Here is a 538,173-nt window from a genome sequence, read left to right on the forward strand (position 1 = left end):
GCTTTGCTGCTTTTGGCAAGATAAGAGCATTTGTGCTGGAGCTGGACTATTAATGGGCTTAACAATGCCCACAATTTGATAAATCAAAATCATAACATATGCAAAAACAGATGAAAGCAAAAATGACGTGAACTTAGAGTCTTTTTTATCTTGAAAGTTATAATTAATTTGTATCACACACTTTATTAAAAATAAAGTATTTTATGATGTGATGTCAATATTCTATAGACAAAATGTATAACTTCAATGTACTATTTTAATTTTGTCATTTTGAAATGATTGGATTTTGTTATGGCAGTTGAGATTATGATTCTTTTTCGAACATACATAGACATGTAAGGTTGTGAGTGAGCTAAGATATTGTCATTTTCTTTGTCGCTTATAAAAGTTACTTTTATAAATCACATATGTTTTCGCTTTGCCCTCGACAAGTTTTGGATGGTTTTGAAGAAATAATATGATTATACTTACATTTGATATCTTCATTGTCACAAAGTTGAGTAACTAACATGATCGTCCCGCACCCGAGAGCACTAAACACTCCATGCATGGAATTGTCAAGAAGTCTTTCTTTAGCTCCATCTCAGTTGCCAGTCCAATCAACATGAGCTATATTATATTCATAAATAAAAACCTAAATCCATCATCTATGTTGTTTTTCAAACAAAAAGAAAAAGGAAAAAAAAAATTCGATCAAGCAAAAAATATTTGGGCCGATGGGTGAGTGGCAGAGAAAACCCCCCCAAAACCTAAAGAATCCGATAACGAGTTCAGTTTTCAGATCCCTTAAAGAAAACAATCCCAATACTAATGGAGACAAGGACATTGCTAGTTAATTTGATCGACCATAAAAAGAAAAATCTTAGGCAAAGGTTTAAACGTTATCTTAAAATTTCAGATTTGAAAATCTTATTCTCTATACTATTAAATGATATCACGATCGAAAATGTTGTCAATCTGAGTCAAAATAGCAAATTACCGGTCAGTCTAAATGGGTTGTTCCAACTTTGTTGGATGTCTTCTTTCTTTCCCCCAAAGATGTCTCTTTTATAAAAATAGTGGAGTACACTTTATTAAAAATAAAATCATTCATCTATATTATACTATATTTTTTTGTACGTTTCTCATGCATACATATTATGTAATCTCTAAGTTTGTTTGTTCATTGGTTGGCTAATGATCGAGGGAATCTACAGATCCAATCTTGGCCTGCCTTACGGCTTTTCACATGGCCAATCATTTTCTCTTTATAGTTCTTGACAACCAATGCTTATAGCTTAAGAGTTAGCAAAACTATATCATGGTAATCCAATTAATCATTAAATATTTATTATGTATCTTAAAAAATACTACTAGATTACTAGTGATCGACATTCACTAGTCGACTAGAGTTCAAACTTTTAATTGTGATTTTGGTGGTTGGTTGGTTTCTGTTAATAAAAATGGTAAAAGCGGTAGCATGTCATAAGTTTAACATGATCATGAGTCTCCTTTAATTTTTAGTTTTGAAAAAGCAAAATATTACTAGTAAGTAAGATTCTTTATTACATGATAAAAGATTAATTTATTAGTTGCAATCATTAAAGGAATCATTCATTCATTGAACTAAAATAGTGGGATTAGTGAGCTTTATTTGGCCACCTAAATTAGCTAACATTGTAAACTAATAAAGGATTCGTGTCTGCGTAAAGTACTTTTAACGTTTGTTATACGGTGTTTTCTGTTCTCACTTAATATAGTTAGACATTCATGCATGAGGAGAAAACTGTCTTTATGTTTGCAGGTCACTCGAGATGGTATTACTATTAACTTATTAAGTATTAACATGAAGCTAAAATTCTACAAACAAAATTCATAAAGAATTATAGGTCACAAAAAAAAATATTTTATAGAAAATGGTGTCTTTTCATTAGTTGCACTTGCAATCACTTTTGTACTTTAAATTTACGACTATTAATGAATAGAATAAAGCAATGCAAGATGGAGGGACTAGGATCCCTACCTACGCCTTTCTAATTTCTACAAAATGTGGGATAAAGAGGACAAAGATTGTGGTATTGATTAGTAATCACTTTACAAAGCGGTACAAAGCTGTACAAATATACAGTTTTAAAGTTTACCAATCACAAAAACTTTACCAAAAACTTTATTAAAAGCTTTATTCTCAATTTTCTTTGTACAGCTTTCACTTAAACTTTTTTCTTACAGCTTTGCACTATTCATTAAAAGTTTACAGCTTTTGAAAAATTTACCAATCAGACCCGTATGTTTTCTTTTGAAAAATAAACTGTGAATTAATTGAAAATGTAAGATGAGCATCAATGCAAAAAGGAAAATTAAAACCAAAGGTATAATAAATTAAGATTTTTTTTTCTTCAGCTGAAATAAAGATTATTTATGGTTTCCTTCAAAAATATTCATGAGCCTATATATATATGATCAAGAATTCAAGATCAATTCAATTGTTTGGTACGTCTAAAAACAAAGCTAGGTATGATCCTCTGCAGTTTGCACTTGTATGCATGCCTACGGCCTATCTTTGTTGACAGCAATTCAATATTTTTACAATCTATAAGAAATATAATAAATACTATTGTGAAATATGAACTATGAAGATATATATATATATATATATTTATTTATATATACGATAATATGATACTATAATTTGTGGTGGGGCTTATTATTGTGGGACACTGAGTGATAACAACTAGGACTAATAACAACACACTGACCGTTTCATCTCACAAAAATACAAGTACTACGCTGACACCAAAAAATTCATAAAACTCAAAATTAGTTCCCTTCAAAGTTAAAGTATAATATGTATGCAGTAGCTGTAAGATGTGTTATCGTCCAAAAGTCATGCTGTATCATCCAAATAATATAAGCTTATAACATTTTAAAATTTATTTATAGTAAAATAATTCTTTGATAATTTTTTTTTCTTGTTGAAAATAATAACCTGGATAAGCTAATTCATATTACACTGATGTGTTGATATAGTTAAATATTTTTTTTTTTTTGCGTAACTTTCCTAATGTTTCAATTAATACTACAATTGTGGAAATGTCTAAATTAAGTTGTTGCATAAAAAAACAAATTAAGTGGGGGGTATTGGTTTGAGATTTGAATAAAGTTTTAAAGATTTTAGATGTTATGTAGAATCTGTTGTTATTAAAACAAGACTTTGTTAAACTCTGTTAAAGTTTAGTGTTATTAGTTTGTGATTTGTAAAAAGTCATTTAAAATCTTAAAAAATTTGGGTTATTGGATTCAGACTTTTATAAAGTCATTAAAAGTTTTGTGTTATTCAGTTAAAACAAAAGAATCTAGGATTGTTAATGAGTTCAATTATTATGTTATTGGTTCATGATTTTAAAAACTTTCTTTAGAAAATAAAGTCATGGAAAGTATCACAAAAATACAGGGATTGTTTGGAGACTTTACAAGATTTTAGAAAACTAATCCACAAAACTCTCTATCAATCTTCAACAATCATTCACTTATTCACTTTTAATGATTTTATTGAACTCTTAAAAAATCTTCATAAATCTCAAACCAATACCACCCCTAAATAATGCAAATAGAATCGTTCGCCGTGTTGCATGTAATTTTGCACACATGTAAGTAGATGATTGTTCTTTAGTTTGTGTATTACGAGATAGGCCACAATAATTGATGATATAATTAATGAGAAAAAACCCATATATATAAAGGATTGTGTAATTGATCAACATTTGTAGTGTAGTTGTTTTTGTTAATATTTTTGTGTTACTATATATTTAAATTCAAATTTTATCCAATTGCTACTTTTGGATAGAATATATAAAAAATAAAATAATGTGTAAGTTTGTAAGTTGTAACTGTTATGTTACTAAAACCTGTCTGATACTATTGTCTCTCATTCTCAGCCGTTCAATGTGACCAGAGTGGGGTCTCTATATTTTGTACAAAGTACGTCGCAAAATTTTACAAGTGGAGCTTTCTTGCTTTTGTTATTCAATAATTCTATTAATACACCAAAATGCTTATTAACTTTTGAAGTTGCATAAACTCACACATATATATAGATTCCACTTTTGATTTGACCAAAATACAAAAAACAGATGGTTGAAATTAAAATTCGATTTTTGTAAGATGACCGAATATTAAGGACATTTATTGAGCGCAACATATTCCTTCCAATATATTCCAAGGTTTGTTTATGCAAAACTTCATCTTTTCATTAATTTTCTTACACTTGAACTCAAACCAAAATTTGAAATTTTAATTCTATTTAGTTTTCGAATAATATAATTTTAGAAGACTCATTATCATTTCAATATAATTTTAGATAAGTCCCTAATTTATGTTAATAGAAATGTGAAACATAATGAAGTTTCAAATTAATAAGTAAACTCTGTGTCAAAAGTGTTAAAACGACACCATAGAATATTTGGAATAAATCCTCAGCATAGAAAAAAAAAACTATTGCCTTCTAACTTAGTTATATTTTTACTAAATGTAGCTATAGGATCGATCATCCAAGAATATATTTTTGTTTTTTTGGAAAAGGACGAATTTTGGGTTTTAAAACTCTATATATTAAATATAGGGATACTTTTGTAAGAAATACATAACATAGGTGCCGTATTTAAAATTTTATTTTCTGTATTCTGTCACATTCTTTTGTAGTCTTCTGCTCACAGATGCTATAAATACTCCTCCATTTCACTCGGTCTGAACCTTATAGCAAAATCTCTAATTAATTAATCCCTAATCTAATGGTTAAATTTTTTTTTTGTTAAGTAATTAAAATTGAAACTAATCATTGATTAAGTTTAGAGATTAAGAGGAGGGTGAAGCAGTTGCATGGCAAAGGGTCGTAAGCCGACGACGACGATGAGCAGAAGCGATCGATACCTTGGAAGCTACGGTTACGGTGACAGTCACGGTTCTTCCGTCACCGACGAACTAGAGCTCGCCGAGGAAGACATCTGGTCACCGGCGGTCATTCACGACACCACCGCCGAGTCAGACGAGGCATACCACGCGTGGAACTTACGCGCTACCTTGGGAAAAAACGGGCGCGTGGGAGGGTTGTCGCTGGCTTTCGAGAACTCTTTGGCTGCGCCGCCGCCGTCTTCGTCGCCGATCATCGTGCAGCAGATAAACGACGGAGGAGATGAAGAAAACCGGAGGAAGCTGGCGTCGTCTGCGCCGGTAAACGTGCCGGACTGGAGTAAGATATACCGAGTCGACTCGGTTGAGTCGATACACGAGTTGGACGAGGACGATGATGAAGAGGAGTCTAGGATGATGATGCCGCCGCATGAGTACGTTGCTAAGAGTCAAGCACGACGGAGCAGGAAGATCGGAGGTGTAGACGGCGGCGCGTCGGTGTTTGAAGGCGTCGGAAGGACTCTCAAAGGCAGAGAACTAAGACGCGTTCGTGACGCGATTTGGAGCCAAACAGGGTTCTACGGCTAAGTAAAAAGTTAATTAATATTTTAGATTTCAATTAAAATTACTTGTTTTTGTCAGTATAAAAGTAATTTTTGCAATTTTTTTTTTTTTTAATGAACGAGGCCGAAAATTTCAAGTTCCTCGTATGTTGTTGTTTTGTCTATAAGTATATTTTAAATTTCAGAAATAATTTTGTCTTTAATTTAGTTTAATTAGCTGGGAGTTATATAAATTATAAGTGCAACATGAATTTTTAAAAACATACTAGAAGAAAACGACATATAAAAGATAAAATCATCTGGATTAGAGTAATAAGTAGTTTTATTTATTCCCACAATTATAATTCCATGATTAATGAAGATCAGATGCTGTCATGAAGTATTATAACGCTCCAGGCTTACTTAGATATAAATTTAATAATCTGATTATAAATGTTAGACTATTAATGAGCCTTTAGGTATAATCAAATTAAGTAATTGATATCATGTGGAAAGGGAAGTTGTATAATAGCAAGAACAGATGTGTCCTTGAAACATAATTTATGTAAACAGTCCAAAGAATCCATCCACTTCAAAGTGGGCACTCACGAGCCAGAAGAAGACACTATCTGTTTTTTCTTTTTTTTTTTTTTTTTATAGTTTTATTTGTCTTTTTTATCAGCAAAGACCATGATGGTGAATCAATGGCTTAGCATATATTACAAAGGATCCATTAAAAATTAATAATTTTTAATGGATCACTAATTAATGAATTTAGACATTTTTGTTGTTAAGTAGATCATTATGATTAAAAAATACTAATAATTTGAGAATACCGCTTTCAGTAAATTTGCAATGCACGAACAATACCATATTATATATTTAAACATTTGATATACATACGTAGATTCTACTTTACAACATCATAAAATGCAAATGGAGTGTTTATAATATGAATAAGAGTATAAGACGAATCAATGTAAGTTACAAAAATATATTTTCAACATATATGTCTCACTAACTGTAGAAATTGTAAAGCTTTGAGGGTACATCTTATAAATCTTCATTTGGAAAAGATGACGTACATAATTAAACGTTCAGTGCTATTTATCACGGTACACATAAGATAATTACATAATTTGGTTGGATGAATAAAACTATAAAAGATTAAAATGCACTTATGATATCCACGTCCATGATATTATAGTTTTGTAATACTAATTTATTCACCCACGTCCATGATAAAATGGTAATGTGTTTTGTTAAAAAAAATTTTGTCGACTAAATGACTAATGTGTTATGTTTAGTGTGTGAAAATGGTAATGCATGGGTGTCATATTCTCTCCAATCTTTTGTTATCTTACTCAAAAAAAAAAAAAAAAAAAAAAAAAAAACTATTAAAGAAAAAAAACTAAAATGATATGAGATGATGGTGAGAGGAAAACCGATGATTTACACAATTTTTAAATGGTTTGATTGGTAATCCTATACTATTGTAGTATGGAATATACTGTTCTGTGTTACCAATCAAACCCAACATACCAAAACATTCACATATGAATATGGTTTTCAAACTTATAATTTCTAAACAACAATAAAAATTGCTGAAAAATGTATTATGCTTGTATAACATTAAAAATAAGTAAAGAAAATTCATGATCAGTATTGTAATAAAAATATCTCTAAATTACATAACTAGCTAGACAATTGTGTTTCCTTCATTTTATTTAACTAATTTTCCTTAATTGAATATCTTTAAGATATTGTAGAAAGATGCATATATAACTTAATAGCAACATATGGTTTGATTATGACAAGACAACCAATATTCTGGGAATATGCCAATTATCCTTACAAATAAGAAAAAAAATGATATAGAACTCAGTAGCCCACTAAGTTTAAATGAATCTTTTAATGTTACAATAAGAAGATAAAAATTAAACTATTCTGTATTTTTGTTAGGTTATAGGAGAAGAAGAATATTATCTTGTCCAAATATGTGTAACTCCTCCAGTCCCCCACATACACAAACCGACCCAACATTCACTTTTGACTAAATGAGTTACATATGCAAAGTAAAGTGGATATTTATGCTTACAAACATTACGTGTAACTATATCATACGGTCACTTGATCATACAGCGTAGTTTCGATTAGTACGCTTTGATTATTATAAGTTCCAAGTGATTTCTAAATCAACTATAGTTGATCAATGTCTCTCCTTGAAGCGTATTTCAATGGGTACTATAGATTCAAGACTTGCCAATTATAATATGTGTGAAATGCATACATTGTTTCTTTAACGTATACTCGAACCATAAATAATGGGAATTCATTTCTTTTCCTAAATTTTTTTTTATAAAAAAAAAATCGAAACCTTATCGAATCGTATATCAATACCTAATTATAATGTTAAGGAAGACAGTGGAGTAATGGGTATAATAGTGAATTAGTGATCAATGAGAGTGAGTGACATGAGTTTGGAGACTGTTGTGTCAAAGCATATAATAGAGGCAAATTTGCCGAAAATGTTTTGGGGTCTCTTTGGCTCTTTTGTCACTCTGCCTTTATTAGAAAAGGTCCCTTTGAATAGAGAGTTCTCTTCATGCTCTCATGTCTCTTCCCAACCTCTCTATTCACCGTTCATTTAACAATAATTTAGAATCTTTAATTATATTTTTAGTTGCCGACATGTTTCTGTTGCAAATATTATGTTTTAATTAGAAAAGAAAACTGATGAGAGAGATCTCAATTACATCCCACAAATGTATGACAGAAAAAAACATATACAGAAAATTAGATGAACCTTTTTTTGACAAGTGTTAGGACCAAAAATAGAGATTTCCGAAAGTGAAACTACTTAATTTAAGAAAAAAAACAAAACGCTCTAGAGTTTCTCTTATAATCTTTTAGCAATAATAATGGATTAAGTGATTAACATTAGGTCCATCAATTTCACTACTGCATTACTTGCAAAGTTAAAAAGTGGTATTGTACATTTTTATAGTAAGATAAATTTTAGTATTTGATATGATTCTCTATAATAACAATTATACGTTCATTGACTTGATGCTTTATAGTTGTAATTAGATTCTCGAAGAACTTTATATAGTTACTTAAATTGCTCTTCTAGGGAAAAATTATTCTAAACATACATTATACATCCGAATTATAAGAGTATATCTTTACAAAGAGCCAATGGTTTTCAATCATCAAATATTGTCACCTAAAGCTTCAACAAAGCCTATGCTTTGTATTCTATATTTCATTTTTTTTTCACTGCATAAACCTTTTTTTGTATTATTCACCACCAAAACCAATTTCTTAAATTACTATGCTGCAGGTTTGTCACGAGAAGACACATTAAGGGAATGGTTTCAAGATGTGAAGAAGAACCACCCATTCTGTTAGAGGGTTTCAAACACAGACACTTCTCTTGTGCCTAAACCGGATCAAAGACAAGTGAACCCTTGTGAGCGCTCCATTAACATAATCTCCTTCAGATGATTATATGACAAGATAATGGTCTTGAGCAGCAACAACGTTTTACGTTTAGATACAACAACGATGAATCTGGCCAAATGCTAACCTGCTTCTGCGTATATATGAATCTAGAGAGGTTGTACTTTTTAGCAAACAGTCAAAAGACTAAAGCCTTTCTCAAATATGAATATGAATTGGAGTTTTTGTTTGTTTGTTTTTTTGTTAAGCGTTAATATTGATGTTACATATTTGTATTCAAACATATTGTAAAGATTTGTGGAGATGAAACAAAGAGTAGTTACAACTCCAAGCTATATATGTTGCATCTCTCCTTCTCCAAGCCAACCCTTTATATTATTCCAAGGTTAGTCCCCACCACAAGAACCCTCTGTGTTTTTCATGTCTCAATGTTCAATACCTTATAGACATCTTGGACCACACTGTTTCAAATCTTAATAGGGAACTGGAGGACGCTACATTAATTATATTGGTGGTTTCTTTTCTGCTTTGAAAAGGAAAAACTCACAAAACCAATATTTCTACAAGTTAAAGACCAAAACACCAAAATAGAAAACCAAATGTCACGTTTGAGACTTCCTGCGATGATAACATGCCTGCCACTTAAAAAGGCGCCATTAAATTGTTCGCTTTGTATAAACATTAGACTATTTTATTTTCTTGGTGTCCATGGAAAATTTCAAAGACACCACACGAAAATAATTTTTTAATATATATAGAGAAATAACAAATAAGAATATAATTATGCAAGCTGTTAAAATTTATATTCTTTTTGGTTTTATAAAATTTGTATCTAACATTTGACTTATAGAACATATAACACTAACGTGCTTAGGTGTCTTTTATTAAATCCAACAAATAGCTTAAACGCATCATCTAAGGCTATGTCCTAAAAATTTCCTTCTTCAATACAACATAAGAATGGCATGTCTTTGCATCAATCTGAAGAAGAAGCTAAAGAAACCAAAACAAGACAACAACGGAGAACAAAACACAGAGTTACAGAGCAGAGAAATAACAACAAAACAGCAACCACGTCAAAGACAAACGGCTCCAAGAGCCACTTTCCAAATCGTGGTGCAGCCTCATAAACTACCACTTCCACTTGCAATTCCTCAGCCTCAAGAAAAACAAAAGCTAATGAATCATCCAAAACAAAGCAACTTGCAGCAACCAGAGCCGATCTTAGGGAAACCATTTGAAGACATTAAGGAGAAGTACAGTCTTGGTCGCGAATTAGGTCGTGGCCAATTCGGTATAACGTATATATGTACAGAGATCTCTTCAGGCAAGAATTTTGCTTGTAAATCCATCTTGAAGAGGAAACTCATCAGAACTCAGGCAAGAACCTTATAAACCCTCACATTTTTACATTGCTTTGATTTGAATTTTAGGTTATGATATTGGTAATCCACATTGTTGCTGAATCCATAGTTTTTTTTTTTTTTTTTTTCCACTTTCTGCGAGGACAGGACAGAGAGGATGTAAGAAGGGAGATACAGATAATGCATTACTTATCAGGACAACCAAACATTGTGGAGATCAAAGGAGCTTATGAAGATAGACAAAGTGTTCATCTTGTAATGGAGCTTTGCGAAGGGGGCGAGCTCTTTGATAAGATCACTAAAAGAGGGCACTACTCAGAGAAAGCAGCCGCTGAGATCACTAGAAGTGTGGTTAAAGTAGTACAGATATGTCATTTCATGGGTGTGATTCATCGCGACCTTAAACCCGAAAACTTCTTGTTATCTGGTAAAGATGAAGCTTCCTCAATGCTCAAGGCTACTGATTTTGGTGTCTCAGTCTTCATCGAAGAAGGTATATAAGCCAAAATGAGAAAATATGCTTATCATTAAGGATAACCTTTCTTTCTTGGGCCCTAAGAAACGATCTTTACCCTGTTTCTTCCTATTCAAGAAACTATTATTCCGGTTCTGTTTTTGCCTAAAACCCGAGAAACCGATTCATTTTTTTCAGGGAAAGTGTACGAAGACATTGTTGGAAGTGCATATTACGTTGCACCAGAAGTTCTGAAGAGAAACTACGGCAAAGCAATAGATATATGGAGCGCTGGAGTTATCCTCTACATCCTTCTCTGTGGCACTCCTCCATTTTGGGCCGGTAAAATGCTTTTTTCTTCGGTCTATCTTTGCTTACCTTTGTGCCTTGACGAAACTGAATCACTTGGTTTGGTTTTGTGACTTTTTCTCTAGTTTAGTACTAGTTCTTACATTTTTTCATTATTGCATGCAGAGAGTGATAAGGGGATATTTGCGGAGATTTTGAGAGGAGAGATTGATTTTGAGTCGGAACCATGGCCATCGATTTCCGAGAGTGCTAAGGATTTGGTGAGGAACATGTTAAAACATGATCCAACTGAACGGTTTACTGCAGCTCAAGTCCTAGGTAAAGAAGTCTTACTAGTATACTCTGTTTTGTTTCGGTTAAATGTTTAAAATCAGGGAAATTGAACCGGTTTGTTGGTTCTTCTTTAGAGCATCCGTGGATACGAGAAGGTGGTGAAGCTTCTGATAAGCCAATTGATAGCGCGGTTTTGTCCCGGATGAAGCAACTTCGAGCTATGAATAAGCTTAAGAAGCTTGCATTGAAAGTAAGTATCTTTGAAGGATTCGGTTCAGTGGTGAAATTAGATCGGTTTTGATTCATTTGTTTGGTTTTAGTTTATCGCGCAAAATCTCAAAGAAGAGGAACTAAAGGGTCTAAAGACAATGTTTGCAAACATGGACACTGATAAGAGCGGTACAATCACATACGATGAATTGAAATCCGGACTGGAAAAACTCGGTTCGAGGTTAACCGAAACCGAAGTTAAGCAACTCTTGGAAGATGTAAGTTTTGTGCTTTTCTAATTTTATAACTTGTTAATGAACCGGTTTAGATTAATTTTGGTTAATGTTTTCGGTTCAGGCTGATGTCGATGGGAACGGTACGATTGATTACATTGAGTTCATCTCAGCTACGATGAACCGGTTCAGAGTAGAAAGAGAGGAGAATTTATTCAAAGCCTTTCAGCATTTCGATAAGGATAATAGCGGGTATGTTCGAAAACCGATATGTACCAAATTCATAAACCAGACTTAACCCGGATTAACTAATTAATTATATGTATTGTTGTAGGTTTATTTCGAGACATGAGTTAGAAACAGCAATGAAAGAGTATAATATGGGAGATGATGCCATGATCAAAGAGATTATTTCAGAAGTTGATGCTGATAATGTAAGTCAATTTTATTAAAAATTTAAATTTTGATTAAGTTAGTGATATTTTTAAAATTTTCTAATTCATTTTTTGTTTGTTTTTTTTTTTTTGTAAAAAGGATGGAAGTATTAATTATCAAGAGTTTTGCAATATGATGAAGAAGAGTTGCTCATCCAAATCACAACAATCGAAATTGGTTCAATCCATTTGAGGACCATATATTCCTAATATTTTTTTTTTTTTTTATAAAGGCTGTTTTTTTTTTTTGGTGTGAAAATTATAAAATTTGTCAAAGTACATAATTTTCCTCTGTAATTTGGATAATAATAATAAACTGTCCAAAATTAATAATACTCCACATAATTTTTTTTGGTTTTTTTTTCCCTAAATTAACCAAATTCCATAGATGTTGAGAAGTCAGTTGCTCCGATCCCAAGCTTAAGTTTTTGCAGTCAAGAGGAGCTTCAAGCTCTGAGCTCACTGAGACTGTTTCAAAAGTTCCTAAAATCTTGGAAATGAAAGGAGACAAAACTATCAGTGTATACTATTATTTCGTCAAAGAGATTGTAGAAGCTGATAAGAGTTCTAAGTACAAAAAGTTGTGTCATTCTTTGCCAGAAGGTAGTAGTAGGCAGGAGAATAAAGTCAGGAATATATTGGTTTTGAGAGACTTGGGCGTGCCTCAGAGATTGTTATTCCCTTTGCTCATCTCTGATGGCCAACCTGTATGTGATGATTTGGTCAGTTAGGTAGCTTAGGATAATATACTAGTCCACAGTGTAAGTGTTTCCAGTGGAAACTTTCCACCAGAGTTGACCTACGGCCATCTATAAGTTGAGCTTATAAGGCCAGAGAAAGATAGAACACAAATATATATATAGCTTGAGAACAGAGTTCAATAAAACCAAGTCAAAGAAATATATACAAGTGGGTTCAATATGTCCTGATAGATTGAATAAAACAAACTGCAAGATATAAAAACATGTTAGCAATAGGCAGATGGAAAAACAAAAATAACAAGAATAGTTTTAAAGAGTAGGGCTTGAGATTTGAGAAGATAAGAATTTCAGACATTGACAGAAGCAGAATATAAGACCTTAACACTATATGAGTGTGAGAGAGGCTCAAGTTTGTAAACAGCACCTGACCGGACAACCTTCCCCCAAACCTCGTCTCCCTGGCGTCTCTCCATTGAAATCTCGGCAGACCAAAGCTCCAAACTCTCAGGAACTCCGAGATGAGCGTTCCAAAAGATGACAATGTTCCCAGCAGAGTTGCTACAGAGTCTGCTGATATCATATTTGACCTCGGTTGGTACAGAGTGCAGACAGAGCAGTATAGAACCAGAGAGAGACAGTTGAAACTCTTCCAAACCTTTCACCTCTTTCCAATCCAACTCATCTGGCTCACACCACAGTATTCTACCACGAGTACCACGGCAGTACAACAAGTTCCCAATGGCACACCAATCGTTTCTGTTTCCTGGCTTAGAATCCTGTTTCTTCCCTTTTCTCCATGTACCTTCACTTGGCAAGAAGTATAAGCTTTGTTCCTCCTCATCAACAGCGTAAACCTTCTGCTCGATCACCACACTTTGGTGGATACCGTGGGGTATCTCTCGGATAGTCAAAGTATTCCAAGTTTGAGTCTTTAGGTTAAATACCTCAGCCCAGTTTGAACCAAACTCCTCACAGCCTCCAAAAACATATATTTTCCCGTTTAGGAGACTTGCTGCTGGGGAAGCACGAGCCACTTTCAAGGACGGGACACGGTCCCATGTCTTAGAGAAACAATCAAGGAACCAGACATCAGAAGTGGGTTTGCCTTTTATGAGTCCACCGATCACGTAGAGTCCCCAATCCACCACCACGAAAGAGGATGACTCTGGAGCCTGATAAGGGTTCGATGGGATTGGCGCTAGCCGGCGAGTACGGGTGAGGAGGATGAACCAACGCGGGTTTGGATCAGGAGAGATGCGTAAGCAGACGTAAAAAGATGCCTCGGTGCAACCAATAAGCGATCGCGCGCTACATAGCTCATGGGAAAGTACGAGAGAGCGGTGTCTCTTGGAGACGAGGGATAAGTTCGCGTGGTCCAATCTCGAGACGCGAGCCATGCAGCTCACAGCTACCGCGTCTGGCAACGACGACCATGACATCGTCATCTTCCTCCTTTTACTCTGTGGTGGCATTCCGGTCATACCTAATTGTAATTCACTTTAGAACAACTATGGAACTACAACTACTTTATATAATGGTTCTATGGTTCATGTTCCAAAACCATGTCCTATTATGACTTGTAAAAATTTAAAGTTTTCTTTTTATTTACTAGATTATGACCGGTGGTACTCCGCAGAGCAAATATTTTTTGTTAATATATTATTTTAATACTAATTTTGCAAATGTACTTTTTTGTTAATTTTAGTGATTTAGTTTATAATTCGTGGTATAACGCACAACAAATTTTGTTTAATACAATCTTAATTAAATCAGATTTGATATATTTAATTAAATCAGATTTAACCCATATTGAAGTATCATATTAATGATATTTTATTTTTTAGTATTATCAATTCAATCATGTAATGTCATATAACACGTCATGTAATATAACTCATTTGTGTTATTTTTAAAAATTAATATGTTTAAATATTCATAATTTTAAATTTTTTATTAAGTTTCGATATATCAGTTATAAATTATATACTTTTAAAATAATATAATTTACTATATACAGTAAATTTACTATATATGTATGTTGAACACACATTTTTTATATCAATTGAGTAATATATGTTCGTTTTAAAAAATTCAAATCACAATATATGCAGGAACAATACACATTTTTATTTATGTATTATATGATTCACTACATTTAAATTTTAAAATAAAAAGATGATAGGAGTATAATTTTTTTTAATATGGAATAAATCTTCTATATACCTATATTAACTATAGAATATTATATATATGGATTTTTAAAATATTTTTATTCTGTTTGGTTATAAGGATAGTAGAGAGAATTAATTTTTTTTTTTTAGAGTAGAGAGAATTAATTTGGATATGAATTTAAGCATTAAACGGTATTCAATGGTAAATGTTTCCATAAACATATTTTTAAGCAAAAAGTGCTGCAAAAATACTAGTATAGATTATAAATATTACGGGAGAAAATCTTTAATCAAATGTAGGGATAAACTAATTCCTTTTTCAAATATGAATCTGTTACGGGAGTTTTCTTGTTTGTTTGTTGAGCGTTAATTTTAGCTGTTGACGGTGTTTTAATACCGACTTAGGTATGTATTTGCACAATTTGACGAGTTGGATTTGTGAATTTGAATTTTATTTAACTTAACGTATGGATTCACACTCAGATCGAACATGTGACATTGCATATTCTTAACCATTTTTTTTACCAGCTACCAAGAAAACATTTTCTAAAGGAAGTTGAGAGTTAATTTTTATAGGCAATGAAGCAGGCTCATCAAAATTGAAACATTTCAAAATCCGACCCAAGATCCGCGCGTTTATTCGTTTAGAATATACTGAAATGATTGTTTTACCCCTAACGCAAATGAATTAATTTATCTTTTTCCAATAGCATTTTGATGTGTTTTTTTTTTTACAAAACTAATGTTGTTTTGTTAAAATACTTTTCAATTAATAGGAGGGATCTTACCAAGCAAAAAAACTATTAATAAACTACAGCTTTTTTAATCATGGTTTTAAACGAAAAACTATCTTATTAAAAGAACTTTATTTTATTTAAGATTTTCTCAATGTAATATTATTATATGTTAGATATTGACAAACTAATAATATTTTTTAAGAGAAAAAACATATTTAATTATAATCATATTTATGTCAAATCCTTTGTATCCCATTTATACATAAACTTAAAAGTTCCCGCTGAATTATTTCGTACATATATTCCATCTTCTTGCGCTTGCCAGAAACATTCATTCGGTTTTCTACCCCCACATACGTTATGTATAAAACTTTGTTTCCCGAGAAATACGTTAAACATTGCATGCTCCATATAAATAGGTCCCTGAAAAAAATATGATGACCAAAAGTATATGTATTTCAAATCTACCATTTAAATATAAAATGAGAAAGTATTGTAGAAACATTTAGAAACCTATAAGAATGTGAAGAAAATAAAAATAAATTTTGAAATAAGTTACCTTCCATAAGTCGCACCATATCAAAGTTTTTGGAAATACGGTGATTCGTTTATTCCATTCCTGATTGGAGGGAAGAAAAATAAATAAGGCTTTAAAACCTTCGCCAGATCCACAATTGAACATAAGTTTATTGTTACTTGCAAGATGATTTGAAATTTTGATGTTAAATTTTCTAAATATAAGAAGAGAGTTTATTTTTTGGGTGGAGATGAAAAATAAGAATATGAAACAAAATAGAACTTTCTCCATCTTTGTTATTTTATTTTATTCTCTTTACATGAATATGTAATATATATACTTTTCACATACAGATGTATTTAGGTATCTTCATAAATAATTGTGATATTAGTTTATATTCTTTACTTCAGTTCTTTGTCAATTTTTGTTTTTGTTAACTTCATACATTTATGGTCTTTTTCATAGTCTTTCCATTTCATATTTGATAAGATGATGTTATAGAATAACCTTATAAAATTTTAGTTTTTATAAGATGATGTAGATTAGGTGTTTTTATAAGGTTATTACACATTCTTAAATCTAATTTTTGTTAACTACATAGCTCATACATTTATGGTCTTTTTCATAGTCTTTCTATTTCATGTAGGATAAGATGATGTTATAGAATAACCTTATAAAACTTTAGTTTTTATAAGATGATGTAGATTAGGTGTTTTTATAAGGTTATTACACATTCTTAAGTCTAAATCTTGTTAACTACATAGCTCATACATTTATGGTCTTTTTCATAGTCTTTCCATTTCATATTTGACTAGGAGAGTCAACATTTTTCTAAAAATTATAATATAATAATAAAAATTATTGTTATTTTGTTTGATATAGTAGTTATTTTTAATTTTACAATTGTTTGGTATTTCACAATATATCTTTTTGAAAACTAATTATTCTAGAATATTATAGTATTTTAATTTATTTGATATATATTACAATTTTATATTGTTTATCTGTTGTATTTGCATCATTATTTTGTGAAATATTTAAAATAGTAATTATAATATTCTAGTTGTGAGCAAATAAATTTTATTAATTTATCTACAACATAAATTTAGTTTTACTAGCAATTATATCATTCATATTGATTTCTAAACCTTGAAAAACTTTTTATTTATGGCTTTCCAGATTGCCCATATAACTCATGGTAATTGAATAAGTTTATCAGGATCACTCTCTTAAGAGACATCCCTCCAAAAAACAAAATCCAAATTCGAGTACACCAACTCATATAGAATACCTTCTGATGAGACTGGAGTCGGAGATAAATATCAAATTTCACATGAGTAAGGACATTCAAAAAAAATATAATTAATAGTTTCAACCGCAGAATCACACCTTTTACACCAAATATCAAATTGGAGACGTATCTATTTGCTTTTATATAGATATTTTTTACTTACTAAAAACACTTAGATTATATTATTTGTTAAATTTTATTTTATTTTAGAACCTCTAAATACGCATATTAATCTAGTAATTTAGATAATGTGAAAGACCTAAAACCTAAATTGCACAAAATAATTTACCTTCGAAGACAACTTTAATTTAAAGTTCAATGTTTCATTTCAATGTCTGTCCGTGCAATTGTCTTCAAGGCTCATAAACCCTAGTTTTTTTACCCCACCGCCAAATTTTTGATTTTTGTGAATTTGGGGTTTCGAACTCGAACACTCATCGATCTTTCCCAGGACTCGCGCGTCTACTCTAAGTTTGGAGAAGCTTTGAGATTGCTTCAAACTGTGGCTTTTCTTACTTCTCTTCCACTCATTTACTTGTTCGGTAATTAGCTTTTCCCTTTGTTGTCATGTGTTCTATGATTCTCCATGGAAGAAGATTGGTACAGTTGCAGAAATGGCCTAATTTTAGTGTTTCAGTTCAAAAGTCAACACCTTTGTCCAATTCCTTCTCTTCTTCCGCTAGTGCTGCTTCTGATGTTGTGAGTCTTCAAGATGGTCGTAAAGGTAAGAACTTTACAGTCTCTTACCTCGTTGGTTCATTGGGTTTAACTACAAAAGTCGCTGAATCAATCTCAAGCAAAGTTAGTTTCGAGGATAAGGTCAATCCTGATTCTGTTCTGAGTCTTTTGAGAAGTTATGGGTTTACTAAATCTCAGATCTCAAGCATCATTACGGTTTACCCACGATTGCTTATATTAGATGCTGAGAAGTCCGTTGCTCCAAAGCTTCAGTCTTTGCAGTCTAGAGGAGCTTCAAGCTCTGAGCTCACTGAGATTGTTTCTAAAGTTCCTAAGATTTTGGGGAAGAGAGGGCACAAAGCTATAAGTGTGTACTATGATTTTGTTAAAGACGTCATTGAAGCTGATAAGAGTTCCAATTATGAAAAGTTATGTCATTCTTTCCCACAGGGTAATAAGGAGAACAAGATTAGAAATATTTCTGTTTTGAGAGAATTGGGTGTGGCTCAGAGGTTTTTATTTCCATTGCTCATCTCTGATAGCCAACCTGTCTGTGGTAAAGAAAGGTTTGAAGAATCCCTCAAGAAGGTTATTGAGATGGGGTTTGATCCGGAGACATCAAAGTTTGTTGAAGCTCTGCGTGTTATTTACAGAATGAGTGATAAAACTATAGAGGAAAAAGTGAATGTTTACAAAAGGTTAGGCTTTGGTGTGGCTGATGTATGGACGATCTTCAAGAAGTGGCCTTCGTTTTTGTCATACTCAGAGAAGAAGATAACTAATACGTTTGAAACACTTAAAGGGTGCGGTCTTCTCAAACATGAGGTTCTGTCACTGTTGAAGAAGCATCCAAAATGTATTTGTTCTTCAGAGCAGAAGATAGTGAACTCCATTGAAACATTTTTAAGCCTAGGATTCACTAAAGACGAGTTTGTTATGATGGTCAAGCGGTATCCTCAGTGCATTGACTATACTCCAGAGACGGTGAAGAAGAAAACTGAGTTTATTGTGAAGAAGATGAATTGGCCACTAGAGGCTTTGGTTATGATCCCTCAGGTTTATGGATACAGTCTGGAGAAGAGGACTGTCCCAAGGTGTAATGTTATCAAAACTCTTATGTCAAAAGGACTGATGAGATACGGAAGTGAAGCACCTCCAATGTCATCTGTTTTGACAAGTACCGATCAGGTGTTTATAAAGAGGTATGTGATGAAGCACGACAAGCTGGTGCCTGAGTTGATGGGTATCTTCACTGGAGAAAATGGGAAAAAGTCAGAAGTCCTACAATGAGCAGTATTAAGGTCTGTATTTGTGTTAGTTTTAGATTCGTCCATGAATCTTTATGAGGGAGTGAAATGAGGAGCTTTATTTATAGACTTCTGTAATCTCAATTTGATGTGGATCTGACTCGTTTAATATGCAATCCAACTTGGAAAATAACAAAAAGTAATTTTCAATATCTTTTGAGTCCTTGAACCCTTTTAGCGACTTACAAACTTGGAGATATGTGTTACTTTGCATTCACATTCTTATCCGAAGTGCAGAAGAAAGGCAACTTAGTTAGTCAGGTAATTTACGGTCAATCCTATGAGATAGTGGTGTTGTGATTCTAGACTTGATATTGTAAAGAACTTAGAACTTGATTTGGTTAGTTTTATCTTTCAGTTAAGGTTGCAGCCAAGGAGATGAAGTTCTTGAGCTCCATCTTTACATGGTTGTTAAAGAATATGACCCTTGTCCCTTTACATGGTTGTTAGATGATTCTCAGTTACAGTTTCATTAGCATCGCATGTTCTTAACGACTGACTTTATCCATGAGGCCCCCCTGCATTTTATAGTTAACCCACGCTTTTCATCTTTTCATTTGATTATTGATTTGTGTTTTATTATTTAGTTTAGAATATTTTTAAAAACAGAGGAATCCAAATTTCTTAACAAAATATGTAGAGTCCTCAATCAATCAAACCAGTGTTCTTTGTACCGACGTCGTGGTGGTTTACTGATGATGTATTCTGTGATACTCCATGGAAGACGGTGCACTGAGTTACAAAAATGGCCTTGTTTGAGAGTTTCAGTGCAAAATGCTTTTTCTAATTCCTTCTCTTCTGTTGCTAATAGAGATGGTCGAAAAGGGAAGATTTTTACAGTCCCTAACTTCGTTGATTCATTTGATTTGATTACAGAACCGATCTCAAGAAAAGTTAGCTTCGAGGGAAAAGTGTCTCCTGATTCCGTTCTGAAGCTTTTTACAAGTCATGGCTTCACAGATTCTCAAATCTCCAACATCATTAGGACTTATCCACGATTGCTTATACTAGATGCTGAGAAATCAGTTGCTCCCAAGCTTCAGTTTTTGCAGTCAAGAGGAGCTTCGAGCTCTGAGCTCACTGAGGTTGTTTCGTCAGTTCCTGAAATCTTGGGAAAGAAAGCGGGTAAAAGTATAAGCAGATACTATGATTTCATCAAAGAGGTCTTAGAAGCTGATAAGAGTGCCAAGTTGGAAAAGTTGTGTCATTCTTTGCCACAGGGTAGTAAGCAGGAGAATAAAATCAGAAATCTTTTGGTTTTGAGAGAATTGGGTGTGCCTCAGAGGTTGTTATTCCCTTTGCTCATCTCTGATAGGCAACATGTATCTGGAAAAGAAAGATTTGAAGAATCCCTCAAGAAGGTTGTTGAAATGGGTTTTAATCCAACCACCTCAAAGTTTATTGATGCGCTGCGTGTTATTCAAGGATTATGCGACAAAACAATAGAAGAAAAGGTCAATGTGTATAAAAGGTTAGGCTTTTCTGTGGGAGATATATGGGCTATGTTCAAGAAGTATCCAATATTTCTAGGAGTCTCGGAGAAGAAAATATTGAACTGCGTAGAAACATTTCTAGGCCTAGGATTCAACCGAGATGAGTTCAGGACAATGGTCAAATGCCATCCTGCATGTTTTGGATATTCTGCAGAGTTGGTGAAGAAGAAAACTGAGTTTGTGGTTAAGAAGATGAATTGGCCGCTAAAGGCCGTGCCTTTGTTCCCACAGGTATTTTCATACAGCATGGAGAAGAGGATTGTACCGAGGTGTAAAGTAATCAAAACGCTCATTTCCAAAGGATTGCTCGGAGGAGACAAAGGAAGTGAACTCCCTTCAATGCAGTCTGTCTTGATATGCAACGACAATAATTTTTTTAACAGGTATGTGAGGAAGCACGATGACAAGGAGCTTGTTGCTGAGTTGATGGCTATCTTTGCTGAAAGCACACACCACTCATGGTAACGTTAAGGAGTGTAGTTTGGATAATCACTTGTCTGATATCAGTTTATGCTTACATTGTAATTCAAATTCTTCCTTTTTTTCTTTGAGGGGAGAGTTTTATTTGCTGCAGATATTGATTGTAATGATGCAATGCACCTCCTGTGTTCTTGCGAATTGGTCATAAAAAGGCCTTCTTTGTTCCTTTAACCTTTGGTTTCCTGAGAGGCTAGTAAATTGTAATCCACTATTTTACACAAGAGTAGTCACCAATGCAATGCTTGCCTAAGTTTAGAGACCTGGGTTCGAACCCCAGCAGCCACACACACTGAGACTTTTTGTATATATATTTTTTTCTGTGAGAAACGAGAAATCATAATTAATGAAATTAGGGTTTAAGGGGGTTAGCAACATCATATTTCTTTCTTCCTCATCAAAGTTTTGATTTTTCTGCGATTTAGGGTCTGACGGGCGAATAAAATGTAGAGTTGTTCTTCTCTGTTCCGTTTTGGTTGTGAGATTCTGATTCTAATCGTGAGAGAGAGAGAGTGTGCTTCGTATTCGAATTTCGTGGTGGTTAAATCTCATCATCATGTATTCGCTGATACGCCATGGAAGACGCTCCATTGAGTTACAAAAATGGACAGATTCAGTGAAGCTTTTGCAAAATGCGTTTCCTTTTTCCTCTGCTCGTGCCGTTGCTGATGTGAGCCTTAGAGATAGTCGAAAAGGTAAGAACTTTACAGTCTCTTACCTCGTTGGTTCATTGGGTTTAACTACAAAGCTCGCTGAATCCATTTCAAGGAGAGTAAGCTTTGAGGTCAATGGTAATGCTGATTCTGTTCTGAGTCTTTTTAGAAGTCATGGGTTCACAGATCCTCAGATCTCTAGCATCATTATGAATTATCCAAGATTGCTTTTGGTAGATGCTGAGAAATCACTTGGTCCCAAGCTTAAGTTTTTGCTGTCTAGAGGAGCTTCAAGCTCTGAGCTCACAGAGATTGTTTCTGAAGTTCCTAAAATCTTGGGAAAGAAAGGGGTGAAAACTCTAGGCAGATACTATGATTTCGTCAAAGTCGTTATAGAAGCTGATAAGAGTTCCAATTTGAAAAAGATATGTCATTCTTTGCCACAGGGTAGTAAGCAGGATAATAAGATCAGAAACGTTTTGCTTTTGAGAGAATTGGGTGTGCCTAAGAGGTTGTTATTCCCATTGCTCATCTCTGATGCTCAAGCTGTTTGTGGGAAAGAAAAGTTTGAAGAATCTCTCAAGAAGGTTGTTGAGATGGGTTTTGATCCAACCACTGCAAAGTTTGTCCAAGCTCTGCGCATTGTTCAGGGATTGAGCGACAAAACAATGCAAGAAAAAGTTGATGTTTATACAAGGTTAGGCTTTGATGGATGGGAGATGTTCAACAGGTATCCCATCTTTCTTGCACTCTCTGAGAAGAACATATTGAACTCCGTTGAAACGTTTCTAAGTCTAGGGTTCAGCAGAGATGAGTGTGCAAAGATGGTCAAACACTTTCCTCCGTGCATTGGATTATCCGCGGAGATGGTGAATAAGAAGGTTGGCTTTCTGGTGAAGAAGATGAACTGGCCACGTACGGCTCTAGTTACACATCCTGCAGTACTTGGATACGATATGGAGAAGAGGATTGTACCAAGGTGTAACGTAATCAGAACTCTCATGTCCAAAGGATTGCTCGGAGAAACAGGAAACGAACTCCCTCCAATTGGGTGTGTTTTGAAGAATACTGATAAGGAGTTCTTAAATAGGTTTGTGAGGAAGTTTGATGACCAAGAGCTTGTGGCTGAGTTGATGACTATTTTTAATGGAGATCATGCTTCATAGATCAGAAAGGCTAGTCATAGATTTGAATTCTTAATTTATGGTTTCTTGATGAATCTATGTGTTATGTGAAACACAGATTTTGTGCTAAACGTTTTAGAATTAAAGGCTTCAAGAATTAGAGAGACAACACTGGCAGTTATGTCAAACTTTGTAAACTCAATTCACTTCTCTTTGGTTATTATTATTAACCAAATTTTGTTCACAGCTCTTAAGTATGTCAAACATAAAGAGAGAGATGTAAAAGCAATTGGAACCGTTAGATTGATATGCTTTAAACAACTGGTAACCGTTGGATTCGATGTTTTTAACAAATGATGACATCAGCAGAGCCTAGTAAAATCAATTTGCTGTCATAATCAAATTTGATATCATAAACCCTAAAAAAAAATCGTTTCTTTTTCTCTGTTCTTCCCCCTAACCTAAATTTGAATCCTTGAAAGATGAATGAGTCTTTTGTTCTCATTCCCCTCTCATCAGTAAGTTTGAAGCAATTTTGGGATTTAGCCTCCTCGAAATTGAGTTAGATTGATTAGTCGAATTGCTTCAAAGATTGTGGCTTTTGTGTGTTGGTTTTGTAATTGTCTTCTCTTTTGTTTTCGCTTTCTGGGTTCGGTAATCTCATTGACTTGTCGTCATGTATTCTCTGATAGTGCATGGAAGAAGGTCAGTGGAGTTGCATAAATGGCGTAAGTTGAGTGTTTCATTGCAAAAGGCATCTTCTTTATTCAATTCCTTCTCCTCTGTTGCTACTGTGAGTCCTAGAGTTGGTGGGAAAGGAAAGAACTTTACAGTCTCTTACCTCGTTGAGTCATTGGGTTTCACTACAAAAACAGCTGAATCGATTTCAAAGAGAGTCAGCTTCGAGGACAAGTCAAATCCTGATTCTGTTCTGAATCTTTTGAGAAGGCATGGGTTCACTGATTCTCAGATCTCCACCATCATTACGAGTTATCCAAAACTGCTTATAGCTGATGCTGAGAACTCACTTGCTCCCAAGCTTCAGTTTTTGCAGTCCAGAGGAGCTTCAAGCTCTCAGCTCACTCAGATTGTTTCCACAGTTCCGAAACTCTTGGGAAAGAAAGGGCACAAAACTATTAGCGTATACTATGATTTCGTCAAGGAAACTTTACTTGATAAGAGTTGTTCTTCCAGTTATGAAAAGTTGTGTCATTCTTTTCCACAGGGTAATCTAGAGAACAAGATCAGAAACGTTTCGGTTTTGAGAGAGTTAGGTGTGCCTCAGAGGTTTTTATTCTCTTTGCTCATCTCTGATCGTCAACCTGTATGTGGAAAAGAAAAGTTTGAAGAAACACTCAAGAAGGTTGTTGAGATGGGTTTTGATCCAACAACAGGAAAGTTTGTTGAAGCTCTAAACGTTATTTATGGATTGAGCGAGAAATCAATCGAAGCTAAAGTCAATCTTTATAAAAGGTTAGGTTTTGATGTTGGAGATGTATGGAAAAGTTTCAAGAAGTGTCCTGTCTCTCTGAGAGTAACGGAGAAGAAGATGTTGGACTCCATTGAAACATTTCTTGGCTTAGGATTCAGTAAAGATGAGTTTGCGTTGATGGTCAAGCAATTTCCTCCGTGCATTGGGTTATCTGGAGAGATGGTTAAGAAAAAGGCTGACTTTTTGATGAAGAAGATGAATTGGCCAATACAGGTTGTGGTCTCAAACCCTACAGTACTTGGATACAGCCTGGAGAAGAGGACTGTTCCAAGGTGTAACGTAATCAAAGTTCTCATGTCTAGAGGACTGCTTGGTAGTAAACTGCCTCCAATGTCGTCTGTCTTAACGTATACCAATCAGGAATTCTTAAGAAGGTATGTGAAGAAGCATGAGGACAAGCAGCTGGTGGCTCAGTTGATGGCTATCTATCTTGCTTCATAGATCATAAGGCTTGTCAAAGGATCTTGGATTTATCTGAAAACACCTCCACTGAATCCTTTCCCTCTATATGCTTACGATTGTCATTTTGAATCCCTTTTTGGATATATTACTGAGGTTTGTAGCCTAGAAACAGAAACCTAGTCAAATAGCTGAAGGGGACATATGAATCCAAATTATAAATTTGTTGATCCCATTTTATCTTTCTTGTGCCCTTTTAAGTCTGGAACATTGAAAGTTTAAACCCCCAGCAGTGTCTCAGAGACAGAGTCATTTTCCAAGGTACTGTGTTCTTTATTTATATGTGTAGGACAAATATTGATTCAGCTAACTTAAAAAGCCAAGGTAGAGTGTTCTTTATTAATCATCCAGCCTCCATTATCCTTTTTATTTACATATTTGGTATTTTGACAAAACAAAAAGTTTCAATTCTTTTGGTTCTTCTGTAGTAAAACTGTGTTCTCTTCCATCAGAACCCTGCTTCTCCATTTGTTCACTGTGATTTGCATCATCAAGTGTTTGATTCAGTACATGCTTACCATGATTTAAAATTCAGGTATGGATTGGAAATTTAACCCATGCTTGACATTGAACAGGAGCTGTCACGACTTGTCCAGTGCTCTAGTTGCTTGATTGTTAAACCGTTAACCTAACTAACCAAATTTATCCAATTTAACCAATATTGTTCGAGTTTCTAAACCGAACTAACAAAATTTATCTAATTTAACCAAATATTATTCGAGTTTCTAGAGTATTCTAAAGAATGTTGGTCAACTTAGGTAACAAAAATCGAATTTGTCTATAACCGAACCGAACCGAACCGCATTACGTTTCGGTTGTTATCGACAACAATTTCAAAATCAAAATTAAAAGAGGGGTTTTTGCCTAAACCCTAAAGATCTCTGCTTTTTTGTTTTTTTTTTTTTAATCTGCAACTGATGGATGATGAGTGAATCGTTCTTCCTTCACTTCACTTCACTATCCGCTCGGCTCGTCTTCTCGAATTGAAACTGATCGTTGGGTAGAAATCGCTTCTAAACTTTAGGGATTTGCTGGGTTATGTTCTTCTTGCTCTTCTGCGTCTTTAGGTAATTTTTGAATTCGTCTTTGGTCATGTATTCTCTGATACTCCATGGCAAAAATTTATGCGAGTTGCAGAAATGGCGTCATTTGAGTTTTGCAGTGCAAAAGGCATCTTCTTTTTTCAATTCCTTCTCCTCTGTCGCTACTGCTGGTAATAGAGATGGTCGTAAAGGTAAGAACTTTACAGTCTCTTACCTCGTTGATTCATTGGGTTTGACTAGAAAAATAGCTGAATCGATCTCAATGAGAGTCAGTTTCGAGGACAAGGGCAAACCTGATTCAGTTCTGAGTCTTTTGAGAAGTCATGGGTTCACAGACTCTCAGATCTCTAGTATCGTTACGGATTATCCACAATTGCTTGTATTAGATGCTGAGAAAACACTTGCTCCCAAGCTTCAGTTTTTGCAGTCAAGAGGAGCTTCAAGCTCTGAGTTCACTGAGATTGTTTCTACAGTTCCTGAAATCTTGGGAAAGAAAGCTTCCAAAACTATAAGCAGATACTATGGTTTCATCAAAGAGATTATAGAGGCGGACAAGAGTTCCAATTATGAAAAGTTATGTCAGTCTTTGCCAGTGGGTAATAATAGACAAGGGAATAAAATCAGAAATGTTTTGGTTCTGAGAGAGTTGGGAGTGCCTCAGAGGTTTTTATTCTCTTTGCTCATCTCTGATGCCCAACCTGTTTGTGGAAAAGAAAATTTTGAAGAATCACTCAAGAAGGTTGTTGAGATGGGTTTTGATCCAACCTCCTCAAAGTTTGTCCATGCTCTTAAGGTTGTTTACAGATACAGCGACAAAACAATAGATGAAAAAGTCAATGTCTGTAAAAGGTTAGGCTTTTCTGTGGGAGATGTTTGGGAGATGTTCAAGAAGTGTCCCACCTTTTTGAATAACTCAGAGAAGAAGATAGTTCAGATCTTTGAAACCCTGAAGAAGTGTGGACTACTCGAAGACGAGGTCCTTTCACTGATGAAGAAGTTTCCGCAATGCGTTGGTGCTTCAGAGAAGAAGATATTGAACTCCATTGAAACATTTAAAGGCCTAGGATTCAGCAGAGATGAGTTTGTTATACTAGCCAAGCGCTTTCCTCAATGTCTTATTTTATCTGCAGAGACTGTGACAAAGAAGACTGAGTTTGTTTTTTTTTTTTTAATCTGCAACTGATCGATGATGAGTGAATCGTTCTTCCTTCACTTCACTTCACTATCCGCTCGGCTCGTCTTCTCGAATTGAATACGTTGGGTTCTGTTCTGCGTCTTTAGGTAATTTTTGGGTTCTGTTCTGCGTCTTTAGGTAATTTTTGAATTCGTCTTTGGTCATGAATTCTCTGATACTCCATGGCAAAAAGTTGTGCCAGTTTCAGAAATGGCGCCGTTTGAGTTTTGCAGTGCAAAAGGCATCTTCTTTTTTCAATTCCTTCTCCTCTGTCGCTACTTCTGCTAATAGAGATGGTCGTAAAGGTAAGAACTTTACAGTCTCTTACCTCGTTGATTCATTGGGTTTGACTAGAGAAGTAGCTAAATTGATCTCAATGAGGGTCAGTTTCGAGGAAAAGGGCAATGCTGATTCAGTTCTGAGTCTTTTTAGAAGTCATGGGTTCACTAATTCTCAGATCTCAAGCATCGTTACGGATTATCCAACATTGCTTGTATTAGATGCTGAGAAAACACTTGCTCCCAAGCTTCAGTTTTTGCAGTCAAGAGGAGCTTCAACCTCTGAGTTCACTGAGATTGTTTCTACAGTTCCTGAAATCTTGGCAAAGAAAGTTGCCAAAACTATGAACAGATACTATGGTTTCATCAAAGAGATTATAGAAGCGGATAAGAGTTCCAATTATGAAAAGTTATGTCAATCTTCGCCAGAGGGTAGTAGACAAAGGAATAAAATCAGAAATGTTTTGGTTCTGAGAGAATTGGGTGTGCCTCAGAGGGTTTTATTCTCCTTGCTCATCTCTGATGCCCAACCTGTCTGTGGAAAACAAAATTTTGATGAATCACTCAAGAAGGTTGTTGAGATGGGTTTTGATCCAACCTCTTCAAAGTTTGTCCATGCTCTTAAGATTGTTTACAGATTCAGCGACAAAACAATAGAAGAAAAAGTCAACGTCTGTAAAGGGTTAGGCTTTTCTGAGGGAGATGTATGGGAAATGTTCAAGAAGTGTCCTAACTTTCTGAATCACTCGGAGAAGAAGATAGTTCGGAACATTGAAACCCTGAAGAAGTGTGGACTACTCGAAGACGAGGTCCTTTCACTGATGAAGAAGTTTCCGCAATGCGTTGGTGCTTCAGAGAAGAAGATATTGAACTCCATTGAAACATTTAAAGGCCTAGGATTCAGCAGAGATGAGTTTGTTATACTAGCCAAGCGCTTTCCTCAATGTCTTATTTTATCTGCAGAGACTGTGACAAAGAAGACTGAGTTTGTGGTTAAGAAGATGAATTGGCCTCTAAAGTCTGTGATTACAACCCCTGCGATGCTTGGATACAGCATGGAGAAGAGGATTGTCCCAAGGTGTAATGTAATTAGAGCTCTCATGTCAAAAGGATTGCTCGAAAGTGAACTCCCTCTAATGTCGTCTGTTTTGGTATGCACCAATGAAGAGTTCTTATACAAGTATGTGCGTAACCATGATGACAAGGAGCTTGTGCATGAGTTGATGGCTATTTTCACCGGAGATCGTGTTTCATAGATCAGAAGGCTTGTCAAGGATTTTGCTTTTATTATGATTATTTCTGAAACCTTGATTTTTGACTTCAAAAGCAATCTGATTTGGAAAATTAACTTAAATTGTAAGGTTGAGTCTCTTTTCTGATATATGAGGTTGGTAGCCTAGAAACAGCAATGCAGCCAAATAGCAGACGTCTGTATCCAAACTAGATATTTGTTGATTTTATTTTTCTAGTCATTTATCTTCGGAATTTCTTTTGGTGACCTTGTTCGTCTGGACTCTTGAGTTCTTGGATTAGTCATGTATTGTCTGATTTGAGTATCATGTATTGTATTGGATCATGGTGTTTATGAACTGCAGATATGGATTGAAATAATGCAGTGCAGCTCCTGAGTTCTTGGATTGGTCATGTAAGCATTTCTCGTTTATTTATTAGTGTTTGATCTTTGGTCTTCCCTGAGAGGCTTTAATTTCACTAAATTCCTTGCGTTTTGGGGTTCAAAATCTTGCTGCGTAGAGATTCTTTTCCAAGTGATTTGCTTCGAAACTGTCATTAGTTTTTTGATCATATGATTAATCCGGTTTGTAGAATGATTGTTTATCTCTGATTGAGGATCTTGGTCTTTACTTGATGTGGAGTTTCATACATATTCTTGTGAGCTTATGGTACATTTTCTTGTGAGCTTATGGTACATTTTCTTGTATCATGAGCTTATGGTACAGAAGATGGAGGAACACAATACAATATAGGACAAGCAGCAGGTATTGAGAGGCACAATCTTGTAAACCATCAAAGAGACGAAGAGATGAAACCTGTGAGGCTGTGATGATGAGCGGTGCTGATTACTTTTAGATCTGAAATTTTTTGGGAGCTATTTAGAGAAATAACACAGCAATAGAAGGTGAATCCAATCTGATTAGGGAGGGACATGGCTCTTGGATATTGTAATGCATATATTGTAACATAGCTGAACCAAAGATACTCTGAACTCTCAACTAAGTAGAAGAGCAGTCATAAGACCTCCTCTTCCCCTGCAGGGTGGTGCTTAGGAAAGAGCATCAACTTCAGCATTTCTTCTCACATGGAAGAAACCGAAGTGAAATCCATACGATTGGTATTTCACTTCATTAAATTGGTCTCATTTAGAAAATCGTTAACGCTTTCTTTCCCATTTTCGGTTACATGACCCAATAAGAGAACTATTCTCCACAACAAGATAGAGGTCTTCTTAACACGTGACCTTCTATTCACTTCACTTTGCTTTGCATCATTGAGCTCATTCCCATCAAAAGCCATTTCTCATTTAAAAACAAAGAACACACATATTTACTATTCTAGCTTCAGACTCAAGCCAATATAAACAAGTCTATGAAAACTACTAATATTAATATTTCAGTTATTAGCTATATGAATGAATATCTTAAGACATTATTGCTCTACTGACAATAATAAACAAGAGCACAAAACTTAGCTTTCGATTGTGATTAAGTAATCAAAAGAAAGTGAACAAATTAGACGATGATGAGGACTTTAACAATAATAAAAAAAAAAAAATAACAATGAGGAATGGAACAAAAATATTTGAAATGAAAAGCAAAAAGTTTAGGATAAGAATAAGATACGATGAATGGTAACTTAAATAATAACAATATCTTAAAAGAATGTATTAAATAGTTAGTAAATAAAATTTACTAAAATTAATTAGTTTGACATTTGATTCTAGACTATAAAATTTGAAACAAATACCAATATTTTATGTTAAATTTTTAAATATTAATATTAATGAAAAATATTATTTATAGCAGTAATTAAAAATATATTCTTTTATTTTCAATATAGACAAGTTAAATTTATTTCACCATTACACCATTTAATATAATTCTCAAATAAAATTAAAAGATTAATATAACAGAAAATGCATACCATGCATATGTTTCTATAAAGATTTGAATATTATTAGATATCAACATACATATATTATTAAGAAAAACTATTTAATATTTATTATGAAATAAAAGCATATTTTAATATTCGTTCGCATTTTGTTCCATTTTGTTCCTCATCAATTATTGTAGAGGAACAAACATATTTCATTGTTTCCCATTTGATGAGGAATGTAAAAGAATGGTGTGGACAAGTCACAAGATATTACTTTGAAATAGTTAAAAATTTGAAAAATAAAGATGAATAGCATATTTATCCTCTATAGGTTTTCGGTTAAGGTGGTTCATCCACTGGATAAACAATCCAAAAAGCTGCAGTGAAGGCTCCAAAAAAGACCATCACTGTAAGCCATGAGTCCTCCAAGTAGGTTGGTAAGGGATGACGCTGTAGTGTCACTCCAACTGTCAGGATAGCTTTGGCCAATTCTCCTCAGGCTTTTTTAAGATCTTCTAGTGGATCATAATAATAAGATAGGTTCAGAACAAATAATAAATGCAATATTAAAGAGATAAAGATAAACTTACCTTCGCAAAGCTGTTAGCATAAGCCGATAACTGTGGTTGAATTGCCAATTAAAGCGCGCAGCCACAGTCGTTGATGTCTCTATGTTTAGCAATAAAATCCAAGGATATATATGATTTAAAACTATTTCATTTTCAACTTTATCAGAGATACACTGAGATAGTGTAATGCTTTGGATGTGGATTTATGCCCTCAGCACATTTTCCCTATATTTTCTAGAGTTAAATCTAAATGAAGTAGCACACCATGTAAGAAATTAATTAACCGAATGAACATTATTTTGATGGATGGCTTAGACATTACAACTTATCACAAAATCAACACTTATGCTTCTGATTTATCATAATATATGTATAAAAACCAATTTAGATTGCAAAACAGAACGAACCAATCCAAATTAACCTAGTCTAAACAATATTATACGAGATTCTAAAAAAATTTGGTTCAACTTTGGCAAAACCCAAAATAACTGAAATACACATGTCTATTACTGAACCGAACCGTTTTATGTTTCGGTTATTTTCGGTAATATTTTCAAAATTGAAATTAACTAACCCGAACAAAAAAAACCAAACCAAAGTCTCATGACTAAACGGTTCCATGCGTAAATCAAAATTCAACCCAGGAAGGGTTTATTATAGCTAGCAATATCATAAAATCCCCCAAATTTTGATTCTTTCGTTTTCTTGTTCGTAATTTCGGAGAAAGTTTTCGACTTTATGCTATGAGACTCATCTTCTAGGATTATAAGTAACAGAGAGTTGTTGGCCTTTGTTTTGTTATGTATTCTCTGATACTCCATGGGAAAAGGTTTGGTGAGTTGCAGAAATGGCGTAATCTTAGATTTGTTATACAAAGTAATGCATTTGCTTTTTCAAATTCGTTCTCCTCTGCTACTGCTACTGCTACTGCTAGTGCTGCTGCTGATACTGATGATGTGAGTCTTGTTAGTGTTGGTCGAAAAGGTAAGAACTTTACAGTCTCTTACCTCGTTGGTTCATTGGGGTTAACTACAAAGCTCGCTGAGTCGATTTCGAAGAAGGTCAGGTTCGAGGACAAGTCAAATCCTGATTCTGTTCTGAAGCTTTTGAGAAAGCATGGGTTTACAGATTCTCAGATCTCCAGCATCGTTACGAGTTATCCACGGTTGCTTTTAACTGATGTTAAGAAATCACTTGGTCCAAAGCTTCAGTTTTTACAGTCTAGAGGAGGTTCAAGCTCTGAGCTCACTGAGATTGTTTCTTCAGTTCCGAGAATCTTGGGAAAGAGAGGGCAAAAAACCATCAGTGTGTACTATGATTTCATCAAAGACACTTTACTTGATACGAGCTGTTCCAAGTTTGATGAGACTTCATGTCAATCTTTTCCACAGGGTAATCTAGAGAACAAGATCAGAAACGTATCGGTTTTGAGAGATTTGGGATTGCCTAGGAAGTTGTTATTCCGCTTGCTCATCTCTGGTGATGGACCTGTCTTTGGTAAAGAAAAATTTGAAGAATCTCTCAAGAAAGTTGTTGAGATGGGTTTTAACCCAACCTCTGCAAAGTTTCTTGAAGCTCTAACCATTGTTCAAGGGTTGAGTGATAAGACAATAGAAGAAAAGGTCAATGCGTATAGTATGTTAGGCTTTGATGTGGGAGATGTATGGACAGTGTTCAAGAGGTGGCCAAACTTTCTGACACTCTCTGAGAAGAAGATCTTGAACACTGTTGAAACATATCTTGGCTTAGGATTCAGTAGAGATGAGTTTGCGATGTTGGTTAGGCGCTTTCCTCAGGGCATTGGATTGTCTGCTGAGACGATTGAAAAGAAGACTGAGTTACTGGTTAGAAAGATGAATTGGCCTCTAAAGGCTCTGGTTTCAAACCCTGCGGTACTTGGATATAGCATGGAGAAGAGGATTGTACCAAGGTGTAATGTAATCAACGCTCTCATACCCAAAGGCTTGATAGGAAGTGAACTCCCTTCGATATCGTATGTCTTCATATGTAGCAATGAGGTGTTTTTAGACAGGTATGTGAAGAAGCACGAGGACAAGAAGCTGGTGACTGAGTTGATGAGTATCTATAGTGCTTCATAGATCACAAGGCATGTCAAGGATTCTGGTTCTATTTTTCGAATATCTTAAAATCTCAATTTTAGACTTTTTCAAATATCAATTGATCCCTATTAAACTGTTTCCCTCTAAATGCTTAACTTTGTAATTCTGAGTCTCTTTTCTGATATACTACTACAGCAGTTAGTTTCCAAATTTTTTCTTTAGTTTTTGGTTTCCTGATAAGCTTAATTTCACTTTATTTGTTTTGAGTTTTGGGATTGGAGTACAGAGAATCATAGCTAGTGATACCAAAACCCTCTTATGATACTTTAAAATCTTTGCTGTATGTATTATTGGCTCGTGGATTGGTCATGTATGCTCTGCCGTTGCTTTATATATTCTTTGATCATATGTTCATCTGATTAGTGGAATGTTTTTATTATGAGATTGGTGATCCTGGTCTTTAGTTGCTATGTTGTTTCATACATGTTTTCTGTGAGCTTTATGGTACATTGTCTTAAATATTGTCAGGGCAATAGAAAGTTATCCTACATTAGGACTCATAAATCAGATTATATCATCTACTCCAAATTGGTAAAATCTAATGTCTGGTTTTTACACTTTTTACTGAATATGCCTGGGCTTTAGCGATGGCTAACGACCACAGGGGTGAACATACTCAAGCTTTCTCTCTTTGACTCACAAGGTAATATACTTATTACTATACAGTACACACTCAAGTTTTATAGAAGAAATCCAAGGATATTATCCTAGAAACTGTATCAGGTTCAACGTTAGTATAGGTACATTGAGATAGTGTATAAGGCATTGCATTGGTTGTTGATTAATGTGCTCACTCAGCGCGTTTACCTCATATCTTTAGAGCTAAATCTATCAGAACTATCATTTCCTTTTCTTGGTCGTCTTATTGTGTCTTTAGATGTATGAGATATGGGTTCCATGGTACGTCAAAACTAGGTTAATTTTCTTCTCTCTTTGAATAATTCAGAATCTAGTCCCGCATCAGTTTTCACCTTTAACTTGGACTTAGTTAACACTTTTAGCTGATAATTTTGGTAATTGAGTCTCTTTAATATTGAAGAAAAATTACATAGTCAACTCTGTTTGTTCATTCTTACAGGAACTTGAGAATGATACTCTTGGCGCAGAAGAGAGTCTCAGAGTACTTTTCTTTGGTTTGTGATTCTCGTATGTTTTTTTCAGTGATGAATCCAGAAAAGCATTGAAGAGAGTTATTTGCCTGTGTACTTTAATTATGTAGGATCACATTTGGTTGAAAGTAACGTAGTCTAGTGTGCATACATTGGTTGGTGATCAATAATTTAATCCAATAGAATAGTAATTAACTAGACCAAAATTAATCTGGTTCTGCTTGGTTAGTAGTACTGAGTTTTTTTTGAGTTTGATGATGTTGTGATGAAGAATGTGAGAGAAGAACCAAACTGGATAAGTATTCTGAAGATGACTCGAGTAGAAATGAGGCTAAAATATGAAAATTCCGGTTTTTAGTTGTGTATCTTCAATGAGAAAAGTGTAGGTCTCGGAAGATGGGTTGACTATGTTTGACTTTGATTATTTTGCTTCCAGAAGTGAAACGTCAGCCACAGGAGAAGCTTACCGAGGTGAAAACTGATATGGCACAAGCAAAGTAGGAAGCTCAGAAGAGACGAGAAATGTTTCAGAACAGCTCTTTGAAAACCTGAAATATTGCTTGTAAATGCTTGGTATATAGAGTCGAGCTCGGTTTTAAGGGTAAAGATAAAGTCAAGCTACATTACAATAAAAAGGTCAGGTCCTGTGGCTTTATGTAGGGTTTAATATTTGGCTGATGGATTATCTGCTATTGAAAAGCTTATTGGAATTTGTACACAGTTTCTTATACAGTCACATATTCTCATTGATGAAGTTATTCTGTAAGAGTGAGTACTGGTGATCTCTAATTCTCTTATGTATTCTGAAATAGGTAAAGGAGGTGCAATTTAGCAAAAGCTGTCGCTGGGGAGGAACAAAAAAAATCGAAGGCCTTTTACTTTACTTCTCAGAGCCAGACAAATGGGTAAGTTTTGTCTGTTAGCACTCAGTATTTTTTTTTGTATAATATAGTCTTAAGAGGGAGTGAAGAGGTTTATGTTGTTGCTTGACTAACATTGACAAGATATAATTCACTGTCACGACTTAGCCAGTGCTCCGATTGCTTGGTTATTAAAAACTACACACACTCTTCACTAGTCATCATTATTTTGAACTCTCTCTTTAGATTTCAGAATGACACTCCGACTCACATTAATAGCTGTAACTTAGTTCTAGTGGTAAGACGACCCCAATTTTGTTTTTCCTTTTCTTATGCTCCTTTTGGCAGTTTGTTAATCGCATTGCCTTGTCTTTTTCATGTATTTTTCTTTGATTCTACATGGAAGAAGGTTGGTCGAATCGCAGAGATGGCGTCATTCGAGTTTTTTTGAGCTAAAGGAAACTGCTTTGTCCAATTCGTTCACTTCTGTTGCTAGTGCTGCTGCTGATGAAGTGAGTCTTCAAGATAATGATCTTTACTCTCGTTGGTTCATTGGGTTTAACTACAAAGGTCGCATAATCGATCTCAAGGAAGGTTAGCTTTGACAGGACAAGGATAATCCGGATTCTGTTTTGAGTCTTCTTATGAGTCATCGGTTCACAGATTCTCAGATCTAAAGCATCGTTACAGATTATCCACTACTGCTTATAGCAAATGCTGAGAAGTGACTTGGTCCCAAGCTTCAGTTTTTGCAGTCTACAGTAGCTTCAAGCTCTGAGCTCAGCAAGACTGTTTCTACAGTTCCGAAAATCTTGGAAAAGAAAGGGGGCAAAACTAAGCAGATATTATGATTTTGTATAGAGGTGGACAAGGTTTCTAAGTACAAAAAGTTGTGTATTGACGGCTATCTTCACCGGAGATCATGCTACATAGATCTTAAGGCACACCCACAACAACGACCAGTATCAATATATTCGTCGTGAAGAGTTTTAGTCAGTTAATCTGTGAGGCACACCCTGTTTCCTCTAATTTGCTATAAGAATCTATTAACTTTTGTAATTCATTTCGAGTTCTTGACCAAAAAAACTATTATAGAACAAACAACGTAATAAACAAACTATAACAATCTCATGCTTCTCCTTCAGGTATATGGGGAGAGAGATTGATCAATCAACCCCTCAGCAAAACCATGATGAAAAGTTTGAATCTTTCACTCATACAAGTTAAAATTTTGAATCTTTGCCTCATACAAGTTAAAAGTTTTGGCAGGTCCTAATTAAAAAAAAAATTAGTAAAATTTTATGAAATTCACCCCAAGTTTTAACAGCTTCGTCATAAACCCTATTTTTGTTTCCTCCACAAAAGTTTATTTTTTTTGACGGATTCTTGAGAAGCCGCACGACTCATCATTCTTTGACGGCGCTCGATGAGTCTGTGATCGGTTGAGTGGGCTTCACATGTTCTTCCATGTTCCCTTGATATTATCCTCCGTACTCCAATTTGAGATTCGTTTTCTCGAATAGAAGAAACAGGTAGTAGAGTAGTCATGAATTCTCTGTTACGTTATGGAAGAAGGTCTCTTGTGTTACACAAAGGGCTTAATTTGGGATTTGTTGTGCAAAAGGAATCTGCTTTTTTCAATTCTTACTCCTCCTCTGCTAATGGGAGCTCAAGAGATGGTCGAAAAGGTAAGAACTTTACAGTCTCTTACCTCGTTACTTCATTGGGTCTATCTAAACCCCTCGCAGAATCAATCTCAAAGAAAGTTAATTTCACGGACAAGGCAAATCCGGATTCAGTTCTGAGTCTTTTTAGAAGTCATGGGTTCATAGATTCTCAGATCTCCTTCATCATTACTGATTATCCAGAATTGCTTATGGTAGATGCTAAGAACTCACTTGGTCCTAAGCTTAACTCTCTCAAGTCCAGAGGAGCTTCAAGCTCTGAGTTCACTCAGATTATTTCTACAGTTCCAAGAATCTTAGGAAAGAAGTCTATCAGTGTTTACTATGATTCTGTCAAAGACATTATAGTAGCTGACCAGAGTTCTAGTTATGAGTTCCCACAGGGTCATCAGGGGAATAAAATCCGAAATGTGTCGGCTTTGAGAGGTTTAGGCATGCCTCAGAGGTTGTTGTTACCTTTGCTCGTCTCCAAATCGCAGCCTGTGTGTGGGAAAGAAAACTTTGATGCATCTCTCAAGAAGGTTGTTGAGATGGGTTTTGATCCGACTACTTCAAAGTTTGTTGTGGCTTTGCGTATGCTTTACCAAATGAGCGAGAAAACGATTGAAGAGAAAGTTGAAGTCTATAGAAGTGTAGGTTTTAGCGTAGATGATGTATGGGAAATTTTCAAGAAGACTCCTTCGGTTTTGAAAGTCTCGAAGAAGAAGATATTGAACTCTTTTGAGACGTTTCTAGGGTTAGGATATAGCAGAGCGGAGTTTCTGATGATTGTCAAGCGTTATCCTCCTTGCATTGAATATTCTCTAGAGTCGGTTAAAAGGAAGAGTGAGTTTCTGGCGAAGGAGATGAATTGGCCACTAAACTCCTTGGTTTTGCACCCTCAGGTGTTTGGGTACAGCATGGAGAAGAGGATTATACCAAGGTGTAACGTACTCAAAGCTCTCATGTCGAAAGGACTGCTCAGAAAGGGAAGTGAACTACCTTCAGTATCCTCTGTATTGTCATGTGCCGATGAAATATTTATACAAAGATATGTGATGAAGCACAACGAGCTGGTGTCTGTGCTGATGACTATCTTCAATGAAGGTCGTAGTGCTTCATAGATCAGAACAGAAGGCACATCTACAACAATGAGAAATGCCAAGGTTTGTTCTTATTCTATTGTTGTCAGCTTTAGGATTGTCCATGAATATTTTGATGTGGCAATGGGAGGCAAAAGAAAAGCTTTTGTTAATGTATCTATGAAACCCCAATTTGTACTTTTGTCATCTCAGTTTGACCTGGATCCAACCTGTTAATCTCTTTACAATTAAGAGGCTTTAGCTGGAATAAAAGTGGATCCTAATTGAAAATTTGAATGGTCGTTGTTAGAACCTTTCTTGTAATTTGGTGGATTGTTAAAAAAAAGGTTGATTTCAGGTAACAAAATGGGCATTTCTTAATCTCTAGATTGAGAGTCAGATGTTGGAAAAATGAATTAGGTTCTTTGCATTGAGATTAAGTATTTTGAGGCCTTAAGATGTACGCTTTTGAGTTCAAATAAGACATCACAGCTCATAATAATGAATCAAGGGTTACTGTATGTCTCTTTGCGGTATGGTTTTAGGTATAAATGGTGAAACTTTCAGCTTGTTATATTATAACTTTTGGTGTTGTTATATGTAAGTGTTCCTTCTTTGTTGTGTGTTTTGCAAGAACATGACTCGCAGAAACGAAAGGGTTTTGTTGTCTGGTGATAGGATTCTTCCTAAGGAATTAGAAATTGTTTTATAGCAATCGCTGTGAGAACCTTTCTTGTAGCTGGTGGATTGTAACTCAAATTAGAAGTTGGAAAATGAATGTAGTTCATTTGCTTTTTAAAATAAGAGATTTAGAAGCGTAAGAGATTCCTTTAGAGTTATAATGTATCACAAAAATAGTATAGTATTAATCGGATATCACAATCCATCCATAGTAGTAGCCTACTAGGTGGTTAGATAAAATTGCAATAGATTCTCGCAAGAGGTGTTAATATAGTATCATGTTGACATCTTGGTATGACCATTAGTTGTAATTTGACTAATGCATTTAAGCATGTATATTTCTTGTAAGAAGTGCACATGTATCCTAATAAATGCATGCGTATCGAGTGTGTGTATATATATAGAGGCTATGATTTGGTTAGAAGAACACAACACAAAATGAATGCCACAAAGTTTTATGTGCTTCTGGTGATTGGCATTTTGTTTGCCATTGTCACCGCAAGGCAGGTTGAAGAAGTCTCCAAAGAGAACAAATTAGGCACTTCTGCTCCGAAAACTGCTACCAAAGGTATTGGAGCTGAGCTTTCTGTTGATGCCCAAACTGAGAGCACCGCTCTTGGAAGTGGCTATGCCAGTGTTAATCAGAGTCCCAAAGGTCCAAACGCCTTTTCGAGCGGAACTGGCTTCACAAGTACCAGGGGAAATGTCTCTGCTCAGGGTCGCAACGCAAACGCTACTTCTACCAGTGGTTCTGGCGCTCAAGGTAGTGCTGCAGCTGCAGCGGATCGCAAAGGTGCTGCTGCCCGTGGAAACGGTTCCGCAGGTTCCTCTTCCACCGCGAGGGGAAGCACCAATGACAAGAAGAAGTATAAGAAGAAGAAGAAGTGCCCCAAAGGAAAAAAACGATGTGATTGAGCGTGAGGTGATCATAATGTTCATTGCTCAAACCAATTATACATATAAATATATCGCACAAACTCACAATCTCTCTTGTATTCATAAATAAAACCAGAGATTGATCATTGTCACCTTTAATTACATTATGAAATAAAACAGAGAAAAAATAGAACACTATTTACAATTGTGGTAATGTGAATGTGGTATTTTGTTGAATAAAGAGGTTTACTTATATCTATAATTCCTTCGCATATCCCCCAATAGCCTATCAAATCTTCTTTAGGAATTTTAGCATCTTCAGGATACAAAGCGCAATATAGCAAACACGATTTGACCTGATTCCCCTGTAGACTATCGTAGCTATACTTCAAAAGCCTAAGGATCTTATCATCCATACCAGCAAACTCTGCGGCATATGATGTCAAAACATAATATCGCACGCTTCCATTCTTGTTTCGTCCTCTTGGATGACATGGTATTGCGGCAATACTATTACCTATTACGTTGAGAGCCAATGGTAGACCAAGCGACTATTTTTTTAGCAACATTTTAATTTCTTAGAGCAAAACCCACAAAGACAGAGTCTTTGAAGTTGGACATCTCTATCACTAAGAAGATGGTTGAATTTGTTTTCGATAGTCTCAACTGTTTATTTTAATTATTTATAATTTAGGTGTATGTTGGGTTTGTTCGTGAGAATTTGATTTTAACAAGGAGCAATGCCAAGGTTTGTTCTTTTTTTTTTTGGGTCGTTGTCAGTTCTAGATTTGCCGATAAATCTTTTGACGTGACAACGTAAAGCAAAAGAAGGGCTTATGTTGATCTATGTAGTCTTTAACGTTAGTAGAAGAAACAGAAACGCAGCTAGGGGACTAGTGATCATGATATGTCTAAAATATGTTGCACAGATACATTGGCACTTCAGTTCTTGTTACAAGCTCCTAAAGGTCAATACTTTTCCTTGTCATATCCATACTCACGTTTATGTGCCCGCAAGTTTAGTAGCTTTGATTGAATTCAAGGTGAATCCTAATTAAGGTACACAACCTTCGCTGTGAGAACCTTTCTTTTAGTAGGTGGATTGTAACTCAAATCAGAAGTTGGAAAATGATTGTAGTTCATTTGCTTTTTAAAATAAGGGATTTATAGGCATAAGAGATTCCTTTCAAATTTGTATAATATATCACAAAAATAGTATAGTATATTAATCGGATATCACAGTCCATCCATAGTAGTAGCCTACTAGGTGGTTAGATAAAATTGCAATTGATTCTCGCAAGAGTTGTTGGTATGACTATTAGTTGCAATTTGACTAATGCATTTAAGCATGTATATATTTCTTGTAAGAAATGCACATGTATCGTAATTAATGCATGCGTATCGAGTGTGTGTATATATAGAGGCTATGATTTGGCTAGAAGAACACAACACAACTCACCACAAACAACACACAATTTAGTCCCAAAAAAAAAACAAAGATGAATGCCACAACGTTTGTTGTGCTTCTCGTGATTGGCGTTTTGTGCGCCAATGTCAGGGCAAGGGTGGACGTAGATGAGTCCAAAGAGACCAAGTTAGGCACCTCTATGTCAAAATCTGCTGCCAAAGGCATTGGAGCTGAGCTTTCTGTAACGTCCCAAACTAGCAGCAACTCTAATGGCGATGGCTTTGTTAGTGTTACTGGTAGTCCCAAAGGTCCAAGCGCCTTTGCAAACGGAAACGGCAACACAAATACCAATGGAGCTGTCTCAGCGCAAGGTCGCAACGCAGACGCTTCTTCTACCAGTGGTTCTGCCGCTCAAGGCAATGCTGCAGCTGCAGCGGATCGCAAACGTGCTGCTGCCCGTGGAAACGGTTCCGCAGGTTCCTCTTCCACTGCGAGGGGCCGCACCACTGACAAGAAGAAGTATAAGAAGAAGAAGTGCCCCAAAGGAAAAAAACGATGTGATTGAGCGTGAGGTGATCATAATGCTCATTGCTCAAACCAATTATATATATCGCACAAACTCACAATCTCTCTTGTATTCATAAATAAAACAGAGATTGATCATTGTCACCTTTAATTACATCATGAAATGCTACTTTTCCTGTGTAATGTCTTATCATATAAATAAAATAAATGCAGTTAACTACGACGACCTTATATAATAATCTTCTTTAATCTTGTAATGGTAGCAACAAAAAAGAAAAAAAATAGAACACTATGTACAATTGTGGTATTTGTTGAATAAAGAGGTTTTGGAATGTGGTAGTGTGAATAGTTTTAAGCATCCAAAGAAACAAGCAAATGGCATAGTTGGAGATGATTAATCTACCTTGGAAAATTTCAAAGGGAGACCATATTTTATTTTTAACCATAAAGAGTAAGGGGAACCGAAAACAGAAAACTGAAAAATTGATGAGAGTAAACTAGCTTTGTTACAAAAAATCTCAAAAGTAATAAAAGTCATGATGATGAAGAAGACCCTTCAATAAGCTTCACACTCACATCCTCTGCATGGTCTAGAAAGGTGTAAATTGTAAAAACGAAGATGCAGCCAATATTGAAAAAAACATCTTTTCTTATTAAGAATCACTTAAACAATCTTACAAGATATGTTTAATCAGATTTACACACAGTCAACACGACTTGTCACTGACCAATTCTTAATCTAACCAAAACTTGTTAAGAACCTTAAAAGCTTATTCGCTTCGCTCCTACTTTTTCTATCCGGCTCAAGAAAAACCTTAAGCCTCAATACAAATATATATAGATAGCTAACATATCACGTCGGCTAACCTACTCTCCTAATTAAGATAACCCCAATCTTCATTTTATTTGATCCGATGATATCTTGCTAAACAATAAAGGAAACTCCAATATTCCAAATTTCCAAATATAATTTGCCACATCATTCTAACTCCACGTTCGTTACTTCATGCGCACAGCTTCTCCCAATGTCTTACAGACTAGCCTTGTTCCACCAAATGTCTTCATGCTTTCATTCTCCTCCTTTTTATCTGAATGTGTCAACTCAAGCTTCATGCTTTCAATCTCCCCCATTTTATTTGAATGTGACAACTCAAGCTCCAGATGTGAATACTACCAGAATCTTCCAAAAACATCCCCTTAGCCATATTCAGCTACAACATCACCATCATCACAAAAATCATCATCTCATCATACTCCCCCAGCATGAGTGCACATTCATATAAAAACAAAGATGAAGACATATAAACTGGAAGACACAACAAGCTTCCTATCATGCCTTGTACCAAAAATAATCCTCAAAAGCTGTTATAATATCCTTAGGTTCAACCTTTGAAACACAACAATGTTGCAACACTTCTTGACAATGAGAGGTTTGCTCAACAACTACAACTGCAGCAGAGTGATTCTTATGACTTTGAAACTGTTTAGATATAGCTAAGGCTCCTGATGATTCATCATTCGAATCAGCACTATTGGATTTGGTTGATTCAGTTGTGACTTTTCCTTGTATAGGTTGTTCTACAACATGCTTCTGTAGAACCTGAGATTCAACCCCAACATCGTCTTCAGTGACTATCTTCGAGAGATTACAGCATAAGTTGATTTCCTCAGACTCTCTGCAACCTTGATCATACTTTTTTTCATCATTCTCGAAATCTTTATTGTACAGATCCTTTTTAGCAACCCAGACTTTGCAAAAGTGAAATGGATCCATAAAACATTTCCTAGCCATCCAAAGCTCCTTGATCTTATTCTTAAACTTACAACAGAACCTACGAACATGACCCGCATTACCACAGTGAAAACACACAATATTACTTCTCCTTTGCTTGGAATCTGTCCAGTTTTTTCGAGGATTTCCAGACCTGACTCGTGGTTCTCTGTTACTTGCAGGTACTACAGCCTTCCTCTGTAGTTCAACTTTGTTCATAAGTTACGTTGCTTTTCACAAAGCTTATAGACTTATCACGTGACAAAAATTCAACATCCTGTTGTTCTTTATAGCCCAGACCACGATGTTGAGATCCAACAATTCCCATTGACAAGATCTCATCTAACTTCTTCCCACCATTGTTCAACATCCTGATTTTTTTATGATTCTCGTTCAGCTCCCTTTCAAGGCTTGTTGATCTTTCCTTCTCCAAACCATAGAGTTCTTGAAGATTTCTCAATTTTCTCTCAAGCAACTCCTTTTCAGCAGGGAGTAGTTCCTTGCAAGTTGAGACTTCTGACTTGCATTCTTCTTCTAGCATATTGACCTTGGCTTCCAACTGCAATTTTTCTTTGACAAGTAGCAATTTTTCATTACACAGCTGAACCCAATTGTCATAGAGTACACAGTAGCTCTCTTTTGAAATTGACTCTTCATCATCATCATCTGAGCTTTCATCAGCTATATCATCACCTTTAGCACTGTATGCAAAAAGATTCAACATTCCTCCTTCTTCTTCATCCCCATCACTCTCTGATTCTGAATCACTAAAGCTAACATATGCCTTATTATTTCCTTTCACCATGTTTGGGCATTCAGATTTTAAGTGTCCAATCCCTTTACATTCAAAGCACTTCATCTCCTTGCGCTTAACCATTGGACACTCAGGTTTGTAATGACCAAAACCACCACATTCAAAACACTGAATCTCTTTTCTCAGATTATTTTTTTCTTTTTCAGATATATTTGGCCTAGAACAAGACCTCTCTGTAGCACTTCGATTCCAGCAAGCTAATTCTCGTCCCTGTCCTTTTTCAACACGTTTGAGAGCTTTTCCAAAGTTTCTTGCCATCAAGGACATGCTATCTTTTATCTCTTGCAACTGATCACTCCTGTCATCTGCCTTGAATGCAATTCCTTTACCATGAATTCTCAGTTCTTCAGCAACTTCCATCTCCTCTGATTTTAGCATACCAATGAGATCCTCAAACTTCAAGGTGTCTGTGTTGCCAGATACTCTCATGACTGCTTTATGAGCTGCATACTTAGAAGGTAGACATCTAAGCAACTTCTTAACCAGCTTGGTATCCTTATAGGTCTTACCAAGATTCTTTGCTTCATTAGCAATAGCACTCAATTTTGCACTGAACTGAGAAATTGTCTCTTCTGGATCCATCCTTAAGACTTCAAATTGTGATGCAAGTTGGTCTAATCTCGTTCTTTTGACACTTGAGTTTCCTTCATGGGTCTTCTGCAGAATGTCCCAAGCATCTTTAGCTGATCCACAACCTTGAACAAGCTTAAAGTCATCATCATCAATAGCACCAAATATTGCATTAAGTGCCCTAGCATTATATTTAGACAAATTCTTTTCTTCTACCGTCCAGCGTGCCTTAGGTTTAGTGATCTTGTCACCAGCTTCGGTTTTCTCATAGGGAGGTTCCCATCCTTCTTCCACTGCCGTCCAAGCATCCTCACCTAGATTTCGGATCAGCTGAACCATGTGCACCTTCCAGCGACCATAGCCTTGTTCATCCAAGATCACACCCCTTTGAAGCATCAACAACTCATTACCTGACTGCATCATTATCTCAAGATCTCAACCTGTGGCGAGTATAGAGCTCTCGTCGGTTGACTGCTCTGATACCAATTGTAAAAACGAAGATGCAGCCAATATTGAAAAGAACCTCTTTTCTTATTAAGAATCACTTAAACAATCTTACAAGATATGTTTAATCAGATTTACACACAGTCAACACGACTTGTCACTGACCAATTCTTAATCTAACCAAAACTTGTTAAGAACCCTAAAAGCTTATTCGCTTGGCTCCTACTTTTTCTATCCGGCTCAAGAAAAACCTTAAGCCTCAATACAAATATATATAGATAGCTAACATATCACGTCGGCTAACCTACTCTCCTAATTAAGATAACCCCAAATCTTCTTTTTATTTGATCCGATGATATCTTGCTAAACAATAAAGGAAACTCCAATATTCCAAATTTCCAAATTTCCAAATATAATTTGCCACATCATTCTAACTCCACGTTCGTTACTTCATGCGCACAGCTTCTCCCAATGTCTTACAGACTAGCCTTGTTCCACCAAATGTCTTCATGCTTTCATAAAGGACGGAAGAACACTCCAATCCTTTTATTTCGATTCTTCTGATTGTGTTCCTCTCGGTATTGTAGTAGAAAACGTAGAAAGGCTTCTCTATATAGGAAAATGAAAACACAATTTCGTTTGTACGAGTCACTCCAACAACACGTAAACTTGTGGATGACCCAACAGTATTCGACCAAAAAGCAGGCAATTGATATATATGCTCCGACCACTCATGCTTTTCAACATCTTGTAGAACCCGCAGCTTAATACTTGTACAACTTCCGTTGATACGATAATTCCATTCATGAGACCAAAGTGAACCTAATTTACCATTGTAGTTAATCAGATGTGAATAACCTGTGTCTTTAACAAATCTGAACTTCTCTGATTTCAAATCAAAGAGAACGACCATGCATTGGCTTGTAAACGTACTGAAGGCTTGATAATACAGAACACCATCGATGCATACATGGTTATATTCATGATAAAGAAGATAGGGTGTGCAACATTTGATCATTCTCCATGAGGGTTCTCGAGTTCCTAATGTCAGAACTTGATGCTCCTCACAGGCTTCTGTGTGTCCATAATTATACTCCCAGGTCATGGACAATACCTTGTACTGTTTTTCTATAGGCTCATACCCTAAATAGCTCCTCGTTCCCATCCTCTTGCTCGTCTTCGGTTCCGGTAAGGTCAAAGATTGTCCCGTGCTGAGGTTACATATCACCGAGACATTTCCCTCTGAGATCCGCACATCTCCAAGAAACATCAATCCTCTGACAGAACTACAGCTTTCAAATGAATTTATATAATAATACGGAATTTTCATAAGATAATTAGCGGCTAAAACAGGGGAGTTGTTATCATCTGCAAGAATCTGATGAGGCTGAGGTGAGGAGAAGAAGAACACGTGGCTGTCTTTTCGGCAAGCAAACAATATCTTCGGGAGAGCCAAAGATCTGGTCAAGAACAACTCCGTGAAGTAGGGAAGGCGAGGAATGGAAGCCCAGAGCTTCGATACGCAGCGACATCTTGATATTGATTTCGCCGGCAGTCTCAAACATATCTCGACAATTAGGTCAAGTGGGATCGGTTCTCCTCCACCATTGCTTGAAGTCTTGGCTCGCGTATTGCATCCGGTGACGGCAACAAGATCCACCTCCGAGACGTTTTGCTGCTCTTTGTTCATGGAGGAGACAACCTAGATTGCTAATTACAGGGACTCCAAATTACGACGCAATCGCGATACTATAAAAACCCTAGAGTGCGTTGTTGATTTTGGCTCGCGTATTGATATTCTTTTTTTTTTTTTTTTTTTTGTTATCAATTTTTTATTTTGTAAAAGTTAAAAATACCAAAAGTAATAGGGACCCAAAAATAATGTATAACAAACGATAACGCATAGAACTATACATTTTTTTTATAGTAGAAGATATTATATACTTTTTATTTTATTTTATTTAAATATACCGAAGGTGATGAAAAAGTGTAAAGGACTGCTTAGAAAGGGAAGTGAACTACAGTCAGTGTCCTCTGTTTTGTACTTTTGTCATGTACCGATGGCTATCTTCAATGAAGGTCAGAACTTGGAAAATGAAATTGGCTCTTTGCATTGAGAGTATATAGTTTGAGGCCTTAAGAGGTTTGCTTTCGAGTCTAACATTTAACATCAATTGGAAGAGAACAACGATTTTGTGCCTGCGAGTTAAGTAGCTTTGGTTGAACTCAAGGTTAACCCTAATTAAGGATTTTAACCAATGTTGTGAGAACATTACTTGTAGTACCAGTAGTCTAGTAGGTAGACTGTAACTCGAATCAAAAGCTGGAAATGAATTTTGTTCATTTGCACTAAAAATGAGGATTTAGATGCCTAAGAGCATCATTATTGGTAGGTTTGTAATTTTGGGGTTCTTAAATTTTTTAGTATTAAAAAGTGTATTTTGTAAAAGAAGAACTTTTTCTTTGTTAATTAAAATTGTACTCATCCAATGGTAAACTCTTATTGGTGAGGTTCTTAGTTTTGAAAAAAACCCAAACAGACAAACTAATCTCTTTCCCTTCTTCATCTATATGTTCGACTGCACACTTGATTGATATGATATAACGACGACCGAACCCAGCAGTCAAGTGCGCAGACAATACCCAATAACAATGTTGATGAATGCCACAATGCATACATACAGCAGAGGGAACCCAATGTGCACTTCTTTCACTATGTTCTTCGTTCTCAGTTCTGCCTGCATCATATCATAATAAAAACTTTGTTATTGTGAAACTGTTTTGATTATAGGAGAAAGAAACAGCTATTTTCGTCACTAGTATTCTCACCAGCTCATGTTGCAAACTTTGTCTATGTTTGGAGCTTATAGACCGCTGCTCCATTAGTTTCATATTCGCTTTCAAGTTTGTATAATAATAGTATAGTATTAATCGGATATCACAATCTATCCATAAAACTAGGTGGGTAGATAAAATTGTAATTGATCTTCGCAAGAGGTGTTGATATTGACATCTTGGTATGACTATTAGTTGTAATTTGACTAATGCATTTATATATTTCCTGTAAGAAATGCTCACGTATCCTAATAAATGCATGCGCTGTGTGTGTATATATAGAGGCTATGATTTGGTTAGAAGAACACAACACAAATCACCACAAACAACACACAATCTAATCCAAAACATATAATAAATTAAAAACCAAAGTTGAATGCCACAAAGTTTTCTGTGCTTCTCGTGATTGGCATTTTGTTTGCCATTGTCACCGCAAGGCAGGTTGAAGAAGTCTCCAAAGAGAACAAATTAGGCACTTCTGCTCCAAAAACTGCTACCAAAGGTATTGGAGCTGAGCTTTCTGTTGATGCCCAAACTGATAGCACCTCCACGGGAAGTGGCTTTGCCAGTGTTACTAAGAGTCCCAAAGGTCCAAGCGCCTTTTCTAGCGGAACTGGCTTCACAAGTACCAGGGGAAATGTCTCTGCTCAGGGTCGCAACGCAAACGCTTCTTCTTCCAGTGGTTCTAGCGCTCAAGGCAATGCTGCAGCTGCAGCAAATCGCAAAGGTGCTGCTGCGCGTGGAGACGGTTCTGGAGGTTCCGGTTCCACTGTGAGGGGCCGCACCACTGATAAGAAGAAGAAGAAGAAGAAGGACGGCAAAGGAAAAAAGAACTGAGCGTGAGGTGATCTCATCATGCTTATTGCTTAAACCTATCTTATATATATTCTAAAAAGTCACAATATCTCTTTTGTATTCATAGACTGTCACCTTTAATTTTCATGATACTACTACTCTTTCTGTGTAATGCCTATTTTATAAATAAAAATAAATGCAATAATTACGACCTTGAATAATCCTTCTTCTATCTTAATTAAGTAATGGTAGGAAAAAAAATGTATAGAACTGACAGTTAATATTCTTGTGGAGAAACGTCAAGAACATGATAGAAACAGAACAGGAGGTATCATCACGGTCTTACGCATCCTCCACACCAGATTGGCCATAAAGTTATATCGATTGTCGAGAACACTGAAAAATAGATGAGAGTGAAGAGTAAGGGCCAAACTAGCCTGGTTACAAAAATCTCAAAAGTTATAAAAGCCATGATTAAAACCCTTCCATAAGCTTCAAATTGACATCCTCTACATGGTCTAGATAGGTGTAAGCGGAATAACCCTTAAACGCTTCCAATCCTTGTATTTCTACGCTTCTGATTGCGTTTCGCTCGGTATTGTAGTACAAAATGTAGACAGACCTGGATTTACAGGAATTTAAAAACACAATTTCGTTTGTCCGAGTCACTCCAACAATAACGGGTAAACCTGTAACAGTATTCGTCCACGAAGCAGGCAATACATATGTATGCTCCGACCACTCATGCTTTTCCGCATCTTCTAGAACCCGCAACCTAATATTTGTACTCCTCGGACGGAGACTGATACCACCATAATGAGTCCCAAAAAAACCTAATTTACCATTGTAGTTTGTCAGTGACCAATAAAATGATACACTGAGAGGTTGTCTGTAGTTTTCAACAAATCTGAACTTCTCCGACTTAAAGTCAAAGAGAACAATTATGTTATTGCTTGTAGACGTATGGAACGCTTGATAATACAGAACACCATCGATGCATACATGGTCAACATGACCCTGGTAAACAGAATGGGGTATGCAACATTCGACCCTTCTCCATGAAGGTTTTCCACCAGTTCCTAATGTCAGAACTTGATGGTCCACAGAGACCGAGCTTCGTATTCCCCAGGCCATGGACAATACCTTGTATAGTTTCTCGATAGGCTCATACCCAAGATAGCTCCTCGATCCAAACCTCTTCCTCGTCTTGAGTTTTGGTAAGGTCACACATTGTCCCGTGCTGGGGTTACATATCACCGAGACCTTACGCTTCTTTCCCTCTGAAAGCCACTCATCTCCCATTAACATCAGTCCTCTGACAGAACTACGTATCACAGAGTACAAAAGATAATACGGAATTTTCATATGATAACTGGCAACTAAAACAGAGGAGTTGTTATCATCTGCAAGAATCTGATGAGGCTGAGGTGAAGAGAAGAAGAACACGTGGTTGTTTTTTAAGCAAGCAAACAATATCTTCGGGCGAGACAAAGATCTCGTCAATAACAACTCCGTGAAGTAGGGGAGGCGAGGAATGGAAGCCCAGAGCTTCGATACGCAGCGACATCTTGATATTGATTTCGCCGGCAGTCTCGAAAATATCTCGACAATTAGGTCAAGTGGGATCGGTTCTCCTCCACCATTGCTTGAGGTCTTGGCTCGCGTATTGCGTCCGGTGACGGCAACAAGTTCCACCTCCGAGACGTTTTCCTGCTCTGGTTTCATGGAAGAGACAACCTAGATTGCTAATTACAGGGACTCCAAATTACGACGCAATCTATACTATAGAAACCCTAGAGTGCGTTTTTTTTATTTTGACTCGCGTATTGATATTTTTTTTGTTTTTTTTGTTAGGGAAATGTATAATCATAATGTTGATGTACGCATAGCACTTTGCATTTTTCTTTTAAGTCATTTACAACAAATATCATTGTTCTTTGGTTTTAATATTATTTTAAAAAATTTCATTAAAGATAAAAATGTAACGTATGTTTTAAACTAATAAATTCTTATAAGTAATTATCAGTTTCCACAAAATATACTAATTCACTTTTTCATATTATACCATATGAATAGTTTTTTAATTATTATATTTGAAATTTTTTTGTTAAGATTTTAAATTATGATTCATTATCATCTTTTTTTCATTTAAATATATAATACATATATGGTTACTGAGGCTTTCCTCGGTATCTAGAATTTTTTTATCTGCAGAGACAGTGAAGAAGAGATGATAATTCCTTCGTGGACGAATACTATTGGAGGGTCATACAGAGGTTTACGTGTTGTTGGAGTGACTCGTACAAACGAAATTGTGTTTTTAAATGGTGAAAGCTTTCATGTCCAAAAGGATTGCTAATAAGAAACAGAGAAAGCAAATCCTTATATATTAGAGAGACCGAGAGAAGAAAAAACAATAAAACAAGGGGCAAGTATATTGGCATGGGTCGTCACTTTGAAATAAACCAATTAAACCAGTTTTTGATTTGTCCTTTAAACCGGTCCAGAACTAGACCGGATTTTATTAAACCCTATGTAAAAAGAGGTATTTGTATTTTTAGTACGTTTTGAAAACAAAATTAAAGAAGTAATACGTTTACTATTTGAAATTATAGAACTAGGTGTAGGACCCATATGTGAGAGAATGTGTGAGAGGGTGAGAGAGGGAGTAAACGTGAGGAAAAAAGAAATATATTGTAAGGCTGTAGTTTCTTTTTTTTCTTGTTTTTTTTTTTTTTTTTTTTTTAATAATCATACCCCTCATGTTTAGTTACTCAAATATTTGATAATATAATTTTTTTTTCTAATTTTCTTTCAGATACAAAAAATCTATGTTTTTTCTTTATCATTTGATATGTATTTTGTTTGATGATTTTATTTGATAATATTAAATATTATGTTATAAATTTTATATCCGTACAGCTTATTAAATGTACAGATATATGAAAGCTTTAAAATTAAATAAATTATATATGTATACTTATTAATGTGTAAATATGATAATGTGTGCAAATATCTATACAGAAGCATTACATTTATCACTTTTGATATAAAAATATATTTGATAATGCTAAATATTTTTTACAAATTTTTTATCCGTACAGCTTATTAACTGTACAGACATCTGAAAATTTAAGAATAAACAAATTACATCTGTATCCTTAACAATGTGTACAGATGTCTGTACAGAACCATTATATATATCACTTTTGATATGAAAATATATTTAAATTTACTAAAACAAAATATGTATAAACATTTGTATAGACATCTATATTATATTTGATATCAAAATTTAAAATTTATTTGAAATTATTAAAATAAATGTATGTCAAATTATAAAGAAAAAGACATAGATTTTTAATCTAATTTTTCAAAAAAATAAATAAATATTATTAATTAACAAATATTTAAGTTATTAAAGAGAAGGAGATGTGTAAAAAATATATATATATATATATATATATATATAAAATTTTATGTTTATTCCCTATATCCCACTCTTCTCTCTCACACACTCACACAACCATACCCCACTTTGCCCCTCTTCTCTCTCACACACTCATACATCCATACCCCACCTTCTCCCTCTCTATTACACTGTAGTTATTAGACAACAAACATATGTACTCTTTCTCTAATTACAAATAGTAAAGGTACTAAAAACCTTATTATTTTCTCAAAATGTACTAAAACTACAATACACCCATATAAAAAACCTTGGTCTTTCTTTCCTCCCCAAATTTGATTTGCTCGACAGTGAAAACTTCAACCTTTGTCGTGTTATTAATTTATAGAAGCATCACTGATTGTCACCATCACGACAAATCCTAAAAGATATCCAGACCAAATCTTTTATCAGTTTTACTAAAAACAAAAAGAGAGTATTTTAGAATACCTCATATGCCCTTTTGCTCTCAAAGCATCGAACACATCACGCGCTGCATAAACAATGCCTTCGCAGACCAGACATGCTACTGGAGCGAAGGCAGATATCATTTCATTTCTATAATTTTATCTAGTTAAGAACAAAGGCACTGATGTTAATATGTTATACGACGTCGTTATGGTTTTCTACAGTAGCAAAATCAAGTGGTCGTTTCTCACACTTGTCTCTCTCTCTGGTAAACACCAATGGAGTTCTCTTCTTCGCCGGCTCAGCTTCTCTCAGACCACATCTCGGCTTTAGGGGTTTTACTTCCTCGACGAACATCAATCGCTTCTTCTTCTCCTCGATTCCTACGGATGGAATCTGATTCTCACCGTCTTCTTCAATCTATCTCCTGTATCAGGTAGAGGAATCTCAAATTTTCACTATTCATTTTTATGATCTTCGATTTTTGAGTTTGTTGTGTCGTTTGGTTGTCGATCAGCACTTCAGCAGCTAGAATAGGTGAAGTGAAGAGAGAAACAAAGGAAACGAATGTATCTGTAAAGAGAACGGTTTCTCAGTGATGCTTCTAGACGATTCTGTTCTCCAGCATCGTTAGGAGTTATCCACAAGTGATAATAGCCAATTCTGCGAATTTTCTTAGTTCAAAGCTTAAGTTGTTGCAGTCAAGAGGAGCTTCAAGGTCTGAGCTCACTGAGATTGTTACTACAGTTACCGAAAATATTGGGAAATAGAGTGGGGAACACTATCAGCTTATACTCTGATTTGGTCAAAGAAGTCATTGAAGTGGATAACAAGGGTAGCTTACTCCATAAAAACATTTATAGGTCTAGGATTCGGCATAGATGAGTTTGTGATGATGTTCAAGCGGTAAAGAGTAACGTAATGGATATATTAACACAAAACTGAAAAATTGATGAGAGTGAAGAGTAAGGGCCAAACTAGCCTTGTTACAAAAATCTCAAAAGTTATAAAAACCATGATTAAAGAAGCCCTTCTATAAGCTTCACATCAACATCCTCTACATGGTCTACATAGGCGTAAACGGAATGCCACTCAAACGCTTCCAATCCTTGTATGTTTGCTCTTCTGATTGCGTTTCGCTCGGTATTGTAGTACAAAATGTCGAAAGACGTGGAGCTACAGGAATTTAAAAACACAATTTCGTTTGTATGAGTCACTCCAACAACACGTAAACCTCTGCATGGCCCTCCAATAGTATTCGTCCACGAATGAGGCAATACATATGTATGCTCCGACCACTCATGCTTTTCCGCATCTTCTAGAACCCGCAACCTAATATTTGTACTCCTTGGATGGATACCCGTCCCAAGTGAACCTAATTTACCTTTGTAGTTTATAGATGACCAACAAAATGATACACTGAGAGGGTCTCTGAAGTTTTCAACAAATCTGAACTTCTCGGACTTAAAGTCAAAGAGAACAATTATGTAATCGCTTGTAGACGTATGGAACGCTTGATAATACAGAACACCATCAATGCATACATGGTCAACATAACAACCCCGGTTAACAGAATGGGGTATGCAACATTCGACCCTACTCCATGAAGGTTTTCCACCAGTTCCTAAAGTCAGAACTTGATGGTCCACAGAGCTCGAGCTTCGTATTCCCCAGGCCATGGACAATACCTTGTATAGTTTCTTGATAGGCTCATACCCAAGATAGCTCCTCAATCCAAACCTCTTCCTCGTCTTGGGTTTTGGTAAGGTCACAGATTGTCCCGTGCTGGGGTTACATATCACCGAGACCTTACGCTTCTTTCCCTCTGAACCCCGCTCATCTCCAATTAACATCAGTCCTCTGACAGAACTACGTATCACAGAGTACAAAAGATAATACGGAATTTTCATATGATAACTGGCAACTAAAACAGAGGAGTTGTTATCATCTGCAAGAATCTGATGAGGCTGAGGTGAAGAGAAGAAGAACACGTGGTTGTTTTTTAAGCAAGCGAACAATAGCTTCGGGCGAGACAAAGATCTGGTCAAGAACAACTCCGTGAAGTAGGGGAGGCGAGGAATGGAAGCCCAGAGCTTCGATACGCAGCGACATCTTGATATTGATTTCGCCGGCAGTCTCGAAAATATCTCGACAATTAGGTCAAGTGGGATCGGTTCTCCACCATTGCTTGAGGTCTTGGCTCGCGTATTGCGTTCGGTGACGGCGACAAGATCCACCTCCGAGACGTTTTGCTGCTCTCTTTTCATGGCGGAGACAACCTAGATTGCTAATTACAGGGACTCCAAATTACGACGCAGTCGAGACTATAGAAACCCTAGAGTGCGTTGTTGATTATGTGGCTCGCATTTTGATATTCTTATTATTTATTTTTTTTGTTAGCAAATTTTTTTTTTGTAAAAGTTAGATGTACCAAAAGTAATAGGGTAAATATTTTGGCATGGGTCAGTTTGAAATAAACCAATTAAATCAGTTTTTGATTTGTCCTTAAACCGGTCCAGAACTAGACCGGATTTTATTAAACCCTAAAAACATTGGTCTCTCCTCCCCAAATTTGGATCTGTGCGATTCTGAGAGTTCCGGCAAGTGAATGAAGTGTAAACGGAGATGTTGTTCTTCGCTGATTGATAGTGGGCACGAATTGAATCAGATTGATCGGTCAGAATCGCTTCAACGCTGTGGTACTCGCTTTGCATTGTCATGAACTCTCTTCTACTTCATTGAAGAAGGTCTCTCGAGTTGCAACAATGGCGTAATTTTAAAGTTTCCTTGCAAACTGTGTCTGCTTTTTCCAACTCGTTCTCTTCTGCTGCTAGTGCTGCTGTTCATGTAATAAGCCCTAAAGATGGTGGAGTAAAAGGGAAGACCTTTAAAGCCTCGTCCTTCCTTGATTCAGTGCGTTTAACTACCAGTGCCGGCGTTGATGCGGTGCAAGCGGTGCTTTTGCACCAGGTTTCATTTAAAAAAAAAAAATTTAGAAGGCTTTGAGCCCTCAAAGTTTAATATTTTTGATAAAAATGATTCTAAATTTATGAAATCTACAATTAACACCTTAAAAACATCAATTTTTTTTTTTTTTGCACCATGTCCAACAACAACTTGAGCCGGACCTGTTAACTACAGAACTCACTACATCGGTCTCAAGTAATAGTCAAGGTGTAGTGTCATCAAAGTTCTCATGTCAAAAAGGATTGCTCGGATTGAAAAGCAAATCTTCACAGTTAGGTGAATACTAACCTAACTCCGTTTTTCTCTTGTAAAGATCCTTGTGATGTGCTTTACTCTGTTTTTAATGGAAATAAAAACAGAGTATACGAAATTTTCCATTTTTTTAGCAAAAGTCTTTCCTTTTTTTTTTTTTTTTCTTATATCTATAAAATCCTAGGGAGAGATGGAAACAACATGTTATCAACGTGAAGTTAAAATCCAAAATAAAAACTCGTAACCTAAAAACTACCTTATTTGAGTGGATAAGCGTGAAAGTTATAAAGCCCTAGTTTTTATTATACAGCCCTTGGACGTTGGAAACTTGTAACAATGGCGATGATGTCTGATCTTTCGAAGGGTTTGGTAAAAGAGATACTCTCTCGGGTTCCTATACCATCTCTAAAAGCTGTGAGATCTACTTGCAAACAATGGAACAGTTTATCCAAAGATCCTAGCTTTACAAACAAGCAATGTGCTAAAGCAGCCAAGGATTTGATGGTGATCATGGTTAATGATTTTAAGGTCTGTTTGATGAGAGTTGATCTCTACGGAGTCCATAACCACAAAGACTTGGTTGATCCATCTATAAAGTGAATAGGTGAACTTAATCAAGTCAAGATATTTAACGTCTTCTATTGTGATGGCTTATTGTTATGCCTCACCAAGGAGAAGGAGAGCAACACTACTAGCCTCGTGGTTTGGAACCCGTATTCGTGTCAAACACGTTGGATCAAACCTAGATCCACTTACGGCAGATCAGATATGTTTGGTATCGGATACGACAAGAACAACAACCACAAGATTTTGAGGCTTTTCTTTGAGTTTGGCTACAGTTTAGAGTACGAAATATACGATTTTAAGTCTAACTCATGGAGGGCTCTCACCATCTCATCTACTGTAGTGTTATACAAACGAGGCGTGTCATTGAAAGGGAACACTTACTTTTTTGCTCAAGAAAGAATCAAAGTTGAAGAAGTAGATAAAGAATGTGTTTTACTCTGTTTTGATTTTACAAGAGAGAGATTTGGACCGGCTCTTCATCTTCCGTTTCACTGTGATGTTAGATACGATGACATGGTTCTATCTGCAGTTAGAGAAGAGCAGATTGCAGTGTTGTTTCAGCGCTTAGATACATATAAGATGGAGATATGGATTACAACCAAGATCGAGCCCAATGCGGTTTCATGGAACAAGTTCTTAGCCGTTGATACGGAGACAATCATCAGTGGTCTTAAGTTTGTGGTTGAGCCTAGGAGTTTCTTTGTTGACGAGGAGAAGAAAGTTGCAGTGATTTGTGATATAGATAGATTTGAACCGACCAAGACCGGTCTCTACAAAACAGCTTGCGTCATTGGGGAGGATGGGTACTTGAAAGAAGTGGATCTCGGAGAAGCTGTGAGTGTTGAAGAATCTCCATATAGTTGCCCACTTGTGTGCTCTTATTATGTTCCAAGGTTTGAGCATAATCAACCAAGGTGTAGTAGTACTATAGTGGGAAAGGAAAGGATGAGACTATTGATTAGTCCATATTACAATACATCTTATGTTTCGTGGATATCTTTTTTCCTTTTGTTTTCTTTTGTAAAGATTGTTCTGTGAACAAGAGTGACCTAGTAGTTTTATAGTTGAAATTAAGGGAGGTTCGTTTTTAACAAAATGATACTTCTGTCTCATTCCCTTCAACACTGTGGAATTCTTCTGGTATTGCCTTTGTCAGGTAGTCCCTAATAAACTAACTCTCTTTGATGCAATATTTGCTTTAGTTAACTCTCTACTTTACGGTAGAGTCTTCACTTCTACTTCTTTATGATTATAGCAACAACACCAAAACTGTTGTTTAAGTAAAACTATTGGAGATTTACTATTTTGCTCCAAGAGATGTCAAGCATTGTTCTTCTGCCTAATCGGAATATAAACTCGATTGACAAATATACACAGTCTTTTTTTTAGGTTTATTTCTTTCTTTGTTTTTGGTGATTTTTTCATATGATGCATAACATTTTTTTTTTTCACTTATGTTCAACAATATAAAAAATTTAGAAAAATACTCACCTTTAATATGAAGTTAAAAAAAAATCATCTAAAATTGTATCATTCGACCAATAATATTAGAATTGATCCTTTAATATAAAGTAAATCTCCCTTTTTTTTTTTTAACATCAAATCAATTATATTATACTGTACCATTTAAGGTAGTAACAATATTACAAACAAAAGGTATTTCACTTAAGGTATTTTCTAAAGGTATTATTTTAGAAACATCATTAGACCAATAATCAAAACTTTCGTGTTAAATTAAAGTTAAAAAAAAAAAAAAAAAAATTGCATCATTAGACCAATAACATCAATCCTTTTTGTAAAAAGGGTATATTTATGGAATTCATCTCTCAATATATAAAAGTTTTTATCCCAAATTAACGCAAAAGAGAGAATTCGAGATCTGGCCTCTCCTCTCCTCTCCTCTCTTAGGCATAGCGACTCACTCAGATCTATTATACCTTCTTCTTCTTCTTCCTCCTCTTCTCCTTCTTCGTTTCGTTTCCGAACTCATCTGAATCTGTGGTAATCACCATTGTTTCTTTCTTTACGATTTCTAATTTCTCACTCAATTGCTGCAATTTAGATCTATTTCTGCAAAATCTCATATGAATTGTTCGTGATTTCGTTTTTTTTTGTGTGTGTGTGATCTTGTTTTTTTGTATGTAGAGTGCATTATCGGGAGATTATTACTATGTTGACAAAGTTCGAGACGAAGAATAACAGAGTTAAGGGTCTTAGCTTTCACCCTAAAAGACCATGGATCCTCGCGAGTTTGCACAGTGGCGTGATCCAGCTTTGGGATTATCGTATGGGTACTTTGATCGATAGATTCGACGAGCACGAAGGACCTGTTCGTGGTGTTCACTTCCACAATTCTCAGTCTCTCTTCGTCTCCGGAGGTATATTCCTTTTTTTTTTTTTGCTCTCCTCATTACCTTTAGATTTAGCTAGCTGTAGTGAATCGTATGATTGATTTGTCCCAACCTCGATTCTGTTGGATTTATGGATCTTGCGTTAAGGGAGCCTTGTAGTGTGTTTTAGATTCAAAAAGCATATGTATATATTGTATGACTATGATCTTAATGCTTGTCTAGTATCTTAATCTTGCAGGGGATGATTACAAGATTAAAGTGTGGAACTACAAAACACACAGGTGCCTTTTCACTCTTCTTGGGCATCTTGATTATATCCGCACGGTTCAGTTCCATCATGAGTACCCTTGGATTGTGAGTGCCAGTGACGATCAGACTATCCGTATATGGAACTGGCAATCACGGACTTGTGTTTCTGTCTTGACTGGTCACAATCATTATGTTATGTGTGCCTCTTTCCACCCAAAAGAAGACCTCGTTGTATCAGCTTCCTTAGATCAGACTGTTCGTGTTTGGGATATTGGTGCTCTTAGGAAGAAGACTGTCTCTCCTGCTGATGACATCATGAGGTTGACTCAGATGAATAGTGATCTTTTTGGTGGAGTTGATGCCATTGTCAAGTACGTTCTTGAAGGTCATGACAGAGGTGTAAACTGGGCTGCTTTTCATCCCTCCCTGCCTCTTATTGTCTCTGGTGCAGATGACCGCCAAGTAAAGCTTTGGCGTATGAACGGTAATTATTTGATGTTATACTTTTGTGCTTTCAATATTTATATGCCATCAATCATTAATTTTATACTGATATGCAATTTTTTTAATTAATTTCATTGCAGAAACTAAAGCTTGGGAGGTGGATACATTGCGAGGCCATATGAATAACGTTTCATCTGTTATGTTCCATGCAAAACAGGACATAATTGTATCAAACTCTGAAGATAAGAGCATCCGTGTCTGGGATGCTACCAAGCGAACTGGACTTCAAACTTTCCGTCGTGAACATGATAGATTCTGGATTCTTGCAGTTCACCCTGAGATGAATTTACTAGCAGCAGGACATGACAGTGGCATGATCGTGTTCAAACTTGAGAGAGAACGTCCTGCATTTGCTTTGAGTGGTGATTCTTTGTTCTATGCCAAGGATAGATTCTTGCGGTACTACGAATATTCTACTCAAAGAGATTCCCAAGTTATCCCTATACGGCGTCCTGGTACTCCAAGCTTGAATCAAAGTCCGAGGACTCTATCATACAGTCCGACTGAAAATGCAGTTTTGATCTGCTCAGATCTCGATGGTGGTTCTTATGAGTTGTACATCATACCGAAAGATAGTGTTGGCAGGAGTGACGTTGTGCAAGATGCAAAGAGAGGGACAGGTGGCTCTGCAGTATTCATTGCCCGTAACCGGTTTGCTGTTCTCGAGAAAAGCACCAGCCAGGTGCTAGTCAAGAATCTAAAGAATGAGGTGGTTAAAAAGAGTTCTCTTCCTATCCCCACCGATGCTATCTTTTATGCCGGAACTGGAAATTTACTTTGTCGATCTGAGGATAAAGTAGTTATATTTGACCTCCAGCAAAGGCTTGTTCTTGGTGAACTTCAGACACCATTTGTTAGGTACGTTGTTTGGTCTAGTGATATGGAGAGTGTTGCTTTGCTCAGCAAACATACTATAATTATCGCGAGCAAAAAACTTGTTCTCCAGTGCACGCTTCATGAGACGATACGTGTGAAAAGTGGAGCTTGGGACGATAATGGTGTCTTCATTTACACGACGTTGAATCATATCAAGTACTGTCTTCCGAATGGAGATAGTGGAATCATCCGAACCCTGGATGTCCCAATCTATATCACCAAGGTGTCTGGTAATACAATATTTTGCTTGGATCGGGATGGGAAAAACAATGCTATCACCATTAATGCAACCGAGTACATTTTCAAGCTTTCACTTCTGAGAAAGAGATATGATCATGTAATGAGCATGATAGAAAACTCCCAGCTATGTGGACAGGCTATGATTGCTTACCTGCAGCAGAAAGGATTCCCTGAGGTTGCCCTCCATTTTGTTGAAGATGAGAGGATCCGATTCAACCTGGCTCTTGAAAGTGGCAACATCAGTGTGGCTGTTGCGTCCGCTACACAGATTAACGAGAAAGACCACTGGTATAAACTTGGGGTGGAGGCTCTTCGCCAAGGTAATTCTGGAATTGTTGAGTTTGCATACCAGCAGACAAAGAACTTTGAGAGGTTATCGTTTCTTTATCTCATTACTGGTAATTTGGACAAGCTTTCAAAGTTGATGAAGATTGCGGAAGTGAAGAACAACGTGATGGGTCAGTTTCACAATGCTCTCTACCTAGGAGATGTTAAAGAGCGTGTTAAAATTCTGGAGAATGCTGGTCATTTGCCTCTAGCTTATATCACGGCTTCGGTTCATGGCTTAAATGATATTGCTGAGCGACTGGCAACCGAGCTAGGAGACAACGTGCCCTCATTGCCTGAAGGGAAAACTCCATCGCTTCTTATGCCACCGACACCAGTCATGTGTGGTGGTGATTGGCCTCTTCTGAGAGTGATGAAAGGAATATTTGAAGGAGGACTTGAGAGTGCAGACAGAGGAGGTACTGCTGATGAAGAAGATGTTGATGGCGATTGGGGTGAGGAACTTGACATAAATGTTGATGGAATGGAAAACAGAGACATTGAAGACATTTTGGCGGCTGCTGAAGGAGGTGAAGAAGATAACGATGAGGAAGTTGGATGGGGACTTGAAGACTTGGATCTCCCACCAGAGCTTGACACTCCTAAAGCCTCTGCTAATGCACGTTCTTCGGTTTTTGTGACACCTCCCCAAGGTATGCCCGTAAGTCAGATCTGGAGCCAGAAATCTTCTCTTGCTGCTGAGCAAGCTGCAGCTGGAAGCTTCGACACTGCAATGCGTCTGCTCCACAGACAGCTTGGTATAAAGAACTTTACACCTTTGAAATCGATGTTTCTTGATCTGTTCAATGGCAGTCATAGCTATCTGCGTGCGTTTTCTTCATCTCCTGTTGTTCCACTTGCCATTGAGCGAGGATTGAGCGAGTCTTCCAGTCCCAACGTCCGTGGCCCACCAGCTCTTGTTTATGATTTCTCTCAGCTAGACGAGAAACTCAAATCTGGCTACAAAGCCACAACAAGTGGGAAATTCACTGAGGCTCTCCGTCTCTTCCTTTCTATCCTCCACACCATCCCTCTAGTGGTAGTCGAGACAAGAAGAGAAGTCGATGAGGTTAAGGAACTAATCGTTATCGTTAAAGAATATGTCCTTGGTCTTCAAATGGAGCTCAGGAGGAGAGAAATGAGAGATGATCCGGTGAGGCAGCAAGAGCTCGCTGCTTACTTCACTCACTGCAACCTCCAAACACCTCACTTACGGCTCGCGCTGCTTAGTGCAATGGGCGTCTGCTACAAGGCAAAGAACCTCGCAACTGCTTATAATTTCGCAAGAAGGCTGTTGGAATCAAACCCAGTGGAGAACCAGGCCAAGATGGCAAGACAAGTTGTGCAAGCCGCTGAACGTAACATGACCGACGCAACCAAGCTAAACTACGACTTCAGAAACCCGTTTGTGATATGTGGGTCCACATATGTCCCGATCTACAAAGGACAGAAAGACGTTTCATGTCCTTACTGTACGGCCCGGTTTGTACCAAGCCAAGAAGGAAACATATGCACAGTCTGTGATCTAGCAGTGATTGGTGCAGACGCATCTGGTTTGCTATGCTCTCCATCTCAAGTCCGTTGATCAGTTCAGATTCATTATCAATACAGAGATACTTCATTAACAGAAATAAGAGTGTTGAGCTTTTCGTTTTGTGATTTTGGTGTACTTACCAATCAGGTTTGTGGATTTTTCTCGTTGCAGGTCCTATTACTCTTTTTTTTTTTTTTTAAGTCTTTTAAAGTTGTTTCTTATCTTTTAGCAACAACGACACATGAGTACTTTAGCTTCGTGCTTTATATAATCTTTTTTGATGCATAGTAGTCTTTGAAATCCCGTGCTGGATCATTTTAAAATTTCAATTTCGAAAGTTTATGATTTAGTGAAAATTTTAATGTTTTTTTTGAGTCTCTCGTCACTAATAACAAATTTATCAACAACGGAATGGAGCGATAAAAAAACAAATACTGTATACATTTATTGATCCGTACATCGGTACATGTTTCTCATTATCATTTGAGTTTTTCTTAAAAAAAAAGGATTGATCCGACTGAACCCGATAGTAACACAACAACGTTAAACACATCAGAAAACACAACAACAACTTTCGAACAAGATTCCACAAATCTCTACCTCATTGCTGAGAACTCATAATCCCCGTAGCCCCTCCGCTGTAGAAACTCACGATGACCAGTTGTGTTCACCGTTTTAGACAAAAAATAACCAACACAAGAAGTGGAGCAAATACTGAACCAGACGACTCCAAAACTATTTTGTGTGGACAACGCTTCTTGCAATAAGAGCAAAATGGTCGAGTCATATGATGATCGTTGGACAGAACATATATCTTCTGTCCAATGAAGGAGAAGCTTTGAATGAGCAACATATGAACAACCTTCCTTGATGCAAGAGTAACCACCGTAATCATTGTCGATCTTTCTACGACAAACACAACAAGACCAATCTCCTTGACCAAAAGATTGAGTAAAAGAGATACGATGGGGATGGCGAGATATCCTTATGAGACGTGGTAAGCTGATACACCTTTGATGGGCCACAAAGTCACAAGGGGGACATATATAGAAAGGACAGCTTGTATGTGTCAAGGAACAAAGGCTGCAAGCAAAGGGACTCTGTCTTGGAAACAGAGCAAGAGTATGCTCATGCCACTTCGAATGGTCTACAGAAAAGACTGGTGGTTTCTCCACACAAGCTATGTTCATACCATAGTCGCAAGCTGAGCAATAATAAAATAGCTCTTGGAGACCTTCATCACAACAATAGCATTGCCTCGTTTCATGAGACTTTTGCAACAAAGCAAGCTGAAGAGAATGTCTTGGATGAAGAGGGTGCTTGATCTCAACAGGTGCCTTGTTATGTTCATCATGGTTCTTGCCATTGCAACCACGGCAGAAAAAATGGGTAGCGTCTTCTCCTGTTGACCTGAACTTCAACCAGAACAAAGGGAAACAACACAGTTTGTAATTGGTTCCCCACGAGAACTCTTCATCAACGTGTAGTTTTCCTTTTTCCAACCTTACTGCTACTTGAGGGCATAAGGACATAAGCTTCTCCCACTTTGGATCCATAGTCATGACGAGGGAGACTATTTTACGAATGAGTGATATGAGCTCAGGTTCTGGCTCAAGACTTAATGTTTCACCAAAGAGTGGCAAGACCTCCAAATCCTGCTCCAACAAGGGATCTATGTAGTTGTCGAGATCTGCTTTCTTAGTGATGAATGATATGAGCTTCCTTAGTGGCTCCGGCTGCGAATCCAAATCCATAGAGTTGTAGGTAGAGATGGTTTGAGTAATGAGTGACATGAGCTCCGACTCCTGCTGCGTTACAAACATAGCATATTCACAGAATACACTACTAACATAGCTTATCTGAACAATGCGTGCAATGATTTCAGTATTAGCATCCCCATTATCCACTTCCCAAGGGTCCTCCATAGATATGAGTTCAGAAATGGCTGATATGAACTCCCCCTCCAAAGCCATAGTGTTGTTGTAAAAAGAGTATTTTGAGTAACAAAAGATATGAGAGATTTTGAGTAATGAGTGTGATGATTTCTCTGTCTTTTTTTCTTTCTTTTGTGATTTAACTCAGTGCTCTCTATATTTTTTTAGTGCTTATAGCGTATTTAATGTTATCACCAGCCAATACAGATCCACAACCTTCCAAATTAAATGCATTGTATGATTGTATCTAACAATGTTTTCATTTCCCCCGACTAACTAAGTTCGAGTGTTCGACATATAAGCCTATGTGGATTTTTCTATCTTAATAGAAAACATATGGTAGCCTCCATTAATTTGTGATTATTTTCAGAATAATTCAAAGTAACCAGATTCAAGTTGTGATTAAAGACTAAAGACGACGATGTTTAAAGGCTACATTTATCTTCTTTTGTTTAAAGGCTACAAGCAAAGTTCTGTGATAAATTAATAATAGCTAGAAGAGCTTCTTCTTTTGTCCCGAACCGGTCGGTCGAAACCAGATTTTTATGTTTTTGGTTCAAATTGGTTTAGCAATGTGTTAAATTCGGCTTCATTTTGAATCATGTTCAGTTTACAATTCGTTGAACCGATTGGTTACCTCTTTTTATTAGAATTTAAAAAACACCTAAAGTAAACTAAAATGTATACCGAAATTAAATCGAATTAAACCAAAAATATATAAATTGAACTGATTTTACCCAATTTGACCTAGCGTTAACCCCCAAAAATTTTGGTAACAATTCATTAACCAAAATTTGAACCGAACCGATGATTTATTAGGTTAATTTCAGCAATAATTTCTAAGAACTGAATGAACCAGATCGATTCGATTTCGGTTAACTGAACTCACATGGCGAGTTTGTTCATACAATCATACTTGATAAATATACATTTTGCCTTTCGAATGTAAGTTTGGTGTTAATAACATTATATATATATATATATAAATCTACATTTTTATATACATTTATATATAAATATACATTTTAAATAACCGACTCAAGGCATAGCACATGAAACTTGAAAACTTGTATTAAAATTTTATATAAATATATATTTTTAATAAACTAAAAAAATTATAGCGCGAAAAAAAAAAATTAGTATGATATTTGAGAGTCTATTTTATTTGTTATAAAAATACATATGTAAAAGTATTTTACTTATGTTTTACTTATGTTTTGTTTATATTATACAAATGTTTTGCTAATTTTTTTTTGTTATTTTACTTTTCTTTTTAAAATATATGTAAGATGTTACACAAAATATATGTATATTTTTATAGAATTCAATGTAAACTATGCTCAATATATCCTACTATATTAATTGAGAAGTACAAATATATAAGTAACCTTATAATGTGTAAAAAAGTACATTCAATTGCCATTAGAAAAACTTAATTAAGATTAATTAATTAATTAAATAAATATAAATAATTAAAAAACGAAAATATGAGATAAATCAAATAAAAGAAATTGTAGAAATGTAAAAAACAAAATCTATTAGAATCAGAACTAATTCGTACTAAAAAAAATTAACAGATAAGATTTAGTTGCTTTTTTTATATGTTAAGTTATATCTTTTTATTTACTTCACAACTATAATAAGGATTTCATTTAATTGATAAAAGTTTAAACAATTTTATTCATTAAATGTAAATGTTTTATTGATAGGTTTTCAATAAACATTTTTAAAATACAAAAATTATAATATAAGCAACAAATTTTTAATCACATACCATTACAAAAAACATAATAACAAAATAAATTATTACAAATTTTCATCAAAAAAAATTCATCCCACAGTTTTCCGTGGGATAGTACCTAGTATCAAACAATCAAGATTATAGAATCAGTCTGCTCAACTTAGCATCCCGAAGAAAAGAAATTCTTATATCAGAGTTCCAAAACATTGGATGGTTAAAAAAGTAAATTGCATATTAAAAGGTGGTCTTGTTAAGTGAATTCCAAATTAGTAGACAAGAAGAATATGGCATTACCGTAAATTAAGGTTGATCTTCAGCAATTGGTAGATGAGGTTGAAAGCTTCATGATGCTTTACGTTGGAGGGGTTAACTTTATTGTTCGCCAAAATGTTGAAATCAAGATCAGTTTCACGTCCAAAAGGATGGTGACCCAATAGCGTAAAATAGGACACAACCAAAGCTAAACATATCAACTGCTTCATTTTCGTTTTCCTTGTGAAGCTGCTCTGGTGCTTGCCATCCCGGACTGCGATGACCTGAAAATTTTATGCATTCATTTAAAAATAAATTGTGTAAAAGTTGATCATGAGCATAATTACTGATTCAACCATAATACATTCCGTCACATACTTACATGCACATGAATTTAGCTTGCATTTTCATTACCAACCTAGGCCATTACATTTTTCTGTAAATCAATATGGTGATCTACCAAACACAATAATGATAAACTTACATGTGGCAAGGTGCTCATCAAAGGATGGGTTATGCTCATTGAGACGCTTGCTAATCCCCATATCAGAATCTTTGCAATCAATGTCTCCCCTTTAGCTATTATTAGCACATTTTGTGGCTTCAAGTTTCGGTGAATTATGCTCAACTTGTGTAAGTGGACAAGACCACAAACTATATCTCTACATCGTAGCAGAAACAGTTCGAAGAATACAGGGATACTTCATTAATAGAAATAAGAGTGTTGAGCTTTTGGTATTTTGTGATTGTGGTGTACTTACCAATCAGGTTTGTGGATTTTTCTTGTTGCAGGTCCTATTACTCCTTTTTTTTTTAAGTCTTTTAAAGTTGTTTCTTATCTTTTAGCAACAACGTCACATGAGTACTTTAGCTTCGTGCTTTATATAATCTTTTTTGATGCATAGTAGTCTTTGAAATCCCGTGCTGGATCATTTTAAATTTTCAATTTCAAAAGTTTATGATTTAGTGAAAATTTTAATGTTTTTTTTTGAGTCTTCGTCACTAATAACAAATTAATCAACAACGGAATGGAGCGATAAAAAAAACAAATACTGTATACATTTATGGGTTGATCCGTAGGCATCTCAATGAAGACAAATACATGTTAACAAACATAAGAACGACAGACAAGGCTTCTCCAATAAAAAGTATTTACAATTAACTAGTCAAGATCACCAGCTTTAAAGTCTCAGACAACAAGCAAAATAATATTTCCTACAGTATGGAAACACAAATGAACCAAGGCTTGTCTAAGCTTTGATCTTAATATCACTCCAGTCTCCTACATCACTTTCTTCTTACTCCATATAGTTTTTATTTTGAATTTTTAATTCTTTTCGAGGCTTTAAGAAGATAGAAACTATATGGAGTAAGAAGAAAGTGATGTAGGAGACTGGAGTGATATTAAGATCAAAGCTACAAAAGGGTGTATAGTCCTAAAGCTACAATATCCAAATACCGTCCTCTACTCTGCCTTGACTAGTCGGACGAAGACATTAGATCAGAAGTCATCAAAAGCTTGTAGACAGAAGTGACTCCGAGAAGGTGAAAGCATTTCCGCATAACAATATATAGATGTTGCTTCACATAGTATGAGAATCCAAACCGTAACCTAAGAAAGGTTTTAAAAAGGACCAATGTTTCTAGTGACGATCAAGAAATTAAAGTTGTTTGGTGTATAGTTACAGAGGAACTTGCACAGTACCCTCGGTAACAAGTTGGTACATACCTCCTAAACAGTCTGTTCTAAATATCTAATCGTATATTTTCATCAGAAAACAAAACAGAGCTATGGACTGATCATCGATCATGCGTAACCTACCTCGTGTAATTTCTGCTTTCGTGTAATCTATTGTCCTAGTACCGGGCTTGTTCACCCCGGAGTTTGTCGATTAGAACTAAGATCGGATGTTCTTTTGCAACTTTTTTATTCTCCGGATTTAACAACCAGTACTCATAGAGTTTCACTCTAATTTGACTGTTTTGGTTGGGAAAAAAAGATGAATGTAAAGTGAAATGTTTTTAAAGGAGGGAAAAAGATACTGGAAGATATTAAAGAAGACAAACCATTCTTTTTATTTTTTTTTGTTACATTTGGTTTGTCCCATGAGAGAGAGACAGACCTCTAACATAGAAAGGAAATCACCAAAACTAATTAATTAAAACACACCCTAGCTAACCATACCCTATTAATCTACCTAACCGTAGTCTTGTTTCAGTACCTATGAATAAAATCTTGTCTGGTCTTTTTGAACGTGTTTTCCCCTCTAGAGATTGATAAAAAAAATTGTAGTTAAAAAACAATTGTAATTAGAAAATTGTTAGAGCATGTCCACTTGTGTATTTAAGCGTTACTCATACAATTTCTAGGGAAAAAAAAAAAGAAAAACTAAAAGAATGACTTGCCTGCCTAAGTGACTTTGTTTTTTTTTTTTTTTTTTTTTTTTTTTTTTTTTTTTTCTCTGTTCTCTCTCCTAAAGTAACCGTTCAAAACCGCCGTTTTCTCTTCACCATTTCCGGCCGACGTCGGCTTCTCTGGCGTCGGTCGGATCTTGTCTTCTTATTTTCTTCGTTTTTGCTTCATTTGTATAAATCTAGATGATATTCTATGGCAAATCGTGATCTCAAAATCCATGTCTTTTGCCTTCTCACTGTGTTGTTACTAAATCTGAGACCCTCAATCACCATCTTGTCTTCTCTCACGACTTGGGTGTCATTCCATATCCCGATTTTATCGCCCTGTTTGCAAACGGTGGTTTCGAGAATAGATGATGTTGCGGTTTGTGATTGTTGCGTCCAAAATCATTCTCACAGTCTTGGTCATCTTCTCTCTCTCTGTGGGAGCGTATTTCCGACCCGATTTTGGTCTCAACCCAAGGTTTATGGTGTCGGCTTCTTTCCGTCTTCAAACGGTGTCTGTCGTTTCTACATCGAAACGTTCTAATTTTATTACAAAAGAGTTTGTGTTCCTCGGATTTTTCTTTCTGATTCGGGAATTGCGAGTGAATTTTGGATCTGGGATCCTGGAATACTCTTTTGTTGCTCTGTTGTTTATCTGTTGAATCTACAGAAACACCAACTTTTTTATAAAGACATAGAGAAGCAATATGTTCTGATTTATATTGATTGTCTTTGGTGGTTAAAAAATGGGTCAGCGAGATTTACAATGGAATCTATGAACATGATTCACTCTCATGTCGTTAGTGTGACTGAAGGAATGACAGTCCCGTGGGTAAACAAGTTGACACATGAACATGGCCATAACCCTCTTTGTCTGACGTTTGATGGAGAAGAAGATGAAGGATTGGTTCTGTTGTTCCTCTCAACTATCAATGCGCTTCAATATAGGCCAAACCCACCGTTCCAATTGGACCTTATTTGGCTAGGCAGACTTCCATTTAGTCTTTGGAGACACTGGAAATGTAATGTGGTATGGAAACAACCATGGATGAGAAGACATTGGATCTTTACAAACGATCATAGTGAAAATTTGCCGGAATTATCAAGTATATTGATCTCCAGAAGGCGACAAAATTTAGAATCATTTCCAACAACATTAGATCTATTTTTTTCTAGTTAAAGTAATGTTAATGACATTTTGGAGTTTCAGCAGTAAGCTGATAGCCTTAAAAAATGTGTGAAGGGGGGCCTTAACAGATTTTATCTGTTGCCTGTAAGACTAATTAACAGCAGGGTCACTTCCACTCCTTCACTGAAATTGTATCAATTTCATGTATTTGCGTATACCGGTTGTATTGGATTGCTTCTGTATTTTGTAAACACTTTTTGATATCAATATATTTGATTTGTGGAAAAAAAAAAACTAAAAGAATTGGGTCAAAACACATACTCCGTTTAATAATATATGATATTTTAGAGGTTTTTTCTTGTTTCATAATATAAGATGTTTTCATTTTTCTAAGTAATTTTTAGATTCTTTTTATATTTTTTATTATTTATTTTATGCAGTCTTGTTTATGATTGGTTGAACTTCTTTTGAAGTGGTTATTTCTTAATCTGCGTGCTTTCACTCAAAACATCTTTTAAAGGGAGTAGAACCGTTGCTCTGGGGAGCATAGGAAGGAACCCTGAAGACATGCTACGTGTTAATTTCTCATTGGCTTTTGATAAAATATAAAAAAGATTTTTTTTTTTTTTTTCTCTCATTTTCTTCTTCTCTTTTCCCTAATCTCTCTCTTTCCTCTGTCGACAAAACGCGAAACGGTGAATTCGATCGCTTGATCCGGCTTCAAAAACACAACGAAACTATCAATCACAGATCCACAGTAAGCTATGAGGAGAGTCACCGGACTTGCTGGGCGCACAATCTCATCCTCCGTCACAATCCATCCACCGGACTTCCATTTTTCTTCTATTTTTTTCTCTCTCGCCCGAAACAGCGATTGCCGATGCGATTCACCTCAAATCCAGTACGTGATCTTCCTCTTCGATTCATTTCGATTTCTTCCTCTTTTTGTTCGATCTAATTTCGATTTCGATGAAGCTAAGATTTACAGTTTTGTGATCTTTGAGTTTGTTTGTTTGTTTGTTTGTTTCCTTTAGATTCAATGGCTGTGATTTATATTGAATCGATATATACACTCTGATGATTTTTCGATTTTTGTTTGCCTTGATGACGATGTAGCATTGAATGTAAGATTAGAACGATTGAGCTTGATTGCAAACGTATCAAGCTTCAGATTTGGGACACATGATTTTAAAATAAGAACGATCAGACCAAAATCAATTTGGAAACAGAGAGAATGATAGTGTCCTGATTTCTCTGCAGCTTTTGGCAACTCTGCTTCTGTTCAGTGCTCTTGCTATGGAGGTAATCATCTTGATGCCTTCTCCTTTCACTCATAAGTTTGTAAGACTCCAATTTTGAAAACTAGAAGCATAGGAGAGTTCTTCGATAGTGATCTTTGGATAATGTAGCAGTATATAGTTGGTTAGTATATGTATAAGTGTGGTTTCTGTTTTGTTGGTTTAGGTTTGTAAAGGATCCTACCAGCAGAGACATTGATCGATTTTTGTTGGTGCATTTTTATATAAGATTTGATTGAGTTCATAAAAAATCAAGCATGTGTTCTGTGTCGGAATGAAGAAGAAGAATGTTTGATCTGGATTTGAGATTGGTTTGGTACTTATAGCTTACACAGAGTCATTAGACAGTAGATAACTGGTTGTTTGTGGTTGTCTTCTGTCTCCACTAACTGCTATATATCTCTTCATGTTGTTTGTAGATGGATGGCACAACCCTGTAAAAATCCCGTTTGAGCCCATCTCTAGATTCGAGGGTGACAACATGATTGAGAGGTCCACCAACCTTGACTGGTACAAGGGACCAACCCTCCACGAGTCTCTTCTTGAGGCGCTTCCAGGCGCTTACTAATCGTAATAAGTCGCGAAGCTTGTTATACCTATATGTCCTTACAAATTGGGCTTTTTTAGCTTGTTGAACTTGTTGGACTTGTTGGACTTGTTGGACTGGTGGGGCAATTTCATCGACCAAGTCTTTGTCTAGCCATTGATTCCACGTGCTTGCTCCCATAACAATTCGTGCATTACGTTCTAGTAAGTTCGAGATTGTAGAATCAGCGATCTCAACTCGATCACTAGCATCCCGAAGAAAAGAGAGTCTCATATTGGAGTCCCAAAACAATGGATGATTAAGTACTTCTATAGCTGTAGGGCTGCACAAAGAAAACAAAAAAAGCAAGCTGAATATTAGAAAGAAGAATATGAGACTCGAAGCTTCATGAAATTAGTAGACAAGAAGAATATGGCATTACCGTAAATTAGGCTTGAGGTTCAGCAATTGGTTGATGAGGTTTGAAGCTTCATGATGTTTTACGTTGAAGGAGTTGACTCAATTGTTCGCCAAGATATTGTCATTACGACAAGTTGCACGTCCAAAAGGATGGTAACCTGTTATGGCGTAGGATAGGACACAGCCAAACCTAAACATGTCAACTGCTTCATTTTCATTTTTCTTGCGAAGCTGCTCTGGTGCTTGCCATCCTGGACTGCCATAACCTGAAAATTTTATGCATTCATTTAGAAAAAATTGTGTAAAAGTTGTTTCATGAGCATAATCATTGATTCAACCATAACACATTCCACCACATACTTACATGCACATGAATTTAGCTTTGCATTTTCATTACCAACCTAGGCCATTACATTATTCTACAAATCAATATGGTGATCTATCTACCAAACACAACAATGAGGAACTTACATGTGGCAAGGTCCTCATCAAACGATGGGTTATCCTCATGCTTACTAATCCCCATGTCAGAAATCTTTGCAATCAAATTCCCCCCTTTACATACTATTAGCACATTTTTTGGCTCCAAGTTTCTGTGAATTATGTTCAAGTTGTGTAAGTGGGCGAGACCAGAAACTATATCTCTGCATCAAAATAAAGCAAACAGTTGGAAGAAGGTGAGCTATATATGTAAATTAAAAAGTATATACATGCATAAGGCAGACCATAAAATATTATGAAATATGCATAAAATTCGAAGTCCAAATTAACCTCATTAGTTTTATCAGTAGAGGTAATGGAATGCCCCTCTCTTTCCACAATTTGAATTTTACCAGATCATCTTCCAAAGAATCCGACGGAGCTACTCCTTTAGTTGAGTTGTTCAAATTTCTCTCACAAGAATTTATTAGATCAACTAAATTCCATGACCAACGCTCTAGACAAAGGTACGCAACATCCTTATCGTGCTCAAAACCATGAAGCCGAATGATGTTTGAGTGATCGTCAGATGCATAGAGGATTTCAGCCTCGTTCTTATCAGCAATATTACCATACGGTAGATCAAGAAGTTTCACAGCGACTAAACGTCGTTCATAAATACCCTCAAACACCTCAGAGTCGTTGCTTCCATATTTTATTTTCTTAGCTGATAGGTGCAACTTATCAGTAACGAATCTCCCAAGTCCGTTGCCAGCTTCATCATAGATTTCTATTAATGATTCTTCTGGATACCACTCGAAAAAAAAATTATCTTCGGGAAGAACTGATTCGTCGGACTCCTCTGCATATGTTTCCTCCTTTGTTACATGATCACCCTCTCCTGATCCTGATGTACAAATAACGGAATCTGTATCTATCTGCTCATTTATGATAGCATCCTCCTTTCCTAGTTCTGAAGCACAAGGAACTGAATTTGTAAGTGTCTGCTCGTTTACGTTTCTTTTCGTAAAACCTTTTCCTTTCGATGAAAACCTCTTGAAGACACAAACAACAACGTATACCACAGGTATCACGGCCAATATCCACATCCACATAGATGAAAAAGAATATATTGGCTTCGGCTCAATAGGCTCACTGATCATAAAAGACAACCAAAAAAAATATATATATATCAACAAAAATCAAAGGTTATACAGTAATCTACTTTAGTATACATAGCTGAAACCCTAAAAAAAGTCTAGCCACCAAAACCTCTATATCAAATCCTAATGACACCTACTAAGTCAATCACATACTTTAAGCCTTTTAAAAGAGGAAGAGGGACATAAAAAAACTCACAGATGATGCAAGGCGGGTGTATCCACGGAAACGCATTGCTGATGTTCGTCACAAAATCCTAATAAATCGGTCACCTCGGTGGTAGCGGCACTACAACAAGACGTCCATGATAGTAGTAGAAACAACCGTATATGGCGACGGAAACCCAGCATCGCTCGGATCATTTGGATATGAAGAGAGTCCGATTCACAAAGATCTAAACCTGATGTTTGGACATGAGGTTTTCTTGACAACCAGTAGTATCTGTAACGTAGCGAAAGGATAGTAGTTGCAAATTCCATTGTTTAGTCTGCGAATACCCAAACGAATAGAAGTTGAGAACCGGTGTTCTAGCAGAAGACAAGAGAGGTTAAGAGTTTTAAAGCTCTGTAATTGTATAAGAGAATAACCAAAACCCTATTCTTTCTATGAATTATAAAGTTTCTATTATTCTAAGACCTACGTATCTAGAACTGAAAATAAAGGAAGAATTCCAACTTTTCCTAAAAGAAAAGGAAAACTAAAGAACACCGCCTCAGCACGTGCATCAATCTGGGTCTTCGTTTGACCTTCTTCAGCATATTAAGATCAAAATGCCCTAGCTAGGGTCAATGTTGAAATACTAACTGTCTCCAACCAACGTCAAGTAATGCCAAGATCTTAAAGATAATGCCTTATGAATAAATGGCATTAATATATACAACTAAAATGTGCCAGAATTCAAGCACTAGACAAATAATATATCATGTCACACTCAAAGTACGTACTACCTCTGCCATGCATGGGGTAAGAAACTCAATACTGACCAGTAAAGTACGTACACAGCCAAACTAGGGTAAATTAAGAGTGTAATAAGGATGATACTTTTAAAAACTAATTAACCTTAATTTCCTCTGATTCACTCCTGTGGCATTCAACTGTGATATACAACAAATCTGATAATCTCCCGATCCACATCAGTGACACAGCTATGCAGATTAAGCTGAACCTGTTGGTTTTTTTGTTAATCATGCACTCAAAAAGCTCTCGCATTCACAAAGAGAACATGTCCATCATATCTGGACGTTTCCAAGGCACCACCCAACATATGAACCCATGCTTGGGGATCCTATCGATAAACCACACGGACTTGTGCCAAGTAACTGGAGGATTTAGAGCTAACCACGTTTTGCTGTCAAAGACTTCTTCCAAGGACAAGGAGCAAGATTAGCCTTTTTTAAACATATTTTTCTCTCAAGAGATTACTTACGCAAAGGCTTAAATCACTTTGTTGTACAAATCTACATAAGTTTGAATAACACTAGAATTTTAAAGAATTATGAAATTGAATATACAATTTAACATTCTATTTCATTCCCTCAAATTCACTCATATTTTGCAGGTTTTTTTCTTAACAAAAGATTCGATAATCAGAAGAAAAAAAATGAACTAAAACAACTTTGCTCATATAAAAGCTTCTAACGGCCATTTTTGATCGTCCAATCTAATAACGCCACGTTTCGGCCACTGATTCGTCGTCACATCCAACAAGTGGCATTTTCACACGTGAGAACTCACACGCTCGGTTCTGCATCACTCTCACAAAGTCCAATAAAATCACAATTCATAATTCTTTGGGTTCCTTGTTTCAAAATTCATCTCTCTCTCTCTCACATTGATTCTTAAAGAATCGCGCCGCTTCTGCTAGAATCGAAAGAAGAGAGATCAAGAAAGAAACAGTAATGGCGGCGTTGTTGTCACCGCCGCGGGGTAACAGCGATACAGCTTCTTCCGACGATGAATCTCTTCTTTCATCCAAACGCCAAAAGGTTTTCTGATTCCGGAGACCTTAACAACTTCTTCTGTTCTGGGTTTTGAGAATTTGGGCGAATTTTGGGCATATATTATTCTTCGTTTCAGTTGGAAGATGAAGAAACCTCAACATCAACCGCCGGAGACGCCACGATTCAGGCGGCGAAACCACCACGCCACGGTCCGTCCGTCTTCACTCAATCTTTGAAATTGAAAATTTCAATTCATCTTTTGATTTTGTTTGATTGTTTTTGGATTTTGTTTGAAATTGAACTAGTAGACTCAGCACCACCGCCGTATGCTTCTTTTGACGGATGGACTTATCAAGATCGTGTCTTTAAGACCCCGTGGTGTCGATTGCTATCACAGTCTGCACAAGTTTGATTTTTAACCTCTCTCTCTCTCTCTATGGATTCAATAGGTTTGATGCTTTTTTTTATACTGCCTGAAACATTGATGAGCTTACTTGTGAATTTTTCAGAATCGAGACGTTTACATTGCTAGATCGTGCTTCACTCTGGGTTCTTGTCTAGCCTCCAACGCAGTAATACACAGCCAGAATCTCGGTTCTTTGTTGTGCAAGATCACAAGAATTCAGGTTTTATATATACTTTTATTTTGAGAGTACAAAACAAGCTGGTTCTGTATTCTCATTTATTGTTTGTACACATGGTTCAGCGCAATGGAAATGTTGTAGCGGTTCTAGATATCACAGGAACCGGGGGACCTGTGCTGATTAATGGAGCACTTCCCCACAAGGGTTTCAGCCATGTGCTACGCTCTGGTGACGAATTGGTTTTTGGTGATTGCGGGAGCTATGCTTTCGTATCCTCCCACCTTTTTTTTTCTTCTGTATGAAATGTGCAACAAGTAACCTTTTGAAGTTTTCCCATTAAGTTGTATCCAGATATATCAGCAGATGCCTAATGTTGCAGACTCAGCTGGTATGGAAGAGGTTCCTGCAGGAAAATTTCTACTGTTAGAGAGAGAGGCAAGAGATCCATCAAACCTTTCGATTTTCGCATCCCTTGCAAGCTTGAGTCGGGAGTTACGATTATCAAGCCGTGCATCCATTATGAGCTGGCAAGCGCCAGAGAATCCTGCTACTTCTGGGGTCCAAGAAGGCGCAAAGCTTGAATTTGACGGCATGGCTGATAACAATCAAAGTAATAAAGCTGCAGACAGCCATAACCAAGATTCCAAAATTGAGGTAATTACTCCCTTGGACCCTGGCGTCATCAACAATAATTAGCATTATATTAACAAAGCTAGTATCAGATATTAGAGGAGAGAAACGAGGTGACAAGGGGTTCACAACTAGCTGCAAAATTCAAGAAACATATTCAAGCTGGTATTGTAGACTGCGAAAGATTGGAATTTTCACTGGATGAATTTCCTTATTATTTGAGGTATTTTTACAGATTTAAGATATGTGCATTTCTTTCTATGAACTTTGAATTGTCATAACTTTGAATTCCCTTCCTGAAGTATTAAAGTTAGGAAATATGAGGGCCCTGTCCTTCCCTTCGGAGTCTTTCACACAAATCATATTTTTTTCTTGTCTTTGGTATTTTGGGCTTTGCATGGGTACTGTACTAAGGTCTTTCTGTTTTATTATCACAGTGAGAGTACAAAGAATTCTTTACTAGCTGTTTCACATGTACATCTCAAAAAGAAGAATAAAGGATATGCCTCCGACTTCACCAATTTGAACCCAAGGATATTGCTTTCTGGTCCTGCAGGTTTGTGGTGTATCTTGCTTATGTGGTTCCTGTACTGCTTTTAGGCGGCAATATCATTTTCTCTTTTTGGTTGGAATTGTTTCAGGGTCTGAAATATACCAAGAGATATTGGTTAAAGCACTTGCCAATCACTTCAAGGCGAAATTGCTAATATTTGACAGCCATCCAATTTTGGGGGTAAGATATTGTTGTTGATTAGAGATATGTATGATGATATGCTTGTTAGTTTATTAGAGGAAAGTTTTTGCATCTACACTTATTTGTCTGTTTTCCTAACTACGAGTAATTCCTGGTGCATCTGCTCTGCAATCTCCTGCAGGCTATGACTGCTGAGGAATTTAAGTCACTGATGGATGGACCTGCTTCTAAAAAGTCATGTAAGCTTCCCAGGCAGAGTTTAGAGCTCATTGATGGAGGGAAGAAATTGGCTTTGTCAACAGGTGATGGAGATTCATCTAGCCCTTCTCCTCCTGCTTCTTCTGGTCCAGACTCAAAGCCTAAGACTTTACCTTGTTCATTTGGAAATCCAGTGAATTGTACTTTGAAGAAAGGCATGCCCCTTTATGTTGTTTGCAACAAAATAATGTTCTTCAATCTTCTTAGATTTCTGGGTTTCTGATACTTCATTGTGAAAAAACACTTGCAGGTGACAGGGTAAGATTCTTCAGCAATGAGTCCTGTCGGGGGCTACCTACCTCATGGTTTGCTTCTTCTGATTGAGGCAGCTGCTTCTATATAGTATGAATATTATATTTTTTGGCTCTTACGAAGAAAGTATCTCCATTTATTAGAAAATGCAAATAATTTATGATGAATTACTTCTATTTACATCCAAGAAGTATATATCTTTCGCAAAATCTATTTCCTATCTTATAGTTTTATCTAAATTTGTAGATCTTTTTACAAATTTATATTCACTTTACTTGATATTATTCAGGGGACCACCTTCTGGGATTAGAGGGAAAGTAATTTTAGTATTTGATGAGAATCCTAAAGCTAAAGTGGGTGTTAGATTTGAGAATCCAGTACCTGATGGAGTTACTCTTGGTGACCTGTGTGAAATGGGACATGGGTACTTCTGCAGTGGTACGTCTACGTCATGTTCAGTAGTGCACTGGTTACTGGTCCTCAGCAGCTCTTGTCTCACACACTGTTTCGTCTGTCTTTCTAATAGCTACTAATCTTCAGTTCGAGAGCTCGGGTTCCGAGGATCTAGATGAATTACTTGTTGACAAATTGTTTGAGGTACTTTTCAGTTGCAAAGTAATGATTTTTTTCTTCGTCTAATACTTTCCATATGCTTATATCTTCGTCTGTTTCCAGGTTGTCCATGATGAGAGCGGAACTTGTCCGGTCATTCTATTTTTGAAAGATGCTGAGAAATTTGTTGTTGGAAATTCCGATTTTTGCTCTGCATTGAAAAGCAAACTTGAAGATATCCCAGATAACGTAATTGTGATCGATTCACAGACGCACTCTGATAATCGCAAGGAGAAGGTAGTTACTATGAGATGCTTTTTCTTCAGTTGCATGCCTTGAGCTCATTTCGTAAAAAAATAACATTGCTACATTTTTTTGTTTAGAGCATTCTGCATTTCCGTGTTTCAGTGTTTTAGTGGTTGAAGTAGACTTCTAATATATAACCTTTTGACTATACTGCGTAATTTATTCTGGTGTCTAGTGCAGTGGGAAAACGTAATGTGCTCCTGTTGTAACTGCGAGTTTAGACTGTTATCAGTTCTGTTTTCTAGCCGGTTTTCAGTTCTTCATGTTTCCTCTGAATCAAGCCTTTAACATATTTGATACGGAGGGTATCCCGTTTCTTCTAGAGTGGGACTAATCTTACTTTTACTTAATATTCTCAGGATATTGGACAACAACATGAGCAAGAAAAGGAAGTCCCAACGGCAACGAAACTTCTAACGAATCTCTTTGAAAATAAAGTTACTATTTGCATGCCACAGGTCTGTTACTCTATTCTTGTAGACGTAAGCATTCTCGTCTGTTGTCTGTCAAAAAACCTGAGCTAATTGTTACCAGGATGAGGATCTTCTTACAACCTGGAAGTGCCAGTTGGATCGTGATGCTGAGGCTTTGAAAATGAAGGCGAATTCCAGTCAATTGCGCATGGTATGTCTTTCATCTGAAATCTGAATATATGGTATCGGTATACTTTTGGCTGTATTCTTGGATTTAGTGTGTAATTAGAAAAAAAAAAGATAATGGCAGCATTTTTAGACACGGAATAAGTTTTACATATGATGGGTCAGATTGCTATCACAGTCTGCACAAGTTTGATTTTAACCTCTCTCTCTCTCTCTCTCTATGGATTCAATAGCCAATAGGTTTGATGCTTTTTTATACTGCCTGAAAAATTGATTGTGAATTTTTCAGAATCCAAACTTTTACATTGCTAGATCGTGCTTCACTCTGGGTTCTTGTCTAACCTCCAACGCAGTACTAAACAGCCAGAATCTCGGTTCTTTATTGTGCAAGATCACATGGATTCAGGTTTTATGTACTTGAAGACCTCTTCCTATACAATTAAACTTGGTACTATCTGATCTCATTCTCTCTATCTCTTTCCTCCTTCTTCTTGTTTGCAAATTCTCATCTTTTTCTGTTTTTTGGCCATGGATTTATTTAGGTGATATTATATTTGATGGATGTTTGATGAGATTCATGCCTTGAAGCCATTCAAAGTTGCCGCTGATCTCTTGGCCAAGAAAGATGATTGACCTTCATTATATGATAGGTGCTACATTGAAAACTGTTTAGTGTTTGTTTCTCTTACTCTGAATCAGACAATGTTTTCTTTTTCTTACGGATCAGACAATGTTCCATCTGTTTTGACATGTCTCTTTCTGGTAGGTGCATGTTGGCCTTGGAAGATACATAGCACAAGGAGCCAAGTGAAGATCCCCCAGCAATTTCAGGTCCGTGAATAGAGTTCCTTGTACCCAAAGCTGAACTTACGAGAGATTGTGTCTGCTAACCACCTTCACCACCAAATTCTACTATAATAATTAACAAAATTATAGTTTTTAATTAAGGATCCATTGAAATTTACCCATAAAATTTTAAAGTGTCTTAAAAAGCCTTTTTTCAGAAAAAAAATAAAAATAAATAAACATAAAGGGGTACGGGGTACCCATTAATTAATGGGTAAACCTATTTATCAAACATGTTTAATTGGGCTACCCAAATTAAATCCATTTAACATTTTTAGATAGATGTGACTAAATGGGCAGAATTTTGTATAACAGGCCCGTTTATTTAAATGGGTTTCGAAACCCATATTAACCTCACTAACCCTAACCTAAGTATTTTTCTACATATAATCTTCTTTAATCCTCTCTACGTGTCTCTGGTTTTCTTATTTTCACGCAGGCAAGAAACTTACGAGTTACGAAACCGATCGAATCTGTGAAACCAGCCAACAACAAGATGGAGGAGGAGAGGAAGCCGAAAGTGTCTTTTCCCGAAGCTGTTGCAAAGATCGATCCTTCAGATCTTGCGGCTAACCTTGTCGATATATCGGTAAAGCCATGTGAACGTTTTGTTTTTCTGATCTCTAAATCGATCGACAAAATATCAAAAACTAAACTTGTTTGCCTGTTACTTGTTAATAGAAACTGCATGGGTTTCAACCGGAGGTTCAGCTATTGAAATTTGTCGAGTACCTTGGGATAACACTTTCCGATGTGCAATTTCCATGGGTGAACATGTTCAACGACTCTCCTTTCCCCAAGCTGATCCATCTCATCCATGTGAGGAAGACCTCTCTTCTTTCAATCGTGATGAAGAAGCTTATTTAATTTGTTTTTAAAAAAAAAATCGTGATGAAGAAGCTGATTTAATTTGTTTATATATATGTAAAACAGGTCCCATTATCTCAGATTCCTCATCCTGTCTACAAAACATCAGTGGATTGGATCAACCGATTCCGTATTACGACACTCGCTGCCTTTGTAATGTGGGCGTCTAAACATATCCTCACTTGTTTGGAAGAAGCCAAACAACAAGCAGATCATCCCAAAGGCGCTGGTGGGGAGATTGATGCTGCGCAACAACCTCCTCCTAAATCCAAATCTAAGGTTGGCAAAACTCATCGAAAATTTCTGATTTTTTTTACCTATATATGTCTAATGCTTGAATTGTTTGGCTAACTCTCCATTATACTGTGTGTTTTTAACAACTTAAAGGTAGCAATATTTGTTGCATTAGCAATGGTATTGCGTAAGAAGCCTAAAGCTTTGGCTATTGTATTGCCGGCTATGAGGGTTAGGCGTAAGTATCTGGGACAGGACAAGCTTCCCTTTATAGTTTGGATGATGGCTCAGGTTCGTTCGTGATTTGTGTTTTTTTGTCATCTATATATTTTTTATATTTATTGAACTGTAAAAATGTGTGGACAGGCCTCCCGATATAGTTTAGCTGTAGGCTTGTTTTCATGGGTGCGTAACTTGTTACCACTAGTCGATACCTACTCTCCTCAGTCAACAGATCTCATCATGCAGTTGGTTGAGAAGTGAGTTTCCTTAATCATTCTCCTTTTGCCTATATACAATGTGTAACAATGATCTGATCTTGTTTATGCCATATTTTCTTTTCAGAATTTTGTCGAATCCAAAAGCTCGGGCTTTACTTGTAAATGGATCTGTTGCAAAGAGATCACCACGGGTGATTCCACCTCCTTCATTTGAGATCTTGCTAAGGCTTACTTTCCCTGTTTCATCCGCAAGAGTAGAGGTAAATCAGATTTTTATTAAGTACAAAACCTTAATGCGTTTTGTCGATTCTGATCACTAAGCATGTGATCTATAATATTATACACAGGCTACAGAGAGGTTTGAGGCAATTTATCCCTTGTTGAAGGATGTGGCTCTTGCCGGTATACGAGGAAGCGAATTAATGAAACAAGTGACTGAAGAAATGTTCACTCTTTCTTTGAAATTAGCTGGAGAAGAAGGTATTCGTAACTAATGGAACACCTTGAGTTTTTCTTCTTCTTCTCTCTCTCTCTCTTCTCCAACTAGTGTTACCGTTGTTAATTACAGGAAACCCTCCTTTAGCCAAGGAAGCTACAACAATCGCTATCTGGTCATTGACAGAAAATGTAGATTGCTTCAAGCTCTGGGAAAGGCTCTATTATACGAATAAAGAAGCTAGTGGTGCTCTTCTTAAAAGGCTTGTAGGCGAATGGAAGGATCATTACCCCAAACTATCATCATCTCCGGGTGATAAACTCACTCTCAATAGAACTATGTTGAACTTCATGCTAATGGTAATGCTTCTCACTCTTGTAAGATAACTTAATTATTTCACCCTTTACTCAGTTTGTTATTTATCTCTGACCTAACCTGTGAATGATGCTTATCAGAACGAAAAAGCCATCACTGAAGGAGGAGGAGGAGGAGCCAATTGTTCTCTTTACAAAGAAGCTCACAAGTCCTGCATAGTGATCTCGGAAAGACTCTCCCGTGGAAGTGGCTGCCTCAAAGGTGTAGTCATTGCTGCTGTGGTTCTAGTTGCTGCAGTTTTACTTTCTTTCAACCTGGAGGCTACATCCGTGCTGCAGAAGCTGGTGGTTTTAAATGCAATCATCAAAACTTTGACGAACTAAATAAGAGAGAAATATCATTGTCCTTGCTTTTGCTATAATAAATTTGTGAATACTCCCTCCAAATATAAGATTTTTTGTGTAAAAGATTAATACTATTAAACTAACCTAAAGTTGCGTTTCTACCTCTAATGATCCAAAAAAACTATCTGGTCAGGTTTGTCAGTTTATAATGGACACAACTGTAGGCATGAAACTATTAACATCCCAATGGCAACTGTAGGCACAGAAGATACAAAACCAACTTTGAAACACAAAAGGATGTTTAGAGAACTCAAGATCCTAAAGGTTGACAGTGAATTAAAGAGCTAAACGAATGAAATTAAAGATGTACCTTCCGAAAATGAAATCGACTGGTAAGCAGTGGCACCAAAAGAAGACATAATAATGCTGATCCTCTGCCAAAGCTTTAGATGAAGAAACACATTTCTTGACTTGTACCACATAAACACTACTCACTAAAAGTCTATACTGCTAATCTTCAAAGAAAAGCCTAATGGTAATTTGACGTACGTACAGGAAATCAATTCAGGGTACATATTTAAAAGAGCATTACACTGTAACGAAGCAACGATACATAACCGCATAGAATCAACAAAACATACGCTGCCAGAAAAATCAAATCTTTAAACCATCAAAACCAAAATGCTTAAACTGCTCAATAAGGAATAGCAACAAATGAGAACAGAAGCAATGAAGACAAAGACTTAACAAACATAAGAACTACAGACAATGCTTCTCCGATACAAAGTTCAATTTGCCCTATGTTTTTTGTTTAATTTAAATTTCTATTTCTCTAATCATTTTCCGTTTAAATTCATTGTTATACATATATATATATATATATATTAGGACCCGCCCGATGTGCGGATTTAGAGTTTTTGAAATAAAATTAAATTTAACAAAAAATATAAAATAAATATTTTTAGTAAGTAAAAACTATCTACAAAAATAAATTCATACACAGAGTTGTCCAATGTGATATTTGGTGTAAAGATGTGACTCTGCGGTTGAGATTATTCATCATGTTTTCTTTGAATGCCCTCACTCGTGTGAAGTTTGGTATTTATCTTTGACTCTGGTCTCGTTAGAGGGTTTTCCATATGAGTCAGTGTACTCGATTTTGGATTTTGTTTTCTAGAGGGGTGCCTCTCAATAGGGTGATCCTGATCAACCTTTTCAATTACCATGGATTTTATGGGCAATCTGGAAGGTCATAAATAAAAAAGTTTTTCAAGGTTTATCAATCAAAGTGAATGATATAATTGCTCAGGCTTTGGGCGATAAGTTAGCCTAGAAAGAGGCGCTTTTTTACGGCGGTAATGTCAGATCCATCTCCGTCTTTGGATGTCCAGGTTTTTCACCTAGTTGTCAGATTGATGGTTCTTGGAAAGCAACCAATGTGTATTCAAGATTGGGCTGGTGGTGTTGCGTGGTGAGGAGAAAACTTTGTTGTTGGGGGCCAAGTGCCTAAGAAGGAGCCCCTCCCTCTACATTCGGAGTTAGAAACGTTGTTGTGGGTCATGGAGCGGATACGTGGTGCAAGAATCGCAACATTTCGAGACTGATTGTGCTGAGTTACTCACTAGTATGCAGTCCCTGAAGATTGGTCGTCCTTCCTTCTCCAACCTGCTCGATGAGTTTAACTCGCTGGAGTCCTTCCCACTATTCTATATCTCTTGGATCTTGCGTGCGTCAAATACGAAGGAAGATTGTCTTGTATGTGCTTCGCATTCTCTTATCTTTGAAGTTTCTTTTATAAACTCCTTCCCTCCAGCTTAGACAACTGGCCGAAGAATTTCCTTTTAATTTATTATTTGTTTGAAAAAAAAAAGTAAATAGATACACTTTTAGTTAAAGAAAATAGTTGTGAGTTCAAAGTTAATAAAATAAAATAAAATTTAACAAAGAATATATATTTAATTATTTTCATGAGTAAAAACAATGTATAAAAGTAAAGAGATAAACTTTTAGTTATAGAAAATAGTTGTTTTTTTGCTATAATAATTTGAGAAATTAGAAAAAAATAATTTGACGTAACTAATGAAATAATAGAAATTATAAGCACGGTAATATATGAATATCAAATAATTCAAAGATGAAAATATAAATTAAATAAAACAATCTAAAACTACTACAATAAACTTTAAAATACAGTATTAGAAAAAGAAGATGCATACATTAATCTTCCTTTTTTTTTTGGGTCAACAATCTTACGTATGGGTATATTTTGGTTTAAAAAATAAGAAAAAATTGTCTTCTCATTAAAAAAGTTTGACCAATAGAACAAAGTTGAAAGCAATATTTTTGAATAAATTATTTTGTTAGATGAATAATATGAGACGATCTATGTTTATATAGAAGTGAATATTTACATTTTTTAGAATTAATAATTTTCTGTATATTTTACTTAATCACTTTTTTATTTTATGAGAAAATTTATTCTAATGGGCTCATTTTTAAAAAAAAAAATTCTTGTTTCCCACTTTCTTGTAAGATGTACTTGTTCAACGATAAGAACACTTTCTGTTTAGTTGATCTAGTGTTATATAATTTATGTTGTTATCTTGCATTTGTGTATTCATCTTTTTTGATGCTACATGTCCTGCAAATAAATAGAAATAATAGTAACACCGTGAGAAATTTGTTAATCCCAAAAACCTTAGTTATTATGCATAAAAAACTTTGTTAACACTTCAAAGTCAAAGATTGCGTAGTATGCATTATGAAAGTGAGAAACGAAACAAAATTCAAAGAAACGACGATGAAATCACGTGGTAATATCTAGGAATCTTTTTATAAAGTTGTTTCGATTAGACAACAAACAAATTGCCTTCTTGACTTGTTCAAGAACAATGATGTGTCAAACAAAAGGTTGATAAAAAACAAAAAAGAAAATTTTACCAAGAAATACAAAGATAGTCGAAATTATTTTGTTTGGTGAAAAATATGTCATCATCTATTTTCTTATATAGAGGGGTATATTTACAATCTTTTTCCTTTTAGGATTAACAAAGGTTTTTTAATATAATAAAATTATAATTATTTTATGCATCGTTTCACCAAGCTTGAAAGCTGTGATTTCTTATAGTTAAAATTGTCACGTGTCACAATCTGATGAGTTACTAACTTTGGTATGTGATTTCTGATCGTTTAAATTGATACGTGTCACGATCTGATGAGTTACTAACTTGGATATTTAATCGTTAAACCTGACACGTGTCACGATCTGATGAGTTAATAACTTGGATATTTAATCGTTAAACCTAACACATGTCACGATCTGGTGAGTTTTTAACTTTGATCTCTGATCGTTAAAACTAACACGTGTCACGATCTGGTGAGTTACTAACTTTAAGAACCAAAGTTTATATAATAAGATATATATATATATATATATATAAACAGTCCATTCTATTAGAATTCTTGCATATTTTTTTATCCGGATTGAACAACCAGTCAGAGAGTTTCATTATAATTTGACTGTTTGGATGGGAGAAAAAAAAAAGGAGGTAAAGTGAAATGTTTTTAATGGAGAGGGGAAAGATATTAAAGAAGAGAAACCATACCTTTTTGGTTACATTTGGTTTGTCCTATGAGAGACAGAGCTCTAATTGTTGTGCCCAATTCATTTATTTCCTTCCACATGCTTTCGTTTTCCCTTCCTCATTTATTTCTCTTTTGTCACTCCTTTCTGTTTGGGTTTCTTTCACTTTCCTACTTTTCGATTTTGTTCGTTATGGTTATTATACCTTTAGGCTTTAGGTAGTATATAACACTATTATGTAAGTTTTTGTCAAACAATTTCAGACACTCTTCTAAGATGAAGAAAGCTGAGGTATGTCTTCTTATGATATTCTAATAGGTCTGTTACACATTAGAATGATAAATTTGATAAAGTGAGAATGTCCTCAAATCAGTTAAATATCCATTTTGTGGGACAATATCATGTGATGGATATATATAGTAGATTTGTCAATAGATATAAGACTAGACCTATCTCTCATTAAATCCGTCCCCGCCAAAACAAATTTAAGGTTTTGGTCCTAAGCTCGTGGGTATTCTGCAAGATGTAATTAAAGATATGCCGGCCACTTCGCAGGTTTTTGTTGGTTTTGCACATATTTGAATTACATATATATATATATGCTCTGCCATTCGTTTATATTTGAGTACTTTAAAAGAATATACACTTCTGGTTGATACCAAAAAAAATATACACCTCTGGTTCTTATACATAAAATATGTTAGATATATGTAAAGTATCTTACCTATTTTTACTTTGAATTTAGTTTTCACAGTTATAAACTAAAATTTGGATTTCGACGTTAAGTGCACTTGCTTACATATTATGGAAGTAAAATTTCTAAACGTTTGTGGACGTAAAATTTATTGAAGGTTCGAACATTTTGCTAGTAGAACCGTTCATTGTGATTTATTATATTACAAATAAGGTGGTCTATCATTTGTCTCCGGTATAAACAGAATGAGTTGTCTCCGGTAAATTTGTGTTGGTAAGAAAACTTTGGATAGGATAATTCCTCACTAGATTAGTTAGATAATTCTCTAAAATATAACAAAAGTAAATATTTCTGATAGCCAGAAAATATAGCTTTTGTTATATTTAAAACGAAATTAAAAAGTTCTAGCTAGCCCTTACTATAGTTTTATAGTGGAACGAGTTATATGTCTAATCGACGGGTTTAAAGAAGGATAATATAATATCGACACCCTTATATATATTCATGGTAGGATAAGAATAGAAACGAACTGAAAACTTCAGACAAATACAACATTATGTATTCTCTAGCTGTTGATGATAGCAATATCATCTCGCAAATGTATTTGCGTTGTTGATTTCCTGTCTTTTTTTTTTTTTTTTTTCCTTTTTATTGTTTATCCAAACTTAATAGGAGCCTGCAGATAAACATCAAAACAAAACAAATTAAAAAATCATAAAATATTTTCTTAGTGACATAAGAAATAGCGTGATCCTTGACGGCAGACACTGATGATAAACCTTATCTTGTATAAATAAAAAACTATCCAACATAGAGAATCAATATAGATGTATATACCTTGATGAAGTCTATACTAACATCAAGTCTTCTTTAAACACGTGATATTGGCACGGCTCAATCAAACAAGCCGATCTCTGTAAAAAAATGAGTACAGTTTTCTGATTGAACCGCACCAATATCTCGTATTTTGATTACCAGTATAGTGCGTTCATGGATTGCTGATTATATACCAACCTCCACCTCAAAAAAGCCAATTCAAAAAGAGAAGAAATCAAAAGCAAATAAATGATTGAAACAAATTGATGCATAGGGCAAAGAGACAGGTACTTACCGTTAAAAGATTAATTTTGCGGATATGGAAAATGAAAAGGAAGACAACATGAGCTACTGCAATGTTTTTTTTTTTTGGTATCTTGGGTTTGCAGATTGTGGCTAAGAGATATAAATACGAAGAGGGTGAAGAAGAAATGACAAGAGAAAAAACAAGCATTGAATTAGGCCAACAACCCCCACAACAAAAAGGAAGTTGGTTGTATTAAATTTGAAAAAAAAAATATGAAAAAAATCCGTTACAAAATTTAGATATTATTATGTTATTTTGTTATAATAAATATCAAATCAAATAGGTCTGCCGTTACTAAAAAAAAAAAATATTGAACCACTTCCAAGAATTTCATAATGATTACCAGCTAGTTCTGATTTATTGAAGTTGTTAAGAAACAGCTACACCATTATAGTTCTTTAGTGTTGGTACTGGAAACTTGCTCATGTACACCTAGTTTACACTAGATTATCTAATTATATCTATCACCATATATATATCTACACCTAATCTAACTTAATTTTCCATGAATACTATTTGGTGATGGATATGTCTATACGACGATATGACCACATAGTTATTGCAAATTCGTATTGGAATTGGCAGTTGGCGATGCAATATTATTCATCGCATATCTCTAACAAAAAGATAACGTCACAACTTTTGTTAGGTGAAAACGTGAAGGTGAGTGTTAAGAAAATACTCAAGACTTTCTGCGATTTAATTTATATTTTACCTTATCTAATTTCTAGTTGTTTAATTTTATATAATTGAGATATGTCATCCTCATGTAACCTGTGACATGAGGCAATATATTAATATTTATGAATAATATTTGCATGTTGCATGTACGTTTAACGTTTTTAATCTCTATTATATATATATATATATATATATATTTTTCCAAATACTTAAAAAGCATGTGTAACGCCACGACGAAAAATCGGAACAACGACCACATGAAGTTTGTGCATGATCAGCTGTGTTGTTCTTAGTTTTTTCTTCTTTTTAGTAAGGGACGGCCCATGAAATTTGTGGTCCAATACAAAACAATTTTTTTTCTTATGGATTTTATAGTTAAAAATTTAAAACTGAAAGCAAATCTTAAATTTCGGAAAATGAGGCCTAGTTTTGCATTAACAAATTATATAAATTTACAAATTAAATTTAAATCTATACCTTTCATAAGAATGAGGCCAATTTTTGCAATAAAAATATATATTTTGAGGTCTATTTTTGTTACTAAAAAATCTAAGAAAAATTGGAGGCCCAACACAAATGTGTCTTGAAAATGTGTAAAGGGCCGGGCTTAAACTGTCAATCTTTTACTTTCAATGCATTAGTATTTTATGGTGGTAATTTTGTGCAAGAGTGGACATTTTTTTTTCTAAATTTGTTTTATCTAATTCTTTAAACACATGTTGCGATTAAATCCTTAAAGAGGTTCATTTATTCCTCATATTTATAATAGTGTTGACCTAGTGGTCGCAAGAATTATTTTCATTCGGTCATATTTGTATTTCATTTGGTAATTTGTTATCTAAAAATTAACTTTAAAAAGTCAAAAGTATTATTTTTGGATCCTACTCAAATGATCATTCAAATGTCATGAATTAGAATGAAAAAGAAAAAAAACTATAATATATTTTAGAATTTCTAGTTAAGGAAATGGATTGAAAACTATGAAACACTACAGGCCATAATGGATATTGTTTTTAATTCAATTTTTGGATTTGGTTTTTAGTTTTTGGATTTTAGATTTTGCTAATAGATTTTTGTTTTAAAAATTCCAAAAAATTGTTTTTTTTTTCTTTTGAGAATGAATAACATAGAAGGGAAAAAAAATTAGATTCTATAAATAGAATTATTAACAATCTAAAATTGTAAATCGAAAGCTACAACAAAAAAATTCCTAATTAGAAAATCCGAAATATTAAAATCTTGATTGGTGATGACGACGGTGAGAAATATAGTTGGGACCTTGTACCAACGGATAATACTCCAATCAGAGATGAAGAACTGATTCTATTAATAAGTTCATTAAAAAACAAGAAACTATTATAATAGAATTATTAAATCAAAATTTTTAACTTTCTCTTACCTTCAAAACATTTCTAATACATATTTTTGTATATTCATCATTATATTTAGTTCTTTTGATCCAAAATATAATTATATAAAGATCATTATAATGTTTATTTAATTCAAAATTTTGTAATTTAATGATTTTCTATATAAAAAAACAATTTGATATTCCATTTTCAAAAATTTACTACAAAAATGAATCATTAGGATTTAACCTAGCAATATAGCTTAAATTAAGGTGAATATAAAAGATACTAAAAATTAAATTAATCTTTGAGATTTTTATTGCATTTCATATGATTTTTTAGGAAATATATTTAATTGATACTTAAAAAATAATTTTAGAATTTAATTATTAAATATTTTAGATAAATTTTGAATATCATACTAAATTTTTATTTGTATCATTAACAAGTTTTTAAAAATAAGTGGTATATTTTGATATTGTATGATTTGAATAAATAAAGTATATTATTGACATTTAGAAAATTTGTTTGTTATATATGTAGTTTTAGGGAGAATTTCAAAAGTACATCTTTTTCAATACCACTTTTCATAAATACTATTTTAAAAAACTTTATTAAAAAAATATTCTCAGAAAATTCTTATAGTTTTATGATTATTCCATAAACTAAAATGAATTAACATAACTAATACAATGTGGATATGCGCGAGATATTACTTAGTAATAAAAAAACTAAACAAAACCTTATTAATAAAAGTGTTTAGCCGGTGGTCAGTAGAATTATTTTTAGCAAGAAAATAAAATAAAATAACTTACAATTAAACATATTATTTTTGGATTCCACTCAAATGATTATTCAAATTTCATGAATTAAAATGAAAAAAAACTGTAATAAATTGTAGAATTTTTAGTTAAGGAATTGGACTGAAAACTACTCCCTCCGTTCTTTTTTTATTTTGATTTTTTTGCCTTATTTTTTGTTCTAAAATATATGATGTTTTCACAAACTTTTACAAAATTAATTATGTTTTAATTGGTTTGAACAATTTATATTACACAGATTATTATTTTTTTTTTTTTAACACTATTACACAGATTATTTTTATTGATTGAATTATATGTAAATATATAACATAATATGTTTTTAATTAAAAAGAATTCTTTAATCTGTATGCATCATTCTAGAAAATCGTAATTTGTAAAGTTAAAATTTTTTAACAATAAATTGTGTCGTTTGACAAAAACAAAAATAAATTAAATGAGTCACGACAAGAAAGAAAAGAAAAAAAAAAAAAAAAATCAATGAGAACCGAATGTATTCTAAACCGGAATCCGGTACGAAATTTCCGGTTATGCATCAGCAGAACAAATGGGAAACAAATTGTGAATGTCGACGAAAGTTTCAGAGTTTCGTGTGAGATTAAAAATCTTAGAAACCCCGAAAAGATCGAGCTTTGATCCTTTCTCCTTCCTACTACATTCGATTCTCTTTTAATCACTCAAACTAAAAGCCCTAATCTTTGGTATGTTCTTCTTCTCTGATTTCGTAATTTCTGGGGTTTTCTTCTGTTTTCCCTTTCGGATGAATCAATCTCTGCGATATTTGGATTTGTATATGTGGTTTCAATTCATAGTGGTCATCTTTGTTTTGCGATTTCAGGAATTGGGTTCTTAATCACCATGGCTAATAGCTCTTTTAAGTTGGAACACCCACTGGGTTAGTTTCTCGTCTCCTCCTTGGTGGTTCTTCGTTGATTCATGCATAAAAACTAAGTCTTTCTGGGTTTTGTTAGTGGATCACTAGATATTAAGGATCTTTGATTATTACCCTTTTAAAAAGGAACGATTTTGATTACGATTTGGATCAAATTACTAATGTTTCCAGCGATCAATCAATCACTGCTGTTACTTTTATCAATTACCTTAGAAATTATGAATCTTTGTTTGTTACTCTTTTGAAAAAGGTTTCGACTTTGAGATAGAGACTTTGATTACGAGTTGATCAAATTACTAATGTTTCTGTTAGAATAGAGTTGTGCATATTTGATTTGTATCTACTATTCTTAGGTACATAGTCAACCCTATATATTGTATTTGTATCTGTTTGCAATGATCAATCAATCACTGATGATGATCTTTGATCATTCTGTGGGGGGTTTTGTTATGTCAGAGAGGAGACAAATTGAAGCTTCTCGCATCAGGGACAAGTATCCAGACAGGATTCCAGTAATGTTTTCTTTTTGTTAACGTTTGTTTGTATTTCTCTGTCTAAATACTGTTTCTATGTAGTGTAGCTCTAACAGAGAGGAAGTATATGTTGCAGGTGATTGTAGAGAGAGCTGAAAGAAGTGATGTTCCTAACATCGACAAGAAAAAGTCAGTAATGAACATTCCTCTTCTTATCCTCTTCTTCTGTTATTGCCAACTTACTATGAGGTCTACACATCTTTGGTTTACTTAATAATCTAAAGTGAATAGATTGCCTTTGAACACTCTCTTTGATTGATCAATGTGTGATATTCTGATTCCTCATTATGAATGGAATCGAAAGGATCTATTTTCTTGAGAACCATATCTTTGTGTAGTGAAGAGAGTGCCTTTGAACATTTTTCTTATAGAGTTTTATCTTTGTATAGTGAAGAGAGTGCCTTTGAACATTTTTCTTGTAGAACTTTATCTTTGTGTAGTATGAAAACGGAATGGGATTGATCTTGATTGAAGACAACAGAGTCTAATATCAGGGATTTGTGTTGATCTGTGACTCTTTGGTTGTTGGCTTGTTAGGTACCTTGTTCCGGCTGATCTTACTGTGGGGCAATTTGTGTATGTTGTTCGTAAAAGAATCAAGCTTAGTGCGGAAAAGGCGATCTTTGTCTTTGTGAAGAACACATTGCCTCCAACTGGTAAACACACAACTGTTAGCATAAAACTGGTTTCTGTTAGTTTCACTATCATTGGAAAATAGTAATCTGCGCATAGACTTTGCTGCAAACTAAACAATGATGAATGCTTTTGTTGTTGATGATTTTGCAGCTGCAATGATGTCTTCAATCTATGATGAGAACAAAGACGAAGATGGGTTTCTCTACATGACTTACAGTGGAGAGAACACCTTTGGTTTGGTTTAAATGTGTCAGCTAGTACTAATACATTTGTGTTCTGTATAAATTGTACTCTTTTATGACTATGAATGTACTTTATGCTGCTTTGGACTGATTTTATGTAAATGTTACTTCGAATATATCTTATGTAGTTTGGGTTTACTTATGGACACACAACTTGTGCCATCTATTGATTCTCTTCTACCACTACTCCACTATGATCGTAACCCAAACTATGTCTTGATTGTCAAAAAATTAGTGATCAGTGCAGCCTAACTTGTTATTAAAGTATATAATCTTATAATTTGCAAGAGTAAACGAAGATTTGAGCCATGTCATATAAAACAATAAAACTTCCAATCGTGGGATGCACAATAACTCACAAAGAACAATAAAATAAATACAATGACAATTTGAGATCTTGAGAAGAAACCATCTTTTTCAAGAGAAGGGGTATAAAGAATTTGGTGTTGTTCTTTTCTTTGTTTCAAGAATTAGAGTCCTCCTTCTTCTTCTTAGGCACAAGATTCTTCAGCCACTTGAAAGTTATGATATCAACAATCTTGGTCGATTTGGTTTGGCCAGAATTCTTACCGCCTGCATCTTTCTTGTTATTGTTCTCTTCATCTGGCATATCCCCGATCCCTCCGGTTCCCCATTGATCTGCCCAACTTGGTGCCTCACTTGTCATATCACAATATCTTTTTGCAAACAAAAAAGTTGAACATCAAATCAAATTCTTCAATCAATCAATTAATCACAGAAAAATAAATAAATAAACATTAATGGGTAATGACTAAAAACAGAATTATGTTTACCAATTTACAACTAAGAAATTAGAAGAGAAGTCAGAAATACCTCTAATGTGTTTGTTGAGAACTGAGAAGTCTTCTTTGGAGAAGAAAGACAGATTTGGATTTAGCACAAAATGAGTGATGATGCGGAGGAGAATGGAGAATATTAGTAGATGTGTTGTTCTTTTAATCTATAAACAACTGTATAAAGTATTATTGTTTAGGTTGTCCTTTTCTTTTTTTTTCAGGGTTCAAATCTTTAGATTTGTTAATTGTAAGATTTCTTATTATCATTTTTGGGTTGTCTTTGAATGCACTTTACTAACTCAAAGTTTGTTCGTTTCCAACTTGCAAAGCAAACATTGGTTTTGGAATATTTAGGTATAAAGCATAAGATTTAGGTCTTTATGTAAAGACATCTTAATATGTATGTCCCATTCCATGTGACATATCTATCTTATGTTCTTTAGATTTTATTTTTAACTTTCTTCACATGAATCCTATATTATTAACTTCAACTCAACTCCAAGTCGCCAAGGCACCTCTCTTATTTAGTAATTTCATAGGTTTTGTAACCTTTTCAATTTAACATTATTTATCAATTTTAAAAAATAATTAGAAAATGGGATATATACTTACACAAAGCCAGGTTGGAATGGAATGTAATCCAAAACGTCTAAAATGTGTCTTATAGTTAACCTAAAGCAGAACACTCATTGATAACTTTATCAAAAGTCATCACTTCGAAGTTTAGTACAGAATACTAAGGACTGTTCTTAAAAGAACAACAAAAAATGAGAAATATATATATATATAGTTTTTGTTTTCTATAAGAAAAAGTAAATTTGTATCTGGAAAAGTTAATATAAATGTTGGTCCATAAATAATAAAAGCATGAACAAATAGTTATTTTCCTTTTTGTCCATTTTTTTTTCTTTTACTTTAGTTTGGTGCGGTCTATTTGAAAGCTTTTGTTATTGAACTCTTTTAGACCATGACCGACGAAAAAAGAGTAAAAACGACAGCATTTGATTTGATCATATCAAAAGAATTTAAAATGTATAGTAAACAAACAAAAAAAAAAAAAATACTACAACCAGTTTCACTATATCACTAAAAAATATCAGATTATCTACAACGAAAAACGAAAAAAATGAACACTACTTAGATCTCTTAGTAGACTTTGATTTCTTCATTTTACTATTATTATTACCTGACTTGTTATTATTACTACTACTCATGCTTGTCCATTTATACCCAATTGGTATAGCGAACGGGTCAGGCATTTGCTGCTCCTCTTCCTCTATCCTTCGCTGTGAGCCTTTCCCACTTGCTAGTCTCAGCCACGTCGAAGGGCGTGAAATTGAATTTCGAGCGTCCGGTTTCTCATCATCGGATTGGTCTTCTTCACCTCCGGAGTTGGCTGAGATGAGAAACCTTGGGCTAGAGAGCGGCGTGTAGAACGTCTCAGCCGGCGGAAGCTCGACGAACTTGGTGAATGTGATGACTACTTTGACCGTAGGGACCACCGGAATCGACAGCTGGAACCCCACAAAGAGAGATTTTGTTTAGCATAAATAAAGCAAAGAAGTTTCATAATCAATCATCTAAAGATTTTGACTTGCGTTTTTGAAACAAAAGCACAATTTCCCAAAATTAGAAGAGATCTATAGAAGAAGCAAAAATCATTGGTCCCCAAAAATAAATAAATAAAAAAGCAAAAGCTTTGGTTCCTCCTCCCTCCGTGACCCATCCGTGATCTTGTCACGTCAGCATTTCCATTGACAAAGATAACCCAATGATAACGAGACACGTTAGCTAGTTTGACCCCATTAGGTATAACGGTCGTAATGTTTTAGCTTAGGAAGTGCCCAAAAAGAGTAACACAAACGGCAAAAGCTATTTCATATTTTAAAAACTTGAGGAAAATAAAATAAAAAATCTAATAGGCTAATTTAGAAAATTGTATTAAGATATTAACGAGATTGCCATTTTTTGTTACCTTGACTGGAAAAGTTCCCGGCGGGAACTTGGTGGTGAGAAGATCACGCATTCTAGCGACGGCTTTCACTTTATTAGCTAAAATGTCAAGTAACGGAAGCAGCTCCTCCGTTTTTAACGGAAACTGTTCCGTTAACCAAACTGACGGATGCAAGCTTTTCACGAACTCCTTCTCTTTGATCTGAGGAGACGGCGGAGGATTCACCGGAGACACAGTTGAAGGTACAGCTACTGATCTTCTCGGCGGCTGGAATTGAGCTACTGATCTTCTCGGTGGCTGGATTTGAGCCATTGACCTTCTCGGTGGTTGGAATTGAGACACTGATCTTCTCGGCGATTGAGATTGCTGCGACGGCGGTTGTGGTGGTCTTGGTGGTGGCGCGGCGGAGGGATAAACGTCGACGCTTTTTCTCCCGACGGAGATCCAATCTCTATCTTCTTTAACGAAGCTACTGTGTCGTCTCTGTAACCGTTGCGGCGGAGCTAAGAAACTCGGATTCTCAGCTACTAAGAAACCTTCATCGTCTTCGTCTAACTCCAACGGCAAAACCTGTTCGCTTCCATCTCCGGTAACAATTTTCCGAGATCTGAAACTAAACGTAACTTTCTGGATTTCATAAACCCTAGCTTTCCATTCTCCGACGTTCTCCATCTTCTCTTGCCGCCGCCAATTAGTTCTCCCGACGAGCTCTGCTTTAGTAACATCCATCCCCGGACGGTACAAACTAGACTGAGAACAGAACCCGGCTATATCGGAGTCACTAATCGGAGCTCCGGCACTTTCAAAAGCGTCGAGAATTTTCCGATCGTCTCGATTCAGTACAAGCAAAGATCCAGGAGCAATATCTAGGGACTCATCACCATCACCAAGGAACAAAAAGCTTTGATCGGCTCTCTGAATTTTCAAACCGTCAAATCCAGCTAACGTAGTATCAGCGCGGAGGTTACCGTCGCGTTTCCAGATCTTGTAAGTATCGGAAGGAGCGATTTTTCCGACGAACGGAATCACGGAGCTCTCGAAGTGAAAAGAGATCTCCATGTAGAAATCTCTCATACGACGGAGAACAGCGATCAAACGAGGTAACCTCCGCCGCCATTTACACCAAGCTAAACGGTGGTGATGCCGCAAAAGAACTTTCATAACCTCAGAGTTCCGGCGACAAAACGCTTCCTGTAACGGATTCCAACCGGAAGCGTTCTGCAGCGAGATATCTCCTCCGGCTGAAGAAATCGCCCTCGCCGCGAAGAGGTCGTCGAGTCTAACCGCTAGATGGAGCGGCGTCTCGCGTGAAGGAACGTCGCGGCGGTCGAGCAAGGCGGAGATCTGATCAGCGACTCGTTCTTGACTCAGTGAGTCGGATTCTGTTCGGATCTGCTCTGGATCTCCTAGCTTGGGTAAAGAAGAGAGAAGACGAGTGAGTGCGCCGTGGTCTCCTAAAACGACGGCGTAGTGAACTGGACTGTGAGCGTAATCTTCAGGTCTGATTGCAGACGCTGACGAAGGCCGAGACATAACTTTTTTTTTTTCCGGAGAGCTTCAACAGTGAAATTGAGAATGTAAGGTGTGATAGTGTTCTTCGTCGTCGTCGTCGTTTTGTTGTTTGTAAGTTCGTCGTCTTCGATTGAAGCTGAAACGGAATGATTTTGGAAATGGGGGGATGTTACAGAAGTCGAAGTTTGTGGTGTGGAATTTAATTCCTTTTTATTTTATTTGTTTTATTTTTTTTTTAAATTACGTTTTTAAGTTTTGGAAGGGTCTCTTTATTTGGGGAGGCGTGAGTAAATAAGGATATTTCCGGGCTTTTTGTCAGTACTCTTTTCTTTTTTCTTTTATTTTCTTCTTTGTTTTCTTATTATTTGGCCCTTTTTGTCTTTTTCACTATTGTTTGTTTTAAAATATATAAATATTTTCTGTTGGATTTTAGGTGTTTCTTTTCTGAAATTTTGTACTGTATAAAGCAATGTAAACATAATAGTATTTGATGATAAGTTGGGAAAAAATATTTGAATGATAATAAAGGAATTTTAATAGTAGACAAAAAAAAAAAAAGGAATTTTAATAATTACTCTCTTAGAACAATATCATTTGACATGTCACAGTTTATAGTCATGACTCATGGTTGACTACTAATGATGAAATAAGAAATAAATTATTCTCAGTTCCTATCATTTGGTTTTATTTATTTGACTCATAATATTTATTCACTTTTATTATTGATGAATTTTTAAAAAAATATAATATTGGTTTAGAGTTTTAGAAAATTGTAAATTACAAAAAAGAAAATTACATTTAGAATCAAATTTTAATGTGTAAGAAAGCTTAAAAAATAGTAAATTAATTAGCAAAATAGGGAGTATGTTTTATTTGAGTAGTTCACTATTTTGACAGTTACGAAGAAAAATTATATAGCTATAGATAATCGTTATGAGATTTTGAGTGTTATATACAATTAATTTTTCACCATTTTGAATTTTGTTTACAACCAATATTTTGTATATAACATTACTTTTGTAATATATAGCATACAAAAAGTACATCAAAATATGATTATATTTGATGATAGGTAGAAAATATTCGAAGTAATTAGACTCTTAACAAAATGATTTGAGATGTCAAAAGTTTATGGTACTCATGGGTCGACTAGTAATGATGAAACGAAATACAACAATGATCAGTTTCTATTATGGTTGTCGAAACTTTTAGCATTATTCAATTTGATTGTTATATAAATATTTATACAATACATAATAAAGTTTATTAATACGACTAGTTCGACAGTTACAAAATTTTAAAGAGTTATAAATATTCGTTATGAGATTTTAAGTACTTTATGCAATTAAAATCTTTCGACCGGTTTAAAAAAATTTGTTACAACTAATTTTGTGTATACATTACTGTTCACTGACATGGATTTTAAACGTCAAAATTTCACTGCCCTAACTGTTTTGTTTTAAAAGCTATTAAGTATGACTGTATTAAGTTTTTAATGTGTGTTATTGGTTTGTTACCTAAAAATATACTTATAGACTACAAAATTGACACATTCTACATCCCTAGACCACTCATATATAAATGATCTAATAAAAGTTTTGCGTAAATCATAATTTATATTTTTGATTATAGTACACAAGGTACGATACGAAGAAGGTATACCAAAAAAAAAAAGATAAAGAAAAGTGAGAAAAGAATCGCTTTGTCGTGACCAAATGCAAAATTATGCAACAGAATTATCTGCTAGAAAAAAACAAATTATACTTTGCTGCTCCCTCTAACCGACCAACCCGCTTCTTTATTAGTCTTCGTTATTAAATGAAAAATACTTAGGTTCACACAAACCAATCAGAATTTTCCATCTAATATTTCATTTAAAAAATAAATTAAAATTAAATTAAAAAGCAGCCCAAATTAAGGAAACAAATTCTGTATACTTTTAATTAAGGAAAATTAAATATTTGGCTTGGTTTAGATTTTTAAAACTAGAGTAAAATTATATGTCGGTTTGGGTTTACAAATGAAGTGGTTAGGGTTTAGATTTTACAATTAAAATGAAATTATATGTCGGTTTGGATTTACAAATGAGGTGGTTAGGGTTTAGATTTTACAATTAGAATGAAATTATATGTCGGTTTGGGTTCACAAATGAGATGGTTAAGGTTTAGATTTTATAAATAGAACAAAATTATATGTCGGTTTGGGTTCACAAATGAGATGTTAGGGTTTAGATTTTACAATTAGAACGAAATTATATGTCAGTTTGGGTTCACAAATGAGATGGTTAGGGTTTAGATTTTATAAATAGAACAAAATTATATGTCGGTTTGGATTCACAAATGAAATGGTTAGGATTTAGATTTCATTTATGTCGGTTTGGGTTTATTAAAAAACGGTTTAAGTTTTAAATTTTATAATAATGTATACAGATTTTATTTCCTTATTTTATAAGGGGGTGAATGGAGAGGTTCACCCCTAGGGGTGAACCCAAACCCAAGTATTGTTCTTATTAAATTATACAGTTATGTTTAAAATAATACACTAAACCAAGTCTTAAACCTTAAACATTGAGTCTTCTTGATCTGATATATAGATCTTGGTTCTCTAATCTTGATGGAGTTAATCGAAAAACGCACTGAGTACATTGACTCAACTACATACGCAACAAACCAAGTAAAGGTTCTCTGAAACTTTGTTATACTCCAAGAGATTCACCATCAAGATCCTGTCAAGAACGAACAGACAAAGTTGAATTTGGTGTTTTCACTGAATACAAAAGAGACTTGATTGGCAAACGGGTTGAGCTAAATCCAAGTTATAGGTGGAAGCTCTATGACATTAGATTCTGAATTAATTAAAAGATGAAGGAACTTACCAGAGTTTTGGCGTACCACGGTAAACTAGTAGATTACTCTTTACTTGAAAAAGATCCCATATAACTAAAAACACAATTAAACCAAGAAAAGGGAAAGAGAAGTCTGATAGATTTAGCTCTTAAAAAAATTCGAGCAAACATTGCTAATCAACAACAAAAGCATTACCATATCTCGGTGTATCAAAGTCTCCAAGCAGGGAGAAATCATTAAGGCAATCTCACAAGTCCATAAACTAGTGACAAAGCTGTTATTGCTTCAGTCTAGTGAGTCTCTGTAGAAATGTAATTATCTCCCTTATGATTCCCTGGATGCCAAGCATTTCTGAAAGAAGTTTGCAGCTTTTGCTACAGCTTTTGTGTTGTCAGAATATGAAAGAAAACTCTTTAAGTAATAAACTTTTGGTGAAATGAAGAACAGATTATCCAATTTACACTGAGAGATCATACTGAAATCTAACAATAGACGAGCCAAATTACAGAACAACTCCAACATATAGAAAGAAGCCGGATTAACTTGAGATTACAAAAGTTTTAAATTAAGGTTTCAGGCTATGATGAGTGATAGCAAAATGCTTGACGCTTCCTGCTATATGAAACACGACCTCCATTGAAGATAGCCATCAACTCGTCCACAAGCTCCTTGTCAACGTGCATCATCACAAACATATTTAAAAACTTCTCATCCGTACTCTTCAAAACAGACCCGATTGAAGGGAGTTTGCTTCCTGTGTCTCCGAGCAGTCCTTTGGACATGAGAGCTTTGATTACGTTACACCTAGGAACAGTCCTCTTCTCCAGGTTGTATCCAAGTACCGAAGGGTTTGAAACCAGAAACTTTCGTGGCCAGTTCATCTTCTTCACCAGAAACTCAGCCTTCTTCTTCACCATCTCGGCAGATAATCCAATGCAAGGAGGAAAGTGCTTGACCATCGTAATGAACTCAGCTCTGCTGAACCCTAGACCTAGAAATGTTTCCATACAGTTCAAGATCTTGTGCTCTGAAATACAAATGCATATTGGAAACTTCTTCAACACTGAGAGGACCTCATCTTCCACTAGTCCACATTTCTTCAAGGTTTCAAATGTCTGAATTATCTTCTTCTCCGAGTTATTCAGGAAGCAAGGACACTTGGTGAACATCTCCCACACATCTTCCCCGGTAAAGCCTAATCTTTTACAGATGTTGACTTTCTCTTTTATCGTTTTGTCGCTCAGCCTGTAAACAACTTTTAGAGTTTCGATGAACTTTAAGGTGGTGGGGTCAACACCCATCTCAACAACTCTCTTGAGTGATTCTTCAAATCTTTCTTTCCCACAGCAGACATGGTGATCAGAGATGAACAAATGAAACAACATCTTCTGAGGCACACCCAATTCTCTCAGAGCCATTACATTCCTGATTTTATTCTCCTGCTTACTACCCTGTGGCAAAGAATGACACAACTTGGAACCCTTATCGGCTTTTATAAACTCTTTGATGGAATCATAGTATACGCTAATGGTTTTGCCTCCTCTCTTCCCCAAGATTTTAGGAACTGAAGAAACAATCTCAGCAAGCTCAGAGCTTGAAGCTCCTCTGGACTGCAAAAACTGGAGCTTAGGAGCAAGTGATTTCTCAACATCTGCTACAAGCAATCCTGGATAATTCGTAATGACATTTGAGATTTGAGAATCTGTGAACCCATAGCTTCTAAACAGACTCAGAACAGAATCAGGATTGACCTTGTCCTCAAAGGTAACTTTCTTAGAGATCGACTCTGCTAGTTTTGTGGTTAAACTCAATGAATCAATGAGATAAGAGACTGTAAAAATCTTTCCTTTTCGACAACCAGCAACAGAGGAGAAGGAATTGGAAAATGCGGATACCGAAACACTAAAGTTACAACATTTATGTAACTTGACCAGCCTTGTACCACGGAGTATCATAGAAAACATTAAATAACTAACCACAGTGCGTCGAACTGAATCAATTCGAGATAAATCTCAAAATTTCCAAACTTACAAGTGACTGACTCGTCGTTTTGAGTGCCGGCAGAGATTGAAAGGGTCGTCGACTGTTTCAACAATGCGCTTCTCTGTTCATTCAATTACGAGAATCCAAAGTCGCAAAGAATCAAAATTTGGGGGAGCAACCAAAACAAAATCGATTTTAAGGGTTTAGGAGTAAAAGCCCTGATGGAGCGAGCGAGAAGAAATGCGAATGCCATAGAACGGTCGAACAAGGTCCGACTTTATTTTATTTTATTTATTATTTTTATTTTTGTCAACTCGTTAAAAAGTTTGAAAAATCAAGAACTATTATTTTTCAAAATTTATTTCATTATATTCAATATAGAATCAACTTGCTCCATAACCATTTTTGATAAATAGATTTTTTTTAAAAAATTTGATATATAGATTTTAATCTTTAAAAATCCAGTTTCGATAAATCTTGTTTTGTTAAAAATGTATCAGTAATTTAAATTTAATTGATTTTATATTGAAAAATAAAAGAATATATTTTAAATTACTGGTATAAATACTATTTTTATTGATATTATTTTTAAAACTATGAAGTATAACATATTGAGTTTTTAATGTGTTATTGGTTTGTTACCTAAAAATATATACTTGTAGACTACAAAATCGACACATATAAATGATCTAATAAAAGTTTTGTGTAAATCATATCTTAATTTTTGCTTATAGACACAAACAAGGTACGATACGAAGAAGGTATACCAAAAAAAAAAAAAAAAATACTAAAGAAAAGTGAGAAAAGAATCGCTTTACACCTCCCACATCAAAACCTAACTTTCTATAGATATTGACCTTTTCTTTTATTACTTTGCCGCTGATTCCTTGAACAGCACGTAGAGCTTCCACAAACTCTGCAGTGGTGAGATCAAAACCCATCTCAACAACCTTCTTGAGAGATTCTTCAAATTTTTCTCTTCCACATACAAGTTTACGATCAGAGACGAGCAAAGGGAACAATAACCTCTGAGGCACGCCAAGTTCTCTCAAAACCGATAAATTTGACCACAAGAGAGAAAGTCGAGAGAGAAAGTCGAGAGAGTTTTATACATCATAATCAAAGTCGAGAGAGAAAGTCGAGCGAGTGTGATACACGCGCGGCGATTTTTTCTCTCCCACCGTTTCTTTTTCTTCTGACCACAAGCTCGTGCTCCGATCTGGGTCCTCCGTCAATTCCGGTGACTGCGAGGACCCCTCGGCCCATGGTTCTTCACTCGCGACTCTTTGCATGTTACCGGCGAAGCTGATGGACGAAATCAAGGAGCAGTGGAGAGGAGAAGAATCCGCGAGACGCCGATGGCAAGAGCTCTGCCGGAGGAGTTGCTACGCGGAGTGGAAGAGGGAGATTCACGGCGACGAACGAGAGAAGAAGGCAGATAGATCGGAGGATTGGAGATCTTGGAGGCTTCGCGGGATCGGTTACGATAGGGGAGGTAGTCTCCGATCTGGCGAAGCTAAACCACCATCGAAGGCCCGCTTATCTACTCCCTGCTGCCTCTCTCTCTCACGACTGAGCGTGAAAACCTCCTCGACAAAAGGCAGATCGGATCTCTTCCTCCTTCCCAAAACGGCTCTACGGTGGCAGGACGGCAAATGGATCTTGGATCACCGTCTCTGTTCGGCTACCGTCGTCCAGGCTCACCGGAGGTCCTGTTCCGGCTGAGTATCCGCAAGTATGGGCGGCGGCTGCAAACGAGTTCTTCGTTCTGCAGATTAGGGTTTCATGGTTCCCGGTTTGGTTCGGTCTGTGAACCCGGCCGGTTTTGTTTCCATCGGTTTAGTTTTGGTTAACTGTAAATGAGTTGGACCCTAGGGATTTATGTATATGGGCCTACTCCGGAAATAGCCCATTGGGCATTATATGTTTATTAATTGAATACCCTTTAACAAAAAAAAAAAAAAAAAAAAACCCGATAAATTTCTGATTTTATTCTCTTGCATACTCTGTGGCATAGATTGACATACCTTTTCAAACTTGGAACTCTTACCCGCTTCTATAATCTCTTTGACGAAATCATAGTATCTGCTTATAGTTTTGTCTCCTTTCATAGCCAAGATTTTAGGAACTTTTGAAACAGTCTCGGTGAGCTCAGAGCTTGAAGCTCCTCTGGACAGAACCTGAAGCTTGGGAGCAAGTGATTTCTCAGCATCGAGTATAAGCAATCTTGGATAATCTCTAATGATGCTAGAGATCTGAGGATCTGTGAAGCCATGACTTCTAAAAAGATTCAGAACAGAATCAGGATTTCTCCTCTCTTCAAAGCTTACTTTCCTTGAGATCGACTCAGCTAGGTTTGCGGTTAAACCCAATGAATCAATGAGATAAGAGACTGTAAAAATCTGACCTTTTCGGCCATTTTTAGAACTAGTAGAAGAGAAGGACTTAGAAAAAAAAAAGATATGGAACATTTTGCACTGAGACTCTTAAATTGTGTAACTTAAGAAACCTTCTTCTTACCTGGTGGAGTATAAGAGAAGACATAAACAATTTCAAGAAACAGCTTCTCTCTTCATCCACTTACGAAATCCAAAATGAGGGTTGAGGGTTTATGATGATTCATTAAAAATTAAAATAAAAAGATTAGTAAAATAAATAAAAATCATAATGTTTGGGATATGGAATCACGTCGTATTTATTATATATAGAAAATAAGCTTTAGGGTATATTCCTTAACGGACTATACAAAATCAAAATCAATAAACGAAACATATTACACCATTTCTATAACTTAATCAAGTAGTAGTAATTATGATATAGGCAGCGATCCTACTACAGTCACATTCTGGTTCACCCCATATATACACTAAGAACCTATATACTTCGTCGGAATAAAAAAATACAGTATTTATGACAAAGTTCAATATAACCAAAATAAAATTTTGTTCTTATCAACACAAAACATTCAAATCGATCACTTCAACGTTGTAATTTTTCTATAAAGCTATCATATTAATGGAGTAGTACTAGTGTGTGAAAACACGAATTTTGTAGTCACAATAAGAAATAGAACAAGCTAGGTATTAGACGTATTAATTGTTTGGAGACGACAATATATAACAATAGAAATCTTTATTGATCATAAGACTTAAAAACATGTATTAAAGTTAATCCCACCAAGATAATTAACTAAGAAAGAAAAAAAGAATAAAATTATTACGAATATATATAAGCTTTGTTATTCGCCTCTTTTTCTTTTGCCTCCGGAGGCACCTTGCTGGATTTGAGTCAAGCTTGGCACATAACTAAACAGAAAAGGCCAAGCATCATCGTCTCCAAGACACATTCGTGTGACTCTATTGTCCTCTCCAACAATGTATACCTTGTTTTTGCAGCTGGAATGATCACAAAACACGAGGACTTTCTTCTCCTCATCGAGCAAGAAACTTATATAATGCGAATATTCGAGGTGAGGGCTCAAATCCAATGCGAATACCTTGCTCCATGATATCGCTTTGGTACTTTCATCAATCTTATTTGTCAGCCATACCTCAACTTTTGTTGTATATTCGGGTTTTAACAAGACGGCGAGTTTCTCTTCTCTAACGACCGATAGAGCTACATTTTGATCATCCATAGCTATAGGAATCTGACCCGTAAGACGTTCAAATTTTTCTCTAGTATAATCAAAGCTGACTAAGAATATGCCGGGATGTTTCTCCTTTCCTTGTGAAGCAATCCAGTAAGTCTTCCCTTTCAAAGATGCGCCGCTTTCTCCACAAACTAAGTGGCAGTTAGGAGTGGCATCAAGAGTCCTCCATGAGTTAGAGTTAATATCATATATTTCGAATTCTTGGTGGTTGTAACCATAACTCAATATTTTGTAGCTTTTATTGCCAGATTTCTTGTCTTGGTAGGATCCGAGAGCATAGCAGTCGTTTGTCTTCTTGTCACCGTTTCTTGGCTCGATCCACTTGGTTTGACCCGTTAACGGGTTCCAAACCACGATTATATAGTTATTTTCGGTGCATAACAATAAGCCGTCGCAGTGATAAACATGAGAAATTCCGATTTGTTCTTGAACTAAACTACGAGGATCGATTAGGCTACGTTCACATGTGGCCATTACATATGGTTTTGTTCCATGGAGTTTGACACTCATCGAGCAAACTCTACCATTCTTCAACATGAGAACAAGAAACTGCTTTGCGGCTTTCTCCAAGTGCATTCTAGTGAATCTGCTATTGCTGAATAAATTGTTCCATTGCTTGCATGTAGATCGCAACCGCTTGAGAGATATGGCCGGAACGCGACAGAGTATCTCCTCTACGCAGAGGTCGTCCAACATCATTACTGTCATCTCTTAAAGAAGAAGAAATTGATTGTTGTTTAGACGACGAGTACACCAACTCTTTTTAAAAAATTTCTTTTATATGGAAAAAAGAACTTTTTCTTGTTTGCTTTTGAATATTTTGATCTCAACTTTACGTCCATGTAGCTCTCCTTTTATAGAAAAATCTCCTTAACTCTAATCCTCGTGGAATTTGGATCAAGCAACCGCATCTTCATAAAATAAGATCGTTTCCAAATATTCGCTGACGAAAAAAAGGTCGTTTTCGATATTCTCTTGATAGATAAGGTCGTTTTCATATATAGAATTATCCTACTTGGAATAGAGTTAATCTTATTATAATTTATTCGTTTAAAATTAAGTCAAACAAAAACATACATTAAGTTCACATATGACCGCGCCATATTAATTATTAAAAAACCTACTTCTTTACAAAGTCTATACAATAAATAATACTCTTCTCTCGCTCCTATAATATCAAAAAACTGTTTTCTTCACAAAATCTATTATAGAGTATAGAGAGACTCTTATATATTAGATCATTTGATTTTTCAATAATCCTAAAGAAATAAACTACAGAATGTATACTAACTTAGTGATAGTGAAGCTCAACAAACGTTAATGAGTCCTAATGATATAGCTTTCAAGTCTTTCAGTAATATTCGAGATAATGTACCATAAGTTTGCAAGAATTTGTATGAAACGGCCACAACAAGTAACGACCAAGTTCCTCAATCATTAAAAAAAACAAGTTTACTTTAGTATAAGTAGTTTAAGACTGAGGATGAGATTGAAGGTTCTTCCAAAAGGGAGTAACCGATTAATTAATTTTTAGTAATCATATTCTTAATTTAGTTTCAATCTCACAAGCGCATACAAGTTCTCTAGTCTTTACACTATGCCAATCCAATTGAACCGGCCATTGTGCCCTGAATCCAATGTGACTAATAAAGTAATAATAACACTCGCTCGTTAAGCTCATTAGTTAGATACAGCTAAGGGAGAACAAAATCAGGCGAATCGAAAATGTTGGCTAGGGTTTGGAGATGGGAGAGGAACATTTGAAGGAGAGAGTTTGAAATTGAGAGGTGGGTCTCATTATATCAAAAGCTTAGACGATGCCGTTGATTTTTTTCGATTACATGGTTCGATCTCTCCCCTTCCCTTCCACAATTGATTTCAATAAAGTAAAATTGGTGTGGTCGTGAGGATGGAACGACCCGATGTTGCAATTTCTCTATATCAGAATATGGGAATGATGAGGCGACTTCCAATTGATATGCACAGACAGCTTCAATAGTCTCTGATTAAATGTTTCTTCAGCTGTCATAACTCATAAGTTGTCCTTTGCTTTGTCTACATATGGAAAGATCACTAAACTTGGTTTCCCTCCCAATGTTGTTACGTTTAGCACACTGCTCCACGGGCTATGTCTCGAGAATAAGATTTTTGAGGCTTTAGCTTTATGATAATTCACACCCAATGTCATACCGTTTACCAGGGCCGGCGCAATAGATAATAAAATGACTTATGTAAAAAGGATCGAACTGGAAACCTCTATGACTACTTACTCGAGGTTGATCACTGTACCACAGTACACATTTTGAAAACAATGCCCTTAATATTTATATATTTCTTTGACGACTTCAAATTTTTTCCATTGATCAAAGAATAATATCTTTTTACCAAAAAATAAATAAAAATCAGAGAATAATATCTAAATATGAAAATTTAACTAGATAGTAACCTGCTCTCTGAAGTGCGGGGAAATATTTTTTAAAAATAATTATTTTGTAACACTATAAATAATAGTACAGCTTAAAGTTAATTTCTCATCTAAATTTTGGACTGGATTCATTTGAAATTCGAATTTAAAAAATTATTTAACAAAGTAGGCTCCTATTTATATGAATCAGTTTAGTTTGGAATTGCTTGTTTTTGGGTTTTGTTTTGGTTTAAAACCGAATAACTCATAAGTACAGTAAATGATAAAACTATAAAAACTTAAATTTTGTAATCAATAAAAGAATTACCGTATCTTGGTGTACCGAAGTCTCCAAGCAGAAAAATCATAAAGGCAATCTCGCAGGTCCATAAACTAATGACATATCAGCTTCTTGTCTGCTTTCACCTCCTCTCAAGGTTTCTATTTAATCTACCAAGGAGTATCATAATCCTATTGGAATAGTAATACAATTTGGGAAGTGATTACAAAACAAACCAAAACAGCTACTTATTGCTTCAGTCTAGTGACGTAAAAATGTTTATTTTCTCCCTTATGATTCCCTGAATGTAAAGAAGTTTGCTGTTTTTACCACAGCTTTTGTGTAGTCAGAATATGAAAGAAAACTCTTTTAAGTAATAAGCTTCTTGTCTGCTTTCACCTCCTATCAGTGTAATTTGGATAATCTATTCTTCATTTCAGCAAAAGTTTATTACTTAAAGAGTTTTCTTGTCGATTTTTCACCAACACATGAGAACAACATCATTCAAATCCATATATAATTTCGATTCACATGTCCCCTTCAGCCCTTTGGCTGCATAGCTTTAAAATAGGCTTCAAACCTCAAGAGTAATATATCGAAAAACGAGATCCATGACTAAAAGAAAAATACTTGAGAAGCCTTCTGATCTATAAAACACGATATCCGTTGAAGATAGCCATTAGTTCAGCCACAAGCTTCTTGTCATCATGGTTCCTCACGTACATTCTTAAGAACTCCTCATCCGTGCATAACAAGACAGCTTCCTTTAAAGGAAATTTGCTTTCTCTGTTTCCTAGCAAGCCTTTTGACATGAGTGTTTTCATAACGTTACACATTGGTACAATCCTCTTCTCCATGCTTAATCCAAGTACTTGTGGATACAAAGCTACAGCCTTTAATGGCCCTTTCATATTTTTCACCATGAACTCTTCCTCACTAAAAACTTAGTCTTCTTCTTCACCGTCTCTGCAGGTATATTGAGACACTGAGGGAAGTGCTTGACTATCATGGAAAACTCATCTTTGCTGAATCCTAGACCTTTAAATGTTTCAATGGAATTGGCTATCTTCTGGTCTGAAGCACCGATGCAATGCGGAAACACTGAGAGGATCTCATCTTCGAGTAGTCCACACTTCTTCAGGGTTTCAAACTTCTGAGTTATCTTCTTCTCCGATAATCTCATAGAGGTTGGATACTTCTTGAACATTTCCCTTACACCTCCCACATCAAAACCTAACTTTTTATAGATATTGACCTTTTCTTTTATTGCTTTGCCGCTGATTCCTTGAACAGCACGTAGAGCTTCCACAAACTCTGCAGTGGTGAGATCAAAACCCATCTCAACAACCTTCTTGAGAGATTCTTCAAATTTTTCTCTTCCACATACAAGTTTACGATCAGAGACGAGCAAAGGGAACAATAACCTCTGAGGCACGCCAAGTTCTCTCAATACCAATAAATTTCTGATTTTATTTTCTTGCATACTCTGTGGCATAGATTGACATAACTTTTCAAACTTGGAACTCTTACCCGCTTCTATAATCTCTTTGACAAAATCATAGTATCTGCTTATAGTTTTGTCTCCTTTCACAGCCAAGATTTTAGGAACTTTTGAGACAGTCTCGGTGATCTCAGAGCTTGAAGCTCCTCTGGACTGTAGAACCTGAAGCTTGGGAGCCAGTGATTTCTCAGCATCTAGTATAAGCAATCTTGGATAATCCCTAATGATGCTAGAGATCTGAGGATCTGTGAAGCCATGACTTCTAAAAAGATTCAGAACAGAATCAGGATTTCTCCTCTCCTCGAAGCTAACTTTCATTGAGATCGATTCAGCCAGGTTTGCGGTTAAACCCAGTGAATCAATGAGATAAGAGACTGTAAAAATCTGACCTTTTTGACCATCTTTAGTACTAGTAGAAGAGAAGGACTTGGAAAAAGAATATGGAATATTTTGCACTGAGACTCTTAAATTGTGTAACTTAAGAAACCTTCTTCTTACATGGTGGAGTATAAGAGAAGACATAACAACAATGCAAGCAAATATTGACGACTATTCAAGAAACAGCTTTTCTCTTCATCCACTTAACGAAATCCAAAATGAGGGTTTAGGGTTTATGATGATTCATTAAAATAAAATGATTCATAAAATAAAACAAAATCAAGATGTTTGGGGTATGGAATCACGTCGTATTATTATATATAGAAAGTAAGCTTTATAAAGGGTATATATACCTTAACGCACTATACAAATCAAAATCATTAAACGAAGCATTTAATCAAGTAGTAATTTATACGTATAGTAGGGAAGCGATCCTACTACATTCACATTCTGGTTCACCCCATATATAACGGGGTCACTAATAAGAACCTGTAGCTAACTTCGTCGGAATCAAAGAAATATTTATGACATGGAGTTCATTATAACCAAAATAAATTTTTGTTCTTATATATCGACACAAAACAAACGTTGCTTTATTACCAGTTAGATAGAAGAAAGATATATAATACATTTGAGTACACTTGATGATGATGAGGAAATTTGAGGAAAAAAGATTAAGAAAAAATAAAAATAAAAGTAAAATATTATTATAGTAATTCCAAATTCACATCACATAAAAAACAAAAAAAAAACAAAGGAAAGTGGTGTAATCTTGAAAGTTAAACAATAGTAGCTGTCGATTGTGGTTGCTTGACAAAGTTCCACCAAGCTGGCTCTCCTCTCCATAGTTGGGGACAACACGGTGCAATCATGGCTGGTATGAACCATAGCAAACAAGGTAGAGTAATGTATAGGGTCAAGTGAGAAATAGAATAGATGAGGCAGAGGAAGATACAGAAGCCGAACGTGTGACATAAGCGTCCCACGAAGTAAGTAACACATAATAATGAATCATCATCGCATGCTTCAAGCCACAACAGGCCGTTAAATAGGATGGCAAGTGCGTACGTACTAGTGAAAATCATCACAGGTCCCGAAACGTTTTCATCTACGGGAATCTGGTGGGTTCTCATAGCCATATGCAAGATCGCTGCAACGTTGAGGGTTATGATGATGCTGTTCATCGCAACCTCGTAACGTAGGTTCCCGTCTGTCCTGCAACCAACCAGCAGATCGGATTTAATCAGTTTATATAATCAAATCTTATGTTACATAATATATAGTAAAAATTAAAGAAAAGAAAAAAAAAATCATTGATGTGGAGTCTCTCACCTCCAAGTACGCGGGAGGGCAGGTTCATGTACGATTGTAGCAGTTTCCATGGCTTCTTTGACTCGTTGTTAAATCGAAGAAAACTATGTAAATTTATCAGTCTATTACACATACATATATTGATAAACCAAGTCCTATTCCAAACGTGATTGAGTTTTTTTTTTTTTCTTTTATTTTTATTAAACCAATATATGGGGTTTGTTCTCAAGTCCTTTTCCAAATCGAAGTGGAATGGAAATAATCATAATTTTTTTTTCATTGGCTTCCGCTACAGAATAATTTTCATTGCCGGCATCGGTTTTTGATACTTACTATTGAGAAGAATAAAACAATACAACCATTCAAAACAAAACATGCAAGAGACAAAAGCTAGCTTCATAACACAAAAAAACGAAAAAAGAGTAATAGTTATTCGGCAGTGGTAAATGTCCGAGGTGGAGGTGCTGAGTTTGATGTTTCTACAAACCAAGTTATGTGAGACTAGTTAAGCTAGGTTACTAACTAATGTTAGACTATACAATATCTAGATTAAATCATGCCTAAAATGGGGTGGTTAATTAATCTAGTACTTTGCGTGTGTAAGTGTGTACTATGTATGTGAGATCATCAATGTACCGTGTAGAACGATACTATCATATACCGTTTTTCTTGTTCCTCACATGATGTTGAAGTGAAGCCACGAGGAGAGCTTCTGGTTCCTGACAATCCTCCAATATACAGAGTGGCTATAAATGGGGTAAGTTTTATGCCAGCAGAAACAATTTTTCGAAATTAAACTCGAGGTCCAAAACTTTAAAATCGATGACTTCAATGTTGTAATTTTTCTATAAAGCTATCATATTAATTAATGGAGTAATGTGTGTGAGTATTAGGTAAGCAAGATAGTCTCAGTTAACGTTGGAAACAATTAAGTTGATAATGTTTAGTGGATGTTTGCGATATACATATATTTAGTGACAACACGAATTTTGTAGTCACAATAAGAAATAGAACAAGGTAGTCTTATTAATTGTTTGGAGGCGACAATAACAATAGAAATCTTTATTGATCATAAGACTTAAAAACTGTATTAAAGTTAATCCAACTAAGATAACTAAGAAAAAAAAAACAAATTAAATTAAATTAATAAGAAGCTCTGTTAAGTAATTAGACTCTTAACAGTCAAAAAAATGATTTGAGATGTCAAAAGTTTATGGTACTCATATGGGTCGACTAGTAATGATGAAACGAAATACAACAATGATCAGTTTCTATTATGGTTGTCGAAACTTTTAGCATTATTCAATTTGATTGATAAATAAATATTTATACAATACATAATAAAATTTATTAATACGACTAGTTCGACAGTTACATAAATTTAAAGAGTTATAAATATTCGTTATGAGATTTTAAGTACTTTATGCAATTAAAATCTTTCGACAGGTTTAAAAATTTGTTACAACTAATTTTGTGTAATACATTACTGTTCACTGACATGGATTTTAAACGTCAAAATTTCACTGCCCTAACTGTTTTGTTTTAAAAGCTATTAAGTATGACTGTATTAAGTTTTCAATGGTGTTACCTAAATATATATACTTATAGACTACAAAATGGACACATTGTACATCTCTAGACCACTCATTTATAAATGATCTAATAAAATTTTTGTGTAAATCATAATTTATTTTTTGATTGTAGGACACAAGGTACGATACGAAGAAGGAATACAAAAAAAGAAAAAAATCAATCGTATGAATCAACAAATGACCTCCCCCGATTTACCAAGCAAAAACACGAAAGACTATGTCAGCCATTACAAAGATAGGTTTACGATTTTTTCCCTAGCGATAAGTGATGATGTCAATCGCAGTGTTGATCAGGTATATGCATTCTCATTCAGTAGCGAGAGTACCTCGAAACAGATTAACACCACCATGAAGATCAGAAAACCAAATAAAAAGTGCATCTTGATAGAGAATGAGATTTATTTATTGGCGAATGTGAATAAGGAAACAGTGGGTGTAGAAGGATCCTATCAAGACTTGGTTGTGTCTTTTGAATTGGTCTATCAAGAGATAAAGTTGCTTGTTTGGTGATGAAGTTTGAAATCAAAAAATTTGTGTTGTTAGAACATGCTTATAGAAAGTTGCATCTGCATAGAACTCATATATATTTCTTTGGCAAATCTTGATAAGGAAATAGTGGGTGTAGATTAATCATACAAAGATGTGGTTGTTTCTTTCTAATTGATTAATCACAAGATCAATTTTTTTCTTCCCATGTACAGATGTAATAACTTTGCCTCACAAATAAACTATAGTAGCCTTAATTAGACTTTAATTAATAACCACAATACAGGATGAATATGCTATTCATCATTATTTTTCAAATTTTTAACTATTTCAAAGTAATATCTTGTGACTTGTCCACACCGTTCTTTTACATCCTACTATATTAATTGAGAAGTACAAATATGAAACTAACCTTAAAATGTGTAAAAAATTACATTCAATTGCCATTAGAAAAAATAATTAAGCTTAATTAACTAATTTAAATAAATATAATTAATTAAAAATAAAAAACACTCACAGATCAAATATTAAAAAATCTAAAAAAAAATATTTTCTCTCTCTAATAAATTATGGACGAAATTACTAATTATTTAAAAAATATATATATATAAACCAATCATAATTTTAAAAACTAAGATTTTATATCCAAGTATACAATACAATTATTTTTAATAACTAAATTCGATGATTTTGTTAAGTTTTCAAATTATGATCCCCCTATCATATTTATTTTATTTTATTTACAAATTGTTTGGAATTTTCATATAATACTTATAATTTAAAATGCATATATTTTTCTGCATATGTTGTGATTTGAATTTTTTAAAACGAAGATATATTACTCATTGTATGAAAATATGTGTTTTAATTTCCACATTGGCAGATTGGTAAAACTAAATTTATATAAATAATAAATTAATAATTTTTCTTTGCTCATAATTAGAATATTAAAATTACTATTTTATATTTCACAAAATAATGATGCAAATACAACAAACAAACAATATAAAACTGTAATAATATGTCCAAAATAAAATACTATAATATTCTAAAATAATTATTATTCAAATAGACTAATAGATTTACATAACAATTTAAAATAAATAATATCTCAAGCAAAATAATTCTTTAAAAAAATAAAATAATAATTATTATTTTTTCTTTTTTAAATGTTCACCCGTGCTTTAAGCACGGGATATATCCTAGTTCCTATTAAATGGGGAATAATGATATATATTTGTTCCTATACAACATGGAACAAAAAGTGAACAGATATTAAAATATCATTCTTATTTTAAAGTAAATATTAAATAGTTTCTCTTAATATTATATGTATGTTAGTATCTAATAATATTCAAATCTTTATATAACCATATGCATTTTATGTTAAATTAATCTTTAAATTTTCTTTGAAAATTTTATAAATGGTGAATAAATTTAATTTATGTTTACATTGAAAATAAAATAATATATTTTAAATTACTCATATAAATACTATTTTTAATTAATATTAATATTTAAATATTTAACATGATATATATATATATTAATTCAAATTTTCTAGTTTATAATTAAATGTAAAACTAATTAATTTTTAATACATTTTTAAGATATTGTTAGTTACCATTCATCTTATTTTATTTATTATTATTTTTTTGAATAAAATGTAAAATTTATTCGAAAAAATAACATTTTACATCAGCGGTGGTTGAAAATATGAGTTTGAAAAAATCATTCTAAACATTCATCTGATCTTATCTTATCCTAACTTTTTATTTTTCATTTTCAATTTTTTTTTGGTTCCATTCCTCATCATTTATTTTTTCTTTTTGTTAAAGTCCTCATCGTTTAATTTTTTCACTTTCTTTTTGGCCCTTACTTTAATCACAATCGAAAGCTAAGTTTTTTGGTTTTAAGATATTCTAAGATAGCTAATAAATGAAATATTAATATTAGTAGTTTTCATACACTTGTTAATATCTGTGTTCTTTGTTTTAAAATAAGAAATGGCTTTTGATGGGAAGGAGCTCAATGATGCAAAGCAAAATGAAGTGAAGGGAAGAGGAAAATAAAATCAACAAATATCTAGTTTGGATACAGACGTCTGCTACTTGGCTGCATTGCTGTTTCTAGGCTACCAACCTTAGTATCAGAAAAGAGACTCAACCTTAGTATCAGATTGCTTTTGAAGTCAAAAATCAAAAATCTTCATAATAAAAACAAAATCCTTGACAAGCCTTCTGATCTATGAAACACGATATCCGGTGAAAATAGCCATCAACTCATGCACAAGCTCCTTGTCATCATGGTTACGCACATACTTGTTTAAGAACTCTTCATTGGTACATACCAAAACAGACGACATTGGAGGGAGTTCACTTTCGAGCAAACCTTTTGACATGAGAGCTTTAATTACATTACACCTTGGGACAGTCCTCTTCTCCATGCTGTATCCAAGCATCGCAGGGGTTGTAATCACAGACTTTAGAGGCCAATTCATCTTCTTAACCACAAACTCAGTCTTCTTTGTCACAGTCTCTGCAGATAAAATAAGACATTGAGGAAAGCGCTTGGCTAGTATAACAAACTCATCTCTGCTGAATCCTAGGCCTTTAAATGTTTCAATGGACTTCAATATCTTCTTCTCTGAAGCACCAACGCATTGCGGAAACTTCTTCATCAGTGAAAGGACCTCGTCTTCGAGTAGTCCACACTTCTTCAGGGTTTCACAGATCTGAACTATCTTCTTCTCTGAGTTATTCAAAAAGGTGGGACACTTCTTGAACATCTCCCAAACATCTCCCACAGAAAAGCCTAACCTTTTACAGACATTGACTTTTTCATCTATTGTTTTGTCGCTGTATCTGTAAACAACCTTAAGAGCATGGACAAACTTTGAGGAGGTTGGATCAAAACCCATCTCAACAACCTTCTTGAGTGATTCTTCAAAATTTTCTTTTCCACAGACAGGTTGGGCATCAGAGATGAGCAAAGAGAATAAAAACCTCTGAGGCACGCCCAATTCTCTCAGAACCAAAACATTTCTGATTTTATTCCCTTGTCTATTATTACCCACTGGCAAAGACTGACATAACTTTTCATAATTGGAACTCTTATCTGCCTCTATAATCTCTTTGATGAAACCATAGTATCTGCTTATAGCTTTGGCAGCTTTCTTTCCCAAGATTTCAGGAACTGTAGAAACAATCTCAGTGAACTCAGAGGTTGAAGCTCCTCTTGACTGCAAAAACTGAAGCTTGGGAGCAAGTGTTTTCTCAGCATCTAATACAAGCAATTGTGGATAGTCCGTAACGATACTAGAGATCTGAGAACCAGTGAAACCATGACTTTTAAAAAGACTCAGAACTGAATCAGGATTGCCCTTATCCTCGAAACTGACTCTCATTGAGATCGATTCAGCTATTTTTCTAGTCAAACCCAATGAATCAACGAGGTAAGAGACTGTAAAGTTCTTACCTTTACGACCATCTCTATTACCAGCAGTAGCGACAGAGGAGAAGGAATTGAAAAAAGAAGATGCCTTTTGCACTGCAAAACTCAAATGACACCATTTCTGCAACTCGCATAAATTTTTGCCATGGAGTATCAGAGAATACATGACCAAAGACGAATGCAAGAAGAACAGAACCCAGCAAATCCCTAAAGTTTAGAAGCGATTTCTACCCAACGATCAGTTTCAATTCGAGAAGACGAGCCGCGCGGATAGTGAAGTGAAGTGAAGGAAGAACGATTCACACTCATCGTCTCATCGATCAGTTGCAGATAAAAAAAACAAAAAGCAGAGATCTTTAGGGTTTAGGCAAAACCCCTCTTTTAATTTTGATTTTGAAAATGTTGTCGAATACAACCGAAACATAATACGGTTCGGTTCAGTTATAGACAAATTCGATTTTTGTTGCCTAAGTTGAACCAAAATACTTTAGAAACTCGAATAATATTGGTTAAATTGGATAAATTTGGTTAGTTCGGTTTAAGGTTTTGCATTCTTAATTGATTTTTTTTATCACTATAAGCTGCATTGAATCATTACAATCCATATCTGCAGTTAAAAGAAAAATGATCAAGATTTTGAAAGGCTTACATGACCAGCTGTGATTTAAGTACCCCCACCAATCCCAAAACATTAAAGAATTTAGTGAAACCAAAGATCAAACACTAATTAAGGAGCCAAAAAGGCTTACATGACCAATCCAACAACTCAGGACCTGCATTGCATCATTCCAATCCTAGTTGGCTTGCTTTTTAAGGTCTAAAATCAAGGTTTTAGATACTCAAAAACAAAAGCAAAATCCTTGACAAGCCTTCTGATCTATGAAACACGACCTCTAGAGAAAATGGCCATCAACTCAGGCACCAGCTCCTTGTCATCATGGTTCCTCACATACCTGTTTAAGAAGGCCTCATCGGTGCATGCCAAGACAGACGACATTGGAGGGAGTTGGCTTCTTAGCAATCCTTTTGACATGAGAGCTTTGATTACGTTACACCTCGGGACAATCCTCTTCTTCATGCTGTATCCAAGTACTGTAGGGAACAAAGCCATCTCTCTTAGTGGCCAATTCATCTTCTCCACCAGAAATACAGTCTTCTTCTTCACCGTCTCTGCTGAATATCCAATGCACTTAGGATGGATCTTGGCTATCTTTGCAAACTCATCTCTGCTGAATCCTAGGCCTATAAATGTTTCAATAGAGTTCAATATCTTCTGCTCTGAAGCACCAATGCATTGCGGACACTTCTTGAACACTGAGGGGATCTCTTCTTCGAGTAGTCCACACTTTTTGAGGGTTTCAAACGTCTGAACTATCTTCTTCTCTGAGTATCCAAGAAAGCTTGGCCACTTCTTGAACATTTCCCATACATCACTCACTCCCACACCTAACTTTTCATACGCAGTGACTTTTTCTTCTATTGTTACCTCCCTCAAACCGAAAACAACACGCAGAGCTACGAGAAACTTTGAGGTACTTGGATCAAAACCCATCTCCACGACCTTCTTGAAAGATTCTTGAAATCTTTCTTTTCCACAGACATATTTCGCATTCGATGTAAGCAATGAGAATAACAACCTCTGAGACACACCTAATTCTCTCAAAACCAACAGATTTCTGATTTTATTCTCCTGCTTACTACCCTCCGGCAAAGAATGACATATCTTGGAGCTCTTATCAGCTTCTATAATGACTTTGACGAAATCATAGTATCTACTAATAGTTTGGTCCCCTTTCTTTCCCAAGATTTTAGGAACTGTAGAAACAATCTCAGTGAGCTCAGAGCTCGAAGCTCCTCTGGACTGCAAAAATTGAAGCTTTGGAGCAAGTGTTTTCTCAGCATATGCCATAAACAATCGTGGATAGTCCGTAATGATGCTGGAGATCTGAGAATCAGTGAACCCATAAACCCTAAGAAGGTTCAGAACAGAGTCAGGATTTGACTTGTCCTCGAAGCTGACTTTTTTCGAAATCGATTCTGCGAGCTTTGTAGTTAACCCCAATGAATCAACGAGGTAAGAGACTGTAAAGTTCTTACCTTTACGACCAACTCTAGGACCCAAATCTCCAGCACTAGCGGATGAGAAAAAAGCAAATGGCTTTTGCACTGTAACTCTCAATTGACGCAACTCGACCAACCTTCTTCCATGGAGTATCAGAGAATACATGGCAAATGCTAACACACAGCGAATAAGGAAGAAACTTATGCAAATTGATTTATAAAAAAAACGAAATTTAGGGTTTATGAGCTCTTGTTGCTTAAAACTTCAAAAGATTTATTAAGTTGGTATAGAAAGAATGCTGAGATGTTCTCTTTGGTATTGTATACTTAAGCTTACTATCGAAAGATATGAAGTACACACAAAAAGTGTCAACCTTTTTCGACTATAGTTTTTCTAGATTATGACCCAAAAGAGGATAATTTGAACCTAATGCTTCATCTGTGCACATGAAGAAAGAGCCAACGATCAAGATACAAGCATGAATTGACTGTAACCCCAAACATGTATTCAAAAGCTCTTTTGCTATATCATAATATCAACCAAAGGAAAATTTACAGTTTGAAGTTATTTTTCAGAGTTGGATTGCATATAGAAAGAATCGGTTCGGATCCAGAGACATTTGTCTCTCTCTCAGAAAACACAAAGTTCATCAGGCGTCAAGCTAGCATCCAGTGGAACCTTGACTGTTAAAAAAGGAAAGAGGTGTAACCTGTTACAAGGCAGTCTTTAGAATGTAACCAGCTGTTATGAGTCTATTGCCAACTGATAAACTCACCTGAGGTGTTCACATACGAGCTGCCTTTTGTGGCTTCCATTTTCTGATGATTCATATAGTGACTGAAACGACTGAACAGAGCATCAGAAACAAATTTTACTTTGTGTTGCAGGAGGACTGAGAAATAGACTCCGAGTGTATGCACTAGCCTTAAACACACGAGAGTGTCTTCTTATGACACTCTCAGGCAGATTGCATACAGAGGGAACTCTGCTTCCCATAGTAAGGCATCAAAGGATTCACTGATAAATCTAAAACTAACAGAAAGAACAACAATCCCTAAAGTTGCTCATTGTTCTCCTTGTAGGTGATCAGTGAGTGAAACTCGATTTCTGGTGAAGATAGCGATTAACTCAGGTACGAGCTGCTTGTCATTATGTTTCATCACATACTTGTTTAAGAAAGCTTGATCAGTAGTCATCAACACTGAATACATTGCAGGTAGTTCAGTTCTGATAAATCCTTTGGAAATAAGAGCTTTGATTACATTACACCTTGGTACAATCCTCTTCTCCATGCTTAATCCAAGTACATGTGAGTATGAAACCACAACCTTACGTGGCCATTTCATATTCTTCACCAGAAACTCAGTCTTGTTCTTCACCGACTCTGCAGAACATCCAATGCACTGAGGAAAAAGCTTGACGATCAACGTAAACTCACCTCTGGTGAATCCTAGGTCTAGAAATGTATCAAAGGAGTTCCCTATCTTCTTCTCCGAGAATCCAAGAAACATTGGAAACTTCTTGAATATTACCCATACATCTCCCACAGAAAGGCCAAACCTTTTATAGTCATTTACTTTTTCTTGTATCCTTTGGTCACTGAATCCTCTAATAATGCCCAGAGCATCGATGAGCTTTGAGGTGGTCGGTTTAAAACCCATGTAAACAACTCTCTTGAGGGACTCTTCAAATCTTTCTTTTCCACAGACAAGTCCTTTATCAGAGATGAGCACTGAGAATAACAACTTGTGAGGCATGCCCAAATCTCTCAAAACCGATAAATTTCTGATCTTATTCAACCGATAAATTGCTTACTACCCTTGAGCAAAGAATGAGATGACTTTTCCAACTTGGGAGTCGTTTCCGCTTGTACAGTGTCTTTGACGAAATCATAGTATACACTGATAGCTTTTGCTTCTTTCACTGCCAAGAGTTTAGGAACAGTAGAAACAATCTGAGTGAGCTCAGAGCTTGAAGCTCCTCCTCCTCTGGACTGCAAAAACTTCAGCTTGGGACCAAGTGACTTCTAAGCATCTAGTACAAGCAATGTTGGATAACCCGTAACGGTGCTGGAGATCTGAGAATCTTTGAACCCATAGCTTCTCAAAAGACTCAGAACAGAATCCGGATTCCCCTTGTTCGCGAAACTGACTTTCCTAGAAATCGATTCAGCGAGCTTTTTAGCTAAACCAAGTGAATCAACAAGGTAACAGACTGTAAAGTTCTTTCCTTTTCGATCATCTCGTGAACTCACGTCGCTAGCAATAGCAGAGGAAGAGAAGTAATTTGAAAAAGAAGATCCTTTTCGAAAACGATTCACTGAAACCCTCAAATTATACCATTTCTGCAACTGAACCAACCCTTTTCCATGGAGAATCAGAAAATACATTACAAAGACAATGCAATAATTACTCACACACAGTCTCCTAATGTTGATCTTTCTGAATTTCCATTCAGAGAAACCGAATAAAAATCTCCACCCCAACCTTGTTTTAGCCTTGAAGCTTTTAGCTTTTCCAAGTTATGGAGATGAACTGCGTGTCGGCAAAACAGAAACGCATGTTCAATCAAACCAAACCGGATGATATTGAGTATTGTTGACCATCCGGTTTAGTCGACTCTCGCGATTTGTTGCTTACTTCGTCGACCCTTTGTTGGAGAAAATGTCCAAAAGTTTCTTTTTACGTCATTTATGCTTCACGCAAACAAATTATATACAATCGTTCAAAGCTATCTTTTTCTTTTTCTTTTCTAGACGTAATTGAGTTAAGGTTTCTAAACTAGATTCAATAGACCCGATCTGGTTGTTGTTACAGTGTTCCCTCTCCTACATGTAGTAGCTGAGTGACTGGTTCCTTTTAGATCCACCTTCCCCGTGTAGTTCATTCCATTGTTGAAGCGCTGTCATGTTCGCAGACACTGATGAGACGCTCACACTCACCTGATTCAACACCATTGATAAGAGCTACATTTCTCTGAAAGCCAGAGACAGATATGAAAGAAAGAAAGAAAGAAAAAAGCACAAGTAAAAAGTCATACGAGGGCAAGTGCGTTTTTGAAATCCTCCATGTTCAAAGCTCGGATATCAGGACTTCCACTTCGAGCTGGAGGAACTCTGCCTTCGGCCAGAGCAGCATCTCGCTCCTACCGCCAAATCCCATCATTAACCATATTTTACTACTATATAGAGAAATTTTTTGGGCAACATAAATTTAGTTTCCTTGGTTGTTCAACACAAAGACGACTTACAGTTTTTTCCATCTCCAATATCTCCATGATTGGACGGCGGGCAGCAGTAACACATAGATTCTGCACGCACCAAAAGAGCATGTAACATGGAAATTCATGAGCATTACTTTGCATTTCTTATCATTTTGACAGACCATAACAAAGCTGAAGGAGTTACCTTAAGATCGCTTCCAGAATATCCATCAGTCATACTAGCAACTTCATCAATATCCAAATCAGGGGACAAGACTTCTTTTGCGAGAATAACCTTTAATATCTTTGCTCTATCCAGAGCATCTGGTAGTCCCACCATCAACCTGCACAAAAAGTCAATACCATAAACTTTTCACGACATGTCAATTTGATAGAAAGCTTAGTCCCACAAGGAAGCTATTTATATATTACCTACGAGGCAACCTTCTAATGACAGCCTCATCAAGGTCAAAAGGTCTGTTTGTGGCTGCAAGAACCAGAACACGTTCCGTTTCCTTTGTCGTCAGACCGTCCCAATATATCATCAACTCCCCCGGTTTTTGGCTTCGGCCTATCATGCTGTCCAGCTACAAGATAGTAAAATATTGGAACTCTGTCAGTGTCAGTAACCTGATTACAAGAAAAATCCGTCCAGGCATTGACCATGAGAAATTACCTCGTCGAAAAAGATAATGCTAGGGGAAATTCTACTAGCCATCGCGAAGACATCTTTGACATCACCCACACCCTTACCAAACCACTGCAATATTGAGAAGAACACAAGTTTGAACAAGAGATTCTGTGTATAAATTGGTACAATTTGGTAGAGTCCAACTTTTAAAGGATATTCTGTTACCCTTGACATTGAGATGTTAATGAAGTTAGCACCAGCTGCCGTTGCCGCTGCCTTTGCAAGCATGGTCTTTCCAGTTCCAGGAGGTCCAAATAAGAGAACTCCTCTACAAGGCTGCACATAGAGAAGTACAGAAGCAGACTGATTAGGACTCCACCAATGCATAACTTTAACAACTAAATTATAGAAAATTTCTTGTTTTAGGAAAGCCAAATTATCAGCTAGGACATAGTAAAAAGCCTATGTCCATGTATACTGGCACACACAAATCAAAATGTCCACAAAACTTATGAACATGTATACTGGCACACACAAATCAAAAGGTGATCCCTTCATAGATCTGTGATTAATTCAAGGCAGGACATAGTAAAACATTATGGGATTTTACTCAAACCTAATGCGGATAAGATAACCACCTTTGTTAATTGCCCCTTGCGGAAAAGTTCAGGCCGTTGTAAAGGAAGCATAACCAATTCCTTTAAAGTGTCTATGACATTCTCAAGTGCCCCAATGTCATCAAATGTAACACCAATTTCCCCGGGAGAAATAACATCACTAAAAAGCCTCTTTACAAACTCATTTTCTGTCATAATGTCCTGAAAGCAACAGAAGAAAGTAACAGTTGTTACATACTAGGAGGAATTGCCACAGTGAAAATATGTAAACACCAATTCAATTTCCAAGAAGATTTGCTAACCTCGACAGACTTCTGCGGGTTCTTAGATTCATTTAGAACAGTCCGTAAGAGTTCTATTCCAAATTTTAAGCTGCAAGGATCCAAAATTCATACTCAATACTGAAACAGAATACTGAAACAGATATAAGTAATGTACAGGGACAAGCTGCCAATTACCTATCAAGAGACAAAGTAACTCTAACATCTGGATCAGCATCAGGATTACGCTTTATATGGTCACTAAGAGCCCATCCAATGATCTTTTCTGCACCTGATGCAGATATCCAAAGTCAACTTTTTCGAAAAGCATTCCATTGTCAACTCTGGTCATCATGCCGAACAAAGGGAGAGCCATACTGTCTCTTTGAAGTGTAAGATCCTTTGTGCACATCGTCTCAATGCCTTCACACTCTATACCAAATCGTCCCAACACCTAAATCGAGATGCAATTATAAAGTCTTATTAAAGCTTCTGTAATGCCCCTGTTTTAAAACAGGAAATGGAATTGTGCCATGTGAAAAGCAGATAAACTTGTATTGTACACCAGAGAAAAAGTAACATATTCTAGAAAGTATACTATCAACGATTTATTTTTGAGTGACTTGAGATTCAAACAATCAAGTTTTGAAAATAGAGGAATGATAGAGTTATAGACTTTAATGATACGCTATCTCCGCGGTTTTGCCTCCACAATCACGTCTAACAGCCAAAATGCCACAGATATAATTTAGCTTAAATTTTTTGAAGCTAAGTATGCAAATAAGGAATGTAACTAAGAAAATCAAAGATTTCTCACTGAGATTGAAAATTTAAAATCCTTGATTTTCAATCTGACCCATCATATGTAAAACTTATTCCGTGTCTAAAAATGCTGCCATTATCTTTTTTTTTTCTAATTACACACTAAATCCAAGAATACAGCAAAAAGTATACCGATACCATATATTCAGATTTCAGATGAAAGACATACCATGCGCAATTGACTGGAATTTGCCTTTATTTTCAAAGCCTCAGCATCACGATCCAACTGACGCTTCCAGGTTGTAAGAAGATCCTCATCCTGGTAATAATTAGCTCCATCAAGTTTAAGATTTTTTGAATGCTTACGTCTACAAGAATAGAGTAACAGACCTGTGGCATGCAAATAGTAACTTTATTTTCAAAGAGATTCGTTAGAAGTTTCGTTGCCGTTGGGACTTCCTTTTCTTGCTCATGTTGTTGTCCAATATCCTGAGAATATTAAGTAAAAGTAAGATTAGTCCCACTCTAGAAGAAACGGGATACCCTCCGTATCAAATATGTTAAAGGCTTGATTCAGAGGAAACATGCAGAACTGAAAACCGGCTAGAAAACAGAACTGATAACAGTCTAAACTCGCAGTTACAACAGGAGCACATTACGTTTTCCCACTGCACTAGACACCAGAATAAATTACGCAGTATAGTCAAAAGGTTATATATTAGAAGTCTACTTCAACCACTAAAACACTGAAACACGGAAATGCAGAATGCTCTAAACAAAAAAATGTAGCAATGTTATTTTTTTACGAAATGAGCTCAAGGCATGCAACTGAAGAAAAAGCATCTCATAGTAACTACCTTCTCCTTGCGATTATCAGAGTGCGTCTGTGAATCGATCACAATTACGTTATCTGGGATATCTTCAAGTTTGCTTTTGAATGCAGAGCAAAAATCGGAATTTCCAACAACAAATTTCTCAGCATCTTTCAAAAATAGAATGACCGGACAAGTTCCGCTCTCATCATGGACAACCTGGAAACAGACGAAGATATAAGCATATGGAAAGTATTAGACGAAGAAAAAAATCATTACTTTGCAACTGAAAAGTACCTCAAACAATTTGTCAACAAGTAATTCATCTAGATCCTCGGAACCCGAGCTCTCGAACTGAAGATTAGTAGCTATTAGAAAGACAGACGAAACAGTGTGTGAGACAAGAGCTGCTGAGGACCAGTAACCAGTGCACTACTGAACATGACGTAGACGTACCACTGCAGAAGTACCCATGTCCCATTTCACACAGGTCACCAAGAGTAACTCCATCAGGTACTGGATTCTCAAATCTAACACCCACTTTAGCTTTAGGATTCTCATCAAATACTAAAATTACTTTCCCTCTAATCCCAGAAGGTGGTCCCCTAAATAATATCAAGTAAAGTGAATATAAATTTGTAAAAAGATCTACAAATTTAGATAAAACTATAAGATAGGATATAGATTTTGCGAAAGATATATACTTCTTGGATGTAAATAGAAGTAATTCATCATAAATTATTTGCATTTTCTAATAAATGAAGATACTTTCTTCGTAAGAGCCAAAAAATATAATATTCATACTATATAGAAGCAGCTGCCTCAATCAGAACTATCAGAAGAAGCAAACCATGAGGTAGGTAGCCCCCGACAGGACTCATTGCTGAAGAATCTTACCCTGTCACCTGCAAGTGTTTTTTCACAATGAAGTATCAGAAACCCAGAAATCTAAGAAGATTGAAGAACATTATTTTGTTGCAAACAACATAAAGGGGCATGCCTTTCTTCAAAGTACAATTCACTGGATTTCCAAATGAACAAGGTAAAGTCTTAGGCTTTGAGTCTGGACCAGAAGAAGCAGGAGGAGAAGGGCTAGATGAATCTCCATCACCTGTTGACAAAGCCAATTTCTTCCCTCCATCAATGAGCTCTAAACTCTGCCTGGGAAGCTTACATGACTTTTTAGAAGCAGGTCCATCCATCAGTGACTTAAATTCCTCAGCAGTCATAGCCTGCAGGAGATTGCAGAGCAGATGCACCAGGAATTACTCGTAGTTAGGAAAACAGACAAATAAGTGTAGATGCAAAAACTTTCCTCTAATAAACTAACAAGCATATCATCATACATATCTCTAATCAACAACAATATCTTACCCCCAAAATTGGATGGCTGTCAAATATTAGCAATTTCGCCTTGAAGTGATTGGCAAGTGCTTTAACCAATATCTCTTGGTATATTTCAGACCCTGAAACAATTCCAACCAAAAAGAGAAAATGATATTGCCGCCTAAAAGCAGTACAGGAACCACATAAGCAAGATACACCACAAACCTGCAGGACCAGAAAGCAATATCCTTGGGTTCAAATTGGTGAAGTCGGAGGCATATCCTTTATTCTTCTTTTTGAGATGTACATGTGAAACAGCTAGTAAAGAATTCTTTGTACTCTCACTGTGATAATAAAACAGAAAGACCTTAGTACAGTACCCATGCAAAGCCCAAAATACCAAAGACAAGAAAAAAATATGATTTGTGTGAAAGACTCCGAAGGGAAGGACAGGGCCCTCATATTTCCTAACTTTAATACTTCAGGAAGGGAATTCAAAGTTATGACAATTCAAAGTTCATAGAAAGAAATGCACATATCTTAAATCTGTAAAAATACCTCAAATAATAAGGAAATTCATCCAGTGAAAATTCCAATCTTTCGCAGTCTACAATACCAGCTTGAATATGTTTCTTGAATTTTGCAGCTAGTTGTGAACCCCTTGTCACCTCGTTTCTCTCCTCTAATATCTGATACTAGCTTTGTTAATATAATGCTAATTATTGTTGATGACGCCAGGGTCCAAGGGAGTAATTACCTCAATTTTGGAATCTTGGTTATGGCTGTCTGCAGCTTTATTACTTTGATTGTTATCAGCCATGCCGTCAAATTCAAGCTTTGCGCCTTCTTGGACCCCAGAAGTAGCAGGATTCTCTGGCGCTTGCCAGCTCATAATGGATGCACGGCTTGATAATCGTAACTCCCGACTCAAGCTTGCAAGGGATGCGAAAATCGAAAGGTTTGATGGATCTCTTGCCTCTCTCTCTAACAGTAGAAATTTTCCTGCAGGAACCTCTTCCATACCAGCTGAGTCTGCAACATTAGGCATCTGCTGATATATCTGGATACAACTTAATGGGAAAACTTCAAAAGGTTACTTGTTGCACATTTCATACAGAAGAAAAAAAAAGGTGGGAGGATACGAAAGCATAGCTCCCGCAATCACCAAAAACCAATTCGTCACCAGAGCGTAGCACATGGCTGAAACCCTTGTGGGGAAGTGCTCCATTAATCAGCACAGGTCCCCCGGTTCCTGTGATATCTAGAACCGCTACAACATTTCCATTGCGCTGAACCATGTGTACAAACAATAAATGAGAATACAGAACCAGCTTGTTTTGTACTCTCAAAATAAAAGTATATATAAAACCTGAATTCTTGTGATCTTGCACAACAAAGAACCGAGATTCTGGCTGTGTATTACTGCGTTGGAGGCTAGACAAGAACCCAGAGTGAAGCACGATCTAGCAATGTAAACGTCTCGATTCTGAAAAATTCACAAGTAAGCTCATCAATGTTTCAGGCAGTATAAAAAAAAGCATCAAACCTATTGAATCCATAGAGAGAGAGAGAGAGGTTAAAAATCAAACTTGTGCAGACTGTGATAGCAATCGACACCACGGGGTCTTAAAGACACGATCTTGATAAGTCCATCCGTCAAAAGAAGCATACGGCGGTGGTGCTGAGTCTACTAGTTCAATTTCAAACAAAATCCAAAAACAATCAAACAAAATCAAAAGATGAATTGAAATTTTCAATTTCAAAGATTGAGTGAAGACGGACGGACCGTGGCGTGGTGGTTTCGCCGCCTGAATCGTGGCGTCTCCGGCGGTTGATGTTGAGGTTTCTTCATCTTCCAACTGAAACGAAGAATAATATATGCCCAAAATTCGCCCAAATTCTCAAAACCCAGAACAGAAGAAGTTGTTAAGGTCTCCGGAATCAGAAAACCTTTTGGCGTTTGGATGAAAGAAGAGATTCATCGTCGGAAGAAGCTGTATCGCTGTTACCCCGCGGCGGTGACAACAACGCCGCCATTACTGTTTCTTTCTTGATCTCTCTTCTTTCGATTCTAGCAGAAGCGGCGCGATTCTTTAAGAATCAATGTGAGAGAGAGAGAGATGAATTTTGAAACAAGGAACCCAAAGAATTATGAATTGTGATTTTATTGGACTTTGTGAGAGTGATGCAGAACCGAGCGTGTGAGTTCTCACGTGTGAAAATGCCACTTGTTGGATGTGACGACGAATCAGTGGCCGAAACGATGTGATTTGAGAATCAATGCGAGTGAGAGATGAATTGTGTGAATTGTGATTTTATGGGACTTTGTGAGTGATGCAGAACCGAGCGTGTGAGTTCTCTCACGTGTGAAAATGGCAACGTGTAAGGATGGAGTGACAGACACGTGGCATTATTGGATTGGACGATCAAAATGGCCGTTAGAAGCTTTATGAGCAAGTATTAGCTCTTTTTTTTTTTTTTTTTTCTGATTATCCAAAACAAATTTATACTAATTTAAAGCAAAGCAAGGATAATGATATTTCTCTCTTAATTAGTTCGTCAAAGCCTTGATGATTGCATTGAAGAGTATTCCTTCCCATGAGTCCACCAGCTTCTGGAGAAACGATGTAGCCTCCAGGTTGAAAGATAGTAAAACTGCAGCGACTAGAACCACAGCAGCAATGACTACAGTAACTTTGAGACAGCCACTTCCACGGGAGAGTCTCCCCAAGATCACTTTGCAGGAGTTGTCAGCTTCTTCGTAAAGAGAACCATTGGCTCCTCCTCCTTGATCAGTGATGGCTTTTTCGTTCTGATAAGCATCATTCACAGGTTAGGTCAGGAGATGAAATAAGAAACTGAGTAAAGGGTGAAATAATTAAGTTTATCTTACAAGAGTGAGAAGCATTACCATTAGCATGAAGTACAACATAGTTCTATTGAGAGTGAGTTTATCACTCGGAGATGATGATAGTTTGAGGTAATGATCCTTCCATTCGCTTACAAGCCTTTTAAGAAGAGCACCACTAGCTTCTTTATCCGTATAATAAAGCCTTTCCCAGAGCTTGCAGCAATCTACATTTTCCGTCAAAGACCAGATAGCGATTGTTGTAGCTTCCTTGGCTAAAGGAGGGTTTCCTGTAATTAACAACGGTAACACTAGTTGGAGAAGAGAGAGTGAGAGAGAACAAGAAGAAAAACTCAAAGGTGTTCCATTAGTTACGAATACCTTCTTCTCCAGCTAATTTCAAAGAAAGAGTGAACATTTCTTCAGTCACTTGTTTCATTAAGTTGCTTCCTCGTGTACCGGCAAGAGCCACATCCTTCAACAAGGGATAAATTGCCTCAAACCTCTCTGTAGCCTGTGTGTATACAGATCACATGCTTAGTGATCAGAATCGACAAAACGCATCAAGGTTTTGCACATAATAAAAATCTGATTACCTTTACTCTTGCGGATGAAAGAGGGAAAGTAAGCCTTAGCAAGATCTCAAATGAAGGAGGTGGAATCACCCGTGGTGATCTCTCTGCAACAGATCCATTTACAAGTATAGCCCGAGCTTTTGGATTCGACAAAATTCTGACAAGAAAATATTATGGCATAAACAAGATCAGATTATATTGTATATAGGCAAAGGAGAATTACTATAAGGAAACTCACTTCTCAACCAACTGCATGATGAGATCTGTTTACTGAGGAGAGTAGGTACCGACTAGCGGTAACAAGTTACGCACCCATGAAAACAAGCCTACAGCTAAACTATATCGGGAGGCCTGTCCACACATTTTTACAGTTCAATAAATATAAAAAATATATAGATGACAAAAAAACACAAATCACGAACGAACCTGAGCCATCATCCAAACTATAAAGGGAAGCTTGTCCTGTCCCAGATACTTACGCCTAACCCTCATAGCCGGCAATACAATAGCCAAAGCTTTAGGCTTCTTACGCAATACCATTGCTAATGCAACAAATATTGCTACCTTTAAGTTGTTAAAAACACAGTATAATGGAGAGTTAGCCAAACAATATAATTAATTCTAAGCACTAGACATATATATATATATATATATATATATATATATATATATATATATATAGGAGACAACCTTAGATTTGGATTTAGGAGGAGGTTGTTGTTGCGCAGCTTTAATCTTGGGATGATCTGCTTGTTGTTTGGCTTCTTCCAAACAAGTGAGAATATGATTAGACGCCCACATTACAAAGGCAGCGAGTGTCGTAATACAGACTCGTTTGATCCAATCCGCTGATGTTTTGTAGACAGGACGAGGAATCTGAGATAATGGAACCTGTTTTTACATATATATATAAACAAATCAGCTTCTTTCACGATTTTTTTTTTAAAAACTAGTCTGAAAGAAGAGAGGTCCTCCTCACATGGATGAGATGGATCAGCTTGGGGAAAGTAGAGTCGTTGAACATGTTGGCCCATGGAAATTGCACATCCGAGAGTGTTATCCCAAGGTACTCGACAAATTTCAATAGCTGAACCTCCGGTTCAAACCCATGCAATTTCTAGTAACAAGTAACAGACAAACAAGTTTAGTTTGATATTTTGTCGATCGATTTAGAGATCAGAAAACAAACGTTCACATAGATGGCATGAGCGGCTTTACCGATATATCGACAAGGTGAGCCGCAAGATCTAAAGGATCGATCTTTGCGACAGCTTCGGGAAAAGACACTTTCGGCTTCCTCTCCTCCTCCGTCTTGTTGTTGGCTGGTTTCACAGATTTGATCGGATCCATAAGCTTTTCTTAAGTTCTAAGGAGCACAAGAGAAGGAAGAACACAATAATATTTGGGGATAACAACAACCAAAAAAACGAGATTTTTAGGGTTTTTAGGGCCTTTAAGGCGCAATATCCTAATTTCGAAATCAAATTGTGGTAACATTTGTAAGCTGATTCTACTTACAAACCGGTCTTCGTTTATTCCAATCCAATTGAACCGGCCTCACATTTGTCCCCTTGAGCTATTGCTGTTTTTTTACTACATCTTTGATAAGAGCTCTTTTTTTTAACCCAACGGTTCGGTTCCGGATCAAACTGAGATTAAAAAGGTCTAAAAAGCAAAATCCTTGACAAGCTTTTCTATGCTATGAGACTCGATCTTTGGGTGAAGATAGCCATCAACTCAAGCACCAGCTTTTCATCATGCTTCACCACGTACCTGTTTAAGAAAGTTTGATCGGTACATGCCAAAACAGAAGCCATTGGAGGGAGTTCACTTCCAAGTGAACCTTTAGACATGAGAGCTTTCACGACGTTGCACCTAGGTACAATCCTCTTCTCCATGCTGTAACCAAGTACCTGAGGGAACAAAGTTATGACCTTTAGTGGCCAATTCATCTTCTTTACCACAAACTCAGTCTTCTTCTTCACCATCTCTGCAGAATAACCAATGCACTGAGGAAAGCACTTGACCATCATCACATACTCATCTCTGCTGAATCCTAAGCTTATAAATGTTTCCAAGGAGTTCAATATCTGCTGCTCTGAAGCACGTAAGCATAGTGGATTCTTCTTGAACACTAACAAGACCTCATCTTCGCACAGACCACACTTCTTAAAGGTATCAAATGTCTGACTTATCCTATTCTCTGAGTATCCAAGAAAAGCAGGGCACTTCTTGAAAAGTTGCCATATATCACTTACAGTTAAGCCAAACCTTTTATAGACATTGAAGTGTTCTTCTAGTCTTTTCTCGCTCAATCCGTAAACAATGCATAAAGCTTCAACAAACTTTGGGGTGGTGGGATCAAAACCCATCCCAACAACCTTCTTGAGTGATTCTTCAAACTTTTTTTTTCCACAGCAGACATGGTGATTAGAGATGAGCAATGAGAATAACAACCTCTGAGGCACGCCCAATTCTCTCAGAACCAAAATATTTCTGATCTTATTCTCCTGCTTACTACCCTCTGGCAAGGAATGACACAACTTTTCAAACTTGGAACTCTTGTCCGCTTCTATAATCTCTTTGACGATATCATAGTATCTTCTGATACTTTTGCCCCCTTTAATTCCCAATATTTTAGGAACTTTTGAAACAATCTCAGTGAGCTCAGAGGTTGAAGCTCCTCTTGACTGCAAAAACTTAAGCTTGGGACTAAGTGACTTCTCAGCATCTAATACAAGCAATGTTGGATAATCCGTAACGATGCTTGAGATCTGAGAATCTGTAAACCCATGACTTCTCAAAAGACTCAGAACTGAATCAGGATTGCTCTTCTCCACAAAGCTTAGCTTACTTGAAATCGATTCTGCAACTCGTTTAGCTAAACCCAATGAACCAACGAGGTAAGAGACTGTAAAGTTCTTACCTTTTCGACCATCTCTAAGGCTTACAACATCAGCAGCAGCAGCAATAGCAACAGAGGAGAAGGAATTGGAAAAAGCAGATCCATTTTGATAAAGGTTCACTGCAGCACTCAAGTTACAACGCCATTTCTGAAACTGGACCAACCTTTTTCCATGAGGAATCAAAGAACACATGGCATTACAATGCGATTGACCAGACAAATGTCTTGGAACCGGTTCGAGCAAAGCTGTCTGGTTCTAAATTCGAGAAAACTACAGGATGATAAATCTCAAAATTTCTCCAAGCTTACAACATATTCATCAGTGTTCCGCGAGAGATCGATGAGTGTTCGAGAGTAAAAATCAAAAATTTGGAGGGGGAAGGAAGAAGAAAGAAGAAATTAGGGTTTAGTGGTTTACGAGCAATAATACCTAATTACAAAGTACCAAACCGCGATTAGATGTTTCAGACTCAATTAGTAATACGATGTGAGTTGTGGGCTTCAATCATTCCTCTTCTTGGTCCAATTAGAATATTTATAAGGTAATCTGGGCCAGTCTCTACACAAAAGCCCACTTAAGCATTATTGCTTGACGGAAGGGTTTGTGTTACAAAGAGAAAAAAAGTAAACTAAAAATATAAAAGGGTTCTAAATTTTGATAATGTCAAACACGACTATAGCAGATCGTGCCATAACCATTCTCATTGTCCTCATTCGATTAAGTAATTAATCTTTGATTAAGATATATTGTCAGTATATAAAAAGACACTATGCTTTTAAAATCTTTAAATAGAGCTAACTAATCATTTTCTGTAACAATCATCTCATCGGGTAGATAGCAAATATATAATGTTATATTGTTATGTTGTAAGTGTTCTTGAAGTGGGCATCATCGATCTTGCGCCTTCAAGTGGAAGAAATATAATAATATATATGTTGGAACGTTTGGATGATTCTATTTTTTTTTATTCAGATATGTTTATGCAAGCAGGAAAGTGAAATCATAACTGTCAATTAAATTATTATTAAATAAAAGAAAAAGGGAAAAAATATTACATATAGTGTTAGTTTTATAATGTTGACGTAGTTGTCTTCATTTCTTAATGTCTTCACTATATAATTTTTTTTTTCAATATAAAGAGAACAACAACAACAAATCTTGAATTGAATATCAGTTTTTGAGTCAGATCTTCTAAACTCTCCTACGTTTAAATGTCGTACAATAGAATACTTGTCTTCCCGTCTTTGGTCGTCTCTCTTATCCTCTACGGTTTCGCATCATGTGCAACATTACCCAAAGAAGAAGGTATGTATGGATATATATAACGATTATGTTTGAGTCGCGGTGTAATTAATGATTCTTGGTTTTGGTTCTCTTTAAATTTGAATTTTGCAGTCGAGGCTTTAAAAGGTGCAGCAAAAGCGTTGAAGAATGATAATTGGAAATTCAATGTGGATCCTTGCGACGTCGCTTCATCTCAAGGCGGTTGGAGAAATCCTAGCCCCGCCGAAGGTCACGAAGACGTCGTTACTTGTAACTGCTCTTCCTCCGTTTGCCATGTAACCAGCATGTACGTTCGATTTTGTTTTTGGACAATTCTTAATAATACCACACTTTTTAAGTTTTGTTTCGTAGAATACCACTACCTCTAAGACTTGGCTTCGATTTCACCATATTCGTGCTAATATCTTCGAAGATTTTACAAGAACAAGAAAAGATCGAGTAACAATATTCTTAATGACATTTTCTTTCGACAGCAAAATAAGTTATTAATAATATTTTATACCATTTCCTAATCAAATTATAGGTTAACTAGTCACATTCAATAAAATATTCTACAGCTTAATACCATTTCCAGACCTTTTTCGACGTGTCACACATACGTGTCTGCATGGTATTGGGTCGAAAACGTAATTGACCTTCATTTTGTGACAGAGTTCTCATGGGACAAAACCTTCAAGGTTCTCTTCCAACAGAGTTTTCAGGACTTCCTTTCCTACAAGAGATGTAAGCAGCTAGCATATATATTCACTAATTACCCCTTGCAAGTTCATGTTATTACAATATCTACCGCTACTCACTTCAACTGTCACACACTCTTCTTTCTTTTGATCAGTGATCTGTCTAGAAACTTTCTCAACGGTTCCATTCCTCCAGAATGGGGAGCTTTGCCACTTGTCAACATGTATGTATAAGCTTATCTATGTTCATATATATACACTATAGATTGATTTGATTGAGTATCTTCATTGGATTATGAAAATTGTAGCTCACTACTTGGTAACCGGATAAGTGGTCCAATCCCGAAAGAATTTGGAAACTTTACGAACCTTAAAAGTCTGTAAGTACACTTCTTTGATACCTCTCCTCAACAGTTTTTCAGATCAAAATATCTTATATTATTATTCTTTGTTTCTGAATCATTTGGTTTAGTGTCTTGGAATACAACCAACTCTCCGGAACATTACCTCCAGAGCTCGGGAATCTACGGAACCTTAAAAAACTGTAAGAACGTTTTGCCAAGGTTCACTGAAAACGTTCCATGCATAAAGTCTTTCCTTATGTTGAGACTTGAGACTATTTAATCTCTTTGTAGCCTTCTTAGCTCCAACTACTTGACCGGGGAAATCCCAAGTACATTCGCCAAACTTACTTCATTGACTGATTTGTAAGTTACTCCTCTGTTTTTTTCTTTTTTTTATAAATCATATGTTTCCATGGAGATTCTAACTTTTAAACTAAAAGTATATGTTTTCTCTTTGATTTATAGCCGTATAAGTGACAACCAGTTCACTGGTACTATACCAGATTTCATCCAGAACTGGACAAAACTTGGGAAACTGTAAGCAATATACTTTCAACGTAATATGATTTTTCTTTTGTATTTTTCATATTGGTATTTGTTACTTATAAAGGATTGAAATATTTGTTATGCTTCTAATCAGGGTTATACAAGCAAGTGGTTTAGTTGGACCCATTCCTAGTGCCATTGGTCCTCTGAAAAAGTTATCAAACTTGTAAGTACACAAATTAAACTTTTGAGTGTTGGGAATTCGTTAATTTTCGCCTTTCATGGACTGAATCACCTTCAGTGATGTATATTAAATATTTTCTACATTTTACATTTTGTAGGAAAATCAGTGACTTGGCCGGACCTGAATCTCCATTTCCCCTGCTACAAAATATGACATCGATGAAGACATTGTGAGTTTGAGCCTAAGAGTAAACATATTAGGTAATGGGTTTCTTCCTACCTTCAATTAGCTAACTACCATTTCTCCTCGCAGGGTTCTTAGGAACTGCAACCTTACAGGAGACTTACCTGAGTATCTTGGAACGTTTACATCCTTTAAGAATTTGTTAGTATTATCTTTCTTCTTTGGCAAGTATAATGTCAAATTACCGAAAAATGAAAAAGGAATTTAAGCTGACATTGTGAGACTCTTGTGTAGAGATCTTAGTTTTAACAAGCTGAGTGGACCCATCCCCAATGGATATGCTTCTCTTTCAAATGTAGACAATATGTATGCTGCTCTTCTCTATCTTTCTTTTGTTTCTTTAATTCAACTATTTCTATGGAGTTATGTTTCCATTGCGCTGACATTTGTTTTGCAACCTTTCAGATATCTTACAAGTAACATGTTAAATGGGGAAGTGCCAAGTTGGATGGTAGACAAAGGAGACAATATGTATGTTTTATTCACATATATTTCTATGTAGTGACTAGTGATATATAACAGGAGAAGTAACGTTTTTTGGTTATATTGTATCTTTTAATTTCTTGCAGTGATATTTCTTACAATAACTTCTCCAAAGATACTAGAACCCAAGAATGTCAACAAAAATCCGTGTAAGAAGAACAATAAACATTTTAATGTTCTCATGCCTTCAAATTCGCTATAAAGCTTACGGTTGGTTCCTTTGTTCTTTTTTTATTTGCAGGAATATGTTTTCTAGTACCAGCCCTTTGGTAGCAAATAACACGTAAATATTTCTCATTATTTTTATAAGCCTTAGGTCTATATAATATAACACTCACTAGAAATGTTGATATTACATTACGTTTTGCTACAGCTCAAGTGTTACATGTCTGAGTAACTATATATGTCCTAAAAGTAAGTCTTTGAAGCTATATCGAATATCGATATCGCCTAAATCTATGTACTTGCACATCTGATTTTGTATTCGGTTATTAATTAATCATCTGTTCTCAGCTTTCTATGGCCTTTATATAAATTGTGGTGGTAACGATATAACAATCAACGGGACTAAGTATGACGCTGACACATGGGACACACCGGGTTTCTATGATAGTAGAAACGGTTGGGTAGCTAGCAATACGGGACACTTCTTGGGTGATGATGGGTCTGACGATGGGAAAACATTTTGGTCCAAGAATTCATCAGTGCTTAAGATACCTGATTCTATGCTTTATACACATGCCCGTCTCTCAGCCATTTCCCTCACATACTACGCGTTGTGTCTTGGGAATGGAAACTATACGGTTAATCTTCATTTTGCTGAAATTATGTTTAATGAAAGCAACACGGGACGACGATTTTTCGACATATACATTCAGGTATATTTTGATCAAACATGTTTACCTAAATGTCTGGAAGATTGTAATTATACTTATTATTCAATTGCATGGTGTGATAATGTGCAGGGTAAACTTGAGATTAAGGATTTCAATATTGTAGATGAGGCAAAAGGTGTTGGTAAGATTGTGATTAAGAAATTTTTTCTTATGATTACAAATGGGAAGTTGGAGATAAGATTACAATGGGCTGCGAAAGGAACTCAAGGTATTCCTGTAAAAGGTGTCTATGGTTCTCTCATATCGGCTGTGTCGGTAGATCCAAGTAAACTTTTCAAACCCGAAAAGATTTTAAATTTATCTGAGTGTTTTTGTCTCTTGACTTTATTTCCTATGACCTTTATGTAGATTTCATCCCACCAAAGGAACCTGGCACCGAAGCTGGTCGTGGAAGATCAGCTGTTGGTATAGTGGTTGGTAGTGTAATTACTTCGACGGTGTTTCTTGTGCTTTTAATAGGCAGTATTTTATGGTGGAGAGGCTGCTTGAGACCCAAGACTCAGATGGAAAAAGGTACATACAAAGACTTGCTAAAATAGTTTTTTTTTTCTAACATTATAATTCATTTTTGAGTCTTGTCTCTTCGTTTCTTCCTAAACTCAAACTTGTTTCTTCACCTCAGATTTCAAGAAATTAGACTTCCAGATCAGTTCGTTCTCACTGAGGCAAATCAAAGTTGCCACAGATAACTTTAATCCCGCAAACAAGATAGGAGAAGGGGGTTTTGGTCCTGTACACAAGGTTAGCATCATAAATTAAAATGAAAAAATGTCATTGTTGTGTGATATATGACGTTTAAGGTTTTGTCCATTGTATGAATACAGGGAGTGTTGACTGATGGAACCGTGATTGCGGTGAAACAACTATCATCAAAATCAAAACAGGGGAATCGAGAGTTTTTGAACGAGATTGGTATGATTTCGGCACTACAGCATCCGCATTTGGTTAAATTATATGGATGTTGCGTTGAAGGTGATCAACTCTTGCTAGTTTACGAGTACTTGGAAAACAACAGTCTCGCACAAGCTCTTTTTGGTTAGGCATCCCTTTTAAAACACTTTATATACCTTAAAAGTTTAAACGTTCTATACCATCCATTTTTTTTGCTCAAGAAATTGTTTTTGTTTCTATCAAATTTTAAGGTCCTCAAGAGACTCGGATACAACTAAATTGGCCAACGAGGCAGATGATTTGCATGGGGATAGCAAGAGGACTAGCTTATCTCCACGAGGAATCAAGACTCAAGATAGTACACAGAGATATCAAAGCCACTAATGTCTTGCTTGACAAGGAACTAAACCCAAAGATTTCTGATTTCGGTCTTGCTAAGCTTGATGAAGAAGAAAACACACACATCAGCACAAGAATCGCCGGAACATAGTGAGTTTGAGTTACATATCTGATACTAAGATTTTTGTGTCTCCTAGCAGGTTCAATTAACCTTAAGTGTTGTAGTATTTAAGGTGTCAATCCAAATGGGATGTTGCTAGCAATCAAGATGCAATCAAGGAATCACAAGTTAAGCCAATTCAAGGAGTGTTTTTATCTAAGAGTCCTAGAATGATCAAAATGCGAAATGGAAATGAGTCACAGAACAAGAAACAAGAATGCATGACAAGAAGCGAAAGTGAATAAAAACGCAAACGATTCTAAGCATGAACAAACGAAACAGTTCCAGGAATGTAATAAAAATCAGAAAGAAAGAAGTCCTAAGGATGGGGTAATTGATGTCGGTGGAGTATTCTAGTCTAAGGAGTGTTTAACATACCATAAGCAAAGTATCCCTAAACAATGAACATCACAACTTAGCTAATCCAATCTCTTGGCAAAAGCTACTCAGACGCAACCACTTCCATACCTAGCTCTCGCTAGAGAAACGTGGTCGAGCAGGCATGACAGACAAGTTCATTCGTGTCAACAAACATCCTAGACAACTAATCTCTTAGGCTAGGAACGTAAGTCTCTGGCACTAGTTGGTCAGACATTTCATCAAACACCTTTTGGGTGCGGAAATGTCTCGAACCTAGTTCCAATTGATCAGAGAGAAACAAGTAATTCTAACTCTAGTCCAGAAGGGAATTTTACAATCAAAGCTTAAACACTCTACATCCTAAGATCCTCCACCTAATCTATCCCATCCTCAGGAACTACCACACTACTCAGATCCGAAAATCATAGTCAAGGATGCAAACACCGAAATCATTGAATCAAGCATAATAAGATAGATAAAAATAAGATTAACAACTTTGTAGAAGGAATCAAATGCAAAATCTCAATAAATCTCAACGATATCGGAATACAAGTCTGAGAACGTGTTTTGGATGCTAGGTTAAAAACCTTCTGGGAACGAAAACGAGATTAAAAGATAAGATGTCTCCGCAAAGACTTAACAAAATGTATATATAGTAGTCCAACATGGAAAGCCCTAAAACTTAAAACGACAAGGTAAAGCGTCGGTTCGGTAATCTCCTGAAGCATGTGAAACCAAACGTCTTTCTTCCCGACATGTGCGATCAAGTCCATGTGCGTCGAATGGAATCCAATGTCATCATAGCTCGGATGGAAGGCTGAGGAGCATGACTTGGACGGATAGCTCGGACGGAACGGAGATGGTGACAATGGCTCGGACGAGACGGAGATGGTGACCATGGCTCAGACGAGAATGAAGATGGTGACCATGGCTTGGACGAAACGAAGATGGTGACCATGGCTCGGACGAGAATGAAGATGGTGACCATGGCTCGGACGAGAATGAAGATGGTGACCATGGCTCGGACGAAACAAAGATGGTGACCATGGCTCGGACGAGAATGAAGATGGTGACCATGGCTCGGACGAAACGAAGATGGTGACCATGGCTCGGACGAGAATGAAGATGGTGACCATGGCTCGGACGAGAATGAAGATGGTGACCATGGCTCGGACGAGAATAGCTTCCAACGTTTCCTAAATACCTGAAATACTCCAAAATGCACAATGTATGCAAGGATGATGCAAGAGCTACCTAGACGTGCAAAGTGTATAGAAAAAACTAGAAAACGATGCGAACCAATGAGTTATCCTAGCTAAATGCATGATAAAAATAGGCTAAGGAGAGACAAAATATAGACATATCAACTCCCCCAAGCTTACTCTTTGCTTGCCCTCAAGCAAACAATCAAGAATAGAGTATGGAGAAGAGGTGTGAAGATGGGGTCTCAGAACCTAAAACATGCTAAATAAAATAGTTAGAATCAAGGTCCTTGTTTTTAGTTCTATGATGCATGGTGAAAGAACTCTATATTTTTTTTTACACATGCAATCCTATCAATCATTCCCTTTAACATTCATTAACAGAGAACCGTGAATCAAGCTAAGCAATGTCGTTGAACTCATTTGGCTAGGGTGAAGGGTTGGAGACTTAGATGGTCTCCTTCTCGAGTGGTTTCATCAATACATGACAAGGTTCTCTCACAAAAATGAGTTGAGCTTAAGAGAAGGCTAAAGGTTGAAACCAACTGATACATACAAGAGCAGCGTCCTGTCTACCCAAAGAACATTCCAAACCGAAGTTGGTCCTATCTCTACCCTTCATCAGAAACATCATCTCAAACCCATTCTTTCACTCTTTATACTTGGTCTTAGGGGAAGTTCACTTATTATCATTCTAGCAGATTGGGAAATCTTTATTATCACTATGGTTCTTTTTCTTTTCTTCTAAGGACTCTAGACATCATAAGCATTTTTACTTTCTTTCCTTTGTCTAATCTTTTCGTTTTATGCCCAGAACCAATAACTCATTGTTTTGCTCAACCCAAATCCTTTACTAGACTTGTAAACCTTGAAAACACATCCCCCTCCTAAAGACTTTCTCCCTTTTACTTTCTTTTTACACTTCACTCTTCTGCACAAATCTATACCCAATACCCAAAATCGAGTTCTCACCTAGTCCTACTAGTCCGGATAACGCGAACTAGAACTACACAGGATCCTACTCTTGTCGGTTAGAACCTAACACTTTCTAACAAGCTCAACTCGGAAAAAGACCTGACACTCAAAAATACAATTGGCTTGGAAGAACGGTTGGTTAAGGGTGCGGGGAACTGTTCCAAAGATGGGAATCAGCTACTTGGATTGACAAGGGTGGTAAAAATGTGAAAGACAATCCAAGTATGTATATGGTATCCATGAGTTCAACTTCAATGCATAACAGGATAATTGCAAGTCAGGATTAGGTTCAAGTAGATAGGGAATGATATCAATTCAAAACATGCTTCAATCTTAACTTTTCAGGTTCAATCAACAAGCATCAAAGAACTAAGAACAAGGGCCTTGATCCTATCCTATTGAATCCAGCATGCTAACAAGGTTACAATCATCATAAACCCCTATGCTAAATGCAACAACCCTATATGAATAAACATAGACTCAATCCTAGTATGCAAGTGCAAAACTACATGAACACTCTGTTTTTGTGGAAATTTTCATTTTTTTTTCTTTTTTTTTTTTAATGCAATAGATGGATGCAAACTCAAATATGATATGATGCAAAAATTAAAATAAGAATCACAGAACACAACATTAAATACATCATCTCAAACCCTCCCTCAAACTTAAATTACGCAGTCTCCTGTGTAAGAAAAATTTGGAGGAGGATTTAAGAATCACAACAGAAACAATGCAGGAATGAAATGGTATGTACAAAGGGAAGGTCGAAGTACCTCAGTAGTAGAAAAAGGAGTCTGAACTCGCCCAAGGAGGAGCGTTATATTGACTTTGTCCTTCACCTTGTTCTGGATCCGCAGGGGTGTCCTCAGTGGTTTGGTCGACGTGCTGCTCAACCGCTTGCGTGTTCTGATACATGTTCGGCTGCTCGTCACACTGCATGTCGTCGACTCTGGACTCGCCATGATCTGATACTAGCACAACCACCTCTGCAGGCTGATAATCCCCTTGATGTTTGATCTGCTGCTCAACTCCGTGCATGCCCAGATGTGGGCTCGAGCGGGTGTCGTGAGTGGCTCGAGAGAGGAAGTCGGAATGTGGCTCGATTGAGGCTGTTGGGAATGTCGGCTCAATTTGTCGGTTCGGAACAGCGAGAACAGCAGCTCGAGTGAGGCAGTCGGGAAGGTCGAGTCGCGAGCGTGATGTGCCGGTGTCGGTCGAGTCGAGTTTTGTAGACCCCTCTAGAATGTCTTGTCTAACCATATACTCTTTAGCATTCTGCCCAGGTTCAAGAAGAAAAGATCTTCTCTTCTTCATTATCCCCAACCTCTGTCTTGCTTTTCTTGGAGAAGAGATTTTAACTTTATCTTGGAGCTGCATGATTTGCCCTCTCATCTCCTCCAACGTGGCTGTTAACTCCGCCACTGTATCCCTTAAAATCTTGGTTGTTTGGGGTTCAGATAAACTGTCAAGCGCGGGAGGACTTGTCTCTTTCGGTTGGTGATTAGGAAGTATGTCTCGACGCGTAGGGAGGGTAACGACTGCACTCGAGTTGGAGAATGTTCGAGTGACACTTTGAGTTTTCTCTTTGGTTACCAAAACCTCTGCTTCTGCCTCATTCACATCCTCAAAGATGCCAAACCCAGATTTCTGATCTTTCTCTTCAATCACGAAGGTCTGTCCATCAATAGTTGGTTTCTTCTTAGAATCCTTGATATCAAACTTCATCTTGAAGCTGTTACCCAGATTGAGATCAATCATCCCCTTCTTTACATCAATGACTGCTCCAGCTGTAGCTAAGAAAGGCCTTCCCAGGATTAGTGGATCTTTAGGCTCTTCATCCATTTCCAGCACAACAAAGTCAGTAGGAATCTCAGCTTGTCCAATTTTGATGGACAGGTTCTCTAATAGACCATGAGGCAATCTAGTAGTCCTATCAGCCAATATTAAGCGGAGGTTGCATGACTTGTATTCGTTGAATCCTAGCCTCTGAGCTACAGAGAGTGGCATGAGGCTTACTGAAGCACCAAGGTCACATAGGCACTTTTTGAAGGTCAATGGACCTAGAGAACAACGCAAGGTGAAAGAACCAGGGTCCTCTAGCTTCTTTGGGATAATCATCTTCTGAACGACAGCCTTGCATTCATGAATAACCCCACCTATGTCATGCCCTACCCTCTCATCTTCCAGAGCCTTAGCTTGAGCTCCTTTAGCTATCTCCTCCTTCTCTTTGGTCTTTTCGGTTACCAAGTCAGTTAAAAACTGTTGATATTGAGGCACAAGTGCAAATGCATCAAGCAAAGGCATCCTAAGTTCAATCTCCTTGACTTGGTTTTCGAACAGAGCTTTGTACTTCTCAGTAAGCTGCTTCTTAAACCTCACTGGAAATGGTAGAGGTGGCTTGTATGGTGGAGGAATGAATCTCACAGGTTTATCCTTGGGAGTAGTGGGTTCTTTAGTAGCTTCAGGATCAGATTGTTTGGCTGACTCAATTGGATCCTTGAGCACCTCGACAGGATCCTTTATCTCAACTTCATATTGAAGAAAATCCTCCCCATCTAAACTCTCAGTGTCCTCAGTGAGCCGTACATCTACAGCTTGGGTGGTGATGGCATGCATAGTAGCATAGTCCTTGGGGTTTTGAACTGCTTTTCCAGGTAGTTGGCCAGTTGTTGGGGTAGAAGTAGAAACAGTCTTGCCTTCCATATATTTCATCTTGGAGTTAAGAGCTTCAAACTTGACATTCAGATCATTGTAAGAGAATTCCATCCGCTGACTGAGTTCAGCAAACTTCTTAGCAGTATCCAGAGAACCACTAGCTTGACCTTGAAGAAGTTGTTGCAGCATGTGCTTCATTTCTTGATCTGGAGCTTGAGTAGGTTGAACTTGTTGTGGTGAAAATCCAGGTGGTGGTCCGGGAGGAGCGTGAGAACTTTGCTGGAACTGTTGCTTAGGCATGAATCCTTGATTGTAAGGAACAAAAGGCTTTTGCATACCTTGTTGTTGCTGCTGAGGAGGGTACACCTGATCTTGTGGATTTGCAACATTGGTGCTCCGGTAAGACAAATTGGGGTTCATCTTGTAGGGGTTATAACCCTTGTTGTATCCACCTTGATTCTGTACGTAGTTGATTGCTTCAGACTGCTCACCCTCCCCATCTGGAACTTGGAAAGGGTCGTCCTCAGAGACGAAGTGGACGCTCCTCTGCTGGCTCAGCAAGATACGGTCAAGCTTCTCATTTACATTCTTGAGGTCCTTCTTGTACTTCTCTTCAGACCCAGCGTCACCGCGAAATGTGCGGTCATAATCCTCATTGTAGTTGCCGTCTGACTGGGCGAGATTCTCAACCAATTGCCATCCTTCCTCAACCTCTTTGTTCAAGAAATTACCGTTGGAAGCAGTGTCAAGCAGCATGCGGATTTTTGGAAGTACACCACGGTATAGAGTGCTCAGCAGTGACTCGTTGCTGAAACCATGGTGTGGACACTGGCTGTGGTAACCCTTGAAACGCTCCCAGGCTTCACAGAATGATTCTGAGCTCCTCTGAGTGAAACTGGAAATCTCATTCCTGAGACGTGCCGTTCTGGAGTTAGAGAAAAACTTGGCCAAGAATGCCTTCTTGCAGCCATCCCAGGTGGTGATTGAGCCCTTGGGAAGGTTTTTCTCCCATTGATGAGCCTTGTCTCCCAGGGAGAAAGGGAAGAGGCGCAACTTGTAACCATCCTCACTCACGCCGTTGATCTTGGTGAGACCACAAAGACGGTCGAACTCGTCCAAGTGGTCGAGTGGATCCTCCATAGGCAACCCGTGAAACTTGGTTCCTTGGATCATGGTAATCAGACCACTTTTGATCTCGAAGTTGTTGTTCGGCACGGCGGGAGGGACGATTCCAGCACGTTGAGTGTGAGTGTTCGGTGCATCCCCAGCACCAATGTTTCGCGGTCCCTGATGTGGTTCATGCTGTTGTTCCATAGTGACGTGTGCGAGATGCTCAACGGGTTGACGAGCTTGTCGTGGGCGTTGCAACCGGTTGATTTCGTCGATCACAGGAAGGAGATTCTGATGCCCTCTTGATCTGGTGTGCATGCAAGGTTGCAATCAACAGGTTCCTGAGATGCAAAACAAACAAGCAAACAACCAAAACAAGTCAGTACTCAGAATGATAAGTGTAACAGAACTTAATCTTGCAAAACTTGAAATCTCAAATGTAACAATACGAATCCCAAATGGCAACGGCGCCAAATTGATACTAAGATTTTTGTGTCTCCTAGCAGGTTCAATTAACCTTAAGTGTTGTAGTATTTAAGGTGTCAATCCAAATGGGATGTTGCTAGCAATCAAGATGCAATCAAGGAATCACAAGTTAAGCCAATTCAAGGAGTGTTTTTATCTAAGAGTCCTAGAATGATCAAAATGCGAAATGGAAATGAGTCACAGAACAAGAAACAAGAATGCATGACAAGAAGCGAAAGTGAATAAAAACGCAAACGATTCTAAGCATGAACAAACGAAACAGTTCCAGGAATGTAATAAAAATCAGAAAGAAAGAAGTCCTAAGGATGGGGTAATTGATGTCGGTGGAGTATTCTAGTCTAAGGAGTGTTTAACATACCATAAGCAAAGTATCCCTAAACAATGAACATCACAACTTAGCTAATCCAATCTCTTGGCAAAAGCTACTCAGACGCAACCACTTCCATACCTAGCTCTCGCTAGAGAAACGTGGTCGAGCAGGCATGACAGACAAGTTCATTCGTGTCAACAAACATCCTAGACAACTAATCTCTTAGGCTAGGAACGTAAGTCTCTGGCACTAGTTGGTCAGACATTTCATCAAACACCTTTTGGGTGCGGAAATGTCTCGAACCTAGTTCCAATTGATCAGAGAGAAACAAGTAATTCTAACTCTAGTCCAGAAGGGAATTTTACAATCAAAGCTTAAACACTCTACATCCTAAGATCCTCCACCTAATCTATCCCATCCTCAGGAACTACCACACTACTCAGATCCGAAAATCATAGTCAAGGATGCAAACACCGAAATCATTGAATCAAGCATAATAAGATAGATAAAAATAAGATTAACAACTTTGTAGAAGGAATCAAATGCAAAATCTCAATAAATCTCAACGATATCGGAATACAAGTCTGAGAACGTGTTTTGGATGCTAGGTTAAAAACCTTCTGGGAACGAAAACGAGATTAAAAGATAAGATGTCTCCGCAAAGACTTAACAAAATGTATATATAGTAGTCCAACATGGAAAGCCCTAAAACTTAAAACGACAAGGTAAAGCGTCGGTTCGGTAATCTCCTGAAGCATGTGAAACCAAACGTCTTTCTTCCCGACATGTGCGATCAAGTCCATGTGCGTCGAATGGAATCCAATGTCATCATAGCTCGGATGGAAGGCTGAGGAGCATGACTTGGACGGATAGCTCGGACGGAACGGAGATGGTGACAATGGCTCGGACGAGACGGAGATGGTGACCATGGCTCGGACGAGAATGAAGATGGTGACCATGGCTTGGACGAAACGAAGATGGTGACCATGGCTCGGACGAGAATGAAGATGGTGACCATGGCTCGGACGAGAATGAAGATGGTGACCATGGCTCGGACGAAACAAAGATGGTGACCATGGCTCGGACGAGAATGAAGATGGTGACCATGGCTCGGACGAAACGAAGATGGTGACCATGGCTCGGACGAGAATGAAGATGGTGACCATGGCTCGGACGAGAATGAAGATGGTGACCATGGCTCGGACGAGAATAGCTTCCAACGTTTCCTAAATACCTGAAATACTCCAAAATGCACAATGTATGCAAGGATGATGCAAGAGCTACCTAGACGTGCAAAGTGTATAGAAAAAACTAGAAAACGATGCGAACCAATGAGTTATCCTAGCTAAATGCATGATAAAAATAGGCTAAGGAGAGACAAAATATAGACATATCAATATCAATCAATCAAAACTCTGTGTGATTTGTTTCTTAAAGCCAAAGCAACTTTTTATTATTTCTTGCAGTGGATACATGGCTCCAGAATACGCAATGAGAGGCCATTTGACAGATAAAGCTGACGTCTACAGTTTTGGTGTTGTGGCTTTGGAAATCGTTCACGGAAAGAGCAACACAAGCTCAAGATCCAAAACCGAAATCTTCTACCTTCTTGACTGGGTATATCATCATTTCACCTCCAAAACCCTAAATAATAAACCTTAAACCAAACTCATAGATCTGAAAACTCATTTGTTTTCCACAGGTACACATTCTAAGGGAGCAAAACAAACTTCTGGAAGTAGTGGATACGAGGCTAGGAACAGAATACAATAGACAAGAAGCAATGACTATGATTCAGATCGGGATCCTCTGCACCAGTCCAGCTCCAGCAGATAGACCGTCAATGTCGACGGTGGTGAGTTTGCTCGAAGGTCATTCGACAGTGAATGTTGAGAAGCTTATAGAAGCTTCGTTTAGTAAAGGAAGCAAAATGGACGAAGAGGGCGTGAGAGCAATAAATACTCATTACGCTATGATAGGTGAAGAGGAGATAACGACTACGACTACGACGACTGATTGGACTAGATCAAACACCAGCACCAACACCAACACAGGGGATCTTTACCCTGTTCAGCTCGATTCTTCTTATTGGAACCCCAGATCTTAATCATGGATTATGATTATTTTATCTTACTAGAATTCAAACTATGGATGTTCAAAACAATTTAGATGAGATAATGCTGAGTCAGGACAAAAATATGGTTGTTCTGTTTAAAATACATGTTTTTATTTGTTTGACGTATGGTTCTGATTATGGACTTCGAAATATTCTTGCATCGACTTCCATTTTTGATTATAGCTTGAGAATTAACTTTTTTTTTTTAAGAAATCAAGAAACTTGCGTAGGAAGGAACAAATTTAATATAGGAAATTTTCTTCTTTCTTTCCTCAATGGGGCGATACACCAAACCCTAGTTCCTAACCTTCTCTCTATTTATACATGTACAATATGTGTTTATTATATGCTCAGAAGAAATAAACACGAAACTTCAAAAAAGATGGATCCACAAGAGAAGAAAAAAAAGCTTGACACATCAGAAATCGCAAGTCCCTCTCTCTCAAAGACGCAGCATCTAAAGGTGAAGAAAAAGAAGACGAAGAAGCAAAAAAATCAGAAAATCACAATTCCCTCTCTGTCAAAGAATCAAGATTTGGTAATCGCAAGTCCTTCTCTATCAAATAATCAAGATTTGGAAATCACAAGTCCTTCTCTATCAAAGATTGATGTGGGAGAAGCGATGAAGAAGCAAAACGATGTCGCTATATTCCTTGCGGAGAAAGTAATCTCTACCGTAGCCAAAAACTCTAATTTCGTCTTCTCTCCTGCATCAATCAACGCCGTACTCACCATGGTTGCTGCTAGCTGCGGTGAAGAACTGAGATCCTTCATCCTCTCCTTCCTTAGGTCTTCCTCAACGGATGAACTTAACGCAGTTTTCCACGAAATTGCTTCCGTTGTCCTCGCTGACGGAAGCAAACAAGGCGGCCCTAAGATCGCTGCGGTTAATGGAGTTTGGATTGATCAATCTCTACCTGTTAGTCCTTTGTTGAAAGATCTCTTTGAGAATTTCTTCAAGGCTGATTTCGCTCAAGTTGATTTCCGATCCAAGGTTAGTTTCCAAATTTTAGGTTAAGAGATGTATAAAACATATCAAATTTAAATGTTTTTTTTTGTTTTACTTATAATCCATATATGTGATATGATCTTTGGCTCCCCCTTCGGTCGTGGTTTTGTAACTATGTGTTTTTTTTTTTTTTTGTTGAAGGCTGAAGAAGTGCGTATGGAGGTGAATTCTTGGGCATCAAGTCACACCTATGATCTCATCAAAGACCTTCTTCCTCATGGATCAGTAACAAAGCTAACCGACTGTGTTTATGGTAACGCATTGTACTTTAAAGGAGCCTGGACAGATAAATTCGAAAAGTCAATGACGAAACGCAAACCTTTTTACCTTCTCAATGGAACATCAGTGTCTGTGCCATTCATGAGAAGCTCTAGTAAACAATACATTGAGGCTTATGATGGTTTCAAGGTCCTCAGCCTTCCTTATCGAGTAGGCTCTGGTGACGGTACCAACCGCTACTTCTCAATGTATTTCTATCTCCCGGACGAGAAGAAAGGTGGATTGGATAATCTTTTGGAGAAAATGACATCTACTCATGGATTCTTGGATAGTCACATTCCCGAAAGACAAGTTAAAGTTGGTAAATTCAGAATCCCAAAGTTTAAGATCGAGTTCGGGTTTGAAGCTTCAAGTGTTTTCAATGACTTTGAGCTTGATGTGTCATTGTACCAAAAATCATTGATTGAAATCGATGAAGAAGGCACTGAAGCTACTACTTTTACTCGTGGTGGACTCCGTGGCTGCTGTATCCTGAAGAAGACGTTGGATTTTGTAGCCGATCATCCATTTTTTTTCTTGATTAGAGAAGACCAAACCGGAACTGTTTTGTTCGCTGGTCAAATCTTCGATCCTTCCAAGTCTTCTTCTGCTTAGGACCAGGCTTTACCGGATCAGATTCTCGTATTCTAAGATTTGGTTCTTTCTCTAGTTTTTGGTTTTTTTTTTTTTCCTTTTCTATCAAGTTATGATTTGCTGAACTATATTTGATCAGTTTACAACCGAGATTTGACTTTTGTCTGGTGGGTTTGGGGTTTCATCAGTTTGATTGGTCTCATAGAATACTTGGCAAAAAAGGTATTCTTTTTAGCCATAGTCCATTAGAACTTGCTACGGTTTTTGATGCCTTATAGCTTCAAATCCAAAATGCTTGAAGCTCAAACCATCAAAATTTTAGTGCAAAATCGAAAGAAATATAACATTTAACGACGAAGAGACAACAAAAAGAGTCTATCAACCCCTACATACAAATATACACACTCATATAGAAGAGATAGCTTTTGTTTATTCCGCAATCTTAAGACCGAGATGAAATCACTCCTTCATCTCAATGCTCTTGACATCCTTTTTCTTGACACTGTTTTTGGTTTTCCGATCTCATTTACTCACCGGAGAAGATTCACAAATGTCATAAGCGAATCGACATCTCTATGCTCAGATGGGTACTTAATTGCCCGTGGAGCGCTTTTTGGAAAGATAAGTATCGTTGGGAAGCTCCCTAACTGAAGCTCTTGCTTAGCAAACTCCTTCTGGTCACCATCTGCTCTGAACTTGGCCACTTTAACTCCTTTACCCGCAAGTTTCTCAGCTAATTCGATGTAAGATGCCTCCATCGCCTGGCAAAAAGGGCACCAAGGAGCGTAAAGTACAACCAACCATGCCTCTTTACGGTTCTCTAGCTTCATAAGATTCTCAATCCCTCCTTTGCTCAATGTAACCACATTGTTGCTTTCAAATATCTCTTGCACAGCCGCAGGCTTTGAATCCTCCGAAGCACCATCTTCCTCCTTGATGTTCCCTTTGTGCAGACCACATTCTTTGGCTTTAGCATCTTCCCACCACCACCTTCCTTCTCTTTCATGCTGACCAGGAAGCACAGGCCTAGTGCACGGCTCACACCCGATTGAGACATACCCTTGAGCATGCAAGGCGTTCACAGGGACATCCATCGTTCTCAAAAAGTTCCACACATCAGCTCCTTCAACATTAGCCAAAGGATTCCACTTCACAAGACTTCCAACACCACCGTCTAGTCCTTCAAACACCGGATCAACCTGAACAATTGGGATCTCAGATCTCGTCCCTGGAGATTGATCTTTCCTCTGTCCTGTAATCCAAGCTTTAAGACCCTTGAGAGCACGACGCAAAGGTCTTACTTTCCTCACACGGCAACACTCCTGATGACCATCCTCGTAGAAAGAGAACAAACCTTTGTTCCTTACTAAAGCTTGAACCTCAACTGCATCAGGAAACATGTACTCAATTCGAATCCCGTATTGCTTCTCCACTGCGTCGAAGAGTCTGTAAGTTTCCGGGTTCAACCTCCCTGTGTCTAAACTAAAAACCCTAAAAGGCTTTCCAGTTAAACGAGCGTATTCGATCAACGCAACATCTTCAGCACCACTGCAGAACAAAAAAATCAAAACCAAATTCACAAGTCAATCAAAGTTTTCTCTTTTAAAACTCTAAATCAAATCTATAGCTCTTAACAATATATAATCAAACCTTACCTGAAAGCAATAGCGATGTCATCTCCAAACTTCTCAAGAGCTTTATCCATGATTTCAAGAGGAGAAGCATCTACAAGTTTCTTAGCGAGTTGCTCAAAATCTTCAACTTCTCCATCTTTCTCTTCAACTTCTGTAACCACAATTCATCAAAGTCCGAATCAGCAATCAAAAAAGCCAAATCAAAACAAAAAAAAATGAAATCTGAGAAATAGTCAGAAGCAGAGCACGAACCAGGAGCAGTTAGAGTTGAAGCACGAGGAACCCAAGATTCACTGCATGAATGTGACTCAGCGGTTATAGATTTCACAGAGTAACGTCTCTGAGACAAATGGGTTCGATCAGATAACCTAATCGAACAGATTTGAACAGCTGCAAAAACAAAAAGACACCAGCTTTTTTTCAATTTCCTGACTTGAATCAACACAATTCAACAAATGGGTACAACAATAAACAATCAAAGAATCGATTTTGGAAACTTTCACGAGAAAGTAAAAGATAAAGTTCGTACCTTTAGATTCAGAAGAAGCTCCAGAACGAGAGAAACTCGATCCAGAGATCGCAGTTGAAGATGAAGTAACAGCTAAAGCCATTTCTCTAAACTCAAAACTCTTCGAATCAAAAAATGTTTTGAAGAAAGAAACAACGATCTTTAACAGTTTGGTTTTTTTTAAGCTTCTTCGTCTTCTATGGCTGAGGGCTAGAGTGTAGATTAGGTTGAAGCTGTTAAATAATGGCCGATCGAAGCAGAGAACATTTAGGCTCTAAAGGTATCTAGACGTTTATACGGATGGATTCGTTTTTGATGACGTGGCGAGTTTTGGTTGGTGGAAATTAAATTGTGTGAAATTAAAAACTCAGCGCTTACGGTTTCATCGCGTGGTGAGCACTGGTGCATGAGATGTGGCGACTAGGAGAGGAGGACACAAGGCTGAAAATAATTTTTTTTTAAAAAACCTTTGCAAATTTTGAATTTTTCACCTCAGAATTTAAACAATACTAATTTTTTAATTTCTTTTATATTTATGTAATTTCATAATTTAATTTCTTTAATTTGTTGTATCGTCAATAATTTTATGTACTCAACAAAAAGGAGTGGTTCGGAGACATTTTTTAAGCAATGGTCCCTCTCGTCCCGTCCCACCTGCGTATAATATTGAGTCATTTGTGTGGACAGTGCGCAACAAAGTAATTGAGATTAGTTATTTGATTTTAGTTGTGTTTTAGTTAAAAAGTAAGAATCTTAATAAACCACTAGAAGTAGTTTGTTCAAAAAAAAAAAAATTAATAATAAACCACTAGAAGTTAATGCTTGATTGTGACTTGTGCTAGATATCTAATCCTGATATCTATCTATTATGGTCTGTATGGTATGGCATGCAATACATGTTATGTGATATGTATATGGCACATTAAAAGAAAGATTCCAAAATTTCCAACTACCCCAAAATATAGAAGAAGAAAGATTCAAAAATATAACTTGTGTTCTAATTTGCATCTCAAGTGTTTTCATATGTGTTTTTGGGTTCCTAGCACATCAAGCAATGATGACTTCATGACGAAAGCCGTGGCCAAGAATAGATATGCAATCGTAGTGTATTGTGAGGTAGATAGCATTATGTTGCAAAACAAACACTTAATGTAAGTTACTTTAACGATTTGCGAGTAATTCAAATCATTAACAAGCAAATTAATTTAGAACCGTTACTTTTCAACGAGAGATAGAAAAAAACAAAACATATGATCGAACTTTGGAACAATGGTTTTGTTTTACATCACAATTAAAAAAAAAAGTTAGATTAAACTCAAGTTTAGACTTGCAAAATGTAAAATGAAAATGGTTTTGGATTTTAATTAGATCACTTACTTAAACCCCTTAAAACATGATGCATGAAGAACTAGTGGTGCAACTGCTTTCAATTTTGTAATGTAGTCCACATGTGCACGCTCAATTTGAATTCCATGACATAATTATTCACAATTGTCACAAAAGGTTGATTCTGATATCTGGCTACTGTTTAATAAAAGATTCGTGTGGGGGAAATGCTTTTCTTTCGAATATAATAATTGTGGCCACATACTACTTCACATAGTATTCACTTGCCGACCTTTGGTGTCCAACAAAGGGTACTTAACATTCAATTTTCTTTAAAACACACACATTAACAACTCTTTTCTTGTCATATGCGTAAATTTATAATAATAAAACAGTAAAGTGAACGTAAATTAATTAACATAACGACAAAACATATACTTGTATTTAACGAAAATTTATATTTAACAAATCATATACTTGTAATAAATATATAATCAATTGGTATTCTTTTGTTTAGCGTTTTGGCTTTTGTATCGATTATCAACTTGTTGAAATAAATTTTTATAAATTTTATCTGTTGTTTAAAAGAAATATATCAAAAAGAAAAATTTCTTTTAAACGAGAACTTGATTCTTGTTTTTGGCTCATCTTTGTTATCTCGATTTGGAACAAATTGAATAAAATTGGTTTCACGTCAATTTGGTACGGTTTGATTGAATGATCAATTTCTCCCCTCCTCTTGAGTTTCGACCTCTCGTCAACTATAAGTCTATAATTAATTATCTCATCAGAATTTTTTTTAATAAAAAATCTAAAGAGAATTGTATACGATAGATGAACTATAATTAATCAAGTTATTTTACATGAATATTCATATTGGATTTGAAGTTTGGTTTAAGAATTCAATAGATTTGTCGGACGTAGGGTTCTTTGTATATATTAAATTCTTTGTTCGTTCTTTCTATTAAGAAGTGTTGTGTTAAAATGTTAGGACCACGGTCCACATTATGTATAAGAATAATATATGTGGTTTGAGCTGGATCCCTTAGTAATATGAAGAGCATATTCTCAAGTTGCAGATTTAATTAGGAACATCACATCATTTTGATAGCAGGTTTTGTATTACCCAACTAAGAATATTTTAATATATATATATATATATATATATATGTGGTTTGTAAAATAGCATGTTATAGAATAAAATAATATAGTATTATTAAAAATATGTGCAAAAAAAAAAAGAATTCTCTCTTATAAAACACACACACGCAAGCATTTTATATTTTTTCGTAGAATTTAAAACAAAAACTGTCTCATGCACATCACATGCTTAATGTTGGAAAAAGAAGAGACCAAAAAAAAAAAAAATAACAAAAACGCCTGAATTGTGTGACATAAATCAAATCGGACGTTTTCATCATAGACATCTTAACAACTTAAACCTTTAGTAAATTTAAACATCTTAAACCTTATTAAGTTTCTCATTTCAGAATCTAATGACTTTTACGTATAACTAATTTTCTGTTATTAGTCTCTCTCTTATCAATTATTTCGATTTGATATACATCAATTATTGTTATACAGTATGTACTTGATCACAATAGCCCCATATCTCTGACGTACCCACATGCTACAACATAACTCTCCATCGTTTATCACTGCCTCTATAATGATGCCTTCCTCTGTTTTTGCCAAACACTATAATTTTGATATCTTTCATCTCTAATCTCTCTCACAATGGCTGTATCATTTCAAATCAAGAACCCTCTAAGACCAATCACCAACATTTCAAGAAGCTACGGTCCGTCCCGTGTAATCACAACATGTTCTGTTACTACCACTAATCCTCAGCCTAATCTTGAGAGGCTTGTGGTTAAACAACGCCTTGTGAATCCTCCTCTGTCCAAGGACAACGACCAAACTCTCCAATCGACATGGAACCACCGGTTATGGGTTGCAGCGGGCTGCACAACTGTGTTTGCCTCTTTTGCCAAATCTATCATTGGAGGGTTTGGTCCTAATATCTGGCTTGAACCAGCTTTAGCTAGTTATGCAGGGTACGTCTTAGCTGATCTAGGATCCGGTGTTTACCACTGGGTCATTGATAACTACGGTGATGAGTCAACACCTATAGTAGGAACACAACTCGAAGCAGCTCAAGGTCACCACAAGTGGCCTTGGACAATCACCAGACGACAATTTGCCAATAATTCACACGCTATAGCTCGAGCCATAACGTTCACAGTTCTCCCATTAAACCTTGCATTTAACAACCCTGTGTTTCATAGCTTTTTGAGTACATTTGCATTTTGCATACTCTTTAGCCAACAATTCCATGCTTGGGCTCATGGAACCAAGAGCAAGCTTCCACCTCTCGTGGTGGCGTTACAGGACATGGGGCTGCTTGTTTCACGGAAAGATCACGTGGGACATCACCGAGCACCATATAACAGCAACTACTGCGTAGTGAGTGGGGCATGGAACAAGGTTTTGGATGAAAATAAGTTCTTTGCGGCACTAGAGATGGTTTTGTATCTCCACTTTGGGGTGTCACCAAGGTCATGGAACGAGCCAAACTCTGACTGGACAGAAGAAACCGAGATCTCCTCCAACAACCAAGCATAACTCAGTCCATTACAAAGATTCAAACTGTGTGCTGAAAAGATTAGTATGAGTTTATGGAATAAAGAGCATGTACTAGGTGCATGTTTAAGTATCCGATATTGTAAGCTGATCTTGTGATCTTTTTGTAAGCATGCAAACTTCAATAATCTGAACTCATGTGTTTGATGAATTTGTTACATTCCTGCTTTCTATAATATTACCCCAAGCGCGTTCGATTCCAAGTAATAGAGAAACTACATATAAAAACCATATCCACCAACCATACACAATATGAATCATAGCTATCAGAAAAAGAAAAAAAAAAAAGAGGAGTATATGTCAGAGATTTGCTGAAAACATACCATGTTCATATTAGAAGTCACGGCCAGTTTCCCCCATCTTCTTAAAGTCGAGAAGATGGTCTGACTGGAATTGGAGAAGACGTGATGCATGTTAGTGATGTGTGATTTAAAACAAGTGGATCATCTCACTTGTTTTCTCTTTTTCAAAAATTTACTTTGAATCCTTCTATCCAAAAGGAAAAAAAATAACAAATTTTTGTCTCTGCTTATCCCATTGCTGACAGCTCCTATCCACTAGATTGTGAATTTGACGTTTTTTTGGTTTTAGAATAGTCCATTTGTGTCAAACTCAAACGTGGAGAAAAACATGGTAGGACCAGTGACCACAATCGGTGTCCAACATTATGGCGATGAATGATGAGATCTAATTGAGAGCGTACGGTTGAAGTACGCTCTCAATTTAACCGCTTTTTGATTACCGTTCTCAATTCGATAAAATGTTACTATAAGTCTGATCAATTAAAGATCCCTCAATTAACATTGAATCCAATTGGTAAAAAGAGTATTTTGTTCCGTTTTGAAGTTTGAAATTATCTTACTACTTTGACTTATCGTTTTGAATTTGATGATTGGTCACTGTAAAAAACTGTAGACCTTTTTTACCACAACGTAATGGGCTAGGAGGCTACCAATCAAAGCCATTACAAAATATACACCAAATTTTTTTACAAATGACCCAATAATCGTTCTTTGTACAAAGACTACAAAGGCCGAAACATATTCATATTTTGGAAAATCTACACAAGTATCCTGCATCCAGGACTGTACAAGACTATACATAAAACAGAGTATATCACCATGAACATGATGAAACCAATACAATAGCTTATAGAGCCTTCTTCTTTGTGTGCTTAACAGAGAAGAAGGCATAGACAGGAATGTTGACAAGTCCAAGAAAGACCAAAAGCCAAAAGAAGTAGTCAAGATGTCCTTTATCAAGGTCATCTGGAATCCAACCATCATTACCTCCAATTGTCGTAAAGTACGCGACAATAGTAATGATCACCGAACTCAGGTAGCTTCCGACTGCTGTATTGAGAAGGGCCAAAGCGCTACACACGCTTCTCATTGCATCAGGAGACTGCTCATAGAAAAACTCAACTCGACCGATGAAGAAGAAGACCTCTGCAACTCCCATTAGTATGTACTGAGGTACCTGCCAAAATATACTCATTGAAAGACTCTCTTGCGCGAGCTGCAACCGTACTGTCTCAACAACTGCTGCAGCTGCAATGCTTAGTACACAGAGAAACAAACCAACGCCCATCCTCTGTAGATCAGTTAACCCTTTTGGTGTGCCTGTGAACCGTCTCACAAACGGTACAAAGAAACGGTCATAGATTGGGATGGAAATGAGCACTATAAGTGTGTCGAAGACCCCGAATGAAGCGGGAGGGATCTCGAAAGAGTGGACTATACGGTTCATGGACCGTCCTTGTTGCACAAACAGAGTTGAGATCTGTATATACAGGACAGAGTAGACGATCCCCGAGGCCCATATTGGAAACATACGCATCAGTATCTTAACTTCTTCGACTTGAGTTACAGTACATAGCTTCCACGGGTTGGAAAAACACCAGAGTTCGATTCTTCTTCTGAGATAATAGCAGCTTTGTCAAGACACCTGCAGAGATAAAGAAAACAAAGTTTATGATCCAATGAACATTTTTCCAAAATGATCGAAAGTGAAAAGGGAACAGATATTTTCTTGTAACCGTCAGTGTGCTGAATCTTCCTGCTTCCAGCAATTATGGAGTTCTTCTCTTGTGTTTCATAAAGAAACGAGGTATCTTCAGGGAGATTGAGACTCAGTTTACGGTAAGCAGCTACAAGAACTTGACAAACTCTAGTAATCGGGCTACCTCCTGGTTTCTGGAACCTATAAAGCGGAGTTCCAATAAAGAAACTTGCAATAGAAGCTCCCATAAACACGGTGGGGATCAAGAAACCGAGCCCCCACCCGGAGTTCTCTTGAACCCAAACGAGCAAAGTCGATGAGATGAATGAACCAATGTTGATAGAGAAGTAGAACCAGTTAAAGAAAGAAGCTTTTCTAATTCTTTCCCTTGGATCAGTATCATCGAACTGATCAGCACCAAAAGATGATACACATGGTTTGATACCTCCAGTACCAAGTGCAATAAGGTAAAGCCCTAAAAAGAAAACTGCATACTGAGCCATTGTTGCTGGTGGGCATATACCAGCAACAACGCCAACACATCCTGGCTTTAAACCAGGAACTGAAGCTGAGAGGGTCAACGAAACCATTCCCTAAATAATAACAAAAACCACAGATTAAAGCCTAAGTCACCTAAACAAATGCAACTATCCAAAAGTGATTGATTTTAAGGCTTGTTACTACTTACAATGAAATAAATAGCAGAGAAAGAAGCAATAGTCCAGTATCTTCCCCAGTAAGAATCAGCTATAACAGCTCCAATGAGAGGTGTGAAGTAGCAAGTTCCTTGCCAAATCATGACATGCCTAGCTGCAGAGACATTAGACTCGTGTAATTCACTTGTGTAGTAAGTGATTAGATTCTTGGCAATTCCATAGTAAGCTAATCTCTCACAGCATTCGTTTCCTACATTGAGACAAGATTTGTTGGATCATTAACTGATCTATAAACACAATTAAAGAAGTGATCTTTTTGTGTTGTGTACCAAGAATAAAGGGACAAGCTTTCCAGTTTCCTGTTTTCTTCTTCGATGGTGGGTTTCCATAAATGTCTACTGAACCATCTTCAGCTGATTTAGACAATCCGGCTAAGACACTGTTCACTTCCTTCTGTGAAATATATAATTCAGACATAGTTTTCAGAATCAGAGACTACAAAAGATTGGGTTTTTTTTTTTTTGGTGTCGGTGTGTGGTTGGTTCTAGAGCAGATCAAGAGGACAACAAATCTTGAACACTGAAGTATAGTTATAACTAAAAAGATTCAATTTTTTTTGGGTCAAAGAATTACTAAAGAGATTCATGGCAAATTTCAAGAAAGCAATAACGAAACCTGTATAAGAGATTCTTCGATATCGAGGATTCTCCTTTCGTCTTCTTCAATCGAATTCATCTTTTTTGAGTGAGTACGACAAAGCTTTATCTTTTTTCTTTTTATAATAAGAAGCCATTAGAGGAAATGTGGAACACTAATTTATAGCTTTGATGGATACGGTCTTTGCCGTCTTGGTAATGGGTCCTATTGGTGACGCATTACATACATGTATTTTAGCACTAAGTTATTTTAATTTTTTTTTACTAATTTGATGTTTATTTTCTTAATAATTTAGGAACTTTAATTGACCAAGAATTCTTTTTAGCAAGATTGAAAGTGGATGGATATGGTTGAATATATTTATTAAATTAAAATTAATAATGAATTTTAAATCTTTGAAATTGGATACAATTTTGTTTTATGAATTTTTTTTGTTTTAATGAGTTTTATATTATTTCGGGTGAATTTAATGAAGTTGTTATAATTTAGCGTAATTTTTTTTCAGATCTCATTTAAAACAAAACGATAAAGTTTAAAGTATATATTTTTTAAAGTAAATCTACAATCTTAAAGCAACAAAAATAAAAAAAAAACTAATTTTTAAATTGTTTTCAATAACATAGAATTTAACTCAAATTTTAAATTATTAGTTCAAGAATTTTATTATTTTATATATATATAATTGAATAACAGAAAATTTATTATTTTAACACAAATTATATTTTAATGTTTGACTGAATACTCTCTTACATATCCAGATGAGATTTTAGATCCAAAATTTTAATTTTGATTTAGTTTTAAATTATATTATTTTATGATAAAAAAGTCGGGATTTGTAAAGTCCAAATCATGTAGTTGTTACTTCGAAGGTAATCTTTATTTGTAAGACACTCCAAGTGTTTAATACTTAAGGAGACGAGAAAGTTTCAAAGTTCTTGCAAATAACAACTTCTTTAATATTATTTTGTCTATATCTGTTTCTAAGTTTTACTCACGCCATCTGTCCTAGTTGCGTCTGCATCGAAATTGTCTCTTTTTTTGTTGTTTCTGTAGTTTTAAAGACTTATGAGTTTTTGACCCCAAAAAATAAAAAAAAACTTATGAGTTATATCCAACAAATTACCAAAGAAAAATATTTGAAAAAAGTATAGACAAAATTCGATCCAGATTTTTATGTTCAAAATTTATAGTATTCTGATTCGAATCTAGTTTTTTAAGGGACTTGATATTTTGATCCAGGTTTTCTAAATATCTTCTTTTTTCTGAATGGATTCCAAATTTCAGATTAAAATTTTTACACCATCAAATAAATTAAAAAACGGTCTCTTGCATTTGCATGTATGTTTCAGCTATGTGACCATTTAAGACACTTTCTTCTTTTAGATTTAAAACTAAAAAATGGAAAAACTGCATACAAATCCAAACAATTTTTGTTTTTTTTTTGTATGCTAAAAATAGGAGAAACACATAGGTGTCTTCTATCCTTATGAAAAAAAAAAATATATATATATATATGTGGCAAAAACTGATTGACAATTTATTGAATTTTCTTCAAACAAAGCCACCACGATCGATATTGTAGGTTTCAATCCGTGGCTATGAAAATAACATAACAATGGCATGCTATGGCATGATATAGTCATGTGGCCACACAGTTTGTCCTTATAGCGATGTATCGGTGTCGCTACGCGTTACCAATTCCTAGCCATTATTATAAATCTTGATTGGTAGAGCAAACGTATATATATATTGCAAATCTTCATCTATCCTAGTGGCCTAGCTGGTTAGCTTCTACTGTTATACCCAAGAGCTTGATGAAGCAATCTTTATATTATTTGGATTTCGTTTTCACAGGGCGAGAGGAGTGATTGAGTGAATCAAGCTGCGTACATATATATATTCTTGTAAAAAAAGCTTTCCATCTTCTCTTTGTATGAGTTTGCTGATTGGCTTCGGCCTTTTTGTCCAAGAATTAATAGGTGAAGATTTGCAATCTATACCAATGCATATGGGCTGTATGCATGCCTATACGTGATATTAAATTAAATTAGAATTTTACAGTTAGGTAAATTTTGTAGCTATACTTTGGCATAATTAATCCATATGTTAATCAACACATATTAAAGTATTAAACGACAAAAAAAAACGTATTAAACGACTTGTGGTCTGTGGAATGTGCATGGCCCATGTGAACATAGGCACATGTATATGACCATCTGCAAAAAAAATAATGGAGGGAAAAGGAGTTATAATTTTCGAGGGGAAAATAGTTGGGAAATAGTTTGCAGAAATGTGATGAACATTTATTTCATCCCCTAATATCTCCATAACATTTGGTTGATGGTCTGACTGACTGGTATACTTAACTAAAAAAAAGATAGAATTTTACCATGTCATTTTACGATAGTGAATACTATATAATGTTCCAAAAAAATGTCTTCTACAAGGAAGAAAATGAATATAGTATGTATTATTATTATTCTTATAAAAAGAAAAAGAAAACATGTAAGGGAAAGATAAGTAAGTACGTATGGACTTTGTGATTAATACTAATAAAAGATACTGTAATTTCTGAAATTAGATACTGTAATAAAAGGTTCGATTTGGCATGTATAACTCCAGCAAAAAAAAAAGACACTGTAATTTCTGAACTTGTTTGAATGCCTTTTAACAAAAAAAAAAAAAAAAAAAAAATTCTGAACTTGTCAATCCAAAAGCTTGTAACAATCCATAAAATGCTATGGTCAGACAACGAAAAATATTAAGAAAATAAATTGCCCATTTAACAGTTTTTTTTTTTCCTGCTACATTTATAATTGCCGTAATATCTTCATTTAATGGCTTGACTGACTGATTTATCCGATTTGAGAACATTACGTAATTGAAACCATCAAATATTATAATGAACTGAATCTACCAATACGTCAGGTTAAACACTTTCAAGTAATTTAAATATCTAATTTAAACCAAATCTCTTTCACATTTATATCTTTCATTGTAACAATTAAAAAAAAAAAAAAAACACACACACACGTACGTACTAAAAAATTGTGAAGATGTGTTTAGGTGTGTGGTGACTACATATATAGGGTATGATGTTGGGAACACAAAACTCACCACAAACACACAAAAGTATCTTAGAAACAAATTATTAACCAAAAGATGAATCTCGTCACGAAGCTTCTTGTGATGGTTTTGATCTTTGAAGTTGTTTGTGCCAACGTAGGCGCAAGGCCGCTGGAAGAAGTTTCCAAAGTAGATCTTGATAAAATTACGTTTCCTCCGTTACCATCAGTACCAATTCCACGACTACCGGGGTTACCGACCATACCGCCGATGAAATCACGAGATTCATCACGGGTTCTGCCAAAAATGTCTAATGGTGACACTGGAAGAGTTGAGAATGAGGAAGTTGGAGTATCCAAAGATGCTACAGCAGTTCCGGATGATGCCACTGCCAGAGGCTACGGTTTCGGAAGTAGTAGTAGCGATGCGTCTGGCAGCACCCACCCTTGAGCATGAGATGATGATGTTCGTTGCTCAATACCTATATTAATACTCTACACAAACTCGCAGTCTCTTTTGTGATCATAAATAAAACTAGAGACTGGCACCTTTAATTATCATAAAATGCTACTTTTTATGTGTAATTATCTCTTGCTAAATAAAATAAATCTAATAAATAAACCTTTATTAACCATCTTGAGTTATATACTAATATATGCATATATGTCTGATCATGGTGACCGATCGATAACCAAATATACAAAACCTTGTTTCGATTACAAGGACACAGGGAAACGAATATCACGGTGGATAATTTGCGCGGACGAAAACAAATATTTATTTAAAGGAGTCAAAAATACTGTCTAGGTTAAACAAATATTTACTTAAGGAAGTGAATTGAAGAGATGAAGTGTGTAGTATAGAAGTAAGTTGCCACAAATCCCCGTTGCACTTCGAGTTGTTAGCAATTAATCATGTTGTAATTCTCAAAGCGTATGATAAGGATCGGCATTACTGTTTCCAAATTAAATTTGACGAACATGAATAAAAGTAAAAAGTGAAAAAATAAAAAGACACGTCCGATTTATAGTGGTTTTTTTTCTGATTTAGTTCAACAACAAAACAAGTACAGAGGTAGAAATTTTTGAATGGTAGAGATTTTTTTAAATCTGAAACATTAAAACATAACATAGTGAGGCATTCCCCAATGCCATACAAAGATAAAAGATAATAAGGCACGTCCGGTTTATAGTGGTTTATCCAATGAATTGGTAGTACATTTATATTGATTCAAATGGTTTTGAATTTTTTTTTTTTTTTTCAGACTACCAAAATCTTATAAATCATATGCGCATATCTGCCAAGTAATCTGACAAAGTATCTTAAATCATCTATCAGAAAAATTATACTATGCAGTTTATTCATGTAATGGTAATAATCATCACCCCAAATACAATCTCAAGAGAAAAACGCTGTGGATAAATAAAATATTACACGAGAGTATACTTGAGATGATTGAAAAAGAATAGATCATTCTACATTTTTATGATCTTAGATGTTATAATTATTTATTTAATTCTTTACAGAAAAAGCATGACTCTGCAGATTTTAACAAACAAACAAATAATATCGGATATCACAATCTATCCATAATACTAGTACCTAGCTGGTTAGAAAAAAGTGCGATTGATTTTGGCAAAAGGTGCTAAGATAGTATCACGTTGACATCTTGTTATATGACTATTAGTTGTAATTTCGCTAGCTCAATTAATTATGTAGTTTTCTTGTAAGAAATGCACATGCATCCTAATAAATGCATGCGTATCGAGTGTGTGTATATATATAGGGGCTATGATTTGGGAACAAGAACACAACACAACTCGCCACAAACAACAACACACAATTTCATCAAACAAAAAATACAAAAATGAAAGCCACAAAGCTTTCTGTGCTTCTCGTGATTGGCATTTTGTTTGCCATTGTCACGGCAAGGCAGGTTGAAGAAGTCTCCAAAGAGAACAAATTAGGCACTTCTGCTCCGAAAACTGCTACCAAAGGTATTGGAGCTGAGCTTGCTGTTGATGCCCAAACTGATAGCACCACTTCGGGAAGTAGCTTTTCCAGTGCTACTCAGAGTCCCAAAGGTCCAATCGCCTCTTCAGGCGGATTTGGCTTCACAAGTACCAGGGGAAATGTCTCTGCTCGGGGTCGCAACGCAGACGCTTCTTCTACCAGTGGTTCTAGCGCTCAAGGAAATTCTGCAGCTGCAGCGGATCGCAAAGGTGCTGCTGCTCGTGGAGACGGTTCCTCAGGTTCCGCTTCCACTGCGACGGGCCGCACCACTGACAAGAAGAAGAAGAAGAAGAAGAAGAAGTGCGGCAAAGACAAAAAACGATGTGATTGAGCGTGAGGTGATCTCATCATGCTTATTGCTCAAACCTATCTTATAATATATACTAAAAACTCACAATCTCTTTTGTATTCATAAATAAAACCAGAGATTGTCACCTTAAATTATTATGAGTTTATGATACGCTACTCGTTCTGTGTAATGGCTTTTTTTATATAAATTAAACAAATGCAACAATTACGACCTCATATTAATCTTCTTTGAAATTTTATATATACACATATATAGTGCCGTGCCAGCCCATTTAATTAGAGGCCTAAGACCATATTTTAATTGCGTCCATTTTAATTTATAATTATAAGTGATTAAATTAATTTACAAATCATACTATAAATTAGATATTTGAATCTTGTTAAAAATATTTATCATTGATATAAATTAAGCGTACGTCGATGAGTTTACCTGATAAAGCTCAATCTTCATGTTACATAACATAAAAGACCTTAGTAGTTGATTTTTGATGGCTCAATCAACTACGAGAAAGACCTGATAAAGCTCAACTAAATTAGAACCCGTGCTAGAGCACAGGTTGAATCTTTTTATTTATATCATAATTTAGAATAAAATACGATTCCAAAGATCATGATTAATGCTAGATTAGGACATGAAAAACTTTTAAAATCAATCATGTAAATTATATTTTATTCTAAAATTATGATATAATAAAAAGAATTTCAATCCGTGCTCTAGCACGGCTCTAATCTAGCATTAAGGTTTAATTTTTAATTTCTGAATATGATCCCGAAGATCACGATTAATCTTGTTAAATTAGCGAGATTTGATTATTTTTTTATGATTAAGAGTATATTTTTATCCCTTAATAACTTTTTTATTGATGTGGTTTATCAATAAAATCTGTAGAAAATAAATTGGTGATATTGTGATTCTAGATATTTGAAACTATATACGTGATCTTCCGAAAATAAAGTTTGGAATATCCATGAACTATCAATTTGGAATAACCCATTTAAAATTTTCTGTTACAATTAAGGTTTTATTGGTTACAATTAATATATGGATTAATTTATAATTTATGTATAACCTATTTGTAACCATTTATTAAAATTATAAAATCTACCAAAACAATGTTGTGTACTTCCGTTTTATTATAAAGAGGATCAACTACGATAAAGTAGTTGATTTTGATGGCCGTACATTATTTGACTGATACAAGATACCGTGAAGCCCCATTATCACACAATATACCATCATGTTTATGTTTTACATCGGTACTTTTCTATATATATAAGTTATGGGTGAAAAAATTAGCTAATGGCCTTTTTTTTTTTTCAACTACTTATAAAGTTATAATGCTTTTAAGTATGTATTTCTCTTGCACGATATACAGGCGTGCGGCGTGCCCTAACAAATACATACGTACGTACCTATGGTATTTCGAGACACTAGGTTTCTATCTTGAATCTTTATAACAATATATTTTTGTTTATGATGTGTGGATAAGAATGGCGAATCTAGCCATTTATTTATAACATTATGTTTGTTTATGTTTATGTCAATGTTAGCTTAACCAAACTCGAAGGAATGTTCACAGAAAAAAAAAAAAAAAAAAGATACGGAAGTGGTCATGGATCGAGCTAGCTGTGGATATATATGTCTATGCTGTAGCTAGGAACATACTCCATTAGATACTATTTCTTTTTGCAATATTATACAAAAGAGTATTAATTACTCTATAGATAAGAAACTAATAATTATTTAAAAAAAACTTTTAAAAAAAAATTATAGCATTGTTTAGATATCGCATTTATAAGCTGGTTAGATAAAATCGAGATTGATTTTGACAAGAGGTGTTAAGATAGTATTATACTACCATGTTGACATCTTAGTATGACTATTAGTTGTAATTTTACTAATCCATTTAAGCATGTATATTTCTTGTAAGAAAAGCTCACGTATCCAAATAAATACAAATATATCGTGTGTGTGTGTATATATATAGAGGCTATATATGATTTGGGAAGAAGAACACAAACACACAGTAAATTTAATACAAAACCTATAGTAAATTTAAAAGATGAATGCCACAAAAGTTTTATGTGCTTCTCGTGATTGGCGTTCTGTTTGTCATTGTCACCGCAAGGCCGGTCGAAAAAGTCTCCAAAGAGACTAAATTAGGGACATCTATGTCAAAAACTGCTAGCAAAGGCATTGGAGCTGAGCTTTCTGTTGTGGCCGGAACTAGAAGCGACAGTAGTGGCTTTAGCTATGCTAGTGCGACTAGGAGTCCCAGAGGTCCACGCGCCGATTCATACGGAAGTGGCTACACAGGTACCAGCGGAGCTGTCTCTGCTCAGGGTCGCAACGCAGACGCTGCTTCTACCAGTGGTTCTGGCGCTCAAGGCGGCGCTGCAGCTGCAGCGGATCGCAAAGGTGGTGCTGCCCGTGGAGACGGTTCTGCAAATTCCGGTTCGATTGTGAGTGGCCGCACCACTGACAAGAAGAAGAAGAAGAAGAAGAAGAAGAAGAAGAAGAAGGATGGCAAAGATAAAAAGAACTGAGCGTGAGGTGATCTCATCATGCTTATTGCTCAAACCTAGCTATCTTTATATATATATTCTAAAAACTCACAATCTCTTTTGTATTCATAAATAAAACCAGAGATTGTCACCTTTAATTGTTATCAAATTAATGCTACTTTTCTGTGTAATGGCTAATTTATAAATAAGAAAAATGCAATAATTACGACCACTAATCTTCTTAGATGTAAATATGCATGGTGCCGGTGCCAACACATTCGGATGCCTAAGACCATTTTCTAAAAATTGCGTCCCTTTTTAATTTATAGGTAAATCATTTTATTTACAAACCATATTGTTAAGATCATCTGAATCAGTTAATATATTTATCATTGAATGTGAATTATGTGAGTATGTGTTTATAATCAAATGGTTAAAATTACTAAGTTATACTAGTTTGGTAGAAAATAAAAATATTGAACACCTAATTTTGCTGAAAACAGCTTTTTATATACCAAACACATCATTTAAAAATTTGTAGAGTACAACAAATTTGTGTGAAAACAAAATTAAGTTATTAAATCCCTAATGAAAGAGTACGAAAATTAAATTATTTAGGAATTCATTTAATAAAAGGTTCAAATGATTATTGTAATCATTACACTATTTTAAAAATTTAAATCTATGAACACAAGGTAACAACATCACATGAATTCCCCCACAATAAACGGTTAACCAATTCAACCAAAAATGTGGCCTATAAGGCCATTGCCTATCCGGTAATAGATCTATCTTCTTGTCACTTGTATCTTCTATAGCCTATTATTCTGCTACAATGCCGTGTCATCTTTTGTTTCAGACAATGATCATCCTAAAGAAAGGCTACTTAGCCAAGTTCCACTTAGTGTTAATTGAACGTACCACTACCATTAATTCTCACGTCTATGACATAAATCACAGGGGCCAAGAGTACATGTAGAGATCAATCTTAAGTGATTAATTAGCCACATACCAGACGTTAGCACTGTCTTTAAACTCCTAGTTTGGTCTTTATGTCATACGATAAGCACGTCCTGTAACAAATGACTCAAAATCATTTATGTGTTCCATCTGACATGTTAAGAACATCATATGTCTCAAGTTTCTAGTTATGTGACAACATCTACTTCACCTTACCTAGCACTTCAATTTTGCAGAATCACCAAGTTCCTTTAGTTCTAGTCGCGTATATCGATCATTTGAATTAATCTCCTGTTTCAGTGATCTCATTTTTTTTTTCATGAATCAAATTCTTGCCTCGTCAGAGATCCATTTCAATTTAACTTACTTCTCCAGTCATTTCTTTCATGCTCAATGAATCGCTACCAGTTTTTATTTATTGATCAAATTTGGATGGAAGTAAGCTCAGTCGTAGAATTACTTAAATTAATGATCAGTAACTAATTTATATTTGTATCTCTTGATATTCATTCTAGATCAGTACTGAAAAGATCTTGGGCCTCTTATGTGTTGGCATGCATGGCACTATGCATGTGTATATAATAATTGTTAAAGAAGATTGATAATATAAGGTCGTAATTATTGCATCTGTTTATTTATAAGATAGACATTACACAGTGGCATTCGATAATAATTAAAGGTGACAATCTCTGGTTTTATTTATGAATACAAAAGAGATTGTGAGTTTTTAGTATATATATATAAGATAGGTTTGAGCAATAAGCATGATGAGATCACCTCACGCTCAGTCCTTTTTATCTTTGTCGTCCTTCTTCTTCTTCTTATAATACTTCTTCTTCTTGTCAGTGGTGCGTCCACTCGCAGTGGAAGCTGAAGCTGCAGAACCGGCTCCACGGGCAGCAGCACCATTTTGATTTGCTGCAGCTGCAGCATTGCCTTGAGCGTTAGAACCACTGGAAGAAGCAGCGTTTGCGTTGCGACCCTGAGCAGAGACAGCTCCGCTGGTAGTTGTGGAGCCAGTTCCGCTCGAAAAAGCGCTTGGGCCTTTGGGACTCTTACTAACACTGGCAAAGCCAGTTCCCGTAGAGGCGCTATCAGTTCGGACATCAACAGAAAGCTCAGCTCCAATACCTTTGGTAGCAGTTTTCGGAGCAGAAGTGCCTAATTTGTTCTCTTTGGAGACTTCTTCAACCTGCCTTGCGGTGACAATGGCAAACAAAATGCCAATCACGAGAAGCACATAAAACTTTGTGGCGTTCATTTTATGTATTTTTGTTTGATGAAATTGTATGTTGTGTTCTTCTAACCAAATCATAGCCTCTATATATACACACACTCGATACGCATGCATTTATTAGGATACGTGAAAATTTCTTACAAGAAATATATACATGCTTAAATGCATTAGTCAAATTACAACTACCGGTCATACCAAGATGTCAGCATGATACTACAATATCTCAGCACCCTCTTGCTAAAATCAATCGCAGTTTTTTCTAACCAAGTATTATGGATAGATCGCGATATCCAATACATTTTTTTTTTGCTATAATCTTCGGAGTCATACTTTTCGTAAATAAAACACAATATATATATATATATATATATATATATATATATATATATTTTATGAAAAGAGAATATATCTGAAAAAAGTAAAAGTAAAAATAAACATACATCTATATATATAAAATTAACCTTGCTCACTCCTGGTGCTGCCACATCAGCCACTCCCTCAATTTAATAAGCCCAATTTTTTGATACAACCCACTAAACTATTCCTATTCTTTTGTTTCATGTTTCTTTAAAAGCCCAGGTTACTAATTAAATAATAAAATAATTAAAAGATTACCTACAACCACATATAATAATACCAAATAACAATCCAACGACAAAATGAAAAATAATTTTAATTAAGCACAAGTAACGAGTAAAGTGAGACAACAACTATTACTATACAAATTTAACTTCTAATTCTATATTTTTTTTAAACAAAAAAAGATCATGATGATTTAAATTTATTAAAAATAAAAAATTGACTACATTATACTAGCTGAAAAAAACGTACAGAAAAAAAAATTAACAAAAGAGCAAAAAAAAACATACAAACAACATAAGCAGACAAAAAGAGTAAAAATAACGCCCTCATCTAACTTCCGCGCGTAGCGCGGATCAAATGCTAGTTACATATAAAATCAAAATTAAAATAGTTTTTTTCTTGTGCTTTCAATAGTCTTAATAATACATTACAATAGTTTCAAGAGAATATACATTATACTCTCGTATAATTTCTTCTTTGTTCACAGCATTTACTCTACCGAGTTTGAATTTGGGTGATGAATACAATCCGTTACGATACATACAAGATCATTGGAAAGGTCACCCTAATGAAAATTTTCTTATGAACTAAATGAATAAATGGAATAGTAAAATTGAACTTTGGGAAGGTTTGCCAAGTGTTAGCTATGGTATAACCGAAACGAATAAAACATATAAACACGTGCTATGCAAGGACGAATAAATTTTTTTGTCTTATTATATAATAAAGTATTTTATTAGTTTATTAGAAATGTCAATATATTAAAAATTTTGTAGCGGTTTTGTTTGTTTTTAATTTTTATCATGTTTTTAAATTGAGAAAACCGAACCGAAAGAACCAAGTTATTTGGTTTTCGGCACGAATCTGAGAGATAGCGTGAACCCATCGACAAAAATAATTAGCAATTTCGGTTTTTAGTTCGGTTCGGTTCGGCAAAGGTATAATCGAACGGTTTTTAGTTCGGTTCTCTTCCAATCATCACCTATCTTAGATAATCTGCCGTAGATAAGCCGACGATGAGTTCTGCCATTGATGAGCTGCAGAAAGACACGGAACAAAGATAAAAAAAAATTAAATAAAACGTTAGGTTTATCTGCGTTTAATCAAAAAGAGTCTTAGTTTTTTTGGGCCTATGTAATAAAAAATGGTTAATGTAATTTGATTGAACTGTGAGGCCTGGCCCAAACATTGTTAAAGTCCACGTTCTACTTATATTATTTGAGGATGAGTCACCCTAGTTAAAAGTTAAAATGATAGGTCCTCGACGTCGGATATATATGCCATAAAATGTTTAACCAAAAACAGTTGTGTTATTACTTTTCAAACTCGTTTTATTTAAAACTTTATCCCTTTTTGTAATCGAAGCATCAAGCATGTAATACTTTTATTCAAAAAAATTCTGTTAGACTTCTTGTTTGGTCTCAACGATGTTAGAGGTTCCGCTCCAAAAATTGGAGAATGTTTTCAAGCGACAACAACAGAGTAGTTTTCGTCAATGAATCAGCGGAATAAATTAACCGTTTAAAGGAAATCGAAGAATAGAGGTCGTTTATGTCATGGTGCAGATCGACTAAGCCATTGTGATTCTCTCCAGATCATCTGTGGGTAGTAATGAGGAAGTGTGTGTGAGTAGGGATGTTAAAAGTGGGTAAAAACCCAGTGGGTATAAATATTTATACGAAATAAATAAACAAATTATGAACAAAACTTGAGTTTTATTTAATATATAATAATAAATTTGGTTTTATCTATTTAAAACAAAACTCTTAAATATATTTGCTATTCTTTATTTAAATGATATAAATTATAAAATTTTGAAAATTGTTACAGATATAATAAAATACACAAAATACATAATATAAATCATATTTGGTACCAAAAAATTAAAGACAAAATTATATATAATATAAAATGCAAAATACATCACATAAGATAAATAATTCGGGTATTTACGGGTTTACCCACTAGAACCTAAAACCCATTTGAGTTTTCAAACTTGAGTTTTTTCTGGATAGACTTTTTTCGGGTTTAGACTAGGCTGGATTTTTTAACCCACGACAACATCCGTAAGTGTGAGTCAACGTAGACACTTTAAGTGTTGCAAACCCATATTGGCTGAGGAGAGAGTTGACCACAAAGCAAGAGCGCCTCGCTAGTTAAAGCTGAATTAACAATTTGATAAGTTATTACTATTTTCTGAGAACATTTAGGAAGATTATTAAAGTCGTAATAATTGTATTTTTTTAATTTAAAATTAGACATCACACACAAAGAGTAGCATTTATAATTAATATAGGTGTCGACAATCTCTAGTTTTATTTATGAATACAAAAGAGATTGTTGGGGTTGTATAGTACTGATGTATATATTTGCGAAGCTACGATCATGATCACCTCACGGTGGAGGCCCGGTACTGCCATATGCAACGGTGGTGCCACCTCCGGAACCGTCTCCACTGCCGGTGGCGCCATTAGGAGCTGCTGCAGCACGACCACGGCCTCGGCCGTAAGCAACACTTCTAGAATAAGCTTTTGCGTTGGGACCCTCCGCGATGACATATCCACTAGTAGTGCCGATGCCAGTTCCACTTCCTCTGCCTCTGGGACCTTTGGGATCCTTATTAGCAGCAGCGTTGCCATTGCCATAACCGGTAGCGCTGCTGTAAACAATAACAGTAAGCTCAGCTCCAACACCGTTGGTAGTGCTAGTATTGGGAATAGAGATGTTTAATTCGGTCTCTTTGGATCCTTCTTGGAGCTGCCTAATTGCACCAACACTCGAACACACAACTCCAATCAAGAGAAGTACAACAAACTTTATGGTATTCATCTTTGAATATTTCTCTCCTTTGTTTTATAATTACTGTCTTTTTTTTGTTTAGTGGGTTGTATACACCCACATTGTAGCCTCTATGTAATTATGTATACACTCTCTACATGTATTTATTAGGATATGAATTCATTTCTTACAAGAAAATTATAATAGTTAATATTTTAAGTCATAACTAATAGTCTTACCTATATGTCAAAGTAAACATGTTTACATTTTGCCAAGTACTTTTAATAAAATTTCTTGTGATTTATATTATGTGACTATCAAATATTTAATTAGTTATTTGTCTGACGTAAGAGTAAACCGGTGTCGTGAAATTGTAGATATGTATTGTAGAGACTTAATTGTAGATTAATTTAATTACAAACAACAATGGATTGCATTAACTCTTATGAATTGATATTTGAAAGGATACATATCTAAAATATACATTTTTTTCCTTACTTTTCATAAGTACCATAAACTAATTTCACTAAACAATTATCTTTGAAAATTTCTCAAATGATTTGTATATCTCTTAATGATATTGTTTATGTTATAAATATGCCACGGTGATTTGCGTTGTCAAAAGCTTTGGTTAATTGTATGAAATTCTATATCCAGTTCTAGTATTTTACTTTGAAGAATATTTACTAATATCGAAATATGCATTTAGAAACATGTATAAAATTTTCAGAGACATGATTTATCCAAATTAAAAATATTTGTTTACAAACATCCAATATACGATAGATTGCCCTCGAACGTGACTATTATATATGGACGTTTGAATCCATTGATCATGTATATAAGTATAACTACACATTTTAGGCTAAAAATCAATAAATCTATCCAAGCATGCTTAGTTCTATCGATATTACAAGTTCTACATATGAGAAAAGACTAATCTTAGCTCAGATAATTGTGCGGATCTAAAGCTCAGATCGCTGATTAGCATAACAAAACTTTCATATCGACATGCACACTATTTTCCAGATATAATTACGATATCATAAGGTTTACTAAAATATCTTATTTGAGAACATTACGTAAAAAACATGAATACTACTGCAGTCGTCATTTTATCACCATAAGATGTTGAAATTGTCGATTATGTCAAGGTTAAATGTATTCAAGTAATTCAGCTAACCAATTAACTTCATATCTCTTTCGCATTTATTCATTTTTTTTTTTTCGCATTTATTAATTTCTTTGTAACAAACACAAACACGTATATATATTCAACATGTAATTGTATGTATGTGTGTGACGGTATATATATAGCCAATGGTGCTGTAGAATTCACAAGTAAAACAAAGAAGACAAAAAAAATACATTTCAGAAACCCAAATATATAAAGAAACAAGAAAGATGGAAATCACCAAGTTGCTTGTGGTGGTTCTAGTAGGAGTTGTGTGTGCCAATGCCGCAATGCATCTCCCTGAATATACCAAATTCATGGACAAACAATTATTAGAAGATGAGCCTGATTGTGCCGCTGGTGGGGGTGGAGGTGGCGGAGGAGGAGCTACTGTCGAAGGTGGTACGGACAATGGAACCAACGATAGAGCAAACGGCAACGGAGATGCGAATGGAAACGGGAATGGGAATGGACGTGCCGACTGTCCCGGAGGCGTAGAAGTTGGAGGTGGCGGTGGTGGTGGAGGCGGAGGTGGAGCCGGTGGCGGTTCTGGCGGTAGTACTGGAAGTTACTTTAACGGAAACGGTAGCGGTATGGGTTATGGTAGCGGTAATGGTAGTGTCAGTAGCACTGGCGAGTATTCGGCAAGCGGAGGTGGTGGCGGCGGTGGTGAAGGTAGTGGCGGTGGCGGTGGCGGTGATGGTAGTAGTGGTAGCAGCAGCGGAAGCGGAAGTGGTAGTGGCAGCGGAAGTGGAACCGCTATGGGCCCTGGTGTATACATAAGTGTAAGTGGTAGTGGCGGCGGTGGCGGTGGCGGCGGCGGCGGTGGCGGAGGTGGAGGCGGTGGTGGTATTGGTGCTAGTGGAAGCGGCAGTGGTAGTGGCAGCGGTAGCGGTAGCGGAAGCGTCACTGTCCATTCTTAACGTTTAAATGGTGTCTAGTCTTATGTGTGTGCGTGTCCTTATCGTAAGCTTCTATTTATAACATTCTTATTATCATTGGGTGATCATCTCTTTAATATCATGCTCGTGATGTGTAATGTTTCGTTTTTACAGTTATATTCTTACATATCCATAGTTAAATAACTTTTGAAAAACATAAAAATGCAAAAGAAAGAAATAAACAAGTTTCTGGATGCCAAAAAGTTGCGTAATTGAATTCTTAAAACGTTAAATTATGAAGAAAAAAATACAGTACACTGTTTAACTGTTGTGTGTTTTTCTTTTCATGTCAAATCACAAAGTTTGGGCAATTTGGCTTGTATCTTTTTGGTCAATTTACAAAGGTTGTTTTCTCTATAGACGCAATGGTATATCTGAATTCAGATCTAACAAAATTGAAATAAATATTTTCTAAGTGAAGTAGAACATCATGTTTAGAGCGGGAGAGAGAGAGAGAGAAATTACAATATCGTAAATCTGAGGTTTAACTATATGAAGTATCCTACAACAATTTACATATCGATTTTGATAAAACGATATAAAATTTTGGCGAAAAGAAGATTCCAAGAACAAAATAAAGATATATATACCTTATCACTTAAACTATTGCAATATGCAGAACATCATATTTAAACCCGTGGCCATTGAGGACTCACGACCTACATAAACAAAGAATCGATTTCAAAAGATGTTTTGACTCTTGAAGCAACATGAGGCGAATTCAAAATAACAAGTCATTTAAGAAAGACAACAATGAGACTAGGTGACTAACCTCGAGGGTGCTGAAGACCAGCCGCATTCGGCTGGCCACAACCGATGGCTCCTCTGTTTGTCCCGTAACAGCCATCTGCTCTAACTGAAGAGTCTTCACCGGCAGCCTGCACTCACCCGATGGTTCGATGATGGCAATTTCATTAAATACACATAAATTTTACAATCTTTATAAACATTTCATTTGTTGAGTGGATAAAATAAAATAAAAAAACAGAACCGAAACGAAGCCGAATAGAATATTGATCTTACCATGCCATTCCTCTAATATAGTATGCATTGGCTATAACTGCGCAAAAGCCTCTCCATTTGGTTAGAATTTCATCTGAAACCGAAGGAGTCGATGACCATCTCACAACCGTTGGTTGTGGCGTACACAAGATCGTGATGAATACAATGCTAAGCCACAATATGCATTCGTCTACCTGTGAAATTAAAACTGTCAGCTCAAATTGATAAGGGAGAGCTAAAATTAATACAACTTAGCTCATATTGTTAACTGATGATATCACAAGTTCATAGTACCTCGGACAGCGAAATCTTGGATTTAGTCTGTGTGCTTCCATGGTAACTCTCCAGTCGTCCGATCTCTAAGCCAGATTCTTTCATAGCAATTAGTTCTTTTCTCAAATCTTCATCTGTGCAGCCGAGCGCGTATGCATTCACACCAGCCGAAATGAATTCCTTAAGAATACACAAAATAAAAAATGAATGATGATGATGGAGAATAATGCAAGACTGAGCAAGAAAAAAAAAAGGAAGTAGTTACTTTTAAGGTTTCTCCTTCACCGCGTTCAATCACGGTCCTGTAACGTCTTAAAAGACTTATAGCTATGTTACGTGATGAACGGTACTCATCATCCGAGTTGTTGCGGGAGCGACATATCTAGATGGAAATCAAAAAAACAAAAAGCTCAGAGTCTCTATAATATATATATGGATGTAAGAATTGTAATCAAGAGACAGAAACTTTCAAAATCACTAACCATCCATTTCCTTGGATGATGAATTTGGCCTTTTGGTGAGAAAGATGAATGATGACACTCTACATTGCTCCAAGGAACTCTTGATTTTGGAGAGACAGAAGAGCTAATCAAAGGACCAAAAACCGTGGTTTTGAAATCGCAGAAAGGAAAATGGAATTTGTTGATAGTTCCCGAAGGATACGCAGCTAACATTTCTTAACCATATCAATGAAGAAAATGCCCTAATCTGCCCATGAAACAAAAACAGAGAAAAGCAACTCCATTAAAGCAAAAGACAGAAGCTTCAAGGAATGTTGTATAAGATAGATCCTAAGCTCCAGTAACAAATTCAGATTCAAACCCTAATCCCATCTCAAGACACTTTAAGAGGTCAGAAGCTCCATCTTGCAAACCAAGAATCTCCTAATCATTAGCAGGATCAGTTGCACAAGACCTACTCATTACATAATTACGATCATATAAACCTCATCTAAGGTTAAAAGGTGAGATTTGAACTGAAAAAAAAACTTACCCTTTTGAGAAACCCAGATTCAGATATGAGAAATTTGGGTTTTTAAACGCCGGTGAAGACTCAGATAAGCAGCAGCTATATAGATACACGTGTGCAGGTGAATTTGAAGCCACCAATAAATTGAATGGCTGAAAAACATCAAAAATAAAAAAGGGAGACTAGTTAAATGAACATTATCTTTCACGAAATTGACATTGTAATCAATTTAATACACTATTAAATTAGTGCAATTTGATGAAAAAGAAATGAGAAAATAGAGAACCATCAAGAGTACCTTATCAGTTTCTATCTCAATTCTGAATCCCTATCATTTTTATGTTTTTGCGAAGGAAGCTTTTTTTTTTTTGTTTATGTGGAGGCGTCAAACCCAACTTGATCCTGTTTCCTTCTTGATTCTTTTACTTTCCATCTTCATTCTCACTTGAGAAGCTTCGTCCCACAGTCCCATGTCCGCGTACATGTTGTACAACAGTACATAAGGTGTTGAGCTCTCTGGTTCGAGTCTCGACATTGCTTCAGCTGCAACATGTGCGAGCCCTACATTGTTATAAATCCTACAAGCATCTAATAACGCACCCCACACCGTCTTGTCTGGCTCAAAAGGCATACTCTTTATCACATCCATGGCCTCTTCAAACTGCCCTTGTCCACTGATTACATTGACCAGGGAAGAGTAATGTTCCATCTGCGGCTCGATATTGTACTCACTCATCATAGACACAAACTGTGCTTTAGCCTCATCAACAAGTCCCGCGTGAGCACAAGCATTCAGAACCGAGACGAATGTTATGTGAGAAGGATGTATCCTGTTGCTTTTCATTAACCAGAACAGATTCAAGGCCTCTAAGGCATTACCATGGAAAGCATACCCTCCTATCATAGCATTCCATGTGATTACTTCTCTTTTGAGTTTCATGTCATCAAAGATTCTCCTCGACTCCATTAGTTCGCCGCATCTCGAATACATAGTGATAAGCGCATTGTGAACTGGCACGTCAGGGATCACAGTCTTCAGAACGATTTGGTGCATCTGCATCCCCAAGCGTAGATTCACAAGCCCGGTTGATACACTGAGAAGAGAAGTTAGAGTATGCGGATCAGGCTTCTCTCCTTCAATGTTCATCCGGATAAACACATCAACAGCTTCTTTGTAGTCCTTGTTTTTCTCGTAAGCTGCTATAATCGTGTTCCACGATACTGTAGTTTTCACTGGCGTTTTTTCAAAGTAATGACGAGCGAGCTCTACATTGCCAACACTAGCATAACCAGAGACCATCATGTTCCACGAGTGTGTATCAGGGTTTGACATTTCTGAAAACAAATCAAACGCCTCTTCCATCCTAGACACATGTACGTATCCATCAATCATAGTGTTCCAAGAAATCGTATCACGGCCTTTCATCTGATCAAATAACAACCGTGCAGACACCACATCACCCACTTTCAAGTAAGCTTTGATCATGGAGTTCCAAGATACAACATTTCTACGGAATCTGTCTCTAAACTCACCTCCATGATCATCAGGAATCTGATCAAACAGACGTCGAGCTGCTTCTACTTGTCCTCTCTGCCCATATCCAACAATCAAAGTATTATAAGCATAAACCAAATCTTCCTTTCCTGAATCTATACTCCCATATTGACCCAAAACCCAAGCAGCTTCTTCAAGTCTCTCGTTTTTAATAAGACCAGCCACAAGTGCACATAAAGAAGACGAATCCTTCTCAGGCATTCTCCGAAACAACTCAACCGCGCGATTCACTTCACCGTTGTGACAAAACCCAGTGATCATAGCACTCCAAGACACACCATTTCTCTCAGGCATTCTCTCAAATAACAAGAAAGCTTCACTTACCTTCCTGTTCTTAGCATAACCACTAATCATTGTGTTCCAAGAAAAAGAATCCCTTGAAGGCATTTCATCGAACAGCTTCCTTGCTTCCTCAAGAAACCTAATCCCACCGCATGAAACGTAACCCGAAATCATCGCGTTCCAAGTCACAACATCTCTCTTTGGCATTTCGTCGAACAGTTTCCGTGCTTTATTCATTTCCCGCCTTTTCACATACCCGCTTATCATCGTGTTCCATGTCACCGTGTTCCTCGCCTTCAATTTCTCGAAAATCTCTCTAGCTTCGGCGATGTAACCCGATCTTATCATCTGGTTTAACTCCTTGTTCGTCGCTCGAAAACCCAAACTTGACGAAACTGAAGTAGAAGAGAAAGAGTTTGCACATATATCACATGATGGTTGATACACCTTCCTCAATATCAACAATGCACTTCGTGATCGGATCATCGTCGTCTCGTCGCCGGCGAATTGCAACGATCGAAAAACTAAAAAAAAAAAATAGGCTCTGCCTTTGAAATTGAGGAAGGTCTTAAGTTGAACCGGGCAAAATTGGTTTAGGTTGATGTATTGAAATTATTTGATTTATCATGTTTAAACCGGAAATAATTCGGTACATTCCCGGTTAACAGAGTAATTGAATCGGGGTTGATTTTTCAATTCAAACTGTAGTTGCAAGTTCTTATTTCTATCCCATATATGTAACGTTACATTATTTGTCTTTTTTAGTAATCTAATATTTTGGCCTACACACCTGAAAAATGTTATAAAAAAAAAAGGTGTAAAAATGTTAAGCAGAGGAATAAATTCTTTCAGGTGTAAAAAACATAAATACGAATTTCTTTTTTGCTGTCCAAATAAAAAATAATTTTTTTTCTCCAGAAATCATTTCATACAAATTTAATTTAAAATATTATCTGCAAAACCTTAAACAAAAATATTAAAGAAGACAAAACCATTTATTTATAATAGTATTATTTATAAAACCTTAAATCTTTAAAAGTTTAAATAACATGAATAGAAAAGTTTTTTTTTTAAAGAAAAAAAAGTATGGTTCAAAAAAAAAAAAGTTAAATTTAAGTGTATAATGCATATTGGACCTAGAACACCTCTTACAGACCACAAAGAATGTGGACCGGATGTTGTATCCGGTTTGCTTACACAACTTAAAATTCAACGCTAAAAAACCAAAACAAAACCAAAAAAAAACAAAAAAATAATCCGTATAAACAATAAAAGTCTAAAAACCCGAAAAAACAAACGTTTTAAAAAGCTGAAGAAACAAAAACGCTATAACGTTTAAAAAAAATTAATACTTTCCAACAGTCGGGCCTTCAGAAAAGCCCACTACTGTGTGGATGCTTTGAAAGCAAAATGGACTAGCTTATATTTATAGGAGTTATGGGTTAGTATCTGTTTATTATATTTCCGATGTGGGACTTGGTAAAACGTATTGGGCTTTTATTTCCGATGGGCCTTCTGGTTAATTATTAAAACGTATTGGGCTTTATTTATCCGATCAAAGAGGCTTTATGGCGGCGATGAAGATATGGCGGCAGACTGTGTGGAATACGGTGGATGCTTTGTAACCTTTGTTTGATGTGAGAGACAACGACCACGGAAGAGCATTGAAATAAAAGTTGCTGTCACTTGAAGTTGCAGAACTTACAAAAATTACAGAACACAGAGAAAGACACTCTGCATCATATGCTCTGTGTTAACACAACACATATAAAACCCATTTTGATCAATTTTTAACACAGCCATCATCAATTGGCGAACAAGTCAGTGCAGATCTCTCCATAGAATCTAGTAACAAGATCAAGGAAGATAGGGTTATTCAGATTATTCCAATAATAGAGAAGCTCTTCCATGTCCATCAAGTCATCAAACTGAAGGGTTATTCAGATTATTCCAATAATTGAAGATAGGGTTCGATTTTCAATTCAAACTGTAGTTGCAAGTTCTTTATTTCGATCCCATATATGAATGAAAAAGTTACATTATTTTAGCATACGATTTTTTATTTGTCTTTTGGACCAGTAGCAGACCAGAGAACAGGGTCACGTCTGAGTAATCTTTTGCTGTTTGCTGCTGTCAGTAACATTACACCGAGGAAGATCAAAACTGAGATGGATGAGATCATAAACATCAAGACAGAAGCGAGACGATCGTTCACCTCTTGCGCGTACTGAACTGTGTCTAAAGCGAGAAAAGTGAGAGGGAATGAGTAAGCCCACCACGCGACATTGAATCTTTTTATCGACTTCTTTAAAAGATTTGGCCTACACACCTGAAAGTATCAACAAAAAAAGGTGTAAAAATGTATTGTCATACTGTTTTTTCTGATTCTTGGTGTATAAACTTACCAGGGATACGAAGATGAAGAGAGAAAGAAAGAACAACATCTTCGCTATAGTGTCAAAGGTTCCACAAATAGAGTTCCAAGCTAGACTAGCAGTGGCTGGTGCAGCGAAAAACAAGAAAAAAACTGGTCTCAACGTGGTTGGGAAATTGTTTCCACCTGGTAAGCGTTGATAAAGTGTAACAAAGATAACTAAATAGTGAACCATCCCAAGTGAGAACAAGCATAGAGCACACTCTTTCCAACCCATCTCTGCTGCTCCCCTCGCAGCCACTAGGTTCGCGATTACGGATACTTGGCTTGCCGGGTTTGCCATTATCGACAAAAACCTTTTCTCTGTTGTGAACCATTGGCCGTACAGCTTTGTGTCTAGGGTCAACACTGGAACAACAAAGATCCAAAATAGTGTCTGATACAAAACATTGCGTGGTTCTATCATAGGAGCTGATTGAAGCAATAGAAGGCATGATATGGACGGAGCATAAAGATAGTTCACTCCAATATAGTGGACAAACTCCTCCTTCACCAAGTCAAATAAGAAAACACACTTGAAGGCATACAGAAAACAGAGTGATACTTGTGTTGTAAGAGCTAGGTACCACATGAGATAGTGCACCACAGACGGCAGTTCGCTATGCGAATTGACCATTATCTTCCACAGCAATGCTTGGCTACATAGAGAAAGACTTATCCTGAAATATCCCGCATGGAGAGTACTCAAAACAGACATCAGGACAATGGGTTCAGCATCAGCCAGTTTTATCTTCTTTTTCTTGTTGATGCTTGATCTTGGGGTATCAATCTTGATATGAATTTCTTGGCTAGGAATTTCCATATCGGTAATTAGATCTTATTTTGCTCTTCGTTGCCCTAATCTAAAGAAAGAGTCATGTACATATGCATTAGACAGAGAAATCAAAGATACTTGTAGTGAAGGATAGGAGGTAAGTTCAATAACTTGTATAGTACATTACATATTAATATTTTTTGTTTAATTTTTTTTTTTCTTTTGACATCAACACTTTTTTTAATTTTATGAAGCAACATGTTTAAAGCTTCATGGGAAACATAAACTGTTTCAACTGATTATTTTTATAAAACAAATTAAAGAAAATCTGGCACACAAACAAAAAAAAGCAAGGAAAGAAGATTTTGACCTCCAATATATTACAAATTTCATACTTTATGTTATATATATATAGTTTTTTCTTATAATTGCTAGCATTATAATTTCTATTAACTGATTTATAACTACTTTAAGTAATAACTCTCTAAACTTCACACAAAACACAAAATAGTAATATAGAAGTAAATATAATTTGAATAAACCTGGGATATACGGTAGCGAAACGATTTTAAATTGCTTAAACACTGTCGCCCAGTGTCAACACGCGGATCGCGGTATACTAGTGTCGACTCTGTCGAACGGATTGTTTTCTGATTCTGAGTTGTCGCCTTAGATCCCCGTTTCATCTAAAACCAACGTTGACCTCTTTAGCCCTTCTCAATAAGGCTTTGAGTGAAGCTTCCTTATATAAAGAATTCATGCGAATCCTAGCATCCCTTTTCGTTACGTCACAACGGCGCAACATATGGGGGCACACACACATATTATATACAATTCTTATATCAAATATTTAGAAAATCTATATGACCAAAATACTTTAAATATGTCGTTGTTTGTTGTGCTGCATGCTTTATATGTTGACAAAAAGTTGGAAAAAAAAAAAACAAAATTATAAAGCAAAGGCATATGACTATTGATTAATTTTTAAGCTAGACTGATAGATCAGTAATTCAAAATCTGATTATATATGGCTCATATTGGGCACCATTCTTGGGGAAACTTTATTTTTAGTTTTGGTAAGAAAGATTCCAAAAGAAAGATATTTTCCTATAAAATATTCATATGCATGGTAAATGGAAGACGATGATAAACTATATATTTTTTCAAACAAGTTGTAAACGAATATTCCAACTATCTATTAAAATTTGTTTGTTTCAACTTTCAACCCGATTCGTTTCTTTGTTATTATTGGTCACACCAACAAAACAATTCAAACTCTCTTAACCACTTGAAAGAGTGGTACCAATCAGAAATCCTAAAGTCGCTCACTTGATTGCGACCTGCGAGGCGGCATAAAAGCCGTGTGAGAGTTAGCGTTTCCCTTGAAAGGATTTTTTTTTAAGACTCAATAATTATATGGGCTATTTTGAACGTAGAAGATTTTAGTTTGATTCAATTATGATTAGTGTTGCTAAACAATATACCCAAACAAGCTTTATTAAGGACTACTGTTTACGTTTTAAATTGACGGAAAAAACTTTCCTAACACATTGGATTTCGATGAGCCTTGGACCTCACGAATTATAAAACCCTAGGCTTTAACCTTTTTAACTAAAATTTTGAGAGAAAGAAATAGAAAAAAAATAAACTTAGGAAAAAAAAACAAGAAGAGTACATATGACGTTTGACGAGGCAGGTCAATTATCCTTAAAGTCAGAACCCTAGCTTATAATTGCATCCCTTTTACATAGCTCCTCTTCTTCCTTGGGAGATTACATTAATGATGAGCTTAAAATCTTCTTCCTTGTCCAGTCTTCCATTCGATTTGGTAGAGGAGATACTTGCTAGGGTTTCTGCTTCATCTCTAAAACGACTACGGACTACATGCAAACAGTGGAACGTTTTACTCAGTGATCAGAGATTCACCAATAAGCACTTTGATAAAGCAGAAAAACAGTTTCGGGTTGCCATGTTGAGGAGACGTACGGTTTGTTCAATGAGCCTAAATCTGTTTGGACTCCACGACAATATTGATCCATCTATAGAGGTTAAATTTAACTTAATGATGGCCTTTGTATTTGAAGTCTTTCACTGTAGTGGCTTATTGCTATGCAAAACGGGGGATGATAGACTCTTGGTTTGGAACCCGTGTATGGGTCAACCCAAATGGATCAAAACCAATAATGATAACGATGGTAACTATATATAGGTACATATTACGAAGAAGACGATGAGAAAGTTTGTTACGGTTTGAAAATATCTTTCTCATTTCCTCAAAAACTAAAATGTATATGTACAAGAGCATATATACACATATCAATTAGACCGTATACTAAGCTATACAATACAATCTCCGGTTAAGTTAATTCAATAACTAAACCACACTAAACCAAGTCTCTATCTCCAATAGGCCCCCTCAAGATGTGCACTGAAATATATTTTGAAGGCTCATCTTGGATTTCAGATGCTCAAATTGACAAGGAAACAACGGTTTAGTGAGAATGTCCGCTACTTGGTCCTCTGTATTAACATGTAACAGCTTCAGAAGACCATTATCCAAGCGTTCCCGAACTGTATGACAATCGATCTCAATATGTTTAGTCCTTTCGTGAAACACCGGATTTGTAGCTATATAGACTGCTGCAGTACTATCAGAGAATAAGATAGGTACTGAAACAGAGTAAACTCGGAGATCACGCAGCAAAATACTTAACCACACTAGCTCACAAGAAGCTAAGGCTAGAGCCCGATATTCTGCTTCTGCCGAGGAACGAGACACAGTAGGTTGTTTCATTGATCGCCAAGAAATCAAAGAATCACCAAGGAACATAGAGAAACCTGTTGTCGATCTTCGACTGTCCTTACAACCTCCATAATCTGAATCTGCAAACCCTTTAAGAGTAAGATCATCAGTCGCCGAATAGAAAAGGCCTTGACCAACAGTTCCTTTTATGTACTGCAGAACTTGAGTGACTGCAGCGAGATGAGAAGTTCGTGGTGCAGAAGAGTATTGGCAGAGTTTATTCACTGCAAAAGTAATGTCTGGCCTTGTAATGGTCAGATACATCAACTTCCCCACAATTCTTCTATACTGCTCCTTATCAGCAAGTAGCTTACCTCCCTCTTTATACAACTTCAGGTTGGGAATCATCGGAACAGAAACAGGCTTGCAACCTAGCATTCCTGTAGAAGACAACAGCTCCAAAGCATATTTACGTTGGCAAATAAATATACCTGTTGAATTTCGAGCAATCTCAAGTCCCAAAAAATATTTCAATTGACCCAAAACTCTGAGTTTAAACTGTTTCTGCAGTGCCTGTGTGAGCTAGGTTGCCTCAATGTCAGAAGTACTTGCGATGACAATATCATCTACATACACCAAGACTGTAACAAACTCATTCCCACAAGGTTTTACAAACAATGTGTGATCTCCAGCACCTTTCAGAAAACCCAACGCTATTAAGGATGCAGAAAATCTCTTATACCACTGTCGTGATGCTTGTTTTAGACCGTAGATAGATCTTTTGAGCTTACATACAGCATTCTTCGGTAAAGTAATTCCTTTTCGTTCTGCATATCCTTCTGGTATCTTCATGTAAATCTCCTCCTCTAACTCACCATTAAGAAAAGCATTCGATACATCAAGTTGTGTCAAAGTCCATTTCTTTGATGCAGGCACTTTGAGTAACAACTTGATAGTGGCCATTTTTGCAACAGGAGAAAAGGTTTCTGTATAATCTAACCCTTCCTTCTGAGTATATCCTTTAGCCACCAACCTAGCTTTATATCTCTCCAGACTTCCATCTGCCAAAAATTTCAAAGTGAAAACCCATTTACACCCTACAGCCTTTTTTCCTGGAGGTAGTGTAGTAACATCCCAAGTGTTTGTCAATTCCATTGCACCAATCTCTTTATCAACTGCTTCACACCATTCTTTTGATTCCCGTGCCTCAAAGTAATTAGAAGGAATAGGAATATTTGTGTTATTATTGATGTATAAGAGATGAGAAGGTGAAATTTTGGAATATGAAAGAGAAGAAGAAATGGGATATTGAATATCAGAATCAACAGAGTAACAATGATAGTCTTGAAGATGAGCAGGTGATTTCTTTGCTCTTTTAGAAGAAATTTGTGGTGAGAGATCAGAAATTTGTGATGGAAGAGGATAAAAAGAATTACCTGAAGACACAGGATCAATCGATGTAAAGAACTCCAAAGACTCATTATACTCTAGATCTTTAGCCATTGGAAATACCTCTTCATGAAAAATAACATTCCTCGATATGAAAATGTTATTACTCTCCAAATCCAGAAGTTTGTAACCTTTGTAACCTGCAGGGTATCCCAAAAACAAGCAAGCTTTAGACCTTGGCTGAAATTTTGTTCTCTGTTTTGGTGAAGTCGAACCATAACATAAACAACCAAATGTCCTTAGCTGATCATATGTAGGACTCTTGCCAGTGAGAACTTCATAAGGTGTTTTATTTGAGAGAAGCTGAGATGGAGTCCTGTTTATGAGAAACACCGCTGTCAACACTGAATCCCCCCAAAACTTAAGAGGAAGCTTCGACTGGAACATGAGTGCACGAGCAACATTCAAAATATGTTGGTGCTTCCTTTCAACTACAGAATTCTGCTCTGGTGTCTCTGGACAAGAATGAAACGACTGAATGCCCTTTTCTTGAAAAAACTTTGTAAAACTCAACTCAGGTGCATTATCTGATCTGACTGCTTTTATTCTGACATTATACTGATTTTCAACAAGATTCACAAACCCTGGGAAGACTGTAAGAACCTCTGATTTTGTCTTTAACAAATAAACCCAAGTTGCTCTTGAATGGTCATCTACAATTGTCAGAAAATACCGAAATCCTTCAATTGTCTCGACTGAAAAGGGTCCCCAAATATCCATATGTAATAATTCAAAGTTTGAATTACAAATATTGTTCGGAGAAGGATAAGAAAGCTTTCTCTGTTTAGCAAGATGACAAACATGACAATAAGCAAGTCCTTTATTCTTATGTCTAGTAGTGCCTAAAGACTCAGAAATGACATCCAATCTGCTGAATGAAGGATGCCCTAGTCTCTTGTGCCACATACTGACATCTACGACAGCATTAACTGATATTTGAGAATCTTCAACTTCCAACACATAGAGATTAGCCACTCTTCTACCCTTCCCAATTGTCAACTCCCTGGTATGATCCTGAATTTCACAAGAAGAAGGATCAAATATAACTCTGGAACCAAGATCTGTAGTTAGAGAGCTGATACTGATGAGATTCAATCTGAATTCAGGAATAAACAACACATTCTTGAGAGAAATATGTTTGTTAATTCTAACTGTTCCAACACCACTAATCTTTACTGTTGGACCAGCTGGCAAGTTCACACAACTCACAATAGTAGTATCAATAGTCGAGAAAAGGCTCCTATCATGAGATACATGATGAGTTGCTCCAGAATCTATCACCCAGGTTTGTGGTGAGATAGTGTTCTTGGAGACATTTAAGATACCAACAAAACAGTAGGTAGATGGTGAAAAAGAAATACCAGTATACTCAGGCTTAGGTGAGGATGAACTAGCTTCAGGATTCGATGAGTTAAGAGTTGCTTGAGTCTGCAATTGTGAGCTAAAAAGTGCTATAAACTGCTGAATTTGATCCTTACTCAAATTCCCAATCATATTTTCCATAGTAGGAGATTCAGTAGTAGACTGAGAAGTGGTCAAAGACACTTGAGCTGCTACAGGACGCGGCTTAGTAGGTTTATCAAAGACTTTTCCCTTTGGAGTAAAACCTGGAGGAAAACCGTGCTTCTTGTAGCATCTTTCTGCTATATGACCAGCCCGATTACAAAAAGAACAAATAGGTCGTCCTTTATTTGGACCATTCTGGACATAGCAAACAGTTGAATCTGGACCAGAATAAGATTCAACCTCCGATACTTGGAATGCCGCAGTAGGAGTGACAGTCACATTTGAGAATCCCTTCTGACTATCATCTTGATCAAGAATATTATAAACTTCAGCTAAGGATGGGAGCACCTTCTTCATGATGATCTGTCTCCTGATTATAGCATAAGACTCATTCAATCCAGCAAGAAATTTGACTATTTTAGCTCTCTCTGCCTTCAATTGCAAACGAGCAGCTTTTCCACATACACATGGTTCATCAACCTCTTCTGTACTCTCCAAACTACTCCACAGTGTCTTCAATTTCGTGTAATAAGCCATTAACGACATAGATCCTTGGCGGAGATCTTGAATCTCTTGAGTGAGATTGAAAGTCCTTGGCAGATTACTCATATGAAAATGACTATATAGATCACGCCAAATATCAGAAGCATCTTTCAGTCTAAGAATGCTACGATATATCTCTGGTGATACTGGATTCAACAACCAAGATTTCACCATACTATTGCAACAAGACCATAGGGGAAAACTCTGATCCGATTCATTTGGACGAGTTAAACTACCATCTATGAATCCTAGTTTCCTTTTTGAATCTAAAGCAATACGCATAGCAGCTTCCCAATCATCATAATTCATTCCATCTAAGCGAATAGCAACGAGAATCAAACCTGGATGATCGGCACTATGCATAGAGAACGGAGATGGCGTCGGAACCAAAGATATCGGTGGTGTGATGGCTCGCGGGGCTCCAGAAGCTCTAGATCTGGCAACTGGAGGAGAATCCGGAGGAGATTCAACAACACCGGTGGATCGCGACGACTTTCGAACAGCGGAACTCGTTCCTGACTTCGATCGAGTGGATTTTCGTGTGGCTTGAGCTACGGTCACCATTGTAGCTTGATGAATTGAGCTCAAAAAACGAAGAATCAGATCGCAATCAATGGAGAATTGAGCTCGATGGCTCTGATACCATATTACGAAGAAGACGATGAGAAAGTTTGTTACGGTTTGAAAATATCTTTCTCATTTCCTCAAAAACTAAAATGTATCTATACAAGAGCATATATACACATATCAATTAGACCGTATACTAAGCTATACAATACAATCTCCGGTTAAGTTAATTCAATAACTAAACCACACTAAACCAAGTCTCTATCTCCAATAGTACGCTCTCGGATACGAAAACAACAAATCGTGCTACAACTACAAAATCTTGAAGTATGATCTTGATGAAACTTTTGATTTGGAAATCTACGAGTTTAATTCTAATTCATGGAGGGTTCTTGATAGCGTCACACCAGACTTCACAATCGCACGAAAGGCCAATGGCGTGTCCATAATGGGAAACTCTTACTGGATTGCTTCACATATAGAAGAAGAATATTTAATTGACGATTTCTTGATAAGTTTTGACTTTACAACAGAGAGATTTGGTCCACGTGTGTGCCTTCCTTGTTCTTATTGTGATACTATCTCCTTATCTTGTGTAAGAGAAGATCGGCTGTCAGTGTTCTTTCAGGACAGCGATACATCAAAGATGGAGATATGGATGACAAATAATATCACTCAGACCAAAGCCATGTCTTGGAGCCCTTTTTTTAAGATTGATTTGAACACTCATCGGTTTGGAACTGATGTGAGTTTTTTCATCGACGAGGAGAATAAAGTGATCGTGTGTTGTGATGAGGACGAGGACGAAGACGATGACATGAACGATTTTGTATACATCATTGGAGAGGATCAATATTGGAGAAAAGTGGATATTGGACAAAAATCAAACTGGCCACGTATCTTCAGTTATGCTCCAAGTTTGCTTCAAATTTAGTTTAAATAACTTTGATATAATTTCTAGAATCTCCTATTTTGTTCCCTTTTCTTTTCTTCCGCATGATGTCCTTCGACTGTTTACTACTGAACTGTGACTTTTTATTTGGTAATTTTCTTTGCTAATTAACATTTACAGATAATTATCAACTCTTTAAACTCTAAAACTTACATTCAATGTAGAATCATTTATGTTGATAGGAATAGTTCCTAAGGTAATTGAGCTCAACCGCACTAGTCAAGTGTTCTCTTGATGTAGTGATGAAAATGCTTCAAAAATGGTTAGACAGAGCACTTTCGATCAGAGAAATCGATCGCTTCCTCTGTTCTGGCTTGTGTTCAGTTCAACAAAGTTGATAGGTCGATTATAGACAATTTTTCTCCAACCAGATTCATCTCTAAATAAATAAAAAATTAATCACTTCCACAAGTTATTGTAGTCAGACTAATAATCCACAAAGAACATTATTGAAGAAACTATAACCAAAGTGAATGCTTATTCGGAGATGTCAAAGTCCATACATATAAAATTTATCAAATGGGCTTTTATGATTAATTGATGCTAGGTTGTTAGTATGGGAATTATTTACTGTTTTTCGATTAGTCTCACTAATTAATTCACTACTTAATTTCGTCTTACTTTATTTATTATATAATCTCATAACTAGGTGATACCCGTGCTACAGCACAAGATTATATATTTTGTTAGTTACTTATTATATAATCTCATAATGTGATTGTTTGGTCTTTGTTTCACAAAGATATATACCATTTGATCATGGTAGAGTAGACATTAGGTTTTAATTTGCTAAAGATCAATACAACCCACATAATAATGATTCTTTCGTTTCTGTAATATCAATATAATACAATCATATGTAAAACGTATAATATGATTATTTAATTTCCAAGCGTAAAATTGGCTCAACTACGTACTAATATGGGTGTAAATTGAGTGGATTTGCTCAGAAGATTTGCAACTCAAGCTTGCAATGTTTCAGATAACAGCTCTGGAGGTGAATGTAGCAATTCGAGAAAACAACGGTTCTGAAACCAAATAAGTTTAGTTGATTGCTTGAGGAGAATTAAAATCTAATTGCACACTTTGGATTGGAAATTATCACGCTCAACCATGATGAAAAATACTTGAAGTTAACACGTGAGTAACAAATATAGCTTCTTTTTTTTTAATTACAAAGCCGCATTGACCGGTAATGATTTTTGCTTGTCTTTTGGACTTGTAGCGGAACCAAGGACATGATCACGTCTGAGTAGTCTATTGCTGTTTGCTGCTGTCAGTACCATCATACAGAGGAAGATCAAAACTGAGATGGATGAGAAGATAAGCATCAAGCCAGAACCAATCGAGTCTTTCACCTCTTGCGCATACTGAACTGTGTCTAACGCAAGAAAGGTAACGGGGAACGAGTAAGCCCACCATGCAACATTGAATTTTTTCATTGATTTCTTGAAAAGATTTGGCCTACACACCTGAAAATATATATTAAGCACAAATAAGATAAATGTCTTGTCATACAATTTTATGTTTGAACGTTGATCTTAGTATTTTTGTGCATCGTAAACTTACCAGGGACATGAAGATGAAAAGGGAAAGGAAGAACAACATCTTTGCTACAGCATCAAAGGTACCAGAAATGGAGTTCCAGGCTAGACTTGCCATGGCTGGTGCAGCAAAGAACAAGAAGAAGATTGGCCTTAACTTGGTTGGGAAATTGTTTCCGCCTGGTAAGCGTTGATAAAGAGTGACAAAGATAACCAAATAGTGAACCATTCCAAGGGAGAACATGCATAGAGCACACTCTTTCCAACCCATCTCTGCTGCTCCTCGTGCAGCCACAAGGTTTGCGATTACTGATACTTGGCTTGCAGGGTTTGCTAGCATTGACAAGAACCTTTTCTCTGTTGTGAACCACTGACCGTAAAGCTTTGTGTCTAGTGTCAAGACCGGAACAGCAAACACCCAGAATAGTATTTGATACAAAACGCTGTTTGGTTCCATCATTGGAGCTGATTGAAGCAAGAGAAGGCATGAAATGGATGGAGCGTAAAGATAGTTCACTCCAATATAGTGCAAGAACTCTGCTTTAACCATGTCAGGTAAGAAAATACACTTCAAGGCATACAAAAAACAGAGTGACACTTGTGTTACAAGTGCTAGGTACCACAGGAGATGGAACGCCATAGGTGGGAGTTTGCTATGCATATGAGACATGCTTGGTGAATCAGGCGCGATCATTATCTTCCACAACAGAGCTTGGCTACAGAGAGAAAGACTTATTCTGAAATAGCCTGCGTGGAGACCACGCAAGATAGACATTAAGACAATGGGTTTAGCATCGGCAATGTCATTTTTTCTCTCTTTGTTGCTTGATATTGAGTTATCAATTTTGATATGAGTTTCTTGCTTAGAAATTTCCAAGCTTCCCATCTCTGTATATTTGTGAAAAAGTGGTAATGGTTTGTTTGGCTCTATGCTGTCCTAACCTTAGGATAGAGTCAATATATATAGACAGTGTAATAAATTAAAGCTGATGGAGATTATTTAGTACAAAACACGTGGTTTAGGGGGAGTTAGTTAGTGTTGGACAAAGGTGATACCTAAATATGGTATTGAGTTATTGGAATCTAATAAGGATAGCAACTTTATTAGTAACTTTGGTAACTTGTACAGTAAGTCTCAACATGTCTTGTTTCAGCTACATGGATAAACATAAAAGTCAATCCAACTGATAAATCTATTATATATATTTTTTCTGCTTTACCTAACTAGTACATTATAATTAAACAGGATTATTAGGTCCTCTTATCATAAGATGTTACCACTATCTCTGATGGCAGCGACCCACTAGTTCTCAAATTTCTATAACGTTAAGATGTATTCAAAGTTAGATTAAAGAATATATTGTCTTAAAGGATGATTAGCTTTTTCCCACATAGCCAGATGAATTCACCACCTATTGATTAAGGTCAAGAGCCAATGTCCAACCACGTGAAATAGCTTCCACATTTCGGGAGGCATTGCTGCATTATAGAAATAGTAAGTTCTTAGGTAATTTTGAATTTAAATTGAAAATTATATAAGTGCATTCTTAGTTTTTAGTTTGTTTAGTTTCTGATGATTAGAAATGTATGATATTATCAAGAATGTGAGTTCTTATCTCATATCTTTGAATAAGACTTGAGTATACTTTTTGTGGTTTAAGTGCCGCCCATACGTATGTGTGTTTTAGGTGAAAATGAACTTTAATTTTAAATTCAACGAAATTGCTGTTTAGTCTATTGGTTTTGCCAAGTTGAAATATGAGATCGTTTTTAATAGATTGTCTCTGTTTTATTGTCAGCAACTCACTACGACATTATAATGTGGGGTTAGTGCATGTAGAAGCTTATACTAGATATGTTCTGCGTTAGTACACCCCATATTACAAAAAAAAAAAAAAAAAAAAAAGATTATGTTAAGTATTTCTATATCGGTGATTTGTACAATAATAAAGTATAAATGGTCGGAGATCATTCGATAAATGAGTCATGTGGCATATATGTTGGAACTTGGAAGTCTCACACGTAATTTGTTGATAGCAGCAACGAACGAAAATGTCGACGTTGTTTGATTAAATTTCAAAACCGTTTAGCGCCAGTAACATAAATAGGAATATGAATTCTTAACCATTGAAACGTTTCGTGGTTGTGTTTTTTTCCAAACACAAATACATTTTTCGTTATGAACATCCAGCGATTTGCAAATACTGTATGTGGTTTAGATTCAATTTACAGGAACATGCATGGAATCTTATCATGTTGTAAAATTATTTAAAAGAGGTTTTTTATCGATCAAGAGTTAGAAAGAAAAACATCCCCAAAGCTTCAACATTATTGTTCACAACCTTTCCATATAACAACAAAGCTCTCACACCAGAAAAAAAAAACACATCAACAAAAGACTCAACCGATGTTACATTTTTTATACAGCTTCTGCGAACCCAACCCGCTCCTTCCCAAAGTCAAAGACCGTGTGGTATTTGCCCATGAACACATCTCCCAGTATCCTACTCCAAAATCAAGAATCAAGATTAGAATTTTAAGACAATAATCATCACTTATTTGTTTTGTTTTTCGTGCCAAGAGGTTCACCAGAGAGGTCCACGAGGTGGCGGGATGTCAAGTGCGGTAAACCCGCTGATGCATTGTGCCACTGGTCCTTCTCCAATCTTTAGTATGTACTGTTAGTTCAAACAATATCAGTCACACAATATGTTACTTAGGGATCAAGTTTGGATCCGAATTAAATTAGCTCTCAAACAAGTACCTCTTCTGGAGCAAGGTCAAAGACTTTGCCTCCAATGGTGAATGAAACAGTCGGCATTGTAGAGAGTTTTGAGCAGTCCACTGCAGACTCTCCATTTGGATTAGGCATGCGCTCGCATATCTATGAATTTTGAGATCATAACAAAAGAAAATGTTATTGCTATAATATCAAAAATTAAGACAATAAATTTTTATGGTTGTGGTAATGGACATTTTCTTGTTATTACCTCATTAACATAGTTTACTATCCGCTCTTGAGTCATGTTCTGCCTCAACTGGCTCTGTATCCACACAACCGCCATTTCACATGGAGGACAACCCGCACCTCGAAGACCACTAGATGATTTCATGTTTTCCTTGTCCACCACCGACTCAATCCCCATACTAAAAACACGATACAATACCACTCAACAAGAGAAGACCGGTAAATTATTATGTCTATAGAATTTTTATTGGAAGTTTACCTGACCCCTTCGGTGCCATCGAAATCGCAAAGACCAATTTGTGAGCAGATCTTCTTTGGTTGAGTCTGAAAAGGAGTTAAGGAGCAAAAGATTTGAATACATAATCATCGCGTTTTGTATCATATTTTAAGATATTCTTACCTCAGCCAAAAGTAAATCCAAAATGATTTGTCCATATTGGTCAACAACAGTCTTGCATTGCTGGCTAACAACTCCAGATGCTCCAATAGCTTTGTTTATCATGGCAATCACAGCCTAAAAATAAATCAAAAATTAATTGCGAACCACAAGAACAAGCTAAGAAACTCTTGATTCTTGCTTACCGTTGGCCCCGCAAGTAAGGATGTTCCAGAATCTGCTATCGCAGAACAACCACTTCCACAGTAGCCTGGTATAATAAAACAGAATCATGCTTCACTTTTTTTCTTTCTGTTGAAAAATAACTTAATGTATGAAGGAAAACAATATAAGAACTGCACGTACCGGTAGATTCACGATCAATGAGAACCTCACCCATGTCAAACTATCACCAAAAATTAATAGCTTGAAACTGAGATGTGATTACGAAACATCCATTAATAAACCAAGAAAATAAATAAAGAACAAACCTGCCAGTAACCCCTTTGTGTCACAGGAACATATGTATGTTCTCCTCTGAAATGGTTTGGATCAACACCTCCAAATACGATTTCACCTCCTTCTTCACTTTTTGGATCACGGTTAAGCCAAAATGAAAACACCGGCTTCTTGATAAGGCCTTGGGTGAGCATATTGTACCTATACGTCGTAAAAAAAAAAAACAATGTTGTCAACACATCAGATATTACAAAAGTGTGTTTAAATCGGTAACCTCAATCAAGAAATGAGACAAATTAAAAGTGCACGCATACCAAACAGGAGTGGCGTTTCCAACAGAAATCTCTTGGAATCCAAGACCAAGTAGACCATCAAATTTAGCCACCACGAATGTTATACCTGGCTCACTGGTTGCCTCAATAAACTCCTGAAGAGATAGGCAATGTACATAAAGTAAATTCAATCATATAAGCATCAACACTAGTGTAGAATAATTTTACCTGATCTTTGACAACCAAATCACCAACTGTGACAGCATCATAACTAAAGAAACCAGAGATGGATCCTGAGCCGTAATGGATTGCGGCTCTTTCCCCTACACATTATACATTGCATCTTAAGACAAAATTCTCTTACACATAAAGCTATATATGTATGACTTTTAATTGGTAGTGTGGCCTATTTATATTTCTATTGGCGGGTAACTAGCTCAAGAAGTACAAATCAAAAGAGATAATGTGCATACCACTCTTCTTATATGTGCTTGAACGAGAGGACTTGTACTTGGCATGAAAGAAACAAGAGAGCTACATAACAACAGAAAGAAAGCAGTTAAGTTTTTTTTTCTCTTAAACCAACAATTGTAAAGCAAATGGTGTAAAAAGCTTACCGAGAGAAAACACTTCCCTGATGGCACCCAAAGGTTAGAGCTTCCGGTATCAAAAATGACAGTGAACTTCTGCGGTGGAGTACCGATAGAAATCTCACCATAGTACTGAGCATCCAAGTAATTCTTGAGCGCGACAATATCAGCATCTCCAGAATCACCACCAAGATTGTTGTTGTACGAACGGAAAGAAGATCTTAAGGCCTCTTCTTGATTGGAACCAAAGCGTGTTGCAAGTCGGTTGTTAGGATCCAGTTTCAGTTTTTTCAAGCCAACTCTGAATGTGCCATCATCATTGCTCTCAGAAGTGGCTGAGACAAACAACAGCAACGACACAAAGAGTGAAACCGCAACCGTTCTCAAGTCCACTCCCATTTTCACCTAAATAATCAGAAGCAGTGATCAACAAGCTTAAACAAAATAGGCGTTACCAGAACATGCAACTCAAATTAAACTGACTACATGTGGACCTTAAATAAAATTACTGATAATGCAAAATGGAGGACTAGATAGATATTATATATAAATTAATCTCTTGAAAAATAAATCAGAAATAGTGAAACATGTCTCAAATCAGTAACAAAACTAGACAATTGATCAATTGTATAATCTGATATATGACAATAAGATCTAGAACCATAAATTTTTAGCTATAACCATTAATAATAACACTAATGTGAGATAAATCGGAACAGAGTGTTACAGCATGCTCACATGACTGAGATTTCAAAATCAGACCAACCCAAAAATTCCAAGAAAAAAAAAAAAAGATTTTAACAAAGCAGAACAAGAGACTCATCATGAATCAAAGTAGGGAAATATTTAACTGTAAAAACAAACTAACACTAAAGCTTCAATCTAATCACCAGATTTAAACAATATGAAGACACAAAACAGACATGCAAAAACACACACACATTCACAAACACGTAATCCAAGTGAATCCAAATACTGATCATGCAAATTGCAAAATACTATTATGAACATCGAAAAACGAAATTTAAAGAAAAAAACAAAAACAAGAAACTGGAAACTACAGTTTGATGCACCAAAGAAAAGAAAGAAAAAAAAAAACCTGCAACTATCAAGAATCAAGAACTCAGGAATATTTAGGGGGAGAAAACGAAGAAATGGTATAATGAGATCGATCATAGTAGAAGTGTAGAACACACCAGATGTTTTAAGCAGCAGATTGTCAGAGAGACCACAACGGTTTCATATTTCGAGGAAATAATATGAAGCCACGACATTGAGAGTGAGACCCACTTAGTTCCCTTTGATCTAAGCCGTTGAATTTTACCAGATTAAGCAACAGAGTTGTTTTTGACCGTTGACGTTGTGATAAGATTATGACCCCACCAACTTTTGTTGGTAAGTACAGTAAGTTGCTAGACACTTGATCGAGCTTAAAAACTTAACCGTTACATTTTAGTCTCTATAATGTGTTTTTATATTAAACACTAAATTCACATTTAAATTTTTTAATTATATACATGTAATTAAATAAAATAATTATCTAAAATACGTATGATGTACTGCTTGCTGTAATTTCACATTCAAACTATTTGTTCTTCACTGCATGTTGTTTTCTTCACCATTTAAAATTATTTTAAACCGTTTGTTACGAATTAAACCGCATTTATACCGTATATTGTATTTTTCTTTAATAAACCACACTTAAACTGCACCGTGTTACTTAATCTGTTTGTTCCACACCGTCTGATCTATTGTTACCATTGGAATTCAAATTCAAAACTACCTAATTTAATATTTTTATATACATTTTTAAAGTATATTTTGGGTTTTTACTTTTTTAATATTGCTTATTTAATATTTTAGTTCCTATACAATTGCATTAAAAGCAATAAGTAAAATATGGTAAATTGACAAAATCGATTTTTTTATAGAAACTAATTAATTTTACCTAAATTCTTTATTAATAGCAAATTTGTTTTCTATATATGTGTCCCAAAATAAAATTAAAAAAAAAATCAATCATTAAACTGGATTGTATACACTAAAAAATAAACAATCAGTTAATTTAAATAATTATATATTAAACAAAAATAATAGTATTATTTTAAATAAATACAAAATATTATTCTGATTAATTATAAATTATACAAACAGTTATATTTCATAATTTTAGTATTTTATCCTGATAAAATTATAATACTTTAAAAATAATTGTATCACCTCTTAAATATACTAAAAATTAAAAATATATAATATTATTACTAAATTAAATACCGTTAAAATCAAACATTATTATAAATAAATTAAATAATTATCCTGTGGTGTACCAATGTTAAATTTGATCGACTATTATTTATAATTTATAATTAGATAATTAGTTTAATTCATATATTTATAATTTTATATATAACAATATAAAATATTTAATTTGTTTAAAACATAAATTTGTTCGACAAAATTGTAGGCAATTACGTGTGAATCATATCCTATAATATTTATGTGACACCTAATTATTATTAAGTAAGAATTCAAGTGTTTTTATTTTTTATACCGAAAGATTACAACATATAAATAAAATCATTGACTTTGTGGTATCTTTCATGTACAGCTAGATATACCTTATTCTTGTGCTGTTTATTCAGTTGATAGACTTGTCTCTATTTACTTCAATTTTGACAATTTTGATCTATTTATGACAAAAGAATATGGCTCTTAAATCAAACATTTGCTGAAAACAAGCGAAATGCATCAAATTAACCATTTATTTGTTTTCTTTTTTTAATGAAAAAGTTAACCGTTTAGCAACCACATATGAAATTACAAAAGTAATACTTCTTTTGTTTCAATATATAAGATTTTCTAGCTAAAAGTACAATTTTTAAGAAATCATAAATGTTTTGTTAATTATACATAAAATATATGAATAAATATTTATTCAAAAATATTAATCAATAGAATAAAATACTAGAGAATATAAATGGTCATAAAATACTAAATAAATATAAATGATACATAGAAATCTGGAAAAAAAAAAACAAATCTTTTAAAATAGAACAAAATAAAAAAAAAACAAAAAAATCTTATAATTTGGAACAGAGGGAGTACTAAACTGCAAAAATAACAACTCAAAAAGTGATGTCCTTACTTCTTTGTCTCTTATGTACATCTTATGTGCATTGTATTGGTTTGATTGAGTTATCTAGTCTTTAATTAGTCATGTCTTCACATCAAATGTTTTTAATTTGTTACAAAAATTTATCCTTAAAGGTGTTTTTTTTTTTTCGTTTACCATCCTTCAAAATGGTTATATGACATATATAATATACTACCATATTCTTGATTGGTATTTTAAAAGCTATATTTTTCTTTTCTTGTTGCAAGCCATTGGAAGAAATTAGGAAAATTAATATGAATGGGTCGATTCGTTGATTTGAAGAAATTAGAGTTTTTATTATTTTTAATCGCTTATCAGTTACACATTAAAGAACCAATAATGGTTGATTCCATAATTTGACAAATGGATTTCGATATTATGACACCTCTATTATGGTACGTAGTCATATTAATTATCTTATTTCTCTTAAGTTTCTTATTTCTTGTGGAATGTTAGCTTGCATGCTTTGCAATGTTGTTTCTGATATATATATATTTTTTTTGTTTTCGTAATGGTTGTATCCCAAACGTGCATTCTTTCAAGATGATATGAGATTACATGAGAGTTTGTACTTCCAAAGATATACAATATCCCAAAATTGGGAAGATTCCTTAATTTAGAAAGAACAAAAATCAGCTGTGTATAAAGAGAATGAGCCTGCATATGTTGCATTCATGTAGTTGAATCTTCCATATTCACTCCAACCTAATACACGCTGAAGTTAAAATGATGCAAATGAGTTTATCACAAAGCCCATGCAAGGAACCAATAACCGAAAACATGAAATTATAAATTGTTTTTCTATAAACTTTATTTGGTAACAATTTATCATTCATGTAGTTCGGCTAAACATAATCGTTGCATGTAAGTTTAGGCTAACATTTATTAGTCGAACATATTTATGGATCCAGTTTTAGTCTACGTCAAACTTTTTGTAAGATTTTAGCATTTGATATCCAAATTTTACCGAATTATTTGATTAATTATGGGAGATTGGGAGCAATGATCTTAAATTAAAGCGTCTTTTGCAAACCGGAAACGATAAGCATCAACACGAAACATCCAAGTGACTAAGTTAAGTGGCCACACGCAACTACATTGTGGCTTAACTTAGTTTACATTTCTAATCTTGTGCATGAATGCTCTGCAATGAAATTCGTCGGAAGGGTAATTATTGCATAAAACGACTGCTATATATCAACGCAACAACTATATATATTTCCAATCGACTCATATTGTTTTACCTAACATATTGACATATTGTACCAACCAATTAGATGTCATGAATTAGGAAGAGTCCTAAAGAAGGACGAATAGGTTAAAACAAAGTATGACCACATGCAGACATGTGACTCAACGACTCCAGTTCCCTAAAGTCGTAGAGAAGTCTCTCTTCTCGACCTCACGCAAACCTCATGAACATCTTTTTATAACTTAGAAAATAATAAATGGCGGCTTTATATATAAATCCATGACTTCGCATTTCCTTCATTCAATTAAACTATTATTATTGTATGTATAAACATAAGTGCGATTCCACAAGCAGTTCACACATTAATTCTTTTTTAAGAAAATAATTAACGGCTGTTTGTACCCACCGTTTTTCATGTAACGTTTTGTTCCCTTTTCTAATTAGTAGCGTTCATTTAAAAGAATAAATTGGATTTTCTTTCAAACTTTGCACAAAACAATATTAACTGCCACCTAGCTATTTTTGTCTAATGTCTACAAACTGTTACGTTTTGCAAGATAAATTAAAATACATTAAAAGGTCATCTTCGGATGAACTCAATTCAACTTCGAGTTTCCAACTAGCTAGAGTTCTGTTAGCTTTCCATTGGTCCAAAGCTTAAAATCATCTTTAACAACAACAACAAAAAGAATATTATACTAAAGTTTATATTCTGGAGAAAAGAGAAATGAAACACTCTTAACTTCTAATAGAGACCCTCTAGCTCTGACTGACAGAACCAACTATGATATAATAACATGATTCTAATCGGGAGTTCCAACAAATGTCATATGTATAAAACACGAGAGCAGGATCGAGAGGCATCATCTCGGATCGGAAGCAGCTAGAAAAAGAGTTGTTAATATGTACTTGGTTTTTAGTGCAATTTAAAATGAAGCATATTAGAAAATTGCATTATTTAGCAAATCATGACCCCACGTCAACTAGAGTTGCACGGAAAGTCAAACAACGTACTTTTGCGTATCGCTTCCTTCCAAAGCTTGGAGATATATGTATATACTGTATTACAACATTATTATTACTCCACATGTTTAATTAATTTTTAACAAAACTATATCGACTAGGCTATCATTATTCATTATTTATTTTTCTATTTGCTTCATAGAAATGAAGAAACTTGACTAAACTAAACTTTTCTTTACATGGGTGCCTAAATTTTTGGTCAGCTTATTTCAGATTTCATATTTTTCATGCCATTCAAACTCGTAGTTTCTAGGAAGTTGTTTCTCTTTGTTTAACAAATATTAAAGTGTACAGATTTTTTAGGTGACTTAATTAGATAGCAAATTACGTGTCAAATTGTTGTGGCAGCATTCATTGACCGTTTGCAATTTTTTATATATGGATAATAAAAGATGTATTAAATGTTTCGATATATAATTAAGTGTCATTAATGTAGGTCACTTATTTGATGATGATATCTCATTATCTTTATTGAAGGTACGGCCAAACTATTAGGTTTCTGTATCGGCGCTCACATGTGATGTATATTAAATTTACTTATACATCCAAAAGAAAGGTCAATATTAAAGATTTAAAGGTAATGCTAACTAAGTTAAGTACGTAACTACACTTTTGCAAATACATAGCTATTATATTCGAAATTAAATTATATATTTTTGTATATTTACTGGTATTTTGGTACGAAACAGAACAAATATGAATCAATGAATAAACTCTGTTTCCTATAACCCAGTTGGAAAAAAAAAAATTGAAGATACCAAAAAAAAAAACAATTGTAATATTTTTTTTTCTATTGGTTTTTGTTGTTTCCTTCGCCATCATGTTGATTCGAACCATTGATCATAGAAGAAATAACGGCTGCAAGAGCTGCCGTGAAATTCGGGTCAGCTGTGAGTGCCGTTATTGTGTCAGCCACCGCGTTTGACTGAGAATACGCTGCCGCCGAGGGAGAGCCATTAGAGAACTGCAGCCCCGAGAACTTGGATTGGTTATACAATGCTTGTCCTATTACATGAGGTAGCATACCCGGGGGTAAATTCGCCATTTGTTGTTGTTGCTGCTGTGGCCGCTGCATCAATAAGTTATGGTCGTTGTTGGTAGTGGCGGCTGCCGAAGAAGAAGGGTTGGAACCATTTGTAGGCGGGGGTGAGTGGGTGAGGTCTAATGTGACGGTCGGAAACGGTGCTGAGGCTGAGATTGTGGCCATGCTTGTGGAGCAAGGAAGAACAGCCCTAGCTAGTAAATTTGTAGGGTTCATCATCCCATCATGACTAGACATTGACCCAGATAGCAACATGTTGGCCGCCGCTGTGGTGGTGGAAGCCATTGCTACCGCGGCTGGGGGCAAAGGATGGTTGTGGTTTCCTTCGTAGGTGGTTATCAGAATCGATCTGTCTTCCGCACAACGTTGAACCTATACATAATTGCGGATCAAACTTATCAGCATATCACTCAAAGGTATATTATATATACACATTTGTAATCTCTAATGTTTTGCTATCAAGATTAACTGAACGTCGATTAGAATCTTTAGTCCAGATGTTTTGAAACGTACTTGTTTGCGAACGGGACAACCCGTGGCCATCGTGCAACGGTAATAAGCCCGCGGACAAGGATTCCCTTTGGCCATCTTCTGGCCGTACTTCCTCCATTGACATCCATCGCTTATCTATAAAGCCATAAGTACAAACATAATTAATATCTATATAGTATATAGTTTAGTTATATCAGTTTACTACATATTATCTAAATCAACTTACCATGGGAGCTTCCGATCGGGCACGAACCGAGACACGAGCCTTCCTCATAGTAGCTTCAGCAGCGGATTGATCAAATGTCGTCGGGTTAGTACTATTATTCACCTTCTGAATTTTGTTAGACTCGGTTTCAGGGCTTTCTTCACGCCCAAGTCTCTTTCGGTCTCTAACCTCGTTACTACGCCTCTCGGCCGGAGAAGAACCACCTGAACGAGTTTTTTCTTCGGATGAAGAATTTGAAGCTTCCTCAGCCTCTCCCACTGCTCTTGTAGGGCCTAAATCAATAAATTGCCTTGGTACTATCGTCTCCTCAGGTTTCTCAGCAGCCTCTATAACCTAATCATATAGGGTTCACCAAATTTAATCGCCTAGTCACTTAGGGTAAATTCTGTTTACTTTGTGGTTAACAATCAAATTATTATTTACCTTATTATTGTTCTGCTGCTGTTGTTGTTGTTGCTGTTGCATTAGTGAAACAAGATGCATCTGAAGTGAAGTGTAACTGTTGCTTACTTGTGCAAGCAATTCTCTAAGCTTTTGATTATCCATTGTCATTCTCTTCAACTCATCTTGTAACTTAACCAACTGTAATAATAATTAAACAAAATCCAATATAAATAAAAAAAAAGTTCAATTAATCTATTAATTACTACACAAAGTAAAAGTAAAAGTAAATTAAAAATTACCTCAATTTTCGCACGCTTATCTTCCATTTCAGAAGATTCTCCATCATCGATCATTGACTCATCACTCTTTGTATTACCCGTTGTCCGAAGATTCAAACCAGTCTATTCAAAAATAAAAATAATTAATAAATTAATAATTTGCTTCTAAATTTGATATTTATATTTGATTTTTCAATTTACACCGAATTATTACACGGCCACAATATACAACAAACCATTTTGTAACAAATTCATATATTTCATAATGATTATTTATTGAAAAAGTCGTACTTACATTTACGTCGGTTCGATCATCTTGTTCTTCCTTCTTAACACGAAATCCAGCATCGTCTTCACGACAAACCCTAGATTTCTTGTCGGAGAAGAAATCAACTTCGCCGGGAACTTCACGGTCATTATCTCCGGCGGCTCCAGAAGAGAAATCATCATCTTCACGGTCACGAATGCCGGAGAGACTCACCGGGAACCTAAATTCACTGCCGATGGTAGAAACTCTCGTCTTCTGATCATTATCACCATCGTCATCGCCAATTCTAGACATCGTCGTCAAAGGATTCGAGAAGCGTCGGTGATTGTTGTTATGAGTGATAATACGATTAGGGTTTAAGAGATCAAGAGAAGATGAATCAAGAGTGAGACCAGACCATCCTCTGTCCATATATAGAAGTAAGAGATCACGAGATTAACGAAAGGAGAAAGATCTTTTTTTTTTTTGGGTTTGGTTTGGTTTGGTTGAGAGAGAGAGAGAGATGAAAGAAAGAGTTTGTGAAGTCTTCTGCCAGAACATAAGACTCTCCTATAAAAAGGGTTTGGGACGTGGACCGATTGTTTTTTTTTTCTCTCTCGTTTAATAAATTAATGAACATCGATTTAATTTTCCGGTGACTTTATAGAAAGAAAAAAAAAGTCATGGGAGTTTTACGTCAGATACTGCGTCATTTGCCCGGAAACGACCCGACCCGTAATACACCGTGATTCTAAGCCCGTTACATTTTCATGGAAAAATCCTTTATTTGCTAGTATAATTTTTAGTTGACCTGAAATAGTCTAAACTAAAACAAAAGAATAGGGTAATTCTTTTTTTTTTAAAATAAAATCCTATTTTTGGATTTATGATTTACGATTTTTTAGTTTATAGGGTTTATAATAAATATTTCTTGCAATTTTACTATTCGAGTTAAGGTTAATTTTCAAGAAAAATATACTGTAAATTCTTTTATTAATTTCAACAAAAGTGTTTTCTTGCAAATCTCTTACCTCACATTTGTACAGTATGTTATTTATTTTGTCATTTTGTCAAACAATACGTTATAGGAAACTTTGAAATTACTAATATTTATTATATAGTATCGAGATAAAAAAATATCATCTGACTAAAGCCGAGATAAAAAAATACTAATATTTTCTATAAACATTAAATATTTTACTACAAGAAAAAATTTAATAAACAGTAAGTATTTTTAGTCAAGTGATTACAATATTATTTCTGCGATCGATTCTATTTTGATTCCACTAAATTACGTTATCCTATATAGTATAAATTGACTATGAATCAGATTCAATATTGACAAAAAAAAATTAATAAATTCATTTGAAACTTCTAACAGGATGACCTGATCAATAGGGTTTTCTTTATTTAAGTTTTGATGTCGAAATCACGAGAAAATGGTTATGTGGCGTAATCGTCTTGAGACTCACTTAGTTATTAAATTGGTGATAGATGATGAAGAAAGAGCATTGACTAGTTCTGCTGTTTTTGATCATAGCGACGAAAAGTTTGATCCACCGCCCCGTTTACTGCGGCGCGTTCCACGTGATTATATCTTTTTCTTTCTCTTCTCATTTTTTTTTCCTTTTCAAACTTATTAATTTATTTAACAAAATACACAAAAGAAAAAAAAAAAAAAAATTATGATGGTGATGGGGTTAACCGAGTCAACGATTTTGACGGCCCGGCTTCTTATAATCTGACTGGAGACCGGTTGCGTCGGTCGTTAGGTCTTACTTCCGTGGGCGGCTGGGTCCCACCTTTGTAATAAGCTCCTAGTTTCTTTATTTTCTTGAACTAGACTTCTTCTTGTTCTCTACTAATGTCATAAAGAATAAAAAAATAGAAAAAAAAGACATTGTTCTCTGAATACAACAAAGTCGATTTTATGCTTTTTTTTTTCTTGTTGAAAAAGTCGATTATATTATGTTCGTTGCTTGACACCGAATTTATTTTTGGTAATCATGGTTACCACATGTGATTCGAAAAGAAATATAATGTACTTTGTTGAAATTTTAATGTTATATATATAACGTAAGTACGTACAGAAATAATTCTAATTTATAAGTTATAAGAACCTAACAATAGTATTAGGTTAGGGATAACAAAAGTTTTGTGGTAATAATAATATACTAATATCAACAGTTTTAAAGTATTTGCTTTCAGTTTTATTTATTAGAATAGTATATTGAATTTAAAATAGTGGAAATAATTTACAACATAACCTTGAATAAAATAAAAACGATTACAACAACAAAATTTCGACCAACCCAATAAAATATTTGACAAAAAAGAAATATATCTGTGTCTCTATATGCCATGTCGAATGAACTGAAATAAGTAGATGGTGAAGAAATGTGTCGCTTTGTTTGATATGACCTTTGAATTTAAAAAAAAAAAAACTTTGAGAAGATAATAAAAAGGGCTATATTAATCAGTAACCCCAGAATAAAAAAAAATCAAATATGTAGTCCTCTTTATTTCATATTTAGTTCTCTCTCCTCTCTTTGTTTTTTTTCTTTAGTTATCCTTCCTTTTTCATGTTAACTACAGAAATGCTATTAGACACAAAATTATTCTATCTCTTTTTAAAATCGATAATATGATATCAATAACACTGTTCCGACCAATAATACTGTTCTGGCCAATAATACTGTTCATCTGAGATTGCCAATTTAATTATGTATTTAGTTAACATGATAACAAAAAAAATATATATATCAATAAGTTTACATGTTACATCAAATTATATCGCGATATATTTATCAAGAATGTGATAAACTTATATTTATCGCAGTAACTCATTTGTTATATCATATACATAAATAACGAGTTACATACAATATAGTATTTGTGTGATAACTATTTGATTAACATGTTAACAAATAACAATTGTTGTAGCGTAAAAAATCATATATTATTTGTTAAATGTATAATTATAATATTTTAGTAAGAACATATTATTGTTAGATGATTATTTATTGGATTAACACGATAACAATATATATACATATAAGTTTATATATATCGTGTTAAGTCTTTTTATATCGTGATAAGTTTGACAAAAATGTTAACGAAATACATAAGTAAAAATATAGAATTTAATTATATATTCAGTTAACATGATAACAAAATATATATATCAATAAGCTTACATATATATCGTGTTACATCAAATTATATCGCGATATGTTTATCAATAATGTGATAAACTTATATTTATCGCAGTAATTCGTTTGTTATATCATATACATAATATAATGAGCTACATACAATATAGTATTTGTGTGATAACTATATGATTAACATGATAACAAATAACAATTGTTATAGCGTAAAAATCCATATATTATTTGTTAAATACATAATTATCATGTTAAAACAAGTTATCATATTAAAGTTTAATAATTAAACCATGGATGCACTGGATCCTAACCAACCCGATCAGAAATTGAACAGCCAAAAGAAACCCATGAAATCTGATGATAAAAATAGCATCGCAATATCTCATTCTCAGTTTTTATGAGTAATAATTAAAAAAAAAAGAGAAGAGTATCACACATCTATGAGGACCACCACCACCATCACAGCTCCTCCGTCGTCATCTCTCTCACAATTCCAATCGGAATTGGAACCATCACCTAGATTTGAACTCGTCACGGCCACCGTTTGGCCTTGATCTTCATAGAATCCAAATTGTACCACCACCCTGTCACCACATCTTCGCTTGATGTTCATGGAATCAAATCGGAACCACCATATCAACCTTCTCTCCACCACAAATTCAAATTGATGACCAAAATAACATAGATGGCAAGAGATTATGATTTATTTGATGCTGGTGATGTTTTGCCGGAGAAGACAAACACATAAAAGAAAGAAAAATAAATAAAATATGTATAAGGGTATAGTTGTCTTATATTCATGTATGTATATGTCAAATAGTATGTAGGAAAGAGAACTAATTATTAGATTATCTAGGGGTACAGATTCATATTACTCTAATAAGGGCAAAAATGAAAAATTATTTTGAGTCCACACACGTAGAAACGAGAGAGACAGAGAGACAGAAAGAGAAAGAGAGATCTTCGAAGGCTCCCACGTATTGACAAAAAGCGTTTGTAGATCTGTTGACTGTCTACCGGAACGACCTAGTCATTAGCTTTGACTTTTTTTTTGCCTTTTTTTTTAAATTATCTCTCCTAATCACAATTAAAATAATTAATATTATAAGATTACAGAAAATCTCATTTTCTTCTCTTCTGACCTTTTTTGGCACTTTTTCTCCGTCTCTCGTGTTTAACTTACCTGTCATGTTATGGGCAACTAATTTTGTCTTTTTTTTTCAAGAAAATTTATTTATTTGTTTACATTACATTTTTCATCTATATTTTCGAGAATATAAAAGTTCACGGATTCTCACGATGCATTTATGTTTCATTTTTATGCTATAGTATGCTTCATATTTATCAAATTACTGACTATATCGATTTATAAGCCACAAATCTGCTTCAGTTTAGTGATGTAGGTCAATTTTTTAAAGGTTTCTTCATTACCCAGAACTCTGTACTTGCCGTGGATGAACTTTCTATTAGAAAAAAATAATCATATAGCGACTTAGCGTTCTACAAATTGATTGATTTAAGCCACGATTAAGTTGTAGGATTATGTATATATTTAATTCATTTTACATTTAAGACGGAGGAAGGAGCCAAGAAACCGTGTAAGATGTCAAAAAACGTACGGGTCCACTAAAACTGAAGTAATTAGGATTTAATTAGTCAGCTTAATTAAAAGCTTATTAGTCCTTGGGGATGAATAAATATACAATTTTCTTTTCCACCAAAAAATTAAATGACTCGAAGAAAAATAGAAGAAAATCTGCAGAGCTGTCTGAGATTTGCGTTGACCAAAACATGATACTACAACTACACAACGTGGCCGATCGAGTTTGCATGACGTAGAAACCTTGTGAACATACTATAAGTTTTGGTTTTACAAGTAATTCATCTGACTAATTTGATGCTTTTCACACTTTTAATATACATGTGTCAATAGTTTTGGTTTTGTACTACTACTTCTATTTTATGACATCGTTCTGTACTACTTCTTTTTTCCCCTTATCATGTGAATATAAATATATATATATATATATATATATATATATGAGATCATGAGAGACATCTTCTAACTTACCAATGTACGAAAGAGCTATACGTTTTATATCTGAATCCGACCACATATATGGTCTTAAATTTTGACGCAGTCAGAAACCTCTGATTTTATCCAAATCGGTGAAAATTTAATGTCTTCGTATCTATTCAACCGTCCAGGATTTATATCAAATCAATTTAATTTATTTCAGCTGTATTTTACTGTTGTTAGAGAAAAAATAAATTTAATTTCTATCAGATTGGATTGGTGTAGTATCAATGACTTAGAATAATCAAATGTGGCAAGAGTTTTGAGTTTTTCAAAATTATTTTGAATGTTTTTTTTTTTTATGTATTTTAAATGTGGAATTCTCGTCTATTCGAGATTATGGTTGTTTCTTTCATTTGAATCAAATCGAATGTGGAATTCTCGTCATACTATACTATTATAAAATGAGATTATGGTTTCTTTTGACAATTTTTATAATAGTTTTGTTTATTAGTCTAGTATAGTAGGCGCTAGATTTTAATCTAGTAGTTTATTCCGAAATAGAGACTCGAACTTTTTATGAAAGATATGTTCATCTCATAAATGATTAGCCGGGAACTACGAAATGGTATGGACCACTTTTTTTACCAATCCTTAGAAAAATTGTAATTGTATTGGCTTTAAAAAGACTCCATATATCTATATATACATTTTGCAAGTACATTTAGCAAATAAATCTTAAAATTGCCACCTATTTACAAGACTGCCATTGTATTAAATTTTGATTTAAACATTTACTATAAATAAATCATATCAAATTCGGATATTTAATTTCAATAATAACTTTCCATAAAACTGTACTAAACAGGATAACTCTCCTTTAATCTGAGGGAACCGAGATTTCCTATAAAACTGCACCAACTTTAAGCTTGAATCGTTTACAGTTTCCATTGAAATGTTTTTAACAAGCTAATATATTATTAATATTTCTATTTTGGATCAATACTAACTACAAGCAATTGATATAAATTTTCTGTTTTAATAAAAAACACTTCACCATTAGAAACCACTTGCACAACTATAAATACAAAAGTGTCAACTAATATAGAAATAAAACAACAAAAATTACAAAATCAAATTATAATATAATAAAAAATAGTATAATTGTTTACTAAAATAATTTAATAAACAATAAGGATATATTTTGAGAAAAAAACAATAAGGATATATATAATAAACCACAACATGTAGTTAATGGAAATTATACACTAAATAATTATAGTACATTCAACAAATTGAAAATATAAAAAATAAATATATATGTAATATAATCAATAAATTATATATATATATATATATTAAAAAATATAGACCTGCGGTAAACAATAATTAAATTTAATAAACAATAAGGATATATATAATAAACCACAACATGTAGTTAATGAAAATTATACACTAAATAATTATAGTACATTCAACAAATTTAAAATATAATCAATAAATATATATGTAATAAATATATAATAACCAGTTGTGGCCCAATGGTTGACAAAAATATATATATATATATATATATATGTAATATAATCAATAAATTATATATATTATTTTTATTTTTTTAAAATATAGACCCGCGGTATACCGCGGGTGAGTATCTAGTATATACATATATTCTATGCATCCAACTAGATTTAACATCTTTTAGAACACTTGAATCGTATATGAACAAGTATCTTTACAGGCTGCTGCTTTGGCAATAAGGTCAACAAGGGAAGAAGAAAAGACGAAACCTTGTGCTTTGAATCCCTTTTGAAAATCAAATTAATAAAATAGTGAAAACATCGATCCAAAAAGCTCTTTTCTTGATACTTTTCTGGTCGATCATGTACTCTTAAGAGTGGTTTTATACTATCATTTTGAATTCCCACGAGAGTGTTCGAACTCATATTAAATTTTTTGGTGGGACAAAGGATTAAATATAACCAGAGTGGACCAATCAATTGCGGTCTTTCTTATAGAAACTTTACATTGATTTTTTGGTAGCATTAAGTCATTGGATATTAAGACTTTCATACTATACGATGAATATAGAAATTTTTATAAGAGTGGATAAGTCCAAAAGAGGTCTATCTATATGACTTGTGTAGAGGGCAATGAGGCCAAAAAGTTCAACGACGGAAGAAGAAGGTAACATAGACGTTATCGATAACACTTTCTTATCAATCCAATTTTGACTAACTTAGACCTCGTGATCGCAACTGAATGAGATCCGTGTCTTAGTTTTGGCCAAGAAGATTTGCTTTGCACAAAACTGAAGTTTCTTGACTATTCATTTTTCCACCACACGTAAATAACTCTTATCCAAAATACTATCAGGCCTCGTTTTTATCATTTTTCCATTTCAGAAATTAATTTACATTATTTTTAAGAGGCAGTATATATTTCAAAATTTCTAGATCATTTACGTTATATATATATATATATATAAGAATATTATTAATACGCTTCTCGAAAGTTATGATCAATTTCAATGCCTTTGTTGACAAAGAAGAAAAATTAACCGATGCCTTTATACATGAAGGAGAGAAAAAAACATTGGTTGGTTTGACGAAAAGAATCATTGGTTCCGTACTATGTCTGCCATCTTTATACCGAAATATACAAAAGTAAACAAAAATAGAAAATAATATTATAAAAAAGGTTTAAATTTCTTTTGATGAGAGCAGCCAAAAGTGCATATAAAGGATTCGGTCTTCCATTTACGACTGTCTATTGTGACTGACATTTACGAAATTGGCGAAAAACTCTTGTCTTCATGCTGAAGAATAGAAGAAGCTCTCTCATTTGTTTCCATGTACCAAAAAAAAAAAAAAAATTGGTCGAAGAGATCGAATATTTTATCATAGTAACACAATATAGTCTCTCTTCATTTTCACTATACACTTTTTTAAAGAGTAAATTATTATTATTAAACTAAACATAAGATCATAAGTCACTTTTTGTCTTTTTTCTTGCAACTTTATTCCAAATCTCACCAAACGTTACATGACCGAAATAAATTTGGTAAGTAATTAACTAGCATGTGCTTTTAGAGAAATCTTTCTCACAATAGTCCAAGTATGCATGAACCGAAACTGAATCATTGCAATTTCATCAGAATATAAACAAAGAGCTTTTGTCTAGTGATAACAGTCAAAGAAAGACAATTAAAGCTTAACCTTTTTGATTGTTGTGATCTTTACGCTCTTAAAAGGAGGGGCAATGCATTATCAATTTATCATATTCATATAATATATATATAGCAAATGTATGTGTTAATCATTTTCTTTGTTTTGTATTAATATATTAATCCATAATTATGATGGTTTAATGGTTCTAATATGGGTATCCTAGGTTGGATTCTAAGTCTAATTTCCATCACAATATTAATCATTATTGGTAACTATTAAAAATAATTGAGAAAATTAACCATGCTTTTACATGTTTAAAGATATTAATTTGAAATTTTGTTTGAAAATTTCCAAAGTATATATAATAGAGAATCAACATAAATATTTCCATAATACACAAGAAACCAGTATCACTTAGGTACCCGAAGTAGTTAAAAAATGCGATTAAATCGAAATGTATGTCATCATTCCAATCCTCCTCCCATAATTTGCGTCAGCTCATCAATCTTTACTTGGTATCATTCCTTAGCCTTAGCAAGTTGTGAGAAGGAAGAGAACAAGCTCAGTAATTTAACTAATGTTGTGGGAAAGTTGTGCACAATCTTAATCTTAATCATGACGATAAATTTCTCCAACAAGAGAAAATCCATGACACAATCCCTATTTACAAAACACAAATTTTGATTACAAAATTATGTGTCCAAAACTCTCGTGGATAAATTGTTTCTGTCCGGTAAAATTTTATGCAACGTAAAATTGAGAAAGATATTTAATATTTGTATTTTAGTTACATTTGAGTGCTTATCAAATTTGATCACTATACTGTTTTGATGCCTTTCTGTCTGTTCATGTTTTCTTATAAATAAAATGTTAAGACCTACATTTTTATTAAGTTGTCTAGTGATTGACAAAACGAAATTTTGAAAAGGTTCTTGAGAACAATATTATCCACTTGTCTATTGACGGTAGATCGATCAATCGAGATTATAAAAGTTTAAAAACACTTGCTACACTAAACTAGCTCTATACATTTATAAATTTTACTGCACAAGTTAATTAGATCGAGACATGATTGTATATTATTATGCTTACAAGTTTTGCAAGATATTCCAAAGGAACACCGAATATCATTTCTAAAATGCTTATGATGTATTGTAAAGTGGAATTAAGTGCATAATATATATGACAACGTATGGGAGAAACCACCCTATATGACTATGCCAATATCTATGTAAACCAATGTATAAAACGAATGCATGAGAAATTAGAGCATTTCAATGTCATCCATGCAATAAACTTAAAACACTAGTCTAACCGCCAAGAATAGAATTTTGTCACATAACCAAAATAACCAAGTAACAAATTAACGCGGAATGACACGAGCACATTCTGGTAAAAATACTTACATGCAAATTAGGTAGATCTAAGGCTAGATTAAGGTTAGAGATACTGTTTCTTGAGAAATAATAGAACAAGAGGAAGAGAAAGAGAGGATGTTTGGAGTGAGAGAAAGACATGTCAACCCAGCCCATGAGTCCAGACTGCAATACAATAGGGACTGGCCAGCCTGTGAGCTTTCAGCCAATTGTCTTGTAGGCAACTTTACATTGGGCAAAAACATCGTACCAATGTCCTACATGGTATATAGATTATAGAACCATCACATTAATTATGTCCTTAAAACATCTGTATCATAAATTCTCTATAGGAATCTCATGAGTTGCCATTTTTAATACCAAAAAAGGAAAAACATGGCTGTGTAGTTTGTACTAAACTACTTTCATATATAATCAAGGATTAATGTACTATCTGTATGCTTCATCTGTATATTCTAAATTAACTTCCTTTTCTTCTGATGTTAATCTTGGTTTCTTCTTTCTTAGTTGTATAATACCTTTGTGTTTACTTTTTTTTTTCATCTAAAAGGTTTTTGTATCTGTTGATGACTCTACTAATCCTTCACTCAAAAGACGCATTGCGGCTCCTCTAGTGAACTTTCTCGCAAAGAGAAAGCACGGAACAGGTTTTGAATTCGCCCGACACCATTCTGTTCGATACTCCGATTCATAATATACATGGTTGATTTTCTGTTACCCAAAAGTAAGAAACAACAAAAACAGAGATTGATCAGAAGCTCAATTGGCGTGTATAAAAATAGGGATGAGCACAAAACACACTAAAACCGGATTGCACACCTCTATGTTAAGATAAATTTTTTTACCTTTATTCCTTCAATGACCTCTGGCCCGGAATTGTCAGATGTGAAAGTGAGAGGATGCCAAGATCTGGCTTCAGCTCTTTTGGCTAATAGGTTCCATGTAGTGTATGTCACTGTTCTCCGTTCCATTTCATTTTCCAAGCCACGCATCTGAAGAGATCATCAAGATTAGGATTGAAAAAAGTGAATCCGAAAAATCAGCAGGTAAAAAAGGAGATATAAACTGAGTGGCGAGATGCAGTTTATGAAGACTTGTTTTGTGCTTACTGTTAGCAGAGTTTGTACGTAATGTTCATCAGGGATGCAGTTATGACGTCTCTTTTTCTGTTGCAACGCAAATAAGAAAACAAGCCGTCATTTACTGAGAGATTGAAATGAGATATCTGTGGGAATAATACTTAAAAACATCCAAACTGATTTTTCCAGTGAACAGAGACAACTTGACAACTTGTTTTTGTGAGTTCAATCAATTTATACCCGCTAATCTATTTTCGTATAATCAAAGTGACACAGAAGCAGTAAGAATCAATATAAACTGAACATTCAAGTGGCTGGTGGTATTAAATGAAATTACGGAAAGACAGTGTACTTACAAGATAAAGCCAATGCTTTCTAGGATCCAGAGGTAGAGATCGCTGGAAAAGAAACAAACAAGTAATTCGTTATTTCTCCAAGAAAACAGCACAGATGAAATTATAATAAGATGAGATACATTAAGCTTGTGCTCATCCCTACTTAATCAAACCAAGAAGAAAGCATCAAAAAGGTTCAGCTTTACCTTGCAAAATTTCTGAAAAACAGGGAACACAGTATCATCATTAACAACGACCTCTGCATGGCTTCTGATCAATGATATCCACTGTACAAAAACAAAGATAGATTAACAAAACTGCAACCAAAAGTCTCTGAAACTTCCATTCCCGTCAGAAATTCAAACATTCCAAAATCATGCAAAGAAACAGTCAGCAAAAGTTCATTTCCCCCAAGGTTCAATATGATTAGAACAGACCTGAGATCCTTTTCGCCATTTCTCTCTCCGTATAACAGGAAACATTTTCATGGTGTAGCGTTTATCTTTATCAAGGAAGCTACAAACAAAGTGCAACACAGTTAGCTGCAAACAAGGACGCTGCTTTTGCTATTTATAGGACACAAGATGACCCGAAAAACAGCAAATTACCTGTCTACAAAACTTTTGGGTGAAGACATTAGATATCTGTATATGTAACCAAAGTCGTATAACGGAACACAGCTGCATCACAAAGAGTAAAACCAAAGCAATGACAATAAGATCATACAAGGATAATGTATCATACAAGTTCTTTGATATCGAAAAGCTTAAAAGAAACGAACCTATCAGACAAAAGAACAAATCTTTGATTAGAAGGATCCTCCAAAGCAGTTGCAAGCAACAATCTCTCTGCTGCAATCATGCTTGATTCTCCCCAAACTACCTGTTTTTAAATTCTGATTCAAATTCTAAATTCTCAATTCATCTATCCAAAATCATCACAACAACAACAACAACAAAATCAAAACCTCAATGCTATTCTTCAATTGGCGATTGTAGAAGAACTGAGATCGAGTTGTGGATTCATCAAACACGAAACCAGGTACTGAATGTATATAAACTGAGTAATTCCTCTGATCTGCACCCTAACACAAACAAAACACACAAAGAGAGACAATAAGCAAATTTCGTTTTCCAGATTCAACTTAAAACGAATGATCTCAAACGACGAACCTTGAAGAACCTGTCCCAGAGAAAATCAAGTGGCAGATCACGTCGTGCTAAGAAAAGAAACGCGAGTTTCGGACGATCGCCGGAGTACGTGCTCCGCGGGATACGAGATCTCGCTACAGAGAGCGACGAAGACAGCGTCGTCGTCGTCGCGGTGGAATTAGACTGACGATTGATACTGAAGAGAGCGAGGATGCATAACGCAGCGGAGAATGAGATGATTAGCTTCCATCGAAACCACACGACGCCGCGACGAGACGACGACGACGGGAGCCGCGGAGGCATTAGTGTACAAAAAAAAACCAAAAAAAAATTCGAGACTACTACGCTCCGGAGAAATACATCTGAAGAATCTGGAATTTCGAATTCCAAATCTCTCTCTCTCTCTCTAGGGTTTTCCGAAATCGAGATTTTTGGCAATGTAGCGATGTGATGTGAGAGAGACGAGAGAGTGAAGGAGATGAAGACAAGTGAGAGAATAAGAAGGAAGAAGACGTTGAAATCTGATGAATACGACACCGTGTCGTTGTCCACGTGTGAGTTTTTTAGTTAAGAAATAAATACAAAAACAATTAAGAGAGGATTTGACTGGGTTTGACTAGAGAAGGGATTAAAAGAGTGTGAGGCCTTGAATGGTAACTAGTTTTTAGGCACTAATTGCGGTTTATGTTTTTGGTATGTTTTTTTTATTATTCGGGAACACACTAAGTTCATTTTCTGTTATTATGTTGTTTCCATTGGAACATTAAATTTTTCTTTTATATAATGAAAGTATGATTTTATTTATGGAAAAAATGTTGTTCGACCAAAAAAAAATTTATGGAAAAAATGTCATCTAAACAATAAACTTTCAAATTTTAATTATTTAAATCATGAATTTTATTGTAGGCATTAAAAACATTGACTAACTCTGTTATACATCAAATTTTGAAAACCAAACTAAAAATACATAATGTTAAATAGTTGAGCTACTAACATACATTACTATGCTGTTAATCATTCAGTTATTGAAAAAGCGACGTCGTTTTAAAGAAAGTTTTGATTCCGAAAAATGTCATTTAAACTATGAATTTTTAATATAGGTTATGTTAGGGTGAATAATAAACTACTGTGTTTGAAGAGCTGATTATAATACATCCACGCCTTGTTTGAAGCTGATTATAATACATCCACGCCATTAGTACAAATCATTAGGTTAGAACCTTTAGAGTTTAGGAAAATATAGTTCAAAAGCTTAGACAACGTCATGATTGTGTTATTTTGGTTAACATGCCGATGCCTTTATGTTTGAATTATGTGAATGATTAACCCTTTTCAAAAAACCAAATTACTATGTGAATGTCACATGTTTAAAATTAAAATATAAAAGTATTAGTCGCAAATACAATATAATTATTCTTTTAAAGCAAAGCCTATACCTCCTCTCCTGTATATAGATACCGATACATATGACCACAGAGAAATGCCAAATGCAGATCTTCAGTTGACAGGTCTCCATGGCTTTTTATTCTATAATCTATACGGAACCTGAGAATTGTACGCAGCTTAATGCACAACAACAAAGGAGCTGATATAGCTATTTAGGTCACATGACATTTACAAACAGCAGTCTTCAACTAGTGGAGCATAGGTCGGGTCTCTTCAGGTAAAGTTTCAAGTTCTTTGAGAGCTTGCTCGATTGCATAGATAACCATCTTCTTTATCTGTTAAAAAGGAACAGACTAGTGAATCAATATACAAAAAGAGAGAACTAATTAATTTGGGTTTCATAAAGTATGGTCCTAGCAAAAGAGCCAAAACAAATAGAGAGCAAACCCTAGCCTATTGATGATGTCTCATCCTTTTACAAAAGTAAAATCTTCCACAATCAAGGTCGACACTAACTTCATTTTGGTTAAATCGTTAGATTGTTGATCATGTGTGCAATAACTTCTATTTATATATACATATAAACTTTTTTTTTCGTCACACGTTGTCAATTTTTTCAACTTTACCATTTATCTCAAAAAAAAGAAGAAGCAAATCACTCATACCAAATTAAAATAATACGGAATATAAATTTTATATGTATCTTCTAAATGTTTTCACGGCGGCATACATTACATTATTAAATTTCTAAATATAGATTTGGAATCCTCGTCGCAAAGAATTCATTAATAGTTTACGAATTTGACACTAAGGAAAGATTCACCCGAGTAAAAAAGAAAAAATATGGCATATACCTTTTCTGATTTCAGCCCCTAGGTTTGATGATTTCTATAGAAAGATTGCAGCCTTAGCGAAACAGTTTATAATTTTCTACGAGTTTTCCCTTTATTGAGCAAAATTCTATCTATATTTATTGTCGGGAAAATTTTCAATTCTATCATTTGTTTGACAGCTTAAACTAGGCTTCATTTTAGATAGGTTTCTAGTCTCTTAATCAAAATCGGTCAGGGGTGCCGCCAGAGCCGTCGCTAACAATTAGAAGGCCACAAGCCTAAATTAAAAATGGTCTAATTTATACAAAAAATTACTTTTAAATCATTCTGCAACTGTAGTAATCGAACCCACCACCTATAACTCCTCCACATAGCCTTTAACCAGTAGAGCTATAAGAGATTTTTTACCAAAAAAGGGCCGAAAAATTAATTATTAGAACCGGGCCGCAAGCACATGCTTCACCAACTTGGTGCTTGGGCCGGCTCTGGGTGCCGCCGGAACGGTTGGTGGCTGCTTAGTCTCATCCGAGAGTCTAATCTCTTTTTAATGAGAAAGGGTCGATTTAGGCTCCTTCCCTTCCACTGCATAGAGACTAGATAGTTTCAATCACTTTTCTTTCTTTGGAATATATATGATTTGGTATCCCAACCATAAGCTCTTATGACTTTTTCAAACTTTCAATCACTTTCCTTTTTTGGATAAAAGAAATTACATGTTTTCTCCTCATCTATTTTTGCTAGTTAAGACATTTACATGTCAAAATTTGTTCAATTGCTTATTAATTTATCTTTCTGGACATTTTCTTTTAGTAGTACAGGCAACTACAAGGCATGACCATCCAGACAACATGTAAAGACCATCCACGGCTCCACGCCACATGTAAAGATCATCCACTGAGAATCCACAGTGCTCAGGCTGCAGTTGCTAGATATAATTTCCAGTATGACCATCCACCACACATGTAAAGACCATCCACTGAGAATCCACGACGCTCTGACTGTGGACTTCATAAATTCTTGCCGGTTAATACATGTCTAAAACTGTTCAATCACTTACTAATATAACTTCGCAGACATTTTTCTAGTAGTTTAGACAACTACAAGCATGATCATCCACCACACATGTAAAGACCATCCACAGTTAACTCGCCCCATTCTTTTTTCGTCAACTGAAATCTCATTATTGTAGGTGGATACCGCGATATTTGTATCAACGAAGATTTAAGATTACTACACCTAGTACTCATGATGTTATTCAACCCGCCATCTTTCCACCGATTGAACTCACATTGTGGAGAAAACATGAGTTTGGGCAAGACTTCTGGTATCAGTAGCGGAGCTAGTGAAGGATGAGGGGTGTCAACTGACACCCATAAAATTTATGAAATTTTTTATTTAGGCTTATATATATGTTACATAATGGTAAATTTGGTTTGTTTTTAGTGAATTGACACCCATGTTTTAGGTTCTACTACCCTTTTTGAAACCCTTTTTCTATTTTTCTATACAATTTTTTTTTTTGTGTTTATATAATCTTTCAAGTTTTCAATAAAAGCTCTCATAATTTTTACATATTAGCAATATATGACCCCCATGATCCATTATTCTGGCTCCGCCACTGTCTGGTATCATCTAAGATCTAGTACAATTAGACCTAAATTTTTCGATGTTAATCGAAAGCTTTAATTTTTGTCATTTCTTTAGAATTTTTTCCTAATTTAGTAAAACCATGAAGTTAATTAAAATACAAGAATAATCCAAGCAAAGTATTATATAGACAAAGACTTCACAGAAAAACAATTAAAAGCAGGTTAACATATATCAAGACATTGACGAGTTTTGTTTCCACGAACTTGAGGTTCTTTCATTAAGACACATTGTTGTGTTCAATTTCTTGATCCTTGAGAAGAAATTGAAGTCTCTTACACGTACCAACAACCCACCACAAAAGCCAACAAGATTGATCGTATGATCCACCACGCCATGCCGGAGATGCCACGATTTGAGGAGTTGGTAGTAAATCAAGAGCTAGCCTCTAGCCATTCATAAGATGCATTGGAAACCTTATGTGTGTAAGAAGACGGCCACCAATAATCCCGGAAAACTGAACGAAGTGCATTAAATACACCGATCTTTATTCGGTATGGCAACGAGGGTCTTATGGCCTTCAAAACTCGAATCTCTCATTAATTGCAAAGACAAAGGTCTCAAATGCATAGAGAGGTTCTCTCTGCCATCCCTCCATGTTGTATTTTGAGAAAAGCCTTCTTGTAACCCATCCTTCTTTGTGTTGTAGAAGCAATGTAGAAGTCTTCAATCTCGATCGGATTTGTGTAAATCGATAAAGTTTATCGATGATTCGACACCAAATTCAATCCCGGAATTGCATATTGTTGATAGAAGGGGGGAAAAGGAGTTTTGGTGTTGCATTGGTCAGTGAAGACTAACACAACCCAAGTCTAAAGATTTTTTTTTTTTTTTTTTGAGGCCGATCACAATAATGCCTATGGGGAGCAATATTTTGCATAAGACCTCACTAGTTTTCAATCTAAGTGTTTACATAGAAAAAAACATTGAAACAAAATCACACACACTGTTTTTTTACTTTTTATGAAATATCACACGAAACACATTTGCGCAAACAAACAAACAAACAAACATACCATTCATACATTGAAGCTTACTTAGAAAAAGAAATTAAAAAACAATTAAAGCTTTTAATAAGATTAGGTTATCAATTAGAAGAGATGGGTATTTGGTTAATTGCTTTCTAACAAAAATCAATATTACCTGAATTATATAAAACCAAAACAAACTATCCAATATTTGGATTGAATTTTTTTTTTTTTTTTTTTGGCTCAATCCCCGTCCAATTTGGCGAAAAAAAAGTAAAATAAAAAAATACATATAATAAAATACTGAGTTGATAAAATATTTAAAGTCAACCTTAATATATATTAATTAATATAATATATTTAAATATATATCTGTTTTCAAAAAAAAATGTTTTTTAATTGGAAAAAAGCAAAGTTTGGTAGTTTTGTTTTACTTATGTGTCCAGTCAGTGATTTGGGGTTTTGTACGGCAAGTACGTTTTAAAAAACATAAAAAAAGGATTGAGTTGGTTTTGGTTTGGTTCAAATGCCCATCTCTCCTATTCAGATATCCTTAAGAAAACCCACCCGCATCAAGCATATGAACATGCTCACACAACCAACAAAAACAAAAAATAAATGGTAAAGAGATAAAAACTTACCTCAAGTTTGTCCTCTCTGGCCTTGTGGTTCTTGGGAAGTTGGCGAAACTCTTCAGTCAGACGCAGACACTCATGGATGTTCTCTGGTGACACAAAGTCAACTGCAACTTTTGTACACGACTGTCCCCAATCAAACACACAAAAAGTTAGATTTTTCAATAAAAAGCAAACTGTATAAGTAGAGGAAGAAGAAGAGAAACCATTCTGTTTACCTTTAGATTCCGAACTTGATGCGGACAACCCGCAGGAATAAATACCGCTTCACCTAGCTTTTGCACAAATGTCCATGGCTCGATCCCTACGGTTTCAAACAAAACATATAACTCGTCAATATTGACTCACAAAACATCATATCCAAGTAACTTGGTTACACACCAAATTCCGCCTTAAGTTTTCTTTTGTGCTCTACGGTTAAATAGCATGTATGGTCATGTATCGGATGATAAACCTGAAAAGAAGAAATCATCAGTACCCCGACATTAAATTCGTTACAAGTTGTTGCAGATGTCAGTATTGTTACCTTTGTAACTGGACAACAATAAGTGTGTCTAAATTCTTTGCAATGCTTTCTTAGATACTCTTCTAACTTAGGAACATCTTCTCTCCTAAATATGTCCCATAGAGCACTGCCACTTTCGTCATTTTCACTGCTCAGAATCTCTGGCATGTTCAATTCTTCTTCCGTTTCGCTACGGTCTCCAGTGCTCTGTTCTTCAAACTTGTTCTGTTCCTTGTGTTTCTGTTTCAGAGCTTTGACTGCGGATATCTGTTCTTGACTTAGGGTTACTTCAGCAGTATGCGTCAGAATATTCACCTACATGAATTCAGAGTGAGTCTTGGACCAATTAAACCAAAACCAGGAATAAAACGAACTAAATGAAATCATTACCGCGTCTGACATATCACAGTGAAGCTTAGTCACTGAATCCCCTCTACCGAGCTCATCAGGAATCCCATAGGCAATGTAAGTTTTTGGCCCCAAATCTGGTTTGATAAGTCCTTCCGGAAGCTTTGCTGCGATGTTAAGAATCCCGGTTCTAGGATCGCTATATTCTTGGAAAGGTAGTGCGGATATGAACTCGTCACAGTGACGAGGTAAAAGATCTTCAAACTTGTCAGAAGGAGGCCAGTCCTTTAGCTTCAACATCTCAGGCCAGTAGTTTTCATATGTTCTTCCTTTGCTATAACCATCAAAGAAGTGACGTGTATTGATCTCCACCTCACAATTAGCCAAACAATCAATTGCTTGGACTTGGGACATCTTAGAACTTGCTGGTGAATTCACGTTTTCGCATAACGCCCGCCACATAACCATTGGCTCCCAGCTTAAACCAGGTGTGTTATCAAGAGCGTCTCTAACAATTACTGGTTCACCTTTTGCCCAATGCTCTTGAAAATGTAGAAGCTCTTCTTCCTTCAAGACATCAAGAGATTTAGGACAGAAAAGGTAGTTGTCACTTGATTTTGTTCTTGAAGCTGCTTTCCTTGTCATCTCAATATCCAAAGGAGAACACCCACAGATCAACATTCTAGGGCTAATATTGACTGATGCCAAGAAAGTCTCTGCTTTATGCTCCAAGTCTGACATCCACGTCTGTGGTAGGATCCTCGTAAGCTCTAATATACAATCACCACAACCACCTAGCTTTTTTGGTGGACAAGTGATGCTTCCATTATTACCAAGGCTCCACTTAGTGTTGGATTGGATAGCTTCTTCGTCTTCAGAAGTGGAAGAGAAGCTCGGTTCTGCAGCATCTAAACCATGCATATATTGGTATCCTTTATCAGCATAGTCTACCTTCATTTCAGGGCGTTCAGAAAATGTTCCTTTACGAATCTCTTGACAGCACTTCAAACAAAGTTCAAAAGAGCACTTTGGACAGCTTCGGTGCAAGTCAACAATGGAAGTTGCACAATGATCACTGCAACACAGATTTATATATCAGTAAGATCCTCAAGAAATTAAAAATATCCTAACTTAGGTATGCTTACTAACCAGTATACACGTTCATCAGTGTAGCTTATTGCCTTAGTTATTTCAACTTCAGAAGGCAGTAATCCTACAGAAACAGGTCATGTTAGCAAAAAAAGATCACATTTAGCAACAGAAATTATGTCATAGTAGTGCAAGTTTCATACCTTGAACCGCTGCCTCAATTTCAATCTCTTGGTTCTGGAATTTGGATAACTTATTCAGAAACGGAAGCATCAATGTAATCAAGTACTGAAGATGATGGCGTCTTTCAGAGTTCGAGAGTTCCCTCTTGGATGTCTGTAAAGACAGAAAACACAGATACCAGTTAACAGAAAAAATCCAAATCTTCTGCAAATGGATGGCTAAAAGCAATCTTAACATACCACAATTGAACCATTCAAATGCAAGCAATTGCTGCAATTACAATTGTTACGGCAGAAAGGACATTTCTCAACGACATTATCCTCAGATAGCTCTGGATACCTGCAACAAACCATAAATAGAGTAAGGATATATTATTACGAGACAGAGATATATAGTATAGAGTTAAGGGAGAAACTAACCATTTCCTTATACATTGAAGACAGTACATCGTCACTCCACATTCACTGCAAATGAGAAGAGTTATCCTTTCCCCTTTCAAGCACTGATGGCAAATTGGGCCTACCTTCGGTTCCTGCCAAAGACAAAACATCATATACATATTACAGTACATCAACACAGTTACATGTTCTTCTTTGATGATCGAATACAATGACACATTTACCTGTCTTACGCTTGTGCAGTCATTATTAGATATCCCGTTTTTGAGAAGGGGATCAGATACATCAGAAGCAGGCGAACGCGAACTGGAAGTACTAACATCAGCAACGTTTTCAGTACTGTTAGAAACTAAATTACGAGTCCTGCTTCGTGATGATGTTGACTTGATCTTAACACACAGCATAACTTCTTCTTCCCATGCCTCATCTTCTTCAATCTCCACTTGGCGTCTGTCTCTCTTTTTCCTACTGACTACAGAACGCCTTTTACTAACTCTACAATCATCATCTTCAAAACGTTCCCCTGACTCTACCTTAGGCCTAACTTCTTTGCGTTTTACGCTTCTCCTTCGCATCCACTCACCTAATCTGCAATCATCATCATCATCTTCAGAACATTGCTCTTCTACTTTAGATGTCTTTCTCTTTTTCTGTTTCCTGCTATACACTCTCAAGCTCCTCCCGCTCTGTTCTTCTTCTACTACTACCACTTCCTTACCACTACTCCTACCGCTAAAAAGACCTCTAGACTGAAACGGTTTCAGACTCCTCTTCTTCCTAACTATCCACGAACCACTCATTAGTATAGATTCCTCGATACTAACGTCATCCAACTCCATTGTTATCTGCAATCCCAGAAAAAAAATCCCAAGAATTTAAAACACAAAACGATTCTGAATTTGATCATCAAATACAATCGAATACAATCTCCAAATCAATCGAATACAATCTCCAAAAAAAAAAAAAAAACCCCAGATACGAATCAAGAAACGAACATTGTTAATTTCAAACCAATCCGATCAAAAAACAGATTCAACAACAACAACAATCAAGTCCAGAATTCGAATTTTATAAGAGGATCGAAACTAAATTTTACCTTGGAGAAAAAAAAAAAAAGAACAAAGCTCGAAGAACTCAGCAACGATGAAATCACCTACCTGCGATAGCGATATCTAAACCCTAGATTCCAGCTACTTAGACATAGATTTAAACAATTCAGAGAAGAGAACTATGGATTCTCTCACAAACTTTGGTTTCCTTTTTTTTATATCATAACCCGAAAGGAAAAAAAGAAAATTACTTTTTTATTCGGAGATATATATTTCCCAGAATGGAGAATCGGATGGGAACCTAATCTGACCGTTTAAGTATTTTTTTTTGTGAATCGTGGAGCGCAAGTGAGGTACTGCGTCTCAGGGGATTAATACCTTTTCTCCGGTTCACTCGCTTTCATCTGTCTGAAAACGAGATTTATCTCAGTTTTTTTAGCTTTTTTTTTTTTTTTAATTTCTCTTTATCTTTTTAGAAGAAAACAAATTTTGTTGAAACAGTAAAGAACTCACCACGTGGAAAACGAATACAAATGCGTTACACAAACAAGTCAGATTTGCATAATTAATACTAGTCTAGTCAGCATTACTTATTTTATTAGGAGTATTCAACAATCTGAAAATTATTAATTTAATTTTTTAGGATTTACTTCTACATTTAAGTCTTTCTGGATAATTTCTTTGCATTTAATGACAAATCTTTGAATTTTGGATTTTCTTTTTATTTCTTACTCATATTTATTGACATGTTTATCTACATGATTTATTTTTGTGGTGTGAATTTCGTATGAGATTTTTTCAAATCTAAGATATTCTGATATCAATTCTTTTTATCAACGGAATAAAATTAGTAAAGAGTAACCATTAACCTTACAGCAGTATCGTTTAGTTCCAACAGGCATGATACTACTATCTTTAAGATGGAGTATAATTTATGATTCCGATGATTTTTTAAAAAGAATTACATCATAACATTAGAATGAGTATTATTAAATTACATATCAATTTTGTTCATTATTGTAAATAATATATTTTATGGTAGTACACTTTTCTTTCTTCAATTTTTGTTTAAAAAGAATTGAGTACGATATCTTCTTATCCTACGTATGATTACAAAAAGAAAAAAAAAAACACAATTTAATCAAACAAGTACACAATTTTAGTCATCTGAATCTCTGATGCAAAACATCTTCATACCAAACACGACACAAGCTTAGTCACACTTACGCTAAGCCAATGTACATATCAATCATGCAATGAGTTTTACAAAATCGTTTTTATTCGAACTTGTTTTTATACAATCACCAAACTCAAACAAGACAATGAATATATAGCATACAAATATACAAAAACCTTTTCACAACACGTCAAAAAAATAAAAATAAAAAGATCTCTTACGTATTGGTTCTGTTTCTTCTATACCGGTTTTCCCTTATCCGTATCAAATCGATTATAAGGCAGTGATTGAGACAAGCCACCGCTCACATTGCTGCTCGCCACGGTTTTTCTCCGGGGTCTATGACGTTTGGTCGGTACAACTACACAATCTTCGTCATCTGAATCCTCGGTTAATCCCTCATCAAACTGGTCATCTTCGAATTCTTCGTCTTTGAAAACCGGATGAATATATGCATTCTGAAGAAACCCTTTAAGATTCATGTTTGGTTCTCTTGCTCGTTCCAATGTATCTTTAATCATAGCTTCCTGTAAACCGGTACTTACTGAATAAATTAAACAACACATAATGAACCAAAAATAGTATTAATTTAAGATTATCATATATACTAACCTGCAAAGGATTAATGACAAATGCCGATTCGTACCGGCCTTTGCAAAACCGATGAAAAACAAAAGTGAGAATCGCTAGAACGAGGAGGAAAGGCGTGGACTCAACCTTTCCTTTTGTGCTCATTAACCCCAACAAAAGGATTTGAGAGATGATCAATGCAGATATTATACGTCCATGAACGTCAGGCCAGAACGCTGCCGCACTCTCATACTCTTGATTGTACACATTTATGATCTACAAAGAGACCGGTTTATACTACATGAACTTGTTAACTAAAAAGAAGTTAATTTAATTTCTTTTTTATACCTGATGACGGAAGATGAGGTAGGCGAAACCAAAGAAGAAGATGATGAAAGGAAGTAGAACAGGAGTGACCGGAGCATAGACAAGACCAAGGAGAAAGTATAGTTGAATCCGAGGCTCAGTAGCGTAAAAATCGATCTGTCCCGGATCCATAGCTTCTTCTCTATCTTTTTCAGTTTTCACCAAGAAGAAGTTCTTTAAATGGAAAATGACTAATGGTTTCAGCCTAAGAATCTCTCCAGCCACACCCGCCCAACCATCCACCATTATATATGTTATAAAGAAAGTTGCCTTTATAGGTATCGCTACTCCAACTGTCCGGGGGATACTAAAATAAGAAATGTAAAAGTAGTTGAGAGCAGAGTTCCAAAAGAGAGTAAAATTAGTGCTAGTGATGGAGCTTACTCATTTGCGGATTGTTTAAGAAAAGAATCAAGCTGTTCAAATGCAGATCCGGTGATTATGCTACCGAGGAAAACATTCACTAGGTTGAATATATAATATCGAAAAGCCGCTCTTCTCTCTAACGATGATATCGAAACAAACCCTTCGAATTTGGACATGATCATTAAAATCGCTGGCAGGAATATTAAAAAGAGCTTCAAGACAATACCGGGAAGAAAACCTTGGATCAAAGATTTCATAAACTTCCTGCACACGCAATGATCGAATTGAATCAAGAATGTCCTAGGGTTGAACCAGTAAGCAACAAAAAAACTCTAGCAATGTACCTACTTTTCGATGATGGGATTGAGGAACGAAGCTTTTTTCTGAATACCTTCAATACTGGCTAAGGATTGTACAAAGGCGATTGGAATGATGAAGAAGAAAGTAAGGAAGAAGAAGGAAACGTGCGTTAGAAATCTCCTTATCGTGAGAGATACGTAAGGCATTGCAAGGTTTGGCCAGAACACTTCTCTTGCCTCAGGAGCCCATTCGGTTAACCATTCTGTTGGATTCTTTGTCTGTTGTGTCTGCGCGCAGACCGCAGCACCCCAACGCGTTTTAAAAGATACAAAAGCTGCTGGCATTACGTTCTTGTCATCTTTCTTTACTCTCACCCTTTCCTCCATTATCTGTGAAAGCCAAAGATGTGAGATTCAATGGTTTACTAATATTTCATTGGGCACTCCTAGAGGAAACAATTCTTACTTGCTCGTTAAGTTTCTCGATCTCAGCTGTGTAATGATCCATAGCATCTACTTTCTTACCCCATAGTCCGAGAAATCCCAACTGCGAGATGATGAAAACAGAATTAGACAACTAAAATTTGTGTTTTAGCTCTTCATGTTTCTTCAAGTATTTTACCTTTACTCTTGGCCTTTGTTCCTTGTTTCTTGTATACTTCAAATGGTAGTAATCAAACCAATTCTCCATTTTCTGCCTGTCCGCTACCAATTTAGCCAATTCATTTGCATTGTACACCACCTAGATATACATATTCAAAGACTTAACCGAGAAAACAGCTAGAAACAGAACTAAAGATTCATTCCTTTTAGGGATATGATCTAACCTGATGTGTGAGATAATGGTCCGGGTGGTTAACAAGAAAGAAATGCTGAACGTTTTCGCTAATTGTCTCGTCTGACTCCGGTGGTACGTTTCTAACCAGAACCTGTCAAATGAATACAACATCATATCTAATGGTAAGACCAAAGAGCATAGAGATTATATTATAAATGAAAAAAAAAAACATATTTTACGGTGAATTGATCAGCACGCCGCTTCTCGGATTGAAGAAATGATAACCGCATTGCAGCTATTTTCTCATATTCCCTCATTAGAACATAGCAAGTCCAGAATGTGAATGCATAAGCCATCACAAGATGCGCCCAAAACCTGTCTGATCCACGTTCGACATTTGAAATCGAAAGCTTATCGATATTACTCGATGTTACATTACGAAGTTTCGCTAGCTGCAATCCATCACTTGTCCAATTCACAGGTACCAAAACTGCCCATGAAAGTAATGCGATGGGAACAAAGATCTTAAGTCTGTAAAAAATAGTAAAACAAAAATAACAAAGAACAAAAGCTATTATTAGTATCCTCTTCTACTAATTTTCAACGCATGTTCTTGGAGAGTTATCTTAAGATCAATGCTAAACAAACTAATAACAAAGAATCTTGAAGATTAATTATGTTTACCCGATCAAGTAAATCCTCAAATAGACAGCAGAATCCAAACCGGCATGATCAATAAGTTCAGGCTCAGGCATCTTCAGAGCGGCGGGCATCCAATTCAAAAACCGTATATACGCTCTAAAGTCGAAATTCACAATTTTGCTGGCGAAAGCACCCGAATTCAAGGGGCTGCTCCGAACACCTTTTAAGTACCATTTAGGGAAATAAACCCTATCGTTGAATGGTTGGATCCTCAAGATTGCAAATAGCAAAAGAAATATCAATGCACTTAGGATGTTGATCGCTGCTGCTAGTCCAATATCTGCTAATGTCGCCATTAATATATCTTCAAACCCTTAAAATTCTCTCTTCACCTGCAAAAAAAAGTCATTGAAGGTTTTAGAGTTTTAGAGTTTTTGATTCGAAGATCAAAAAAGTCAAACACTTTGAATCCAAAAATCTCACCTTTAGAAAACCCATTACCCAGAAAAGTTTTAGTCTTTGGTGGTTGACCAAAATAAAAATTTAACCTTTTTTTTTTTCTTTTGCGATCAGATTGAAGGAAACAGAAAATATATATGAGACGAACGAACCCAGAAATCAAAGTGAGGAGATGCGATGAATATTGTATAGAAGCATTGGACAAGTCTTTTAGCTTTCTCTTCTCCTTCCTTCCTCTGAAAAATAGAAACAGAGAGATAAGGAAAGAAAAGAAAAAACAGAGTATAGAAACAGAGAGAGGTTTAATTAACAGCAAACAGATTGGGAAGACAAGAGAAGAAACGTCATGCCGTTTTTGTTGATACAAAACGCTGAAAATACACGACGAAGAAGAAGAAGATGAAGAAAAAGTTTGAACCTTTTAAAATTTAAACCTTTTTCATTCGTTCTAATGTTGGTAAGCCGTCTAACTCATAGACTATTTCTTGAGAGTTGAAAAAACATTAGGCCTCATTTGGTTTTTTATTTATTCCTAGAATAACTTTTTCAGTTTTTTTTTTTTAATTATTACACATCTGCATTCTTTGTATTAGCTTATAATCTAATGCTTATTTTACAGACAAAGCTGGATCAAATAAAATGACTTTGTTGCCAAAATAAGATAATGACTTCATAGTTGACTCACATAAATTGTCACAAAATAGCTTATATTATAAAATAGTACATAGTATTATGTTGTACATGAGAATGAACCTGGATCTGAATGTATGTATATATGAGTCTTCATGTTTGAAAAAAAAAAAAAAAAGTATATATGAGTCTTCATTTTTGCTAATCTCCTAAATTAGTCATCAGATAGTAAATTATGATTCTATTCTTCGTAATCAGCAGCAACCTTGATGCAAATTGTCACGTGAGAAGGTAACGGTAACTTCCACTACGACGTCGTTATTCTCGGTAAAACGTTAGTATTATTTTTTGTTTGTCAACAATTACTTTTCCACTCATTTATTCAAGTATTGCGTGCCATCACGTTGAAGTCCAGTAATAAAATCATATTTTGAAATTTTTAGTATAAATCTATATTAAAATTGTATTTTACTACTTTTTTTATTTAGTCTAAATCAATGTGAATCTATCTAGCTAGCTACATTATTCTTCTTTATTTTTATTTATGAAGTATGACCACCTTTTTCAATCAGTGTATAGTACTATAGTTTATCACATAAAATTGTCTAAAGACGTGCATTAAGACTAACTACTTGGGATTGTATCAAATTGTAATGGTCCCTTTTTAACACTCTCATTACATTAGTATTGATTGATACCATGTCCGAAAGGTAAACCTTTATATCAAAATGATATGAATAATGGTATTTTCTTTTTAAAAAGAAAAATGGTATGAATATAATTTTAGTTTATAACTTTAATAATTTTGAAAAAGTAAACTAAAAACTCTTCGCATGTGCTATGTTTTCTTTAAAAAAAACAGATAATGGCCTGACAAAATGAAATTAATAAGTTCCCTAACTTTTTATCCTTTTTTCTAATAAACCTGCATAATTTAATAATATATCACCAAAAACAGATGTATAGGCCCCCAATGAAAACATATCACTCTGATATGCAAAAAGCGTATTAAAAGGCCCACATAGACACTTGTATATAGGCCCAATATTACTGACACATGCTTGTAAGTTGTAACTATTTTTGTTTTTGACAGCTGATTACTTCCTTGTTTAAGTTAAACTTATTCACAAGTTACAGTAAACAACACTAGTCTGGTAATCAAATTTATTATGTAAAAAGGTAAAAGATTAAAAAACTAATTAAAAAAGGACAAGTGACCTTAAACTAATACCAGCGTCAATCTCAAGGATTAAAAAACAAAACTAATTTTTCAGACAAAGAGAAAAAAAAAAACATAAACACTCTTCTCTCTTTCTTCACTCAAGCTTCGTTAAACTCAACAAATCATTCTCTCACAAGAGGAGAAGAGAGAGAGAGACTGAGCTCTGTATTAGTTATGGCTACGGAGAGACCTGACGAAGAGAAACCAGAGACTCGAGTCCAAGATCTGATCCATGGAAGTGGAGGAGGAGCTTCTCCGGTTCAATCACCGACACGTCTCGGTCCAACCCGGTTCTCTGAAGTAGCTGGAGACCAGATTCGTGATACCGGGTCGAATTTTATTGGGTCGATTTTGTCTTGGATCAACGGAGATCCAAACCGGAGTTTGAAAAATCCGGTTAAGAGAGCAAAGCGGAAACGAATCAGAACGGCCAAAACCGCCGCGTGTGTGATCGGGCTTGTGGCTTTCTTCATTTTTGTTAATTGGTTCATGCTCTCTCAGCTCCATGAAGGTCGAGCTTGGCTTCGAAGAGGGTTCTCCAAAAAACCGAATCTTAACCTGAAACCGAACCGGAAACTAATTCCGGATACGAACCCGAACCCGAGTGTGAAACGGGCGTCCGTTAAAGTGTCGGCGTCTGTACAGGTAGGTAAATTAGTTTTTAAAACAATGTGATTGGTTAAATTTATTTTGAACTTTTAACTTTTTAACTGTCTGTTTCTTGTCAAATCCATTTCAGTTTCCCAAGTACAGTAAAAAGGGACTTTAACTTTAACCAAACGGTTACAAACCATTTGTTAGGGAAAAGAGAATTATAATTTGACTGAGATTGCTAGATGAATGGTAATGCAACTTAAATTTTTGTTAGGAAACTAAATTAGAATTATTACATGTTTATGATTTTGTTAGAATGAAATTATTGAGGTAAATGGTACGTTATGTAATGTTTTTATATTGCATGATTTTTGCATTTTGGGTTTTGATGTGGTGTGACTTGTATGATTTGGTAGCATGGAGAGAAGAAAAAGATGGGGAAACCAAAGAAGAAATATAATGGAACCTATGGTAGATTGTTGGCTTATGCTGCTCATGCGTTAGCTGAGGTATACTTATTATCATTGATTTGATTTATTTTGATTTCCTTCTGATTACGACATTCCGAATTTTAAACCAAGAATTCGCCTGCAACATTGTTTTTGTTATAGGGGCAAAACAAGATTGAGCCAAAAGAGCTGTGGCGAGAACCAAAGGACCAAGCTTTGGCATGGAAGCCTTGTGCTGATCAACGTTCTTGGAAGCCTAGCGGTCTCTTACTTTTTTACTCCCCGTGAGTTTACTTCTCGTGCTGATTTGGTGTTTATAAATTTTCCTGATTTTGGTGTTTTTTTATGTGTGGAGTTTAGAGGGGAAAAATGGATATATAATGGTAACTGCAAATGGTGGGATCAACCAACAAAGAGTTGCTGTAAGTTTTGATTGCGTTACGTATTACTTTGTCCCACTCTTTATATTGACTTAACGTTGGACATTATTAAAACCAGGTTTGTAACATTGTTGTTGTTGCTCGGATGCTAAATGCGACACTCGTTGTTCCCAAATTCATGTTCAGTGATGTCTGGACCGATGCAAGGTAACTATTGTAAGGTTCCTCTGTTCTCTATCTCCTTCTCTTATTATTGATCCTTTTTTTTACGTCGAACGTCACATTTTGACGTTCTTGATTTGGTTTATTATAGTCAGTTTGGAGATATCTATCAGGTGGAACATTTTATCAAGTACCTCTCTCCTGATATCCGAATTGTAAAGAAACTACCAAAAGAGCTTCAGTCTCTAGACCTTGAGGCCATTGGCAGCCTCGTGAGTTCCTTTATACCTCTTTAAATTTCTAAAACTCTTTCATCTTTTACATTTTTACTTATGTACTTCTTTTATTTTAAGGTTACGGATATGGATGTCGTGAAAGAAGCCAAGCCCGGGTTTTATATGAAACACATTCTCCCTCTTCTAATCAAGAACAGAGTTGTTCATTTCTTCGGATTCGGAAACCGTTTGGCCTTTGATCCAATACCGTTTCAGTTACAGGTAAAAGACTTTTCTTTTAGCATTGTTGATAACTTCATATCGATATGTGACTCGTAATGATCCAACTTTGTTTTTGGGGAGTAGAGGCTGCGGTGTAGATGTAACTTTCATGCGTTAAACTTCGTTCCAAAGATACAAGAAACGGCTGCGATTCTCGTTAGGAGACTACGAGACAGCGGATCACACCTCGCACCAGTTGATCCATATCTCGTCGGTCCAAAATTTGCGTCCTTCATATTGGACAAGAAGGCTGGTCCTCTTCATAAGGCTTCTAAGTATCTAGCACTCCATCTAAGATTTGAGATCGATATGGTGGCTCATTCTCTCTGTTACTTCGGAGGAGGTGATGCTGAGAAGATGGAACTTGATGCTTACAGAGAAAAGCATTTCCCAACACTAGCAAATCTAACAAAGACTAAAACGTTTGTTCCTTTCCTCTCTTCGCATTAACAAATCGGTTTTGGTTTCACAGTGAATGCTCAGTTGTTTTCTCATTTTGTAGAATGCCATCTCCGGAAGATCTGAGAACGGAAGGGCTTTGTCCGTTATCACCTGAAGAAGCTGTGCTTATGCTTGCGGGTCTCGGTTTCAATAGGAAGACCCGTGTTTTTGTGGCTGGTGCTAATATATACGGAGGGAATAAACGGTTAGCTGCTTTAACGAGTCTCTACCCGAATCTTGTCACCAAAGAGAATGTACTCTCTGAAACTGAGCTACAACCTTTCAAAAATTTCTCATCTCAGGTAGAAATGAAACTAACTATTTTTAGGTTTATCGGTTAACTGAGCAGCGAGATTAATAGTGTTTTTGTTTCGGTTGTGTAGCTAGCGGTTCTTGATTTTATTGCATGTGCTGCATCGGACGCATTTGCGATGACGGATTCAGGGAGTCAGTTGTCGTCTCTTGTATCGGGTTACAGGATATATTACGGAGCAGGGAAAATGCCGACGATCAGACCGAACAAACGGAGGTTTTCAGACATATTGTTGAAGAACAATACTATAGAGTGGAAAGTGTTCGAGCAGAGAGTGAGAAAAAACGTTAGGCAGACCAAACATGTATTGGTTAGACCGACGGGACGCAGCGTTTACCGTTACCCTAGATGTAAAGAATGTATGTGTAATGAAGATTGATTCTTTGTTTTAACATTTTGGTTCTCTGAAACAGTTAAAACCGTGTCATATTTTGTAGCGGCTACACATTCTAGTGGTTATATTATTGTTACATGTTACTACAGTTGGGTTTAAAAGCAAATCGTAATCGCACCTTTGAGTCTTGTAAAATATTAAAACCTTCAAGCTTCTTCGATTTCGGTCACTGAGCTAAACCAAAAAATAAAAATAAATAAATAAATAACCGGCTTCCGATTGAACACCTAAACCAGCTGAGCTGGTCCAGCTCCAATCTCCTTGGTTATTTAACTCGGTGTAGTTAACTAGTTATCATTTGATGAGCGACTTATCATTTGAATATTACTATTTATAATTTACAAAAAGAAGTAGTTGATGAAATCTCAAGATATTTTGAAAGAACCGAAGCCATAATTATATGTTATTCACGATTTTTTTTTTTAAATGAGTGTATACCAACTAAGTCAAAAAAAATTATGATATTTTGATATTTTTACGAAATAGTTCATTGTGAATATACCAACTTAGCCATAAAAATTATGAATATACCAACTTAGTCAAAATCAAGATATTTTGATATTTTCAACTGTGGATGAGATGATTAGATGTTCGACTTTTAAAAGTGTGTATTTTCTAGTTTACAAGAGAATCAACCTAATAGTTTGTGCATAATATAACCAAAATAGTCTACATCATCACAAACAGCTCGCAAGGCACAATGCACAATGAACTATTTCGTAGTCAAAATTCTAGATAGTTTATCGATAAAATATTTTTTAAAAAAACATTTAAGAGAATCAGTTTGAAAATATTATGGAAGGTTCAGCGTTAGCAGCCTTAGCAGCATCCCTTTTTCTAAAATCAGCATGTCTAGTTTTCTTATTAATGCTGTTAAGTAGAAGGTTTAAAACGGAGACATATCTACAAACAACATATATATATATATATGTATTTTTTTTTTTATCTATATGGTTTATCCATATGCAGTAATGAAAATATATTTATTTTCGTGTAATTAAACACATCATCCAAATGAACTAGTTGATTGTATTTGTAGAACTCATTTTAAAAAATTAACGAGTAAAATAGAAATAAGGTTAAATAGTAATTGTTAAATGATTTATTGATTAAAAAATCACTAAACACTAATTAAGAATTCGCAGAGGATTTGGCATAAACTAGACATCCAAAAAAATAAAAGCTGGCATAAAGTGAATTAAACTCTTGAATAACGAGAGACGGCACAAGCAAACATCATCGTTTGATATAAAACAAGATATTTAAATATAGTTATTTTCACTTTTAGCAAATATACTTTCATTATGACTTTGATTGTTTGGTAGTTCGATTCTCATTTTCCGCAGTTACTTGCAAATCATGATGATATAGATAAAATGTGTAGATATTAAATGAATATTTTGAAAATTTTTTCGATAAAAAATATATATTAACATTTTTGAAATACATTTTACATTATATTCTTTAACTTATATTTATTTACAAAGTTAATCCCTACAAAATTGCAAAAAAAAATAATAACTAAAATATGAAAATTTAAAATTGAGTAATCAATTAATATGTCTATAAAATCTTTACACCAATTTGATTCCTAAAGTATCTCTTCTAAATTTATTTCTATTTGTTGACAAAAAAAAAAAAAAATTATTTCTATTTTTCTAAATCAATTTTTGTTTATACTTATACAATCTTTACATTTAACATCATATTCCTAAATTGATATCTTGAATCGAGTATTATCCTTATAATATCTCCACTTCTTCCTAAATTGATATTTTGAATCGAGTATTATCCTTATAATATCTCCACTTCTGTTATCAACTAAAATCTTACAATCATTGATTATAAATAGTTTAAAATACTATATAATATGGTTATATGGCGGGATGAATTATAAGACTTGACGAATTTGAACTAACATTAGTATAAATTTAAAATATTAATAATTTGATGTTAAAATATGGGTTAAATCATAATTTAACTATTTGGTCAACAATAGAAATATTAGAATATTAGACATATCAAATCAAGATAATTTAACTAAATTCGGTAAAACAATTAAATCGTTAGCAAAATTGTGTCTTAATAATTCAAATACTACTTAATCGTTAGAATTATTATGTATGTTATTATTTATACTAATAATGAATAATTCAAATACTAATTAACTTTTTTTTTGAACAACATACTACTTAACTAAATATACAATAAAATAGTAGTTAAAATTATATTATATAAAAATATTTATTCGTGGAATACCGCAGGTTAAAATCTAGTATATATTATAATAAGTATAATATATATTCATCTTGTGCAATGCAATGTACTATACAACAAATTATACCAAAATTGAGAATTTGACAATAATAGTATGTACTATATACAACAAAGAATATCCTATAAAAATTTCAAATTTGACAATACATACAAATTTAATGTTTCTTATAATTTAAGAACCATAACTTTATAAAATTGTGAGTCCCAGCTATAATTCTATATCTACATTAGATGAATCATGTAACCATATTATTTTGATATAAAACTATAGCTAGAAGATTAGGTGGATAACTACCATTCTACTGAGCAACTAATGAATTAGAGACTGGTTTACACTTCAAAGACTTGTGGGTAACAATGATTCTAAATCTTGATGTTATATATGAACTAAAGTACGCCAAACATATATTGCATTAACAAAGCACAAAATGCCTCAGCCTCCTCCTCATCGTCCTCGTCCCCCTCCTCCTCCTTTCCAGGACCCACCGCCACTAAGACCACCGTTTCCTGAGCCGCACCCTCCTCCTCCACCACCTCCTCCTGGACCTCACCCACAACCTCCACCTCCTGGTGCTACCTGGTTTCCAAGACCCTTTGGGCACCAACCTCCTAGACCACCATACTAGTCTTCATGACAGTTTCGTCTACGTAAGTATATAATTTTAATTATATGTGATCGAAACATCTTAAAACTTTAAAGATTTCATATGTGTAATATTAGTGTGACCCTTTCCTTTCATTTGTAATAAGGGTCACATGTGTGAATATAATGTGACCTTTTCATGTGTAATTAAGCTTAGCTCATATAGTCATATGTGTATTTGTAGTGTGACCATTTCATATGTGTAATTAGATTGTATCTCAACCATCACACGGTTGTAGCTTGTAACGAAGTATGCTTGCGTTTTATTTATTTATGTATTCTAATGCAAATCTAAGAATAGAACTAGTTTATTGTTTACCCTTTATATGCGGTTAAATCAGTGAGCCGTTGAACGAATAAACAAGAAAACGAGAAAATTATATGTTTTCAAATTGTCTTAACTGACAACGGTATCCTAATAATATGGTTTAAACTTCCGGTAAGGACAACTTCACCAAATGTAAATTGGTTCAAGACTTGTGTGACATTGAACTCGATGTCCAGACCTTGAATTCTCTGTGGTGGTACGGTAAACCAAGATGGGATTAACCGTACAGCTGTACCATTGGGAGGTAAAATCGAACCAAGATATGTCTCAGTCTTGTTTGAGACGTTTTGGAAACTTCTTTTCACCACAAGAGACTCTATAAGTGCAGATATAGTTACTGATGGATGGTTAAGGTTCGCCGGGTGGCTAAGCGGGGTGGTGCACCATACTCCGGTTGCGGCTCTAATAGTGACCGGGTTAATGTTTGGCAATGAGCACAAGAAACTTATGTAGTCTTCAAAACCTGGTCCAATACCCAAAACAGGGATAATTAATATACTTAAAAAATTAAAATACTCTAATTGTTTTGTTTTATTTACGTTAAAATCACCAATTCAAGTTAAAAGTTAAAAATTTACCTGCGGGCAAAACCAGTCCAGGATCTATGGCTCTAGCAGGATTAACATGGCCCGCGCCATGATCGAAATGATTAGATGGAAACAATCCACTTATTTCATAAGACTCAGCCGATATAACTTCACCGGAACTGTCATATTCCGTGGCCGTGGTGGAGATGGCCGATGCAATCATGGCCGGGGTCCAAGAAGGATTAAGTTGCTTTATCATAGCTCCAATCCCCGCTATATGAGGAGCTGCCATGCTCGTTCCCGACAATATTGCAAAGCTTCGTCCTACATACAAATGATAAATTTTAAACTCAAGGGAGTAAATTATATTTGATACAAAATATTACGGACGTATCGACGTGAAAACCTGTGAGAATAGGATCAAAGGCACTAGGGAGGCTCCAAGCACCCCAAATTTGGTGACCAGGTGCTAGAATATCTGGCTTTAGCACATCTAAAAGATTTCGATTTGCATCGATAAAAGCTGGTCCTCTCGAAGAGAATCGGCTCACGGCTGGTGCTTTCCCGGCGAATACCGAGTTTCGGCCGTCGCCAATTCTGGCACGTGCCCCAAATTGCGTCACGATTCCTCTCTTGTCTCTGAATGTCTTCTCTTCGTAGTACCTCAAAATAATCTAAAATAAAAAGTTTCAATATATGTTGATAAGTGATAACATTTCTTTGAAATAATGGTCATGAGTTCGTATATGATTATTATGTAAAGTTCATCCCACATGCAAATTATATAGATTAATAGTTAGTTTCTTAAGATATGGCTTTTATCTAAATACATTATATAAATATACATCATCATTTTTTTTTTGTAATTTATGATGGATTTATTGACGAAATTACCTGAGCATCTGATACTTTAGGGATTAGAATACCGGGAACCGAAAATATAACTGGTTCTGCAACATAATCCCCGTATCTAGGATGTGCAATGAGTATAAAACCCATGAAACCAAGAGTCCTGGCGGTTTGGGTGATGGCTCGAACAGTCGACATCTGATTGTAGAAACCATCAGAAAATGTACATATCACAATACTTCCAAGAACCACGGCTGGGTCAAAATTATCCGGCCGTTGGCATTCTTCAATGTCTCTGGTTAGGGTTTGTAGAACCGAGCCGTTTGTTCTAACAGCGTCTCTGGCTAAGACTAGCTTATGTTGAAGAAATGGAGCTCCGAGGGTTGGACCTTTTTATTCAACATGAAAGAAAAATTTCTTATGAATATGAACGTTTACGTGCTAAATTATTTATAATTAGCTACTGCCTACTGTCATGTTACAGTTAGGTACGTATAAAATAATAATAACCAAATAAAGCATTTATAAAAAAAAACATTTTATAAAAAATTTACACCAAAACTTGCAATTTTTGTAATTATAAGATAAAAGATCATAATTAAAACTACATATTGTTAGAATAATTCTAGTTTTACGGTTTTACCTGAAAGACCAACGCCCTGAACGGTTTGGCCACCGTCGAGGATGAGGGACGCAGGATAAGACCGGTCAGTATTTCCAGCAGCGACGCCAACGACCCAAGGACTATAAGACAACACAGAAGATGGCGACGGTCCATGATTCCCTGCGGCTTGCACCACAAATACGCCGGCTTTTCTAGCCAATAGCATTGCTAGGTCGAATATCCCGAGTACCGTCGGCTTATCTACCGGCGGTTGGTCTGGTCCAATCGACAGCGTCAACACATCTACGCCATCCATTATTGCCTGTGACAAAATTAAAATATGAGAATAAATGAATAAAATTGGTTAGAGATTCACACTAGGAGAAAACACAGTCTTGTTTAGAGCATTGGTTACTTGGTCGATAGCTGCAACTACGTCAACAAGAGCTCCGATTGATGGATAAATCGCCTTGTAAACGGCTATGCTGCCACATTAACCAATAAAATAACTCGTAATTTTTTTTTCCCAAAACTTACCACTAGGGATGTCAATTGGGCTGTCGATGTCCAAATGGGCATGACCAATTGGACACATACATTTTATGGTCATGTATGGTCAAGACCCAAATAGACCTATGTCCAAATATGTCCAAACCAAATAAGACCATGACCAATTGGTCTGTCCATTATGTGCAGATTGAACCAAAATTTACTAAAGGTTCATCATAAACTCATAAATTCAACACATATCAATCCATTGACATAAGTTCATCTAACTATTAAGTTCATACAAAATTCATAAATTCATCATAAAACTCATAATTGAAGCAAAATTTATTAAAAGTTAATCATAAAAATCATAATTGAAGAAAATTTTTTTTCCCCAAATTTAGAATCCCTAATATTTAAGTTTTATTGGACAACCCATGTCCAGATTAGTTTGGACCATTTATTAATGGGGTAAATTGGTTTTGGATCCATTTGACCGCTTCAAATTTGGTCATGACCATAGCCGGTCCAATTTAATTTGGACATGGGTAGCCCATGGTCTGTAAGACCAATTGACATCCCTACTTACCACTGGATGATCATCGTTAGTCTTAAAACTTCTAATTATAAATGAGCAAATTAATATGAATGATGTGACGAACCGTGCACGTGGGGCCATACCGCTGGCACGGCCATAGAAGAATCCGTCGACGATCACCGGAACTCCAGCGTTCCCGGCTGCGATGGATGCCACGTGGCTGGACCAAACCGACCAAATAGTGAACACGTACATTTAACAAATTAATAAATTAAATTTATTATGGTACGTTAGTGATATAGTCTACTTTGATGCATTGTGTGTTTGGAAAGTGAATCATCAAATTTAGAAATGGTATATCAGAAAATGACAGTTGTACCTTCCGTGGCCGGATGCATCGAATGGAGAGAGTATATCTAAGGAGGAGTTGAGAGCGCCTGAAGCTCGAGCTCCGGCGGAAAAGAACCTTGCAGAGATGATTTTTCCGTTACAAGATCCGACAGGGAATAGAGGACCGGTCTCACAGTCACCGGAGAAGTTCAAACGTGAGAGGTTCGATGAGTAAGGGTTTGTGAGATCGAGTCCGGCAAAGCTCGGATGAGTAGGGTTAATTCCGGTATCTACGAAACCGATCACGATGTCTTCTCCAGCACGTCTGTCGCCGTCGTTTGAGATCTTCGGCCAGACTTGTTGAGGAAGTTCCAAGAAATCGGGAGTGTATGTTGTCATTATTTTCACTCCTTTGTCTTCTTCAACTACCTTCACTCCTTTGGCTTTAGTGAGTTTCTTGGCCTGCAAGTATCAAAATGAGAATTGTTTCCGGTTTACCAAACCAAAATTTGAGCAAAGATCGAACCAAACCTAGTTGAAATGGGAAAATTATTCATTATCGTTCGTTCGGTTTGGTTTGATTTCACTAAATCAATTTTTGGTTTAATATTCGTTTTGGCGTTCTTTTGGTTTTAAAATAACAAAATAATCGGTTAATATGCAAATTACCGAACCCAAATAAAAACCAGAATAAATTCGGTTTGGTAAATCCTAAACTCAACTAAATCCTAAACCGAACTTAATCATCTTTGGTTCTTAATTTGGCATTTACAACCTCTAAACCGAGTAAATCAAAATCAAACCAAGGGTTTCTGACCTTTTTAAAAGTCCACCTAGTCCAACTACATAATTCAATTTGAATCTCCGGAAGTAATAAAGAGGTCATTCAATTTCATAAATGTTGACTAATGAAATTATCTTAACCTGATAAGGAGTGGTGCTGACTGCGAAAGCATTAATGACATGTTTGAAGCTATAAAGCTTCGTATAACTTCCATTTTCGAGTGTCCTTCCAAGTATCTCTTCGTGAATCGCTTCCATCTTCTTTGCTTCATATGCCATGGCTTTGCTAAATTTCCAACATAAAAAAATTTATATCCGATCCTCAGGATAACAATGACATACATAATGAAAAATGTAATGATGTGAACCTGTTGATGTTGGTAGAAGCACGAAAGGCCAATGGTTCCCCTTCAACCAAAACGGAGTAAATCCTTTGCATAGAATCATCGCTCTCGTCTTTTTCTTCTGCTTTGGATAATATTGCACAAACAACTAATACAAATATACATATAATTAGCCATATGAAACAACAGGCTCTTAGTTTTCTTGGATTGGTTTCCATTAAATCTTTCTTAGGATTCTCCATTTGTTACATTAAGATATTTATATATCGTCTAGGGTAATGAGAATCATGTTCTTGGACAACAATGCACATTACCATCGTGACCTATTTATATGCGTTACAATTTGTCTCATGATTAGTTTCCTATTTGTGTTAAGGTGTGATTCTTGCTTATATGGAAGCTTCTTTTTCTAGTTTTGACCAAGGCAAAGGAATATTTTGTTTTTAGATATTAATAAATTCTTCATATACTAAAAGAAGAACATTGGTGCTGACGTGTCAAACTTAACTTTATCTTGGTTTTATTTGTTTAATTAAATTATTTTTTTTACCATAGTTTTAAATTGTCAAATACTCAAATTTAAATTAGTTTATTTACTCGGTTAGTATTATTCGAGATGTCAAACACGAAAATAAATTACATCGATTATTATTAATTCCAAAAAAAACCAAATGTATACAATTAGTTTATGTTACAAGCCTTCATCATCATCATCATCATCATCATCATCATCTTGGTTTTGGTCTCCAAACATCACCTAATGCTGCCCTTATTGCTCGAGAGAACCCGTTTTCGACGACGTTGCTATTGCTATCATCATCGTCTTTTGAAGCATCACTAGAAGTTACAGATTCAGATTCATCGTCGTCTGACGCTTCACCGCAAGATTCCCCACTGGTTTCCTCCGTTAAGATCTGGACGCCACATTCCATAACGTCGAAGTTTTGCAGTTTGCTGGTGAATTCGTACACTATCTCTCTGTCCATTTCAAAATCATCTCTGTGAAGCGAGTCAGAGTGAAATACAAATAGATGTGTCTTTTTGCACTTGGAGATATCATAAAACTTGACTTCCCGAACACGGAACAAGTAGTCGTTGCTAATCCGACGACAGTTCACCTGGGGATCAAAAGTTTTTTCGGATATCTTAGGGGAAATAAGGAGGCAAACCTTATAACTGGAGAAAGCGGAAACGTAAAAGCTCAATGTATTTCCAGTGGCTCGGTGTTTGAACTCGTTAGGTATTTTTCTCCCGGGTAAGAACGATGACCCATATCGAATAATACGTTGTTGGATGATTGATCTTCGCGCTTGTCGGTCCAAGTTGAAGCAGTTGGCGAAGTTGAGGCGCGCATCTGGAATATCAAAAGGGCTAAATACGGTCTCAAGTGACTCACAGTCGGTAGCATCAAGGAACTCAAGAGAAGGAGGGAGTTCTGGTAGTGATGTGAGTTCTCTGCAGCCACAAAGCTTAAGTGTTTGTAACCGATGAAGACTTACGATGCAACAATCTGACATACTTTCAATACTAGCATAGCTTAGGTCTAGAAATAATATATTTTTGGGGAGTTGCGTTAGTGTCTTGAGCTTTGCATTGTTGCATAAACTGAGACTAAAGAGGCTATCAAGATAAAACTGAGGGGTGGTTGATGATGCCACATTTGTAACTGATATACCGAATGTTGTGATATTTGTATCTGATATGCTCAAACGTGGAAGAGATGCTAAGTTCCAGTTAGTTGAAATGAGCTCAAGCTTTGTGCAGGACTTCATCCCTAATTTCGTTAGTTTATGAAGATTTGAAACTGAGGATGGAAGCTCTACCAAATCCTCACAATAATCCAGTTCCAAAGTCTCGAGGTTTGTAGCCTTTGAAAGATCCGGGAGTTCCTTCAAATAATAAGAACCTCTCAAATCAACCCTCTTGAGGTTTGGGAGTGGCTGAAAGTAAAAACCATAAAAAAAAAAAAAAGAGAAGAACATCATTACATTGATGAAGAGAAACTATATAATTAATTAATATTTATATATATCATAGAAGTAAACTAATATTTAAACCAACCTGGATCTCTTCTCATAGCTTCTCGAGCTTACTGTCCTTCATATCAATTTTGACAAGATATTTAGGATGAAATTCATGAGGAAGACTCTTGCTTGGATATTCCTCCCAATGTAATAACCTTAAACAACGCGAAAACTCCATCTTATCTGGTATAAAGATTATCTTCTTCTCATTATATCTACTTTGGTAAACTCGGAGGAAACGAAGTTGTGACATTATTTTGAAAGCTCTCTCATTTATAACTGACTCTTAGCACTTCTTCAATATCTCGATCAAGAATAGTTTCTAGCCTGCACATTACATCTTTCCATTCGTCGTCCTCCTTCCTACATAAAGATGAACCCACCACACGTAGAGCCAACGGAAGATTGCCACACAACTTTGTTATCTTTTTAGCAAACACTTTAACACCATCACGTGGATAGCTTTGTCTAAAAGCATATCTATATAAGATTTCAACAGCATCTTCATCAGATGGAAAAACTACAAGGTATGGTTCATGGATACCATGTTGTTGTAAAAGCTCTCGATTTTCTGTGGTCACTAAAATCCTACTCCTAGGACCAAACCAATCAATATTTCCAGCCAAAGCCTCTAATTGCTTTAAATTGTTCACATCATCTAGAATGATAAGCACTCTCTGATCACTTAACATATTCTTAATCGAACATAAATTAGAAACTTGTATATCATCTAGGTTCAAAATATTTGAAAGAAATTGTTTTTGTAAACGTAACTTTAAACCGTACTCATCAAGACCAATGGGGTAGCTTTCCCTAAGGTTGTCCACAAAACAAGTAAGCTGAAACCTATTAGAGAGTCGACTATGTAAAACTCTTGCAATGGTACTCTTACCAATGCCCGCAGGACCAAAGATTCCAACTATTTTAACTCTATCACTATCTAAATCTAGCAAATACTCTATTTCTCTCAAGTGAGTTTCAAGTCCCACCATGCCATCAAGATCTTTAGATGGTGTAGCATTTACTTTATCTAAAACATCTTTGACAATCTTCTCGATCATTTTTGATTCATTATTCCTAGAAAAAAAGAGAGAGAAAAGAAAATCATTGTTTCTAGAAAATATAGTCAACACCAATAACATTCCTCTGAAATTCTATATCATATATATTTCCAATTTTCATTGAACATAAACGTTCTCTTAATAATTTTAAATTTCAATCACCAATAATCCTCCTTCGCAATTATTAACTATAAAAATATATTTTTTTCCTAGTGACTACACTAAATAAGCAAATAAATACAAACTCAGAGTAATTAGTTGAACACAAACCAATTTTTGAAGTTTTCTCCAGCAATGTTTCCCACATAATTCAAAGCTTCGCTCCATTTTTTCTTTTCCTTGCAATTCATCTTAAGTGCACAAGTTTTATTGAAAGCATTCCCAAAATCGCCTTTTTGATTACGTACATCAGACGGCTCAACTTGGTAGAAGATGGTCATCACCATCTGTCCCCCAGCTTTTTGGCATTCTAGTATCTCCACCAACTCATCCAAACACCATCTTGACGAAGCATATTTCTTGGAGAGAATCACAATCGAGATCCTCGATTCTTTTATAGCTTTTTTGAGTGCAGGGGAGATCATTGCGCTTCTCTTAATATCTTCATCGTTGAACATAGTGATCCCTTTGCGTTTAAACTGTTCACGCAGGTGACTGAGAAATGTTTTACGGACATCAGGCCCGTGGAAGCTCGAGAAGACTTTGAATTTGTAGTTGCGAGACGTGAAGCAAGATGGAGACGCCATATATGAGAAGCGAACTGAGAGAGAATATAAATGTTTGATGAGGAGTTGAAACGACTAAAAGCTGATATTTCCAAGTTAATGTGTCTTTTGAAAGCTATAATAAGAAGCAAAATAAAAATAGAAGAAATATCTTTCCTGTAGGCGTGTTATTACTTACGATGACAGACGAAACTTCGGAAAAAAAAAAAACTTCAAATTAAATGAGAAAAAAACAAAAATTCAAGACTTTTTGGTTTCAGTAAATAACAAAAGTCTACAACCCATATGTATGGTTCTTATAAGAGGTGGTCCTTATAAGTTTGAAAAAAAAAAAATTATTTAGAAAGATTATTGCATGCAAGACAAAATATGGTATTGCTTTCTTTTAAAGATATTCACTTTACTCTATTTTTTTTTTTTCATAAATCATTGCAAATTTTTTTTTGGGACAGATCATTGCAAATTTTCTATATGAAGGAAAATAGTGAAAGTAACGTAAACTATTATTTGACAGGAAAAAGAGAAACTTCATATGAAATGAGATTGAAGGTTCCTTTGTTCTTAGCCTCAAGACTTTAAGCAATCTACATCAAATTACAACCATGCATACATATGAGCAAGTTGACTGTTGACAGTTGTTTAGTGGTGTCACTGGTGTGGTCCTTTAAGTTTTGGAAAACGAGTAGAAATGTTGATGCATGCAAGACTAAAACTATTGGGTCTAAACGGGCCGTCTAAATGTGTATTAAAAAACATTAACTTCTCATCTCATTTAGTATTGGGCCTAAACGGGCCGTGCTAATATTGAAGAAAATATAATTCTGAAACCCAAATCTGCTCAAATATATCGACCAAAACTTCAAAAATCCTTCTAAACTTTTTAAATGTTCAGAGCTAAAAACCCTAAATCCTCAATTCATCAAAGCTTCGTTTTTTATCTTCTTCGCCGTATTGGTTCGAGAGAAACTAGTCTTGATTTGGCTCGTACCTACCAATCAGGACCTGCTTCGAGCCCTAGCTTATCGATATGGAGACGGAAGAAGGAAATGACCAAAGAAGGCTTAATCGCTGCCAAAGAGCTCAAGCGTCTGCAAACCAAATTGGTCCGACTCGATCGATTCATCTCTTCTCATGTCGCTCGTCTCCTTAGATCCGATCTCGTTTCTGTTCTTGCTGAGTTTCAGAGACAAAACCAAGTTTTCCTCTGTATGAAGGTAATAAAATCATTGAACTCATAGTTCGGTTTGTCAATTTCGGTTTGGCAATAATTTACCGATTTAGACCGAAATTAAGGTTCATTTTTTAATCGAAAACTAAAATTGGTTTTGTTCGTTATTGAAATTTTGGTGATTTCAGTTTGGTTTTCGTTAAATTTAGAAAATTTCAGTAATTTCGGTTTAGTGGTACGAACCGGTTATCGAATTAGCCAAACTTTGGTTCAGTTTATATCGTCAGTTCTGTGATGTGTTGATGGTGTCAATGTCTAGCCACATTGCTCAGATGTTTGATTTGGGTTTATAAATGTTGTCTTTCAGCTCTATGAAGTTGTGAGAAGAGAGATATGGTATAGACCCGATATGTTTTTTTACAGAGACATGCTCATGATGCTTGCAAGAAACAAGAAAGTGGATGAAACCAAGAAAGTATGGGAAGATTTAAAGAAAGAAGGGGTTTTGTTCGACCAGCATACATTTGGAGACCTTGTTCGAGCGTTTTTGGACAACGAGCTTCCGTTGGAAGCGATGAGATTGTATGGAGAGATGAGAGATTCTCCTGATCGGCCTCTGTCTTTGCCTTTTCGTGTTATGTTGAAAGGACTCGTTCCTTATCCTGAGTTGAGAGAGAAGGTGAAAGATGATTTCTTGGAGCTTTTCCCTGGAATGGTTGTGTATGATCCTCCTGAGGATATATGCGAAGATAGTGATGATGAAGCAAGGACAGAAAGTGATCTTGAATAGAGAGAGGTACTGATTTCTTGAATCATTGCTTGGTTTAGTTTGTGGTCAAAATCATTACTTGGAAGCATACTCTTGTGGCTGAACCGATTTATCTTAGATCCATAGTTTTCTTAGTTCCTCTCTGATGCATTGCTCTGTCTCGAGAAGTCCGATCTTGAAATCAAATTCCAATTATGCTAGATTCATCATTCATCCTTCACAGCCAGAAAGAATTGTTTAGGCCGATGTTAATAACTTGTCTTGCGTCTCTACTTGTCTACATATAGAATTATAGATATTGATAATTCTATATGTAGTGTTCTTGTTTCAGGTTAGATCAAGTGGCAAAGAAAAGTTTGTGTCTATGCAAAGACTGAAACAAGTCTTGTCTTTAAATGGGAAAAATTATGGCTATTGAAAACCGAAGATGATGTGGGGACAATTGAAGAAGCTCATAAGCGTAGACATCTGTAAAAGACCTCTCTCTCGGTAATGCTGAATGCTGTTGTTGTATTGAGTCGGTTCAAGATATAATTCATGTGTTTGTCAAGATGCTGCCGAAAGCGTTTTAAAGGATATATAACTTTTAGAACATTATAAGTTTGGGCCGACAATTTCTTGTTGGGACATTCATGGTTTGGGCCAGAACAGGTCTTTGGGAATTGGGAGTACTAGCTTTCTCTCATTTTTTTAGTCTTTTCCATTCGAAAATACTAACAGATGATACAATTAGCATACTTCATAGCTTAAGAAGATAAATAATATCTTGTTTTGTCAGAAAAAAAAAAGATAAATGAGATTTGTAAATGTAAATGAAACTACTAGTTTGGGATTTGGGCACTTGAAAATGTAAAATGAAATCAATTTTGATATCAAAGTAAATAAATAAAGCAAAGTCGTTTAATTAAGATACTGAAAATTAGTTATGATATTCATACGATTAGACTTTGATATCGATTTTGATATCTCGGTCGATCACGTTGATCCACTAACCAAGTAATTAAAGGTGAATTTGATTTAAAGACAACATAACTTATGTGTTAAAATTAGATAATGAGTATATGCTATTAATATTTATAAATATATTTACATATAATGTATATCAATTATACCATACCTAAAGTAATATAAGTAGAAGTTGAAAAAAGTCTTTTTACATTTGGTCTGCACACTTACGTTTGGAAAAAAATGTACAAAAAGTGAAAATACATTATTATTCATAGTGTATTTGGAGATCTATTGATCATAACCGGACATAACGACTAATTAATTTCGTTAACTGAATTAACAATTTTTTGTATATTTTTTCATAATATTATGATGATTAATGTGGACGGTCATGTTGTGATGGTGAGCTTTTAGATTTTCTAAATCTGCCGCAGTTTGTGTAGAAGTTATTTGATAAGTTACAGTTTTGTCAATGGTTGAGACTACTGGTCTTTTCAGTATTCAATGTTGACTTCTAGACCTGCATAACATGTGAGTTTTAAAATTATTTTATAAAATAAAATTTTAAATGAATATTCTAATAGAAAAAAATAAAGAATATATTAAGCAAACAACAAAAATAAAAGAATATATTAATATATTATTTAATTTACTTTTGGGAAGTAAATATATAAAATATTTTTAGTTAGAAAAAAAAAATCATATTCATTTTTACCTTAATACACTAATTTACATTTTTATACTTTAAATTTATTATAACAATTATTACAATAATATAATAATATAAGACTATATTATCAGTCATCAAAACTTTTGCTTAACCTCATTACTATTCTAAAAGGAAAAATCAAAAAAAAATTAAATTAATTAATGAATAAATATCAAATTGAAAGAGATTTTATAAATGTTATTTATCAAAATAAATATGTTATTTATGGTTTAGGTTAATTTTTCGAGGAGTTATGGGTTCCTCATGACGATTTAAGTTTTGCCTAAAATGTAAGAAGATAATCAAAATCAAATGTTTTCCACTTCATATATATAAGGGTCCCTATACATAAATCAATTGTAGCCAAATCAATTTTATTGAACCTTTTTATCACCTCTAGGTCGTCTACTTGTGTTTTAAAAACTTGATTACCGACTGACATATTGCGATGCAAGACCCCATTAGTGACCGAAGTGACTCAAAACGGCGGTCAAGCCCAGAAAAATTAATATATCAAAAAGCTTTACAATCATTATAATAGCAATAGTAATCTCACATATTAATAGAACAATACAAAAGGATACACACCACAAATCATTCATAATCAGGGGAAACATTAAACGCTTGTTCTTCAATCGGAACATGTTACGTATGTTCCTAAGTATACCGACAACCATAGGTTATACATATTATAAGCTGTTTTGATGAAAATAAATATAATTAAATAACGTTTTAAAGGATCGATGATCAAAGCATGGTGGATGAGATGTGATCCATGGGGAAAGGATTGCCCAAGACATTATCCATGAAGTAATGGTGAGGATGTGTTGCGTCCATTACTACAAACTGCATATCCTCCGATGGTTTCCAATGCCGTTTCCTCTGGTTTATGAACCAATTGTTTATCTGTTTCTGGTCCAGACCGGTTGACTCCGCAAGCGCCAGCTTCTGTTGCTCCTGCCAATTCATTTCCCCACGCCAGAAAAAAAATGTGAGTCAATCATCATATTTTAAAATCAACATTCAGAATATTGTATTCTTATGCTCTAAGATATAGGGTCATTCTATGATTACAGCCACATCAACGGTTTGCTAGACATGAACGAGAAATTAAATTCGATCTAAACCATACAAGCTTAGGTAATTACACTACATGATATAAAGGTCGTTTTTGTGTTCCAATTTAGAACACATACTGTATGAGGGTTGATCATATGTGTTTTAAAAACACAAGCTACTATTCCATAGGGGAATTGCCTCATGTACACTGCTTACCAAAGTTATGATTTTAAAGTATAGGCTAAGCTATGGTATAAGCGTATAGCTAGCCTTAGGAAGAAAGTGGTCATTGTCTTAACTTAGACTGACATAATATTCGGACCCTAACAAAAAGTATGCAAGCAAGAATCAAGTTGTCATACAGTATACATTTACCAAACACGTGTGATTCATTCATCTTGATTAGGATAATGCAATCATGTAAGTGCATTTAATCAAACCAATATATAAGAATCAAAATGGTAATTTAATTAGAGTATAAGGGAAGAAAGTTACCGAAGGGTAAGGCCATTTGTAGTGGCGGCTCCACCAATCAAGCAGTTGTTGGCGAGCTTCTTTAGGGAGCTTTCCCTTCTTCCTCTTCTTCATGAACTCTTGCTTAAGGCTCCCTAAGTAACCGCTGTACTTGCGCAAGAGCTGTCCTTTAAGCTCCCTATCCTCAGCTTGCGGATCCACAAATTCATTGTTCATATCCACTTCTTCCTCAGATGACCCATTATTGTTCCTATCAATTGCTGTCTCTCCATAACCTACTTCGATTAAACATGTAAAAACAAGCCAAAATCGTCAGGAAAAACTGCTTAATGGGTCCTAACATCTCGAGTAAGTTAAAAAAAAGATCTATGATAGTATCGAGAAGTGAAAAATGAATAGGCTACTGATCCAAACTATTCAAAGTAACGAGTGAAGTAGGTGTGAGTTTGTGTGTCTATATACAAACTCAACTACATCGTTGAAAAGAAGAGTGATATGACATTGTGTAGATATATGTATATGTAATTATACGTACAAAAAACATGTGTATGTCTATATTGAGCAATAGATCTAAGGGCGAAACAGACTCTAGATCCAGATATTCTTTTTGATGAATTAAATAGATCCAAAACAAACCGGGAAGATAGAGACAAGAACAGTGATTGTTGTTGTACCAAGCAAAAATGAAATCAATTCCAAACAGACAAAAAAGAAACATTAAACAAATTGTTTTAACTCAAAGAAAACATCTACATAATAGATTATACACGTAAACCTAGTAAGCTATATATAACAATCTGACACTAAACCTAGCAACAACTATCAAAGGGGCATTAACCCAAGAAAAATCAGAAAAGAGGAAAAATCTTTCTTAAAACCCACAAAGAGAAATAAAAAACAACTTTATCTCATCTTACGTTTAATTTGACGCCATAATTCAGATGAAAAAAGAAAACAATTAAAAGGAATTAAAAAACAGAGATGTAGAGAGAGAGAGTAACCGGAGAAAGAGGAAGGGGAGGAGAGAGATAGGGATTTGAATTGACACTCGACACGTTGAAGGAAGACCATAGCTTCCTTGAAAGGTTTAGAGAGCTCTTGCTCATACTTAACGAGCATTTCACAGTAAGCTTCCATGAATTGATCAAGCCCTGGATCTTCACCTAAACAGCTTGTTGGTCCCATAGATGCTGCTGCTGCCGCCGCAGACGAGCATGCCTCCTCCAGTCTCGCCACAACCTCCGGTGGTGCTCCAACCTTAAGAATTGTGTAATTAGAAAATTAATAGAGATATACACATTAATTGAACTAAGGTAAGGATCCTTGAGTAAAGATATGAACATATATCCCTGATCTTTAAGCCTTGAAGCAATTTTTGGAATGATCTTTACAAAATAGGGTTTTTAAAAAAACTTCTTTCTTTTGTTGTTCCTAGTTTCTTGAAACTTTCTCAAAATAGGAAAAATTAATTGTTTCCTTTGTTTTGTGTAAATTTAGTTGTATTAAGTAGCTAGTAAACAAAAGGAGATATCAAAATCAAACTAAAACATCAAGTAAAAGGGTTATGTAAAAAGAAAAGGAAAGGTAAAGTATGGTGATTAGGGTTTCTAGAATCTTCTTCTTCTTCTTTGTGTAAAAAATATCAAATAAGGAACATTAGAGTTAAGAATAATCATCTGTAGGGTTTGTTCTCATCACCTTCTGACAATTGACATAAGCGGCCAGGAGGCGGTGGTAGTGAGGATGAGCCATGATCTTGGCCTTGACAGAGGCTGAAGAAGAGGAAGAGGAGCAAGGATTGATCCCTCCGGCAACGACGTCGTTATGATGGATCTCCATGAGAGAATAAGCAGGAACACAAGAGGAAGGAGAAGAAGAAACGACTTTGTTCTTAGTTGCTTGGGGAGGAGGAGGTAGGGATTGAAGAAAAAGGGAACTACTTTGTTGGTGGTGTGACTGATATGCATAACCATCATGTTCTTGTTGTTGATGTTGATGATCATGACCACGATGTTGATGTGATGTCATGATGGGCGGCATCATCATCATCATAGGACACATCGGACCATCACTATTATCCCCGGCAAAAGCCATTGGACAAGAAGTGCTGTTGGAACCACTCTCCATCTTCTCTTTCTCTCACTAGTATTATTATTCACTTTGGCTTTGCTATATAGCTACGAGAAAGAAATAAAATAATTTTTAAAAGAAAAAGAGAAGAAAATGAGCATTGTAAATACAGCTAGCATTTATCATCAATATTATGAAACACAATAAAGTACTATAAGTGTATTGGGAAACCCTAAAAGAGTAAATAGATATGAGTGTATAGGTGTGTATATGTATAAAGTTTTAATTTAATTATTTGAGAATGCAAAAGTGGTCTCCCGGGATTTATGCTTCAACAATCAGCTTCCTTTTTCACATTGAAAATTCTAAATAGTGATAGTTATGGGGGAGAGGGAAGCAGCAGAAGAGAGAGACCAGGAAGATAAAATCTAAAGGAAACTATATTATAAAAATAAAATAAAAAAGATGGAGAAATTTATATTTAAAAAGTGGAAAAAGCAGACATGTACAGAGATTGTGTGATCTGTGGGTTCTTAACTCTTTTGTGTTCATCTGCTGTAATATGATTTCTCATTTATGCCTTTTTGGAAATTAATATTGTAATTTATATATGTTCTTCTTTTGTGAGGTAATAAACCGGACCTCAGTTTATATTTACAATTTCTTGAAATGGAGAAAACCGGAATGTCCCTCAGAAAGCCCAGAGAAATTTGTTATGGGAGTATCAAATCGAATGTTGTCATTTGGTATGATTTTTTCATACCATGAATTCCCAAAAGTTTTCCTGATGGAATATACGTATTGTGGTTAGAAAGTACACTTGTGTATATTCATATAAGATGTACGTGTATGTATGTATGTATGTATGTATGTGTATATATATATACTTATATAGTATATGAAGAAATTATTAGTACTGTTGTACCAAAAAAAGCTTTCTTAGATTCTCAATAATTAACTGACAGATCTCCACATAATTTAAGCATGTGTTTATAAAATACTATTGGATTCTCTTTAGTATATCATAATTTTGATTATAAGAAAGTGATTTAACATTTGATTACTGATCAAAGTATTAGTACTATTGTAAATGTTGTTATATAGAGGTTAAGAAGAAGAAGACAAATGTCATTATGAACGACTGGATATATAATCATACCGTAAAACATGTAACAGTTAATCAGAGTAGTTCGAATGGCCTCTATAAAATTATGGACAATTATTTATAGTTACCTAATTATAACCAAAATTCAATAAACACATTTAAGAAAACAAAAAAAGTTTTTTTTTTCTGTCTTCCTTTTTTATAAAAAATTAATTAGCGACGGCTTGTTAATTTAGACACCAGAGCCATTTGTATTTGCCACCACTACCGTGTTCTCGATCATTAGATTGCAAGATTAGGTGGTAGACCTCTTGCCACTTCAAAACATGATCCATCACATTCACACCACTAACCAAATATTTTGAGGCATTTTACAATAATATACGAGGCATTAGCAATTGTTAGCACTTCTTCGAACGTAGAATTGACTCAACACAGGACACGACACCTGTTATTGACATGGGACACCTGTTTATCCCTAAAATAGTATACATACTTAAGATATATTCATTTTAGAACTGACAATTCAGAACTTCTATCATAATGTTTTGACACCGTTTATTTCCTGCATTGCTAATTTGCAGTCACTATGACAATTTTATTTGGAAATTGGGTATATTGAGTTATTGACTATATACAGTTTATTCCGATACTCTTATGCCTATGTTTATAAGTTATCTATGTTGAAGCAAAGACATCAGTATAAAGCTTATTTTCTTGCTTTTAGGTTAAGGACAGTGATTCGTTGAAATCAAAAGTCTTAGAAACATATTGTAGAGGGAAATCTTCAAGGCAAAGTTTTACTTTCCCCATGAAAGGAAGAAAAAAAAACTCTCTCCTCAGCCACTGCCTTCACTGCCATTTCTGGCAAAGAAAAGATAACTGAGAAACTAGTAGATAGAGAGAGATTACAAGGAACCCATCAAATCATATTTATATATTGCCAAACTGGATTTATTTCACTTGCTTCAATTTTTTTTTTAACATCTACCTTCAGTTTATTTATATTAAAACTTAATTTTCCTTGGGTGCACCAAAAAAAAACTTATTTTCTTTATTCATTCATAAAACTTCTAGTACTTTTTTGTCGATAATATGATTTATGCAATTTTGAATTTGGATGGTATTGCAGTTGTACAACCTTTTTATTACATTATTTAAATATATATATATCACACTTTTTATATTGTTGAAAACTTATGTCTCTATAATAATAATAGGACAAATAATCTGAAAGCAGGAAGGAGAATGAAAAGACATCATTACAAAAAAGCGATTTTGGATGTATATTACGAAGCCGAAGGTGAAACTAAACAATTTTTTTTTTCTTCAATTTCTAGTTCCTACTTGTACCAAAATAATAATATTATGTGTTTAGTATTTTCTGTGGTTAATTATTAGTTTTGTATCCGAACTCATACATTTCTTATGAGCATTGCATTTTATATTTGATTTTTTTCAGGTGGGTTAATGATAAAATATTTATAAATCAAAATAAAGCAAGATTTCAACGTATTTCACAGGACTAATATCCTCATATTTTTCAAATACGAGATTATAGAACATTCACATTTTTATTCAATGCTGAGGACGTTGCTACAACATGTGCGCCAAAACATTCAAACAATCATCTTTGGTAAAATATATCCTAAGTTTGATTAGTATCGTTAACTTTATCTACTAATTTGATTGTAATTATCAAAATAGTTTTACCGTTGTCGCAAGGGATTATCAGTGAAAATGTAAGATTAGTATTTGATAAAATGTTTTGTTTTGAGAAATTTATCTTAATTGCTCTTGTTATATAATGGGTTAAATATAAAGTTTCATAAAATCTTCGTACAGAACTAACTAAAGCTAAATAAATTTACTCAACTGATTGTCTCAAGTTCTTCCACACACCCCTTCATGTGAAACTCGATATCTGATAGTCAAACAAAGGAGGTAACTAATGCTGCTGTAATACGTATGATTTTAGAGAATCTATCGGTTCTAGGGCAATCATTTATCACTACTACGAAAGAAAAGTTTTATAAAAAAAAAACAAAAGGACTTGAAACTGTTACTTGCAAGTTTTATTTAGTCCAAGTCAGAGCATATAATCTGCATTTATTAAAAAAGTTGGTTCCTTCTTTTAGATGTTGTAATTTAATCAATAAAAAGAAGATTTAAATATGTTATTATAATCTTATTCTACAGAAAAGCAAGTGGGGACAGTCCGAATGTCTTCTCTCTCTAAAACCCTAATGACCCTACTCTCTCCCTCTTAAACAGTAGGGCTAATCTCTCTCTACACTGTTTGCTTTTATAGCGTAGTAGAATTAAATAATTTAACAGAAGAAAACTATGTATTTGTTTCGGTACCTTTGCTCTTTTGTTATCCCATCGAGAATCTGATTCTCTTGTATCTACACACACCTCAATCCAATGGAACTGAACTCTTATTAATCAAACGACGGCCAAGGAAGGAATGAGCTCTTATATTGGCATCAAATTAAAAGGAGGCCATTGTACACAAAAATTAATATTATAATAATCAATATATATATATAAATAAAAGGAGGCAAGAGCAATAGTTATATGTAAATTATATATTTTTTTAGCTAAATGTTTGGTTTCAAATTTTCAATCCTAGCTTTTGACAGCTCCACGTAAATTTTAGAAGAAGTAAATGTTTAAGTGACCGGTGGTGTTATCACCAAAACATTAAACGCAAAATAAAGTTAATTATCTCATGGGTAATACATAAAAGAACGTGTTGCATTATGTCATGCTTACTTTTCTTGACTGGTTTGAAAAGCTATTTTATTTCCAAATCATCAAGAAGAGAAAAAGTTAGAAGATGCTACTATTTTTTTTGATTTTAATCGAAGAAATTAGTTGTTGACCAAAAACTAAACAATCTGGGTAGATAAGTACGTACTACTTGCACATATTCTAGACAGACTATCATGATTAAGATGATGGCCGAAGTCTTGAGCTGCTAAATATCTACTAAATAAATTAAATAGATTTTTTTTTTTTTTTTACTTTTTGGAAGTTGAATTTTTCTCTCTTTAAGAAAATTTTGTTGAAGACAGCTAGGTTGTGTTATAATGGGATGCTTGATGTTTATATATGTGACAAAGAAAAAAGTTAGATTCATGTCTCGGAGATTCTATATGCTTTGTAATAATTCCAAACATTATTGGAGTCTTGACCCTGTAAACTGAAGTTCTCCATTGTTGTGTGTCATGTAACAAATGTTTAGTGGTAGCTCCATTAGGTAGTCCACATATTTTAATGTGCTCTTCAATTTTACTGATATAAACGATAAGAATATAGATTAAAAAATCAAGGTTAGATAAATCTGTTAGTTTCTTATTTTGATGAAAATGGTTGTTTTAGAAAGTAATTTTTCTTTCTCCTCAAAAAAAAAAAAAAATTATTTATAGAGGAATCATAACACCTTTCATTGTATTTCTTTGACATTAGTCTACAGATATTTCTTAAATTATGTTAAAATTATTTCTTTGACATGAACAATCCAAAAATGTGATTGTGTCTTGCTAAACTAGTCAAACAATTTTGTGTCACTAATCACATATTCCAAATAACCTATGTATATTTGTTTCATACTCGTTCACTCATTTTAACATATATTTCCACTTTTGTACATCCCACATTAGATTAGATGCTATTGTATGATGGTTTGAGTTTTAGATATTAGGACTTTGGGGTATCTACAGTTAATCTTAAACCCATTTGAATATAATGTTCAGTCTTAAACGGGTACTTGCAATTTCCTGTGCCGAAAAGATAGAGAAAACGGACTAATCGTTCCAAAATGGACAAGGATGCGCCCAAAATCCATTTTAGAAAAAGTTGTATAGTATTTTGTTGTTCATAACATCTTGTATAATCCCTTACTTTTATCATAAACAAGAAACATCCTGTATCATTACTCTTCAACAATGATACTTTTTACTCTATGTCTATCTTCGGGGACGTGGTCCGTCCAACCATGATTTGACACGCAGAAACAATACGGTGAATGTTGATATCATCTTCAAGAAGATGATGTGATAATGAAGATGGCGATGGTATAGTTTATATATATATATGTCCATTATGGTAACCTTCACATCAGAGTAGGGCCATAGGGTTCCCCGTGAAAGATATCACCGTACCCACAAATATCAAACTCAACATAAAATGACAATATTTTTGGCGTAATATGACATTTAATTTCATTATGTCCTTATTGAACACTGGAACTATTTCTGTTTTCATTTTCAACAATATATTGCTCTCTCCTTTTCTTTTTGGTAACTACTAAAAATAGCAAACTATTCTTTCGTTTGCACAAAAAAGAGATAATTTCATGAACCTATTCTCTCATATATGTTAAAATGACGAATGGAAGACTAGGAAATCGATTTCAAAGAAGAAAAAAAAACCTCCAGACAATCCAAGGTTTAGGACCTTTAGGTAGTCGCAGATTTGTAGGGCTAGGGTTTTCCTTAGCACTATTAGAGATACACACATCGTCATGTTTACACACAAACTACAACAAAAAGCACACACACCCATACAAACTCGTTGATACATACGTTTAGTATATATATAATTATGTATGTGTATCCATAAAATTAAAAAAAAATAAAATATAAAAGAGGAGGAGAGAATAAAGGAGAAAAGGTGAGGTTGTGAGACGTCACTGAAGAGGGAGACAAACTACAATCTCTCACTCTCTCTCTCTCCCTTGCTTTACGTCACCTCTGTCTACTATTGCAAGATTTGTTATTTTGTTTGCCTTTTTCTATATTATAAAGCATACTTAGATTCCAATATTTTATAGTGAAATAATTTAGTCATGTTTTCTTACTTGAAGATTTGTTCGGTATTGATAAAATATACTTATATTCCATTATTCTTAACCAATTAAATTTAAAATCATGTTATAATTAAAATTATATATTGAAATCTAAATGTATAATCTAAACTTTCATGGATATTTTTAAATTACGAGAATAAATCAATTGTTTTATGTATTACATTAGAATTAATCATTGACATTTCAAGTTCAGTATGAAATTAATATTTTTAAGGAATGAATTGATGATGGGCTATTTTCTACGAAATTTTTGTTTTGTCTTTGTATATACAGTATGAGCACATACAGAAGAAAAAAAAATTGTATGGTAGTGTAAATATAGAAACGAATAGAGAGTTTGGTAATCTGAAACCCATGAAGGCAACAAATAGGCAAAAAGAATCAAAACTAGTCGTCAACCAAAAAGAATTGACTAATAAGTCATGTAAAACATCTGAAACTCTTAGGTTTGACTAGGAATCAAAAGCAATTTGGTAAAATTAAAAGTGAAATACTAATTAACTAACTATATAGTGCACAGTCACAACTCCTTAAGTTAAGATATGATAGAAACGACATAAGACAAGAGATTGATTGGTAACTACAAACGTCAAATAGATATTCTACTTGTTCCCCTCTTATACCAAACATTCAAACAATAATGGCTTACATTTGGACCACCCAACCTTACCTTTCTTTCATTCCTATATGCTTTCAATGCTCAAATTATTTTCACTAATTCTATAGCTCTGAATCTGTTGATTGGTACTTGCTAGCTCGAAAGGACTACATCTACAACTATAGAATTAAAACAAAAACACACACGCACAAAAATATAATTATCCGGTCTGTATATTCTTCAAAGCTTAAATTTGTTGTAGTTGTATATCAAACCCAAATCTTCATTTCTTTCTCCAAATATTTTTTCAACAAATCATTATTTAATTCTGCACTTCCATAACTTTAACAGTTTTAACCTGATTAGTAATCTATCTTCTATTATTAGTAACTATTTAACATTGTTGTCGTAGAGCAATTAGTAAAGAACCACTAGTATTTCTGAATTTTTTTGTTATCCATAGCGACCAAAACTAGATATAAGTCTTACATTTGAGTAGTTATATGCGTCTTTTATTTCTTATTTGTAATCCGAACAATCAGACCGGTGATTATCCGTTATCTGACAAAGATGATTAACATCACAAGTTTTTAACAAAGATCGTAGGTAGGTAAAGTACTGGTGTAAAAATGCTAAGTTTCTTTTAAAATCCAACTCAATCATAAGAAAGAATCCTAAACCACACAAAATCCAAAGTTTGTATCTAGTTTCTATAACTGTGAGGCTGCTGCATTCAACTACAAACTGGACCGTTCCCTTTATAGTTGCAATTAAAGCCCAAAAGAATGGTTAACGTGGTGGGACTTACAGCTTATGCCCTCAGCTCTAAGCCCAAAATTGAATTGCAAATGTTAAATGTTTCAAAAATGTACGTTGTATATACATATAATAAAAACAGCTTCAATCATTTAATTAATATAAGAACATCTGTCTGAAGAAGCAAACATTTGACAATTGATACTTCACTAACGAACAAACAATCTTATTTTAAGAACGATAACAAACCAATCAATGAGAAAATAATATATAATCGATGTTGAAATTAATACAAAATCATTACATTGAGAAATACGTGCGATTCGCTTTAATACAAAACGTAAGTCAAATACGTTACTATTGAGTGGCACCCACTAATAATAATAACATATACTAGTAATGTATCCTACTATATTAAAACAAAAGAAATGTAACATTTAATATTTATATACAAAACTTGAGATCATCAAACATAAATAAGAAGACAAGAGTCCTTCCTTCCTTGCTTAAACATTTATTGATTGGAGCCATTAAAGCTTTTATATTTCTCGTGAGTTTCTTTGATGCACAAAGTGTTATTTATTTGTTTGATATATTTTTTTTTTTGGGTTACGGGTTCGAGTCAGGGATGAGTCAACTCGGAGATTTGCTTAGAGATTCAGAAGATGGAGGAACAAGAAGTGAGAGGACGACGATGATGTTGAGTTTGCTTCAAGACAATGATCATCAAACCGACGGTGGAGATCGAACGATGAGCAAATGGAGTATCTTGAAGCAACGGCTGAGATTTGATTGGGTTGCTTGTTGCGGTAAGCCTCTTACTCTGCGTTTCAGACAATCGGAAACACCACTCGTTGACGAAGAAGAAGAAGAAGAAAGTCAAAGACGGGTCGTTGACTTTTCGGATCCGGGTTCGGGTACGGGTTCGGAGTTGGGTTGTTTGCAACGTGGAGCTACGACGAGGAACCTTGCTGAGGCTTTAGCGGAGGAGAGATTAGCGCACGTGACTGCGGAGACTTCAGTTGTTGCTGCTAAAGTACCGTTGATGAGGTTGCTTGCGGAATCGGACGGTTGTGATTCGACGATATCGACGGCGTGGATGGGTTGTGATCCTGTGTGTTGCGTGTGTATGGGAAGAGAGAAAGGTGCGGCTTTTATTCCCTGTGGACATACGTATTGTAGAGTTTGTTCGAGAGAGATTTGGGCGAATCGTGGGACGTGTCCGCTTTGTAACCGTTCGATATTTGACGTTCTTGATCTTTACTGAAAAACAAAATTATGGATTGATGTGATCGACGGTGGTGATATGTTTTGATTTCTTTGTGCATAATTTATATTGTTTAGTTACAAAAAGATGATTAATTAAGGAAGTTTACCTTTAGTTTTAAATAAATATTTATCAATAGTCTTTTGTTTTTGGAATCTTTCTTAATAATATATAGATGATAAATAAATATGAAATTACTTATGTTTTTATTTTTATAAAAGAATTTTTTTATCACATATTTAATTCTATTATTTAAGCGGAACTGTCGAAAAAACATATATTTTTGACGGAATTTTATGATTGAAATAAGTAATAATTTTACTCTTTCTTTTGCTGTTTTGGTGGAGTCGGAACCTCCTCTTGAAGATCTAGTTCTGGCCGTTTGCGATTCTCGGTGGTGTATGTCCGAGGGGTTTCATGTTATGGGGAGGTGTCGTCGATTCTCTGATTGGTAATCGATTCCATTTTCATCAAGTTAAGCGTGTTTGGTATATCCCCTGTTTGCTTGATGGTGGCTTTAGTTTTTAGTGGGTTTGTGTGGTGTGACCTTGGTTCATTTAGGGTTGTTTGTATTTAGTGAGGCCTGTTTGTTGGAATTGGCTTTGTTGTTTGGTTTGAATTGGATCCTTGCTCTACCTCTCCTTCGAGTCCTCTTGCTGGATTGAAGTTGTGTTTTGCTTTAGGTTCGTTCTTGGTGTGAGCCATTTGGAGGGATTTTGTTGCTGAGTCACCTACTAGCCTCTCTTTGAGTTTTCTTTGAAACCTTAGGAGTGAGGTTTTAGTCGAAGCAGTTGAATCGGTCTCTAGTTCTTCTCTTGCGAGGACGTCACCAGTTTTATGTCTGTAGGTGACTGAAACTGTGATCGACGAGTGTCCGCGTGTATGAACAGTTGATCTTGCGTGGCTTGTCTCCGGTCGATATCAAAGTTTTTTCTTTGTCCCTAGGGTTTGTGCTCTCTCCGTCTGGCTGGTGAGGTGCTATGGGAGTTGTAATTGTGTCTTTGGTCGCGTTGGTATCTTGCTTTCCTCCCTGTCGGTTTGCTTCTGGTTTAGCTTCGGTGTGAGGCTATCCGGCTTTATTGGTGCTCCCGACGTTTAATGGTTCTATAGGGAAGCTTTGTAAGAGTCTTTCATGCCATTGTTAGAGCCTAGTTTTCAGTTTTTCCAAGAACTTGCTGTTTAGATTTGTGTATTTCGTTTAACGTTAATTTGTATCTTGTCTCTCTTTTTTGGGCTAAAGACCGCGGGGACATTAAGTAGTCCGTCGCCTTATGACCGCGAGGACATCCTGTTGTCCGTCGCCTTTTGTAATGTTAACTTGGGAACTTTCTTTGGTTTCAATAATAAAATTCAGATGACAAAAAAAAAAAAATAACAATTTTACTCTTATTCACTTCAAAAACTGTCCAAAAAAAAAAAATCCACTCCAAAAACAATAATTAAATTTGGACGACATATATATTATCTCTGTTGTGTAGAATAATCAGTTAGAGCCTTAGAGGCAGTCACGTAGAACTTTATCTCATCAAATTTGGACTCCATCTTAACTTAACTTGATAGTGATATACCATTGCCATCAAATTTGGACTCCATCTTAACAAGTTGCATAGATGGTAAGTATATAATGCATTTTAAATGGGCTTTTAAATGAAAGAAGGAAATGGCCGACAAAAAAGAACAATAATAAAGATTGGTGTGGGCCTGTTTATGCACATCGTCAGTTATTGGGCCTCATCGAATACATGGTCCACTAGTGTCGAGGTTATTCACGCAGTAGTCTACATGATGACGATAATCACTTGAGAATTGGTTATCTCCGAGGCATACATGAGTTTGTGATGTTAACCTTACATGAAATTATACGCATATGTGTAGGAGAATCTAGGCTGTATGAAAATTATGAATGCATTTATGTGTTATTTAGTGGGTTGCTAAGGTTAAATCACATCATGAAGCATTATGATCTAGTCAAGCTTCAACAATATTCTAAAGTTCATGCATAAAATCATAAGACATCTACTGATGGGAAATTTATATGTATTATCAAGAAATCGAATATAAACTAATTGATATATCTCTATCATACACATTACAAACATTCCAATCTGAATTTATTCCCTTCTTGTTATATAAAGAAAAAAAAAAAAAGACAAAAAGAAACAAGACATATATGCCTTGGAGACCATAACTTTTAACTTTTAATTTGGTGGATTCGAAATCAAATTCTGGAATTAGGGTCAAATTCAGATATTTTATGTACCATCATGATGGAGAGCTACTGGTTATATTATATGTACCTTACGTAAACTATTTGGATTCAAATACAATATGTGGAACAAGTAAATAGACAAATCGTATGAACAAGTACAACCATCCACATTGTTGAAGATTCTGTTTGGTTCGTTATTTTCCTATATATTTCAAATGCTATTTTTCGAATGTCTTTTACGTCGTCCTGGTATTTAGCATTGTACGTGAAAGTGAGTGTAACCTCATATGTATTAAGCTTTGTTACATACTATAAGTTTAAGATAATCAAAAGTTTAACAGCTCATTTAGTTACCAATCGAACGAATGGATAAAGTAGATAAACTAAACATATGGTTTTGATAAACTAAAATAGTTGTTCTCCATGTAAAAATGCAGAAAAAATACATTTTAGTAACTACGATGTTATATACTTTAATAATAGAAAGGTTACGATCTTACATCTCTGGATGTAATAAAGACTATAGATATGTCAAAAGTGAGTGCTGTATTATTTGTGGCTACTGCGAGGAGATGTGTCATGGATGTGACCCAGGTAAGATACATATATGTGTATGTATGTAATTTATAGATGATAACAAGGCATGTGCATCAAGTTCCAAAATAAAGTTGAGACATTGTCGTCCATGTTCATGAACCCATCTTCTCATTTATGGTTAACCATTTGGCACAAACCTTATATATGTCCCCTCTCATGGACCAACACACATTTAACGGAACACACCTTTCCAAAAATGGCAATCTTACCATCCCCATCCCACCATTTAGATTATTTCTTCCCACATTCTCATGATTATAAGTTTATCATGGCGACCAAGTAAAGTGGTTTGATTTAGATAAAGTTGTGTTTACACGTTGATATGTCTAAGCGATAAAATGATATAACCGAAAAGATGAATAAAACTAGAGCACAGAGATACACATCCATCCCTAATTCCCTATGATCGTGATCACACTAATATTTTTATTTTTATTATGTTCTCAAAAAGAGAGTCGAGGGAAAGAAAAAAAACTCAACAAATGATATGATTATGGATTATACAACAAGGTGATAATCTCCCCTGTAATTTGTTCGCCATATTTATTTTGAGAGAGGAACTTGATATTACATAAAAGAAAACATATAAAAAAATACAATCGAAACTCCTGATTTGATTTTAGTTACATCCGCATTGGTGAAAAACAAGACTTCTCTCACATTAAAAATTAAAACCAAAAGAAATTATATATAGAATGAAGGAGAAAGGATAAAAGGAGTTCTACCAAGTTCGGTCATTGCTAAATCCACATAGGTTAATAAATAAATACAAAATATCTTGCTGGACCGCTGATAACACAACAATAAGCAACATTTTATCTCACCTAAATATGATTACTGGTAGACCTAAGATATGATTATTGAGGTAGAAATGAGGCCGCACAAGTTTGCCATAAAGAGGGAAGACACGAGACCAAATTATAGCATTTAAGGGTAAGATTCATAGAATTTAGTCCAAAAGCCAGAAAAATAAAAAATGAAGACATACTATTTCTGAAGCCATGCAATGCTTGAAACCATGTCAGGTATATTACTAAAGTTCCAATCATTTCTATTTCTGTAACTGCAAAATTACCTAACTAATAAAAGTATAGCTTTTACATATCAATCTGATGATTGGTGACAATAAACCGTATTTATTTATTTCTGTATTGGCGAATTATATTAGACTTAGGTAGATCTCTAAAGTAAACTCTATCTACTGTAAGATATTTTTTTTTTTTGGCTTGGATGTCTTTGGTCTTAGACTTGGACTCTTAAATGTCGATATTAGGCTTACAGAATCTATTAACTCTAAACAATCTAAGATCAAATAAAATTTCCAGGGTCTATATAAATCTACTAGTGAGTAGTGACAGACAATACTATATGTTTTAAAGTCACAAGTTCGAGTCTTGAGATTGGGTAAGACTATATTTTACGTATACTCTAGTATCTGGTCCGAACGAATTATAAGAAGCTTTCTATCGCTAATAGCCTAATACTAACCCATAAAATAAATAAAATGGTATTTTTATTTCGTTATCTTTGTTCAATATGAAAAATGGCCGCAATTGCAAAGCTGAAAAGTTGATCGACAATTTCACATTTTGTCTCTGTCATCATTTATTCCAAGCATGCGCTGGTCCTTCGTATTGATTTCTATCATTTTTCCATCCATTTAGTTCGATTTGTTAATGTTTTATTGTTTTCATTTTCATACAAAAGTTTTATTTATATTAGTGATTTTGGTATTATCCCGAGCGCTCGCGGACCCACAGTCATTTTGGTTCTTCACACAATCTTTGCTCAAAATGCTCAGCACTAGATAAGTGCAAATTAAGATCTTGTAAAAAATAGGCAAAATTATGTCTTTTTGTAATTATAAAATTTTGGATCTTTGGTTTAATATTTCTCTAGGTAGACTAGGCTAGGATCCATTTTCATAGTACTTGTGACAGAAAAATTTAGGTTACTATCATAGAATCATAACATCCAAACAACACATCATTAAGCCGTCGACGCTACGTAAAGGAAAACTTTGTTTCTTTAGTTTAACATTTTTTTTCAAAGAATCAACAGACAAGAAGATATCACATCCACATTATTGAACCAACATCGGTTAATCACGAAACCAATATCAGAATATAAACTTTCAACCATCACAAATATTGAAAGTTAATTTGCAAATTCAACCATGGTATATAATATGTAAAACACCACTATTTAAGCAAGGACCCTGTTTGTTAGTTGTTAACTCTTGTTATTATAATGTAGATTCATGTACAATATATTGAACTAAAGACAATTTTGAAGAGCGGCCATATATAATTATCCTTACTGTGTTCATTGATTGATATTGATGGAACCTTAAATATGTAAGAACCTTAATATTAAAATAAATGTTCCTCAATAAGACAATATTTAAATCCTATACTATAAAGAAAGCAGCCAGGGATCAACCAGTTAATCTAATCAAGTGTTACATAAAATATGAAGAATAAATTCTTGATCAAAAAGAATGGATAACCTAATCAACATGACCATTACAATAATTAAACGTATCAATTAACATATTATATGTTCACATACTAATTTATTCCCTAAGCAAGAATCTTGTCACAACTAAAGTAAAATAATATGTACTGTTCGTTGTGATTAAAAAGATGCGAAATCCATGCTTGATCACTCTTTGTTTAAAGATCAAAAGAAGTCATTCGTTATTCCTAATCATGTGTTAGAATCACTTTGTATCGGTATATTTTAATTGTAATGAATCGACAAATTGTGATAATCTGTTAACTCTCAGATTGCACTCCGGATCTTTTTGTAAAAACTAACCTAGCTAATCTTATATTTTTAAAAACCTTTACAAATTTTAACTAATTAATAGCACTAGAATTGAAAACGACATATTTCAAACTCATGGTTACTTTTTTTTTTGTATGAATGATTAAACCCATGGTTAACTAACACAGAATGTTCTAATTGCATAGAAACCATTTTTTGTGTTAATAATGGGAAGGGTTTTCATCGATTAAAGTACGTTACTAAATGTAATAGCATCCAAAGCACAAATAAATTTACTTAAGAAATTATACAATATTCACCTTACATAGAATGATATATTTCTAACTTTGCATCATATCTCTTTCAAGTAAACCGAATATTTCGAAAAAGAAAAATTCCCATTATTCAATATTACCCTCGTGCTTTATAGAGATATAGAAATGCATATATTTTAACTTTAATATTATGCTGAATCGTGACGTAAATGAATAATTCAAACAAAAAAAAAACGAAATATATGGGAAGTTCATGAACCTGTTACATTTCCTCTTGTGATATAACCTAATTTGTGTGATTTGATTTGTCGTACGTTATGCTTTCAACCACTCGTAACTCGTAAGTATAACCAATTGACCAAAAAAACTCTGACCTCTAAAGGAATAAAGAAAGAGATTTTGTAGATTCTTCGTCATCAATTTATTAATAAAGGCCAACTAAATTCTGATGTCTCATTTACGTTTATTTATAAGGTCAAGATCATCTTATTGCGTTTATAATTAAATCGTCAATTGATGTCTAGCAGACACTTAACACAATATAAAAATTTGTGATTGAAGCTAACGTCAAGGAGGAAGACTAATATGAATTTATTAACAAATCGATAAAATTTCATGTACGTAAGTTGACTTATGACTAGACTTGATGCCGGAGAATATTGAGCGGACACTATTGAATAAGAGTTTGGGGAATGTAATTTTTAGAAACATTTTATTTTCCTTAACCAATAACGACTGTTATTACTTTACAAGCATCTCATTGTTTTTCTTTTCGTAAGGTATTAATGTTCCAGCAGACACGTACATATGCATGATTGTAGTAGTCAGCTAGTAGATGCATAAACACGATCCGCGTTATAAAAGTAGTCGGCAATGACAAAATACAAGTAATAATAGTCTAATTCGAGAAAGGAAAACTAAAGACGTATTATTTATAAAATATATAAGCTTTACTTTGCTAGTTCTATTGTAGTGAAGCAACAATTTTCTTAAAAAAAATTTCACGAAAAGAAATCAAGAGAGATGCGGCAAAGCATCTAATCAACACCTATTGACTTTTGGATTAATTTCAAAATTACCAAGAAGTCAGTCGGTGAACATTAAACGTTAATTTGCCCACGAGATCAACAAAATATTCTTTACGTATAATTAATTTTTTTGGGTAATCTTATTCTGAATTTAAATGAATACAGAATATTCTATACAAGAATATAAAAAGGATTAAATTGAACAAAAAAGATTGAACCAAACTCGCATGAAGTAGTAAATATATAGGGTAGAGGGGAACATTGGTGGTTGAGAGATCTTCAATGTGTCTTCTGAAGCCAAATCCACATTTAAACTCATACTATTTCTGTTATTTTTTTGCTTCTCGTTGTTGTTGTATCCACCATATTACATATATCTTTTGGTAATCAAATTATAGATTATGTGCGTACACACACATGATTACGAATACTATATTAAACTGTTTCGAAGACACACTTTAAACTTCTTTCTTTCCTTTTTTTTTTCTCGAACCAAACTTTAATCAAGATCTATAAACATTTATTCAAAATCATGCGTATCCAAATTTAGAAAATTATTTAAAAATGAAAAAGTTATAACGCGCATGAATGGAGTCTACGATCTTCCAAAGAGAAAAGTAGGTAGCAGCCACGACCGGAGTCTTCGTTCTCACCTGGTCAACGTTTTTACGAAGATAGGGATTAGGGAGAGAGTGAAAGAGACATTTTGTATTAACTATATTTTACGAAGATAGGAATTATAATTACGTAATAACATTTTACATATTTATATACGTACGACGGCTTACGGTTGTTATATTTTTGGTGCATTATTGAGCTAGAAAACAGGTTTTAATTAAGTGAAAAGAAAGAAGTAATATTTATGGTTTGTGTACCATTTGCTTACCTTCAAAATGGAGTTTTGGAATATTCGATAAATTTAATCCTGTATATAATTATTTGACTTATATACTTTAATTATGAAACATCAGATCAACGTAGTATTCCTCCAAAGTGTGGAGGAACTTAAAGATGAATTGATATATCAAAAGGTGGCGAAGCAAGAATATATCAAACAAGCCACCACGTTAAATTTGATAGTTTATATCCCATTGTATATGCTTTCCAATTTGTTTTGCATCCTTTATGGCTTTATCTAACAAAACTATTTTGCAAGAACTACTTTCGGAAGAAGATATACAACATGCTATCATCATTATCATCGTTTATTATTATTGATTTAAGATTTGTTTTATTTTCACATGCAACTTTTATATATCGAAAACAAAAAAAAAAGCTAGAACAAGTGGCATGGGTATTCTTTTTTTTGATCAAAGCATGAAATATTCATTCAATCAACCCCCATGAGGAGGTGAGTTCTTACAACATGAAACAAAGTAAACAAAGGGAGCTAAAGATAGGGGTTCCATGAGTTTAACAAAGGGATCATAAAACTGAAACAATTTTACAATATTTGAGAAATTTATTGGAGCCAAGGTGGATTCGTAATTGAAGTCAGACTTCACGAGATCCTTAACCAGCGGGTGGTCATAAGCAGCTCTTACGGAATACGCATTGGAGCGTGAAGAAAGATGTTCCACGAGGGGAACAGTTGTGGGGGTTTTCGCCAACATGAGAGGGTTCAAGAACATGGGATCAGAGACCTTTAGGCTTGTAGGGGCAAACCTCATGGTTATAGATGAAGTTATAGACAGGACTCGCAGGGAATGAGATTCAAAGCGTAACAATGCAGGTGGGTCATCCCTCACATGGCAATGGAGGTAAATGAAATCCACACAAAGCTTGTTAACGGTTTGGTCCTGGAGAATATCAACAGACCCAAGCTTTCCAACTAAATGCGGTAGATGATACAGGGGATCTAATGTTTTAAGCATAGGATTCGATGAAGCTATAACCGGGGATCGCCGGGATTGGGAGTCAAAGCGTAACAGAGCAGGTGGGTCATCCCTCACATGGCAATGGAGGTAAATGAGTTCCACACAAAGCTTGTAATCGGTTTGGTCCTGAAGCAAGTTAAAAGACCTAAGCTTTCGAACTAATGGCGTTAGGTGATACAGGGGATCAAAGGGTTTAAGCATGGGATTCAAACAAGTTGTCGGAGCATATTCATGGGTATAGATATAAAGAACAATCATCCAGACAGAACTAAAAACACGATCTCGACAAGTAAAAGTATCAAGCAAAACTAAAGACACCAATGCTCTGCTACCGAGGATTCCTCGACTTGACCAAGTATAGCTAAAAGGGGCTAAAGAGTTGGAACTTGACTTTAGGCTTTCAAGCACAGAACTAGGTATAGAATATTGAACACTAGTCAGAACCTGTCGAGGGTGGATCAGAGAGATAATTCGATCATACGGCCAAGACCAAGTAGAATTCAGCAGCAGGGATTCAACATACTTAAGCGGATGTTTCCAAGAAACAAACAATCGTAAGAATGATGAATAAACAGACCTGGGCTTTAACAGATAATCACATGGAGCATTGGTTTTGGACTTGGACCGAAAGGTGGTTAATGGGCCTAACAGAGAAAACATGTCCATTAGTAGAAACCATAGGATCTCGTATGCTAAGTCGGAGGTGGCGGTAGAGTGGCGGCGTACAGACGAGAAGACATTCCGGCTGGAGCCACTGGACACCGGTGGGACCAGGGTCGGCGGAAGTTGGGGGTACCAAGGCTTTACAACGGTAAGGGTTTGATAAAGATCAGGATTTCCCTCACCATCTTGGGTTCTCGCAGACGGGGCCTTCTTCTCTTAGTCAAGGCAAGGATTAGATCAGATCTGACCTTTAGGCTTTGCGACGGGTGGGAGAGAGGCTGGGAAAGATTCAGAGCGGAATGAAATGATTGAGACATGCAGCAGCTAAGAAATAAAAGAGAGCAGAGCAAGCAGAAGAAAACTGGAAAAGGACCAGGGATCCGACGCCGGCAAGCCGGAGCTCTGCCGGTGTCGGAGCAGAAAGCAAATTGAAGCGTCTCGATATTTGGGCCTGGGAGAGTTTCAGTTTTGTGGCATAGGTATTCTAACACAACTTTATTATAGATAAACTCAAAAGATAAGTTTCAGTAAATATACAAAACAAAATAAAATATACAAGACAAATTTATGGTGATGAGTAATGAAATAGACAAAAATGATAACAGACTATGTGTCAAAAAAAAAAAAAAAAAATCTTTATACTGAAAATAAGTGGAAGGTGTACAAAGCCAAAATTAAAGGAAAGCGTTACACATTTGATATGAATGGCAGAGTAACATATTACAACAATTTGAAGAAGGCGGTTTCAAGAAAATGTAAAAATAATTTTTGTATCTTGAAGATGAAAAATGCAAGTTATAGTCTTATAGAAGAACTAGTCTCCTTACTTTGGAATAAACTATTCTTCGATTTGGTTTTGAACTTTTATGACTTGAAAGATGGGCTCAAATAGACTTGTAATTTAGAGCTATCTCAAAATATTTGAAGATTCCTATGCAATTTTCTTATTTGTAACCATTCTAATTATTACCAATTTTATAATTCGAAAATGGGAAGAGAAAAGAAACTAATTGAAGTGCATATAAAGAGAGACCCCAAAAGGAAAATGCCAAATGAATCAATCTCATAAAGAAAGAGAGGGTAGGGGTCCACGATAGATGTGCTCACATACATGCTCCACGAACTCCTGTTTCTTTTACTTTTAACTTCTTCTTTCTTTTTTTCTTATATCAATTTGAATGAAACAATTATACATCTTATCTTATGACTATGACTATGACTATCACATATTTTCTTACATTTTTATATATTTATTTTAGTTTTAAATCTAATTTCCCTCATTTGCGCCTATAAATAGCAACCCTCTCCCATTCTTTAAGTCTCACATCAAAGCAATCAATCAACACACAACTTGCAACTTCAAATAGAGTACTTTCAAAGAAAAGAGAGAGAGAGAGAGAGAGAGAGAGGAAGATGGAGAAGAACATGAAGTTTCCAGTGGTAGACTTGTCCAAGCTCGATGGTGAAGAGAGAGACCAAACCATGGCTTTAATCAATGAAGCTTGTGAAAACTGGGGCTTCTTTGAGGTACATGCACAATTCATGGTTTGATTATAGCTAGCTCTTAGTGGGAATGTGGAACTTTTTTTTGTTAATTTGGGGGTTAAAACTAATTTAATCTTTCAGATAATGAACCATGGAATACCACATGACTTAATGGACAAGATCGAGAAGATGACAAAGGGACATTACAAGACATATCAGGAACAAAAGTTCAATGACATGCTCAAGTCCAAAGGTTTGGATAAACTTGAGACAGAAGTCGAAGATGTCGATTGGGAAAGCACTTTCTATGTTCGTCACCTCCCTCAATCAAATCTCAGTGACCTTTCTGATATGTCTGATGAATACAGGTACATCATAATTTATTTTCTTTTTAACACAAATAAAATAAAAATAATATAGTATGAGTTTTGATATCTTCTATAAAATAATAATCATAGATTTCACTAAACCAAATTTCAGTAATCCACTTTACCACTTCACCTTTAATTTGAATTTTTTTTTTAATATTTTTTCTCACATGCATGAGTTCAGATTTGATTACTTTTGCGATATTTTATTGGGTAAAAAACATTATTTTACTTAGAAACTCACATCTGAGATTCTTGCATAGTAAAAAAAATAACATTACTTTTTTGGTAGAATATGTAATATATTCAGTTGAAGTAGTAAAAATGTTTTTTGCTTTTTATTTTGGCAGGACGGCCATGAAAGACTTTGGGGAGAGATTGGAGAATCTTGCTGAGGATTTGTTGGATCTATTGTGTGAGAATCTAGGTTTGGAGAAAGGGTATTTGAAGAAAGCGTTTCGTGGAACAAAAGGTCCAACGTTTGGGACAAAGGTGAGCAACTATCCACCATGTCCTAAACCAGAGATGATCAAAGGTCTCAGGGCCCACACTGATGCAGGAGGCATCATCTTGTTGTTTCAAGACGACAAGGTCAGTGGTCTCCAGCTTCTTAAAGATGGTGACTGGGTTGATGTTCCTCCTCTCAACCACTCCATTGTCATTAATCTTGGTGACCAACTTGAGGTAAGTCATGTTCACACCACAGTATTGAAATTGAGTTTTGGTTTAGTCTCGGTTTTATGAGATTTTTGGTTTAACCTGAATAATGTATAATCTTGATTGAGTGTAGGTGATAACCAACGGCAAGTACAAGAGTGTGATGCACCGTGTGGTGACTCAAAAAGAAGGAAACAGAATGTCCATTGCATCGTTCTACAACCCGGCAAGCGATGCCGAGATCTCTCCAGCTACATCACTCGTCGAGAAAGATTCCGACTACCCGAGTTTCGTCTTTGATGACTACATGAAGCTCTACGCAGGGGTCAAGTTTCAGCCAAAGGAGCCACGGTTCGAGGCGATGAAGAATGCTTCTGCGGTTACAGAATTGACTCCTACAGCAGCAGTAGAGACTTTCTAAAACACGGATTTGAGGTTTTTATGTGAAACAGAAGAAAGAAGGATGAGTTTGTGTTATGTTATGTCAATAAGTTCAGACTGGTATTAGTGTTTACATATCTAATAATCTGGTGATTAATTGTTTGGTCAATTGGTGTGTTTAAAGTGTGGGGTGTTTATGTTTATGGAAGACGATAATAATAATAATAATCCGATTTCTAAGAGTTCTAATGTGTGTAGTATCATCAAATCAAGGTAAAGAACAGAACACTCTGTTTCATAACTTCTAACACTCATGAAGCTTAATAAGCTTTTTATCATTAGATAAGAAGAAGCAAGTTCATAATAAATCAATCACCAAAGCAAACACGACACAAAGCTTAAAAAGGTTGAAACTTAAACAGAGTTTACAAATTTATCTAACAAATGCCCAGGAAAATTTATCACCTTTGAGGTGAAGAAGATAAACATGAAAGAACCATCTCTGAATCATCAAATCAAGCAAGATCCAGCAGTCTACATTTCCAGGGTTCATTTTCCAGTCATAATGCGAGAATCGGGTTCTGTTTTTTTAGCTCTTGAGTTCAGATATCTTGTCAAAGAATTAAGGGTTTCAAGGTGCAGGTACCTTTTTCTCATTTCCTCCTTCAGTAGCTTCAGCTTCATTGGAACAATGGTTCTTGACAACAGTTGCTATGTCAGCTTCAGAAGCACCTGCAAGTTTGAATCTTTCAACAGCTGAATCAAGATTCTTATTCCAACCATCCATCCCGATTTTGCATTCAACTTGTGATCTTTCGAACAGCATGTTTCCCCAAAACAGATGGATCTGTGATCTCATTGCAGTAGCTTGCTCTGCAGCTTCCTCAGCTGTGATTGTCTCTGAAACCTCTTCGTTCCCATCTCCACCTTGCTTCTTTCTCCTCTTTGAGATTTCCTCTTTCTTGTTCGAATTCGGGTTTTTAAGATCATCCATTCTTTGCTCTTCAAGCTTCTCCCACATCTCTGTAGCATCTTTCATCTTCGCCTCTGCGCTGTCAAAGAGGTTTAAGGTTTCTGATGGATCCCAACCTGAGATATCAATCTTCTGAGCTAGCAAGTAAGACCAGTGTAGCTTCGCCATTTCAAACTGCTGCTGTCCTAATGCAAGCAAACCCTCATAAAAATCTGGTTTGATTGAGAGAGCCTGTTCATATTTCTCCTTTGCCAATGTGTATCTCTCTTTCACCCACTCGTAAGCGGTTTGAAGCTGTGCTGCAACCACTTCTTTTCCTGCAGATTCGTCTAAAGGAATCCTCTTTCTAGCAGCACACATGTGAACATTTCCCCAGTTGAAGAAAGCTAACGCAGCAACTTCCTGAAACTTAGCAGAAGCTTTATCGAACAGTGGTTGAGCTTTCTCGCTTGTCACTGTTTCTTCAAGCGCCTCTGAGCAAAGTTCCATTCCCAACTCATGCAAGTCAATATGAGCATCAGGGTCAATACCAACATGAGTGCGGAAGAGATGAGCAAAATCAAACAACCAGTCGTCCATCTCCAGTTCCTTGGTCTCAGGATCCTCAGAAGAACTTGCTTTCTCCTTTTCAACTTCCTTATCCGTCTTCTCACTGTTGATCTCTGTTTCCGAAACTGACTCGGTAGGAGATGATACAACTTCTTCTACAACAGGCTTCTCTTCCACTTCTTCCTCCTCTTCCTCAAGCAACATCGGCTCTTGCTCAGGACTCACATCAACAACATGTAATCTCAACATCCCAACAGAATCAGATTTATCAGTATCAGGCTCTTTCGTCAATAGACTATCAGCAGCAGATTCAGCCAACTTCAGCTCTGCGGTAGAAGTAATAGTCACCAAATCTCCATCATTGTCCTTGTACTTGATCAAAACCGCCTTCGAAGACGGGAAACGACCGCTCACAATCTCTCTCAGTTCCTTAAACCTACAGTTCACAGGCATCTGACCTAACCTTATGTCATGATCATAAACAAACTTCAACGGCCTCCAACGAATCCTTTTCTCTTGAACCTTCCCAACAACCGCCACAGATGAAGACCCCAACTCCTCCACCTTGGACCCTTTCGGAGAATGACTAACCGGCTTCAACACAACTCTCGACGCCTGCCCCTTACTCACAACAGAACCGCCATTTTCAGTCACAGGACCGACCACCTGTGACCTCTCTACAACCTTACCATTAGTAGCATTAGGCAATGAAGTAGACCCAACAGGAGAAGTAACACCCTTTTTGTGAACATTACGAGATGGTAAACAAGGACCAAGTCCAGCAATAGGACCACCTAACGCAGCAGAAGCACCAAGAGCTGCAGGTGAAGGACGGCTCTGCAAATCTTGATGAGGACCCAAAGCAGTTTTCAAACGCTTAGAAATCTCACCAGCATCCTTATGATTAGGATCAGAACCCAACAAAACATTAACATCCTGAACAGCTAAATCAAACTTGCCAACAGCTTCAAAAGCTCTAGCTCTTCTAAGCAAAGCACGAGTAAAACCAGGTTGAGCTTTAAGAGCCATGGAACATTCAGAGATAACAGATTCGTAATCAATAGGTTTCATCTGCATCAAACAAGCAGCTCTATTGCTATGAAACACAGCTCTATCTGGGTGACTCTTGGGAATAAGCTTAATCCCATTCTCATACTGCTCAAGAGCAGCAACGTAATCTCTTGCTTGAAACTTTTTATTACCTTCTTCCTTAAGCTCGTGTGCTCGTTTCAAGAATACCGAAGCGTCGAAATCAACACCGCCGTTAACAACAGTCGTTGACGGTTTGGCTAATCCTGAAGATGGTTCAGATGAATTCACCTGATTCGAATTCGAATTCGAGCCACCGCCACCTCCACTCTTCTTCTTCCTTCCTCCAGATTTCCCCATTTTCAACTCCTTCTCCCAAAAAGCTTCAAACTTTAACACAAAACCCGATGAATAGATGGAGGAAGGGAGAAACCCAGATGCTTACAGATCGAAATGGAGAGAAATGAATGAGGTGGAAATGTTCTAAGTCAGATAAAGTTGAATACTTTAAGGGAAGAAGAAGAAGAAGAAGATGAGCCTCAGTGAGGGGGTTTTGAAAAATTAGAAACCCTAGCTCAACTTGTTGCTCTCTCTGTCTCTCTATTATTTTACTAAGTCGTGAGATCACGAAGTTCTGGGCCGTTGGATTTGAGTGTACGTTTTGGTGAAACCCTAGCTCAACTTGAGTGTAAGATAATGGGCCTATAGATTTTAGCCCAGATTTACAATGACCCAAATTGATTATTTAGGCCCGCCTAGATGATATAATTCCTTGGTCTGGATCGTTTCTACAGCTAGTCAGCTTCCACGTGGTTCCGTTACCACATTGCCACGTGTACCGATCCACTTGGTAAAACATGATCTGCAAGATTTAAATAATTTAGTACGAAAAGGCAATCGAATTGCCTCACTCACGGATTGTTTTGTTTCACAAATATTATTGTCGCCGAGTACAGTAAATATTTTTCGCTTTTATGCACAGTTCTTCTACTCTCAAACATTGCCAAATCATTAAACACATAAAAGTTAATTATTATGTAAGTTTTGGAAGAAATAGATTATAAACTAAAGTTTATGATAGATATAAGTCTTATTTCATCTTTTATTATATGGTTAAGGGAAAAAAAATGGTACAGAGATTAAAAAGTGTGAAATGATAGTGTTTCTAAGTTAGATATGATTTTATCTTATTATAAATTAAACAACAATGATCGAGATAAGTACATGGTTTGGTCGTTTTGTATTACGATGTTGTAATTAATCACATATCTTCCCTAACTTTTTTTGTTTTTATTTTCACTAGTGTACTAGTTAGATCCATGCAATGGAATGGAGCCGACAAAAGGATTCATGGTGTGAATGGATCACGAACCTTTTTCATTTATTGGATCTCCTAAAACAATTCAATGTATATAACTAACCGATGATAAAAATAAAATAAAGTAAATTTATGTAAAGTTACAAACGTATATTTCATCTTAACAAAATTTTGATAAAAAAATACCAAATAAATCTGATGTTGGAACTATATATAGTTATATACAGTCTTAACGATTTTTTTTCTTTCATCAGAAGTTCATAAATACCATACCATATGTAATTTTCTAGGTGACTAGGTTATTTAACAAAAACAATATATTTTTGACCATTCTGAACTCTATTTTCATCTATAATTTTATACACTTTTGTTTTTATAAATTATAAGATAACTGGATAAGAATGGTTCCTTGAGATAGATTTGTGTAAATAAGCGTAAATTTAATCGGAAATTATATCCAAATAAATCCTAGTGTTTATTTTTTCTTTTAGTTTATCATTATCGAGCCATAAGATGAAGCAACTTAAGTCGGTATCTTGGCGACTCGTTACCATTGGCATTGACTACGGTGACGAGACAATATAATATACTCCTAAACTAAACACGAACCGAACACGATTTGATTTGTTCTCAAAGAGAAAAAGTATATATATAAATATAACTCTTTCTCTATTAAAAGGCAAACTTTTGAACGAAGCAATCACGAGAAACCTTTGAAAATCTCTTTCATACTTTCGATCCGTTCCTTATTCACTTGGTTTCTTCTCCAACTTACAAAACTCAACTTGTATCCAAAACTTTCTGGTGCTTTTCTTTCTTCTCGTGTCCTTTTTTCCCGGAAAAGTTTCCCGGAAAGTTTCATCATTGTTCTTACTAGGCAAAGAAAAAAACAAAAAAAACAGACGATGATCAAACCCATTTGTTTCCTTCTTTGTTTCTGCTTCCTTCCTGTAAAAGTCTCATCCTTTTGACATTAAGTCTCCTCTGTTTTCAAAACTTCTTTGTTAATTGGTTTCGTTTTCTCTTCTTTTCCCTGATTTTGTTTTTGTTTCCCCGAGAAAATTAATGACACGGCGGCTAAATTCTCGGGAGATCCTATCGAACCCATGTTTTTGAATCAGTTCATGCACTTCCTGAAATCTATTCATACTTTCAGAAGGAAATACCTAGTTTAACACATCTTTAACCCTAAGATCCTCTGCTTTTCAAAACCTACCTTGTGATCCAAGCAAAAAAAAGTCTACTTGATTTACCATGTCTAGTTCATGTTTAAATCCGTTTCGTATACGGTGGTCTCTAAGATCCAAATTACCACCAGAGCCTTCCCTCCCACCTTTACCCTCTCACCCATCTTCCTCTAAAACCAACCGGTATGCAGAAGCAGAGACGATGGAGAAGAAGAGATTCGACAGTATGGAATCTTGGTCTATGATCCTCGAGTCCGAGAACGTGGAGACATGGGAAGCGTCTAAAGGCGAAAGAGAGGAATGGACCGCAGATCTTTCTCAGCTCTTTATCGGAAACAAATTTGCTTCAGGAGCACACTCGAGAATTTACAGAGGGATCTACAAACAAAGAGCCGTCGCTGTGAAGATGGTGAGGATCCCAACACACAAAGAAGAGACAAGGGCTAAGCTCGAACAACAATTTAAGTCCGAGGTTGCTCTGCTTTCTCGTCTCTTTCACCCTAACATCGTTCAGGTTTGAATTCTTCATCTTATTCTCAAAGTGTAAAACCTTTCATTATAAAGATTCACATATCTTGGTGGGAAAAAAAAACAGAGCAAAGATTTTGTCTTTAGAACATATATGTCTCTCTAACCTTTATATTTTGTTCTGTATTATGAGAGTTTCACTAATTATATTCTTCTTATTTTGGTATATAGTTCATTGCAGCGTGCAAGAAACCGCCGGTATACTGCATAATAACAGAGTACATGTCACAAGGAAACCTTCGAATGTACCTAAACAAGAAAGAGCCTTACTCGCTCTCGATCGAGACCGTACTGAGACTGGCCCTAGACATCTCAAGAGGAATGGAGTATCTTCACTCACAAGGTGTTATCCACAGAGACCTAAAGTCCAACAATTTGCTTTTGAATGACGAGATGAGGGTTAAAGTTGCAGACTTTGGGACTTCTTGTCTTGAGACGCAATGCAGAGAGGCTAAAGGTAATATGGGAACGTATCGATGGATGGCTCCAGAGATGATCAAAGAGAAGCCTTACACTAGAAAAGTCGATGTTTATAGCTTTGGCATCGTTCTATGGGAACTCACCACTGCATTGCTTCCGTTCCAAGGCATGACTCCCGTGCAAGCCGCATTCGCAGTCGCTGAAAAGGTCAGTCTTTACTCATTACTTACCACCGTAAGGAACGTTTGTCATTAACATTAAATATTGTTGTTAATTCTGATTTCTTGGCCTGCGAGTTATTAAAAGTTTTCAGTCTTTTTAAAATGGTTAGAACGAGAGACCGCCATTGCCAGCGAGCTGTCAACCCGCGCTAGCTCACCTAATCAAGAGGTGTTGGTCAGAGAATCCGTCGAAGCGGCCAGACTTCTCAAACATAGTAGCGGTGCTTGAGAAGTACGACGAGTGTGTCAAAGAAGGACTGCCTTTGACGTCACACGCAAGCCTCACGAAGACAAAGAACGCAATTCTAGATCGCCTTAAAGGCTGCGTCTCGACCATTAGCTCACCATTTACTTCTTCCTCTGTTCCTGTAAATGCATAGTAGATCAAACTTGTGTTAAGTATCTATAACCTGATCTCATTCCAAAGTTACAATTCTTCTTTTTCTTTCACTAGTTATTTGATTGTATATTGCATCTATGTGATGTTATGATTTGATAAACACGTATTTAGGCTAATTAATTTGTATGTTATATAAATTATACTTATTAATCATTGGTCTCTCATTTTAAAGGAAGTTACAAAATAAAATAATATTTAAGTGTAGCGAAACAGACTTTTGGTGTTGTATTATTCTACGAAAACAAAATATTTTAGATTTACCTGCATGTTACAATCAAGTAGACGATTCGTTGAAGAATAATATTCTTTAGATCTACATCTACCTAGTGATTCTGCTCTTTAAGTCAGAAGCGTAAAAAAACTTGGCATTATGATCCAGATCCTATGGCGCTGTGATTACTGATGTATCTTCATGTTCCCTTTTTCATCTCTTCTGTTCACAGAGACTTTTAAACTATAATGCATCAACTTTAATATTCTCCTAAAAACTTGAAGTCTAGTGGTATTATTATCCAAACTCCATGTAGTGGGGGTTACCATTATATCTTCCAGAGTTTCACACCGGACCTTAATACTTTCTCATTCAACTCTATATTTTCCTCAACCATAGCATTTTCAACCCTGCTCAAATCCTTGGCAAAGCTCTCCTTCGAATAGACATCCTCACTTCGGTGAGTTTCTCAGCTTTAGCTTTTTCAACGCCGCTTGGTCTTCGATCCAAGACAGTGGCCACCTTCTCTTCCATCGACTTGTTCTTGGAAGATGCATTGTTATTGCTTGACCTCACAGGTTCCAAAACTTTTACTAGGATTTGGTTCATAGATCTCAAACCTATAATCTCAATGACCCTTATTTACATTTATCTCTTTGTTGTATTGGTTTTTGGGATTGTCTATTTTTGTTGTAATTTAAACTATGGTTCTTACTTTGTATGTTGTGTTCTGTTTTAATGAAATGGAAGCATATGTTTGTTAAAAAAAAAAAAAGCAAAAGCAACTCTAGTATCCACTTAAGTCATTTGTATAAAATGTCACTATTCAACTAGTTTCAAACACAAAACTAATCCCTTTGTTTCTAATAGATTGATGTTCTATAATTTATTTTTGTTCTTAAAATATTGATTTTATAGATTAAAAAACTAAAATAATTTTTTTTTTCTCACAAGGCATGTTATTTAATGGTTTTTCTTTCTTTATTTACCAAAAATAATTATAAATTAATTTATAAATAAAAATCAAATTCTTTTTTTAATATGTTTAGAAATGCCAAAACGTCAGTTTATTAGAAGTATAAATTTCGGTTACCGACGATTCAGTTTTCTAGGTCCGGTTATTTATTAGCATTATTGACGCATGGGGAACATTCACCCATTATCAGTTTTGGAATCGTTTCCACCATGCATTGGCTATTCATTTCTTATATATTTTAGACTCTTCTAGTCTTAGCTTTAAAACGTACAAGTACAACGATCATAGATGACAGAAAAAAACATGAAAGATGCTAAGTTGGTTAGTTTTCGATCTGCAATATTGGTGCAGGATTGGATAACATTCAAAGCATGGGCTTCGGAAGAAAAAAACTCGTAATTGATTCCTCCCTCAGCTACTCTTTTTTTTGTAGGAAATTTTGTGATATATAGACTTTGATTTTGACTTCTCAAATCAGCATCGATTTATTTTATTTTTCTGTACGTATGCAAACATCTAAAAGATTTAGCTTTTATACTTTGTTTGGCCAGGATGATGAACTCACTAGCTGAAGAGAAATATAGTCGTCTGAAGAGCCAACTTATCAACACTTGCATCACATTTGAGATATTGAAGGTGCATGGTCTCATCTTATAGGCACATATCAAGTTTTATTTTTTAGTTTATTTATAAGTATACTAGATTTAACTATGAGAATAATCTGAACCATCACCCAATCTTTTTTTTTTTGGTTTGGTTTTAAAATATGGATTTTTTAGTTTGTTTGGAAACTTTTGTTGAAGAACAAAAGATATTTTTTTTGTATATATATATTATAATCAAACTATATATAGTGAATTTTGGTTTACTACCTGTTCTTTACGTATCTTGTTTCGTTATGTCATAATGGCTGATTAGTTAACCTTTTTCTTTCATGGGTTCATCTGTAGGATATGGTGACCATTATCTTCGACAAAGCTGTTCTTGAGCCGACCTTTTGTCCTATGTACGCTCAGTTGTGCTATGATATGCATGACAAACTCCCTAGCTTTCCTCATGCAAAGCATGGAAAAAGTGAGATGTTCACATTCAAGAGGATTTTGTTGAATTTATGTCAAACCGTGTTTGAGGGAACTGACGACTTGAGTGAGGAGATTAGAAAGCTGAACTCGCCAGATCATAAGGATGAACGGGAGGACAAGGAAATATTGTCGAACCTCCGGACTCTAGGAAATCTTCGTTTGGTTGGTGAGCTTTTTAAGCTGAGGATGGTTACTCAATCGATAGTTAAGCGCATTATTAAGGTGAACTTAAGATATGTTACGTAATTTTGAAAGTCATGTTTTGCTTAGGTTTGTATAACTGAATTTACTTTTATTATACAGGAGCTGTTGGGGGATGATAAGAAAATGTGTCCATCAAAGGAGAAACTCGAAGCAGCTAGTCACTTTCTCCACATCATCCACTAAAAAATAAACTAAAAAATAAACTAATATATTTTAGTTATGTAGATAATTTTACAAAAATATAGAGCACATGCTTTAGGCCTAAAGCACATGATTTAACTATGAGAATAAAGCATGTGCTTTATTTATCCTTCAGCACGTGCTTTAACATGCTTTATTTCAATAGCCTTATGCTTTATTTCAATAGCCTTATGCTTTAGGCCACAACAGCCTTAGGGCCGGTCCTGCACATCATAGACAGACCAACGATGAGTGTTTCAAACGTTTAAAGAATTTGTTAAACCATCCTAGGTTGGTTTTGCAATCAGCATTTGTGGTTCAGAATCTCATTGATTTGCGCTCCAACAATTGGGTTCCCACACCGGGAAATAGTTGGGGCACCTTTTCTATAAATTGATTAATGAAGTTTAAAGGTTTTTTTGGTTCATAGATTTTACGAATACCAAAGTTTTAATTAGTAATATCACAGTTTATTAAATCTTGATTTTAATATTTTTTCCAAAAGATTATTGCTTTCAATGGTTACCCGGTAGGGTGGGAGACGAATTCGTCTGTAGATTAAACTAGTCCAATTTTATTTGTGTGTAAAAATGGGGTGTAATTGGTCTGCTATAGTTGTGTTTCTATTTTCTTTAGACTACAACACTACAAAATATGTTAGCTGAAGGATAAATAAAAGTGGGTTAATCTACAGATGGATTTGTTCAACCCAACCGCTGCAATTATTCATACTTTTTATGTTATTCATTTATTAATTTATAAAGACTAGTTAAAATCAGGATATTGGTTTACTAACTTATTGTTGGATTCCTAAATCTGTAATATACAGTATTTTGAATTAGATAAAGGCCATGTAAATATGCTGCCGTAAGAAATATTGAAATTGGAAGAAAACTTTAATTAGTTTATAGATTTGTAAATTATGATCAGATTTTATTTTTTTAATAGATTTTTATGTTGATAAATGATATATGGATTTTGAATCTTTATATTATTTACTTTCAAATCCATTTTAGAATATATTATGGATTTTTAAATCCTACTGTAATAACACATGATTTCAACTAGTAATTCAACAACAGTTTTAAAATTAAGGATTCAATAACACATGATTTTGTTTTAGATTTCCAAATCAATGATTCAGTAAATCATTTCTAGAGATCAAACCTGAAAGAGAGGAAGCTAAAGAAGGCTGCAAGAGTTTTAAAAATTTTCGGTGTTTTTTTCAAAGGGCAGAACGAGAGACCGCCATTCCCAACGAGCTGTCAACCTGCGCTCTAGCTCATTTTATCAAGAGGTGTTGGTCAGAGAATCCGTCAAAGCGGCCAGACTTCTCAAAAATGGTGGCTGTGCTAGAGAAGTTCGACGAGTGTGTCAAAGAAGGACTGTCTTTAACTTAACACGCAAGCCTCACGAAGACAAAGATTGTAATTATCGATCGCCTTAAAGGCTGCGTCTCGACCATTAGCTCACCATTATGTTCAGAGTTGTTTAAGTACCACAATATTGATAATGGGTGAATATTCTCCAAAGGATGTTATTATTCTTCCTTTTTCCTTTATTTGATAGTATATTGCATGCATCTACGGACTACGTGATGTGTTATAGTTTGATATACACGTACTAAGTAGACTAATTAATTTGTATGACATATAACGATACATATTGATCATTGGTCTCTCTTCTTCTTTATGCTCTAATTATGCTGTTTCAACAGCTAAATTAGGCCTGGGCATTCGGATTAGGGTGGAGTATTTTGGATTTTCGGGTATTTCGGTAAAGGGGTCTTAGATCCATTCGGGTATTTCTAGTATTCGGATCGGATTTCGGATAAACACCCATCGGGTTCGGATCGGGTTCGGGTTTTACCTAATACCCAAAATATACTTCAAATTTGGGTTCAATTCTAATATTTACATCTTAATCTTAACAAAATACTCGAATTCAATCTGAATTCTAAAAAAATTCAAATTTAAATATATCCAACTCTGATATTAAAACTGAAAAAAAAATTATGGCAAACATGTTTATTGCTAAAAATGTTATATTTTTTATTGTCTTTTTCTTATTTGTATTTTTTAATATGTAGAAACAATATTTTAGTATATAGAATTCATGAGTGTAAAATAAAAACAATAATTAAATCTGTATAAAATAATTATAATCTCTCGTATCTAAAATTTTTAAAAAAAAGTAGAACTGGTATCAATAACAGGGGCAAACCCACACGTTATAGATTGTAGGGACAATTGTATCTAGTAATATATAAGTACCTGAGGTTTTAATACTGACCAGAGATTTTAAAGTGGCAAAATAGTTACAATGTATCTCTTAAACCCTTAAGGTGGCGGGTTCGAGCCCTACTAGTTACTATTTTGTAGTGTATGTTTATATATATTCGGGTTAGTTCGAGTACCCGTTCGGATATCGGATAATACCCGATCGGGTTCGGATACCCGATTTTAATAGGTACTAGACCCATTCGGGTATTTTAAAAATTCGGGTCGGGTTTTTCGGATCGGGTTTAGATCGGATTTCCGGATTCGGGTATTTTGCCCAGGGCTAAGCTAAATCCTCCTTCATATATGCTTTTTGTGTGTAAATGTACTCGTAATGGAATTGATAGAGAAATTCAAAAACTTAGGTGGGATAGGCCGGTGGAGGTTTGACCTCGGGGCCAATGAGAATTAACTATGTGAGTATTTTTCCTCTATAAAATTGAAATGCTTTTGATATATGTTTGTAATTCCAAAACAAAAATTAACCATACAGCCTAAATGAAGTATATCTTGACGCATATACAGTACTGCGCATATATGTTAGAGCATCTCCAATGGTTCTCTATTTCTTTCCCTCCAATGGTTCTTTATTTCTTTTCCTAAACTCTATTATAGAGTAATTTTTACTCCAATGCATCTCTATTTTTATCCCTATAATAGAAATTGCTATTTTTTCTCTATTTTTAGGGGAACTCTATTTTTTCCTCTATAAATAGAGGTGAACTATTTTATTTGCAAATTAGCCCTTTTAATCCTTAACTTCTTTTATTTATGACCAAAATAAATAAAATAAGTTTTGTAAGAACTAATAATAGAAATTTAAGTATAAATATTTATTCTTAAATATTGAGACTACCATTTGCAAAAGATAATTTCTATAAATAATAAAACTTATTTTTCATTTAGTCCATAATAATTATTTTAATACAACAAAAACTAGTAACTTAATAATTTGATAAATTACTTTGGGATCTACCAATATTGCTAAAATATTGTTTAAACAAACCAAATGAAGTAGATGGAGAAGGAGCTTGTTAGTTTGCAATTCTTATAAATAAAAATAATAATTTTATGAAAGTGTTACAAAAATTAAAGTAAACTGGGTTAGTTTGTAATTCTTATAAATAAAAGGTATTAATTGTAAAATAAAAATAGTATATATTTGGAATATTCTTTTTTAGAGAAAAAAATAGGGAAAACTATTGGAGCAAAATTCATCTTTATTATAGAGATCCTCTATTATAGAGGAAAAAATAGAGAAAACCACTGGAGATGGTATTAAAGAAAGCCAAATTGAGTATGGATGTTCCCGTCTTCTTATCTTATGCTTCGACTTGGAGATCCTAGAGATTAACTACGAAACGTCAATGGGATTTTAATTATAGCCATGCAAAGCTAAAACCATGGTTACTGTTTATAAGAAAAAACTGTTATTTTTCAAAAACAAGTATTATTTATATAATTTTATAAATAGTAGATGTATATAATTGACATGTTTTATCTTTTTGTTTACATCAATCGTCAAAAAAAAAAAGTTACAGTGGGTCAACGAGAAAGTTATAAGAAACATGGGGAACTAAACCAGTAACTCTCATATTCATTTAAGACACTTGCATGTAATATCTTTATTTCTTTTTCACGTTGTACTTGATCCAGTGTTCAACTAACCGGCGATTCAGTTATCCAGGTCCGATTTTTCCATGAACATTGATGCATGGGGAATATTCACCCATTATCAATATTGGACACGTTTCCACTGCTTTGGCCACTCGTTTCTATATATATTTCAGATTCGTCTATCCTTTTTACCAAAACGTAATCAAGATCATAGATGACAGAAAAAAACATAGAAGATGATGCGACGTTGATTTGTTTCCGATCTACAGTACTGTTGCAAGATTGGATAACATATAACGCATTTGCTTTGGAAGAAAAAAGCTGGTAATCAATTCCTCTATTTAGCTACCTTTTTTTTTAACGGAATATTTCGACCTTTAATTTCTCAAATCAGCCATTATTTATTTTCCAAACATCAAATGTTTAGATTTAGCTTGTAATTTTTTTTTTTTTTTTTTTTTTTTGCATGGCCAGGATAATGAGCAGGTTAGCCGAAGATAAATATGTTCGTCTCACTAGACATCTTATCCGTTCTTGCATTACACCTGGTATCTTAAAGGTGCACGCTCTTATCGTAATTAGTTATTAAAGCATGTATACATCACGTCATATTTAAAATTACATGCAAGAATTAATTATATAAACGAGATGATTTTGTGTTTTCTTTTCTCTGAAGCGTGTGACAACCCTTATTTTCGACAAAGCCGTCCTTGAGCCGACTTTTTGCGCTATGTACGCTCAATTGTGCTATGATATTCATGACAGACTACCTAAGTTTCCACCTGAGCCTATTGGTAGTGATGATGATGAGATCACATTCATGAGGGTTTTGCTGAATACAATTCAAATGTTGTTTGATGGAACCGATGAATTAAGCGATGAGATTAGAAAGATGAACGCAGCAGATCAGAAGAAAGACAAGGAAATGTTGTTGAAACTCCGAACTCTAGGAAATCTTCGTTTGGTTGGTGAGCTGTTTTTAAAGCAAACGATTCCAGAAAAGATTGTTCTCCACTTTTTTCAGGTTAACTATTATCATTGCTGTTATGATTCCTGGTTCGTAGAACACATGAACTTGCTTTTATTATCTTCACTTGCTTTTATTCTACAGGAACTTTTGTCGCATGATGAGAAAACGTATCCATCAGAGGAAAAACTTGAAGCCGTCTGTGTCTTTCTCAAGACTATTGGCAAAAAGCTTGATGGTTCGAAACTTGTCGATTCATTCTTAGGCTTTAGCTCAAAACAGTACAGCGATTACTTTTTCAGGCGTTTAAAGAGTCTCTCAAGTCATCCTCAATTGAGTAGGCGTATAAAATTTCTAGTTCGGGATATTTTTGATCTGCGGTCAAACAATTGGATTCCCAGCGGGAAAGAGTCATCGTACTACCCTTTAGATGAACATCATATGTAATGTCTATGCTTTTTCACTTTCGAGTATAATCAAAACACAGCATGGCTCTTCTATTAAATTGTACTGCGTATAAATATGCATTTTTAGAAAAGCAAAAGCTTTGTTTTCAACGATTATATAATAGTGAGTGAGTTTCTACCATTAGTAAGAAACCGATACGATGATAAACTAATTAATTATCACTAACCAAGAACAGTTTGAGCTCATAAAATCTCGTAGCTTCTTTGTTTACTCTCTTTGAAGCCAAACTAGAGTGAGCATCATCAACTGATGTCTAAGACCCAATTTAAGAAATGACCAAGGAGTTAATATGAGGTAACAATTAAACAAATGCCGAGAATTAATTAACTTTGGTTTCGGTTTCCATCGCATACTCTTTATTCATGTTTTTTTTCATACTGATCTTCTCACAATAATTAAAGATGATCTATTTTCTCGTTGTTCTTATAATATTTTGAGAATGTTCAGCGTATTAGACCTTTTTCCCTTAATATTACTGAAATTTATCTAGTTTGACAAAGTGTAAAACTTCTGGCAAATTATTTATAGTACTAGATAAATTTAAGATGAACTGTTGTGTTCCGAAGAGTTTGAATTTGTTGGTAGCAGTTTGATGATCAAATGTCCATAGAAGTATGAATCTTAGAAAATAAACTGACGTCAAATTACACTTAATCACATTACGCTGATTTAAGTGAACATCCATGTGCTTTGTTCTAAAATGAACATCATTTTGCTAAACATAGTGTATCATTTGATATCATAATAAAAGACGAAAATTTATACTGACATTTTTCAAATTTATATTTTACATTATGAGTTTTAATCCTAGCTACTTTAGTAGTATTATTAAAAAAAAAAAAAAACAGGTCTCACAGAATTTCATGTTATGTATAGTATGGCTATTTTAATTTCATATTAAGTAGATTAACGAGATATATTTTAAAATGTTTTATAACAAAATTCACATTTATCTTATTCGTCGGTATCTAAATTACCCACGTGATATCATTGGAAAAAAGGATTATCTAACTTATTTTGTTAAACATAGACACTAAAAAGTAAATTTCTCAACGATATGTATGAGAGCTCACTACGTAAGCACGACCTATGTATCACCTCAAACCCCTTTATTATTGATTCAGCGTTGATTAAATAATATGAATTAAACTCGACTGATTGTGAAGTGATATGATAACAATAGATACCTACCAAAGCAAGTTTTCTTAACAAAGGGAGAAGATAGTCTAAAGATTCCTAGTAACAAGCACATAAGTTATAACTAATCATACCTAATTCTATATTTTATCTATTTATCTCTTACTTTGATGTTAATTTATAGTACTATTATTTTTGTAGTGAAATCTTAAAGAATCATGGTTAATCCCTTTTGTCAACACTCTTATGCTTATGATAACTAAAATATTCGTCTATATCATCTAATGGTATATAGCTCGTATGATTACTTAACTTTATTAACGCCAATAAGTTTTAGCAATTCTTAGTAGTGGTTCGTTGGTGAGAAAAAAAAAGTCAGAGAGGACCATTTGAGCGGTAAACTTCTGGCAAATTATTTATAGTACTTTGGGTCAGTGTTCTCAACCATTTTCTTTTGTCTTCTACCATATATATTAGAGTTTCAAAGTTTATCATCTCATTAGGTTAAGTTTATCATCTCATATTTGGCCCTTTTATGATGTAATAAAAAAAGCCTCACAAAGACAAAACGTATATGTTACAACTTACAACGGAGTTGCTTTTTGGGCTGATTTGGTCAGAACATAGAGTTCGTATTGCAAAAGCTTATAGTAGCGATTTCTATTTGGCAAAAAAAATTCTTGTTCAAATTGAGACACGACGTCGTCAAGAATATTTCACCTTGTGAGGAAAAACCAATTTTTGTTGACCTAAACTTATTACAGATTCAAAGATTTCATGGTCTAGTTCACGACAAATGATGCTGGTGTATACAAAGAAAATTGACATGTTTCACGACTCTTGACAATATTTCAGACGTACGATAAGTGTATATCGACTGTCAAGATGTAAAATAAAACAAAATGTCAAGATGCTCGTGATGACCAAAAACAAGACGGAGTCAAAGACAATGTATTGACTTTTGTAGTACGAAATAGAAACCTTTCAAACACGTCTCATGCCGTGACAAGCATCTTTTCTTCTAAGCTCTAAGGCTCTAACACTACACTAAAAATTAAGATTAAAACAATCAATAATAAGTCTAACCACTAATAGTTCTAAAGAAAAAAAACCTAGTGTTAGTAACCACAACCACATTAACTTAGGATAAACAAACACCGTAACGAGAATAAAGGCAAACTGAAACCTAAATTCAATTTGGTTACGGTTACAATTTTAGGGGTGTATGTCCCAGTTTATGATTCGAAATGTATTTAGAGCAATCTTTGATATTCAAAAGCGGCGGACGGGTTCAAGAAAGTATATTTTTTTAAAGTGTCTATTTAATTACCCCCACATACAGTATTGGTAACCATCTTTTTATGTCGAGAAAAGTGTTGTTACACCGAGACAAGAGCCACATTGTCTCTTCTTTATGTATTTTATTCGTGAAACTCAATTTTGGAATATGCTCATTTCCAGGATCAAAGTACCAATTCATTGTATTTGTTGATTAAGCATTCGACCGAATCTCTATGCAATCGTGACACTTTGTGATGAACAATCTTGAACTCGATCGTCCATTAAAACATTCAAAATGAGATATCCAGATGTTATTAGATTGGGGTGTGGAATCACTATATTTATGGATATGATCTATTGACGTAGCATCCTATATATTAAATTATGCTTTTGCACTTTGGAACAAAAGAAATATCAACTAAATCTTCATTGGAGTTATATACATGAGAATAATGAAAGTATAAAATTCCAAATAGTTAGGTGATGTTTTAACGTAATTGTACAAATTCATGTTCATGGGAAGCATAAAAAGTGTTTGTTGGTGGTGGTGGCCGGCACACCAGATTTTTTGGACATGCATATAACTATTATTGTATGTAATGTGTGTACGTGATTATACTTATAGCCTAACTCATAATTCATATAGTTTCACTTTATATTATATATGGCCTAACTCATAAGTCGTATGGCTTTATATTAGTTAACTCATAAGGTTATCATTTTTTTTTTTTTCGAAATTGGGTTTAATAATTTGACGATGGATATATACAACTATACAAGCATATGCATCAAAAATACCTTTACGTATTTATCTATTTTTTCATCTTGTAATTATCTGTTTTTCTTACTAGTTTTTAATCTGACTTTTAAGTCAAACATATGTTATTGGCTTATTGCATCAAAAATACCTTACGTATTTTTTTCCTACAGGGGGAACTGCTAGTTTACATTTATCAAAATTTTAGCAACAACGATGTTTTACAAAAAAAAAAGATGCTTAACTTTTGGTAAGTACATACACAGTGACTACTGAATAATTGGTTGGAATTCAGTATACACAGTGACCATAACTTTTACCAAAAGTTTAGCAACAACAACTTTTTTTTTTTTTTTTTTTGTGATTCTATAGTTTGTTTTTCTTTTCTTCTAATTTTTACGATTCCACGATTGATCAGAGCCAATCAGAAAGTTAAAGTGGGAATACTTAAAAGAGTACTGCAAATTATTTCCTATGATACACATTTATTTCATTTAGATACACAGTGAGTACTTGTGCTAGAAAATTACAGGGTAATTAAACATCTAATTTTACGGGTAGTAAAAGCCTTCAAAAAGAAAAAAAAAATTAAGAAAGTAAGAAAATGTAAAAGAAAAGAAAGCAAAATAAAATTTCTGGAAAAAAAAACTTTTGAGCCAGAAATAAAATTTTTACAAAAATAAACCATAGTTGAATATCTTGTGTCATTTTTGAAATTTAGCCATTTTTTCTATCAAAATGTTTGGAAATTTCCTTAGCCCCAAACACCTAAAAATCTCTGACCAATGAAACTCAAAACCTTTCCAACGGAGGAGCCTTTCTCCTTCTCCTTCTCCGCCTCTTCACCGCCGCAATTCCCATCTTTCACCGAGTCACCACCATCAAACTCGGTAGAACTCGAACCCAACTCACTGAGTCGACTCGTTCCGACAGATTCGACTCGTCCATTAGCTTTTCCCGATCGCTTTCTCCGATCTTTTTTCTTCTTCTTCATCTCAAGACTGTCTTCGTATGCGTCGATGATCTCGTGGATGAGTTGTCGACTCGGCGACGAGTCCCATCTGACCCAGTAACTCGTGTAGCAGCTGAAACAATCGCATACGAAAAGAGGAGAGTGATGATTCTTATTATTATTATTATCTTCTTTGCTTGCTTTGTTGGTTTTGCTTTTCTTGATACGATTCGAGTCTCCTGAGTTTGAGATGAGGTAAGCAAGAACTTCACGATCCTCCACCGAAAGAGCCGCCACGAGAGAGAGGATAGCTATAGGGAGGAGAGACAGAAACTGGTCTTCGTCGGTCTTTATCGCCGTTGCCGGCGATGGATGAACGGTTCCTTTCCGGCAAAGTTTCTTCATAGAGAGAGAGAGAGATGAGAGAAAGAGAGAGAGAGAAGAGTCTTTTCTTGAGGAATGAGTCTGATGAGACTTTGAAATCTCGAAAGGTTCTTTTTTTATTTTCTTGACGACCAATTTTGAAAGGTAAAGCCTAATTAATTTCATTTTATCTTCTAAAGTACTATTTTATTCAAATAACAATAACAAAAAAAATAAAAGTGTGTGGATAATGGATAGGTTTATAAAAACCAAAATTCACATGTAAAATTGTTTGATATTCCCTCTAATTACCAGAATATGATCTGTCATTGCATTACCAATAACACGTAATGATTAGCAATTTTCATCAATGTTAGTAGAGTGACACAATGTTTTGTGTCATTATTGTACCAGTATATAGAAATTATTTTTGGTTTTTAATGTTAAGTTGACACTTGATAAACGAAAAAAAAAAATAATTTGGAAGGAAACACTATTAAATGGTGATTACTGATTACAAATGTTTCTCTTATCATTATTGTTTTAATCACGTCTGATCATTTGCTCAAAAAAAAAAAAAAAAAAAAAATCACGTCTGATCTTTTGACCCTTTTTCAAGTAAACTTCTCTGTGTTTCAAAGAAGGGATCATTTGATTGTTGACATAATATTGGATTTTTTTTTCTTTGCGCAGAATTAAAATTTCTTTTGTAATTTTTTGAAGAATTATATGATAATGGTTAATTAATCCAGGTTTTTTAATACGATTAAATTATATGTGAAGCTTAGAATCATGCATCTACGTTTGGTAAAAGAAATAGAGCACAAATGTTTTGCTGTAGTGTTACTGTTGCGTTTTTTTTTCTTTTAATTCATTATTTTCCTGCATTTTTTGGACTTTTTTTTCGTCGTTTTAAGGTTAATTCTATTGCAAAAGATTCAAAATTTTACGGAGGGGAGTTTTTGACCTGGTGGTCAACACCAAGATTTCAGTGAGAACTTATACAGCGGTAGTTTTTGACTGGTGGTTGACCATTGTCTTTCCATGTTTTAAAAGTCTGTCACACGTTACTGGCCCATATGATCGGTATATCAATGGGCTAGGCTTAACAGTCGAAAGAGTCTATTGGTAATCGAAAGCAAACAGCGTTTAAGCGTATGATATGAAGTCTTGTGTTGTTGAGTCGGAGAACCCACCTTTAATTCAAGGCAATAATCAATAATGTATAACTGTTTGAATTTGCACGGCATTGAGATGACAGAAAAAGTGATATGGGTTACCCTATACTGCTCACATTCGTTTTAAATTATATGTTTTTCTGTTATGAACAAAAAAAAAGCTTAGTTACTATTTTAAACTTTGATTTAGATTAAACGTCATTTCTATTTTTAGTATACTTTTAAAACAGATATATCAGTTTTATCCCTATTATTTGTATGTGCTAGCCGATAAACACGATATAATATAAATGAAAAACACACTTTGCCGTAAAAAACACTCACAAACATTTTTCTTCCCCTTTTTTTTTGGGGTAGGCAAAACGCCAAAATACCATTCACATTATAAAACAGTCGTCTCTCTTTGACTAGATTTGTGTTGAACATTGTAAATAAACGAAAACAAATCTGACTTGGTAAGTTTATCTTAACCCGTTCCGAAATGCCATCTCTTAACTCGGATTTCTAACATTATGTTTATGCATCTTAATCATGCAACTCAGTACGATTTTTTGTTACTTAGTATATGCTCGTTTGATAAGCGATGGTGGCTACTGTGACTGAACTAATTAGTGGTTGCTAGTTTGTTCAACGACACAACAACTATGAAACAAACAACAAAATATATCGAACAATTTGCTTAACCTTGAGCTTATACATAGTTACATACTTTTATTAATTTGCTTACCAAAATCACCAAAAATTATCACTATTTACAAACAAAACCCAACATTAATTTACATTTAGCTAAAGAACTCAAAAAATTGCAACATTTTTTATTTTTAAATTTTTACACTTCAACTCCACTAGCGTTAAAAGCAACCGAGAGCTGACCAACCATAACCTTAAGACCTTTCGTTTCCCAAAACTCTTCCTTGCAACCCTTAAATGCAGCCGTATCATTACTATCAACCATTTCGTAATTTGTTGCTGTCGTTGAGGTTCGTTTATACAAACTAAACCACTTAGCTTGCATGTAACCGTTTCTCCTCCACGGTGGCACGTGGATCCCTACGTGCTTCATGGACCGTCTCATCTCGTGGCACATGATCCTCACGAGATATTTCAGCTCCTCCGAAGTTCCCACGAAGACACGTGGCACTTGGCTTAGTATTGAAAGGTACCTTTTCGTTGGTCGGGCTATCTCAAATTCTCCAGCAAGGTTTGTCTCGACGATGTATCGATTACAATGATCCCCGTCGCATCTAACGTCGACGTACTCGTATTTTCCGGCGGTGTACTTGCCGGATCTCTCCCAGCGCGACTTGCATAGACCTATAACACGGTGAGGGTTAATAATTGCCATTTAATATACATATAGTACAACTTATTTCAACTACCCAAGTGAAATATGGAGAAGTACAACTTTATAGTATAACATATCGTACAAGTACTTAAAGTATTTCAAGTACGACGCCAAGTGAAATATGAAGTGGAGTTAGGGGTCCTTTTTCTAAAAATCGAAGTACTAAACAGTTGCACGTACGAATCATAGATGCCGACATTTTAGAAATAACATTTGACTACTTGCGGCAAAAAGAGAATTAGGAAAAAAATGAAGGAAAAAAAAAGAGATCCAATTTTACTACTATACTACAAAAAGAGAACTTTTAAAAAATCAAATTTGACTACTAGACCCCAAACTTTTGTTAACTCAAAAAAAAGATAACTTAAAATACAGAATCATTTAGTTCAAAAAAAAAAATACAGAATCATTAAACTATTGAAGAAGTTGAGCAAACTATATTACAAAAGATATGTTGCATAAACTAATTTATTATTTTTATAAATTACAAGAATTGAAATTTTCTTGTACACGTACGACGTTCAAGGTGATAATAACATCATATAGTGGGTGAAAAACACTAAAAAGTGGGAAATGAAAAAAAAATAATGGTGGAAATGAAACTAAGATGGAAATAAATCTAGATTTAACTTAAAACACAAAGAAAGAGATAAACAAAAATAATATAAGTTGATCATTAAAACTTGTAAAATCACGAAATTATTAAACACAAATCACAATTCTACATAATATATGTAATTTCCCCTTAGTTTACCTATATATAAACCCATAATTCATTAAAAAAAAAACTAGTAATCCCACCTTCAAAAAATAAATATGTAAATTCCAATATAATTCATATAGAGTAGATTATATGTACCTGCATCAAAACCCTTGTTACGTAGAAAAGCCATCAACTGACGCTTAGGAGAACTAATATCTCCGACGAACAACGTTTCAGCAACCTCCGTCGCCACCGCCACTATTCTCATCCGCTCTTCGCTGTCGGATAAGCCTTCTAAAAGCTTCCCTAACCTCTCCTTCACATCATCCAAATCATTGTCATCGGAAGAAGAATCCATTTCTTGTACCACCACCGGTAATACTATTTGTCCCTCTCTCTCCATGAACGATGCGACCATATCCGAAAGATCCGGCGAATGATCGCTTCCGCTACTGTTATCATCACACGGCGGACGTAAATGCGCCGCCGCCATGTTGAAAGCCGACTCAGTTCTCTTGAATCTTCCCTGAATCTCCACCATCTCTATTTTTTTGTCCTTTTGATGATACCATGATTCGGAGAATTTATAACGTAATATTTAGAGATCCCTAATATTTATACATAGCTATTTTAACGTTTAGCAGTGAGAGAATTAAACGGAGTAAACGACAAAATGATAAAAAGATGACGACAGAGTGGTGAAATAATGTGACAAGTATGAGAAAAAGTATACTCAATTAGGTGTGGAGCTATAACGCCGTTAATGTAATGTTCCTTTAAAACTTTCATGTATTTAGAGATAATTGTGAAATGTAGGTGGTTAAGTACTAGATAATTCTTCATTTTATTATCACACAATAGCGTCTAGATTCACTTTGTATCAAAATAAAATCTTCAAATTGTTACTCTTTTCTTATGAATTTAAGTTGTTGCTAAATTTTATCAGATTTATCTCTATATATAAAATAAAAATTTGCATTTTATTATCAATTTTTTATATAAGGCCAAAAGAAGAAGTTTCAACAATTGACCAAAGTTTAAAGTATACGACAAAAGAACATTAGTTAATTGTGTTGGATTGGATTTGCTCTTCTTATTTTGGTTCTATTCCGATGTACACGTCAGATAATAATGGGCTTATCAGATGCTGACGTGGATATATACTGGCGTGTTTAGTCTAAGATGCCGGCGCGTGAACACACGTGACAGGCAACAAGTGAGTCCAAGGTTAACATGTGATTGTCACGTGAAGAGATGTGATCACCTTGCGTTTGTTTTTTTTCTTTTACTTTTGCTCGTTATTATCTTTAGATGCGGAAATTAGAAGCAGGCTTTTCTAAACTCACTAGACGTCTAGGTTCAATGTATTTGGTGCACAAGTATATATATATTCTGAGTAAATACATTATGTAAGTCAGTAAATACCATTAACTTTGTTGTTATAGTCATATAATAATGGTATTATATAAACTACTATAGTACTAAAAAAAAAGAGTTGTAATCGCATTTGGACCTGAATATAAAAGCATAAAGCATTTTTGCGGACGTACTTATCTCCAAATTAACAATGTAGGCCTTATATCCAAAGCCCATAAGAGTACCTCCTTATCAATACGTCATCGTTTTGGTGCAGTCCATCAAGAAACACATAATAAAAAGAATCATCAGACAGATAAAACCAAATAATGATGTTTAGATTGAACCAATATACAAAATACAAATAAAACCACCAAAAGCTACAAGTTAAGTAGATAGAAGAAGATACAACTTCCTTCAAATCCTATTGTATCATCAAATGAGACTTAAAAAGGATATAAAAAAAAAAACCTTTTCTAATTTTCGACAGATTTCAAGAGGATTTACAATGGCAGGGAAACAAATCTTAACCAATTTCAAATTTATTGTCTCTCTCTAGTAAGGATATTGATAAAAGGATAATCCAGAGTTGTAGAACCTACTTCTTGGAGAATCTGAATCTGAATCTGGAAGAAGAAGAAAAAACAGTTTTGTTGGTAGTGGAAACTATTGAAGCTTCAGCATTTGCCCTAATTTCATGAAGAGAGCTTGTTGTTCCTCGAAGGTAAGGTTCGTCAATATCTACAAATGGAAACCATCACACATGATTGATTTATTTGTCTTAAACTGACTGTTGTTGGTCTTTGGTTGAATACAAAATTCGAGAAGTTTACTTACCTGGTCCAACATTTTGTCAACCGAAACGCTTTGGGAGACTATAAACGACTGGAGATATATGTACGCAAATACTGCCATAACCATCTGTCATAATTGAAAAAAAAAATGAGGTTTGGTTTATGTAAGACCTTTGGTTCATCAGTATATTGGTCTCCATCCACAATTTTTACAGAGAAAACAATAAAGTTTAATCATTACGGTTTCTGCCATTCTCTAATGTGTTGTTGTTCTTAACAAACTCAATTCTACTATCAAAAGACCTGATCATAAACTTATGTAGTGATACTAGTTTCATTGAGAGTTACCTGGCAGTCCATTCTATCTGTGATTCCACCATGTCCTGGAATACTATCACCAAAGTCCTGCAATCACGGTCACGAGTTTTGTTAGAGGTTAGCTGCGTATGTAAAGTGAAGCAAAGCTCAAATTTGGTGATGTTGATTACAGACCTTGATTTTGAATGCTCTTTTAAACCCGCTAGCGAAAAACCCTCCAAAAGGTGCTATGATTGAAGCGAACAAACCGTGGCATAAAGCATGCCACTGAACAGGGAGGACCATAATTTCCTTCCAAGGAAACTGCACAAGTGTAGTAAGAAGCTGAGAAACCTTAGGAATTTTTTTCTTAATAACGGAAAAGCCTACTGCTCAGTTTAATACTACTATTGTTTTGTTGTAAGTCATCACTAGCTATTGTCCATTAGAATTGTCAGAATCTAATTCTCTTCAAGAGCATTCAATTACACAGGCCTAGAGTTCACACACGAAAAGAGACCTATGTGATTTTGATCATCATAAAGAAGACACCACAGAAGCTTCTTCTAAGCGATGTAACATGATAACAAAGCTTACCCATCCTGGAATCCACGCAGGTAAAGCAAAAGGTTCAGGCTTGAACAATGGATCAGCGTCACATTGTAGCCAGCCAGTGGATAAATCCTGTAGAATGATTCACAGAATTACTATAATATTTCTCAAAGATCGTATTTCTCAGTCAGTGTCATTCTATTTGCTCAATGACTAACCTGTCGCGGGCATGTCAACCATGGGAAACGGCCCAAGACATTTGCGAGCTGAAATATTACACATAAGAACATTTTCAGGCAGAGGGTCGTTGACGATACACAATGAAATTATATAGTCATTCTAATGTGTTATGTGGTGATAGAGGTAGCCAATACTCACAAAAAACGCAGAGATGATAGTTGTCACAGAGGCTCCGACGAATCCCTCCCATGTTTTCTTTGGAGATAGCTTTATTAAGGGTGTTCTTCCAAAGAAGAAACCGAAAATGTAAGCGAAGATGTCATTGATTATAATTAAAGACGCTGGAAGAAGAAACCTGTATTGAAAACCATGAAAATCAGACAATTACATTGCAGCAGAGATGCTCGAGATGTTTGTTAAGCAATAAGCAGTCTCATCATATTTTGGTGACAAACAGAAGAGGATATAATTGATTTCTTAGCAAACATAACATGGAAAAGCATTAACTCATTATGCTGAAATGTGTAAAAGTTTACCAGAAGATGCCTTCAAAAATGTTGGCAACAGTGAAAGATGATTGAGTAAACACGACAATCAAAATCATGTGTGTCCATGCATACTGGCCAAACTGGTACTTGTACATCCTCTTTTTTAATGTCAGAATGAACCATATGAAACCTGTTACAAAGTGGGATATCCCGTAAGCATCAAATACAAGGTGAATCACATAAGGAGTAACAAATAGCCACAAATAGGACAAAAAAGGTGAAGCAACACAAACCTATAATATACAAGGAGTAACAGATAGCCATATGGTATTTGATAAGGCCGCTGACAAGCCGATAAAAGAACTGATCTGCAGTCATGGTATTGGCTAACCGTTGACTAAGGATCCGACCATATACGAAAAGCATGGCAGTGAAAAAGAAGTGCCTGCGTAGAACAGCAAAACGACTTAAGAACATTTTACATCACCTGAGCCATATACTAAGAAGTAAACACGATAAAAGATTCTGACTTTACCAATTGAGCTGTTTAATCCAGGGGAGACATTTATCTTCGGGAGCTTTCCTCAGCAGATTAAACAACTCTTTAGCCATAAAGATTTGAATAACAACAACCATAGCTGTGATATAAAGATGTCCCATGTAGACAACCAAAACAAAACCACCAATCATCCATAACGTGGAGTAAGTCCGGACCATGAAAGATTTGTACTTATTCCGATCATTAACCAACAAAGGAGTCGCCGGATTCACTCTATCCCCATCCAAAACAACCTAACACAAAACCAAAAAATCAGTAAACCCTTTACTTAACATCAATCTTTATCAATGAAGCAAAGAAGAAGAAGAGAGAAGAGAAAGAAACAAAACCTCATTAGAACGTCTCCGATGCCTAAGCCTATGTACTGGTGTTGAAGGTGAACTAGTAACAATCTCTTCTTCCATAGCTTCTTTGAAAAAAAATTTGTGATTTTTTTCCCAGAAAAATCAAAACATCTGTACCCAACAACACAACTTGAACCAAAAACAAAGATTCGTAAATCATTAAAAGTGAGAAATTAGGAAATTTTAGTAAAACCCTATCAGTAGATGTCAACATCTAAGAGATTCCCAAATCACTTGATTGAAAGATTCTGTAACCATTAAAAAAAAAAACTCAGATTCCATCCAAACAACAAAAACTGGGGAGTTTAATCGACGTTGTTAGATTTCGAAGAGGTGGTTTAAATACAACTAAGAAAATTCAAATAGAGTGAAGAAATACCAAAGTGAACTGTGTGAAGTGAACGAATTCGAATTAAAAAGATACAAGAAATTTTGTTATCTCGGGGCATACGTACCTCTATTGAATCCCCAGGAATAGCTTTGGTTTGAAGCGATGCGAACGAGAAGGAGAGATTTGCAGAGAAGCCGAAAAGGTGAAAAAAAAGGAATCGAATAATAATGTTTTTTTTTTTGTGTGAAGCAAAGCAAAGCAGAAGCAGAGAAAATATCAGAAAAGGGGAATCGAATTCTTTTTTTTTTCTTTCCCCTTTTCTCTGGAAGAGAGAGCAAAGCCACGAGAGAGGATTATTAAAAAAAAAACAAAATATTTAATTATTGTTTTTGTGTGACCAAAAAAAACGAATTATTCATTCTGTTTTTTTTTTTTTAATAAGATACTGAAATGGAATTTTTTTTTTTTTTTTTTTTGTGGGTCATATTTCTGAATTTTTCTATTTGTATTCTTGTGAAAAAATGAGTGTAAATTTCTTCTTTTGACAAATTCTTGTGTCAACTATTTCTCATGCTCTTTAACGGTTTTAAATTATTTAGTGTTCTTATATATAATTAAGATTCCATGTAAAAAATTTTAAAAATATTGGTGGTGGTCATTATGATGTATGTACTTAGAAAAATTACAAGGACGAACATTGTTGATAACAGACAAGTCGTTTATGTATATAAATCAGATATTGCAGTTTATGTTTTATGGAAAGTAATCTAGTCGTTTATATAATCAAAGATGGATTTCTTTCAAACATTAAAATTTACTATTTTGATAGTGTGATCGTTATTTGTTTCGTGTATATGTTTTAAATATTTAAATGTACATCGTTGTCGTCAAGACTTGTAACAAGGAATACATTTGAATACTTGCAAATACAAGCCAACTATCATGTAATTTAAAAAAAAAAACTGATGCATAACTTTTCTTTATCCCTTACTTTTATTTTAGTAACAAGTAAATTTACTCATACAAGGAGATTTAGTAACAAGTATCTTCAAATTTAATATCTGATTGTCATGGTTTTGGTTTTTGACCATCATAAAACTTATAATAGACTATTAGATAGTAAGTATTAACTCTGAAAAGATTAGTTAAATGGTAAAAAATACATATTACCCGGTAATTATTATTATAAAAAAAACGAAAATAAGAAGTATATAGTTATTTAAAACAAATATATCTAAACATAATTCTTCAATAAAAAAATATGACATTCAATCAAATTTTTTTAGAAACCAATCAAATTAATACATTTGCATTGTAGTATGTATATCATATCCTTGTCGGAAACCAAACGTTTCTTTTCTTTGTAGTTATAGCATACGTATCGATTGTGTATCGGAAGAACGCAGTCCAGAAAATTTATGGCGTTAACGCCACTACATGTGTTAATCTCTCGGCCCATATGGAATGTGTCTTTCACATTTAATGCAGCTGTCTGCGTCAAGTAAAAAAACTTGGCCACACTTTGACTTATTAGATCATTCTCTCCTTGTTCTGAATACAGACAGTACACTTGCACTTAATTATATAGCATACGATCTTCGCCACGGTTTCGTAAGTTTAAAGAGATCCACACTATTCGAAGGGTTAAATTAATCCTAAAACACTCTTCCGCCGCCAATCTTAATCTAGTTAGATAAGTTCCATTGTCACTTAACCAATGTAGATAGTTTTCATTGTCTTTTGTTGCTAGATAGTAATCATTATCATATAACTCCTCAAGATATATATTTCTACAAAGTTAAAATTTATCAAGCTTAACTGTATATACATTTTTATAACAAAGCCATAAGTGTCAAATATTGGTTTCTTGTGTTTTTTTGTCAAATAATTCTACTTTATAATTAAAAACCAAATGTCTATCACCAAATTTCAAATATCTAGCCTTTACCCTCCCACGGTACTGACCAGTGTTCATTTCCCTGGATGCGCACCCTTCTCTTAATTCCCTTTTCAAAAAGAAAATAATATAGCTAGCCTTTTAGTTTCTTTATATTCAACAAAACATTTATAAAGCTTACATATAGTTTAGTATTTTGTGTTAGTGTAGTTGTGTCAATAACCTATTCCAAGTACACATATTACATTATGTCTTAAATTTTTTAAAAACTATTGTTACAAACTGTTATTCGTTTTATTAAATATATCTTCTGATAATTGCAAAGTAACATTATAAGTGATTTCCAGTTTCATCCACATACCAAGAAAATAATATTAACTATTTTCCAACTAAACTTTTGAATTAAAATAGTAATTTTTAGATTTACTAATTAATCAGGTGCATAATTTTTTTTCTTTTACATCCACCGCATACTAAAAAAGCTAAATGAATTAGCGATGAAAAAAGAGAAGAAATCATAACATTCGAAAAAAATATATATATAACACTAAAACAAAATTAAAAAAAAAAAATTATCCAGAAAATTAGAAAATACATACTTTTCTCATGCTCTTTAACGGTTTTATATTAGTTACTAGTTAGTGTTCTTAGATATAATTAAGATTCCATGTAAAAATTTTAAATATATTGGTGTGTGTCATTATGATGTATGTACTTAGAAAAGTTACAAGGAAGAACATTGTTGATTAAACACAACTTGTTTATATATACAACCAGATATTCCAGTTTAGGTTTTATGGATAGTAATCTAGTGGTTTATATAATCAAAGATGGATTTCTTTCAAACATGAAAATTTACTAAATAACTCTTTTTGATAGTGTAATCGTTAGTTGTTGTCAAGACTTGTTACAAGGAATAATTTTGAATACTTGCAAATACAAGGCAAGTATCATGTAATTAAAAAAAACTGATACATAACTTTTCTTTATCCCTTACTTTTTATTTTAGTAACAAGTAAAAATATACTCATACAAGGCGAGTTAGTAACAAGTATCTTTAAATTCACTATCTGAGTGTCATGGTTTTGGTTTTTGACCATCATAAAACTTAGAATATACTATTAGCAGTAGCTCTGAAAAGATTAGTTAAATGGTAAAAATACATATTACCCGTTAATTATTAAAAAATATATATATATATATATATATAATAAGAAAAATATAGTTATTGAAAACAAATAGATCCAAACATAATTCTTCAATAAGAAAATATGACATTCAATCAACTTTTTTTTTTAGAAAACATTCAAATTAATACATTTGCACTGTAGTATATCATATCCTTGTCGGAAACCAAACGTTTTCTTCTTCTTTATAGTTATTGATTATGTATCGGAAGAACGCAGTCCAGAAAATTTATGGCGTCGTTAACGCCACTACATGTGTTAATCTCTCGGCCCATATGGAATGTGTCTTTCACATTTAATGCAGCTGTCTGCGTCAAGTAAAAAAACTTGGCCACACTTTGACTTATTAGATCATTCTCTCCTTGTTCTGAATACAGACAGTACACTTGCACTTAATTATAGGCTATAGCATACGATCTTCGCCACAGTTTCGTAAGTTTTAAGAGATCCACACTATTCGAAGGGTTAAAGTCCTAAAACACTCTTCCGCCGCCAATCTGATTCTAGTTAGATAAGTTCCACGGTCACTTAACCAATGTAGATAGTTTTCGTTGTCTTTTGTTGCTAGATAGTAATCATTATCATATACTCCTAAAGATATATATTTCTACCAAGTTAAAATTTATCAAGCTTTAACGGTATATTTTTTTTTTTCTAACAAAGCCATAAGTGTCAAATATTGGTTTCTTGTGTTTTTGTCAAATATTTCTACTTCATGATTAAAAACCAAATGTCTATCACCAAATTTCAAATAGCTAGCCTTAACTCTCCCACGGTACTGACCAGTGTTCGATTCCCTGGATGCACACTCTTCTCTTAATTCCATTTTCAAAAGGAAAAGAATAGCTAGCCTTTTCGTTTTCTTTATATTCAACAAAACATTTATAAAACTTATATATAGTTTAGTATTTTGTGTTAGTGTAGTTGTGTCAATAACCTATTCCAAGTACACATATTACATTATGTCTCAAATTTCATAAAAACTATTGTTACAAACTGTTATTCGTTTTATTAAATATATCTTCTGATAATTGCAAAGTAACATTATAAGTGATTTCCAGTTTCATCCACATACCAAGAAAATAATACTCTGAATAAAAATAGTAATTATTAGATTTACTATATAATCAGGTGCATATTTTTTTCTTTTTACATTAAACAATTTAGCGATGAAAAAAAGAGAAGAAAATTATAACAGTAAGATAAAAATAAAAGAAAATTATCCAGAAAATTAGAAAACGCATGCTAATCAGCAGAAAATTACATTCTCGAATTCTAGAATGTTTACTAAGTTTGGTCTTGGAAACAACATGATTGACATAAGTCACATAATGAAGGAGACGCAACGCAAACTTCTTCTTTGCCATTTGCTCATGATTCATTTACCTGACATCATTTTGTATATATTAAGTAGTAAATATGAAATTCTTTGAGAAATAAAATGATTATTCAACATTTGGATATCTCCCAAGTCCCAAGTCCTATCACTATTAGTTTACTTTTTTTGTTTATTAAAATGAAAAAAAAAAGAGAGAAAGGAACCAAATGATCCCAGGGCACATGGGCCTTACCTGTCTCGGCCTGTTTAATTCGATAATTTGTCTTCCAAATATTATAATCCTAAAATTAAATAATCTGATATACACATAATCTGGTATAAAGAAATTTCATTTTCAGATGGTCTCTAGGCTCTACTAATTAAAATCACAACTTTTTCGATATGAGAATAGTACAGATGTAAAAGTAGTATTTTTGATATATAAAAAAATTTGATTATATATATATAATTTTCTCACTTCTCCTTCCGCCACATCAGTATTGATCTTTTTAACTACTCATCATATTAATTTATATCACCTTTTTAATTTGAGTTTTAAATCTTCGTTAGAAACCTAAGTTATATTTAATCCACAAAAAGACCCATAATATGTAATAATTTTCTAATTTTTAGGCCAAAATACTAAACATGACCATCTGTAAATGAAAAACAAAACAAATCGAGCTATCTATCAGTACTATATTTAATGTGCATTAGATTGTATAGTTTGGAACTTAATTATTTAAATACGTTCCTACCCAATTAAATGAGTCAAGTATTTCTTTTAAGTTATTTTTGACTTACGTTTTATACCTAATTTACCTTATAAAATATGCAAGGATATGAAGTCAATTAAACATATATAAATTTCTTGGGTGAATTGAGTTTCAAAAACTGAAACAAAAATTTCAAGAAAAAAATTGTTCGAAACTATGAATACTTTTCTTGTTATAATCATTTTAATTGCTTTGAGTGTTGAATCGAGCAATGCTAGCAAAATGTTTCCAAAAAACCAAGTCCATATCAAAAACTCTCTCGGAAGGAATGATGATCTTCTGAAGATTCATTGTATATCCGATGAAGACGATCTCGGTATTCACTTTGTGCGTCGTCCATACTTATATACATTTAAGTTTGGTGATAAGTTTTTTGGTGGGACTAAGTTTGACTGCACATTATCACATGGAGTTGGATTTAAATCATCTGTTACTTTTACGGCTTATAAACAAAATCCTGATGATTTTATAATAAAATTTGGTAAAACAACGTTTTGGGATGCTAAAGATGATGGGATCTATCTCACAAATGCGGACCATAATGCAAAGTTTATGTATCGTTGGGTAAAATCTTAGTCTTCAAGCCATATTATCTTTTACTTTTTTGTCAATTGATGTCTAGATATAAATTATGAAAAATGATCCTTACTATATTAGATTTTAAAATTATATGCAAAAGCCTAAAATAAATGTTTAAAATGTTCCTCATTTAATTTTTATTTATTTCTAGACAAAACATCATTTTATATCTATCTAAACAAAATTCAACCAATGAGAAAACAATCTGCATAATATCAATTATTAAAAATTAAAACAAATAATAATCTAATTAATTTGTGAGAAAAAAAAAACCATCAATTTTTTAAAAAATAGATAAATCTAAAAAATGATCTAAAAATAGAAGGGAGGGTCCGGAGGGAGTAGTTTATAAAGTGTTCTATAATATATTAATTGGAACAATTTAAACAATGAATAAAGGGAAAAGAAATAGAGAATTTTTTTTTTTTTGTAGAATGAAACTTTCTCGCCGGAGCGTAACTTGACGGCGCCGAAATCAGCGATTAAGTGTGGGTTTAAGCTTTAAGTGGTGAAACAACTCTCTGGTCTCTCTAAATTAGCATTGAATCTTTTGTGATTCGTCATTATCCAATAGATGCTGCTTAAGATAAATGCAGAATGAAGTAAGTTTAAAGCTAGTTTTATGTTGAGTTTACTTCATTTTACCAAATCCGTAGAGCTTTTTTTCTTCTTGTACATTTTAACCTGTCAATAGAGATTTAAGCTCCAAGTTTCTTACAATGCACAAGGATTACATGGAGATACAGCTAACTTAAATAAAACAGAGGAATGCTTTAACCAACAGCTGAGATTTGAACAGTTATGTTCGTTAAAAAAGATCAAAAAGTATATTTGAAGATACTGTATGTTATATATTGTCTCTGACAGACATGCATCCAAGTTATAGCATACATACAGATAGATAGATGTGCATTCATGTCCTTTTAAGAGTTGTACATTTTAAAACCATATTATTTTGAATTATCGAGAAACGCGTTTTAATGTAGGTGCTTTCAGAGAATCTTTGGGGACATGTATCCAAGTTTATACTATATAGAGTTTAAAGTCGGTGACGGTGGCTCCAATCTATGGCCGCGTAATTAAAGGTCAGTCTTTTGTCTCCTCCCTTAGACGTGCCAATCAATATGTCAATATTAAACTATAACACAAATTGATTGATTACTAAATAATTCTATAAGAAATTTAGATACGACTTCTGAGTGTTTTTATTTTATAAACAAGCACATGGAGTTCTTAGATGTCACAAAATTAGTGAGGTAGGGTCTCTTGTCCCATGTGCTAAAAATTACATTTTCTCCCAACAAAAACCTCTTAAGTTTTTCTCAAACTCTCTTTGAAACAAAGCAAAGAAAACAATGTTGTTGTTACCTTCTGCTTCTTCTTCTCTTCGTTTATTCTTCTTTCTCTTCCTCTTGTTCTCCGCTTGTTTCTTGCAGATTAGAGCCGCTGATGATGATGATGATGATGATATAAGCGGTGACGGTATCAAAGTAGACCCAAGTCTCACCTTCGAAAACCCGAGTCTTCGACAAGCCTACATTGCTCTTCAGTCATGGAAACAAGCTATTTTCTCTGATCCTTTTAACTTCACAGCTAACTGGAATGGCTCTGATGTATGTTCCTACAACGGTATCTTCTGTGCTCCTTCTCCTTCTTCGAAAACTCGAGTTGTTGCGGGTATTGATCTTAACCATGCGGACATGGCTGGTTATTTACCACGTGAGCTTGGACTCCTCACTGATCTTGCTCTCTTCCATCTCAACTCAAACCGCTTCTGTGGAGAAGTTCCTATCACGTTTAAACATATGAAGCTTCTCTTCGAGCTTGATTTAAGTAACAACCGTTTCGTTGGGAAGTTCCCTAACGTTGTCTTGTCTTTACCTTCACTCAAGTTCTTGGATCTTCGTTACAACGAGTTCGAAGGCGGTATCCCAGCTAAGCTTTTCGATAAAGAGCTCGACGCAATATTCTTGAACCATAACAGGTTTAGGTTTGGGATACCAGAAAACATGGGAAACTCTCCTGTTTCAGCTCTTGTTCTTGCTGATAACGATCTTGGAGGTTGCATACCTGGTAGTATCGGTTTAATGGGAAAGACTCTTAACGAGATCATCCTCTCTAACGATAACTTAACCGGTTGCTTACCACCACAGATCGGAAACCTCAAGAATGTGACTGTGTTCGACGTCAGCTTCAACAGTTTAAGTGGTCCGTTACCATCAAGCATTGGAAACATGAAGAGTTTGGAACAGCTTAACGTTGCTAACAATAGATTCACAGGAGTTATACCAAGTAGCATTTGTCAGCTCTCTAACCTTGAGAACTTCACTTACTCTTCCAACTTCTTCACTGGCGATGCACCGAGATGCGCAGCTCTTTCGGGAGATGACGTGGCGGTTAATGGCTCGATGAACTGTATTGCTGGTAAAGAACGTCAAAGATCGTCTGAAGAGTGTTCTTCTCCAGCTTCACGTCCTGTTGATTGTAGTAAGTTTGGTTGCAACAACTTTTTCTCTCCTCCGCCGCCACCGTCTTTTAGGATGTCACCTACCGTCCGAGTACTTCCTCCGCCGGCAACACCGCCTCCGTCTTCGAGAATGTCGCCTACTTTTAGAGCAACCCCGCCGCCGCCTTCTTTTAAGATGTCGCCTACTTTTAGAGCAACTCCGCCACCGCCTTCTTCTAAAATGTCGCCTTCTGTCAAGGCGTATCCTCCTCCGCCACCGCCAAAGTATGAGCCATCTCCGCCTCCTCCTCCTTCTTCCGGAATGTCGCCTACCGTGAGAGCATACCCTCCACCGCCCCCGCCGCCACAATCTCCTCCTCCGCCATATATTTACTCATCACCTCCACTGCCGTCGACATCTCCTCCTCCGCCGTATGTCTACTCATCTCCTCCGCCACCTCCGCCCGTAGTTAACTGTCCACCCACAGCACAAAGTCCCTCGCCGCCGCCACCTCCCCAATATTGGCAAACTCCTTCACCAAGGGAATATTATCCATCACCGCCTTACTACCAATACACGTCTTCTCCGCCACCGTCACCACCGGCTACTTACTACGCCGCTCAATCTCCGCCACCGCCGTCTCCGGTATACTACCCACCTGTAACAACAAGTCCTCCTCCACCACCGGTCTACTACACACCGGTAACACATTCTCCTCCGCCACCGCCGGTCTACTATCCGCCGGTTACACAAAGCCCACCTCCGCCACCGCCGGTCTATTATCCGCCGGTTACACAAAGTCCACCTCCGGCACCAGTATATTACCCTCCGGTAACACAAAGCCCTCCACCGCCGCCAGTCTACTATCCGCCGGTGACACAAAGCCCTTCACCGCCGCCACCGGTCTACTATCCTCCGGCAAGCCCAAACCACTCTCCGCCACCACCGGAGTATCTGTCACCACCACCAAAGGGATGCAACGACAGTCCAAGTAACGACCATCACTACCAAACACCAACACCACCTTCTCCGCCGCCTCCAACCTACGAGGACACGCCTCTTCCGCCTATCCGCGGTGTCTCTTACGCGTCACCTCCTCCACCATCAATCCCATACTACTAAGTTCAAACCATGCATCAACTAATGGTTAAACGTGGACACGCTAGTCACGACGATTAAAATTCTTTTGGCTTCGGAACCTATTTGTGTGTTTTGGTTGATACGAGACATTCGAGTTATTTTTTTTTTACCGCGATGAATATTTTGTTCTTTTATTTCTTGATTAAACAGAGAATATGAAGTATATAGTTTCACTTATTTTCCTATTGGTTACCCATCTTTTATATGTATTTTCTTCGATAATGTTCAGTCTATTTATACATTTCTTTCACTTTAGAAGTGAGAAGGTTCTCAAAGTTTGTGTGTTTGCGAAATCTAACAAGTGAAGAGAAAATATCACAAAAGCAAAAATGGTATCTTATTCATGCTCATTTAATCGAAAGCTAAAATAAAAATTTTCTAGTCTGCATAATCGAATGTAAGATAATAATAAAAAAAAATTATCAAAATGAGCTTTGGTTTAGACTTGAGAGAATGTATGATTCGGTGGATCATTGCCAACTCTTGCGGATGTCAAAGGTGTAGTTGATCTCCAAGTAGCACTTATTATCGTCGTCAACGAACTGAAATATGTAACAAGATAGCCTCAAACTCATCAAATTTGGTAAAATTAACTAAATTCTAGTTATGAAAACCAAATGCTTCATTATCTCTCGCAAGGAATAATATATATACCTTAGTTCTTGCGGAATAGGATCCTCTAGCAAATATACCAGACGGTGTCGTTTCTTCAGGCATTACATGTTGGTAAGGCTCAGCTTGAGGACTAAACGTCCCAAGCATTGCTTTCGTACTATCCACTGCTCAAAAAAAAAAAAAAACAAAAAAAAATATACCAAAAGGAAATATTCGAAAAAAAACGTTAAACAAAGAAAAGAAAAAAAGTTACCCTTAACGCCAGTTTTCCATACGGTATTGTTATAGCGAAGGCCTGAAACGATATTGTTTGTGACACGGAAGTTGAAGACGAGAGTGTACTTAGAACCTTCCTTTATGGTAAACCAAGGGCCTTTCGGGTTCGGCAACCCATCCTCGGGTATCGTCAATACCATTTCCTCTCTGTCCGGTGATCTAATTGTGAGTTCTAGTATCTTTACTACCGGATCCGGTGTCTCTGCATTTCATTTTTTAGTAAGCTAGCCAAAATGTCATTCAACTATAACATGCATGATTCGTCCCTCTTGTACATAATACTTAACTTGAATCAGAACTACTGAGACCCTATCACCCTAATAAACTTTTTTAATCATTTGAGAGCTATATACACATTTGAGTCTTAATCGATATTCTAAAACCAGTTACGAACCATAAATCTAAACCAAGTTATGTATTTGGTTTACCTCCAACATCCTCTAAATCCACGATGCCAAGAAGCTGTTCCTTCCATCTCCTCAAGCTTTCATCATCCTTCATTCGTAGAAAATATAAAATTTTATTAGATCCTTAATTTTCCATTTGGTGCAAGAAAAATCATATTATTGATTTTCCATTTCACAAAATTCATACAAAATATATTATTATCTAAACAAATAAGATAAATTAAACCTTGTCTTTCTCAAGTTGTTCTTTGAGAGCGATCATGGGACCGAGTTGGAGCTTCTTGTCTTCATCGTCTTCATCATCCTCTGTCGGAGACAAAGAGCTCTGACTGTTCTGTCTGCTTAACCCAATTTCTTTTTCTGATGTCTCTCCCGAAGCTTCTCCTTCCTTCTTCTCATCATCCAAAGCCATCTTAATTTTCCTCTAACCAAAAAAACTAAACAAAAATAATCAAATTCTCTTGTTGATCTAATAAGATCTTAGACAATGTCAACCGTTGGATTGGATTAGAATGCTACGATAGCTATAGAGGAAAGAAGAGAGATGAAGAGAAAGAGAGTTTTGGTGTGTTTTGTTGAGGGAAGTTTATATTTGGAGCTTGAAGAAATGGTCATGTGGTGATCCTATAATCTTGTAAATCTCAGTCTCAAATCAGAATTGTCTAAATATATAGGTAGTCTATAATGCACGTATAGTTGTATGGATACACGTAACACGTCTAAAGGACTGTCCTATGTACATATGTAATGTGGGGAATTAATATAACTTATCCGAGAATAAATTCGTGTAGTTGGGCTATTGTCAGTTTCCTTAACCCAATTGTGGCCTTGTGGGGTTTTTAATTTGTAGTGGATTCTATTGGAGTGAAATTAGAAAAGAAAAAAAAATTAACGGGACAAGAGGTACAAATTCGGAAATATCAATGTAAGCAACCCTTTTATCTTGGCTAGCTGGAGGAAGAGGATCAAACTAGGTTTTTTCACTCGGAGTCTTAAACCAGTTCCGATCCTTGATTTTCTCTTAACTGAGCTAAACTGAAACCCAATTCCAACCCTATGTGCATTCAACTTGGAATGTGCATGGTAGATCATATGAAATCTCCAACCCATAGCCCATACTTGAATGTGCATATAGTAGATCATTTAAAAGTGTTTATAGTGGCCAATATATCATGATTAAATAGTAATTCGCAATGGAAAGATTCGAACCTTTTAGCCATTGAACGACTATAAAAATTGGTCACGGACAAAAAAAAAACCTTTTTGAGATCAATGTAATATTCATGGATTTTATTCATAATATTTACCGTCTTGTCTTTAGTTTTTTGGATGCGTTTGGTCTTCTTTCTATTTTAAATATTTACATATACTGATCATGATTTTTAAAAAGCTTTACCTAGAATTTATTGTCCTAGAACGTTAAAATTCAACGTCATCATATCATCAACATTTGTGCATGTGAATGCATGTGGATATCTATGAATGTATTATAAAGTTTTTATTTATTTATTTATTTTTATTTTTTTGTGCACCCAAGTTTGATTTATTTATTTATAATTATGTATTGTAAAGTTGTAGATATTAATTAAATAAAATACTCTTCTAGAGGGACCATTTTAGTTGCCAAATTTGATGTGAATGAAGCAGAAAAAAAGAAGAAGAATGTGCTTTAGAAAAGGAATTTGTAAATGACAACTCTGAAAAGTAGAACGCTCTTTCCAGAAGTATATACAGTACTAAAATGGTAATCATATCCAATTCTCTTATGTAATTTCTAAAAATCTGTAGTTTTCTTCAAGCACAAGAAATATTCTAAAAACCCAAGACACGATAACGTACGTCAAGCTCCTTGTTAAAAGATTTTCTTGTGATTATCAAAGTTTGAATCGATCATACTATATTATGATATTAATATCCGGGTTTTCACAGTTGTCGGGGGTTAGTAAAAAATTTGGTTCACGTATAAATGTTTCAAATACTTTTTTGTACGTAATTACGTGTAGACATTTTTTTTTGGGAATGGGTGTTAAGATTACGTGTAGACATCAAACATCGTCAACTGTGAAACATTGAGTTTATAAAACTTGTGGTACATTAGAAGAAAATATATTTTAAAAAAATATCATTATAATCAGTAAATTATATCGATTTACATGTCTATTTTTGAATGGATAGGAAAGGTAAAATATTTTTTAAAACTATCTTGTAATAAATATTTTTACTACTTTTACTATTTTTGTTAATATTTGTTATTATTATTTTACCTTTTTTGTTAAATTTGTTAAAACGTTTTGACTCATTATAAGTTTATAACGTATGTTACACATCAATGATCATGGAAAAATAGGAAATTCATAGACAACATCGCAAAAATACTCTTGTGATTTTATTTTCCCAAAAATCACTTTACCATTCAATCAAGTACTATAACTATATAACTGGTTGAACTATTTTAAGAAACTTGTTCAATTAGCTTAGCATGATTCTTGCAACAAAAAAATTATCTTTAATATATATATATATATATTAAAAAATTATATAACAAATTAGCTTCAGTTTTTGGACAGTAGAAATTAAGTTAGCTTAGCAGAGATAAGATTGGATCAGAAGTTTAGTAAACAAATTAGAAAAATAGATTCGATCTTTGGTTTAGCGGTGGTGGCCAACTATTTGGTGACGGAGAGAGATTCTTACATTATGGGTCAATCTTCACATGTGGCCGACCAATGAATCATCAACAAATGGCAGATCTGTCACCGTTGAACTGAATTGGTGCTCAAAACGAACGGTCGAGAAATAATACAGCTGCAATTAAGAGACAATTATACTTAAGATTGTCCGACTTTAGGATTACACATGTTCAAGGCATGCCCGCATGGGGTCGTCTAACCATAATTCCGATGCAAAAAAGCGAATTATTTCCAACTTTATTTTTAATATAGATCTGAATGAAATATTATTATTTAATGATAAAGTGTACGAGAAGACCTACCTTTTTATTAATACAGTATTAATTTTCTTTTTATAACAAAAAAATATAATTTAAATTTGAATGTTGACAAAATGACAATACTAACACAAATTATATTGTCGACAAAAAAAAGTAACACAAATTATATTTACAGAGATAATCATAATATAATAAACACACACAAACATATACCATAGATGGTCTGACCATTTTTCTGAATGGTAACAAAAACTATATATGTGCTGCATGGCGATATTTTGTACTATATAATATGTAGATTTATTTCTATACAAATCAGAAACGAATGTTTTATCAAACTAATATATGATGAGTCTTACTAATTTTTGTTTAGCTGTTGCGGTGAACAAATATTAGTTCAAGAACAACTGATGCATTACTATATGGCTAAGACAGAAAAAGGGAATAATATATACAATTTTGCTTATCTCCATGTTATATATGAATAAAACTTAGACAAGAAAATTATCCATATACAGTAACATATTTACCTTATCTAATTTACCTTTCTCGTTCTTGACACAAAGGATGGTATGTATTTTTATAAGATTCACGGTGAGTTTACAAAATTTACTTTCGTAAGATTCTCTAAACCCGATACAGTAAAACTTCTATAAATTAATACTCTTTAAATTAATACTCGCTATAAATTAATAAATTTTTCCGGTCTCGAGTTGGGCCGGTGTAAAAAATAACACATTTTGATAAATTAATAAGATAATATTTTTTTTGGAAATCCTATGTAAAATTATAGTCCCATCAATATCATAAATTAATCATCAAATAATATTAAAATATATATATATATATATAAGAAAATCTACTGAAATACTGAAATATGACTCTATTGTTGTTTGCATATTCTGAATTTGTATTCTTATTGGAGCTCATCTCTAATATCTTTTATTGTCGTCTTCTCAAATCGCATCCAAAAATTACAAAGAGTTCTAAATGTTATAATTGCTTCTTTATATATAATTGGTTCTAAAATTACCGCAATATCTTATTCGACTTCATCATTAACATGAATGATACTAGTAGAAATTTTTTCTAAACTCTAAACTTCTAACATCTATCATTTTTACCTAAACTCTAAACTTAGCAATTACAATAGACATATTATAAATTAAGAAAATTCTTTAAAAATATGAATGATAACAAAAGTATCTTATTTTGTAATATATAATTTTCAAAATTATGAAAATTAAAAATCTTTTCATAAATTAATATTTTATTAATTTATCGATAAATTAATTATTAATTTATCGATAAATTAAAATTTCTTTAAATTAATAAAATTTCATGGTCCCGACCTTATTAATTTATAGAGGTTCTACTGTATATAAGTCTTTTCTTCTGTTAGTTTTTTAAAGTATTCTAAGATTTTAATGATTCTTTATATGAATTATTATTGATGTATTTACTCCCATTTTCAGAAAATAAATGGGAAAATAGTAGGACACATCGTTATGGGGCCATCTTAGCCGTCCAACACTTTTTTGTTTCTTTAATCAGCTTTTCCGCTGGCCTACCTTTACAGATGTAAATTACGTGTCAATACCCATTTGTTGAAATAAAAATTAGCAATTTGATTACATATTCAAAATAGCGTTTTGATAAAAATTGACACTTCAATTTTCAATGGCGCAGACAATATGCTCCGTCCCTTTTCATATGATAGTCGTTTTCAACTTTTTAACATAGTACTTACATGTCATTAATTAAAGTTATTATACTAGATTTATGAGTGTATTTTTTCGCATTCTTAACTAAATGAAATAACATTTTATAATTAATCAAAAAACCTTACGAAACAAAGTCTAATTAGTTTTCATACTTACTTTTTTATAAGCTTGGGGATATTTTTCAATAATTTCAGTAAGGATGAAGAAAACATTAATTAATAAAACGTATACTTGTTAAATTTGATCATCATGATAATTTCATATTTCATATACTACTTGTTAAGACAGATCCTGAAGAGTTCTACACGAAGAGGAAACTGCGGCGAGGATTTTATCTGACGTGGCAAATCAAACCAGGCAGATATGTGGGTCCAATTTCAAGTGGAATCCTACGTGGCATACAGTCACGAGTCAGCGATCGGATACAACTTGTCGCCACGTCATTATTTCTGACTTTGATGGGTCCTACCCACCGCCCTATACTTGTTGTCAAACAGTCCACGTAGATTTATTAACATTGAAAAGTTTTAATTTTTTTTTTCTAAGCAGTGTCCTAAAATAAATGTTGGGTAAAAAAATAGAAAACTCAAAGCTACAAGAAAAACAATAATTTCAGGATAGTAGATCAACGACTCAAAAAAAAAAAAAATACAGTGGCATATCAATAATAATAATGTCTTCAATAAAATATTTATTCTAATGATGAAGAATTATTATATATTGTGACAAGTAAAAGTTTCATGATACAATTTTAACACGTAAATTCAGTAAGTGATTCCATTTATTTATTTCCTTACAAAGAAAATCAGACTCACTAATAGTAATATATATGCCGACTTAGGTCAATTCATATATATGTTTAACTGGATACAAACAAACATATATTCATATATTTAAAATATGTACTATTTCGCTACTTTTGTGATTTTACATTCCATGTGATATCTTATCTGAATCAGTAAATAATTTACTTTTGTACAATGTTAAGCAAACGCAAAAATCCAAATGCTAGAGTTTATAATGAGGATCCCTTTATGATATCGATCGGGTAATTTTATTTGTTGTTCACACTTTATATATATCACTCATATATTCTATATCAATTCAAAAAGATTAAAAAAAATTGCTTACTCTAACTTTGGAATGATCTATCTATATATAGCAATCTGAAAACAGTTTTCATATGTTATACCAACATTCTTAATATCAGACCCTACTTTATAAACGATCACCTAATCTTCTATGAATAATAAAATTTGCCAACCACCAGGTCTTTCACCAAAACTGTTTTCCGGAGGGATCAATTTTTCAAAATGACAAATTTGATGATAAAAAATAGTAAGAACAAAGAAACCAACAAATTAATTGTGATTCTCTTTGACACCATTTTAAGTCTTGCTAGAATTCCCTGGCCGTTCAAGGTCACAATGACTACAGATATTATACTTTCTTATACCATGAAGTTTAATTAAGTTGTTGAACATGAAGTCTAACCATGCGCGATCCGATAGTTGATGATTTATTTATTAGTGTGAAGAATTGATGAAAATATTGACTCACCTTAGAGTTCTAAGTCGCAGGGCAGTGCTTCTAAGATCGATGTGTTACAACTTACAAGGTTTAAAACTTTTAATTGACATAATATTGCGTAATCGAATAGAAAACCCCATTATACCATTATACATTGAATCGGAGCCAATATATAGGAACATATAAGTATGGTATTTTAATCTTATCCCTCTAATTAACGTGGGATAAATACATGAATTGTTATTAAAATATTAAAATTTGGTAGAAGGTTAAATCGTTTGGTCAAAAAATTTAAAAATCGATCAACATGCTCAGCGATTATAAATTTGTCTATGTTGTTTATATAATTATATTGTTCCATGAACATGCGTATTTATATTGTTCATAAACATGTTTTACATTATATTGTTCAGAAACATGTTTTCATAAGTTAATTAATATATCTTCCGTATATATGTCATTATATTGTTTCATGAAACATATTATTTTCTATCAAACACCACTTATGAATAAGATCAGTATATATCAAAAACGATATCTAGCATTATGATTTTCTATACTTTTCATAACTTTTTTTTTTAATTTACTTTTTGGTTCAATGAAAATTGTAATGCACGGTTACAATAGTGTTGTATCTCGATATTCTCCTGACCATCATCACTCCTTCAAAAATTAATATTCATTGTAATTATAGTTTGTTTTCAACCACCTATAATGATTTGTATTAACCGATAATTCAGTATCTTTGCTTACGAAAACAAAAAAAAAATCTTAAATATTTACAAGTAGACGTTAATTGCAAGTGGTGTACGATCTTGTTTATGATATTTTATATTTTACACAAACACAAACTGTGCATGATGTGTCTCGTTCTCAAACAAATATAGAACAAAAGCTTCTTTTTCATCTCATTAATTATTATTGCCAGAGAATAATTATGCTCAATACGTGATTTTGTTTAGGAAATAATATTTTTTATATTATTTTTATATAAAAATAATTTTGATAAAGTTGTATTTGTTTCTCCTATAAATGAAGCCATCTTCTCAACCAAACTCTTCACTCATCAAAGCATCACACAACACACTCATACATACACTTTCTCTTCTCTTCATTTTCTTAGATCCTTTAACTCATTTTCTACTTATTCAAATGGCCACCGTCGAGGTATGCAAATATATATATATATATATATGTTCTTAAAATTCATAACCAAATTTCTTGGTTAGTCTAAAGATTGATACAAGTAATCCACTACTCTATATAAAAGCTGTAAATCATTCTTTGTTGCGTTAATCTACGTATATGCCAAAGTTTACACATGTATATATAATGATCCAATAATTTTTTTTTTTTTTTTTGTAATTGTAAGCTTGTAAGTTGTAACAACTAAAACAAACTACTTGCCGTTTTGTACCAAACGAAAACGTCACACAGTTTTGGAATTGATCTATGTGACTAAAGCTTTTGAAACAATGATTTTGCAGGTTGAACATGTGACTCCAGCACCAGCTGAGACCGTTGAGGTGCCAGCACCAAAGACTGTGGAGCCGGAGGAAGCTGTAGTCGTTGCAGCCGTCGCCGATGCTGTTCCAGCTCCGGTAACAGAATCCGAAGCACCTGTGGAAGTAACGACTAAAGACTTGGTAGTGGAAGAAACAGAGAAACCAACCGAAGAAACAGAGGAGAAGAAAACAGAGGAAGCTCCAGTTGAAACTCCGGAGGTTGTGGAGATCAAGAAAGAGGAAGAAGCTCCGGCGGTTGTGGAGATCAAGAAAGAGGAGGAAGCTCCGGTTGAGACTCCAGCGGTTGTGGAGGAAGAGAGCAAAACAGCGGAAGTTGTAGAGACGAAAAAAGAGGAAGAAGTAGAAGAGAAGAAGACAGAGGAAGCTCCAGCGGTTGTTGAGGAAGAGAAGAAGCCAGAAGCAGAGGAGGAGAAACCCACTGAAGTAGCCGCCGTCGAAGCCGTCGCCGCAGCTCCAGTGGAGAAGACTGATGAGTAAAGTTAAAAAAAACTGTCTTTTGAAAGACAGAAGATGAAGAAACAATGTTAGCAAGTAAACTATTTGTTACTTTTTTTAAGTACTTTGTGTCTTGTTTTGTTGTTGAGTCTCTGACTCTTCTTGCCTTTGTTTTCACTATTCTCTTATGTTACTTTCAATGCTTATCATTTTGAATAAGATATACATTATTTATATATAGTTTGTTTGATCCAAGCAAAACTTAGACACTAGCTTGCCGTGCTTCATCACATACCTGTTTAAGAACTCTTGATCGGTACTCTTCGAAACAGACGAGATTGGAGAGAGTTCACTTCCTGTGTCTCCAAGCAATCTTTTTTGGAAATGAGTGCTTTGATAACGTTACACCTTGGGACAGCCCTTTTCTCTATGCTTAAGGACACCACGGTCTTTAGGGGCCAACTAATCTCCTTCACTGACTCTGCAGATAAGTTAAGACACGGAGGAAAGCGTTTGATCATTGTAGTGATCTTTACTCTGCTGAATCCTAGGCCTAGAAATGTGTCAATGGAGCTCAATATCTTCTGCTCAGGAAAACTAATGCATTGCGGAGATTTCTTGAACACTAAAAGGACTTCATCTCCCAGTAGTAGTCCACACTTCTTCAGGGTTCCAAATGTCTGACTTATCTTTGATTGGCCAATTTTTTGAACACTCCCCTCCCATACATCTCCCACAGCAAAGCCTAACATTCTATAGACATTGACTTTTTCTTCTATTGTTTTCTCCCTCAATCCGTGAACAACACGCAGAGCTTCGAGAAACTTTGAGGACCTTCATGAGAGATTCTTTAAAGTTTTCTTCATCACAGACACGGGTATCAGAGTTCAAAGAAACAGAGGAAAACAATTCATATGAAAATAATCAGACTGATTCTTCCAACCAATATACCACTTGTTACAAACCGAGAAACTCCCAAGGAGAAAAAGGAATGAATCCATCAAGGGTAACTAATTACTAACTAATCGAATGATGAATCATTGGCTCTTAAAATCATTTATTAGAACTAATATCTGAACTTTACAGAAGAGACTTTCTCTCATTTTCAGAACTTGTGTCGTGTCACTGAAAGAATGATGCTTGAACCAGAGTTATAGGATGTGGACTAAGAACCCTTTATGGATTTCACTCGGAACTTTCTCTTCTTTCCAGTGAAGATAGCCATCAACTCAGCCACAAGCTCCTCGTCATTGTGCTTCCTCACAAACCTTTTTAAGAAATCATCATCGTTAGATGTCAATACAGACGACATTGAAGGGAGTTTGCTTCCAAGCGATCCTCTAGACATGAGAGCTTTGATTACGTTACACCTTGGCACAATCCTCTTCTCCAAGCTGTATCCAAGTACCTGAGGGAACAAAGCCATGTCCTTTAGCAGCCAATTCATCTTCTTCACCACAAACTCAGTCTTCTTTTTAACCGTCTCTATAGACAATCCAAAGAACATAGGAAAACACTTGAGTATCATGGCAAACTCATCTCTGCTGAATCCTAGACCTAGAAATGTTTCAAGAAAGTTCAATATCCTCTGCTCTGAAATACGTATGAACTGCGGATACTTCTTCAACACTTGAATCACCTCGTTTTCATCCAAACCACACATCTTCAAGGTTTCAAATGTCTGACTAATCTTCTCCTCTGAGAATTTCAAAGAGTAAGGCCACTTTTTGAAGATCACCCATACATCTTCCACATCAAAGCCTAACCTTTTGTAAACATTGACTTTATCTTCTATTGTCTTGTCGTTCATTTCGTAAAAGACATGGAGAGCATTGACAAACTTTGGTTCGGTCGGGTCAAAACCCATCTCAACTATCTTCCTGATGGATTCTTCAAATCTTTCTTTACCACAAACAGGTTTTCCACGGGATGTAAGCAATGAGAATAGTAACTTATGAGGCACACCCAAGTCTCTCAAAACCAAAAGATTCCTAATTTTATTCTCCTGCCTACTACCCTGTGGCAAAGAATGACACAACTTGGAACTCTTTTTATCCATTTCTAAAACCTCTTTGATGAAATCATAGTATCTGCTTATACCTTTACCCGCTCTTAACCCCAAGATTTCAGGAACTGACGAAACAATCTGAGTGAGCTCAGAGCTTGAAGCTCCTCTTGACTGCAAAAACTGAAGCTTTGGAGCAACTGATTTCTCAGCATCTAATACAAGCAATGTTGGATAACCCGTAACGATGCTTGAGATCTGAGAATCTGTGAACCCATTACTTCTCAAAAGACTCAGAACTGAATCAGGATTTGACTTGTCCTTAATGGTGACCTTACTTGAAATCGAGTCTGCGAGTTTTTTAGGTATACCCAATGAGCCAACGAGGTAAGAGACTGTAAAGTTCTTACCTTTACGACCATCTCTACTAAGGCTCGCAGTAGCAACAAGAGAAGAGAAGGAATTGGAAAAAGCAGATGATAATACATTAACGTTACGCCATTTCTGTAAGTCAATAGATCCTCTTCCACGGAGTATCAGAGAACACATACCAGAATCAATCAAATGCCACACCCGTAGACTCGATTCGATATCAAGGAATTGCCCTAAAATCTCAAAATCCCAAAATCGCAAAGAACCCTAAAAATCGTTGGAGTGGGAAAAACAAAATTCGACATTTGGGTTTTTTTGGGCCTGAACGTTCAACTAAACCCATAATGATCAGAGTATATTGGGCCTTTTGGGCCTGAACGTTCAAAAAAGTGTTAAAGCCCATAATGATCTAAATCTGTTAATTACGATTGTGCCACTCTTTCTCTACAGTATTAAGAATGTACGGACAACGAAACCCTCCACGTTATTTAAGAATCTATTCACCGTTTGTTGTCTTGTCTTTTCAAGTTTTCAACAAATTGTCCTAAAAAAGAATCATTACATGGAAAATTGGAAATGAAATACGCATAAGAGAACAAGCAATTTCACGGACTCTTTTAGTTTGGAGACAGTGATCATAATCATTTTTTTTAGTTTAGTCACGGGCATGACCTTGAAGTTTGCATCGGACCAACAACGATCCAAAAATTCTTTAGTTGTAACGCAATAAAATGCTCCAAATATTTCTCGAAGTTTGGAACTTTTTCTTTTTTCCCTCACTTTCTTGCCTCACACATGTTCGTTCGTACGTACCATAACAAATAATCAAATCTATTACACTTGTAACACTATACCTATTAATTTGCATCCCCCACAAGAGTCACGGGTTACAGTTAAGCTTCGCCTATATATTTACATGTAATTCGCCCATTTGATAATAAGGCAGTTAAGAGTTTGATTCTTGAAAATCCAAGAAACCCTATTTGAGAACAAAAATGGGATCGAGGGTTTTGACTTCTTTATTCATTTTCTTGATCTCCACGGTTATCACACTGCCACCAACGATCCAAGCTTGCACTCCTTGTACTCATCCTCACCCTCCGGTTCCAAAACCCCCGCAGCACGGTGGCGGTGGCAGCGGTGGTAGCAAGCCGCCGCCGCATCACGGTGGAAAAGGTGGTGGTAAACCCCCACACCACGGTGGAAAAGGTGGAGGACCTCCGCATCATGGTGGAGGAGGAGGCAAGCCACCGCATCATGGAGGCGGAGGAGGGAAATCACCGCCGGTTGTTAGACCTCCTCCGGTAGTAGTGAGGCCACCGCCAATCATAAGGCCTCCGCCGGTTGTCTATCCACCACCAATCGTGAGGCCACCGCCAATCACAAGACCTCCCATCATAGGCCCTCCAATTCAACCACCGCCGGTTACAACTCCTCCGGGACTTCTCCCTCCGATCACAACTCCTCCGGGACTTCTCCCTCCAGTCACAACTCCTCCAGGACTTCTCCCTCCAATCATTAACCCACCTCCGGTCACAGTCCCGCCACCATCTTCCGGCTATCCACCATATGGTCCACCTTCCGGTGGAGGAGGAGGAGGAGGAGGAGGGGGAGGAGGAGGCGGTGGCAAACAACCAACGTGTCCGATCAACGCACTGAAGCTTGGAGCTTGTGTTGACGTTTTGGGAGGATTGATCCATATAGGACTTGGAAATCCGGTGGAAAATGTGTGTTGTCCAGTGTTACAAGGGTTACTTGAGTTAGAAGCAGCCGTTTGTCTTTGTACAACCATAAGACTTAAGCTTCTCAACTTAAACATCTTCATTCCTCTTGCACTTCAAGCTCTCATCACTTGCGGGATCAATCCTCCTCCTGGTTTTGTCTGTCCTCCTCTCACTTGATCTAAAAACACCCACTTGATTTAACAAATGTACGTACGATCAATGGTTCTCGAGGCTTCTGTAATAATTCAAATATATATGTGGTACTGTTGATGATCAGGTTTGTTGATTATCTAGGGTTTTAACAAGTGTTGCTTTCTGTTCTTGTCGTTGTTGTTTTAAGCTAGGTTTCTGCATGGGACTTCTTTAAATTGTTTTCTGTAATCTTTTTTTTTGTTCCAGCTTCTCGCTGTCTATCTATTTGACTCTTTAGCCCTCTCTCTTTCTCTCTCTCTACATATGTAGAGGAGTTTTTGAATTGTGTGTAATAGACATGCATGCAGATATAGGAGCGTGGATGGAACGTACGGATACTTCGTCTTTTCTTGGTTTTTAAAACGTACGGATAAAGCTTTTGAGAAAAGAACCACAATAGGCCTACAAATCATTGTCCTTTGACATAAAAATCACCTAAACTCATACACCGAGGACATTTATTCTCATAGAGATCTTTGCATTACTCTTAAGGCAATATCTATCATGTCCTTTTTAACAAAAAAAAAAAGTATCATTAGTAGGTATATATCTACATAGTGTTCTCTATAATGCTGATTGAGTGATTGTCTATTTACTTACAAATAGTTCTACAATCTATATGTTAACACCCTTAGTGGATGTAATAATAGATATATATATATATATATATATATATATATATATAGTTTTGAACGATACTAACGGTAAATGATATTTTTTTCTCGCTCGGAGTCGGAGGTCACATGTCCCATTTTATTACTATGGATGACAACTAGAGCTCAACATCTGTGTGCCACTTGAATCAGGGGATTTCGGCAGAGACATGCAAATGTTGAAATGTTTCTATGTATGATAATCACGAGAAAAATGAAACTTTAGTCACATATATAAAGAATAGTATTAAGTATTAACTCAAGAAAAACTAATAGATTTTTTTTTCCTTACTTTGGTCATGACTAGCTAATTATAAAATTTGTTTATTTACAACGTATTGTTTTATTGATAAAATATATTTATAATGTGTTCCACTATTCAAATGCACATAGTTCTACTGTTCCCACAGCCTATGTACCTACACACAATGTTCCTTTGCACAAGTTGAGTAAGAAGAAAACAAAAATAGTTCACGGGCTCCATATAGATCCATTGAAATTTAATTGTTCATTAGGGGCCATCCAACTAGGAAATGACAGGCAACACAATCGTGGCATAAAACCGTAGTCTCGCCATTTTAGCACATAGAATGAAAGTCTCAATTATTATGTTAAAAAGAAAAGAAAAAAATTTGCGTGGAGCAGAGTTATCGACTAAAGATATTGATCAAAATTTTTAAGAATTTGATTTTCACGTCAAAATTTATTCGTCATTCATAATTGACCTTGTTAGATATGGCCTGTGTGACGAAAAATCAGTTTCCATTGTTCCAAATACCGGCTACACTAGCAAGAAGAAGAGTTTCAAGAGTCAATTAATTTGTCTTAGACCAAAACTCAGTAATGATCTGCAAATTCTCAATATGCCTTTTTATTATATATATGTCTAGTTTGTCTAGTTACACGATACAGTTACGACTATATGAGTTCAATCAAAAATGAAATCTTACTGACACGTTACACGTATCTGTCCCGTTTACTTGAATCCTCGTTAGATTTAGCTTAACAATGTATACTACGGATCAATAAACATGATTTGGCCAATGAAAAAAATTGGTTTTATCCTATATTTTTCTACCGAGAAAATTTGCGTTTCCTTTTTCCATTTTTTTTTTTCATATATAGCATTTGTTAAATTTCAAACTTTCTTTTTTCCTTTTTTTTTTCCTTTTTTTTCTTTTTCATATATAGCATTTGTTAAACAATTTCAACATGGAAACTGGAGCTGAAAAATATAGCTAGACTTATAGGGGGAAGCACCTTAAATCCCTTGTTTTTCGTCTATAAAGTTGACCATCTATTGTTGTTGTTGTTGTTTTTTTTTTTTTTTTTTTTTTATGTTTATCCTTGATTATTCCATATACACACATTTTTCAATTCATTTAATCGAATCCATATCCATTTGTCAGTGTCACCAAAATGATAAGAGGTTGACGCAGTTTTCTAAATATCTAATCTGATGCGTGACATGTACCATATCTTTGTCGATTCGTTTTTTTTCTTCGTAAAAATCTTTGGATGTTATAACGCGCGCCCCAGTGTTTTTTTTTCTCTTAAACTTCCAGTGTTTTTAGTACTATTACTTTTTGAAGATAACAAGCTTTTTGTTATATACGGATTTTTTGGTTAATAATCGACACGTACGCATGTAGGCCTTAGTCTTATATTATAGGAAGTAGAATCATCAGATCATGGAATGGTTCCGAGCTTCGGAAGATCGTTTATTTGTTCGATTATTTGTCGAGGTCTAGTTATGCATGAGACAACGGACACTGTACGCGTGATGAAGACGATTGGTTGGACTTTAGTTTTTGCCTTGAGCCTAGCTTCTTCGTTTCTTGTTTGACTTCTTCGTTGTTGAGAGTTGAGACCTTATGTACTGCCTAAAGTATTTCCCTCAATTTTGATGGTTGAACCTTCTGTTTCCACACAAGGCATTAAGTCTTCAAATTGTATGGTTTAACAGATCTGGTTTAATTGGTTTATATCTTTGAAATGATTTTGTTTTATGTATTTAGCTTGGACTTATATGTGATAAGACTTAATTGATTTACATTATACAAAAATTGTCAGATCATATAAACTGTTATTTTATTGATTTATACACCAAATACACACACTTCCAATGAAACTATATATATATGTAAGAGGACAACACATATGACTGTGAAAGTTTATAATCGTACAATCAAACACACATACATTAGTAACTAGATAAACAGACAAAGACAAGACAAACAACGACAATCATATGGAATAGTTTATTTAGAAATCATCTTGTTTGGTATATATTGATACATGAAGTGTGTGATGTATAATTAGGTTCTTGATTAGCACTGAAAACCAGGGGGAACTTTTTTGCTGCAAACATTGAGAAGCAGACTGAGAGAGATCGGAATGTTCAGGTTGATCCCGAGGATATTAGCCTTGAGTGCGGTGCAAAGACAAGCTGCAGCCTCAAGATCAGCGAGTCCTTGGATGAGGGTGCAACATGGCTCGACCGGTGGCTTGCCAAGGGTGATATTGAGTAGGCCGTTGAGCACGTTGGCGCAAACTCCTAGCTTAAGAGCGTCTTTAGGGCATTTGGCTGTGGTCGGGCTAGGGCTAGGGTTTGGGGTTGGGTTCGGTTTTGGGTTAGGTTTTGGCTTAGGAGAGGGGCTAGGGTTAGGTTTTGGCTTGGGAGAAGGGCAACCGCAGTTACCGGAGGCGGAGATTGTTGTGAAGAAGAGGAAGTTGAGAATCAAGAAAAGGGCTAAAGGTTTTGTGGTTCTTGAAGCCATTGTTATAATTCCTACTTTGGTGGGTGTGAATTGGGATGAGGAGATAAAAGGAGGATTCGAAGTGCCTTTTATAGTAGTTTGAAGGACATGGACAGATGGTTCGTTCATATATGACTTCATATATATGATTTTTTTAAAGGAAAAAATATCAGTGAAGTTATTTTTGTTTATAAATTACTTTGAATTACTGATGAAAAGAGGTCATTTGATATATGAATGTCCAACTTACACAGAGCGTATTAATTAGTGGTGATTTTTATACTCTGCATTCGAGAAGATTTCTCCAACAAAAAAACATTTGTATGATTATATATGACCTTTTTTGTACATATGTGTGTATATCTTTTTTTTTTTTGTGGCGAGTGATTTATTTGTTTAGTGTTTTTTAGTGTTATTATTCTTTTCATTATATTCTTGACAATTAAAATTGAAACTGAAGGAAAAGGTCAAGATTGAAACCATGTGTGATCCTTGGAGCATATTGATCTGGCAATCAACATATGGATTCTTGAAGGTGACTCTTTGGAGTTTTGTTAGGCTCCCAGATTATGATGAAACTCTTCTTGAACTTATCCTTTAGGTTGTATTTTTTTTCTAAATAAATTGAAGTATGACAAAGTTTCAATCTAATTGCTCTACAACCTAGGCATATATATCGTCGAAAAGGAGACGGTCTGACATACAGATTCACTTAATTTGTATACTTTTTAAGCAACTTCATGTATCTTCTGTTAAAAATATGTGAAAGTTCTAGAAATCATGTAAAAATTTCAAATTTTGTTTTATTCTTTGGCTATAATATCGGAAACAGTTTCTTTTAACAAGAAAATCATTAATGTTATGTTCAAATATATGTTTAGAAACAAAATAAAATAAAAACTGATAAATCTCCATAAAATTTGAAATTGTGAAAGCTTAAAATTTGATGTGTTCGCTTACAAACATTTGTTTTTGTATTTTTAAAAATTTTAATGTCTTTGTTTTGTTTTAAGGGTTGTCATAACTAACTAAACTTAATATTAATATACTAGATTAGGATCCGTGCTAGAGCACGGATTGAAATTCCTTTTATTTATATTATAATTTTAGAAAATTCGATTCCGAAAATCATGATTAATGCTAGATTAGGACCTTAACTTTTAAAATCAATCATATAAATTATATTTTATTATAAAATTATAATATAAATAAAATGAATTTCAACCCGTGCTCTAGCACAAGTCCTAATCTAGCATTAAGGTTTAATTTTTTAATTTTTGAATATGATCCCGAAGATCACAATTAATCTTGTTAAATTAGCGAGATTTAATTACTTTGTTTATGATTGAGAGTATATTTTTATCTCTTTAATAACTTTTTGATTGATGCGGTTTATCAATAAAATCTGTGGAAAATAAATTGGTAATATTGTGATTCTAGATATTTGGAACCATATACGTGATATTCCGAAAATAAAGTTTGGAATATTCCTGAACTATCAATTTGGAATAATCCGTTTTAGATTTTTAGTTACAATTAAAGTTTTATTTGTTACAACTAATATATTGATTTATTTATAACCTATTTATAACCTATTTGTAATCATTTATTAAAATTATAAAGTCTACCAAAACAATGTTGTGTATTTCTCTTTTTTTATTATAAAGGGATCTTTCAAAAATCTAATGATTAAACTCTAAGAAAAAGAACCTAGCTATAAAATTTCAACCCGTAATCTTCAGTCTCCCCTAAGTCAATGTTCTCAAAGATATACCAACTGTGATGTTCACATGAATGTTAACAAAGAAGTAAAAATTTCTAACCGTGATGTTAAGAGTTTCCATACTTTCATGTTTTTCAAAAGATTAACATTTTCTTCAGGATATGTGGAACGGCTGGCATTTGATTGAAAACAAGATAAGCTGATGAGAAGTGTACATACTTCACATAGATGACCGAAGATGTCTTAGTGACAATTCGTACGCGTGTCACATTGATGATAAAAGACTCCATTCTTCTACAGATTGTGAACTTGTGTGTCAAACACTTGTATGATTCTGTACACAAAGGTTTTATGTGGAAGTCGTTTTAATATTAGTTTTTCTATAAAAGTTCTAGCGATAGTGTACTTGTGTGTCAAAAACATTTATGATTTCTGTACACAATTATTTTAAAAATTATTTATGTGGAAGTCCTTTTAATATCAATTCCAGGTTAACTTATATAGTCAGTACTCACGATTACATACGTTACTGATATAGCGAGATATTACAGTATGTGGATAATCTTTGAGCAAAAATAATATAAATTGGATAGTTTATAAGATAATTATTAACTTAGGTATTTTTGAAATTGAACTTTGAAAGTGTTTTGGAAGAATTTTCTTAGCATTTCTCGTCTTTGAACATTTTCTATCAAATTAACAATATAAAATAATTAGTTGATATGTGTGCCTAGCATATTGGGTATTCACCCATAGAAGTGGCCCAATATTTTAAGTGTTGCAGAAACCCACGGCCTGTTTAAGTACCTCAAGCCACACCACACGGACTATGTTGTTGTTGATTTCATCAACACTTATTAATCTGTTTGTAATACATTTTAGCACGAAGGTATCCTTTAAAATATATTACTGTATGTAATAGGATAATATTGCACAGAGATAAATCAAGAAAAACAAAACTCTACCAGTAAATCAAACAAACACCTATTGACCTATACATTGTTTATTCTCATTAACTGATTTACAGGATATTTAATCGCTATATAGTTCAATTGTATTAATTAGGATTCAGACCACACATGCGTGACAATGAATGTATGAGTGCGATGCTAATTATAGTTATATTGTACTTCTTCTTAATGAGAAAGAGATGGATGTGAGACTATAACTGTATAAGTGTATAAAGATGTGTATAGATGAGAATTATTGAGTTTTTAAATAAATCAATAAATATACTTTTTCCGGTCAACCTGTGCATAAACAGCGTACGTTCTTGTCAGCGTAAGTTCTTTAAATTCTTGAAATATGGGAGAAAAAAATGTAACTGGTACATTAAAGGCCCTTTAAATTGGATTGCATCAAGTGTTTTAAAACTGACCGGTCGGTTGATAGAATTTGAAATTCAGTTTTTCAAATGAAACTATTTTGGAAAAATGTACAAGATTATATACATATATATAGAGAGATTATTATACTGAACTTTATATGACCATTGTAGACTCTCTTACAATAAAATCTGAACTTTATTAGATTGAAGTTTGAATTTCTAAAAATAAATTTTCTTTTGATTTGGAATGTTTAGTTTATCAAAACAATCATCATAAATGCTTGAGTTATTTCTTCCATTTGAACGACCTTATAAACTTTTTTTTTTCTTTCTCACGTCGTATACTAACAAGACCGTAACGTGTGGAAAATACGAAAACCCAAGGTTGTTTTCGTATAAATGTTCATTTACTGTTTTCATCTGAATTGATAAAAAAATCTACACGAAAATCTTAAACTAAATCTCCCTTCTTTTTATACGTTAATTTCATTTTTTTGTTTTTTTATACCAGCATATATTGTCAAATAAATACTTGGTTGAATACCTATCAAATGCAAATATCCTGTTACGTGCTCCTAACTAGCTAGTAGCTAGTAACTACTATCACATTTAACTTTGGTTGAGTTGATCTGGCTCTTACTAAACTGGTTATTAAGGATTAAAAAACAAAAAGGAGGGTTAAAAATTTGAACACCGTTCCCGGAGGAGACCAAGAAGATTCTTAGGGCAAAGCGTGAAGTTAAAAGGCTGTCGAGAAAAAAAACATTACAATTACAAACTTACATCTTTCACAAAACCCTAGTTCTTCCCAACCAAACTTCCTCCTTGGCTCTTCTTTTTATTTCAATTCCAAGCCCCATCCATATTTGATTTATTTATCTATTTATTTTGGATCTTATAATCATTACACACTTTATAATATACTATTAGTATTCATGCAATTTGAATATGAAAGTGAGAATGACAAAGTAAGCCTTAGGGATACTTAGCTTGCACAAAGTAGTCACTGAACTTTTCCAAGCAACGATGCAACGTCCCAAAACTTTGCAAACTATCAGCTTAGTCCATTCATATATATACGTTAAGTCTATATGTAGCCCTTTCTACCAAATTTTATTGATTAATTATTAATTAAGTGAAAACAATACGATTATAGATATATTGTTGGTAATTAAATTTTTGACGTACAATTCTACATGTAATGAGTTAATTAATGAGTAGTTTCAGTAGTTACGTATATATGCACCATATAAGAAGATTCTAGTTAATTGGAAAATTTGCGAAAATGGATCTACTTTTCCGAAAGTGATAGTGAGAGTCGTTTTGAATAGCTTTCGAAGATGTAAGGATATATAGTGATATGTTTTAGTACTTAAATACCTTGAGTCAAGTATGGACATGAATTCAAACCATTTATGATTACGTGCGGAATGGGAGTATGCATTATTCTATTGTTTTCTTTAGCAATTTTTTACTAGAATTGCTTTAATTATGTGTTTACATATTTCAACGTTGTGGCCTCCTCATGTTACTACACGACCCACTCTCCCAAAAGTTTCCTCACTATTAAAAAATTATTTACACCATAAAAATTCAAGTATAGTAGTATATACCGTTTTTAATGCATAATGTCTGATATTTTTTGGGGTTTAACTTAATACTATATCTCTTATATTCTCATTTGTACTAATTATTATTTTATCCAACTAGATTAAGCTGGTATAACTCTGGCATGATTAATGATCGAGAATCAAATATACTATTGATAATATGTATGCTTTGAGAAAATCCAGAGCTTGTGTATCACTTTTTATTTGTGTGTGTGTGTATCAATTCTTATATACATGCATATGCATATTTAGCTGTAAATCATATGGTTGGTACATAATTTAACCAAAGATAACAACAATTATAGCCACATGCACATAAAGTAATAAAGCATTTTTTGTGTCTCATAATTTTAAAATGACTTCTAATAGTGTGTATAGAAAAACAAATATTTATCATTAATATAAACTAGTCAATTGCACCAAATAGAAAAAAATAAAATGGTTAGTGCCAACCTAAATCTCTATAATAAGTATCTTTTTTTTTGACCAAAAATATATAGTTTGGCTAGTAAATTGTGATGTGAATAACTCTATTCACGATAAGATAAATTATATATTCAGTGATACAAAAAGATTTACAAAAATAGTGAACACTAGAATTTATTTAGAACCAACTATGTTATACTATGAATACTCAAGATAAATTATATATTGAGTATATACTTATTATTCGTTGGTTAAAAAAATGCGTACTTAGTTAGACAAGGTAGTTAATATGATTAGGGTAGATTATTATACTTATGAAAAACAAAAAGAGAAGAGGAAGACGACACAGAGAAATTGGGTGTCATTAAGTGAGAATTTCAAAATTTTCAGTGCGATTTGTTTTATTAGTCCGTCGTTGGCAGCTTCCATTCTCTTTCCATTCTTCTATTCTTCCATTTTGTTTTTGTAAATCTCTAAATTCCAAAAGATTCCATAAGCACAGTAGACCACTATATTTTAAAGCTAACAATACTATATTTTATAATGGTAGGATGACAAAGTGATTAAGATACGCATATCCTAGTATACATCATATTCTATGGATTTTATTTATATTGTGTATTATGTAGAGTGTTATTTGAGTAATTTTAGGCATTAAATTATGTTAACCCCTGAACCAGAAAGCAGCCAGCTACTTTACTGTACATCTCGCAGTAGTGCAGAAACATGCAAATATATTTGAGTATCCGCAGACACAAATTACGTTAGATAGGTATGTCAAATGCTCATTGAGTCATTGATATGAAAGTTATACAATGTTCTGTGAAAACTGGAAATCACATCAGCTAGTCAGATTGCATCAAACTTTGTGTTTCATGCGAGGACAATATACATTGAAAGTAGCATTTTATTTGAAAATATGTTAGTAAAACCTCTATGAATTAATAATGTTGGGACCATGATATTTTATTAATTTATAGTGATATTAATTTATCTATAAATTAATAATTATTATTTTATAGTGTAAATTAATAGTTATTAATTTATACTTATATTTTTATTTTTTAATTATTTTAAAATTATGAATTAGAATAATTTAAACAAATAAAATTAGATTTTCGAATGCTGTAAATTTTATGGTTTTGGAATTGAATTCGTAATATTTAGAAAATATTATTGACAATAAATTAAAAATATTATAGACAAATTCACTTATACACATACATAAATTCAAATTTATGAATAATTTCAATTATCGTATTTTAATAGTTTATCAAACTATCAAAATGTAAATGTTGTATATCTAGAAGTTGAATATTTCTTAAAAAAATTAGCTATTTTATGATATTTTATATCATTATAGTTTGAAATACAACATAACAATATTTTTACAGAGATGAGCTTTAGGAGAAATATACATTATATATATATATATTGTAAATTTCATGATTATTAATTTATGATATTATTGGGACTATATTTTACATGGAGATTTCAAAAAAAATTATTATCTTATTATCTTATCGAATTTTGTTATTTTTTACACTGTCCCGACTCGAGACCAACAAAATTTATTAATTTATAGTGTTTATTAATTTATAGAGTATTAATTTATAGAGGTTTTACTGTATTGTATTACTGTATTAGTTACAATAAACTAGCTATCCAAAGAGTAAATATTACGTTTTCGATAGTTAGAAATAATATCCCGTTTCACTAATTTTCACACTCTTTTCTCTATCCCATCTATCTTTATTATTTTGGTGTTTTAGTTTTTTCTTTCTACAAAGCTACGTACCATTGACCAATGATTGATTTAAAGACGACAAGGAGTAATGATTCTTACAAAATGCAATGGTGTTAAAAATTAGAAAAACATCAACGAATATGTTTTGTTTTAGCTCACTAGCTTAAATTATGACAAGTACGTACTATAAAACTTCGAATCTGTAAAATGAATAACAAGATATAAATAATCATAAGAAAGGTGGAAACGAAATCATTTTTTGTATTGAATATATTTTGTATGATAGCGTTGAAATTCACATTGATTTCGAAAATATTTTTTGTCATCGACTAAGAGAAATCCAGATACCATTATTGACATTGAATAGACATTACATGTGAAATTCTATTGTTGAGATAAAAACAAATAGAGTTACGAAGTTGGCGTAATTTTTAAAAATGTTATTTTGTGTTCCTTTGTGATCCATTTATGATAAAAAAAAGACAACACTCACAAGACTGTACCATAAAATAAAAACAATAATAACCTCACTGTCAATTTTTTTTCCTTACATTTATTTCCGTCTTGTTTCTCTGCATTACCTTACATAAAATCAAAAAACAAAACTTCCATTCTTATAAAACTACACAAAGAAACTTAAAATCCTGAAGACAAAACTGAAATGAAAGGTCATATTGTACTTACATATATGTCATCATACATAAAATGATTAAAAATAAAACCAAAATTTCTGTTTAAAAGTATATTTATTTGCAAATTGGTAAAATTATATGTAAAAATTCGGTTGCAGATTATTTTTAACAAAAATTAATATATACCAAAATAAAATTAATTTCTTTCCATTTTTGATATAACTAACTAACAACACAAAAGGAAATAAAAAACACAATAACATTAAAAGACAGAATTGCCCATTTTAAGACATGAAACTTTTATTTAGAATGAAGGGTACAATAGTAATTTAAACTTCCAAGTTCCGACGTACACTTTTAATATTCATCATCATCATCGCGCCATGTTGCTTTCTCCTTCTGCTTCTGTTTCTTCTTCTTCTTCTACAGAGAGAGAGAGAGAGAACACAAAAACAAAAAACAAAAGAGAGAGCTTTGGGCCCGGATTCTTATTATGGCAAGCGGGTGGGTCAAATCGTTACAATGCAAGTCAAAAGCTTTCGACGATGTTTACAATCCGATAAAAAACCCAAACCCGAATCATCCTAACCCGACTCCGAAACATCTCATGTCAAGTTACAGTTGCAGGAGAAGCACACAGAGTCTCAAAGACGTGATCGAAACCAAAAAACCCAAACCGAAACCGAAAAAACCCAATCCAAAACCGGATAAACGAGAACCCGACCCGGTTTTCTCACCTTCGACCCGGATTCGATCAACCGGAGCTCGTGATCGTGACCCGTTTTTGCCGACGTTGACGGAGCTCGCGGAGGGTCATCAGTCACGTAATGTGGTGGAGATTATTTTTCAGACGAGTTGGGGTCCGAAACCGTTTTCGGGTCAGGTTGAAATGATCTTCAAAGTGCAAAACGGGTCAAAGACTCTGACCCGGTTCGAGGAGTATCGTGAGGCGGTGAAAGCTAGGAGCGTCGGGAAAGCGCGTGAAGAGAACGCGCGTTCGGTTGCTGACGGGAACGAGACGATGAGGTTTTATTGTTTGGGTCCGAGTCACGGCGGAGGTGGTGGCGCGTGGGGGTTATTGGGTGGTAAAGGCGGCGGCGCGTCGATTTATACGTTTGCCGGGAGTAGTACGGCGAATGAGAAAGCTGGTGGTGGGAAAGGGAGGAAGGCGATGTTGGTTTGTCGGGTCATAGCGGGTCGGGTCACGAAGCAGAGCGGGTTAAGGTATGATACGGTTGACTCTGATGTGAGATCACGGTTTGACTCAGTGAGTGGTGACGACGGCGAGTTGCTCGTGTTTGATACACGTGCGGTGTTGCCCTGTTTTCTCATCATCTACCGATTGTAAAAATTTCAAAAAAAAAATAACGCATTTTTATTTTTTAATTTTCTAACTTTTTGACATTGTAATTTCATTTATCAACGCAATTTTCCCCTAATGTTTAGGGATAATTTTTATTTATTTCCGATGTATCATTGGTAGAAAATTGTGTTGATAAATGGTAATTAATTTTGTTGACAAGGAAAAAAATGTTAATTAGTAAATTTATTTCTTTCTTTTTTTTGGTAAAAAATTATTTCTTTCTTTCCCAACTAGCAAAAGATTTTTCTTATTAAATGCTATCGTAAATACTGAATATTTTTTGGTGCGTTGGATTTTACAATGTCATAAATAGGTTTTATTATACAGTCAATTGTTATTAAATTTTTACAGTTGGGGTTTTGATTCGTACATTCAATTTCATTCCATCTATAGTAAAATATTTGATTCACTAAAATCTCTTTACGTTACTTACACGACTTCCTTAAAGTGAAATCTATAAGCAGAAATTTTCAAAATTTTGTAACTTTTTTTTTAATAGAAAATAAATAGTTTGAAATTTAGCAGTGCAAAGTGATTCCCACTAATTAAAGAGCATTTGTAAAAGATTTATAAAGTGAAAAAATAAAGAAGAGAAAAAGAGTTAAAATTGAAAATGAAATCATGAAAGTACATTGGATGCGCAGAGGGAGAATATTACTATTTTACAAGTATAAGTAAAATTCAAAGGGCCTAATCAACAGGCCCATTAAGCCCATTAATTAATACACGGAACCAACCAGCCCTAACTAAATTTTGGCACGTAAATCATGTTCAAATAGGTTCAATAAAGAATTTGAAGATCACTAAATCAATGATCCGAAGCTGCTATGTGATAAAGCTAAATCTATGAAGCTAAAGCAATATCTATTAAACCGGGAAATTTCGTCATCCGGTTTGTCTCCTTCTTCTACCTATATACCTCTGAGTCAAACCTTTGTTGTTTCTCGGGTTTGGTTTACATTTTCCATCTTTAGTCTTTCCTTGCAACTTCTTGTATTCTCTCGATCTTAAAACTGTCTCTAAGATGTTGATATCTTCTTGGATCTCATGTCTAGAGAGTGATACAAGTTCCGGGAGTATCTCTTTTTGGAAATTCTTCATTCTCCTTCCTCTTCTCAGCTTGACTCCAGACTCTTTCTTGTTACTCAAGTCATATGTGGCCTTTGATGTTACACAACAGACCTCTTCAAGGATGGTTTCTTTTATTCTTAAAGTGTGTAGCTCAAACGAATCACAAGAACGACTCGGTTCTTCCACACCCATCTCGTGATCTTGAGATGAGCTGATAGCTGTTAATCCAAGTTTGAATGATGAGTCATGACTCTGATTGAGCAAACCCGCTGAAAGCTGGAGTAAACATTGAGCTGCATTTTGGACTAGCTCACACGAATCTTGTAGCTGATCATGAGTCCTTGTGTTGTTTTCCGCGGTGCAACATGAAGATGGAGATGCTGTACAATCTTTTTCATGGACACTATCTAAACCGCTCTTCTCGTCGCTCATGTTTGTCTCCTCAGTGTGTGGCAGGTTCAGATCTTGGAAGAAGTATTGATGATTATTAGAAACCGGCTCATTAGCCGGGGTTTCATTAAGATCCAGCAAACATGAAGATCCATTTGAGATATTCACTTTCTCACTTTTCTTGCCAAACAAATTTGTGCCATATGCTTCAGTCCTCAAGGGAAATACAATGCTTTCCTCTTTTGCGGTATACACCTGAAATGAAAGCTGATGAACATATAATTTTGCTAGAAGCAACAATCATCAAAGGGATCAAAAAGATTCAAATAGTAAAAAGGTTTCGATTTTTTTACGGATTTGTAACTCATAGGGAAATAACTTTAAAATCTCTACCTGCTGCCCAAATAGAGTCACCATTTTAATTTGATTCTGCTTAGAACTTTCTTCATACGTTTCAAAACGTTTCTCGTACAACATTTCGTCGTTGGACAAGCCGGAGAAATACATTACAACGCTTCTTGTTTTATTTTACTCCATGACTCGTCCCTCTATCAAATGCAATGAAAAATGGATAATGAGACAATCCATACTCATTGTGACATTTCTAAGACGAGCTAAAACACCGATTAAACCCGAGAGAGCTTTTCCAGATTCCAAATGATTTGATTTACAAAAGAATACTAGCTAGCTACTGGAATGCATACACATAATCTATAGATGCATAACATCTAGCAAGAAAAATATAAAATAACTACCATGAATGTTGTTGAACAGAACTAATATTATCAAGAATTAAAAGCAAATACCAAATTTGACGAAGACTTTTTGATCAGGTGATCTTAGAAGGAATCGAAACCATCGATCATGTTTGAGAAGTAAATATGATAAGATTTTTGAAGGTTTTTAATCTAAAAATCTTTGGAAAACCTTCCTAATTTGCAGAAAATTTCATGAAAAACTAAACTCATATTGATCATTCACATAGAGACAAAGAAGAGATTCAATTTTTCATATTTATGACTCTATCCTAAACATGCAAATTTCGTGACACTAACAAAAAAAACAAGATTTAACAATCATCAAGTATTAATTTACCGGAGATTTCGATGATGATTAACCACAATTTCCTACAAAAAGAACAATCAAACAGATATAACAATGAAGAGAAGCAATATCTCATTATCTTCATAGTATGATATTTTGGATGATAATTAAATAGAAAAATACTATAAATAAAGAATCAAGTTTAAAGATTAGTATAATTTTAATGGAAGAAAAAATAAAAGAAAAAGGAGGAATCATTACCCAGAAAAGAAATTTGAAGCTTTCAATGGTTAGGTTGACCAACAGATCTATGACTGAGACATGCCATGTAAAAAAGAAGAAGCAAAATCTTTTAGGAAGACAAGAGTTCCATGGTTAGTCTCGTAGAACGAGATGTTATCAACACATATATGTGTCAAGTCTGTATATAGGAGTTACAGAAGAAGTCTTACCATGAGGAGCGAGAGAAGTGTTTCTCTTGATTTTTTCTAGAGAGAGAGATTGAGGATTAGTGGTTATTATTTATGTTAGTGGGGCACATTTAGCAAAATATTTTTATATTATATATGTTCACTTCGTTTCTATCCTTTTATTATTTCTTCTATTAAAACATAAAAAATCTGAGGTGTTAGATTCCTAGAAATTTATTTCCATTTTATTTCATATTAACAATTTTTTCAAATGTTAATATATTGCCTTTTGTAATTTGAATGAGAGAAAACTCGAATTCTTGGAAATTTAGGTAGAGCGAGCAAGTTATGGTAACAAAGATATTTAATTACCAATGAGGATAATAAATTTATATTAACCTATATATAACGTGATCAAAAGATTTTTTCTTTATTATCAACTTCATTAGCTAATAAGGGCTTCAAGGCCCATTCATATTGCTTGGTTGATCCTACTTTGCAAAAATAAAACAAAAACTAAAGGCCCTTCTTTTCTTCTGTATAAATACGAAATTCAGGTACATGACGTTTGCAGGATTAGGATCCTCATTGATGGTTAAAATATTTATCGTCGGTAGTTGTGTCAACATGTTTTATTTGTGTCAACCACGCATTTGGATTGTGTAAAATAAATAAGTGTATGCGTTTCGCATGCCACGACTAAAATAATATGACTTGCCGAATCTTAAATAGTAAACTAATATTCATGTCAATATTTCATCCTTACAACACATGGTCATGGACATGTCTCAACGATCCTTTCTTCCTCTTCTGTTAGAGGTTGAGGGCTCCTTGACTTATGAAAATCAGATGTTTTCGAAAACAAAAACACATTGGACATAGCGATTATTGTACCGATTAACCAAAACGATCGGAGCCTTTGTATCTATTTAGTGGACGACTATTATTATTTGTTGAAGAAAAATTCAACGGTTTGAATTCACACTTCAGGAAAGGCAAAAACCAAACTTTCTGGATGAATGAGAGGGTACGTGTCCATCTAAGTGCCGTTATTACTAGCGAAAAAAAAATGATTGTTAAAGTATGAAATGAAAATGATAGAGTAGTATGTTGAATAATATTAAATAAGATCCTATTATTATTTAGAAAATGATAAATCTTGTTTCAGTTTTATTATATAAACCCCATTGATAGGACCAAACTAAGATCTTACCACAGTCGAACCAATAAAATTTTGACAAATATGGCACCAGCTCAAAACCCAATCAGTTCTCAACACGTGGCAGTCATCGGAGCCGGAGCAGCTGGTCTCGTAACGGCTAGGGAGCTCCGTCGTGAAGGTCACACTGTCGTTGTCTTTGAGCGGGAGAAACAAGTTGGAGGTCTCTGGATCTATTCACCCAAAGCAGAATCCGACCCGCTTAGCCTCGACCCGACACGATCCATAGTCCACTCGAGCGTCTACGAGTCTCTCCGAACCAACCTCCCACGAGAATGTATGGGTTTCACGGACTTCCCTTTTGTGCCACGTTTTGATGATGAGTCAAGAGACTCGAGACGGTATCCGAGCCACATGGAAGTTCTTGCGTATCTTCAAGACTTTGCTAGAGAGTTTAACCTAGAGGAGATGGTCCGGTTCGAGACCGAGGTGGTTCGGGTTGAACCGGTTAAAGGGAAATGGAAGGTCCGGTCTAAAACCTCCGGCGATATATCCGAAGATGAGATCTTTGACGCCGTTGTGGTTTGCAATGGACATTATACAGAACCAAACATCGCTCATATTCCTGGTAAAGTTCAAAGTTTCTAATGACTTAACGCTTGAGGTCACACAGTTAGTGATTTGAATGATTTGTAACTGCTAGATTTTGGATTACAATTTTTGATCCAACATTATCTAAAATGATCACAAATATTATGTATATCGTCAGGTATAAAATTGTGGCCAGGAAAGCAGATCCATAGCCACAACTACAGAGTTCCTGATCCATTCGAAAGCGAGGTACTATTTTTATTTGTTTTTTCGTTGATATTTCATTTTTTATTAGGTTTTTTTTTTTTTTTTTTTGTGTGGTCCTATTATTTAGAAAAAATAAGAAGTCCTTCAAGCTAAGAAACGTGTTGCAAGAGAAGACGACTTTGCCAATGATTTATATACAGTATATGGCAGCGTCTCTTGTGTCTTGTCTCATTATTATCACGTTTAGGTAGTATTTTATTTTTTTAACATATTTCCTTATTTATTACCCATCAACATGTATACAGCAATGTAGTTAACAATATCAGAAACTCTATTATAAAGTGTAAACAAGCCCCCTACATAATCGTCCACTATCAAACAATTTGCGTGCGTATTATAAACGTTCGATCTGATTATATATCATAGATTCATGTATGATCTGCATTTTTGTGTTGATACTTTGGCAGGTGGTGGTGGTGATAGGAAATTTTGCGAGCGGTGCTGATATTAGTAGGGACATAGCTAAGGTCGCAAAAGAAGTCCACATTGCGTCTAGAGCGAGTGAACGTGATACATACGTAAAGCCTCCGGGGCCTCGCAACAATCTATGGGTTCATTCAGAGGTAAACTTAACGGACTATTTTTGTAACCATGGTGTTGATATATATATTCATGAAATTTCATCTTAAAGACAATTAGCGAATGAACATATTTAATTTGATATATTGTAGATAGACACCGCCAATGAGGATGGGTCAATTGTTTTCAAAAACGGGAAAGTGATACATGCTGATAGTATTGTGTATTGCACCGGGTACGTTTCGTTGGTTTTGATATTTAATTGCTCCTTAGATAACAAGAATTATATATGAAATGTGTGATTTATCTACCCAAATGTTTTGTTCTATCTGTGTAGGTATAAATATTACTTTCCATTTCTTGACACCAACGGCTATATGAGCATTGATGAAAACCGCGTTGAACATCTATACAAGCATGTGTTTCCACCCGCGCTTGCCCCTACTCTTTCTTTCGTGGGGCTACCGGCAATGGTTAGTCTCTCAAGCAAAATTGATACATATTGGGGTTTCGAGTTCACGTATCACCTATGTTCTGATCTTTTTTTCATTTATTTTTACCAGGGAATACAATTTGTTATGTTTGAAATCCAAAGCAAATGGGTGGCAGCAGTCTTGTCAGGAAGGTTTACACTACCTTCTCAAGATAAGATGATGGAAGATATTACTACGACTTATGCGACACTTGATGCGTTAGGTATTCCCAAGAGATATACGCATAAATTGGGTAAAGTTCAGGTGAGTCCGTTATATTCCAAACAATAATCGATTTAAGAATAACATAAATATCAATGGCTTTTTATGAAAATATTAATTTCCTTTTACAGTGTGAGTACCTTAATTGGATCGCGGAAGAATGTGATTGTCCACTCGTTGAGCATTGGAGAAATCAAGAAATCGTCCGTGGATACCAGAGACTTGTCTCCCACCCTGAAACTTATCGCGATGAATGGGACGACGATGATCTTAAGGAAGAAGCCTACAGAGATTTTGCTACGAAGAAGTTGATTAGTTTTCATCCTTCCTATTTCCTCGAATCAAGTATATGATTTTATTTTTGGGGGATATATGTCTCATTATATATGATACGGTGGATCACTGTCCGACTAGCGAGCGTGTTGCTATAGGCGTTTTATATACAACACCGCTTCTCACCGTTTTAGGTTTTCTTTTCGTAAACAAATTTCAAAATCAATTCTCAATTTTCAGTTTAAAGCACCATATTATTATTCGCAAACTATATTCTCAAGTATCATGTCTAACATAATTTATGTTTGCAAAAATATTTTCTATGTTGCCATAATTTCAGTTTATTGCAACACATAAAATTTGAAAACTTTTTTCGTGTAATGCTAAACTTTATTGCAACAAAAAACAAATAACACAATCAGAAAAAGTCTCTTTCTTTATACTATCTTTATATACAAGTTCATGCACATGAATTTCGAGGATCGCTATATATGAGTGTAATATTATAGAACCAATTTATTGATGGATCGTTATCGTTAATATATTGTCAGGTAGTTGGCTCACGTTTATTTGTATCAACCACACATTGATTGTGTGTTGATTGAGTAGGGTTGCAAAACATGTGAATGATTGTGAGTTCCAGGACCAAAATAAATCGACTTGCTGATTCATTATTACACCCCATAAAACAGATGTCGCATCGTATTGTATATCGGTGTAGTTGAAGAAAGATTAGTTGAATTAATTTAATTACATCGCTTCATGAATGCCCGAAGCAATATTCTATAATTTGTTACTGTAATCAAGCTTGGTTATTTCATCATGAGCATTAAATGCTATCAATAATAAAAATTAAAAAAACATGAGACGATCCATACGCAGAACATCAACTAATTAAAGTCATAGAGAATACATAGCGGTGACTACTAGCCTAAACCCAATAATCGAGATCTCTGTTTTTTAGATAACAAGATAACAAACTATGACTCATTAAGATATAGTGTTCTCCAAAGTTTAAAAGAGGGATAAGGAACTTTGAAAACAACCATATAAGATTAAGGTAAAGAAATACAAAAATGTCTCAATTGTTAAACGATAGCAAGCTGGTGACCTTATGTTTAATTTTGTTGTTCTTTAAGAATTCTTAAATGATTTTCTTTGTTTAAAAAAAAAATAGTGTTTTAACATTTATTAAGTTCCAAGGATTTTCTAATAATTGTAGACAATTACGTGTTGTCACATCTCCACCAAAATTCCTACCTTCCGAAACACGTGTTTCTTTCTTTTCCAATCTTTTTCACTACTCACTAGTTTGTTTGTAAATGAACATGATGCCCATTCGATATTATGGAATGATCGGACTAGATTAGCGAATTGAAGGAATGTGTGTTCGGTACCCGATACTATGTTTAGTTTTGTAGAATTTTTAACTCAAAAATAAATCATTAACTGATAAAAATTTTATTGGGTAAACTGATTTTGGTTAACTATGATATAATATCTTGTAATCTTGAATAATATATTCTATGTTCTATAATAATATTTAATTAGGTAAAAATATTTAGTTAAGTTTTAAAAACTAATTAATTTTTATAGTTTTAAAAACTATATGCTTCTAGTCCACCGATCTTGTCGAAGGCAGAACGAGTAAAAAAGTTCCATGACTAAGGCAACATATGGCCCTTAGAATATGGTATTTATATGTGGCCCGAAACTGATGTTTCTTAGTTAACAATTCACATTAACCCAAACAGGCCTACCATTACTGAAAATTTAACAATTATGGCAGCAGCTCAAATCCCAATCAGTTCTAAACACGTGGCAGTGATCGGAGCTGGAGCAGCCGGTCTCATAACGTCTAGGGAGCTTCGTCGTGAAGGTCACAGTGTAGTCGTGTTTGAACGAGAGAAACAAGTCGGTGGTCTTTGGGTTTACACACCAAAATCCGAATCCGACCTGCTTAGCCTCGACCCGACCAGATCCAGAGTGCACTCGAGCATCTACGATTCTCTCCGAACCAATGTCCCGAGAGAGAGTATGGGTGTCAGGGACTTCCCGTTTTTGCCACGTTTCGATGACGAGTCAAGAGACCCGAGACGGTATCCAAATCACAGGGAAGTTCTTGCGTATGTTCAAGAATTTGCTAGAGAGTTCAAAATTGAGGAGATGATCAGGTTCGAGACCGAGGTGGTTCGGGTCGAACCGGTTATCGAGAAATGGAGGGTCCAGTCCAAAAACCCCGGCGGTGACTTCGATGATGAGATCTTTGACGCAGTAGTGGTTTGCACTGGTCACTATACAGAACCAAACGTTCCTAATATTCCTGGTAAAGAGATCAATGTCTTTTTTATTTTATTAAATTTTGTCGGCCAAGGTCTTTATACTTTAATTTAAAACAATTTCGTTACTATCTAGTTTGGGCAATACAGTCAGTGATTATATAAAGTACCCTCAAAAAATGTTTTTTTAGGTATAAAATCGTGGCCAGGAAAGCAGATCCATAGCCACAACTACAGAGTTCCTGATCCATTCGAAAACGAGGTAATGGTTCCTTATTAAATTTTATTAAGGTTTTTTTTTTTTTTTTTTTTTTTACGAAAATTCATGTAGTTTTACTTATACCTATACAAACATCAAATTTGCAATTTTCTACAAAATTGTTCTTTAACCAAGTACTTTATTTATTTGTTTTTTTTTTGGACAAATTTTTTTTAACCAAGTATTTGTAGAAAATGAACGAGCTAATTCTATATCATAAATTCATTTACAACCTGCACTTTTGTAATGATATTTTGGCAGGTGGTGGTGGTGATAGGAAATTTTGCGAGCGGTGCTGATATAAGTAGGGACATAGCTAAGGTCGCAAAAGAAGTCCACATTGCGTCTAGAAAAAAGGAACCCCACACATACGAGAAGATTCCCGTTCCCCAAAACAATCTATGGATGCATTCTGAAGTATAACTAAAACTTTATATAATCGAACACTGCTTTGGATTATGAACGTTCATGGGATTTCATTTCAAACATATTAAAGTAGTTGATCTTCTTCTTTGATATATGGCAGATCGACACCACCCGTGAAGATGGGTCAATTGTTTTCAAAAACGGGAAGGAGGTTTTTGCTGATAGCATTGTGTATTGCACCGGGTATATTTGTTGTTATTAATATTTTTGTATACTCAGATAGATAGAAAGAATATAATGTGAATTGTGCCATTGACCTACCATATGTTCTTGTTCTATGTGTGGTAGGTACAAGTATAACTTCCCATTTCTTGAAACCAATGGCTACTTGCGCATTGATGAGAAACGCGTTGAACATTTATACAAGCACGTATTTCCACCTGCGCTTGCCCCCGGACTTTCTTTCGTTGGTGTTCCAGCAATGGTTAGTCTCAATCGGAACTCGAGTTCGCGCCTCACTTAGTTTTGATCTTTGATTTTTTTTTTCCTTTAATCCAGGGCATAGTATTTGTTATGTTTGAAATCCAAAGCAAATGGGTGGCAGCAGTTTTGTCAGGACGGGTTACACTCCCTCCACCGGACAAGATGATGGACGATATTAATGAATGGTATGCATCGCTTGATGTGATAGGTATTCCCAAAAGACATACGCATACAATAGGCAGAATTCAGGTAAGTTCGTTTATTTTGAATATATTCATATATGTCGAGATTGTTTCAAACATTAATTTTTGAATTTGTGAAAAAATTAAAAAATGTTTGAATTTGTGAAAAAATTAAAAAATTCACATGATTTAAGTATAAATATTTTTTTAGATTATCGTAAAAAACAAAACTTGTGTGCTCTTGAACTTCGGATTTACAATTACTCAAAGATATTTAGTTAATTGCTTAAAATTTTGGATTACATTTTTTCTTATATCGAAGGCAGATTATCAATAAGAACATTATGCATAGCTAATAACCTTTTTTAAATGATAACTTAATCTCTATCACAGAGTGAGTACCTCAATTGGGTCGCAAAAGAATGTGGTTGTGAACTCGTAGAACGTTGGAGAGCTCAAGAAGTTGACGGCGGATACGTGAGACTTGTCACCCACCCAGAAACTTACCGTGATGAATGGGACGACGATGAACTCATAGAAGAAGCGTACCATGATTTCTCTAGGAAGAAGTTGATTAGTTTTGATCCTTCTTATTACCTCGAAAACATAAGATGATTTGAGTCAATAGTGCCTACTTAATTGTTTTTTTTTTGGTGGGTGGGTTTATTTCAATAAATTACAAAATTATTGTAACCTTTATAAATTGCAAAATTATTGTAACCTTTATAAATTATTGCAAAATTTAGTCAATAAATTACAAAGTTTTTAACATATTTATAAAAAAAATTTGTTTGTCAATAAATTACAAAGATTTTAACATATTTATAAAAAATTTGTTTGGTTAAAAACTTTAGTGAAATTAAAATGAGTTAGATTTTAGTGCCTACTTAATTGTTTTTTTTTTTGTGGGTGGGTTTATTTCAATAAATTGCAAAATTATTGTAACCTTTATAAATTGCAAAATTATTGTAACCTTTATAATTGCAAAATTTAGTCAATAAATTACAAAGTTTTTAACATATTTATAAAAAAATATGTTTGGTTAAAAACTTTAGTGAAATTAAAATGAGTTAGATTTTAGAAAGAAATTTTATTTCTTAAAAATATATAGTTTTAATTTTCAAATCAGAAAAATGAAAAATGCAGTAATTATTTTACAAAGAAGAAAAGAAATCAAAATCTTTATTAAAAAAAAAGAGAAAAAAGAAGAAAGTATTAACCTTATTGGACTATGGAGAGCAAAGCCCTGTTCCAAGGGCCCAAAAGCGAGCCCAAAAATTAAATGGACCCTGAAACATGCATAGAGCCGGGCCTGTGGTGCAGTATGATCAATTGCTTATGAATCAATATCCTTTTTTTTCAAAGATAAATTAGAAAACTTATATTCTAATATGATATAAAAATCCCTTTCATCTATATACGTGTTCAGTCCGATTTACATCAGTCTGTCCCAAATTCCCAATGATTGGTTTATTTTATGGTTGAGCATACTGAAATTGATGGTTAGAACTTAAAGGAGTGGAAATGGTGTATTGAAAATATTATCTTACGCGCGTATATCCAAAATTGGACAAGATCTCAACTCTCAATTGGTATACAAGAAAACATGTGTCATTTGCTAATTAACTTTGAAATAAAAGGCCATATTCTAATAATTAAATATATCTCTTTTCTTTGGTCGACCATTAATATAGGTCTCTTTTAGCTAGCATAACTTAAAAACTGGCAAGAAAGTTTGACGATTAAAATGTTTTCCTCAACGGTGAAACTTGCCATAAAGGTTTGTGTACGCAACTTTATTTCCTTTTATTATAAAACGTTATAAAGAGAATTAATAACGTTATGGTCGGAGCCATACACAAGCTTACTTGCTTGTTACGGAAATAAACGTTACGCTAGCACTTGTGTGTATACATCTGATTTTGCAGTTCTTTTTTTATAGGTGCATGGCATGTTGTTCGGGCCTGTTTGTTGAGATGTCAAGACGAAAATGACCAGCGGCAACTGTTAGGAATGCGTTTGATTATCTATTTGGTAAAGTACTTAGTGATAGTGACCGGTGGCTGTGATTATAATTTTTATTTAATTTCATAATCTGATGATTTAGGAATAGTTTTTGGCGATACATCAGCGGTTAGCAACTAAATTTTGTAGTATATTCCGACGTTGAAATCTAGTGGATGCAATGTATTCGATCTAGTTGTTGGCGACTATAAAACAAACATAGTTTTTGTGGACGATCGTTGTTGTTTACGCAGTTACGGAACGAATATGATATTCCATTTTTTGGAGAGACAGGGAGGGGTTGTTGGTTTAAGAGATATATTATCGAATTTTAAATTTATTGAGTTTGTGTTTGTTGCAATGATTTTGGGCATATCCACTTCCAATATGGTGACAAGTGCTCATGGGACATGGTGACAAGTGCTCATGGGACAATATGTTTGTTAATATGCTAAGATTCGTATTCAGAACTAATTACTAATTAGTGGAATGAATGATGGTCGACAACAAATAATGGAATGACAGAAAAGAAAATTTATACAGTAAATTTTAAATCTCTCCAACATACAAATGAGAATAATATGAAGACACTGTCAAGTATTCAAAAAGTCAAATTTTAGTTGGTTTAGAACATTTTATTTAATTACTAAAATAATTGAGAATTATAAATTGAAAAATAATCGGAGCTATGTTGGTGGTTCATCGTTAGCATTTTAGTTTATTAATCAGAATGACATCTTATAGTATGTCGTTTGATTGTATCATGCTAAATTACTCAAGTCTAACAGTTGTAAAAAATTTCTTCAAGTTTTGATAACAATTAATCAACTCTCTATCAAAATAACATTGACTAGAACAGAAACAGATTCTATTTGCTTAGTTTTTAACTTCGAACCATACTTGAAAAACAAATGATTTACTGTCTCCATGTGATTGTGACACAAGGCACACAAGGCACATGTGATTGTTGCTCCCACAATTCAACTGGCCTAGATAAGCGATTATGCATCGCGAGCCAAACGCAAAAAGAATTATTTTTGTTGTCCATCAAAATTAACAGAAAGGAAAGATTTGAATAATAGTATTTGCATTCCATGTAAGTAAGCAATCCCAAATTAAGTGAATGTCAATACAATAAAGTTAACTATTTATTATTTCAATTTTTTCATTTATTTCGTTGTAGTATTTTGTGTTAATTTAGTTAAGGTTATATTAATAATTTAGTATTATCACATTGATAAGAAAGAACGACACTTAATAAAAAAATTAAAATTCCTCCTAGAACGACATTTATTTAGAATCGGAAGGAGTATTAAGTTATTTAATAGTACTATTTATATGTGAAACTGTAATTTGTTACTTAATCTCCATTAAATATTTTAGATCTTCATATATGTAAGAAAGTACTACACATAATTCAAGAAGGTCACATGTTTGAGTGACAGTACGGATACGGATAAAATATCAAAAACTAACAGGCAGATAAAGTTTGCATTATCGTTCCAAATTCCTCTAGTAAACAAATAAATTAAAATGATAAAAAATTTATTATTTGGTTAAAAGTGCGCATATAAAGAAATTTAATCCTCTTTACAAAAATATTAACTATTTTACAAAATATATAAGTTATTTAGTAAAATAGAATTGTACGTTACGTCGGCAACGTGTACCCTACTAAAAACACTTGGCATTTGATCCACTCCATGTCAGCGGAAGAGACGGCGACGTGGCGAAAGCTGATACGTTGATATAGCTAATGAATAAGAGTTTCGTGGTAATATGTACGTTTACGTAATAACAATAAAAATATTTTTATTTTATGTATGTTAAAGAAAAATAAACAGATATAAGTACAACGAATAATAATAGATATTGTTTTGTTTGGTCTACTACTGACAAGACTTTTCACGACGACTTTTAAATATAGCAAGATCATTGGATTTATATCAAACAGATCATATACTAATGTTATAGATTATATCATAAAACAATACCCACAAGAGTGACCGACGTAGCTTTCCTTACATAATTAAGGGATTTTTATAATTAATTATGCATTTATATCTGATTGGATTGGTCTGGGATTATTGATAACAAAAGTTTGTGTTAGTTGCATTTGGTTTCTTAATTTGTTTTTGTCCAAATTGCTTTTCTTTTTCTAGTTACTTTTTTTTTTTTTTTTTGTCAAACTCACATTTTTTCCTTTCTTGTTCGGAAAATATCTCCATATTCACATCTGTGAAGCGAAAAATCTAAACGATCAACTCCACAATCAGTTACGGCAGCTCCGTATGAAAAGAAAATAGAGATACTAAAACTCAAACGCTTTAAGAGCATCTCTAATTCATTTCTATTTTTATAAAAGAGTTGATTTACTGTCACTCCAAATTCCTATTTTATATCATCTAATGCCTTCTCTTTTCTGTGATTCACTGAACTCCAAATTGTGTTTGCTGTAGATTGAGGATAGTGACATATTTGAAAATATTAAGAAAAATACCAAAATCGAACTTTCTGTAGTAGTGTGGACATACCAATATCAGACGAAAATGAAGTCTATGGATCAAAAGTTAAAGTGCTATGGATCAAAGATCTTTGTCATAAAATTCTTTCGCATGTACTTGATGATAATTACAACTTTATATATTTTTTTTTTTTTTTTTAAAAGCACTTTTTATATTTGAATGGTGACTCTAGTGTGGTATATTCCGTTCCACCTGATATAACTGTCTTGCTTCGTGCTCCACCCATTCATAGTGTACCGTACCACAGAGATGACTCTACAATAGTTTAATAACCACTTATTTCGTATAATAGTTAATAAGCACTTAACTGTGTTTCTTTTTGCTCTACTTACTAATGTGATTTTTAAAGAAAATCTGATCAACTTGATTGATGTTATTGAGGATATAATTACTTTGCTTCGAATCATTTCTTTTTTTCGAATCAACATAAGTTTTAGAAAGGAACTCTATTCTGTTTTGTTTGTTTTCTCTCTCTCTTTTTGATAAAGGGTTGGGTTCTATTGAACAGCAGATGATTATTGCATAAGCTAGTGCTGTCCTTATTTTGACGTTGGACTAATTAAAAGCACAAAATGCTTTTTTTTTTTTTATCAAAATGCTTAAGTGTTTATATGAATTTTGATGTTTGTATAGACGGAAGCTCTACCAAGTAAAAACACAGTAGAAGATTCGTTATCAAAACGGAAAAAAACAAAAAGTTGTCAACTACCAATTAAAGCTGATCTTACGTGTTAAGAAACCGGATAAAATAAACGTATATATACGTTAGTATATGATAGAGCATTCATTATTAAAATGGAGTATATGTTTTTAGTTCCTCTATATAAACCTCATAAAACCATAGAGTCTTACACAAAAATCGTTCTTACATTTCTACCAACAAAGAAAATCACAAACATATAAGAAAATGGCACCAGCTCGAAACCCAATAAGTTCTAAACATGTGGCGGTAATTGGAGCAGGAGCAGCCGGTCTAGTAGCGGCCAGAGAGCTCCGTCGTGAAGGGCACACCGTCGTTGTCCTTGACCGGGAGAAACAAGTAGGTGGTCTTTGGGTCTACACACCTAAAGTTGAGTCCGACCCGCTTGGTCTAGACCCGACCCGACCTATAGTCCACTCTAGCGTCTACGAGTCTCTCCGAACCAATCTCCCAAGAGAATGTATGGGTTACAAGGACTATCCGTTCGTGCCACGTAGCGATGATCCGTCGAGAGACTCAAGAAGGTATCCGAGTCACAAGGAGGTTCTTGCGTACCTTCAAGACTTTGCTACAGAGTTTAACATAGAGGAGATGATCCGGTTCGAGACCGAGGTGGTTCGAGTTGAACCGGTTAACGGGAAATGGAGGATCCAGTCTAAAACCGCCGGTAGTTTTACTGACGATGAGATCTTTGACGCCGTTGTTGTGTGTTGTGGACATTTTACAGAACCAAACATCGCTCAAATTCCTGGTAAATAGTCAAAATTTTATTTATATTCAAAAAAAAAAAAGATTTAGTATAAAATTTTTAGATAAATCGTAATGATTTATTTTGTGAATATGTGGTTTTAACATGTGAATAAATTGTATAGGAATTGAGTCATGGCCTGGGAGGCAAACCCACAGCCACAGTTATCGAGTTCCTGATCCATTTAAAGATGAGGTATTCTCATAATCTATGATACATTTCTTATTTACTTTTCTGCTATAATTTTGACTTTATTAACAGATATAATCGTTCAACATTACTTAATTCTTAGAATTAGCCTAGATTCTGGACCAAGTGTCAAATTTTTTTGAAAACAAAACGAATATACAAGAAGACGTAACTTTGATTCTTTTGTTTATTGTCAACATTCAACAACTTTATTTCAGGCATTTTTTTTTTGTTAGACATTTTATTAAATTATAGTTTAAAGTGAGAGGGGATGCTACGTGTTGAGAGAAGATACGTATAGAATTATATAAATAGCATGAAAGAGTGGTTAGTGGTGATGGTAAAATCTGGAATGAAACATAAACTCCTTGTTCTAGGAATAATTTTCATTAAATTAGTCATTTTCGCTTAATTATTTAAATAGCGATGCGTTTTAGAAATTAGAAAATTAGTGGAATGGACTACATGATTAGTTGGATCTCAGTTTAACTAATGATTTAGTATACTAGTGGTTTTTTTTTCTTTTCTTTTTTGTAAACGCGAAAGTCAAACATGGTTATGGGCTGATCTACTTATTTTGGCAAGAATTTTTCTTTTGTAAATCATAGCCTAGTCCAGTAGTCTAACGGTCTAACCCATTACTTACAACTTGATATACTTAAAAATCACATAAATTTGCAGGTGGTGGTGGTGATCGGTAATTTTGCGAGTGGAGCTGATATTAGTAGAGACATATCTAAAGTCGCAAAAGAAGTTCATATCGCATGTAGAGCAAGTGGACCTGACACATTCGAAAAGCGTCCCGTACCTAATAACAATCTCTGGATGCACTCTGAGGCAAAAAAATTGATAACTAGTAGTTATAACAAGTTCAATTAAAAACCAATGATTAAATGGTTGCATCTATTAATCATTTTGTTATTTTGATATGTTCCAGATAGACACAGCACACGAGGATGGTACCATCGTTTTCAAAAATGGAAAGGTGGTACAAGCCGATACCATTGTCCATTGCACCGGGTATTTAACTTTCCTTATTCTCGGTTTAGCATCATGATGAAATGTGTGGTTTACCAAATTTTTTATTTGTTTTCTTTGTTATGTATTGTTAAGGTACAAATATTACTTCCCATTTCTTGAAACCAATAATTACATGAGGGTTGATGACAACCGCGTTGAACCTCTCTACAAGCACATTTTCCCACCAGCGCTTGCTCCCGGGCTATCCTTCATTGGGTTACCAGCAATGGTTAGTTAGCTTTCAACCGATTCTAACTTCTTTTTTTCCTTCGTCGAATGATTCATACTATTCTTGATCATTAGAAGACTCATCAATCTCTTTTGTTTGATCTTCAAATTCCTATAACCAGGGTCTACAATTCTATATGTTTGAAGTCCAAAGCAAATGGGTTTCTGCAGTCTTGTCTGGACGTGTTAAACATCCTTCCGTAGACGAAATGATGGAAGATCTTAAGTTGTCATATGAAACACAAGAAGCCTTAGGTATTCCCAAAAGATATACTCATAAGTTGGGTAAATCTCAGGTATGTTGTTACTTACTTACAATACGAATATGATATTTAAGAATAATATATTAACATTTTAAAAAGCATATAGTATCAATATTAATTTTGTTTATTGCAGTGTGAGTACCTTAATTGGATAGCAGACCAATGTGGATTTCCTCATGTTGAACATTGGAGAGATCAAGAAGTAACTCGCGGTTACAAGAGACTTGGGGATCAACCAGAGACGTTCCGTGATGAATGGGATGACGATGATCTTATGGAAGAAGCCTATGAAGATTTCGCTAGACAAAATCTTATTAGTTTTCACCCTTCTCGTTTTCTTGAATCCGGACGATGATGCACATCGACGACTTGTTTGGATTGAAGAGGCATTAAACTGTAAAAATAAACTGGGGATGAAATAAGCAATATATATATGAGTGTGAGAGGGTTGCCTTGGCTAAGGCCCGCAGCAAGCCTATCATCGTATACAAGATTCGCTATTTAATGGGCTTCTCCTACGGGCCTCACGATCGCCGAAACCCAACACCAAAAATAATCAATTTTGTTTTGTTTCTTTTGTTAAATTGGTGGTAATCTACACCAAAATATATAAATTGGTGGTAATCTACACTTTTAAAATTTAGGGTAAAAACTAAAAAGAAAACAAAATACGTAACCCAACATAAAATTTTTAAAAAACGTTTTCCTTTAGTTCTCTTCTCCTTGGAAATATCCCTTTTCTCTGCAACTCTCTTCTCTCTCTTTTCGTTCATCATCTTCCCAAAAAACCTAAAATTGATTCTTGAAGACGAAGAAGAAGACCACGCTTCCAAAGACAGATCGAGCGATTCGCAGAACCTTCAAATTTTTCTGGATCCGAATCAATGGTTGGAGAGCGCTTCCGTGCTTCTGGGTAAAACCCTTTCAGTAATTCTCTCTTTCCTTGTTCCATATCGCCAATATCTTCAGTGTTCAATGGACCGCTTTAATAATACCCACAACCTTAAACCCAATCCTTACGAGAGTGTTTCAAAAGTCCTTGTCTTTGGACACCCACCACAATCTCCTGATCCTCCTCCAAGTAACGGTGGTGAAGGTGAAGAAGACAACAACAACCGTAAATCAAGAAGGAAATGGACACCAACAGACGATATTGTCCTCATCGATGCGTGGCTAAAAACGAGCAAAGATCCAAAATATGTAGCTTTTTGGAAACGGGTTGCAAATTATTTCGCATCAAGTCCGAAACTTGCTGCTGGTCAGGAAAAGAGAGACGCCATTCATTGTAAACAGAGGTGGACGAAGATCAACAATGCAGTTTGTAAGTTTGTTGGATGTTACGAAGCTGCAACAGCTCAGTTATCATCAAGTGGACAGAGTGAACAACAGAGTGATGAGAATGATGTTATCTCGCTTGCCTACCATATTTACTTCGATGAACATAAGTCGAAGTTCACACTGGAGCATGCTTGGAGAGAGCTTAGACATGATCCTAAATGGTGTGCTGATGCATCTGTTAAAAAAAAGAAGAGAAAGTTTGATGAGGGTTCTGCTCAGTCTTCAAGTTCTCACCCTGAACTAAGCCATGATGGAGAGGATGATGATGATGAAGCAATGCCTCCTCCTCCTTCTCCTTCTGCTGTTAAGGCTTCAAAGTCTATGCCTAGAAGGAATGTGACTGTGACCAATAATACTTCTACTGTGGAAGTGGAAGATAAGTCTTTGGTGGAGTTTCAGAGGAAAGAGAAGCTTAGTAAACATAAGTTGCTTGACACTCTCCTTTCGAAAACAGAGCCACTTAGTGAGATGGAAATGGCTTTAAAGAACAAGCTAATTAATGACATGTTGTTAAGCTAAATTAGTTTTTTAGAGTTTCTCTTTTATGTACTTTGAAACGATCAAGAGATGTTTATTCTTGTTTTGTGTTGCAATCAGTTTCTGGTCTTTGAAAAGAATCAGTTGTATGAGCTATATGTTCTTTATCAATAGACTTTTAGAGTTTCTGTTACTTTGACACGGATCAAGAGATGTTTATTGTTTGTCTCACATCAGATCTCGATGTGTTTTTGTCTCAGTCTCACAGATGTTGATGTGTTTTTGGACTCTATTATGATGTTCTAGAGGTCTGTTTTATGTTTCCCCTTTTCTCAGTTACGTTTTCATCATCTATATAATCGTTTCTGAATGTAATTTCACTTCTTTCGAATGACATTTTTTTTATGTTTGTGAGTTCAATAGTTTTATGGTTTAATTGGAGTCGTTGTTAATGATAAAATTTCAGATCTTTGATTGGATGGAGAAGAGGAAGATGACATTATCTGTCTCTCTGATCATGCAATTCGTTTGGATCTAATTGCTTAGAAGCAGCTGAGAACTACTTTAACAACTTAGATACTTGTGCAAAAGATTCATCAGTCGACTTATGGGGCTCTTATGAACTGTTACTGTGTGGAACTTTATCTTCAGGTTAGATGGTTCTGATGCATATTTCTCATTTTGCTTTAGGGAAATGATATGATGTGTGTTGCTAGTGGAATGGAATTAGCCACTCGTCAATGGCTTTGAGATTCTGTGATTTGGTAGCGAATGAAATTTATAATCTTGCTATGGTAAGTGGTGTTATAGTTTTTGTGAATACCTTAGCCTGAAAACTGTATCTTGCTATGTTATGCTAGTGGCATGGTAGATCTTGCATTCAACGTTTGGGAGAGTTCTCCATATACAAATATACAATGGTGGGGTTTGTACCCTGTCTGTGTGCATTGACCTGCAAAACCGGTAAGTCACCTGTTATTGTTGAGTATCCTGAAGAAGTAATCAGTTAATGAATCATTTGTTCTCTGTTTCAGTTCTATGATAAAGGCAAAGCCATGTTATCTTCTCTGTTTTGGTTGATTAAGAAAGTTTGATTCATTTATGTTATTGAGTTCTTCTTCCTGCATTTGCAGGCTGCATATTTTGCCATTATCTGTCTGATCACGCAAATTCGTTTGGATCTAAACTGCAAAGAATAAAGGCTTAGAAGCAGCTGAGAACTACTTTAACAAACTTAGATACTTCTGCAAAGATTCATCCATCAGTCAGACTTATGGGGCGCTCATGAACTGTGTTATTGTGTGGAACTTAAGGAAGAGAAAGCATTTTCTCAATAGTTTGTATGCTGGAATCCTAACAACCGTGATTCTCACCATTTTCTCAATAGTTTGTACGCTACAAGCTCATGAGGTTTATAGAGTTTTGGGAATCGGTTAAGAAGGCTCGGCCCTGAGCCTGAGGTCAACAACAACTTGAGCTAATGTTACAAGCAATAAGTAAACTCGGCGATATAGATGTCATTACTGCTTCAGATTCTCTATTAAGGAAAAAATTAATATTGAGAAATTTTATTTGCTTTTACTTTATCAAAGTCAAAGATAAAAAAGCTGGAATTTGTTTTACTCATGTTTTGGACGAAAAAATAACAATAAAATCCATTCTAAAATACAACAAAATCAAATCTCTGTTGAATAAACAGAGGATTGTGTTGTAAATTAAAATTACTAAATTGTGATCAAATAGACAAATACGTAATTGTATAACAGCAGATTTCACCTTCATTTAAAAAATACATCTAATTCCATTAAAATACACTAAACAAGTAACACCCCGTAGACAAAAAAAAAAAAAAAAAAAAAAAAGTAACCCCTTTTATAAAATCTAGGGTTAAAGAAAAATTATAGACCAGTTTGAGAAATCAGATCGAGCAAAAAAACACTAGACGGGGAAGAAGAAGAAGGTCACGCTTCCAAGTACACATCGAGCGATTCGCAGAAGCTTCCAAAAATCTTCAATCTTTCTGGATCCGAATCGATGGTTGGAGGACGCTTTTGGGTAACCCTTAAAATTCTCTTTCCTTCTCCATTTAACACACACACAAACTAGGAATCCATTAGAGAGGCTTCATGAACATTTCGTTTAGTACCCAATATTCTGATACTCCAACTCCAAGTAAAGACCGTAGACCATCAAGAACGAAATGGTCACCCACAGAAGATGTTGTACTCATCACTGCTTGGCTAAACACGACCAAAGATCCAAAATTTGAAGCCTTTTGGACACGTATTGCAACTTATTGTGGATCAAGTCCGAAGCTTTCTGGTTTTCCAAAGAGAGATGCAAGTTGTTGTAAAGCTAGGTGGAATAAGATTAATGATGCAGTTTCCAAGTTTGTTAGATGCTATGATGAGGCTGCAAGAACAACAACAACAACTCAGAAATCATCATCAACTGGGCTGAGTGAGAATGATGTTATGAAGCTCGCAAACCAAATTTACTTGGATGAACACAAGGTGAAGTTTACTTTGGAGCATGCTTGGAGAGAGCTTCGACATGATCCTAAATGGTGTGCATCTTCTTCATCATTTACTAAGAAGACTGGAATGGCTAAAAAGAGAAGAAAGTGTGAGGAGTGTTCTGCTCAGTCTTCAAGCTCCCACCTAGTAGTACTAAGTGATGGAGAGGATGATGAAGCTATGCCTCCTCCTCCTCCTCGTGTTCAGGCTTCTTCACAGGCCATACCTCAAAGGAATACTTCCACTGTGGAAGGAGAAGACAAGTCTGAGTTTCAGAGGATGTGGGAGATAAAGCAAAAGGATTATGCTTTGCAAGAGAAGCTTAGTAAGCATAGATTGCTTGACACTCTCCTTTCGAAAACAGAGCCACTTAGTGAAATGGAAATGGCTTTAAAGAACAAGCTAATTAATGACATGTTGTCAAGCTAAATTAGTTTTAGAGTTTCTGTTTTATGTACTTTGAAACGATCAAGAGATGTGTATTCGTGTTTTGTGTTGCAAAATCAGTTTCTGGTCTTTCATTTGTATGAGTTTATGTTCTTTGTTAATAGAGATTTAGAGTTTCTGTTACTTTGACACGATCAAGAGAATGTTAATTGTTTGTCTCAGATCAGATCTCCATGTGTTTTTGTCTCAGATGTTGATGTGTTTTTGGACTCAGATCATGATGTTCTTTATCTCAGATGTTGATCATGATGTTCTTTGTCTGGGATGTTGATCTTGATGTGTTTTTTGTCTCAGACCTCAACTTTTGAGAAAGATGTTGACATCTGATGAACTTAAGCCAAAGAGACTTAGAAAGGCCAAGAAGAGCGCTTCTACCTTAAACAATACATTCAAGTCAGAGGTAAGGCAAAACGAGTGCAGGTTTCTTCTTAGCCTCAGTCCGTGTCTCCACAACTTGACCTTCTGAAAAACAACAACAACAACAACCAAATCCACAGAGACTATGAGAACACTGAAAACAAAGAGATGACTACTAAATATAGGAAGCTCTTGCTCTAAAAAGAAGAGCTTCTTTCTCTTGGCTTCTGGGATATTTGGAATTTCAGAATAGTAACCTGAGTCCACAGAGCTGTTGGTTCAATCGTGGAGGGTATTACGGTTAGAAAAGACGATCTCTTGAGGTCTGTCTATCTATCAAACACCAAGAGTCCAAGATAATGCAAGTGTTTCGACTTGAACTGGTTAGACTTATTTGGTGATAATATACATAAAACGCAGCGTTTCGAATTGTGTGGTTCATGAGTTTTTTGGGCCGTAGTATATTTATCAAAGGGCCATAGAGTATATTCTCACCACTAACGAATCTCGCAAAAAAAAAAACCCAAATGGCACCTTCCTTATCACCAATCAGATCACACCACGTGGCAATTATCGGCGCCGGAGCAGCCGGACTAGTCGCGGCGCGAGAGCTCCGGCGAGAAGGTCACTCGGTGGTCGTCTTCGAGAGACAAAAACAAGTCGGAGGAACCTGGATCTACACCGATCACACCGAACCTGATCCGTTAAGCGTCGACCCGACCCGATCCGTTGTTCATTCGAGCGTCTATGGCTCTCTCCGAACCAATCTCCCCCGTGAGTGTATGGGATACAGAGACTTCCCGTTCGTAGATCGTTCCGGTGTATCGGAATCTAGAGATCCGAGGAGGATTCCGAGTCACGGTGAAGTTTTAGCGTATTTGCAAGATTTCGCCAAGGAGTTTGCGGTTGAGGAGATGGTTCGGTTTGAGACTTCGGTTCTGAAGGTTGCTCCGGCGGCGGACGAAGGAACCGGGAAATGGAGGATTGAATCAACGGCGAATGAGAAGAGAGATCGTCGCGATGAGATTTACGATGCTGTTGTTGTTTGTAATGGACATTACATTGAACCTCGTCTCGCTGAGATTCCTGGTAATCTCAATTGATTCATCGAAGTATCCATATGAACAGTGAGAAGAAGAGTGATTGTGATTTTGTGTATTTGGAAACTTTTTTAGGGATAAGTTCTTGGCCAGGGAAGGAGATGCATAGCCATAATTATCGTGTTCCTGAACCGTTTAAAGATCAGGTACTCCAATTTTTGAAGATGTTAACGTTAGATTCTTCGGTGTGATGTTATGTGAAGTTTTGGTGTTGTTGTATTGGTTTATAGGTTGTTGTGCTTATAGGGAACTCTGCAAGTGCTGATGATATAAGCAGGGATATTGCTAGAGTTGCCAAAGAGGTTCATGTGGCTGGTAGATCAAATGCAGCTGATACGTTTATCAAGCGGTCTGGTTACAGTAATCTATGGATGCATTCAATGGTGAGTTAGCTTAGCTAGCTCCAGTTTTAGTACCTACTCATTTGCTTCAGGAGGGTAATCAATTCATAAGTTTTTTTTGTGAATCTTGCACAGATTGAGCGTGTCCATGAGGATGGTTCAGTGCTTTTTCAGAACGGGAAAATGATTTCGGTTGATGTTATTATGCATTGCACTGGGTATTCATTCATTCTCTCTTTTATTTTCGGTTTGTGATTTTCAGGTTTGTTTGGTTGTTGTTGAATGTGTGTGTTTTTTTTTCTTTTCATAGGTATAAGTATCACTTTCCGTTTCTTGAAACCAATGGAAGTGTTACTGTAGATGATAACCGTGTTGGTCCATTGTACAAAGACGTCTTCCCTCCAGCTTTTGCACCGTGGCTCTCCTTCGTTGGGATACCATGGAAGGTATGCAGCTCTAAATTGCTCTGAAGCAATTTCATATTTTCCCTTAACTTTATAATCTGTTGATAAATCTGTAACAAATTCAATTTCAGGTTGTACCTTTTCCTATGTTTGAGCTGCAAAGCAAGTGGATTGCAGGTGTTTTGTCAGGTCGGATCCCGCTGCCTTCTAAGGAAGATATGATGAAAGACATCAAAACCTTATACTCGACACTTGAAGCCGAAGGGATTGCAAAGCGATATACTCACCAAATGGGCATTACTCAAGTATGAATTATCTTCGACTATGTTTCCTCTCAGAAACCAAATCTAAAACCGAAACCTAAACAGAAACTTTTATAACACCATTTTTGTTGTTTCGCAGTTTGAATATAGTAATTGGTTGGCTTCACAATGTGGATGCCCAGAAACAGAGGAATGGAGGAAAGAGATGTATTTAACGACTGGTATGAGGAAGAGAGCCTATCCAGAGACATATAGAGATGAATGGGACGATCATCGCTTAGTTTCTCAAGCTTACCAAGATTTCTCTTTGTACAAATAAAGTGAATTTAATGTTAATGCCAATACTTGCCATTTATTGGAAAATACTTTGTTCTTATCAGAATGTACAAGCGCACAAGACATTCAGAGAGAAGAAAAAATGGGCACACCGGGTAGTGTAGTCCCTGAATCGACAATGTATGTATTCCCAGTGACATATTGAGAAGAATCGTGAATGAGATAGCGCACGAGAGATGTAAGCCCCGGATCCACAGTCTGTTGCATCTTTAACGGTACAGTACGTTCAGTAACATTCTTTAGCCACTCTTTCTGCATAAGACCTTGTGTGATTTCTGACCTGAAAAGCCCCGGCGCGATCGAGTTCACTCTGATCTTGTAAACACCTAACTCAATAGCCATCATCCTCGTCATGGTATCAACACCGCCTTTAGAACAAGCATACGCAAGTCCACCAGGCAATAAACCGCGGTGAAGTCCAGAGATCGACGATATGTTTATCACCGAGCCACCGCGTTTAGCGTCACGCATCAAAAGACATACGTGTTTGGATACTAGCCAAGATCCGGTCAAGTTGGTTCTGAAGACTTTGTCCCATTCTTCTTCTGACCAATCCAAACTCGACTTGACATTGCCTCTGATTCCAGCATTGTTGATCAACACATCGATGTTTCCAAAGATTTCCCAAGCCTCTTTATATAAACGCCAAGCTTCCAAAAGGTAACCCTCTGGGCAAAGCAGAGTCTTCGCCAAATTGCCAAGTAAGCTTTTCAGTCCATACTTCTTGTTGACTTCCTCTGTATTCTATGACTTCATCTATTGACCCGAGAAGTATCAGATATGAATTAGGGGTTCGTATACTTTTGGAAGAAAGAAATATTTGTAATTACAGAAAGTGAAACTCACGGTGTGATGATTGCTCATATTGTTTTAGGTTCTGTGGAAAAGGAGAAGAAACGACAGGAAGTTATACTCACTACACAGATTTTTTTGTTTTTTTTAAAACGACTATTCAAAGTGCCAGTGTAAGTCTAGTAATTACTGATTCGGGTAACCACCAAAGTATAATTAAACGTTTTGAAGATCTTACAATTGGTATCCAATGTTTTCGAAGCTAAAATATTTTCCTTTTTTTCTTTGAAAACAATTGAGCAAAGAAAAAAAATTGTCATTGTCTGCAAAGGCTGTCAGTGCTTTTCAACCATGTAAAGTATCTCATATTTTGGACTTACTCGAACGAGAAAATTTAATATAATTTCGAGTGGGCCAAAACTATAATTAGTAAACTTCAATTATTTTTATCTTCAATTATTCTTTGCATCGTGTCTGGTACTTTTGCTCAAATTAGTAAACTTCAAATTTCAGATCTCTCAATATCTGTAAAATGGGTATCTCTTTCTCGATACCCTGTGATCCGTGTGTAAATAAAGTCTTTCAATGGCTAGACACGAGAGTAAGTTATACTCACAATCTCGAGAAGAATCTAGTGGCTCTGGAGACGACAATGGAAGAGCTAAAGGCCAAGCAGGATGATTTATTAAGAAGGGTCAGTAGAGAGGAGAATAAAGGCCTAAAAAGGCTTACCGAAGTACAGGTATGGCTTTATAGAGTTGATAATATCGAAAACAGAGTCCATGATCTTCTTAACGCTAGAAATGCTGAAGTTCAAAGGCTGTGTGTTTGTGGGTTTTGCTCTAAGAGTTTATTATCGAGTTATCGTTATGGGAAAAGTGTTTTCTTGACGCTGAAGGAGGTTGAGAAACTCAAAAGTAGAGATTTCGAAGTGATTGCTGATCAAGCGCGAACATCTTCATCAACAAAAAAGAAACGAAAAAACAAAAGGCCTCTTCAACTGTTAAAAAGGGATGAAAAACTCAAAAATGAAGCACAATCATATGTGGTGGAAGAAAGACAACTCCAACAGACAATTGTTGGTCAAGAAACACTCCTCGAGGAAGCATGGAAACATCTCATGGAAGATGGAGTTGGTATTATGGGTATGTATGGTATGGGTGGAGTAGGGAAAACAACACTTCTCACTCAAATCAACAATAAGTTCAGTAACGATAGGTGTGGATTTGACTTCGTGATTTGGGTTGTGGTGTCTAAAGAGTTGCATGTCGAGAAGATTCAAAATGAAATCGCTCAAAAAGTTGGTCTTAATGGAAAAGAGTGGAACGAAGAACAAAAAGAACTAAATCTTGGTTTTGGTAGAGAAGTAGATGGAAGCAAAAAGAATGTTCGTTTATACAATTTCTTAAAGAAAAAGAGATTTATGTTGTTTTTAGATGATATATGGGAGAAGGTGGATCTAGCTGAGATTGGCGTCCCGTTTCCAACAACACAAAACCAATGTAAAGTGGCATTTACAACTCGTTCTCAAGATGTTTGTGCGCGGATGGGGGTTGACGACTCAATGGAGGTGAAATGCTTGATGGAAAATGTCGCATTTGAGTTGTTCAAAAAAAAGGTTGGACAGAAAACACTTGATTGTGATCCGCAAATCCCTGACCTTGCAAGAACAATTGCAAGAAAATGTTGTGGCCTACCATTGGCGCTCAATGTCATAGGCGAGACCATGTCATGCAAAAAGACGATACAAGAATGGCGTAACGCTATAGATGTTTTGAATTCATATGCTGCAGAGTTTTCTGGCATGGACGATAAGATCCTTCCGCTTTTGAAATATAGCTATGACAGCCTTAAGGGGGAGCATGTCAAATCATGTTTGCTATATTGTGCTTTATACCCTGAAGATGCAAAAGTTCTCAAAGAAGATTTGGTAGAATACTGGATATGTGAGGAAATTATAGATGGAAGTGAAGGTATAGAAAGAGCTGAAGACAAGGGTTATGATATTATTGGTAGTCTTATCCGGGCATCATTATTGATGGAAGAAAAAAATATTGTGTGTATGCATGATGTTGTTCGTGAAATGGCCTTATGGATCGCCACCGAATTGGGAATACAAAAAGAGGCCTTCATTGTGCGTGCCGGTGTTGGGTTATGTGAAATTCCAAAGGTTAAGAACTGGAACATTGTGAGAAGGATGTCGTTGATGGCAAACAAGATTAAACATCTCGTTGGAAGTCCTGAATGTATGGAACTCACAACTTTGCTCCTCCAAAATTCGAAGCTGGAAGATATTTCTACTGAATTCTTCAAGTGCATGCCAAAGCTAGTTGCTTTGAATCTGTCAGGTAATCAAAGTCTCTTTGAATTGCCGGAAGAAATATCAAATCTAGTTTCCTTGCAATATCTCAACTTGTCAGAAACTGGTATACAACATTTGCCCAAGGGTTTACACGAGTTGAAGAAACTAATTCACTTGGATTTGGAGAGAACATTTAAGCTTGAAAGTATTGATGGGATATCAAGTTTGCATAATCTAAAAGTATTGAAAGTAGCGTTTTCTGGTTTTCTATGGGTTCTTGACGTAGTGAAGGAGTTGGAAACCTTGGAACAGTTAGAAATTCTAACTACAACTATTGATCCAAGCCAGGAGCAACTTTTGCGCTCTCATAGGCTGATGAGTTGTACACGATTTCTAGAGATCTCTGGACAATATGTATCATCATTGGACAGCCATCAAGAATCATCTGGAATATCACTTTTAGGAACAATGGAGAAGCTTCGTGAATTAAATATTCAGTACTGCAGAATCTCTGAGATCAAAATGGGAAGGCTACGCAGCTTCTTGAGCCTCGTTGACGTGAGTATAAAAGACTGTAACCGCCTGAGGGAATTGACGTGTTTGATGTTCGCTCCAAATCTTAAATTTCTAGTTGTTGAGAATGCAAAAGACCTAGAAGATATAGTAAACAAAGAGAAAGCTTGTGAAGGTGAAGAATCAGGGAATGTTCCTTTCCAAAAGCTGAATGTTCTTCAATTGGGAAATCTACCAAAGCTGAAGAATATATATTGGAGTCCTCTACCCTTTCCATGTCTAGAGAACATCCATGTATCGGAATGTCCAAATCTGAAAAAGCTTCCGCTCGATTCCAAAAGTGGCAAGCAGGGTGAAAATAGATGCATCATAAGTTACAAATCTCCAGGATGGATTAAAAAGGTGAAATGGGAAGACGAAGCTACAAAACTCCGCTTCTTATCTTCTTCATGCTTAAAAGTGGTATAACATTTCTCCTCTTCTCTTATTTGATTTTCAAGGATTCTAACTGCTTCCATCTTTAATGCCTCTTGTCTCTTTTTGTGTGTGTTCATTTTGATAATAGGAAACCGAGTCTGACTAAGGGAGCTAGTTCAAAGTTGATAAAGTCGTCATTTGGGTTTAATTTCTCTCTGCTTTCCATATCTATTTATCTCTCTCATCTTTCAAACTCTGTATTGCTTTCTATGAGTTCTTTTTATAATTCTTCGTTTTCATGCCTTTCACATGAAACAGACTTTAAAGGCTATTGAAAATGGCTGCAACTTTATTGGGATGTGAATTTCTTGTGACGATGATAAGATAGATAATGGGAGCTGACTCAAACTTTATGGTTTTCACTGACACAACTGAAACTCAAAAACAGAAATCATAGTTAGTACTAACCTCCCCCAGACTTAAACAACACTGTCTCCAGTGTTATCAAGTAAGAGAAAAGTAAAAATAAAAATAAAATAAATAAAAATAAAAATCAAAAGAAAAAGAAAAAAAAACTACCAGTGGGTTGCCTCCCACTAAGCGCTTGTTTTCAGTCATTAGCTTGACTGTGTTGGGGCTCAGGCATCCGGAGGATCAGAACATGGCATTGAAATCCTCTTCATCCAAGGTGGTGTATAAGCTTTAGGTGCATGAGGCTTGCCAAGGATGCTAGGAACAGGACCAGGGCGGGACTTAGGTATGGGAGGACATCTTTTCTGTCCTGCAAAATCATCAACAGAAGAAACAAGCGCTCTACGATAATCTCGTGGCTTGGTTAACTGCAAAACAGTTTTTGTATCTTTGAAATTCTTGTTGATGATAAAAGGAGGTTTAGGAGAAGAAAATGCATACCTTGGCCTTACCTGAGGGCTCTGGTGGGTGGAATGGGAGACTTTCTGTTTGGGAACAGCTTTCTTACTTGGAGCATCAGTCTTTGAGTTGTTCTGGCTCGGAGGTGGAGGAGTGTCGACCGATGCTGAAGGGGTATCGATCAATACTGAGCCTGATGCTCGAATATCAGAAACTTTTTCAACAGAAAAAGTCTGTCCATCAATAGTAGGAGCCCTCCTCAGCTTATCCATCTCAAAGTTCATAATCAAACCATCCACATTCAGTGCTATGTGCCCCTTCTGCACATCTATGATGGCACCAGCTGTAGCCAAGAAAGATCTTCCTAGGATGAGAGGATCTTTAGGCTCTTGATCATACTTCAGCACCACAAAGTCAGTGGGAATCATGATGTTGCCAACCTTAACTGGAATATCCTCTAAAACACCTTCAGGAATTCTTCGGGAGCGATCAGCTAGGATTAGAGAAATCTGAGTTGGCTTGAATTCTGTCATCCCAAGTCTCATAGCAACAGAATGTGGCATCAAGTTGATGCTGGAACCAAGATCACAGAGTGAGTGTGCAAACCTTCCTGTGAAGATAGAGCAATCAAGTACAAAGCTTCCAGGATCTGGTAACTTCTCTGCAGTCTTACATTGAATGATTGCACTCACTTCCTTAGATACAACCACCTCCTGCTTCTTTTCCTTCTTCCTCTGAACAGGCTGGTTCAACAGAATTGCACTGACATCTTTTGTAAGTAGTGCTCCTTCCTCAGGGCTCAAACCATTTGATACAATTCTCTTAACATAGCGCTTAAGTGGTGGTGAAAGCTTCACAGCATCAATCAAAGGCATCTCAATCATCACCTTGTCCATCATTGCCTTGCATCTAGCTTCCTCAAGCTCCTGCTTAGACCTCCTTGGCTTGGGAAAAGGAACCTTAGGCTTGTAGACCCTTTCAGTAGCTGGAACCTGAGATTTTGCAGCTTCTGGTTCCGTCTGAGATGAGTGTCGATCGATGCCTACTTGTTGGTGTCGATCGACACCATCATCTGAAGCCGAGAGATTTGACGATTTCTCTTCTTTTTCTGCAGAAGCAATTTCAACAGCATCTTCATCTCTCACAGATATGGCATTGCAAGCATGTCTGGGGTTTGACTCAGTTCTTCCAGGGAGAAAACCCTCTTGCCTTTTAACAGACCCAACAGTCTGTGCCACTTGACTCTCCAGCTTCTTAACATGAACATTCAATGCCTCTATCTTCCCATTTAGCTCAGTGTAGACATTGTCAATCTTCCCATTGAATGTCACTGACAAATTCTCTTGTCCTTGCAAAAGCTGCTCAAGCATGGCCTCCATTCTACTCTCAGAAGAAGTCTTAGGAGGGGGAGACTGATAAGATGAGTTCCCATAGGTCCTTGTATAGCCATTGTTCTGTTGCTGCTTCTGGTCACCATTGTAAGGCCTGTTGCCTTGCTGATTTCCAAACCGCTGTCCCTGATTCCCATACAAATAGTTCACATCCTCCTCTTGGTTTCCTTGATCAGGTTCTGGCTCATATGTCTCAACCTCAGCAGCAAAATGAACAGATTTCTTACCCATCAGGAGGTTATGCACTGAATCCAGCTTAGCATTAACAGAAGCTAACTGGTTTGAATCAAATTCTCCATGCAATCTCTTCCTTTCAGCATCTGCTCCCTTAGTGCTATTGCTAGAAGCCAAGTTCTCAATCAACAATTCAGCATCTTCTGGAATTCTCGTCTTGAAGTTCCCATGACTTGCAGCATCCAAAGCTAACTGATACTTCCAGTCGCACCCTCTAAAGAAGATACTTAGCAGTTGAACCTTTGAGAAACCATGGTGTGGACAGTCCCTTTGGTAAGCCTTGAATCTCACCCAAGCTGCTTTGAAAGCTTCATCTGGTCTCTGCTTGAAAGAAGACAGCTTGATTCTCAACTCATCTGACATTGCATCATCATAGAAGTGGTTGAGGAAGGCCACCTTCACATCTCGCCAGCTTGTCAATGATCCAGCAGGCAGCTGTTTCAACCACTGAGATGCCTCTCCTGCAAGTGAGTAAGGGAAGAGTTTGCAGAAGATGTAATCCTCAGTCACCCCATTAGCCTTGATACTGGTCACTAGATCCTCAAAATGCTCAATGTGATCCAAGGGCTTCTCATTGGGCAAAGCAGAGAAAGGTCTCTGCCCAACTAGTTGAAAGTACGCAGGTTTCAACTCAAAATCATTCCTTTGAAAAGGGGGAGGAACAATAGCAGACCGGTTCTCATACACCATATCAGCCCGATTGTAGTCAGCAATAGTCCTGATCAGATCCCGGTTGTTCTCCTGTCGTCGAACAGGGTTTTGTACTTGGTTGGCAGCTCCAAGCACGTCTGCAGGTGGGCGTCGATCGATGCCACCTGGTTGGTGTCGATCGGCACCAAGGTTTGGATCATCAACGGCAACAGCTTGCTGGTTCACGACAGCCTGCTCGTTGACAACAGGTTCGGCAATCACATTGCCTTCTGCATCCAGCTTTTGGCCGTGCTCATTGCGCAAGTGGCCCTCTTGATCCCTCAAAACACCAGCCTCATCACGCATCAGAATGATCGTATTAACCATCTTTAGAGACTTGGCTGCTTTCCTGTTCTCACGCTCAAGTTTTCCCAACTCTTTGTTCGACAGATTCACAGTAGGACCAGATTTGTTGTTCCTTGTGTGAGGTCTAGGAGGCATGCACCTGAAACACCAAAGAGAAGAAAAACAAAAACGTGTAAGTAGAAAATAAAAAGAAAAGTTTAGACGAAATTAAAAACTGAAATCTAATGGTAAATCAGAGAGTCCCCGGCAACGGCGCCAAAATTTGATATGCTCAAATTAATCCCTAGAGCTACTCTCTCAAACAAGAGATCAGTTGCTGTACTTAGGGGTCGAATCCACAGAGACTCAAGATAAAACACAATAGATTGTAGAGTTTTGTTATTACGCTAAACAAGTTAATTTGAATTAAAATAAAAGCAATGCAAATATTTAAATAAAAGTGTTGTAAATTCATAAATCAAAAGAGTTAAGCCTAGGGAATTTCTCAGGAAATTATGAAATATTAAATCAGATAAATTAATTAAGGTTCAAGCAATAAAGATCAGATCTAGAACTCTAAACTTTTGGTAAAATAATCAGTTCTCACTGCAATTATATTCTAAATTTAAAACCAGAAAATCCAAATCTCTTTGTAAAATTCTAAGTAATAAATCAGCCTTAAGAACAGGTTTAGATAAGTTCACAGAATTATTAATTCAAATCTCTTTGTAAGAAACAATTCTGCTCATCAATGGTTTAATCAGGAAAACAACTATATTTTCATATCAATTTATTTCCCTAAGATAACAATTCTAGGTGATCAATCAAGAATTATTGTGAAGAACAACCAAAGATGAAGATCATAAAAGATTAAGAACCCTAACAATCTCAGATCTAATAAATCATAAAAACCCTATGAAAAACCCTAAACCTAACAAACAAATTACTCATACATGTTAAATAAAGAACAAATCATCATTCTGAATAATAAGCAATTGAAATTAAAAGAGTAAAGGGAGTTCAAGAAATTCTTCTCTCAAAGTAGATCTCTCTCTCTCCAAAGCTCTCAAAATCTCTCAGGGTTGCAGGAAAAATAAAAATTGCTAGAATGAAAACTTCAGGGTTTGGAAAACCTAAAAACTATATATATAGGTCCTAAAACACGTCAGGGACTTATGTTGCAAATATGGAAACTTTGGGGCAGATTTGTAAAACTTCCAAATTTGGGTCTTGAGTCGGCAGAGACGAGTGTCGATCGATGCTCTATAGGTGTCGATCGATGCCCATGCTTTGATCCGACTCCAACTTGATTTCTTTCAGATTATTGCTCCAAAATGATCCAAATTGCTCCACTTTGCTCCTTTCATGCTAAAAACCTGTAAAGACTCAAAAACAATCTAGAAACAAATGAAAATACACTAAAAGACTCCTTATATCATGGTTAAAAACCACAAAAACCATGATATATCAGGAGCTGATAGAGTTAAGTGAAGAATCTAGTCCAGTCAGTGTTATTGACTAAATAGAAGTGTCGTGGATCATTGTGAGAGTATCCTGCGTGATCACTGTGAAGTGTTGTGGCTGCGTGACTTTATTGCTTTCCGCTAAATTCTCTTTATCTCCCTTTTTCTGTTGCATTCTGTGAAACCAATATCACTCTCTGTGACTGTGAGTTCTTTTAATATTTGCATCAACAGTTCTATAATGGTTACGTTTGAAGTTGATTGAGATGTTTTCATTTCTTATCAGGAAGGGTTCCTTTGAAGTATTCCTCCATTCGTTTTGATAATCTTGATAAAGCTTAAGAAAATAAATGATGATCTTACCATTCATCTCTATAAGTAGAAAATTTGAGAAAGGTTTTGATATCAACCTTCAAAGCTTCCTCCAGCATTTGCGGGACTATGAGAGGTACATAGCTCCAAAACATTCTAAAACAATTTCAGCTCTGAAAATTTATTTGATCTTTGGATTCAGAACTTGGAGTAGGTTTGTGATGATTATGAGAAACTGCATTTAGTATGTTGTAATGAAGTTTTTTTTTAGTGGTATATGCAAGTAAATTTAATTTTAATGCCAATACTGCCATTTATTGGAATATACTTCATTCTTATCACAATGTACAAGCACACAAGACATTCAGAGAGAAGAAAAAAATGGGCACACCGGGAAGTGTAGTCCCTGAATCGACAATGAATGTATTCCCGGTGACATATTGAGAAGAATCGTGAATGAGATAGCGCACGAAAGATGTAAGCCCCGGATCCACAGTTTGTTGCATCTAAAACGGTACAGTCCGTTCAGTAACTTTCTTTAGCCACTCTTTCTGCATAAGACCTTGAGTGATCTCTGACCTGAAAAGCCTGTAATTGCAGATTCTGGAACAACTCGCTGTGAGGAACAAGTCGTTGTGCCGAACAGAGCGTTGTGCCAATCAGGAAGCTGCATCAGATCACAGACGCTTGAGTTGCTGACATGGATGCGTGAGCTGACGTGGCAAGATATGAGTGGATGTGATGTTGTGTCGAGGAAGCTTGCTGACTTGGCATTGAAGATATGGACGAGATTGTACTTGGAGATATGGAAAATATTCTCTGTGATAAAAAAGGAAAGGATAAGCTTGAGCAGCAAGCAGTTTCCGTTTGCTTGGAGATATGAAGAATATTCTCCGCAAGAGTTAAGGAAAGGATAAGGCTGAGAAACAAACAGTTTCCTTATCCCGTGATATTTGGAGATTCGCCTTCTAGGGTTTCTCAAGTCGTGTATAAATATTCTAGGAGTAGGCCACGAGCCAATTTGAGCACTCTAGAATATTGATACAGTTGTAAGCTTCGAAGCCACAAAGATAAGGCTTAGAAGAGGTGTTCCCAGTTCTCTGTGACGTTAATCAGGGTGGTGATTAAGTGCGCAGAGAATTGTTTTTCTTTCTCTTAGATCTATACTGGTGAGAGTTTAGATAGAAAAGAGAGAGGGTGAGTTTTAATCTCTTAGCAAAAAGGAGAGAGGGTGAGTTTATTCTCTTAGATCTACACAGGTGTGTGTTTAGATAGAAAAGAGAAGAGGGTCAGATTCATTCTTAGTCGGGTTCAATCCTATTGGGTAGAATAGGTTGAGTAAGGGCCGAGACAAAATTGTATCCTTGTAAAAGATAAATTTTGTTAATAAGATTGAATAGAAAAGCGTTGGCTTGGCGCGTTCTAAGTGTGAATCAGTGTGTTGTGTGTCTCTATACCCTTACAATTGGTATCAGAGCAGACGCCTGATAAAAGAATTGTTTATCTTTTCAACAGGTGAGATCTTGAGACGAGGTATGGAGAATCCACAACAGTTCGTTGATGAGAACAATCCGCTGATGCTTGATGCTGAGCATTATGATGATTGGAAAGCACAAATCAGACAGATGATTCAGTGTCGTGATATGGAAGCCTGGTTCGCTGTTGAAGATGGATGGTCACTTCCAACACTTACGAACATGAGAGGAGAAACTGTAGTAAAGCCCTGTAAGCTGTGGATGGCTGAGGAGAAGTTAAAGGGAAAACAGAACGTTGAAGCGTTATCTACTATTGTCAGCTGCTTGCTGATGGATCTGTTCGCGATGGTACAAGAGTGTATGTCAGCGAAAGAAGCTTGAGATATTTTGGAAGTCTTCTTTGAGGAAACCAGAAGGGTGAAGATGGAAAAATCTGATGTATCACCATCCTGTCATTTCAACAGTCAACTAAGCTCGCCGAGCCAGGAAGTTGTAGTGCTGAAGAAGGTATATAAGGATAAGAGGTTTGTCAAGGAATTTCTCAGGAGCTCATCACATGGATATCTTTCTCACAAATCTGATGGTAAAGGTGCTTTAAGTTCTGATGAACAGAAGGTTGATCAGTGTGTGAAATTAGTTCAGACAGATGAACTGCATATGAGAAAGAATGATCAGAAGGCTGAGAAATCATTCACTCTGAAGACTGTGGAAACTCAGACGTCTGTTCAAGGTAATGAGGAAGTACTGAGCAAGAAGCAATTCAAAAGGCTGAAGAGTGTACAACGTCAGTGTCAATCTTCATCATCCTGATCTGGTGTCTGAGAAAGAAGAGTTGCTTTGTAGAGTCCTCACTCTTGAGAAATTGTTGTCTGAGGAAAAGTCTTTTCGTCTTTGTTGAGACAACGCCTTGAGGATCAGCTAAGGAATAACAAGAAGATGAGTAAAGGAGCACAAGATCTGCACAGGGGGCTGATTACTCACGAGGGTACTATAATTGCAAAATATGGCATAAGGAACCATGGAGGTGAGGCTGTCAAACGGGTGTCTCAGTTCAACTTGCAGAAGACTAAACAGATGACTGTTATGAACAACCTGAGAGGGAAACTGTGTCATTGTCCAGAAGAAGTTCCATAAGGTTGGAAGAAGAGGACAATATGAGAAGTTAGGGCATTACTGTGAAGTGTCAAAGATCTGAACAAAAGAACATGTCACTGTTACTATGCAAGTCAGAGCCTCCACAAAGCTGTCTGCTTCGAGTATCTGGATTGTACTATTCCACTCACGCATCTGAAGGAGTGTCACAAAATGTTCGAAGATGCATGCGAATAAACTTCAAGAAGCGTGACATGAACCGTTATGTTTTGCACATTGTCCATGGTCAACAGATTGTTGTATTGAAGAACTATGGTTGTTCAGGGTACATGACTGTGAATCACGGAAGGCTATACGACTTTGAAGAAGGCTCAGCTGACAAGGTCACTTTTGGGGATGAAGTTGTAGGTTCAATCAGAGGCAGATGTGTATCTCGAGGTTTAGATGTTACATTCACCAAGGAAAGATGTCAGGTGGTTGATGAGCGCGACAATATTTGAGTCCAAGGTCAGCGCTCTGATAATAGCTGTTATATATCGAAGTCGTTCAATCCACAAACAAAAGAGTTCAATTAGCAAAGTTCTATGATGTCTAGAGACATGATCTGAGAAGGAGTTTATTAACTAGCTGTTTGTCAAGTGTAAGTTGTAGCACTCAGAAAACTGTGAGAATCACTTCCATCAAGAAGCTGCTGGAAGGATTCAGGAGGGCAGAGTTGTTGTTTCTGTTGCTATTACACAGAGTTGTTCGGAGGCAGTTAGTGGCGTTGCATGTCAGAACAAATGGAGTTAAGTTGAAACATGGGCGAAGCTACAGAGGCCTTCAAGAACAGAATAGACAAACGTGGACAAGTTGTGGAGTACAAGGCATGAGGTAGAGTTTGCTAGAGGCAGCACGTTCACCTTAACACGAGGTAATCAGAAACCTGATAGGTATTGTCTGTGTGCATATTTTCATGCTGTATCATATGGATGTTAGTGGGTTTGCTAGAAATGGCTTCTTTCAGAAGACTGTTTACTTGCGGCAATAGTAAGGTTTTGAGGTATTCATATACCAATGCGAGTATACCAAAGGTTTGATCAGTGCATGTGAGTAACAAAGAAGTGGAGATGATACCACACCTATGGGAGTTGGAAATGTTCTATCTTAGAAGATGTTTCAAGAGATTGTGTAAATGGTAACGGGTACGGTGGGCTGATCAGTCGTTTGAAGATGTGTTGTACCAGCAAATCAGACATCTGCTATGTACTTGCAAGCTGTGAGTGTTTCAATGACAATCGTAAAGTAGCACACACGCGAGCTACTGAAAAGGAGTGCCAAGTATTTAAAGGCACATCTAGGGTTGGTGTTGATGAAAGGAGCTAGCGGAAACTTGAAGAGATCTCGGTCTCTGAATCATCGTGAAGGATCTGGTGGATGTTGCCTAGAACAAATCTGATCTTCTGCTACGCTCAGAAGCTTGTCAAGGTACCTCGTTCAATTTTTAAATATGAGGTTAATGCCTTGGGAACTTGTTTTCATCACTTGATGAGAATCAAACAATTGAGAACAGCGTACAGTACTTTCTTAGACCTTGTATCAATGTTGTGTGATAATCGTTTGTTTGTTAATATTGTTGTAGATCATGTGTCACATGCTAAAATTACAATTACAGGATCCTGAATATTAGTTTATTCATGGTATAGTTGTGGAGAAACTGATAAGTAATAGAACATCAGAGTATTGATTTGCGAATTGCTGATTTGTTTACAAAACCATTGGACTTGGATGAACACATGATTATGAGAAAAGTCATTGGTGTTTGTGGGATCTAATATGTTATGTGAGTTTTGTTGATCAGATACAGGGACATGCATCAGAACAGGCCATGGAATTCCTAGAATGTATAAAAGAGCAACACTCTGTCTAAACGAAGAATCAGTGGAAAACAGCTGCCTGTCATGCCAATTCATATGGGGATCTCGTAAAACGTTATCGTGAAGAAGGAGGTCAAAGAGCTGAGGAGTGGCATTATTATGCATTCCATTCTGAAAGAAGTACCAGTTGTTCGTACCTTTAAAAAACAGAGTTATGTGGCTGGTACGTCTGCAACAGAGCCCTGAAGAATAATAACAAGGGAATGCATAAATATCTGCGGTTGAGAAGTCAAGTGATATCGCTGATAGAAATCAGGAGATTCAGCAGATGATCATTCATGCCTGTTGGATCTAAGCTCTAAGGTAGTGTACCATGACAAGTCAAAAAAAAAAAAAAAAAAAAAAAAATATGACTTGATACACTCCTGTCAATGCATTCTCCAAAGGAAATTCCAGCTGCCTACTTCACGTTGATGGTGAACCATGAGAATCAAAGGCATGCCAGAGCGAAAGACTAGCCACTGATCATAGAGATGCTCTTTGAAGATTCACAAAAGGTTGTGGTAGTTTTTGGTGAAGTCCTGAACAAGTGGTTGGCAAACTTCACTAAACAGATCTCAAGGTATGAAAGTCTCTTACTTTAAGAAGTTAAAAAAATTAATATAAAAGTACTCTTGATGGTCTATTGCTGTTCTGGTTCCCTCACTTCCTGTGATTAACAATGTTTGGATGTCTGAGGTTGTGTATAGGAGGCTGAAAAGAAAACAATGTGTTGTAGAATCAATGTTTTGTAGTTTAATTCATATGATTGATTGTTGAAACACGAGGTTGATTGTAAATATTGTTGATGAAAAATGTTTGTATGTTTTCAACAAGTGTGCACTGATGTGTGTGTTAAATGTTACAGGTTTAAGCTCACTTGTTGCATCTCATAGGAATGATCATGACTCTCTAAGAGGAGTATTGAAGGATTGGAAGTAGCTGTTACTGAAATTCACAACTTGGCTCTAGTGGTGAAAGGGCTTTAGAGGATTTTTGTTGAGTCATCATGCATCTGAGGACGATTCGAAAGACTGATACTCATTTTGTATTGATAAATGAGTATAGTGTCAGTTCCATGATACGAAGGAATGAAGCTACATGTACTGGAGGCTGATGAGTGCTCCTAGACAGAAGATTGTGCTTGCAATTTGTTATTTCATGTGTGCACAACAGGTGGTTATTCATTAGAGTTCCGTCTTTGATCAATGTATTTGATGCAAGGGACTGTTACCAGAAGATGGATTGTGCTACAAAGCAAGTGTCTATGTCCCACCAGCTGTTTGACGTGTGCATTATCGTCTCGCGGGGCTCCTTCAAAGGGATTTGACTCAAAACGATTCATATCCGTTGATGCTGCTCAAAGGTATGGTTTCTTTGCTTCTCAAACCATTACTGCTGAGATTTGCCATTCTCTGGGAGTAGATGATCCAGTTAGGGAGCTGCTTGATCAAGCCGGTCAGCTGAAAACTGTCACTCAAATCGGGTCTTGTGATTTTGATGGTGTCTATGAGTTCTGGGAAAATCTTCCAGTAATTAAAATTGAAGAAAACTCAGTTGATGTACTTGTCAGAGATTGGGTGTATGAGTTTTCCCCAAGCCGCATTAATGCCTTGCTCAGGCTTCAGGCGGTTGATGTACGCGAACCAAGACTACAGACAGCTGCGATTATGGAGGAGGATCTTGCTCTATTTCTACTGGTGGCAAAGTGAAGACCTGCAAGCAGCTGGTGTCAACTGTAATCAAGGACCCCGTGATCAAGGATGTGCATAAGATATGCTGCAGCAACTGGTCTCCCATGGTGAACACAGGGTACATTTCAGCAAACAGAGCCATGGTGATCTACATGATCATGCATTGCACCCCGTTTGATTTTGAGAGAATGATCTATGATCAGATCATACAGCTGGGTCTGCAAGCTAAGTCAGGGCTTCGTCCACCGTTTCCCAGTCGTATTCATCAGCTCTTTGAAGCTTAGCGTCCTGTTCCGAGTCTTCAGCAACAAGACACGAAGAAGACAAAGGGGAAGAAGACTGTGTCACGGCCTACGGAATCGATCCTGGTACATCGACATAAGTGTGTTGATGCTTCAGTGTTGTGGAATCAACAAAAGAGTGAAAGGAGATCATTTGACCCTTGATGATCTGCAGGTGCATATGATTGTGATGAGACATGTTATCTGCAATGAAAAATAGAGGTGTGATACTCTGTTGTTAGGATCGTGATACATCCAAGAACGAACGTTTGTGTTTGATTCCACTGATGATGTATGAGGATGGTTGAAGCTGCTGGGCTTCTGAAAACTGCGTATGAGTATGTTTGAAGCTGTTGGGCTTCTGAAAACTGTGTATGAGATTTTTGGTTTAGATGTCTACAGGGACAACAGAGATGTGATGCTCTGATCATTATCATACATTCATGTTTGGACGATGTTGTGTTAAAGAACAGACGATTGTGTTTGCTCTTAATGATGCTGCATGCAGCTGTTGAGTTCCTCAGGAATGTGTCTACATTGGAGACTTGTTTAAGAGAAGCTGTATGAGATCCTTACACTAATCTGTCAACTGTCAAGGGTTTGATCAAGATAGTTCTTGTAAGGAACTGTGCATTTGGAGTCTCACAAGACCAATCAACACTTTGTTTGATTATGGTAGTGTAAATGGCTAGGCGGGTATTAGACATGTGAGACTGATGATAGTTGAGTGAACAGAGGATCATATATTTGAATTCCCTACAGATGACGAATTGGAGAAGTGTTCTGTGCTTAGCTCATCTGATTAGTGAAGCAGAAGTTTGAAAGCATAGATCTTGATACACAAGGTGCTGTTTTTTCTTGCAAAGCTTGTGTATGGTCACATCCACTGTGATTCGACAAAAGTGCTATCTACTGTTCGAATTCTCGGCTACCAGTGTCCTATTGCCCAACATTCAGTTGTGGTTGCAAGGATAGTCAACATGCCTACAAACAAGAAGCTGTTTCAATAGGCGACTTGACTGATCATCAAAGTGCTTAAGGATGTGAAGCACTGTTAGCAAGTAAGTGATTCCCATACCTCAGTATATTATTGTGCTACATATGTCTGTTTTTGACTTAGTTGATCACTCAAGCTGGGGGAGAATGATTCTGGTTCTGGTTTTTGTTCAATGCCTAATGATAAGGAGTTCTGTACTTATGGGGGAGAATTCTTGTAGCTACTTGGTTTAGGGGGAGAATCATTGTTTATGGGGGAGACTTAATTGACTAAGTGGTTGATCTTAGGTATGTGGTGGTTATTGGTTTTCGGTTGTTAATGATTGAGAATATGCCAATTGATTAAGTCTGATTAGAGAGCTATTAAGAACATGGTTTCCGCTGCAGCCAGCTGGGGTTTCTGATTGTTAGGTTCTTAATCATAGTTCTGTTTGAACAAGCTGTTGATTGATTTTGCTAGATAATGATTGTTGTTTTGTCTAGTTGTTGCTTGTTCTGTTTTTCGCTTGTGTTTGTTGGAGTGTCTTTTCAGGTTGAACCAGAGAGATGCTTGAGTATCAAACTCAGTCAAAAAGGGGGAGATTGTAATTGCAGATTCTGGAACAACTCGCTGTGAGGAACAAGTCGTTGTGCCGAACAGAGCGTTGTGCCAATCAGGAAGCTGCATCAGATCACAGACGCCTGAGTTGCTGACATGGATGCGTGAGCTGACGTGGCAAGATATGAGTGGATGTGATGTTGTGTCGAGGAAGCTTGCTGACTTGGCATTGAAGATATGGACGAGATTGTACTTGGAGATATGGAAAATATTCTCTGTGATAAAAAAGGAAAGGATAAGCTTGAGCAGCAAGCAGTTTCCGTTTGCTTGGAGATATGAAGAATATTCTCCGCAAGAGTTAAGGAAAGGATAAGGCTGAGAAACAAACAGTTTCCTTATCCCGTGATATTTGGAGATTCGCCTTTTAGGGTTTCTCAAGTCGTGTATAAATATTCTAGGAGTAGGCCACGAGCCAATTTGAGCACTCTAGAATATTGATACAGTTGTAAGCTTCGAAGCCACAAAGATAAGGCTTAGAAGAGGTGTTCCCAGTTCTCTGTGACGTTAATCAGGGTGGTGATTAAGTGCGCAGAGAATTGTTTTTCTTTCTCTTAGATCTATACTGGTGAGAGTTTAGATAGAAAAGAGAGAGGGTGAGTTTTAATCTCTTAGCAAAAAGGAGAGAGGGTGACTTTATTCTCTTAGATCTACACAGGTGTTTGTTTAGATAGAAAAGAGAAGAGGGTCAGATTCATTCTTAATCGGGTTCAATTCTATTGGGTAGAATAGGTTCGGGTTCAATTCTATTGGGTAGAATAGGTTGAGTAAGGGCCGAGACAAAATTGTATCCTTGTAAAAGATAAATTTTGTTAATAAAATTGAATAGAAAAACGTTGGCTTGGCGCGTTCCAAGTGTGAATCAGTGTGTTGTGTGTCTCTATACCCTTACAAAGCCCCGGCGCGATTGAGTTCACTCTGATCTTATAAACACCTAACTCAATAGCCATCATCCTCGTCACGGTGTCAACCCCGCCTTTAGAACAAGCATACGCAAGTCCACCAGGCAACAAACCGCGGTGAAGTCCAGAGATCGACGAGATGTTAATCACCGAGCCACCGCGTTTAGCGTCACGCATTAAAAGACATACGTATTTGGATACTAGCCAAGATCCGGTCAAGTTGGTTCTAAAGACTTTGTTCCATTCTTCTTCTGACCAATCCAAACTCGACTTGACATTGCCTCTGATTCCAGCATTGTTGATCAACACATCGATGTTTCCAAAGATTTTCCAAGCTTCTTTAACCGCCTTCTGAATGGTGGCCCCGTCAGATGAAACGTCTAGCTCAAGAGCTGCTGCTTTGATTCTGGTTGAACCGAAGCTGTTGATTTCAGAACAGAGAGAGTTGAGGCGATCAACACGACGAGCAGCTGCGATAATCTTACAACCAGCTTTGCCTAGATCAAGACAGATCTCTCTTCCTATACCAGAGGAAGCTCCTGTCACAAGAACCACTTTATCGTTAAGCTCACACCATGGCTCTAATTGCCTTAACACCTGGCTTGATCAAGATAATTCAAATCACTATAATTTGGAGAAATCTCAATATCAAGAAAGTAAAAAGTAAAATGGAAAAAGGGAATCTCATAGTTTGATGATTGTTCATATTGATTGATGTTTCACTGTGTGTGTCGGTGGAGAAGGAGAAGCATACAATGACACAAGAGCTAATATAATGTTTATTTTGTGATGCATAAAGTGAGAAATCTATTTTAAAGTAGCAAAAAAAGAATTGGTCTCTATTATTTTAAAGTAGCTTGACAGTTTTTTTTTTGTTCCTTTGTGGAATCTCTTACTCTGTCACTGTGCAGCGATGGGTGGTTGCTTCTCAGTCTCATTGTCATGTGATCAAGTTGTGAACCAAGCCTCTCAATGGTTATGTGTGAAAAATAGTTATATTCACAACCTTGAGGAGAATCTCGCAGCTTTAAAGATAACCTTGGAAGACTGAAGGCAAGGCGAGATGATTTGTCAAGAAGGGTGGAGAGACAGGAGAATAAAGGTCTACGAAAGCTTGCCCAAATCCAGGTATGGCTTACTAGAGTTGTGACTGTTGAAAGTCAAGTCAATGGGTTGTTAAGTGTTAGGACAACTGAGCTTCAAAGGTTGTGTCTTTGTGGGATTTGCTCGAAGAGTTTACTGTCAAGCCAGTGTAAGTATGTAATTACTGATTTGGGTAACCACCAAAGTAATTAAACTTTTTGAAGATCTTACAAATTTGGTATCCGATGTTTTCGAAGCTAAAATATTTTTCTCTTTTTTTTTGAAAACAGTTGAAAAAAAAAAAAATGTCTTTGTCTGCAAAGGCTGTCAGTGCTTTTCATATTTTGGACTCACTCGAACGAGAATTTAATATTATTTCGAGTGGACCAAAACGTCAGTCTTATCTTCAATTATTCTTTGCATCGTTTCTGGTACGTATGCTCAAATTAGTAAACTTCAAATTTCAGATCTCTCAATTTCTGTAAAATGGGTCTCTCTTTCTCGGTGCCCTGTGATCCGTGTGTAAATAAAGTCTTTCAATGGCTAGACGTGAGAGGAAGTCATACTCACAATCTCAAGAAGAATCTTGTGGCTCTAAAGAGAACCATGGAGGAGCTCAAGGCTAAGTGGGATGACTTGTCAAGACGGCTCACAAGAGAGGAGGATAGAGGTCTACAAAGGCTTGCCGAATTCGAGGTATGGCTTAATAGAGTTGTGATTGTCGAAAAAGAAGTCAGTGATATTCTTAATGATAGGGATGTTCAACTTCAAAGGCTGTGTCTTTGTGGGTTTTGCTCTACGAGTTTACTGTCAAGCTACAGTTACGGGAAAACTGTTTTCTGGACGTTGGGAAAAGTTGAGGAACTGAAAAATAAAGATTTTAACGTGATCGCTGCACAAGCTCAAACGCCTGAGGTGGAGGAACGACCTCTTCAACCAATAATTGTTGGTCAAGAAACAATGCTCGATAAGGCATGGAAACATCTCATGGAAGATGAAACTGGTATTATGGGTTTCTACGGTATGGGTGGTGTAGGGAAGACAACTCTTCTCACACAAATCAACAATAAGCTCAGCGAAGATAGACGTGGATTTGACTACGTTATTTGGGTTGTGGTGTCTAAAGAGGCACAAATAGAGAAGATTCAAGATGATATCGCTGAGAAAGTTGGTCTTAATGGAGAGGAATGGAAACAAATGGATAAAAGTCAAAAGACTAATCGTTTATTCAATTTCTTAAAGAAAAAGAGATTCGTGTTGTTTTTAGATGACATATGGGAGAAGGTGGATTTAGCTGAGATCGGAGTTCCGGATCCAAGAACGCATAAAGGATGTAAATTGGCATTTACCACTCGTTCACAGGATGTATGTACTCGGATGGGGGTTGGAAAACCAATGGAAGTCAAATGCTTGGCAGACAATGACGCATTTGATTTGTTCCAGAAGAAGGTTGGTGAAACAACACTTGGAAGTGATCCGGGAATCCCCGACCTTGCAAGAGAAGTTGCTAAAAAATGTTGTGGCCTACCATTGGCTCTCAACATCATAGGCGAGACCATGTCATCTAAAAAGACGGTACAAGAATGGCGTAACACTATATATGTTTTGAATTCAAATGCTGCAGAGTTTTCTGGCATGGTCGATAAGATCCTTCCGCTTTTAAAATATAGCTATGATAGCCTTAAGGAGGAACATGTTAAATCGTGTTTGTTATATTGCGCGTTACATCCAGAAGATGCTATAATTCTGAAAGAAGAATTGATATGCGAGAATATCATAGATGGAAGTGAAGATATAGAAAAGGCTGAGGACAAGGGTTATGTTATTATTGGTAGTCTTGTTTGTGCATCATTGTTGATGGAGTGTGAGGATGGCTTGGGACGAGGTGTAGTGCGTATGCATGACGTTGTTCGTGAAATGGCCCTATGGATAGCTTCTGAATTGGGAACACAAAAAGAGGCCTTCATTGTGCGGGCAGGTGTTGGGTTACGTGAAATTCCAAAGGTGAAGAATTGGAACATTGTGCGAAGGATGTCGTTATTGGATAATAAGATTGTTCATCTCGTTGGGAGTCTTGAATGTAAGGAACTCACAACTTTCCTCATGGGAAGGAGTCAATTGGAAGATATCTCGAGTGAATTCTTCAATTACATGCCAAAGTTAGTTGTTTTGGATTTATCAAATAGCTATCTCTCTGAATTGCCGGAAGGAATATCAAATCTAGTTTCCTTGCGTTATCTCAGTTTGAGTTCAACTGCTATACGCTGTTTGCCAAAGAAGGTACTACAAGAGTTGAAAAAACTAATTCACTTGGATTTGGGGTATACGTGGGAGCTTGAAAGTATCGCTGGGATATCAAGTCTGTATAATCTGAAAGTTTTGAAATTACATGCATCTGAATTTTCATGGGATCTCAACACAGTGAAGGAGTTGGAAACTTTGAAACATTTAGAAATTTTAACTACAAGTTTCAATGATTCTCCAACTCTGGAGCATTTTTTTAGCTCTCTTAGGCTGATGAGTCGTACCCGATTTCTACAGATCGGTAACGAATTTGAATCATCAGGAAATGGACATCTTGAATCAACTGGAATATCAATTTTAGGATCTATGGACAAGCTTCGGGTATTCAGAATTGAGAAATGTCGTATCCCGGAGATAAAGATCGGAAGGATATGTAGCTTCTTGAGCCTCGTCCAAGTTTTTATAATAGGTTGTGAAAGCCTAAGAGAATTGACGTTCCTGATGTTGGCTCCAAATCTTAGAACTCTTCGTATTTTTCGTTCAAAAGACATTGAAGATATAATAAAGAAAGAGAAAGCTTGTGAAGTTGAAGAATCAGGGAATGTTCTTTTCCAAAAGCTGAATGATCTTCATTTGGAAGATCTACCAAAGCTGAAGAATATATATTGGATTCCTTTACCCTTTCTATGTCTAGAAAAAATCGTTGTACGGGGATGTCCAAGTCTGAAAAAGCTTCCACTCGATTCCAAAAGTGGCAAGCAGGGCGAAAATGGATGCATCATAAGTTACAAATCTCGAGGATGGATTAAAGGTGTGAAATGGGAAGACGAAGCTACAAAAATCCGCTTCTTATCTTCATGCATAAAAGAGGTCTAACATTTCTCCTCTTCTCTTATTTGATTTTCAAGGATTCTAACTGCTTCCATCTTTAATGCCTCTTGTCTCTTTTTGTGTGTGTTAATTCTGATAATAGGAGACCGAGGCTTACTAAGGGAGGAAGTTCAATGTTGATAAAGTCGTCATTTGGGTTTAATTTGTTCTAAAGGGAAACTTTCTATCTCTCTCTCTCTCTGCTTTCCATGGAGTAAAAATACCCTATCTATTTATCTCTCTCATCTTTCAAACTCTGTATTGTTTTCTATGAGTTCTTTTCTTTTTTATGCCTTTTCACATAAAACATACTTTAAAGGCTATCGATGTTGCAACTTTATTGGGATGTGAATTTCTTGTGATGCTGATAGAGTTAAGTGAAGACCATTCAGTGTTATTGACTAAATAGAAGTGCGAGGATCATTTTGAGAGTATCCTGCGTGAACTAATCTGTTTAGAGCTTGTGTGCTCTGCTCTTAGGAAGATGAGATTGGAGAACTGTAACTTCAAGCTCATCAATTAGGTTTGATTTGCGTCCATGGCTCGATTGGATGGAGAATCATTTTGTGTTGGGAGATTAGGCTAATTTCGAGAAGTTGCATCTTGCACATGAATGACGTGTATTTCAAAGCAACACAGGTTCTCTGTTTCGAAATCCGGTAAATCCATGCTTATTGAGTCTTTCTGATGTGTATGTACAAGGTTATAAATGCCTACCAGAGTTGAGTTGACGTGGCTGATGTTTGCTCCAACTCTTACATATATTGATGTTGAGTGTTCCGACCAACTAGAAGCTCTAGTAAGCAAAGAGAAGGCTACTGTGGTAGGTGTGAAGAATCAGAGATTGTTCATTTTCAATAGCTGAAATTTTTACGCTTGTCTAGTGTACCGGAGCTGATTATTTAATTGTCTCATCGACCTTTCCCCTGCCTAAAGACAGTCGTTGCAATAGGATGACCAAAGCTGAAAAGCCTTTCGCTCAAACACAGAGAGAAAGAATGGACTGAAGGTCTTGAATGGGAGGTTGAAGCTACGTACCAACCACCGCTTCTTACGTTCATGTGTATATGATTATAGTTTATCATGCTCTCTAATGCATTTCAGGTTATGAAGTGTTTTCTTTTTCATTACTCATATTTCTGTCTTTAATTATGTCTGATTACAGATTTGTGTGTTTAAATGTGGTTTGTGGCAACTCTGTTATCGTAAACATGATCTCATGGTCTTTTCTCCCTATCTGTAAAAGGTCTCAGCCACCAAACTATGAAGCTTCTGTTTATTAAAACGGTCCACACAAACCAACTACATATGACAACATTTGCTCTTTTTCACATTTACATTTTCTTTTAGCAATAAATATTGTCCCTTTAATTTTATTCACTTCAGTTATATTTTTTAAAGTGGGTTTGGTTTAATCTTACTCTTCTTCTATGCCACACCTTAGTATAATTTTAAGCACATCAATTAAATTAAAAGTGGATTTGGTTAATCTCCTATTCTTCTTCAAGTTGTTCACCCAACACCTACTAAGGCCATCTTTATCGGTGTATCAGTAAGGGTGTTCTTAGACTTATTTTAATTAGAAAAAATTAAAAAAAAGTGGGTTTAGATCATAAAAACTGATCTTATTTGAGAACTGTTATTTGGGTAGTTCTTGTGTGACGTGGCATTGTCGACGAGTCCACAAGCGAACAATGACTTCGTCTTCTTCTTCATCTGGTTCTCTTCCACGACACTGCTTCACCAAATCCCAAACCTACAAGTCTCCTCTTTTACCATTCTCCACTCCAAAACGCCGTCGTCCTCGTCCTCGCCGGAACCGTAAATCCAATGGCTCATCTTACGACAACACCGACGGCAATCTCCTCACACTCACCACTTCGTCTCCCGCCGGAAACGAAGACCAAAGCCTCAGCTTAACCCTAGACGTTCACCAGATTTCAAAACTAGCTAATTCCAGATTCCAATTGTTTCTCGATTCAAGCAAAGACGCGTTCTCCGACTTGCAAACACTAATCGCGCTTGACGATAACCGGAGAGTCGTCGTTTCTTGCAAAAAATCAACTATGCAGTTTGTCGGCGGTGTGGTTATGCTTGGATTCGTGTTCGGTTTTGCAATTAGGGTTCTTTTGAAATTAGGATCAGTCTTAAAGGGCAATTTCCAAAGTAATCCTAAATTAGTTGTTAGGAGAGATAGGAGTCTTGGTGGGAAGGAAGTGGTTGTCTCTGTTGATAGTATTCGTTCATCTTCACGGGCTTCGAATAGCTCAATAGGTAGTGAACTCGATGAGTGGCAAATTTGATAGTGTTCTAAAGCTCTGATTTTGATGATGTTTAGCTAAAATTTCCTGTAATTTGGATCTGTTTGAATGTCTATTCAACATATGCTGAGAATTTGATGTTGTTTCTTGTTTGTATCCATGAACAACATATGCTGAGAATGTGTTCTTTAGAGTCCGTGATGTTTGATCCATGTCTATGTTTCGCTATTTTGAGTGCTAATGTGATCGATAGGTTGGATTAGTGGAAGTGAGATGTAAAGCACTAGACTTGCTCTTCTCTGCTCAGTTTCTATTGAGATTCTACTTATGCTTGTGCAATGACTGCACTATGATCATGTGTAGCTAACAGAAGGCTTTTGGCTTTATGAGCTCACAGTTTAAGTTCATGACTCTCTAATGCTTGCTATTGAGATCATAGTTTCTCTCATTAAGAATGAGTCTAAGGCTGCTAATTTGTTATTGAGTTGTTTTGAAGATAATCAGGTAAATTGTTAGTTTGAGATTGGATTTAATAGTAATTGAACTCATGTGTGTGCTTGTACATGCTGTGATTGTGACCTTGATTTTGAGTACTTGTTGGTTACATTCATGTTTAATGTGACTAGAGATTCTTCTATCCATTGTTTGCGATTCAACCTCCATCATCTTAGTAATAAAAGGTTATTGGAATTGATAATGCAATTTCATTTATGCATTCATGTTATCAGTTTGAAATTCATGTTATGGGTGAAGAGAGATTTCATATTCTGATTGAATTATCGGTTGTGCACATTTCTATGTTTGTGCCATTGTATTGTGATTTTGGTTTACAATTACATTCATCTTGTGGTGATACTGATAGATTCCTCATTGTATCAAAGGATTAAGAAATAAGGGTCTTTAATTGCTATTCAACCTTTGTCTGTAATTAATGATTATGCCACTAACTAACCATTGCTGTTGTTTTAATTCTGTAGTCCAAGAGTAACCGTGGGTGCGTACACCATCCCGCATCCTTCTCTTGAAAGCGTCAATATATGGGTCCAGACTACAGGTAAACCATTTGCAAAGCCCTGTTACTCTATCAGAAACTTTTTTATCTGTGTCTAACAAAGAAATACTTGTTGGCTTTGTGATTTTTTATAGGCGATCCAGCGAAGGAAGTTTTCAAAGATGCATGTCAAGAACTCATGCAAATGAACAGACATGTGAGAAGCGTTTTTGACAAGGCTGTTACTGAGTATAAGGCTGAACAAGAGCGTAAGGAGAAGAAGGCTGCAGAAGAGCGTAAGAGGCAGATGGAACTATTTGGGTCCATGGACATTGAAACCAACTGATTTTACAAAATAAACAATTGATTTTCTCTATGGAGTTTCATACTGTTTTGATCTTTAAATCCAGATTTATCCTTAAAAATTGATTTGTTTCACAATCCAACACTAAATAAAATACTCTTAAATAATTAAATAAACATATTAAACTATATATTAATTAAATAAAATGTTTGTCTTGTTTAATTAATTAAGTAATATGTTTGTTTGTTTTTTTTACAAAATTTTATTTACAATGTTTTGTTGTTTCATCAATATTTGGTATTGTATTATGAATTTTATTATAAGTTTTATAAGTTTCAAATTTAAATGTTCTTTTATAATATTTCTATTTTAAAAGTTTATAAGTTTAAAAAAATGTTTAAGAAATATTATATAATTGTAATAAGTTTTATTATAATATTATATACCAAATTTATTAGATTTTATAATTATAATATGTTTAAGAATATTTTATTATTAAATTTAATGATCTTAAACATGTTCTCCCTATAACTAACTTTTTAGCAAAAGTTTTTAACAACTGATCTTAGATTATTTTCCTATTATATTTAATCTAAGAACACTAAAAAGTGTTATCCCTTTAAAGATGCCCTAATACATGACCGGTACTCAACCATCTTTTTTTTGTTTATGTCCCATATATTCATAGTAACACATGTAATTCAAGAAACATCCAAATTTCTTGATAACATGCGTTTACAACTTTGTTGTACGCCCTGTTCAAAAAATCGGCTGATTTGACCGATTCCACGCCGCTTAATCACTAGGCAGCAAGGAGCCGCCGCGATTATACTCAATTCGGATCAAAAATCGGATCCAAAAAAAAAAGTTATTTTTTAGTTGATTTTTCACTTAAATATGATGTTAAGGGTGGAGATCTACTATTTCTATGTTATAATCAGATGAAAATATGATGAAATCTGTAAAAAATGAATCAAAAAAGCTGGCTGCCATAGATTAGGTTTTTCAAGTATCTGAATCGTATGTGGAGTGGAGAAGATGACTAGGAAATTACCATTTTGCCCCTTGCTAATAAAAACGAAAAAAATGGACACAACGCATACGAAGGGATTCGAACCGATCACATTAGAGACTCTTAGCAAACCTTCAACCAACTGAGCCATCAAATATTTCAATAATATCTCGGTAAAACATTTTATATAACCGTAAACATTAGATATTTTATTATTTATTATAAATAATAATAAAAATCCGTAAAACTAGTCCCCGATTAATACCCGATTTAAATCCGATTTTCCGATTAATCGCTAGGCCCTCCTTCACCGCCCGACTAACGCCTAGCAATTTTTAAAACAGGGGTTGTACGGGTTGTAAAAAACAAATGAAATATCATTATAATTTTTTAATGCTAAATTTTAATTTTAGAGACTACATCATATATATTTTACATTGTTCTTATTTTAAAAGATTTATCTCCATTATCTAATTTGGATTATTATCTTATAAGTAATCATTCTCTCCTCCTCTTCCACCAATATCAAATGTTGTTATATCTCATATGTGTTGTAAAAATTTGATTTTATATTTTAATTTAGAAAGTAATATATATATATATATATATGAAGAGTTTACATAAGCAATTAATTAGAAAATCTATAATACAATAAATGTATTGGAAACAATATCAGTCAATGATAAGATTGGATCCTCATAAGCAAGAAACAACATTTTCATAATTCATAAAAAATAAACGCCACAATTGTACACATCTAAACAAAATGGGATAAACATATAGTGTATAAACATATGCTTAATTAAAACGAAATAGTAATACAAAAGAGAATGAAAAAGACCAAAAAAACTAGAAACTGCCAACTAGACCACAACACAGGCCTTGCGTGGATAACCATCTAGTACAAAATAAAACTAAAACTAAACAAAGGGGGAGGAGTAGTTTAGTTTTGAATGGCATTGGAATCTCCTCAAAACTGAGCTGTCACATTCACACCTCCCCTGTCTCCTCCTCTCTTCGCTTCGGTACTTCCGAAGATTTGATATTTTTTCTTTACACACTCTCCTCTCTCTCTCTCTCACACACACATACACACAAAATCGCAATACAAGAAAAAAGCTAAAATTCGAATCTTTGTTCTCTCATTCATTCCGGTGATGCAATCTCTGGCATTACGCTAAATTCGAGCTGAAAGAAAGAAAGAAAGATCCTTGATTTTGCTGCATTGAACCAATCTCGTTTCGTTGTTCTTCGATTCAATTCCAATCAGAATGGCGAATGCATCTGGGTTCTTCACTTCTCCTTCGATTCCTAACCTACGAAGCAGAATCAATGTTCCGATTGGAGTTTCTCGATCTGGGTTTTGCGTTTCCACTCGATTCTCTAAAAGGGTTTTGTGCTGCAAGTCTTGGAACATTTAGAAGTGCCATTCCTAACCGACGATTTTTACAGTGAACGCTGTTTTAGCTGCGCAGCTTCGGCAAGCCAAGTATGGAGCGCTTCTGCAATTGCATGGATTCATTAACCAAGCTGGTATCGTTCCTAATATCATCACTTACAATTTGATTTTCCAGGCTTATCTTGATGTTAGGAAACCTGAGATTGCGTTGGAGCATTACAAGTTGTTTATAGAGAATGCTCCGTTGAATCCTTCTATTGCTACTTTTAGGATTTTGGTTAAGGGTTTAGTTAGTAATGATAATCTTGAGAAAGCTATGGAGATATGGGTGTTAGAGGTTTTGTTGCGGACCCTGTTGTTTATAGCTATCTTATGATGGGGTGTGTGAAGAATTCTGATGCTGATGGTGTGTTGAAGCTTTATGAGGAGTTGAAAGAGAAGTTTGGTGGGTTTGTTGAGGATGGTGTGGTTTATGGGCAATTGATGAATGAAGGGGATGGAAAAAGAAGCTATGGAGTTTTATGAGGAAGCTACTGGAGAGAATTCAAAGGTAAGGATGAGTGCTATGGCGTATAACTATGTGCTGGAGGCTTTGAATGAGAATGGCAAGTTTGAGAATCAAATCTTTATTGTAGAGTCTTAGCTTTTAGCTTTAAGATGATCTTTAAGCCTAATTTAATACAAGTTGATTGGAGGAGTTGCAAGTCTTGGAACATTTAGAAGTGCTAACGATAGAAATGAGTTATGATTCAGGTTTGGACCAGTTTTTAAGCTCTCACAAGCTGATGTACTGAACAGTGAACACAAGCTCTAGAGTTCAGTGGGTTGCAATTAGAATTATCAGATATATCGCGTATAGCTAGTGTGGAGAAAGTTTCTAAACTCGTTTTCGAAGGATGTACTCTTTTTGAGATAAAGATAGACAAACTTGTAAGTAGCAGAAGCAGCAAGACGGTTCCTCCTCTGCAGCTTCTTCAGCCTATCTAGGCAGTACTGTATCTAGGATTTATCTATCGTCTTGCAAACGCCTAAAAGAATTGACGTGGCTGATGTTTGCTCCAAATCTTACAAAGCTTTTTTGTTGAGGGTGCTTATGAACTAGAAGACATAATAAACAAAGAGAAAGCTTGCGTACGTGACGACGACGAACCCGGGCTTGTTCTTTTTCGAAAGCATAAAGAATGGATAAAAGGGGTTGAGTGGGAGGACGCAGCTACCAAGGCTCGCTTCTTAACGTTAATCCCGTAAAAGGTTTACAATAGATCTCCTCTTCTGTACTTTTTCTTAACCTATTTTTATATTCAACACAGGAACTGATGCCAATATTAATTAGTATAATTATTTTACAATTTATTCATTGTTATTTAAGTTTTGAAGTATGATTAATGGTTTTGTTTCAAAGAAAGTTTGAAAATAGGGAGATGCTACGATTAGTAGTCTATACCTTTTCTCAAGTTGAAAGTAATGTACCTTTAATTATTTTTTGCTTGACACAAAACAATCGGTTTCGCCTGTTCGCGCAAGTTTCTCTTACAATATGTACACAAACCGATCAAACTGCATCTGAAGTGAAGTGGCTTATATACTTTTGGAAGAAAGAAATATTATTAACGACAGAAAGTGAAAGGCATGCATATAGTGGGAAATGAGAGAAGATTGCTAACTCACTGTGTGATGATTGCTCATATTGTTTCACTACAACGTGTGTGTTTTACGTTCTGTTGAAAAGGCGAAGACTATTCTATCTAACACAGATTCATTTAATTTAAAACGACCCATTCAAAGTGTCAGTATGTAATTACTGCTTCGGGCAACCACCAAAGTAATTGAGCAAAAAAAAAAAATTTGTCACTGTCGGCAAAGGCTGTCGGTGCTTTTCAACCATGCAAAGTATCTCATATTTTAGACTCACTCGAACGAGAAAATTTAATATTATTTGGAGTGGACCAAAACTTAAGTCTTTTCTTCAATTGTTCTTTGCATATCGTTTCTGGTACGTATGCTCAAACTAGTAAACTTCAAATTTCAGATCTCTCAATTTCTGTAAAATGGGTCTCCCTTTCTCGACGCCCTCCTTTGATCCGTGCGTAAATGAAGTCTCTGAATGGCTAGAGACGAGTGTAAGATACATTCTAAATCTCGAGAAGAATCTTGTGGATCTAGAGAGAACCATGGAGGACCTCAAGGCTAAGCGGGATGATATGTCAAGACGGCTCACAATTTAGGAGGGTAGAGGTCTACAAAGGCTTGCCGAATTCGAGGTATGGCTTAATAGAGTTGTCATTGTCGAAAAAGAAGTCAGTGATATTCTTTATGATAGAGATGTTCAACTTCAAAGGATGTGTCTTTTTGGGTTTTGCTCTATGAGTTTACTGTCAAGCCACCGTTACGGGAAAAGTGTTTTCTTAACGTTGGGAAAAGTTGAGGAACTGAAAAATAAAGAGTTTGACGTGATCGCTGCGCAAGCTCAAACGCCTGCGGTGGAGGAACAACCTCTTGAACCGATAATTGTTGGTCAAGAAACAATGCTCGACAAGGCATGGAAACATCTCATGGAAGATAGAGTTGCTGTTATGGGTATGTACGGTATGGGTGGTGTAGGGAAGACAACTCTTCTCAAACAGATCAACAATAAACTCAGTAACGATATACGGGGATTTGACTACGTTATTTGGGTTGTGGTGTCTAAAGACTCACAGATGGAGAAGATTCAAGAGGAAATCGCTAAGAATGTTGGTCTTAATGGAGAGGAATGGAAACAAATGGATAAAAGTGAAAAGACTAATCGTTTATTCAATTTCTTAAGGAAAAAGAGTTTTGTGTTGTTTTTAGATGACATATGGGAGAAGGTGGATTTAGCTGAGATCGGAGTTCCGGATCCAAGAACACAGAAAGGATGTAAATTGGCATTTACCACTCGTTCACAGGATGTATGTGCTCGGATGGGGGTTGGAAAACCAATGGAAGTCCAATGCTTGGCAGACAATGAAGCATTTGATTTGTTCCAGAAGAAGGTTGGGCAAACAACACTTGGAAGCGATCCGGGAATCCCCGAACTTGCAAGAGAAGTTGCTAAAAAATGTTGTGGCTTACCATTGGCTCTCAAAATCATAGGCGAGACCATGTCATCCAAGACGAAGGTACAAGAATGGCGTCATGCGATACATGTTTTGAATTCATACGCTGCAGAGTTTTTTGGCATGGACGATAAGATCCTTCCGCTTTTGAAGTATAGCTATGATAGTCTTAAGGGGGAGCAGGTAAAGTCGTGTTTGCTGTATTGTGCTTTATATCCAGAAGATGATGAAATTGTGAAAGATGAATTGATAGAGTCCTTCATTGTGCGTGCACGTGTTGGGTTACGTGAGATTCCAAAGGTGAAGAATTGGAACGTTGTGCGAAGGATGTCGTTAATGGAGAATAATATTGTTCATCTCGTTGGGAGTCCTGAATGTATGGAACTCACAACTTTCCTCATGGGAGTGGGAGGATATGGACGTTTGTCGTTTACATTGAAAGATATCTCGAGTGAATTCTTCAATTACATGCCAAAGTTAGTTGTTTTGGATTTATCGGGTAATCGCAGTCTCTCTGAATTGCCGGAAGGAATATCAAATCTAGTTTCCTTGCGTTATCTCAACTTGAGTTCAACTAGGATACGCTGTTTGCCAAAGAAGAAGGTACTACAAGAGTTGAAAAAACTAATTCACTTGGATTTGGAGTATACAGAGAAGCTTGAAAGTATTGCTGGGATATCAAGTCTGTATAATCTGAAAGTTTTGAAATTACGTGAATCTGGATTGCCATGGGATCTCGACACAGTGAAGGAGTTGGAAACTTTGGAACATTTAAAGATTTTAAATGCAACTTTCAATGTTTCTCCAACTCTGGAGCAATTTTTTAGCTCTCTTAGGCTGATGAGTCGTACACGATTTCTACAGATCTTTCCCGAAATTTTATCATCACCAAATAGACATCTTGAATCAACTGGAATATCACTTTTAGGATCTATGGACAAGCTTCGGGAATTCAGAGTTGAGTTTTGTCGTATCTCTGAGATAAAGATCGGAAGGATATCTAACTTCTTGAGCCTCGTCAAAGTTTTTATAATAGGTTGTGAAAGCTTGAGGGAATTGACGTTTCTAATGTTCGCTCCAAATCTTAGAAATCTTAGTATTCGTCTTTCAAACGACCTAGAAGATATAATAAACAAAGAGAAAGCTTGTGAAGTTGAAGAATCAGGGAATGTTCCTTTCCAAAAGCTGCATGTTCTTCAATTGGGAAATCTACCAAAGCTGAAGAATATATATTGGACTCCTCTACCCTTTCCATGTCTAGAAAATATCATAGTATGGGGATGTCCAAATCTGAAAAAGCTTCCACTCGATTCCAAAAGTGGCAAGCAGGGTGAAAATGGATGCATCATACGTTACAAATCTCCAGGATGGATTGAAGGTGTGGAATGGGAAGACGAAGCTACAAAACTCCGATTCTTATCTTCTTCATGCTTAGAAAAGGTCTAACATATTATTTGATTTTCAAGGATTCTAACTGCTTCCATCTTTAATGCCTCTTATCTCTTTTTGTGTGTTAACAGGGCCGGCCCACCCATAAAGCAGGCAAAGCACGCCACACCATATTAAAAATATTTTAGGGACATATGTTGATGAGATTAGACAGGTCAGTTGGCTTTGTATCCTGCAATTATGTGGTAAGACTTGTGTTCGAGCCTTCACTTCGCTGGCTTTTATACAAGAACATCCATCATTGCTGCTTGTACGCTTTTGTTTTTTCAATTACTTCTTCTCCTTGATTTTTATTTTATTATAAAAATATTATTAACTATTTTGGATTAGTAATAATGTATATCAAGAGAGATATCGTCTAAGAACTCGACTATGAATCCTAATCAATGAAGTTGCTGTGATAAAAGTTAGAAAAATTAATTTTTAGATTGTTTTACATCGTTAAAGTATTCAATAGTTTTTTTCTATGTTTTTCTATGTTTAAAATTAACTTCTGTTTTTAACAATAAAGTCTACAAATATTTGATTTAACTTGACTACTATATATTATAATATTTAATTTCTTCAAACAAAACTAAAATTTAGAAAATATATACAAGAACATCCATCATTGCTGCTTGTACGCTTTTGTTTTTTCAATTACTTCTTCTCCTTGATCTTTATTTTATTATAAAAATATTATTAACTATTTTGGATTAGTAATAATGTATATCAAGAGAGATATCGTCTAAGAACTCGACTATGAATCCTAATCAATGAAGTTGCTGTGATAAAAGTTAGAAAAATTAATTTTTAGATTGTTTTACATCGTTAAAGTATTCAATAGTTTTTTTCTATGTTTTTCTATGTTTAAAATTAACTTCTGTTTTTAACAATAAAGTCTACAAATATTTGATTTAACTTGACTACTATATATTATAATATTTAATTTCTTCAAACAAAACTAAAATTTAGAAAATATATACAAGAACATCCATCATTGCTGCTTGTACGCTTTTGTTTTTTCAATTACTTCTTCTCCTTGATCTTTATTTTATTATAAAAATATTATTAACTATTTTGGATTAGTAATAATGTATATCAAGAGAGATATCGTCTAAGAACTCGACTATGAATCCTAATCAATGAAGTTGCTGTGATAAAAGTTAGAAAAATTAATTTTTAGATTGTTTTACATCGTTAAAGTATTCAATAGTTTTTTTCTATGTTTTTCTATGTTTAAAATTAACTTCTGTTTTTAACAATAAAGTCTACAAATATTTGATTTAACTTGACTACTATATATTATAATATTTAATTTCTTCAAACAAAACTAAAATTTAGAAAATATATACAAGAACATCCATCATTGCTGCTTGTACGCTTTTGTTTTTTCAATTACTTCTTCTCCTTGATCTTTATTTTATTATAAAAATATTATTAACTATTTTGGATTAGTAATAATGTATATCAAGAGAGATATCGTCTAAGAACTCGACTATGAATCCTAATCAATGAAGTTGCTGTGATAAAAGTTAGAAAAATTAATTTTTAGATTGTTTTACATCGTTAAAGTATTCAATAGTTTTTTTCTATGTTTTTCTATGTTTAAAATTAACTTCTGTTTTTAACAATAAAGTCTACAAATATTTGATTTAACTTGACTACTATATATTATAATATTTAATTTCTTCAAACAAAACTAAAATTTAGAAAATATATACAAGAACATCCATCATTGCTGCTTGTACGCTTTTGTTTTTTCAATTACTTCTTCTCCTTGATCTTTATTTTATTATAAAAATATTATTAACTATTTTGGATTAGTAATAATGTATATCAAGAGAGATATTGTCTAAGAACTCGACTATGAATCCTAATCAATGATGTTGCTGTGATAAAAATTAGAAAAATTAATTTTTAGATTGTTTTACATCGTTAAAATATTCAATAATTTTTTTTTATGTTTTTAGTTATATTTTACTATTGTAATGAAAAAAAATATTAGCTTTTAGAAACCAAATTATTTAACTATGCTTTAGGCCACCAAAATTCAAAGACCGTCCTGTGTGTTAATTTTAATAATAGGAGCCATGGGACACATGAGTTGATAAGACAGCAAGTTCAAAGTTGATAAAGTGATGCAGCGCATCGTTTCGTTTGGTGTTTGCGAGTTGTGGGACACATGAGTCGGTGTTGTGTTTCGTGTTCCACAAGTCTCGTTATTATTTGTTTTCGGTTTTGGTTTTTCTCTTATTTGGGATAAGTCTGATTTGCTTTTCATCATTTGGGTTTAATTTCTCTCTGCTTTCCATATCTATTTATCTCTCTCATCTTTCAAACTCTGTATTGCTTTCTATGAGTTCTTTTTGTAATTCTTTTTTTTTTTATGCCTTTTCACATGAAACATACTTTAAAGGCTATTGAAAATGGTTGCAACTTTATTGGGATGTGAATTTCTTGTGATGATGATAAGATAATGGGAGCTCATAGAGTTAAGTGAAGACTCTAGCCCAGTCAGTGTTATTGACTAAATAGAAGTGTTGTGGATCATTGTGAGAGTATCGAGTATTCTGCGTGATCACTGTGGGTGTTTAGAGTTTGTGTGCTCTGCTCTTAGGGAGATGAGATTGGAGAACTGTAATTCTAAGCTCATCAATTAGTTTTGATTTGCGTCTTGTGTTGGATGGAGAATCGTTTTGTGTTGGGAGATTACACTAATTTCGAGAAGTTGCATCTTACACATGACGTGCATTTCAAAGCAACACAAGTTCTCTGTTTCGAAATCCGGTAAATCCATGCTTCTTGAGTCTTTCTGATGTGTATGTACAAGGTTATAAATGCCTACGGGAGTTGACGTGGGTGATGTTTGCTCCAACTCTTACATATATTGATGTTGAATGTTCAGACCAACAAGAAGCTCTAATAAGCAAAGAGAATGCTACTGTAGGTGTGAAGAATCAGAGATTGTTCCTTTTCAATAGCTGAAATTTTTACGCTTGTCTAGTGTACCGGAGCTGAACATTTAACTGTCTCATCGACCTTTTCCCTGTCTAAGTCTAAAGACAGTCGTTGCAATAGGATGACCAAAGCTGAAAAGCCTTTCGCTCAAACACCCGAGAGAAAGAATGGACTGAAGGTCTTGAATGGGAGGTTGAAGCTACCAACCACCGCTTCTTACGTTAATGTGTATAGGTTTATAGTTTATCATGCTCTCTAATGGGTTTCAGGTTATGAAGTGTTTTCTTTTTTCATTACTCATATTTCTGTCTTTAATTTGGTCTGATTACACATTTGTGTGTTTGAATGGGGTTTGTGGCTACTCTGTTCGTGGTCTTCTCTCTATCCGTAAAAGGTCTCAGCCACCAAACTATGAAGGCATGAAGCTTCTGTTTATTAAAACGGTCCACACAAACCAACTACATATGACAACATTTGCTCTTTTTCACATTTACAGTTTTCGGCAATAAATTTTATTCCTTTAAATTAATTCACCACAATTATATTTTTGAAAGTGGATTTGGTTTAATCTTACCCTTCTTCTGTTTGCTCAAAAAAAAAAAAAAAAAAACCCTTCTTCTATGCTACAGCCACACCTTAATTTAATTTTAATCACATCAATTAATTAAAAGTGAATTTGGTTAATCTCCTAGCTATTCTTCTTCAAGTTGTTCACCCAACACCTACTAATACATGACCGGTACTCAACCACCTTTTTTGTTTATGTCCCATATATTCATAGTAACACATGTAATTTAAGAAAAATCCAAATTACTTGATAGCATGCGTTTCCAACTTTTTTAAAAAAATATTTAACACATCCTAGTAGTATATTATATTATGGAGTTAAATTATGTTTATCATCATAACGTGATGCATTAATTTTGGTATCATAGGAAATTTTACAGTGACCAACCTTTTTCGAGCAAACAACAACAAACATACACAAAAAATTAACTAACACACCACTCAGCGAGGAGGAGCCAATGCTAAATGAAATGTGACATCATGAGTTCCTCTCAAAACTCTACATATGAATCATCATCACTATCTCGAGTTATCATGCAGTACTTGTTTTGATAGTCAATGAAATCAATACTTTCATAATATACTGATATGTTTTTTGATGTTTCCATTTACCACATGAATTGGGGGGTGTTACATGTCAATTTGTAAATAAATTTGGTTTTGATTGAAAAGATAAACAAAAACAAAATAAACTAAACAAAGAGAGAGGAGTAGTTTTAGTTTTGAATGGCATTGGAATCTCCTCAAAACTGAGCTGTCACACTCACCTCCCCTGTCTCCTCCTCTCTTCGCTTCGGTACTTCCGAAGATTTGATTTTTTTTTTCTTTACACACTCTCCTCTCTCTCTCTTACACACAAAATCGCAATACAAGAAAAAGCTCAAATTCGAATCTTTGTCTTCGCAATTTCTCTCATTCATTCCGGTGATGCAATCTCTAGCATTACGCTAAATTCGAGCTGAAAGAGATAGAAAGATCCTTGATTTTGCATTGAACCAATCTCGTTTCGTTGTTCTTTGATTCCTCTGTTATCTATCAAATTCAATCAGAATGGCGAATGCATCTGGGTTCTTCACTTCTCCTTCGATTCCTAACCTACGAAGCAGAATCAATGTTCCGATTGGAGTTTCTCGATCTGGGTTTTGCGTTTCCACTCGATTCTCTAAAAGGGTTTTGTGCTCTACCCTCAGCTCCATCGATAAGGATGCTTCTTCGTCTCCTTCTCAATATCAACGTCCCAGGTTGACATAAATAAAAATCACATCTTTATGTCCTCTCTTCTTCTCAGATTCTTTAATATTCCATTGATTCAAGATCCTTCTTTTGTCATTAAGATGAAAAAATCACATCTTTATTGTAGAGTCTTATAGCTTTAGCTTTAAGATGATCTTTAAGCCTAATTTATTACAAGTTTGGCTTTTTGAAGAATGCATTTAAATGGTCTCTGATTCATTGTGCTTCTTTTTTTAACTTAAAGGTTAGTGCCGAGTGGCTGCAAGTTGATTGGATGTGGATCAGCGGTTCCAAGTCTTTTGATTTCTAATGATGATCTTGCGAAAATAGTCGATACTAATGATGAATGGATAGCTACTCGTACTGGTATTCGCAACCGTCGAGTTGTATCAGGTAAACTTATAAGTAACATTGGTTTGTTCTGCTATGATAAGTTGAGGGTACCATTCAGTGATATGTGGAGAGACGTTAATTTGTAAAACTATTATTGTAGGCAAAGATAGCTTGGTTGGCTTAGCAGTAGAAGCAGCAACCAAAGCTCTTGAAATGGCTGAGGTTGTTCCTGAAGATATTGACTTAGTCTTGATGTGCACTTCTACTCCTGATGATCTATTTGGTGCTGCTCCACAGGTATTTGTTTGACCCTTAATTCTAAAATTTCTCTTTGTTGGAGTAAGAGAGTTCTTGTTGTTTGATTTGTGAAAATTCTCTGTGGATGGCAGATTCAAAAGGCACTTGGTTGCACAAAGAACCCATTGGCGTACGATATCACAGCTGCTTGTAGTGGATTTGTTTTGGGGCTAGTTTCAGCTGCTTGTCATATAAGGGGTAAAAAGTCAACTATGATGAAAACTTGATGAGTACTTTAGTAAGATAAGTGTATAACTGTTGCCCCTTTCTTAAATTCAGGGGGAGGTTTTAAGAATGTTTTAGTGATTGGAGCTGATTCTTTATCTCGGTTTGTTGATTGGACGGATAGAGGGACCTGCATTCTATTTGGGGACGCTGCTGGTGCTGTGGTTGTTCAGGTACTATGCTTTATGAAGCTTTTAAGCAATCTCGTGCACACATTATATTCAAAGTTCGTATATAATGTTCACTGAATTAATGAAGCAGAGTATAACCTCTAGTAAGTATTCACAAGTAACATAATCATAAGACGAGTGCTTGCCACATTGCATATCAATCTTTGTTTTTAAAGAAATGTTCTGTCATGTGCAGGCTTGTGATATTGAAGATGATGGTTTGTTCAGTTTTGATGTGCACAGCGATGGGGACGGTCGAAGGTATTTAGATTCACATTCCATTTTCTTGGCATAAGATTCATCTTCTTATTTTTCCCTTGAGAACCCACAGTAAGATTCTCTGTTTTGCAGGCATTTGAATGCCTCTGTTAAAGAATTCCAAACTGATGGTGAATCAAGCTCCAATGGCTCGGTGTTTGGAGACTTTCCACCAAAACAATCTTCATATTCTTGTATTCAGATGAATGGAAAAGAGGTGTTTCGCTTTGCTGTCAAATGTGTTCCTCAATCTATTGAGTCTGCTCTGCAAAAAGCTGGTCTTCCTGCTTCTGCCATCGACTGGCTCCTCCTCCATCAGGTCATCTTCTTATCAAAATCTTATCACTTATTCAAGTTTCATCGGTAGTAGTTAGAGCTTAGTAATAAACGACTGAATGTTTTTGAAATATATTTGCAGGCGAACCAGAGAATAATAGACTCTGTGGCTACAAGGCTTCATTTTCCACCAGAGCGAGTCATATCGAATTTGGCTAATTACGGTAACACGAGCGCTGCTTCGATTCCTCTAGCTCTTGATGAGGCAGTGAGAAGCGGAAAAGTCAAACCAGGACATACCATAGCCACATCCGGTTTTGGAGCCGGTTTAACGTGGGGATCAGCAATTGTCCGATGGAGATGAATGGCTAAAGTCCAACATGTAAGTTTACTTCAGAGCCAAGGTTTTTTACTCCCTCGAGGAACACTGGAAACTTGGTTTAATAGGTCTTGTTTGGTCCGATTAAACCTAGAGGTAAAAGCGCATTTTGTTTGAATTCGGTCTCTCTTTTTGTTGAAAGTTTCATTTGTTGTTTACTTTGTTTAACTTGTTAGTTACTTCGAATGCTAATAATGAAAAAGAAGTAAAAAAATAGCATTCTTTCATCATTTCTTGTTTGTAATGTTAAGACAACATTTCTCCATTTGCGTAATCTTTTCTACTTCTGTCTTTGAGAACTATTTCAATCCAAATATTTGAAGTTGACATGCGACCACCCATGTTTTTATTTATTTAACCGCATTACCGAAAAAAGCAAATCATTGAGGTTTTAGAATCAAACATTATATAAAAAAACTCGTGTCTCATGTGTGAAAACAAGATCTTATCAGTTAAAAAGTCAACCCGATATAATCCTCGCTTCTTTCCCCAAATCAGGCACTACATGGCTCAAGGCCCTCACTGTCCCCCTCCTTGAGAGATCGACGTACCGTTCTTTTGATGATCATCCTCTGCTCTCTGATAATCCTCATGGGACTGTACCATTCTTAGAAATTGATATGTATATCCAAATCTCAAGTCCTGACTCGTCCAAGTTCTCATCAGTTCCGAGGTTGTTCTCACTCACATGTCACTTCACACTATGCAAGAGACACTCAAGGACTCTCCTTGCAAGATTCTGTACATGAGTAGGAACGCAATGGACACGTTGATGTCATGGTGGTTTTTCGTGTGTGCTATGCATAAAGTAGAACTAGACAAAAGCATTCTCGAGTCTATATACAAATCGTTTTGCAGTGGAGCTATCTATTATGAACCTTTTTGGGAACATGTCCTGAGCTATTGGAGAGGAAGCTTAGAAGACCCTAACCATGTTCTTTTCATGAGGTACGAGGAAATGAAAGCAGAGCCTCGTCATCAGATCAAGAGACTTGCGGACTTCTTGGGGTGTTCTTTACTAAGGAAGAAGAGTGGATCCGTGGAGGAGATCTTGGATCTTTGCTCTTTGCGTAATCTGAGCGGTTTGGATGTTAACAAAACCCGAAAATAAATAACGTGGATCACAAGGATTATTTCCGAAAAGGGGAAGTCGGTGATTGGAAGAATTATCTTACTCCTGAAATGGAGAACAAGATAAAACATGATCATCCAAGAGAAACTCCAAGGTTCTGGTTTGAAACTCTAGATATGGTTCGTGTTGTCTTTGTTATCCATTTTTTTCCAATATCTTTATTATGTTTTCTTGAGATTCTTCCAAGACCTAATTCACAACCGTCTACAACTGTATTAGTTTGAGTAAACCTTAATAAAACAATATTGTAAAGAAAAAATGGAAATTGCTCTCGGGGTGAACCAAATGACAGATAACTTTTAGTCTTTGAGGACAAAAAGGATAAATATAAAACTATTTCGTCTGAGTCACATCCAAGTCAGATCCATGTCTAATCCTCGATTACTATTCTACCAAAATTCATTGGCATTTAGCTTAAAATAATTTTATACGGCCACATATGAAGTTAATTAAGACGATATTCGTAGATATTTAGTTGATTAAATTTATTTGCTTGCAAGTGTCGTGAACACAAATAGTCAAGTCATCCGAAAAATCAGATCTTGTATACATTTATTTTTAAAAAATATTGGATGAGAAAACTTACACACAATGTCTCTAAAATACCCATCTTTATTGAATCATTTCCGATATGTGTTAAATAGATAAAAAAATCGGTAGGAAAGTTGTGTTAAAATTTGTTGGATAATTTTATGAAGAGCACGTCTCTTTGACTCTTTGCATGAGACCGAATGGGTTTTTTAAATGTGGATCGAGTTGTCCCACGTCCAACAAATTATAGATTTTGTCGATTTTAATTATTTGAGATCTTGTCTTCTTCTTTTTTTTTTTTTTTGAGGAAATTTATGAGATCTTGTCTTCTTATTTTAATTCAAGTAAATAGTACAGAAAAATTCAGGAAAACAAAAACTAAAGAAAACTAAATAGCTAACAAAAAATAATGGAAGAGTGAAGACATATAACGTAAGTACGTAACAAAAGTTACCAAGTGAAAGAGATCAGCTAGTGTGATTCTATTTTAGAGTTAATTGGCTAAACAAGTCATTGCTATTACAAAGTTCTTAAAAACTACAAAACTTTTTAAGAAAAATTGAATGAAATATATTCGTTATTTTTGTCTTAATTATATATTCATGATTTAATATAAATATAAATTTATTTGATAATTTGGTTTAGATGCTCTTATGAAAATATATTTTGGTTATACAAAAAATTGTTCTGCACTTTGAAATAGCATGACAAGTGCATACGTTTAAAACCTCCATTTTTTTTTAAACCTCCATTTGATAATTTAGGTATACACATAAAAAAAAGAAATAACATATTAAACTCATTCAATAAGTATAGTTAGGACAAACTAATCATTTAATTTGAGCCATAAAAAAATTAAACTAAGATAACCGAAAAGTGAAACATACATAACTTGAATTCGAATTCCAAAATAGGAAAAACCAAACCTAATCCTGCTAATCTGAATAAGTTTCTAAAACCTTCGTTTACTTAAACAAAGTGTATTTTGAAGATCTTTTATCACGTTGTGGTCTTGTGGATCAATTCAATATTAAAAGGAAAAAACAAATCGAAGTTTAGTTTGTTTTTTTTTGTCGTAATCGAAGTTCATTTATCTTCACGAATCACCATTGTTAGATCATACAGGTCTGACATGATCGTGATAAGATATTATATGCTATTTATATTATATATATATATATATATACATGTGGCCTGGCGAAAGACACAAGTATTAGTATATATTTTCAGACGTGTTTAAAATACAGTATATACATTTATTTGCATCACTTAGTCTGGTTGAAATTTTAAACTAACAACTATTGAAAGTTTTTTTTTTCTTTTTTTGTCGCCATTGGATTTCACCTTATTTCAAGTAGGTAACTTATATCTAATTGGAAAGATGTAAGAAAAAATGATAATTGCATCACTAAACTATAAAATCTACTATATTGTATGTCAGAATTTCATAATTATATTTTTTATCCAAGATAACCACTCACGGGAAGTGATTCTCATTATATGCATCAAACAGTCAAAAAAATTTGTGATAATGATCAATTGAAAGGCTTAGTCTTTATATATGAAAGTTTTAAATATGATGATCAAACAATTTTTTAAGAAATTAACCTTACAAAAAAATAAGAACTTCCAAGCAATGTTTTAATAGATATGAGATTTTGGTCTTGCTAATTTTTTTGCTTGATTTTTTATTATTTAATATCAAAGTAATTTTCTAGATTAGTTTACCAGATTACTTTAGTTTTGCATCTTCATTTTTAGTCAACAGCAACCATTCAACCGTACGTTATCCGCATATCAATAAGAACTATATCAATCGAATTGAAAAACCTCTTGAAAAGTTTACCCATCCTTAAAAGTTGGAGGTGCGACGTGTCTTCCGAGGGCTTGATATGAAGTATGAACAATACATTTCAACAATAATCTAAATTTTTATGTTTATTTGAAAAAGACTGCTACTTATTTTGGGAAAAAGTTGGGAAATGGTACAAATTAAATACAAATAAATTGGGTTGGCCCATATATTATTAAAACGTGGGTTTTAACATGTGGGCAATCAAAACTAAATTATGGGGCAACAGTGCTTCACAACTACTTATTCATTATTCAACTGTGGTTATATTTCCCCTCCTCCACTAATGATAGGCAAAACATTAACTTCTAAAAAACTAGCATGAAGGATGGGATAAAATAATACATCAAAGACAGCATTTAGGAGAACTTTTATTTTTGTAGATTAATTAGTTGTTGGGAGAAAATGTAAAAATATGGTGTTTCTATAAAATTCACATATTAGCATGAATGCAACAAGGAAAGAGAGTAACATAAATTGGTCCAATATATTGACCTAAAGTTAAATCCACTTAGCTTAGGTAATGAATAATAATGTTTATAAAAAAAAAAAGTATTGACTTGTCGTGTGTAAACGTGAACCTTATTGGTAATAATAATACAAATTAGATATCACATCTCTAATTTGCCAACCCAATCCAGATCTCCCTCTCTCTGTCTTTTTTTTTTTTATATACTCTCTAGTTCTCAACTTCTCATATAGTAATAATTGTTAATATATTTATTTTGAGATTTGTTTTGGTTGATTTAGTTCCATTTATAAATATTGGACTAGCCATTTTCCTTTACAACCACCAAATCTAAATAAAGCAAAACAAACAAGAAAAATGGCGAGCACGGAAGCTCTTTTACCCGTCACGTCCCGACAAGATCCATTATCCGAATCAAGATCCGACCAGATCCCGGAGACTCGTCGGAGAAGACCCATCAAAGTCCATCTAGCTGTCTGTTCCGGTTTGCTCTTGATCGCTTTGTACGTAACTCTCATCGTCACGCACGACGGATCCACCGCACAAAACGGCGCCAAGGATGAAACATCCACGGAGTCACGTGCTCGTTTGGCAGGCGTGTCGGAGAAGAGCAACGACGGGGTTTGGAAATTATCCGGGGATGGTAAAACTGAAGCGTTCCCATGGAACAATACTATGTTGTCATGGCAACGTACGGCGTTTCATTTCCAGCCTGAAAAAAATTGGATGAACGGTATGCACCATTTCTTTCCGTAAGACTATTTTATTAGCTACGAATAATTGATTAACTAATCATAATTTTACATAGTTAAAATAGCTTTAAAAAGTGTCTCATCTTTACCTAAGAATGTTTATTTTTCGCCTTTCTATAGATTTGAGTTTTCATAACCATTTATGAGACCATGACTTAAGGAACAAGCTTTAAGTAAAATACTCAATAGGGATAACGTACTTTAAATTTAACAATTTCATCACAATTTTCAATATATTTTTTATTTTATAGTGTATAACATTTCTACTCTTCATATGTTTTTTATTTGTTCGTTTTTTTCCTATCGAATGGCATCGTGGATGACAAATTTATTTCGGGATTCTTCGTCTTCAGATCCTAACGGTAAGTTCTAGATTCTACACTGAAGTTTTCTATTTTGGTGCTTCTAAATCTAAAGTTTTCCTCTCTCTTTTTTTTTTTTTCATTTGACCTTGTTTTATTTAAAATATGGAAAACATATAATAAAAAAGATGATTGGCTACACAACTTGATAGATATATCATATATCTGAAACCCATAAAAGATTATTGGTAGATATATGACAACACGGCACGTCCTTTACGGACCACAAAATCATACATGTCTATGGATAAAATGGAAAAAGGAAATATTGCAAATGAAAATTATTAATTTACACCTAAAAGTTTTTTTTTAATGAAAAGTACAAAGACAAAATCTGAACAGATGAGAGTCATTAAAGCCAATTAGATTACTTTGTTTTTGCCTGTTTTGTATACACCACGTGAGTCATGTGCATATTGTAGAAATCATTGCTGACCAATTATCGTGTGTTGACAGACTAGTTTGTGATCCCCATTCGACTCGTTCTATCTGTTTAATTTTAACCCAATTGCAACTGAAACGCCATACTTTTGTTTTTCGTCCTCACAAAAGTCACAAATGTACAGTAGTCGCAGCTTATTGAAGTTACGAAACGTCTTACTTTATTATGGTGTTTTATGTAGTAAAACGTGTTTTTCTATTGCTTTAAAACACTACTCCCTCTGTTTCACAAAGAGTGTCATTTTGACATTTTTTGTTTGTTACAAAAAGAGTGTCATTCTAGGATCCCAAGATAACTTTTACTAATTTATTCCAATTTTAACCTCAAAACAAATTAATCAAATACTAGTAATATTAGTAATACGTATAAAATTCCAAAAGTCACTTTCTACACAATATTAATACTTTGCTTCGTAGTCTCCACCACATTGAACGTTATTGTCCTTTGTTTCAGTTTTTTTTATAAATGAAATCAGATCTTAAAAATTTCCAAAAGTCATTTTTGGTTGTTAGAAATAAAATATGACTAAAACTCTATTCAACATTTGCATGTTTCAGAAGAAAAAAAATCAAAAGCCATAGATAGATAATGTCTTTAGAAAATGACATGGATCTAATATATTCACGTCCAATTTTTAAAAATTTTGTTTGATTGCCTCACTCAAAATTTTGGCTCCAATTTTTTATTGTTATCAAAAACTGAAATAGATTTAGCTTAAAAAATAAGTGTCGATTGTTGTGTTGATCTTAGAACTGCATTAAACTATCACAATGACTATTGACTAAATTAAGAAGAAGTCTAAGAGATACACGTTTACAAAACTAATTATTTATAATTACATAAATTAAATAAAAACAGATAATTGTAATTATAAGAACAGTTTAGGGGTATTAAGAAGTTTTAATCTATTTTCTTAATCTGTGTGAAGAGTGTCAGAATGACACTCTTTATGAAACAGAGGGAGTATTTCACTATTTTTTGAAAAAGAAAAAAAAAAACCTCACGGCAGATATATGTTTTTACGATGATTTTGAACTGAAACTAGCCAGAAAAAAAGAAACAAAGATATAAGTCATAAATCATAATTATACTTTCTGAATGCTATACTCAATTCGTAACTAGTGAAGGTATTTATGCTTTATAGCCATATTTTATTATAATTTTATTTTGACCCGAACAAATGAAATGTTGATTATGTCCAGGTCCATTGTTCTATAAGGGATGGTACCATTTCTTCTATCAATACAATCCAAATGCAGCTGTGTGGGGTGACATTGTTTGGGGTCACGCCGTGTCAAAGGACCTAATCCATTGGCTTTACCTTCCATTAGCCATGGTTCCTGATCAATGGTACGACGCGAACGGCGTCTGGACTGGTTCAGCCACTTTTCTAGATGATGGCTCCATTGTCATGCTCTACACCGGTTCCACTGACAAATTCGTACAGGTACTGAGTTTTTCAAAGTCTCTGTTTGTTTAGTCAAGTATTGAATAATAAATAATTCTTTAACAAACGTTGTACTGTTTTCGAATTCCACTGGTAGCACTTAAAAACATCACAATTGGTTAAACTTTCATTTACTTTTGGGTTGTTTTTAAAAACTTATCTTCAATATATATTTGGTGACCAATCGATCACTTTTAATAATGATTATTATTTAGGTTCAAAACCTTGCCTATCCTGAGGACCCAAGCGACCCACTTTTACTGAAATGGACCAAGTTCTCTGGCAACCCGGTTCTCGTACCGCCTCCAGGTATTGGTGCAAAGGACTTCCGTGACCCAACCACAGCCTGGAAGACATCGTCTGGAAAATGGCGAATCACCATCGGCTCTAAAATCAATAGAACCGGAATATCTCTCGTATATGACACCACCGATTTCAAAACCTACGAGAAACATGAGACTTTGTTGCACCAAGTCCCCAACACCGGAATGTGGGAGTGTGTTGATTTTTACCCGGTGTCCAAGACTAAAATCAATGGGCTCGATACTTCGGTCAAAGGACCAGATGTAAAGCATATCGTGAAGGCTAGCATGGACGATACAAGAATTGATCATTATGCCATTGGGACTTATGATGATTCAAACGGTACATGGGTCCCGGATAATCCTTCTATCGATGTTGGAATCAGTACCGGTTTGAGATACGATTACGGGAAATTCTATGCGTCAAAGACGTTTTACGATCAAAATAAGAAAAGGAGAATCTTATGGGGTTGGATCGGTGAATCTGACAGTGAAGCTGCTGATGTACAGAAGGGTTGGTCATCCGTTCAGGTATGTTTTCTTCGTCAAACGTGCTATGAAAGTTAGGGCTTTGAGTTACTTGTTACCCAAGTTAGGGCTCAAATTTTCTTAACCTATGATCAGGGCATCCCAAGAACTGTTGTCTTGGACACGAAGACCGGGAAAAACTTAGTCCAATGGCCAGTTGAGGAAATCAAATCTTTGAGACTAAGTAACAAGAAATTCCACATGAAGGTTGGACCAGGGACGGTGGTTCCGATTGACGTGGGTTCCGCGGCTCAGCTAGATATAGAGGCGGAATTCAAGATCAAGAAGGACGATCTCGAAATAATCCTTGGAGAAGACTCCGTAGAGGCTGACGAGGAATTCAGCTGCCAAAACGGCGGTGGATCCACCGTGCGTGGGGCTTTAGGACCTTTCGGATTCTCGGTTCTCGCTGACCAAAGCTTGTCAGAACACACTCCAGTTTACTTCTACGTGACTAAGGGAAAAGATTCAAAACTCAAGACTTTCTTCTGCACTGACACTTCAAGGTAATCAATCCATAACCATATATAATTAATAGATTATTTGATTATACAAATGAAGTACTTTCTAATTTCTGTCAAATGCGTTTTTCTTTATTCACAATACTTAAGCAATGGGTTAAAAATAAACATTTATATATGGTTAATTAATCAAAATCTCTTTTGATAGGTCGACCATGGCAAACGATGTGGTGAAACCAGTGTATGGAAGCTTCGTACCGGTCCTAAAAGAAGAGAAATTGACAATGAGAATCTTGGTAATATATCATATCCGTAAAAACAATAACCTAACTTTAAAAATATCATTACAAATGTTAGTAAAATTAATTTAATCGTGTTGTTATTGATTTAAAAAAAAAAAAAATATTAGGTGGATCATTCGATAGTAGAAGGATTCGCACAAGGTGGAAGAACATGTATCACCTCAAGAGTATATCCCACAAAAGCCATATATGGAGCTACAAAGCTCTTCTTGTTCAATAACGCTATTGATGCAACCGTTACTGCGTCGTTTAAGGTCTGGCAAATGAACGGTGCTTTTATTCATCCTTACCCTGCCGACGATCTTTGATGCTCCTTCTTCCCGCACCTGATTATTTACATATGATAAGGGGATTCATTTTTCTATCTTTTTTTTTCTACAGTTTTATGACTGTTGTTAATTATATAATGGATCTGATTTGATCTGTGTGATTATTCATCCTATTGTGAGTGAAGAAATGGAAATAATTTTCTCTTTTTTTAGAAAAAGTCGGGTTTGTTCATTGATTATTAGTTCAATTTAGGACATAAGAATATATGGAGTATGAAGTGACATAATGATCAGTTGAATTAACTCAAGCCTTTAAAAATCTTATCCCAAAACTTATATGGGTCATTTTTGTCATGTGCTCATGCTGTGTCGAACGTCTTCTATCCCTTGGAACTCTCCTTTGGATACCGTTTATCAGGTGCACGGCAATGCAAATGAATTAAGTTGCTATGTTCTTTTTGGTTGTATTTGTTTCTTTCAACATTTCAACTGGTTGAGCCTATATATGTACTTTGGCTCTGGAAGAGGGTTGCAGAATATGCATATTCTTTAGTGGACTTATGTCAGAAAAATGTAATATCAATGAAGAAAATTCTAAATCCGTGAGATTGGCCAAGATATCAAAAAGATTTCTACGCAATATATATCATGTGATGGGTGATTTCGAAGAACGCTATCTTTGATAGGTAAGTTATAAGCAAATTTCATTACAAAGAGCTGTTGCAAAAAGCGTTACTAGAGAGGGGCCTTATACCAAGCGAAGGAGTCTTCCATGCTTCAAGTCTTAAAAGCCCATGAAACTTAACAAGCGTAGCTTCATAATCAAGTGTCAACGTCTTTGAGATTTTGATATGTTTTTTTCTATTATCTATAGTATCTCAAGTTTTAAAGTTTTGTTTGCGTTTATTCTTTTTGAACTCTGATTTTCAATAATTGAGTTGAAGTTGACATGCAAAAAAAAAAACAAAAAAAAACAGCTTATAGACTCTAGGTTTTGAACCCCATGTACTATATCAAATAACTGAATAAGTTTCAGTTTGTTTTTCTTTTTTAAGAAAGGGAGTTAACCTAAATCTTTTATTAACTCACTAACTAACCAAAGAAAAAAAAGAAGAAGAAATGATATTTTCTATATAAACTAGAATAGTTAGTCTATCCTTTTTTTTACACCTATTAAAAAAAAAACACAACACTTATTCTATTATCTTTTTAACAGTTTCTCCTTCACCATCACATGTTCTCAACCACTTTACCTTGTCACCACCACCATAAAAAAAAACAAAAAAAAAAACAGAAACGTGAAAATACTCGAACCAAGGGATGGTCAATTTGGCTTTAACCCAATTGTCATGAAGATAAATTATTTCTCTTACCGACAACACTAAAGTGACGGCTTTGGGTTTAGTTGATGGGTCCATTCAAAGATGCTACTGTATATACACAATAAAAATATCTATAATAATATATAAAACTTTATGACTATGACTAGGAATTTGGATTTTTCTTTTAGATTTTTATTATAACTTTAAATAGTATTTTTCTTAAATTACTTTTATTTCTGAACATACAGAGAAGCTTGAGAAACTAAGTGATGCTTTTAAACTAGAAAAATGATTAGACAGCAGGACAACTAGGAGTTATGACTGATAAATAAGCAAATTAGTTGCATCAAACAATGCCTGATAATGAAAAGACCTTTTAGAGTGGTACCACCGTACCAAACAATGCATTTGTTTTGTAGGTGAAATAATGTGGAGGATTTGAGAACTTTTTGAACGCCAAAACCGAAACTCAGACCCGTGCCAAGGTATTTTGATGTCAGAGGCAAAAATTATGGTTTAATATATAACCAACATAATATAAGGTATATATAATGTTTTCATTTTTTTAAATAAAATTTATTAAATTTTAATTAAAATTTGTAAAATTACAATTAAAAAAATTTATCAGAAACAAGCACAAAATATTATAAAACAAAATAATGTAGAAATGTTAACAAACAAAATATAGTTATGCTGATATACAAAATGCAATATCTAGTATATATATATAATAATTAATAAAATTCAATAAAGATGAATAACTAAAAAGAAGTTGGTAAGAAGTAAAATAAGAAAAATTAATGAAAAAAAAACAAAGAGGATACAATAAGAGGAAAGAAGTATTCATAACTAGGGCTGGGCAAAAAAACCATACCTAAAAACCTAACCCGGAACCCAACCCGAAAACGCAGGTTCGGTTTGGGTTAGGGTATACCTAAATAATTCTATTGGGTTCTATATTACTAAATCCGTGGATTAGGGTTCGGGTTAGGGTAATACCCGTTACCCAAACGGGTACCCATAAAACCCGAAAATATAGAAATATCTATAATATTAATAATATTTAGCATTGATATAATTCATTTATCCAAAATTATAATTTTAATTTTGAATATATCAATTAGTTCATACCTAAATACCTAAAATAATTAAAATATATAAAAAATATTTGTTATATATGTCTAAATATAGCTAAAATTATTTAAATTTAATTAATTTTTAAAGATTTTTTTCGGGTACCCGGTAGTTTGGGTAGTAATCGGGTTCCAAAATTTGTAACCCAAACCGACCCGAATCCGATAGTACCCAAACCGAACCCAAACCGAACCTCTAAAATTATCCATTGGGTTCTATTTTTCTAAACCCATTTACCCGAACCCGAACGGGTAATACCCGAACCCGAGCGGGTTACCCATATGCCCAGCCCTATTCATAACCTTGATTTTAGTTTATGTGTGGGCATTTAAGTTTCCTTGATTTTAGGATTTCGTTAGACTACTACTTTCCTTTATTATTTGTATTAATCTCTCTAATTTTACTAATTCGGTAATACCCATAGCACTAGCAATAATTATAGCTTCTTCTCACAAAAACAAAAAGCAATAATTATTGCTTCTTCTCACAAAAACAAAAAGCAATAATTATAGCTTCTTGATTTTTTTTCTAAAATGTAATGCCGAATGTTTCTATTTTTTGTGAGTAGGCAACCACAAGGACTTTAGTTAGAATCTTTAACTCAGCCAGAAATAGTCCAAATCTTTATTTGGACTTTAATGTACCAAATTCAGAAATAGTCGACCCACCCAACCAGACACCCTTTTTTTTTCTGTAGTTAACTATCTCAAACCAATGGACTGTTAAGAGAATATTACACCATGTAACATGAAAAGCTAACACGAGAAGGCCAAATAAACATGTCTGACATATACAAGAAAGAAAAAGAAAAAATAACTTAGGGGTCGAGATCAGTAGGAGATTCATTAGAGTTCATTTGAGTTGGGTAGGTCAACCATGAACGGTCACTAAACGTTTGCACTTTACTATACTATATTATATGCAGCCCCGTCTCAAAAAAAAATTTGTCCCTAGGCATACAATTGTTTTAAGACCCTTTTCAACATAATTTTTTGTTTTTGTTTTTTTCTGGTCCCCATTACCTTAATGATTTTTTAAAAAAAAACTTTGTCCCATGGCCATTGCCCCTCTCGCCATGGGTATGAGCCGGGGCTGATTATATGTATACTATGTGTTAGCTCATGCTACTTACATAATCGCTATTTTATTTTTTAAAAGTAATATAAATTAAAATTTAAAGACTAATGAATTTAAATAAAGTGAAAAAATCAATTTTTTTTTATGATAATATATTTAGTGCAATTAAGTCATATTGTATCTTACATGCTATATGCCATATATTTTTGTAGTTGTAATCATATTTCAAAATCATTGTGATACATATTTCATATAACTTATTTTGTAGTGTTAGTTATGCATATTTTTATTTATTTATGCTGATAGTTTAAAGAGATTTAAAATGTTTCAATTAAGAGAATTATGCACATTTTTCAATTTTTATTTTATTTATATAAAAATAAAATATTTCTTTCATATTTCTTGCCTTAAGCTTATAAATTTTAAAAATAAATATGAATAGATTAGAAAGGCAAAAAATATGAAAGAAATATTTTAATTATATGAATATATTAAAAAGGCAAGAAATATGAAATAAATATTTTCTGTTTATTGGTTGATTTTCAATTAATGCTTTCTAATTTTTTATTCTTTTTATGTATATGATTTATTTTGGTTGAGTGTCTTATATAGACATGCCATTTTCTATTACAACCATCTAAACTAAAGACACCAAAACAAACAAGAAATGGCTAGCTCCGAAGCTCTCCTCTTGCCCGTAACCTACCCACAAGATCCACTATCCAAATCAAGATCTGACCGGATCCCCGAGACCAGCCGGAGAAGACCCATCAAAGTACTTATCGCCGTCTTTTCCAGTTTGATCTTGATAGCTTTGTACGTTGCTCTCACCGACACACACGAAGGTTCCAATGATGAAACAGCGACGGAGTCACGTGCTAGTTTGGCCGGTGTATCGGAGAAGGACAACGAACGGTTTTGGAAAGTTTCTGGTCGGAAAAGGGAAACGTTCCCGTGGAATGATACTATGTTGTCGTGGCAACACACGGTGTTTCATTTCCAGCCTGAGAAACATTGGATGAACGGTATGAACAAAAAAAATAACCATTTTATTAGCTATGAAATAGTTTATTAACTAATCATTATTGATTTTCTTATATAAATGTAGCTAAAAAGTGTTTCATCTTCTTTTTTTTCCCATACAAATTTAAAGAATATTCAAGTTCCTTTTTACCTATAAATTTATATTACATTACACATTTATATATTAGTTGTGACGCAAGAGCCATATACAGTACGATATTCTAAATTTTACACTAACATCATAATTTTAAATATTTATTTTAAGTTATATTATATATATAAGAATTGAAATTTTCATTGATAAATTCTTCTTTCCCTTTTTGTTTTGGCGTTTGTTTTACTCTGGCGTCTATCAATGGCTAATTTCTGGCTTCTTCGTTTACAGATCCTAATGGTAAGCTCCTGATTCTACTCTCTCTTATATATTTTTCCTTACTTATATAGTTCTTTCTAAAAATCAAACTCTAAACGCCTAGTCAATATCATATAAACTTAGGCTATGATATAGATACACAAAAAAAAAAAAAAAAATCAAAATCTTAACCACTAGAAGTAGAATTTTCCACCATCAACTTTATCAGAAACTTATTACTTAATTATATGAAAATCGTCTAGTCAATATCATATATATCTCCAGGCTAAATTATTGGTAGATATATGACAACATGAATCGTCTTTTGCGGACCACAATAGGCAATTATCAATTTACACCCAAAAAGCTTTTTGTTTTTAACCCAATTGTAAATAAGACACTCATTGCTTGCCATGTTGCCCATTTGTGTATGACACTCTATTTGTGATCCCGTCGACTCATTATATAGATTGGGTAACGATATATTTGTTTTCCATTTGTTTGTGGTCTCAATTCGATCCAAAAATTCGAATATACATAACGTTATTCTATAGAGTTAAGCATATAAAAAAACAATACTCATTAAAAACAGAACAAATTATAAATATTAATATTAGGAAGAAAGGTGAAAACTAAAGTAAAAATAAAAAATTCACATCAAAACTGGCTTTAAATATATATGTATAATATATGTATGTGTATATTATATATAATTTGTGGCCCTTAAAATTATTATATATATTTGCGGCCTAAAGCATGAATATTCATATGATTTATGGTGGGACTACACGCCTGCCGCCTGGTATTACTGATGTGTGTACTCATTGCCAATATAAAAAAGTGCATGAAACTTGACAAATTTTAAAATTAGTGGGAAAACATACATCTTAGATGATTAGTAGTAGTTTGTTAAAAAAAAAAAAGAAAGATGATTAGTATTAAATATTAATAGTAGTATTTAAGTCATAATAATACATGGCTATGCTTTTATACCCTTTTCTTATGTAAAATTTAGACTTTAAATAGATATTTTTACTTTACTTTTTTCCCCGGGGTAACAATTAACAAATAATATATTTTGGTCCTGGTGTCTATAAAGTCATTATGTTACGTTTACACAAATTTTATTGTGTAACCCGAAAATGAAATGTTAAACATGTGCCAGGTCCGTTGTTCTATAAGGGATGGTACCATTTCTTCTACCAACACAACCCATATGGAACCGTATGGGGTAACATTGTTTGGGGTCACGCCGTGTCAAAGGACCTTATTCACTGGCTTTACCTCCCAATAGCCATGGTTCCTGACCAATGGTACGACGTTAATGGCGTTATAACCGGTTCAGCCACTTTCCTTGATGATGGCTCCATTGTCATGCTCTACACCGGTATCACGGGCGAATTTGTACAGGTATTGATTTTTCAGAAGCAGTGATTTTTTTTTAACAACTAGATATTTGTTTCAGGATTTGATATTAAAAATGTGAATAATTTACAAAAATAAACAACTCTTTAACAAAGTGTAGTACGTACTCTTTTCACATTCGTATCTGGTTGCACTAATTAAAAAGACACCATAATTGGTTGAACTACTTTATTTTATTTTCCTTTTTTAATAATATCGTTAAATACTTTTGTAGTATTGTTTTCTAAAAAAATTCATTTCAATATAAAATTGGTCGGACCAATCAATCACTAATATAATAATATGATTATATTAGGTTCAAAACCTTGCTTATCCTGAGGACCCTAGCGACCCCCTTTTGTTGAAATGGGTTAAGTTCTCCGGCAACCCGATTCTGTTACCTCCTCCAGGTATTGGCGCAAAGGACTTCCGTGACCCGACAACGGCATGGAAAACATCAGCCGGAAAATGGCGGATCGTCATCGGCTCCAAAATCAATAGAACTGGAGTGTCTCTTGTTTACGACACTACAGATTTCAAAACCTACGAGCTACTTGATACCTTGCTGCACCAAGTCCCCAACACCGGAGAGTGGGAGTGCGTTGACTTTTACCCGGTGTCGAAGACTGAAGCCATTGGGCTTGACACTTCAGTCAAGGGACGAGACGTGAAGCATGTCGTGAAGGCTAGCATGGACGATACTAGAATGGACCTTTATGCCATTGGAACGTATTTTGATTCAAACGCTACATGGATCCCAGATAACCCTTCTATCGATGTCGGAATTAGTACCGCTTTGAGATACGATTACGGGACATTTTATGCATCAAAGACGTTTTACGATCAAAATAAGGGACGCAGAGTCTTATGGGGTTTCACCATTGAATCTGACACTGTAGCTGCTGATCAACAGAAGGGTTGGGCTTCTGTTCAGGTATGCTTTCTTGGTGTAACGTACTGCGTAAGTTAGGTTTTTAATACTTACGACCCAAGTTAGGGCTGATTATATCTTCTTAAACCATGATCAGACCATTCCAAGAACTGTTGTTTTGGACACGAAGACAGGGAAGAACCTAATCCTATGGCCAGTTGAGGAAATTGAATCACTGAGACTGAGCAGCAAGAGATTCAACATGACGGTTGGACCAGGGACGGTGGTCCCGGTTGATGTGGGCTCTGCCTCTCAGCTAGATATAGAGGCCGAGTTCGTGATCAAGAAGGATGATCTCGAAATAAACCTTGGAGACAACTCCGCGGTGGGCTACGACGAGGACTTTAGCTGCGAAGCCAATGGAGGCTCCACCGTGCGTGGGGCTTTAGGACCTTTCGGATTCTCTGTTCTCGCTGACCAAAGCTTGTCGGAACACACACCGGTTTACTTTTACGTGACTAAAGGAAAAGATTCAAAACTCAAAACTTTCTTCTGCACTGATAACTTAAGGTAATCAATCCATAAATTGCATATTCTGAATATTAGTTTGGATAATGATGGGTTATGAGAGAATAATGGTTAGTGGTTAGCTAATCAAAAATTCTTATTGATAGGTCGACCATGGCAAACGATGTAGTGACATCGATCTATGGGAGTTTAGTACCCGTCCTAAAAGGAGAGAAATTGACCATGAGAATCTTGGTAATTTTTTTAATTTATTTTCCCTAGAATAGCTTTCATTACAATAAAACAAGAATTTAATTTAGATGTGTAGTTTATTAATTTTCAATATTTTATTTCCGTTAATTAGGTGGACCATTCGATGATAGAAGGATTCGGACAAGGTGGAAGAACATGTATTACCTCAAGAGCATATCCGACAAAAGCCATCTATGGAGCTACAAAACTCTTCTTGTTCAATAACGCTATTGATGCGTCCGTTACGGCGTCGTTTACGGTCTGGCAAATGAACAGTGCTTTTCTACATCCTTACTTCGCAGACGATCTTTGATGTTCCTTCTTCTGACACACCTGATTTTTTTTTTTCAAATAATAATGGAATTTTTTTTTTTTTTTTTTTTTTAAAGTTTTTAGTCTTTTGGTAGTTTTAATATAAAGGTCTGATTTGATCTTTGTGATTGATTCATCACGTGAGTGAAGAGAAGAAAAGTGAAATCTATTCCATCTGCAGACGATCTCAATGTTACTTCTTCTACTTTTAGTCCTTCGATTGTTGCCTTATAAGAGTACAGAGAAGAAAAAATGAAACAGTTCACAAACAAAACAAAAATTACATTAAAACAGCATAAGAATAGGAGAGAGACTAAAACAGATGTACCCATGAAGGTAAGAAACGAGCTTTGGTAGCTTTGTCCTCCCATTCAATATCTTCATAACGAGTTCCTTTTTCACCACTTAAGCAACTTTTAGAGTTATTGAGTGGAAGCTTTCTCAGTTTTGGGGCATTAGACAGTAATTACGAGAAAAGAAACACAACAGGCTTATGATGAACCTTATGAATGTCTTAAGAAAGCATTTCCAAGAAGCTTTTGTCCAATCTCCCATCAAACAACATATCTGTGACCAAGCCAAAAGTTGAAGCATCTCCAACAAACCCGCAACGCCTCATTTCTCTGATGAGTTCCGCTGATGATGCTTTGTCACCATCTCTAAGATGTGCCCTGATCAGCGTATTATATGCACCACTATTTGGAAGAGGTCCGTCTTCTTTCATTTTATTGAACAAGGCACCTGCTTCCTCCTTTAAACCTTTCCTACAAAATCCTGAGATCATTGTAGTATAGGTTACAACATCAGGCTTCACTCCTTTAAGGCTGAGGCTACAAAATAGATCCCACCCATCTTCCACCTTACCAGCCTTGCACATCCCTTCAATCATAATATTATATGTATATATATCAAGTTCCAATTGACTCTTTTGCATATACTGGAATACCACCAATGCTTTCTCTAGCTTCCTATGATTACAAAGTCCAACTAACAAAATGTTGTATGTCATGAGATTGGGAGGCACACCATCATTATTCATCTGTTTGAATACCATTTGGGCCTTTTCACAATCATCAGCTTGAAAAAATCCTTGGATAAGAGTGGTGTAAGTGACTGTGTTGCCAACCAACCCTCTCTGAGACATCTCACGGAAGACTTCCATACCCTCTTGTACCCTTTTACACTTGCAAAATCCCTTTATAAGGGTACTGTATGTCACTACGTCTGGTAGACAATCTTTGCTAACCATCAAAGAAAACATCTGCTTAGCCTCCTCTAGACGATCATGCATACAAAACCCATTGATCAATGAATTGTAAATGAATATATTAGGATCCATAGACCTTTGAATCATTTCCTTGTACAATTTTCCAGCCTCTGTAAGCTTCCCCTCCTTCACAAATGCATCGATCAATGCGCTGAAAGTGACTACATCAGGGTTGATTTTCCTGTCAATCATATCTCTAAGTAGTTGAGAGGCATCAGTCCATCTTCCGTAATTACAAAGGCAGCTTATGAGGGAGTTGTAGGTAACAACATTGGCTCTAATTCCTTTGGTCTCCATTTCGTTGAATAGGTCAATAGCATCGTCCACTTGTTTGTATTTGCAAAGACCATCAATGACTGTGTTGTAGATGACTACATTCGCCTCTATTTGCCCTCTCTTACATAATCCATTTACTACCGTACCATAAGTAACGAGACTCGGCTGACAGCCTTTCTCAGCCATTCGGTCAACTAAAGCCACAGCTTCGGAAGCTTTGTTGTGGAGAAAAAGGCCATGAATCAGAGTTGTAAATGTAACGGTATTAGGTTGATATCCCATTTCCACCATCTGATCAACCAAAGCAACTGCCTCTGAAATCCTCATACCGTGGCAGTAACCATTGAGAAGCGAAGAAAGCGTGACAACATCAGGCTCATAGCCGAGTTTCATCATCTTCCCCAGAAGAGCTAAAGCAAGAGAGATTTGAGAGCGTCGACAAAAACAGTTAATCAAAATGCTGTAAGTAAAGAGATCATGTGAAATTCCCAGCTTCTGCATCTTCTCTCCCAAGGAGATGACAACATCGTACTTCTTCATCTTTGCAATGGCACTCAACAATCTATTGAAATCAACAGTAGAAGGCAAAGGACGAGACTTGACCATCTCACTAAACAGATCAACAGTAGAATGCTAGATTAACACTCTTTCTCAAACAAAAGAGTAGAATTATTACCAAAAAAACAATAGAGTAAATTTTTTTTATAAAAAAAATTTTGAATTGAAAAATGTTTAAATTGGTTATTAGTTTTTATTTGCTTAAATCTTAGTATAGTTTTCATATTACGCGGCTAACATGACTAAGAACAAACCCAATGAACTGATCTACAATACAAAGTTATCTAAACTGAAGAATGCAAAAGCACATATTACAGTATATAACAACAATTGGAACGTCAAAACCCACCTGCGTAACAAGCTATAGTCCGGCCATTATCATACCTATTCAAAACAACGTACAAAAAAAGAAAAGAGTCATGAAAATGGGAGTACCTCTAACAATAACCCAAAATATAATTCCATTAAAAAACATAAGAAGCGGGAGAAATTTAGATCTCAACACATGAAGGGTAAGAAACGGGATTTAGTAGCTTCATCCTCCCATTCAACCCCTTCTAACCATTCTCTCTTTCTGTACTTTATGACGAGTCCCTTCTCACCACCTGAGCCGCTTTTCGAATTGAGTGGAAGCTTTCTCAGATTTGGGCAGTTTCTTACAATGATTGTCCTAAGGCAGGGAAACGGCAGAGGTCTCCAACAGATGTTCTTCAGCTCCCGTAGATTAGCCAACTGCAGGAACTCTAGTTTTTGAAAAGGAACAAACCCTGATACTTCACATACAGAAGCTTTCTCTCTGTTTATTATGTCTTCTATTTCATAAGCACTGTCAACATAAAGTATCGTAAGATTTGGAGCCAACATCAGCCTCGTCAATTCCCATATGTTTTTGCGGTACCATAGATTAATCCTAGAGAGGCTCAAGAAGCATGAAGGTAAGATTTTCAAAAACCCCATTAGATATGAGATTTTCAACCTGCTTCAACATCATGACAGCGCGTTTCCCATAACGGTAACTCGATTTTAAACTCTTCGAACAAAACCCACAAAGACACAACCGTTGAAGCTGGTTGTTCTAACACTAAACACACCGTTGACTTGGCTTTCAATGGTCTCAACTCTACTAAGCCATACCTGGATTTGGGCAAGCCTTCGTAGACCTCTATTCTCCTCTCTCTCAATCCTTCTTGACAAATCATCTCGCCTTGCCTTCAGCTCTTCCATGGCTGTCTCCAAAGCTGCCAGATGCTCCTCGAGGTTGTGAATATAGCTCTCTTTGACACATAACCACTGAGAGACTTGATTCACAGCTTGATCACATGACAACGAGACAGAGAAGCATGCACCCATCGTTGCACACACTCAAAGAAAGAGATTCCACAATGGAAAAGAAAACTGTGAAGGTGTTAACAAGAACGTGATTAATAATATTATTCTGATTAATTAAACCTTACACAACTGTTCTTTTTTGTCTAATACGAAATAACAAAGATAAGGTGGACAAGAGAAGTAGATCCATTTTTCTAACACGTGAGAAGCTTTGCCTTTATTGATGGGGTCTAATCTATCCAGAGATGTCACTGTATATATAAGATAAACACACAACGACAAAAAATTGGTATGTTTCTTACAGATTTTGAACTTTCCCCGAGGAAAGTTTTACTACTTCATGGCTTTTTCCAACCTCTGGCACCGGAACTTTCCTACATTTCTTATAAAAAGAGGTCGTGATAACCTTGAGAGAAACCAAGTGATGTTCACTCTTCCTCACACAGGTAGCCAAATACATCTCTTTCATACATTGCTCTGTTTTAAGCACCTGCATTGCGTAGTCAAACTGGTTTTAGTTAGTACTCAAAATGTGAAAAGCAAACACACGAAAAAGTAGAAGAAACACCAAAGCTTATTCATGTGTATGTTGTTCAGCTACAGTAAAACTTCCATTGCTTTTGAGAAAGGGCAAGTGATGTATAAGCATAACAGTTGCATTGAAGAAAGCCTAATAATAAGAATGCCTTTATAGAAAGTAATTACAAGAAAAGAAACATAACAGGTTTATGATGAACCTTATGAATGTCTTAAGAAAGCATTTCCAAGAAGCTTTTGTCCAATCTCCCATCAAACAACATATCTGTGACCAAGCCAAAAGTTGAAGCATCTCCAACAAACCCGCAACGCCTCATTTCTCTGATGAGTTCCGCTGATGCTGCTTTGTCACCATCTCTAAGATGTGCCCTGATCAGCGTATTATATGCACCACTATTTGGAAGAGGTCCGTCTTCTTTCATTTTATTGAACAAGGCACCTGCTTCCTCCTTTAAACCTTTCCTACAAAATCCTGAGATCATTGTGTTGTAGGTTATAACATCAGGTTTCACTCCTTTAAGGCTGAGGGTACAAAATAGATCCCACCCATCTTCCACCTTCCCAGCCTTGCACATCCCTTCAATCATAATATTAAATGTGACGATATTAAGTTCCAGTTTACTCTTTTGCATATAATCGAATACCACCAATGCTTTCTCTAGCTTCCTATGATTACAAAGTCCATCTAACAAAATGTTGTATGTCATGATATTGGGAGGCACACCATCATTATTCATCTGTTTGAATACCAATTGGGCCTTTTCACAATCATTAGCTTGAAAAAATCCTTGGATAAGAGTGGTGTAAGTGACTGTGTTGCCAACCAACCCTCTCTGAGACATCTCACGGAAGACTTCCATAGCATCATCTACCCTTTTACACTTGCAAAATCCATTTATAAGAGTATTATATGTCACTATGTTTGGGAGGCAATCCTTGCTAACCATCAAAGAAAACATCTGCTTAGCCTCGTTTAGACGATCGTGCATGCAAAACCCGTTGATCAATGAACTGAACGTGTAAATAGTAGGATCTATAGACCTTTTGATCATCTCTTCGTACAATTTCTCAGCTTCTAGAAGCTTCCCTTCTTTCGCAAACGCATCGATCAATGCGCTAAAAGTGACTACACTAGGACTGATTTTCCTGTCAATCATATCTCTAAGTAGTTGAGAGGCTTCATTCCATCTTCCGTAATTACAAAGGCAACTTATGAGGGAGTTGTAGGTCACAACATTGGCTCTAATTCCTTTCTTCTCCATTTCGTTGAAAAGGTTTAGAGCATCGTCCACATGTTTGTATTTGCAGAGACCATCAATGACTGTGTTGTAGATTATAACATCAGCCTCTAATTTTCCTTGTTCCATTTTCTTGAGAAGATGTAAAGCCAAATCAATGTCACCTCTCTTACATAATCCATTTACTACCACACCGTAAGTAACCAGATTTGGTTGACAACCTTTTACAACCATTCGGTCAACTAAAGCTACGGCTTAAGAAGCTTTGTTGTGGAGAAAAAGCCCATGAATCAGAGTTGTAAATGTGACTGTATTAGGTTGATATCCCATTGCCACCATCTGATCAACCAAAGCTACCGCACCAGAAACCCGTTTACCATGACAGAAACCATTGACAAGAGAAGAAAGCGTGACAATGCTAGGCTCATAGCCGAGTTTCATCATCTTGCCAAGAATAGCTAAAGCAAGAGAGATTTGAGAGCGTCGACAAAAACAGTTAATCAAAATGCTGTAAGTATAGTGATTATGAGAAATTCCCAACTTCTGCATCTGCTCCCCAAAGGAGATGACAACATCATACTTGTTCATTTTGGCAATGGCACTCAACAATTTACTAAAATCGATAATTGAAGGCAAAGGACGAGACTTGACCATAACACTAAACAGATCAACAGCATCGTCTAGCTTTAAATCACTTCTACTACTCAATTTCTCTCTGAAATCAGAAAAAGATCGAACCCAGCAAAGGAGAAACGAGGTAGAAGCAGTTCCAGTCTTACCTTTCCACAGACCAAATCTCTTCGCCGTCGATCCAATCGCAAATCTCATAGTTTCGATAAGGAAAGAGTGACTGCTTTTTCGATTTTTTGTTTTTTCTTGTTGACGGCACAGATATCACTTTAATAACCGACCGGTTCACTATGACTACTCTGGTATGGTTTGGTTTATTTTGTTTATAACTTATAGTAATACTTTTTTTTTATAGAAAATTTATTAAAATATTTTTATACCCTTAAAATTTAAATTGATTCTTGCTATTTTTCAATATATCTGAAGTTAAAGTTGAAAATTTATGCTAAATTTTACATTGGAATCTAAAACAATACTTACTTTGAAACATAAAAATAATGCTAGATTAACACTCTTTCTCAAACAGAAGAGTAGAATTATTACCAAAAAAACATTTTTATGGGAGTACCTTTAACAATAACCCAAAATATAATTCCATTAAAAACACATGAAGGTAAGAAACGGGATTTAGTACCTTCATCCTCCCATTCAATCCCTTCTAACCATTCTCTCTTTCTGTACTTTATGACGAGTCCCTTCTCACCACCTGATGAGCCGCTTTTCGAATTGAGTGGAAGCTTTCTCAGTTTTGGGCAGTTTCTTACAATGATTGTCCTAAGGCAGGGAAACGGCAGAGGTCTCCAACAGATGTTCTTCAGCTCCCGTAGATTAGCCAACTGCAGAAACTCTAGTTTTTGTAAAAGGAACAAACCCTGATACTTCACATACAGAAGAAGCTTTCTCTCTGTTTATTATGTCTTCTATTTCATAAGCACTACTGTCTACATAAAGTATCGTCAGATTTGGAGCCAACATCAGCCACGTCAATTCCCATATGTTTTTGCAGTACCATAGATTAATCCTAGAGAGGCTCAAGAAGCATGAAGGTAAGAAACTACCTCTTCTTGAATCTTCTGGGTCTGTAAATCCTTAGATACCACAACCCAAATCACAATATCAAAAGCAACTTCTGTTTGGAGAAATTTGTTATTGATCATCGTGACAAAGTGTTGTTTTGCCAACTCCCCCCATACCGTACAGACCCACACTACCCACTCCATTGTCCATAAGATGGGTCCATATCTTTTCAAGTAATGTTTCCTGACCAAATATTGTTTGTTGAGTAGGCCTTTGTACCACCTCAGATGATTGAGCTTGCTCAGCAACCACTTCAAAAACCCCATTACATATGAGATTTTCAACCTGCTTCAACATTATGACAGCGTGTTTCCCATAACGATAACTCGATTTTAAACTCTTGGAACAAAACCCACAAAGACACAACCGTTGAAGTTCTAACACTAAACACACCGTTGACTTGGCTTTCAATGGTCTCAACTCTAGTAAGCCATACCTGGATTTGGGCAAGCCTTCGTAGACCTCTATTCTCCTCTCTCTCAATCCTTCTTGACAAATCATCTCGCCTTGCCTTCAGCTGCTCTTCCATGGCTGTCTCCAAAGCTGCCAGATGCTCCTCGAGGTTGTGAATATAGCTCTCTTTGACACATAACCACTGAGAGACTTGATTCACAGCTTGATCACATGACAACGAGACAGAGAAGCATGCACCCATCGTTGCACACACTCAAAGAAAGAGATTCCACAATGGAAAAGAAAACTGTGAAGGTGTTAACAAGAATGTGATTAATAATATTAGGTGAGTCGAAGTTTTTTTTCTATTACACAGTATGTCTCAAAATTCAAAAAAGCAGAGAGCACTAAGCTTTTGCTTTATAGATGTATCATAGAACATACCTTTGCCTTATTCTTGCTTTGTTCCACAATATAATATTCTGATTAATTAAACCTTACACTACTGTTCTTTTTTTGTCTAATACGAAATAACAAAGATAAGGTGGACAGGAGAAGTAGATCCATTTTTCTAACACGTGAGAAGCTTTGCCTTTATTGATGTCACTGTATGCATAAGAAAAACACACAACGACTAAATTGGTATGTTTCTTACAGATTTTGAATTTTTCCCGAGAAAAGTTTTACAACTTCATGGCTTTTTCCAACCTCTGTGGCACCGGAACTTTCCTACATTTCTTATAAAAAGAAGTCGTGATAACCTTGAGAGAAACCAAGTGACGTTCACTCTTCCTCACACAGGTAGCCAAATACATCTCTTTCATACATTGCTCTGTTTTAAGCACCTGCATTGCGTAGTCAAACTGGTTTAAGTTAGTACTCAAATTGTGAAAAGCAAACACACTAAAAAGTAGAAGAAACACCAAAGGTTTTTCATGTGTGTGTTGTTCAGCTACAGTAAAACTTCCATTGCTTTTGAGAAAGGGCAAGTGATGTATAAGTAACAACGAGTTGCATTGAAAAAAGCCTAATAATAAGAATGCCTTTATAGAAAGTAATTACCAGAAAAGAAATATAACAGGCTTATGAACCTTTATGAATGTCTTAAGATAGCATTTCCAAGAAGCTTTTGTCCAATCTCCCATCAAACAACATATCTGTGACCAAGCCAAAAGTTGAAGCATCTCCAACAAACCCGCAACTCCTCATTTCTCTGATGAGTTCAGCTGATGCTGCTTTGTCACCATCTCTAAGACGTGCCCTGATCAGCGTATTATATGCACCGCTATTTGGAAGAGGTCCGTCTTCTTTCATTTTATTGAACAAGGCAACTGCTTCCTCCTTTAAACCTTTCCTACAAAATCCTGAGATCATTGTATTGTAGGTTACAACATCAGGCTTCAGTCCTTTAAGGCTGAGGCTACAAAATAGATCCCACCCATCTTCCACATTGCCAGCCTTGCACATCCCTTCAATCATAATATTATATGTGACGATATTAAGTTCCAGTTTACTCTTTTGCATATACTCGAATACCACCAATGCTTTCTCTAGCTTCCTATGATTACAAAGTCCATCTAACAAAATGTTGTATGTCATGATACTGGGAGCCACACCATCATTATTCATCTGTTTGAATACAATTTGGGCCTTTCCACAGTCTCCAGCTTGAAATAACCCTTGGATAAGAGTGTTGTAAGTGATTGTGTCGCCAAGCAATCCTCTTTGGGACATCTCGCGGAAGATGTCCATACCTTCTTCCACTCTCTTACACTTGCAAAATCCATTTATAAGAGTATTATATGTCACTACGTTTGGGAGGCAATCCTTGCTAACCATCAAAGAAAACATCTGCTTAGCCTCGTTTAGACGATCGTTCATGCAAAACCCGTTGATCAATGAATTGAACGTGTAAATATTAGGATATATAGACCTTTTGATCATCTCCTCGTACAATTTCTCAGCTTCTAGAAGCTTCCCCTCTTTCACAAACGAATCGATCAATGCATTGAACGTAAACACATTGAGGTTGATTTTCTTTTCAATCATATCACTCAGGAGTTGAGAGGCATCACTCCATCGTCCGTAATTACAAAGACAACTAATGAGGGAGCTGTAGGTAACAACATCCGGTCTAATTCCTTTCTTCTGCATTTCGTTGAACAGGTTTAGAGCATCATCCACATGCCTGTATTTGCAGAGACCATCAATGACTGTGCTGTAAACTACAACACAAGCCTCTATTTTTCCTTGTTCCATCTTCCTGAGCAGAGTTAAAGCCAAATCAATGTCACCTCTCTTACATAATCCATTTACTACCACACCGTAAGTAACCAGATTTGGTTGACAACCTTTTACAACCATTCGATCAACTAAAGCCACGGCTTCAGAAGCTTTGTTGTGGAGAAAAAGCCCATGAATCAGAGTTGTAAATGTAACGGTATTAGGTTGATATCCCATTGCCACCATCTGATCAACCAAAGCTACGGCATCAGAAATCCGTTTACCATGACAGAAACCATTGACAAGAGAAGAAAGCGTGACAATGCTAGGCTCATAGCCGAGTTTCATCATCTTTCCCAGAATAGCTAAAGCAAGAGGGAGTTGAGAGCGGCGGCAGAAACAGTTAATAAAAATATTATATGAATAGAGATCATGTGAAATTCCCAGTTTCTGCATCTTCTCCCCCAAGGAGATGACAACATCAAACTTCTTCATCTTAGCAATTGCAGTCAACAATTTGTTAAAATCAACAGTGGAAGGGCGTGGACGAGACTTGACCATCTCACCGAACAGATCAATCGCATCGTCTAACTTAATATCACTTCTACTCAGTTTCTCTCTGAAATCAGAAAGAGATCGAACCCAGCAAAGGAGAAACGAGGGAGAAGCAGTTCCAGTCTTACCTTTCCACAGAGCAAATCTCTTCGCCGTCGATCCAATCGCAAATCTCATCTTCTCGATTTGGTTTCCGAGAAGAAAAGAGTGACTGACTGCTTTAACCTGAAGATCGTTTTTTTTTTTTGACGGTCCAATATCATCTCAGAATTTAATAACCGACCGGTTCACTCTGACTACTCTGGTACGGTTTGGTTTACTATGTGGAACAAGATAGAGAAGTAAAACCACCCATCGCTTCACAAACACAAAAAGAGATTTTCAAAGGAACAAAAAATAAAAATGAAGCTGTTACCAAATAGATTTTAAAATGTAAAGCCTTTGTAATGATTGCTTTGTTTCCACAATTATACTTTTCAGTTTAATTAAATCATACACAACAGTTTTTTTGGCTACTCTATGACAAAAACTGAGGTGTCCAAGGTTTTTTTTTACCACGAAGATTTTACAACTTCATTGCTTACTAAGTGAGTGTCAATCATTAGGAATAACAAAAAATAACATTGACAAGGGAAATATATAGATTTCTCTTACAAGTGAGAGAAGCTTTGCCTTTTATTACAACATCATGGCTTTCTCTAATCTCTCGCAGAGCATTTTTTTTCCCTAAATGTTTATGTACAAAGAGAAGAATCAAGTGATGCTCATTCTTCCTCAAGCTGAGCCAAATACATCTTTTCCCTACATTCCTCTGCTTTTCCTGCATTGCGTAGCCAAACCAAAGACCACTTAACAAAATGTTATAGGTCCAAATATCGGGAGAGACACCAAAAGAATCCATCTGACTAAAAAATTCTTGAGCTTTATCAACATCACCTGCTTGAAAAAACCCTTGTATGAGAGTGTTGTAAGTGACTGTATTGCTAATTAATCCTCTCTGAGACATCTCACGGAACAGTAACTCATTAGTCATTACATCTGGTAAAATACCTTTTTTTTTTTTTTTTCTAATATATTTCATTTGCTTTTAAAAGCGATACCGGAAATTACAGAGAAGAGTTTGTGTTTAAAACAACGCATAGTAAGACACTATTGAGTTGGGAGAATTACTTCAAGCACTAGGGAGCTTGGAAGTGTGGTAAAATACCCTTGCTTACCATCAAATCAAACATTTGGTTGGCCTCATCTATGCGATCGTGCATACAAAGCCCATTTGGTTGAAAAAATGAAGCAGTTCACAACCCGAAAAAGAATTACATTAAAACAGCATAAGAATAGAAGAAAAACTAAAACAGATGTACGTATGAAGGTAAGGAACGAGCTTCGCTAGCTTTCTCCTCCCTTTCAATATCTTCAACCCGTTTCTTACTGGTAAACTTCATAACGAGTTCCTTTTCACCACTTGAGCAACTTTTAGAGATAGAGTGGAAGCTTTCTCAGTTTTGGGGCATTAGACAGTAATTACCAGAAAAGAAACATAACAGGCTTATGATGAACCTTATGAATGTCTTAAGAAAGCATTTCCAAGAAGCTTTTGTTCAATCTCCCATCAAACAACATATCTGTGACCAAGCCAAAAGTTGAAGCATCTCCAACAAACCCGCAACTCCTCATTTCTCTGATGAGTTCCGCTGATGCTGCTTTGTCACCATCTCTAAGATGCGCCCTGATCAGCATATTATAAGTACCACTGTCTGGAAGAGGTTCATCTTCTTTCATTTTATTGAACAAGGCACTTGCTTCCTCCTTTAAACCTTTCCTACAAAATCCTGAGATCATTGTATTGTAGGTTACAACATTAGGCTTCACTCGGCTGAGGCTACAAAATAGATTCAACCCTTCTTCCACATTCCCAGCCTTGCACATCCCTTCAATCATAATATTAAATGTGACGATATCAAGTTCCAGTTCACTCTTTTGCATATACTCGAAGATCACCAATGCCTTCTCTAGCTTCCCATGATTACAAAGCCCATCTAATAAGATGTTGTATGTCATGATATTGGGAGATACACCATCAGAAATCATCTGTTTGAATACCATTTGGGCATTATCACAATCATCAGCTTGGAAAAATCCTTGGATAAGAGTGGTGTAAGTGACTGTGTTGCCAACCAACCCTCTCTGAGACATCTCACGGAAGACTTCCATAGCATCATCTACCCTTTTACACTTGCAAAATCCATTTATAAGAGTATTATATGTCACTATGTTTGGGAGGCAATCCTTGCTAACCATCAAAGAAAACATATGCTTAGCCTCGTTAAGACGATCGTGCATGCAAAACCCGTTGATCAATGAATTGAACGTGAAAATACTAGGATCGATAGACCTTTTGATCATCTCCTCGTACAATTTCTCAGCCTCTGTAAGCTTCCCCTCCTTCACAAACGCATCGATCAATGCGCTGAAAGTGATTACATCAGGGTTGACTTTCCTCTCAATCATATCTCTAAGTAGTTGAGACGCATCATTCCATCTTCCGTAATGACAAAGGCAACGTACGAGGGAGCTGTAGGTCACAACATCCGGTCTAATTCCTTTCTTCTCCATTTCGTTGAAAAGGTTGAGCGCATCATTCACGTGTCTATATCTGCAAAGACTATCAATGATTGTGGTGTAGATTACAACACCAGGCTCTACTTTTCCTCCCTCCATCTTCTTGAGAAGATGTAAAGCCAAATCAATGTCACCTCTCTTACATAATCCATTGACTACCACACCGTATGTCACTAGGTCCGGTTGACAGCCTTTCGCAACCATTCGGTCAACTAAAGCCACAGCTTCAGAAGCTTTGTTGTGGAGAAAAAGCCCATGAATCAGAGTTGTAAATGTCACCGTATTGGGTTCATATCCCATTTCCACCATCTGATCAACCAAAGCTACGGCATCTGAAATCCTATTCCCGTGACAGAAACCATTGACAAGAGAAGAAAGCGTGACAACGCTAGGCTCATAGCCGAGTTTCATCATCTTTCCCAGAAGAGCTAAAGCAAGAGAGATTTGAGAGCGGCGGCAGAAACAATTAATAAAAATATTGTATGTATAAAGACTGTGTGAAATCCCCAGCTTCTGCATCTGCTCTCCCATAGAGATGACAACATCGAACTTTTTCATCTTAGCAATGGCACTCAACAATTTGTTAAACTCAATGATTGGAGGAAAAGGACGAGACTTGACCATAACACTGAACAGATCAACAGCATCGTCTAGCTTTAAATCACTTCTACTACTCAATTTCTCTCTGAAATTATAACTCTTACCAGAGAAAATTCGTCTCCCGCAACACGCATCTTTCTCGTAATGACTCCGACGAAGAAATCTCTTTGCTATCATCGATTCAATCGCAAACCTCATTCTCTCGATTTGGCTTCAAAGTGATTTAGGTTTACTCTCTCTCTCTCTCTCTCTCTCTCTCTGATAAAAAAACACTCACTTCAGTATGAACAAAAACAACATCAAGTGTCTCTAGTTAACCTGGAACCGGTTTAGTTTAACCTTTATAATTGGGAAACTGGAGTCTTGCTGGTTTGCGTTTTTTCTTTTGACATTCCGGTTTGCGCGTTCTTCTTTGATTCTGTCTTCTTTTTTTAAAAGAAGACCCTTTTGTTAATAATCAATTTTACTCATTTTCAATATAACAATTCAGAATTTTTATTTTCTCATATATAAAATTTTGAACACAGGAAAAATATCAGACCGCAAGCTAAAAAGTTTTTACAAAATTGTGGGTTGTTGTTACTTGTTAGTATATCAACCAAATAGTAGAAATTGTAGTTTTTGTCTTGAAAAGGAACAAACCCTGATGGCTTCCCACACACAACACAACCCAAGCATTCTCTTTGTTTATTACGTTTTCTAGTTCAATTACTAGGAAGATCAAAAGATAACATTGACAAGGGAAATAGATATTTCTCTTACAATTGAGAAGCTTTGCCTTTTATTACAACATCATGGCTTTCTCTAACCTCAGGCAAATCATTTTTTTCCTATATGTTTATGTACAAAGAGAGGAATCATGATAAGCTTGAGAGAAACCAAGTGGTGCTCATTCTTCCTCAAGCTGAGCCAAATACATCTTTTTCCTACATTCCTCTGCTTTTCCTGCATTACATAGCCAAACCCCGTTTTAGTACTCAAATTGTAATGTAAAATGTATCCCAGAGAGCGCGAGACAGCATATATTATTCATGTATTTCTGTTCATCAATAACACTTCCATTGGTTTTGAGTAAGTAATACGTGTATCTTCAAAACAGAAGAATTTGCGATGATGTATAAGCTAGATGAGACAAAGAAAGCATGAATCAAGGATGAGTTGCATGATGCAACTTGCATAGAACAAAGCCTGATAATAAGAATCCCTTTTTTAGAGGGATACTAAAAATGTATTGGAGGTCGATTCCTATAATGTTTCTAACGCTAAACAAACTTAAAGACGTCATAGCTTTGCATACCAGTTTCAATCAAAACAGAAAAGCCAGAACAACTCCAACCTGGTAGTAAAAACGATCTCAACCCAAAGGATTTCGAAAGAGAAATTAAGCCATGAACCATTTATCCAGCACGAGCAAACTATAAAATGTGATTTGATTACCAAAGACAGAAATTTCACCTTTAGCGCGAGATGAAAAGGAGAAGATGAAGTAACGCTAATCAGCACCATCGATAGAACTGCTGCCTGCTGGTGATCACAGATTACAATCCTCCCAGATAATTCCTTGAAATGTACAACCCAAATCCAGAATCTCCAATCAGGAATGAGAAGGTTATTGCAGAACCTAGATGCATTCACCATTCGGTAACACTTCACTGACCACCATTACTCAATGGTTGGATGAAGCAATTGAGGGATTCTCAACTCGACTTAGAGAAACACAAAGTGCCAGTGATTTATTCACCGCTGAAACAGCAAGATCCTAACATATCGACACAGTGGAAATGCACAAATCCCTGTAACAGTTACAAGGGAGACACAACTTTGTTGCGACATCCAGACTTTCTGTCTCCAAGCAAGGATGGTGCGTAGCCACAGCTCAACATTTCTTTGATAAGTTCGGCTGAAACGGTTGTGTCACCATCTCTAAGGCACAGCGTGGAGTCAGTTTTCATAAGCCCCTCTTGTTTCATTTTTGTATACAGAGCATCAATTTCACGTTGTAGGCCTTTGGTACACAACCCTGACATCATTGTCGTGTATGTTACAACATCAGGCTTCAATCCTTTGAGGCTGAGGCTACAAAATAAACCCCAAGCATCTTCAACCTTACCAGTCTTGCACATTCCTCGAATAATCGTTGTATATGTAACAATATCAAGATCCATTTCCATCTTCTGCAAATCTTCAAATACCATCAATGCTTTCTCTAGTTCCCCGTTGTCACAAAGACCACTTAACAAAATGTTATAGGTCCAAATATCCGGAGAGACACCAAAAGAATCCATCTGACTAAAAAATTCTTGAGCTTTATCAACATCACCTGCTTGAAAAAACCCTTGGATAAGAGTGTTGTAAGTAACAGTATTGCTAACTAATCCTCTCTGAAACATCTCACGGAACAGTTTCACCCCATCCTCTACTCTCTTCGCCTTACAAAACCCATTAATAAGAGTGTTGTAACTCATCACATCTGGTAAAACACCCTTGCTAACCATCAAATCAAACATTTCGTTGGCCTCATCAATGCGATCATGCATACAAAGCCCATTGATCAACGAACTGTAAGTAACAATATCAGGATCAATAGACATTCGTACCATCTCCTCAAACAGCTCTTTAGCTTCCAAAACCTTTCCGTTTTTCACAAACGCATCAAGCAACGCAGTGTAAGTAATCACATTAGGTGCGATTCTCCTCTTGATCATATCACTCAACAACCGAGCAGCATCACTCCATCTACCTGAATCACAAAGACCTTTAACAATCGCAGTGAATGTAACAACATTAGCTCTAATCCCTATCCTTTCTTTCCTTTCAATTCTATTGAACAGGTCCAGAGCTTCATCAGCACGTCTAGCTTTGCAAAGACTATCAATGATCGAGTTGTAAGCAACAATGTCAGGTTTATATCCAATCTCCAGCATTTTATCAACCAAAGTAACAGCATCAGAAACTCTATCCCCACGACATAATCCATTAACAAGAGACCCAAACGTGACTTTATCAGGCTTATAACCAAGTTTCAACATCTTGCCAAGAACAGATAAAGCAAGAGAGACTTGAAAACAGCAACAGAAACAATTAATCACAATGTTAAACGTATAACGATCATTACGAATCCCTAAACCTTCCATCTTCTTCCCCAGAGAGATTACAACATCATACTTCTTCATCTTCACAATGGCACACAACAATCTATTGAAATCTACAATTTTAGGGAAAGGACGAGATTTAACCATGTCGCTGAAGAGATCAATCGCGTCGTTTAGCTTTATATCGCGAAGCCGAGTTTTGCTTAGTCTCTCTCGCAAATCAATAATACCATTGACGCTAGAAGAAGAAGCTCGTCGTACCCAGCAACAACAGGAACTGCAATGGCTTAACGGAGGAGGAGACGGAGCGGTTCTAGGTTTACCTTCAGAGAGAAGATTGCGATGAAGAAGCCTCGTCGCCGTCATCGCAATCGATCTCTGCATTGTTTCTCCGATTTTGATTTTTGGTCTGACTGAGAGAATCCTAATAAACGGAAGTGTTTGCTGAAAGAGATGGGAATTAAAACCGGTTTAGTTTCGGTTTAGCTATCTTTATTTGTTGTATCAAACCGAACATAATCGAATCGAATACTGTACAATGAGAAAACGGATTTGGTGTGTGTCTAAACCACGGTTCGGTGGAGATTAGGTAGAGTTTCTGGTTAAGTAGTGGTGTTTACTGTTCCATCTTTTTTTGTTGTATCAAACCGAATACATTGAGAAAACAAATTAGGTTTGTTGTGTTTTAACCTCGGTTCGGTTCAGTTCGGATTGGATAGAGTTTCTGGTTAAGTAGTGGTGTTCAGTTAAACAGGGATTGGTTTGTTCAATTTTGGCCAATTTTTTTTGGTACGGCTTCGAATTCGATTTTTCGGTTTTTTTGTCCATTGGTTTGTTTTGGTTATCAGAATTGAACACTGAACAGCCCTTCATTGAGTCAATGATTGTTGACCAAAAAAAAATCAGATGAAAAATATACCGAAGTTGTAACAAAACAAGTCAGTAAAATTCTGCTACACAAAGAGATATTGTAATTCAGATTCATATAATCTGAAACCTGTAATTATGTAATAGAGTAATGTACTAATTACTTGTACAAACCTATGGTTTATAAAAGTAACTAAAGAAAGAGTCTTGATTTGAGAGTAACCTGATTCTTCGCCTACATTTTCAAAATGGTTTCACTACATTAACAATCATATATACAAGAACATAAAATTCAGAAGAAGAAACAAAGTAAAGAAGACTAGTAGGGTTCACCTTTCTTACTCGTTTCTTCGGGTGTGTCCAAGGGCAATTTGGCTTAGCTGAGAGTCCCAAAACAATACTTCTCCTTGAGGTATCCATAACAACACCTGTCGCAACTTGAGTTTTTTTCCTTTTTTTTTGGGTAAAAGAAGTTGAGTTATGTGAACTCAAAGCTTTGTTCTTCACCCAAGACGTGTTCTTTTGCTTATCTTCCCTTCTTTCTCCTCCTATACCTTCCTCCTCTTGATGATATTTAAAGCCTCCATTAGATTCAAGAATCAATCCATCTTCCCTCAAACCGTCAATTCTAGAAGTCTTTGTCTCCAAAGGATCTGATGATGCCTCTTTTATGTCAGGGAAGTATCCATGAGCCTGCAGGAAACATTGCAAAAACCAAACTTTTCAAGCTCTTAATCATTTCTTACAAAGTCACTCACAACAATGTAATCATGACTCTTCTTTACCTGAAACACAGATTGCTTTAAGAACTCATCAGCAGCATTGGAGGATGATATACGTCTAGAAGGAACACCACAACCTTCTGGGAAATCTCTGTAAACTGTCACACATCTTCTCTTGAACTGCATTGTCTTCACCACCAAACCAAGGTTTCAACACTACAGATGCATCAAACCCAAAAAAAAAAAAGGAAACAACTTTAGGAATTGAATCAAAAATTGCATCACACATGCTTTCATTAAATAAATCAATAAGAGAGATCTATGGGTAAAGCTCACGAGAAGTGATACATATAACACATTTGCGAATCGAATCAATGGTTTAAAAAAAACGAAATCTAAACAATCAAAAACGAAAATTTTAACTTCAGGAACAAGGAAATGCTAAGAGGAGGGATCATACTTGATACAATTAACCCAAAAATATTGATTTATAAGAAGAACTACAAAAGAGCATTACCAAATTCGTGGAGAGGAACAGAGGGAAGAATCAATCTTTACCTCAGATTTGGTGGACGCAACGAGGGTTTCTTCCCTCTGGTTAAAGCATGGGGGGGGGGGGGGGGGGGGAATTAACTGAGGTAAGTGATAAGACACGATTGTTCTTTCTAAGCCCAATATTTTAAGCAATATTAGGCCCATAAAATAATTTTTATTTCATGCAGGATATAACCGCAGAACTAATCAACACCTTATAATATATCAAAAAATATATTTTAAACATTTACATTAAAATCCGAACTGTTTGCTCGATTTGTTAAGTATCTATTTTTAGTAAAATTAAAATTAAAATTAAAAATAGAAAATTTAAAATTTAATAAATGTTTTTTCTTAGTGAGAGCTAGAACTCTTTGGATCTTGGGATTTTGTCATTTGTGGCGTAAACGCCCAAATTAAGAAAAAACAGTAGTAGTAATGTCTTTTTGTTAAAATTAGGGAAAACACTAATGATAAAAACGTCACATGGTTTTGTCTCATATAGTGTTTCTTCACCTAAGTTATTGAGATCAAAATGTCTAATAGTAATAATGGTCAATTTTTATTAATTGTTTTTAAGCAATTAAAAAGGTGGATTTTATCCGAGGCTTTGGCTTAGACAGGAACCGTATAGGGTGTGTCAATCCCACAGAGCACGCCCAAATAATGATGTTTTCTTATGAACTGCATCATTCATACCCAAAATATTTAGCTAATCATATAGTATCACCCTATAATGGTATGTATAGTTGCTTTTGGACAGCATATAGTATATATGTATTCTGATGTTTTAAAAATAAAAAAGGATTCGTGTGATATTGATTCATGCATCTTTCTAATTTGGAAACTAGATTTTGATTTTTTATTTCCGACACACACAAAACTAAATATTGGTTTATATTAAGTCTATGCAAATTATCCATCTCGAAACCTAATTTGAACTTTTAATTAACAAACAGTAGTAATATATTGTCTGCCTCCCTTGAAATAAACATTATAATTACAAAATATATCTAATGATCGACAGACAAAGCACGCTTTTGTTATCTTCCTTTTTTAACACGGCTTGTCTCTCTATATATGTTATATTCTCGAGCCAAACATGTCATAACCATTTTTTTTTCTCTAGCTAGTTGACACTCTTTTCTCTGGGTTTCGCTTTCGTAATCTTCAAACTTCTTGCAAGTTGTTCTCATGATCAAAGACAACTCAAAGCATGTAAGTCAATCCAAATTACTAAAACTCAAACATTTTTTGTTGTTGTTCTACTGCTCTTGCACTTCTTGTTTTCTTTTTTTTAAGCAAGTGTGATATATATATGGTGATATCTAGCTAATAAAAGTAGTAGCGAAGTATAATGTTACCTCTTAAATTTTGGTTTTGTATACAAAGTAAGTAGTAAACGGATTTTTAATAGAAAGAGGTATATATACAATTTTTTGCTGATGTGATTGTTTGGATTTGAGAAATTTTGCAAACAAATAATCATGAGGGAAGAACCAAAAAAAATGACATGAATTAAATGAGTATACAACATTTGAAGAAATATACAAGTATTAAATTTTATTTAGAAGTAGCTAGGTGTCCCCTTTATACAAAATTGGTCTCACATTTAAATCATAAATCATATATATATGGTTTATATATATAATTAGGGATGCATATATATACATTCATACATACATATACATCCATACATATACACATACATGTGTGCGTATAACATATATATAGTTCAATAATGTAACAAAATATAATCAAAAGAAAATACCATATTGTTGTTGTAGGTTTTTATTATGTACAAAACCTCCATATATAAATCCGGGAAATAACTCCTTGTTTTTCCCCTTTCTTCTTAAAGTATAGAACTGTGTCCACCATCAACTACACAGTACTAGTGGACATATGTATTTTTCATATATATTCATCCTTGCATCTTCTTCACTTTTATCACTATTTCCAGAGATCAATCTGACAACTCGACGAAGTAGAAGCAGCATGAGCATTTGTATACTCTTCTCCCATTTCAACAACCCTTTCAGAATCATTCTCTCTCACTTGATCATAAGCAGTGTTTCTCGTGTCTATCTTGATGTCGTTTTGATGAGAAGAAGCAGCTGCAGCCTCTTCATTGCTAAGCTGTGAAGCAACGAATTTATCGAGAACTCTCCAATCAGTAGTCACTTGTTCTACTCCTTGATCGTAATAAAGAGAGCTGAAACTTTGATTCCCTTGTTGCAATTGTTGCTCATGAGATAGATTTGATGATTGCTGCAAGTTACCAATATCTCTTGTGTTTTTATTGTTGTTGCTTGATCCATAAGGTAGAGAGCTGCAATTACTATTAGGGCTTTCGAGCTGAGGAAGCTGGAGGAACACAGATTCTCGAAGATGATGGTTTTGTTGTTGATATTGTACCATGTGATTGTAATGTAACTCGAGCTCTTGCTTGCATTGCAAGTTAGGGTTGTTGTTGAATGCATAAGCTGAAGACGCATTGAGGCCACAAGGCAATGTCTGCTGGTGATCATGATGGTGGCGGTTATAATGATGATTGGGAATAAACTGTTGTGGGGAACTGGAATCGAGCTCGGAGGAAATGAAAGAGAGACGATCATCGTACCAATGCGATGGCGATGAATTGTAATCTCCCATTTTCCTCACTGTTGCCGCCAATTTCTTCTTGAACACCCTACATACCACCCATCCTTCTTCCTACACACATATCACATAATCAAATCATTTACGACATCACAAATGCACACACTTGTCCACCACTTATATGTTTTTTTTTGTTTAAGCTATGAATAATTGTAATAAACTTAAGTAAAATTTTGGACCAAAGAAGGATCATCGGTTTTCATTTGTTTGACTTCTTGAGTTACATTTGTAAAATAACATGTAACCTATATATGTTTACAGAGAGTTTAATAAAACACTTTGGATATACTGGACATATATGTTATGATTCTTGATGTGAACTACTCCTATGCCCTCTGAAAGTGAATGACTCAGAAATTTTAAAAAACCTATTTAAGAAATATCATATATATTTAGGGGAGCTTAATTCCGTATGCAAGTAAATTATGAGTTAAGATGTGTGATCTTGGATCAACGTATATACCTGAGGGATTCCATTTTCATTTGTTTCTAAGCGATATTCGTGCATGATCCAATCGGATTTTTGTCCATTTGGGGCTCTTCCTTTGTAAAACACTAGTGTTTTCCTCATACCAGTAAGACTATGTCTTATATATATAGCCTTGTCTCTTCCGGTGGCTTTCCAGAATCCTGCTTTCGTCGCTCTATTGGTTCGGGTTCCCGTGGGATATTTCTTGTCCTTATGGCTAAAGAAGTACCATTCGCTTTGCTCTTCGTTTCCTATCTTGCATAACTCTAAATTATTACAAAGAAAACAAAATAATTGTCAGCCTTTCAATGAAAACATTGAAAACATGGATCATCGATCACTGAAGAGAGATGATAGGATAACCTTGAAGATCCCATGGCTCAATCTTGTAAAGATCAACGTCCTTGATGAAATCGATTTCTATCCTCTTTGATGCAACTTTTTTCCTTAGGTAGTAGTCTACAAGTTCTTCATCAGTTGGATGAAATCTGAAGCCAGGTGGTACTTGAGTAAATGAATTCATCCTTTCTTTATTTTTCCGTACGTATTGAAATTAGCCGCCCTGTTTATGATATGAAACAATTACTAGCTAGTTTCCAATTAACCATGATCTCAGATACTAGTAATCTTGCAAAGAGTCCATATATATATATGCTAGATTAAATAGGAGAGTAAATAAAGTCAAGACGAGAAGTATCTTTAAGTAACCAATCAAAAAGCAAAATCATAGGGAAAAATCAAGCCCCCACGAGTCTCTTAAGGATGATATTTTGCTTAACTTGTAACATCAGCAACATTGAGTAGGATAAGAGGACGATGATCATGATCATTATAATGATGAAAATGATTAAAATAATGCAACAAAGTTTAAGAAAATAAAATTGTAAGTATCTGACGAAAATAATATCCAAAAACATAGAGATAAAAGATAAGGATCAAATATGGAGTAGAATCGTTAGAGACATTTAGGGTCTATACCTCAAAAACAAAACTCAAAAACAGGTTGATTTAACTCAAAGCCCTTCAAAAAAAGCTCAGGATTTGAGTTATTGTATGTGACTGCGCTTACTTGAATCTTCCTCTTGTACTTGGAAAGATCGAACACTTCATGAAATACACTATAAAATACTCAGAGCTAGAGAGAGAGAGAGAGAGAGAGCGAGAGAGAGAGGGAGAAAACCCTAAAAGCAGAAGTTATGCAAATGGAAAAGATTTGACAGTTATCATCGGGAATAGCCACCGGAAAGAGATCGGATCCCAAGAGTCAGAGATAGTAAGAGAGAGGATGGGAGAGGAGAAAGAGAGTAGGGTTAAATAAAGAAGATCAGAGGGTGATGATGATGAATAAGAATGAGAAAGAGAGAGAGAGAGAGAAGAAGAAGACACATGAAAAAGTAGACAACCGTGTCCTAATAATCTATACTACTTTGTCTCTCTCTCTGTCCTTCTCAATCATAGTCTCTCTATGTCCTTTCATAACCCAAGGAGTGAGATAGAGAGACTTTATTTGTTGCAAAAGCTTCGGGGAAAAGAGAGGCGAATAAGAGGGCTCAAGCAAGATTTTAAGAGAGAGAGGCAATCTTCATTACCACCCACCAGCTCTTGATGGAGACGGTCCAAAGTTTTTTTTTTTAATCTTTTCTTTTCTTATGACCGATTGAACAATAATCCCTATTTTTATATACATAAAAAGGTGTAATTTCCCAACGCAACGAGTCAAGAGAATTTTGTTAACTGGATTTTCTTAAAATAGAATTGCGTACGTTGATTAACAACACATGAGAGAGTGATAATGAATAAATATGGGGTTAGATTGGTGGTTACTAGCTATAGTTTTTGTTATACCAGTGACTATATAGTTGTAGCCGGTGTAGTTACGTTGAACTTGAACTGATGAGATATTTTAAGTCGTCTGGAATTCAAAGAAAATGTTCGAAAGACTACAAAAGTCATTTTTTCAGTTAAAAAACAAAAGTCTCTTTAAGAATATGTATGCATTTGTGTGTTCATATAATCAACTACAACGAAAATGAAAGTGGAGACATTTCTTAATTATTGTCAAAGTGCGTGTATCTTCTTGAAGACGAACCCTCTATAATATATATACTTGCAAAAAGGTCATTATTGTGCTATGTAAACTGCTGCTACATATAATATAGGGCACACATTCCTCTACTTTGAACAATTTCATTGTTTAGCAACTTCAGAAGTAAACTCATATAAACTTTCTCTATAAGACTCGGCGTATTCTAAGGTCCAGAGTAGTTTCGTAGTCTAAAATGTTAACATGAGTGTCTGAAACTTACGTATGTTCTTTTTTACTTTGCATGAGACTTAATTACCCCTCCAGTTATAATTAAGGACTAACCAAATCAATTTTTCCCTCAACTATAACTATATCCGCCTCTGAAAAATCTTACTAAAACCACAATTCTTACATTTATTCTCATGGTATTATGTGAACCAATGGTAGTGTCCAAAAACACAAACCATCAATTGCAATCATAGTGTGTATATGCTGCCACCAAATTTTAGTGATAAAAAGGTTTATTTGTCTAACTAATGGAAGCAGTGACATTACGTATTATTGATACCCTTATTGAAGCCAAAGGAAGTATCTAATTTTCTCTGAACAGAAGTTTAGCCAAATTATAGAATAACAAAAAATATATAATTCATATTAATGAGTAAAAATTAAAAAATGATAAGAAGTAGAATTTGAGCCAGTAATAGTGGAATGAAGGGCCCGCCAACAATTGGAATGAGATGACGTGGCGGGTGATGGTCCGGCGTGAGGTAGGCTTCGATCATTAATCTCACAATTTGCTGTTCCGTCATGTGGGGGTCGTCCCATCCCGTTATTACTTATCCCGTTCTTAATTATTTGTGAAATATTTTTTGAATATTACATCACACATTTTAATTGATTTTTGAAATTTAAATCATTAATATACTTATCACTTATTGCTTTCCTGTTAAAAGAACTTATATATATATAGACTTTAAGTTTCTACTTTCACCCAACTCTTTTAATTCAATAGAAGAGTTGTTCAGTATCGATCCTATGAACTACGCACTAGCATCCACGAAAAACACTGTGTAAACTTGTGGTTCAATATCAGATTTAGCGATTTAGTGATAAATTTGATGGTATCGATTTAGTGATGTTGATCGGAGTTTCCGTTTCCATGAGACCATGACCATAGTTTCAGTTTGAATGCCATGTCCTATATAATTCCCTCGCCCTGCTAGTTTTTTCAATATAACATTTGCTTAACCAAGTGTTAATGTTGTTAATTACTACAGAAATAGAAGAGAAGAAAGTTCTGTCGATTCAGGTATACTTGCCAGGGCCACAGAAAGAGCTGCCAATATAAAACTCTGTTTTTCTTATATCTTCGCTAGTCTTTGTAAATACTTACATATTTGATCAATAAATACATTAGAAAAATTTGTTGATTAGTCTCTTATGTTGTTTTCTGGTTACGATTGGAAATGTCATTAGATTATATTATATAATTTGCATATTTATAATATATTAGATTATAAGAAACATTTCAAATTAAGTTCACAAATGAAACTGATTTAAGTTGACTTGTTTATAAATTTCTGCTCTTGAGAATTGATTGACAGTTAAACTTTAACTTATAACTTAAACACTCTTTTAATTACGTTGATCCAAAAAAAAAAAACACTCTTCTTACAGAATTACATGATAGATATGTTAGTAACTAAACCAACTAATTAACAAAATACTACTGTTTTAAGATCTAAATTAGGTAAGTTATATATAGATTATAGTACAACTTTAGGTAACTTCATCAAAATTCAGGTCTGCGGCTGAAGTTTGGGACTTTAGGGCAAAGTTTGTTTTCAGCGAAATTTATTAATAAAAATTTGGAAAATTCGCATTGAGTTTTTAATAATTTATTTATTTAATTCGTATTGTTGAAACGAAAGATAGAAGTAAAGCAAAAGTAAAGTGCGTGATCCTAAAAAGTGTCATTTTTTTGTCCCAACTTATACGACATCTTCATTAAAATTTGTTTGACTGAAAATAATCAATATATACATGAATTGGAGCTTATATTTTGATATTTTGATCCAAATGTATATGAATAATCGGTTACAATATCTTTTTTTCTTGGCCACAATCGACCATATATAATTAATGTACGTCTTAATATTATCTTTATGCTGATAAATTGTTCGAGTTTAGTAAAAGTTTGACATGACAATTTTATATATACGTAATGATAAACATATATGTATACGTTTTGGTGATTTCCTATTGGCCACCTACCGTAAGTGGAACATGGAAAACTTTAGAACAACAAGACTTTGTTTTGTTTTATATAAAAGTAGCACTTGTTTGGTAAATAATCATATGCATAGTATAGTAAAAATTGGAACCAAAACAAATAATGGAAGACCCTTATGATTACTAAGTTGTAAATTTTTTTGGTACGGTATATAATTAAAAAATGTAGTATTGTATAGAATAATATTTAATTGAATATACTAACATATACATTAAAAAATACGAACGAAATATGATACTTTAATAAATGAACCGAAATAATTAAAATTTTATTTTGGTGTCAATTTTACATATAAATGATATGATCACTTTATCACTTAAAAAGTAATATCTTTTTAAATTCAGAAATATCCTAAATCCTAACACCATTTTTAGTTTTTATATATTGTTACGATTTCACTAAAAAAAATTAGAAAAGTTATTATTTATTTACATAATAATATGATACATATATTTTTTATATACATTTCATAATTAAGGCAAATTTAAATGTGATATTTGTATTAAGGTTTTTAACCCCAAATTCATTAGCTATATATATGTATCGTGTTTCAAATATATAAAGATAAATATGCACCTAATTTGCAAGTTACTGATTAGTATTTTATATATATATATTGTAATAGTTTGCTTTTAGTTACTAACTGTTTGTATGTCTTCCATAACAGGGATGAGTTCATGACATGGGAGATACGGTGCTTGCCAAAATGATCTCATAGACATTTGACTAACTCACCGCAAATTATGCATGTGCAGGTAATTTACTTATCAATAAAATTTCATTAAATTTTTACAGTTTTTATTAATTTTATTCAAATGAAATGCTTAAATTTTTACAGTTTTGGATAACAATGGGTTTTGATAATGTATTTACAGTTTTAATCAAACAACATCAAGATTCCAAAATCTTTGAATCATGATTTACAAATACTTGATCCACTAACATCAAACATATATAATGTATAATGGATTTTAAAATAATAGTATATTTTGTTTGTACTTATGTACATATTTTTACTAAAATATATAACTGAATAGCATCTCTAAAAGAAGCAAACAAAATTTATTTACTAATAGTGGTGATAGATAAATATCTTAATTAGAGATACACTTTTTAATTCTTCTCGTTTCCTCTTCCACTTACGGATTCTAGTTAATAGAAAATATCAAAAAAAATATTTTCATATAGATACTGCTGAAATCGCACGTTACCAATTAATTTACCATTTTTTGACAAACCAATTTACCATTATGAATTATATATAGTATAATATATACACATAACCGATACACACTAATATTGTATAGATTATGCACTCACATTGTTACATTTTAGAGGTTGTATTCTAGAAGAAGAATTTCCAGATATAGCTAAAGGAAGCTTTTGTACCATGAAGAGGGCCACACTTGTTAAGTCTCCCCAATTACACATGTTTGAAAAGAAAAAAAAAGTCTAAATTAAAATACATATATAGAGTTAATCATTTTAGTAAAATGTATAAAATGGACTAGACAACCAAATATACTATACATACGCATGACAAAGGTGGCAGAAGTTTGGTAATTTCACCTATATAAAATATATACTGAATGCTCAACTAGTATATCTACAATATTATTCGACGAACCGCATACTAATTATGGTCTAACTAATACTAATCAATAATATGAATGTTGAACTTCTTATTTCGTCGGCTATGCATCAGATTTTTAAAACACCGGTCCAATTGTGTAAAGGATAAGTTTCGTGTGGTGGTGGGGGGTTGGGGGATGTACGCATTTGACGTCGCATGAACCCATTTAATAAGAAAGAAGACAGAGTTCTTCATTTCGTCTCCAAAATAAATTAAAAAGACAGATCAGTTCTTCAAAATTAGAAGCCTCTTAACATTAATCATTACAGAAAAGCCCTATAATTTAGAACACGTGGAGAAGTTTGTTTCTCTTGTCAGTTTCTTGTCCGATGAGAACATAACTTATTACGTTTGAAAAGTTCGAAACAACATGCCTTTTAACAAAAAAAAAAGTTCGAAACAACATTAAAGAAAAATAGTCCATCATGCTTCATACTCCAACCCATATTCTCCATCATGCTTCATACTCCAACCCATATACGAGCTCTATATAGTTCATTGTGTAACTATACAATAGTAGACTCCAACCCATATTCGACAATACCTATGTTTTGTTAAACATGGATCTGTGAGAATCACTTAATTTTGTCTATACTATACATCATCTTATATAGTTTACACTCATGCTAATTAGAAAATTCATTAATATCGTTGATTATGCCACTTAAACAAACAAAAAAAATATTACATGGCTTTAATGGTATACTATCATACCAACTTCTAATTATTTCATGAATGACTGAGCACGAAAAAATTACAGCATATGATTGAATAGTAACTCAACACGTTCTCAGCCAATAATTCGGATTATAATTTCATGTATCACCAACTTTCTCAAAGTAACACGTAAAGGTACGTAGACCCAATGACAGATTAATAAGTATCTTAAAGCTTTAAGAAAAAAAAAAGAATCATAGGATATTAATTGGTTAAAAATTATTACATCTAAATTCAAACCTGTATTTTTTTTTTTTTTGGGGATGGGGTCAAAATACATACAGCTCAAACCTTTATCAGAACCCTACCAATGAAATTTTGTCAACAAATCAAATTTGTTAGTTTGATTATGCGTAATTAGAAAATGTCGCATTCTATTATGATTATAAGTTTTGTTTAAGTTGACTCGTTGACTATTAAAGTCAACTATATATCTAGCGCACAAAGAAAAACATATGCACACCAACCTTCATGATTTCACTGTTGGGCAGCTCAAGGCGTGATGACAAATAACTGCAGATTCAGATTTTTTTTAATATTCATTTACCTATATACTACGATTTAATTATTTATATCTAAAGTGAAATGTATAATAGAAATGGAGGATAATGATTGCATATTGGTTTGTATGTCTTCTTCGGATCAATGATGGCAGTAATTATAAGATAAAATAAAAAGGAAAGATAAATTGTGGAATTTAGAACCATATTATAGGTCTAGTGACTAGTACTTAAAGATGATAATGTTAGTGAATAAATATATATTTTTGGAGGGGATATGGGCCTATTTATCCAAAGCTAAACACTAGTGTTCAACTTCTTCTCTGTCAAATCCATTTCAGTTTATTCTTTTCTAATTCCTAGTTCCATTTCGCTAGAGAATGTTATAAATGTTGCATATCATTACATTTTAACATTTTGTAGAAAACATACTGAGACTTGAATGTCAGGTTGTAGTCCCTAATGAACCGGATGCTGATCACTATAGATTTTTTACATGTAAATGGTAACAACATATTTAACAAAAGTCTTACTAAAAAGCAAACAGTAGATAAAGAAAAGTTAGACGACCTTATTGCACCGTACGTATTTACATATACTAAACATTTCTTTTATTTTCAAACCATAGTAACATTATAACTTGAAACACTTTAAAATAAGATAAGCCTCAAAATCTCTCAGGCGCTATAGCCTAGGATTGATGGATGCAACATGTAGCGAGCTTCATTATAACCACCACATGCTGCAGCGGAAGCCTCCTCCATCAGCTCTTTTGAGACACCGTTGTTACAAACGTTTGCAAACGCTCGCATATGTTTCATCCCGTATTGTGTGAGTGATCCACAATGCGTCTCAAATACGCGTACCTAAGAAATTTCAATAACGTTATATCCAATCCTTTAAACAATAATATGAACAAAATTAAACAGGAGTGAGTACCGTTGATTTAAGACATTCCCAATCGTCGACCAAAGGCAAACCGGGTTCTCTAATTGAGTTAAGAATATTCATTGCGGGACCAAACAAAACCGTGCCTATCAGTTCGACGCTTGAGTCTAAATGCTTCCTATGCCTCGTTGTTTCAGTTAGTTCCTTCAATGTGTCATCCTTCTTCCTTGAACCATCTTCCGATGTCCGATACTAAAATCAAAGCCAATATGGTTTTAAGTAAGCTAAATCTTTGAAGTCAAATAAGAAAACCAAAAATGATAACTTCGTAACCAAAACAGTTTAGCTCATTACCATGTGCCAAAGGAATAGAAGGTCCGCGTCGCGTTGGTTAACGACTCCCACTTGTGACTTGACCAGTAATTCGTTTGGAGGGAGATTAACAGTGGCTGGATCAAACCCTTGGTATAGATAAAGCTTCTCCGACTTAAGACTATCGTTACCGTATTCCATCACATGAGAGCCAGCTGAATAGGTATTGTAGTTTGACGTCCGCATCTTCACCTACACACCAGAATAAAAAGATCCAATATATATTTCACATTTCCAAACCAACCATCATACGTAAAATAAAATTTCACAGTACCTTTTGGTATTGTTGCTTTATGGTCTCTTTCTTTAAATTGTGATTCTCACTGCATATAGAAAGACGACCACACAAAATAAACCAATGCATATGAACATAAAAGAACCTAATTATTAGATAAATGTGTACCTGTCTTCCATCCACGCGACACTATATAAATCCCCTAAGCAAGTGATATATTCAGATGGGGGTGACGGATTCATGCCAGGACAATATGTTCCGTAACTACTCTCTTGTGCATTTGAAGCCGTTGTTACGTAAATGTTCAAGTCCTTTGGCATTATCCCTTCGAATATGCTCCCGCTTTCGCACGCTTCTACGTATATAACCTGCACGACATGTTTCACAATTATTACATTTACTGTATACTTATAACAAAAGAAATAAAACACTCAACAAAATAGTTAAATTGTTATTACCATCTCTTTATATGTTCCAGAAGCATGCTTCTTCTTAAGCGTTCCAATAAAATCAGCTGCATATATGTGAGGCGTGTTTGGCATCCCTGACCAATTGATCAAATAAAAAAAATAAAACCATTATAAGCAATCGATTACAAGCCTCATAAGAAAGATGTTATCTAATCGGAAACAACACAATTAAGGTCACAAAGAGTTGATAAAATTACCAAGAACTCCGGGACCACCATGATCCGCATAATATACGAAAATGTGATCGTTGGGCTTGCTAGCAATGACCTTACCGCTTCCACCTTTAACAGCCTTTTGGTCGCCTAGAAGTACAGCATAGAAATTCGCAGCCGTAACGTTACTACCGGTATAGTCCTGAAAAAAAAAAGGATATTTCAAAAAGTAAATAACTGAACAAAGTCACAAACTATTAAAAACGGAAAACAATTAGTGGTTATAATAAATCTAAAGAGCGATACCAATCAAAGGTCCACACATAAAGTTTGGTTTACCATAGCAAATGTCCCTAGTCTCTCTATCACTATAATTGTTGTGTAGTGCCCAAGTCACCATCTCTAACACGATAGATCCAATAATATATTTAAAATTAATTAACAACCTTAATTAAGCGCCCTAGACAAAGAAGAAAGTATAATTTAAAAAATATTCTAGAGAAAAAAATCTTAAATATAAAATATTAAAATAAAGCTCTAAAACCTGATAAGACGTTAGTTGGACCGAAACATAGGTCACATCAAGACCACCGATATTAATTACGAGAAGATATTCCAATCCCAAATACAGAGTTATTGCTTGCTCGGATTAAGTTTAATAATTCATGCTAAACAAGGGATACATACCTTAGGGACTCCGGCGTAAACATCGTCGCCGTTGGGATGATTGATGAGAGTACCGGGACGAGGATTGAGTGGGTTGTTTGCGATGTCATCATACATCATAACTACTATATTCTCTTCTTGTAAACCTCCCTTTCTCAGTATTTGATACGCGTGACACACGTCAGCCTTTAACACAAAGCAACAAAACACTAGTTATCAAAATTCAAAACAAAAGCAACAAAACACTTTTAATACATAGCTTAAATCAATATAAATTTCAGAATCTTTTTCTTAAATGACAATAGATTGAGATATGGAGAAATTCACTCTAATCAATTCATAAAAAATATTATTATATAAAGAAAGTAATTAAATAAATATTTGCATGTCATAGGAATATTCTCAAGACCAAAAATAATTGTCATCAATGAATTAAATAAAGAATAATAGAATCGATTTGCTTTTTATTTTATTTTTGTTCAAAATAGAATCAATTTGTTAGGAACCAAAAATATGTGAGAAGATGTGTATATGTGTACCTGGTGTCTGTAATTCCCATATCCAGAAGAGCCTGCGACAAGAACCGCCCATCTTGTACCGATACCATCTTCGTCTTGGTCAGCCGGTTTAGCTTCCTCTGTCGGCATAAGAATCTTTGGCTCGAAACGACCGCGTGACTCGGCCCGAACCAGGAAAAGTAATAGAAGAAGAAGAAGAGCTGGTTTGAAATAGCAAGACTTAGCCATGGTAGGCACAGAGATAAAAAGAGAGAGAGAGAGAGAGGCTTTTTGAGAGAACAACTATAAAAAGCAAAGTCTGGTGTTAATAGAGCTTAGCTAATATAGTGTACTAATAATAATATATCAATGATATAAAACTGAATAAAATTTTATATCTGTTTTGTCAACAAAGTTTTGAGTTATCTAATTACAATTAAGGCCACCTGATTATACAATATAAACTTTATATTATGAAGCACTTGATTAAAGTTAGCATATGCTTTTTAAGTCGGAAAGAGCTTATTCGTTATAAATATAATTTTATAAGCTCCTCCTAGACAAGAACTAAAAGCCATAAAGATCTTTAAACCCACGTAATTTAACGCGTTAATTTTGATAATCTTTTATATTAATAAGAAAATCCAAAATATAAATTAAAATGATTGTGATGTCGACGATTGAATATTTTGGAATATTACATCTCATCTAGAAATAAAAATCAAAGTTAATTGTCAGCTTGCGACACAACAGAGAACATGCAAAATCTAACCGAGACACGTGTACACTGGTGGGCTTCACAAACGAATGTTAAATATCACCGTTACAACGACAAATAATAGAAATAATTAAATTAAAACTAAACCCGGTTCGATTACAAAACTAGTAAACCGGAATTGAACCGGTTTTTATATCTCTCGCTTTCGTCATCGTCGTCTCTATCCCTTCCTCATGGAGATTGATCCTAAAAGGGGTTTAGGGTTTTAGCCATTTCCAGAGACAGAGCTTACGAAACCAAAACGAGAGCTCAAATCAAATCAAATGCAGAGATCGATCACGATCTCAATTGCATCGAAAGCTAAGAAATTTCTCAATCTGTGTCTTCTGGAGAAATGTAACCCTGTAGTAACTAGCTGTTTCTGGGGAAGAACTTTTACTACTAAGAGGTCGTCGAGTAAAATTAGGGATCGTAATGTGAATTTAGACGATGCTATTGATGTGTTCTGTAACATGATTGAGTCTCGTCCTCTTCCTTCAATTGTTGAATTCAGTAAACTGTTGAGTCGAATCGCCAAATCGAAGAACTACGAACTTGTGATCTCTCTGTTTCGGCATATGGAGGTTTGTGGAATCGGGCATGATCTTTATACTTACAACATTGTGATTAATTCTTTGTGTCGATGCTCTCGGTTTGTTGTTGCTTTATCTGTTGTTGGGAAGATGATGAAGTGTGGTTACGAGCCCGATGTTGTCACGGTTAGTTCTTTGATTAATGGGTTTTGTCAAGGGAATAGAGTTTTTGATGCTGTATCTTTGGTTAGTAATATGGAGGAGATGGGGTGTAAACCAGATGTTGTTATCTACAATACCATCATTGATGGGTTTTGTAAAGTTAGATTGGTGAATGATGCGTTGGAGCTGTTTGAGAGGATGGAAAAAGATGGGGTTAGAGCGGATGCTGTTACGTACAACTCTCTTGTGACTGGTCTTTGTAGTTCTGGTAGATGGAGTGATGCTTCTCGCCTGTTGAGTGATATGGTAATGAGGGATGTTGTTCCTAATGTAATCACTTTCACTGCGTTGATCGATGCGTTTGTGAAAGATGGGAACTTTTTGGAGGCGGAGAAGTTGTATGAGGAGATGAGAAGAAGGTCAATAAATCCTGATGTGTTCACTTACAATTCGATGATCAATGGGCTTTGTATGCACGGTCAGGTAGATGATGCCAAAGAAATGCTTGATTTGATGGTAACAAAGGGTTGTTTCCCCGATGTAGTGACTTATAATACTCTCATAAATGGGTTCTGCAAGTCTGAGAGGGTAGATGAAGGAACTAAACTCTTCCGCGAGATGTCTCAAAGAGGATTAGTTGGCGATACTGTCACTTACAACACTATTATCCAGGGATGTTTTCAAGCTGGTAAATCAGAAGTCGCTCAAGAAATCTTCAGAAGGATGGATCCTCGTCCAAGTATTAGGACCTACAGCATTTTGTTATACGGGCTTTGTAGTAACTGGAAGGTAGAGAAAGCATTGATGCTATTCGAGAATATGCAAAAGAGTGAAATGGATCTTGATATCACTACATATAATATTGTCATTCATGGAATGTGCAAGATTGGTAATGTTGAAGATGCTTGGGATTTGTTTTGTAGCCTTGCTCTCAAAGGAGTTGAACCTGATGTTGTGTCATACACTACGATGATCTCAGGCTTTTGTAGGATACGGCAATGGGATAAAGCAGATATGTTGTATAGGAAAATGCAAGAAGATGGACTTATTCCACTATAACACATGAAACTGTATATTAATTGTAAGAAGTAGGACATACATTTTATTTGTAACGATCACATCACCATTTGTAAATTTTGTATTATTACAACAGACACACAGGAAATTTAATGTAACGTCTTTGAAACAGAGAAAAAAAAAAGAGAGAAGTTTTCAGAACATTCCTCTCCATGAATACCACTTGAGTTTAAATTGAAACAATAGTGGAGGAACACCAAGGACACCTCTTTGAATCCTCGGATCAAACACATCGAATTGTACTTTACTTAACGAATCCAGAAGAACTTGTACCGGCACAGAATGAAGCAGAACGGGTTTAGCTTCATTAGGAACCTTTCCCGCCAGTTCACGAGCTTTCAGGAGATGGGCATTGGCAACAGATGCAATATCAAACACGACATTGCATAGTCCTTCTCTTGAATCGTTATCCAGAAGGATTTCTAATCGCCCACCTTGTTTCACGAGCAACCCGTGCTTCTCAGCGAGTTTCGCAGGGATGTAACTTTGGTGACGGTTTCTGGTACAGTGGTAAGGTAATGATTTCAGTAGCAAGACAAGACCACTAGCTTTGCCAATGTGTGAAGCTGCGTGATCCGCTGTTGTTGAACTAATTCCACCAGCTTGGAGGGTGTTGTACAAAAGTGTTGATACTGTCTCTTCTGCGTATTTCTCTAGCTCCTCGATGCTCTCTGGTATATCGTCTACTTCTCTTTCCGCATCTCGGATTCTAGCTTCAACTGAGCGTTTTAGCCAAGGTCTACTGATGTTATGCTCTGATATTGCCCAAGAAAGAGCTTGTGCAGCTGGATGGTTAATGGGTTTTTTGGTGTAGAGTTTGTCAATTGCATCTTGCCACCAAAGTAAACGCATCAAGCCAATCTTGGGATCAGATGCAACATCCATGGCTCTTGCAGTTTCTACATTGAATGCTCGGAGAGCAAATGCAGCTTTACGCATCTCAGTTGGGAGTTCAAGGAGACAGAGGTAGTGATGATAGTCATAGTTTCGAACTTGCTGCACACAATAGGACAATGCTGAACGCAAACTACTCGAACCTCCTCCACTCATCAGTTTAACTCAAAGTGTGTTTCTTTATCTTCTCCTACAACCATATGAACCACAAAAACAAATCAGTTCATGCGAATCTGACAATGTCATACATATGAAAAGTCATTCAGGAATTAACACAAACACTTGGTGGACAAAGCTTTGGTATTGGTATTTAACAAACAAAATAAGAACTTTTCAACAATGCTTAACACAAAATCAAAAACCTAAGATCACAAACCTGAAATAACAAGTGAGATCACTAAAATTCACAGAAATTTTCCAATGAGTAATGTGAAATCGCTGGAAACTATAAATGTCGTCCCAATAATAACGAAATGAGAACAAAACCTTACCCAAACTTGAGTAATCCTATTCTTCAATCCAAATCAGAAAATATTATTACGGAACCAATTTATCATCTAAAATCGATCTTTTGAGTTCGACCCGATCTCTGAAACAATTGTGCCGGAGAAGTAGCGTTGGGTCAATGTATATAAATACGACGTCGTTTACAGAGGTCGGTTTATGAACTGACCGGTTTAATTATAATGCACTGTTTAATGATAAACGTGTTCAGGATAATATTAACCATAACCAAACACTCAATATATACACATACCCAAACATCTCCCTTGAAATCAAGAAGACTGCAAAAAAAAAAAAATCAACAATGGCGGACGAAGCAAAAGCTAAAGGAAACGCAGCTTTCGCCGCCGGTGACTTCGATTCCGCCGTGAATCACTTCACCGAAGCTATCAACTTAGCACCAACCAATCACATTCTCTTCTCGAACCGTTCCGCTGCTCACGCGTCGCTTCATCACTACGACGAAGCTCTCTTAGACGCGAAGAAGACTGTTGAACTCAAACCAGATTGGGGAAAAGGTTACAGCCGTATCGGTGCTGCTCACTTAGGGCTTAACCAGTTCGATGAAGCCGTGGAGGCGTACTCGAAGGGGCTTGAGATCGATCCGAGTAACCAAGGTTTGAAATCGGGTTTAGCTGATGCGTCTAGGTCACGGAAGAAACGGAAACTTGAGACGGAGTTTGGAGAAGAGAAGGAGAAGAAGAAGAAGAAAGCTCAGAGTCAAGAAGATTTAGGAGGGCAAGTTAAGGTAAGTGGTAGTGATGAGAATGTGGTAAAGGGTAAGACTTGTTTCGTGTGTAATGGGGAAGACGATTGGGTGTTGGTATGTTATAGTGAGGAATGTTCCATAGCTATTCATCAAAGCTGTGCATCTGATGAACCTGATTTTGATGAATTTGGCAATTTTTATTGTCCTTATTGTTGGTATAAGCGTGTGGTTTCCAAGTATGTTGAACTTAAAAAGAAGCTTATGGTGAAGTGACAAAGTCTATAAAAGGGATGTAGATAGAGAGACGTTAAGAGAGGAGTAGATTTGGGTTTTGATGAGGGGATGTTGTGGAGGGTTAATATTGGAGTCAGGGGATGTGCAAGATTGGTAGTATGGATGATGCTTGGGACTTGTTATATAGCCTTGTCTTCATAGGACTCGAGCCTGATGTTGTTTCAGACACTAGGATGATGATTTCAGGATTTTGTAGGAAACGCCAATGGTGTGAAGCAGACGAAATTGATGATGAGCTTGTTCCTCTATAACAGACGAAACTGTATATTGTTTGTATTAGTGTAGTAAGTTCTTTTACTTGTAACGGTCACATCTCCATTTGTAAATTTGTATTATAACTCGAAAACTCTTAGGGTTAACCACTCGAGTTTAACATTCATGTCTTAGGGTTTCTTTGTGTGAAGCTATGTGATCCGCTTTGTTGAACTATTCTAACTGCTTGGAGGGTGTTGTACAAAAGCGTGGATATTGTGCCTATTGTGTATTTTCTCTAGCTCGTCGATGCTCTATGGGATATCGTCTGCTTCTCTTTGTGCATCTCGGATTCTAGCTTCAACCGAGCGCTTTAGCCAAGGTTTACTGATGTTATATGCTCCGATATTGCCTAAGACAGAGCTTGTGTAGCTGGATGGTTTATAGTTTTTTTGGTGTAGAGTTTTTTGTCAATTGCTTCTTGCCACCAAAGTAACCGCATCAAGCCAAATCTTGGGATCAGATGCAACATTGCTTAACACCAAATCAAAAACCCAAGAATCAAACATGAATAACGAATGAGATCACTAATATTCATAACGAATGAGAAACTTTTCAATGAGTAATGTGAAATCGCTGGGAACTACAAATATCGTCCAATAATAACGAAATAAGAACAAAACTAACCAAACTGAAATACTTCTGAGGTTCTCCAGTCCGGAGAAGAAGCGTTGTCTACTTAGAGTTATTGTAGACTGACACGACGTCGTTTACACATACACTACGTCGGTTTATTAATATACACACTTTATGAATAAACGTGACTAGGATACTATTAACCCTGAACAAACACTCTATACCGGAGAAATAGCGTTGAGTCAATGTAGCCAATACGACGCCGTCTTATGAAAAAGCACTGATTATGAATAAACGTGATAAGGATAAATATTAACCCTAACCAAACACACTACATATCGATCAAAGATATATATACGCATACCCAAACATCTCTCTCGAAACCAAAACCCCATTCATTAACCCTTCTTTCAAAGGTATCTTCCAGAAGAAACCAGAAGACTCTCTCAGATTCAAAACCATGGCCGACGAAGCAAAAGCTAAAGGAAACGCAGCTTTCTCCTCCGGCGACTTCGATTCCGCCGTGAATCACTTCACCGAAGCCATCAACCTAACACCAACCAACCACGTCCTCTTCTCGAACCGTTCCGCTGCTCATGCGTCGCTTCATCACTACGACGAAGCTCTCTCAGACGCGAAGAAGACTGTTGAACTCAAACCAGATTGGGGAAAAGGTTACAGCCGTCTCGGTGCTGCTCACTTAGGTCTAAACCAGTTCGATGAAGCCGTGGAGGCCTACTCGAAGGGGCTCGAGATTGATCCAACTAACGAAGGTTTGAAATCGGGTTTAGCCGATGCGAAAGCCTCCGCGTCTAGGTCACGCGCCTCTTCGGTGCCGAATCCGTTTGGTGATGCTTTTCAGGGACCGGAGATGTGGTCGAAATTGACGGCGGATCCGTCGACGAGAGGATTTTTGAAACAGCCTGATTTTGTTAACATGATGCAGGAGATTCAGAGAAACCCTAGCAATCTCAATCTTTATTTGAAAGATCAGAGGGTTATGCAAGCTCTTGGGGTTTTGTTGAATGTTCAGATTAGGTCTCAGCAGGCTGGAGATGATATGGAGATTGGGGAGGAAGAGATGGCTGTGCCTTCTAGGAAGGAGCAGCCTGAGGTAGAGAAGAAACGGAAACCTGAGCCGGTGCCTGAACCTGAGCCGGAGTTTGGAGAAGAGAAGGAGAAGAAGGAGAAGAAGCTTAAAGCTCAGAAGGAGAAGGAGTTGGGGAATGCTGCGTATAAGAAGAAGGACTTTGAAACTGCAATCCAGCATTACTCCACTGCTATGGAGATTGATGATGAAGATATCTCTTATATCACTAATCGTGCTGCTGTTCATCTGGAGATGGGAAAGGTATAGTTTTCAAATCTCTCTATATATAAAGTCCTCTCTTTTTTTACATTAGTGTAGATTTGTTTGGCATGAGGTTATGAGTCTAAATGTGTATGTGTGTGTTTGATTCAGTTTGATGAGTGCATCAAGGATTGTGATAAGGCTGTTGAAAGGGGTAGAGAGCTTAGGTCAGATTACAAGATGGTAGCTAAAGCTTTGACTAGGAAAGGAACTGCTTTGGGGAAGATGGCTAAAGTCTCAAAAGACTATGAACCAGTGATTGAGACTTACCAGAAGGCTCTTACTGAGCATCGTAATCCAGAAACGTTGAAGAGATTGAATGAGGCAGAAAGAGCAAAGAAAGAGTTGGAGCAGCAAGAGTATTATGATCCTAGTATCGGTGATGAGGAGCGTGAGAAAGGTAGTTGCTTTGCCATTGTATCTTGTTTATGTGAGGAAAGAAACTCTGAAAACTTGGTAAAGGATGCTGAGCTAACATTCTGCTGTTGTGTTTGTGATACAGGTAATGAGTTTTTCAAGGAGCAAAAGTATCCTGAAGCTGTGAGACATTACACTGAAGCGATCAAGAGGAACCCAAAAGACCCGAGAGTAAGGCCTATTCATTGACATTGTCATATGTGCTTCAATGTTATGCGCATAAAGAATTCCATAATTGACTGTTTTAATAACTTGTTTACCTCTTTGTTGTTAAACATAGGCATATAGCAACCGGGCTGCATGTTACACCAAACTGACGGCAATGCCCGAAGGATTGAAGGATGCAGAAAAATGTATCGAGCTCGATCCGACATTCTCAAAGGGATACAGCAGAAAAGGTGCAGTCCAATTCTTCATGAAGGAGTATGAAAACGCAATGGAAACTTACCAGCTGGGTCTCAAACACGATCCTAACAATCAAGAACTTCTCGATGGTGTTAGAAGGTATTTTATATATGTGTAGTCAAAAAAGGATTATTCACTATATCTAGTTATGTCAATATATGCCTATGTAACATGTTCTGAAACTCTCTATTCTGCAGATGTGTACAACAGATCAACAAAGCAAACCGTGGTGACCTTACTCCCGAGGAGTTGAAAGAACGACAGGTCAGTTTCTGTTACTGTCTCGAAACTTTTTCGTTTTTCGGTTATGAGAAAACCCTGTAATGTTAGGTTAAAATTTTGGGATTTTGCTTTCTTTTTTTTTCTTATTATCACAGGCTAAGGGAATGCAAGACCCAGAAATCCAGAACATTCTCACAGATCCTGTAATGAGACAGGTAAATAAACAAACAAACTTCTCTAGATTATGTTACAGTTCACAAATCTCTCTAGTTTTAAGATCAAACTTCTGGGAGCAATCCTGGAAACCAAAATTGAGCTATCTCTATGTTGTTACGTCTCACCAATATCCAACATGTTGCTTGAACAGGTACTGTCTGATCTCCAGGAGAATCCAGCAGCAGCACAAAAACACATGCAGAACCCAATGATCATGAACAAAATCCAAAAGCTGATCAGCTCAGGAATTGTCCAGATGAAATAAACCCAGAAGTGAAGACATTATTGATTTCGATTTCCGCTGATTTGTTACTCTTTTACAACTTCAAACACTAAGATCAAATTCTTCGTCATTTTCAGACTTTTTTGATATATCATTTTTCTCTCATATCCATGTGTTTTAAGACAATAACAACCTTGTCTTCACAAATTTGATTAGCATACATAGACTGCTGTATGAAATCAAACAAAATCACAATAAGCTTTTAGTGTAGGAACAAAAATTCTGTCTAAGCAGCAACTTCTTGATCCTTGTTCGAAAGCTGGTTCTGAATATGCTGAGGAACAACATCGAACTTAGCCAATTGCATTGAGTAAGACGCCCGACCTTTTGTCATGCCTCTCAACGTACTCACATACTGAAACATCTCTGCTAATGGAACCAGAGAGTCCACCACCTACAACAACAATGTCAATATCAGATTCATCAAACAAGTTTGGATTTGTTTTTATCACCCGATCTTAGAATTCGTTTTTTTTTCATACCTTGAGACCACCGGGTTTGTCTCCAAAGCTGTTGATTTGACCTCTTCTTGAGTTAAGATCACCAATGACATCTCCAAGATGTTCGTCTGGTGTAACAACTTCAACTCTCATGATAGGTTCCAGCATTTTTGGACCTGCTTTCTTCATCCCTTCACGGAAAGCTCCTCTTGCAGCAAGCTGGAAAGCTAGCACGCTTGAGTCAACATCATGGTAAGATCCGTCAACTAGACAAGCACGGACATCAACAACCGGGAAACCAGCAAGCACACCAGATCCCATACACTCTTCAAGTCCTTTCATGACACCAGGAATATACTCTCTTGGCACAGCTCCTCCTTTGATCTCACTCTTGAATTCGTATCCTGATCCTGCTGTCAGTGGCTCAAATCGGACTGTAATATCAGCAAACTGACCTTGTCCACCTGATTGCTTCTTGTGTGTGTATTTCACTTCAGATATTTTGGAGATACTCTCACGGTAGTTGACTTGTGGTGCACCAACGTTAGCCTCAACCTGAAAGATGAAAAGGAATTAGACGCTTGGAGACGTGAAGAAGAGAATAGATTTTAGGTTAACGTTTTACCTTGAACTCTCTTTTCAGTCTGTCAACGATGATCTCGAGATGAAGTTCTCCCATTCCTTCAATGACAGTTTGGTTCATCTCTTCATCACGAGAAAAATGGAAAGACGGGTCTTCTTGAGCGAGCTTGATCAATCCCGTTGCCATTTTATCAATGTCAGCTTTTGTTTTTGGCTCAATCGCTACCTTGATGACGGGATCAGGGAAGTCCATACGTTCAAGAACAACAGGGTTTTCTGGATCACTCAGGGTTTCTCCAGTGACTGTATCTTTGAGACCCGCAAGAGCGACAATGTCACCAGTTAAAGCCACTTTAACATCTTCTCTGCTGTTTGCATGCATTTCCAAGAGTCTTCCGATTCTCTCCTTCTTTCCTTTGTTAGCATTCAGAACGTAAGAACCAGCTGAGAGTTTCCCTGAGTAAACCCTCACAAATGTAAGAGAACCCACAAAAGGATCACTCATGATCTTGAATGCTAAACCAGCGAATGGCTCGTCATCATCTGGTTTTCTTATGATGATAACTTCCGGGTTCTCAGGATCTGTTCCATTCATTGGCGGCACTTCAACAGGCGAAGGAAGATAATCAACCACAGCATCAAGTAACGGCTGTACTCCTTTGTTCTTAAAGGCTGAACCACACAGAATAGGCACAAACTTGCCAGTAATGGTTCCTTTTCTAACCAATCTCTTCACTGTGGCCTCGTCAGGCTCAACTCCTTCTAAATAGTTCTCCATGACCTCATCATCCAAATCAACAATCAATTCCATCATCGCCGCCCGATACTCTTGAGCCAAATCCTGAAGATCAGCTGGAATATCCTCGTAGTTGAACTTGGCACCAAGCTCTTCTCCTGACCAAACTATAGCTTTCATCCTCACAAGATCAACAACACCTTTAAAAACATCTTCAGCACCAATAGGTATCTGAAGCACCAATGGCTCAGCACCCAAATTAGTCACAATCATATCCCTCGTCCTGAAAAAGTTAGCTCCAAGACGGTCCATTTTGTTGACAAAGCAAATCCTAGGCACACCGTATTTATCAGCTTGTCTCCACACAGTCTCGGACTGAGGCTCAACACCAGCAACACTATCGAACAAGCATATAGCTCCATCGAGAACTCTCAGAGCACGTTCCACTTCAAGAGTGAAATCGACGTGACCCGGTGTATCAATAATGTTGATCCTGTGTTTGTCCCAAAACGTTGTGGTTGCAGCTGAAGTAATAGTGATTCCTCTTTCTTGCTCTTGTTCCATCCAATCCATAGTAGCTGTTCCTTCATGGACTTCACCGATTTTGTAGTTTCTTCCTGTGTAGTAAAGAATCCTCTCTGTAGTTGTGGTCTTCCCAGCGTCTATGTGAGCCATAATACCAATGTTTCTGTAATCTTTAAGCGGCACAGCACGCTTCGTCTCTGCTATATAACACAACACAATGAAGCCAAATCAGCTTTAGCAATATCAGAACTTAACTAGAAGAGTCACTTCTCAGAGGCAATTTAACAAACACTTAGAAGGCATGTAAAAAATTTCAAACTTTGACGGCAAAAAACGAATTCAGTGAGATAAAGATGGAAGCTTTGTAAAAGAGTTACAGAACACAAACCTTCGGCTGCAGCAAAGACTGAGAATTGTTTTTTCCTGTGAGAGAGCTTGGAAGAACCAAGCCCAATACGAGAAGTACCCAGAAACAGAGGAATTGAAGAAGAAATCGAAGAAGATGAAGCTTTAGGAGGAAGACCCAGAAACGTAGCACGGTGAGACAGAGGAAGAAGAACAGGTCGTCTCTGTGAACCATTGAGATTACAAACCAACGAACCGGAACTAGAACTCGATATCCTCAGAGCATCCGCCGCCATTTTTGTTTATCAAAATCGCTCCTTTCTTCTTCTACTTCTTCGTCTTCCTCTTCCTCTTCCTCTTCCTCTTCCTCTTCCTCTTGGTCACTCTTTGGCTAAAACGTATCACTCTGTGGCTTGGGGATAACGAAGCCCTTTGGGCTTGGCGTGGTTTGTTTCTGAACCGTTGGTTTATAAAAATAAAATTATATGGTCTATAAATTTTCTAATTGGTTCAAATGGATAAGGAGAGACACGTCAGTGTCTAATTGGTTTTGGCAAAACAAGTTGATTCGAACCGGAACCATAAAAAGTATGGGGTGTGTTCTTCACTGTTTCAGTCCAATTTGATTCCTCTAAAACTACAACTAGTAACCAAACTTAATAAGAGGTTGAAGGAACATAACTTGATTGGCGATATACAAACATGTGGATTAATATGCTTCTTGGTAGGTGTTCAAGTTACACAAGTAATAATAACTGAGTAGCAGAAGAGCTGGCTAGTCTAGCTAGGTCCTCAAGGACATTCTCAATGTAGCTCGTACGTGTTTCATTTATGATTTTTCCTCCTAACCAAAATTACTCTTTCAATACCAGTCTTATACGTAAATGTTGTGAAAAGAAAAGAAACAAAACTTATATAGTTGAGTACAAAACAAACAGTGAAAACAAAAACAAAGGTTATGAATCATATGTGACAGAACAAAGGTACAATACAAGTATATAACTAGGTTTTGCTTAACAAGACAGATCATGATTAATCCCTATTCGAATTAAGTAATTATACTACCGAATCTTACTAATACAATATCTCCTAGCCGTAATTTGAGCCCGACAAAGGGGTTGAACTTGTCAACCACCATCAAAATATATAATACAAAAAATCTTCACATACAATTTTTTTATATACAGAAATTAAAAAATCACAATACCTAAAGTACACATACAATCATAAGCATTTTTTATTTTTGTAATGAAAGTATTAGAACATTTTTTTCTTTTTGTGTATGAACATTTGACTATGATAAGTTTTCTTGCGTGGAGGCGTACATATTAATGAGAGCGAGTGAGTTGCTGGTCAGCCGAGCAACCTTAACAACATGTTGCCGAACCAAATCTTTCACGACCGTTTTGACTCTCCTTAAACTATCCATACATGTATCATCATCCGTGAGAGCAGCACTAACCCATGTCTGAACATCTGACATAACCATCTCAAACTTCGGACTATCTTTATGGTTGATCGAGTCCAACTCTCTTATCGAATCTTGAAGTGAAATCACCGAGTCTCCAATCTCTTCCACGCAGTCAGCAACAGCAACTGCTTCCAAAGGTGCTAGACCACCTCCATGAGAAACGTTTTTGATGAATTTAGAGGCGGACTTGGCTGAGGTGAGGGTGAGATTAAGGGCGGTGATGGCGAGTTTTTGAGGGCTGGAAATGATTTTTGAGGCGTAAGGAGATAGAGAGATGTAGCAAAGGGTTTTGTAGAGTGTGAGGTTGCATGAAGTTTTTATGTAATCTAAGTTGGTTTGATTTAAATGTCTTGATAAAGATGATGATGATGGTGGTGATGATGATGGTGATGATGGTGATGATGATGATGGTGGTGATGCTGGTGATAATGATGGTGATGGTAATGATGATGGTGATAATAGTGGTGATCGTGATGATGATGGTGATGATGATGATGGTGATGGTGATGGTGATGGTGATGGTGATAATGATGATGATGATGATGATGATGATGATGTGATGAAGAGAAGAATGGCTATGGAGAGAAGAAGGATTTGGGGTTGAGATAAGAGTTTCATCTTTGTTTTGTGCTTTCTTTTTTTTGGATCGTCGACGATTTCCTTTTTAAAGAGAAATGGCTAAGGTGAACTAATCATGTGAATGTGCGTGTTTATGTAAGTATATATATAGAACATGTGACATAAAATGAAACTTGTGAAAAGAAAATTAGTTGAGTCTATTAATATCTCTAATAACTTATTTGATTGGAGCTGAGGTTTTTTGGTGGGAAGAAGGCTTACCCATTTATCTGGCTCAAGTAGTTTAACGTATTATGGATTTGTCACATATACAATCAAATATCTTATTTTATTCATAAACGACGAAAAAAAGAGTTCGATTTTTCTTATCTTAATTAAACCAAAGAGTATAACTCCCAAAGTATGAAAGAAAACGTTAATTGATTATAAATAATCTATAAATTAATAAATATTATTTACATATATATAATTGGTTGTTAAATATATTTTTTCACACATATATAATATATTTTAATATGTATGTCATATGTTTTATGAATACTTGCGTGAAATATTAGCAATGGAGCTTTCTTTCCATACAATAATGAATCTAGAAATTAAAATAATTAAAGTAGTGAATTGTTTATTTTAAAATTCTATTAGTATCTTTATAGTCCATTATCCATACTCATTAGTTTTCTTATCTTGCTTCTTTACAATTAGGAAAAGACATATTGAGATATTGCATCTTTACAATACTCATTAATTTTCTTATATTGCTTCTTTATTAGCTGTAATAATTAGTTATTTGATTTTCATAGTTATTGTAAGAGAAGCTTGAACTTGTAGAATAGATTTTGTTTTTCTAAACCTGTATTTGTATGAATTAATTAGTCCAACGATACAGTTTGGTCCAGCGATATAGTTCCCAGTTTATTGAAGGTCATATATATCACCAATAAATCAAAGCTTTGAAATTAAATAAATAAGTGACCACCGTAGTTATTCGCTTCTAATGATCATATAATGAATTCTCTAGGTTCTTAAAATTTATTCGGAAACGTTTTAGACCCAATTGTTATAAATATGGAACTTTTTTTTTTTTTGAAGAACAACCTTGAGATTACAAACCGAAATGAATTTAGACTATAGAGTTATTAGTTCATAAGTGATTTCTCATTGTTGATACGTTTTAAATATTTATTTCTCTAATGGAATTGATTTTTTTTATTGTACAAATAGCGTCAATAATGCATGTATTTTCATCATATTTTTTTCCGCTTATAAAATTATGAAGAGACTAGCTAGGTTTCGCAAAAAATTATGTAAAATATCTATACATTTTTTAATGGTTTTCCATTTACATTTTGTTTTTACATTGTACTATGGTTTCAAAAACGTAATAGTATGATCATTTTCACATTTACGTACGTACGTAGTGTTGACGACTTGACGTGTTGTATTAGAATTTTGTTTTTTAGACCGATGCTCTTTGGCATAAGCAAATGAAGCAATAGCTCTCATTCATAACAAGTTTTGCTAGCCCATGCATGCTTCTTATATCAATTATTTTACCTACTAGACTTGTTTGTCTCAAAGAAGTAAAGATATTATGTGATCACTCTTTCTTTTTCTGATAGACGCTATTCAAAGATAGTGATCATTTGAATGCCTATTTTTGGCCATTTGCATTTTACTACATGCCCTTGTCTGCATGCTTTGAACTAGCTGTCACTTGCAAATGTGTTCCAAACAAAACAAAAACAAAAATTCGATCCGAGATGAATAAATAAAAAACCATTATCTCGAAAAAAATTAACGTGTTAGAGTTATATATCAGAAATGCGAAAGAGTTAGATTAGTATACAAAACACACAGCCTCTTTACTCATCGTCAAACTGGTTTTTAGTTAGAAATCTATAATTATGCTCTTATTTAATTATTGTTACGGTTTTAGTTGTAACGATTTTAGTTGGTAATTCACATTTATATATCAAACTAAATGATTAATTATGATATTTTGTTATTTTTTTAATTAATTTTTGTTTTGCTTAGAAATTTCACTATTTCGTTCAGTTACGTTATTCCACAATGTCATGTCATCAATCAAAGCTCGTTTGTGTTAAAGTGTTGCTTGCGCAGCTGCACGCATGTTACAATCACCTATTACAAATATATATGAAGGAGTCTATATATAGTTGATTATTCTTATAACAGACGCCAAATTAGAATCACAAGTGCACAGTGATATGACTCATATTCATAATAATGAATCTGTTACATTCGTTTCCATAATGAATTAGATGTTTCGTAGACGTTAATTAACGATGGCCAAAAAAAAAAATTTCCTGTAACCGATGGCCAAAAAAGTTAACATCATAAATCGCTATTGCAAGCATACTTTTCTATTGGTAAAAGGTATACGAAATCTTATTATCATATTAGTCTAATATGATAATAAGATTCCGTTGTATAGGTTTAACTAAATCCCAAGTTTCAGCTTAAATACTTAAAATTCCTTTTATAATCTTTTTATTTTGCATTGTGAATTTATCAGATGGATCTGTACACAGAAGAATCGATCAAACACCGTAACAAACTTGATTTTATTGCCTTTCGAAACTTACACTAGAAAATTCATAAAACGTATTCATGTTTGAACTATACTTTGATCGATGAGGATCCAAATTCTAAGCAGCATATTGTATTATCAAATATGAAATCATATAATTCCAATAACCCAAAACTAATCAACTAAAAACTTGGCATCATCGTCTCAGGTTATATTAGGACAATATCGTTCCTATCTTTTTATCTTTTAGGTTTGCTTTTTGCGTTAGCTTTCGAACATGATCTCTAGATATATCTGTTTGTCGGCACTTGGCCGTCACATACTCAATCTTAATGAAACAAAAGTTAAAACGAATCTCCTTTTTCTTTTACCAAAAGATAAAGAGAGCATTTGATCCCTTAAGTTTTATCATAGTAAAAACTTTACATTCGTATGTTTCATATGATCAATCTCCCCAATTTTAAACCCACTGTTACTTTCATCTGGATATATATAAATATTCTTTAGCAGTTTCGCATGCAGATTAAGATAATATTTTTAAGAATTAGTATGCCTTTTACAAAAGTCTTGGTGATATTTGGACTTTATTCTATTTTATATTCTTTATTATTAACTAATTTTAACCTAAAGAAAAGTTCTATTAAAATATTTAGTGGAATATATATAAAAGTTAGTTTCATACAACATTTTTATTTTGTAAATTTAAAATAAAATTTATGAATAAAATGATGATGAAATGAGCTACTAAGTACTAACGGAGTAGTACTAAATAGTGCGAAATGGTAGATTATGGTACATTACAAAGAAAATATAATGTTTAACTAATTAAAAATTTTAATAAATGCAAATCTTGAAGAATGTTGTGGATGACCAAAACTTGATATCACAATTTGTGTTTAACCAAAAAGGTAATAAAATTACTTATAACCCGATCTACTATATCGCCCTTTTGGCATATGCTAGTTCCGATCGGTTCATGAAATCATCTGTTGCGACTTGCGAACAACAAAATCTAGTATCTCACATCATAAATAGCCCATGCAGGCCCATTGAGAGTTTGAGACCTGGCTAGTGGCTACTGGCTACATTAGCGTGGTATATAAAAATGAACGTGAGGAACTTGACTTTTTTTATTTATAGAACTTTAAGATTATTAGGAACAAAATGTAGAATAATAGTTCAAGTAAATGCGTAACGTCTTTTTCCAAAACATTAGAATATGTATCGTCTTTTATGTCGGCCAAATACTGTTTCCCCTTCGTCTTATATTTTGCGTCTTTCAAACCGTTAATTACGGGAACAAAAGTTCGTATTTGATTTATTTTAATTTTGCATATCACAAAATTTGGTAGTTGTCGTTGAAAAAATCTTGTCCTGTCCTTATGGGTCGACGCTGGTCATTGTCGAGCACATGAACAAAATTTTAAGAAATAGTTCGCTACAAGACAGACACTAATAAGATTAATCACTGGTAAATGTTTTGTTATAAAAAAGAACCGATTCCATTAATACTTGGAAATTATTGGTAGAGGAGATAAATTTTGAAAGCGTCGTTTCTATACAAAAAAAAAAAAAAAAAAAAAAAAAAAAAAAAAAAAATCATAAAACGAAAAGAGTACTGTCTAATAATATTGTCGAATCAATGATTCATTTCTGAATTGAAAATGTTGGGTGAGTAGTTCAACTCTGTGTCATCATATATTACAGTTCATGTGATCAATTGTACAGCTGTTAGTGTTAAGATGTGTATCATTGGCTTATTTTTTAAAAGAGTTTAATAATTATTTGATTTCAGTATTATTTAATTCAGTTGTTTTCAAATTATTATGTACTAGTAGTATAAAATACGTTAATTTTGTCCTGAATCACTAGAAACAAATCAAGACTTTTGTCTTTGGACAAATCTTGTCTCCCAACGTTCTCTCCTATTTATGTATTATTATCTCTGTTTATTTGTTACATAAGAAAAAAAAAATTTGAGTGAAGTAATCTTAGTATAGTGATAAAAGGTAAGTCTATTGTAGAAGGCACCATTATACACGTAGCAAAATAAAATTCCAAAATATTAGAGCTTACTTTGAATCTCAAAAACTGCATTTAATACGGTTCAGTAATATCTTTACGCAGAAGTTAGCATATGCCAACATGAAGTAAATCAGTAATATGACTACCGTATATCTATAATTTACACCCAAAAAAACGTATATTTATATCATCTTTTATCTTAAAATAAAATATTATACAGAACACAACAAAGATTGTTACACAATCTCAAGTTTTCTTTTCCGACCGACAAAAAAAAAGATTACAATTTATACAACTTTGAAGTTTAGTTTCAAACTTTCACATACAAAAACCAAAATTTCACATTTTAAGAAACAAAAAGTCCATTTAGGGAAGCTTCACACTTCGTTTCTCTGCAAACTGATTAACCAAAGCGAGAGCATTGCTAGTGACCTGAGCCACGTGAACCACCTTAAACCGAATCAGCCTCTTCAATTTGCCTCCCATGGCATGATCCGAAAATCCATCTAGACACGTTCTCTCGTCCGTCAAAGCGGCACTGACCCATGTCTGAACATTGCTCATTTTCCACATGAAGTCCTCACTAGCCACAGCATGGCCAGCTCGACCCAGTTCTTTAACCGATTGAGCTAACCGGTCCACGCTATTGCCTAGCACTTCGATGCAATCTTTGATTGCTAAATATTCTCTACGTTTAAATCTTGGTGTCCTATATATACAGAAGAAGAAAATGTTAGGAAGAACTTTTGTAAACTCTTACACTCCGGGCTGCAACCAGAGAGTACCGATCTAGTTTTAAGCCTAGTGTGTAGTTGAAAAAATAAAATAAAATGTTAGAAAAAGCGTACTCTTTAGTTAGTTTGGCGACGAAGATAGAAACGGATTTGGCTCGAGCTAAGCTGATGGTGAGAGCGGTTTGGGCGAGATCTTGGTCGTTGTTATGGCGGATCTTGGTGGCGTAAGCAGAGAGTGTATGTACGCATAGTGATGGATATCGGGTGGTTTGGCAGGAAGACACAATGAACCGGTCTGGTTCCGACTGGCTTGGGTTTGCGGACGATGAAGATTGGAGAATGGTTATTGATAGAAGTAGAACAAGAAAGATTGTATTTTTAGGCTCCATGATGTGTTTTTCTTTTCTCTCTAGCTTTTGTTTTTTTGGTCGTTTTTTCTTGTCTAATGAAGAGTAAGTGTACAGGAGGGCGCTGTTTATATAGGATTTTAATTTAGGTCAAAGGGTAGACTCTGTTTTTTATAAAAATGATTCTGTTTTTTATAAAAATCTTTTTATATATATTTCTTACGTTTCATAATATAAGATGTTTAATAAAAAAATTTTGTTTCATAATATAAAATATTTTCAAGTTTTTATGTAACTTTTAGATTAGTTTAATTTTGTTTCATAATATAGAATATTTTCAAGCTTTTATGTAACTTTTAGATTAGTTTAATATTTTACACTATGAAGTTTTGTTTGGAATTGGTTAAACTTTTCTAAAATGATTATTTTTTTAATATCCATATTTTACTCAAAATATCTTATATTATGAAATGTAGAGAGTATAATATACAGAAGATAGCGCATCAACCACTTTGGTTAATATCTCACTGACAAAATCTAGGTCTATATGGAGATCCTTTAAAAAAAAAAGTAATTACATGTGTTAATGTGCTGAGTATAGTTTCCAAGATGAGTCATCCGTCGATCAACACATATCCACATGCCATAAGTTAAACTGACAATAGTTTAGAGTTTATTTCTAAATTGCAATTGCAACTTTTCTAGTATTTAATTAGTTACTTTTTTCCCCAATGCATTATTGTGTTCATTTGAGATGCTTATCCAGATCATAATGGATATACACGACAATGGTCTCATGCGTACTTATCATTGTGGTTACTATTTAATTTTACGCTAACGGATGAGCGTTGATCCGAATAATCAGGGAAGTTGAATAAGATATTTACCTAAAAGTCAAGTACTAATTTGTCTCTGGTCAACATGAACAATACGGTATTACTATCATTTTAAGACTGCCATCATGAAATGAAAACTCATTTGAAATGACAATTCCTTCGATAGAACAACATATCTGAATGATGGCTATGTAAATGAGTAAAATAGTAACGAAATCGTTCTCTATACTATTTGAATTATATTTTCTTTTGTTTAATATTTAGTTTCAAATAGTTTTATTTGTTAGTACTTAAATAAGATTATTAAAAATGTTATGTGAAAAATAAAGATTATTAAATGCTACTTCATAAAACATAGGAGTGCTCCCTCTAGCCTTTCAATTTATGAGAATCAGAGAATGGGACCATAAAACTAAGAAATTACATTAAAAATTAGTTTACAAAAATTACTAATATATAACTAAAACAATTATATTAAAAAAAAAATCTAGAAATCATTATACAAATTGATACAAAACACCAAATAATGTAATTTGGTATAAATTCATTTTTCGTTAAACGTATATAGCAAAGGACAATCCGAAATAAACCCGACCCAAGTAAAAAATCAAACATAACGAAGATGGAGCATTTTGACACATGCACCCAAACATCAAATAAAACGAAATGAAGAAGAAATTCACATATCCATGCATGACAAATATGTCATATGTGCAGTACGTTATTGAACACCTGAAAACTCATCTACATCAGTTTCATATGAATCCGCGCTTGTAAAAAAATTACATTATGATATATGGAATATGGTTGACTTAACAAAAAATAAACACTCACGTGAATCTACTCGTAAACGACGATAAAAAAAGAAAAAGAATCTAGTCCAAAACCGTACGTCGTCGGTAACCAGAAGGAGACGACAGACAAGTAGTGGGCATGATTATTTATTTCTTGAGTCATTTTGATTCCACTATATTTTAAGTTTTTTTTTTTTTTTTTTAAACTAGTATATTTTAAGTTTATAACTAGTCTTTACTCTGTATGTATAGCACAAAAGATAACCAAAAAAACATATGCATGTGAAGATAATAATTAGGATAATTATGTCACAGTGGAAAATAAATATTCAAAATCGAAGATAACTACGAAGGGCCATGCTTGAAAGTTGGAACCAATAGTTATTAATTTCATAAATGTCACCTCTTTTTTTTTTTTCTTTAATTATTCTGCTCTTTGTAGGTTCCCATCATCCCATGCATACTTGTTCATGCCTTTCGTATTTCTACAGCATAGCTTTATAAAGGATTGTTTATTTCATTTATTACGAATAAAAGAGATTTGATGGTTACAGCCAACTTTGGTCCCATACTAAACAGACATGCAATGAATGAAGAAAAAGCTTATACTACTACTAAAGTAGATTTCTAGACTTAGTAAAGATGTTTTATACTAGTATTGCATTATGATGATCTACATATCACTAGCAAATTTTTTTTTTTAAATCGTAGTGTTTTTTGTAACATTATGTCATAGGTTATATTCTTCCATCAAACTTATCATGGCTTGGAGATCTGAAGTGACCTTAAAACATCATTCGCAAAAAAAACAGATACACTTTACTCAACAAAACAAATATATAAATACATTTTACCCAATCATAGGAAACATTCAAAAGCTTGAGAAATCTTTCGAAGACTCGTATGATACTACTACACTGTCAAGTACTTTAGAAGCGAAGAACGTATCTTCTCCATGTAATCTCCTGCTTCTTTCTGCAATTAAAAAAAAAAAAAACATTTGAATTTATATCACTTTAAAATGCTTTAATCTGGTAGAAATAAAGATCCTAACTCAATTTTATGGGTTAGCATCCGATGTTTTTGGTGTGGTTCGGGTTTTGGAAAACGGGTCTGAACAAGAACCGAAATTATATGTTTATTCAAAACCGAAACCAAATCGTTCAAACCTAACCGAAACTTTGGTTTATAAGTTTGATTGTACAAATCCGGGTTTAGTTCAGTTTCAGTTTGGTTAATTCAAACATACAAACTTCTCTAGCATCTACTAGGCTAATATGAAATTCGGTTTAACTTTTGGGTTGATGAATTTTGGTTCGATTTATATGCCCACCTCTAATCAATTCTATGAGAGATTTCCATTCGGTTATCAATCAATGATTCAGACCACAACAATTTTCTAATCAACCGGGACTAACCTGGTCTCCTCTGTATGCATTTGCAATGTTTTCGTCAAGAAGTGTTAACAAAGATCTGTTGATTTCGTTTTTCTCCACCATATCCAACAACTGTACACACACAAAACAAAGAAGAATAAAAACAATGTCTCAAGATCATCTCCTTAAGCTTAAAAGTGGTTATGAGTTTATAGTTAAGGTCACATACTGTTGTCTTTATATCCGTTGAGGTTAAGATCTTGGTTAAACTATTTGTAGCAGTCATAAGCTCCTTTTGCATCTTGTCATAAGCCTCTGCAAGAGTAACAAGATTAGTAATCAAAAGCCGTAATATCATTAAGTCAATGAGTCAGTTATGAAGCAAAAGAAGGCGGTGCAGACCTATTCCTTCTTCTAAAGCTTTTTGAAGTGTTTCAAGCTCAACTAATCTGTCTTCAATATCCTACATGATTTTGCCACACACACAAAAAAACAGATCGTTAAATGGTCTATTCCAACCGATTACAAATGTTGCTTGAAGCAAGTCTTACCGCAGTCTTTGTAACAGCAAACCGAATTTGCCCAATTTCAAGTCGAATCTGAGCAAAGAATTCGTCGTTTAACCTGTAAAAAATTACAGTAACTATGAGCTCATCTATCATCTATGTCTTCTAATAAACAGTACAACATACCAAACTCTAGTTATATCTCCAGTCCCCTAATATATCACCCAAGTTTCAATATTTCAACGAAAACAGATTCATAAGAAAGTTAAAGCAACAAAACATCTTCACAGAGGCAATCCATCAAACACTTAGTGTGCAACAATCAAATTTGACTAACCTTCCTCGAAGCCTAGCGATTTCGTACTCAATCTCCTGAGCTTCAGTATCAAGAAAGTACTCAATCAACTCCGCTGCAGTATCTGGTACAACTCTAGACTAACAAAACCCAAAAACAACCCCAAATCAATAAACAATCAAAACCACAAATCAGTATAATTGAAACAACTAAAAAAAAATAAAAAGATCTCTTTTTTTTTGTTGGGTACTTGTCTAAGAGCTTGACGACGCTCTTTCTCTTCACGAAGTTGTTTCTGAAAAGCTTCTCTAGCTTCTGAGTCTCTCTCTAGACGACGCTTAAACTCAAGACGAGCTATATGACCAGTTTGTGCTGGACCTAACACACCTTTCGGATCCTTCCTTTCGTATCAATCAAACAAGAACAAAAAAATCAATATTTTCATAAAATCATTCTCAAAAAAAAAAAAAGAAAAAAAAAAAAAATCAAATCTTTACCCATTCGCATGAGATTTTGCTCCTCCGTGAATTAAACCTCGGAATTGTACGGACGGTGGTTGCAGCCGCGGCGGCGATTCCGAACGAAAGCGTAGCCATTAGATTATTTTCTTTGGGAGTGAGCTCTCTCTCTCTCTCTCTCTCTCTATGTTATCTCTTTAGCTTTCCCTTATCTGTTTTGATGGCGGGACTATTTATGACCGTTGAATTTACAAGTGCTAAGAGACGTTTTATCAGATCCTAACCGTTGAAATGTTTTGATCTTACGATCTTAATCCGTCCACGCGTCAAGATTAATCCAAGTCGTGTATAGGCCCAATTAACCCAAACACTGTATAAAGCCTTTCCGTGGCCCATATTAATATTCACGGTTTGGGTTTGGTGAGTATAATAAGTACTACATTTAAGAATGTGGAATAAAATAACAAATACAGAAGAACCAGTCCGACAGAACTGGAATGAGCTGGTTTTAACCATATGGGTTAGATCTATACTTTTATTAGATTATATGTTTTGTTTGGGTTACAAAACAACAACAATTGTTACATTATGCTTTGCAAGCAGATTATATATATCAGGTTGACCTAGTCCTACTGGCTAGTGGCTACTACTACAAGAAAATTTAACAAATATTTTACTGATTATTAGCATATACTAGTATATAGGCTATTAGGCTATATAAATTGAAGAAAATTTTGGCATTAAAAATGAGACGTGACTGACTCATCCTAGAATCTAGAGATTTTAGATAAGATGACAATTAAGTGTAAACATCATTTTCAATAAGATTTATTGCATTACCTAAAAAAAAGTCTTCAATCTTCTCGTTGAAGTATTCTATTATCAAGAAAAAAGAAACAAGACTCATTTGTTGAATTATTGTAGTATTAAATTTAATGTAAAATGCGAAAGGTTCCCTTAAGCAAAGTTTATAAATATTTATAACCAAAAAACTAAAGCAAAACCAAAACTCACAAGTAACCCCCAAAAGACAAAAGAAAAACTCCTAGAGAGAGAGAGAGAGAGAGAGAGGTAAAAGAAGAAATGATGAAGGTGATGATGATCTTTGCGGCGGCGATGACGGTGATGGCTTTGGTTTCGGTTCCGGCTGTAGATGCACAGACTGAGTGTGTGAGCAAGCTAGTCCCTTGCTTCAACTTCTTGAACGTAACAACGAAGCCGTCCAAGGTTTGTTGCGACTCTATCAAAGAAGCTGTGGAGAAAGAACTTAGCTGTCTCTGTACCATCTACACAACTCCTGGTCTGCTCGCTAATTTCAATGTCAGTACTGATCAAGCTCTTGGTCTCAGCAACCGTTGCGATGTCAAAACTAATCTCTCCGCTTGTAACAACGGTAAGCAATTCTATTTTTTCTCAGATCTCCTATTTTCTTTTTTTGTCAACAACATGCATTATGCGGGTTTAGATCCGAGAGTGGTAACACAGTAACACAACACTATAGCATAAACCACTAGGGTACATGTATTGGGTTCTCTGAAATGGATTTGTGGGATTCTGATTAATGTGATTAGGTAATATTTCAATCGTTTTGACAAAGTGATTTATATATTTTTGTAGATCTTTCTCGTTTGAGATTTACAATTTGATAATCATTGTTTTGTTTAATATTCTCAGCTAAAGGAGCTCCATCGCCAAAAGCTTCTTTACCTCCTCCAGGTATGAACAAAACTCTTCACCTACTTCTTAACAATTACTTTTCTTATATTCTTTTCAATTATTTTGAAATTAAAATTTCAAGTATCTTTTGATCGACTTGATTGTGTATTAATTGAATTATTCGATTGTGATTTGTTTGGATTTTATTAACCAAATCAAATGTTGAATAGTCAAGTCATACAATTCAATTTGATTTTAATTTTCCCAGATTTCTCTGTTTTTTTTTGTTGTTTTAAGAAAAAAACATTTAAATTTTAAAAAAGATAAACAGAGTGTGAATGCCAGCTTTTACTTGTGTCTCGAATATTTGACTTGTATAATAAATCAGACAAAACAAAACTACTAAAAACATGTCAGACTAATTTTTATATTTATCTATAAATTTTTTTTTTTGAGTAATAATTTGTATAATTGATGATTTGTCTTATGTGGATTTCTAATTTTTCAGCTGGAAATACTAATACCAAGAATGACGCCGGAGCAGGAAACAAGCTCGCCGGTTATGGAGTAGTCACCACCGTGATCTTGTCTTTGATCTCATCCATCTTCTTCTGAAATCTTTAAACCGGATTCACCCAGTTTTCAGATTGTTTAACCCGGTTTATTATTTCTCAATAATTCTCGAGATTTGTTTGCTTTTGGTTTAACTTATTTAATGATATATATATATAAAAGTATTTTTGGTTCACGTGTTATGTATTATTATCTGATTCATCATTGAGTCCCATGTTCGTACATTTACCGGTCTTAACCGGACTCTATTATTTGTATTCTGTATATTCATATATGAGTATGATTTATGAGTTTTTGACTTGCATATGTGTAATCTAATATATTGGATTTTGATTCGTCTACTGTGAGTGGATTCATATAACATGATAATGAAAACAAAATAAAAGAAACTTTGTTGGTTTAATTAAAGGTCACAATCCTCATTTTGGTCGGTTTGGCAACAAAGAACAGAGAGAGTACACAAAAGTTTAGATGAAGCGAGTAACAACAGCATGTATAGCATCAGCGAGTTGAGGAACTGTGTTCGAACTTAGGCTTGCCATGCTTATCCTCCTGCAAATACAAAATTTTCATTTTGAAGCTAAGTTTTATTTTCATGAAAATACACAAATAAATACTAACTTGTAATTTATGATAGAAGTGAATGGCTTAACAACGGTCTTAAATGCTTCAAGACATTCCCACTAAGACTAGAGGACAAAACTAATACTTTTTCAAGCATTTACAAAGAACATAGATGGAAAAAGAATTATCTTTCTTTGAAAATTTGAAAAACAGATGAGCAGAATATTCCTTTCCAAAGTTGCAAAAGAAATAAGTCAAATGTCATTATTTCATTTAAATTCCGTTCATACGTTCATCCCTATTATGTACTCTCTCTTTCTAAAAATAGGATGTGTTAAGTAAAACACGCAGATTAAGAAGTCTTTACTTTTAACAAGTTCAACCAATCAAAAATAATACTGCATAATATCAAATACTAAACTAATCTAAAAGTTGCATTGAAATTTGAAAACATCCTATATGAAACAAAAAACTTTTCCAAAACATCTTATATTTTAAAACGGAAAGAGTATATGTTTCTTAAAATTTTACAACTACCAACTAAATGATAACAAAATGACACTTCTATTTAGTACTACGTGAAATGAATGACAAAAGGCGTAAATGTATCTAATTGTTCCTAATTATCCTCTTTAAGTCTTAACTAGTACTGTAATCCTTTGAAAAGACTACATATTTGATAGTTCTCTTACCCATCATAAGTCATGTAGATGTGATATTCTTTGGCCATCAAGCGAACTTGCTCCTCATTCAATCCGGTAAAAGTAAACATTCCAATATGTTTAATAATGTGACTCCAATCGCCAGGTGTACCTGAGCAAAACTTATGAATGATTCAAATCTGAGAGAAGATTAACAAAAACAAAAAAAAAAAGTGAAGGAACAAAAATACATTAAACCAAACCTCTAGCTTGTATGGCTTCATATAACTGTTGCCGCATGCTAATTATGCGGTCAGCCATTCCTTTCAGCTCAATGGTCCAGTCGTTGTACATATCACTGCCAAAAGGTATGTACATATCAAAATCTATTATGCATGATTCCGTACAAGTAAACGAAGCGCAAACAATGTTAATAAGTAGTTCAACACATCAAGAATGATTCTAAGTCCTTCCTATATGCATGTATGACCATTACCTGTTTTTAAGAATTGTGGTAACAATGGATGCTCCATGGGTAGGTGGGCAGAGATACATTGACCTCACGATGAGTATCACTTGGCTTTCAACTTTCCTAGCCACATCTTTTGATTCGCATACCTTCACATTTATTAGACCACAAAGATTATATGGCCTGCCCTTGTTTCAAACTCAGTATCTATGTTTGGGTGTAAAAAATTTTGACTACTTTTCTTTTGGCAAATGTAAATAGCAAATTCTCCTTCACAATATCGAAATGCAAAATGCAAAAAACTTAGTGACGATGAAACTGAAAATCTTAGTTTCTTACAATGTTAAGAGCGCCAATACGCTCACTATAGAGACCCATATTTTTGGCATAACTTTGAGCTATCAAACATTCACCTCCATCAGCAACAAACATACGAACCGCTCGTGCATCTGAGTCAAGGCTACCACTAGCAAAGCCCTGAAAAGTTTAGAGAGAAAAAAAATGAGTCATGTTGCGTTTTTTTTTACCTCGGACTAAGATGAGAAAATAACACTTATTAAGAAGAGAAAAATCACAACTAGCACAACAAACATAAGACTTTACCTGATATGCACAATCAAAGAAGGGTAACAAGCCTTTAGATCTCACTATTTGCCTAATCTGTTCCCATTGTTCGAATGTTGGGTCAACTCCTGTGGGGTTATGTCCACAAGCTTGCAAGACCACTATCGCTCCAGGCGGTGCAGTGCCAAGATCCTCAAGCAAACCTGTTTGAAATCAAGTCTTCCTTTAGAGCAATGATTTTTTTTTTTTTTGAATAAAAGCAATGCTTGGTATACACTTTAAACATATTATCATGAAAGAATTGGTGAAAGTTCGGTGTGAGTGGGTCAATCAAAATGGGAGCAAACATAACTAATTAGATAAAATGTATCAATGATGAATGTTAAAAAGGTTAAAAAAAAACAGAGAGTTTTAACTTTTAAGGACAGAATTTTAAAGACAACCTTTGAAGTCGAGTCCTCGGCTTTTTGGATCATAGTAACGGAAATGCTTTATAGATAAATCCCCGAAAGTGAAAATACTGAAATGATTTCCCCAAGTTGGTATGGGAAGAAAAACTGTACGCTGTAAAAAACATGGAGAAACACAATCATCCAAAAAGGAACAAGTTCCACAATGTGTCCTCACTAATACGTAGCAATATGTTATGTATGTGGCAAATTTCAATACGACTTTTTCAATTTCTCTTACAGCCATTGACAAAATTAAACAAACAGTGAAATTATTTACTTCTTTGTTGTTATTTGCTAGAAACTCAGCTCCAACTCTCAAAGAACCAGTACCAGACAAACACTGGACTGTGACAACTCTATTCTCTTTCAAAGCAAGACTGCCCAAAACAAAACAGCACTTATAGTAAGTAGAATGCAAATTTAATAACATAAACTTAAAAAAGACTAGAGAAAATAGCAGTGAAGATATTACCTATCATCACCTAAGATGAGCTTAGCACTCAACTTATTAAAATCAGGAAGTCCAGTAAGGGGAGGATACTCCTTGTTCTTAGACCTTGAGGTAAAATCAGAAAAATAAAAAATCATAGGCTGAGTTTGTGTTTCCATTTCGGTTTCTTTTTTTTTAATGAAAAAAAAGTATTTAGGATAACCAAAATTTTTGAGGATTTTCGATATACACAAAAGTTGCTTTAAACTAACAAAAATTTATTAACTTACAGGTCCTTGGCTAACTGTTGCTCTGCTCTTCTCACAACATCAAGAACAAGAGGCTTTCCTTCCTTCAGGAAAAAAAAAAACTAATTATAACATGAGCTCATAGAATGGCTGATTAACTTGATCATATATTTTATAAGATTGATTACCTCAGTCCGATAGGCACCTAAACCCAAATTCAACTTAACCGGACTAGGATCATCTCTACAACCAAAAGCAACCTGTTTCCATAATCGTATAAATGTGTATATATATGTAAGAAAAAGATTAACATAAAAACACAACACTTGATCTACATTTTGTTGAAATAACAACAAAAGAGATGTGTGAAAATTAATTAATGAAGAGCCTTTAGAGTACACTGAGAATGGAATCTTCGGGAGCAGGAAGGACGGTTGACAAGATGGAATTCATGTGGAACGATTGAAACCGGTTGAAATGGGTTTGACGAAAGCAAAAAGAGAAACAATTTGAACAAAGTGTTGAGAAGTTAAAGCATCATACTATATAACATTGACATTGGTATTATCAAAAGAAAGAAGGTAAAAGAATCATTAGGTTCACCAACCAAATTATTGATGATTTTAATACTTACTGATATAATAATATATCACATCGAAATCCACGATGGAGACTTCAAATCCACATTTAAATTTTTGAAAATCTAAAATATATATACAAGAGTATAAACGTTGAAATGTTTGGATATGGTCCTTTCTCCTACTCCATAAATTTACTACACAAGAAACCGTCCATCTGTTTATTTTCACAGTGTATTGATTATTAATCAATGTTTTTGGTCTATTGATTATGACTACAGGTGTGATTAATGGGACATTGTACCACAATAATAAGTAAATGACATTAAATATTGCGAGAAAAGAGTTAGATATTACCACAATGATATAAATGACTTATTGGTCCATTGATTATGATTACGGTACGGGGTATTGAACAAGGATTTAAAAAGATTTGGTGGATTTTAGTTTTTATGAGACTTTGAAGGATTTCCAACGATTTGATGGAGTTTTAGAAGATTTTTGTGATTATTTAATGAGATCTGTTAGAAGATTTTGTAGTATTTGGAAACGTTTGGGATTTTCCTAAACCTTTTAGTACATCAAATTACATTGTAGAAACTTTGAAGAAAAAGTATAACACAAATTAATTTAGCAAGTGTCGATGAAATCTTTTTTTCAATGAAACAAAAACCACCAACAATATTATGGGCTTTCTCTAAGAATTATATGTTGATCGTTTTGGTATTATTGCAAAAACGGTAATAAACTTCTACAACCGTTGGTTTGATCTGATCTAAAACTATGTGAGACCGAACCGATCAAGATGAAGCCAGCGGTTTACAGACCGGTAAGTCTTTGTCGAAGAAAGGCGCGAGTCCAAGAATCGGATTGGAATCAAAGAAATTGGCCGGTTTAAGCTCGAAGCTAGCTGCAACGGTTGGCATAACCGGATAATCTTCTTGGCAAGGTACATGATGGAACCCTAGTGTGTACCACAACACTATGTCCTTGTTCTCGATCGGACGGTCCCTGTTTCACCACAAAATAAAAGATCTCAAAGGAATGTTCCAACCCAAAACCTCTAACCAGAAACGGTGTGACTCAATTGGCATAGTGCATTAATTCGTTTCGTACCGGTCTGACCAAACTTGTAGCGTGTCATCACCATGGCTCTGGTACATTAGAATTCCTCCGGCATATTGTTCTGACCGGTTATACGGAGTCACCCATATCTGAACCGATTAAACCAAACATTTGGGACAGATTATGTCATAAACCGGGACTTCATCTAATCAGAATCTCAAATATAAGAACATAGCCTAAAATTAAATACCTGATTATTAGTGAATGCACCTCGAATTTGAGGAGGATCATCGCGATCAAGTAAACTCGCTGCATTACCACCCGGTATGATCCTGTAACCAGCCGGGTTTCCTACCCGAGATTTTCGGTTTGGGTTCACAATGTGGAATTCATATGGGTCATAGAGGCTCAATTTGATCTGAGCATCTTTCTCAGTCTTGGCTATATATTTCTTGACCTTCAAGTAACTCTTCCTCGGTGATTTTCCCGTTGGAACTCTCTTCTTCTCTAGATGAACCTTAACCAAAGAATTATTCGTCGGTCCATCGATGTCCATGTCTAGATGAAACGTTATGAAATGATCATGAACGACTCCAATCACATTTTCAGAGATAAGCGGTCCAGCATCATCCTCTTTATCACCTAAGTCATCTACATTCTCGTAAGGTGTTCCTTTCACCATTAACATTCCCGAAGCTGCGACCTAACAAACAATTACATTAACTTATATAAGGAAAGTTAACAATTTCATATACAAAACCAAACAAAATGACAATGTTTTGACATACCGTAACGCGGATCAAACCATCAGTCTGAAACTCCCAATCAAAAATATAGTCGTAGTTTCCAACCGAAGTTGCCATTCGAGCGACCAATGTAACTTTTGGCCTTGACTCTCTTACCTGTTAAATCTTCAATTTAGAAATTATTTCTCATACAAAGCTAAAGCAAAGCTAAAAGTAGATTTAACACCCTTAGTTCCAAATACTTACGTCAGCGTCGGAGAATAAAATCTCAGTATGCCTCCAACTAATATCGCCTGCATAGCGTTCAAACAAGCATATCATATTAGGTTGAACAATGGCTTTTCCGTCTGGAGAGGCGAAAACGCCGTCTATATAGTAAGCATTTCGAGGGCAATCGTTGAGTGGCACGAGCGGCATGGCTGTGGGTCCTAAACCGAGCTCGCCTGCATCCATATAACCTTTGTAGTACCATCCTTCCTCCGGATCCATGTATGGTACGAACAACTCTGATGGGAATCCTTTATACATTACGCTTCTTGGTTCACCTGCCCTCGTCAGTCGTCACACAAATAAACATTAAGAGTTGTGTTGTGCGTTCTCTACGTAAATTTAGAAAGATTGATAGTGTCATTGTGACATATTGACACAATTTTATGGCATCTAACTGGACCGGTTTGATCGACCACATTGGGTCAGTTCTAAGAATAGTTTTTTCCAAAGTGGATCTATAGCCCTAATTTAGGTATTTTATTTCTTTTGATGTATTTTTATTTATAGTTGAGATATATGGTCTTATTATATACCTGTCTCGGAGTCACGAACCGTGGCCTGAGATATGATCATACCAGCTCGTTGGTCCGCTTTAATATGGAATTGCCAATTAGCCCAGTTAACTAGATGTCCATCTTCGACCCTAAAACTTGGACCATCCGGTTGCTCCATCGAAATAGGGTTAATTGGATCCATATGCACCGGTTTATTCTGAACACCAAACCGGTATTCTGTACCGGAGGCTTTAGGAATGGTAATTGGGCCTTTATCGATGATCTTGATAACCTCCAATTTGTCCATATCGACCATTACATAAAGGCCTTCGAGTGGTCTCATGAAATAATTCGTAGTGCCTTGTAACGTATAACATTGGACTCGTATGACTCTACGTCCTTCTTCCTCTGGTCCAAACCATCCCGCGAACGGCGTGATGCAAACTAAATCGGAAAACTTAACCCCACGTGCTTCGATGGAGCGGTTGAACTCGACGCTCTTCAAAGGAACCTACAATGTTGTTGTGGACAAAAGTTTTTAAAAAAAGTGGACTCGGTTAGGTCTTTGGGGTTTTTGGTGTAATGTTGGTGACCCCAACACATGCTCAACTTCGAAGTGTATGAGTGAGAGTTGTAGACAAAAAGGGTCTTGTACTAAACCGACAAAAAAAAAGTACAAAAACCTGTAACTTTCAGTTAAAAATTAAAAGTGGTCTCTTTATTTAAAGTAAACTGATCCGATCCGATCCTTAACGCACAAACGCAAAAATAAATTAGATATTAAAATAAGTCTAGTATGATTAAAATCGATTCAGTTTTGGTAACCACAAAAATCGGACCTAAGTTTTTTTTTTTAATAATAAAAAAATCGAACCTAATAACTGAACTGAAAGAAGAAATATAAAAAACTGATAAGATATTGGATATATAGCCAGACAAAATCTAATCTATCCTTAGTTTTGTTTGTTTCTGTTTGTGAACCGAACCAACCCACTAAGCTAAATCGAAATCTTCAAGAAAAGGATCGATACCTGCGAAGCAGCGAAGACGTCGTTCAAGGTGAGAATCGGGTACCCTGAAGTCCGGTTAACCAAATCAGAAACGACCCGACCCGAATCAAGATCCACCGTTATCTCATGTGCTTGACCACCCCAATACGCTACCACCGCAGCTCTTCGTGATGGAAGCTTGTTTCCCTTCTTCCACTTGACGACACGTCTCTTCTCCGGCTCATCGAGAGCCATAGAGTGAATCGTGGCTGACCCGGAACCGAAACCCGGGTCATAACCCGAGAGTATTGTTCGGACTCTCTCGATTTCTCGCACCGTTAGTGGATCAAGTGGATGGCGAGGCTTTTCGGTAGAGTGGTCAACGCGAACCCTAGGATCCGACCCTAGAGTTTTTCCGACTCGGGTACCGAACAAGATGCCTGAGTCAGGTCCAAAGACCCAAGAGTATGTGGCGAAGATAAGGAGAAACCCGAAGAACAAGAGAGAGAGACGAGCAAAAGATGGTTCAGCCATCGTTTGAGTGAGAGCTTCTGACTATTCTCAATACAGTTACTTATAAAAGCTGAGAAAACAGAAAAATTAGCTTACTTAGTCCAATTAAACAACATTGTTAATAAGAAATAAACAATTATTAAGGCTTTTTAACAGTTCTACGTTTGATCGCATCTATATTTAACTAACTTATAATAACCATGCAAATGGTTTAGGCAATTAGGCTATTTGTTTTATAAAATGTTGATGTCATTTACAAATGCTAGAAAACTAATTTAAACACACACAGAAAAAACCTTAAGTTTGGTTCGACTATGTGATCGTTTTTTTTTGGTCAGATCAAAACTTCACCAGTATATATATACACCACAGGAAACTATACTCTAAGCTAGAGTTTGTCAACGTAATAAAATTCTAATCAAGTGTTATATTCATGAGTCAAGTACGATCGCATCTGCGAAATCAATTATGAAAAAAACTTTTGTATTCACCCTCTCCCCTTTCAACCAATTAGAATGTTTTATTTAATATTTCATTAAAAAAATTAAAATTAAATTTAAAAAGTAAACAAATTCAGTATAATTTTATTTAAGGAAAGTTAAATATTTGCTTGGTTTAAATTTTACAATTAAACAAGTTTATATATCGGTTTAGGTTTATAAATGAGAATTAAGGTTTAAACTTTATAATTAAAACAAAATTATATATCGGTTTGAGTTTACAAATTAGGTAGTTAAGGTTTAGATTTTACAATTAAAACAAAATTATATGTCGGCTTAAGTTTACAAATGAGGAGGTTAGTGTTTAGATTTTACAATTAGAACGAATTTATATGTCGGTTTGGGTTTACAAATGAGATGGTTAAAACTTAAATTTTACAATTACAATAAAATTATATATCGGTTTTAGTTTACAAATAGTTTAAATTTTTAATTTTATAATAATGCATACAGAACAAGAGTTTCACCCAAATATTGTTCATCATTTATATATTGGCTCTAACCATGTGATGATGTATAGAGTTTACCAAATTAATTGGCTCTAACCATGTGATGATGTACAGAGTTTACCAAATTAATATTTTTTAAAAAGTAGATTGCGTTTGATAATTTGCATCTCTATATATCTTTCTTTTTGTTTTTATTTATTAATTTGGATGGTCAGATTGTTAGTCCACATTGGAAGAATTAATACTATGTTTTTCTTGATTTAACTTTTGGGAAATGAGTTAGATCCACCAATAATATAAAGAGTTTATCCATTTAATCAAAGAGGTATCTAATTCTTGAAAGTTTAAACTTAAACGTGGAGATTTACAGGACCAGTAGATTGGTTTAACTTATTCTATGAAATAAAGTCTCTTCCTTCTAAATTACTAACTAAGTTTGTTTGTTTTTCCGACTTCAATTAGATGATGCACACTATCTAACTTAAACTTGTTTTATGAGTCTACGACAGTATGACACCTAGGTATCACTAACACCTACCACTTAATTATATTGTTCCGATTAATAAAATTAAAATACACATACTAATGTAACTCTCCGATGATTAATTTAATACACTTTATATATTACGAAATATCATTATAAATTTTCTTTAACAAGGAGAAAAAATATGTTTCTACATATTCATATATTTATGATTCACTATTTTTTCTTTTCCATTTTTGGGTGTGGACCTAGAAACAGAATAAGTGGCTGTAGAACCATAGATAGTGATAGCTAGAGCCTACAAATAAGTAGGCTAGCCACCGCACAATGTTACGATTGAAAAACTGACTCTTGTCCCTTGTCTTTACTTTTCTTTTTTGGTTGTAGTATAAAATTACGGTTGTGTTGTCCATATATGAAAGAAAAAATGATGTAAAACCAAAATGAAAATTTGAGACCCACTCTGGTTCGATTATCTCAGTCATTTGGTGGTATTATTATCTCTCTCAATATGATACCATGTGTCCTCCCACTTGCTCACATTGTTCCCTTATTACAAGTGTCTATCTTTTTGTAAAATACACCTCGAGATCTCACTTTCCTCGATTCCCATATTTTACATTCAGCTCATTTTCCTATGCTTGTCTTGTCTCTAATGTTTTGAACTTTGTAGCTCTACCAACTTCTAATCGTTTACAAATCACCCTGCCCTCAATGGATTCCAAGTTCCACCCAGTCCTGTATCCTTAACCCAAACCAAAACAATTTGCATTGTACAATCCCACCTATTGAAAACGCGAAAAATAAACCCTCTGATGCTATAACAGAGATAAGTTACTTAAACGGTTATTAAAACTCATCGTCTAACTTGAAACAAAATTAACCCACCTCATCCTATCGGCATTTCACCTAAACAAAACTTAACGAGCTCAACCCGAACCACTAACCACCACGACTAGAACCCACAAACCTCATTGCAACATAATGTCTAGACACTTGTTGCTTAAAATTTGAAGCCACCACGACTAGAACCCACAAACCTCATTGCAACATAATGTCTAGACACTTGTTGCTTAAAATTTGAACAAAAAAGAGATAAACAGAGAAGAAAAAGATAGACTCTTTCTTCCTAACAATCTGTGTTTCATCAAGTTTATGATCCTTTCATTTGAAACCCAACAAGCACATCTTCACATGATTATACCATTCATTCCAATGGTGTTTAAAATAAACAAAGCTGAAGACCAAACGCAAGATCTCTAATACCAAATATCCCAAGTTCCCAAGCAATCCTACTAAGTTCCACCAAACCAAGTAGTAATGAACAAGACAAAAGAGCAACGATTTGATGCAGAACATGAAGGCTAAGTGTTCAATCACCAATGAACATGTCTAACATTCTCACAAAGCTTAATCCAACTCAATTAAATTATCAGACTCATTAAGAAGACAAGAGATTTATCAATTCTGTGGAATATAATCTAACACCAAACACTCCCAAATTACATTTAACAAATCAACATTTCAGAAACAAACCCTAAGATTCGTTCAAGTCATCACATTTAAATCAAACAAAAGAGAAGAGAGTAATGTTATAATTTCAAATTAGGGATTTAGATCTCTCTCTCTCTCTCTCTCTCTCTCTCTCACTCACTTAGCAACCATCCTAGCAATAAAATCCTCATAACGGATCTTACCATCAGATCCAACATCAACCTCTTTGATCCACTCATCGAACTCACTCGGCTGCAACTTCTCACCGATACTAGTAAGTATATGCCTCAGATCCGCTACAGCTACGAATCCAGTACCTTCCTTGTCGAGTACCTTGAAGGCATCACGAAGCTGGCGATCGAACGGCTCTGTTTTCAGATGTTTCGCCATTAGATCGAGGAATCGATTGAAATCGAACGGAGACGAGAGATTCTCCGTCGCGGTGATCGATTTGAGCTGTGATTCTGTGGGATTGCCGCCGAGTGATCTCATCAAGATTCCGAGCTCCGACGGCGCGATTTTGCCGTCGCCGTCTGCGTCGAAGAGCGTGAACGCTTCTTTCATTGATGAGACTTGGTCGTCGCTCAAACCATCCTTGCCCATCTTCGCTTCCGGGTTTTCGGATTCGGGTCGGATCTCTTGTGGAGAAATCAAATCAAATCCTCTTTGGTCTTGTACGACGAGTGTTGTTGTAACGTTTTTTTTAATGTGAAGGTGTGAGAGAGACAGACTAGACGTCGTCGTTTCGTAGTGTTTACAGATCAATCATCAATGGTCCGATTAATTAAATATGGGCTTAGAAATCCTTATGGTTTTGCTTTTTTCATTGGTAAGAATTTTTTTTTTTTTTGGTTCAACATGGTAAGAATTACTTAAGATTTTGGATTCTAGATAAAATTTTCAAAATTATTTTTGAATGGAATGAAATAATGGAAGTATGGAACTGATGGAATTTAAACTTAATTTACGTATAACGTGATTATACTAATAAACAAAAAAAAAAAGAGAAATTAATCGTAAATTTATGTACAATCATGTTTTATGTGGATTAGATTAATAGTTTTTTTTTCTTTTTTTTTTTAACTGTTATAAGAAAATGAATGGTTTTGTAGGCATTTGTGAACTTTATTCGCACTAGCTGTTGGCGGTATCATTGTAAAACTTTCCTTAACCAAATTCACAACATATGTATCTCTTTATAACTAAAGCGTATTTGTTACTTAAAAGAATAAAGATAATTAAAATATTGGATATGGTGGATGTCATTTTGATCTAATAGAGTACATTTTTTAGAGTATTGTATCTTACAAGGGTTTGCCAAATCTGGGAATCATCGTCAATCAACAGTCCATTATTCATACTTTTGATTGGGAAATGTTTTGTCATTTTATCAATGTTAAAAAAAAAGTAAGTGATAAATTTACAATTTAAAGAGGAAAGTGACAGAGACATGACTCAACGTTGTTGCTTGGTAGTGTTTACAAATTACAAATTACAAATTAAAAATTATTATGATTTTGCTTTTAGATTGATAAAAAATACTTACAGGTTTTATTGGTTTGTAGAATTTAATAAATTTTTAGACATTCAAACAAAAATCATTTATTATTCAATTATTGATTTTAAAATACAATAATTACAATAACTTAAAAATCTATATATACATTTTCCAAGTACAATTATGAAATAAATTCTGTACTTGCCACTTATTTACAAGACTGCCATTGAGTTAATTTTAAAAAGTAAAAATTGGATTGGGTTTGAAAATTAAATATTACTAACAGATCAGGGTCCAAGCCCATTTTATTTATGCATCTTGCAACTAAGATATCAGACCAGTATTTTTGGGCCCGAACGAGCCCAATTTTTTTTTTTTCCATTGAATTGTTTTTAGAAGCTAATATATTACTAATATTAAAATTTTCAAACAATACTATCTATATATACATTTTTCAAGTACAATTATGATATAAATCCTGAACTTGCCACTCATTTACAAGGCTGCCATTGAGTTAATTTTAAAAAGTAAAAATCGGATTGGGTTTGAAAATTAAATATTACTAACAGATCAGGGTCCAAACCCATTTCATTTATACATCTTGCGATTAAGACATCAGACCAATATTTTTGGGTCCGAACGAGCCCAATTTTTTTTTCTTTTCTTTCCATTGAATTGTTTTTAGAAGCTAATATATTACTAATATTAAAATTTTCAAACAATACTAATAAGAATCAATTGATGTGTTACATAATAAGAATCAATTAATCGACTTGCATAACTCTAAATACAAAAGTCTTACATAATATAGGAATAAAACAACAAATAATACAAATTCAAATTATATTATACATATTTTAAGTTTATAATATATTATGTAATACTATTATCTTTACACTGTAAATGAAATAGAAATTTTTAAAAAATAGTTTATTTGTTGACTAAATAAAAGTTAATGAACATTAAGGATATATATAATAAACCACACCATATAGTAAATGGAAATTATACACTACATAATTATAGTTAATTCAACAAATAGAAAAAATATTATTTACATATATATATATATGTAATATAATCAATAAAGATTTTTTTTTTTAGTTTTTAAATAAAAATATATCCCCGCGGTGTACCGCAGGTGAATATCTAGTATTTTAATTATTAATCATTGATTTTAACTTCAATTATTGAAGTTAAAATTACGTAGTATTTCTAGATCAGGGTGAAATTTTATGGAACAAAATAGACATGTTAAAAAAAATACTCCTTCCATTTCATAAAAAATGTCATTTTTATTTTTAACATGTCTATTTTGTTCCATAGAATTTAACGATGATCTGTGTACTTTAGTTTTCCAAAATTATCACGTATTTCCAAAATTACCACGTATTTCCGGCAACAAATTTTGGAAATGTGGTATTTAACAAAAAAAAAAAAAAAAAAAATTATAACACGTCAAATCACAAAGCTTTGTTTTCCAAAATGTTTTGCTTCAAAAAGTACAAAAAACGATTAGAACAGCAATTTACAAGAAGAAGAGGTAAACGAAGCTGAATACAATTCAATCTTAGCCAATTTTACTAGACTAATCAAAGATCTGTCGATTCAATCTGGCAGCTTTGAGCGAAGAGATCATCGATTCACCTTCTTGAGAAAGACTCTTCCTTTCCACGAGAATAAACCCTAACTTTTCACGCAAGTACTCATTTCTCAACTCATCTCCCTCCAACTCACTAAGCTCAACCGCTTGCTTCCTTGTCACTAAGCCGTAAAACCAAACACCCGATTCGAAATTCTCCGTTTGGATCCTCACTCTCAACAATGACATGGATTCAGGTTCATCCGAATTCGGAGTAAACAACACCGAGAAATTACCGAATGACAGATCGGGTGTCTCGAATAAATGTTCCAAGCAGCTGTCTTCTTCGTCTGCCTCTTCTTCCTTCTCTGCCTCTTCTTCTTCTTCTTTGTCGTTGCTGGCCTGGTTAGGATTTGAAGCCAACGATGATATTCTTCTTCTAGCCACTCTAAGTATGTTTGCTGCTTCTCTCATTCCACTTAAGAATGCTCCGTGCATTGTAGCTGGATACTGTCTGTTAGTAGCTTCACCTGCAAAGAACACTCTTCCGTCACCGACACTCTCAGCTAAAATGTCGTAATCATCTCCTGATGATCCGACCGCAACATATGAGTAAGAACCATATGAAAACTTGTCTTGGCCCCATCTGGAACAGAGAGCTTGAACCGGATCAGGAACAACGATTCCTTTCGGGTGATATATTCCGCGTAGTATCTGCAAGACCCGTTTAACGGAATCAGTAGGCGACAATGTCTCGAATCTTTCTGCAGCATCTCCAGCTACAAGTGCCACAAGTAATGGTCCACCGGAGACTGAAGAGTAGCTGTAAAACAAGAAGAACTCTCCTCTTGTGGTCGAATCTTCGGTTAATCGCCCAAAAGTATCAATCTCTTCGCCCCAAAAGTTATGTGGAAACAACATCGCTACTTTGTTCAACAATCCGTACCCTAGTCTCTGAATTGCTTCCTTCTTTTTCTGAGGAAGCTCGGGATGAAACTCGATGGCACCTTTCTTCAGAACACCTAACGGAACTGTGCAAAGAGCCATATCACAGTGGAACTCTTTGTCCCCAGCATAAACCAAAACCCCGTCGCTTCCATATCTGATGCTCTCGACAGTGTTCCCATAGAAAACCGGAAGATTCTCCGCCAAAGCATGTACAAATATCTCGTTCCCTCCAGGGATAAAACAATGATCACCACCCATCTCATACGGATCATCTTGATCCCAATACGCCATTGAAAGATTCCCCAACAACGTAGCATTTGCATATTCCAAGTTTGCTAAATGCCAATCTAAAAGCATTCTCTCTTGCTGATCCTCGGCAACCCCATAAACCAATCGAAACGTCTCAAGCGCTTCTCCTAACGGCACATCTACTGATTTATTCTCCTCTATCATCGACTGTCTAAGCTTACAAACCCTATCTAACAACTTATTAAACGATGCCTCAATCTTAGAATCAACACCAACATCTACAAGCTCCCCACTAGGGAGATACAGAGGGCAAATATCTCTAACCTTATGAAGAGGCAAACCAAGCTGCCTCGCCAAAACCCCAAGCGGATTCCCATTAATTCCAGTGAGAACACTTCCACCAACATCAGCCATTGCTTCAACAACACCATCACCACCTTTCATCTTCCGAGTCTTAACCCTCCCACCTGGTCTATCTCTACCTTCAAGAACCAATACCCTAAACCCCATTGACAACAACTGTCTAGCAGCAACCAAGCCAGCTAAACCAGCTCCAACAACCACAACGTTAGGCGGCTCAACGCCATCAAAAGACCTTAGTTTCGCCTCTTTGATAACCGGAGCAAGCCCGAAATTAATGTAACCATGCTCAAGAAGGAAACTATAAGCCGTATGAACCAAGGTTTTGTGTTCAGCACGTATAGACTCAAGCGCATGATCTCGCGTTAGCCAATTCGATACATTAGATCGCCACAGAGCGATGATGTGATTCCTCACGACGATGTAGTTCGCTTGATCTTTACCTCCGATGATGGAAACAACATTAGCTTCGATTTCTTCCTCAGTGAGCGAATTAACCGGAAACCCTACCGACATTGCGATTAGGGCTTCGGAATCAACCTCTTTGCCGACGCTAGTGCGGCGGTTTCTTGAGAAAGCTGGGTTCGAGTTTACCTCAGTGAAGAAACGCTTTCTACGGCGTCGTTTTCTTGCCCTAGGATTATTAGGCTCCGGCGCGTTAGGGTTTTGAGATTGTTGCTCCGTGACCAGATCGGAAGATTCTTCCTCACCGAGAGATTCTATTATTGGAGGAGGTGGTGGAGGAGGAGGAGGAAGAAGAGGCTGAGGTTGAAGCTCCGGTAACGGCGATTGGTCATCATCGAGTGAGTTTTGGCCGTCTTCTTCTTCTTCTTCTTCTTCAAGGTTTTGCTCCGATTGACTAGGGGAGAGCGATAGGTCAGTCTCCGTCACAGAAGCATCGGAAACGTTTTCTTCGTCGGCGGTAAGCTTTCCGAGAGGATGTTCTTCAGCGGGTAGATCCACGTTAGGTTGGGTATCCGGGTCGGGTTTGTTTAGTATCTGTTGACATGGCTCCTCTTACTCTCTGTTGTGTTGTGTGGTGTGGACAATGCGAGTGACGGACGGAGTCCACAAACCAAAGTGTATATAGCCTTTCGCCGTTTTACCTGGGAATAGGAATAGTGATACGACGACGTTTATATACAATTCCTGTGTTAGATGGGTCTGGCCCATATATGCTAGGAGTAGTTTCCTTTTCTATGTTGTAATTGTTAACTTTAGAGTAATTATGTAAATAAGTAATTATGTAAATAACTAACTTTTAAGTTAAAATTTAAATACATACAAAACATTTGATACGATTACGGTTAATTAACGGTTACATTAATAATATTTATTATTGACAGTTACACATTTTAACCATTTTATACAGTTACAATCCAAAATACGGTTACAATTTAGTTTTGGTCATGCCTAAGATTACTTTCTCTTATTGTCTTTTTATAGTTGTCTTCTTTATGGATTTAGAGAATCAGCTCTCCAATAATAGCCTCTAAAATTACTTTCTCTTATTGTCTTCTTTATTGATTTGTATCTATTCCGAATTGAAATTATGTATGATATGTATGTTAATTTACCAAATATATATTTAACATACAACATTATATCCGCACGTACGGGTTTGAATCTAGTAAAATAATTAAAGAACCTGTCTATTATTTACCTTCATTTACACATTCATATTTTTTTTCTTCTACATATTGCAAATTAATGATGCAATAGAAAAGTTTAGAGCTGTTTGTCGTCTCGTGTCTTGCAAGGAGAGCATGTTTGTCGTCGTACATATCCAGAACCCGTTTGTTGTGTAGATCCGAGAGTTGCAAAACTTGGTTGAAACTTGGTTGAGGAGTCAACAAGTTTGCATATATCCACTATAAGTGACATTTCAGTTGTCAACGTGTAATAAGAGTAAAAAGACAGAGCACAGAATTTCCAAATTTATTTTTTCCTGCTAATGAGTTAGTTAATTATCTGAGCAACAAAGCCTCTCTAGTAAAACCCAAGTGAACAAATAATTTATGTGTGTAATGATCTAGTGTGCAAGTGAACAAATTTATGTGTGTATGATTTATTTAAGCAAGCCAAGAAGGTAAGTAAATTTATTGGAGAAAAGAACTATATGTATGAGTCTGTACGAGTACGAGTGTAATGGTAAGAAGTATGAGAATTAATGGTAAGAAGTACGAGTACGAGTGTAATGGTAAGAAGTATGAAATTTAACATTATAAAGAGAGAAAAAGACCAAACCTGAGTGAATACACAAATCGAAGGGTTCAAAAATGCCGCACTTTATACAGAGGAGAGATGTCAACAAAGTGTGGTCATCATATTTTCTGCAACAATTTGTACTTTTAGTTCATCAAGACAGAATTGTTTATATAAACCGAACAGAATATTTATTTGTAGTCTAATAATATATTTACTAGCTAACGAACATATAAAGTCCGAGTCGTTAATGGATCATAGAGTTAACCTATAAAATCTAACAACCTAACTCACCAAATCTTAAACATAAAATAAGGCTTTTTAACAGAGCAATGATCAGAAGAAGAGAGATGAAACATTACCTTGGATAATGGCGATGATATATGGATATTTGTCAACGTGAAGATCATCTGGCCCCCGAAGTGTGCAAGGTTTCAGCCCGTCAAAAGGTTGTTGTCGTGAATCTTGTCTCGTCACATCTACATATCATTACATCTTCTTTGAGTCTTTCTCTACCTGCAGTAATTGTTGATCTAAGAATGTCAGAAATTTTCTCAAAGATATTTTGGAACAAAATGACATGAAACTACTACAACATCTCAATTACGACATTTCCGTTTTCAAAAATGAACATGTTTCAGTTACAAGTATAAACGGTTTATAATAAACCTTAGATTGAGATGTTTCAAATATAGATGGTTTCTTAAAAAAGAAAAGGAGAAACATTAAATTCTTACCAAACTTAACAGCAGGGTCTGAATCCTCTTGTGGGTTCTTTGATAAAAGGCACCTTAGACTTCTTGTTATTTCCTTACCGAGAACATGCAAAACAGAGAAGACATGATTTTTAGACAATATTAAACAACTGTTGTGCGTAGAAATTTAAACTGACGATACTTTAGTGAGAGGAAGATTAAAGAAAAATAGAACATATAGTAAATAGAGAAACATCTTACCAATCTTAAAGCCAAGTTTGACTATCTCTCTCTCTCTCGTTTTTTTTTTTTCTCTTACAAACCAAAAATAGAAGCATTTGCTTTCTAAATCTACGAGAATGGTAAGTGATGATACATAAGTGGAAGACGAAGAAGTTGTGGGAAGTAGTAGTGTTGTGGCCTTGGGGGCAAGAATCACTTATATATATAGACAGCTTGGATTAGTTCTTTCAACGGCTACTTAACTAACGTCTATATTTTCTTACCGTTGTAAATTTTGAGTCTCAAATATATTACCGTTGTGAATGAGTTGACACTTGCCTATACAGACAGCTTGGATTAGTTCTTTCAACGGCTACTTTTCTAACGTCTATATTTTCTTACCGTTGTAAATTTTGAGTCTCAAATATATTACTGTTGTGAATGAGTTGACACTTGCCTATACACCTAGGTGAAAAAAAAGTCGCACAATAAAAAAATTAAAAATAAAAGAACCATTTGAAATAAGTCCAATGGGCCTAGAGACGAAACCCAAAACAAAAATGTGGAGAGACCATATTTGTCGGCGGTCGAATCTCAAAGCTAAAACGATAAACTAGTTTACCTTTCAAAGTAACATCATATATCATATTGACATCATATTTTCTAGCATGGTCACTGATTTATTAAACTCACAATTACATCATCATATATTCATATGTCCACGCCACATGCCATTTTAAGTCATAGACAATTTTTTTATAACTGAAATGGTTAAAGAAGAACCAAACATCGAACCCTTGTTCTCTTTGCTCTATCAGGAGTTTCGTGTATCAAAATGAAAACATCTCCACCTAACAAAAATAACATTAATATCTCATATGCATCTAATGGGAATGCAACATCTTACACCAACAATATGTAGTTATCTACGACCAACGGACCAAGTAGAACAGCTGTTTTGACTTCATAGTTTGTGTGTTTGTAATATGTGCACGTATATCATATAGTTCATATCGAAGTTCGTTTAACAAAAAAATATATCATGTAGTTCATATTATATATTATACAAATCGATTGCTTGTATGTATACTAAATGTACACGTATGATATAGATATACATCTCTCATATTTTGTAAGATTACTTCAAACGTAACGTGCTATCAGATTTTCCAATTCGTAATTTTGTTAAAATATTAAACCGACCGATTATTGAAAATATATGTGACGACGTTTAGTATGATGCTGTATTCGAATTTGAGTATTACCTTACCAGTTACCACACCTCTTTATTTCACTAATCAAAACTTAAATGCTTATATACATGCATCTTATACACATGTTTTATACGTTGTGTATGAATGCAATCAACTTAACTGATTCTTTTCTTTTGGTTTCAAACAACTTATTCTTTAGCAAATAAATGTCCAAAACTAGTTGCCGACCAAATCCAAAATATGTCTAAAACCATTAACGGAAGAATCCGTCTGATTTTGGTTTTATCAAAGGACGTGGGTGGTGGAAATATCATTAACTTAATTCAACTAACTAACATCTAATTTATATATATATAAGAAAAAATTAAAAAGAATAATCACCAACAACCTGCTTAGTACGTGGAATATATTCGATAAATAGTACCGAGTCAATTCAATCAAGGATAGTTAGTATCTATTTGTACCAAAGCAACGACATTTCATATTTTGTTAAATATAATATATAGTTAAGCCGGTTCGGACTTATTAATTAAAAAGATTAAGTAGTTTAATCTCGTTATAATCCAAATCCAAAACTCTCACACGTCGGATTCTCCTGGACATATAAAGTTAAATGTCAACGCTCTAACAACGCCAACATACATCTTCAAGAAAAGAAACAGAGAATAAATTATCTTTGGGATAAATTAGTTATGGACCCCTCGTTTTATTGTGTTTTACAGATTCGACCCCTTATCTTATCTTATCTTCCATTCTGTGTCAATTATTTTGTGCTAAACCCTAAACTCTTACTACAAGTCAAAACAAGATCTATTTTAGCTTGATGAGTTTTATCTTTTTATTTATTTATTAATTCCCATTTATAAAGCAACTGAAAAAATTAAGATTTTAAGTTGGATTATGTTATCGGATATATATTTATTCATATGTAAGAGAACAAAAAAATTTATTTGCCGCTTTTCATGTTCATACACTATGTACTGCATGTTATTAATATTTTTGACATGCTTATTATAGTTATTATTATATATATAACAAAATCATTTTTCAAATATCCAAGAAAGTTAGAATTTCGATGGATATTTTAAATAATAAATACCAACAAGTTTTGAAATAGAAAAACATGAAAATGTAACCTAGTGTGAAAATTCATTTATATTGTAAAATAGGAATTTCAGGAAAAAAATATTGTAAAACCCCTTCTAGGTTGTATTTTTTTATAAACGAAAAATAATATTTAAAAACTGTATAAATTTAAGTATTTTAATTATTAAATTATATATAGTTAACCAATTCATGATGGTCCAATTGTTTGAATAACTTATAAAAGATAAGGATAAGTGTTTGTGTCTCTCTGCTATTGTTAAAATTAGAATAAAAAATACTCAAATCATGATCTTAAAATAAACCATTATATAATCATCAGTTGGTTTGGTCTGATTAATTCATTATCATCAGTTGGTTTATGTTTTTTTTTTTTTTTTTTTTGAAATCTTCGAGTTGGTTTTTATGTGTGGTAATTTCCATAATATATATATGTGCCAAAACGAAAAAGAACCAAAAGTACAAGGGGCAATGTCGACGACTGTTACGCGCAACACTTTTGTCCCCAAAAATGAATTAAATATACCTAACGCAAGACTTTTCGTATGTCTGTTCTCATCTCATATTGTTGTTTATAAAAGCAGAAACATCGTTTGGAGGTTTTACGCTAGACTCCTCTGACCCAACGAAGACGTTAGAAAACAAAACAAAACAAAACAAACAAAGAACAAGAAAAGAAGATGAAATTGATTTGGTCACCAGAAACTGCATCAAAGGCTTACATCGACACTGTTAAATCGGTAAGTTCATCATATATTATTCCGTTCATGAACCGCCAAGACTTTTGTAACGTTTTCCAAATTATAAATTTCCTAAAGAAGAAAGAAAAATCTTTACTGTTTCACGAAGTTATAGCTTCTTTTGATCTTTTAGGACATGTCTCAAAAAGCCAATTGTCTAAGTTTGACAATTGTTTTGAACCATCAGAGAATTGAAGACAAAAATGTTTTGATCTTTGCACGTCTTATAGTTTGAGATTTCAGGACAAAAGGATTTGATGTGTGTAAATTATATAAAAGAACCAGGATCTGATCTTTACTCGTTCTGTCTCCTTGTTTTGATTTTTTTTTGAATTATTTTTGTGTAGTGTGAGAATCTTGGAACACCGGGAGCAGCGGAGCTAGTGGCAGCGATGGCGGCGGGATGGAACGCGACTCTAATTGTGGAAACATGGTCAGAAGGAGAAACCATAGCCATAAGCGTTGGCTTAAACGTAGCGAGTCAACACACAAACGCAAGACATATTTGTATCGTACCAAACGCAAGATCACAAACTGCTTATCTTCAAGCCATGACAGAACAGTCTTGCTCAAAGTTGCCGGAGACGATCATTATGAACGAGGAAGAAGAAGAGTTGGAGCACACGATGCAGATGCTACAAGCAATTGATTTCTTGGTAGTTGACTGGGATCAGAAGGATTTCGCAGCAAACGTATTGAGAAACGCTGCTTTTGGAAGCAGAGGAGCGGTAGTGGTCTGCAGAAGTGGTTACCGAAGAAGCACTTCGTGTTTCAGTTGGACAAAAGCGTTTAGTGACCGGAAAGTTGTGAGAACGGTTACGCTTCCAGTTTCCGGTGGTCTAGAAATCGCTCATGTTGCCGCAGCAAGAAGCTCTGGGAAGAGTGATAACAACAATAAAAGAAAATGGATCAAGCATATTGATCAAAGATCAGGAGAAGAACATGTTATTCGAAAGTAAGAAAAAAAAAGGTGTGGAGTGTTATGTTTGATACTTTTTTGTGTTCATCATTTGTTGTATTAAGAGTGTGGTTTGTACATAAAAATCCAATATACTGCAATTCTTATTGGAAGATTTTGACTGTTCTTGTGTTACATTAAATTCCAAGAAAATGACATAATCATCTAAGTTAAAAAGCTTTAGAATCAACCTGGACTCCATTGTATGGTTTAAGTTTAATCATCGTAACTACCACGGCTTCTTCTCGCAGATTTCTTGTCCGAAAGAACTTTCTTGCTTTTAAGTCGTTTGTTGTCAGCTTTCGCAGCCCTGAAAATGTCAGAATTAAAAGCGTCAAGATCTGAGGATTGAGTGAAAAAGATGGAATTATAACAAAAAGAGGATTTGGTTTAGGTTGAAAACTGACATCTTCACAATTTTCTTCTTCTGTTCTTCTGATGGTGGAGGTGGAACATATGAAGCCGCATCAATTATGGCCTGTTCAATAATACATCTCAGCTTTATATAGAACAAAACACACCATGAACAATGCTTGCATTATTTCAATACAGTCAGTTGGTATTACCTGTAGCTTTTCAAGTGCATCGTCAATGTTGCCTCTGCAGATAACACACAGTCAGAAAGGGATGATTTCTTGAAAGTGGAATAGGAAAGAGACAATTATAAGGTTACTGACTTCTGCGTTCTGGTTTTGGTTGAAGAAATCACAAGTTCACCGTCCTTGTTTATCCGATTCTTCTCCTGTTCACAGACAACAAAAGCTATTTACACAATGCTTAGAAACAAACAAGCAGCTAAAATACTCGCACAGGATCAAGATCCAAATAACATTTTCACAATTATATGTACTTGCTCCATGGAAACACAGTAGAGATTCATAAAACTCATATTCATAGTTTTGTAGAAGAATGATAATAGAGTAAAAAACAAACCGTCAGTAAGATTTTGTCTCTGATCCTGTCACTTAGCCAGTATGCGTTCTTCACATTGAAGCGCATATCAACTTTGGTATTCACTGAAAATGAACATATGAAGTAAAGTTATAAGCATTGATACATCCAAACCAAGTAATCCTAAAACAACAATGCAAAGAACTGTAAAAAGACTGTGAGAAAAAAGGTCACACACATTTGTTCACATTCTGGCCTCCAGGACCACCGCTTCTAGCAAAGTTAAGTGTAACATGGTCTGCAAAAATACCAAAACGAACATACAAAATCAAACTTCTCAAGAAAACATAACTCTAGAATCCATTAGCTTTTCACCAAGCTACTACAAAACTGAAACCTTCCCTTTCTTGTTGCAATCAGATAAAGCGATTTAATTTGAGTTTAATGTATACAGATGAATCATTTGGCTCTAATGACTTTAAAGAACAAAGCTTTAACCTAGAGTGATTTGAGGAGTAGTAGGTTCATTGCCAGCGGAATTAGCTCTTTCCTCTGCTTCATGAAGCATCTGTTGAACTTGTGACAACCGTGAAGAAACTTTCCGATCACCACCGCTTCCACCGGAGGTCGACGCCGCCGCACAACGGATGGATCCGAATCGGGAAATAGAGTGGATTGGAACAATTCGGGGAGTGAGTTTGAGACATGGTAAAAGTGATTGACACGATTTCGATGAAGAGTGAAGGAGAAGTGGATGATGGATGAACTCGCGTAGAATCATGTTCGTCATCGTTCTGACTGCCGCCATTTTTTCACTTTCTCGGTACTGAAGATTCTTCCGAGGACAAATTGACGATGTCGAGAAGGAAAATGAAGAAGAAGAAGCGACCCTAATTTTGCGTGGCTCCCAATTTCCGGTTCAGTTTTATGGTTAATAAAAAACCGAAATTTTTTGTGGTTCTCTCTCTGTAAAATCCGGTCCAAATCGAAATCCAAACGTGATTTCCCGGTTCGCATCGACGCGATTTTGAATTGACTTGGTTAAATTGATACGGTTTAATCGACCAGTGTTTGAACCTCGAAACTATTTTGAGGATGGAACAGAGCACTGTGACCTCGAAACTTTTTTCCTCGACATGAATGAATGAACAATCGAGTTCATCATTACAGAATATCACATTACTTTTTGACATTTCGTTTTCTTTTCCTGAACTAATTAAAAGCAGAACTTTCAATTGCAGAAGGCAGAAGCTAGTAGGCGTGTAGAAATGTGGAATTACAGAAGATGGCATTGAATCTTCCAATTCTTTCACTCATCCTCCAATTGATGATCCTGCAAAGTGCAAAGCAAACACGCCAAGCTAATCAGAGAAGGTGAATTTGGAACCTCTATCTTAAATTTGACTTATTTACATGCATCAGTTGCAAACTTCTCAAGATGTTACAGTTACAGCAGAAGCTCTGCAGCAAAAGCTGTATATATATATGAACCTAGAACCTAGAAGGAAAATAAATAGACTGGATAAAAAAGAGTAGATGACCATACCAGGCACACTCTTTTGCAGATCCTCCAACATTGCCTTTGCTTTTTGTAGTTCCTCCTTACTAAATAAACCTGTCAGCATACCGTGGAAAGTAATAGTATCAGGAGGACACACACCACTAGAAACCATCTCCTGGAAAATGTCACGGGCGCCATTAAGATAACCCACTTGACAAAACCCATGAATCAAAGTGCTGTAAGTTATTGTATTAGGACATACACCACTAGAAACCATATCCTGGAAAATGTCAAGGGCGCCATTAAAATCACCCTCTTGACAAAACCCATGAATCAAAGTGCTGTAAGTAATGGTATTAGGACACACACCACTAGAAACCATCTCCTGGAAAATGTCAAGGGCGCCATTAAGATCACCCACTTGACAAAACCCGTGAATCAAAGTGCTGTAAGTAATTGTGTTAGCAACTATTCCTCTTCGATACATCTCGCAAAAAAGCTCCAATCCCTCATCAACCCTTCTTGCCTTACAGTAGCCATTAATGAGTGTATTAAAAGTCACTAAGTTCGGTGAGCAGCCCTTGCTAGCCATGGAATCAAACATCTGTCTGGCCTCATCTAGGCGGTTCTGCTTGCATAACCCATCAACCATTGAGGTATAGGTGAAAGTATCAAGGACTACACCTTTTCGCAACATCTCAACATATAATTCTTCAGCCCTTAAAAAGTTCCCTTCATTGACAAATGAGCTGATCATTATATTATACGTTCGAACATTAGGTTCCACACCATTGAGGGGGAGACTATTGAACAAATCCCATGCTTCGTCTACCTTACTACTTTTGCACATTCCGTGGATGATGATGTTATATATAGCAGTATCAAGATCCATCTTACTCTTCTGCATAACCTCAAACAATTCCAATGCCTTATCTATTTTCCCATCATTGCAGAAACCATCCAGCAAACTGCCACAAGTCACGATATTAGGGGACACACCATGAGAAATCATCTCCTGGAAAAGGTCTTGAGCAGCATTAAGATCCCCAACTTGACAGAACCCATGAATAAGAGTATTGTAAGAAGCGGTATCAGGAACTAATCCTAATCTAGACATCTCATGGAGAAGTTTCACTCCAGCATCTAACCTCTTAGCCCTACAGCATCCATCTATGAGAGTATTTACGGTGATTATATCGGGAGAGCAGCCCTTGCTAACCATCAAATTAAACATGCGCTTTGCATCATCTAGACGACTATGCTTGCAAAATCCATCGATCAATGAATTATATGTGATTGTATTAGGAGATATATCCCTTTGAAGCATGTCGCTGTATAATTCTTCAGCCTCAGAGACTTTTCCTTCTTTGAAAGATGCATTGATCAATGCATTGAAAGTTACAACATTAGGGTGGACACTTCTTTTGATCATATCACGTAGCAGTTGCTCGGCATCACTCCATTTACCGTAGCTACAACAGCCGTAGATCATACAGTTGTAGGTTTGAACATCTGGCATAATTCCTTTCTCAAGCATTTCAGTGAAAAGATGTTGAGCATGGCTGTGGTGCCCGTCTTTGCCAAGACGATCAATGATGGCATTATAGATTACAACACCGGGTTTGATGTGGGTTTGCTCCATCTTCCTAAGCAGATTCAAGGCGGACACAATGTCGGCTGGTTGAAGAAGGTCATGAACCTAAAATTCCTATTCAGCTTACAATTCCTATTCCATCATACACAATCCGTTTACAATTGTTCCGTAAGTGACCTCGTTAGGTTCATGACCTTCTTCAACCATCCGATCAAGCAGAGCCGTTGCTTCGAGAACTCGACCCTCCATACAAAGACCGTTCATGAGTATGTTGAAGGTCACGACATCGGGTGTTAATCTTGTTTCAACCATATGATCATATAAAGCCACGGCTTCAGAGATCCTATCTTGAAGGCATAACCCGTGGATTAGCGTGTTAAACGTAACAACACTGGGTGTGAATCTTGTTTCAACCATATGATCAAATAAAGCTACGGCTTCAGAGATCCTATCTTGGAGGCATAACCCGTGGAGCAGCGTGTTAAACGTAACAACATCAGGATGGAAACCAAGTTTAGTGATCTTTCCAAAAGTAGACAAAGCAAATGACAACTTGTGGCAGTCGCAGAAACATTTCATCAAAATATTGAAGCTGTAGATATCAAAAGGAATCCGCCGCATTCCCATCTTCTGATAGAGAGAAATCGCAACATCGGGCCGTTCCATCTTCACGACGACACCAATTACTTTACTGAAATCAATTGGGGAAGGAAAGGGATGAGATCGAACCATATCATCAAACAAATCAATGGCATCGTCTAAGCATTTGATATAATGAGACCCACTCCTCAATTTCAAACTCTCCCCTCCAAATGTTCCTCCGCTCAAAGAAGGCTTACTCTTCTCAACCTTACTACTTTTCTTGGCGCCGCCGCGACGATTACCCAATCTCGTACTGAACAATCTCGCATAAGCAGTAGCAGAAGATTCCGATCTACTACAAACCCTAGCCAACATTTTCGATTCGCCTTGATTTTGTTCTCTCCGTAAACTTTAACAAATCTGCAAACGAGTGAGTGTAAAAAGTGTGAGTAAACTGCAAACACTTAGAAAGAGTGAGCAAATGACGACCGGTTCAATTAGATTGGCACTGTAACCGGTTCAATTGAAGCTAAATGAACCGGTAAATTTAGAGCACTTCTATTGGGTCTCCCTTTAAAAATAAGCAAAAATTAAAAAAAAAAATTGGTTTTCAGTGGACATTTTATAATTGGTTTTGAAGCTTAAAAGCTTTAGAATCAACCTGAACTCTATTGTATGCTTTGAAGTTTAATCATCATAACTGCCGCAGCTTCTTCTCGCAGAATTCTTTTCTAAAAGAACTTTTTTGCATTTAAGTCGTTTATTGTTGTCAGCTTTCGCAACCCTGTAAATATCAGAATTCACCGTTTCAAAATTTGAGGATTGATGGGAAAAAAAAAGGATGGAAGCATTGAAAGAGGATTTGGTTTGATAGATTCTGACAGCTTTACAATTTTCTTCTTTTGTTCTTCCGATGGTGGAGATGGAATATATATCAATAACCGCCTGTTGAGTTTCACATGAATAAACCAAAACATATCGGATTTAGATAAAACAAACACATACCATGACCAAAGAGGCAACTGAGTCATTTGGTATTTACCTGTAGTTTTTCTCAAGTGCATGCATGGTCAATGTTGCCTCTGCAGAGATTAAAACATGAAAGAGATAGCACTCACATAGTCACATTCATACTTCTGTCGAGGGAAAACAGAGGCATGACTGGTAACTTCTCTAATCAAAGACATCAACCAAACAATCTAAAGCATGCTTACTTTCATCAAGCCGTCTCCAACTAACATTCCCACCATCACAATGCTCACAACTTGATTCGACATCTTCCAAGTTTAAGCCACTACTGATCATTTTGATTGCTCTACTAACTAATGACATCATCAGCTCAAGTAATCTTTTATCAAAAAAAAGAACGTAATCTTTATCAATCTCTTTTTCTGTAGAGATCCTCAAAAACAGAATCCTTATAAATTTATCAGCTTTTAGAAAAGATTCAACCATTACCAAAGTAAGAAGAGCAAATAAAGAACCGGGTATATGACAAATCTATGTCTGGAGACTGAATAAAAGATACCAAAATTTCCAAGCGTCTACCAGACTTTTATGATTGATATAGCCAACAGAAACCCATAAATCTAAAGTGAATATCGACACCGCACGTATAAGAACATAACATAAGCAATGCCAAAAAACAACATCATCCGTTTCGTTTCAACATCTGATCGAACAATCAAACGACAAATCTACACACTGAGAATTGAAACATAATCCACGCAAAAACAGGAAATATGGCAGGCCTACTTATCGTCAACGGATCAAAAACAGGAAAAACGGATATTAATACACCAACGAATGACAAGAGAAAATAAAAGTACCTGGACGGGCCATGATCCTGACCTCCAAGACTACAATGCAAAGTTAAAAGTCACACATTTTTTCACACTCTGGCCTCCAAGACTACCGCTTCTAGCAAACATAAGTGTAACAATGGTCTACCAGAAACCAAACACAGATATGAGCACATCAACTTCAATAATATGTTTCTCATATCAAATAACCACAGAATAGAACTCTATCATCCATGTCTACAGATAGGTTTTCACCAATACACAACAAAAATTCAAGACTAAACTCAGTTCTTGTATACTAGCTGTGAATCCTGTGATTAATAGATTTGATATGAGATTTGTGTATACAGATGATCATTGGCTCTAATGACTAAACTCAGTTCTCCAGAATGTTCAAAAGTCATCAGAAAATAGAATTTTCTATAACCTTACCTAGAGTGGTTTGTTGAATTAGCTCCTCTCTTCCGGCTTCATAAAGCATTTGTTGCAACAGCAGAATCATAAATATCATTAAGTAAGAAAAAAAAAAAGGTGTGGAGTATTATGTTTGAAACTTTTTGTGTTCATCATTTGTATAAGTGTGTGTGGTTTGTACATAAAATCCAATATACTGCAATTCTTTCTTCTCGCAGATTTCTTGTCCGAAAGAACTTTCTTGCTTTTAAGTCGTTTGTTGTCAGCTTTCGCAGCCCTGAAAATCTCAGAATTAAAAGCGTCAAGATTCGAAGAGGATTGAGTGAAAAAGATGGAATTATAACAAAAAGAGGATTTTGTTTAGGTTGAAAACTGACATCTTCACAATTTTCTTCTTCTGTTCTTCTGATGGTGTAGGTGGAACATATGAAGCCGCATCAATTATCGCCTGTTCAGTTATATGATTAAACCAAAACATCTCAGCTTTATACAGAACAAAACACATCATGAACAATGCTTATTTTCAAAAGAGTCAGTTGGCATTCTATTTTACCTGTAGTTTATCAAGTGCATCGTCAATGTTGCCTCTGCAGATAACATACAGTCAGAAAGGGATAATTTCTTGAAAGTGGAATAGAAACGAGACAATTACAAGGTGACTGAATTCTGCGTTCTGGTTTTGGTTGAAGAAATCACAAGTTCACCGTCCTTGTTGATCCGATTCTTCTCCTGTTCACAAACAACAATAGCTATTTACACAGACGCATAGAAACAAAAAGCTTAAAGAGTCTTTAATAACGACTCTATTCTACTTGAAAATTTTGAGACCCCTACAAGATAAGATCCAAATACCAATCTACAAGTTCACAATTATCTGTACTGCTCCATACAAAAATAATAGAGTATACAATAAACAAACCGCTTGTAAGATTTTGTCTCTGATCCTGTCACTTAGCCAGTAGGCGTTTTTCACATTAAAGCGCATATCAACTTTGGTATTCACTGAAAATGAACATAAGAAGTAAAATCATAAGCATTGATACATCCAAACCAAGTAACAATGCAAAGAACTCTAAAAGAAAAAGGTCACACACATATTTGTTCACATTCTGGCCTCCAGGACCACCGCTTCTAGCAAAGTTAAGTGTAACATTGTCTGCAAAAATACCAAAACGAACATACAAAATCAAACTTCTCAACAAAACAGAACTCTATAAACCATTAGCCTTTCTATTTCTAGTTGTAACATCCGCGAACCAGATTTTTGTGATTTTGGAAACAGCATCGATCGACACCCTAGTGGCATTGATCGATACCCCTTATTTCTGGGTTCGACCGGTTTGATTAATTGCCGAATTGGTTCGGTTTGGTTCAGTTAAATCCCTAAATCGAGTTATAAGTGTCTAAGGACGGATTTTAGGGTTTGAGAGTCTCATTTTTGTCGCCGTTGAGTGAAAAGAAAGAGAGAAAAGAGAGAAAAACGTTTTCTGAGATTTCTGGGCTTGTTCTTGGTGATTTTGGAGAGATCTGAGGCTGTAGGAGGGTTAGCTGTTGCTGGAATCGAAGGGGAAGCTTCTGGAGGTGTTGTTTTCCACGTTTCTCAATCCAATCTTCCTGTTCTTGAGGTGAGTGCTTGACCATGGTTGATCTAAGCATGAGATCTCTCTTGTTTGAGTGTTTTCTTTGCTGTTTGTGTTGTTTTCCACACATATTTGTTCACATTCTGGCCTCCAGGACCACCGCTTCTAGCAAAGTTAAGTGTAATATTGTCTGCAAAAATACCAAAACGAAGATACAAATCAAACTCTCAGCAAAACAGAACTCTAAAAACCATTAGCCTTTCTCTTTCTAGTAAATGAGCTTTTAAATCTTCTCCAAAAGCTTTCAATTTGAGTTTAATGTATACAAAAGCTTTTACCTAGAGTGATTTGAGGAGTAGGTTCATTGCCAGCGGAATTAGCTCTTTCCTCTGCTTCATGAAGCATCTGTTGAACTTGTGACAACCGTGAAGAAACTTTCCGATCACCACCGCTTCCACCGTAAGTCGACGCCGCCGCACAACGGATGGATCCGAATCGGGAAATAGAGTGGATTTGAACGATTCGGGGAGTGAGGCGGAGACATGGTAAAAGTGATTGACACGATTTCGATGATGGATGAACTCGCGTAGAATCATGTTCGTCATCGTTCTGACTGCCGCCATTTTTTTACTTTCTCGGTACTGAAGATTCCTCCGATGACAAATTGACGGTGTCGAGAAGAATGAAAAAGGCGACCCTAATTTTGCGTGGCTCCCAATTTCCGGTTCAGTTTTATGGTTAATAAAAACCGAAATTTTTTGTGGTTATCTCTCTGTAAAATCCGGTTCAAATCGAAATCCAAACGTGATTTCCCGGTTCGCATCGACGCGATTTTGAATTGACTTGGTTAAATTGATACGGTTTAATCGATCAGTGTTTGAACCTCGAAACTATTTTGAGGATGGAACAGAGCACTGTGACCTTGAAACTTTTTTCCTCGACATGAATGCATATTATGAATGAATGAACAATCGAGTTCATCATTACAGAACATCACATTACTTCTTGATATTTTGTTTTCTTTTCCTGAACTAATTAAAAGCAGAACTTTCAATTGCAGAAGCTAGTAGGCGTGTAGAAATGTGGAATTACAGAAGATGGCATTGAATCTTCCAATTCTTTCACTCATCCTCCAATTGATGATCCTGCAAAGTGCAAAGCAAACACGCCAAGCTAATCAGAGAAGGTGAATTTGGAATCTCTATCTTAAATTTGACTTATTTACATGCATCAGTTGCAAACTTCTCAAGATGTTACAGTTACAGCAGAAGCTCTGCAGCAAAAGCTGTATATATATACATTCGCCTCTAAAACCCAGAAGGAAAATAAATAGACTGGATAAAAATGAGTAGATGACCATACCAGGCACACTCTTTTGCAGATCCTCCAACATTTCCTTTGCTTTCTGTAGTTCCTCCTTACTAAATAAACCTGTCAGCATACCGTGGAAAGTAATAGTATCAGGAGGACAGACACCACTAGAAACCATCTCCTGGAAAATGTCACGGGCGCCATTAAGATAACCCACTTGACAAAACCCATGAATCAAAGTGCTGTAAGTTATCGTATTAGGACATACACCACTAGAAACCATATCCTGGAAAATGTCAAGGGCGCCATTAAAATCACCCTCTTGACAAAACCCATGAATCAAAGTGCTGTAAGTAATGGTATTAGGACACACACCACTAGAAACCATCTCCTGGAAAATGTCAAGGGCGCCATTAAGATCACCCACTTGACAAAACCCATGAATCAAAGTGCTGTAAGTTATTGTATCGGCAACTATTCCTCTTTGATACATCTCGCAAAAAAGCTCCAATCCGTCATCGACCCTTCTTGCCTTACAGTAGCCATTAATGAGTGTACTAAAAGTCACTAAGTCTGGGGAGCAGCCCTTGCTAGACATGGAATCAAACACCTGTCTGGCTTCATCTAGGCGGTTCTGCTTGCATAACCCATCAACCATTGAGGTATAGATGAAAGTATCAGGAACATCTCAGCATATAATTCTTCAGCCCTTAAAAAGTTCCCTTCATTGACAAATGAGCTGATCATTATATTATACGTTCGAACATTAGATTCCACACCATTGAGGGGGAGACTATTGAACAAATCCCATGCTTCGTCTACCTTACTACTTTTGCACATTCCGTGGATGATGATGTTATATATAGCAGTATCAAGATCCATCTTACTCTTCTGCATAACCTCAAACAATTCCAATGCCTTATCTATTTTCCTATCATTGCAGAAACCATCCAGCAAACTGCCACAAGTCACGATATTAGGGGGCACACCATGAGAAATCATCTCCTGGAAAAGGTCTTGAGCAGCATTAAGATCCCCAACTTGACAGAACCCATGAATAAGAGTATTGTAAGAAGCGGTATCAGGAACTAATCCTAATCTAGACATCTCATGGAGAAGTTTCACTCCAGCATCCAACCTCTTAGCCCTACAGCATCCATCTATGAGAGTATTTACGGTGATTATATCCGGAGAGCAGCCCTTGCTAACCATCAAACTAAACATGCGCTTTGCATCATCTAGACGACTATGCTTGCAAAATCCATCAATCAATGAATTATATGTGATTGTATTAGGAGATATATCCATTCGAAGCATCTCACTGTATAATTCTTCAGCCTCAGAGACTTTTCCTTCTTTGAAAGATGCATTGATCAATGCATTGAAAGTTACAACATTAGGGTGGACACTTCTTTTGATCATATCACGTAGCAGTTGCTCGGCATCACTCCATTTACCATATCTACAACAACCATCGATCATACAGTTGTAGGTAACAACATTGGGAAAAATGCCTTTCTCAAGCATTTCAGTGAAAAGATGTCGAGCATGGCTGTGGTGCCCGTCTTTGCAAAGACGATCGATGATGGCAGTATAGATTACAACACCGGGCTTGATGTGGGTTTGCTCCATCTTCCTAAGCAGATTCAAGGCAGATTCAGTGTCACCCATCTTACACATTCCATTTACAATAGTTCTGTAAGTAACCTCGTCAGGTTGATGACCTTCTTCAACCATCCGATCAAGCAGAGCCGTTGCTTCGAGAACTCGACCCTCCATACAAAGACCGTTCATGAGTGTGCTGAAGGTCACGACATTGGGTGTTGTTAGTCCAGTTTCAACCATATGATCAAATAAAGCCAAGGCTTCAGAGATCCTATTTTGGAGACATAACCCGTGGAGCAGCGTGTTAAACGTAACAACATTAGGCTGGAAACCAAGTTTAGTGATCTTTCCAAACGTAGACAAAGCAAAGGGCAACTTGTGACAGTCGCAGAAACATTTCATCAGAATAGAAAAGCTGTAGATATTACATGGAATCCGGCGCAATGACATCTTCTGATAGAGAGAAATCGCAACATCGGGACGATTCATTCTGAGGATGACACCCATTAATTTACAGAAATCAATTTCTGAAGGGAAAGGACGAGATCGAACCATATCATCAAACAAAACAATGGCATCGTCTAAGCTTTTGATATAATGAAACCCATTTCTCAATTTCAAGCTCTCTCCTCCAAATGTTCCTCCGCTCAAAGAAGGCTTACTCTTCTCAACCTTGCTACTTTTCTTAGCGGCGCCGCAACGATTACCCAATCTCGTACTGAACAATCTTGCATAAGCAGTAGCAGAAGATTCCGATCTACTACAAACCCTAGCCAACATTTTTGATTCGCCTTGATTTTTTTCTCTCCGTACACTTTAACAAATGTACAAACGAGTGAGTGGGTGTAAAAAGTGTGAGTAAAGTAGTAAACTGCAAACACTTAGTTAGTGAATGGTTAACATGGACCCCACGGTTCTGTCTGTTTGTGTTTTTGTCAACAATTTATTTACCAGTAAAGTGGACTAAAAAAATATTAAAAATTTGAAAATTAAAAGCAGACCGTAAAGTGGACTATATTTGTGCTTAATGGTAAATAAAAAGCAGTCCAGTCCGCAGACGGATTTGTCCGCCCTAACCTTTGCAACCATTCACACTCTTGGTCTTTATAATCGGGAGAAACCAAACTTACACCATCCATTCTCATCTTTTGCTAGAGAATTTCACTACAAACTCACAAAAAAAAATCCTCTCAATATTTTTATTGTTTGTTCAGCTTGTTACTATATAAAAAAATACTAGCATTCATCAAAGTAAATAATTATCTATTCAAATCATGTAAGTTTATCTTGTATATTGTTTTCTTTTTTTTGCTTCACTATAGTGATGTCTTCTAAGAGAAGAAATACAAACACTAGATCTCAACCTTCTACAAAAATACCGGTAAATTCCTATAAGAATATATTGATTAATAATTCTTTTCAGAAAATAATTTTTTATATTTTCATCTTTTTATTATGTTGTATTTTAAAAAAAAAATTAAATTATAATCATATTTGAAGAATAGAATAAAAGTAGTCTAATTTGTCCGCCTTTTACTTTTCGGTTCATAAAACCACCCTTTTGGGTCCGCTCCGATCGTTTTGTCCACTACGGCCACTTTAATGCTGTTTTGTCCGCTCTGCTTATGACCGTTGTTACCATTCAGGTTCAATTAGATTGGCACAGTAACCGGTTCAATTGAAGCTAAATGAACCGGTAAACTTAGAGCACTTCTATTGGGTCTCACTTTAAAAATAAGCAAAAATTAAAAAAAATAATTGGTTTTCAGTGGACCTTTTATTATTTGGTTCCCAGTTTTGAAGTTTAAAAGCTTTAGAATCAACCTGGACTCTATTGTAGTATTGTTTAAGTTTAATCACCATAACTGCCGCAGCTTCTTCTCGCAGAATTCTTTTCTAAAAGAACTTTCTTGCATTTAAGTCGTTTATTGTTGTCAGCTTTCGCAGCCCTGTAAAGTTCAGAATTCACCGTTTCAAAATTTGAGGATTGATGGGGGACAAAAAAAAAAAAATAGGATGGAAGCATTGAAAGAGGATTTGGTTTGGTAGATTCTGACAGCTTTACAATTTTTTCTTCTTTTGTTCTTCCGATGGTGGAGATGGAATATATATCAATAACCGCCTGTTGAGTTTCACATGAATAAACCAAAACATATCGGATTTAGATAAAACAAACACACACCATGACCAAAGACGAAACTGAGTCAATTGGTATTTACCTGTAGTTTTTCTCGAGTGCATGCATGGTCAATGTTGCCTCTGCAGAGAATAAAACATGACAGAGATAACACTCACATAGTCACATTCATACTTTTGTCGAGGGAAAACAGAGAGAAGGTTAAAAACAAACCGTCTGTAAGATTTTCTCACAGGAAGTGAACAGATACATGTGAAGCATTGAGATATAAAGTAGCCAAAAACTAGTATGCAAAGAACGGTAAAAAGGCACAAGAAAAAGGTCAGGCATTCGTTATCATTCTGGCCTCCAGAACCACTGCTTCTAGTTAAGTGTAAGTTACAGTGTGTAACATGGTCTGCAAAATACCAAAGACAGATATCAACTTCAATAATATGTTTCTCAAAAATCAAATAACCACGGAAGAGAACTCTAGAAACCATGTCTAGAGACTGGTTTTGTGTTTAGGATATGACAGGTTCGTTGATACAATAAGGCTTCCAATTTCTCTGCATGAATTGTAACAAAAACAATATACTAGATGTAATGAAACAGTGTAAAACCAATGTCAACTAGATCAAAGATTTGAGTTTATATATCTTGCAACAGCGCTCAGAAATATATAACCCTTGATGAGCATGAACACATAAAATATCTGGAATGAACAATCGACTTAACCAAAAAGCAGAACCACAAACATTAATTTTCATTGCAGTAGGTGTGTAGAAAGTGAATTATAAAAGTGAAATGGCACTGAATCATCCATTCTTACATTTATCCTCCAATTGATGATCCTGCAAAGGAAACACACGAATCTAATCAGATGGAAAAGTATAAGCTCTACAGCCAAAGATACATATACGTATATATATTCGTCTCTAAAACCCCAAAAGGAAAAAAATACATAGACTATAAAAATGAGTAGAGGACCATACCATGCACACTCCTGTGCAGATCCTCCAACATTGCCATTGCCTTTTGTAGTTCTTCCTTACTACATAAGCCTGCCAGCATGCTGCGGAAAGTAATGGTATTAGGACACACACCACTAGAAACCATCTCCTGGAAAATGTCAAGGGCGCCATTAAGATCACCCACTTGACAAAATCCATGAATCAAAGTGCTGTAAGTTATTGTATCGGCAACTATTCCTCTTCGATACATCTCGCAAAAAAGCTCCAATCCATCGTCAACCTTTTTAGCCTTACAGTAGCCATTAATGAGTGTATTAAAAGTCACTAAGTCTGGGGAGCAGCCCTTGCTAGCCATGGAATCAAACATCTGTCTGGCTTCATCTAGGCGGTTCTGCTTGCATAACCCATCAACCATTGAGTTATAGGTGAAAGTATCAAGGACTACACCTTTCCGGAACATCTCAGCATATAATTTTTCAGCCCTTGAAAATTTCCCTTCATTGACAAATGAGCTGATCATTATATTATACGTTTGAACATCAGGTTCCACACCATTGAGGGGGAGACTATTGAACAATTCCCATGCTTCGTCTACCTTACAACCTTTGCACATTCCATTGACGATGATGATGTTAGAAGTAGCAGTATTAAGATCCATCTTACTCTTCTGCATAACCTTAAACAATTCCAGCGCCTTTTTTAGCTTTCCATTCTCGCAGAGACCGCTCAAAAGAATATTACAAGTAAAGATATCAGGGGACACGCCATGAGAAATCATCTCCTGGAAAAGGTCTTGAGCAGCATTAAGATCCCCCACTTGACAAAACCCGTGAATAAGAGTATTGTAAGAAACTGTATCAGGAACTAAGCCTCTTTTAGACATATCATGGAGGAGTTTCATTCCAGCATCTAACCTCTTAGCCCTACAGCATCCATCTATGAGAGTATTTATAGTAATTACGTTGGGAGAACAGCCCTTGCTAACCATCAAATTAAACATTTGCTTCGCATCATCTAGACGACTGTGCTTGCAAAATCCATCGATCAGTGAACTATATGTGATTGTATTAGGAGATATATCCCTTCGAAGCATCTCACTGTATAATTCTTCAGCCTCAGAGACTTTTCCTTCTTTGACAAATGCATTGATCAATGCACTGAAAGTTACAACATTTGGGTCGACACTTCTTTTGATCATATCACGTAGCAGTTGCTCGGCATCACTCCATTTACCATAGCTACAACAACCGTCGATCATACAGCTGTAGGTACAAGCATTTCAGTGAAAAGGTTTTGAGCATTGCTATGATGACCATCTTTGCAAAGACGATCAATGATGGAATTATAGATTACTGAACAACAAGCTCGTACTGAACAACAATCTCGCAGAAACAGCAGCTGCAGTAGCAAAAGAAGATTCCGATCTACTACAAACCCTAGCCAACATTTTCGATTCGCCTTGATTTCGCTATCTCTCTCTCTAAACTCTTAACAAATGTGCCAACGTTTGCGTGAGTGACTGACTGAGTGTGTCAACTGTCAAGTGTAGGGTAAACCCTTAAAAGAGTGAGCAAACGACGACCGGTTCAATTGGATTGGTACAGTGACCGGTTCAATTGGATTGGTATAATGACCGGTTCAATTGGAACTAATTGAACCAATAAAGTTAATTCTCTCTTCACATTATTATCATAAACCAAATGAACCAATAAAGAACATGACAACAATATAATTGAGATTTTCTTTTTCATATCTCACAAACCAAAAGCATATTAATGCTCTTTGAATAGTGTTCTTAACCTCTTTGTCATGCCTATACATAGTTCGTTCATATTTTTGCATAACTCTGATCTCGTCTATGTATTACACTACATATGGTTGGATTGAATTGTTACAAAATAAAAATATTAATGCTCTTTGTGATTTCACGAAGATATGAAAGCTAGGTTTTTCTGATCTACATGGTTGTATAGTCAACATATTATTCAACTATTTGATATTGTTTCATGAAATGTATACATCCAACTCTTGGTTGTATAGTCTACATACTCTAGACAGTTTATTACTGTGCCTTTTTGTTCTTTCTATAAGTCTTCTGAATGATGTGCTAACGCAGAGATGGTTAGAAAACACTAATCTATGTTGGGTGAAAAAATCATGTGTCAATTGGTTGATGTCCTTGTGGAGCAGTAACTCTCTTTTTTTTTTTAAGCTAACTTGAACTCATGCATGCATATACATACGGTATTAATTGTCAAACTAGAAAAAAGAACTTCCATAAAAGTGTTGAACGTGATTTATAATAAACATATCAATTGTGGAATAGAGTAGATTCTCAGAAACTTCACAACACGTTTTTTTTTTTATATATATATGCATAGTAACTATATGTTTATACAATTATATATATATATATATATTGAACTAAGTCAGCTAAATATGTCACTCTTGTTTTTTTTTTTTTTTTTTTGTGTGTGTAAGAAACATAAGCTCTTCGTAATCAAAAGAAAAAAAAATTGTGATGATTGATTAACCCAAATTTTATGTTCTTAATGGGATTATAATTATTTTATTAAAATACATTCTTTTATCCTGTAGTGTTTTTATTTTATTTTTTTATCCTATAGTGTTGATTCATGATTTGCGTACAAACAAGGAAACCTAGAGGAAATAATTTCATCACATGCTCCATAAGAAAATCTAGGTTTATAATATTACTCAAAGTCATAATTCAAAATAGACACAATTCTCTTTTCATCATCATGTATTTCATATCAACTTCCCCTAAGTAATAATGGTTTCTCTTTTCAAATAGTAATATCATATAGTTCCATTTCTACAATTTAAAATATATATTATCAAAAGTCTAAAAACATGGAGTAACAATTTGGACTTCCTACGAAAACCTGATTGTATATTATATACGTAAAAACATCTGTCTAATTTTATTTTACATTAATCCCTTAATCGAGTCAAACATCTGCTAGTCCCTCGACTACGTCTACTCGTTTATTTACATTAATCCCTTAATTATAATACTTCATTACTTTTTCTTATGTTATTATATAGAAGAAAAAAAAACCACAGTTAAAAATTTGGATTTTATCCGGTTTTGCGTAAAGTTAGGGACATTTGTCTTCGTTATTTATCCACCATACTATGTTTGACTCGATTTTATTCAGGTTTATAAGTTAAAATATGAATAATCTCTTTGTAAATATATACTCACACACGAGAGCAATGATCTTTAGTAATCGTGCCACATGTCAAGGTCATTAGCGTAATCATCGAAGTAATGAAACTTGTATATAGTATGCCATTATTTAATCTGATGAACAGTGATCATGTGAACAATTTATAATGCCAAACAAAACTTATATAGATTATGTAACCTGTAATGAGAGATTGATTATATTGGTAGCCAATAGTTTTACATTTTTTTCTACTTATCATAATCATATGAAGCAATTACTATTTTAAGCAAATCTCATTAGCTGTTGAAATTTAGCCAGATGAACGATTCAAGAGAGTATATATAATGACGTAGATCTTAAAATTTTAATGAAAACATGTGAGAGGAAAACGAATCTACTTTATTCTTTAAAAATGGAGGAAGTTTGTAATTTTTTGTATAATGATGAGGAAGGATTGGGAGAGGACGAGATTCTCGTGTATTAAAAAAAAAAAAAAAAAAAGAGATTGTCCTCTACCATATCATTATAATTTTCTCTTTTTAACTTTTAAAAACTTTTTACACCAAAATCAAATAAATTTTAAATCTATTTAAAAAAAAAAACATATTCAAATAATTAGAGAGAGAGATTGAGATTTGGTGAGAAGTCAGCATTTGCCGACAGGAAATTCTGTCTTACCACCAAAATACCAAATCAATAATTCCAACTACTTTTTTTTAGGTCATAACTTTTTTCACTTCTTGTTTTGGCGCATTTTTATAAAAATTATTTTAACTCAATACTTACTGATTTTAATGTCATAAATGTATTAATTAAGTCCGTAACGTTAATGTTTAGTCCAAAAGTAATTTTTTTTTTCTTTAATTAACATCGGAATTTTTAATATTGCGATGATATGATGTAAAATATTTTTGTTTTGGCGTCTACGCATTTTTATGTCATAAATGTATTAATTAAGTCCTTAATGTTAATGTTTTGAAAACAATATTGCAGACAAAATCCAAAAGTAATTTGTTTTTTCTTTAATTAACGTCGGAATTTTTAATATTGCGATGATATGTAAAATAATTTTGTTTTTAATATCAAAAATGTAATACTTATTTTTCTATGGAAAACGTTTGTTTATACATTTTTATGTAAGTGTCTATATTTCCATTTTTAACTGATGAAAGTGAAAAATACAATATATATATATATATATATATATATTACAAGTTTCACTTAAAGATTTTTCAAAAAGCAGAATTTCTTTGTGCTTATGTTCATGCTTTATTTTGTTAATACTTAGAAATTTTAATGGTGTTATTTCTTTTGAAAAACTGATGGTATTTTTAGAATATAAACTAAATGTTTTAGAAAACTAAAAACATAAAATAGTATTAGATATAAGTTTTTAATATAAATGTATTTGTAATATAACAGAGACAGTTTGCTTTTTAGTCAAACTTTATTTTTATGTAGTATGAGTTTTGAATTTTCCAGAGATCAACAGCTAATGGAGGTGGGTAAGATGAATCTAATACCAATCAAGTATAAAGTTATCAAAACACAAATAAAGTGTATTCTTTGTCATTATAATATGCTGTTTGTGGGGTATAATTATTGATATATATACTTTTTGGTGTTTTTTACCCCTCCTTTAGGTAAGTTAAAATGATTCCTTGATGAATAATTTTAAAAGCAAACCAATTTCTTTGCACTCAATAACAATTATTTTCAACTTGATGTATATAATGTAGAATGTAAGAAAATGGTTTGATGACAAGGCATTGTCAATTTGTCACACAGAAAAAGAGAGAGATTACTTAGATTTATCTATTTGTCTGGCAAAACACCATCCAAAATGAATGTGTTTTTTTTTTCCTAAACTTTTTTGAGTATTATAATTTGATTTGTTGGTGGTTCTGTTGTTACTTAATTTGTGTAATTTCACTTTAGCTGTCCAGTCTGTCCATTTATGATATATTTTACCACAAAAAAAAATTCAAAGGTCAGTACTATTTGATAAAAGCTATGATGAATGTTATGGAATATGGAGGTTAGATTTTCATATCAAAAGATATACAACAACTAAAAACTTTTCTGAACCGCAGTTCTTGACTTTTTTTTCTTTTACTACCATATTATTTAGAAGAGTGTAAAATCATTCATGGGTTTGCACCAAAAAGATTTGATTTTTGTTACAAAGAAAAAAAAAACATATAGTACAAATCATGAGTTTGGGCAAAAGGTACGAGAGATTTAACCTTGTTTTTACCATTCACAGTACAAATCATGGGTAAACACACAAAAAGACAACTAACGTTACAAAATCTACAAGAATCGAATCTTGTGGATTAATCTACGAAAATCAAATCAATTTTTTGTAATCCTCAAGAAAAAATAATAAGATAGACTTTTTGGATTTTGTGTTTAAAGTTTTAAGATTTTTTTTTTTTTTTTTCTGTTAAAACAGTTTTAAGATTGTTGTTCCACTTCTAACAGTTTTACTTTCACACACCTTCAATATAACCATCAAAAAGCTATGATTTTGATGCAAGAACCTCCCACTAAATGTGCTTTCCTTTGTGGGGATCCACATTTTTTGAGAAAAGATTTCAAGAAAAACACTCGGATAGATTGATAGTTAGATAGATAGATAATCATAATCATAGTTGAGGTGAAAGCGAAAACCCAAAAACCCGGTTCAGTTCTTGGGTGACAGAAAGGTCTACATCTTTCATCGTCGACATCAATAGAGACTAACATGTTATGATGAAGCAAGAATGTGAAAAAATGTACAAAAAGAAAATAAATTTCTTGAAATGGAATAGACATAGTTTTGAGTCATGATTAAGAATATTTACGTTAAATGAAAAAAGAACAAAAGAGGAGCAGAAACAAAAGAGATCATTACAATGTACAATAGAGAAGATGAAGCTGTCGTTGAATCTTCTGTTGATGCCATTAATGTTCTTTAACTACAACCTTGGACCTTTTGAACCAGTAAATTGATGATCACTACAAGAGAAGAAACCGAAATAGAAGCTTGGACCTTTCACATTAGATTTCATTGCTATTGATGCTTGCAGAAACATGGACACTAACTTTACAAAGAGAGTCACTTGTATTCATGAATTACAAAACCAGACTCAAGATCATTGCTTAAGTTCGAAAAAAAGACAGGGCAAAAATCGCCTAAATTATGATCGAAAATAGGCTAAAAGAAATACAATAATATGGCTCTCTTTCTCACCTCCTAAAGGAGCCATTAGCCAAGTACAAATTGAATTAAGGGTAGTAAAAAAAAAAAAAGTAAGAAAAATGAATTCAAGCAATCCTACAAAATGGCCAAGTTCTAGTGAAAAAACTACTAAAAAGGGTAAGCCGGAGAGAACTAACCAGAAGTAAATAAAAGAAGTAAAAAAAATTAACAAGTCACACTGAGGATGTATCGATGAGAACATCGTTTAGCACATCATCTTCACCATTCGCCATAGCTAGCAGCTCTGCATCTCTCTCTTCCTCGTTTGAGAAATCTCTCCTTTCGAATTTAGAATTGGCTGATATAAAGATCAGCTTTTGAGCTCGATCCACAGCCGTGCGTGACCGCCCGTGCGAATTAACCCATCTCAAAACAGAGGAGTTGCATTTGAACCCACAAGAAGTAGCGTGGAGAAAAATAAGCCTAACCGCAACTCTCCCTAATGACCTGAACTCACTAAGATAAGTTTCCCAAACAAGTCTACTGCTTTGTGGATTAGCTATCCTCATTTTACCCGAAACAGGATCCCTCTCTTTCATTTGAACCGCCCTAGCATAAACTGGATCAAGCCCTTCGGTTCTCCATTTCATCAGTTCCATCATAGCGATATGTGCCTCGTCTCTAGACACAAGACTTGTTATTAACTTATCAACATCTTTCTCTTGTTCTGGCGACAAACATTTGAATGGAGGAAGATACTTCCCGCTGCTGTCTCTTATCAAGTAAAGCGGATCAAGTATAAACGCTGCAGCCCAAGCCGGGTGATAACTCTTCTTGAACCTTCTCTCAACGATCTTCTCCACTTGCCTCTCTTCAACCACATTAAACTTTGCATACCAATCTTTTATCTTCGCTCTCAGCTCATCCCAAAGAGGCAAACATTGCCCTACCAAAGGCCTCTCTTCCTCTATCCTCCGAGCCATTTCTTTAACGAGCTTCAAAAGCGAATAAACCGCCTCTACCTCGTTCCAAAACCCAACATCCCCAACCATTTCACCAACCTCTCTAGCCATATGATCCTCCATTAGAAGAGCTTTACAAGCATCATCATGCATCACGAGCTGAATCGCTCTAGCGGAACTAAGCACATCCTCCAGGAGATTATACAATGGCTCAAACAAGGAACTGTCCAAAGGCAAATGCAGCATCCTAGTCTCTCCTTGCTCTTGCAACTGATACTTACAAACCGCGTTTCGTACCTGCGCCGTGCTGTTGACGAAATTGACAAGCCTCGAGCAGCTTTGTGAGACGGATTTGAACAAAGGAAGCTCTTTTACGAAATCTTGAATCAAACTGTTGAAACTTTGAAACTGACAAGAGAGATTCACCAACCACTGATGCTGGCTCTCAAGATTCCTCAACGCTTTACTCATAAACCTATCCGAAACAATCCCAACACACCTCTGAGGTGAATTACCACAAATACCCCTCACCGTCTCCCACAAAACCTCCTCTGCGTAGTTAGACGCCACAGCTCCGTTCACAAACACAGCTCTTCTGTACAAACTCGTCCCGTTAGGCAAATTGACGATCAAATTCACCAAACTCTCGCCGGAGTTTTCGAATTTCCACCCATCAGAAGCGATCTGAAAGAACATTGCGTCGTGGATTCTCGAATCAGCCTCTGCTCTCGAGTCCTCGTACTTCAAATCCAACCTCCCGGTAACAAAATCTCTCCTCGAGATGATCGGTAACCCAACTTGCGTCAGAAAAGCTCTAAGCTTTGGATGCTCAAGACCAGATAAAGAAACAGAGCCACAAGATTCAAAAACCCAATCAGAGAGAGAATCTAACGCAGATTCTATCTGAGCTTTACTTAGATTCTGAGTCTGCGAAGTTTTAGGACTCTTGAGCTTCTTCACACTATCTTCAAGCATAGCTAAAGGACCCAAATCGTCTTTTCCACCGGAAAGCATCAAATGCGGCTGCTGCGTTACCGGAAACTGCCCGCAGAATCTCGAAGGATCAACGACACTCAGAGGCGTCACATTATAAGACCCTTGATGATGGTGGTGATGATGATGATGGTGATTCAGAGGTTCCACGGCGGAGGAGCTACGTTTCCGGTGAGAAGAAGACGTGGTGGTCTGCGGCGGAGGAGGAGGAGGAGGAGGAGAGATAGTGGAGATGGGTTTAGGCAAAGAGTTGAAATTGGGACAAGTGCCACGTTTGAGATGCTCAGAAGCGGTACGTGAAGGGTTTGAAGCAGAGAAAACGGCGTCGCAGAGAGAGCAACGGAGCTTAACGGCTTTAGGGAAACCAGTGTCGGTGTTGTGAAGTAAGATTGGTTCAAGATGAGTCCAATACCACGCGCCTTTGCCTTTTACTGCTTTTGTTCTAACCATCATTAAACCTTCGTAACGCTTTTGTAACGCCTTTGTTGCTAACTCTTCCGCCGACGGTAATGGCTGCGGTTGCTGTGATGGCGATTGCGTTTGCGTTTGCTGTTGTTGTTGTTGTTGTGTCGCCGTTGTTGCGTTTGTTGTAGTCGTCGCCATTGTAAAGTCGAAAACTTAAAAGAAAAAAGAAAAAAATCTGAATGAATTAAGCTGAAAGTAACGAAATTTTAAAGGAATTAGAATAAATTTTCTCGGATTCTTGGAAAATTTTCCCGGAAAATGGAAATTGAAAAGAAGGACAAAGCTGTGTTTTTTCTGAGAAGGGTTTAGTTGATTCTTAGTTGTCTCGTATTATTTCAAAGTCCGCCGGCGGTCGGAGATAACTCCGGCGATTTCTCATGACGAAAGATCAGAAACAGAACATTTAAAGAAAAATAAAAATAAAAACTTTCTCTTTTCTTTGGTTCAACCTTTTCAAAGAAATACTTTTTTTCTTCCTCTCTGCTCTGCTCTTCTCACACTGATCGTTTCTTTAGTTTATATTTTTTTATTTTTATTTTGAAGAGACTGAGAAATTTTTCAAAAGGGGGAAGAAGAAAGAAAGAGACAGTAGAGAGAGAGAGAGAGAGGGAGAAGAAGAAGAAAAAATAAGGGAGAGAGAAGTGAATCTCACGCGCAAGAGGTAAACGCGTGGAGTAAAAACATTGAATGAAACGTTTGATAGGAACAAGAAGAAGAAGAAGAAGAAAGGGGTGAGAGACCAGACCAGACCAGAGTCCCACGTCGTACGAGAACGGAAACAAAGCATTGGTTGTTCTACTCTCTCACTTCACTCTCATTGGTACGTCTTCCTCACACTCTCTCCTTAAAGCTATTTTTTTTTTAATATATAATTTGTAACACCTTTTAATTTTATAATTATTATTAAAAAATCACTTTGTTCAGTTTTTTATTTATTTTTGGATGTCTCCTGCTTTCATATTTTTTTATATATATTTTTTTGGGAGTGAATTGTTGGGTTCTTGTGTGGAAGAGGTCTTCGTCTGTTTCCTCTTTTTTTCCTTAAATTTAATGTTTTTTTTTCGTTTCATATTATAATATAGTATCAACTATTCCACGTAATCAAATTTGGTAATATTTGGATGCTTCGTGTTATGAACTAACCACCCATATGAATTTAATTAAAATACACTATTTAGAGAGGAAAACCATTCATGACACAAGCAAAAAAAGCAGCTCACAAACTTAGTACTAAATCATTTAATGATTTTTTAAAGTTGATAATTGTGTGAAAGTGTTAATAAATGAGTGAAAGAAAAAAAGATTTGTAAATATATTTATTGTATGATTGTAAAAAAAAAAAAAGAGGAGGGAAAAAAACAAAAAAAAATGATGAGTGGGGTTTCCATATGTGTCTTGTTGTCTATGTGGGATATATTCAGAATGTGGGCATAAAAGGGCAACCTAGGAATTTAATTTGTTTCTATAGGGACTGTAGAGAGAGATGAGAGTTGTTGACCAAAAGGACATTCCTTAGTAAATTACCTGACTTATTTATTTTTAGAATCCAGTAAAAAAAAAATTATTTATTACATGTGACAAAAAAAAATACATTTATTGAATATAATAATTGGTGCAATAATAAAAAAATTTACTCACCCATTACAATTTGTTTCTGCTCGAAGTAGTATAATGCATGTTTCAAAATAGAAACACTACTTTCAATTTTTGTTGACAATAATTGTATACTTCAATTTACTACTCTATCAGAGTAATTATAACTGGAAAACAAATTATTTTATCATACTGAATTTTTCAAGAAGACTTTATTTTACTAGTTATGTTACTGCTAAATGCTAGTAGCTAGTAATTATTATTGATGATGATAGAAAATTTTCCATACAAAAAAAAAAATAATAATATGTTTTACTACTATCTTTTTCATTTTCTTGATTATCACTTTCCTTATAGGAATATAAACAATTTCTTGATTATCACTATTTTTTTTTAATCATAGAGAGACTTTCTCTGATTTTGTAATTTTTAAATTTGGTGAGCATTTTATTAAGAACCTCTTTTAGCTAGGTGATAAATGTCGTTGAGAGCAAAAAAAAAAAAAATTAACGTTGTTTTTCTTTTTTTCGTAACGTTTGTTTTGCCCATTAGCCATTATGAATGTTCTGAGAACCTGAGGTGTTTAATATGTTATTTTGCTATTTTTAAATTTCTTACCTTTTATACCGAAATAGTTTACTTTTTACCCTATCCTTTTTTTCACAACGACCTTTACTATTATTTTTTAACTGTCTTGTGTGGTATCCATGAGTCTCATGGTCGTTACAACACTCATTTCATGTTTTTCTTTAGTTGTTCTTTTTTACTCATACCTTTTTTCCTTGTTAAGTTATTTACTTTGCTAAACAAGAAAAAGGTATGAATCCACTTTTTATTACTTATACCTTTTTCTTGCTTAGGAAATATTTACTATGTCTTGTTTTTTTTTTGTTTTTTTTTATTTATTTATTTACTCTGTTTATGCTAGCTAGCTTATTATGTTGCATTTATATGTGTATTTCTGTTGTTGGATTTTGTAAATAGGTATGCAAATTATAAAAGAATGTAATTGATACAATACTTATCTTAAATTCTTACTGGAGCAGAGCAGAACATAGTGTTCTTTCTATTCGTTTATGCATATTTAATATAATCAGTTGGTGTTATCAAATAATCTGAGTATATAGGATCAAATATATGTGAATCTGTTTCCACAGGATACATCCTAGGTACCAGGATATTAATATAATGACGGATATATGCACAGGTTTCATTATTTAGTTTGGATATTGATTATTGTTATTTTGGTTTTATTAAGTTTTTATTTGGTGTGATTTCATCAAAAATACACGTATGTATATGAAAGCCTATACCTAAAACTAGACTAATCTCCAAGGTCCCATAGACATTTGAACCTATTTACCATTACAAATGTTTACAGGTAGTCAAACTACAAGGTTAAAAGAAAACATATGGTTTTATATATATTCACTTTTTATTTCTTCGTAATTGTAATATTGTCATTGGATCCCTGAAAAATCAAGTCAATATCCAATATTTGACTTATCTATCTGTCGATATCCTTTATATATCTTTGATTATCAAGGCAATAAGATTGAGCTATCTTAATCAAATGTCAGCCTCTCAAAAAGAAATGAAATCAAATGTTTTCGACGTAAGATATAAAAATATTACGTAGGGTTACAAAATGAAAGAATGTTTGGGTCATATTTATATGTATTTTTTTCTACAATTAGTGGAGATCATCAGTCTATTCTACTAGACCATCCCTATATACTTACCTTTTGTAGACCCGAAAATTTTAAAATTGAATTGCACATCTGTTTTATATATACTTATATTTATAGTTTTGCCAAATAAAAAAAATTATTCATAAATAACTTATTCAATTTTTTAAAAACATGATAACACCCAAAAAACAGTTAAACGGTTTAACCTCTCTATAGAAAAGGATACATATAACAGTTGGGACTTGGGAGATATAAAAGAAAGAAAAAAAAAATCCTCAAAAAAAAATATAACAATAGTTAAAGTATATACAAGTGGAAAATTAGTAGGAGTCAAGATTTAATTGGTCATTGTCTTAATGTCAGTATAGCCACACGTCACAACTGTCTCCCACCTTTCTTGTGTACGATCGTATAATGTACTTATGATTTATACGATAATTGTGTAAGAATTTGTTTTTGAAATAGTACTATAATAAATAGACCAGCCAAATTAAAGTATGAATGGTCCTTAATTTGAGAATTATCTTTTTTTTTTTTGTGTGTGTGTGTGTGTTACATATCATCCGCAAGAAGCCGGAGGTTATCTGGTAAGAGTTGTATCGTTAGATTGTCTTAAACATTAAATGGGTGTTTAACCAATCATTTGGACCAATTTATTTATAGTGATCTTTTTAATTTCTTCTTTATTGCTAATAAGAAAATAAAATAAACAAAACAAAGGTGAAGATTTGTCTCACGTGAGAGAGAGAAGTCCTACGCTTTTCTCAAATTACCCCCGCAGGATATGGCAACTCAGTTTGTGCCAGAATTCTCAAACTTTTAATAGCGTAATTTAATAATCGTATTAAAAATGAAAACTAGTTTTTAACTTCTTGTAAGGATTAGCTAACAAACAAATGAAGAAGGATTACACAAATAATTTTAAAACGAAGAAAAAGAGTAAAAAAGTAGACAAGAAACACTAACCAAATTTGACTCTCGTAACTCGCATGATTTTGTCCTTACAAAAGTCACATCGAAGGCATGGATGGGGTAGTAGTTACATTTTGTGTATACCAAAAAGAAACTTTTGTTTTTCCATAAATTATTCCCACTTTAACAAAACTATGGTTACTAAAAAGTAAATACTACTAAAGTTTGAATTTGTTCATTTGGAATCTGGGTTGTAAATCCATTTTTTTTAAAAAATTTTGCACTGGTATTATACAAAGTAACCAGATGAATATTGTTGATACCAAAAAAAAAAAAAAAAAACTTTACGTGACTATCTTGAAGGTAAGTTGGATTGTAGCAAATTTAGTAACAAAGGCATAAGTTCTCTATTTCGTTTTTACAGTTTAATCATTTATGTTTCTTAGTTATACTCTCTATATATGTACAATTTGACACGAACTATTTTAAGTTGTAATTCAGACCAGTTTAGATTTGAATTTGCTTCATTTACAAGCTTGTGTATTAGGAATTCTCTATGCCAAGGCAACCACTCCACTACGTTTTTGTTGTAGAGCTGATCAATACAAACAACAAAAAGATGGATATATATATATATATATATGTCACAAAAGCACATGTTTGGAATAAATTATTGTTATTATGAACTTGGATAGTTTCATTCATTTTGACGGCAAATAGTATTCTAATAAAGAACACAAAAGAAGTATGCAATATTTATGTATTCTACACTTAAAGAACACAATTTTTGTTTCATTTTTCTTTTAGTAACATTTTTTTTTTTTTTTGTGCAACGATTAAAATGGAGTAGTTAAAATGACTAACAAAGAAATAACACTGGTTGGGAATGACTAGTGAGTTTTGAGCCATGAGATTAATGATTGCGAATTTTAACCAAACAAATGACACTGTTTTTTTTTTTGTTTTTAAGATATCAAATTGAAAGTTTAATAACTTGCGGTATAAAAAACTGTATATAAAATATTAGGAAAAAAGTGAGATAAAGGTAAACTACCAAAGTGTTGAAAAAAAAAGGGTACACTACCAAACTAGTAAATTTCATATTCTGTTTCCCTTTTTTAAAAGTAGAATAAATTAACTAAAACAAGTTTTAAAGTGGTAATAGAATTAGGCAAATTATTAATTTTTCTTCTTTTTTGGGGGTCAACAATTCGGCCAATTATTTGAAACATAACTAAAACAAAAATCAAGTGTTAAAAAAACAAAACAAAAATTGTTAGAAAAAAAAAGAAATTAGAAACATCAAAAAGCTGGATTTTATCAATCACATGATTGAAGGAGCTCTCTGGGTTCCACATTCAGTAAAATTTTAAAGATTAAAAAAAAAAAGTAACTCTTCAGTCTTTTTTAATTGGGCTAAATTTATTGACCAATGGGATTAAATACCCGGTACGATTATATTATAGAACCGGTTCTAACCGGAAATTGATTTTTATCGGTTCGACAAAACAAAAATTGTCAAAAAGGCAGAAGTAGCGTACTTTCTTCTTCAACACTAGTTAGTTCCGATCAAGAATCTCGAACACAGAGATTGATGATATATATGTATATATACTGAACTGACTTGATTCTCCGACAATAAACATATCTCTGTTTCCTCATTGGATCTTAGATACCCAGAAGCTTAAAAGCCAAGAAGAACACAACGAAATCAATCCGAGGTAAATTAGTTGTCGGGAGCCAGGAGGAGCCGAGGAGGAGGAAGCATGGGAGAGGTCTTGACATGGATTATTTCATTCGTCATCCTTATCACTCTTGTCGGACTCATCGTCTATCAGGTTCGATCTGATTCCCTCTTTGGACAACAACCAAAACAAAAAGAAAACCCTAAAAGTGTTTACTTTGGTTCCATCGCGTCTTCTTGCTTGTTGTATTTGAATAAACTCTGCTTACTTAGGCTTATTCAAGCATTGAATTGAACTAAATTTAGGGTTTTGTGTTCTTTCTATCATAGATAATTGGTTTCGAGTTTTGGGAATGTGATAAAGTTAGTAACTTTAGGGTTTTCTGTATATATAACTAACTAGTTAATCTGTCAAAGTTACAATTTTGGTTTCTCAAATTCTGTAATTGATTCTTGATATTTGTGTATTGAAATCTCTAAATGTTGTCTTCCCAATTTATATCAATCCAGCAAGTCTTTGTAGGAGTGTCTGCTCATGGGTATAAGAGTTTACTTCATAATGTTTCTTCAATTAATGAGCTATACTGTTTTGTGCTTAGATTATGATTATCTGTTATAGAAACTGATCCTAGGTCTATGCTCTTGTGCTTTGCTTGTGATATGCTGAAACTGAAGTAAGTACACAGTATGCATCATTCGTAGAGATAGTGACGACTGTGCTTATCTATGTGATATTTATTGTTTTTGCAGCTTATTAGCTTAGCTGATCTCGAGTTTGATTACATCAACCCTTACGACTCTGCATCAAGAATAAACTTTGTGGTGTTACCAGAATCCATCCTTCAAGGATTTTTATGCGTATTCTACCTTTTTACGGGTCATTGGTTCATGGCACTCCTCTGTGTTCCTTATCTCTACTACAACTTCCATCTGTGAGTCTCTCTAAAAATTACATAATTTTGGAGCAAAGTTTAACATCCCAATGTCAAGGTGGTTTTGATTAATGAGTACATATCATTCTTTTTTTTTGTTTTTTTTGTTAAGTTACTCGAGAAAACAGCATTTGATAGACGTCACAGAGATCTTCAACTTGCTCGATTGGGAAAAGAAGAAACGACTCTTCAAGCTCGCTTACATAGTCCTCACTCTGTTTCTCACCATCTTCTGGTAAAACAAAACCTCTCTCACTTGTCTTCTTTGCTCAATCCTGAAAACGTACCAAAACCAGTGAAAACTTATGTTGCAAACTTCTTTTATTTTTATTTGTATAGGTTAATCTATTCAACACTTGATGATGACGAGGACTGAACCGTGCTTGAAGATACATCGCTCGGTTTGTTCAAACCCCCTCTCTTGCTACTTGACACTGAGCTTTAAGAGACAGCAGTGTGACGATGATAAGGAAGGTTTTGTATGTTAGTAACTGGTTTTAAGGGGGGGGGGGGACTAGAGGTTTTCTCTAAACCAGATTTATAGTCCATTAGATTGTTGGATCTTTGTGGTGAAACCATATCGGAACCTTCTAACTTATTCAGAGGTTTACCTTTTATTTTAGCTGCAAAATTAATACTATTTGTTAGGGGTTTTTTAGTATTTAAATAAATTGGTAATTTCTTCGATTGTGGTGACACCAGAGAAGGATATTTTTCACCCTTAATCATCGTGGTGAGTTCTTTCTCTAGATTTTGATTCCTCCGAAATCGAAATTTGTGAAGGTCTTCGTTGGATTCTGAATCTCTTATTCTTGATTTCTTCCGAAAACCCTAAATAATTGACGACTAGAAAAGGAAACCCCAAATCATCTCTTGATCACGCTTTCGTGTGGATTTGTGGGTGAATTTAATGTAATTTGCAAAGATTTGTTGTTACTGTTGAATCTTATAGTTCGTATGAGTTTTTATTTATTTATTATTATTGTCTCGTGAAGTCCAATTCTATAGCATTAGGGTTTGGATCTTTAAAGTCAGAACAACAGTGTAAAATCGAAATCAGGGTTAAGCACACTGTTAATTAGTAGTGTAAATTGTTGTTAATTTTTGAGTTAAGATTACTGTCAAAGCACACACTGTGTTTCGAGCGTTGTTCTGTTCTGAGTTTGATAAAATCATATATGTTAACTGCAGTTTTCTAGTCACTTTTCTTGAATGCAGTCTGGTTTCAGTTTCTTTTTCGAAATTTCAGTTTTGGTGGATTCAAGATTTGTTATGTTCATGAATTGTGCTCTTGTTTCAGCTTCTTTGCTTCAATTTTTTTTTTTCAATGGTGAACTCAATCAAAGGAGTCTTCATCTCATGGTACATTTTACCTTCTCTTGTTAATATTGAAATCACTTTATCTTGCGTTGATGCCAATTCCTTGGTGTTTTTTTGGATTTTCTTGGCAGCGATGTTCCTATGGCGCAGTTCATTGCACATTTGAACAATTCGTTGCCTCCTTCGCAGAAGTTTATAATTCAAGTACTGAAACTGGACACTACTTGTATGTTTGTGAAGCCGCAAGCAGAGGAGATGATTCATAGTGCCGTCATCAAGTTCAGGGACCAAAACTCTTACGCAAAGACGAATTGATCGTTTTACTTCTTGGGATCTTATTATAGTGCGAGAGAGATCAACAAAGGATTTGTGTGAAATCTGTGATGAACTATACCATGTTTGTAAAACGATTAGTGTGTGCAGGAATGAGATTAATTTTTTCATTAGACTTAAAAGAGTTTTAAGACCTGAACGTTTCCAGACAAAAGCATTGAACCAATTTCATTAGCTTCTTCTTGTTTTACAACTTTTTGTGATTATTCAGTTATTCACAATGGAGACACACTGTTGAGTATTTTATGATTACAGAGAGATATTGAGTAGACGAAATGGGAAATTACAGGATTTGAAGTTAGACGATGCAATTGGTTTGTTCGGTAACATGGTCAAGTCTCGTCCTTTTCCTTCAATCATTGAGTTTAACAAATTGTTGAGTGCCATTGCCAAAATGAACAAGTATGATGTTGTCATCTCCTTGGGCGAGCAGATGCAGAAACTGGGGATTTCACACAGTCTCTATACATACAGTATTCTCATAAACTGTTTCTGCCGCTCTTCTCAACTCTCTCTTGCTTTAGCTGTTTTGGGGAAGATGATGAAACTCGGCTATGAGCCCGATGTTGTCACGCTTTCTTCGCTTCTCAACGGGTACTGTCACGGCAAGAGGATATCCGATGCGGTAGCTTTGGTTGATCAGATGGTGGAAATGGGATATCAACCTAATACCGTTACATTTACAACTCTGATTCATGGCCTTTTTCTCCACAACAAAGCTTCCGAAGCTGTGGCTTTAGTTGACCGAATGGTTCAAAGAGGCTGTCAGCCGAGTCTCGTTACTTATGGTGTGGTAATTAATGGACTCTGTAAGACTGGTGATATTGATTTGGCTTTAACTCTGCTCAAGAAGATGGAACAAGGTAAAATAAAGGCTGATGTTGTAATCTACAACACAGTCATTGATAGTCTTTGCAAATACAAACATGTGGATGATGCTCTCAACCTGTTCAACGAAATGGAGAAGAAAGGAATTAGAGCCAATGTTGTTACCTACAACTCCCTCATAAGCTGCCTTTGTAATTATGGACGATGGAGTGATGCCTCTAGATTACTCAGTGATATGATCAAGAGGAAAATCAACCCTGATTTAGTCACTTTTAATGCATTGATTGATGCATTTGGCAAGGAGGGGAAGCTTGTAGAGGCTGAAAAGCTGTACGAGGAGATGATCAAAAGGTCTATAGATCCTGATATTGTCACTTATAGCTCACTCATCAACGGGTTTTGCATGCATGATCGTCTAAACGCGGCCAAGCAGATGTTTTCTTTGATGGTTAGCAAGGGTTGTCTCCCAGATGTAGTGACATATAGTACTCTAATAAAAGGATTTTGTAAGTCTAAGAGAGTGGAAGAAGGTATGCAAGTCTTCCGCGACATGTCTCAAAGAGGATTGCTTGGCGACACAATCACTTACAACATTCTTATCCAAGGGTTATTTCAAGCTGGAGATTGTGATATGGCTCAAGAAACTTTTTGTCAAATGGAGACTTTTGGTGTCACTCCTGATCTTTGGACTTATAACATTTTGTTAGATGGACTTTGTAGTAATAAGAAGCTAGAGAAAGCATTGGTGGTATTCGAGTATATGCAAAAGAGTAAACTGGAACTTGATATTTTCACATATACTACTATGACTGAAGGGATGTGCAAGGCTGGTAGGGTGGGAGAAGCCTGGGATCTATTTTGTAGCCTCAGCCTTAAAGGAGTGAAGCCTAATTCTGTAACCTACAATACCATGATCTCAGGCTTGTGTAGTAAAAGCCTACTACAGGAAGCGAATGACTTGTTTAGAGAAATGAAAGAAGACGGACCTCTTCCAGATAGCGGTACGTATAATACGCTGATCAGGGCACATCTTAGAGATGGTGACAAAGCAGCATCAGCTGAACTCATCAGAGAAATGAGGCGTTGCGGGTTTGTTGGAGATGCTTCAACTTTTGGCTTGGTCACAGATATGTTTTTTGATGGGAGATTGGACAAAAGCTTCTTGGAAATGCTTTCTTAAGACATCCTGAGGTTGATCAATTTTTCATGTTGCTTGTCTATTGGTTACTTCTAAACAGTCATTATGTTCTCACGTTACATGTGGATATAGACGTCTTTGTGGTGAATCAGAATTTTATTTTACTTTTCTATTGGTTACTTCGTTTTGGTGGAGTCCTTAATGTTCTCATGTTGTTGTGTCTAAGCTTTATGAACATGACTGATACTGTTCTTTGTTAATTCCTAGTTAGGTTGCAAACAACAAGAGTTGATCCACACCCTTCAAGAAGATTTCAGATTTCGAATAGATGTTTGTGGCTCGAGGGAGGATTTTGTTTCGTTTCTCACCATGCCTCTGCTTCCCAAAGCTCTCCTCATATTTGGAACTGTAATGCCAAATGGAGCTTATTCGTGTCAGTTTACTGATGGAAAACTGGTTTTTGGTGTAAGTTTCTTGTGAACTTTAAAGCTTTTTTTTACATATTGTTATCTGCTTAGCGTATGTTTTACAAGTGTTTTGGGGATCTTGTAGGAGATGAAAAAAAAAAAAAAAAAGCTCACAAATTGGTGATTGCCCTTGATAGATTGAAATAATTGTAGATTTCTGTAAAAAAAAGCTCATTACTATACCCTCATTAAGATTGATAAATTGCTGGTCTACAATTGGGGATCTTGTAGGAGATGGAACTTTCTTCCAGCTATTTAATATCTTATGTTTCTTATCCAGAAGCTGTACTAGTAGTTGGAATTACATGTTTTGCAATAGAGATGACTCTTCGGGATAATGTCCATGGTTTTAGTGGTGATTAAAGAGGGAGGAATGTCGGGCTAGTACATTGATGAGGTGAGTTGAGTCACAATGATATGTGTTTATTATGTTGTCGAGTGTCTTATCATTTCTCTGTTTTTTTTTGGTGATTTGTTTGTATGACCTCTATGAGAGTTTTGTTGTTGCTCTTCTCGTATGTTCCCGTGGAAAATTACTGTTGTGGGTTAAAGATCATTTCAAAATATTGAAGGACAATGCTGCTATCTCATATTTTACTTCTTGTTAACCGCTACCACTTGGATGTGTATTAGGCTTGGGGTTTCTATCTTATATTATAGTTGGTTTGATCCTTTTTTTTTTGTCTTCAACTTACTAATATGTTAATTGGTAGCTGAAGTTTTTTTTTCCCTTTTTTTCCAGCTAGTTGATGATTATATTCCGAACGAATAGCATATTGGAGTGATGATGGTATAGTGCCAGACTCGGTGTATGAGGATGGAGGTCAGTTTCCAGTTCTAGTCAGTAGCAGGAAGAAACGAAGAAATGAAGATATATGGGTAGCAGAACAAACCGTTTAAAGTGTAATACTTTTATCAAGAGGGAGGGCGATATGTTAGAGGAAGAAATTCATGGTCTAATAAAAACAGTGGTGTGCCTCTACGGTTCCAGGCAAAGATGTTCAGGATATGACATTGGAGGGAGGATCATGGTTTTCACTGGTGGCAACGCAGATGTGGTTGAAAACTTCTCCACTGCAGATCCTATGTTGTGTGACAATTCCGCCATAATTTATTCCCTCAACAACATTCCGGATGCTGAAAATAATCTCAACTTTTTCGACAATGGAGACAAAGAAAGCAATGATCTATTCTATGGCTGGGGTGACATAGGACACTTTGAGGATGTGGACAACATTGCTTAGGTAAAAACGTAAGATATTCTCCTTTAGAATCTTTAACGCATTGGGGGCTCATCGCTTACACTTAAAAAATCTTGGACCCTGCAGGAGTTGTGATTCAACTTTCGGCTTGAATAGTCTTAATAATGATAACATGTTTTCTTCTGCTCAGCCAAACGAGGGGACAGAAGGTGCTAAGACAGATGATTTAAAACCAGACAAAATGTTGGCATATCAAAGAACCCCTATGTTGCAGGTTGAAGATTTTTTAAATCATTACATGTGGATATAGACGTCTTTGTGGTGAATCAGAATTTTATTTTACTTTTCTATTGGTTACTTCGTTTTGGTGGAGTCCTTAATGAAGCTTCTCCACAACAAAGCTTCCGAAGCTGTGGCTTTTCTAGTATTGATGAAAAGTTACAGGTTAATACAATTACAACTGATTGATCAATAAAGGCACACCAAATTTTATGTACACGTCACAATAATTTCTTCGTATGTACAGAGAGAGAAAAAAAACAGAGTTTTTGAAAAAAATCAAACAAACAGTTTCTCTGTTCGTTTCTCTTCTCTCCATCCATTGTAAACGTTTGCAATGTAATCTTCGATCCTGCTCGTCAAGGTATCATCATCATCACCACCATGGGAATGATGATGATCATCATCATGGTTTTCAATACCATCATCACCATCATCTTGATTCCATTGGCTACAATCCTCATCATCATTCCATATACAACCATCATCATCAACTTGGTGATAACCATCATAATAACCAAAACTATCATCATAGTAATATCTTGTGAGATTACAACAGTCTCTGTTCTTGTCTATGATTTCACCATCAAGCATACTGTCTTCTTCAAAAGTGTACAAAACACAGAAATCTTCGTTTTCTTCGTAAACAGAGCGATTACGATCTATGACAAGCAAGAAAAGAACCAAACAGAGGAAAAGGAAAATAAGGAGAGGATTTGGAGGATTGTTGAAATATCTCAAGAAGAAAAAGAGCATGAATGTTGAAACAACTGTTCTCCAGATCATCTCCATGCCATTGATTATAATGTTGAGCTTCTTCATTTGGGCTCTATCTATATCAATAAAAGAGTAACTTTCCAGGGAAAACAAAAATCGAATTTAAGAGTAGCTTTCCGGGAAAATACCATGAATTATGCTGAGACAGTGAGTGGAATAAGTCTGTTGTGTGAAGTTATTGTAAAACTTCCAAGCTCAAGGTATATACTTTGTATAATATAAACTTAAAGATTCTTAATATTCTAATTAAGGATACGTGTTGTACACATGTCTGTTTCTTGCTACGCAAGTTCTAACTATATTTATATGTTCTTGAGAGAGAGAAGTTTACGACTCTTGAAATGGACACAATTTATTTATTTAAGTTATGATTACGCCGTTTATCTCATTTTTAAAAGTAATATTTTATATATGCAGATGAGTAAAATATAAAATAATATGTAACTTTTTTTGTGTGTGTGTGATCATAAAAGTTACATATTATTTTACATATTTACTCATCTGCATATATAAAAAGAAGGTACTAGAATTACAATCCGTAATCTACTATAAGAAGTGACTCATTAATTTTTTTTCACATATTTTCACAGCATTTACATGACTCAACAAACTCTACCTACAATAGAGTCAAAACCTATATCATCCTCTCTTATATTACGTACCAATATTGGTTTTCACACACATTACATGACATGAACAAGAAGCCATTCTCCTATATATATATATTCACTCTTTCGTAAGACATAAAATCAAAATTTGAAACGTTAAAAAAATGGAGGGTACAAAGCAAGGAGACAATGAATACATTTTCCGCAGTCTGTATCCATCTGTGCCCATTCCTGAAAAGCTTACACTGGTATCCACTTTCTATATTTTGTGCATTCCATACTTAAGACTAATCGTACATTCTTATTCGTTTCAAGTTTTTTTTCGGTCAGATTCCATTTATGTATATACTTATGATAACTTATTACTAATGTCTATATATGTGAAAAAGCCTGAATTTGTGCTCCAAGGAGTTGAGGAATAC

At 35.2% G+C, this 538,173-nt stretch overlaps 110 protein-coding genes, 4 long non-coding RNA genes, 3 other non-coding genes and 21 pseudogenes across 222 annotated transcripts in view; 65 read left to right on the forward strand and 73 right to left on the reverse strand.

Moving 5' to 3' along the window:
* Positions 1–3,479: 3,479 nt before the first annotated feature.
* LOC104714523 (protein S40-6) lies at positions 3,480–5,635 on the forward strand. Its single transcript, XR_015565055.1, has one exon. It is a non-coding gene; the product is annotated as a protein S40-6 (transcript).
* Positions 5,636–9,737: 4,102 nt separating this feature from the next.
* Positions 9,738–12,521, forward strand: LOC104714524 (calcium-dependent protein kinase 19). Its single transcript, XM_010431917.3, has 9 exons — positions 9,738–10,268; positions 10,400–10,745; positions 10,905–11,048; positions 11,181–11,333; positions 11,423–11,538; positions 11,609–11,776; positions 11,856–11,983; positions 12,066–12,165; positions 12,266–12,521. Exons 1-9 carry the CDS (start codon positions 9,849–9,851, stop codon positions 12,356–12,358), a joined length of 1,668 nt encoding a protein of 555 aa, XP_010430219.2. The 5' UTR covers positions 9,738–9,848; the 3' UTR covers positions 12,359–12,521.
* Positions 12,522–13,213: 692 nt separating this feature from the next.
* LOC104716031 (F-box/kelch-repeat protein SKIP6-like) lies at positions 13,214–14,338 on the reverse strand. The gene has a single exon (XM_010433378.2). It carries the CDS (start codon positions 14,336–14,338, stop codon positions 13,214–13,216), a length of 1,125 nt encoding a protein of 374 aa, XP_010431680.2.
* A 1,667-nt stretch (positions 14,339–16,005) lies between these two features.
* Positions 16,006–16,582, reverse strand: LOC109126506 (S-protein homolog 9-like). The gene is made up of 2 exons (XM_019230124.1): positions 16,334–16,582; positions 16,006–16,197 (listed from the first exon to the last, which is right to left on the reverse strand). The coding sequence occupies exons 1-2, from the start codon at positions 16,580–16,582 to the stop codon at positions 16,006–16,008; spliced, it is 441 nt and encodes a 146-aa protein (XP_019085669.1).
* Positions 16,583–17,866: 1,284 nt separating this feature from the next.
* Positions 17,867–19,719, forward strand: LOC104714526 (uncharacterized). The gene has a single exon (XM_019229732.2). The coding sequence runs from the start codon at positions 18,150–18,152 to the stop codon at positions 19,548–19,550; it is 1,401 nt and encodes a 466-aa protein (XP_019085277.1). The 5' UTR covers positions 17,867–18,149; the 3' UTR covers positions 19,551–19,719.
* Positions 19,720–20,103: 384 nt separating this feature from the next.
* On the forward strand, positions 20,104–21,758 carry LOC104714525 (uncharacterized). The gene has a single exon (XM_010431919.3). The coding sequence runs from the start codon at positions 20,263–20,265 to the stop codon at positions 21,523–21,525; it is 1,263 nt and encodes a 420-aa protein (XP_010430221.1). The 5' UTR covers positions 20,104–20,262; the 3' UTR covers positions 21,526–21,758.
* LOC104714527 (transcription termination factor MTERF15, mitochondrial-like) lies at positions 21,742–23,560 on the forward strand. The gene has a single exon (XM_010431921.2). The coding sequence runs from the start codon at positions 22,094–22,096 to the stop codon at positions 23,354–23,356; it is 1,263 nt and encodes a 420-aa protein (XP_010430223.1). The 5' UTR covers positions 21,742–22,093; the 3' UTR covers positions 23,357–23,560.
* Positions 23,561–23,702: 142 nt separating this feature from the next.
* Positions 23,703–25,525, forward strand: LOC104714528 (uncharacterized). 2 transcript variants are annotated; one of them, XM_010431923.3, is made up of 2 exons: positions 23,703–23,832; positions 24,007–25,525. In XM_010431923.3, coding segments are annotated over exons 1-2 (1,242 nt in total). In that variant the 5' UTR covers positions 23,703–23,831; the 3' UTR covers positions 25,248–25,525. The 2 variants fall into 2 exon arrangements, with proteins under 2 accessions (XP_010430225.1, XP_010430224.1); XM_010431922.3 differs by lacking the exon at positions 23,703–23,832 and having other exon boundaries at positions 23,843–25,525.
* An 832-nt stretch (positions 25,526–26,357) lies between these two features.
* Positions 26,358–27,355, forward strand: LOC109126291 (uncharacterized; annotated as a pseudogene).
* A 150-nt stretch (positions 27,356–27,505) lies between these two features.
* LOC104714529 (uncharacterized) lies at positions 27,506–29,245 on the forward strand. Its single transcript, XM_087467514.1, has one exon. The coding sequence runs from the start codon at positions 27,646–27,648 to the stop codon at positions 29,014–29,016; it is 1,371 nt and encodes a 456-aa protein (XP_087323640.1). The 5' UTR covers positions 27,506–27,645; the 3' UTR covers positions 29,017–29,245.
* A 2,801-nt stretch (positions 29,246–32,046) lies between these two features.
* Positions 32,047–36,661, forward strand: LOC104714534 (uncharacterized). Of its 10 annotated transcripts, none has more exons than XM_087464895.1 (6): positions 32,053–33,550; positions 34,149–34,206; positions 34,642–34,709; positions 35,109–35,308; positions 35,485–35,577; positions 35,939–36,661. In XM_087464895.1, exon 1 carries the CDS (start codon positions 32,244–32,246, stop codon positions 33,540–33,542), a length of 1,299 nt encoding a protein of 432 aa, XP_087321021.1. In that variant the 5' UTR covers positions 32,053–32,243; the 3' UTR covers positions 33,543–33,550; positions 34,149–34,206; positions 34,642–34,709; positions 35,109–35,308; positions 35,485–35,577; positions 35,939–36,661. The 10 variants fall into 10 exon arrangements, with proteins under 10 accessions (XP_087321017.1, XP_087321021.1, XP_087321019.1 ...); XM_087464893.1 differs by having other exon boundaries at positions 34,642–34,696; XM_087464892.1 differs by having other exon boundaries at positions 34,642–34,696; positions 35,942–36,661.
* A 270-nt stretch (positions 36,662–36,931) lies between these two features.
* On the forward strand, positions 36,932–38,569 carry LOC104714533 (transcription termination factor MTERF8, chloroplastic-like; annotated as a pseudogene).
* Positions 38,570–39,376: 807 nt separating this feature from the next.
* On the forward strand, positions 39,377–40,094 carry LOC104714532 (UPF0540 protein At1g62060 pseudogene; annotated as a pseudogene). Its single transcript, XR_015566036.1, has one exon. The product of XR_015566036.1 is annotated as a UPF0540 protein At1g62060 pseudogene (transcript).
* Positions 40,095–41,271: 1,177 nt separating this feature from the next.
* Positions 41,272–41,988, forward strand: LOC104714530 (uncharacterized). The gene has a single exon (XM_010431926.3). It carries the CDS (start codon positions 41,335–41,337, stop codon positions 41,806–41,808), a length of 474 nt encoding a protein of 157 aa, XP_010430228.1. The 5' UTR covers positions 41,272–41,334; the 3' UTR covers positions 41,809–41,988.
* Positions 41,989–43,098: 1,110 nt separating this feature from the next.
* LOC147939373 (uncharacterized) lies at positions 43,099–45,346 on the reverse strand. The gene is made up of 2 exons (XM_087465936.1): positions 43,814–45,346; positions 43,099–43,737 (listed from the first exon to the last, which is right to left on the reverse strand). The coding sequence occupies exons 1-2, from the start codon at positions 45,344–45,346 to the stop codon at positions 43,099–43,101; spliced, it is 2,172 nt and encodes a 723-aa protein (XP_087322062.1).
* Positions 45,347–45,435: 89 nt separating this feature from the next.
* LOC104716032 (F-box protein DOR pseudogene) lies at positions 45,436–47,150 on the reverse strand (annotated as a pseudogene). Its single transcript, XR_015567348.1, has one exon. The product of XR_015567348.1 is annotated as an F-box protein DOR pseudogene (transcript).
* A 1,415-nt stretch (positions 47,151–48,565) lies between these two features.
* LOC104716034 (UPF0540 protein At1g62060 pseudogene) lies at positions 48,566–49,227 on the forward strand (annotated as a pseudogene).
* A 133-nt stretch (positions 49,228–49,360) lies between these two features.
* Positions 49,361–50,812, reverse strand: LOC104716035 (F-box protein DOR pseudogene; annotated as a pseudogene). Its single transcript, XR_015566037.1, has one exon. The product of XR_015566037.1 is annotated as an F-box protein DOR pseudogene (transcript).
* A 2,983-nt stretch (positions 50,813–53,795) lies between these two features.
* LOC104716036 (F-box protein DOR pseudogene) lies at positions 53,796–55,201 on the reverse strand (annotated as a pseudogene). Its single transcript, XR_015565820.1, has one exon. The product of XR_015565820.1 is annotated as an F-box protein DOR pseudogene (transcript).
* A 1,207-nt stretch (positions 55,202–56,408) lies between these two features.
* Positions 56,409–57,677, forward strand: LOC104716037 (putative F-box protein At3g19560 pseudogene; annotated as a pseudogene).
* Positions 57,678–58,365: 688 nt separating this feature from the next.
* On the forward strand, positions 58,366–63,005 carry LOC104714536 (coatomer subunit alpha-1). The gene is made up of 4 exons (XM_010431937.3): positions 58,366–58,640; positions 58,785–59,017; positions 59,229–59,723; positions 59,824–63,005. The coding sequence occupies exons 2-4, from the start codon at positions 58,810–58,812 to the stop codon at positions 62,769–62,771; spliced, it is 3,651 nt and encodes a 1,216-aa protein (XP_010430239.2). The 5' UTR covers positions 58,366–58,640; positions 58,785–58,809; the 3' UTR covers positions 62,772–63,005.
* Positions 63,006–63,134: 129 nt separating this feature from the next.
* Positions 63,135–64,797, reverse strand: LOC104714537 (uncharacterized). Its single transcript, XM_010431938.3, has one exon. It carries the CDS (start codon positions 64,691–64,693, stop codon positions 63,317–63,319), a length of 1,377 nt encoding a protein of 458 aa, XP_010430240.1. The 5' UTR covers positions 64,694–64,797; the 3' UTR covers positions 63,135–63,316.
* Positions 64,798–72,519: 7,722 nt separating this feature from the next.
* On the reverse strand, positions 72,520–73,955 carry LOC109126507 (inactive serine/threonine-protein kinase/endoribonuclease IRE1-like). Its single transcript, XM_019230126.2, has 3 exons — positions 73,192–73,955; positions 72,892–73,064; positions 72,520–72,686 (listed from the first exon to the last, which is right to left on the reverse strand). The coding sequence occupies exons 1-3, from the start codon at positions 73,953–73,955 to the stop codon at positions 72,520–72,522; spliced, it is 1,104 nt and encodes a 367-aa protein (XP_019085671.2).
* Positions 73,956–75,771: 1,816 nt separating this feature from the next.
* LOC104714539 (uncharacterized) lies at positions 75,772–80,648 on the forward strand. 6 transcript variants are annotated; one of them, XM_087466935.1, is made up of 19 exons: positions 75,772–75,986; positions 76,078–76,150; positions 76,247–76,347; positions 76,451–76,567; positions 76,648–76,794; positions 76,889–77,179; positions 77,248–77,378; positions 77,593–77,711; positions 77,797–77,888; positions 78,031–78,262; positions 78,358–78,412; positions 78,649–78,797; positions 78,886–78,956; positions 79,035–79,208; positions 79,577–79,675; positions 79,752–79,841; positions 80,129–80,264; positions 80,359–80,466; positions 80,583–80,648. In XM_087466935.1, exons 1-18 carry the CDS (start codon positions 75,900–75,902, stop codon positions 80,400–80,402), a joined length of 2,208 nt encoding a protein of 735 aa, XP_087323061.1. In that variant the 5' UTR covers positions 75,772–75,899; the 3' UTR covers positions 80,403–80,466; positions 80,583–80,648. The 6 variants fall into 6 exon arrangements, with proteins under 6 accessions (XP_087323061.1, XP_087323060.1, XP_019085313.2 ...); XM_087466934.1 differs by having other exon boundaries at positions 75,773–75,986; positions 76,877–77,179; XM_019229768.2 differs by having other exon boundaries at positions 75,773–75,986; positions 76,250–76,347; positions 76,877–77,179.
* A 388-nt stretch (positions 80,649–81,036) lies between these two features.
* On the forward strand, positions 81,037–83,461 carry LOC104714538 (uncharacterized). The gene is made up of 9 exons (XM_010431940.3): positions 81,037–81,251; positions 81,344–81,481; positions 81,596–81,808; positions 81,917–82,054; positions 82,130–82,242; positions 82,328–82,463; positions 82,551–82,683; positions 82,772–82,998; positions 83,095–83,461. The coding sequence occupies exons 1-9, from the start codon at positions 81,159–81,161 to the stop codon at positions 83,335–83,337; spliced, it is 1,434 nt and encodes a 477-aa protein (XP_010430242.2). The 5' UTR covers positions 81,037–81,158; the 3' UTR covers positions 83,338–83,461.
* Positions 83,462–88,046: 4,585 nt separating this feature from the next.
* Positions 88,047–88,820, reverse strand: LOC104714540 (uncharacterized). Its single transcript, XR_755869.3, has 3 exons — positions 88,687–88,820; positions 88,413–88,595; positions 88,047–88,251 (listed from the first exon to the last, which is right to left on the reverse strand). It is a non-coding gene; the product is annotated as an uncharacterized LOC104714540 (long non-coding RNA).
* A 3,259-nt stretch (positions 88,821–92,079) lies between these two features.
* On the forward strand, positions 92,080–94,000 carry LOC104714541 (autophagy-related protein 8c). The gene is made up of 6 exons (XM_010431944.3): positions 92,080–92,250; positions 92,388–92,444; positions 92,898–92,953; positions 93,051–93,103; positions 93,512–93,630; positions 93,761–94,000. Exons 2-6 carry the CDS (start codon positions 92,408–92,410, stop codon positions 93,853–93,855), a joined length of 360 nt encoding a protein of 119 aa, XP_010430246.1. The 5' UTR covers positions 92,080–92,250; positions 92,388–92,407; the 3' UTR covers positions 93,856–94,000.
* Positions 94,001–94,142: 142 nt separating this feature from the next.
* On the reverse strand, positions 94,143–94,824 carry LOC109126300 (uncharacterized). Its single transcript, XM_019229721.2, has 2 exons — positions 94,687–94,824; positions 94,143–94,529 (listed from the first exon to the last, which is right to left on the reverse strand). The coding sequence occupies exon 2, from the start codon at positions 94,517–94,519 to the stop codon at positions 94,316–94,318; it is 204 nt and encodes a 67-aa protein (XP_019085266.1). The 5' UTR covers positions 94,520–94,529; positions 94,687–94,824; the 3' UTR covers positions 94,143–94,315.
* Positions 94,825–95,632: 808 nt separating this feature from the next.
* LOC104714542 (uncharacterized) lies at positions 95,633–98,536 on the reverse strand. The gene is made up of 2 exons (XM_010431945.3): positions 96,625–98,536; positions 95,633–96,163 (listed from the first exon to the last, which is right to left on the reverse strand). Exons 1-2 carry the CDS (start codon positions 98,134–98,136, stop codon positions 95,783–95,785), a joined length of 1,893 nt encoding a protein of 630 aa, XP_010430247.2. The 5' UTR covers positions 98,137–98,536; the 3' UTR covers positions 95,633–95,782.
* A 2,837-nt stretch (positions 98,537–101,373) lies between these two features.
* Positions 101,374–103,204, reverse strand: LOC104714543 (uncharacterized). Its single transcript, XM_010431946.3, has one exon. The coding sequence runs from the start codon at positions 102,923–102,925 to the stop codon at positions 101,540–101,542; it is 1,386 nt and encodes a 461-aa protein (XP_010430248.1). The 5' UTR covers positions 102,926–103,204; the 3' UTR covers positions 101,374–101,539.
* LOC104716038 (uncharacterized) lies at positions 102,925–105,726 on the reverse strand. The gene is made up of 4 exons (XM_087465937.1): positions 105,722–105,726; positions 104,972–105,371; positions 103,817–103,972; positions 102,925–103,065 (listed from the first exon to the last, which is right to left on the reverse strand). Exons 1-4 carry the CDS (start codon positions 105,724–105,726, stop codon positions 102,925–102,927), a joined length of 702 nt encoding a protein of 233 aa, XP_087322063.1.
* Positions 105,727–106,182: 456 nt separating this feature from the next.
* On the reverse strand, positions 106,183–107,304 carry LOC147939374 (putative F-box protein At5g47300 pseudogene; annotated as a pseudogene).
* A 2,623-nt stretch (positions 107,305–109,927) lies between these two features.
* On the reverse strand, positions 109,928–111,303 carry LOC104716039 (uncharacterized; annotated as a pseudogene).
* Positions 111,304–111,938: 635 nt separating this feature from the next.
* LOC109126508 (uncharacterized) lies at positions 111,939–112,541 on the reverse strand. The gene is made up of 2 exons (XM_019230127.1): positions 112,492–112,541; positions 111,939–112,374 (listed from the first exon to the last, which is right to left on the reverse strand). The coding sequence occupies exons 1-2, from the start codon at positions 112,539–112,541 to the stop codon at positions 111,939–111,941; spliced, it is 486 nt and encodes a 161-aa protein (XP_019085672.1).
* A 4,054-nt stretch (positions 112,542–116,595) lies between these two features.
* On the reverse strand, positions 116,596–118,412 carry LOC104716040 (uncharacterized). The gene has a single exon (XM_087463964.1). It carries the CDS (start codon positions 118,165–118,167, stop codon positions 116,794–116,796), a length of 1,374 nt encoding a protein of 457 aa, XP_087320090.1. The 5' UTR covers positions 118,168–118,412; the 3' UTR covers positions 116,596–116,793.
* A 182-nt stretch (positions 118,413–118,594) lies between these two features.
* LOC109126292 (uncharacterized) lies at positions 118,595–122,563 on the reverse strand. Its single transcript, XM_087466942.1, has 2 exons — positions 120,839–122,563; positions 118,595–120,746 (listed from the first exon to the last, which is right to left on the reverse strand). Exon 2 carries the CDS (start codon positions 120,226–120,228, stop codon positions 118,879–118,881), a length of 1,350 nt encoding a protein of 449 aa, XP_087323068.1. The 5' UTR covers positions 120,229–120,746; positions 120,839–122,563; the 3' UTR covers positions 118,595–118,878.
* Positions 121,128–122,452, reverse strand: LOC147939375 (uncharacterized; annotated as a pseudogene).
* Positions 122,564–122,727: 164 nt separating the features above from the next.
* On the reverse strand, positions 122,728–129,960 carry LOC104714546 (outer mitochondrial transmembrane helix translocase). Of its 9 annotated transcripts, none has more exons than XM_087466938.1 (27): positions 129,623–129,960; positions 129,459–129,531; positions 129,262–129,359; positions 129,042–129,158; positions 128,815–128,961; positions 128,430–128,732; positions 128,231–128,361; positions 127,898–128,016; positions 127,721–127,812; positions 127,347–127,578; positions 127,197–127,251; positions 126,803–126,951; positions 126,644–126,714; positions 126,392–126,565; positions 125,925–126,023; positions 125,764–125,853; positions 125,151–125,226; positions 124,971–125,064; positions 124,815–124,884; positions 124,534–124,713; positions 124,121–124,231; positions 123,941–124,024; positions 123,697–123,851; positions 123,470–123,608; positions 123,313–123,372; positions 123,103–123,207; positions 122,728–123,004 (listed from the first exon to the last, which is right to left on the reverse strand). In XM_087466938.1, exons 1-27 carry the CDS (start codon positions 129,707–129,709, stop codon positions 122,891–122,893), a joined length of 3,225 nt encoding a protein of 1,074 aa, XP_087323064.1. In that variant the 5' UTR covers positions 129,710–129,960; the 3' UTR covers positions 122,728–122,890. The 9 variants fall into 9 exon arrangements, 5 of the variants coding, with proteins under 5 accessions (XP_087323064.1, XP_087323065.1, XP_010430250.2 ...); XM_087466939.1 differs by having other exon boundaries at positions 128,430–128,720; positions 129,262–129,362; positions 129,623–129,825; XM_010431948.3 differs by having other exon boundaries at positions 129,262–129,362; positions 129,623–129,825.
* A 158-nt stretch (positions 129,961–130,118) lies between these two features.
* Positions 130,119–132,500, reverse strand: LOC104714548 (uncharacterized; annotated as a pseudogene). Its single transcript, XR_015566755.1, has 9 exons — positions 132,314–132,500; positions 132,075–132,212; positions 131,786–131,986; positions 131,522–131,659; positions 131,334–131,446; positions 131,117–131,252; positions 130,902–131,034; positions 130,584–130,810; positions 130,119–130,484 (listed from the first exon to the last, which is right to left on the reverse strand). The product of XR_015566755.1 is annotated as an uncharacterized LOC104714548 (transcript).
* On the reverse strand, positions 132,479–134,447 carry LOC104714547 (uncharacterized). Its single transcript, XM_010431949.3, has one exon. It carries the CDS (start codon positions 134,191–134,193, stop codon positions 132,790–132,792), a length of 1,404 nt encoding a protein of 467 aa, XP_010430251.1. The 5' UTR covers positions 134,194–134,447; the 3' UTR covers positions 132,479–132,789.
* A 698-nt stretch (positions 134,448–135,145) lies between these two features.
* Positions 135,146–149,396, forward strand: LOC104716041 (putative leucine-rich repeat receptor-like serine/threonine-protein kinase At3g14840). 2 transcript variants are annotated; one of them, XM_087466944.1, is made up of 24 exons: positions 135,146–135,306; positions 135,397–135,571; positions 135,937–136,008; positions 136,118–136,186; positions 136,271–136,342; positions 136,435–136,506; positions 136,598–136,669; positions 136,772–136,843; positions 136,947–137,018; positions 137,134–137,205; positions 137,289–137,360; positions 137,454–137,525; positions 137,625–137,690; positions 137,789–137,851; positions 137,944–137,985; positions 138,076–138,116; positions 138,216–138,580; positions 138,668–138,863; positions 138,947–139,111; positions 139,221–139,339; positions 139,423–139,633; positions 139,741–139,978; positions 148,553–148,703; positions 148,789–149,396. In XM_087466944.1, exons 1-24 carry the CDS (start codon positions 135,213–135,215, stop codon positions 149,191–149,193), a joined length of 3,048 nt encoding a protein of 1,015 aa, XP_087323070.1. In that variant the 5' UTR covers positions 135,146–135,212; the 3' UTR covers positions 149,194–149,396. The 2 variants fall into 2 exon arrangements, with proteins under 2 accessions (XP_087323070.1, XP_010431689.2); XM_010433387.2 differs by lacking the exons at positions 148,553–148,703; positions 148,789–149,396 and adding an exon at positions 140,054–140,350 and having other exon boundaries at positions 135,154–135,306.
* On the reverse strand, positions 143,065–148,476 carry LOC147939376 (uncharacterized). Its single transcript, XM_087466943.1, has 2 exons — positions 143,299–148,476; positions 143,065–143,207 (listed from the first exon to the last, which is right to left on the reverse strand). The coding sequence occupies exon 1, from the start codon at positions 146,606–146,608 to the stop codon at positions 143,300–143,302; it is 3,309 nt and encodes a 1,102-aa protein (XP_087323069.1). The 5' UTR covers positions 146,609–148,476; the 3' UTR covers positions 143,065–143,207; position 143,299.
* On the forward strand, positions 145,992–146,098 carry LOC147939377 (small nucleolar RNA R71). The gene has a single exon (XR_015567558.1). It is a non-coding gene; the product is annotated as a small nucleolar RNA R71 (small nucleolar RNA).
* A 188-nt stretch (positions 149,397–149,584) lies between the features above and the next one.
* LOC104714550 (Serine protease inhibitor (SERPIN) family protein) lies at positions 149,585–151,221 on the forward strand. 5 transcript variants are annotated; one of them, XM_087466946.1, is made up of 3 exons: positions 149,585–149,699; positions 149,787–150,196; positions 150,353–151,221. In XM_087466946.1, exons 1-3 carry the CDS (start codon positions 149,585–149,587, stop codon positions 151,082–151,084), a joined length of 1,257 nt encoding a protein of 418 aa, XP_087323072.1. In that variant the 3' UTR covers positions 151,085–151,221. The 5 variants fall into 5 exon arrangements, with proteins under 5 accessions (XP_087323072.1, XP_087323074.1, XP_010430254.2 ...); XM_087466948.1 differs by having other exon boundaries at positions 149,585–149,655; positions 149,791–150,196; XM_010431952.2 differs by having other exon boundaries at positions 149,585–149,652; positions 149,791–150,196.
* A 158-nt stretch (positions 151,222–151,379) lies between these two features.
* On the reverse strand, positions 151,380–153,676 carry LOC104714551 (5'-adenylylsulfate reductase 2, chloroplastic). Its single transcript, XM_010431953.3, has 4 exons — positions 153,227–153,676; positions 152,950–153,087; positions 152,719–152,848; positions 151,380–152,611 (listed from the first exon to the last, which is right to left on the reverse strand). The coding sequence occupies exons 1-4, from the start codon at positions 153,306–153,308 to the stop codon at positions 151,594–151,596; spliced, it is 1,368 nt and encodes a 455-aa protein (XP_010430255.1). The 5' UTR covers positions 153,309–153,676; the 3' UTR covers positions 151,380–151,593.
* Positions 153,677–156,268: 2,592 nt separating this feature from the next.
* Positions 156,269–157,325, forward strand: LOC104714552 (Kua-ubiquitin conjugating enzyme hybrid localization domain-containing protein). Its single transcript, XM_010431954.3, has one exon. It carries the CDS (start codon positions 156,269–156,271, stop codon positions 157,154–157,156), a length of 888 nt encoding a protein of 295 aa, XP_010430256.1. The 3' UTR covers positions 157,157–157,325.
* A 949-nt stretch (positions 157,326–158,274) lies between these two features.
* On the reverse strand, positions 158,275–159,013 carry LOC147939378 (protein NRT1/ PTR FAMILY 8.5 pseudogene; annotated as a pseudogene). Its single transcript, XR_015566756.1, has one exon. The product of XR_015566756.1 is annotated as a protein NRT1/ PTR FAMILY 8.5 pseudogene (transcript).
* Positions 158,275–160,643, reverse strand: LOC147939379 (protein NRT1/ PTR FAMILY 8.5-like). Of its 2 annotated transcripts, XM_087466950.1 has the most exons (5): positions 160,507–160,643; positions 160,161–160,284; positions 159,864–160,081; positions 159,213–159,768; positions 158,275–159,121 (listed from the first exon to the last, which is right to left on the reverse strand). In XM_087466950.1, exons 1-5 carry the CDS (start codon positions 160,564–160,566, stop codon positions 159,021–159,023), a joined length of 1,059 nt encoding a protein of 352 aa, XP_087323076.1. In that variant the 5' UTR covers positions 160,567–160,643; the 3' UTR covers positions 158,275–159,020. The 2 variants fall into 2 exon arrangements, with proteins under 2 accessions (XP_087323076.1, XP_087323075.1); XM_087466949.1 differs by having other exon boundaries at positions 158,275–159,768.
* A 2,946-nt stretch (positions 160,644–163,589) lies between these two features.
* On the forward strand, positions 163,590–164,185 carry LOC147939380 (uncharacterized). The gene has a single exon (XM_087467817.1). It carries the CDS (start codon positions 163,651–163,653, stop codon positions 164,002–164,004), a length of 354 nt encoding a protein of 117 aa, XP_087323943.1. The 5' UTR covers positions 163,590–163,650; the 3' UTR covers positions 164,005–164,185.
* A 1,155-nt stretch (positions 164,186–165,340) lies between these two features.
* On the forward strand, positions 165,341–166,092 carry LOC104714554 (UPF0540 protein At1g62060 pseudogene; annotated as a pseudogene). Its single transcript, XR_015566757.1, has one exon. The product of XR_015566757.1 is annotated as a UPF0540 protein At1g62060 pseudogene (transcript).
* A 1,794-nt stretch (positions 166,093–167,886) lies between these two features.
* Positions 167,887–168,539, forward strand: LOC104716042 (UPF0540 protein At1g62220 pseudogene; annotated as a pseudogene). The gene has a single exon (XR_015566758.1). The product of XR_015566758.1 is annotated as a UPF0540 protein At1g62220 pseudogene (transcript).
* A 1,409-nt stretch (positions 168,540–169,948) lies between these two features.
* On the reverse strand, positions 169,949–170,682 carry LOC104714555 (UPF0540 protein At1g62060 pseudogene; annotated as a pseudogene). The gene has a single exon (XR_015566759.1). The product of XR_015566759.1 is annotated as a UPF0540 protein At1g62060 pseudogene (transcript).
* A 2,691-nt stretch (positions 170,683–173,373) lies between these two features.
* LOC104714556 (uncharacterized) lies at positions 173,374–174,157 on the reverse strand. The gene has a single exon (XM_010431959.3). The coding sequence runs from the start codon at positions 173,987–173,989 to the stop codon at positions 173,555–173,557; it is 435 nt and encodes a 144-aa protein (XP_010430261.2). The 5' UTR covers positions 173,990–174,157; the 3' UTR covers positions 173,374–173,554.
* Positions 174,158–175,237: 1,080 nt separating this feature from the next.
* On the forward strand, positions 175,238–176,110 carry LOC104714557 (uncharacterized). The gene has a single exon (XM_010431960.3). The coding sequence runs from the start codon at positions 175,343–175,345 to the stop codon at positions 176,033–176,035; it is 693 nt and encodes a 230-aa protein (XP_010430262.1). The 5' UTR covers positions 175,238–175,342; the 3' UTR covers positions 176,036–176,110.
* Positions 176,111–176,440: 330 nt separating this feature from the next.
* Positions 176,441–178,442, reverse strand: LOC104714559 (uncharacterized). Of its 2 annotated transcripts, XM_019229764.2 has the most exons (8): positions 178,322–178,442; positions 178,151–178,243; positions 177,811–178,036; positions 177,594–177,710; positions 177,350–177,508; positions 177,077–177,249; positions 176,826–176,931; positions 176,441–176,712 (listed from the first exon to the last, which is right to left on the reverse strand). In XM_019229764.2, exons 3-8 carry the CDS (start codon positions 178,000–178,002, stop codon positions 176,683–176,685), a joined length of 777 nt encoding a protein of 258 aa, XP_019085309.1. In that variant the 5' UTR covers positions 178,003–178,036; positions 178,151–178,243; positions 178,322–178,442; the 3' UTR covers positions 176,441–176,682. The 2 variants fall into 2 exon arrangements, with proteins under 2 accessions (XP_019085309.1, XP_010430264.1); XM_010431962.3 differs by lacking the exon at positions 178,151–178,243 and having other exon boundaries at positions 178,322–178,410.
* A 189-nt stretch (positions 178,443–178,631) lies between these two features.
* On the reverse strand, positions 178,632–180,620 carry LOC104714558 (pentatricopeptide repeat-containing protein At1g62260, mitochondrial). Its single transcript, XM_010431961.3, has one exon. It carries the CDS (start codon positions 180,618–180,620, stop codon positions 178,683–178,685), a length of 1,938 nt encoding a protein of 645 aa, XP_010430263.1. The 3' UTR covers positions 178,632–178,682.
* A 1,504-nt stretch (positions 180,621–182,124) lies between these two features.
* Positions 182,125–184,041, reverse strand: LOC104714560 (S-type anion channel SLAH4). Its single transcript, XM_010431965.3, has 3 exons — positions 183,865–184,041; positions 182,540–183,410; positions 182,125–182,463 (listed from the first exon to the last, which is right to left on the reverse strand). Exons 2-3 carry the CDS (start codon positions 183,368–183,370, stop codon positions 182,194–182,196), a joined length of 1,101 nt encoding a protein of 366 aa, XP_010430267.2. The 5' UTR covers positions 183,371–183,410; positions 183,865–184,041; the 3' UTR covers positions 182,125–182,193.
* Positions 184,042–185,102: 1,061 nt separating this feature from the next.
* LOC109126614 (putative F-box/kelch-repeat protein At1g62270) lies at positions 185,103–191,064 on the forward strand. Its single transcript, XM_019230318.1, has 3 exons — positions 185,103–185,505; positions 187,121–187,143; positions 190,405–191,064. Exons 1-3 carry the CDS (start codon positions 185,103–185,105, stop codon positions 191,062–191,064), a joined length of 1,086 nt encoding a protein of 361 aa, XP_019085863.1.
* Positions 191,065–192,108: 1,044 nt separating this feature from the next.
* On the reverse strand, positions 192,109–193,563 carry LOC104714561 (S-type anion channel SLAH1-like). Its single transcript, XM_010431967.3, has 2 exons — positions 192,652–193,563; positions 192,109–192,554 (listed from the first exon to the last, which is right to left on the reverse strand). Exons 1-2 carry the CDS (start codon positions 193,510–193,512, stop codon positions 192,255–192,257), a joined length of 1,161 nt encoding a protein of 386 aa, XP_010430269.1. The 5' UTR covers positions 193,513–193,563; the 3' UTR covers positions 192,109–192,254.
* Positions 193,564–194,890: 1,327 nt separating this feature from the next.
* Positions 194,891–198,688, reverse strand: LOC104703829 (aspartic proteinase A2). Of its 2 annotated transcripts, none has more exons than XM_010419910.3 (14): positions 198,488–198,688; positions 197,319–197,696; positions 197,175–197,235; positions 196,930–197,024; positions 196,744–196,856; positions 196,462–196,630; positions 196,337–196,376; positions 196,177–196,241; positions 195,995–196,108; positions 195,854–195,918; positions 195,617–195,773; positions 195,391–195,510; positions 195,216–195,304; positions 194,891–195,130 (listed from the first exon to the last, which is right to left on the reverse strand). In XM_010419910.3, exons 1-14 carry the CDS (start codon positions 198,563–198,565, stop codon positions 195,046–195,048), a joined length of 1,629 nt encoding a protein of 542 aa, XP_010418212.2. In that variant the 5' UTR covers positions 198,566–198,688; the 3' UTR covers positions 194,891–195,045. The 2 variants fall into 2 exon arrangements, with proteins under 2 accessions (XP_010418212.2, XP_087323077.1); XM_087466951.1 differs by having other exon boundaries at positions 198,391–198,526.
* Positions 198,689–203,270: 4,582 nt separating this feature from the next.
* Positions 203,271–206,009, reverse strand: LOC104714563 (WRKY transcription factor 6). Its single transcript, XM_010431969.3, has 6 exons — positions 205,378–206,009; positions 205,104–205,205; positions 204,844–205,002; positions 204,421–204,753; positions 204,216–204,329; positions 203,271–204,074 (listed from the first exon to the last, which is right to left on the reverse strand). Exons 1-6 carry the CDS (start codon positions 205,759–205,761, stop codon positions 203,451–203,453), a joined length of 1,716 nt encoding a protein of 571 aa, XP_010430271.1. The 5' UTR covers positions 205,762–206,009; the 3' UTR covers positions 203,271–203,450.
* A 9,317-nt stretch (positions 206,010–215,326) lies between these two features.
* On the reverse strand, positions 215,327–218,168 carry LOC104714564 (glycosyltransferase BC10-like). The gene is made up of 10 exons (XM_010431970.3): positions 217,646–218,168; positions 217,441–217,557; positions 217,255–217,355; positions 217,082–217,153; positions 216,911–216,989; positions 216,680–216,760; positions 216,495–216,536; positions 216,169–216,225; positions 215,905–216,051; positions 215,327–215,770 (listed from the first exon to the last, which is right to left on the reverse strand). Exons 1-10 carry the CDS (start codon positions 217,925–217,927, stop codon positions 215,603–215,605), a joined length of 1,146 nt encoding a protein of 381 aa, XP_010430272.1. The 5' UTR covers positions 217,928–218,168; the 3' UTR covers positions 215,327–215,602.
* Positions 218,169–218,973: 805 nt separating this feature from the next.
* Positions 218,974–227,131, reverse strand: LOC104714565 (lysine-specific demethylase JMJ29). 9 transcript variants are annotated; one of them, XM_010431973.3, is made up of 12 exons: positions 226,917–227,131; positions 225,841–226,461; positions 225,638–225,750; positions 225,458–225,557; positions 225,239–225,371; positions 225,096–225,159; positions 223,989–225,021; positions 223,620–223,913; positions 223,475–223,547; positions 223,312–223,397; positions 223,100–223,219; positions 218,974–219,345 (listed from the first exon to the last, which is right to left on the reverse strand). In XM_010431973.3, the coding sequence occupies exons 2-12, from the start codon at positions 226,453–226,455 to the stop codon at positions 219,259–219,261; spliced, it is 2,718 nt and encodes a 905-aa protein (XP_010430275.1). In that variant the 5' UTR covers positions 226,456–226,461; positions 226,917–227,131; the 3' UTR covers positions 218,974–219,258. The 9 variants fall into 9 exon arrangements, with proteins under 9 accessions (XP_010430275.1, XP_010430274.1, XP_010430273.1 ...); XM_010431972.2 differs by having other exon boundaries at positions 226,713–227,061; XM_010431971.3 differs by having other exon boundaries at positions 226,774–227,057.
* A 795-nt stretch (positions 227,132–227,926) lies between these two features.
* On the reverse strand, positions 227,927–231,816 carry LOC104714567 (hyperosmolality-gated Ca2+ permeable channel 1.4-like). Of its 8 annotated transcripts, none has more exons than XR_015566762.1 (12): positions 231,741–231,816; positions 231,347–231,558; positions 230,906–231,255; positions 230,461–230,752; positions 230,271–230,372; positions 230,066–230,185; positions 229,910–229,990; positions 229,489–229,833; positions 229,163–229,408; positions 228,761–229,085; positions 228,455–228,688; positions 227,927–228,369 (listed from the first exon to the last, which is right to left on the reverse strand). XR_015566762.1 is itself a non-coding variant. In XM_087466960.1 (12 exons), the coding sequence occupies exons 3-12, from the start codon at positions 231,217–231,219 to the stop codon at positions 228,082–228,084; spliced, it is 2,343 nt and encodes a 780-aa protein (XP_087323086.1). In that variant the 5' UTR covers positions 231,220–231,255; positions 231,475–231,558; positions 231,741–231,816; the 3' UTR covers positions 227,927–228,081. The 8 variants fall into 8 exon arrangements, 5 of the variants coding, with proteins under 5 accessions (XP_087323086.1, XP_087323084.1, XP_087323083.1 ...); XR_015566761.1 differs by having other exon boundaries at positions 231,673–231,809; XM_087466960.1 differs by having other exon boundaries at positions 229,493–229,833; positions 231,475–231,558.
* A 1,368-nt stretch (positions 231,817–233,184) lies between these two features.
* Positions 233,185–236,492, forward strand: LOC104714568 (O-fucosyltransferase 15). 2 transcript variants are annotated; one of them, XM_087466963.1, is made up of 10 exons: positions 233,185–233,819; positions 234,185–234,277; positions 234,380–234,479; positions 234,578–234,639; positions 234,716–234,813; positions 234,911–235,031; positions 235,113–235,256; positions 235,341–235,678; positions 235,759–235,999; positions 236,081–236,492. In XM_087466963.1, exons 7-10 carry the CDS (start codon positions 235,122–235,124, stop codon positions 236,387–236,389), a joined length of 1,023 nt encoding a protein of 340 aa, XP_087323089.1. In that variant the 5' UTR covers positions 233,185–233,819; positions 234,185–234,277; positions 234,380–234,479; positions 234,578–234,639; positions 234,716–234,813; positions 234,911–235,031; positions 235,113–235,121; the 3' UTR covers positions 236,390–236,492. The 2 variants fall into 2 exon arrangements, with proteins under 2 accessions (XP_087323089.1, XP_010430282.1); XM_010431980.2 differs by having other exon boundaries at positions 233,187–233,819; positions 234,716–234,804.
* A 3,122-nt stretch (positions 236,493–239,614) lies between these two features.
* LOC104714569 (subtilisin-like protease SBT2.4) lies at positions 239,615–244,418 on the reverse strand. Its single transcript, XM_010431981.3, has 10 exons — positions 244,141–244,418; positions 243,914–244,058; positions 243,039–243,451; positions 242,784–242,879; positions 242,048–242,117; positions 241,672–241,954; positions 241,074–241,417; positions 240,586–240,853; positions 240,231–240,503; positions 239,615–240,115 (listed from the first exon to the last, which is right to left on the reverse strand). Exons 1-10 carry the CDS (start codon positions 244,356–244,358, stop codon positions 239,712–239,714), a joined length of 2,514 nt encoding a protein of 837 aa, XP_010430283.2. The 5' UTR covers positions 244,359–244,418; the 3' UTR covers positions 239,615–239,711.
* Positions 244,419–244,748: 330 nt separating this feature from the next.
* LOC104714571 (disease resistance protein RML1B) lies at positions 244,749–248,061 on the reverse strand. The gene is given in 4 exon segments (XM_010431982.3): positions 244,749–246,056; positions 246,178–246,412; positions 246,414–247,217; positions 247,472–248,061. Coding segments are annotated over 4 exon segments (2,727 nt in total). The 5' UTR covers positions 247,948–248,061; the 3' UTR covers positions 244,749–244,844.
* Positions 248,062–248,666: 605 nt separating this feature from the next.
* LOC104714572 (pentatricopeptide repeat-containing protein At1g62350) lies at positions 248,667–250,548 on the forward strand. 3 transcript variants are annotated; one of them, XM_010431985.2, is made up of 3 exons: positions 248,667–249,140; positions 249,462–249,890; positions 250,151–250,548. In XM_010431985.2, the coding sequence occupies exons 1-2, from the start codon at positions 248,811–248,813 to the stop codon at positions 249,882–249,884; spliced, it is 753 nt and encodes a 250-aa protein (XP_010430287.1). In that variant the 5' UTR covers positions 248,667–248,810; the 3' UTR covers positions 249,885–249,890; positions 250,151–250,548. The 3 variants fall into 3 exon arrangements, with proteins under 3 accessions (XP_010430287.1, XP_010430285.1, XP_010430286.1); XM_010431983.2 differs by having other exon boundaries at positions 250,181–250,548; XM_010431984.2 differs by having other exon boundaries at positions 250,195–250,548.
* Positions 250,549–251,994: 1,446 nt separating this feature from the next.
* LOC104714574 (homeobox protein SHOOT MERISTEMLESS) lies at positions 251,995–255,632 on the reverse strand. The gene is made up of 4 exons (XM_087466342.1): positions 254,752–255,632; positions 254,055–254,310; positions 253,075–253,328; positions 251,995–252,477 (listed from the first exon to the last, which is right to left on the reverse strand). Exons 1-4 carry the CDS (start codon positions 255,178–255,180, stop codon positions 252,268–252,270), a joined length of 1,149 nt encoding a protein of 382 aa, XP_087322468.1. The 5' UTR covers positions 255,181–255,632; the 3' UTR covers positions 251,995–252,267.
* Positions 255,633–262,855: 7,223 nt separating this feature from the next.
* Positions 262,856–263,851, forward strand: LOC104714575 (uncharacterized). The gene has a single exon (XM_010431988.2). It carries the CDS (start codon positions 263,087–263,089, stop codon positions 263,723–263,725), a length of 639 nt encoding a protein of 212 aa, XP_010430290.1. The 5' UTR covers positions 262,856–263,086; the 3' UTR covers positions 263,726–263,851.
* A 210-nt stretch (positions 263,852–264,061) lies between these two features.
* On the forward strand, positions 264,062–265,097 carry LOC147939381 (uncharacterized). Its single transcript, XR_015565393.1, has 2 exons — positions 264,062–264,176; positions 264,409–265,097. It is a non-coding gene; the product is annotated as an uncharacterized LOC147939381 (long non-coding RNA).
* Positions 265,098–274,197: 9,100 nt separating this feature from the next.
* LOC104714576 (1-aminocyclopropane-1-carboxylate oxidase 2) lies at positions 274,198–276,276 on the forward strand. The gene is made up of 4 exons (XM_010431990.2): positions 274,198–274,670; positions 274,770–274,996; positions 275,347–275,680; positions 275,787–276,276. The coding sequence occupies exons 1-4, from the start codon at positions 274,557–274,559 to the stop codon at positions 276,072–276,074; spliced, it is 963 nt and encodes a 320-aa protein (XP_010430292.1). The 5' UTR covers positions 274,198–274,556; the 3' UTR covers positions 276,075–276,276.
* A 72-nt stretch (positions 276,277–276,348) lies between these two features.
* LOC104714577 (protein CLMP1) lies at positions 276,349–279,313 on the reverse strand. Its single transcript, XR_015566474.1, has one exon. It is a non-coding gene; the product is annotated as a protein CLMP1 (transcript).
* Positions 279,314–280,314: 1,001 nt separating this feature from the next.
* On the forward strand, positions 280,315–282,823 carry LOC104714578 (serine/threonine/tyrosine-protein kinase HT1). Its single transcript, XM_010431992.2, has 3 exons — positions 280,315–281,604; positions 281,790–282,245; positions 282,370–282,823. The coding sequence occupies exons 1-3, from the start codon at positions 281,158–281,160 to the stop codon at positions 282,637–282,639; spliced, it is 1,173 nt and encodes a 390-aa protein (XP_010430294.1). The 5' UTR covers positions 280,315–281,157; the 3' UTR covers positions 282,640–282,823.
* Positions 282,824–284,108: 1,285 nt separating this feature from the next.
* Positions 284,109–285,442, forward strand: LOC104714579 (eukaryotic translation initiation factor-like). The gene is made up of 4 exons (XM_019230128.2): positions 284,109–284,241; positions 284,398–284,482; positions 284,797–285,150; positions 285,232–285,442. Exons 1-4 carry the CDS (start codon positions 284,135–284,137, stop codon positions 285,313–285,315), a joined length of 630 nt encoding a protein of 209 aa, XP_019085673.2. The 5' UTR covers positions 284,109–284,134; the 3' UTR covers positions 285,316–285,442.
* Positions 285,443–288,978: 3,536 nt separating this feature from the next.
* LOC104716044 (eukaryotic translation initiation factor-like) lies at positions 288,979–290,732 on the forward strand. Its single transcript, XM_010433389.2, has 4 exons — positions 288,979–289,532; positions 289,683–289,767; positions 289,885–290,232; positions 290,320–290,732. Exons 1-4 carry the CDS (start codon positions 289,423–289,425, stop codon positions 290,620–290,622), a joined length of 846 nt encoding a protein of 281 aa, XP_010431691.2. The 5' UTR covers positions 288,979–289,422; the 3' UTR covers positions 290,623–290,732.
* A 3,542-nt stretch (positions 290,733–294,274) lies between these two features.
* LOC104714580 (uncharacterized) lies at positions 294,275–295,326 on the reverse strand. The gene has a single exon (XM_010431993.3). It carries the CDS (start codon positions 295,317–295,319, stop codon positions 294,573–294,575), a length of 747 nt encoding a protein of 248 aa, XP_010430295.2. The 5' UTR covers positions 295,320–295,326; the 3' UTR covers positions 294,275–294,572.
* Positions 295,327–296,956: 1,630 nt separating this feature from the next.
* Positions 296,957–299,051, reverse strand: LOC104714581 (uncharacterized). Its single transcript, XM_010431994.3, has 2 exons — positions 298,516–299,051; positions 296,957–297,625 (listed from the first exon to the last, which is right to left on the reverse strand). Exons 1-2 carry the CDS (start codon positions 298,898–298,900, stop codon positions 297,141–297,143), a joined length of 870 nt encoding a protein of 289 aa, XP_010430296.1. The 5' UTR covers positions 298,901–299,051; the 3' UTR covers positions 296,957–297,140.
* Positions 299,052–300,032: 981 nt separating this feature from the next.
* Positions 300,033–303,668, reverse strand: LOC104714582 (phosphatidate cytidylyltransferase 1). 3 transcript variants are annotated; one of them, XM_010431996.3, is made up of 13 exons: positions 303,385–303,604; positions 303,123–303,177; positions 302,915–303,040; positions 302,562–302,818; positions 302,320–302,471; positions 302,075–302,216; positions 301,737–301,893; positions 301,577–301,624; positions 301,404–301,490; positions 301,002–301,130; positions 300,858–300,914; positions 300,553–300,636; positions 300,033–300,456 (listed from the first exon to the last, which is right to left on the reverse strand). In XM_010431996.3, the coding sequence occupies exons 3-13, from the start codon at positions 302,987–302,989 to the stop codon at positions 300,382–300,384; spliced, it is 1,263 nt and encodes a 420-aa protein (XP_010430298.1). In that variant the 5' UTR covers positions 302,990–303,040; positions 303,123–303,177; positions 303,385–303,604; the 3' UTR covers positions 300,033–300,381. The 3 variants fall into 3 exon arrangements, with proteins under 3 accessions (XP_010430298.1, XP_010430297.1, XP_010430299.1); XM_010431995.3 differs by lacking the exon at positions 303,123–303,177 and having other exon boundaries at positions 302,915–303,058; positions 303,385–303,668; XM_010431997.3 differs by lacking the exon at positions 303,123–303,177 and having other exon boundaries at positions 303,385–303,659.
* A 4,926-nt stretch (positions 303,669–308,594) lies between these two features.
* LOC104716045 (S-protein homolog 7 pseudogene) lies at positions 308,595–309,109 on the forward strand (annotated as a pseudogene).
* A 1,132-nt stretch (positions 309,110–310,241) lies between these two features.
* On the forward strand, positions 310,242–312,879 carry LOC104716046 (leucine-rich repeat extensin-like protein 2). Its single transcript, XM_019230247.2, has one exon. The coding sequence runs from the start codon at positions 310,373–310,375 to the stop codon at positions 312,584–312,586; it is 2,214 nt and encodes a 737-aa protein (XP_019085792.2). The 5' UTR covers positions 310,242–310,372; the 3' UTR covers positions 312,587–312,879.
* Positions 312,880–312,917: 38 nt separating this feature from the next.
* LOC104714584 (rho GDP-dissociation inhibitor 1) lies at positions 312,918–314,637 on the reverse strand. Its single transcript, XM_010431998.3, has 5 exons — positions 314,129–314,637; positions 313,924–313,990; positions 313,473–313,697; positions 313,259–313,383; positions 312,918–313,146 (listed from the first exon to the last, which is right to left on the reverse strand). Exons 1-5 carry the CDS (start codon positions 314,312–314,314, stop codon positions 313,075–313,077), a joined length of 675 nt encoding a protein of 224 aa, XP_010430300.1. The 5' UTR covers positions 314,315–314,637; the 3' UTR covers positions 312,918–313,074.
* Positions 314,638–321,170: 6,533 nt separating this feature from the next.
* LOC104714585 (uncharacterized) lies at positions 321,171–322,303 on the forward strand. The gene is made up of 2 exons (XM_010431999.2): positions 321,171–321,273; positions 321,594–322,303. The coding sequence occupies exons 1-2, from the start codon at positions 321,259–321,261 to the stop codon at positions 322,107–322,109; spliced, it is 531 nt and encodes a 176-aa protein (XP_010430301.1). The 5' UTR covers positions 321,171–321,258; the 3' UTR covers positions 322,110–322,303.
* A 650-nt stretch (positions 322,304–322,953) lies between these two features.
* Positions 322,954–324,707, reverse strand: LOC104714586 (uncharacterized). The gene has a single exon (XM_010432001.3). The coding sequence runs from the start codon at positions 324,619–324,621 to the stop codon at positions 323,233–323,235; it is 1,389 nt and encodes a 462-aa protein (XP_010430303.1). The 5' UTR covers positions 324,622–324,707; the 3' UTR covers positions 322,954–323,232.
* A 626-nt stretch (positions 324,708–325,333) lies between these two features.
* Positions 325,334–326,601, forward strand: LOC104714587 (uncharacterized). Its single transcript, XM_010432002.3, has one exon. It carries the CDS (start codon positions 325,440–325,442, stop codon positions 326,343–326,345), a length of 906 nt encoding a protein of 301 aa, XP_010430304.2. The 5' UTR covers positions 325,334–325,439; the 3' UTR covers positions 326,346–326,601.
* Positions 326,602–329,087: 2,486 nt separating this feature from the next.
* On the reverse strand, positions 329,088–329,927 carry LOC104714588 (putative lipid-binding protein AIR1). Its single transcript, XM_010432003.3, has one exon. It carries the CDS (start codon positions 329,911–329,913, stop codon positions 329,344–329,346), a length of 570 nt encoding a protein of 189 aa, XP_010430305.2. The 5' UTR covers positions 329,914–329,927; the 3' UTR covers positions 329,088–329,343.
* A 7,699-nt stretch (positions 329,928–337,626) lies between these two features.
* Positions 337,627–338,743, forward strand: LOC104714589 (uncharacterized). Its single transcript, XM_010432004.2, has one exon. The coding sequence runs from the start codon at positions 337,731–337,733 to the stop codon at positions 338,583–338,585; it is 855 nt and encodes a 284-aa protein (XP_010430306.1). The 5' UTR covers positions 337,627–337,730; the 3' UTR covers positions 338,586–338,743.
* A 440-nt stretch (positions 338,744–339,183) lies between these two features.
* On the reverse strand, positions 339,184–341,644 carry LOC104714590 (uncharacterized). Of its 8 annotated transcripts, none has more exons than XM_010432011.2 (5): positions 341,558–341,644; positions 341,367–341,419; positions 341,157–341,188; positions 340,455–340,609; positions 339,184–340,316 (listed from the first exon to the last, which is right to left on the reverse strand). In XM_010432011.2, exons 4-5 carry the CDS (start codon positions 340,566–340,568, stop codon positions 339,486–339,488), a joined length of 945 nt encoding a protein of 314 aa, XP_010430313.1. In that variant the 5' UTR covers positions 340,569–340,609; positions 341,157–341,188; positions 341,367–341,419; positions 341,558–341,644; the 3' UTR covers positions 339,184–339,485. The 8 variants fall into 8 exon arrangements, with proteins under 8 accessions (XP_010430313.1, XP_010430308.1, XP_010430315.1 ...); XM_010432006.2 differs by having other exon boundaries at positions 339,184–340,328; positions 341,558–341,637; XM_010432013.2 differs by lacking the exon at positions 341,157–341,188 and having other exon boundaries at positions 341,558–341,642.
* A 954-nt stretch (positions 341,645–342,598) lies between these two features.
* LOC104714592 (flavin-containing monooxygenase FMO GS-OX2) lies at positions 342,599–345,271 on the forward strand. Of its 2 annotated transcripts, XM_010432016.3 has the most exons (7): positions 342,599–343,302; positions 343,444–343,514; positions 343,940–344,095; positions 344,204–344,286; positions 344,389–344,524; positions 344,615–344,788; positions 344,878–345,271. In XM_010432016.3, the coding sequence occupies exons 1-7, from the start codon at positions 342,759–342,761 to the stop codon at positions 345,097–345,099; spliced, it is 1,386 nt and encodes a 461-aa protein (XP_010430318.1). In that variant the 5' UTR covers positions 342,599–342,758; the 3' UTR covers positions 345,100–345,271. The 2 variants fall into 2 exon arrangements, with proteins under 2 accessions (XP_010430318.1, XP_010430317.1); XM_010432015.3 differs by having other exon boundaries at positions 342,629–343,302; positions 344,389–344,788.
* Positions 345,272–346,630: 1,359 nt separating this feature from the next.
* Positions 346,631–349,637, forward strand: LOC104714593 (flavin-containing monooxygenase FMO GS-OX3). Its single transcript, XM_010432017.3, has 8 exons — positions 346,631–347,345; positions 347,490–347,560; positions 347,819–347,974; positions 348,084–348,166; positions 348,272–348,407; positions 348,482–348,655; positions 348,982–349,215; positions 349,462–349,637. The coding sequence occupies exons 1-7, from the start codon at positions 346,802–346,804 to the stop codon at positions 349,201–349,203; spliced, it is 1,386 nt and encodes a 461-aa protein (XP_010430319.1). The 5' UTR covers positions 346,631–346,801; the 3' UTR covers positions 349,204–349,215; positions 349,462–349,637.
* Positions 349,638–353,903: 4,266 nt separating this feature from the next.
* Positions 353,904–358,273, forward strand: LOC104714594 (flavin-monooxygenase glucosinolate S-oxygenase 4). Its single transcript, XM_010432018.2, has 7 exons — positions 353,904–354,568; positions 354,690–354,760; positions 355,436–355,591; positions 355,692–355,774; positions 355,868–356,003; positions 356,125–356,298; positions 356,399–358,273. The coding sequence occupies exons 1-7, from the start codon at positions 354,025–354,027 to the stop codon at positions 356,618–356,620; spliced, it is 1,386 nt and encodes a 461-aa protein (XP_010430320.1). The 5' UTR covers positions 353,904–354,024; the 3' UTR covers positions 356,621–358,273.
* A 1,933-nt stretch (positions 358,274–360,206) lies between these two features.
* Positions 360,207–361,025, forward strand: LOC104716047 (uncharacterized). The gene has a single exon (XM_010433393.1). It carries the CDS (start codon positions 360,207–360,209, stop codon positions 361,023–361,025), a length of 819 nt encoding a protein of 272 aa, XP_010431695.1.
* A 312-nt stretch (positions 361,026–361,337) lies between these two features.
* On the forward strand, positions 361,338–363,884 carry LOC104714595 (flavin-containing monooxygenase FMO GS-OX-like 4). Of its 2 annotated transcripts, XM_010432019.2 has the most exons (7): positions 361,338–362,489; positions 362,576–362,646; positions 362,731–362,883; positions 362,977–363,059; positions 363,152–363,287; positions 363,377–363,550; positions 363,648–363,884. In XM_010432019.2, the coding sequence occupies exons 1-7, from the start codon at positions 361,928–361,930 to the stop codon at positions 363,825–363,827; spliced, it is 1,359 nt and encodes a 452-aa protein (XP_010430321.1). In that variant the 5' UTR covers positions 361,338–361,927; the 3' UTR covers positions 363,828–363,884. The 2 variants fall into 2 exon arrangements, with proteins under 2 accessions (XP_010430321.1, XP_087322476.1); XM_087466350.1 differs by lacking the exon at positions 363,648–363,884 and having other exon boundaries at positions 361,883–362,489; positions 363,377–363,644.
* Positions 363,885–364,407: 523 nt separating this feature from the next.
* Positions 364,408–368,276, forward strand: LOC104714596 (putative disease resistance protein At1g63360). Its single transcript, XM_010432020.2, has 3 exons — positions 364,408–364,545; positions 364,719–367,913; positions 368,017–368,276. The coding sequence occupies exons 2-3, from the start codon at positions 365,169–365,171 to the stop codon at positions 368,032–368,034; spliced, it is 2,763 nt and encodes a 920-aa protein (XP_010430322.1). The 5' UTR covers positions 364,408–364,545; positions 364,719–365,168; the 3' UTR covers positions 368,035–368,276.
* Positions 368,277–368,621: 345 nt separating this feature from the next.
* On the reverse strand, positions 368,622–371,494 carry LOC147939382 (uncharacterized). Its single transcript, XM_087465938.1, has 6 exons — positions 371,378–371,494; positions 371,129–371,323; positions 369,965–370,096; positions 369,031–369,730; positions 368,781–368,931; positions 368,622–368,649 (listed from the first exon to the last, which is right to left on the reverse strand). The coding sequence occupies exons 1-6, from the start codon at positions 371,492–371,494 to the stop codon at positions 368,622–368,624; spliced, it is 1,323 nt and encodes a 440-aa protein (XP_087322064.1).
* Positions 370,611–370,711, forward strand: LOC147939383 (small nucleolar RNA R71; annotated as a pseudogene).
* Positions 371,495–381,976: 10,482 nt separating the features above from the next.
* On the forward strand, positions 381,977–386,646 carry LOC104714597 (putative disease resistance protein At1g62630). Of its 5 annotated transcripts, XM_087466347.1 has the most exons (4): positions 381,977–382,841; positions 382,955–383,171; positions 383,594–386,240; positions 386,344–386,646. In XM_087466347.1, exons 2-4 carry the CDS (start codon positions 383,107–383,109, stop codon positions 386,359–386,361), a joined length of 2,730 nt encoding a protein of 909 aa, XP_087322473.1. In that variant the 5' UTR covers positions 381,977–382,841; positions 382,955–383,106; the 3' UTR covers positions 386,362–386,646. The 5 variants fall into 5 exon arrangements, with proteins under 5 accessions (XP_087322473.1, XP_087322474.1, XP_087322475.1 ...); XM_087466348.1 differs by lacking the exon at positions 386,344–386,646 and having other exon boundaries at positions 383,594–386,246; XM_087466349.1 differs by having other exon boundaries at positions 381,988–383,295.
* A 1,160-nt stretch (positions 386,647–387,806) lies between these two features.
* LOC104716050 (uncharacterized) lies at positions 387,807–389,917 on the forward strand. Of its 2 annotated transcripts, none has more exons than XR_015566475.1 (3): positions 387,807–389,005; positions 389,479–389,555; positions 389,648–389,917. XR_015566475.1 is itself a non-coding variant. In XM_019229689.2 (3 exons), the coding sequence occupies exons 1-2, from the start codon at positions 387,935–387,937 to the stop codon at positions 389,487–389,489; spliced, it is 591 nt and encodes a 196-aa protein (XP_019085234.2). In that variant the 5' UTR covers positions 387,812–387,934; the 3' UTR covers positions 389,490–389,555; positions 389,648–389,917. The 2 variants fall into 2 exon arrangements, 1 of the variants encoding a protein (XP_019085234.2); XM_019229689.2 differs by having other exon boundaries at positions 387,812–388,514.
* Positions 389,918–391,780: 1,863 nt separating this feature from the next.
* Positions 391,781–403,676, forward strand: LOC104714599 (beta-ketoacyl-[acyl-carrier-protein] synthase III, chloroplastic). 2 transcript variants are annotated; one of them, XM_087466351.1, is made up of 9 exons: positions 391,781–392,199; positions 401,410–401,481; positions 401,718–401,866; positions 401,967–402,103; positions 402,196–402,301; positions 402,383–402,501; positions 402,695–402,759; positions 402,850–403,075; positions 403,175–403,676. In XM_087466351.1, the coding sequence occupies exons 1-9, from the start codon at positions 392,087–392,089 to the stop codon at positions 403,394–403,396; spliced, it is 1,209 nt and encodes a 402-aa protein (XP_087322477.1). In that variant the 5' UTR covers positions 391,781–392,086; the 3' UTR covers positions 403,397–403,676. The 2 variants fall into 2 exon arrangements, with proteins under 2 accessions (XP_087322477.1, XP_010430325.2); XM_010432023.3 differs by lacking the exon at positions 391,781–392,199 and having other exon boundaries at positions 400,851–401,481.
* Positions 394,112–399,152, forward strand: LOC104714600 (putative disease resistance protein At1g62630). The gene is made up of 2 exons (XM_010432024.2): positions 394,112–396,724; positions 396,805–399,152. Exons 1-2 carry the CDS (start codon positions 394,547–394,549, stop codon positions 396,859–396,861), a joined length of 2,235 nt encoding a protein of 744 aa, XP_010430326.2. The 5' UTR covers positions 394,112–394,546; the 3' UTR covers positions 396,862–399,152.
* On the forward strand, positions 403,397–404,848 carry LOC147939384 (cytosolic sulfotransferase 1 pseudogene; annotated as a pseudogene).
* A 2,600-nt stretch (positions 404,849–407,448) lies between these two features.
* Positions 407,449–412,478, forward strand: LOC104714601 (acid beta-fructofuranosidase 3, vacuolar). Of its 2 annotated transcripts, XM_010432027.2 has the most exons (7): positions 407,455–408,128; positions 408,501–408,509; positions 410,154–410,398; positions 410,614–411,231; positions 411,325–411,734; positions 411,898–411,985; positions 412,099–412,478. In XM_010432027.2, exons 1-7 carry the CDS (start codon positions 407,753–407,755, stop codon positions 412,297–412,299), a joined length of 1,947 nt encoding a protein of 648 aa, XP_010430329.1. In that variant the 5' UTR covers positions 407,455–407,752; the 3' UTR covers positions 412,300–412,478. The 2 variants fall into 2 exon arrangements, with proteins under 2 accessions (XP_087322478.1, XP_010430329.1); XM_087466352.1 differs by lacking the exon at positions 408,501–408,509 and having other exon boundaries at positions 407,449–408,128.
* Positions 412,479–416,391: 3,913 nt separating this feature from the next.
* On the forward strand, positions 416,392–420,728 carry LOC104714602 (acid beta-fructofuranosidase 3, vacuolar-like). 2 transcript variants are annotated; one of them, XM_010432028.3, is made up of 7 exons: positions 416,417–416,818; positions 417,202–417,210; positions 418,334–418,578; positions 418,889–419,506; positions 419,601–420,013; positions 420,118–420,205; positions 420,315–420,728. In XM_010432028.3, the coding sequence occupies exons 1-7, from the start codon at positions 416,461–416,463 to the stop codon at positions 420,513–420,515; spliced, it is 1,932 nt and encodes a 643-aa protein (XP_010430330.2). In that variant the 5' UTR covers positions 416,417–416,460; the 3' UTR covers positions 420,516–420,728. The 2 variants fall into 2 exon arrangements, with proteins under 2 accessions (XP_019085284.2, XP_010430330.2); XM_019229739.2 differs by lacking the exon at positions 417,202–417,210 and having other exon boundaries at positions 416,392–416,818.
* Positions 420,729–421,028: 300 nt separating this feature from the next.
* Positions 421,029–422,678, reverse strand: LOC104714603 (uncharacterized). 2 transcript variants are annotated; one of them, XM_019230130.2, is made up of 2 exons: positions 422,319–422,678; positions 421,029–422,162 (listed from the first exon to the last, which is right to left on the reverse strand). In XM_019230130.2, the coding sequence occupies exons 1-2, from the start codon at positions 422,661–422,663 to the stop codon at positions 421,029–421,031; spliced, it is 1,479 nt and encodes a 492-aa protein (XP_019085675.2). In that variant the 5' UTR covers positions 422,664–422,678. The 2 variants fall into 2 exon arrangements, with proteins under 2 accessions (XP_019085675.2, XP_087319791.1); XM_087463665.1 differs by lacking the exon at positions 422,319–422,678 and having other exon boundaries at positions 421,029–421,382; positions 421,461–421,797.
* A 2,015-nt stretch (positions 422,679–424,693) lies between these two features.
* LOC104714605 (pentatricopeptide repeat-containing protein At1g63150-like) lies at positions 424,694–425,341 on the reverse strand. Its single transcript, XM_087467674.1, has 2 exons — positions 425,126–425,341; positions 424,694–425,047 (listed from the first exon to the last, which is right to left on the reverse strand). The coding sequence occupies exons 1-2, from the start codon at positions 425,339–425,341 to the stop codon at positions 424,694–424,696; spliced, it is 570 nt and encodes a 189-aa protein (XP_087323800.1).
* Positions 425,342–428,923: 3,582 nt separating this feature from the next.
* On the reverse strand, positions 428,924–430,774 carry LOC104716052 (pentatricopeptide repeat-containing protein At1g63150-like). 2 transcript variants are annotated; one of them, XM_087467426.1, is made up of 2 exons: positions 429,356–429,571; positions 428,924–429,277 (listed from the first exon to the last, which is right to left on the reverse strand). In XM_087467426.1, the coding sequence occupies exons 1-2, from the start codon at positions 429,569–429,571 to the stop codon at positions 428,924–428,926; spliced, it is 570 nt and encodes a 189-aa protein (XP_087323552.1). The 2 variants fall into 2 exon arrangements, with proteins under 2 accessions (XP_087323552.1, XP_010431700.3); XM_010433398.3 differs by having other exon boundaries at positions 428,924–430,774.
* A 1,017-nt stretch (positions 430,775–431,791) lies between these two features.
* On the reverse strand, positions 431,792–434,095 carry LOC104714606 (uncharacterized). The gene has a single exon (XM_010432032.2). The coding sequence runs from the start codon at positions 434,012–434,014 to the stop codon at positions 432,167–432,169; it is 1,848 nt and encodes a 615-aa protein (XP_010430334.2). The 5' UTR covers positions 434,015–434,095; the 3' UTR covers positions 431,792–432,166.
* A 429-nt stretch (positions 434,096–434,524) lies between these two features.
* LOC104714607 (uncharacterized) lies at positions 434,525–437,328 on the reverse strand. The gene is made up of 2 exons (XM_010432034.3): positions 435,272–437,328; positions 434,525–434,761 (listed from the first exon to the last, which is right to left on the reverse strand). The coding sequence occupies exon 1, from the start codon at positions 437,290–437,292 to the stop codon at positions 435,619–435,621; it is 1,674 nt and encodes a 557-aa protein (XP_010430336.1). The 5' UTR covers positions 437,293–437,328; the 3' UTR covers positions 434,525–434,761; positions 435,272–435,618.
* Positions 437,329–437,815: 487 nt separating this feature from the next.
* LOC104714608 (uncharacterized) lies at positions 437,816–439,160 on the reverse strand. Of its 3 annotated transcripts, none has more exons than XM_010432037.3 (4): positions 439,056–439,160; positions 438,561–438,713; positions 438,118–438,468; positions 437,816–438,010 (listed from the first exon to the last, which is right to left on the reverse strand). In XM_010432037.3, exons 2-4 carry the CDS (start codon positions 438,681–438,683, stop codon positions 437,969–437,971), a joined length of 516 nt encoding a protein of 171 aa, XP_010430339.1. In that variant the 5' UTR covers positions 438,684–438,713; positions 439,056–439,160; the 3' UTR covers positions 437,816–437,968. The 3 variants fall into 3 exon arrangements, with proteins under 3 accessions (XP_010430339.1, XP_010430337.1, XP_010430338.1); XM_010432035.3 differs by having other exon boundaries at positions 438,109–438,468; XM_010432036.3 differs by having other exon boundaries at positions 438,109–438,468; positions 439,015–439,155.
* Positions 439,161–440,135: 975 nt separating this feature from the next.
* On the forward strand, positions 440,136–441,987 carry LOC147939385 (uncharacterized). Of its 2 annotated transcripts, XR_015567071.1 has the most exons (3): positions 440,136–440,249; positions 440,995–441,233; positions 441,356–441,987. It is a non-coding gene; the product is annotated as an uncharacterized LOC147939385 (long non-coding RNA). The 2 variants fall into 2 exon arrangements; XR_015567070.1 differs by having other exon boundaries at positions 440,995–441,987.
* On the reverse strand, positions 440,585–443,810 carry LOC104714609 (NAC domain-containing protein 26-like). Its single transcript, XM_010432038.3, has 4 exons — positions 443,140–443,810; positions 442,525–442,723; positions 442,156–442,427; positions 440,585–441,746 (listed from the first exon to the last, which is right to left on the reverse strand). Exons 2-4 carry the CDS (start codon positions 442,682–442,684, stop codon positions 440,985–440,987), a joined length of 1,194 nt encoding a protein of 397 aa, XP_010430340.1. The 5' UTR covers positions 442,685–442,723; positions 443,140–443,810; the 3' UTR covers positions 440,585–440,984.
* Positions 443,811–449,849: 6,039 nt separating this feature from the next.
* On the reverse strand, positions 449,850–453,288 carry LOC104714610 (vacuolar-processing enzyme beta-isozyme). Its single transcript, XM_010432039.3, has 9 exons — positions 452,656–453,288; positions 452,138–452,302; positions 451,496–451,652; positions 451,287–451,372; positions 450,997–451,196; positions 450,868–450,916; positions 450,576–450,785; positions 450,273–450,473; positions 449,850–450,199 (listed from the first exon to the last, which is right to left on the reverse strand). Exons 1-9 carry the CDS (start codon positions 452,860–452,862, stop codon positions 450,011–450,013), a joined length of 1,464 nt encoding a protein of 487 aa, XP_010430341.1. The 5' UTR covers positions 452,863–453,288; the 3' UTR covers positions 449,850–450,010.
* A 271-nt stretch (positions 453,289–453,559) lies between these two features.
* On the forward strand, positions 453,560–455,240 carry LOC104714611 (uncharacterized). The gene has a single exon (XM_019229683.2). It carries the CDS (start codon positions 453,655–453,657, stop codon positions 455,122–455,124), a length of 1,470 nt encoding a protein of 489 aa, XP_019085228.1. The 5' UTR covers positions 453,560–453,654; the 3' UTR covers positions 455,125–455,240.
* On the reverse strand, positions 455,114–456,691 carry LOC104714612 (uncharacterized). The gene is made up of 2 exons (XM_010432041.3): positions 456,528–456,691; positions 455,114–456,226 (listed from the first exon to the last, which is right to left on the reverse strand). The coding sequence occupies exon 2, from the start codon at positions 456,190–456,192 to the stop codon at positions 455,278–455,280; it is 915 nt and encodes a 304-aa protein (XP_010430343.1). The 5' UTR covers positions 456,193–456,226; positions 456,528–456,691; the 3' UTR covers positions 455,114–455,277.
* A 107-nt stretch (positions 456,692–456,798) lies between these two features.
* LOC104714613 (hsp70-Hsp90 organizing protein 2) lies at positions 456,799–458,209 on the forward strand. 3 transcript variants are annotated; one of them, XR_015566477.1, is made up of 3 exons: positions 456,799–457,288; positions 457,740–457,827; positions 457,931–458,209. XR_015566477.1 is itself a non-coding variant. In XM_010432044.3 (2 exons), the coding sequence occupies exons 1-2, from the start codon at positions 456,845–456,847 to the stop codon at positions 457,755–457,757; spliced, it is 462 nt and encodes a 153-aa protein (XP_010430346.1). In that variant the 5' UTR covers positions 456,799–456,844; the 3' UTR covers positions 457,758–458,018. The 3 variants fall into 3 exon arrangements, 1 of the variants encoding a protein (XP_010430346.1); XM_010432044.3 differs by having other exon boundaries at positions 457,740–458,018; XR_015566476.1 differs by having other exon boundaries at positions 456,800–457,827.
* A 488-nt stretch (positions 458,210–458,697) lies between these two features.
* On the forward strand, positions 458,698–461,370 carry LOC104714614 (hsp70-Hsp90 organizing protein 2). Its single transcript, XM_087466353.1, has 7 exons — positions 458,698–459,722; positions 459,834–460,122; positions 460,225–460,310; positions 460,420–460,643; positions 460,742–460,808; positions 460,922–460,981; positions 461,134–461,370. Exons 1-7 carry the CDS (start codon positions 458,832–458,834, stop codon positions 461,245–461,247), a joined length of 1,731 nt encoding a protein of 576 aa, XP_087322479.1. The 5' UTR covers positions 458,698–458,831; the 3' UTR covers positions 461,248–461,370.
* Positions 461,316–464,517, reverse strand: LOC104714615 (elongation factor G, chloroplastic). 2 transcript variants are annotated; one of them, XM_010432047.2, is made up of 4 exons: positions 463,937–464,517; positions 462,331–463,748; positions 461,748–462,260; positions 461,316–461,659 (listed from the first exon to the last, which is right to left on the reverse strand). In XM_010432047.2, the coding sequence occupies exons 1-4, from the start codon at positions 464,187–464,189 to the stop codon at positions 461,492–461,494; spliced, it is 2,352 nt and encodes a 783-aa protein (XP_010430349.2). In that variant the 5' UTR covers positions 464,190–464,517; the 3' UTR covers positions 461,316–461,491. The 2 variants fall into 2 exon arrangements, with proteins under 2 accessions (XP_010430349.2, XP_010430350.2); XM_010432048.3 differs by having other exon boundaries at positions 462,331–463,745; positions 463,937–464,445.
* A 475-nt stretch (positions 464,518–464,992) lies between these two features.
* LOC104714617 (pectinesterase inhibitor 10 pseudogene) lies at positions 464,993–466,112 on the reverse strand (annotated as a pseudogene). Its single transcript, XR_015565562.1, has one exon. The product of XR_015565562.1 is annotated as a pectinesterase inhibitor 10 pseudogene (transcript).
* Positions 466,113–470,678: 4,566 nt separating this feature from the next.
* On the reverse strand, positions 470,679–471,714 carry LOC104714618 (pectinesterase inhibitor 9-like). The gene is made up of 2 exons (XM_019229685.2): positions 471,368–471,714; positions 470,679–471,228 (listed from the first exon to the last, which is right to left on the reverse strand). Exons 1-2 carry the CDS (start codon positions 471,640–471,642, stop codon positions 470,886–470,888), a joined length of 618 nt encoding a protein of 205 aa, XP_019085230.2. The 5' UTR covers positions 471,643–471,714; the 3' UTR covers positions 470,679–470,885.
* Positions 471,715–473,727: 2,013 nt separating this feature from the next.
* LOC104714619 (uncharacterized) lies at positions 473,728–476,106 on the reverse strand. The gene is made up of 8 exons (XM_010432052.3): positions 475,905–476,106; positions 475,658–475,804; positions 475,450–475,547; positions 475,158–475,230; positions 475,009–475,069; positions 474,836–474,921; positions 474,649–474,738; positions 473,728–474,205 (listed from the first exon to the last, which is right to left on the reverse strand). The coding sequence occupies exons 1-8, from the start codon at positions 476,001–476,003 to the stop codon at positions 474,143–474,145; spliced, it is 717 nt and encodes a 238-aa protein (XP_010430354.1). The 5' UTR covers positions 476,004–476,106; the 3' UTR covers positions 473,728–474,142.
* Positions 476,107–476,679: 573 nt separating this feature from the next.
* Positions 476,680–478,392, forward strand: LOC104714620 (non-specific lipid transfer protein GPI-anchored 7). Its single transcript, XM_010432053.3, has 3 exons — positions 476,680–477,258; positions 477,540–477,581; positions 478,030–478,392. The coding sequence occupies exons 1-3, from the start codon at positions 476,949–476,951 to the stop codon at positions 478,134–478,136; spliced, it is 459 nt and encodes a 152-aa protein (XP_010430355.1). The 5' UTR covers positions 476,680–476,948; the 3' UTR covers positions 478,137–478,392.
* Positions 478,393–478,463: 71 nt separating this feature from the next.
* On the reverse strand, positions 478,464–482,255 carry LOC104714621 (aspartate aminotransferase, cytoplasmic isozyme 2). Its single transcript, XM_010432054.3, has 12 exons — positions 481,862–482,255; positions 481,651–481,722; positions 481,505–481,566; positions 481,257–481,340; positions 481,062–481,161; positions 480,776–480,896; positions 480,372–480,535; positions 480,108–480,245; positions 479,796–479,917; positions 479,563–479,657; positions 479,351–479,471; positions 478,464–478,646 (listed from the first exon to the last, which is right to left on the reverse strand). The coding sequence occupies exons 1-12, from the start codon at positions 481,913–481,915 to the stop codon at positions 478,562–478,564; spliced, it is 1,218 nt and encodes a 405-aa protein (XP_010430356.1). The 5' UTR covers positions 481,916–482,255; the 3' UTR covers positions 478,464–478,561.
* A 414-nt stretch (positions 482,256–482,669) lies between these two features.
* LOC104714622 (amine oxidase [copper-containing] gamma 1) lies at positions 482,670–486,561 on the reverse strand. 2 transcript variants are annotated; one of them, XM_010432055.3, is made up of 8 exons: positions 486,414–486,561; positions 485,647–486,187; positions 484,655–485,126; positions 484,098–484,396; positions 483,894–484,007; positions 483,356–483,808; positions 483,157–483,254; positions 482,670–483,051 (listed from the first exon to the last, which is right to left on the reverse strand). In XM_010432055.3, the coding sequence occupies exons 2-8, from the start codon at positions 486,136–486,138 to the stop codon at positions 482,841–482,843; spliced, it is 2,139 nt and encodes a 712-aa protein (XP_010430357.2). In that variant the 5' UTR covers positions 486,139–486,187; positions 486,414–486,561; the 3' UTR covers positions 482,670–482,840. The 2 variants fall into 2 exon arrangements, with proteins under 2 accessions (XP_010430357.2, XP_087322480.1); XM_087466354.1 differs by lacking the exon at positions 486,414–486,561 and having other exon boundaries at positions 485,647–486,404.
* Positions 486,562–489,007: 2,446 nt separating this feature from the next.
* LOC104714623 (putative calcium-binding protein CML14) lies at positions 489,008–489,882 on the reverse strand. Its single transcript, XM_010432056.3, has one exon. The coding sequence runs from the start codon at positions 489,645–489,647 to the stop codon at positions 489,201–489,203; it is 447 nt and encodes a 148-aa protein (XP_010430358.1). The 5' UTR covers positions 489,648–489,882; the 3' UTR covers positions 489,008–489,200.
* Positions 489,883–492,005: 2,123 nt separating this feature from the next.
* On the reverse strand, positions 492,006–496,997 carry LOC104714625 (lysine-specific histone demethylase 1 homolog 1). Of its 2 annotated transcripts, XM_087466363.1 has the most exons (6): positions 496,843–496,997; positions 496,624–496,696; positions 496,249–496,402; positions 495,929–496,014; positions 495,345–495,552; positions 492,006–494,787 (listed from the first exon to the last, which is right to left on the reverse strand). In XM_087466363.1, exon 6 carries the CDS (start codon positions 494,195–494,197, stop codon positions 492,131–492,133), a length of 2,067 nt encoding a protein of 688 aa, XP_087322489.1. In that variant the 5' UTR covers positions 494,198–494,787; positions 495,345–495,552; positions 495,929–496,014; positions 496,249–496,402; positions 496,624–496,696; positions 496,843–496,997; the 3' UTR covers positions 492,006–492,130. The 2 variants fall into 2 exon arrangements, 1 of the variants encoding a protein (XP_087322489.1); XR_015566480.1 differs by lacking the exon at positions 492,006–494,787 and having other exon boundaries at positions 495,495–495,629.
* Positions 496,998–499,666: 2,669 nt separating this feature from the next.
* Positions 499,667–500,942, forward strand: LOC147939386 (uncharacterized). Its single transcript, XM_087466368.1, has 2 exons — positions 499,667–499,861; positions 500,209–500,942. The coding sequence occupies exons 1-2, from the start codon at positions 499,802–499,804 to the stop codon at positions 500,818–500,820; spliced, it is 672 nt and encodes a 223-aa protein (XP_087322494.1). The 5' UTR covers positions 499,667–499,801; the 3' UTR covers positions 500,821–500,942.
* On the reverse strand, positions 500,099–503,043 carry LOC104714630 (uncharacterized). Its single transcript, XM_087466367.1, has 8 exons — positions 502,209–503,043; positions 501,949–502,008; positions 501,753–501,835; positions 501,497–501,561; positions 501,386–501,419; positions 501,227–501,297; positions 501,011–501,129; positions 500,099–500,734 (listed from the first exon to the last, which is right to left on the reverse strand). Exons 1-7 carry the CDS (start codon positions 502,516–502,518, stop codon positions 501,036–501,038), a joined length of 717 nt encoding a protein of 238 aa, XP_087322493.1. The 5' UTR covers positions 502,519–503,043; the 3' UTR covers positions 500,099–500,734; positions 501,011–501,035.
* LOC104716056 (uncharacterized) lies at positions 502,822–507,486 on the reverse strand. 10 transcript variants are annotated; one of them, XR_015566479.1, is made up of 8 exons: positions 506,602–507,333; positions 506,430–506,523; positions 506,270–506,332; positions 506,049–506,171; positions 505,167–505,807; positions 503,581–504,910; positions 503,257–503,491; positions 502,822–503,043 (listed from the first exon to the last, which is right to left on the reverse strand). XR_015566479.1 is itself a non-coding variant. In XM_087466361.1 (8 exons), exons 7-8 carry the CDS (start codon positions 504,851–504,853, stop codon positions 503,024–503,026), a joined length of 1,617 nt encoding a protein of 538 aa, XP_087322487.1. In that variant the 5' UTR covers positions 504,854–504,910; positions 505,167–505,807; positions 506,049–506,171; positions 506,270–506,332; positions 506,430–506,523; positions 506,602–506,735; positions 507,217–507,246; the 3' UTR covers positions 502,822–503,023. The 10 variants fall into 10 exon arrangements, 9 of the variants coding, with proteins under 9 accessions (XP_087322487.1, XP_087322482.1, XP_087322486.1 ...); XM_087466361.1 differs by having other exon boundaries at positions 503,257–504,910; positions 506,602–506,735; positions 507,217–507,246; XM_087466356.1 differs by having other exon boundaries at positions 503,257–504,910; positions 505,088–505,807; positions 506,602–506,735; positions 507,217–507,246.
* Positions 507,487–507,488: 2 nt separating this feature from the next.
* Positions 507,489–509,226, reverse strand: LOC104714629 (uncharacterized). Of its 4 annotated transcripts, none has more exons than XM_087466372.1 (7): positions 508,698–508,838; positions 508,523–508,605; positions 508,256–508,332; positions 508,157–508,190; positions 507,981–508,051; positions 507,785–507,880; positions 507,489–507,657 (listed from the first exon to the last, which is right to left on the reverse strand). In XM_087466372.1, the coding sequence occupies exons 2-7, from the start codon at positions 508,586–508,588 to the stop codon at positions 507,618–507,620; spliced, it is 384 nt and encodes a 127-aa protein (XP_087322498.1). In that variant the 5' UTR covers positions 508,589–508,605; positions 508,698–508,838; the 3' UTR covers positions 507,489–507,617. The 4 variants fall into 4 exon arrangements, with proteins under 4 accessions (XP_087322498.1, XP_087322497.1, XP_087322496.1 ...); XM_087466371.1 differs by lacking the exon at positions 507,489–507,657 and adding an exon at positions 509,086–509,226 and having other exon boundaries at positions 507,670–507,880; positions 508,698–508,759; XM_087466370.1 differs by lacking the exon at positions 507,489–507,657 and adding an exon at positions 508,861–508,996 and having other exon boundaries at positions 507,670–507,880; positions 508,698–508,759.
* Positions 509,088–511,915, forward strand: LOC147939387 (uncharacterized). Of its 2 annotated transcripts, none has more exons than XR_015566481.1 (3): positions 509,088–509,228; positions 510,244–510,369; positions 511,438–511,915. It is a non-coding gene; the product is annotated as an uncharacterized LOC147939387 (long non-coding RNA). The 2 variants fall into 2 exon arrangements; XR_015566482.1 differs by having other exon boundaries at positions 509,091–509,228; positions 510,229–510,369.
* LOC104714627 (uncharacterized) lies at positions 510,101–512,879 on the reverse strand (annotated as a pseudogene). The gene is made up of 2 exons (XR_015566478.1): positions 510,546–512,879; positions 510,101–510,328 (listed from the first exon to the last, which is right to left on the reverse strand). The product of XR_015566478.1 is annotated as an uncharacterized LOC104714627 (transcript).
* Positions 512,880–513,826: 947 nt separating this feature from the next.
* Positions 513,827–516,720, reverse strand: LOC104714626 (uncharacterized). 3 transcript variants are annotated; one of them, XM_087466364.1, is made up of 4 exons: positions 515,211–516,720; positions 514,319–515,069; positions 514,157–514,221; positions 513,827–514,048 (listed from the first exon to the last, which is right to left on the reverse strand). In XM_087466364.1, exons 1-2 carry the CDS (start codon positions 516,445–516,447, stop codon positions 515,050–515,052), a joined length of 1,257 nt encoding a protein of 418 aa, XP_087322490.1. In that variant the 5' UTR covers positions 516,448–516,720; the 3' UTR covers positions 513,827–514,048; positions 514,157–514,221; positions 514,319–515,049. The 3 variants fall into 3 exon arrangements, with proteins under 3 accessions (XP_087322490.1, XP_087322492.1, XP_087322491.1); XM_087466366.1 differs by lacking the exon at positions 515,211–516,720 and having other exon boundaries at positions 514,165–514,221; positions 514,319–514,358; positions 514,450–514,771; XM_087466365.1 differs by lacking the exon at positions 515,211–516,720 and having other exon boundaries at positions 514,319–514,358; positions 514,450–514,771.
* Positions 516,721–521,470: 4,750 nt separating this feature from the next.
* On the reverse strand, positions 521,471–524,824 carry LOC104714632 (uncharacterized). Its single transcript, XM_010432063.2, has 2 exons — positions 524,437–524,824; positions 521,471–524,139 (listed from the first exon to the last, which is right to left on the reverse strand). Exon 2 carries the CDS (start codon positions 524,123–524,125, stop codon positions 521,801–521,803), a length of 2,325 nt encoding a protein of 774 aa, XP_010430365.2. The 5' UTR covers positions 524,126–524,139; positions 524,437–524,824; the 3' UTR covers positions 521,471–521,800.
* Positions 524,825–529,670: 4,846 nt separating this feature from the next.
* LOC104714633 (protein cornichon homolog 3) lies at positions 529,671–531,486 on the forward strand. Its single transcript, XM_010432064.3, has 4 exons — positions 529,671–530,021; positions 530,618–530,799; positions 530,912–531,034; positions 531,139–531,486. Exons 1-4 carry the CDS (start codon positions 529,950–529,952, stop codon positions 531,173–531,175), a joined length of 414 nt encoding a protein of 137 aa, XP_010430366.1. The 5' UTR covers positions 529,671–529,949; the 3' UTR covers positions 531,176–531,486.
* On the forward strand, positions 531,474–532,640 carry LOC109126517 (general transcription and DNA repair factor IIH subunit TFB5). Its single transcript, XM_019230147.2, has 3 exons — positions 531,474–531,532; positions 532,100–532,161; positions 532,251–532,640. The coding sequence occupies exons 2-3, from the start codon at positions 532,127–532,129 to the stop codon at positions 532,432–532,434; spliced, it is 219 nt and encodes a 72-aa protein (XP_019085692.1). The 5' UTR covers positions 531,474–531,532; positions 532,100–532,126; the 3' UTR covers positions 532,435–532,640.
* Positions 532,641–532,702: 62 nt separating this feature from the next.
* LOC104716058 (uncharacterized) lies at positions 532,703–534,460 on the forward strand. Of its 2 annotated transcripts, XM_019230294.2 has the most exons (2): positions 532,712–533,125; positions 533,327–534,460. In XM_019230294.2, exons 1-2 carry the CDS (start codon positions 532,781–532,783, stop codon positions 534,458–534,460), a joined length of 1,479 nt encoding a protein of 492 aa, XP_019085839.1. In that variant the 5' UTR covers positions 532,712–532,780. The 2 variants fall into 2 exon arrangements, with proteins under 2 accessions (XP_019085838.1, XP_019085839.1); XM_019230293.2 differs by having other exon boundaries at positions 532,703–534,460.
* Positions 534,461–536,463: 2,003 nt separating this feature from the next.
* Positions 536,464–537,232, reverse strand: LOC104714634 (uncharacterized). Its single transcript, XM_010432065.3, has one exon. The coding sequence runs from the start codon at positions 537,186–537,188 to the stop codon at positions 536,646–536,648; it is 543 nt and encodes a 180-aa protein (XP_010430367.2). The 5' UTR covers positions 537,189–537,232; the 3' UTR covers positions 536,464–536,645.
* A 654-nt stretch (positions 537,233–537,886) lies between these two features.
* Positions 537,887–538,173, forward strand: part of LOC104714635 (4-coumarate--CoA ligase-like 1) — a 2,535-nt gene continuing 2,248 nt past the window's right edge. Inside the window, exons 1-2 of the mRNA XM_010432067.3 lie at positions 537,887–537,999; positions 538,141–538,173. The exon at positions 538,141–538,173 is cut by the window's right edge and continues 297 nt beyond it. Coding sequence (XP_010430369.1) covers positions 537,916–537,999; positions 538,141–538,173 — 117 coding nt within the window. The 5' untranslated portion in view covers positions 537,887–537,915. The remainder of the gene's footprint in view (positions 538,000–538,140) is intronic.

Source organism: Camelina sativa, chromosome 9 (genome assembly GCF_030686135.1).
Source record: "Camelina sativa cultivar CO46 ecotype springtype chromosome 9, ASM3068613v1".
Classification (NCBI taxonomy): domain Eukaryota; kingdom Viridiplantae; phylum Streptophyta; class Magnoliopsida; order Brassicales; family Brassicaceae; genus Camelina; species Camelina sativa.

Bases quoted from the DNA above. Each gene is read 5' to 3' on its own strand.
- LOC104714524 (XM_010431917.3), top strand. From the start codon at position 9,849: ATGGCATGTCTTTGCATCAATCTGAAGAAGAAGCTAAAGAAACCAAAA. The intron at 11,049-11,180 runs GTAAAATGCTTT...TATTGCATGCAG, and splicing joins CACTCCTCCATTTTGGGCCG to AGAGTGATAAGGGGATATTT. The intron at 11,334-11,422 runs GTAAAGAAGTCT...GTTCTTCTTTAG, and splicing joins TACTGCAGCTCAAGTCCTAG to AGCATCCGTGGATACGAGAA.
- LOC104716031 (XM_010433378.2), bottom strand. From the start codon at position 14,338: ATGCCACCACAGAGTAAAAGGAGGAAGATGACGATGTCATGGTCGTCG.
- LOC109126506 (XM_019230124.1), bottom strand. From the start codon at position 16,582: ATGGAGAAAGTTCTATTTTGTTTCATATTCTTATTTTTCATCTCCACC. The intron at 16,198-16,333 runs GTAACTTATTTC...TATTTTTTTCAG, and splicing joins TATGGTGCGACTTATGGAAG to GGACCTATTTATATGGAGCA.
- LOC104714526 (XM_019229732.2), top strand. From the start codon at position 18,150: ATGTGTTCTATGATTCTCCATGGAAGAAGATTGGTACAGTTGCAGAAA.
- LOC104714525 (XM_010431919.3), top strand. From the start codon at position 20,263: ATGATGTATTCTGTGATACTCCATGGAAGACGGTGCACTGAGTTACAA.
- LOC104714527 (XM_010431921.2), top strand. From the start codon at position 22,094: ATGTATTCGCTGATACGCCATGGAAGACGCTCCATTGAGTTACAAAAA.
- LOC104714528 (XM_010431922.3), top strand. From the start codon at position 23,991: ATGTATTCTCTGATAGTGCATGGAAGAAGGTCAGTGGAGTTGCATAAA.
- LOC104714529 (XM_087467514.1), top strand. From the start codon at position 27,646: ATGAATTCTCTGATACTCCATGGCAAAAAGTTGTGCCAGTTTCAGAAA.
- LOC104714534 (XM_087464891.1), top strand. From the start codon at position 32,244: ATGTATTCTCTGATACTCCATGGGAAAAGGTTTGGTGAGTTGCAGAAA.
- LOC104714530 (XM_010431926.3), top strand. From the start codon at position 41,335: ATGAATGCCACAACGTTTGTTGTGCTTCTCGTGATTGGCGTTTTGTGC.
- LOC147939373 (XM_087465936.1), bottom strand. From the start codon at position 45,346: ATGATGCAGTCAGGTAATGAGTTGTTGATGCTTCAAAGGGGTGTGATC. The intron at 43,738-43,813 runs GTTGAATTTTTG...GTTGAACTACAG, and splicing joins GCTATAAAGAACAACAGGAT to AGGAAGGCTGTAGTACCTGC.
- LOC104714536 (XM_010431937.3), top strand. From the start codon at position 58,810: ATGTTGACAAAGTTCGAGACGAAGAATAACAGAGTTAAGGGTCTTAGC. The intron at 59,018-59,228 runs GTATATTCCTTT...TTAATCTTGCAG, and splicing joins GTCTCTCTTCGTCTCCGGAG to GGGATGATTACAAGATTAAA. The intron at 59,724-59,823 runs GTAATTATTTGA...ATTTCATTGCAG, and splicing joins AAAGCTTTGGCGTATGAACG to AAACTAAAGCTTGGGAGGTG.
- LOC104714537 (XM_010431938.3), bottom strand. From the start codon at position 64,693: ATGGCTTTGGAGGGGGAGTTCATATCAGCCATTTCTGAACTCATATCT.
- LOC109126507 (XM_019230126.2), bottom strand. From the start codon at position 73,955: ATGTGGATGTGGATATTGGCCGTGATACCTGTGGTATACGTTGTTGTT. The intron at 73,065-73,191 runs GTTAATTTGGAC...ATTTTGATGCAG, and splicing joins CTACTGATAAAACTAATGAG to AGATATAGTTTCTGGTCTCG. The intron at 72,687-72,891 runs GTAAGTTCCTCA...TAAAATTTTCAG, and splicing joins TGATGAGGACCTTGCCACAT to GTTATGGCAGTCCAGGATGG.
- LOC104714539 (XM_087466934.1), top strand. From the start codon at position 75,900: ATGGCGGCGTTGTTGTCACCGCCGCGGGGTAACAGCGATACAGCTTCT. The intron at 76,348-76,450 runs GTTTGATTTTTA...TGAATTTTTCAG, and splicing joins TGCTATCACAGTCTGCACAA to AATCGAGACGTTTACATTGC. The intron at 76,568-76,647 runs GTTTTATATATA...CACATGGTTCAG, and splicing joins GCAAGATCACAAGAATTCAG to CGCAATGGAAATGTTGTAGC.
- LOC104714538 (XM_010431940.3), top strand. From the start codon at position 81,159: ATGGAGGAGGAGAGGAAGCCGAAAGTGTCTTTTCCCGAAGCTGTTGCA. The intron at 81,252-81,343 runs GTAAAGCCATGT...ACTTGTTAATAG, and splicing joins CTAACCTTGTCGATATATCG to AAACTGCATGGGTTTCAACC. The intron at 81,482-81,595 runs GTGAGGAAGACC...TATGTAAAACAG, and splicing joins AGCTGATCCATCTCATCCAT to GTCCCATTATCTCAGATTCC.
- LOC104714541 (XM_010431944.3), top strand. From the start codon at position 92,408: ATGGCTAATAGCTCTTTTAAGTTGGAACACCCACTGG. The intron at 92,445-92,897 runs GTTAGTTTCTCG...TTGTTATGTCAG, and splicing joins TAAGTTGGAACACCCACTGG to AGAGGAGACAAATTGAAGCT. The intron at 93,631-93,760 runs GTAAACACACAA...ATGATTTTGCAG, and splicing joins GAACACATTGCCTCCAACTG to CTGCAATGATGTCTTCAATC.
- LOC109126300 (XM_019229721.2), bottom strand. From the start codon at position 94,519: ATGACAAGTGAGGCACCAAGTTGGGCAGATCAATGGGGAACCGGAGGG.
- LOC104714542 (XM_010431945.3), bottom strand. From the start codon at position 98,136: ATGTCTCGGCCTTCGTCAGCGTCTGCAATCAGACCTGAAGATTACGCT. The intron at 96,164-96,624 runs GTAACAAAAAAT...GTGGGGTTCCAG, and splicing joins CGGGAACTTTTCCAGTCAAG to CTGTCGATTCCGGTGGTCCC.
- LOC104714543 (XM_010431946.3), bottom strand. From the start codon at position 102,925: ATGTTTTCTATGATACTCCGTGGTACAAGGCTGGTCAAGTTACATAAA.
- LOC104716038 (XM_087465937.1), bottom strand. The intron at 103,973-104,971 runs GTATGTCAATCT...GGCGTGCCTCAG, and splicing joins AGAGTTCCAAGTTTGAAAAG to AGGTTATTGTTCCCTTTGCT. The intron at 103,066-103,816 runs GTAATAAAAGAA...TTGAATGAACAG, and splicing joins TTCAAGGAATCAGCGGCAAA to AGAAGCGCATTGTTGAAACA.
- LOC109126508 (XM_019230127.1), bottom strand. From the start codon at position 112,541: ATGGAAACTGCTACAATCGTACATGAACCTGCCCTCCCGCGTACTTGG. The intron at 112,375-112,491 runs GTGAGAGACTCC...GGTTGGTTGCAG, and splicing joins GCCCTCCCGCGTACTTGGAG to GACAGACGGGAACCTACGTT.
- LOC104716040 (XM_087463964.1), bottom strand. From the start codon at position 118,167: ATGTATTCTCTGATACTCCATGGCAAAAATTTATGCGAGTTGCAGAAA.
- LOC109126292 (XM_087466942.1), bottom strand. From the start codon at position 120,228: ATGTATTCTCTGATACTCCATGGAAGAAGGTTGGTCGAGTTGCGTCAA.
- LOC104714546 (XM_010431948.3), bottom strand. From the start codon at position 129,709: ATGGCGGCGTTGTTGTCACCGCCGCGGGGTAACAGCGATACAGCTTCT. The intron at 129,363-129,458 runs GTCCGTCCGTCT...AAATTGAACTAG, and splicing joins GGCGAAACCACCACGCCACG to TAGACTCAGCACCACCGCCG. The intron at 123,005-123,102 runs GTATGACTTTTT...GTGTTGAATCAG, and splicing joins TCAAAAACGCACTTGCCCTC to GTGAGTGTGAGCGTCTCATC.
- LOC104714547 (XM_010431949.3), bottom strand. From the start codon at position 134,193: ATGTGTTCTTTGATTCCTCATGGAAAAAGGTTGGTCCAGTTTCAGAAA.
- LOC104716041 (XM_087466944.1), top strand. From the start codon at position 135,213: ATGTCGTACAATAGAATACTTGTCTTCCCGTCTTTGGTCGTCTCTCTT. The intron at 137,019-137,133 runs GTAAGTACACAA...TACATTTTGTAG, and splicing joins CTGAAAAAGTTATCAAACTT to GAAAATCAGTGACTTGGCCG. The intron at 139,340-139,422 runs GTTAGCATCATA...GTATGAATACAG, and splicing joins GTTTTGGTCCTGTACACAAG to GGAGTGTTGACTGATGGAAC.
- LOC147939376 (XM_087466943.1), bottom strand. From the start codon at position 146,608: ATGCACACCAGATCAAGAGGGCATCAGAATCTCCTTCCTGTGATCGAC.
- LOC104714550 (XM_087466945.1), top strand. From the start codon at position 149,585: ATGGATCCACAAGAGAAGAAAAAAAAGCTTGACACATCAGAAATCGCA. The intron at 150,197-150,352 runs GTTAGTTTCCAA...TTTTTGTTGAAG, and splicing joins AAGTTGATTTCCGATCCAAG to GCTGAAGAAGTGCGTATGGA.
- LOC104714551 (XM_010431953.3), bottom strand. From the start codon at position 153,308: ATGGCTTTAGCTGTTACTTCATCTTCAACTGCGATCTCTGGATCGAGT. The intron at 153,088-153,226 runs GTACGAACTTTA...TTGTTTTTGCAG, and splicing joins AGCTTCTTCTGAATCTAAAG to CTGTTCAAATCTGTTCGATT. The intron at 152,849-152,949 runs GTTCGTGCTCTG...TTGTGGTTACAG, and splicing joins TTCAACTCTAACTGCTCCTG to AAGTTGAAGAGAAAGATGGA.
- LOC104714552 (XM_010431954.3), top strand. From the start codon at position 156,269: ATGGCTGTATCATTTCAAATCAAGAACCCTCTAAGACCAATCACCAAC.
- LOC147939379 (XM_087466949.1), bottom strand. From the start codon at position 160,566: ATGAATTCGATTGAAGAAGACGAAAGGAGAATCCTCGATATCGAAGAA. The intron at 160,285-160,506 runs GTTTCGTTATTG...TATATTTCACAG, and splicing joins TCGAAGAATCTCTTATACAG to AAGGAAGTGAACAGTGTCTT. The intron at 159,769-159,863 runs GTAAGTAGTAAC...GTTATTATTTAG, and splicing joins TCTCTGCTATTTATTTCATT to GGAATGGTTTCGTTGACCCT.
- LOC147939380 (XM_087467817.1), top strand. From the start codon at position 163,651: ATGAATCTCGTCACGAAGCTTCTTGTGATGGTTTTGATCTTTGAAGTT.
- LOC104714556 (XM_010431959.3), bottom strand. From the start codon at position 173,989: ATGAATACCATAAAGTTTGTTGTACTTCTCTTGATTGGAGTTGTGTGT.
- LOC104714557 (XM_010431960.3), top strand. From the start codon at position 175,343: ATGGAAATCACCAAGTTGCTTGTGGTGGTTCTAGTAGGAGTTGTGTGT.
- LOC104714559 (XM_019229764.2), bottom strand. From the start codon at position 178,002: ATGTTAGCTGCGTATCCTTCGGGAACTATCAACAAATTCCATTTTCCT. The intron at 177,711-177,810 runs GTTAGTGATTTT...ATTTCCATCTAG, and splicing joins ATCATCCAAGGAAATGGATG to ATATGTCGCTCCCGCAACAA. The intron at 177,509-177,593 runs GTAACTACTTCC...TGTATTCTTAAG, and splicing joins GTGAAGGAGAAACCTTAAAA to GAATTCATTTCGGCTGGTGT.
- LOC104714558 (XM_010431961.3), bottom strand. From the start codon at position 180,620: ATGATCCGATCACGAAGTGCATTGTTGATATTGAGGAAGGTGTATCAA.
- LOC104714560 (XM_010431965.3), bottom strand. From the start codon at position 183,370: ATGGAAATTCCTAGCCAAGAAATTCATATCAAGATTGATACCCCAAGA. The intron at 182,464-182,539 runs GTAAGTTTATAC...TGATACTTTCAG, and splicing joins TCTTCATCTTCGTATCCCTG to GTGTGTAGGCCAAATCTTTT.
- LOC109126614 (XM_019230318.1), top strand. From the start codon at position 185,103: ATGATGAGCTTAAAATCTTCTTCCTTGTCCAGTCTTCCATTCGATTTG. The intron at 185,506-187,120 runs ATGATAACGATG...ATCTCTCCAGAC, and splicing joins CAAATGGATCAAAACCAATA to TTCCATCTGCCAAAAATTTC. The intron at 187,144-190,404 runs GTGAAAACCCAT...TATCTCCAATAG, and splicing joins CATCTGCCAAAAATTTCAAA to TACGCTCTCGGATACGAAAA.
- LOC104714561 (XM_010431967.3), bottom strand. From the start codon at position 193,512: ATGGGAAGCTTGGAAATTTCTAAGCAAGAAACTCATATCAAAATTGAT. The intron at 192,555-192,651 runs GTAAGTTTACGA...ATATATTTTCAG, and splicing joins TTTTCATCTTCATGTCCCTG to GTGTGTAGGCCAAATCTTTT.
- LOC104703829 (XM_010419910.3), bottom strand. From the start codon at position 198,565: ATGTCGTGGCTTCATATTATTTCCTCGAAATATGAAACCGTTGTGGTC. The intron at 196,109-196,176 runs GTAAGCAAGAAT...ATTTATTTTTAG, and splicing joins CCTTACTTGCGGGGCCAACG to GCTGTGATTGCCATGATAAA. The intron at 195,511-195,616 runs GTAATAACAAGA...CAAAATTCATAG, and splicing joins TAGTAAACTATGTTAATGAG to ATATGCGAGCGCATGCCTAA.
- LOC104714563 (XM_010431969.3), bottom strand. From the start codon at position 205,761: ATGGACAGAGGATGGTCTGGTCTCACTCTTGATTCATCTTCTCTTGAT. The intron at 204,754-204,843 runs GTAAATAATAAT...CTATATGATTAG, and splicing joins AGCAGCAGAACAATAATAAG to GTTATAGAGGCTGCTGAGAA. The intron at 204,075-204,215 runs GTACGTTTCAAA...AATTATGTATAG, and splicing joins GTTGTCCCGTTCGCAAACAA to GTTCAACGTTGTGCGGAAGA.
- LOC104714564 (XM_010431970.3), bottom strand. From the start codon at position 217,927: ATGCCTCCGCGGCTCCCGTCGTCGTCGTCTCGTCGCGGCGTCGTGTGG. The intron at 216,990-217,081 runs GTAATTTGCTGT...CTTTGTTTGTAG, and splicing joins CCCAAAAGTTTTGTAGACAG to CTTCCTTGATAAAGATAAAC. The intron at 215,771-215,904 runs GTAAAAAAATTT...TTTGGGTAACAG, and splicing joins AGGTCATTGAAGGAATAAAG to AAAATCAACCATGTATATTA.
- LOC104714565 (XM_010431973.3), bottom strand. From the start codon at position 226,455: ATGGAGTTGGATGACGTTAGTATCGAGGAATCTATACTAATGAGTGGT. The intron at 225,751-225,840 runs GTAAATGTGTCA...TGTCTTTGGCAG, and splicing joins ACTGCACAAGCGTAAGACAG to GAACCGAAGGTAGGCCCAAT. The intron at 225,160-225,238 runs GTATGAAACTTG...CTGTTTCTGTAG, and splicing joins AATTGAGGCAGCGGTTCAAG to GATTACTGCCTTCTGAAGTT.
- LOC104714567 (XM_087466960.1), bottom strand. From the start codon at position 231,219: ATGGCGACATTAGCAGATATTGGACTAGCAGCAGCGATCAACATCCTA. The intron at 229,834-229,909 runs GTAAGAATTGTT...TGGCTTTCACAG, and splicing joins TCGAGAAACTTAACGAGCAA to ATAATGGAGGAAAGGGTGAG. The intron at 228,370-228,454 runs GTTAGTATATAT...ACCGGTTTACAG, and splicing joins TTGTCATTAATCCTTTGCAG to GAAGCTATGATTAAAGATAC.
- LOC104714568 (XM_010431980.2), top strand. From the start codon at position 233,349: ATGGCTACGGAGAGACCTGACGAAGAGAAACCAGAGACTCGAGTCCAA. The intron at 234,278-234,379 runs GTATACTTATTA...TTTTTGTTATAG, and splicing joins CTGCTCATGCGTTAGCTGAG to GGGCAAAACAAGATTGAGCC. The intron at 236,000-236,080 runs GTAGAAATGAAA...TCGGTTGTGTAG, and splicing joins TCAAAAATTTCTCATCTCAG to CTAGCGGTTCTTGATTTTAT.
- LOC104714569 (XM_010431981.3), bottom strand. From the start codon at position 244,358: ATGGAGAATCCTAAGAAAGATTTAATGGAAACCAATCCAAGAAAACTA. The intron at 244,059-244,140 runs GTTCACATCATT...TTGGAAATTTAG, and splicing joins GCTTCTACCAACATCAACAG to CAAAGCCATGGCATATGAAG. The intron at 240,504-240,585 runs GTTTTCACGTCG...ATTTGTATGTAG, and splicing joins CTTTGATCCTATTCTCACAG to GACGAAGCTTTGCAATATTG.
- LOC104714572 (XM_010431985.2), top strand. From the start codon at position 248,811: ATGTTCAGAGCTAAAAACCCTAAATCCTCAATTCATCAAAGCTTCGTT. The intron at 249,141-249,461 runs GTAATAAAATCA...GTTGTCTTTCAG, and splicing joins AAGTTTTCCTCTGTATGAAG to CTCTATGAAGTTGTGAGAAG.
- LOC104714574 (XM_087466342.1), bottom strand. From the start codon at position 255,180: ATGGAGAGTGGTTCCAACAGCACTTCTTGTCCAATGGCTTTTGCCGGG. The intron at 254,311-254,751 runs GTGATGAGAACA...ACAATTCTTAAG, and splicing joins CTTATGTCAATTGTCAGAAG to GTTGGAGCACCACCGGAGGT. The intron at 253,329-254,054 runs GTTACTCTCTCT...TAATCGAAGTAG, and splicing joins CTCCCCTTCCTCTTTCTCCG to GTTATGGAGAGACAGCAATT.
- LOC104714575 (XM_010431988.2), top strand. From the start codon at position 263,087: ATGAGTCAACTCGGAGATTTGCTTAGAGATTCAGAAGATGGAGGAACA.
- LOC104714576 (XM_010431990.2), top strand. From the start codon at position 274,557: ATGGAGAAGAACATGAAGTTTCCAGTGGTAGACTTGTCCAAGCTCGAT. The intron at 274,671-274,769 runs GTACATGCACAA...TTAATCTTTCAG, and splicing joins AAAACTGGGGCTTCTTTGAG to ATAATGAACCATGGAATACC. The intron at 275,681-275,786 runs GTAAGTCATGTT...GATTGAGTGTAG, and splicing joins ATCTTGGTGACCAACTTGAG to GTGATAACCAACGGCAAGTA.
- LOC104714578 (XM_010431992.2), top strand. From the start codon at position 281,158: ATGTCTAGTTCATGTTTAAATCCGTTTCGTATACGGTGGTCTCTAAGA. The intron at 281,605-281,789 runs GTTTGAATTCTT...TTTGGTATATAG, and splicing joins TTCACCCTAACATCGTTCAG to TTCATTGCAGCGTGCAAGAA. The intron at 282,246-282,369 runs GTCAGTCTTTAC...TAAAATGGTTAG, and splicing joins CATTCGCAGTCGCTGAAAAG to AACGAGAGACCGCCATTGCC.
- LOC104714579 (XM_019230128.2), top strand. From the start codon at position 284,135: ATGACAGAAAAAAACATGAAAGATGCTAAGTTGGTTAGTTTTCGATCT. The intron at 284,242-284,397 runs GTAATTGATTCC...TTGTTTGGCCAG, and splicing joins GCTTCGGAAGAAAAAAACTC to GATGATGAACTCACTAGCTG. The intron at 284,483-284,796 runs GTGCATGGTCTC...GTTCATCTGTAG, and splicing joins TCACATTTGAGATATTGAAG to GATATGGTGACCATTATCTT.
- LOC104716044 (XM_010433389.2), top strand. From the start codon at position 289,423: ATGACAGAAAAAAACATAGAAGATGATGCGACGTTGATTTGTTTCCGA. The intron at 289,533-289,682 runs GTAATCAATTCC...TTGCATGGCCAG, and splicing joins GCTTTGGAAGAAAAAAGCTG to GATAATGAGCAGGTTAGCCG. The intron at 289,768-289,884 runs GTGCACGCTCTT...TTTTCTCTGAAG, and splicing joins TTACACCTGGTATCTTAAAG to CGTGTGACAACCCTTATTTT.
- LOC104714580 (XM_010431993.3), bottom strand. From the start codon at position 295,319: ATGAAATTAATTAGGCTTTACCTTTCAAAATTGGTCGTCAAGAAAATA.
- LOC104714581 (XM_010431994.3), bottom strand. From the start codon at position 298,900: ATGGTGGAGATTCAGGGAAGATTCAAGAGAACTGAGTCGGCTTTCAAC. The intron at 297,626-298,515 runs GTACATATAATC...ACCGTGTTATAG, and splicing joins TAACAAGGGTTTTGATGCAG to GTCTATGCAAGTCGCGCTGG.
- LOC104714582 (XM_010431995.3), bottom strand. From the start codon at position 302,989: ATGGAAGAAGAGATTGTTACTAGTTCACCTTCAACACCAGTACATAGG. The intron at 301,131-301,403 runs GTAAGCTTTGTT...ACACTTGTGCAG, and splicing joins CTGCGTGGATTCCAGGATGG to TTTCCTTGGAAGGAAATTAT. The intron at 300,457-300,552 runs GTAAGTAAACTT...TTCCATTTGTAG, and splicing joins TTGACAAAATGTTGGACCAG to ATATTGACGAACCTTACCTT.
- LOC104716046 (XM_019230247.2), top strand. From the start codon at position 310,373: ATGTTGTTGTTACCTTCTGCTTCTTCTTCTCTTCGTTTATTCTTCTTT.
- LOC104714584 (XM_010431998.3), bottom strand. From the start codon at position 314,314: ATGGCTTTGGATGATGAGAAGAAGGAAGGAGAAGCTTCGGGAGAGACA. The intron at 313,991-314,128 runs GTTTAATTTATC...CTACGAATGAAG, and splicing joins AACAACTTGAGAAAGACAAG to GATGATGAAAGCTTGAGGAG. The intron at 313,147-313,258 runs GTATATATATTA...TACATATTTCAG, and splicing joins CCTATTCCGCAAGAACTAAG to TTCGTTGACGACGATAATAA.
- LOC104714586 (XM_010432001.3), bottom strand. From the start codon at position 324,621: ATGTGTTCTCTGATACTCCGTGGAAGAGGATCTATTGACTTACAGAAA.
- LOC104714587 (XM_010432002.3), top strand. From the start codon at position 325,440: ATGGGATCGAGGGTTTTGACTTCTTTATTCATTTTCTTGATCTCCACG.
- LOC104714588 (XM_010432003.3), bottom strand. From the start codon at position 329,913: ATGAAGTCATATATGAACGAACCATCTGTCCATGTCCTTCAAACTACT.
- LOC104714589 (XM_010432004.2), top strand. From the start codon at position 337,731: ATGGCAAGCGGGTGGGTCAAATCGTTACAATGCAAGTCAAAAGCTTTC.
- LOC104714590 (XM_010432006.2), bottom strand. From the start codon at position 340,568: ATGTATTTCTCCGGCTTGTCCAACGACGAAATGTTGTACGAGAAACGT. The intron at 340,329-340,454 runs GTAGAGATTTTA...TATGTTCATCAG, and splicing joins TGACTCTATTTGGGCAGCAG to CTTTCATTTCAGGTGTATAC.
- LOC104714592 (XM_010432015.3), top strand. From the start codon at position 342,759: ATGGCACCAGCTCAAAACCCAATCAGTTCTCAACACGTGGCAGTCATC. The intron at 343,303-343,443 runs GTAAAGTTCAAA...GTATATCGTCAG, and splicing joins AAACATCGCTCATATTCCTG to GTATAAAATTGTGGCCAGGA. The intron at 344,096-344,203 runs GTAAACTTAACG...GATATATTGTAG, and splicing joins ATCTATGGGTTCATTCAGAG to ATAGACACCGCCAATGAGGA.
- LOC104714593 (XM_010432017.3), top strand. From the start codon at position 346,802: ATGGCAGCAGCTCAAATCCCAATCAGTTCTAAACACGTGGCAGTGATC. The intron at 347,561-347,818 runs GTAATGGTTCCT...ATATTTTGGCAG, and splicing joins CTGATCCATTCGAAAACGAG to GTGGTGGTGGTGATAGGAAA. The intron at 348,167-348,271 runs GTATATTTGTTG...TATGTGTGGTAG, and splicing joins AGCATTGTGTATTGCACCGG to GTACAAGTATAACTTCCCAT.
- LOC104714594 (XM_010432018.2), top strand. From the start codon at position 354,025: ATGGCACCAGCTCGAAACCCAATAAGTTCTAAACATGTGGCGGTAATT. The intron at 354,569-354,689 runs GTAAATAGTCAA...TAAATTGTATAG, and splicing joins AAACATCGCTCAAATTCCTG to GAATTGAGTCATGGCCTGGG. The intron at 354,761-355,435 runs GTATTCTCATAA...ATAAATTTGCAG, and splicing joins CTGATCCATTTAAAGATGAG to GTGGTGGTGGTGATCGGTAA.
- LOC104716047 (XM_010433393.1), top strand. From the start codon at position 360,207: ATGAACATTTCGTTTAGTACCCAATATTCTGATACTCCAACTCCAAGT.
- LOC104714595 (XM_010432019.2), top strand. From the start codon at position 361,928: ATGGCACCTTCCTTATCACCAATCAGATCACACCACGTGGCAATTATC. The intron at 362,647-362,730 runs GTACTCCAATTT...ATTGGTTTATAG, and splicing joins CTGAACCGTTTAAAGATCAG to GTTGTTGTGCTTATAGGGAA. The intron at 363,288-363,376 runs GTATGCAGCTCT...ATTCAATTTCAG, and splicing joins TCGTTGGGATACCATGGAAG to GTTGTACCTTTTCCTATGTT.
- LOC104714596 (XM_010432020.2), top strand. From the start codon at position 365,169: ATGGGTATCTCTTTCTCGATACCCTGTGATCCGTGTGTAAATAAAGTC.
- LOC147939382 (XM_087465938.1), bottom strand. From the start codon at position 371,494: ATGCCTCCTAGACCTCACACAAGGAACAACAAATCTGGTCCTACTGTG. The intron at 368,932-369,030 runs GTTTGATTATGA...TTCGAGCATCAG, and splicing joins CATAGCACTGAATGTGGATG to GCTCAGTATTGATCGATACC. The intron at 368,650-368,780 runs GTATGCATTTTC...ATGATTTTGCAG, and splicing joins AGCCCTCAGGTAAGGCCAAG to GACAGAAAAGATGTCCTCCC.
- LOC104714597 (XM_087466347.1), top strand. From the start codon at position 383,107: ATGATTTGTCAAGAAGGGTGGAGAGACAGGAGAATAAAGGTCTACGAA. The intron at 383,172-383,593 runs GTATGGCTTACT...TTCAAATTTCAG, and splicing joins GAAAGCTTGCCCAAATCCAG to ATCTCTCAATTTCTGTAAAA.
- LOC104716050 (XM_019229689.2), top strand. From the start codon at position 387,935: ATGACTTCGTCTTCTTCTTCATCTGGTTCTCTTCCACGACACTGCTTC.
- LOC104714600 (XM_010432024.2), top strand. From the start codon at position 394,547: ATGTGTCTTTTTGGGTTTTGCTCTATGAGTTTACTGTCAAGCCACCGT. The intron at 396,725-396,804 runs GTCTAACATATT...GTGTGTTAACAG, and splicing joins CTTCTTCATGCTTAGAAAAG to GGCCGGCCCACCCATAAAGC.
- LOC104714599 (XM_010432023.3), top strand. From the start codon at position 401,291: ATGGCGAATGCATCTGGGTTCTTCACTTCTCCTTCGATTCCTAACCTA. The intron at 402,302-402,382 runs GTAAAAAGTCAA...TCTTAAATTCAG, and splicing joins AGCTGCTTGTCATATAAGGG to GGGGAGGTTTTAAGAATGTT. The intron at 402,760-402,849 runs GTATTTAGATTC...TCTGTTTTGCAG, and splicing joins AGCGATGGGGACGGTCGAAG to GCATTTGAATGCCTCTGTTA.
- LOC104714601 (XM_010432027.2), top strand. From the start codon at position 407,753: ATGGCGAGCACGGAAGCTCTTTTACCCGTCACGTCCCGACAAGATCCA. The intron at 410,399-410,613 runs GTACTGAGTTTT...ATTATTATTTAG, and splicing joins CCACTGACAAATTCGTACAG to GTTCAAAACCTTGCCTATCC. The intron at 411,735-411,897 runs GTAATCAATCCA...CTCTTTTGATAG, and splicing joins TTCTGCACTGACACTTCAAG to GTCGACCATGGCAAACGATG.
- LOC104714602 (XM_010432028.3), top strand. From the start codon at position 416,461: ATGGCTAGCTCCGAAGCTCTCCTCTTGCCCGTAACCTACCCACAAGAT. The intron at 418,579-418,888 runs GTATTGATTTTT...TGATTATATTAG, and splicing joins TCACGGGCGAATTTGTACAG to GTTCAAAACCTTGCTTATCC. The intron at 420,014-420,117 runs GTAATCAATCCA...TCTTATTGATAG, and splicing joins TTCTGCACTGATAACTTAAG to GTCGACCATGGCAAACGATG.
- LOC104714603 (XM_019230130.2), bottom strand. From the start codon at position 422,663: ATGGTCAAGTCTCGTCCTTTGCCTTCTACTGTTGATTTCAATAGATTG. The intron at 422,163-422,318 runs GTTACATTTACA...GGGCAAATAGAG, and splicing joins TGGGATATCAACCTAATACC to GCGAATGTAGTCATCTACAA.
- LOC104714605 (XM_087467674.1), bottom strand. From the start codon at position 425,341: ATGGAAGTCTTCCGTGAGATGTCTCAGAGAGGGTTGGTTGGCAACACA. The intron at 425,048-425,125 runs GTATTCGATTAT...GGGATGTGCAAG, and splicing joins AGCTAGAGAAAGCATTGGTG to GCTGGGAAGGTGGAAGATGG.
- LOC104716052 (XM_010433398.3), bottom strand. From the start codon at position 430,774: ATGAGATTTGCGATTGGATCGACGGCGAAGAGATTTGCTCTGTGGAAA.
- LOC104714606 (XM_010432032.2), bottom strand. From the start codon at position 434,014: ATGAGGTTTGCGATTGAATCGATGATAGCAAAGAGATTTCTTCGTCGG.
- LOC104714607 (XM_010432034.3), bottom strand. From the start codon at position 437,292: ATGCAGAGATCGATTGCGATGACGGCGACGAGGCTTCTTCATCGCAAT.
- LOC104714608 (XM_010432035.3), bottom strand. From the start codon at position 438,683: ATGCAGTTCAAGAGAAGATGTGTGACAGTTTACAGAGATTTCCCAGAA. The intron at 438,469-438,560 runs GTAAAGAAGAGT...TGTTTCCTGCAG, and splicing joins TAAAGCAATCTGTGTTTCAG to GCTCATGGATACTTCCCTGA. The intron at 438,011-438,108 runs GTGAACCCTACT...TTGAAAATGTAG, and splicing joins CGAAGAAACGAGTAAGAAAG to GCGAAGAATCAGGTTACTCT.
- LOC104714609 (XM_010432038.3), bottom strand. From the start codon at position 442,684: ATGAATTCATTTACTCAAGTACCACCTGGCTTCAGATTTCATCCAACT. The intron at 442,428-442,524 runs GTTATCCTATCA...GTAATAATTTAG, and splicing joins TGAGCCATGGGATCTTCAAG to AGTTATGCAAGATAGGAAAC. The intron at 441,747-442,155 runs GTATATACGTTG...ATATGTGTGTAG, and splicing joins ATGAAAATGGAATCCCTCAG to GAAGAAGGATGGGTGGTATG.
- LOC104714610 (XM_010432039.3), bottom strand. From the start codon at position 452,862: ATGGCTAAGTCTTGCTATTTCAAACCAGCTCTTCTTCTTCTTCTATTA. The intron at 452,303-452,655 runs GTACACATATAC...TTTGTGTTAAAG, and splicing joins ATGGGAATTACAGACACCAG to GCTGACGTGTGTCACGCGTA. The intron at 451,197-451,286 runs GTAATAACAATT...CATGTCGTGCAG, and splicing joins CTGGAACATATAAAGAGATG to GTTATATACGTAGAAGCGTG.
- LOC104714611 (XM_019229683.2), top strand. From the start codon at position 453,655: ATGCAGAGATCGATCACGATCTCAATTGCATCGAAAGCTAAGAAATTT.
- LOC104714612 (XM_010432041.3), bottom strand. From the start codon at position 456,192: ATGAGTGGAGGAGGTTCGAGTAGTTTGCGTTCAGCATTGTCCTATTGT.
- LOC104714613 (XM_010432044.3), top strand. From the start codon at position 456,845: ATGGCGGACGAAGCAAAAGCTAAAGGAAACGCAGCTTTCGCCGCCGGT.
- LOC104714614 (XM_087466353.1), top strand. From the start codon at position 458,832: ATGGCCGACGAAGCAAAAGCTAAAGGAAACGCAGCTTTCTCCTCCGGC. The intron at 460,311-460,419 runs GTAAGGCCTATT...TGTTAAACATAG, and splicing joins GGAACCCAAAAGACCCGAGA to GCATATAGCAACCGGGCTGC. The intron at 460,809-460,921 runs GTCAGTTTCTGT...TTATTATCACAG, and splicing joins AGGAGTTGAAAGAACGACAG to GCTAAGGGAATGCAAGACCC.
- LOC104714615 (XM_010432047.2), bottom strand. From the start codon at position 464,189: ATGGCGGCGGATGCTCTGAGGATATCGAGTTCTAGTTCCGGTTCGTTG. The intron at 463,749-463,936 runs GTTTGTGTTCTG...TGTGTTATATAG, and splicing joins AGTCTTTGCTGCAGCCGAAG to CAGAGACGAAGCGTGCTGTG. The intron at 462,261-462,330 runs GTAAAACGTTAA...TTCATCTTTCAG, and splicing joins GACTGAAAAGAGAGTTCAAG to GTTGAGGCTAACGTTGGTGC.
- LOC104714618 (XM_019229685.2), bottom strand. From the start codon at position 471,642: ATGGAGCCTAAAAATACAATCTTTCTTGTTCTACTTCTATCAATAACC. The intron at 471,229-471,367 runs GTACGCTTTTTC...CTGTATATATAG, and splicing joins GTCGCCAAACTAACTAAAGA to GACACCAAGATTTAAACGTA.
- LOC104714619 (XM_010432052.3), bottom strand. From the start codon at position 476,003: ATGGCTACGCTTTCGTTCGGAATCGCCGCCGCGGCTGCAACCACCGTC. The intron at 475,548-475,657 runs GTACCCAACAAA...GGGTTTTGTTAG, and splicing joins GTCGTCAAGCTCTTAGACAA to TCTAGAGTTGTACCAGATAC. The intron at 474,922-475,008 runs GTCTGCACCGCC...TTACTCTTGCAG, and splicing joins AGCTTTAGAAGAAGGAATAG to AGGCTTATGACAAGATGCAA.
- LOC104714620 (XM_010432053.3), top strand. From the start codon at position 476,949: ATGATGAAGGTGATGATGATCTTTGCGGCGGCGATGACGGTGATGGCT. The intron at 477,259-477,539 runs GTAAGCAATTCT...TAATATTCTCAG, and splicing joins TCTCTCCGCTTGTAACAACG to CTAAAGGAGCTCCATCGCCA. The intron at 477,582-478,029 runs GTATGAACAAAA...CTAATTTTTCAG, and splicing joins AGCTTCTTTACCTCCTCCAG to CTGGAAATACTAATACCAAG.
- LOC104714621 (XM_010432054.3), bottom strand. From the start codon at position 481,915: ATGAATTCCATCTTGTCAACCGTCCTTCCTGCTCCCGAAGATTCCATT. The intron at 479,658-479,795 runs GTAATGGTCATA...ACCTTTTGGCAG, and splicing joins ACCACAATTCTTAAAAACAG to TGATATGTACAACGACTGGA. The intron at 479,472-479,562 runs GTTTGGTTTAAT...AGTTTTGCTCAG, and splicing joins TGAAGCCATACAAGCTAGAG to GTACACCTGGCGATTGGAGT.
- LOC104714622 (XM_010432055.3), bottom strand. From the start codon at position 486,138: ATGGCTGAACCATCTTTTGCTCGTCTCTCTCTCTTGTTCTTCGGGTTT. The intron at 484,397-484,654 runs GTATATAATAAG...TGACGAGGGCAG, and splicing joins GGTTCGTGACTCCGAGACAG to GTGAACCAAGAAGCGTAATG. The intron at 483,809-483,893 runs GTATGTCAAAAC...ATTGTTTGTTAG, and splicing joins ATGGTTTGATCCGCGTTACG to GTCGCAGCTTCGGGAATGTT.
- LOC104714623 (XM_010432056.3), bottom strand. From the start codon at position 489,647: ATGGGCAAGGATGGTTTGAGCGACGACCAAGTCTCATCAATGAAAGAA.
- LOC104714625 (XM_087466363.1), bottom strand. From the start codon at position 494,197: ATGTCGGTAGGGTTTCCGGTTAATTCGCTCACTGAGGAAGAAATCGAA.
- LOC147939386 (XM_087466368.1), top strand. From the start codon at position 499,802: ATGAAATTGATTTGGTCACCAGAAACTGCATCAAAGGCTTACATCGAC. The intron at 499,862-500,208 runs GTAAGTTCATCA...ATTTTTGTGTAG, and splicing joins ACATCGACACTGTTAAATCG to TGTGAGAATCTTGGAACACC.
- LOC104714630 (XM_087466367.1), bottom strand. From the start codon at position 502,518: ATGGCGGCAGTCAGAACGATGACGAACATGATTCTACGCGAGTTCATC. The intron at 502,009-502,208 runs GTTAAAGCTTTG...GTATTTTTGCAG, and splicing joins TACTCCTCAAATCACTCTAG to ACCATGTTACACTTAACTTT. The intron at 501,836-501,948 runs GTGTGTGACCTT...GTTCATTTTCAG, and splicing joins AGGCCAGAATGTGAACAAAT to TGAATACCAAAGTTGATATG.
- LOC104716056 (XM_087466355.1), bottom strand. From the start codon at position 505,762: ATGTTGGCTAGGGTTTGTAGTAGATCGGAATCTTCTGCTACTGCTTAT. The intron at 504,911-505,087 runs GTGACCTTCAAC...TAGGAATTTTAG, and splicing joins CAAGATTAACACCCGATGTC to GTTCATGACCTTCTTCAACC. The intron at 503,044-503,256 runs GTATGGTCATCT...TGCACTTTGCAG, and splicing joins TCTGCAAAAGAGTGTGCCTG to GATCATCAATTGGAGGATGA.
- LOC104714629 (XM_087466371.1), bottom strand. From the start codon at position 508,588: ATGCGCTTTAATGTGAAAAACGCCTACTGGCTAAGTGACAGGATCAGA. The intron at 508,191-508,255 runs GTAATTGTCTCG...TGTTATCTGCAG, and splicing joins ACGCAGAATTCAGTCACCTT to AGGCAACATTGACGATGCAC. The intron at 507,881-507,980 runs GTCAGTTTTCAA...TGAGATTTTCAG, and splicing joins AAGAAGAAAATTGTGAAGAT to GGCTGCGAAAGCTGACAACA.
- LOC104714626 (XM_087466364.1), bottom strand. From the start codon at position 516,447: ATGATCGACGGTTGTTGTAGCTATGGTAAATGGAGTGATGCCGAGCAA. The intron at 515,070-515,210 runs GTATGGTCCTCT...TTTCCTTTGCAG, and splicing joins TCTGCACAGGAGTGTGCATG to GATCATCAATTGGAGGATAA.
- LOC104714632 (XM_010432063.2), bottom strand. From the start codon at position 524,125: ATGGCGACGACTACAACAAACGCAACAACGGCGACACAACAACAACAA.
- LOC104714633 (XM_010432064.3), top strand. From the start codon at position 529,950: ATGGGAGAGGTCTTGACATGGATTATTTCATTCGTCATCCTTATCACT. The intron at 530,022-530,617 runs GTTCGATCTGAT...TTGTTTTTGCAG, and splicing joins TCGGACTCATCGTCTATCAG to CTTATTAGCTTAGCTGATCT. The intron at 531,035-531,138 runs GTAAAACAAAAC...TTATTTGTATAG, and splicing joins CTGTTTCTCACCATCTTCTG to GTTAATCTATTCAACACTTG.
- LOC109126517 (XM_019230147.2), top strand. From the start codon at position 532,127: ATGGTGAACTCAATCAAAGGAGTCTTCATCTCATG. The intron at 532,162-532,250 runs GTACATTTTACC...TTTTCTTGGCAG, and splicing joins AAAGGAGTCTTCATCTCATG to CGATGTTCCTATGGCGCAGT.
- LOC104716058 (XM_019230293.2), top strand. From the start codon at position 532,781: ATGGTCAAGTCTCGTCCTTTTCCTTCAATCATTGAGTTTAACAAATTG.
- LOC104714634 (XM_010432065.3), bottom strand. From the start codon at position 537,188: ATGAAGAAGCTCAACATTATAATCAATGGCATGGAGATGATCTGGAGA.